The 576,716-nt window shown below is 36.7% G+C and overlaps 2 protein-coding genes across 3 annotated transcripts; both read right to left on the reverse strand.

Annotated features, from left to right (window-relative positions):
* Positions 1-139,743: 139,743 nt before the first annotated feature.
* Positions 139,744-143,934, reverse strand: LOC131053557 (cytochrome P450 71AU50). Its single transcript, XM_057988179.2, has 2 exons — positions 142,907-143,934; positions 139,744-140,689 (listed from the first exon to the last, which is right to left on the reverse strand). The coding sequence occupies exons 1-2, from the start codon at positions 143,906-143,908 to the stop codon at positions 140,078-140,080; spliced, it is 1,614 nt and encodes a 537-aa protein (XP_057844162.2). The 5' UTR covers positions 143,909-143,934; the 3' UTR covers positions 139,744-140,077.
* A 306,181-nt stretch (positions 143,935-450,115) lies between these two features.
* On the reverse strand, positions 450,116-454,108 carry LOC131053530 (disease resistance protein RPV1). 2 transcript variants are annotated; one of them, XM_057988145.2, is made up of 5 exons: positions 453,515-454,108; positions 452,329-453,436; positions 451,939-452,232; positions 450,874-451,737; positions 450,116-450,787 (listed from the first exon to the last, which is right to left on the reverse strand). In XM_057988145.2, exons 1-5 carry the CDS (start codon positions 453,940-453,942, stop codon positions 450,296-450,298), a joined length of 3,186 nt encoding a protein of 1,061 aa, XP_057844128.2. In that variant the 5' UTR covers positions 453,943-454,108; the 3' UTR covers positions 450,116-450,295. The 2 variants fall into 2 exon arrangements, with proteins under 2 accessions (XP_057844128.2, XP_057844129.2); XM_057988146.2 differs by having other exon boundaries at positions 450,568-450,797.
* Positions 454,109-576,716: the final 122,608 nt, after the last annotated feature.

Consider the following 576,716-nt stretch of genomic DNA (forward strand, 5'->3'; position numbering starts at 1 on the left):
TGGTTGCAAGTCTTCTAAAGGCAAGGGCTTTTGCTTGGTTAGTCTTGAAAGGCAGAATCTTTTAACTACTGATCATCTTCATTCTCTTGTTTCATCTTCATTCTCTTGGTATTGCTCAACAAGCTTTCTCTTATGTATTTTGTGATCAGGAAATAGAAACAGGTAACCACCTTCATTTAAATTGTTCTTTTGCAAAGGAATATTGGCATTGGTTAGTGTAAAAATTGCAATGGGTGTCTCCTATGAAAATAGATTTACTAGAGTTTTTTCACTCATGGCCTATCTTATATAGTGATTCATTCTTTGGGATTTTATGGAAAGTAGATCCATCCATTTTGATATGGAAGAACTAGTGGGAAATGAATAAACTTATCTTTAGAAAAGAAAAGAATTTTCTTCATGTCCTTTTGATAATTGAAAATTATATATCTGAATCAATCAAAGCTTATACCATAAAAAATAAAAGTGCAAAATTTGTCTTTACATCACGGGACAAAATTGTTCTTCAAAAATGGCAATTTATCAACCTTCCTTAAAAAGGTAGTATGTTGAATAATGCCCCAAAGAAAGTAGATGGGAAGGAGGTCAAATGGAAGCCACCCGATATGGAGTTTATCAAACTAAACTTTGATGGAGTAGCTAAAGTAAATCTGGGTATTTTAGGTGTGGTGTATGTCCTCAAAAATCATAAGGGGTGGTCATAAAGGTCCTTGTAGCTAAAACTCCCTTGGACTCCAATAACATGGTAGAAACACGCATGCTCTTGGCTAGAACCAAATTAGCAATCCAATGCAATACACTTTTAAGGATTTAAATATGATTGAAACAAAACTAAAATAAATGATAGCTTTAAATAAACTATGCATCCGTTTACAAGCAAAATAAAAATACACACATTTTTTTTAAATGGAGCAAGCTAAGAGAATAATGTCTAAGACTCTTTATTTATTTATTTATGTCTATAGATAAAACTTAACATAAATTATTCATATTGTTTGTAATAACATAATTTTTTTAATTATAATAATGTTTAATTATATGTAAGAAAATGTTTATTTTATTAATGTGTAAAGTTTTAAAATGATTTGTCAATAGATTAAAAAGTTTCTTGTTTTACATTTAATTATTATTTTCATTTAGTAATTGTCTTTCAAATTTATTTTAATTTTCTACATATTATTTTATATTTATATTTGAAATAGTATTATAATTATATTTATTATTTTATATTTTAAATTATTAAATTTGAATATAATACAATATGCATTTTATATAATACAAATTAAATTATAATATATTTGATAAAGCTATTATTTATATATATATATATATATATATATATATATATATATATAATTAATAATTTATATAGTATAAATTAAATACAAATTAAAGTATTTTTTTAAATACTATATGAAGATGAGTAAAACTGAAATTTGATTGTTTATATAGCTTTATGCAATTATCTTTGTTGGAAAATATAATGAAACCTTAGTAAGATATTATTACACAAAATAAGGAAAATTTTTGAATAACTTTTTATTTTTATCTAATTATATTTGTGTTCTATTAAGAAAAATTAAAATAAATATTTAATAAATATTTTTACATAGACAATTAAAAAAAGATTTTGATAACTAAAATCAATGATCAAATCTAGGATTTAATAAAGGCACATTCATAATAACATAATATATTCAAGTTAGTTTCTACATTATCAAAGATCTTCATCTCTCCTTACCTTTATATCTCTCACTTTGACAATATATTCACTTATTATGTCTATCTTTATTTTTCTATCTCTCCCTCTCTCTCTATTATTTTCTCTTCCATCTTTATCTATCCCTCTCTCCTTTATCTCTTTATCTCCCCCTCTCCTCCATCTCCATCTCCATCCTTATCTCTATCTCTATCTTCCCCTCTATAGCTATCTCATTACCCCTCTCTCTCACACTCTTCTCTCTTTTCCTCCTCTTTGTATCCCCACATATCCCTCTATCTTCACCTTTCCCTATTACAAAAATAACATGGGCTTGTTGGTAATGGAGCTCAATTATCTTCATAATTTATAGGTTTTACTTCACTCATGTTTGGATCTCTCTAATTGGATACATAATTGATTATAAGATATCAATTATCCATTAATATCTTTTTTGTATCATACTGTAATGTCGCCTACCAACCACTTTCATTAAGAAATGTGTATATGAAAGATGAGAAAAATTTACTCCATCTCCACCTCTCTCTCTCTCTGTGTGTGTGTGTGTGTGTGTGTGTGTGTGTGTGTGTGTGTGTGTGTGTGTGTGTGTGTGTGTGTGTGTCTCTGGGTTAGTGCAGGATCATGGGGGGCCAAAAAGTGGCGATGTGAAAAAAATAGCCTTCTTCACTCGCTTAAAAATGCGAAAATCCATGTTGACTTTTTGCTTGGCCTGAGTGTCAGTACACCTTGGCATGGTAATTACCTATGCAAATCGGAAATCCGATAAAATAGGATATCCGATTTTTATTTTTAATTTTAAATTTAAAAATATATTATATATTACATATTATATAATATATTACATATTATATAATATATAACATATTATTATATTATATAATATATATAATGTAATAATATATTATATAATATAATAATATAATAATATATTATATAATAATATAATAATATATTATATAGTTATATAATATATATTATATTATAATATAATAATATATTATTATATTATATATGTTATTTTAAAATAATTTAAGTATAAAAATCGGATATCTGATTTTTTGAGACAAATATATTTTGACAATGACAGCCCGTGAGTCATTTTTAACTCACGGGCTGTGCGATTTTATAAAAATTTGATATCCGGTGCACCCAATATCCGGTGTTTTGGCCAAAAGTTGCTAAAAAATAGATTGAAAGGTAAGAATTTTATTGTTTTCAATCATTTTCATTCATTTTTTGTATTTTTGGTTAATGGTTTATTTGATTTTTCATTGAAAATGTTGTTTTTTCATGAAAACTAGGTTTTTTAAAATCAAATACCTAATTGTTTAAATTTCTTAACTAGATTTAATTCTTTACATTCAATTACGTTAAAAATGGGGGATAACAATGAAAACATTGATCAACCACAACTGTAACAACCAAACCCTCCTTTGCCAAACCCCCCCTCAATTCAGGATTTGATTGCACAAAATTTGAATGAATTGAGGGGGATTGCAGAAGTATATCGTAGGATCCCTCGTCTAAACCCAATGTTTGATCCTCTGACGTCGATCATAAAGAGTATGGAAACCATGACTGAGGAGCACAATGTCACCCTTTTGTGGCGAGATTCTATGAGGGAAAAATATGCAGATGGCTTATCGTATAAGGATATCAAGGATCTCGAGATATCCAAAGTTGATATCACCTCATTGTTTGTGAATCCCCGCACTAGTCAACCCGTAGATCCAAAAATAACAAAACTTTCTATTAAATGGTGCACAAATGATGGTATTGTGAAAAACTTTTGGGATTGTTGGTGGATGGTTTTCGACAAACCACCCAACAACAATCTTGATGTCCCCTTCTATTTCATAAAAAAAATTGTATGTTGAGTTTGTTTTACGCAAACATGTTAACTACTTTGACATCCAACCTTTCCAGGGTGTAGGTTTAGGTATGCCCCAAAAAAGACCTTAGGCAATCAGAGTAGTTCAGGGCCCATATGTCCCCCCTCCTCCTGTTGAATCCCCACCTGTAGTGCAGCATCCTGATATCATTTGTGAGGCGGCTTTACGGACCATATCGACTATTCACTCTTTGAGTAGCCTTTTGGTTTCTCAGGCTAGGTCAGTAGCTCAGCCTACTCTTGATGGTAGTGGTGCATCCAATGGCGCTGACACGTCATCCTCAGCTCCACACATATGCGTGCCCCATAGTTGTGTCATGTGTGGGCACGTATGCTTGGGTCTAGTTGGACAACCCGTTGATCCTCATGCGGACAGTGCAGATCATGAGGTGCATGAGATGCATGATGCATCAGATATTATTACACAGACTAGAGGATACCCTAGGGAGTCCTCACATGCTAGAGACGAGGAGGCACCGTCATCATACACTGATGATGTAGTAGTAATATTTATATTTTCATAGTTCATGTTATATTTTAAATGAATATTTATAATCTAGATAATATTAAGTACTAATTTTTATTTACATGGTCTATTTAACAGTTGATGACCGAGGAGGAGTTGAGACAGATTCAGGAGGGCACCTTGTCGGCCATTTCATTTGGCCTTGACAGCTTGACGGTACATATATTATTGCACCTAGTCATTTGTATTTTATTGTACATACATGCTCATCATTTATATTGGTATTAATTAGATTATGTAGTAACTTGCATGTATATCTTATTTTACTCTTGTAGGGCACAAGCAGCACGAGTGCGGGGCAGTGTGATTTAGGATATAGTAGTGCAGTTGGAGACAAGGGAAAGGTAATTGAATGCAAATATGATTGAATGAATAGTTTAAATAACTTATAGTGATTATACACGTCTAGACATAGATTGATAGTTTCATATACTTGTTGTGTATATATACAGAGAATTCTTGGCTTCACATCCTTGATGACTACACCCAGTATACCTGAAGAAGAAGAAGAGATTCCTCGAGTAGATGTGTGCTTATTTTATTTTGTGATTAGTAGATATAATTTGTTATTATCAGTGACAATTATATGCTAACTTGTATCAATGTCATGTTTCTGAACATATGTAGGTTGTGTATGAAAATATTCAAAACATACCTCCTGTACCGAAGACATACATCAAGAGTCCTGCAAAGCCAAATAGAAAATGTGGAGTTGAGGTAAACATGAATAGTTCAATTATAGTTCATTTTTATGTTAACTTTTCGAATGTGAATTATATAATATAACTAATATTAATCGTGGTTTGTTTTTCTTGTATAGGATCCTTCAGAGCCAAGCAGTGCAGTGAAGAGGATCGATTTTGATGATCCATCAGTAGCTTAGGATGTTATAGATAGTTTTGGGATGCTTACATGTCTAGTTGGCATGTATATTTTGTATATGGACATACATTCACGTATTTAGACATACATTTTGTTTCAGTTGGCATTTATGCCATATTTGTGTATGGACATACATTTGTAATCATTTGACATTTTTAATATATACAGAAGTTGATATTTGATCATATAAATTGTTTCTCATCTATGCGTGGTGTTATCATACAAATCTTTAATCTTCATTCCAATAATTAACAATGGTTAATAATGGTTATTTAATGAACAATACAATACAATTCATTTAATGAACAATACAATTCATTTAATCAACAATACAATACAAATCATTTAATGAACAATACAATTCATTTAATGAACAATACAATAAAATTCATTTAGTGAATAATACTTGATACAATTCATTATTACCCTATGCATGGTCCTATTTTTCCCCCCACCTCGGTCGAACGCTCGAGGTTTTATTAGGGCAGCAATTTTTTGGTTGGCGAAAAAATCGTCAGTCTCACTCAATCGAATGTTGTCACATGGCCAATTTCTCATTCAGCTTGTCGCGATGATGAACCATCAGCTCTGACATGTCCAGTTAGGCATTATTACCCTATGCATGCTCCTATTTTTCCCCCCCACTTGATCAAACGCTCAGGGTCATACCCTACCAGCGTCATCTCTTGAGCGCCCTAAGTGCTAAAAGTTGTCAAACTTTGACGGGACCTAACTCAAAATCCGTGGTACCTGCGAATGATCTGTTTGAACCAACGAGGCCATGAGAGGGGTCCCTACAAAAGCCTATCTTGGTTTTTCAAGTTTCCCTAGAGTTTTATTAGGGCAATAATTTTTCGATTGGCAAAAAAATCGTCAGTCTAACTCAATTGAATGTTGTCGCGTGGCCAATTTCTCATTCAGCTCATCATGATGATGAACTGTCAACTCTGACATGTCTAGTTAGGCATTATTACCCTATGCATGCTCCTATTTTTCCTCCCCACTCGATTGAACACTCGAGGTCATACCCTACCGACGTTTTCCCTTGAGCGCCTTAAGTGCTAAAAATTGTCAAACTTTGACAGGCCCTAACTCGGAATCCGTGGCACCTGTAAATGATCTGTTTGAACCTACGGGGATACAAGAGGGGTCCCTACAAAATCCTATCTTGATTTTTCAAGTTACCCTACGGTTTAATTAGGGCAGCAAAATTTCGATTGGCAAAAAAATCGTCAGTCTAACTCAATCGAATGTTGTCGCGTGTCCAATTTCTCATTCACCTTGTTGCAATGACAAACCGTTATCTCTGACATGTCCAGTTAGGCATTATTACCCCATGCATTCTCCTATTTTTTCCCCCCCACTCGATCGAACGCTCGGGGTCATACCCTACCAGTGTCGTCCCTTGAGCACCCTAAGTGCTAAAAATTGTCAAACTTTGACGGGCCCTAACTCGGAATTTGTGGTACCTGCAAATGATCTATTTGAACCTACGGGGCCACAAGAGGGGTCCCTACAAAAGCCTATCTCGGTTTTTCAATTTTCCCTACGGTTTTATTAGGGCAGCAATTTTTTAGTTGGCAAAAAAATCGTCAGTCTCACTCAATCGAATGTTGTCGCGTGGCCAATTTCTCGTTCTTCTCATCCCGATGACAAACCGTCAGCTCCAACATCTCTAGTTAGGCATTATTGCCCTATGCATGCTCCTATTTTCACCCCCCACTCGATCTAACGCTCGGGGTCATACCCTACCGGCATCATCCCTTGAGTGTCCTAAGTACTAAAAATTGTCAAACTTTGACGGGCCCTAACTCAGAATCCATGGTACCTGTGAATGATTTGTTTGAACCTATGTGGCCACAAGAGGGGTCCCTACAAAATCCTGTCTCGATTTTTCAATTTTCCCTACGGTTTTATTAGGGCAGCAATTTTTCGGTTGGCAAAAAAATCATTAGTCTCACTCAATCGAATGTTGTCGCGTGGCCAATTTCTCGTTCTGCTCATCGTGATGACAAACCGTCAGCTCTGACATGTCCAGTTAGGCATTATTACCCTATGCATGCTACTATTTTTACCCCCCACTCGATCGAATGCTCAGGGTCATACCCTACCGACGTCGTCCCTTGAGCGCCCTAAGTGCTAAAAATTGTCAAACTTTGATGGGCCCTAACTTGGAATCTGTGGCACCTGTGAATTATCCATTTGAACCTACAAAGCCATGAGAGGGGTCCCTACAAAAGCCTATCTCGGTTTTTCAAGTTGCCCTACAATTTTATTAGGGCAGCATTTTTTCAGTTGGCAAAAAAATCATCAGTCTCACTCAATCAAATGTTGTCGCGTGGCCAATTTCTCGTTCTTCTCGTCGTGATGATGAACCATTAGCTCTGACATGTCCAATTAGGTAGTATTGTCGTATGCATTCTCCTATTTTGCCCCCCCACTCAATCGAACGCTCGGGGTCATACCCTACCGGTGTCGTCCCTTGAGCGCCCTAAGTGCTAAACATTGTCAAACTTTGATGGGCCCTAACTCAGAATCTATGGCACCTGTAAATAATCCATTTGAACCTATGGGTCCATGAGAGGGGTCCCTACAAAAGCCTATCTCAGTTTTTCAAGTTTCCCTACGGTTTTATTAGGGCAGCAATTTTTCGGTTGGCGGAAAAAGCATCAGTCTCACTCAATCGAATGTTATTGCATGGCCAATTTCTCGTTCTGCTCATCGTGATGATGAATCGTCAGCTCTGACATGTCGAGTTAGGCATTATTACCCTATTCATGTTCCTATTTCCCCCCCCCACTCGATCGAACGCTCAAGGTCATACCCTACCGGCATCGTCCCTTGAGCGCCCTAAGTGCTAAAAATTGTCAAACTTTGATGGGCCCTAACTCAGAATCTATGGCACCTGTGAACGATTTAATTATATATAAACAAGCATTACACTGTAGACACATAATGATCATCAATATTTCCATGTATTGTATACACATAATTACCATTACACTTGTATGTGACATCCATGAAGGGATATGCAAACATGATTTTTTTTTTCATTATCAATACAACTACACCAATGTACTCATGTATAGATACACAGACATTATCATCAATATAACTAAACCAATTTTCTCATGGACATTGTATTTCGTCATAACAATGTTACATCAATTCACATCCATATACAAATACAACATCCCACTTCATCTGCATCAGACATCCTCATGTCCTAAGAGAAAAGCTTACGTACAACAATGCCTGCATATAAATGAAGACCAAAATAAGTAACCTTTTTATGCGGAATGAATGTGCTACAAGAAATAAATTATAACACTTAATACAAATTAGTTTGGCAAATTATAAATAGATCATTTGAAACATTTTTAAGATGTATAAGATTGTATAATTACGAAACTTACCAGTTTCTCTGCAAAGTATACAAGCATAACTTTGAAGAAAGACGCATGTTGATTAAAGCCCTTCTCACTGCATTTCTCTGCATGGTTGAAGACGATGGTAGATATGGTCATTTCTAAATAGCAATACATTCACTTGACTTAATGTTTATGCACAAAATTTTATCTCATTAATGCACAAAGGAATATGTACCATCACCAAGAGAGGGTCTTGTCAACGGTGAATGATCTAGCATGAACCTCTATTTTTAAGAATTGTTAGTCTACACATAAAGGCTTTATGATAATCATTTCAACTGAAATGCTTGATAGTAAATGAAAACATGGGATTATATACCACAAAAATACACCCCTTCGAATTATATCAACAAAACTGATAGGGAGAAGCCCATAGGAGGACCAATTAGAGCTAAATTAAATCTGACTTGTTGAGAGACTCCTTCAAATGAGAGAGGAAAGGTTTTGGTTTTCTTGATAAGGCCCACTTTCAATTTTCACAAGCTTCTCTCAACCCAAAACTTCCTCCTTGAGCTCTTCCCATCATTAGTTCATACACTGGCTCAACTCAAACTACCATGCTCTCATTCCTCAACCCATCAACTTCAACATATGGATACCCCTTCATATCACACATTGTTTATGTTTTTTCTTGGTAACATTTACCTTCTTCAAAAGGTTTATACAACGAGTTAAAGACTTGCTTTTGGTTTTGTTCTCAAAGACCTAGTTCAAGCTCACTTGCTCATGACTTACTCAAACCCTTACTATAGGTCTAAATCCCAAATATAGAAACTCTGATCATACTGAGGTGTTAGGATGTTTCCTTGAGTTTTTTCAAATGGATTTCAATGGTTCTTCAAGACCATTCAACCTTGCACAAATTGGATTCACACTTTTTGCAAAATAAAGCTACAAAGGGCTACTAGCCGAGTAGGCCTAATTTAGGTGATTTTCGTTCACACAATGGTACGATGGTCAAAGTAACCATGGTTCTTGATTGGTATAGACTATATGAGGTCCTAGCTCACAAATTTTTCAATTTTTAAGCCTTGAGATGGTCAAATAGTGACTGCCCACATTTATAGCCATAAAGGTAGGGTTTTGGGAGGGTTTTGAACCAAGATGCATTAGAAATCACTTCTCTATCCTATATCAAGCTTCCAAACTGTCAATACAACTTTTCCACACCAATTAGAACTCTCCCCTATCTCTTCCCTACAAACATTTCAACAAACACTTGGCAAACAAACACCAAGAAAGCAATTCTTGACAGCAAAATCACTATTTACTACTGCAACACTATTAGTTCTTCTCATTAAAGGAAATGTAACCTGGTTTTCTGCCTTCACAATGCAAAACAACTTCATAACAACATAATAAAACTTCAACTAGGAAGATTGACAATTAAAACTCATTAGAATTTGACTGAGACCATTAACTTGCTTGCTTCTAACCGAGTTTCCACCATGCACTCGCCTAGAACTTGGTCTCATTCATCTTTTCCATCATTTATGACAACAAAACCTTAAAATAGAACATGTAAAAAGGTCCAACTTGGTCTCCAAGGTTCCTTTTTGCTTGGTTACCCATGGAGACCAAGTGTTTCAACCCATTTTCTTCAAAGCCTCAGTTCAGGGCAGTCAATTGGCAAAAACTAAAAGATTTTTTTTGATAAACCAAAACATAGTAAAAACCCTAACAAAAAGAATTAAAAACCTTCATAAAACCATGACACAAACTCCAATGAAAGAACAGTATGGAAATAGTGCTCTGTACGGACCGTTACAACAGTTTAAGCACAAAAAGCATGAAAAACAATCATATTTCATTAACTTCTTCTTGCTAACACAAAACCAACCTCTTTAAAATTTTTGAAGTGTCCTTATATAGCCACACTCAAACCATTTCAACCATTATGGCATCCATAACTACCTTGTAGAGTGATTTTACAACTTTTCTCACTTTTTGTCAAAATGTTGCTTGACAACATTGGCAATTTTTGACTCTTGGTGCATTTTTGACCTACAAGACAAATATCTTCCACCTAATCATTTGAGATGGTGTCAAATAAATAAATACACCTACTCCAATTCCTTTCTAGGCTTGTTACAAGTTTTTTAACACATTTCAACTATAATGCCATTTTTGGCTTGCAAGGCACTATAGGCCAAAACTGGAAAGAAAACTTGAGAAATTTATCTAAACAACTCTAAGGTAAACCTAAACCATAATGAAACCTAAAACACACACTTGGACTCTTACAATATTCCTTTATTCAATTCATGATCCCATCAGGATCAAACAAGCCAAAATTGTGAAGGTGCTCCTGCACCATACACCCCAAGATTGAAAGAGTTCCAAGTCCTCTTGGAAATGATACCTGCAAAACAAATAATACCTACAAAACATATAGGCTTCATCTTGACCTTTGGCATGTACTTGTCTTTGTCTTCATCATGCATGACCAAATGAAAAGCTCCTTCCTTCATCTTCACTCTAGGCCTTGCTGCAAAATCAACTTCCACCATAGTTGTAGCTGCTCACAAGGTGTAAAGGACACCATCAACTGCCATTCTAGTAAACTCTCAGTCCAAGAACAATTCCATGAATAGATATGAGAAATATCAATGAACTTCATCAAAAAGTGAGGAGAAGTGCTCATTTGTGGGGACTAATATAGGTGCTTGGTGTCATGCATTAGTAACCTAGGATAGAGAAGTGCTCCCATAAAGGCCATGACACCTTCATAAAGACAAATACCAATTTGATAGTGTTCATGCATGTAGGCCTCTATAGCAACATATTGATTAGTAACAACTATCTCTATATCCTGCTTGTCAATAGGCTTCTCAAGTGCATGTGACCCTTGTACCATGTCTTCTTCTTGTCCAATCTGTTCAACAACTCCATCATCAGGATAAAGACTACATTATTAAGACACATTGGTCTCTAACCCTTGCCCATCCTCAAGAACCTTTGACATATAAGGTTCCTCTTCAACTCTTTGCTGCTCACTCTTCACTTCGGCATGCATCTGCTGCTCAAAGTCACTGAATGGATTGTCTACCTCTTCAACTTCACCTTCTATGGTACTTGGGATCACTTCTTCCTCTAAACCTCCATTGTGTACTTCTTCAACATCTACTTCTTCAACATCTGCTTCATCGGCTTCTTCAACATCTTCCTCCTGGTGATTCTTATGCTCAAGGAAAACTATTCTCTCAACCAACCCTAGACCTCTTGTCATATGTCATGTAGGATCATCTTCTTCCCTCATAGGGTTCAAGATAAAATTTATGCCATCCTTAGAAAATTTATAAACATTCCTATAAGCATCATACATAGTGCAATTGTCATATTGCCATGCTCTTCCCAAAATCAAATGGCAATCTCTCAAGGGCATAATATGACATTCCACCATCTCATAGTAAGGACCAATATTGAAACAAACAACAGACTTCTCTAAGACATCAACCCAATGATTATTACTCAACCCAAATTCTCTATAAGGTGACTCATGTGGTATCCTTGGTAGATTCATCTTTTCGACCATTTCTATGGAGACTACATTGTCAAGAGAACCACTGTCAACTATAACCTTACATACTTTACCCTTGCATTTGCACTTGGTTCTAAAAATGGCTTGTCTCGGATCATATCTTCTCTCCATGTTGTTAGGAACTTCTTTCTTCAACTCTCACAACTCACAACTAACTGCAAGGATCTACTTCCTTACTCTAATACCAATTTGATAGGTAGAAGCCCACAGGAGGACCAATTAGAGCTAAATTTAATCTCACTTGTTGAGAGACTCCTTCAAATGAGAGAGGAAAGGTTTTGGTTTTCTCGATAAGGCCCACTTTCAATGTTCACAGGCTTCACTCAACCCAAAACTTCCTCCTTGAGCTCTGTCCATCATTAGTTCATACACTGGCTCAACTCAAACTACCATGCTCTCATTCCTCAATCCATCAACTTCAACATATGGATACCCCTACTCACCACATATTTTTTATTCTATTTCTTGGTAGCATTTAGCTTCTTCAAAAGTTTTAGACAAGGAGTTAATGACTTGCTTTTAGTTTTGTTCTCAAAGACCTAGTTCAAGCTCACTTGCTCATGACTTACTCAAACCCTTACTATAGGTCTAAACCCCAAATATAGAAAATCTGATCATACTGAGGTGTTAGGAGGTTTCCTTGAGTGTTTTCAAATGGATTCCAATGGTTCTTCAAGACCATTCAACCTTGCACAAATCGGATTCACACTTTTTGCAAAACAGGGCTAAAAAGGGCTACTAGCCAAGTAGGCCTAATTTAGGTGAAATTTGTTCACACAATGCTACGATGGTCAAAGTAACCATGGTTCTTGATTGGGATAGACTATTTGAGGTCCTAGCTCACAAATTTTTCAAGTTTTAAGCCTTGAGATGGTCAAATAGTGACTGTCCATATTTATAGCCATAAAGGTAGGGTTTTGGGAGGGTTTTGAACCAAGATGCATTAGAAATCACTTCTCTATTTTGTATCAAGCTTCCAAACTATCAATATAGCTCTGCCACACCAATTCTAACTCTCCCCTATCTCTTCTCTGCAAACATTTCAACAAACACTTGGCAAACAAACACCAAGAAAGAAATTCTTGATAGCAAAATCATTGTTTACTGTTGCAACACTGTTAGTTCTACTCATTAAAGGAAATGCAACCTAGTTTTCTTCCTTCACAATGCAAAAAAACTTCATAACAACATAATAAACCTTCAGCTAGGAATATTGACAATTAAAACTCATTAGAATTTGACTGAGACCATTAACTTGCTTGCTTCTAACCGAGTTTCCACCATGCACTCACCTAGAACTTGGTGTCATTCATCTTTTCCATCATGTCTGATAGAAAAACCTTAAAATACAATATGTACCAAGGTCCAACTTGGTCTCCAAGGTTCCTTTTTTCTTGGTTACCCATGGAGACAAAGTGTTTCAACCCATTTTCTTCAAAACCCTAGTTCAGGACAGTCAATTGGCAAAAACTAAAAGATTTTTTTTGATAAACCAAAACACAGTAAAAACCCTAACACAAAGAATGAAAAACCTTCATAAAATCATGACACAAACTCCAATGAAATAACAATACAGAAATAGTGCTCTATACGGACTGTTACAACAATTTAAGCACAAAAAACATGAAAAACAGTCATACTTCATTAACTTCTTCTTGCTAACACAAAACCAACCTCTTTACAATGTTTGAAGTGTCCTTATATAGGTACACTCAAACCATTTCAACCATTATGGCATCCATAACTACCTTGTAGAGCGATTTTAAAACTTTTCTCACTTTTTGTCAAAATGTTGCTTGACAACATTGGCAATTTTTGACTCTTAGTGCATTTTTGACCTACAAGACAAATATCTTCCACCTAATCATTTGAGATGGTGTCAAATAAATAAATACACCTACTCCAATTCCTTTCTAGGTTTGTTACAAGGTTTTTAACACATTTTCACTATAATGCCATTTTTGGCTTACAAGGCACTATAGGCCAAAACTAGAAAGAAAACTTGAGAAAATTATCTAAACAACTCTAAGGTAAACCTAAACCATAATGAAACCTAAAACACACACTTGGACTCTTACAATATTCCTTTATTCAATTCATGATCCCATCAGGATCAAACAAGCCAAAATTATGAAGGTGCTCCTTACCAAGAACCCACTATGTTGACGCAAAAATCATAATGTGATACTGTTGTATATCACCAAAAAAGACCTACATGAGCATAAAGGTTTTGCGATAATTATATCACCAAAAATTTTCAAATAGTGTTCTCTAATAACAAAAATTGTAAAGCTCATCAAATGCATGATAATAAGTCATATTGCAAAAATACGTCCCTTCCGATTATATCAAGTGTACCCGCTATGTGCATGCAAAAACCATGTTGCCAAAAAAAAACTGTCATCAATAGACCTGCATTTTGAACACATCCTTAATATACATGTAACAAAATTTAACATTAAGGTTTAATGATAATTGTTTTAAATGAAATGCATGATAAAAAAAATAAGGCACCATTAGAGACCTACTAGTCAAGTTTGCCTGAAGGGTCATCTCTTTGCTTAAGAGTATCCAGTATTGCTTTGTGATCAGCAGTAGTCACTATCCATAGCTCTTTGGTCTTCGGTTTTTCCTGATGCTTCAAAAACTTGACATTTGTATCTATAATAAGGTGTGAATACATTATAATGGTTTTGTGTCTCTCATAGTCTTCAAATGCAGGCATGCCATTATTTTTAATCATGTATGTTCGCAACCAAGTTCCCACAACAACAACTAAACCTGTAAGATATGTGAACCCATCATCATATGTCACTGGTTGTGTTAGATTGTGTTTTCCCTGTACACATCATGCCAACCAATATTCTGATATCTCTTCATTCCCTTGTGGTGCGACAACTGCAAAAACATGTCCTAGTTGTACAAGATCTGATAGACGGTCATACTAAAGTGAACTTTCCATGTCATCATTTGACAAGGATATTGTTTGAGATAAAGGAGTTAGATAGTGGGGAACCCACGTATCAACCCACTCACTTGACTCACACTGATCCCAATCACAACAAACACAACTCTGACAAAAACAAGCCAACACTCGTGTCCAAATGGTCCATGTACTTGCATCTGAGCTAAGAAATGAATGCATCTTTGAAGAATCTTTAATTGTTTGACAATCCAATCTATCTCCCACTGTTCCCTCCTCAATCAACCAAAAGAATCTAGTCATTGTTGAATCAAGAGTACCCCCATGTGACAATGCTGAACTACACCAATCAACAATAGAACATGCATCAGAGAAATTTGCACCTGAAATCCTCAATTGCTCCTTAACTAGAGCTCTCTTCAAACATGCACCTTCTCCAACATGCTCTCCCTTCCCATGTCCTGCCTAAAAAAAACACCAAATATGAGGTATACGCCTCTCTACATGCATTCTACTCAACCAATAAAACATATGAGCATTCTTGAATTGACCCGTATAGTTATCTAACCATATTATATGTTGATCAATTGCAATATCTTTCTCATGCAAGAACTCAAAAAAATTCTCGAAAGAATGTTGCACATACTTGGAGGAGTGTGATCTATCATCACTCATATAAAAATAATACTCCCTAATTATCTTCCTGTCCTCTTCTATACTATCAGGAGCATGTCTATATGTAATGTGAACAAAAAAAGCAATCTGGACTGAATTGTAGTACTGAGACTGTACCTCATTTTATGGTTGCAATGTATAGTTCTCTGCAAAATCAGCCACCGATACAATAGTGCCAATTGGGAAAGAGTTCTTACACATTCTAAACTCTTGATCCAACCATTGAGACCTATGGGTGTGCCTTGCATACTTGTAGAAAAGATTAGGGGAGAGGGAGAGGGAGAGGGAGAGGGAGAGGGAGAGAGAGAGAGAGAGAGAGAGAGAGAGGGAGAGAGAGAGAGAGAGATTAGGGGAGAGGGAGAGAGAGAGGGGGGGGAGAGAGAGGTGTCATATGGTATCCTAGGACAACATATGGCCCCTTATGATACTATATGGTGTCGTTAGGGGTCATATGGTGTCCATAGGGGTTATATGGTATCTTGGGACACTATATGACCCCTTAAGGCAACAAATTGTGTCGTTATGAGTCATATGGTGTCCTAAGGGGTCATATTGTGTCCTATGACCCCTTAGGATACCATATGACTCATAACAACACCATATGGTGTCATAAGGGGTCCTATGGTGTCCTACAGCCCCTTAGGACACCATATGACCCATAACGACACAATTTGGTGTCTTAAAGGGTCATATGGTGTCCTAGGACACCATATAACCCCTATAGATACCATATGACCCCTAAAGACACCATATGGTGTCATAAGGGGTCGTATGTTGTCCTTAGGGGTCATATGGTGTCCCATGAACCCTTATGACCCCTTAGGACACCATACGACCTGTTAGGACACCATATGACCCATAATTACACAATTTGTTGTCTTAAGGGGTCATATGGTGTCTCGGGACACCATATGACCCCTTAGGACACCATATGACCCTTTAAGACACCATATTTGGTCGTTATGGGTCATAATGCGTCCTAGTGGGTCATATTGTGTCATATGACCCCTTAGGACATCAAATGACCCCTAATGACACCATATTGGGTCGCTTTGGGTCATATGGTGTCCTAAGGGGTCATATTGTGTCCTACGACCCCTTAAGACACCATATGACCCATAACAACACAATTTGGTGTCTTAAGGTGTCATATGGTGTTGTAGGACACCATATGACCCCTATGGTCACCATATGATCCCTAACGACACCATATGGTGTCATAAGGGCTTGTATGTTGTCCTTAGGGTTCATATGGTGTCCCATGAACCCTTATGACCCCTTAGGACACCATATGACCCGTTAGGACACTATATGACCCATAATGACACAATTTGGTGTCTTAAGGGGTCATGTGGTGTCCCAAGACACCATATGACCTCTAATGACATCATATGGTGTCATAAGGGGTTGTATGTTGTCCTTAGGGGTCATATGGTGTCCTAAGGGGTCATATTGTGTCCTAAGGGGTCATATGGTGTCCTACGACCCCTTAGGACACCATATGACCCATAACAACACCATATGGTGTCATAAGGTGTCCTATAGTGTCCTATGATCCCTTAGGATGCCATATTACCCGTAACAACACAATTGGGTGTCTAAGGGGTCATATGGTGTCCTAGGACACCATATGACTCCTATGGACACCATATGACCCTTAATGACACCATATGGTGTAATAAGGGGTCATATGTTGTCCATAGGGGTCATATGGTTTCCCATGAACCCTTATGACCCCTTAGGACACCATACGACCCGTTATGTCACCATATTAGGTTGCTTTGGGTCCTATGGTGTCCTAAGGGGTCATATTATGTCCTACAACCCCTTAGGACACCATATGACCCCTAATGACACCATATGGTGTCATAAAGGGGTCCTATGGTGTCCATAGGGGTCATATGGTGTCCTACAACCCCTTAGGACACCATATGACCCGTTAAGACACCATATTTGGTCGTTATGGGTCATATTGTGTCATATGACCCCTTTAAGACATCATATTACCTCTTAGGACACCATATGACCCCTAATGACACCATATTGGGTCGTTATGGGTCATATGGTGTCCCATGAACCCTTATGACCCCTTAGGACACCATACGACCCGTTATGACACCATATTGGGTCACTTTGGGTCCTATGGTGTCCTAAGGTGTCATATTATATCCTATGACCCCTTAGGACACCATATGACCCCTAACGACACCATATGGTGTAATAAGGGGTCTTATGGTGTCCTACGACCCCTTAGGACACCATATGGTGTCGTTAGGGGTCATATGGTGTCCTAAGGGGTCATATTTTGTCCTAATGGGTCATATTATGTCATAGGACCCCTTTAAGACATCATATGACCCCTTAGGACACCATATGACCCCTAATGACACCATAACGACATAATTTGGTGTCTTAAGGGGTCATATAGTGTCTTAGGACACCATATGATGCCTATGGACACCATATGACCCCTAACGACTCCATATGGTGTCATAAGGGGTTGTATGTTGTCCTTAGGGGTCATATGGTGTCCCATGAACCCTTATGACCCCTTAGGACACCATATGACCCATTATGATACCATATTGGGTCACTTTGGGTCCTATGGTGTCTTAATCTCTCTCTCTCCCCCTCTTCCCTAATCTCTCTCTCTCTCCCCTAATCTCTCTCTCCCTCTCCTTCTTTCTCTCTCTCCCCTAATCTCTCTCTATCCCTCTCCCCTAATCTCTCCATATCTCTCTCTCTCTCTCTCTCTCTCTCTCTCTCTCTCTATCTCTCTCTCTCTCCCTTCCCCCTCCCCATCTCTCTCTCTCTCTCTCTCTCTCTCTCTCTCTCTCTCTCTCTCTCTCTCTCTCTCTCTCTCTCTCTCTCCCTAATATCATATACTAATTTATTTATAAATTAATATATTAATAAACATTAGATAAATTACGGGCAAATTTAGTTAGAGAATTTACTTATTAAAATCAGATATCCGATTTTTGTAGTCAAATTTTCAAATTTCAAATTTCGGCTCGGGAATGCTTTGGTATTTGGTTTGGAAGTGACAAGCCTGGAAAGTCAACTGAAAAAAAGTGTTTTTCAGTATTCCTTGATTTTCCAAACTTTACACTAGTGGCTGACGACTTTATTTGTAGCTAAAATTGATAAAAAGAAAAGGATTTTTTAAGGACGTTCCCAGCTTTCCAATAATATAAGGCTTGTCTTATTTCGACTTTAATAAATAATAATTATTTATTTTCTAATTGAATTCTGACAATAGTCCTGATTGATAGACTGATTGAAAAACACTCATAACTTTCAAACGGTATAATATTTTTTGAATCTGAAACATGCATCACATCCTATGCTTCATCTACTATAGGGAAAAAAAAAAAAAAAAAAAATTTCATAAGGTTTTGACCAAGTTAAGGTGGTCAGACGTAGGAGTTTCTGAATTTCTAAAAAGCTGTAGTAAAAAATTCATAAATAATTATTTACTTTATAAAAAATTTTAAAAAAAATATGTGTCACATCCGGGCATGAGTCTAATACTTATATTATAAATATTATAAAAGAATATTATGATTTGATTGTGATTAGGGTGGTCAGACATACATCTACTTCTTATTTTTTTCCTGAAATTTTAGTATCACTGCATTGAAATTTGAAATTTTCATCAAATAGGATTTTTATTTTCCAAAAACAACTAGTAGCTTAGAAACTACATTCAATTTTCTATATATTTTCTTCTTACATATTTTAAAAATAATGTTCACAACTTATTCAAATTTTCATGTCAAATTGCATAACTCTGATTTTTTGAAATTTCATTGCCACTTAAGGGCCTGTTTTGGCACACCATGAACCTGCACATACACCCCCCCTCCCTCTCTCTCTCTCTCTCTCTCTCTCTCTCTCTCACACACACACACACACACACACACACACACTATTGACAAAAACATGATCTGCATTGCGTCTCTTGTTATATATGGTATGGAATGCATATATCAAGATATTAATGTCCTCTTTTACATTTGTAAATTAATATTAAAATCCTAAATGGGTGATATATAATCTACCCACACAAGTAATGATATACCTATGATGATCTATGTGCATCTTCAGCTTTTAAATTATTGTTGAATAATTAACATAAAACATCTAATTTTTGTGTTGGATAAAACAAAAAAGATATATTTATTTGAATTAATATTATGTTTCTTAACATATTTTTTTAATCCATGATTAATTTGATAAACCCAAAATATTTATTGTCTCATCCCATTAACTAGATGGTGGGGTGGAACTTATTGTAACTGTATGAGTGTAGAATCATAAATTATACACCTTTGATTAGGGTGTCCATTTTGACACTCTCCTAGCATTCATTTTAGTGTTTCTCATTCCTCTATGCACTATAGGACCCTTAATTTAGTTCAATATAATGAGACTTATTCCACTTTAATGCATCATCACTTTATTATTTGGACCCTTGATTCTAGGTGTTCTCTTTATCTTTTATTATCCCAATTTATCATAAATCTTGCCTTATTTTAAATATCAATACATGTTTCCCTTATCTAAACATTATATATTTTCATACAAACTGGATTTTGGCATTAGAACCCTATTATCTCGAATTCCTAAAATGTTAGGATAAAATTGTCAAGACCATGTTGATAAATGCATCTTGGTCCTCCACTTTTTTCCCCAAATTTTGAGAGGATAATAAGGCAATCTTGTCCTATTCAAATCTAGCTCTGCACAAAAATATGATAATTCTAAGTCATCCTAAAGGTGATTTTATTATGAAATCCTTATATAAAGAATCCCTCTTAATTCATTTCATCATCTAATCTTATATTTCCAAGGTTTTTTTCACTCCAATTCAAGAGAATTTATTCTTCTCCAAGAGAAAATATGATTCAATGAGCAACAAGTTATATCAAGGCATATTAATTTATGCTTCATTTATGATTTAGTGATGAATTTTATGTGATTTATTGTGTTATTGCATAAACACATGGAGGAATTATATCCTAAGAACATTGCTTCATCAATTGAAGGTATAATGAATCCAATCAAACAATTTCAATTCAAGAATTTTCAATTCAATTTAAATTCATTTCAAGGTTTCATCTAGGCAAACCCCTATCAACAATACCATTTTTCTCCTCTTGGCTACATTTATAATTTTTTGGCAAATATAGGAAGTTGGGAGGGTAATCAACAAATTGAGATAAAGAATTACACAAAATTGAGATTAGAAAACCCTAGACTAGGGTGCTCTCAGCATCCCTATCAAGGACCAGGGAACCCTGGGCATCCTGGTCCCCAAAAAATATTTCCAAATTTCACAAGAAGCCATTTTTGAGTCTTAGGATGATACACTTAAGCTGGTCTACAATAGTTGGTAACTTTGGGTAACCCGTTGCATTGAATTCAGCTCCAGGTTTTAGTCACAATTGTACCTCTATTTTTTATGTTCAATTCTACTCCTATTATGAATTATTTTTACTATAGTCCTTTAAGTTTTCATTTATATCTTACTTAGATACTAGTTCAATATCATTTCAATTCCACACACATTCCAAAGAAACAAAGGAATAGAATCTCAAAGGTACCATTTGGCTTTCTTTGACAAGAGTTAGTCAAATTCAATCACATCTTTTGTTGCTTCATATTTAATGTTTGTGTAAAAGTGAATCTTGTCCCTAATCCTACTGAAGCAAGAGCATCCCTGGTTCTTGGCAATCTTGCATCAACCAAAAATATTTCTTTTCTGTTTGTTTTTTGTTTTGCAATTTCAGCATTTCATTTTGTATTTTCTTACATTGGCTCACTGGATCTTATGGAGCTAGATTTTTCTTGAGGACATGATCATCTTCCTTATTCCTAAACTATGAAGCATTTGGATCATTTACCGGCAAGTTATCAATTCTAGATTCCTAGACAATTTTCTAGCACCGGAACTGCTTGGACCTATTTGTGTTAGTGAATCTATTGGATCCCTTTCGTAGCTTCCAAAGCCCTAGTTCATTGATTTCGATGTTCCTTAGCGTATGGACAACCTTCCCTATGATCTGTACTTCATCCTTTGGATTTTTTGGAGGAATCTCTTTGGCAGAGGTTGACTATTGGTTTTACATGTTTGATCTTGTTCTTCAGCATTTGATCCATTTTTGGGCCAGCCGAATCTCCCTGGATCGTATAAATAATTGTAATTAAGCATTAGAATTTAATTTCCAAAGAACATAGAAGATAGATCTTAAGATTCAGAGGTCTAGAATTGACTGATTCTGTAATTGAGTATGTATGTAGTAGGCTAGTGAGCCGAATCTTGTAACCCAGATGTTACTGATTATCTGTAATCAATTTTCATGATCTAAATCATTCAGTTATGCATTGCCTCCATCATATCCTCTTGTTTACGTTGTGTTTACTCTTGCTGCCCAGTCTGGATTGATCTCTTTGAGGTCCCTGCTAACTGGTGACTACACCAAGTGGTATCAGAGTGAGATTTTGTTCCGGAGATTGCATTGTCCTGAAAATTTTATTGCGGGGTGGAAGATTGTGGATCTGACCTGCAGCTGTAGAGGATTGGCGTGAAGATGGTGCGAAGAGGAAATAGGAATGGTGGACCATGTGGGAATGCAAACCCTATTGTGATGGAAATATTGAGAGGAATTGCAGCCACGTTGGAAGTCATTGAGACAGCCTAGAGAAGAGGCTGACCTATTGAAGATGTGAATGAAGATTATGAAGAAGAAGAACCAGAAAAACAAGTAGCAAATCCATCGGTGATCGATCCAGATGAAGAGAGGTTCTTGAGGGTTTTGAGTAGGGAAAAAACTAAACCTCATTTTACCCCACCAAAGTATGATGGAAATTTTGATTCGGATGAATTGATGGATTGGATCTCGGATATGGAGAAGTATTTTGATTTTGAGAACATTGCAAAGGAAAGAAAGCTGAAATATGTTTGTACCTGGTTGAAAGGTCATTCATCTCTTTGGTGGGAGCATTTGCAAGTTGATAGATAGAGGAGAGGTAAAGAGAATATCAAATCATGGGAGCTGATGGTTGCTAAGTTAAAATCAAAGTTTATGCTAGTTTATTATCAAGTAAATATGTTCTAGAAATTGCATGACTTGAAGCAGAAAGAATCTAGTGTGAAAGAGTATACTGAAGCATTCTACAAGTTGAATATCAGATTTGGACATGTCGATGACAAGGTTGAACAAGTTGTGAGATATTTGAATGGATTACGGATGTCTATACAAGATGAAATCAGTTTGATCAAGTTGCATAGTGTCAAAGAATCATACCAGTATGCCTTGAAAGCAGAAGAGAAGTTGAAGAAAAGACATGAGTAGAGATAGCAAGGTAGAGGTGGAAGTTTTTCTAGAGGAATATTTCAAGGAGGAAGATATTCCGGAGGAAGAGAAACTTGTACAGATTAGAACAAGGACAAGGAAGTATGCAATATTGTAGTTAATACCGGAAGGATGACAAAAATTTCTATTACAAGTTAGAACCTGTTGGCTACCAAAATGACAGTTTTCAAAAAGATGATAGATGACAAGACAACAGAGTGTTTAGAGGTACTTGCTATAAGTGTGGAGGAGAGGGGCATTGTGATTTTGAATGTAAAAAGATAGAGAACATTGGGAGAACATCCTCATCAGAAGAAATCCCCACCGGATTAGCTAACAAACTGGAAGATGGAGAATTGTTGTTGATGATGAGAGATTTGTGTCATACTGGAGAGGATGAAGGGCCATTTCAGAGGCAAAATTTGTTAAGGACCAGATGTAAGGTATTCGGTAAGTGTTGTAAACTAGTTATTGATAGTGGTAGTTTGGATAATCTTGTTTCAGAAGAAATGGTGAATAAATTGAAGTTGGAAAGATTGAAAAACCCTAAGCCTTATCAATTAGGATGGATTCAGGATGATCATAAGTTGTTAGTAAGTGAGAAGTGTTTGGTGAAATTAAAAATTGGGAACTATCATAATGAAGTTTTGTGTGATATTATGCCTATGGATATTTGTCACCTTATGTTGGGTAGACCTTGGCAGTTTGATAGATAGGTAGTACATGATGGGAGAAAAAATATATACACTATTGTAGCAAATGGGATGAAACAAACCTTGTTACCCCTGGAGGAGCCTTTGAAAAGTGAAGTCTGTACAAATGCTAGAATCTATTTGGTGAATGGAAAGAAATTTGTGGATGGGATGAGACATGAAAATGTGTGTCTTGCCTTAGTTCCTAAGAAGACTGAGAATCTGGAGCATGAAGAAGAAGAACTGGAGGAAATAAAAGAGTTGCTAATCGAGTATGAAGACATCATTTCAGATAATGTACTTGATGGATTACCACCTGTGAGGAATATCAGTCATTGCATAGACCTGATTCCTAGAGCTAGTTCGCCTAAAAAAGCTACACATCGGATGACACTTGTAGAGAATGAGGATTTGAATAGACAAGTGCATGAGCTATTGAAGAAGGGTCTGATCAGAGAAAGTTTGAGTCCTTGTGGAGTACCAACATTATTAGCACCTAAGAATAATGAAGAATGGAGGATGTGTACCAATTGCAGAGCAATAAACATGATCACAATGAAGTACCTGTTTCCTTTACCTAGGATGGATGACATAATGGATTATTTGAGTGGAGCCAAATACTACACAAAGATAGATTTGAAGAGTGGAAATCACCATATCAGAATCAAGGAAGGAGATGAGTGGAAGAAAACATTCAAGACAAATGAAGGGCTATATGAATGGTTGGTGATGCCTTTTGGGTTGACTAATATGTCAAGTACTTTCATGAGGTTGATGAGTGAGGTATTGAAGAAATTCTTAGGTAAGTTTATTATTGTATATTTGGATGACATTTTGGTTTTCAGTAAGACAAAGGAGGAGCATTTGTTGCATTTAAGACAAGTTTTGCAGAGGTTTAGAGAAGAGAAGTTGTTGATAAGTATAAAGAAGTGTAGTTTCATGAAAGAAGAGAATCTATTTGGGATTTGTGATTTTTACAGATGGATTGAAGATGGACACTGAGAAGGTAAGAGTAATTATTGAATGGCCTACACTGGAAAGTATTGGAGAAGTAAGATCATTTCATGGATTGGATAGTTTCTATTGGAAGTTTATCAGGAATTTCAGTTCAGTTTGTAGTCCTATGACTGAGACGGTGAGGGGAGATAGGAAATAATTCAAATGGACAAATAGAGAAAGTAAGAGTTTTTAATTGTTGAAGCAAAAGGTCACTGAATAGACTATGCTAGCTTTACCAGATTTCAACAAAGTATTTAAAGTGGGAATGCAATTGGAGCAGTATTGCGTCAAGAAGGAAAGGAAGTAGCTTATTTTAGTGAAAATTTGAATGATGTCAGAGGGAGATATTCAGTGTACAGTGAGTAATTTTGTACCATAGTTCAAGCCTTGAAGAAATGGAGACATTACCTGCTGCCTAAGGAATTTGTGTTGTATATTGATCGTCAAGCTTTGCAGTATTTGAATAGTTAGAGTAAGCTGAATCAGAGACATATCAGATGGGTAGAATTTTTGCAGTGTTACACCTTTGTGTTGAAGCATAGAAGTGGGAAGTCAAATAAAATTGTTGATGCATTAAGTAGGAGGAATCTGCTAACAGAGATGAGAGTGAAAGTATTAGGATTTGAAGAGTTGAAGACCTTGTATACTGATGACCTAAATTTTGCAAAACCTTGGAAAGCATGCAGAGAACTGGTCATGGTAGATAGAAGCAAGTGGTTGGATTATTTTATTCAAGATGGGATGTTATTCAGAAGACTTTAGTTGTGTATACCTAAGAGTTCCATGAGGGAGAATATGATAAAGGAGAAGCATAGTGAAGGATTAGCTGAACACTTTGGTGTTGATAAAATAGTATCATTGGTGAGTGAACATTAATTTTGGTTGTGGATTCATAAGGATGTCAGGAAATTTGTGCAGAGCTGTAGAGTTTGTCAGAATGTGGGATTGTATAAACCTTTGTCAATACCAGAGAGACCTTGGGAAGGCATAAGCATGGATTTCATACTTGGATTGCCTAAGACACATAGAGGAAATGATTCTATATTTTTGATAGTGGATAGATTCTCGAAGCTACCTCATTTCATGCCTTGTAAGAAGACATCAGATGCAATGCATGTAGCTGACTTATTTTTCAAGGAGGTAGTGAGATTGCATGGATTACCTAAGAGCATAGTTTCAAAAAAAGACACTAAGTTTGTTGGTTACTTTTGGAGAACACTTTGGAAGAAGATGAAGATAGATTTGAAATCAAGTTCTACTTTTCACCCACAGACGGATGGACAAACAAAGGTAGTAAACCAAAGTTTGGGAAATTTGTTGAGATGCCTAGTTGGAGATAAAACTAGAAGTTGGGATTTGATTCTTGCACAAGAAGAGTTTGCCTACAATAATTCAGTGAACAAGAGTACCAAAAGAACACCTTTTCAGATTGTTACTGGAGCACACCCTAGAGGTATATCATTAATGAAGACAAGAGGAGTGCAAAAGTAGAAGAGTTTGCAAATCATATGGAAGCCTTGCATATTTAGGTTAAGAAGCATTTGGAGGATATGAACAACAAGTATAAGGAGAAAGCAAATGAGAAGAGGAGACATAAGGAATTTTAAGTTGGCGATGAAGTGATGGTATATCTAAGAAAGTAAGATTTCTATTTGGAACCTATAACAAGTTGTAGATGAGAAAGTTTGGAACCTGTAAGATCTTGAGGAAGTTCAGTTCCGAAAATGCATATGAAGTAGAGTTACCAAATAGTTTGACTATTTCACCTTTATTTAACATTGTAGACCTACACCAATATCATAAATCAAAATTGAGTGAGACAATATTATAGACTCAGAGAAACAGTTGCCTCGGAAGGACCCAGAGAAAATTGAAGACATTCTAGATAGTAGGATTGGGCATAGTACTTAGAGCAATCAGTATAAGGAGTATCTTGTGAAGTGGAAGGACAGACCAGTTGAAGATTCATCTTGGATTTCTCAGGTAGAGGTGGACTAACTTGGTTTTTTTCTAACCCCAGCAAAGTGAGGGACTAAATTTTTCAATAACCTCGAATGTTTGATCCAGGAGCATCCCCGGTTCTTGGAAATTTTGCATCAACGAAAAATATTTCTTTTCTATTTGTTTTCTATTTTGTAGTTCTAGCATTTCATCTTGCATTTTCTTGCATTGGCTCATTGGATCTTGTGAAGCTATATTTTTCTTGAGGACATTCATCATCTTCCTTATTCCTAAACCGTGGAGCATTTGGATCATTTACAGCAAGAACTATTGATTATGAATTCTGAGATAGTTTTCTGGCACCGGAACCGCTTGGACCTATTTGTATTAGTGAATCTATCGGATCCCTTTCATAGCTTGCAGAGCTCCAACTCATTGATTTTGATATTCCTTGGCATGTGGTAGACCTTCCCTATGATCCACACTTCATCCTTTGTATTTTTAGAGGAATCTCTTTGGTGGAGTCTGACCTGTTGGTTTTACACATTTGATCTCGTTCTTTGACATTTGATCCCTTTTTGGGTCGACCAGATCTCCCTAGATCATATAAGGCATTAGAATTAAATTTACAGAGAACATAGAAGATAAATCTTAAGATTTAGAGGTCGGAAGTTGACCGATTCTATAATTGAGCATGTATGTAGCAAGCCAATGAGCCAAATCTTGTAACTCGGATGTTACTGGTTATCTAGAATCAATTTTCATAATCTAAATCATTCAGTTCTGCATTGCCTCCACCATATCCTCTTGTTTCCATTGTGTTTACTCTTGCTTCCTAGTCTGGATTGATCTCTTTGAGATCCCTCCTAACTGGTGATTGCACCACGTACCTTGCTATATTTTCACACCCTCCTTTATTAGAGCATACAAAATTAACAATCTTGTGACTAGAGCCCTAAAGGAGCCTAATGAGTCATTGTGGGAATTAATGAACACTAAGAGGGGGGGTGAATCAACGTTCTATAATTTTAACTTTAACAATCTGACCTTTAAACTAGTTAATGCATATGAGGGAAATTTGTTGGTGTAAATAAATATTAATTATGGATATTATTACACTTTACTTAAGTTAACTTAGGATAATGCATCTCTTCGTAGTTTGGATTTGAGACACTTAGGGAAGTGTGCACATAGGGATAGAGCTTGTAGGAGAAATTCCACCTTTTGTGGTCTTATTTTGCTGTTACACTCCACATTTGGTGGGTCATCCACCTCTTGTGGAATATTATATTATTTCTCCTACTTACCCCTAGTATTTCTTACCTACCCTTGTTTCTCATTGAGCCACATGTCATGATTGTGTGCTCGTACATCCATATGGCCTTGCCTATATAAGCAAGCCTATATTCATTATATTGGTATGAATCGAGTTGATCATTTTCATATTGATCAGAATACAGTTTGTTCTTGTCATTCTTTTGTCTCTATTTTAATACTTTTTATTGTGCTCTTGATCTTGGCAAAATCTCACATGGTATCAGAGCCATTGGGGCTTCATTGATTATTTTTTGGAGACATCGTGGAAGGCTTCTATTTTTGGATCTGAAGAACTACGCTTTTTGGAGGCATCTTGGAGCATTTTTCACCTCACCATTGCGTCCGGGAGGTCATTTCCATAAAAATCAAGTATAAATTTGACCTATTTTGACGAAAATCGATTTTTGGGTAAGGAGGAAATTTTCTGCCCAATTCGAGCGGTACGGTACGAAATTTTTGGATTTTTTTCTAAAAATTATTTTCCAGTTTGAAAATTTTTTTTGAAAAAAAATAAAATAAAATTTGAAAATTATTTTTGGGATCCGTACCTTCTGCCCAATTAGCGCCCAGTCAGCATTTTCTTTGGAAATTTTCAGACCCCTCTCCGTTGAGCAGTTTGGATTTTTGGGTCAACTTTGGAGGCCCATAACTTACTCCTTTTTGGGTGCAATTTTTTTTGATTTGGGTTAATTTTTCATGCTCTTTGCAGTGGTATGGTTATTTTCTGGTTTTGGTGCACAGGTTTTTCGAAATTTTTGGATTCTCTTAGCTGTACCTGTCCAATCCCCAATTCTGCAACTTCAAAGGCCTCGTTTGAGCTCATACGACCTCCTTTTTAGGTGCCATTTTTTTTGAAAGTGCATGTTTTTTCATCTACTTTTATAATCTATGATTAGATTTCAGATATTTTGAGTAGAAGTTGTACTTTCAGATATTGGTCTTATTTGGCCTATTAGGTACTTGTAAAGTGCTTGGATCTTAGTTTAGATCTCTTGCATTATTAGTTTGAGTCTCTTTTGGCCTTATTGAGGCAGTTGTAAAATTCAAATCAAAATCCCACTTTGCCATTTTTTGCAAGTGGCCCATTGTATACGCACTAAGTATAAAGTGCCAAATCATCACTTTTGGGGGGATTCATTGATTGAGTAAATTTGGGGGGGTGTCTTGTGTGATTGTACCTTTTTTTTCTTATGCTCTTTCATTTTTGTTGCAATGAGTCCTCATAAATTTCCACCTTTAACTCCACATAATTATGCATCATGGAAAATTAAAGTATGGAGCAAATTAATGGAAAAAGGTCTCACGCATTACATAGATGGAACAATAGCAGCACCACTTGATCCTAAGGCTGATCCTAATGCTCAGTTAGAATGGCTTACTAAGAATTGCATGGCTCTTGGAACTTTGCACAAGTATGTATCAGATGACCTCATCTTTCATATTGAAAAGTGTACTACAATCAAAGATGCTTGGGATATGTTTCAGAAATTGTATGGTCAAGTTGATGAAATTAGAGGTTATAAGATTGACAATGAGCTCACCAACTTGGATCCCAAGAGTTTTGATACAGTCCAAGATTATGTCACCAAAGCAAATGAGCTAAGAGAAAAGCTTAAGGATTGTGGAATTGACAAAAAGGATGCTCAGTTGATATTCAACTTGTTGGACAAGCTTGCACTAGAATATGCAGCATTTGTGTCTAGCTTCCAAACTCATCATTTGACAGTAGGGAGTTCCTATGTTATGCCTTCATTTGATGCTTTCACATAAATGTTGATATTGGAACAATCTAAGTTGTTGAACATGGGGCTTCTCAAGTCTTCAAAGTCCAAGGCTTTGGTGGCTAATCAAGGAAATCAAGGAAGTCAAGGCAAAGATTCCAACAAGAAGAAGAAGCAATCCAAGTCACAGCCACAGTAGGAAAAAGGACAATCATCCTCTCCATATCAAGGCAATTTTTCATCCTCTTCCAAGAAGGGAACACCACCTAAGAAGGATAAACCAACTTGTGCATATTGCAAGAAGTATGGTCATGATGAGCATCGATGCCACACAAAGCAAGTTGATGAGTTAACTAATCTTCTTAAGAAAAACAACATCAACTTGCCATCTGCCTACACAAAGAAGGATTCATCTCCTTCCTCTTCCTCATAGTCTAAGGGAAAAGGGCAAGCATTTGTGGCTACAACAGGTTCTTCACAGCAGTGGATACTTGACTCGGGTGCCTCATATCACATGGGTTCTACAAAGGAGCAGTTTTCTTGATTGGAGCCATCTAAGGTACCTCACATTTACATAGGCGATGATACACAAGTCAAGGTTGAAGGGAAAGGTTCGGTTGACATGGATGATGGAACTTTTGAGAATGTTCTCTATGTTCCTAACTTGTCTACCAACCTTCTCTCTATCTACCAAATCACTCACTATGGGAATGGGAAAAAGGTTGAGTTTACACCAGATTCAGTTGTGGTCAAGGAACTTGATGATGATGCCTTGGTAGCAGTGGGACAAGTCAATGACAACTCAAGGCTTTATTCATTCTCCCACTTTCTGCCAAGTTCACCTTCTAGGGCCTTTCTTATTCATTCAAATTCCAAAAGTAAGCTATGGCATGAGCGGTTTGGTCAACTCAACTACCCCTATCTTTAGCAGCTCAGCACTAAAGACATGGTCATAGGTCTAGCTCAAATCAGTTTTTCAGAGGGTGTGTGTTCAGGTTGTTCCATGGGCAAGCATCCCGAGGAGAAGTTTGATAAAGGGAAATCTTGGAGAGCTTTAGAAGTTCTTCAACTTGTTCACAACGATGTAGCAGGTCCATTTCCAGCACCTTCATTTAGTAAGGCCCGCTATGTCCTCACCTTCATTGATGACTACTCCCACTTCACTTGGGTCTACTTTCTCATTCATAAGAGTGAAGTATTTGACAGATTTCAGGACTTCAAGACTCGTGTGGAGAAGCAATCCGGGAAAGTGGTGAAGATTCTTCGCACAGATAATGGAAGGGAATATGTGAACAAAAGACTTGAGGATTTTTGTACATTTGAGGGGATTGATCTTCAACATTTTGTAGCATACACTCCACAGTAGAACGGAGTTGCAGAATGCAAGAATAGAACTCTCAAAGAAATGGCTAGCTGTATGATTCATGCACGTTCTCTTGATCTCGCTTTTTGGGCAGAGGCTATCAGTTGTGCCACACACATCCATAATTGGGTTCCTCACAAAGCTTTGCAAGGTATTATTCCTTTTGAGGCTTGGGCTGGTAGGAAACCAATTGTGAGACATTTCAGAGTCTTTGGGTGTCCAGCATGGGCTCGCATACCTTTGTAAAAATGCAAGGCATTGGAACCACAGAGTCAACCTTGCATATTTGTTGGATATCCTGAGGGTGTTAAGGCATATAGATTGATGGATCCTGAGACACATGAGGTGTTCATTGAGAGGAGTGTTCACTTTGACGAAAGCTCTCCTAGCTTAGCCTCTCTACCTCCTCCACCTTCCTCCATTGTCGATAGTGATGTTAGTGATTCAGATGATGAGACTCCTTCAACTCCGACTCCCAGGGTTACACCTTCGCAGGGTCCACTTGTAGTTGAGGAGCCTCGTTCTCCACCTCCACTTAGACCTTTGCGCTCATAGCCAAGATGAACTCCATTTGCTTGACACTTGCTATTGCTGCAGCTCATGGTTGGGTTGTACATCAGATGGATGTGAAGAGTAATTTTCTTCATGGTGATCTTGATGAGGAGATTTATATGGAGCAGCCACAGGGTTTCATCCAGGATACTTCCTTGGTTTGTAGACTAAGGAAATCTCTCTATGGCCTTAAGCAGCCCCCCAGGGCTTGGTATGCCAAGATGGATTCCTTTCTTCTCTCAGCAGGGTTCACCAGGTGTCATTCTGATCCGAATGTCTACATTTTGCGACAAGATGACTCTCACTTGATACTTGTGCTCTATGTTGATGACTTGATCATTACAGGGAGTACCGCATCCATCATTAGTAGGGTCAAATCTTCTTTGCATGATAGATTTGCTATGACTAACTTGGGTCTTTTGCACTACTTTCTCAGGATAGAGATTTCATAGTCACCTTCCGGGATTACACTATCACAGCCCAAGTATGCTCTTGATCTACTTGCACGCTTTCATATGGCTGATTGTAAGCCTGCCCCGACTCCCTTTCTTTCAGGAGTCAAGCTTGAGGCTCAGTGTTCTTCTCCACCAGTTGATGCCACTTTGTATCGTCAGCTTGTGGGTAGTCTCATCTACTTGACCCATACACGCCCTAATATTTCATTTGCAGTTGGCATGGTTTCCCGCTTCATGCAGGAACCACATTAGCTTCATTGGAAAGCCGCCAAACACATCCTTCATTACATCCTGGGTACACATCACTATGGGATTCACTATGCAGTAGGCACAGGACTTCGCTGGGTTGGTTACACAGACTCCGATTGGGCTAGCGATTTTGATGATCGTAAGTCTACTTCTGGTTACAGTTTTCACCTTGGTTCCAGCCCCATTTGTTGGTAGAGCAAGAAGCAACATGCTATTTCTCTCTCTTCGACTGAGGCTGAGTATCGAGGCGCTATTAACATAGCGACTGAGACCATTTGGCTCCAGCAGATTCTCACAGAGTTTGGGTTCACCACTCCACTACTGACAGTTCTACATTGTGACAATCAGAGTGCTATTGCAATCTCAAAGAACCCGGTCCAACACCAGCGGACCAAACACATCAAGATTCATATGCACTATATCCGAGAGCTCATTCAGGAGCAGGTCATTGATTTGCAGTATTGTCCTACAGCGGAGTAGGTTGTTGACATATTCACCAAACCTTTCACCGAGAGTAAGTTCCAGCAGTTGTGAGCTCTCTTGGGGGTGCGGAATGTGTCATTAGGGGGGGTTAGGTGACTTCTCCTTCCTCTCTTATGGGGGGGGGACTTTTTCCTCTTTGAGGTTTTGTCCTTCTTCTTTGAGAGTCTTTTGTACTTTCATCTCTCTTTTGGGGGGGAGTTTTTTCCCACTAAGTTTTCTCCCTTTCTCCATTTGTGAGAGATTGCTTTGCATAGTTTTGCTTACATTTGCATATTGTACATGGGTACCTATCATGGCCTAGTAGCCGGGACTCATCTTGCATTGTTGACTTAAGTCTTCATTCCCCTAAGTTGCACTTAAGGGGGGGTGTTGGTGTAAATAAATATTCATTATGGATATTATTACACTTTACTTAAGTTAACTTAGGATAATGCATCTCTTCGTAGTTTGGATTTGAGACACTTAGGGAAGTGTGCACATAGGGATAGAGCTTGTAGGAGAAATTCCACCTTTTGTGGTCTTATTTTGTTGTTACACTCCACATTCGGTGGGTCATCCACCTCTTGTGGAATATTATATTATTTCTCCTACCTACCCCTAGTATTTCTTACCTACCCTTGTTTCTCATTGAGCCACATGTCATGATTTGTGCTTGTACATCCATATGGCCTTGCCTATATAAGCAAGCCTTATTCATTGTATTGGTATGAATCGAGTTGATCATTTTCATATTGATGAGAATATAGTTTGTTCTTGTCATTCTTTTGTCTCTATTTTAATACTTTTCATTGTGCCCTTGATCTTGGCAAATCTCACAAAATTAAAGTTTAGAAACACAAAGCAAAGATCAGCAACACCATAACACCAAGATTTTTATGTGTTAACCCAGTTAAGGGGAAAACCACGGTAGGATTATAACCCACAATATTATATACTCTGCTAAAAATATAAAAAATATTACAAAAGGGGAATGCACGTGCATTCAGGAACACTGCCTAGAGCTCATTGCTCAATTTACAGATAAGGGCTACAACCCAAAAGGCTCACTTCCTTACAAAATATTTGTAAGAGATTACAATGTACTTTGAACTATGAAATGGCATCAAAAAATGCTTGAGTATGGTTTCGGTTAAGCACAAAACATATTCTTACTCTGCTCTGCAATACTTCTTTGTTATGATATTCTGCAACATACCGGAGCACCAATCTTGACCTTGTGCACATGAATCTATGCATAATCGCTCATACACATATCCCACATAATCATATGTATATAAAATGATCAAATAGACCTGTCTTATATATTTGCATCACCAATTTAGGTCACTACCACATCAGCTTCAAGAACACGTCACAAAAGATGAAACATGTACACAAGTCAACTCAAACGGATAAAAAAAGATAAGTGGACTAAAACAAAATGTCCACACACTTCCCACAAATCGTCTTACCAACCTTGAACAAATAATCAATCACCAAAATTGATCCACAATATCTGCAAAATGAATTATCAAACATTACCACTAATAACCATTGTTTTAGCCAAAACATGTTGGCAATATGTAGGAATTGATTATGTGTTGTCATTGATGTAAACACTACTCCGGTTGGTTGTTGACTTGCTCCGGTTGGACATGGTTTTGGTAGAGGTTATCAAAGATTATGCTCCAGTATGATCAGATTGTTGGATTTGGTTTTGGACGGATATTCATGATGATTATATGTATGTCATATTCAATTGGTGCTCCGGAAAGTATTGATTATGTTCTAGATTGTTGGTTGATGTTCTTGGTTCCAGTTGGTGATATTTGATAAAATGGTTAAGTGGTTTTGATGTGGATTCTAGAAATGGTTCTTAATGTGCTAAAGGTGTTCTTGATCACTATCCCAATTGTTTCGTGGCCTCGCATTGGCTAGCATGAAGATTTGGTGATCCTATTTGGGTTTGGTAGGATATTGTATGTTATTGACACTGAGGGTTTTTCCTGGTTGGTGTAACGTGTTACAGTTGATCCAAAATCCTCTCTGGAAGTGTTTGATGATTTGAGGATCTTATTTGGGCCCTTGGTTGACATGGGTTGTGATCCAATTATTGTTTTATGCATTGTAAATGATAAATTTATAATAGGGTGGCCGACCTACTTGTTTAGGTCTATATAATGTGTTAGAATATTTAATCTTTACTTAGCTTAGGTTTATTTGTATTTAGTTTAGGATATTCCTACATGTAATTTGTCCTCTAGTACATGTGTGAGGACAAGTCATTTCTTTTATTTTCCTTTATTAAGGAATATTAGATTTCCTCCATAAGAGGATGTGGACACATGGCACACACATTTTATGAATGGTGGCATTCATAGATTTGGGAGTTACTTTGTAACTCCTCTCCTCATCTCTATTTAAGAGATGTCTCCTCTCTCATTTCTTCTTAATGACAATATTGTAGAGAGCTTCTTGCTCTCTCTCTCTCTCTCTCATTTTTAGGCATTGCCTCATTCATAATATCACAAGGGGTTTTTCTTTGCTTTTCCCCTTTCAAAAAGTTCTTGTGCCTCCTTCTCCACATTTGGGTGATGCTCCAAAGTTTTTTGCTTTTCTCTTGGTAACAATTACTTCATCATAAACTTTCTTGGATTTTATTTTCCTTTCCTTGCTCTTGTATTTCCTTTCATGGTATCAGAGCAGGTTTCTAATCCTTGTTTTAAGTTGACATTGATGAAGGTTACCATTCTGTGGAGTTCACCTTGTTGGAGGCATTCTTGAGAGGAGAAGAAGTTCTTTTTCTAATATTTTCTATTGTGCAGGTTTTGGTTTCAGATTTTAACTTTTTTTTCAAACTTGTTAACAAGTTTGCCTGCAGGTTTAATCTCCTATTCTAGTTAGTTTTTATTAAAAAAAAGGGGCTTTGGAAGGCTTGCCACCAAAGTTCCTTCTTTCTAGTTTAAATTTAATTATTTTTAAAGTTTTGGAAGGCTTGCCGCCAAAACTCCGGTGCTAACTTCTTTTCCTGCATACTTTAGATTTCATATTCATTTGTTTTGGAAGGCTTGCCACCAAAACAGTTTCATCATAAAGTTGTTTCTCTGATTCATATTGCAGGTTCTCACATTTTGTTTACTTGCAAGCTTTTTTGATTAAAAAAAAAAAATTTAAGCTTCCTTGCAGGATTTTGTTATCAAATTTTCTCATTTTCTAACCTCATTCACAGAATACTAATTTTTTTTAATATCTATTGATCTATTTCAATCTTTGTTTGTGCTTATTTCAGCCTGGTTTACTTTACATAATAAATCTTACATTTTCTCCCATACATCTATTCTATCTGTATCTTCTCTGAGCTGGACACGAAGACTTTAGCTCAAGTTTTAAAAACCCAATTTGAAACTAACTGATCCTGGAGTTTTTTAGTGCTGCTTGATGCATTCTTTCTTTCTCAAGTAAGTTTCTTTAGACCCAAAAGCATCCAGATAATTACTGTAACGTTTATACGTAGCCTGTAAAGCACCTTGAAGTTCATCTGGTAAAGGTCTCACATTCTCGCCTGTTGACCCACTTATATCATCTATTTCCATTCTCAAGGATTCTAAAACTCCGGAGAAGTGCTCCACGGCCTCTGCAGCACGTAATGCGTTGGCCAAAGCTTCTTTTCCAAACTTATCATCCATAGGTTTCAGGCAATAGGTACGCCTCTATTTGAAAACTTTTCCATCAGTATATAGTTGTTAAGGCAACCAAAAACAGTCAATTATTAAAGTTGTGACTCTGCAATCCCATGTGAAAGAACAAAATATCAAACGCACCCTGCACTTCGCCCTTCACCCGCACTTCACAGATTTGGCTGAGGCTGGTGACATCCGATAAAACCCCACTCACTATACTGAGAACATTTCCACTATATGCCCAGCAAAGACTTTAATGATCAAAAAGATAAAGCTCAGAGACATCTCTATTCTACAGTCATAGTAACCATTTAGCTCCTCATCAATCGATTTGTTAAAATCTCACAAAGTTCGAATACCTATCAAGTTCTAAACTCATTTTCAAATATAACGCCCAGTCAGAAGATATACTAAAGTCGCTGTAGTCCACTTAGAGTCAAATACCTGCGTTTTGTATTCATTCTTGTCATTCAACGTCTCTGCACTGTAGATTCCCTGCAAATCATTATAATCTGCATCAAGATTTCTGCTGTAACGTCTCTGCAGTCATATGACAAGTTTAAAAGTTTTTTTTAAAACTTATTTTATTTAAATAAGTTAGTTTAATATTAAATTTTATTAAACTTTTGTTATTTCTTTAAAAAAAAAGTTTAAATAGTTTATATTAAAAGATTAATAACGTTAAAAAATCAGTTATAAAGTTTTTTTTAAATAAATTAAAGTTTTTTGAATAAAGTTTTTCTAATAAAGCTTTTAATATAAAATAGTTTTATTTTGTTATTAAGATTTACAATTTGTTTAAATAAAATTTAAAAAAAAAATCAATTTAAATTTGTTATTAAAGTTAGAATATAATTTTTCTTTGGTAAATATTTTTTTTGTTTAAAAATTTGTTATTTTTGTTGTTGTTATTATTGAAATTCGGTTATAAAAGAGGTTAATTTTCATTTTTTAATCAAGTTTTTTTAATAAAAGGGGGTAATTTTTTATTTCTAATCATTATTTTACTATCATGTCTACATTAATTCCAGAAATTAAATTAAATAGTTCCAATTATCATTCTTGGAAAACACATATCTCGTTTATTTTTCGTTTCAAACACCTTTTGGATGTTGCGACTGATAAAACTTTTGAACCCGCTACATCTGCTCCTCAAGCCGACCTAGATAGATGGAAGGCTCAAAATGAGGAAGCACTTGGTTTAATTAGTATTTCAATGGTTCTTGATTTGTATGTTTTAATTGGAAATTGTACAAAAGCGCATGAAGCTTGGGAAATTTTAAAAACAACTTATGATAGCTCAAATGAATCCCGAAAAATTCAACTTCAAGATCAACTTGAAGATCTAAGGTATACGGATTTTAAAACTATGGCTGAATTCTTATTAAAGTTTGATTCTGTTAATAGTCAATTAACTAGTTTAGGAGTTACTCTAGCTGATTTACGTTTAATTCATCTTATTCTTAAAAAATGTCTTCCTCGTCAATTTCAACAATTTATTACGAATATTTATGCTCAACTTGCTATTCCTAGCTTAGCTACTCAATTAACATATGATATTTTTCGTAATTTATTGCGTCAAGAGGAAGCTAAATTAATTCAATTTGGTACTCTTAAAAGTAGTGAACATGCTTTTATGTCTAAAAATCAAAATCATAATAATAATTTTAGATCCAATAATAATAAACATAATCATAATCATAATAATAGTCATAATAATAATCACAAATCTTCTAATTATCAATCTCATTCTAAATCCTATCATAACAATTCTCATAATAATAATCATAATAATACGTACAATAATCAAAGGAATAATTCTCAAACAAGACCCCATTGCACATATTGTGGGAAAGATGGACATATTACTAATAATTGTTTTAAGAAACAAAATGGTAAAAAGCCCATGAATCAAAATAATCAAAATAATCAACATAAACCTCATTATAAGAAAGGTAATAATAATGGTAATTCATCTCGTCATGCATTTACATGTACTTATAATGTTTCTCAACCACTTGAGTGGATTATTGATGCTGGTGCATCTCAACATGTTACTTCTCATAAAGAATGTTTTGAATCTTTGCATCCCGATACTTCTAATATTCCTGTTCAATTAGCTAATAATCATAGTTGCAAAGTTGAAGCTATTGGTGATGTGAATGTTCCTAATGGGAAATTACATGATGTTCTTTATGTTCCTGAATTAAAATCAAATTTGATTTCAGTTCCTAAACTTTGTCAAGATTATAAGATTAACTTTTATAGGGGCATATGTTATATCATTGATCCAAACACTAATCATGTTATTGCTACTGCTAAAATGGATAGTGATAACTTATTCAAGTTCTATGAATTTGCTCCTCCAAAGTATTCTTTGCTTACTACTGTTGATTTTACTATATGGCATGAAAGACTTGGCCATCTCAATTCTGATTATATTTCATTGATGCAAAAAGCAAACATGGTTGATGGATTGCCTAGTATTGTTCCTTCTCAAATTGTTTGCAATGGTTGCATGAGTGGTAAGATGCATAGGGAACCCTTTCCTCATGGTCAATCTTGGAGGGCATACACTAAATTGCATCTAGTTCATAGTGATCTCTTGGGTCCCATGGAGAATCCCTCCATCCAAGGTTCAAGGTATGCACTTACCTTTGTTGATGATTTTTCAAGGAGAACATGGATATATTTCCTTCATAGTAAGGATCAAGTGCTTGATGTGTTTATTGAATTTCACATGTTTGTAGAAAGGCAATCTGGTTCTAAAATTAAGATTCTTCGTACTGACAATGGAAGAGAATATGTCAATAATGCATTTAATGCTTATTTGAAATCTTTTGGAATTAAACATGAGCTTACCGTTCCTTATACACCACAACAAAATGGTGTGGCAGAACGGAAGCATAGGACAATTTTTGAAATGGCTAGATGTTTATTACATGCTAAAAATATGGATTACAAATTTTGGGCTGAAGCTATGGCTTGTGCAACATATTTAATTAATAGAACACCTACCAAAGCCTTAAAGGATAAAACTCCTGAAGAAGCTTGGTCTGGTAGAAAGCCTAATTTGCAGAATTTAAGAATTTTTGGTTCCATAGCTTATGTTCACAAACCTAAGGAGAAACGAAAAAAATTAGATGCTAAATCTTCTCCTTTTATTTTTGTTGGTTATGATGAAAATACTAAAGGTTATAGAGTTTACAATCCTATTACTAACAAGGTAAAAGTTGCAAGAGATGTTTGTATTGCAGAAAAAGGCATTCATGATTGTTCTAAAGTGGAGGATGATGAACTTGGTCAAACCAAAGTTGTGCTTGTGGAGGACCAACCTCCTTCTCTTAACCCTACTCCTAATGCATCTCTTTCTATTCCTTCTAGTGATAGTGATGATGATAATAATAACTCTACTCCTCATGACTCTTCTTCTAGTGATGAATCCATTACTTCTAAAAGAAGACCTAAATGGTTTAAATCTTTAATTCAAGATAGTGATGAATACTTAGCTAGAATGGATAAACTTCAAGCTAGGAGAGTTAATTATTGTAATTATGCTTTAATGACTACTATTATGAATTCTAATGATCCTAAAACATTTGATCAAGCTAAAAATCAACCGCATTGGCAAAAAGCAATGAAGGAAGAATATGATACTCTAATTTCTAACCAAACTTGGGATTTAGTTCCCTTGCCTCATGGTAAAAATCTTGTTTCTTGCAAGTGGCTTTATAAAACCAAATTGAATGCTAATAATCAAGTTAGTAAATTTAAAGCTAGATTAGTTGCTAGAGGTTTTTCTCAAATTGAAGGCTTAGATTATACTGAAACTTTTGCTCCTGTTGCTAAAATGCCTACAATTAAACTTGTGCTTGCTTTAGCTTCTAGAATGAATTGGCCTATTCACCAAATGGATGTTAAAAGTGCTTTTCTTAATGGTGATTTACATGAGGAAATTTATATGTCTCAACCTCCTGGTTTTATTAAAGAAGGTAATGCACACTTAGTTTGTAAATTAAAGAAATCAATTTATGGATTAAAGCAATCTCCTAGGGAGTGGTATTCAAAGATTAATGCATTCTTTCTTTCTCAAGGCTATCTTAGAAGTAAAAATGATCCTAACTTTTATATTAAACATAGTGAAGATGATATTATAATTATTATCTTGTATGTAGATGATTTGATTCTTACTTCAAGTTCCAATACTTTGATTTCTGATATTAAGTTTCAACTTAATCAAAAATTTCAAATGACTGATTTAGGTCTTTTACATTATTTCTTAGGAATGCAAATTTGGCAAACCTCTAAAGGAATTTTCTTATCTCAAAGTAAATATGCTCAAGATCTCATAGATAAGTTTAAAATGAATGATGCTCATCATGTTTCAATTCCTATTGAATTAGGCACTAAGTTAATGCTTGATATGCAAACTCCTCTTGTTGATCCTACTTTGTATAGACAATTAGTTGGAAATTTAAATTATTTAACTCTTACTAGGCCAGATATTGCTTATAGTGTTGGTTTGGTTTCTAGATTCATGTCTAAACCTGAACAAACACACTTTAAAGTTGCTAAAATAATTTTAAGATATATTAAAGGAACAATTAATGTAGGTTTGTTTTATGATGCAAATTCTGATTTTACTTTAAAAGGTTTTACTGATTCCGATCTAGGTGGAGATCCCAATGATGGGAAATCTACTTGTGGTTATTGTTTTTTTGTTGGTTCAGGAGCAATTTCTTCGAATAGTAAAAAGCAACAATCTACCTCTCTTGGATCCACTGAAGCTGAGTACAAAGGATGCACTAATGCTTCCAAAGAAGTCTTGTGGCTCAGAAGACTACTTGAAGATTTGGGTCTACCTCAACACGAACCAACTCCATTGTATTGTGACAACCAAAGTGCCATTGCCTTGGCTAAAAATCCAGTTTTCCATGCAAGGACAAAACACATTGCTCTCCAACACCACTTTATTAGAGAACAAATTGAAGACAAGCAAGTTTCTCTCCTCTATTGCAAGGGGGAAGACCAAGTTGCAGATATTTTGACCAAGCCACTTTATAAAGAAAAGTTCCAATTTCATTGTAAAAATCTTGGATTACAACCCATTGAAGGGTTTGATGTAAGCTCCCCAAGTAAAGCTTAAGGGGGGGTGTTAGAATATTTAATCTTTACTTAGCTTAGGTTTATTTGTATTTAGTTTAGGATATTCCTTTGGAATTCCTACATGTAATTTGTCCTCTAGTACATGTGTGAGGACAAGTCATTTCTTTTATTTTCCTTTATTAAGGAATATTAGATTTCCTCCATAAGAGGATGTGGACACATGGCACACACATTTTATGAATGGTGGCATTCATAGATTTGGGAGTTACTTTGTAACTCCTCTCCTCATCTCTATTTAAGAGATGTCTCCTCTCTCATTTCTTCTTAATGACAATATTGTAAAGAGCTTCTTGCTCTCTCTCTCTCTCATTTTTAGGCATTGCCTCATTCATAATATCACAAGGGGTTTTTCTTTGCTTTTCCCCTTTCAAAAAGTTCTTGTGCCTCCTTCTCCACATTTGGGTGATGCTCCAAAGTTTTTTGCTTTTCTCTTGGTAACAATTACTTCATCATAAACTTTCTTGGATTTTATTTTCCTTTCCTTGCTCTTGTATTTCCTTTCATAATGTATAAATATGATTTTAAGATCTCATTGTAGATTATGATGGATTAATTGAATGCATAGATGAATTCTTAACAAATATATGTAGATGTGAAATAAGGTTTGCAAGGTTGATAGAGGTTGTTGATCAAGTTGTATGAGGATTTGGTCCTCTGGTTGTGTTGCAGACAATGTGCTTAACCATAACTATAACCAAGCATTAGGAGATGTTATTTCCATAGTTTAGTTCATTTGGATTGTAGTCTGATGATTATATAAGTTAGTGAGACTTCCCTTTTGTGTTGAGCAGTGTCCTCTAAGCGGATGGGCTGATTGCAAGTGTAATACCCATTGTAATATTTTCACATACTCTTGCAGAAGTATTATTTGATTGTGGGTAGGGTTTCCCACTGTAGTTTTTCCCTTCACCGAGTTTTCCATGTCAAAATATTGGTTTTGTGTGTTGTGTACTCTCATGCTTTATCTTTCACAGTGTTGTTCTCATTTTGCTCCAGTAGAAGGTTTAAAATCTACAATAATTATTTAACTTGTGGAAAACTGATTCACCCCCCCTCTTAGTTTTCCTCCAGTTCATTCAAACAATTGGTGTTAAAGCGAGGTCCTCTTTGAAAAATCCTAACTACTTGAGGAGATCCGATGGCATCAAATTCTTCATATTCTTCATCTAATTTCTAGCAGAAGGAGACTCCCAGATTTGATGGTACAAATTACAAATTATAGAAGGAGCGTATGAGGATTCATCTGAGATGTCTTGGAGCTGAGATATGGGAGATAACAGAAAAAGGTTATACACCTCATTATCCTAGTTTTGGAACACTGACACCTACTGATGAACATAAGAATGATGATAATGATGTCAGAGAAAAAGAAACATTTTTAAGTGCTCTATCAGATGAAAAATTGTTGAATGTCATAGAGCTAGAAAATGCAAAGCAGATCTAGTTGAAGCTTGAAACACTATATGAATGTGACCAAGAATAAAGATTGAAAAACTTGAAGGTTATCGGTTGAGATATGAAAATTTGAAGATGGAAGAAGATGAAAAGATAAGTTCTTTCATGGATATAGTGAATGAGATTGTCATGGGAATAAAATACTATGCTGGAACAGTTTAATGATGATGAGATCATTTCAAAAATTCTATGAGTTTTATCTCTGGCTTACAAAATGAAAGCTACTGCAATAAATGAACTCCTGACAATGTCAAATACCCCTATTACCAGAGATACATTACTTGGGAAATTGACTACTTTTGAACTTGAAGAGCTTGGAGACCAGAATGCTGCTAAAATAGAAATTGCATTTAAAGCATCTGCCTCTCGTAAGAAGAAGATAGATTGGAAAGAATTATATGCTAAAGTGATAGAAGACATTGAAATAGAGAACAAAGAACTTGAAGAATTGGAATCCCTAATTGCCAAAAGAATCCCTAAAGGACCATTTGGAAGTAAGTATGAAGGAAAAGTTCCATTTAAATATTTTTCATGCAATAAGATTGGTCACTTTTCTTCTAGATGTCCTGAAAGAGCTGGAAGGAATCATGAAATATTTTTGTGGAATTATAAACCTAATTCAAAATATCAGATCAAACCTAAATATAGAAAGAATAAGGAAAAATCATGTTACTATGCTAGTGATGATGATTTTGGTATTATGATGATTCTGATGATGACGAACCTGTAAGTGGATCCGGTAATGGAATCTCAGGTAGTGGAAAAGATTGGATCTTTATATCTATCAAGGATGGATCTTCGAAACATATCAATGATACAACTCATACTGAGGACAAAGCCCTAGCTGCAAAAATTGAAGAGAAAGATGAATGGGTTATAGACAGTGATTTATCACACCACATGACCAGTGATAAGAAGAAATTCCTAACTCTACAAGAATTTGATGGTGGACTAGTCAGATTTGGGGAAAACAAGGCATGCAAAATCAAAGGAAAAGGAACAATATCCTTGGATGGTAAGAAAAATATTGACAATGTTTATAAGTTCAAGTTTTGAAGCATAATCTCTTGAGTGTAGGACAGATGGTGGATAGAGAATTTCATTTGCAATTCAAAGATGAAAAATGCAAGATTATCAATAAATCTGGATTGGAAATTGCATCCGAAACTTAGACCAAAGGAAATATATTTCATTTGAACTCTGATGAGAAGACTTGTTTGATTGCTCAGATTGATGAAATTTGGCTATCACATAAAAGGACATGTCATGTGAATTTTGATTGCATAGTAAAGATCAGTTCAACCAGGGTTGTCAAAGATTTGCCCAAGATCATCAAGCCTCATAATCCAATATGTAGAGAATGTCAAATGGGTAAGCAAGTCATAAATTCTTTCAAATGAATACATGACAGATCTAATGAAATTCTTTATCTTATTCATACTAATCTATGTGGTCCAACAAGGACTTAAAGCTTTCAAGGAGATAGATACTTTATGTTTCTTATTTATGATTACTCTAGAATGATGTGGGTTGCATTTTTGAAAGAAAAATCAGAAGCCCTTGACAAATTCAAAATATTCAAAGCTATGGTTGAGATAGAGTCAATTCTGAAGATAAAATGCTTAAGATCAAATCAGGGTGGTGAATTTACATCCGGTGAATTCAACAATTTTTGTGAGAAATACATAATCAAAGACAATTATCTACACCTAGAACTCAAAAGCAAAATGGAGTAGTGGAAAGAAATAACAAAAATATCTTAGATGTTGCAAGGACAATGATGATGGAAGCCAAATTGCCTCATATTTATTGGAGAGAATCTATCAGTTCTGCAGTCTACACTTTCAATAAAATACTCATAAAAGGTGATACTGGTAAGACTCCTTATGAATTATGGTTCAGTCATACTGCTCTTGTCAAGTATTTCAAAATTTTTGGAAGTAAATTCTATATCCAAAGAGATGATGGAATAGGGAAATTTGATCCTAGATGTGATGAAGGAATATTCTTGGGTTATTGTACTAAGAGAAAAGCATATGGATGCTTTAACAAAAAATTGCAAATGATAGTGGAAAGCACAAATGTCAGAGTGGGTGAGAAAAGAAACAATCAGATAAGATGATATGACTATGGACCAAAAGATGATATTGTCATATCAGAACCAAAAAATGCAAAAATTAGATCAAAGCATTGATCCAGTTGCTCCGGTAACATCCTAAAATTCCACAATAACTATTGAAGAGTATAAAGAGTCAAAAAGTCAAGATAATCCAAAGACTCTCATGTATGTAAATCTGAATCATTTTGAAGATCGAATCATTGGAGATAAGAGAAATGTGTGATGACAAGAAGAAGGTTAGTTGCTAAGGAGGTATGTTTAATCTCTCAAATTGAACTGGAATCAATTATTGAAGCATGTAAAGATGACAATTGGATGAAAGAAATGAAAGAGGAATTAAATCAGATAGAAAAAAAAACACATGGGAATTAGTTCCTAGGCCTATAGACAAAAATGTCATTGGAACTAAATGGGTATTCAGAAACAAATTAAATGAAGAAGGACGGTCTATAACAAACAAAGAGAGTTTCATTTGCAAAGGATACTCATAGCAAGAAGAAATTGACTATGATGAAACTTATGCTCTGGTTGCAAGGATTGAAGCAATAAGACTATTTCTTGCCTATGCTTCACACAAGAACTACAAGGTATATCAAATGGATGTTAAATGTGCATTCCTAGATGGAGATCTTGAAGAAGTATTATACATTGAGAAGCCTAATGGATTTTCTCTATCAAAGGACAAGGACATGGTTTGCAGATTGAGGAAAGCCCTATATGGATTGAAATAAGCCTCTAAAGATTGGTATGCTAGATTGGATAAACATATTTTGAAGCTCGAATTTAGCAAAGGTAATGTTGATAGAAACTTATAGTAAAAGATTGAGCATGATGACATATTGATCATTGAAGTCTTTGTTGATGACATCAATTTAGGAGGAGAAGAAAATCAATGCATGACATTTGCCAATGACATGAAGAATGAATTTGAAATGTCTATGATTGGTGAGATGAAATTTTTCTTAGGTCTGCAGATCACTCAGACTGATAAAGGTATTTTCATTTGTCAAACTAAATATGTGAGAGAATTGCTAAAGAAATTTGGACTTGAAAAATCAAAACTAGTTGGAACCCCTAAGATAACTGATTGTAAATTGTCAAAGAAAGATGAATCTGCTACAGTGAACTCAACTATATACAAATCAATGATTGCTTGACTACTATACTTAACTTAGACCAGATTGGATATAATGAATGATGTCTGCATTGCTTCTAGATTTTAGTCTGATCCAAGAGAACATCATGAAATTGTTTTTAAAAGGATATTCAGATATTTGAAAGGAACAACAAATTATGGGTTATGGTATCCAAAGGATGATGATTCAGATTATGTGCCTATACAGACTTAGATTGGATATGAGATGTTGATGACTAGAAGATCACTACAGGTGGTGCATTCTTTCTTGGGAATAAATTAGTCTCGTGGCTTAGAAAAAAACAATCATGCACTTCATTATCTATTGTTGAAACTGAATATGTAGCTGCTACAACAAATTGTACTCAAATCTTATGGATGAAGCAAATGTTGAAGGATATAAGAATAATTTATGATGAGCCTATTCTTATTCATTGTGATAATATAGCTTCTATTGATATGTCAAAGAATCTGGTATTTCATTCCAAATCAAAACACATATCTATAAGATATAATTTGTTGAATGAAAAGGTTGAAGAAAAGGATGTCAAATTGGTATATGTACCCACTCAAGAACACATTGCAAATATTATAATAAAACAATTGCCTATAGATACTTTTGAACATCTTAGAAATCAATTGGGGGTCACCACCCCTCCGGAAGAGACTTAGAGATGTAGAGATGCATCAATCTGGTGAGCTTATCAAAAATATCTTTCGATCCAAGTTGATGAGATGGTGCTGCTACTCAGGGGGGAGTAGTTAGCCGATTGGTTCAATACCTTGGAATCAACCCTTAGGCATTGATGTCAAAGGGGGAGAGATATCCATGTGAAAAACAAAAAAAACATATTCCAGTATGGGGGAGTGATATTTCAAAAAGTGAGAACCAGATATATCAGATCAGTCAGAGATTAGTCAGTTCTTTTGTTGTTATCTTTGGAGAGAGTTTCTTGGAGATTGTTGGCATTCCTTGGTACTTGGATGTTTTTCACATTTAGTGTTATCATCGATGACAAAGGGGGATATTGTTGGCAATATGCAAGAATTGATTGTGTTGTTATTGATCTCAAAACTACTTTGGTTGGTTGCTGACCTACTCTGGTTGGACATGGTTTTGGCAGAGATTATTAGAGATTCTCCTTCGGTATGATCATATTGTTGGATTTGGTTTTGGAAGTATATTCATGATTATTATATGTATTTCATATTCAATTGGTGCTCTGGAAGCTATTGATTATGTTCTAGACTATCGGTTAATGTTCTTGGTCCCGATTGGTGATATTTGATGAAATGGTTAAGTGGTTTTGATGCAGCTTCTAGAAATGGTTTTTAATGTGTTAAAGGTGTTCTTGATCATGTCCCAATTGTTTGCTGGCTTTGCATTAGCTAGCATGAATATTTAGTGATCCTATTTGGGTCTGGTAGGATATTTTGTGTTATTGACACTAAGGGTTTTTCCCGTTTGGTATAATGTGTTATGGTTGATCCAAAATCCTCTCTGGAAGTGTTTGATGATTTGAGGATGTTATTTGGGTCCTTAGCTGACATGAGTTGATCCAATTATTTTTTTTAGCATTGTAATGATAAATTTATATTAGGGTGGCCGACCTACTTGTTTAGGTCTATGTAACGTATAAATATGATTGTAAGATCTCATTGTAGATTATGATGGATGGATTAGATGCATACATGAGCAATTAGCAAATATATTTAGATGTGAAATAAGGTTTGGAAGGTTGATAGAGGCTGTTGATCAAGTTGTATGATGATTTAGTCCTCTGGCTGTGTTGTAGACAATGTGCTTAACTAGAACTATAAGCAAGCATTGGGAAATTCTATTTCCACAGTTCATTTCCTCTGGATTGTAGTCCAATAATTATGTAAGTCAGTGAGACTTCCCTTTTGTGTTGAGGAGTGTCTTCTAAGTGATTGGCCTGATTGAAAGTGCAATCCCCATTGTAATATTTTCATATACTATTGCAGAAGTATTATCTAAATGTGGGTAGGGTTTCCCACCATGGTTTTTCCCTTCACTGGATTTTCCTCATCAAAATATTGGTGTTGTGTGTTGTGTACTCTCATTCTTTATCTTTCATAGTGTTGTTCTCATTTTTCCTGGGTAGAAGGTTTATAATCTACAATAATTGTTTAACATGTGGAAAATTTATTCACCCCCCTCCCAGTTTCATTCGGTTCATTCTAACAAAACATGAAAAACTTATCATTGGAGGCCACAAATCAAGAATAAGGTAAATTGAATATAATACTCAACCAAAATAATCCTCCAAGAAAAATACTGTACACTCTGTCTGATACACTGTTCTCACCGGACCTCTCCAATACTTGATCAATCTTCAATCAATCTTCTGAAATGATGAAAAATGAACCGCAGATGCTAATTTTGATATGGGTTTCCATCAATGACAACATTTCAATATACATGCAATGTATCATGCCAAAAATATCCCCCTTTGGTATTGGTGGCAACACTTGGTGAGAAATGAGTAAGTGTTAGACCAAGACCAAAATATATACACAACAGCCAAAAATCTGATCATCGGATTCCAAATAATAAAAGAATCAATGATATCCCCCTAAGATCAACATTTTTCACTCCTATACACTCCCCCGTTGACATCAATGACAAAGGTATGATATGAAAATCAAGGATTGAGGCTAAAAATGCTATACAGTCTTCACAAAAACTTGAAAATATCTGCATACAGATTCTTCAAAGAGTCCAAGTGACTATCCCAACCCTTTTGCAGATTCTCAAAAACTATTTTAAACCCACTAAGAAGATAAGGTTGTGCTTCTGCAGTCTTGATATCCACTGGATCATCTATCTTGAGAGAACTTTGAGCATCTTGAAGAGAATTTAGAATTACATCTTGATGATATGATGAATCAATAATGATCCGGTCAACTACTCAGGGGGGTGGGTGAATCAGTAGATATAAAACAAACTAAACTTCCACCAAACTCAAAACCCAACTCATAAATCAATCATTGAACTAACTGGTTCAAACACTAAACTATAATCTGCAACTTGCACTATCAAGTTTACTGGTTGACTATCATAACAAAATAATAGTTAACTAGATCTAAAACTCTCAAACCATTTAACCAAAACATCAAAACACTTTTCTAACATCAGTAAATGCACTTTTCAGATTACTTCCTGTCATCTTAACATATCTAAGTGACTTTACCAGTTAAACAAATTAACCATATCAAAACATAACCACAAAAACCATTCACCATTTGACACAACGATTTTTGACGTGAAAACCCAAATGGGAAAAACCACGGTGGGGATGAATACCCACATGTATTTTGAACTCTTATGAATTTCACCCTATTACGAGCCAAGCCTTGTTAGAAGCTTTACAAAAATTTCATGTTAAGAACAAATCCGGTTAAGGACCACCTCGTTAGGGGATTGACTATAATACCCTGTTAAAGGAAATACCCTATCAGGAGTAACCTCAATAGAGGATTTGAAATCCAAGCTAATTGATCACTTGGCTAGAGGATTTACAAAACACCAAGCCTATTAAAGCTTACCCAGTTAAGGGATTTAACTCTTGTAATTGTTAGAGAACAACAAGGTTTTTGTTCATCTGGTAATAGAACTACTCTACTTGATTAGATCCTATAAATGCTCCTATCTACCTTCAAATATTCTGCAGACACTCCTTCTGGTTCGATAATCAGTCACACTGACACTTAACCAAAATTGCCAACCACACTACAAAACAACTCATTGACCTTATAAGCAAAACAATAGGTCAGTAACACATCACAAAACCTATGATCTCATAGAGATTACAAACAAATCGGTTCAAACATGACTGTTAGATCACATAGAAATCATCAACACATTGTTCAAGACAACCTCGACTTCTCCTTGATAACCGCTCATCGAATCCTGTAACTCATCATGTGGTTTCCACTTCATGTAATGTACTTGCTCATTCCCAAGATAAAATAGTTATCTCAACATGCCAAAAACCACTTGAAACTCATCACATGCATCATGCATACATGGCATAATCATCTCTGATCACCATTTGATCATAGATCAACATAACTAATTCACCAAGCTCCATTGGTTAGGGTTTGGCATATCAACAGGTAGGGTTACCAGTTGATCTCACTGCTACAAATATTAATATCGATTTCCTTCACTAGTCAACTACCAGTTGCAAAGCAACTCCATTATCGGTTACAATTGACATCAATGACAACACTTAAACTTCATTAATACAATCTTCATACAAATTCCAATAATACCCCCCTTTGGCATTGATCGCAATATAAATATCAATACCCTTTGATTGTGATGATTTAGACTAATGCACATACACAGGTATAGGAATCCTAGTTTACATTTTACCATGTACTCTCCTTCAACTAAGTCTTCATGTCTTCAGTTGGAAACTGACTACAGTTCTTCTCTCTATCAATCATACAATTCTTCTCACACATAATCATAATAGTTCTTCTCCCCCTTTGACAACAATGCCAAAGTGAAATTAAAATATGCAGTTTCATACTTTATCATTCTGCATCAAGTTTCTCGTCCTATGGAGTAGCTCCACTCTACACCAATCTTGCTTCAAGATTCTTCAATAAGCTCCGGGACTGATATCTTCCACATCTATTCAACTAACCTCAAGTAGGGGCACAACCCTTAGCTAACTTCTAAGATACTCAAAAGTAATCTTAGATAGAGGTTTAGTAAAGATATCTGCTAGTTGTTCCTTAGTAGATACAGGCTCCAGTAACACATCTTTACTCTGCACTTTCTCTCTCAAGAAATGATATTTCAGCTCAATATGCTTGGTTCTAGCATGCAACATCGGGTTCTTTGAAATATTTATTAAAATAGTGTTATCAAATAAAATCCTTATTGATTTTGTGATCTTCAACTTAAAACCTTCCAAAATGTGTTTCATCTAGATTGTTTGGGTATAATTCATATATGTTGCAACATATTCAGCTTCAACAGTCGACTGTGATATACAACTTTTCTTCTTATTGCTCCAAGATACAAGCCTTCCTCTAAGAAAGAATGCACCTATGGTTGTACTCTTTCCATCATCAACATTTCCTTTCCAGTTTGCATCTATATACTTTCAAATCAAAGTTACTTGCATATGGATACCATAATCCATAATCAATAATACCTTTCAAATATCAGAATATGCTTTTAGTGGCTACCATGTGTGACTCCTTAGGGTTCTTCAGAAATCTGGCAACTAATCCAACTACATGAGCAAAATCTCGTCTGCTATGAACAACATAATGCAGTTTCCCTATCATAGGTTTGTACTCCTTTTCTTTAATGGATGGAGAATCATCCTCCTTAAACAATTTATAGCCTATAACCATTGGTGTCCCAACTGGTTTACAGTCTCCCATTCCTTTTATGTCTTCAATACCTCTTTCACATATTTGGACTAATGGTATAATGAAAGAATAAGGATCTAGTCAACTACTGAGGGGGGGAGGGGTGAATCAGTGGATAGAAAAACTGATAAAATTTCACCTTACTCAGAAATAACATCTCCAAAATAAACTTTTAAACTGACAAATTAAACCACTGAACTATAAATGCAATATCTCTATCAGAATAAAATTGTCAAGATAAACTAGTTGACTGTTACAACAGATAACCGTAAAAAAATTGAAACTCACAATCATCCAAATACTTTTACTTGACATAAGTAAAACCTTATTTCAGATTGTTACCATTAAGATAACTTATCAAAGTGAAATAAGTAGTTAAGTAGTTCAACCATAGAAACATCACCACAAAAACATTCACCACTTGACACAATATTTTTGACCTGGAAACTCAAATGGGAAAAACCATGGTGAGATGAGTCTCACAAGATAACTATCTGAACTCTTCTAAAGCTTGCCCTGTTAGGAGCCAAGCTTGTTAAAGCTTTTACAAAAAGTCTTATTGAGAACAGATCCTGTTAGGAACCACCCGGTTAAGGGATTGACTATAATGTCTTGTTAGAAGCAATACCCTCTAAGGAGTAACCTTTGTAAAGGATTTAGAATCCAATCTAATGGATCACTTGGTTAGAGGTTTTGAATAACACAAACCTTGTTATAGCTTACTCGGTTAGGGGATTTTACTGCTGTAATTGTTAGAAAATAACAAGAGTTTGTTGATCTGTTAGCATAGCACTTCACTTGCTTGTTTAGATCCTTTTCATGCTCTTATCTTCTTTTACACAAACTACAGATACATCATCCAGTTTGACAACCACACACTCAGTTCAACTTTTCCAACACACTAAACAAAAAGAACTCATCGACCTTATAAACAAATCAATTAGGTCAGTAACATAACAAAAACCTAATTCTCTTATAGAGATTACAAACAAGTTGGTTCAAGTATGACCATTGGATTACATAACAATCTCTACACATCATTCAAGAAAGCCTCGACCATTTTGTCAAACTCAATAACTCATCACGTGCTTTGCATTACATACAATATAATTGCTCATTCCGAAGATAAAAAAAACATTAACTCAATGCGCCAAAAACTCTTTGAAGCTCTCCTCATACAATATGCATACGTGTCATAATCATTACTGCTCATCATCAGATCATAAACCAATATAGCCAATTCACCAGACTTAATTGGTTAGGGTTTATCAAAACAATAGGTAGGGTTTACTGGTTCAACTCTCCAATACTTAGCAATACCGGTTCGCTCCACAAACTTGCCTACCGGTTACAAAACATCATTATAACAATAACATTATTGGTTTATTCACATAAATGACAACATAACAAATCATTAATGCAATCTTCATGCAAATGCCAACAATCTCCCCCTTTGGTATTGATGGCAATACATATATCAATATCATTGATTGTTGTGATTGTGAATAGGAATCTTGGTTTACATTACAATTCTTCACCTCCAAAAATCACATAGTTCTTCTCCCCCTTTGACAACAATACCAAATTGAAATTAAAATATACAATGTAAAAATCACTGATCATCATCAACAACCTGCAACTTGATGCTCCCCTTGTGGAATAACTCCACTCCTACACCAATCCTGGTGAAAAATTCTACAAGTAGCTCTGAGACTGATGTAATCTACATCATGCTTAATTGACCTCATGAAGGGGTACAACCCCTAGCTAACTTGTAAGATACTCAAAATTAATATTAGGTAGAGGTTTAGTAAAGATATCTGGAAGTTGCTCCTTGGTAGAAACGTGCTCCAAGATCACATCTTTACTCTGCACTTTTTCCCTCAAAAAATGATACTTCAATTCAATGTGCTTGGTTCGTGTGTGAAAGAAAGGGTTCTTTGAAATATTTATGGCATTGGTATTGTCACATAAGATCTTTACAGGCTCTATAAACTTTATCCTAAAACCCTCCAAAATGTGTCTCATCCAGACAGCGTGGGTACAATTCATATAAGCAGCAACATACTCAGCTTCAACAGTAGACTATGAAATACAACTCTACTTCTTGCTACTCCATGAAAGAAGTCTTCCACCCAGAAAGAATTCTCCACTGGTTGTGCTTTTCCGGTCATCAACATTACCTTCCCAATCTGCATCTATATACACCTTCAAGTCAAAGTTTCCTTTATATGGATACCATAATCCATAGTCAATAGTACCTTTCAAATATCTGAATATCCTCTTGGTTGCTATCAAATGTGTTTCCTTAGGATTCTTTTGAAATCTAGCAACTAGACCAACTACATGAGCTATATCCGGTCTATTATGAACAACATAGTGCAATTTTCCAATCATTGACATGTACTCTTTTTCATCAATAGATGTGGCATCATCTTCCTTAGACAACTTACAATGTGTAACCATTGGTGTCCCAATTGGTTTACAGTCACTCATACCAAATGTCTTTAAAACCTCTTTCACATACTTAGACCGTGAAATGAAAATACCTCTCTTCATTTGTTGTATTTGCAAACCTATGAAAATTTTTATCTCTCTCACTAGAGAAATTTCAAACTCACTTTTCATTTCATTTGCAAAGTCATTTCTCATGTCATCATTTCCTCCAAATATGATATCATCCACAAATACTTCACTAACCAGTATCTTATCTCTGTAAGATTTGAGATATATGTTGCTATCTTCACTGGTTCTCTGATAAACCTATCTTCATCAGGTGTGAATGAAGCCTTTCATACCATTCTCTCAGTGCTTTCTTTAATCCATATAGTTCCTTGTGCAACTTACATACCATGTCCTTTTTAATCTGTTAAAGAATAGCCATCTAGCTACTCAATGTATACTTCTTCTTCCAGTATTCCATTAAAAAATATAGATTTCACATCCATCTGATATACTTTGAATCCCTTATGATCTGCAAAATCCAGTAAAGTTCAAAAGTCTCACCATAATATTCTCCTTCTTGTGCATAACCTTTTCAAACCAATCTAGCTTTGTTTTGGACTACTACACCATCTTCATTCAGCTTGTTTCTGAAAACCCACTTAGTACCTATTGTAGACACCTAAAATTGTCATGTCTAATTAAATAAATATTTTATTTATTTAATTACTTTAGCCAAATTCTTCTATTAATTAAATAAATCTTTATTTATTTAATTCATTCATTTATCCTCTTCTAGCTTTATTTCCCATTTAAATAAATACTTTTATTTATTTAAATTATCATTTTCTTAAATTAAATAAATATTTTATTTATTTAATTGATCCCACATCCTTTATTAATTAAATGAATCTTTATTTATTTAATTAATTCATTAACCTTTTCTACCCATGACACATGTCATTCATCTCTTAATTCATACGCTACCTACCCCTTTCATTATTTTATTATTTTCTCTACCTACCCTCTAATCATAGCCGACCTCATTTTACACCTCTGAATCTTAGCCCTCCATTTCATATGGTGTCTTCTATATAAGGAGATGCTTCCTTCATTATCAACCCTAACTAACTACCCAACTACTTGACTACACTACTACTTGGCATATGAGATCCTACTTGCAACCACATTCCGTTCTTTGTTGAGCTCTTGTGCACACAAAATCTGAGAGAAAATATATCAAGCAAGATCAATGGAGATAGGAAGAATGGAGATCAAAACCCTATTGGACATGTGATGGTATAATCTTTGTGATTTCATTTGATTTGCATTGTCTTAGGTAATCTTCATATGTTATGGTGGATCTTTGTTGTTGTTAGGCTAGGGTTTTTGTGGTTGAATCCAATTAGTCTTCCAATATTATTATTGTTGGATCCATTTCACCACATACATTTTGGCACGCACGGTGGGACTCTTGTCCCTTTTGCATTTAACATCCTTGTTGTAGATATTGAATTTTAAAGTTGCAGATCTAACATTTTCAATGACATTTTGGTATTTTCGTGTCTGCGTACTTTCGGATCGCGTTTATGGTTTTCTGCCATGTTTGTGACATCTTGGATCATGTCTACATCCTTGACAGTATTTTATTTTTGTAGATTCCGAAAACCGCGTCAGTGTTCTTTAGTTGCATTTGTGGTGGTTTTAGGCATGTCTGTGTCCAGAAGCCACGTCTGCATTCTGAAACTGCATCTGTGTTTCACAGAAGCACGTTTGTGCACACTTATTTGCATTTCAGATTTTTATTGATTCAAGTTTTTAGTCATTCGGTTTTATTTTTAGATCTGGTTTATTTTTAACTAACATTTGTAGATCTAGCTAATGAAATTGGTGCAGCTTGCCTTGAAAGAAAAATCGTTTTGCTGAAGGCCCCTATTTTCACAAAGTCTTTTGGATCTATAATTTACCTAACTTGTGTGCTTGCAGGAAGGGGTGATTATTTCAAACAATCCAAACTACTAACAAATATTTGTTGTAGGACCTTGGCAAGGGTTTTTGGATTTTTTTTATTATGTGCCTTGTTTTCATAGATTAGAAAACACTTCAATTGGTGCACTAAAATTGAATCATTGTCTTTTGTGTCTTGAGCAATAGGCTCTTTTTGTTTCATCTTTAGAGGGCCTGTCTCCCCATGTGGTCATTAGGACTACTAGTGATGAGAGAATGACCCAAGTGGTAGCAAAAGAAAAGCCATCTTATTCCAAACCACTATAAATAATTGTATTCATGGTGAAAACTATGAATAACGTGTGCTAATTAGTTCATACTGACACTATGTCTCCTCATAAACCCATTTGATCAAATTTATTTGATCATTTGTAGGGCGTAACCCCTACCGGCTGGGAGCCTTCTATATTTACAGAGCTGAAAGTGTCGCATGTATGGCCACACGAGCGGATGCCCTTACTAGCACCTTTTTGTTTTAAAAGCCCAAATCCTTCTAGTTGTTGGGGCAAGAGGTCGGACCTCTGGTAGCAGCCCACACACATATGGTTCTTAGTAGAGATACAAAGTTCACCACGGGGAGTTTTCATGGGGACTGATGCTTGGCTGACTCAAGAAGTGAGTGCCGAGGGTGGAGCTAGTGAGGTCAAGCATCTAAGTATCCACTCTGAATAGCATAGCCTCGGGGGTAAAACCCCATGTGGGATCAACAACTATTGTCTTGGCCAACCATAAGAATTGTGCTTGACTTATTTTAAACATTCAAATGTTCAAGACCAAATAGAAAAACATTGTGTCTTTTGTGTCTTCAAGTGTATGCAAAACAATTTTACATCGAGCAACACACTTTTCTTTGAGTCATTTTGTCTAGACACTTGTAAACATTGAGTCCTCATCAACACTGTGTCCTCTTGTCACGAAAAAATAGTCAAACATTCAGATTTGGTCACAAAATAACTTCATAGGTTGGAAAAAATTGCACAAATTTTACAGAAACGCGTCTGTGTCTGATATAACCGTGTCTATGTTGTATAATTGTGTCTATGAAGGGCAGAAACGCGTCTGTGTTCCCAAAATCAACATTGCACTAACAAAATCTCAAAAACGCGTATGTGTCTAATATAACCGCATCTGTGTTGTATAGCCCCGTCTGTGAAGGGAAGCAACGTGTCTATGTTCTTAGTATCAACATTTCATTTACAAAGTCTCGGAATCACGTTTGGGTTAAACAGAACCACATCTGTGTCAAGAAATTGCATCTATGCAGTATACAGGTGCGTCTGTGTTCAAAATTGAAAAAGTTTTACAGTCCAGCAAACAAACACAGTCAGTTTCAGAATTCTCAATCTTCCTAGGTTATCTCTTCAGGTTTTCACCTAGCATTCAACCTGTCTTTGGGTCTCACAAAGTCCATCATTGCTTTACACCTCACATTACATTCACATTTGTCTAAACCTGAGTCAAAAGGTCACTTGCTTGTCCTCATCTTACTTTGTCAACACACTACATACAACAACATTTTACTAAGTGGTCCCTCATCAAGGTCTATCACCTTTGGGTCTCATTTGGTCTTACTTAGAGTCAAGGTCAACTTACCTCATCAAGAGAAACTATCCTCTCTTTGGAAGCCACACCTACTCTACTACATACATACTTGGTCTTACACTTTGGACATTGCAAGTAAACCTTAGATTCATTTACATTCCATCCAACTCTTGGTCTTCCATATCCTTTCCATTTTCATCTAGTCTCACACATCTTGGTCAAGACCTAGTTCATGGTTGAAACTCGTTTCCAAAAATCTAGGAGAGAAGCTAAAAAGGCTCAAGAATCCGCAAACATGAGTTCCTATGAGTATGACAATGATATCTTTTTCAATTCTGATCATACTACATTACTTGACATGGATGCCTATAGAAACATTTCAAATGTTGAGAACATGGACACTACAAACAACAATGATACACACAATGACAATATGGACAACTTTTCCGTACATTTAGTAGAAGTGGAAGACACCATTATGAATCCTCATTTTAATTGATTGGTTGAGGAAATAATGAGGAGAGATAGACAATACTTCCTACAAGTGATGGCACAAAGTGGAGCCAAGATACCTCATGATTTTGACATGTCTCAAATAATGGAAAATCGACCTTTGCAACAAACTCACTCCAACATGGATCAAAGGAGGCCTAAGACTGGAGGCAATAGAGGACCACATATGGTGCCTGAATCACCATCATCTTTGTTTCAAAAACTAGAGGTCCCATACACACATGGCCAAGCATATGATACTCACCTTTGTAGACCATTATGGAAGTCTTATGCAGAAAAATATGCTCAATCACATACCAATGCTAAGGATCAACCACCAAAGCAATTGGATATTCAAAGGCATGCTCAAAATTTGGACACAAGGAAACCCCGTGTCAAATTTGGGGACAACACACTAAAACAAACTCATGACATACCTGTAGAGTATGGTATACATGGACAAAGAAGATATTTCGTTCCTCAACATGAATCTATACCAAGTGGTCCATATAAGCAGCATCATTACAGACCTCCTCCATATGAACATGTGTATGATCAATATCATCCATATATGCAACATGCTCCTCCTCCAATTGGTGCCTCAAGCATGGGGTATGGTCCAAGAAGTCGATCTTCACCTAAGAGCAATTTGGAACAACAAATCAGGGACTTACAAAAGAAAATGGAGGACATAAATATACCGAAGCCAACATACACAATGAGAGACATATGTCCTTATCCATTTGACAAAAGCATTCCAATGCCTCCTTTTCCTACACACTTTGTGACACCTAACTTTGATAAATATAGAGTAAAAGGAGATCCTAAGGCACACATAAGACAGTTTTTCATAGCTTGCATTGAGGTAGCTTTAGAAGAGACATATTTGATGAGATTATTCCCACAGAACTTAGGTGATCAAGCTATGGAATGGTTCTCCCAACTTCCACCTAGAATTAAGTCATGGGGTGATTTAGCAGAGGAATTTATCCAACATTTATCATACAACATAGAGACAGACATATCAGTCACTACCTTGTGCAACACCAAGAAAAAAGAGGGAGAGTCTTTTGCATCATTTTTACAAAGATGGAGAAATCTAGCCAGCAGATGCTCTTGTGAAATTCCACAAAAACAAATGGTAGAAATTTTCACTCAGAATGTTAACAAAGACATTGGCTATGATCTAAGGAAAGCTTGTTTATCCACTTTCAAGGACATCATTGTAAAAGGCTTAGTGACAGAAAAGGTCCTAATTGAACAAGGAGTCATTAAGATATTCAAGGAAAACAAAGATGACTTTAAAGGAAAAGATAAGCCAAGATTTTGGAATTAAAACAAGAACATAGTCAATGATGGTGTTGTTGACGCCAATATGGTGCGATCAAAAATTGTATTTTCTAGATCAAGCTCTACAAACAATCAAGTGAACACTGAAACAACTTCTAGATCATGAAGGAAGTACACTCCATTGGGAGAACCACTTGAGTCAGTTTTCAAAAAGCTAGTGGCAAACAAGGTAATCACAATTCCAGATTTTCCTCCATATGAGCCAAAGGTGAAACCAAATTGGTGGAATGATGATGAATATTGTGAATTTCATAAGAGCAAGGGTCATAAGACAGGAAATTGTCATAGACTGAAGAAAATCATACAAGATCTCATTGATAGAGGTGACATTGAGATTGAGGGACACTCATCCAATCAAGAACATGAAATGTTTAAGGAACCATTCCCAAAGCATGACAAGGGAAAAGCTAAAGCCACAGATGACAAAACCAACTATACTAGAGCATCTTATAACTATGATCCAACCATCAATCACATTTCAATGGACAATTATGTCTCTACCATTATCATCAAGGACAAAACCTCTGAGAATTCTACCCAGAGACCCAAGATTATTCTGAAAGGCATTGGATCTTCTTCTGAACCTACCTCCTAATGTCATGTTACAACCTATCAAGGTAAATTCACTTTGTAAGGTGCCCTAGCTAAAAACACTGCTTCTTCATCAACCAAGCTTGAGTATGACCTTGTAGAACAGCTAGGAAAAACACCCATGCTTATTTCCATCCTTGAGCTTTTACGCATATCTCCCACACATAAATCCATTCTTGACAAAATATTGAGAGAAACTTCCATCCCCACTAATCTGAACGTGGACTAGTTTCAAGCCATGGTGGGATACCTTTCCATTCCACACTCCCTTACATTCACAGAAGCTGATGACGCCTCCGTAAGTCAGCCACATAATGCACCATTACACATTGAATCAAACGAGTCCTGATAGATGGAGGAGCAGGTCTAAACATTTGTACATTGAGCACTATTAAACAATTGGGATATTCCGACAAGGTTATAAATTCTACAAACAAAATCACTATAAAAGCATATGATGATGAAGAGCGTTCATCCAAAGGCACAGTCACCTTACCTCTCAGAGTTGGGCCAGTTACGAAGGACGTGGTTTGTCAAGTCCTAGATCTTGATCTCACATACAACATATTGCTAGGACGTCCTTGGATTCATGAAATGAGGGCGGTCCCATCTACATATCACCAATGCATCAAGTTTCCTCACAATGGAGTTGAGATAATAGTTAATGGAGATCCTGATCCATTCATATATTGCAATAACTTGAGACCAAAAACTGAGACCATCATTCCTAGTAATTGCGAAGCTGTTCCTTCTTCTGCATACATTGATCCTGAGTCATTAAAACCTTCGAAATCAAAACAAGGTGAACTTAAGGGCAAATTCCAGGACAAAGGCATGGGTGAATACACTTTGAATCAGACCATGTACTTACAACAAGTCATGAATTCACCAAAAGAATATGGACGACCACATCCTACTAAGCGGGTATCTATCATTACACTTGAATGGGATCCTACAATCTTCCAAAAATGGGGTGAACTGGAAGAGGAAGACTTATACAAAATGCTTTACAAAGACCTTGTAAATGATACACAAGATCACATCAGTTTACCATGTGAAAAGTATGGCAAAGGGTTCAAGATTCTACAAAAATTTGGGTATGATGGCAAAAGTCCTCTTGGGTTAAGAAAGGAAGGCATCATTGAACCTTTACAACCTGAATTAACATTCAAAAAGGAATGCTTGAAGGGACTTGGTTTCGTGACTCAAAGGACAGAAGAAGCATTACAAATCAAAGATGCCAAAATTCAACAAGAAAATCGCTATTCCACAGACTCCAATGAATGGGAATGGGATTCAGACAAATCCTCTAGTGACTATGAGCTCACCGAGACATTCAGAGAGCCAGATGAACCCATAGAAGAAGAGGAATTTTATGAAAAATTCAAAGTTGGTCAAGAAACAACTCCAGAGGAACCCATACAGTCTTTGTCTCTAGGTTCTAGGTCAAAATCACATAGAATGAGAACACCTATCCCAGAATGCCCTACTAGTGATGATAATTTGGATTCGTTCACGATCGAGACTGATGAGGAGAGTGCCAATGATGACCTCGATAATTACCTCAACATACCTGAATATAACTGCATCTTCACTCTTAGCCCCGCTAACTTCAAAGACATTAAAGGCCTTCCCCTCATTCATCACCAACTCATTGACTGGGATCATGAAGGACCTGCACAGCTTGACACATTCCAAAATGATGAAGCTTTTATTGACTATCTTGGCATACGAGATGGTCCTCCCCCTAGGGACCATAAAGCGGGATACACTATAGAACTCAATAGCGTGGCATATTTCAGTGAGGGTGTTGGGCCTTCTAGTCGCAAAAATATAAAAATAAAAACAAACCAAGGGTCTTATGGCGAAAACCACACTGTGGCGCTGTCTGATCCCAAAAAAGTAAAAAGAAAGGACGTATTTGAGGGTGAAAACCTCTCTGAGGCACCCGAAGATGGAAGGCTCAACATTCTCCCAGCATCATATGAGGAAAAGTCATCCATGTTGGTAGAAGAGACTATCAAAACAAATATTGGTATGGAAGAGGTTCCACACAACATATTCCTGGCCCAATCTTTGACAGAGTCAGAAAGGTCAAAATTCATAAGTTTCTTCAAAGAATTACAAATCAACTTTGCATGGTCATACGTTGATATGCCTGGATTGGATCCGGATTTGGTAATGCATCATTTGATAGTTAAACCGGGGGCAAAACCAGTGAAATAGAAATTAAGAAAGATGCATCCACAAGTGGCATTACTAGTCAAAGCAAAACTTGAGAAATTATTGGATGTCAGATTCATACGCCCAATTGATTATCCCGAATGGATCTCCAACTTAGTGCCTATCAGTAAACCAGATTGGAGTATCAGAATATGTACAGATTTCAGAAACATCAACAAAGCTTGTCCTAAGGATGATTTTCCATTACCAAATATTGACTTGATTGTTGATCTCACAGTAGGTCATGCGATGTTATCTTTGATGGATGGATTCTTTGGTTATAATCAAATAAAGATCGCGTCTGAGGATCAACACAAAACGACATTTACTTGTCCTTGGGGAACCTTCTACTGGAATGTCATGCCCTTCGGGCTAAAAAATGCAGGCGCTACATATCAAAGAGCCATGACTACTATCTTTCATGACCTCATGCACATTACTATGGAAGATTACGTTGATGACCTCTTGGGAAAATCAATAAACAAAGATACACATTTGGACATACTTTCAGTGATCTTTGATCCATTGGAAAAATATAAAGTAAGATTAAACCCCAAGAAATGTGTCTTTGGAGTAACCTCCGGGAAGCTCCTGGGATTCATTATCTCAAAGAGAGGAATTGAAGCAGATCTAGCAAAATTCAAGGCCATCCTAGAGATGCAACCACCACGAAACATCAGTCAACTTCGATCTTTGCAAGGGAGACTTCAATCCATATGAAGATTCATAGCACAACTTGTAGATAAGTGCAATCCTTTTCGGCACTTGCTACATAAAAACATCAAATTCAAATGGGATGATAATTGTCAACAAGCTTTCCAGGCACTCAAAAATTATCTTCTGAATCTGCCAGTTTTGATGCCACCAATTCCAGATCAGCCTTTATTACTATACATATCAGCTACTTCAACAGCACTGGGGGCACTTCTAGCACAACAAGTTGCTGAGGGCAAAGAAAAGGCAATCTATTACATCAGTCGCACATTGGTGGGATATGAGCTAAACTACACACCAATTGAGTGTGCATGTCTCGCCGTGGTCTTTGCTTCGCACAAATTACGACATTACATGCTAACTCATAAGACTAAGTTAGTTGCAAGGATTGATCCGTTGAAATACCTTCTCAATAAAGCAACACTTACTGGGTAACTAGCCAAATGGGTGATGCTCCCGAGTGAATTCAACATCGAGTATGTGGACAGAAAAGCAATAAAAGGACAAGGTATCATAGATTAGTTAGCAGATGCTCCCATGATAGATGATACTCCTCTAATTTCAGAATTTCCAGATGAATCCATTTTCATAGTGTCACATGCAAAGCCATGGCAACTATACTTTGACGGCTCATACACACAGCATGGGGCAGGAGCTGGCATCCTCTTCATAACTCCTCAAGGGGATTCTATACCACAATCATATCGATTATCATTTGCCTCCACTAATAATATAGCAGAATATGAGGCATTAACAACTGGATTACGGATTGCGGTTCAGTGGAAGATCCAGGAACTTCATGTTTTTGGGGACTCTCAACTAGTAATTTGTCAAGCAACTGATGATTACCAAACAAAGGATGAGAAATTAATGCCTTACAAAAGAATGGTGGATGACTTAAAACAACATTTCACAAAGATAGACTTTGAGCAGATATCGAGAGAGCAGAATCGAGCTGTAGATGCCATGGCTACAATTACTTCACTAATCGATCTACCTCCGAATGAGACCCGTTATGAGTTCTTGGTGGATAACCTTTTGGTTCCCTCATATGAAATCACTCCTACTGAGATGATATGTGTTGTTGGTCCTGAGTCCCAGTTATATGGTTCCATTTTCACATACCTTCGCGATAATACCCTTCCTCCTGATCTATCCAATAACCAACGTCGCACTTTCATTCGCCAATCTTCTTGATACGTCATTTTAGCCGATGTCTTATATCATCGAGGTCTTGATGGCACTCTTCTTAGATGTTTAGAAAGCGATGAAGCTCAAATTGTGTTACGTGAAGTACATGAAGGGACATGTGGTCCACATTCTAGTGGTCCTACCTTAGCCAAGAAACTCATCAGGACTGGATATTACTGGCCCAATATGGGAAAAGACTCATATCAGTTTATCAAAAAATGTAAGCAGTGTCAACTTCATGGAGACCTCATCCATGCGCCAACACAAGAACTTCAACCAATTGCGACTCCTTGGCCCTTTTGTTAGTAGGGACTCGATCTCATAGGCGAGATTCACCCTCCATCCTCCAATGGTCATAAGTTCATTATCACTGCCATAGAGTATTTCACAAAATGGATCGAAGCTATGCCTCTCATGCAAGTCACTAGAAAACAAATTGCTACATTCATTCTCAACTATATCATTTGTCGATATGGTATTCCTATTTCCATTATTACCGATAACGGGTGTCCCTTAAAAAATCAAGATGTTCGTGAACTCTATGATCACTTCCATATTTCCCATCGTTTCTCCACACCTTATTACCCTCAAGGTAATGGTCAAGCTGAGGTGTCTAATAAAACAATCCTTAAAATCTTAAAAAAGACAGTCGACGACGTTGGCCGTAATTGGCATATCCAACTTAATCCCACACTTTGGGCCTACCACACAAGTGTCCACACACCCACAAGAGCTACACCCTATTCACTTGTCTACGGTGCTAAAGCCATCTTGTCTATTGAGGTAGAGCTACCCTCTTTATGAGTCTCTTTGCAAAACATTATCAGTGATGAAGAGTACAGGGTCTCTTGCTTACAAGAACTTGAACTAATTGATGAACAAAGACAAACTGCTTTTAATCATCTCAAGGCTTATCAACAACAAATGAGTCACAACTACAATCATAAAGTCAAGTCTCGCACATTTGAGGTAGGTTATTTGGTTCTCAAAGAAAACCCCAAAAATCAGAAAGACAGAGAGAAGAAGGGCAAGTTCGAACCAAATTGGCTTGATCCTTACATCATTACAGTAGCATATGGATCTGGTGCATATCAACTCTCAACCACAAAGGGCAAACCTTTGGAGGATCCTATCAATAGCATGCACCTTCGCAGATTCTACACATAGCTCTTTGGAATATCCTAATTCAAAAATACAAAAAAAATCATAAAACAAAAAATCGTTACTTGGTGAAAACCTGGCAAATAGGTGCCTTGTGACACAAAAAACATTGAAAAAATAAAAAAAAGTAAAGAGAAATAATTTCGTCCAACAGTGAAAACCACTTCGGTGGCGCCCTGGGCAAGTACCATGGTGAAAACTGGGTTACCAACACCATGCATAGAGACATTGCTCCTCCCTCCTTCAGGATTCACTTTCATCCTCTCACTTTGCACACACTCACAACCTATCCATCCATAATAAACTTACCCATTCCCATCATGGCTTGTTGTTGATCTACCTAAGATTGCTTAGCCATTCATAATAAACATTCCTTTTTCATCCCTTTCCATCCATAATAAATCGGCTCTTATCTGTGGCTAAGGCAAATCCTACGTCTAGTGATGGGTGTGCAACTGAAAACATCACATGTTTCGAGAAGTACAGTTTCTTCCACTTTTCTTTAGTCTATTTGCACACAATCCACAATAAAACAACACTTGCATCGCCAATCCGCAATAAAGTTCCATCTTCTCTATAATAACATATCGATTTCATGGATTCAGTCAGTTTCAGATGATACATAGCAGCAACAATGGGCTTCAACAAATCAAATCTTTCAACAGACTCAGACAACATATGGTTCAGTGCTATCTATCATTTTTGTGAAAGTAAACATTGTGACCACAATCAAATAAGACTTATACAAGTGACAAGAGACACTAAACTTAAGGACTACAGTGGATGTTGGTGTCGAGTCTTGGTGTTATTTTGATTTTATCTTTTGGTGACATGTCTTTTAGCTTTTCCGGGATGTCTTTGACTAGAGATTCTATCTCCAAGATGTCTTTGACTAGAAAGGCGAGGATGAGGTATCGTCACCTATTTTTCTTTGCTGTCTGTGGATTGTCTCTTAGTAATGCTATGACTTGTCCAAGGATATGAGGACACTGTGAGTCTAGTATGAACTGGGGCATTCCTTGTTTGTGACTGTCTTATCTCCATGCAAATAGGTACAATGACTTTCTGGGTCGAACATATGCCTCGATTGTCATAGCCTACTTGCCATAATAAAGCTCAATGATGATAATGCATAAGAAGCTCTTCCATATCTTCTATCTTTCATCCCCCTTTCTTGATTGACTTCCATCATCCTTCTTGAGTCCATGTAGCTTGCTATCACATGACTGAGTATAATGACACACCAAAAATATTTTCATTTCATGTAGTTGCACCTGCATTACCACATATAAGCATTCCATACATACATATAGATATCACAATTGCATCACATCCTGCACACAACACATGTTAGCACATTTTATATTCTCATCATGTAACTAGTCATTTGCATTATCATATTCATCTGCATTCCATACATTCACAATTGTATTGGCATAATATTTACAACATAAAAGAACAAAAATATTGCATTTCATCATGTACATATTTGCATCCATATCATAATCCATCACATAGAAACATACACCATGAAACATCTCATCACATAGGTACACATGCACATAGCTACCGCAAAGATGAATCATCTCATATATATATAATCATAAAGTGTCATAATACAATGATGTCAAAATCATATGGCTACAATCACCCATAGGTGTCTACATCATAATACAAAATGGTACAATACTGATACATAGGGAGCCCTCTACGGCTATGATGAACTCCCTCCCTCAGAGCTGCCTGGCCTCAATGGAATTTGAGCCCTAGAAGGACCTGCCTCAGGATCATCTCTCCTATCTCCTCTATCTGGTGGTGGTGGAGGACCCATAACCCCACCGTTGGATGCCTGTCGCCTCTCGCTCCCTCCCATAGCTGTCGCTATCTGCGATGGTCTGCGGAAGCTCCTCGCCCGTTGATTTCGTGGCACTGCACCATAATATAGATCCTGCCAGTAGCCTATCTCCTCTCCTGCCCATAGGACATAGGCATATCCGGCCCCTGTGTCCTTTGCCACCTGCCTCCCAGCCCTCAGTGCTATCTCAGCCTCTATGTAGCACTGAATGGCCTGGTCTCATTCCTGCTCAGTATCTCTCAGTTGTCTCCTCAGTCGATCCCTCTCCCTCTCTAGCTCCTGGATCTCATCTACTTGTCCCTAGCAGATCTCCCTTAGCTCAACCAGCTCATCCTCCTCCACCTCAGCCCCCTGTGCCTCTGCCTGTGGCTCACCCTGTACAGGTGCCTGTCCCTGTGCCTGTGCCTGTACCTGTGCCTGTACCAATGGCTGTACCTGTACCTGCCTTTGTCCCTGTCCCTGCACCTATCTGGGACCCTGTGCTGCTAGCACCTATAGCGGCAATCCATCGCAACCCCTCACAATTCGAGCTTGTCTGTCCTCTCCACCCTCCCTCCATGGTGCCACCCTCCTCTCTCCAACTACACCCTGCCTCCTCCGTCGGCCTCTCCCTCCATCATCTCCATCATTGTCACCATCCCCACCACCATCTCCATCTAGCGGCTCTCCTGGATCTGTCAGGCGTGGGAATGGATGCTCGGCCCAATACGCTGTGTACTCTACATCCATGTCGGCATCCTCGATCTCTAGCCACATGTCCCAGGGTAAGGGCATCATCTCCACTAGCTATGTAATAGCCTGATCATATGATAGCAACGGTCCAAAGTGCACCTGATCCCTGACCATCTGTGCATACATACCTAAACCCCATGGCATCCGCTAAATCCTGCCAAACTGCCTGCCCACCCTGTCAACCAGCTACCTCTCCAGTACATAGGGCGTCCGCCCAATCAGATACCTACTCCAGAAGGTGTAGGGTAGCTCTACTGCATCATCCTCCCATTGCTTGCATCCCAGGTATGGCCTCCATATAACCATATCAATCTCATCTATAGCCCGCCGCTAGTACTCCAACCTACCAATCCATGGCTGCGAGGTGATCATATCGTACAAATGCACAAAACTACGTCCATGGCCCCTACCCCTGAAGTGTATCGGTCATGTCACTGGTAGATTCTCATATGCCCACACCTGTAGTAATGTGACTCCGCAACCTAATCCCACTAATCTGTGGTACACAAACTGATGCAGCTCATAATATAAATGTGCCAGCATGCATTGTCCCCAGGCATATCTAGTGTGTTAAGTAACTAGTGTCTCCAATGCACCTCCCCAGCCCAAAGCCAACCCTCGTGTCGCTTTGTCTAGACACAAGAACCCACTAATCACTCCTCCCAATACCGCTGGTAGCGCTAACCCTGTCACTGCCATGGTATCCCAAGCAACATGTCCAACCCTCATCTCTAATGCCGGATCTTGGAACACTCGTCTTAGGGCATCCCTATCTCCATCTTGATCATAAGGAATCAACTCCCCATCGATCGGTATCCGTAGAATCTTGTATACATCCTCTAGGGTGACTATCATCTCCCCCATCGGTAAATGAAACATACAAGTCTTTGAGTGCCATCTCTCAGCCAGTGCAGTCAACAACCCCATGTTCACCCAAAACTCAAGCACATACAGAATATATCTCAATCCCATAGCCTCAATCGTAGCTCAGTCCTTGAATGTCAACTTAGGTCACAACCTCTGAGTCGATGGGAATCTCTCCTGTGACTCTAGCATAAGCAAATACTCCTGCAGTCAATCAAATCAATCATGTCAGTCATAGTGACACTCACTGTTCATCACAAAGTGTTGCTTCTATCCAAGTGGTACTCCCTATTCATCACAAATTACTACGTGTTTGGCACTCCTTGTTCATCACAAAGTGCTGCTCACATTTGCACTCCATGTTCATCACAAATTTCTGCTCACATTTGCACTCCCTGTTCATCACAAAGTGCTGCTCGCATTTGGTACTCCATGTTCATCACAAAGTACTCTCTATGTCTTGGTACTCACTGTTCATCACAAAGTGCCTCGACCAAGCCTAGTCTTCCCTAGAGGACCTACTTGGGTGTATCCTCTTAGTAGCTTATCCAATCCACAGCATATGTTTATCATAGAACTGCCGATTTGACCTAGAAGACACAAATTCACATTTTTTAGACACAAACACACTTATACACTGCATAGACGTGCCTGCTCTGCACAGACGTGCCTGAAAAACATAAACGTGCCTATGCTCTGCATAGATGCGCCTACCTTCCACAGACGTGCTTGAATTTCACAGACGCGCCTGCATGACACAGACGCGACTGCATTCTACATAGATGCTTTTCCTAACATAGACGCACTTGGCACCAACGCAGACGCGCTGGACGTTTTTGACATTTTTTGGACCCTATCCTAGAGTGCATTTATTACCCTATCTAGCATGTATTAATGACAAAATTAATACAACAAAGTACAAGGAGGTTTTATGGTACTTACCGGCTCTCCTACCTCCGCTGGCCTCTAAAATCGACGAACACGATCGAATCTGTGAATCATTGCCATCGCTGCTAACTGCTACTGTTGTATCTCACTCTGCACTCTGATCTCTTGAAGGTGTAGATGACAATGAGGATGTTTTCCCCTCTTGGTCTATTTTATATACTACCCTAGCCCTTGTTTCTCGAGTCAGTCTTCATTATCCCATGACTCTGTCACTTTATCTAGTCAGTCCATTCTAGCCATTCTTTCTTATTGAGAGATTGTCTGCGATCTTTCCAGACATTTTCATCCAATCTCTCGAGGGGGCATACCATTCCCATCTTGGGGCAACTCTGTATCAGTTCATCTTATCTTCTTTGAAACAACGCGACAAGTTGCATTGTCTCAAAGAGGGGCAAAATGTAGACACCTAAAATTGTCATGTCTAATTAAATAAATATTTTATTTTATTTAATTACTTTAGCCAAATTCTTCTATTAATTAAATAAATCTTTATTTATTTAATTAATTCATTTATCCTCTTCTAGCTTTATTTCCCATTTAAATAAATAGTTTTATTTATTTAAATTATCATTTTCCTAAATTAAATAAATATTTTATTTATTTAATTGATCCCACTTCCTCTATTAATTAAATGAATCTTTATTTATTTAATTAATTCATTAACCTTTTCTACCCATGACACATGTCATTCATCTCTTAATTCATACACTACCTACCCCTTTCATTATTTTATTTTTTTCTCTACCTACCCTCTAATCATAGCCGACCTCCTTTTACACCTCTCAATCTTAGCCCTCCATTTCATATGGTGTCTTCTATGTAAGGAGATGCTTCCTTCATTATCAACCCTAACTAACTACCCAACTACTTGACTACACTACTACTTGGCATATGAGATCCTACTTGCAACCACATTTCGTTCTTTGTTGAGCTCTTGTGCACACAAAATATGAGAGCAAATATATCAAGCAAGATCAATGGAGATAGGAAGAATGGAGATCAAAACCCTATTGGACATTTGATTTGCATTGTCTTAGGTAATATTCATATGTTATGGTGGATCTTTGTTGTTGTTAGGCTAGGGTTTTGTGGTTGAATCCATTTAGTCTTTCAATATTGTTGTTTCCACTTTCACCATATACACCTATCACATTTTTATTCACCAGTCGGGGTACTAGGGTCCATGTATTGTTCTTCTCAATTTGATCAAGCTCCTCCTCCATAGATTTGACCCAATGATCATCTCTAAAAACTTCCTTAGTAGTTCTAGGCTCAATAGTGGAGATCATCCAAGAATTATCTCTAATTCTTCTTCTGGTTAGTACTCCAGCATCCTTATCTCCAATAATCTGGTCAGGATTGTGATTGAGTCTCACATACCTCAGAATAACATAATCATTTTCTTTAGGTTCATCTTCTTAATTATCATCCTCTTCTTCTGAGTCTACCTATTCTAGTTGAACTGGTACATCAGTATTTGCTTTATCGATTTCAGGTTTCATAGGTTCTAGTTTCAAAAACAAAATGCAAGGATCTTCATCCTTTTTCAACACACTGGTTTCCCCTAAGACTTTAGGATACTCATCCACTCAAACATCAATACTCTCAATGATTCTCTGTGTCTATTTGTTGTAGCATTTGTAGGCTTTAGTCTCGGTGGAATAACCAAGAAATATACCTTCATCACTTTTAGCCTCAAACTTGCTAATATAGTCACCTCTCTTAATAAAACATTTGCTAACAAATATCTTGAAATAACTAACATTAGGTGATCTACCATACCAGTATTTATAAGGAGTGTTATCCTTACCTCTTTTTACCAAAATCTTGTTCATTGTCTAGATAATTGTGCTGGCAGCTTCTCTCTAGAAAGTTTTAGCTACACCTTCTTGTATCAATATCATCCTAGCAGCCTCAACAATTGATCGGTTGTTCCTCTCTACAATACCATTCTATTGTGGTATCCTTGGTGCATAAAGATGCCATTTGATACCATTCTCTTCATAATATCTAGTTAATTACTTAGAAGTGAATTCATTACCTTGATCATTCCTCAAACACTTTTATCTTCTTACCACTCTCCTTTTCAGCTAAGGCCCTGAATGCCTTGAATTTACCAAATGCTTCTATTTTATCTTTCAAGAATGTGACCCACATCATCCTTGAGAAATAATCAATGAAGATCATGAAATATCTATCACCTTGAATACTTTAAGTCCTTATTGGTCCACAAAGGTCTGTATGAACCAAATCTAACAGATTCTTCGCTAAAAAAGACTCGCTCTTAAAAGTTGAGGATGTCATCTTTCTCAACTCACATTCTTTACATAGAGCATTAACTGGTTTGTCTAACTGAGGCAAACCTCTCACTGTCTTGGACTTACTCACTTTAACAATGTTATCAAAATTCAAATGACAAAATCTCCTATCCAAAGCCAACAATCATCCATTTTAGCAATTAAACAGTTGCTGACTTTAGGATTTAGGTGAAATAGGTTACCTTTAGTCTGCTTGCCGGTTGCAATCAATTCACCTTTGCTCCCATAGATTTTGCACATACTGTTCTTAAACTCCAATGGGTATCCTCTGTCATTGAGTTGAGCAACACTCAAAAGATTATGTTTTAGACCTTCAACCTAGTAGACATCATCTACAATGCTCTTCCCATTAAGGGAAATAGTTCCCTTACTTTTAACCATGCAGGGTGAGTCATTACCAAATCTTACAACTCCACCATCAAATTCCTTTAAAGAAAGAAATTTGCTCTGGTCACCGGTCATGTGATGTGAGCAGTTACCACTATCAATAATCCAATCATTAGAATTATTCATGAGAGAAGCTAAATCTTTCTTATTAGATGTCTCCTCTTTAATTGCTTCAAAGACAATGTCTTCATTAGAATCACCTTCAGATTCCTCATCAGTGATACCACCATCAACTACAATAAGACAATCTCTTTTTCCTTTTTCCTTTTACTTCTTAAACTTCTTTCGCTTGTGCTCATTATCACCATTAGGATAGTTAGTAGCTATGTGTCCAATCTTGTTGCATGCAAAACATTTCAAAGGTAGTTTACCTCTGTATTTACTGGTACTTCTGGGCAATCGCTTGGCCAATAATGCTTCAAGCTCAACCAAACTATCTTCATCATCAATCTCTTTACTGGATCGAGATTCATGACAGTGACTAACATCTCTACTTTTCATCATAGATGGGTTAGAAACAAAAGCTCTAAATGCTGATTCATATTTCTGAATACTACCATCATAACCATTTAATTCAAAAGCAATAATCTTACCAATGATGGAGTAAAGGGTTACCTTGGTTTTGTCAATTAAATTTATCTCCTAAATGGCTGAAACTCAGATAGTGTAGATTGGTAGAAAGGTTCTCAACACCTTACTAACTACTGTGGCATCATCCATTTTACCACCAGCACTCTTGATCTCTCCAACTATCTCTTTTATCCTCTAATCATATTGTTGGATATTCTCACCTTTAGCCATCCGCATGTCATCAAATTTTCCTCTTAGACTCTCTTCCTTGGCAATCTTCACATGTTCATCACCACTATAAATCTCTTCAAGTTTCTTCCATACCTCATGTGCAGTCTCCAGACCATGAACATCAACATATTCTGCATCAGACAAAGAGCTGATAATAGCCTCCAGTGCTTGGTTGTTTTCTTGTTTCTCTTTCTTCTGATCATCAATCATAATCCCACTAGGTGCAACATATTGAGTATTAACATGTTCCCAGTATTGATTTCCAAGAGTCTTGATATAAATTTTCATTCTGTCACTCCATATTCTGTAATTCTCTTTGTTAAACTTTGGACATTCCTTCTTCACCATGTTAAACAAGATCTTTACCTCAAGCTGTTAGGATTAGAGCTTAGAGGACCCGAGAGTCGCTTTGATACCAATTGATGGTATGATGAAATAATAAGGATTTGGTCAACTACTGAGAGGGGGGGTGAATCAATAGATAGAAAAACTGATAAACTTTTACATTACTCAGAAATAACCTCTCCAAAATAAACTTTGAAATTGACAAGTTAAACCACTGAACTATAAATGCAATATCTCTGTCAGAATAAAACTGTCAAGATAAACTAGTTGACCGTTACAACAAATAATAGTAAACAACTTGAAACTCACAATAATCCAAATAATTTTACTTGACATTCATGGTATTTTGGTATGGTTTTGTCATTGATGTCAACACCTACTGAATACACCTACTTTGGAGATCCAACAACATTCACCGGCAAGCAGCAATCTGTGCAACAATTACTGGTATATGATTCACCAGCAGGATATATTGTTCACCGGTACCTGGAATGACATTGAAGACACTTGGTAATGTTGAAGACATCGTGTGGACACTTTATTTTGAAGTAATAATCATTGGTATATTCATATTTTCATATTTACTTTTACTTGCAAATAGGTCCAAGTTATCTAGGGTTACACCGGTAGGTTTATCTTTTCTAGATCAGCATGGCACACTATGGAGATGATTTATTATTGTTGTAAATGCATTAAGCTGACATTTTTAATCAGTTATTGCATCGAATATTATATTATTTGTAAATTTTTTTTATTGTAATATCTTGTAGAGCCGACCTACTAAAATTGGTCTTAGGGTATGGTATAAATATAAGATCTTATTTGTAAGATCAAGTGTGGAATGCGAAAAAGAATTAAGTGAAGGTATATGCGAGATCAAGTAGAGGCATACACGAAGACATCATTTGAAGGTGAAGTTAGGTTTTTGTAGAAGCATATCAGCATTACACCAATACTGGATCCAGCATATGAAGATGTTATTTTGTGCAGTACATTCTTATTGGATTTAACCATCCAACTGTAGTCAGTGTGACTCCCATTTGTGATTGAGTAGTGAGCTCTAGGCTGTTGGCCTTTCTGCATGTGCAGACCCCTTTTGTACACTTACTATCTACAGTAGTATCATCTAATTGTGGGTAAGGTTTCCCACCATGGTTTTTCCCCTTACAGGGTTTCCACGTACAAATATTGGTGTCATGTGTTGTGGATGACTTTATGTTTATGTTTCATGCATTAATCTTAACCAGTATAGCAATTTACTGTTAATACTTTCTACTGGCATACTTAACTGGTTTACCAGTATTAAGCATTAAGTTGGTTAATTAGTTTTTGGTTTGAATTTATTAGACAACTGATTCACCCCCCCCTCTCAGTTGTCTCCGGGACCTAACAATTGGTATTAGAGCCTAGTCCTATTTTTATAGAAGTTTAACAACTTGAGGAGATCCAATGTCTACTAATTATTTTAGGAAGGACAGTCCTAAACTTGATGGAACCAACTATGGGATATGGAAGATGAGAATGGCGACACATCTGAATTGCATTGGTAAAGACATCTAGGAAGTTACTAAGAATGGTTATACTGCTACTGTAGCTGGTTAGACTGCTCCAACTACCTTAGCCAAAGATGAAGAAAATGATTGCAAATCAAGAGAAGCACTCTTGAGTGCATTATCAGATCAACAAATCATGGGATTATCAGATAGGTCTACTACTAAAGCTATTTGGGATCATTTGGAAACACTGAATGAAGGAGACTCCATAGTCAAAATTGCAAAACTTGAAAGCTTCTGAGTCAGGTATGAACATCTGAAAATGGAAGAAGATGAAAGGATTTCTGCTTTTATGGAAAGAGTAAATGAAATTGTTTTGTGTATCAAATGTTGTCGAGGAACCTTGAGTGAGGATCAGATTGTTTCAAAAATCTTAAGAGGTTTTCCACCGGCATATAAAATGAAGGTTACTGCTATAAATGAGTTGAGAACAATGCCTAATACATTAGTAACTAGGGATACATTGATTGGAAAACTTTCAGCTTTTGAAATTGAGGAGTTTGGTCCTGTTGCTACTATAAAGACTGATTTGGCCTTTAAAGCATCAACATCATCTGCTCCATCATTTGACAAATCAGACTGGAGAGCCTTTTATGCAAGAGAACTTGAAGAAACCAGAAAGGAGAATGAAGAGCTTGAAGAACTTGAAGCACTATTTGCAAGGAAAATGCCAAAAGGTCCAATTGGAAGTAAGTATGAAGGTAAAGCACCCTTTAAATGTTTTAACTACAATAAGATTGGTCATATGGCTTTAAGATGCCCTGATAGACATGCTAGACTAAGAGAAGAAGCTAGAAGAACATACAAGCCTAATCCTGAATATCAGAGATATAGATTTAAGAAGAACAAAGATAAATCTTGTTACATTGCTGATGAAGGTGTGACTGATGATTTTGATGAGGATCCAGCAAACAATGGATGCGTTTTCATTGCTATAACAGAAGATCAACTGACACCTATTGCTCAACCGGTAGAACAAGCCCTAGCAGCTAAAGTTGAATCAAAGGATGAATGGATTATTGACTCAGGATGCTCACATCATATGACTAGAGACAAAGGTAAATTCTTGAACTTTCAAGAATACAATGGAGGTTTAGTAAGATTTGGAGATGACAAAGCCTGTTCAATCAAAGGTAAGGGTTCAATATCTCTTGATGGTAAACATAATAGTGACAATGTCTACTATGCTGAAGGATTAAAGCATAAGCTTTTAAGTGTTGGTCAATTAGTTGAGAAGGGTTTTCAGTTACAATTTAAAAATGGAAAATGCAAAATCATGAATAGAACTGGTTTGGAAATTGCAGCTGGTAATCAGACTAGAGGTAATATCTTTCATTTGAATAACAGTGAAAAGGCATCTTTAATTGCACATATAGATGAAAGTTGGTTATGGCATAAGAGACTATGTCATGTAAATTTTGATTGTATGGTAAAAATCAGGAATTCTAAGGCAATTAGAGATCTACCTAAAATTGTGAAACCTTATAACACAATTTGCAAGGAATGTCAATTTGGAAAACAAGTTAGAGCTAGTTTCAAAAGTATTCCAAAAAAATCCAATAATGCTCTTGATTTAATTCACACTGATTTATGTGGTCCAGCTAGAACTAAAAGCTTACAAGGTGATAGATATTTCATGCTAATTATTGATGATTATTCTAGAATGTGTTGGGTTACTTTTCTCAAAGAAAAATCAGAAGCACTTGGGAAGTTCAAACTATTCAAAGCAATGTTGAAAATGAAACCGGTAAGATAATCAAATTTTTAAGATTAGATCAAGGAGGAGAATTCACATCTAAGGATTTTAATACATTCTGTGAAGTGAATGGAATCAAAAGACAATTATCAGCACCTTGGACACCACAGTAGAATGGAGTTGTTGAAAGGAAAAATAGAACTATCTTGGATGCAACAAGAAGTATGTTATCAGAAGAAAATCTACCACATGTGTACTGGAGAGAGGTAGTAAGCACTGTTGTCTATACATTCAACAAAGTTCACATCAAAGGTGAAACCGGTAAGACCCCTCATGAACTATGGTTTGGTAATATTCCTACTCTTAAGTATTTCAGAATTTTTGGAAGTAAATGTTATATTAGAAGAGATGAGTACATTGGCAAATTTGATCCTAGAAGTGATGAAGGAATATTTCTTGGTTATTCATCTAAGAGCAAGGCATATAGATGTTTTAATAAAAGATTGCAGAAAATTATTGAGAGTACAAATGTAAAGATTGTTGAACAATTCAGAGGAACTTCAAGGTATATAGACTCTAAACTAGCAACAGAAGTCATGACAAATGAACCTACACTGAATCCACTGGTACAGAATGAAGATCCAGTTACCCTGGTTTCATCAGAATATTCCATAGTAATTGAAGAACAACAACAAACTAAGACACCTCGGTATGTAAGACTGAATCATTATGAAGATCAGATAATTGGAAATAAATTTAAAGGAGTTATGACAAGAGGAAGATTTGCAAATGAAGAGGTATGTCTTATTTGTCAAATTGAACCATCATCTATCAATGAGGCATGTGAAGATAAATTTTGGATTAAATCTATGGAAGAAGAATTAGGACAAATTGAGAAAAATAATACTTGGACATTAGTTCCCCGGCCTAAAGATAAAAATGTAATTGGAACCAAATGGGGATTTAGAAACAAACTTAATGAAGATGGTAAGGTTGTCAGAAATAAAGCAAGACTAGTGTGTAAGGGATATTCTCATAAAGAAGGAGTTGATTACAATGAAACCTTTGCACTGGTGGCCAAAATTGAGGCAGTTAGATTATTCTTGGCTTTTACAGCTCACAAGGATTACAAAGTTTATCAAATGGATATTAAATGTGCATTTTTGAATGGAGATCTTGAAGAAGAAGTTTATATTGAACAACCTGATGGATTTTCTTTGATAGATAACAATTATATGGTTTGCGGGTTAAGAAAAGCTCTGTATGGATTGAAACAAGCCCCAAGAGCTTGGTATGCAAGATTGGATAAGTATCTTTTAAAGATTGGTTTTACTAAAGGAAATGCATATAGCAATTTATATTACAAAGTAACTAATGATGACATCTTGATTATTGAAGTATTTGTTGATGATATAATCTTTGGAGGAGAAGATGGATTATGTAAAGAATTTTCTCTTGAAATGCAGCAAGAATTTGAAATGTCTATGATTGGAGAAATAAAATTCTTTTTAGGATTGCAGATTTTACAGACTGATAAAGGTATATTTTTGAGTCAATCTAAGTACTTGAAAGAACTACTTAAGAAATTTGGGATGGAAAACTCTAAATCGATAAGCACACCTATGACTACAAATGACAAATTGTCTCAAAGGGATGAATCTACACCTGTTAATCCAACTAGATAAAAATCTATGATAGGAGGTTTACTGTATTTAACACAAACCAGGCCTGATATTATGAATGTAGTATGTATTGTTTCTAGATTTCTGAGTAATCCTAGGGAAAATCATGAATCAGCAATGAAAAAGATTTTCCGGTACTTACAAGGCACAACAAATCTTGGATTATGGTATCCTAAAGATGAAAATTTTGATCTATGTGCATATATAGATGCAAATTGGGCGGGAGATGTGGATGATAAAAAAAGCACCACTGGAGGAGCATTCTTTCTTGGAAAGAGATTAGTTTCTTGGTTGAGTAAGAAATAGAGTTGTACATCTTTATCAACAACAGAATCAGAATATGTTGCAGCAGCAACAAACTGTACACGGGTGCTTTGGCTTAAGCAAATGTTGAAAGACATAAAGGTAAAATGCAAGGAACCTATTACTATATACTGTGATAACACTACAACAATTGATATATCTAAAAATCCGGTATTACATTCTAAAACAAAACATGTTTCTATCAAACTGAATTTTCTAAGGGAAAAAGTTGAAGAAAAAGAGATAAAACTAGTTTATGTGAATACTAAAGAATAGCTTGTAGATATTTTTACAAAACCTTTGCCTAAGGAAACTTTTGAGTATCTCAGAGATCAACTTGGAGTCATACCACCACCGGTAGAGACTTAGACAGTTGATGATTGTCATCAACTGGCATAATTAAATGGACAAATCTTTTATTCTGGTATTTAATGAGGAAGCTACTTCTCAGGGGGAGTAGTTGGTATATTGAATTGGTTGGTATTTTGTATGAACTTGACTTTTTGTGACTTTGGCATTTGATGTCAAAGGGGGAGAGATATCTATGGAAAAACACATTATCTTTTTGATAAGAAAAAGAGATTTTAGGGGAGATATTTTGAAAAACACATGAAAGATTGGTATTGTTACTCCCAGGGGGAGATATAGAGATTATTGGTTTTTGTACTTGGCATTTCTATTTTGGCACTGTGATGGTTTTTCCATCTTGTGTTGCCATCAATGCCAAAGGGGCATATTGTTGGTATTTTGGTATGGTTTTGTCATTGATGTCAACACCTACTGAATACACCTACTTTGGAGATCTAGCAACATTCACCGACAAGCAGTAATCTATGCAATAGTTACTGGTATATGATTCACGGGTAGGATATATTGTTCACCGGTACCTGGAATGACATGGAAGACACTTGGTAATGTCGAAGACATCATGTGGACACTTTATTTTGAAGTAATAATCATTGGTATATTCATATTTGCATATTTGCTTTTACCGGCAAATAGGTCCAGGTTATCTAGGGTTACACCAGCAGGTTTATCTTTTCCAGATCAGCATGGCATGCTATGGAGATGATTTATTATTATTGTAAATGCATTAAGCTGACATGTTTAATCAGTTATTGCATCAAATATTATATTATTTGTAAAAAAATTTTATTGTAATATCTTGTAGAGATGACCTACTAAAATTGGTCTTATGGTATGGTATAAATATAAGATCTTATTTGTAAGATCAAGTATGGAATGCAAAAAAGAATTAAGTGAAGGTATATGCGAGATCAAGCAGAGGCATACACGAAGACATCATTTGAAGGTGAAGTTAGGTTTTTGTAGAAGCATATCAGCATTACACCGGTACTGAATCTAGCATATGAAGATGCTATTTTGTGCAGTACATTCTTATTGGATTTAACCATCCAACTATAGTCAGTGTGACTCCCATTTGTGATTGAGCAGTGAGCTCTAGGCTGTTGGCCTTTCTGCCTGTGCGGGCCCCTTTTGTACACTTGCTATCTACAGTAGTATCATCTAATTGTGGGTAAGGTTTCCCACCATGGTTTTTCCCCTTACAGGGTTTCCACATACAAATATTGGTGTCATGTGTTGTGGATGACTTTATGTTTATGTTTCATGCATTAATCCTTACCAGTATAGCGATTTACTATTAATACTGTCTACCAACATACTTAACTGGTTTACCGGTATTAAGCATTAAGTTGGGTAATTAGTTTTTGGTTTGAATTTATTAGACAACTGATTCACCCCCCCCTCTCAGTTGTCTCCGGGACCTAACAGACTTAAGTAAAACCTTATTTCAAATTGTTACCAGTTAACATAACTTATCAAAGTGAAATAAGTAGTTAAGCAATTCAACCATATAAACATAACCACAAAAACTTTTACCACTTGACAGAATATTTTTGACGTGGAAACCCAAATGGGGAAAACCACAGTGAGTGAGACTCACAAGATAACTATCTAAAATTTTCTGAAGTTCGCCTTGTTAGGAGCCAAGCCTGGTAAAGCTTTTACAAAAAGTCCTATTAAGAATAGATCTTATTAGGAACCACTCAGTTAAGGGATTGACTATAATGCCTTGTTAGAAGCAATACCCTATGAGGAGTAACCTTTATAAAGGATTTAAAATCCAAGCTAATGGATCACCTAGTTAGAGGATTTGAATAACACAAAGCTTGTTAGATCTTACCCGATTAGGGGATTTAATTGATGTAATTGTTAGAAAACTGTAACGTCATAAATTGTACGCACTTGCTAAAGCAGTACAATTTCACACCTAGTTTAGCACCTGCCTTGGCGCATTTTGCATTTTGCATTGCATTTCCCCTTTAGCACTTAATTAATTAGATTAATTGGGTCTAAGGTTCTATTTCATCATCTTCCACATCATAAAGTCGGGCCCTTTTCATTAAAGTGTGCCCCTTTCATTTTATTCCTCCAATACATCATTTAATCAAAAACCCTAATTAGGTCCTATTCTGAGCTTGGGGGCTTGAATTCGGGGGACAAAACATCTCGAAATCACTTGTAACTTCAAGATTCGCTCTAAAATCATCATATCGGATGGCCCTGAAAATTTGGTGAAAAGTTGTCGGGATCGTGGCGCCCGGAGTGCACACGGTCCCAGACATTTTTCCCGAAATTTTAGGAGCATGATCCAATCATAAAATAAAGCTTAACCCCAAGAAATTGGTGGGAGATTCAATCTCTAGGTCGGCCAAAAGTTGGAATTAAGACCTAGGGTTTCATACATAAGAGCTCTCTTTCTTCATTTGAGAGGATCTAAATTTTGGGTTTCAGGAACCTGATATGCAGTAAAAGAGCAGATCTTTAAAGACTTCAGAAACATTCAACATTCATCCATCAAGCATTCATCAATTTCATTCATCCACTTAGGGCTTGGAAGACATTGAAGAGCAATAGGGGATCACTGACTGAAGATTGGCTTGTACCCCCCCTTGGGGTTGGGTATGATTTCATATTGTTTTCATGTCTTTGCATAAGCTTCATTATATCACTTGCGTACATGCTTTAGATCACTTTGCATCTTGATTTGGAGCATTTACATTATCATTTACAAGCAATTAGGGTTTACTTTCTAGGTTGCTCTAGTTTGCTTACTTGCATTTTAGGATCTTGCACACACACAAGATCTACACACACATTACTTTTACAATACAACTTGGCTATTCATGGAGGTGGAAATCACCAAAGTGGGGGTTTGACTAAGGCAAAACCCTATATAGCCACCCAAAACACCTTTTCCAGATATAAGTGCAGATTTCAGGATTCAGACGACGCCGCAAGTCGTAGATCCGAGAGAAGCAGACGGAGACCGAACCATACACCAAGTTTCAGAGCAGAAGACCAAGACAGGGGCATGGGGCGCCCTGGTCCTACCAGGATAGGGGCACTGGGTGCCCTGCTCCCTGGGACAAAGGCGCTGGGCACCCTGGTCCCCCTATCAGACAGCAAGTTTTCGGCAGTTCGGATAGTTTTCCAGGTTGAAAAACAGCAGTTTCAGGGGCAGAATCAGGACAGTGGCCCCCGCGCCCCCATCCTAAACATTCTCACTTAGATTTTGACTCTGGGTATGCATTTGCATTCTTGTCTTGTCCCTATATTTACAGCTTTCCATAGTTTAAGTTCAATTCTGCAATCTTGTTATTAGTTCATACTTGCACTTTGGGGTTAGGGATTGAACTTGCATCATTTTATCTTTCAATTACAACAAAGGAATAGAAATCCTAATAGGTAGCCTGTGGCTCTCTCTTTCACAAAAAGAAGTAGCCAATTATGTGATACCTCTAGGCTCTTTCATATTCCACAATGTGTGTCAAAAGGTAGGATTAGGACATGTTAGCCTAGTCTCGCTTTTTCCCCTACACAAAAACAACAAGAGTTTGCTAATCTATTAGAATAGAACTTCACTTGCTTGTTCAGATCCTTTTCATGCTCTTATCTGCTTTTACACAAACTACAAATACATCACCCGGTTTAGAAACCACACACTCAATTCAGCTTTGCCAATAAACTAAACAAAAACAACTCATCGACCTTATAAACAAATCAGTTAGGGTGGTAACACAACAAAAACCTAATTCTCTCATATTACAAACAAGTCAGTCTAGGTATGACCATTGGATTACATAAAAATCTCTGCACATCATTCAAGAAAGCCTCGACCACTCCTTGATCACCACTTCATTGAACTCAGTAACTCATCATGCACTTTGCATTACATGCAATACACTTGCTCATTCCCAAGATAAATAAACATTAACTCAACATGCCAAAAACTCTTTGAAGCTCTCCTCATACAATATGCATACATGTCATAATCATTACCGCTCATCATCAGATCATAAACCAATATAACCAATTCACTAAACTTAATTAGTTAGGTTTTATCAAAATAATAGGTAGGGTTTACCGGTTCAACTCTCCAATACTTAGCAATACCAGTTCACTCTACAAAGTTACTTACCGGTTACAAAACATCATTATAACAATAAAATTACCATTTTATTCACATCAACGACAATATAACAAATCATTAATGCAATCTTCATGCAAATGCCAACATGGACTATGTGATAAAGATACCATTCTTCATCTGTTAAATTTGCAAACGTATGAAGAATTTTATCTCACCTACTAGAGACATCTCAAATTCACTTTTCATCTCATTTGCAAAGTCATCACTCATGTCATCATTTCCTCCAAAAATAATATCATCCACAAAAACTTCACTAACCAGTATCTTATCTCCTTCAGTCTTGAGATATATATTGATGTCTTTACTGGTTCTCTGAAAGCCTATCTTCACCAAGTGTGAATTTAGTCTTTTATACCATACTCTTGGTGCTTTCTTCAAACCATATAGTGCCTCGTGTAGTTTAGACACCATATCCTTTGCATCATTCAAAGCATAACCATCTGGTTGTTCAATGTATATTTCCTCTTCTAGTATTCCATTTAGAAATGATGACTTCATATCCATCTGATATCCTTTGAATCCCCTATATGGTACAAATGCAAGTAGATTCCTAACACCTTCCAATCTATCAATTGGTGCAAATTTCTCACCATAGTCTTCTCTTTCTTCTCATGCATAACCTTTGCATACCAATCTGGCTTTGTTTCTGACTACTACTCCATCTTCATTCAATTTATTTTTGAATAACCATTTAGTGCCATTACATTTTTGTTCACCGGTCTAGGTACTAGGGTCCAAGTATTGTTCTTCTCAATCTAGTCAATCTTTTCTTCCATAGCTTTAATCCATTGATCATCTCCAAAGACTTACTTTGTTGTTCTAGGCTCAATAGTGGAGATCATAAAAAGAATTCTCTTTAAACCTTCTTCTGGTTAACACACTAGCATCTTTATCTCCAATAATCTGATCAAGATTATGAGTGAGACTCACATACCTTGGAATAACATGATCATTATCTTCAGGTTCTTCTTCCTCACTATCTTCATCTTTTGCAGAATCTACTTGTTCTGGTTGAATTGGTACTGCGACATTCATTTCAGTAGCTTCTCGCTTCATCGGTTCTAGCTCCAAAATCAAAATGTAAGGTTCATCTTCCTTCTTCTCCTTACTAGTTTCTCCTATATCTTCAGGACACTCATCCACTCGGACATCAATACTTTCAATGATTCTCTTTGTCCAAATGTTGTAACATTTGTAGGCTTTGCTCTTGGTGGAGTAACCAAGAAATATCCCTTCATCACTCTTAGCATCAAACTTACCAACATAGTCACCTCTCTTGATAAAACATTTAGTGCCAAAAATCTTAAAATAACTGACATTAGGTGACCTACCATACCAGTATTCATAATTCTTGATCACTTCATCTGTTATCTTGTATGGTCGGTCCAACCATAAGAACTCCCCATGAATTCGATTGAGGATGTACCTCACCCATTCATCTTTGTCAAAGGATGAAAAATCCATGAATTGGGTAAAACTCTTCTTCTTGAATTGTGCATATTCTGATTTGAGTTGATTTTCAGTGATAAGGTGATCTGTGAATATGTAGGAAATTTCATAATTCTTGATTTCTTTGATATTGCAATGAATATATGCCCTAATGTTTTCAATGTGAAGAACACCATGACAAACACTAGAAAATGCCCCCAAAGGATCATCCAGAAGTTATTTGTAAGGATGTTACTTGAATTCCGAGCGTGGGTGGTTCTTGATTTCAACTACCATGGGAGTATCAACATTTGATAAGCATGCCATGATAAATTTTGAGGGTTTTAGCAAACGGTAAATACCTTGATATTTCTTTGGATGCTAAAATTCTCTTTGGATTCAGATGCTTGTACAAATTGCCTTAGGAATCTTAATTGTCATTGAAATCACTCTTTAGAATACTCGATCACTGTGTGAAGAAATGATTTAACTTTTCCCCCTTTTATCACTATCAACCCTAATTTTCCATTGTCATAAATGCGACCGGAGAATCCGACTGGATCACATAATCTGCATGTAGGTTTTGATAAATACTTGAATCCACTTGAGTTTCCATCCGCAATCAGAATTCCTTGACTTCAGACCTAATCCAACGTGTTTGCATGATCTTCAATGATTTGCCTACCCCTAAGGAAAAGTACCTTAGTTACCAGTTGAAGTTCATGCTTGTGGCACAGGACCCATTTGTTCTACCGGTTGATTTGCCAATTGTGTTTCCAATTTCTCAATCCATCTTTTCTCATGCTAGTTTCTGAAATCCTCAACCTTTGTCTTTCCTTTCTCATCTGAATTTCCATTAGCTACCGATGGATTCTTATTCCTGCAATACTTAGCAATATGTCCAATCTTGTTGCATGCATAACAGGTAATATTGTTCGTTTGAATTGCTTTGATATACCCCTAATTTTATTTTGATCTACATTGGTTAGCCATATGTCCATATCTACTACAAGCATGACATCTGACATTTCTAATACTTATGCATTCTATTGACTTATGACCATGTTTGTTGCAGTTAAATCATTGACCACTGAATGATGCATTGTTTTGATTATTCCTATTTCTGCTTTGACTTGCTACATGACCATATTTGTTGCATACAACACATGTACCATTGAATTTATGAGCATTGGGCTATCCTATCGGTGATTCTAAGTTCTGATTGTTTAGATTTTTGGCATGATTATGCTTATAATAGGATGATTGATCTTTTTGTATAGTTCTGAAGCTTTCTCCTACTTGATATCCAAGACCTCTCATGTCATTAACATTTCTTTGGCTTTTTAGAAATTCATCAATTCTTGCAGAGCTGGATTTGAACTTGTCTTTGTACTCATTTGCAATGGCCAAATCATCTCTCATGATTATGATTTGTCTTTCAAGTTCCTATTCATTATTCCTGGACCGAATTGATTCAAGTTTCAACATATCATTGTCATGTATCAGTTTGTTGCATTCATTTGATCTATCCTTCAATGATTGAGCTATGTTTTCTTCATTCTTCTTTCTGCCTTCAATCTCCTTTCACATTCTCATAGTTAGGTCTTGCATATCATTCTTCAAGGTAGTATTCTTCCAAGTGAATTTTTGACATTGATCTTTCAAAGCATCTTCTTCATCACTACTTTGGTTTTGTAGTTGATCATAGAGTTCTTTCCTCTTAGCTTGAGCAGGTGATAGCTTACCTTGTAATGAAATGATGTATTCTCTAGCTTTCCTTAGTTCATTCTTTAATTTATTTCTTTTATCTTTTTCATCATCAAGATCCTCAAGAGAAAGTTGGAGTTGTTGCTACAAATTAGTTTCCATTGTCTTCAAGTTTCAGATCTTCCTCATGTTGTTAAAATTCTTCCGAGGAACTAGGCTCTGATACCAATTGTTATAATCCAAGAACACTGATAGGGGGGTGAATCAGTGTTCTACCAGTGTATGAATTTCTGAACTTATTGTTGATCAACCAGATGACATAATATAAAATTAAAGTGCATAAACAAATGAACACATAAAGAAATACCATAACACCAATATTTATACATGGAAAACCATGTAAAGGGAAAAAACACGATGGGGATGGTACCCACAATATCTATATACTTGATCAAGGTATACAAATATTACATAGAGGGGTACACACATGCATACAGGCTTACCGCATATATTTCACTACTCAAATACACATATATGGAAGTCTCACTGACTTACAAATCATTACATAATGATTTATAACAATATTGAACTTAAATGATACATCTGACCATGTTGGATAAGTTTTGATTGTAGCTCTAAGTTGCTCAATTGAACCACTGATACTAATACTCTGTTTTGCTACCAGTTAGGATTACGCACGTGCAACTACACACATATTCTATCATTCGCTCATCAATTTGTACACTATCATTCTCTGAATTTTTCACATCTCCAATTACATCATAAAATATATATAATCCATCTCTAAATGATCTCTCTTAAATACCCTTATAACTTGTTCATCATGTCGGCCATCACAGTGAAAATAAACCTATCGGCTTCCTCCCGGATCATAAAGTATTTTATAAATTATCCTAATAATCTTATTTGATGTCGGCCTAGCATGCTACCTTCAATTCCTCAAATGAATTTACTAGGTCCCATATTATGAATCATCGGTACCAAGAATAACCCGTTAACAAGTCTAAACCATAGAGTGTATACCAGTTGGCCTTATCTAGAAAAAATAATAAAGTGACAAGTTTGGATGAAGAAATACCATCTCCTGAAGATGAGTTTCCATCAATGACAACCCAAAAAAGCAATTCACCTCAGAAGGTGACTACCGGATGAGTGTCAATTGGCAACACTATCTACGGATGTATTGAAGATGGACCCTGAGAAGGTAAAAGCAATTGTTGAATGGCCTACACTAGAAAGCATTGGAGAGGTAAGATCATTTCATGGATTGGTTAGTTTCTATTGGAAGTTTATCAGAAATTTCATTTTAGTTGGTAGCCCTATGAATGAGACAATGAGAGGAGATAGAAAATAATTCAAGTGGACAACCAAAGAAAATAAGTGTTTTGCAATGTTGAAGTAGAAGGTGACTGAGCAGTCTGCATTATCTTTACAGATTTTTTGCAAAATATTTCGAGTAGACTGTGATGCAAGTGGAAATGCAATTGGAGCAGTGTTAAGTCAAGAAGGGAGAGCAATAGCTTTTTTCAGTGAAAAGTTGTTCATGATGCAAGAAGGAAATATTCGGTGTATGATCAAGAATTTTATGCCATAGTCCAAGCCTTGAAGGGTGGAGATATTACCTGTTGCCTAAGGAGTTTGTGTTGTATATCGATCATCAAGCTTTGCAATATTTGAACAATTAAAGTAAGTTGAATTATAGACATATGAGGTGGGTAGATTTCTTCCAGAGTTACACCTTTGTGTTGAAGCATAGAAGTGGAAATTCAAACAAAGTTGCTAATGCATTGAGTAGAAGGAGGAATTTGCTGACAAAGATGAGAGTGACAATGTTAGGGTTTGAGGAGTTGAAGGCCTTGTATGATGATGACTCGGATTTTATAGAACCTTGGAAAGCATGTAGACAACCAATTACGGTGGATAGAAGTAAGTGGTTGGATTATTTCATTCATGATGAGATGCTATTTAGAGGAGTTTAGTTGTGTGTACCTAAGAGTTCTATGAGGGAGAATTTGATAAAGGAGAATCATAGTGGAGGATTAATTGGACACTTTGGTGTTGACAAAAAAATGACATTGGTGAGTGAAAATTACTTTTGGCCCCAGATTCATAAGGATGTTTGGAAATTTGTGCAGAGCTGTAGAGTTTGTTAGGTTGCAAAGGGTAGTAGTCGGAATGTGGGATTGTATAATCCTTTGACAATTTCGAAGAGACATTGGGAGGACATAAATATTGATTTCATACTTGGATTGCCTAAGACATAGAGAGGGAATCATTAGATTCTCAAAAATGGCTCATTTCATACCTTGTTTGAAGACATCAGATGCATTGCATGTAGCTGACTTATTTTTCAAGGAGGTAGTGATATTGCATGGATTACCTAAGAGCATATTTTCAGATAGAAACACTCATCTTGTTGGTTATTTTTTGGAGAACACTTTGGAAGAAGATGAAGAAAATTTGAAATTTAGTTCTACTTTTCACCCACATACTGATGGACAAACAGAGGTAGTAAACTAGAGTTTGGCAAATTTGTTGAGATGCTTAGTTGGAGAGGGAAGACCAGAAGTTGGGATTTGATTTTTTCACAAGTCGAGTTTGCCTACAATAATTCAGTGAACAAGAGTACCAAAAGAACACCTTTTGGGATTTTTATCAGAGTACACCCTAGAGGTATATCAGAGTTGAGAGATATTAGTAATGAAGACAAAAGGAGTACAGAAGAAGAAGAATTTGCAGATCACATGAAGGCCTTACATGTTCAGGTTAAACAACAATTGGAGGACATGAACAACAAATATAAGGAGAAGGCAAATGAGAAGAGATGACATGAGGAATTTGAAGTTAGTGATGAAGTGATGGTGTACCTGAGAAAAGAAAGATTTCTAGTTGGAACCTATAAAAATTTGCAAATGTGAAAGTTTGGACCTTGTAAGATATTGAGGAAATTTAGTTTCAAAAATGCATATGAAGTTAAGTTACTGGATAGTTTAGGTATTTCACCTATATTCAACATTGTCGATCTACATCAGTATCATGAATCCAAATTCAGCGAAGATAGTATTGCAGACTTGGAGAAGTAGATGCCTCAGAAGGAACCAAATTAGATTGAATACATTTTGGATAGTAGGATTGGGTGCAGCACTCGGAGCAACCAGTACAAAGAGTATCTTGTGCAATAGAAGGAAAGACCAGTTGAAGATTCATCTTGGATTTCTCAGGTAGAGTCAGACCATCTTGGTTTCCCTCCAGCCCCCAAAAAGTGAGAGACTCACTTTTTTATCAACCCCAGATGTCTAATGCAGGAGAATCCATGGTTCTTGGCAATCTTGCATGAACCAAAAACATTTCCTTTCAATTTTTTTCTTTTTTTTACAGTTTAGCATTTCTTTCTGCATTTTTCTTGCATTTTCTCACCAGATCCTGCAAAGTTGGATTTTTCTTATGGACATGATTATCTCCCCCAAGTCTACGGGACATTTGCATATTTTTTCGACAATTTATCACTTTTGGATTTCGAGATAGTTTTTTGGCTTACAACACTAAGATCACTTGGACCTATTCTTCTATTGAAAAATATTGCGGATCGTTTATGTAGCTTGCAGAGATTCAGCTCATTGTTCCAACATTCCTTGGTATGTGGCCTACCTTCCCTTTGGTACGCACTTCATCCTTTGTATTTTCCAAAGGATTCTCATTTGGCAAAGGCCGATCTGGTGGTTTTACACATTTCATTTTATTCATCGGCATTTGATTCTTCTTTGGCCGATGTGGATCCCTCTAGATCATACAAATCAATGTAATTAACTTTGTAGAATGCAGTTTTTAGAACATAGAAGTTATATCTTGAGATTAAGAGGTCCAGAGTTGACTAATACTATAATTGAGCATGTATGTATTCAAGCTAGTGAGTCGAATCTTGTATCTCGGAGGTTGTCGATGTTGGCCATTTGGCAGAATTGATTATGTGTTGCATTGATGTTTCATCATTGATGCCAACACTAGCTATTTTGATGCTTTACCGGCACCCTTCTGGTCCCACTAGGTTGAGTGGTTTTTGGTTAACTTGGATCCGCCATGATCTGGTAGACTCCGGTATAGTTTGATGATGGAATCAACTTGTTCATGATACTTATACTCATATTTGGTCAGTTGGTTTTGGTCTGGAGATTGGATGCTATCTTGCTTTCTTAGAAGATTGGTTTCTGGTTCTAGCGAGGTTTTCACTGACAAAGCTTATGATAGAGATCTTTGATGAATTGCATAAATGATGTTGGTGCAAGTTATGATGCAGTTTCAGGATGTTGTTGGTAATTTTGTTCAAGACTTGGCGGTTGGAGATCATTGCTGAAGCATATGGACCTATACTTGGTCCTGGTTGATCTAGGTTATTGACCGACTTTAATGTAATGTGTGGATAGGACCTATGGATGTATTTCTGAGATGTCTTATCTATTGATATTATTTGTTTTGTCTAAGGATGACATGGTTTGTAATTATACAATCAGTTTATTAGCTGGTGGTCGACCTGATTGTTTATGGTCTAGGGTTTGTATATATAGATCTAAGATCTTATTGTAGATCATCATGGTTATATGTACAAGGTAATGGTCAAGGAATGTAATATGTGAATAATGTAATATCATTCAGGAAGAAGGGTTGGTTGATCATTAGAGATCGAATTGGGTTTATGTAAGAGGATTTAGTCCTCCGGTATTGAGCTTAACTGGAACTGTACTCAGGCATAGGAGATGCTATCATTTGCAGTTCAACACTTCTACAGATTTTATTCTAGATTTATATGTAGTCAGTGAGGCTCCTTTTGTGATGAGCAGTACGCTCTAGGATGTTGGCCTTCCTAAAAGTGCAAGCCCCTCAATTGTGATTCACATACTTACTGCAGAAGTATTATCTAACTGTGGGTAGGCTTGCCACTGTGGTTTTTCCCTTTACTAGGTTTTCCATGTATAAATCTTAGTGTTATGTGGATGGCTTTTAATCTGTGATTATTCTTTATGCTTAATTGGTTTATCTAGTATTCCGGTATTAGTGTTTTGGGTTTCAATATTAAAGTTTAAATTAATAATGGTTCCTGTAATCTATGACAACTGATTCACTCCCCCTCTCAATTGTCTTCCAGTTATCTGAATTGTCTAACAATTGGTATCAGAGCTTTGGTCCTCTCTGTAGAAATCATAATCATTTGTTGAAGATCCTATGGTGACTAACAATTCAAGTTCATCCAGTTCTTCTGGAGCTATCTTTCAAAGGGATATTCTAAGGCTTGATGGAACAAATTACACAGTATGGAAGATTCAGATGGAGACTCATTTGAGATGTCTTGGAAAGGAGATTTGGGAGATCACATTGAATGGTGTCACACCCTATAATCCATGATCTGGTGATCGTCCTCTGGCAAACTTGGACAAGGAGCTTCCGAATGATTGTAGAGCAAAAGAAGCCCTCTTGTGTGCACTTTCTGATCAACAAATAATGGGATTAACAAATAAATAATCTGGAAAGGTTATATGGGATAAGTTGGAGACTCTTAATGAAGGTGACCCTATAGTAAAAAATGCTAAACTTGATGGTTACCGGGTAAGATGTGAAAACTTGAAGATGGAAGAAGATGATAGGATTACTGCATTCATGGAAAGGATAAATGAGATTGTTATGGGAATTCAATGTTGTGGTGAAACTCTGAGCAAAGATGAACTTGTTTCTAAAGTCTTGAGAGCCCTACCACTGGCTTACAAAATGAATGCTACTTTTTGTTGGTAATTTGGGGGAATTGATTATGTGTTGCATTGATTTTTTGTCATTGATGCCAACACTAGCTGTTTGGATGCCTTATCGACACCCTTATGGTCCTGGTAAGATGACCAATTTTTGGTCAACTTGGATCCGACATGATCTGGTAGTCTTTAGTATAATACGGTGATGGAATAGGTTTGTTCATCATACTTATACTCAAATTTGGTCAGTTGGTTTTGGTGTGGAGATTGGATACTATCCTGCTTGCTTAGAAGATTGGGTTCTGGTTCCGACCAGGGTTTCACTGGCAGATCTTTTGATGGAGATCTTTGGTGAATTGCATAAGTGGTGTTGGTGCAGCTTCTGATGGAGTTTCATGATGTTTTTGATGATCATGTTTGAGACTTAGCAGTTGGAGATCATTGTTGAAGTCTGTGGACCTATACTTGGTCCAGGTTGATTTAGGTTACAAATCGACTTTAATGTAACATGTGGATAAGACCTATTGACGTATTTTTGGGATGTCTTATGTATTGATATTATTTGTTTGTTCTAAGGCCGACATGGTTTATAATTATGTAAATGGTTTATTGTCTGGTGGCCAACTTGATTGTTTATGTTCAAGGGTTTGTATATATAGATGTAAGATCTCATTGTAGATCAGCATGGTTATATGTAAGAGATCATGGTCAATGAATGTAATGTATGAATAATGTAATATCATTCAGGCAGAGGAGTTGATCGATCATTGGAGATCAATTTGGGTTTATGTAAGAGAATTTAGTCCTTCGGTATTGATCTTAACCAGAATTGTACTCAATCATAGGAGATGCTATCTTTTGTAGTTCAACACTTCTCCAGATTGTAGTCTGGATTTATATGTAGTTAGTGAGGCTCCTTTTGCGATGAGCAATGTGCTTTAGGTTTTTGGCCTTCTTGCAAGTGCGGGCCCCTCAATTGTAATTCACATACATACTACAGAAGTATTATCTAACTGTGGGTAGGCTTCCCACCGTGGTTTTTCCCTTTATCGGGTTTTCCATGTACAAATCTTGGTGTTGTGTGGATGACTTTTATTCTGTGATTATTGTTTATGCTTCATTGGTTTATCTGCTATTCTAGTATTAATGTTTTGGGTTCCGGTATAAAATTTTAAATTGCTAATGGTTCTTGTAATCTGTGACAACTAATTCACCCCCTCCCCCTCTCAGTTGTCTTCTGATTATCTAAACTATCTAACAATTGGTTATTTGAATATGGAGAAAGAATTTGGGATGTCTATGATTGGTGAGATAAAACATTTCTTAGGTTTTCATATTACTCAAATTGACAAAGGCATTTTTATCTGTCAAACTAAATATGTTAAGGAATTGTTGCAGAAATTTAGTATGGGAGATTATAAACTGGTAAGTACTCCTATGGCTACAAGTGAGAAATTTTGCACCAATAAATCCTACAAGATACAAATCTATGACTGGAGGTCTTCTTTATTTGACTCAAACAAGGCCTGACATTATGAATGTCGTTTGTATTGTTTCAAGATTTCAGAGTGATCTTAGAAAAATCATGAGATGGAGGTGAAAAGGATTTTTAGTTACTTGCAAGGTACATCAGAATATGGCTTGTGGTACCCTAAGGATGATAACTTTACTTTATGTTCATATACAGATGTTGATTGCGCTAGAGACATTGATGACTAGAAAAGTACTTTTGGTGGAGCTTTCTTTCTTTGAAAGAAGTTGGTTTCATGGATCAGCAAGAAACAGTCATGCACTTCTCTATCTATTGTTGAAGATGAGTATGTTGTTGCTGCTACTAACTGTAGACAAGTTTTATGGATGAAGTAAATGTTGAAGGATATAAAGATGGATTGTGATGCACCAATAGTTATTAACTGTGATAACTCTACTACTATTGATATATCCAAGAATCCAATATTTTATTCTAAAACAAAGAACATATCTATCAAGTACAACTTTTTGAAGGAGAAAGTGGAAGCAAATGAAGTTATCATGGTTTATGTGAACACTAAAGAGAAGATTGCAGATATTTTCACTAGACCTTTGTCCAAGGAATCATTTGAATACCTAAGAGATAGATTGGGAGTTTCTTCCCCTCTGATAGAGACTTGATTGATGTGGTTTGGCATCAGTCCGACATGCACTATTAGAGATACTATTCATTCTGGCATTGATGTGGGATGCTAATGCCCAGGGGGAGTAGTCAACTTTGTGATTTAGTTGTTTACATTTTTGCTTTGATATTTTTGTCAGATTTCTGGCATTGATGTCAAAGGGGGAGTGGTATTGATGTGAAAAAGAAAGGGAGTGTGATATTCAGAGCTAGTTGTCATCCACAGGGGGAGACTTGTTTGACATTTTTTAGTACTTAGATGTTTTTCACATCTAGTGTTGCCATCAATGCCAAAGGGGGATATTGTTGGTCATTTGGTGGAATTGATTATGTATTTCATTTATGTTTTGTCATTGATGCCAACACTAGTTGTTGTTAGGTCCCGAGAAAGACAATTGAGAGGGGGGGTGAATCACTTGTTAACTAGTTCTCAGTAATTTATAAACCAAATGCAAATTATTCCAATTTAAACTTAATACCGATAAACCAAAGTTCAGTGCCTATAAAACAATTTAACAGTTATAGTAGTACCGGTCTAACTTAATGCATGGAATAGAAATATAAACAACATCCACAACACATGACACAAAGATTTTGACGTGGAAACCTGGTAAGGGAAAAAACACGATGGGAAACCTTACCCACAATCAGATGATACTACTGTAGATGGTATGTATATACAAATGGGGTCTGCACATGTGAAAGGCCAACCGCCTAGAGCTCACTACTCATTCACAAAATAGGAGTCACATTGACTACACAATTGGATGGTTAAATCATATGATAATGTACTGCTTAAAATAGCATCTCCAATGTTGGATTCAGTACTAGTTAAGCTCTAAACATGAGTGTCAAAACACCTTCATAACCTTCCTTCAACTTTCAAATAATGTTTGTGTGATTCGCACAAGGATCTACTTATTTTTCGCTCTTCAACAATCGAACACACTCATCATGATGATCTTCAATAAGATCTTACAATCATATATAGAAAACCTAAGACCAAATGTATAGGTCAGCTCACTAAAGATATTACAATTAAATCAATTACAAATGAGTCTTGATGAGATACAACATGTTGTCTCAATAAATTTACCCCACTAACCAATCAATAAAACAATCTCCATGACATGTCATGCTGATCTAGAGTACCGGTCCATAACCTAGACCTATTTGACGATTAAGACAAATCTATCAACCTGATTAGACCAATAAGCAAAACACCAAAACCAAACTTCCATTCCATGTCTTTGACATAACCAAATGATCTCTAAGATATCATCGTTGCTAGCAAACCATATTTCCAGTTCAACAAAATACCAATATAACCATAGTACCAAAGCAACAATGTATACCTCCAAGAAGATAAATGAAAAAATCAATGCAATACATGATAAAGTCATCCATAATACCAACAATCTCCCCCTTTGGCATTGATGGCAACACTAGATGGAAAAACAACTAAGTTCCAGAAATAGAATGCCAAAAACCAATAGACCAACAATCTCCCAAAGGTAGATCGATACAAAGTTTGTTACAAAAACAAAACCAAAAGTATATCTCTCCCCAAAGTAGAAAGATCATCTATCCTCAAATACAAAGTATAAAGTTTTTCCATAGATATCTCTCCCCTTTGACATCAAATGCCAAAGCAGTTAAGAAACAAAACATAATATTCTGCCAACTACTCCCCCTGAGAAGTAGCTCTCCTCCATCAAAGCTAGAAAAAGTTTTTTCTATTAGTCCTTGTCGGTTTGATGCAAATCTTCAACATCTAAGTCTCTGTTGGTGGGGAAATTACCCCAAGCTTCTCTCTAAGATATTAAAATGTTTCCTTAGGCAAAGGCTTTGTAAAGATATCTACAATTTGCTCTTTAGTATTCACATAAACCAATTTCACTTCATTTGCTTCAGCATTCTCTTTAGAAAATTATACTTAATAGAAACATGTTATGTCTTAGAGTGAAATACTACATTCTTTTATATATCAATTGCTGCTGAATTATCAAATAAATAATTATTGGTTCTTTGCATTTTACCTTTATATCCTTCAACATTTGTTTGATCCATAATACCTGAGTGAAATTAGTTTTTGCTGCAACATATTCTGATTCTACTGTTGATAATGATGTACAAGTCTACTTCTTGCTGATCCATGAAATCAATCTGCTACCAAGAAAGAATGCACCGCTAGTGGTACTCTTTCTTTCATCTACATCACCTGCCCAATTTGCATCGGTGTATGCACATAAATCAAAATTTTCATCTTTAGGATACCATAAACCAAGATTTGTTGTGCCTTGTAGGTACCAGAAAATCCTTTTAACTGCGGATTCATGATTTTCCTTAGGATTGCTTTGAAATCTTGAAACAATACATACTGCATTCATTATATCAGGTCTTGTTTGTGTCAAATATAGTAAACATCCAATCATATATTTTTACCTTGTCAGATTAATAGGAGCTGAATCATCCTTCAATGTCAATTTATCAGTTGTAGTCATAGGAGTGCTTACCGGTTTGGAATTTTCCATACATAATTTCTTCAAAAGTTCCTTCAAGTACTTTGTTTGACATATGAATATACCTTTATCTAATTGTGAAATATACAAACCTAGAAATAATTTTATCTCTCCAATCATAGACATTTCAAATTCTTCCTACATCTTGTTAGCAAAGTCTTTACATAATCCATCTTCACCTCCAAAAATGATATCATCTACAAATACTTCAATAACCAAAATGTCATTATTGGTAACCTTGTAATACAAATTGTTGTCAGCATCACCTTTTGTGTAATCAAGCTTCAAAAGATATTTATCCAATCTAGCATACCAAGCTCTGGGAGCTTTCTTCAAGCCATATAAACCTTCCTTAACTTGCAAACCATATCCTTATTATCTGTAAAATAAAATCCATTAGGTTGTTCGATGCAAACTTCCTCCTCTAGATCTCCATTCAAAAATGCACATTTTACATCCATTTGATAAACTTTATAGTTCTTATAAGCTGCAAATGCAAGAAATAGTCCAACTACCTCAATTCTGGCTACCGGTGCAAAGGTTTCATTATAATCTATTCCTTCTTTCTATGAATAATCTTTACAAACTAATCTTGCTTTGTTCTTGATTACTTCTCCATCTTCATTAAGTTTATTCTTGTATACCCATTTAGTTCCAATTACATTTTTGTCTTTAGGATGGGGAACCAATGTCCAAGTATTATTCTTTTCAATTTGTTCTAATTCATCTTCCATTTCTTTTATCCAATGTTCATCCTTACATGCCTCAATAACAGATGTTGGTTCAACTTGATAAATTAAACATACCTCTTCATTTGCCAATCTTCCTCTAGTCATAACACCTTGATTCTTGTTTCCAATTATCTGATTCTCTGAATGATTCAATCTTACATACCTAGGTTTGTTCTGATTAACATTCACCTGCTACTGGTCTTCAGTCACAATTGAGTTTTCTAATGATGTCGGTGTGATTAGATCTTCATTCTCTACCAGTGCAATCTATGTCGGTTGATCTATAATCATTTCAACTATTGGTTCTACAGATCTTGAATCTCCTCTAAAGTGTTCATCTATTTTCACATTAGTACTTTCAATGATTTTTTGTAACCTTTTATTATAACATCTATATACCTTACTTCTAGATGAATAAACAAGAAATATTCCTTCATCACTTCTAGGATCAAATTTGCTAATATACTCATCTCTTCTAATGTAACATTTGCTTCCAAATATTCTAAAGTACTTAAGAGTATGAATATGACCAAACCATAGTTCCTAAGAGGTCTTATCGGTTTCACTTTTGATGTGAACTCTATTAAAAGTATAAACCGTTGTATTCACTGCTTCTCTCCAGTATACATGAGGTAGATTTTCTTCTATTAACATTGTTCTTGTTGCATCCAAAATAGTTATGTTCTTCCTTTCCACAACTCCATTCTGCTAGGGTGTCCAAGGAGCTAATATTTGTTGTTTGATTCCATTCACTTCACAAAATGCATTAAATTCTCTAGATGTAAATTCTCCTCCTTGATCTAATCTTAAACATTTGATTTTCTTGCCGGTTTCATTCTCTACCATAGCCTTGAATATCTTGAATCTTCTAAAAGCTTCTGATTTCTTCCTGAGAAAAGTAGCCCAACACATTCTAGAATAATCATCAATTATTAGCATAAAGTATCTATCTCCTTGTAGACTTCTTGTTCTTGTTGGACCACACAAATCAATATGAATTAAATCAAGAATATTATTAGATTTCTCAGTAATGCTCTTAAATGTAATTCTAACTTGCTTTCCCGTTTGATATTCCTTACATACTGGATTATGAGGTTTCACAATCTTAGGTAAGTCCCTTACTACCTTGGTTGATCTGATCTTTACAATGCAATCAAATTTCACATGACAAAGTCTTTTATGCCATAACCAACTTTCATCAATGCGTGCAATTAAACATGTCTTATCACTGGTATTCAAGTGAAAGATATTACCTTTAGTCCGATTACCAATTGTAATCTTGAATCGAGTTCTGTTTATGATTTTGCATTTTCCATTCTTGAGTTGTAACTGAAATCCTTTTTCCACTAACTAACCAACACTCAAAAGATTATGTTTTAAACCTTCTACATAATAAACATTGTCAGTATTGTGCTTACCATCCAAAGATATAGTGCCTTTTCTTTTGATTAAACAAGCTTTATCATCTCCAAACCTTACTAGACCTCCATGAATTTCTTGAAAAGATAAGAATTTTTTTGTATCAACAGTCATATGATGCGAGCATCCAGAATCTATAATCCATTCATATTTTTCTTCAATTTTTGCTACTAGTGCCTGCTCTACCGGTTTGACAATAGGTGCTAGTGGATCTTCTTTTATTGCAACAAAAGCCCATCTGCTGTCTGCTGGATCATCATCTAAATCATCTGTAACACCTTCATCTGCATAGTAGCATGACTTATCTCTGTTTTTCTTAAATCTATATCTCTGATATTCAGGGTTAGGCTTATATGATCTTTTTGCTTCCTCCCTTAATCTTGCATGTCTATCAGGACATCTAGAAGCCATATGACCAACATTATTGCAATTAAAACATTTAAAAGGTACTTTACCTTCATACTTACTTCTTGCTGGACCTTTAGGCATTTTCCTTGCAAATAGTTCTTCAAGTTCTTCATTTTCTCTTCTCATATCTTCAAGTTCTTTTGCATAAAGTGCTTTCCAATCATTTTTGTCAGATGATAATGATGATACTGATGATGATGATGATGCTTTGAAAGCTAAATCAGTCTTAACAGTAGCAACATGACCAAACTCTTCAAGCTCAGATGCTGAAATTTTTCCAATCAAAGTATCTCTAGAAACTGAAGTATTAGGCATTGTTCTCATTTCATTAATAGCAGTTACTTTCATTTTGTAAGCCAGTGGCAATGCTCTTAAAAATTTAGACACAATTTCATCTTCACTTAAGGATCCTCCACAATATTGTATTCCTAAAATAATTTCATTAACTCTTTCCATAAAAGAATTCCAATTTTGCAATTTTGAAATTTTGACAGTGGTATCTCCTTCATTTAGTGTTTGTAGTTTATCCCAAATAGATTTAGCAGTAGATCTGTCTGATAATCCCATGATTTTCTAATCTAATAATGCACTCAGAAGTTCTTCTCTTGCTTTGCAATCATTGTCCATGTCCTTAGCCAATGTTGGTGGATGAGGTTGATTCAGAATGGGAGCAACATAACCTTTCTTAGTAACATCCCATATATCTCTTCCAATGCAGTTCAGATGTGTTTCCATCCTAATCTTCCATTTGCCATAGTTAGTTCCATCAAGCTTCAGACTATCCTTCCTTAAAATATTTGTTGCCATAGGATCTCCTCAAGCTGTTAGGCTTCTGCAAAAAGAGGACTAGGCTCTGATACCAATTGTTAGATCACAGGAAGGACAACTCAGGGGGGGGGGGATGAATCATTTGTTAACCAGTTCTCAGTAATTTATAAACTAAATGCAAATTATTCCAATTTAAACTTAATTCCAATAAACCAAACGTTAAGTGCCCGCAAAATACTTTAACAGTTATAGCAATACCGACGTAACTTAATGCATGAAATAGAAACAGAAACAACATCCACAACACATAACATAGATATTTTGACGTGGAGACCCAGTAAGGGAAAAACCATGGTGGGAAACCTTACCCACAATCAAATGATACTACTGCAGATAGTATGTGTATACAAATGGGGTCTGCACATGCAGAAAGGACAACCACCTAGGGCTCACTGCTCAATCACAAAATAGGAGTAACACTGATTACACAATTGGATGGTTAAATCCAATGATAATGTACTTCTCAAAATAGTATCTCCAATGCTAGATTCAGTACCGATTAATCTCTAAACATGAGTGTCAAAAAACCTTCATAACCTTCCTTCAAATTTCAAATAATTTTTGCGTGATTCACACAAGGATCTGCTTATTTTTGCTCTTCAACAATCAAACACACTCATCATGATGATCTTCAATAAGATCTTACAATCATATATACAAAACCTAAGACCAAATGTATAGGTCAACTCACTAAAGATATTACAATTAAATCAATTACAATTGAGTCTTGATGCGATACAACATGTCGGCTCAATACATTTACCCCATTAACCAATCAATAAAACAATCTCCATGACATGCCATCTGGATCTGGAGTACCGGTCCATAACCTAGACCTATTTGTCGTTAAGACAAATCTATCAACCCGATTAGACCAATAAGAAAAAAACCAAAACCAAACTTCCAATCCATGTCTTTGACATAACCAAATGATCTCTAAGATATCATATTTGTCGGTGAACCATATAACCTACTAATAATCATATACCAGTGACTGTGGATAAGCCACTAACCATACTGGTGAACCATATTGTTGGTTCAACAACATACCAATATAACCATAGTACTAAAACAACAATATATACCTCCAAGAAGATAAGTGTTGACATCAATGACAAAATCAATGCAACACATGACGAAGTCATCCATAATACCAACAGTTGTTTGGATGCCTTACAGGCACCCTTCTGGTCCCGGTAGGATGAGTAGTTTCTAGTCAACTTAGATCCGACATGATTTAGTAGGCTTTGGTATAATTTAGTGATGGAATTGGCTTAATCATCATACTTATACTCATATTTAATCAGTTGGTTTTGGTCTGGAGATTGGATACTATCCTATTTGCTTAGAAGATTGGTTTCTGGTTTCGGCAAGGGTTTCACTGACAGAGCTTTTGATGGAGATCTTTAGTGAATTGCATAAGTACTGCTGGTGCAACTTCTGATAGAGATTCAGGATGTTGTTGATGATCATGTTTGAGACGTGGTGGTTGGAGATCATTGCTAAAGCATGTGGACCTATACTTGGTCCTTGTTGATCTAGGTTATGGACCAACTTTAATGCAATGTGTGGATAGGACCTATTGATGTATTTTAGGGATCTCTTATGTGTTGATATTACTTGTTTGGTCTAAGGCTGACATGATTTGTAATTATGTAAATGGTTTATTGTCTGGTGGCTGACTTGATTGTTTATGGTCAAGGGTTTGTATATATAGATGTAAGATCTCATTGTAGATCATCATGGTTATATGTAAGGGTCATGGTCAAGGAATGTAATGTGTGAATAATGTAATATCATTCAGGAAGAGGAGTTGATCGATCATTGGAGATCGAATTGTGTTTGTGTAAGAGGATTTAGTCCTCCGGTATTGAGCTTAACTAGAACTATACTCAGACATAGGAGATGTTATCTTTTGTAGTTCAACACTTCTCTGAATTGTAGTATGGATTTATATGTAGTTAGTGAGGCTCCTTTTGTGATGAGCAATGTGCTCTAGGTTGTTGGCCTTCCTACAAGTCCAGGCCCCTCAATTTTAATTCACGTATGTACTACAAAAGTATTATTTGACTGTGGGTAGGCTTTCCATCGTGGTTTTTCCCTTTACCGGGTTTTCCATGTATTAATCTTGGTGTTGTGTGGATGGCTTTTATTATGTGATTATTGTTTAGCTTAATTTGTTTATCTTCTATTTTGGTATTAATGTTTTGGGTTCCGGTATTAAAGTTTAAATTGCTAATGGTTCCTATAATCTGTGACAACTTATTCAGCCCCCCTCTTAGTTGCCTTCTGGTTATCTGAACTGTGTAACACTGCTATTAATGAGTTGAGAACAATGGCTAATACATCTGTGAACAAAGATAATTTGGTTGGGAAACTATCTGCTTTTGAGCTTGAGGAATTTGGACCTTCTGGAGCTATGAAGACTGAACCTACTTTTCATGCATCTACATCTACAACTGGTAAGTAAGATTGGAAAGATTTATATAAAAGGGAATTGGAAGATATGAAGAGATAAGATGATGAGTTTGAGCAATTTGAAGCACTATTTTCTATAAGAGTACCGAAAGGACCCGTAGGAATTAAGTATGAAGGAAAAACACCTTTTAAATGTTTTGCATATAATAAGATTGGTCATTTTGCATCTAGATGTCCTGAAAGGAATTCAAGATTTGAAGAAAGAGTTAGAAGATCATTTAAGCCTAACCTTGGATATCAAAATAAGTATAAATACAAGAAAAACAAAGACAAATCATGCTACATAGCCGATGAGGAAGGCATTACTAATTTAGATGATGAACCGATAGAAGACTTTGCTAGTGGATCCAACAATGGGAAGGAATGGGTATTCCTGGCTATCAAGGAAGATGATCCGACACTCAAAGAGAATGTACCTGAAGAGAAGGCACTTGCTACTAAAATTGAAGACAAGGATGAATGGATAATTGATAGTGATTGTTCCCATCATATGACTAGAGATAAAGGGAAGTTTCTGTCTTTGCAAGAATTTGATGGTGGTCTAGTTAGATTTGGAGATGACAAGGCATCTATGATCAAAGGAAAAGGAACTATATCATTGGATGGTAAGAACAATACTAACAATGTTTATTATGTTAAATGTTTGAGGCATAATCTTTTGAGTGTAGGACAATTGGTAGACAAGGTATTTCAATTACAATTCAAGGATGGAAAATGCAAAATCATTAACAAATCTGGCTTGCAGATTGCAACCGGTACACAAACAAAAGGTAATATATTTCATTTGAACTTCAGTGAGAAGACATGTTTAATTACACAGATTGAGAAGAGTTGGCTATGGCATAAAAGGCTATGTCATGTGAATTTTGATTTTATTGTGAAGATCAGTTCAACTAAGGCAGTTAGGGATATACCTAAGATTATGAAGCCCTATAATCTGGTATGTAAAGAATGTCAAATAAGTAAACAAGTCAGAACCTCTTTTAGGAGTATACAAGATAAATCAAATTATGTTCTTGATCTTATTCATATTGATTTGTGTGGCCCTACTAGAGTTAAAAGTTTTCAAGGTGATAGATATTTTATGCTAATCATTGATGATTATTCCAAAATGATGTGGGTTACTTTTCTGAGAGAAAATTTTTAAAATATTTAAGGCTGAAGTGGAAAATGAGATAGGATTGAAGATTAAATGTTTGAAATCAGATCATGGTAGATAATTCACATCCAGTGAATTTAATCAAAGTTTATGAGAAGGTACCGATAGTGGAAATGATTATATCTGAACCGGTAACACCTTTACCGGAACAAAGAGTTGAACCAGTTACTCCGGCAACATCAGAGAATTCTACAGTAACTGAAAAACAAGGAAGATGAACAAAAAGTCAGAAGACTCCTAGGTATGTGAGATTGAATAATTTTGAAGATCAAATCATTGGGGATAAGAGAAATGGAGTGATGACAAGAAGAAGACTGGCAACTAATGAGGTATGTTTAATTTCACAAGTTGAATGGATATCGGTAATTGAGGCTTGTAAAGATGAATATTGGTTGAAAGATATGGAAGAAGAATTAGATCAGATTGAGAAAAATAACACATGGACCTTGGTTCCCTAGCATAAAAATAAAAATGTTATTGGAACCAAATGGGTTTTTAGGAATAAATTGAATGAGGATGGTCAAGTTATAAGGAATAAAGCTAGATTGGTTTGTAAAGGATATTCTTAGAATGAAGGAATTTATTATGGAGATACTTTGCACCTATAGCTAGGATTGAAGCTGTAATATTATTTCTTGCCTACGTTGCTTATAAAAAATACAAGGTTTATTAGATAGATGTTAAATGTGCATTCTTGAATGGGGATCTTGATGAGGAAGTTTATATTGAGAAACTTGATATTTTTCACTACTAGATGATACATATATGGTTTTTAGGTTAAGGAAATCTTTATATGGACTAAAACAAGCACCTAGAGCTTGGTATGCAAGGTTGGATAAATATCTTTTGAAGCTTGGTTTTACTAAAGGCAGTGCTGACAGTAATTTATATTATAAAATCACTAATGATGATAGACTAATTGTTGAATTATTTGTTGATGATATTATTTTTGGAGGCGAAGATAAGTTATGCATAGAATTTTCTAAGAATTTGAGATGTCTATGATTAGTGAAATGAATTTTTTCTTAGGTTTGCAAATTATTCAGACTGACAAAGATATTTTCATCTGTCAAACTAAATATGCTAAGGAATTGTTGAAGAAATTTGGTATGGGAGATTCTAAACCGGTAAGTACTCTCATGGTTACAAGTGAGAAATTGACAAGAAAAGATGTTTCTGCACCGGTAAATCCTACAAGATAAAAATCTATGATTGAAGGTTTTCTCTATTTGACTCAGACTAGGCCTGAAATTATGAATGTTGTTTGTATTGTTTCAAGATCTCAGAGTGATCCCAGAGAAAATTAGGAGATGGTAGTGTAAAGGATTTTTAGATACTTGCAAGGTACATCAGAATATGGTTTGTGGTACCCTAAGGATGATAAATTTACTTTATGTGCATATACAGATGCTGATTGGGTTGGAGATGTTGATGACCAGAAAAGCACTTTTGGTGGAGCTTTCTTTCTTGGAAAGAAGTTGGTTTCATGGATAAGAAAGAAACAATCATGTACTTCTTTATCTACTGTTGAAGCTAAGTATTTTGTTGTTGCTACTAACTTTACACATGTTTTATGGATGAAGCAAATGTTGAAGGATATAAAGGTGGACTATGATGCACCGGTAGTTATTCACTGTGATAACTCTGATGCTATTGATATATCAAAGAATCCAGTATTTCATTCTAAAACAAAGCACATATCTATCAAGTATAAATTTTTGAAGGACAAGGTGGAAGCAAATGAAGTTTTACTAGTTTATGTGAACACCAAAGAACAAATTGCAGAAATTTTCATTAAACCTTTATCCAAGGAATCATTTGAGTACCTAATAGAAAAATTGGGAGTTTATACCCCTCCGATAAAGACTTGATTGATTCGGTTTGGCATCAGTCCGACATGAATTATCAGAGCTATTATTCATTCTGGCATTGATGTTGGATGCTCCAGCTTAGGGGGAGTAGTAAGCTTTGTGATTTAGAGACTTATGTTTTTGCTTTGATGTTTCTGTCAAATTTTTGGCATTGATGTCAAAGGGGGAGTGATATTGATGTGAAAAAGAAAGTGAAAAGGGGAGTGATACTTAGAGCTATATGAGGGATTTTGTTGGCTATCTTGCACAGGGGGAGACTTGTTTGGCATTTCTTGGTACTTAGATATTTTTCACATCTAGTGTTGCCATCAATGCTAAAGGGGGAGACTATTGGCCATTTGGTGGAATTGATTATGTGTTGCATTGATTTTTTGTCATTGATGCCAACACTAGTTGTTGGGATGCTTTACCGACATCCTTCTAGTCCTGGTAGGTTGAGTGGTTTTTGGTTAACTTTGATCTGGCATGATCCGGTAGACTTTGGTATAGTCTGATGATGGAACCGGCTTGTTCATGATACTTATACTTATATTTGGTCAGTTGGTTTTGGTCTGGAGATCGAATGCTATCCTGCTTGCTTAGAAGATTGGTTTCTAGTTCTGGCGAGGGTTTCACAAGTAGAGATTCTGATAGAGATCTTTGATGAATTGCATGAATGGTGTCGGTGCAGCCTCTGATGGAGTTTCAAGATGTTGTTGGTGATCATGTTTGAGACTTGGTGGTTTGAGATCATTGTTGAAGCGTATGGACCTATACTTGGTCCTAGTTGATCTAGGTTATGGATTGACTTTAATGTAACGTGTGGATAGGACCTATGCATGCATTTCTGGGATGTCTTATGTGTTGATATTATTTGTTTGGTCTAAGGCTGACATGGTTTGTAATTATGTAATCAGTTTATTATCTTGTGGCCGACTTGATTGTTTATGGTCTAGGGTTTGTATATATGGATGTAAGATCTTATTATAGATCATCATGGTTATATGTAAGGGGTCATGGTCAAGTAATGTAATGTGCGAATAATGTAATATCATTATGGCAGAGGAGTTGGTTGATCAATTGAGATTGAATTGGGTTGATGTAAGAGGATTTAGTCCACCGGTCTTGAGCTTAACCGAAACTATACTCAGGCATAGGAGATGCTATCTTTTGCAATTCAACACTTCTCTGGATTGTAGTCTAGATTTATATGTAGTCAGTGAGGCTCCTTTTCTGATGAGTAGTGCATTCTAGACTGTTGGCCTTCCTGCAATTGTAGACCGCTCAATTGTAATTCACATACTTACTGCAGAAGTACTATCTGACTGTGGATAGGCTTCCCACCATGGTTTTTCCCTTTACCAGGTTTTCCACGTACAAATATTGGTGTTATGTGGATGGATTTTATTTTGTGATTATTTTTTATGCTTAATTGGTTTATCTACTATTCCAGTATTAATGTTTTGGGTTTTGGTATTAAAGTTTAAATTGATAATGGCTATTGAAATTTGTGACAACTGATTCACCCCCTTGTCAGTTGTCTTCTAGTTATCTGAACTATCTAACAACCAATAAATTGTAATTGGTTTCATGATATAGTTCAATCAATTTTGCATTGCCTCCATCATCTTGTCTTGTTTTTGTTCTATTTTACTCCTGTTGCACGGTCCAGGTTGATCTGCTTGAGGTCCCTCATAACAATGACTGCACTAGAAGGAAAAAAAAAGTATACCATACCACAACACACATCAATGGTCAGATTAACACTTTACAACCATTAAAAATTTTAGACCCAAATCATGACTCACACACTACACCAAAGCCACTACACATCCTCGAATTATAGACTTAAGCTAGACCCAAAAGTCATTGTCGAATACACCAAAAATAATAATGGAATCAAGATATACATATCGATCAACACCATATCCAATAAATACAAATATATGGATCACCATCAACCCAAATAATCCATATTGAAACACATCTTTTGTAGCACCAAAAATTTTGGGGACACATCTTCCAGATTACAAACACCAAGATCACATGTTGACACTAATGAAAACCATTATGTTAAAATCAATTACAACCAATCATAATCATCAACATCACATTTGCAACATATCGGTCCATAGAAAATATTTCCAAATTTGACAAGAAGCTAGTTCTAAGTCTCAAGAAGCTGCATTTAAGTTGGGGCCAATAGATGGAGGACTGAGGCACTGTAGGCAGCCCAGTCCACTGAATTCAACTCCATATTTCAGTCACAAGTGAACCTCTATATTTACTGTTCAATTATGCATGTGTTGTGAAGTTTCTATTATTGCATCAATCTATTACAATTATTTAAGTTTTCATTTACATCATACTTAGATCCTACTTCAATATTATTTGAAATCCAAATACTTTCTAAAGAAACAAAGGAATAAAATCCCAAAGGTACCATTTGGTTGTCTTTGACAAGAGTTATTAAAATTCAATCACATCCTTCATGGCTTCATATTTTAATGTTTGTGTGAAAGTGGATCTTTGCCCTAATCCTACCTTGCTCCATTCTCGTACAAAACAATTAGGTGAGTGATGGAAATTTTATTAGTATGCTTGAGTTAGATTTTATTTTTTGTATAACCTAGGCACTGACTCAAAGAATGAGATCTAGAAAAAATCATCCATTCAATCTTATGTTATGACTATAATATCTAAAATAGACTACAATTCTTCAATAATACTTGTCATTTTGAGAGTACAGAACAAAAAGTGGTAGAGGGAGGTGGTAGTGTCCTATTTTGGTTATGGTGCTCTTCGTAAGTGCTTTTAAAATCTACAACATTATATATTTGTGTAGACATTTATGAATCATCAAATAGTAGAAAATTCTTGACCCTTTGTACTATAATTCCTAAATGCATGATGTTCCCTATATCATATAAGTATTCTCACATTGTCACTTTATTGAAAAGTGACGTAATGTATAATTTATTCTATATTTTTCATAAGGAATATTTAGCTTGCAAAAAATTAGTTGATTTTTATTCATATTAGTTGAGGGCTTATACCTCCTAGTTGAGTAACCTATTGTGTAGGCTTCCTTTTTTTTTTTGACATCATGTTATTTCCAATCATTATTATCTAGGAAGTAGCATCCTCTCACATAAACACATGGTTACTTTTACAAATGATAAGTGAATCATTCTACTAGCACTGCCTTTCCTTCTGAATCGGTGATGCTATTATTTGAATTAAATTGTTGTGTTATTTCACATTATCTATGAGTTTATCTTGATTGATTGAGTTGTGTTTTAAAAATTATTTTCTTGGCCATTGTATGGTTGAAAGATTGGTGTATTACACTTTAAGTTTCTTTATTTTGTGTAGGGTATAGGGTTGGTGTGTAGTTAAAATTAACTTTTTTAAATAAAGAATTAATGCATCTCTAAATGCTTCCATTTGTGGCATGATTCCTATTGTAATGGTTTCATCTATAACTAAACAAAGATACTCCTAAATTATCAAGATCAATAGTAATATATTCTTATCGTAGTTTTGAGAAACATTATCACTATAACCAAGAGGCCAAGAACGAAGAAAAAAAGAAAACCATGAATTCATGCACCATTTGTATAGGTCAAGTTAGCATATTATACGGAACACTTGAAATATTATCTACAAATCAAAGTTTGTAATCTTGAAAATTTGTTTCAAATTCAATATCCATCAAACTTCTACCCAATAACAAGTTTATTTAAATATTTTTTAATTTGACTCTTCTAACAATATCCTTTTTGCTATTATATCATTTAATCATCAGGTGTTGAACAGACTAGAGGATTGAGATGGGGGTGAATTAGTTCAGACCTTGAAACACTTTAAATATGATCTATTAAACTTTAAACCACACTTAAATTATTACCATAATTATGAAACATGAAAGCACAAAGCACACCATACACATGAACACCAAATTTATGTGGAAAGCCCTAGATAGGGAAAAACCATGGTGAGAATCACACTCACAATATAAATAATTGAGAACAATTTTTAGGCCAAAGGCCAAGGAGCTCATTTCCCTTGGAAGCACTTGAGGGACTAAGGTGCACAAATTTAGGGAAAGATACAAAGGACTTTCAGTATTGAGACTCAATGTCTTAGGGCAAGATACAAATCAATGTACTAGCTACCATAAGGGACACACCTTATTCTAGTAGGTGTAGAGGATCAATCAACTAAAATAAACAAGATAGACCTTGATCATAAAATTATCCTTGAACCACAATGTCAAGTGACCAATATCATGGTAACCACATCTAACATCAAAATCTATCTCAAAGCTCTCCACAACTATCTTTTGCAGTTTTTCTATAAAGAATCTACTTGCACATAATTCAAATCCACTTCACATAAATTAACATACATTCCATGCTTAATTCATACATATGCACTCCTATATATACACAATAATTCATTGGAATATTTAACTAGGTCGACCACAAACTTAATACATAATATTACATAAATTTGGTAACCTAGACCTAAAATATCCATTCTGATCCACTCCGAGAGATAGAGGGGAAAAAAGATATATTACAACACACCTATCCCAAATAGTTCTAATTAACTACATATTCTAACACATCCTCCAAATTCGGCATTAAATAAAACATGTAGATGAAGAACTGTAGCATGCCAGCTAGTTAGCCCAAAAAAATCTTCCATTGCACAAAACTCAATATGAATCTACATGTCATGGTGAGACCCATATCAAACTTAAAAATCATCCATATAATCATATCTAGACCGAAATGGCATGATCTAGATAGGATACACCACCTCAGTCAACTGGAAACCAAACCAACTAATAGCATAGAACTTAGAACATCATAAATTCACTTGCCAATCAAACCATCACCACCAAATTGAACCTGAAAAATGACACAAACCAAATGAACATGTCCTCCAAGGCACAACACTTGAATCTATAAAGCAAATAACCACCAACAATTCTCCATACCAGTTTAGACAGATAGCCATTGTTAGAAACAACAGCAACCACCTGTCTAATTTGAGCAATAGTGGACCTGTAAACTTCATAGTAAAACATACACAGATCATAAACATTGTATCCATAACCACACACCATAATCTTCACATACTGGAGGAATGAAAAGCATTCTTCCACTGGGGCATGGAAAACTCTTTCCTTCATAAACACTATTTCTTGCATATTAAAGCTTCCACTACACCAACCTTTCAAACAGACTAGAAAATATTCACTAGACCACACAACAATATTAGAACACTCACTTCTTAACATCTGAAACATATAGTGACATTAATTGCATTACAAGATAGGTTTACATCAATGACAACATGACACAACAACTCAAGTTTCCAACTTTCTCCCCCTTTTTCATTGATGGCAACACCAACAACAACAAAAAGCATGTACATCTAATTTCTCTCCCAATTTGTATCTCTCTCCTCCTTTGACATCAAGGACCCAGGGATACCTTATAAATTCTCTCTCCCCCTTAATAACAAGCTCTAATAATTACAACACTCACTACTCCCACTAAGAGTATCCACTACATCAATCTAGGAGCCAAAGATGAACTTTAGAACTACTCATAGATAGATGCACCATCTAAATGCATATAGTTTAAAGAGGGAGGAAAAATGACCTCCTTTCTTCTATAGGATATACTCAAATGTATCCTTCACCAATTCCTTAGTAAAGATATCTACAATCTATTCTTTAGTAGGTATACGCTCCACTATGACTTCCTTCTTTGCCACCTTCTCTCTTAAGAATGATACCGGATTGCAATATGTTTAGTTCTTGAATACATTAGCATATTTTTAAAAATGTTAATAGCACTTGTAGTATCACACATTATAGGAACTGCCTCATAATACTTCACCTTAATATCACTAAGAGTTTTCTTCATCCATATAACTGTTGGCATTTGCATGAAGATTGCATTAATGATTTTTTATGTTGTCATTGATGTCAATAAACTGGTAATGTTATTGATATAATGTTGTTTTGTAAATGGTAGGAAGAGCTAAGTGAAAGGAACTATAACTGGTAGGTAAGTTTGTGGAGTGAACCGGTATTTTTAAGAATTGGAGAGATGAACCGATAAACCCTACCTGTTGTTTTGAGAAATCCTAACCAATTAAGTCTGGTGAACTGGTTATATTGGTTTATGATCTGATGATGAGCGATAATGATTATGACATGTATACATATTGTACGAAGAGATTTTTTGGCATGTTGAGTTAATTTTTTTTATCTTGTTTATGAGCAAGTATATTGCATGTAATGCAAAACACGTGATGAGTTACTGAGTTTGATGAAGTAGTAATCAAGGAGCGGTCGAGGCTTTCTTGAATGATGTGCAGAGATTGTTATGTAATCTAACGGTCATACCTGAATGAACTTGTTTGTAATCTCTATGAGAGAATTAGGTTTTTGTTCTATTACTGACCTAATTGATTTGTTTATAAGGTCGATGAGTTGCTTTTGTGTAGTGAGTTGGCAAAGTTGAATTGAGTGTGAGGTTGTCGACTGGATGATGTATCTATAGTTTGTGTAAAAGTATATAAGAGAATGAAAAGGATCTAAACAAGCAAGTGAAGTGCCATTCTAACAAATCAACAAACCCCTATTGTTTTCTAACAATTACAACAGTAAAATCCCCTAGCCGGGTAAGCTCTAACAAGCTTTGTGTTATTCAAATCCTCTAACTAGGTGATCCATTAGCTTGGATTCTAAATCCTTTACAAAGCTTACTCCTCATAGGGTATTGCTTGTAACAAGGTATTATAGTCAATCCCTTAACGGGGTGGTCCCTAATAGGATCTGTTCTTAACAGAACTTTTTGTAAAAGCTTTAACAGGCTTGGCTCCTAACAGCGCAAACTTCAGAAGAGTTCAGATAGTTATCTTGTGAGTTTCATCTCACCATGGTTTTTCCCATTTGGGTTTCCACGTCAAAAATATTGTGTCAAGTGGTGAATGTTTTTGTGGTTATGTTTCTATGATTGAATTGCTTAACTACTTAAATCACTTTGATAAGTTATGTTTTTTATTGCAAGAAAACCAGGTTTTGAAGGGACCTCGAAACCCTTTACAAAGGAACCATAAAAGATAAAAGCATTAAGAAACTAAACGGGACAGACAATGAAAAAACTAGCAAAGTGCTAGGGAAAAGCCAACACAAAATACCAACACTACCAACAACAACCAGTAAAAATAGAAAAAGACAAATTACATTATGTTTTAAAAGGCATTAGCTGATTTATCGCTAATCCCTTGCATTACCCTTCTCCAGCTCTGTCCAGAACTTGGGCATCTCCCGCCATCTAGAAGGGTTATTGAGTTCCTCTCTTCTAAGGTCACCTCCCATTCTTGAATTCATTCTACAGTTTTTCCGCTTCAGCAAATTTGAAGCAAACTTCTAGATTACACTCGGACACTTGAAAATAAGCACTCACAGAGCGTGCAAATTTTTAATATTCTTATTTAAAACTCTTCCCTTCTAACAAGCTATCATCTCTTTTTTAATGTTTTGATGTTTAATCATTAATACAACCATGATTAAAATGCAATCTTTCTTTCCCCATAACTCTATCCTTTCTAATGAGGTCTTTAATATTGAAATCAATATTATCTTCACCATTGCATATGCTTTGTTTTTTGGATATAATGCCAAGGTTAGCAAGACCATCTGCGACGATATTTTTTTCCCTAAAAGCTTACTCAATAATAACAAATTTAAAACTAGTAATAATTTCTCTGGCCTTACAAATGATATTTTCGATAGACCATGAAGGCTCAACTTCACTCTTTAGGCATTTAATAATATTAAGAGAATCTCCCTCCAACCATAATTTGTTATGATTGAGATTTTTAGCAATAATCAGAGTATTAAGGGTAGTCAAAGCTTCAACATAATGGCTCGTTTGGTTACCCAAAAGACCAACAGCAGCCACAAGACAACCTTCAGCAAAATTCCTGACAATACCCCCATATCCAACATTGCCAGGATTTCCCTTAGATGCCCCATCAAAATTTGCCCTGATCCATCCCTGGGGAGGAAAGCTCCAGAAAAGACCATCTCTACCTTTATCCTTGCTATTTATGCTATTGGAAAGGTTCCATCTTTCATTAAAATCTTCCTTAGCAGATAATCCAGTATCAATGCCATATAAGAAACCATGGATCCCTCTATAAATTTTATCCACCACCACTTCAGGGTTTGCACTTTTTTCCCTAAAAATCATGTTGTTATGCTCCTTCCAGATGTTCCAGGTGACAATGGGGATAATAAGTTTCTAGAGTTCAACATTGTTAGAATTAGACCTAGGACAAAACAATTGCTGCCAGAACTCTTCGAGTGAGTTCGAGAAAACCCAGCTCAACTTCCACTTATTAAGAATTATATTCCAAATATCCTGACTGAAAATGCACTGGTAGAGGATATGGTAGGCAAACTCCTTCTCCCTGCAGCAAAGAGAGCACCTGTTAGGAAAAAAAAATCCACACTTATGGAGATTATCAAGGGTTGGCACCTTATTTTGGATAAAGATCCAAAAGAAGATATTAATTTTGGGAGTCAAATTCTTCATCCACACTTTCACCCACAAAGGAATCTCATCCAAAAAATTTGTAATATATAGAGACAACTGAAGAAATAGAATATCACCCACCAAATCATACAATCCTTAGAATGCTCCATGAAGATTTTGGAAGAGAGCAAGGTCTCCAAAAATCTTAGGCCCGGACAAACCTGGCTAAACTCAATCCACTTACCATTTCTCTAGTAGTCCCTAACAAGGTCTCCATACCTGCTTTTAAACCAGCCTTTCCATTCATTAAGAATGGGTATTTCCTCCAGTGATTTATCCATTAGCCATCTGTCCTCCCAGAATCTGATAATTCTCCCATTACCCAGTTTCCACTTTCTTCCAGCAGCAACCCAGACTCTAGCCATTTGAACAACATTCCAAATAGCAGAGCCATCCACAAGGAATGAATTATCCATAAATTCTTCATCAGATGGTTGCATATGAAGGTATTTCTTTTTCCAAATGGAATTCCATTCCCTTTCCTCCCCTTTCATTCTCCAAATTTGTTTATCTAACAGGGCATTGTTCATAGTCATAATGTTCCTTATTCCCAGGCCTTCAAAAGCCTTAGGAGTGCAAATATTATTCTAGGCAATAAGGGGGATTCAATTTTTATCTTCCACTCCCAACCATAAGAATTTTTTTTGTATTCTTTCAATGGCCTCAACAAACTTCCTAGGGACCTTAAAGAGGCTAAGGGCATAGATAGGCAGATTTTGAAGAGTAGCCTTAAGCATCGTCACCTTACCCGCTTGGCTAAGGAGGGATCCCTTCCACCCAGCTAGTTGGGAATTAAATCTATCAACCAACTTCATCTAGAAATTCTTCGAAGGCTTTAAGCACAGAGGGAGACCCAAATAAGTAGAAGGAAACTCTACAATTTTACATCCAAGGATCCTTTCAATCCTTCTTTGTCTATCCACAGGGGTGTTGATGAAGAACAAAGAACTCTTATCCCAATTTATTTTTTGCCCAGAAGCAACTTGATAGGAATCCATGACAATCTTCATATTTCTAGCTTCTATTATGGTAGCTTCTCCCATGGTAATAGAGTCATTTACGAACTATTCATGAGTACAGGTTAAGTTGGATGAGGAAGGCTTAAGACCTTTGAGTTTCCCTTCCTCCACACTTCTCATAATAAATCTGCCCAAACTTTCTACCAAGATAGTAAACAAGATAGGAGAGATAGGATCCCCCTGTCTTAGGCCTCTAGAACTTTTGAGGAAACTGAAGGGAGATCTTATTAATAATAACAGCAGAAGAGGTAGTACTAGTCAGCTGAGAAAAAAGTTGTATCACCTTTTCCCCAAACCCAAAAGCTTTCATAATTTTGAAAAGGAATTGCCAATTCACTTTGTCATAGGCCTTGGACATATCCAGCTTCAGAAAAAAGCCCTTTTTCTTAGCGACGGCTAGAGAATGAATGTTCTCATGAACCAAAATGACGGAATCCAAAATCTATCTACCAGGGACAAAACCATTTTGCTGGGTAGAAATTATGCGAGGAAGGATATCCAACATTCTAGAAGTGAGAACCTTAGATATAATATTGTAAAAAGAATTACAAAGACTAATAGGTTTAAACTTATTGAGAGAATCAACTCCGGGGATCTTAGGAATGGGGACAATAAAGGTAGAATTGAGTTCTTTGAGAAGCCGTCTAGACCCAAAGAATTCTTTAACACCATTACAGATGTCAATCTCCATAATATTCCAAAAATTTTGAAAGAAAATCATAGGGAATCCTTCCAGACCAGGAGACTTGTCTCCAAGAAAGGAAAAAACTGCCTTTTTGATCTCTTGATTCAAAGGGATCATAGATATATTTTTGTTGTCATCCTCATTTAAAATGGTAGGGATAGCTTAAGCAAGAAAGTCTTGATTTCTGATATCCAGAGAATCCTTCTCACCCAAAATATTACTAAAGAAATCCACAACTTCCTCTCTCATTTCATCTTCCTTCGACAAAATACCCGTATTATTGGATAAGATAGAGAACCTGTTGGCCGCCCTATGCTTAAGAGCAGTCACATGGAAAAATTGGGTATTTTTATCACCTTCCTTCAAGTATAACGCTCTTGATCTTTGTCTCCAAAAGGTTTCCTTATTAGAGATAATTTCATGATATTTGGAAAGTAGCCCATTTTCAGAATTCATCAAATCCTCAGAAAGGCCTTCCACTTGAATTTTATCTTGAACTTCTTTAATTTCTATCTTAATATTGGCTTTCATTTTGAAGATATCTCCAAAAGTCTCTTTATTCTAGATTTTGACTTTGGCTTTGATAATATTAAGATTTTTGGCCACTTTGAATAAAGCAGTACCCTCAACCTCTGAATTCCACCACTCAGAAACAAAGTTTTCCAGAGAGGGGTGAGATAACCAGGCTTTTTCAAATCTAAACATAAAATTACATTTTGAGGAAGTAGGATTGGTAGTGAAAGAGATAGGATAATGATCAAAACCAATCTTAATGATAGACACCAGAGAATAATTATACTTAGAGAGCCAAATGAGGCAGATCAGGGATCTATCCAACCTAACTTGAATGAGATCATGCCCAATTCTTCTATTAGTCTAGGTATAATTAATCCCTCTGATATCCACATCCATCAAAGCTTGATCAATGATAAAGTCCATGAGATCTCGTCTTCCATCTAACTGCAAAGGAAGGCCTCCCATCTTTTCATCCTCTTTTAAGGGAGTATTGAAATCTCCCATAATCATCCAGCTTTTATCTGAAAAACTTTGTCTCTCTTTTGCTAGACTCCTCCAAATTTTAGCTCTTCTAGCTTTAGTATTAGGTGCATAGATATTAGAGATAACCTAGACAAAGTTATCCCTAATATGCTCAAGAAAAACTGAGATCATGTTAACCCTTGAAGCAATTTCCTTACCTTTAATGGAATTCTTATTCCAAAAAATAGTTGTGCCTCCTGAGGCACCCTCCGAGCTAGTACCAATCACCCCATTATTTTTGAAAATTCTATTTTTTCCACTTTATCCTTACACATCGTAGTTTTCTGAATAAGAACTACATCCGGTTTATGATTTCTAACAATATTACACAAAACATCCTTCTTTTGGGGGGTGTTCAACCCTCTGATATTCCAAGAAATTATCTTCATAATTTAACTGGAGATAAGGCTGACTCGATGGAAATCTGTGTTCAATCAGCATGGTTCTTCCAACTTTCCTGTTCCCTCTGATTCTTTAGAGAGGGTCTCCCCTATTTTTTGTTTTGATTTCCAATATCTATAACCTTCTTATTCTTGCTTCTGTTGAAATACCTCCATTGGGTCCTCCCTTATTTGGCTTGCCTTCTTTATTACTGGAAATCCTAGGATTTCCCTCAAGACCCACCATCTCCATGCTTCTAGGAGGGGTTTTACATTGGGAGTTCAGGTTCATATATCCAGTCTGCTTAGGACTTCCATTGGTTAATAACAACAAAGGCACCATTTCCAAGATATTACAATCTTGAGCTTCATTAAAGTCTTCTTCATTTTCCCTGTTATTAAATGAAGCTGAATCATCATCACTAGATAAATCAACAACTTTACCCCGGATGATAAGATCAACCTCCAAATCCGCAGATTTAGTATTTTGAACCAGGTCTTCAGTACCATCCTCTTCCTCCTCATTACTTTCTTTTTGACTATTAGAATGGGCGCAATCAAAGTTTTCCTTGTAGTTATTCATACCCTTATTTTCCTCATTTTCCAACTCGGTCGCTTCCTTCTCAGGGTTTAACTCTGAAGGTGGAGCATCATTTTTCCCTTTTGTTTGCCATTTCTGCTTCATATTACTATCAATTTTAGCATTCTTACCCTTCTTGGAAGGACATGATTTCGCCCAATGACCCAACTTTTTATAAAGAAAACACACAAACGAGAGAGATTCATATTCAATCACTTGGGTCCATTTCCCCAGTTTAGACAAAATCTCAATGGATTGAGGCATATCCATCATTTTATTTACATTAACACAAATATGAGCAAAAACCAACCTATATTTGGCTATAGTCATCGGGTCGATCGACAGAAGTTCCTCAAAGGAGCCTGCAATCCCTTTAAAAACCTCCTCATTCCAAAACTCCAATGGAAGGCCAGGAAGATGCATCCACATAGGAGCCAACCCGAAGAAGGAATCATCCAACGGTAAGTTAGGAGCCCATTTCTGTAAAGCCAAAGTTGACTTGTCAAACATCCATGGACCTTCACAGAGTGCTTTATTCAAATCTTCTTCAATATTAAAAGAAAAGGAGAAAAACTCCCTAGGCAAAGCCACCACATCCACTTGGCCTTTGAGAAACCATTTTCTCCTTATAAAGTTCCTAACAACATCAATGTTAGGTCTAAAACTAGAAAATTGCCCAACCAAAGTCATAGCCAGACTAGAGACAGAGAAATCAACTAGCTTATCCGGCATAGATATAGCAAAAACCCTTGTCGTCGGATCAGAAAGATTTTTAACTTCTGGAAGTCCAGTATGCACTGAAGGCTTGACTCCAAATAGAGCTGTCCATTTCTTTATTTTACCTCTATCATGTGGGTCCCCTACTTTGGAATCTTTATCTTCAACCGATTTGTTTGTCGCCTTGTCCCCCACAGGACCCTGGGAGGCCTGAGAGCCTACATGATCACCAGCACCAGGCGTAGAAAGTTTGCCATAACCATGTTTGAAATTTGAATTTCCCGCTCACCGCTTGCCTCCTCTTGCAGAGTCCGCCATTTAATTTTAACTGTTGAAAGGAATGTTTTTTTTCCTTTGATAAGTTATGTTAACCAGTAACAATCTAAAATAAGTTTTTACTTATGTCAAGAAAAAGTATTTGGATGATTGTAAGTTTCAAGTTGTTTACTGTTAACTATTGTGATAGTTAACCGGTTTATCTTGAGAGTTTTAATCTGACAAAGATATTGCATTTAAGTTCAGTGGTTTAACTTGTCTATTTCAAAGTTTACTTGAGAGGCTATTTTTGAGTAAGGTGAAAGTTTATCATTTTTTATATCTACTGATTCACCCCCCCTCTCAGTAGTTGACCAGATCCTTATTCTTTCATCATACAATCAATAACTTGAGTATATCAAGATCTTTCTACAATTTATTCTACTTCTACAATAGATAATGACACTAAATCCAAATTCTTACTCAACCAAGAGACCCAATCAACATCTCTATATATTCTCAAAATGAAATCATCATCCTTCTTATACCATAATCTATAATATAGAGTCCCTCTCAAATATCTGAATATCGTCTTAACTTCTTGATCATGATGTTGCTTAGGACTAGCCTGATATCTAGCCACCAAACAAACAACCTACATAATATCTGGTCTTCAAACTGTCAAATACAATAATCCTCCAATCATAGATATATACCTTTTTTATCAACATCTAGAGATCCATCATGCTTGCATAACTTACAATCAGTAGCCATAGGGGTGGAAACCAATTTAGAATTCTCCATCTCAAATTTCTTCAACATCACTTTGATATTCTTAGTCTGAGAAATAAGAATGCCTTTTTCTAATTTAGGAATTTGAAGACCAAGGAAAAATGACATCTCACCTATCATATACATCTAAAAATCCTTTTGTATCTCTTTTGCAAACTTCCTATATACACTATCATCTCCTCCAAATATGATATCATCAACATACACAACAAAAATCAACAATTGATCACCTTCAATTTTGAAATAAAGTTTTCTATTTGTAGTACCTTTTCTAAATTCTTGTTACAACAAATACCTATCCAACCTTCCATGCCAAGCTCTAGGACCTTTCTTGAGTCCATAAAGTGCCTTCTTGAGTCTGTAAGTCATATTTGGATCTTTAGACAACTTGAAACCATGTGGTTGTTAAATGTATAATTATTCCTCAAGTTTTCCATTCAAGAATTCTGACTTGACATCCATATGATACACTTTAAAGTTCTTGTAAGAAGTAAATGAAAGAAACATCCTTATAGTTGGTATTTTGATGTGTTGCATTGGTTTTGTCATTGATGTCAACACTTGTTAACACTTGTCAACACTTATTAGCACTTGGAGATCTTTGGTTTTGTTCACCGGTAAGTCAGTAATTTATGCATAGTCACTGGTATTTGGTTCACTGGCAGGTTATATTGTTCACTGACACTTGGAATGACTTGGAGACTACTTGGTTATGTCAAAGACATTGTTTGGACACTTTGTTATGGTGATTTGTTCATTGGTCTATTCAGGTTTGCATATTTTCTATTACTGGCAAACAGGTCCAGGTTATGCACCGACAAGAATATCTATTCCAGATCAACACGACACGCTATGGAGATAATTTGTTATTATTGTAAATGCATTGAGCCAACATGATGCATCAGATATCGATTTATTTGTAATTGATTTTATTGTAATATTCTTTGTAAGCCGGCCTACACATTTGGTCTTAGGCTTCAGTATATATGTAAGATCTCACTTGTGAGATTGATATGGGATTGGAAAAAGGATTGTAATAAGGTATATGCAAAAATAAGTAGTGCTATACACACAAACATCATTTGAAGATTGAAGGAAAGTTTTGAGAAGATAATCAGAGCTTAACCGGTACCAAATCCAACATATGAAGATGCTATTTTGAGAAGTACATTATCATTGGATTTAATCATCCAATTGTAGTCTGTGTGACTCCCATCTTGTGATTGAGTAGTGAGCTCTAGGCAGTTGGCTTTCTGCATGTGCAGACTCCATATTGTACACACATACTATCTGCAGTAGTATCATCTGATTGTGGGTAAGGTTTCCCATCGTGGTTTTTCCCCTTACAAGGTTTCCACGTACAAATATTTGTGTTATGTGTTGTGGATGTTATTGTCTTCCTGTTTCATGCATTAAACTTTACCGGTACTGTAATTAACTGCTAAACTATCTACCGACATTGATCATTAAGTTTTGGATAAGTTAATTTTGGTTTAAATTTATTAGACAACTAATTCACCCCCCCCCCACCCCCCCCCCCCCCGCTCTTAGTTGTCTCTGGGACCTAACAATTGGTATCAGAGCCCAGTCCTCTTTTTGCAAAAGTTTCACAAGTTGAGGAGATCGTATGTCTACTAACTATTTCAGGAAGGACAGTCTGAAACTTGATGGAACCAACTATGGTATATGGAAGATCAAGATGGAGACACATTTGAATTGCATTGGAAAGGAAATTTGGGGTGTTACAAAGAATGGCTATACTACTCCTACTCAAGGTCAACCTAATCCACCAACCTTGGCTAAAGATGAAGAAAATGATTGCAAAGCAAGACAAGCACTTTTGAGCGCACTGTCAGATCAGCAAATCATGGGACTATTAGACAGATCTATTGCTAAAGCTATTTGGGACAAGTTGGAAACATTGAATGAAGGTGATACCACAGTCAAAATTGCAAAACTAGAATGCTTCTGGGTCAGGTATGAAAATCTGAAAATGGAAGAAGATGAAAGAATTTTTGCTTTTATGGAAAGAGTAAATGAAATTGTTTTGGGTATACAATGTTGTGGAGGAACCTTAAGTGAAGATGAGATTTTTTCTAAAGTTTTAAGAGCTTTGCCACCGGCATATAAAATGAAAGTTACTACTATAAATGAATTGAGAACAATGCCTAATGATTCAGTATCTAAAGACACTTTGGTTGGAAAACTTTCAACTTTTCAACTTGAGGAATTTGGTCCTGTAGCTACCATTAAGATAGATTTAGCTTTCAAAGCATCATCATCATCATCTAAGAAATCTGATTGGAAAGCCTTCTATGAAAGAGAAATTAAAGAAATCAGAAAGGAGAATGAAGAACTAGAAGAGCTTGAAGCACTATTTGCAAGGAAAATGCCTAAAGGTCTAGTTGGAAGTAAGTATGAAGGTAAAACACCATTTAAATGTTTTAACTGTAATAAAGTTGGTCATATGGCTTCTAGGTGTCCTGATAGACATGCAAGATTAAGAGAAGAAGCTAAAAGAACATATAAGCCTAACCCTGATTATCAAAGATACAAATTCAAGAAGAATAGAGACAAATCATGTTACTATGCTGATGAAGGAGTCATTGATGATTCTGATGAGGATCTGACAAACAATGGATGGGCTTTTGTTGCTATAACAGAAGATCAACCAACACTTATTGTTCAATCGGTAGAGCGGGCCCTGGCAGCTAAAATTGAAGATAAGGATGAATAGATTATTGATTCTGGATATTCACATCACATGACTTGTGATAAGAGTAAATTCTTAACCTTTCAGGATTACAATGGAGGTCTAGTAATATTTGGAGATGATAAAGCTTGTTTGATCAAAGGAACATGAACTATATCTTTTGATGGTAAGAAAAATACTGATAATGTTTACTATGTTGAAGGTTTGAAGCATAATCTTTTGAGAGTTGGTCAATTAGTTGAGAAAAGATTTTAGTTACAATTCAAGAATGGTAAATGCAAAATCTTAAACAGAACTAGTTTGGAAATTGCAACTGGTAATCAGACTAGAGGTAATATCTTTCATTTGAATAACAATGAGAAAACACATTTGATTGCACATATTGATGAAAGTTGGTTATGGTATAAGAGACTTTGTCATGTAAATTTTGATTGCATTGTGAAAATCAGTACAACTAAGGCAGTAAGAGATTTATCTAAGATTGTTAAACCTCACAATCCAGTATGTAAGGAATGTCAATTTGGAAAGAAAGTTAGAGCATCTTTCAAGAGTATTCTAGAGAAATCTAACAATGTTCTTGACTTAATTCATACTGATTTATGTGATCCAGCAAGAACTAGAAGTATACAAGGAGATAGATACTTTATGTTAATCATTGATGATTATTCTAGAATGTGTTGGGTTACTTTTCTCAGGGAGAAATCTGAAGCATTTGGAAAATTCAAACTATTCAAGGTGATGGTAGAGAATGAAACTAGTAAGAAAATCAAATGTTTGAGATCAGATCAAGAAGGTGAATTCACATCTAAGGAATTTAATACATTCTATGAAGTGAATGGGATCAGAAGACAGTTATCAACACCTCAGACACCCCAGCAGAATGGAGTTGTGGAAAGGAAGAACCGAACTATTTTGAATGTAGCTAGAAGCATGATATCAGAAGAAAACCTATCTCATATATATTGGAGAGAAGCAGTCAATACAACAATTTATACATTCAACAGAGTTCACATCAGAGGTGAAACTGGTAAGACCTCTCATGAATTATGGTTTGGTAATACTCCTACTCTTAAATATTTCAAAATATTTGGAAGTAAATGCTACATTAGAAGAGATGAGTATATTGACAAATTTGATCCTAGAAGTGATGAAGGAATATTTCTTGGTTATTCATCTAAGAGCAAGGCATATAGATGGTTTAACAAGAGATTGCAGAAAATTGTTGAGAGTGCAAATGTGAAGATTGATGAGCAGTTTAGATGAAATTCAAGGTCAATGGACTCTGAACCGACAATAGAGATAATTATAAATGAACCTAATATGAGTACACCGACACAAAATGTTGATCCAGTTACATCGACATCATCCAAAAATTCACCAGTTACTAAAGAATGACAACAAGTGAATACACCCAGGTATGTAAGATTGAATCACTCTGAAAGTCAGATAATTGGAAATAAATATCAAGGAGTTATGACTAGAGGAAGATTGGCAAATGAAAAGGTATGTATTATTTCTCAATTGAACCTACAACTATTAATGAGGCATGTGAAGATAAATATTGGATTAAAGCTATGAAAGATGAATTGCAACAAATTGAAAGGAATAACACTTGGACATTAGTTCCCCGGCCTAAAGACAAAAATGTAATTTGAACTAAGTGGGTATTCAGAAATAAACTTAATGAAGATGGTAAGGTAATCAGAAAAAAAGCAAGATTGGTGTGTAAGGGATATTCACAGAAAGAAGGAATTGATTACAATGAAACCTTTGCACCAGTAGCTAGAATTGAGGCAGTCGGACTATTATTGGCTTTTGTAGCTCACAAGAACTATAAAGTATATCAAATGGTTGTTAAATGTGCATTTCTGAATGGAGATCTTGAAGAATAAGTTTACATTGAACAACCTGATGGATTTTCTTTGACAAATGACAAAGATATAGTTTGTAGGTTAAGGAAATCTTTATATGGATTAAAGCAAGCTCCTAGAGCTTGGTATGCTAGATTGGAAAAATATCTTTTGAAGTTTGGTTACACTAAAGGTAATGCTGATAGCAATCTATATTACAAAGTGACTAATGATAACATCTTGGTTATTGAAGTTTTTGTTGATGATATAATCTTTGGAGGAGAAGATGGATTGTGTAAAGACTTTTCTAATAAGATGCAGGAAGAATTTGAAATGTCTATGATTGGAGAGATAAATTTTTTTTTAGGATTGCAGATTTCACAGACTGATAAAGGTATATTCATTAACCAATCTAAGTACTTGAAAGAGTTACTTAAGAAATTTGGCATGGAAAACTCTAAACCGGTAAGTACACCTATGACTACAACTAGTAAACTATCTTTCAAGGATGAATCAACACATGTTAATCCAACAAGATACAAATCTATGATAGGAGGTTTACTGTATTTGACACAAACAAGACTTGATATTATGAATGCAGTATGTATTGTTTCAAGATTTCAGAGTAATCCTAAAGAAAATCATGAATCAATAGTAAAAAAGATTTTTCGGTATCTACAAGGCACTACAAATCTTAGTTTATGGTATCCTAGAGATGAAAATTTTGATTTATGTGTATACACAAATGTTAATTGGGTAGGAGATGTAGATGACAGAAAAAGCACCACCGACGGAGCATTTTTTCTTGGTAACAAATTAATTTCTTGGTTGAGCAAGAAACAAAATTGTACATCTTTATCAACAACTGAATCAGAATATGTTGCAACAACAACTAATTGTACATAGGTATTATGGATCAAGCAAATGTTGAAGGACATAAAGGTAAAATGCAAGGAACCTATAATCATTTACTGTGATAATATGGAAGCAATTGATATATCTAAGAACCCGATATTTCACTCTAAAACTAAAGATGTTTCTATCAAATTCAATTTTCTGAAAGAGAATGTTGAAGCAAAAGAAGTGAAATTGGTTTATGTGAATACTAAAGAGCAAATTGCAGATATTTTTACTAAGCCTTTGCCTAAGGAGACTTTTGAATATCTCAGAGAGAAACTTGGGGTTATACCCCCACCGATAGAGACTTAGACAGTTGATGTTTTGACATCAACCGACAAAATTAATAGAGAAATTTTTTATTCCGGCTTTGATGAGGAAGGCTACTTCTCAGGGGGAGTAGTTGGATAAATTGTAATAAGTTGGTATTTTGTATTTGAATCTGGTTTTTCTATTGCTTTAGCATTTGATGTCAAAGGGGGAGAGATATTATGGAAAAACATTTTGGGAGAGATTATTCCTAGGAGGAGAGATATTATGTATTTTGATTTCTGGTTAATGATCTCTTTGGGAGATTGTTGGTTTTTGGTTTTTGGCATTTTTGTTTTGGCACTTTGATGGTTTTTCCATCTTGTGTTGCCATCAATGCCAAAGGGGGAGATTATTGGTATTTTGATGTGTTGCATTGGTTTTGTCATTGATGTCAACACTTGTTAATACTTTTCAACACTTATCAGCACTTGGAGATCTTTGGTTTTGTTCACCGGCAAGTCAGTAACTTATGCATAGTCACTGGTATTTGGTTCACCGACAAGTTATATTGTTCACCGGCACCTGGAATGACTTGGAGACTACTTGGTTATGTCGAAGACATTGTTTGGGCACTTTGTTATGGTGATTTTTTCATTGGTCTATTCAAGTTTGCATACTTTCTATTACTGACAAACAGGTCCAGGCTATGCACCGGCAAGAATATCTATTCCAGATCAGCACGACATGCTATGGAGATAATTTATTATTATTTATTTGTAATTGATTTTATTGTAATATTCTTTGTAAGCCAACCTACACATTTGGTCTTAGGCTTCAATATATATGTAAGATCTCATTTGTGAGATTGATATGGAATTGGAAAAAGGATTGTAATAAGGTATATGCGAAAATAAGCAGAGCTATACACACAGACATCATTTGGAGATTGAAGGAAGGTTTTGAGAAGATAATTAGAGCTTAACCGGTACTGAATCCAGCATATGAAGATGCTATTTTGAGAAGTACATTATCATTGGATTTAATCATCCAATTATAGTCAGTGTGACTCCCATCTTGTGATTGAGCAGTGAGCTCTAGGCAATTGGCCTTTTGGCATGTGCAGACTCCATATTGTACACACATACTATCTGCAGTAGTATCATCTGATTGTGGGTAAGGTTTCCCACCATGGTTTTCCCCTTACAAGGTTTCCACATACAAATATTTGTGTTATGTGTTGTGGATATTATTATCTTTCTATTTTATGCATTAAACTTTACCAGTACTATAATTAACTGTTAAACTGTCTACATGCATTAAAGTTTGGTTTACTGGCATTGATCATTAAGTTTTAGATAAGTTAATTTTGGTTTAAATGTATTAGACAATTGATTCACCCCCCGCCCCCCTCTTAGTTGTCTTTGGGACCTAACACTTATAGCCTCCATTGTTACAACTAGAGAAAAATTATCCTCAAAGTCTATACCTTCAACATGTGAATAACCCTTATATACCAATATTTCCTTGTTCCTTGTAACTTTTCCATCTTCATTTATCTTGTTCTGAAACACCCACTTTATTCCTATCGCATTCTTATCCATTGGTCTAGGTATCAGTTACCATGTTTGATTCTTCTCTGTTTTATTTAGCTCCTACTCCATCACCTTATTCCAATTTTCATCCTTGCTAGCTTTCACATAGTTCCACCTGAGATAAGAAATAGTAGTTTGCGTGTTCACTATTCTATAGTTTATTAAACTTCAAACCACACTTAACTTATTATTGTAATTATGTTCAAAACATGAAAGCACAAAGCATAAGGTACACATGAACACCAAATTTGCATGAAAAATGCTAAACAAGAAAAAATCACAGTGAGAATCACACTCACAATATGAATATTTGATTAGAATATTTTAGCTAGAAGACAAGGAGCTCATTACCCCTAAAAGGACTTGCAAGACTAAGGTGCACAACCTTAGGTTAGGATACAAAGAACTAGTAGTACTAAAACTCATTATCTCACGAGAAGATACAAACGAATGCATCGGTTGCCAAAAGGAACACACCTTCTAATAGGTGGAGAAGATCGATGATCTAAAATGAATAAGATCTCCTAATCATGAAATTATCCATGCACCACTATGTCAAGCGACCAATATCATGGCTTGAACACATTGGACATCAAACTTTATCTTAAATCTCTCCACAACAATCTTTCACAATTTTGCTATACCAAATATGCATGTGCATCATTCAAATTCACTTCACATCAATTTACATTCATACCATGCTCAACTCATACATGTGCACTCCTATATATACAAGATAGTTTATTGAAACCCTTAAATAGGTTGGCCATAGACAATAAAAAATATTACATAAATTCAGTCATTTCACCTAAAATATCCATTTCAGTCCACTCCAAGAGAAAGAGGGGAGATAAAAATAATACATCACATCTCTCCCAAATGATTGCAATGAATTGTACATGCTAACACATCCTCCAAATTTTACATCAAATGAATGTTGGGATAATTGATGGAGATGATGGTGTACCGGTAAAGGACTATTGGTGATGATATATTGATAGACTATTGGTGATGAAATAATTATGATATGATGCTTGATGATCAGTTATTTGTGTTGTCATTGATGGAAACCATATTTTTCTATGTTTTTTTATGCTTGGTATGTCATCTAAGTCTACTAGTTAAGTCTAACCGGTAATGGATTGAATTGGAAAGCAAAATTGCCTAGTGACAGTGAACCGGTAAGTAGGAAAATAGAAGGAGATGATTGTGGTAGTGATCCATGTTGAGTCAGGTGTTACGGTTTGGAATGTGTGCTAATGAAATCATAGTGAGTCTATGACATGAACGACATCATGTTTGGAGAATCGAAAGTCATGTTTGCAATTGACTGTTGTATAATCAACTAGGGTTTGAGAACCGGTAACAAGATCTTTGACCGGTGATGTTTTATGGTTTGGCGGTGATTATTTTCATGTTCATAAATTGATGATGACATGTTAGAATCTATAACATGCTAAATTTTTTAAAATAATAACCATTCAAATAATCTAACCATTGCAAAAAGAGTCGTTAACATAAGCATAGCAAGATGGATATATTTAAAAAATTAAAAATTAAAACAGAAACATGAATAACGATAACTGAAGATTAAGTACATTGAACTAAAAATTAACCATACATGCAATACTTAAGAACTAATTAACCTGCATGAAATGAAAGAGAGATAGGGTTTAGAGAGTAGTTTTCAACTAATACTAAATTCTGATCTTCAAACTCTGTCATGATACTGGTGGGGAGGGAAAGTATCATTAGGGAACTTTTCCACCCAACCATGGACTATCTAGTCCCCCATGCCATATCCCTCTGGACTGGCCCGACCCTTTGCAGGGAGGTAAAGGAATATGAGAACTCAATGCCATCTGAGACTTGTTGTTAGGACCTACACACTTAGTCAGTCATACACTAAGGGTAACTCCCTACTAGTATGATGCTCAGACTAAGGGTGTATCTGGTGCTAAAGATCAAACTAGTGCATGTGTTACGCAGCACCACATTGGCCAAGGTTTTACACTGTAAGCACAAGTTTTCGCGTTGCCAATGATCTCACCCTTCTCGACAAAGTCTGGGTTAAGGAGTTCAGCTGAACTCAAAATTAAGTCTAAGGACCATCTTAGGATTAACATTCATTAGTTATAGTATAAGTATTTCAAGTGTTATCAACCATTTCTTCCTTGCACAACTACTATGTTTTCAATAGGTTTCAACTGAACCCCTAGCTTAGGAAATAGGGGCATAGGAGTCACCAATTGTATGTTCAAATCCTAAGTATGGATTTTAACCTGTCGGACATGTCTCTGTTGTCCGGTCACTTGGGAGTAACCTCCTGACGATGATGCTATTGCATCATGTACAATCGCACTCTTCCACCCACTGCCTTCCTAGGCTAGGGTACAGATAAAATTCCTAACACTAGAGAGGTTGCTTTTAATAAAATAAGATTATCTAAGTGTTGACTTATCCTCTTAGTTTAAGAAATTCTGGAAGCTTGGTTAGAGGTCAAAATCTTCTTTAGGTTGACTCGGAAAAGAACTCTCTTCCTTGAAATGATACAAATCTGCACCATTATGTCGGTAAATACTTACCAGTGCATGCCAAGATACGTATACACGGGCATGTGAGTATAATTACCTTTGTGTATATGGCAAGTACTACCAATTATTAACACACTAGTACATACTTGCCAGTATATGCCCAAGTATGGTACATGCGTGTACCTGTATCCGCACCTTTGCAAACATAATGAGTATACTAGGTGTTTAAGGTTTAAGGCTAGTTTACTTTAATCATAAACTAACAATGGCCTTATCCTTTGAGTTATACTAACTTAAAATTTCATGAAGAGCAGAGATTCTGCAAGTAAGATTTATTCAAGACTATAGTTTAACAGTGATTTACAAGTGAGTCTATAAAATTTATTTACAGTTTGTTGTTTAGTTTCAGTTGTTCTATCGAGGTTGTTGAAGATTTAATTTCCTTGTTCTAGGAAGATAACAACAGGATTATCGTAATAGAGATATCTTGCCTTCTCAAAATAAATTGCTCTCTCAAGGTCATGCTTCTACTTACAACATATATAACAGTAATGACATTATTCCTTCCTTTCTTAATATTCCAAATAGTGAACAAATCTGTTTAATATAAAGGTTCAACAGAGAATAGGCCTGAAATTTCTTTTATACAAGTTAAACCCTCACCCAACAAAGGTATGAGTTTTTAATTCTTTTCCTCTCTATTAAAACATGTTTTAAAGGGCATAATAGTAAGTTCCAGACTTGGAGGCTTCCTTACATACATATTTGTGTATATATTCCCATTTATATACACAAATATGTATTCAAAAATACCTCCTTACATATTTCATTTTCAGCTACCTGAAACCCCTTTCAAAATTCTATGGACTAATTTCGAACTAAAAATTATTTACAGAGAACTGAAATAACAACATTATGTTTCATAATAATGCATAAGGGTTTCTAACCCGTAAGAATTCCATGAAATATTTTTAGACTTTTTGTACTTTACAACAACAGATGCATATCTACATTTCTTTGTTCTAGATTCTATCTAAGAAACCAAATAATTGAAAGAGGAAGATGAAATCGCAGGTCTGGGAGATAGAATGACCTCAGAAAAGAAGTAACCTAGCCGAAGACCTTAGAAGTGTAAAATGATAGTGCTGATAATGGCAGAAAAACGCACAACAACCCTTACCCTCCGTCGTTTTCCAAAAGCCAGCCGAGAATAATGTCCCCTCTCTTTTCCTTTCAATTTTTATATACCACGCAGTCTCAATCCCAGGCCCTAATACCAGGAATGATTATCAAAACCCCCAAGGAGTCATGCAGGGCATGCTTATTCCCTCATGTGATTTGCATTCTGGCTTCCAAGAGAAGCTTCCACCACTTCACGCCAAAATGATCGAATAAAATGAAATATCTTTCTCCCTCCCAATATGCTCGATAAAAATTATATCATGGTTGAGAAATAACAATCGTTTTAATCTCCTTTATTTATTTTTAATTAATACCTCCTCCATGCCCGATAAAATCATAAGGTAAGGTGGAGCGATGCAAAATGATTTATTAAAAACTTATTTCCCTCTTGGCATTATTAAAATATTCCAAGCCAATTAACTAGCAACTATAGGAGAGGTTAATTTCATATCTCCCCCTCTCATAACCTCTACTTAACTATTGAGTTGCTAATTAAAGTTGGCAAAAATAATAATTTATTTAATTAAAATAAAACTTGCCAGGCAATTATAATTAAATTTAATAATACATATTTATTTATATTTATATATATGCGACCTATACTCCCTACGAATACCTGACTGTTGTAGTACATATACGATCAAGTATGCATGCTATCGTACCCTGATACTCGTATAGGATATATAAGTTACGTATATATACATATACACAAATATATATATAGATATATACATATATACATATATATACATATATATATACATATATATACATATATATACAATACAAGTAACATTACTCCAGTCAACTTAATTAATAATTATTTCAAGAAGCGACAAACCTAAGATTCTATGCATTGACCTACCAGGTTACCTAACACACTGGTTAACAAGGTCCGACAAGATCATCCTAGGTTTATCTGGCTTAGGCTAGGGTTTCCAAATGACATTGACTTCTTCCATCGTTTCACCTCCCGACCTGATGATACTTTCCCTCCTTTTATGGAGGACGACAGTCTCCTACACACACTTGGCCCACGGAAATCGGTTAGATCCAATCTTGTCTATTATTGAGAATTAATAAGTCATGATAAAAGTGAAACATGATATCATATTGCTAACTGAAATTCCTCAATTTACTAAATAAAAGTACATCAAATTTGCATAGAAAATATAATTATTATTATTCACATCTGTATAATCATCTGAACAAATCCATCATTTAAAGAATAAAACTAGGCACATTATACATCATACGAGTATATCAAAATGCACTAGGGTTAACATGTATCAGGATGTAAATACTGCACAAAATCAACTACGACACAAGTGGGATGTAACAAAATCCGTGTGAAGAGATAAGATGTTTTTATGGTGCATACAAGGATCGAATTTCTTGGGAAGCAGCGAAGTGCTTAGCAGAATGTGTTAAGGGTTTGGCAGCTTATCAGATCAATGTGCGGTGATGAGTTATGATAATTCAATGACTGTAATTATCTTGTAATTTATTGTAATGATCTGTATGATTATCTGTAATGATTTATAATGATCTGATATGATCTATGATGTAGATTCATTATAGTTTAGGGTTTTGTAACTGACCTAATTGTAAATTGTATTTAGGTCGAGTTTTAGAAGGTTTATTGTGTCAGTGATCAGAGAAGTGTGTGTGCCAAACCAAATTGAGATGTCTACATGAGAGAAGCAGATTGGAGCTGACAAGGATCTATAATAGCAAGCTATGAAGTGTTGAGTCTAGATCATTTATCTGTTGTTTCCTAACAGTTGCAACAACATTAAAATCCCTTAACTGAGTAGGTCCTAATAGGCCTGATCTTGTAAATCCCTTCACTGAGTGGCTCATTAATTTGGGTTTAAATCTTCCAGCGAGGTTACTCCTGATAGGTTAAAGAACCTAACAGAGATAAGTTGTAAAATCCCTTGATCGGGTAACTCCAAACAAGGTCTTCTCTTAGCCGGGCTAGGCTTCTAACAGGGTGCATTCCGAAAGAGTGCATATTTTGTGGGTACTAATTCCCACCGTGGTTTTTCCCATTTGGGTTTCCACATGAAAAATCCTTGTGTTCATGTTATGGATGGATTATTGAGTTATGCATTTTATGTCTTTACTATATTTTCTTAATGATGAACACTTAAGTTTCTACTGGTAATGTTTTGGTAAATATGCATTGAGTGATTGTTTTAACAACTACCAGTACTGGTTATGAACTATTTTGTGAATTATTTTGCAGATTGGTGAAAATTTGTTGTTTATCCTTATGATTGATTCACCCCCCCCCTCCTCTCAGTAATAACCAGATCCTCACAATAACAATGAAACGTGTAGATGAATAGTTGTAGCACACCAACTAGTCATCCCAAAAATATCTTCCAATGCACAAAACTCAATGTGAATCTACACATGCCATGGAGAAACCCATATCAACCTTCAAACTCATCCACTAGAATATATCCTGACCAAAAGAGCATGATCCAGATAGGATACACCACATTAATCAATCAAAAACCAAACTAGCTAACAAAAAATAACTCAGAACATTATAACCTCACTTGGCAATCAAATTATCACCACAAAATTTAATTAGAACAATGCACAAACCAAATTAACATGACCTCCAAGCCACAATACTTTATTCCACAAAATAGGGAACTGCCAAGCATTCTCCATACTAGTTCTTATAGATTACCACTATTAGAAATATCATAAACCACATTTATCATGTCAGAAACAAAGGACATATAAACTTGATAGTACAACATACATAGATCATAAATATTATATCTAGACCTACACACCATAATCTTCACATACTAGAGGAATGCAAAGAATTCTTCCATTGGGACATTAAAAACTCTTTCCAACATAAGTATTGTTTGTTGTATATTGAAACTTCTACTACACCAACCTAATTATGATATGTATACTAATAGTTTAGGATTTTAACACATATTTCACTGAAGAAACCTTTTGACATGGTGTGAGACCAATACTTAGTTGTTTGATTTTTTCTGCCATTGTGAAGGTTTGTATGGATATATTAAATATATTATAGAGTTAAAGGAGGATGTTTGGTGATATGTGCATACATGCATAGAACTATAGAAATTAATAAATGAAAATATTAATAACATATCACAACATAACACAAAATATACTCTAGTAAAACCATCATCGAGGAAAAAACCCAACCATCAAAGAATCCATTCTCAATGTATTATTTAGCAATAAAAAAAAAATACAATACACTTATAGAGCCTTGATGAACATCACATCAAGACTCTCCAATGTATCCTTCTGGTTTCAAGCTATGTATCTACACATTCCATGCTATGCTTTGCATATGCATTATTTAGAAGAAGAATCGATATAATGAAAACTAGGACAAAAACACAACTAGTCAACCTTAAACCATTGAACATGTTCTTGCTTTAATAGACATAATCTCACACAAATACAACCAAGTGGTTTTGTCAAAAAATTGACACCACATTGAATATTGGGTACCAATTTTTTACTTTATTAAATATATATTTCCCTAATTATTAAATTAAAAACTTTTCATAGATGTAACTCACCCAATGTTACATACAATTTACTAATAGCCCTAAATAATTATTTAATGTGGCTCAATGCATCACTTAAAATGTACCACAAATTTAATTTAATTTATCTAATAATTAAATATGAATAGATTTAAATTATTTTAATTTAATAATGGCTTAGTGAACATGGTTTAAATTAACTAGTTTAATAATGATGGAGGGAATGATTTATGAGATTTAGATAATTAGGGAAATAAATTATGAATGAAATTAATTAGTCATTGTGATAAGGTGAAATTTTATGTGTCTACATAAACTATTAATGTTATACACTATTTGAGAGTCATATAGATATGTTCCACAATGATCTAGTATAATTAGAGTTTAATAACACATGTTTGGATTTTTCATCTACACTAGGTGTGCCTTGCTATATTTGATGTATTGTGTTCATTTCTCTCTAGTTGTCTTGTTTGACCTCTACAATCAACATCCTTATTTTTTTAGAGCTAGAATTAGAATTGGCATCTTATTTACCATAGTATAGTCATGAGTCCTCCTCTTTATCTAGGTGAACATACATCATTGGGCTTGGATATTTAACATCTAAAAATTAGGATTGTGAATTTATAATTTTGCAAGCCAACATAATCACCAAAATTTAAAGAGTAATGAAAAAAATAATTTCAATATTTGCGACATTAAATAACCTCCAAATTAAGTGTAAGGCCCTGATACTATCAATGGATAAGTCAAAACTATAGCGTGAGCAAATTTGATAGATAGACAAGCACCCTACAAATTTAACTCTGAACTAAAGAAAACAATAATACATACATTAAATACTTCAATTATAATTGAAATTGTAAAATATTTCAATCTTTTAATAAAAATAAAATAAAATCAACTAATTTCTTTAATGCATAATACCCCACAAATCTTGTATTAATATTTACTCTAACTAAATAAATCATCTTGTACAACACACTTTTGCTTGATAATCCCTACTAGCTTACCTATATTTTAAAAAATTTATATAAAATATGTCAAGAGATATCAATTTAAACATAATTGTTAAATTATACTAAACTCATTTACTACTATATTATTAAACAACAATGAGATAGATGCATATATAAGATTACGAATGCTAATTATAATGAATTTGCATCTTTAAGATGTTATAAAGATAGAAGTATATTCTTAATTTATTTTTCATTCCCTTGCATTAATCTATTGATACTCTTTTTAATGACTTTTGAATTTGTTCAATGAGTTAAACCAAAAGAAATTTTTATAGTCATCATTAGCCAATTAAACCAAAAAAGAAGAATGATTGAAATGGATCTCGTGCAATTAAAGGATGAATTCTCCTACAAAGAAAAACAATAATCTATTAATTAATTTATCATCGAAAACAAAAATTTCTACTTCCCAATACATTTCCTTGTGAGATTTCTTGGGTGTGGTGTGTGAAGTCAATGTCTCTACCCTCAAGTGTTTTAGCTCTTTCTGGTTTTTCTAGAATGTGGATGTCTTCTCCATCATCAAGCGAATCAACTTGCCCATTCCTAGTGAAGAAATGCTAGAATCATGGGAATTCTCAAAAGTAATGCTTAGCGAAATATTCTCCCTTCAATGCCATCTTATTGAGGAATCCATTAGAGTAGTTATTGGGGTTAGCTCGTTGGATGCCTATCCCCATTTAATTTATCCCACGTAGGGGGCCAGTTTGTTTATTTTAAATACCATGGACCTCACTCAATCCTTTTCCATTGTTTATGAACTAGCTACAAATAACTTAAGAGAATTCCCTTAAAGAACCCTAGCCTCTGCTATTAAGGGATATGACCTTCATTTGTGGTGCAGGAGCACCTAAGTCAAAGTTGGTCAAATAATGCATATAGAGGTATAGGGTCATTTTTATGGTTCATTTGATGTAATAAGGTCATATTAAGACCATTTTGCATGTTTTAGTTCATGTAGAGTCATTTAGTGCAAAAATGCTAAAGTTGTCAAAGTTGCTTAGCAACTTGACAACTTTGGAATGTGAACTGTCATAATGTTCAAAAATTAGTTGTGGCCATTGAAATTTAGGCCAAACCTATTTAGATAGCCTCACAATGGTCGAGGCATGGTTGTTGAACACTTTTTGAAGGATAAAGCAATAAAAAACACTCTTTTCTGCAAAAAAATTTTTTTTGTACTTTCTATGCATTATAAAGTTCATACAAGAAGATAGGATTGTAAGACCTGGTGTAAATGAAAGGGCTCTAAGGAAACTTCATTTTGCATCAATTTTGGTTTGATTTCATAAAGAAATAAGCAAGTTATAACTATTTCTTTGTAGATCAGCTCTAAACCCTAGGTGATAAGGGTTTGTACACAAAAATGTGAATAAAACTCCATTCCACTGTACAAAAATTGGCCAAACTTGGTGGAATGGAAGATTTTGGTTTTTTAAATTGTTTTTTAATCAGAAGTTGTAGTAGAGGATGGAGTTAGGGGGGGGGGGGGGGTTACTCAAACTCTAGCCTAACATATCTATGTTAGGGTAGTTAGGAAGGTAAATTACGAGGACAACAAAGTAGAGAGAAAATTCCATTAAAGTAATGGTGGATTGTGAGCATATGTGGTGTGTCAAGAGCCTAAAAAACAAGTGAGAGAAGTTGGAATATTGAATTTTTTGTGCTTTCTTTGTAAAAGTGCCCTACTTAGGCCTTGCTACAGCGAGAAATCTCATTTTTGGTTGACATGTTTCAAAAGACCACATAGCCATTTGGAGATATAATTTAAAACTCCTTAATGGGCATTTGAATCTAGTCTTTGTTTGTGAAGGAAATTTCTATGAAAAAGTTCTTTCTGATAGTCTTTATTGGAGGGGCTACTAAGCCTCTAGGAGCAAGGTAGTGAACAAACCTTAGAAGGTGTCATCAAACCGCTTGGGTGAAAAAATTAGTTTGAATGCATAATATTCACATGAGATAGGCCTTCAACAAGGCTATGGAGAAGTTGGAAATCCAGTTGTTATATGGTGCCCTTCGAAGGCCCAGTTGTACATACACCGTTTATGTGTCTTTCTATAAAGGATCAGGCCTTAGTCAAGGTTGGGGATGTCATGGTTGTTTAAGGTGTGAGAGAAGTCTATATCAATAGTACTCATGATTGTATAACCTTGTGCCCAAGGCTGAATAAGTGAGTTGGGAGAAAGATCTCCCTTGATAAGGAAGGGGTGACATTGCTAAGTGGTGATTATGATTGGTTTGAATCATACTCATTAGCTGCATCAATTTGGGTAAAGCTTTAGTGGGTCGATTTTTTTGTCAGAAATACCTGGCCAAAATTTCTAGATTTCTATGTGTATATACAGCTCTCAAGCGGTCCCTAATTGCCAATTGCCAAATGTGGCAGGCTTCTCCTACATGCCATCTCAACCCATAAAAGAGAATTGGGTGAATGCCTAAGTAACCAATTTTTTGATAAATATGAAGACATGTTCCTCCTCATTACAAACAAATGTCATTCCCTATCTCATCCCTATAACCTATTCGATGAGGAGGCAAAGAATGGCCCACTTAATGGTAGGAATTTGCAGGGTACATAGGACAACCACTTGCACAATGGGGTACGAGGAGTCGAGGAAGTGGCAAGAGTGAACGACAACACTCGTAGTCTTTAGGGTGATGTTAATTCCCATGCCAGGGATTTTGCGCTAGATGATGTCTTTGTCCATGGATATGTAGGAAATATTGTTAGGAATGCGATTGCAGAAAATTGCCATGCCTTTGGCCTTGGAGATGTTTTTGGTGCTGATGACGAAGAGGAAGCGCAAGATTCTAACACCATTGTAGATATGGAAATGGTGGATTATATTTTCTAGCATACAAAAGGTTTATAAGCTGTGTTTTTTTTCTCTAGTTCTAAACAATATTGCGAAGGCTATGTCAGATTAAGTTTTATGAAGAGAATTTTTGTTTTCTTCTGGGTTTTTTGCTCTATTCATGGTATATATTTAGTCTTCATCACCCATATATATATCAAGATCTCCTTTTGTAACATGTACAAGAGATTCTATTCAACACATAAGGGGAATCATAAGAAACCCGTGGTCTTTTCTTAGATGAATATGTTAAATTTTTGTAAGGGATGTCTATATTGGCAAGATAATATATGCAGACAATACCTAGGTCAAGAAATATCAGTAAATATAGGAAAGTTGATAGTAAGAATAGATATTGTAGATATATTTCCCATATATTGTAAAATTGTTTCAAATATTTTAATATTAATACAAGTATAAGCCTTTGGCCTTTTGCCAAAAAAAAATAATCGTTTTTGAGATACTATAACGTCTATATTTCTAATCTTCCTTACCCTAAAACATGCCACTGTGGGATTTTAGCATGGATCAATAATTCCATAGAAGGTATGAAATCATATAATGTAAAGATCATTCATTAGTTTAATTATTCCTTCAAGTGAAGGGTAAGGGATCTATGGCATTATAATTAAATAATATTAAAAAAATAACAAATCATTAAAAAAATAAAAAAATTTAATTAACTGCTCCAAGCAATTGCTGTAATTTTGACAAGTTGTTTGATCTTAGTGTTGTAGATTAGTGTATATATATATATATATACAGTTGTGCAATAGAAGAAGATTGCAGTCACCTTGCTGAATTTTTCGGGCCAGTCTTAAATAACACACACTAAGCAACATATTAAATCTAGAGAATGTTAGTCAACTCTGATTGTTTAACACTTTTAAGCCTAGAAGTGTATTCTTAATGTGACCACGCACCTTAAGCAACATATTAAGCCTAGAAAATGTCAGTCAACTCTCAATGTTTAACACTTTAAACATAGAATGTAAGCTTAGTGTGTGTGATTTAAGTCATTCCCTTCAGAATACTGTATAACTAATGATTTATAAATTCCATAAAAACCTATTTATTAAGAATATTTTGTTTTGACGTTGCCTTTTGCAACAGATTTGAAATGTCAAATTCTGGCATTTGTAGGCTTGTTATGGGATTATAAAAGAGTCCATAAAGTTGTTGCGGCTCTGCATGTGCGATGTTTCTATTTCAGTGCTAAATTACTTGTTAGACTTTTTTTCTTTTTTTTCTTTTTTGGAATAAAGGCTAAAACTCATCTAGCTAGACTATATAACCATAACAAAACATGGCTTAGTAAGACAACCACATCGAATGGATTAAGCACAAAGTCCACAATTCGTATTACAATATTAATTATTGTAAATTAAAATCACAAAAGCAAGACCAAACTGTCTATTTCACACTCACAACAAATCAAATCTGAAATAAGATATTGTTGTAACATTTGCAGTACAATCTGAAATGGCGAGGGAACAGAAATCTCTGGAGCTGATGCACTCAATACGGTGGAGGAAATCTGAAAAATATTCTTGTGCTACACACTTTTGCTTGACAACCCCTATTAACTAGTCATGACAGTTGAGAACACTTACGACTGCCCTTTACTGGAGTACATTATGAATTTACTAATACTAAATATGCAATAGCAGTAAGGAGGATGGGAAATAGTTTCTTAAATAAGACACTCAGCAGTGAGCCTCCACGAAGGACAGGCAAACAGTGGATATTTTCTGGGAATAGCCAATCCAAACTCTTCCTCCAAATCCACCTCACCCTCCACAGTCCAATCAAAGCAATGAAGCAGCTGAGCAAGTGCCAACTCAACAGTCGAAAGACCCGAGGAAATCCCAGGGCATCCTCTTCTTCCTGTTCCGAAGGGCAGCAAATCGAAGTCCTGACCTTTTACATCCTTATTACTGCCTATAAACCGCTCTGGCTTAAACTGCTGAGCATCTTCCCAAATGTTTTCATCCCTTCCCATTGCCCACACATTCACAAACAGCCTCGTCTTTGGTGGAATGAAATATCCTTCCACGTCACAGCCTTCCATCGACTCGTGCGGAATGAGCAGAGGTAATGGCGGATGTAGCCGAAAAGTTTCTTTCACCACGCATCGCAAATAGTCTAGCTTCACAACGTCATTCTCCTTTACTCTGCGGTCTCTGCCCACCGCTGATTCGATCTCTTGCTGTGCTCGAGCCAGCATGGCAGGATTCCTCAGGAGCTGACTCATTGCCCATTCCAATAATGTCGACGATGTTTCTGTTCCTGCACTCAACATATCCTGCACACACACTCACAGAATTCATTTCCTCAAGTCTATAGCCATGTCCTCCAGCCATAATCATAAGCAAAATAGTTTTTAAATGAATAAATGTCTAATATTATTAAGATTGGATTAAAAAAAAAGGTCATTCTTAAAATTTATACTAGATCAAACTGGGAGTATAAAAACAAAAACGAGTCATCTTTTAAGTTCTTATCGGATTAAAACATAAACAAGTCGGCTAAATATAAGAGTTGGAAATAAACCATATAAGAGTTGGAAATAAACTACATCCAAATCAAAGATGGGTATGGGTTGGTCCTAAAGATAGCAAATAAGTGGTTCTAGATTAGAACTACCTCATCTATAAAGTGTTCAAGAACATCAACAAAAAACTAGATTAGGAGTCCTAAGTATTTTATAGAGTGACTTAAAGATGGGTGTTGGAAATAAGTCACATCCAAAACAAAAATGGACTGGTTTTACAAAGACTAGTGGCTCAAATGATAGAGAGCTCTTACTTCAAATCTAACTAGTCTATAAAAAGCTCAACATCGTAAATAGTAACAAAAAGAAGAGGAAGATCTGATCATCTGATTTAATAATTTAAAATAATTTAAAGTGGGTTTTTAAATGAACAAATATCTAATATTACTATTTGGAGAATAGTGCTACATATATTTTTAAAAATGGGTCAAAAAGTCATCCTTAAAACTTATACTAGGTTAAAGTGGGAGCATAAAAACAAAAACAAGTAAACTAAACAAAATTGTTGGAAATAAACCAGATCCAAATCAATGATGTGGTACTCTTATAAGAACCTGGCAGCATTCATGTAATACCTTATATTCAAGTCCTAATTTATTCACTACGACTTATCCACAAAAAGAGCAGCATAATATAAGAACGAACGTGATCCGGGAGGATCTAGAAGACTCGACCTCCCCCTCTCTACTTTTTCTCTGCATCGCTAAGAGCAAGCGGATTCCTTGGACATGATAGGGGCTAAGTTTCTATTGAAAGTAATGAAGCCTATATTAAGGAGGTGGCAGTTCAAACCACCAACCCCCCGCTTACTGTTCATGCCTCACAGCTGGTGCTTCCGCATAGCCTTAAAACAAATTTTGTTTGGAAACAAAGGCAGTTCGTGGAGGTAGGGCTCGAGCCCCTTCATTTACACAAGATCAAAACAATAATTAAACCATACAAACCCGAAATTAAGGAGAGCCCATGTTATAATATTTTAAGCCATTATTAAAAGATTATAAGGCTCGAATTAGGGTGTATGGAATATTTGTAAAATATTATTGTTTTAACCCCATTTTAGCATAGGAAATTGTATATAACTGGGAGTGTTTGTCTTGTAAAGGCAATCAAGTTTTCACTGTGAGAAGAATTTAGAATTTCTGTTGAAAAGAAATTGGAGAACAAGAGTCTTCCTGATTTTTGTAAGCACAAAAACATTTGTTAAATTGTAATACTCTCCAGTGCAATTGAGTTAAGAGGCAATTGAAGCCTAGCCCGTGAAGAAGAGTATGCGAGTGTCTTTAGGTGCGTGTGGAGACTATGAGAGATGTTGCAAGTTTGAAGCTTGGATGATGTAATAAGGTGGTTTATGCTTGGCATCATCAATAAAGTGGTCCTACATTGAGAAGCGGACCTGGAGATGTAGCTCATATTGAGTGAAATCCGTTATCAAGCTCGTGATCTCTCTTCTATCTACTAATTCTCTTTTATTCGATTGATTTTCAATTTCTTCTTTATGTTAGTGTTTAACATTATTAAGTTGTGCAAAGGATTAATTGAGCTTAGCTTTTGTAATTTCAATTGTTAAAAAACATAACCACGTAATTCTGTTTGCGATTAGGAAAAATCTGTAATTCAAATTAAGCACAATTTTATTTGTAAGCCTTAATTTCAGATCAGAACGTCAGATTAGAAGGTTCAAATATTCTTTAAAATGGTTCAAGAGAAGATGTTAGAAATAAACCACATCCCAAACAAAAATAGACCGGTCCTATAATGTCTAGTAGCTGAATAACAGAGCACTCATATAACAAACGAAAGATCCTGAACCAGACCATGGAAAATTCAACATAATAAACAGAAACATATTGAAGAGAAGGATCTGGTCATCTGATTTGCACTATACATCAACCAGGTAAGCAGAATAGTTTAAAACTACTTCTAATCAGATTTTTTAAAACGAAAGATGGCCTCGATTTTGGAACTTACTATGATGATGCATTTGATGTGGACTCGTGAGATTATCTGGCCCTCCGTTTCCGCCATGTCAAGCAGCACGTCTACCATGTCTTGAACACGATCTTCTTCGTTAGGGTTTCCTTTTCCCACTCTGCCATCAATGTGCTCATCAATTACTTTCTCAGCAAATCCGTCCAATAGTTTGTGAACAGCCCTCATGCGACGATGGATTCCTTGGAAGTCCAGCCAGTCAAGAAAAGGAACAAAATCGCCAACACAAAACGCCCCGGCCACAGAAAATACCTCGTTAACCATTTCTTTGAAACCCTGCCCTCCATTCAATTCGTCATCAGAGTACGTTCTGCTGGCAAACATTCTGCAGATGATATTTTGAGAAAGGTTGGAGAGCCTCTTCTTCATATCCACAAACTTTGTTCCACGCTCGCTTTCCTTCCAGATGGAGGCCACCATGGCAGATACCTCCTCCTCTCTCACGAATCTGAAAGACTCGTTTCTCTTCGCTGTGAGAAGCTCCACTGTGCACAGCTTTCTCAGATGCCTCCAGTACTTTCCATAGAGGCCATATGCCACATCTTGATGATTATAACATACATCTTTCCCATGTGCACATACTGGTCTGTTGGCGAAGGCCAAATCGTGGGTTTTGAGGAACTCTTTTGCCATGGCAGGGGAAGATACCACAACTGTGGGGACTGAGCCCAAGCGTAGAAAAAAAATGGGTCCGTATTTCTTTGCCAGAGCTGCCAAAGCCTGATGAGGAAGGTTTCCCAGGAGATGGAGATTTCCTACAACAGGCCATGGACGTGGTCCAGGAGGCAACTTCAGTTTCCTGCCATTGCTCCTCAGCTTATACACAAAGAAGAAAAAGCTGATAAAGAACCCAAGTCCAATAGTGATTGCCTCATTCAGGGAGCAATTCAGCGATTCCATGCTGCTTCTGCTGAGGAAAGGGAAATCCGCAGTTCTGCAATCAATATAAACTTGAAAGCCACAAACCAACCATTTTAACATGCTCTAGGAGTTTTACTGGTTTGACACGACAGGGCCATAGATCGTTTTCTATTCAACATTTGTCGAATAGGTTCCTACTTTTTAAATATAATAATTAATTTTCCAAACAAAAATCAACACATCTGATCATATCACTTATAAATCTTTCATTATTCTAGTATATTTTCTTTTATGATTTTATGTTGTCTTGGGTTCATGATTTCTTTTTGTTTGATTCATGGAGATAGTGGGTTTGTGGAAATATGTGGATTATTATCCTGTGTACATTAGTGACACTTAAAAAAGATACTTTGAAAAGAATTATTATATGTATTCCTTCGTTTTCTTTGATTTTTCTTTACAAAGAATTATAATTTTTTCTATATAGATATTTATGATGTAACTTTTCCCATGCATCAAAATCATAGACTTTTTGCGAATTGACAATACATGAACTTAGTTGATATTTTTTCATATGCATCATTATAAATTGATAATATTTCAATTGATAAACTTTTTCTATATATCACACTTACGTATATGTTGCAAATTCTATAATAAGTATCTATTTAATGTCAATCCTTTTAATAGCAAGATATCAAAAATTTTATTTGCTCAAATGCTTCACACTAAAGAAACACATATTGACATAATTATTAAAAAAAAAATTTATTCTCATAAGAAACTATTATCTTTATTTTTATAAGTAATAAGAATTGATTTTCAAACTTAAAATATAGTTATAGAAAAATAAAAACTACGTAGATCAAATAATAATATTATTATAATGTATAAATAATAGGTTAAAAATATTTTAATGAACTACTTTTTTTATTATGATAGTAAGAAGTGAAATGTTCAAGGTAATAAATTGGATCTCCATTAATTTTCTACTATGTTATTAGATGGATTTACAACATAATTATTACACCATAATTCCTTATAAATATATGTTTTCTTGTCATATCTTCTTCTCAAATATAACCTTGGTTACATTTTTAGTTGATTTTTAGAAGCATGACCTAGTAGAACACATGGAGGAAGGACACTTCAAAAAATTTAAATTTTCAACTAACAATCTATAAGTATATGTTCAAGAGCTCCTAAATATGGAGTCAACCTACTTTTTACACCACAAGTTTGTTGATGGATGGTTTCACACACTCATCAAATTAGGTAAAGAAGAGGTGTTTCTTACCTCTCCTAAAAATATTTCAATCTTCTAAAAGAATATAAAACCTCCTCATGTTCTATATCACTGGACCTCGTGGCCATACAAGATACCGCAATGGTCTTGTTGGTATGTTGTTCCAATTCAAGCGGTCTATAGTGTTTCTAAGTATATTAGATAGAATGTGGTTAGTTACACAAAATCAATGTTACCATAATTATTATTCATTCACAAAATTCATATATCACTCTAAATTAAAATATTATTTTAATCATTCTAAATGTAATTTTGTTGGGTACTCAAAGGAACCAACTTACAACAAGGTGACATATGATCACATAGAGATGAATATAGTCACTAGTTGATAATTGCCATAACAGACAATGATAACTACCTAAATAGTCGATTTAATAAACAAGTAATAAATAGAGCTTATGCTTGCATTTCTCCCTTATTACATTGTCTCTTCAAAAGAGCTAATGAAAACTCAAAAAAATAAGACCTTGGCAAGGGATACCCCCCTTAAGGCTTACATCACAAAACTTGTTGATCACATAAAAGAAAACACATTTTCTAGAAGATCTTTCATTGAAGAAACAAATCCTGAATTAAGTAGAACTCCATCAAGTTGCCTCATGACCCTCATAAATGTGTAGCTCCGAGTTGAATTCTAGAGCTCTTAGTCCCAAATTCTTGAATCATAGATATTGAATTATTCGAGAACAATCCATACTAAGCTTCAAACACATATAGGGTTCCATCATGTTGTCTCTAATCCTCGTAAGGGTTAGAATTCTTTATCACAATCTCATGAAATCTTTGGAAAATAATCCATATTGATCTCTGCAACAAACCCCTTACCTATCTCCAAAACTCAAACTTCAGAATACATATATTCTTCAAATTTGTTAGCATCTATGAGAAAAACTTAAAGAAAAACAAGAAAGTAAAACCAAATACACTTCTCATACAAAAACATCATCTCAAAAGGAGAAGCTAGCTAGAGATGCTAAAAATTCTTCCATCATCTAGTGCCACTAGTGTGAAGCCTTTCATGTTTGTAGTTGTAACATACGATATATAGGTTACAAAACTTTAAGATAATATATCACAAAACAATATTATTTGTAAATATCCTTTTTTTCAACCATCAAAAATAAATTTTGACATGAAAATTAGTCCATTATTTAATATTTCTAAATTTAATATTTAACTAAAATATTAAAAAAAATAGAAAAATAAAACAAGATACCAATGTAAACATATCCGTGACTTTTTTTCAAGTACCATTTCCTCTTTATGCACGTTTCATCAAGATCATTGCCAGTAAATCGTTCAAAACATACATCTAACTTGGCTTATTCCAAGTCTTTGAATAAAGAGTTTTCTACAAATTTTATCCAAACAAATGTAGACTTCCCATTTTCTATTAGATAATCCACATTAAATAAATAATAAAATATTCAAATTCATTTAAATAGTATACAATTTTGTAATGACTAAAATTCGTTTCTGTACTTAAAATATAATACATTTTTCCCATAAAGACTCGACATTTTACACTCTATAATTATAGAAAGAAAATATAATGTATTACATGTTTTGAATACCTCATCATGATGAAAGATAGCCATCAAAATTACCTTATATTGGTCTATGCACCGCTCTAAGAAATTGACAGGCTATTATTTTTTAGAGAACTGGTTATATTGCTTGTAACTTTCAACAACTGTTATCAAGCACAGCGAAAGCGAAGCTTGAGGTTTCTTTAGAATGGTGGAGTCTGGGAATGCCGTAAGATCAACTGGATGAAGCAGGTATTTAACAATGTCTGTTTAATATTAATTTAGAATTGTTCCTATTCACACATTCCTTTCAGCTTTTACTGAGCTCGCTTCATATTGCTTTCAGATCATATTTTCAAGTCACGTTCTGGATAAGCCTATGTATTATTAATCGTAATCTGTAGTGAAAATTGGATAATGGCTTTGACTTAATTGGCCTCGATTTGATCTTCTATAGTGCTGTGGACTCTACATGATGTCTTTTATCTTTCAAAGATTAGGATTTTGAATTTTTTTTCAAAAAAATTTAGTCATTAGATGTTGGGCATGTTTATGTGATTTTATGTAATGGTTGAATTTTGATCATTTAATTTGAATTTTGAATTTATAAAATGGTTTAGTAATTACTTTCTCTTTTTTATATATTTGAGTGAGTTTCAAGGTTGATATGTAGTTGAAGTTCATCTTCACACATAAAATTTTGAGGGTTAAAAATATAAAAACAAGTAAAACATATTATTGAAATGTAGACATTGAGGCTAAGGTTGCATAGTATATATTTAATCTCCAAAATGATAAAAAAATGTGCTAGATTGGCACAAGATGGTTACTATGACTTGGTCTTCTTGAAGACCTTTATACCTAAAACAATGATTCAAATATCTTTCCAAACCAAAAGATATGGCCTCCAAAAAAATGTTATATTTCCCCACCTAATCTCATTTGTAGGAACTTTGCACCGAGCTTACATTTATGTAAACTTGCACCATGCAAAGTTGTATTCATACTTACAAGTTTGTTGGAACTTTTCACGTAATTTATATAAACTTGAATCAAAATCAAAATTCTTCCCCACTTACAAGTTCTTGGGAGTTTTTTATTTTATTTGTATATATATAAACTTGCATTGAAGTTTTATTTGTCATCCATTTAAAAGTTCATACATATTTTTGTACTTGAAATGCATATATGCAAATGTGTGTAAAAAATCACATTCACCTCTCGACAGTATATGCAAATATCTTCAAAACTTTCCACACTTCTTCACAATTGTGAAACTACATAAAAGTCCTCATTATCCCTCATAGTTGGAAAACTACATGAATGTTTCCATTATCCCCTATAGTTGTGAAACTAAATGAGAGTTCTCATTCTCTTTTATGCATATGTAATTGAGAAACTATTTTAAGTTTCTCATTCCCCCTCATAGCTACAAACCTACACAAATAACAACAAACCATGTTGCATATATGTAAATTACCAGATCAGCAGAGCAGTGCTATTACCAGATTAGCAAGACCCTGTTGGTCTCTAACAATTACAACAGTTAAATCCCCTAACCGGGTAAGCTTTAACAGGCTTGGTACTATCTAAATCCTCTAACCAGGTGATCCATTAGCTTGGATTTGAAATCCTCTATCGAGGTTACTCCTAATAGGGTATTGCTCTTAACAGTGTATTGTAGTCAATCCCTTAACTGGGTGGTCCTTAACTGGATCTATTCTTAACAAGACATTTTTGTAAAGCTTCTAACAAGGCTATTACTAGATCAGTAAGAACCTGTTGTTCTCTAACAATTACAACTGTTAAATCCCCTAATCAGGTAAGCTTTAGCAGGCTTGGTGCTATCTAAATCCTATAACCAGGTGATCCATTAGCTTGGATTTGAAATCTTCTATTGAGGTTACTCCTAACAAGGTATTGTTGTTAACACGGTATTGTAGTCAATCCCTTAACCAGGTGGTCCTTAACCGAATCTATTCTTAACAAGACATTTTTGTAAAGCTTCTAACAAGGCTTGGCTCCTAACAGAGCGAACTTTAGAAGAGTTCAGAATACTTGTGGGTATTCATCCCCACTATGGTTTTTCCCATTTGGGTTTCCATGTCAAAAATCATTGTGTCAAGTGGTGAATGATTTTGTGGTTATATGTTTTGATATGGACAATAAGTTTAACTAGTAAAGCCACTTAGATATGTTTAGATGACTGGAAGTGATCTGAAATGAGCTATTACTAATGTTAGTAAAGTGTATTGATGTTTTGGATAAAAGGTATCTAAGTTATAGATCTGATTACACTATTATATTGATATTTTAGTCAACTGGTAAACTTGACAGTGCAGTTGCAGTTTGTGGTACAGTGCTTAAACCGGTTAGTTCAATGATTGATTTATGAGTTGTGTTTAAGTTTGGTGAAAGTTTAGTTTGTTTTCTATCAATCAGATCCTTGGGGTTCAGCATTCTAGAAAAGTTTGAAACTTCCACATTATGAACTTTACTCTCTTGCACCACTGGTCTCACGAATCTTTCCTCTCTTCCATCTTTCGGTCCTTCGGCCTCTTCAGCCTCAAGCTCTTCACCAGCTTCTTCATACTCATCCTCATATTCCGGATTCCTCCGCAAACCAGCCAATGCATTTCATATTTCATTCCTCAATCATCTTCTCTACCCTTCAGGGGTTCATCCTTCTAGGCGGCATCTCCTCTTTTGCCCCAGTGAACTGCCTCAACTCGGCAATCTGACTAGTGGTTTCAATTGTCTCTCACTCGGCGATCTATTGAACACAAGTGCAACTTGCCTCCAATTGGCAATCTGTCCACCCAAAGGAATGCCTCAAGGTTTGCAAACAACTCTGCTACCAACCAGTTCATAACCAACTCTGATACCAATTGATGTAGCCATAACCAGTAAACCCTCAAAAGAGAACTGACCGACTTGTGCAACAAGAGTAACACAACGAAAGCAACAATAAAACATAGACAAATTACATAAACAAATCATATTATTGTCTTAGAACCTTCGGCAACCAACTGTTTATCATCATACAGTCATCATAGAACATTCATTAGTCAACTGGTTACATGCAGGCTACAAGCCAGATACAATCCATCTAGAACTCTCAGAGTCAACCGGATCTCTAATCACAAATCTAAATCTTTATTCTGATCTCTACCGCCTCACAAATGATTACATAATACCCTATATATATATATACCCTCCGAAAAATATTTGGGTCGGCCACAAAAGATTACATTTACCAATGCAGGAAAAATGAAACATGTAACTAGGTCGGCCCTAAGAATGAAAGAAATTCCTTCGGAAAATAACAACCAAGAAGTGCAGATCAATAGGAAGGTCGGCCACATGCCAAAGAATATCGGACAAGACCCCAAATATATCCACATGCCACGAAACCACTCCCAAAATGAAGGAAAACCAACTGGTAAGCTCAAGAACTATCCCGAAACCCAGAAACAGTCAAACCGGGAGCGATAACTAGCTGGAAAAGAATCCAAATGGACTGAAAATCTGGAATTAAGCACATGAACCCTCCTGGAAACTGAAAATGGGATCTGCAATGAAAATCAAGCAACTACCGGCACCTACTAGCAGGAGCATAGAAAACTGCACATTGAACTAAACAAGAACTAAACTGAAAGGTAATATTTTTGGTTGATGCAAGATTGCTCATAGATCGGGGATGCTCCTGCATCACACACCTTCTACCAAAAAGATCACCCATACCAAACTTATATATTGGTAACCACAAAATAGGTCATTTACCATGTTGGCCTGAAGGTGTAACGTGTAGTCATATGTCGGCTTGACAGGATCCAAAAAGATAAATTTGGATCACCAAAACAATAGCGAAATGATGTGTCTAAGTCGTCCCAATCAACAAGAACATGATTCAATGCACTGCAATCACCAGAAAGCTTTCAGACCCAAAAGTGCTATGTTCTACCTGAAATACCGGTTAATCAGCTACCGGTTAACACCTACTTCCAAATAGGAAGAATTATGACTGCCGGATCGGATCTCTACGAAGAGTTGCCATGAATGACAACCCTAAACCAATAATCATCCACCGAAAACCACAAGAAATCGTCGAAGACCACTAGATGAGTGTCAATTGCCAACATTAAGACATGCACAGAAGATGAAATGGCATGAATACACCCTACAATGTATATCTATGAATGAAATCTTATATACAAAAGATATGAAAATAGAGTAAAAAACCATATTTATTCAAATGATTTTAGTTCATTTAGGATGCATTTCTTTGGTAATCACAGATAAGTTTAGAAATTATGATATCATTCTAGACATTATAGACACTAATATATTTCAATATAATCTAGTAATAAAAAAGTAACAATTACATTATTTCACATATTTGTTGAATAATGATAAATTGTTACAAATTATCTAAATGAAATGTTGTTTTATTCATGTGAAGACAGAATGGAGTTCTTAACAAATTGTTACAAATTATCTAAACGAAATGTGTTTTATTCATGTGAAGACAGAGTGGAGTTCTTATCTTCATCTAAAGAATTTTAAATTGAATAGAAAAATAGATGGAAGCTCAAGATTTTATTGACTTCCTAACCTTTATGACTATTTAAATGTGATTATATAAATATATATGATTAAGATCTATTATTCACTATCTTAAGATTATACGTCACAATCATATACTTATTTGCAAATTATACGTTCAAAATTCATTTGATGACAATCCTGTAAATAACAGTATCAATATATATGTATTTCAGTTTTGTACTCTTCACCATATAGATCTGACGAAGCTCCTTTATTGACCTTCTCCTTAAAAAACATGATAAGATCATCTCGAAGTGTAAAACTGGCATACAAATCTCAAAGTTTGGTGAAAATTAAAGTGGATTTGCATCTGCGACTTGTACTGTAAACCAATGCAAATTCAATCTTTGAGCTGCTTAGTTTGACATAGATGTTGATTTTATTGACAATGTTCCTATCAATTATGCTACTCTCTATGACTTTTTAGGATTTGTAAGATGATAAGGATAAGACCTCTGCGCATACACTTAACCTGTGAACATTCAGAGTAGACTAATTAACATTGCACGCTCCTGGGTGCTCCATATCTTTAAACTAATGTTAATATTGTCCACGCTTTGCTCCCCAGACACTGTTATTGACTTGCATATGGTTTTTTAATACTAATGTAGAAGGGCCGTCACATCTGAAATTCTTTCTGGCAGTAGTCCAACATAGACACGGAGCTAGTCATTCTATTCATCACTCATTTTGCATTTTGAAATTCTTTCTGGCAGTAGTCTTCTCGTGTATTCATGGTGAGAGGAAAGATATTTAGGTTGCTACGACTTGGCCATTGGGAAGGGCTTACTTGAATGAATAAACATTTGTTATTTAGATAAAAAGATAATCTTTTCTCTATTCGTTATATTCATTCAAGATAGATATTGTTGATTATTTAATACAGAAAAGGATAAAGATAAATGCATAATTTGCAAAAGAAATAGAAGGTGGAGAGAGTTGAAGAGAGAGTAGTGGTACTGAGAATTAGGAATATTTGGTACAGATTAAAATTAGATAAGATCTGTAGGAATTAAAGGAAGTTTGAGATGATTTATTATTCGTGTAAGTATTTGTAATCTAATAAGATTGATCTGATTGTAAAAGTTCAAAAGAATGAAGAACATTTGTTAGGTAAGTTTGGAGGGATGGTCTCAAATTTGAAACTAACACATATTGTTTAGGGAACAATATTACTGTAACATATGGGCTGCATATGACTATAAGCGATGTCTTTATTTAATATGAAGCATTTGGGAAAAGGTGCAAATGGATCAATGATATCTAAGAGCTCAATTTGGGAATTATACTAAAGAGATAATCATAGGTCAAGTATTTATATGCTCATGGTTAAATCAAACTTAGGGGTTATGGAAATAAACAATATAATTGACAATCATTTGCCTATTCCATATGTTTAAGAAATGGCCCCTAGTACTTAATAGTATATATTACTTAGTGAACATTGAAATGTCCATCTAATAGGAATGAGAACTAGCAAATAATCTTATAACTTATTGCTCAAAAGTATGTTTTGATAAATGGTGTATATTTTCATAAATGGTGTGTTTAAGTAGAGGAATCAAAATGGAGTGTTGCTAAAACATGTAAAATTAGCCAAGTCTTATTGATGCTTATGCATCGTGCCCTAATAGAAATCATGGAGCACTATTTTGATTTTGCCATAATTTTTAACTTGATCTAACATTTCTAGCTCTTAGAGTGCATGTATTGAATCTTCATGTGACCTATTTGGTAACCAATCTCAGATGTTCACTTAAGCTAATAGATTCTTTATTTCTCTCCTTGCCTCTATTTGCTACATTTGAATCTCTAGTTTTCTAACAATTTTATATGTTGCCTAACAATGACCTGGAAATTATATTTGTGGTGCCTCATAACCCTCTATATCTTGCCAACCTTCTCCCGAGCTCTAAAACATTATCTTGTCCTTAGTTTAATGATTCACATGGCCTTATCATTATAAAAATCTTCCCATTTACCTTTATTTCTTCAATATAATTGAATTGTAATGGTGTTTTCCTTTTAGTTATATTCTTCTTTAACTATATTATCACAAACAAGCTTACCCAATATTGTCTTATCCTTTGATCTCTTATATAAGAACCTTTTCCCCTCTTACTTTTATGATGGTAAAATTTCCTTCTACTAATTCAAGCTTTACAATTTATTTATGTATATTATGGATAAGGATGGGAAATAGTGCAATCATTTCATATGGTCATTCTATTCTTTCCTCTTCCTTCATATTCTCTTGCTCATTTTCTTTCTTTACCATACCTTTTCTAGGAGTTCCTCTTGTAAAGTTGCATCCTTGTAGTATTAAACAATTTATAGCTTCCTCTTTGGTCTTTCATTCTTTGTATAGGTTCCTCTATTGCTTTCCATTTCTTACCATGCATTTGTTGAACCCAAGGAATGACTAAGACGGGGGTGAATCCAGATATTCAAAAAAAAATTAAGTATAAACAACATTGAAACATTATACAACAATACTGAAAAACACATCAACCATCGACACATGAACACCAAATTTATGTGGAAAACCCAGATAGGGAAAAACCATGGTGAGAATCAAACTCACAATATGAATCAAATGATTACAATGTTTTAGGCTTATTGTCAAAGAGCAACATGCACCTAATGAGCAATAAATAATAAAGCACACTACCTTAGGGAAAGATACTCGGACTTGCACTACCGAGGAACACTACTTTAGGGCAAGATACAAAGTTTTGTTGAAGGACCCACTATCAACTAGAAACAAAGGAAATAATAGAACTAAAATGAGAACAATCTCCTAATCATATAATTATCTTTGAACATTAGTATCAAGGAACCAACATCATGGAAAACATCTTTGACCACTACCACTATCTCAACACACTATCTAACAGAATGTATCACCTTCAAATCTCTTCACAAACTAACTTTCACACATCTACAACTTCAAATTTGCTTGCATATCATTCAAATTCGCTTCTCATCAATTCACACATAATCCCAAACATAACTCATCCAACTGCACTCCTTAAAGTTAAGATACATCATCAAAAACCTAATTAACGGTAGGCCACAACTGGAATAAACAATATTGCACAAAATAAGCCACTAAACCAAAAATACTCAAGGCGGTCCACTCTAAGAGAAAGAGGGGACCCAAATACATCATGATGCATCCTTCCAAGATGAATCCAATAATTCACACATGCTAACACACCTTCCAAAGTTGCCACCAGACATAACATGTAGATCAACATAAACTTCAACATATCCAAAGGCCACCAAAGACTTTCTAGACCAGTCTGACAAACACACTTTTTGTCAGAGAATAGTACTTCTGCAATCTACCAATCAAAAAATTGGTCGATGTGATATTAACTATTATTTCCTTCATACATTAAAAAATATTTCATACATACTGCCACAAGCAACACAAAAATATCAAACTCAATTGCAACACTAAACACAAGACAAAATAAGAACATATTTGAGCTAGAATCCATTTAGACATCCAAGTTTGACATCAATGAAAACCATACAAACTCATATTTCTAACAATCTCCCACTTTGTCATTGATGGAAATACTTAAACACATCAGATAATCTCTCTCCCTTTGACATCAAAGACAAAGGGCACAACACAATATATCGATTGTCCAATACATACTCCACTACTCCCCCTGAGAGCAGCCATACCATCAATCCAAGAGATAAAGGATAAGCTTTGAGTCTCCCCCTGGAGAGATGCACCTCTATTATGCATCAAGTTAGAGAAAGGAGGGGAAATAACCCCTAGTTTCTACCTAAGATAATCAAAATTATCCTTTACCAACACCTTAGGGAAAATGTTTGTAACTTGTTCTTTTGTAGAAATATACTCTAATCTAGCTTCCTTTTCTGCAAGCTTCTCCCTTAAGAAATGATATCGAATTTAGATATGTTTAGTTATTAAGTGCATTATGAAATTCTTAAAAATTTTATAGCACTGGTCTTATCACACATAATTGGAACAGCTTCATTGTATGCCACTCTAATATCTTTAAGAGTCTATTTCATCCAGATAACTTGAGTACAACAAGATATTTCTGTAATGTATTTTTCTTCTGCAATAGATAGAGATATCGAGTCTTTCTTCTTACTTAAGCAAGAAACCAATATGTCTCCCAAGAAAAATACACCACCACTAGTAATTTTCCTATCATCAATAGTTCTAGTCCAATCAGCATCTATGTATTCTTTCAGCATAAAATTGTCACTCTTTTTATACCAAAGACCAAAATCTAGAGTCCCTTTCAAATACGTAAAAATCCTGTTCACTACTTTCTCACTTGATTGTTTTGGATTAGCCTGAAATCTTGCAACCAAATAGACAACTTGCATGATATTCATGTTGGCCATTTGCATTGATGTTTTGTCATTGATGTCAACACTAGTTGTTTGGATGCTTTACCGGCACCCTTCTGGTCCCAATAGGTTGAGTAGTTTTTGGTTAACTTGGATCTAGCATGATCTGGTTGACTCTGGTATAATCTAGTGATGAAATTGACTTATTCATGATACTCATACTCATATTTGGTCAATTGGTTTTGGTCTGGTGATTAGATGCTATCCTGCTTACTCAGAAGATTGGTTTCTGGTTCCAGCGAGGGTTTCACCAACATAGCTTTTAGTGGAGATCTTTGATGCATTGCTTAATTGGTGTTGGTACATCTTCTGATGGATTTTCAGGATGTTGTTGGTGATCATGTTTGAGACTTGGCATTCGGATATCATTGTTGAAGCATGTGAACCTATACTTGGTCCCGGTTGATCTAGGTTATGGACCGACATGTATGTAATGTTTGGATAGGACCTATTGTTGTATTTCCGGGATGTGTTATATGTTGGATATTATTTGTCTTGGTCTAAGGCCAACACAATTAGTAATTATGTAATTGGTTTATTGTCTGGTGGCTGACCTGATTGTTTATGGTTGAGGGTCTATATAAATAAGATGTAAGATCTCATTGTAGATCATCATAGTTATTGTAAGAGGTCATGGTCAAGGAATGTAATGTGCAAATAATGTAATATCATTCAATTAGAGGAGTTGTTCGATCAATGGAGATCGAATTGGGTTTGTAAGAGGATTTAGTCCTTCGGTATTGAGCTTAAGTGAAACTGTACTCAGGCATAGGAGATGCTATCTTTTGTAGTTCAACACTTCTCCGTATTGTAATCTAGTTCTATATGTAGTCAATGAGACTCCTTTTGTGATGAGCAGTGTGCTCTAGGTTGTTGGCCTTCCTGCAAGTGCAGAACCCTTCATTGTAAATATAATCTTGTGCTCAGGATGTTCAAGATTTCCACAAAACCTAAAGTCTCAATAATCTTGTGCTCGGGTTTGATATTGTCATTTTCATCATAAATTACAGTTCTAAACATCTTTAATACTTCCTCAGAACCTAATTCTTCAATATTAGAGTGAATATAATTCCTAGGGTCTTCACTATAAGCTACGCCTTTAGGAATTTTTGAAAATGCGCCTATGTAATTATCTTACTTAGCTATCTGACTGTGGGTAGGCTTCCCACCATGGTTTTTCCTTTACTGGGTTTTCCACATACAAATCTTGGTGTTGTGTGGATGGCTTTTATTTTGTGATTATTGTTTATGCCTAATTGGATTAATTGTTATTCTAGTATTTTTGTTTTAAATTGCTATTGCTTTCAATAATCTATTACAACCGATTCACACCCCCCCCCCTCTCAGTTGTCTTTCGGTTATCTGAACTCTGTAACAATTGGTATCAAAGCTTTGGCTGTCTCTATAGAAAGCTTAACCACTTGAGGAAGATCCTATGGTGACTAATAGTTCAAGTTCATCTAGTTATTTTGGAGCTATTTTTCGAAGGGATATAACGAGGCTTGAAGGAACAAATTATACAGTATGAAAGATTCAGATAGAGACTCATCTAAGATGTCTTGGCAAGGAGATTTGGGAGATCACACAAAATGGTGTCACACCCTATAATCTAGGATCTGGCAATCCTCCTCTAGCTAACCTAGACAAGGAGCTTGAGAATGATTGTAGAGCAAGAGAAGCCCTCTTGTGTGCACTTTTTGATCAACAAATTATGGGATTAACAAACAAATCATCTAGAAAGGCTATATGGGATAAATTGTAGACTCTTAATGAAGGTGACCTTACAGTAAAGATTGTTAAACTTGATGGTTACCGAGTGAGATATGAAAACCTAAAGATGTAAGAAGATGAAAGGAAATTATTGCATTCATGGAAAGGGTAAATGAGATTGTTATGGGAATTCAATGTTGTGGTGGAACTCTGAGTGAAGATGAAATTATTTCTAAAGTCCCAAGAGCCCTACCACTGGCTTACAAAATGAAGGCTACTGTTATTAATGAGTTAAGATCAATGGCTAATACATCTATCAATAGAGATACTTTGGTTGGGAAACTATCTTCTTTTGAGCTTGAGGAATTTGGACCTTCTAGAGCTGTAAAAACTAAACCTTATTTTCGTGCATCTACATCTACAACCGGTAAGAAAGATTGGAGAGCTTTATATGCAAAAGAATTAGAAGATATGAAAAGAGAAGATGATGAGTTTGAGAAACTTGAAGCAGTATTTGCTAGAAGAGTACTGAAACGACCGGTAGGAAGTAAGTATGAAGGAAAAACACCTTTTAAATATTTTGCATGTAATAAGATTGGTCATTTTGCATCTAGACGTCCTGAAAGGATTTCAAGATTTGAATAAAGAGTTAAGAGATCATTTAAGCTCCTAACCCTGGATATCCAAATAAGTATAGATTCAAGAAAAATAGAGACAAATCATGCTACATAGCTGATGAGGAAGGCATTACCGATTCAAATGATGAACTGACAGAAGACTTTGCTAGTGGATCCGACAATGGGAAAGAATGGGTATTCTTGGCTATCAAGGAAGATGATTTGACACTGGAAGAGAATGTACCTGAGGAGAAGGCACTTGCTGCTAAAATTGAGGATAAGGATGAATGCATAATTGACAGTGGTTGTTCACATCACATGACTGGAGATAAAGGGAAGTTTTTGTCTTTGCAAGAAATTGATGGTGGACTAGTTAGATTTGGAGATGACAAGGCATTATGATCAAGGGAAAAGGAACTATATCATTGGATGGTAAGAACACTACTGAAAATGTTTACTATGTTGAAGGCTTGAAGCATAATCTTTTGAGTGTAGGACAATTGGTAGATAAGGGATTTCAATTATAGTTCGAGGATGGAAAATGCAAAATCTTTAATAGATCTAGCTTGGAAATTGCAACCGGTACGTAGACAAAAGGTAACATATTTCATTTGAACTCTGGTGAGAAGACATGTCTGATTATATAGATTGATGAGAGTTGGTTATGACATAAAAGGTTGTGTCATGTAAATTTTGATTGCATTGTGAAGATCAGTTCAACTAAGGTTGTTAGAGATATACCTAAGATTATGAAGCCCTATAATCCAATATGTAAAGAATGTCAAATGGGTAAATAGGTCAGAACCTCTTTTAGGAGTATACAAAATAAATCAAATGATGTTCTTGGTCTTATTCATACTGATTTGTGTAGCCTTGTTAGAGCTAAAAAATTTCATGGTGATAGATATTTCATGCTAATCATTGATGATTATTCTAGAATGATGTGAGTTAATTTTTTGAGAGAAAAATATGAAGCATTTGAAAAGTTTAAAATCTTTAAGGCTAAAGTGGAAACTGAGACAGGATTGAAGATTAAATGTTTGAGATCAGATCATGGTGGATTGTGAGATTTTGCCAAGATCAAGAGGCAATGGAAAGCACAAATAAGAGAGAACAAAATAGATGATAGAAATAAACTGTATTCAACAAGATGAAAAATATGATCAACTGGATCATTAAGCATTACATACAATGAATATGAGCTTGCTTATATAGGCAAGGCTATATGGATATGTGAGCACACAAACATGACATGTGGCTCAATAAGAAACAAGGGTAGGTAGGAAATAGGTGTGGGTAGGTAGGAGAAACAATATAATATTCCACATGAAGTGGATAACCCACTGAATATGGAGTGTAACAACAAGATCACACCATAAAAGGTGGAAATTCTCCTACACACACTATCCCAATGTGGCACAAACACCCAAGTGTCTCATACCCAAACTACTATGAAATGCATGTACCTAAGTAAACTTAAGTAAGGTGTAATAATATCTAAGATGAATAATTATTTACATCAACACCCCCCCTTAAGTGCGACTTAAGGGAATGCACTTAAGTCTACAATGCAACTAAGCAATGCAAGATGGGTCCCGGCTACGAGGCCATGTTAGGTACCCATGTACAAATGAAAATGCATGAAAACCAATGCAATGAAATCTCTCACAAAGTGGGGAAAGAGAAAAAAACTCAATGGGAAAAAACACTCCCCCAAAAGAGAGATGAAAACATACAAGAGAACTCTCATAGAAAAATGTGAGGAACAAAACCCCATGTGAGGAAAAAGTCCCCCCCATATGAGAGAAGAAGAGAAGCTAGGAGGCCACCCCTCAATGTGGAATCTGAACCAATGATAGAAGCGCGATGTATAAAGAAACTGTTCCATGATCGTCGAACAACATTCCTCCCCTAGGAAGAAACAAAACCAAAGGTGTATCCATGAAGTCTCCCCAATCATGAAGAGAAGATGTATTATAAAAACTCATGATGAAAGGAATCTTTGAAAACTGCTCAAGTGTCCCCATGTTGATGCTGAAAGATACCCCCTCCAAAGGTGGTAAACTGTGCCACACTGCTAAAAAATGCACTCCAAGATCTAGTGGAGATGAATGTAGAACAATATCCAAAGACTCACATGTCTCCTCAAAAAATAAAGAGACCTCCTCCAACTGTTGTACATAAGTATCCACAATCATGTCAACCTCGAAAGAATGATCATGTAGAGAATGAACAAGAGGGTCAGAGTGTTCCCTCGCAATAATCGAAGAAGGATCATCTTCATCAAAGAGAAGATGAATTTCATCAATGATGTCTCCCAAATCTGCAATGTAGGATTCCACAAACAAACCTGCAATGTCTATCAAGTAATCATCCCATGAATCTGAAGCTGGAAGACAATGAATATCCTGCTGCACTGAATTACATGAAAGAAAAACTATCGCACTATCTGCATCATTAGGTGCAATAGTTGATGTGATATCAATATGAGGAGATGAAATATAAGGCTCAAGAATGGGGTCACATATGAGAATCCCCATGTTCAAGTGCCCAAAGTTCTCCTCAAAATCTGAACCATCACAAGAAGTGTGATCATCATGTGTAGAATCATCAAATGTGAAATCATCATCATCAACAAAATCTAAAAAGGAGTATAACCAAGATGCATGATCAACCACCCTAGTCGCAATGATAGCTCTAGTCTCCAAGTCTCAAATGAAAACTGACTCAGGTGTGAACTCCACAACTCTCTTAGTTGCACCATGTGTGATCTGATAGATAGAAAGGAGATTGTTTGTCAAGTGGGGTACACACAACACATCATTGAAGGATTTATCCCCAATGTCAATAGATCCTTTCCCAATCACATCCATGTATGTATGATTGCCCATCAAAATTTGCGGCATGGTGCAAGGCTCAAATGTAGAGAATATAGACTACAAAGATGCCATATGATGAGAAGCCCCTGAATCTAGAAGCCATCTCTCTGAATCATGACTGATAGTAGCACATAGAGATTTTCCTTTCCTTGTCCCAAAAGAGTGAGTCTTCCCACTTGTAGAAGCCATGAATGCTTGCCCTTTTCCTTTTGAATGTGAGGAAGTGGAAGTTGATGAATCATCCTTCTTGTAGACATTAGGAAAATCAATGTTATGTTTTTTGATGATATGTGTGAGCTCATCAATCTTCTTATAATGGCAACGATGCTCCTCATGACCAAAATTTTTACAATAGGCACAAGTAGGTCTCTCCCTCTTTGGTGAATTATCCCTCTTGGAAGGGAATGTATCTCCTTGTTGTGGAGAGGATGATGCTTTGTCCTTAGGCTTTGATTGCCATTTCTTCTTGTTTGAGTTGTCCTTTCCTTGATTTCCTTTGTTCCCTTGATTTGCCACTAATACTTGAGACTTAGAAGCCTTAAGAATGCCCATGCTTATCAACTTAGTTTGTTCCATCATCAAAATTTCATTGAAAGCATCAAATGTAGGCATTGTGTAGCTTGAACCCATTGTCATCCTATGGGTTTGGAAACTAGAAACAAATGCTGCATATTCTTGTGGAAGCTTGCATATCAAGTTGAATATCAATTGAGTATCCTTCTTATCAATGCCACAATCTTTGAGTTGTGCCCTCAACTCATTTTCCTTAGTGACATAATCTTGTATAGTATCAAAGTTCTTGGGATCTAACATGGTGAGATCACTATCAATCTAATATCCCCTAATCTCATCAACTTGACCATACAAGTCTTGAAACTTTTGCCAAGCATCCTTGATTAGAGTACACTTCTCAATATGAAAAATGAGATCCTTTGATACATACTTTCTTAAGGTACCAATTTTCATGATATTTTTAGTGAGCCAATCCAAGTGACCAACTGGATCAACCTTAGGATCAGCGGGAACAACAATAGTTCCATCAATGTAATGAGTTAGTCCTTTTTCCATAAGTTTACTCCATACATCAATTTTCCAAGTAGCATAATTATGAGGAGTTAAGAGAGGAAACTTAGAAGAACCCATAGCAGCAAAAAGGAAGGAACATAAGAGCAAAAAAGCATAAGAGACACCCCCCCAAATTCACTCAATCAAAGTACCCCCCCAAAAATGATGATTTTGGCACTTTATATTTAGTGCGTGTACAATAGGACACTTGCAAATATGGAAATATGGAATTCTCATTTCAATTTACAACTTCTCAAAATGAGATCTAAGAGACTTCAACAAATGCTGCTAATGATCTAAACTGAGATCCAAGCAAAATGCAAGTACCAAATATGCCAAAAATGGCCAAATAATGAAAGTACAATTTTTACTTAAAATCACTGCAAATAGATGGTATATTATGAAAGTAGATGAAAAAATATGCACTTTCAAAAAAAATGGCACCTAAAAAGGAGTCCATATGAGCCCAAACGAAGCCTCCAAAGTTGTAAAAATTGGGATTTCGCGATTTCCGAAAAACCTGTATCTGAAAATCAAAAAAATCCCACACCACTGTCCAGATCATGAAATTCTACCCCAAAACAAAAAACATTGCTCGAAAAAATGAGTCTGGTTGAGTGAGATATCGCTATTTGAAAATTGCCTACAAAATTATAATTTCTGGAAAATTTCCGCCGCAGCGTCAAACTTCAAATGCCTCTAGATTTGGCCTTCGAAGTCCGATTTTGATGAAACAAAAGGCAAAAATGACTTTCTTGGACCTCCTAAATCCAATGGTAACCTTATATTTGACCCATCAAGCTTTAATAATAACCTGCAATAGAAAACTCCAAAATACACAACCCCAAATAGCATCAAATTTCTCTCAATTATCAAACCAATGACACTCTAATCGCTCTGATACCATGTGAGACATGGACCGGCTCTGATACCATGTGAGATTTTGCCAAGATCAAGAGGCAATGGAAAACACAAATAAGAGAGAACAAAATAGATGATAGAAATAAATTGTATTCTATCAAGATGAAAAATATGATCAATTGGATCATTAAGCATTATATACAATGAATATGAGCCTGCTTATATAGGCAAGGCTATATAGATATGTGAGCACACAAACATGACATGTGGCTCAATAAGAAACAAGGGTAGGTAGGAAATAGGTGTGGGTAGGTAGGAGAAACAGTATAATATTCCACATGAGGTGGATCACCCACTGAATGTGGAGTGTAACAACAAGATCACACCATAAAAGGTGCAAATTCTCCTACACACACTATCCGAATATGGTACAAACACCCAAGTGTCTCATACCCAAACTACTATGAAATGCATGTACCTAAGTAAACTTAAGTAAGGTGTAATAATATCCAAGATGAATAATTATTTACACCAACATGGATAATTCACATCCGATGAGTTTAATAACTTTTGTGACAAGCATGGTATCAGAAGACAATTTTCTACTCCCCAGACACCTTAGTAAAATGGAGTTGTGGAAAGGAAAAATAGAACTATCTCAGATGCTTCTAGAAAAATGATGATGGAAGCTCATATAACTCATATCTATTGGAGACAAGTTGTTAGTATAGAGGTTTATACATTCAACAGAGTACATATAAAAGGAGAAATCGGTAAGACACCTTATGAATTATGGTTTGGCAATACACGAATTTTTGGTAGTAAATGTTATATCAGGATAGATGATACTATTGGGAAATTTGATCTTAGAAGTGATGAAGGCATATTTATTGGTTATTCTAATGAAAGAAAAGAATATAGATGTTATAACAAGAGATTGATGAAAATAGTGAAGAGTGCTAATGTCAAAGTAGATGAGCTGAGCAAAAGTCAAATCAAAATTTATGAGAAGGAACCGGCAGTGAAAATAATATCTGAACCGGTAGCACCTTTATCAGAATAGAGAGTTGAACCAGTTACTCTGGCAACATCAGATAATTCTACACTAACTGAAGAATAGGGAAGAGAAATAGAGAGTCAGAAGACTCCTAGGTATGTGAGATTGAATCATTCTGAAGATCAAATCATTAGGGATAAGAACGATGGAGTAATGACAATAAGAAGACTGGAAACTAATGAGGTATGTTTAATTTCATAATTTGAACCGATATCAATAATTGAGGCTTGTACAGATGAATTTTGGTTAAAAGCTATGGAAGAAGAATTAGATCAAATTGAGAAAAATAACACATGGACTTTGGTTCCCCGGCCTAAAAATAAAAAAGTTATTGGAGCTAAATGGGTTTTTAGGAATAAATTAAATGAGGAAGGTCAAGTTATAAGGAATAAGACTAGATTGGTTTGTAAAGGATATTCTCAGAAGGAAGGAATTGATTATGGAGAAATTTTTGCACCAGTAGCTAGGATTGAAGTTGTAAGATTATTTCTTGCCTATGATGCTTATAAGAACTACAAGGTGTGTGTGTGAAGAGTGGACCTGTATCTGTATGCACAAAACTTCAATCAAGTCATCACATGCATGGTTAATCAGATATAAACATGAATATTAAAACCATAGAAAATCGACCCATTGCCTTCTAAAAGATGCGAGTATAAGATTGCTCTCAGATTATAAGCAATACCAATGACTAGACGACATCAAGACGAAGGATTTAATCTATATGAGCATGATGAATGCTAGATGGATGCAATATTGATCTAACAAGATTTAAGCAATATTAAGCTAAATGATTTAATCAATATGAAATAATTAATATGCAATATTCAATGAGTCTAGAGCAAAAACAGTATAATAACAATATATTCTCCAACCTTTTTTGAATGAGAGATGAGCCTGAATTTATAGAAAACTTAGAAAGAAATCAATGGCTAAGATCAAATGATGATGAGTGGTCAAGATTTTCCAAGAGGAAGCACAATCCAGGTGAATTGATGTGATTGGATGCTTCTATCAACTTTAAAGGAAATTGGACTAAAATTAAGATTAAAATCAGGAAAAACTGATTTATTCTCTATTTCATTCAATTTTGATATTCAATTGTTTTAATTGCTTTCTTTGAGATTATTTATCAATTTTTAATTTGTTTTTTTAAGATTATCTCCAATTGATTTCTTTTCTCAAATTTTAATTCTTTCTTTCCAATTAATTCCTTTTTTTGATTTATTTCCATTTTTGAAGATTTGTGCTCAATTGATTTATTTAATTAAATTCCTCTTTTTGATGATTTAATGGCAAATTGATTTATTTAATTAAATATGCTAGGATATTCAATTAAAATAAATAAGATAATTGTTTAAAATGATTTACTTGGAATGATCAATTAATTAATTAAATATTTAATTAATATTGAGTTATTGATTTGCTATGTGAGATTTGATGATTAAAGAATTAATTGTATGCTCAAGATTGATTTAATTGCCTTTGGTTAAGACCTTGGTGACGTTGTCCAGATTAGGGGCCCATTGTTTAGATGACCATTTTTAGGGTATTACATTTGCCGCTCTTTGAATTAATGTGTGAGCAATGCATTGGTTCAAAGAAAATTTGATGTCTAGAAGATACCAATTCTGAACTTGATTGATCATGAACTATATGAAAAGTGAGGTGTTAAGCTTGATTCGAAGTGACAAAGCTGAATGAAGTCTGATTAAAGCGATGTCGTTCTGGAACTTGATTAAACTTAGGAATGATATAAAACAAAAAATACCGAACTTGAACTTGATTGATCAAGAAGCGGATCTTACTAATCTAGAACTTCATTGATCTAGACATAGTGAGTGATGATAAAAATCGATCTTGAACTTGATTGATCAAGATACGATGAAGATAAACTGTTTAGCTTGATCAAGAAATGAATCAAACTAAACACCTGCTTAGATTGAGTGTGATTAAAGATACTCTTTAAACCCTTGATTGAGTTTAAATGAATAATCAGCTTGATGAAAAGCAATGAAACTGATTAACGTTAAGAGATTGATTCAGATAAAAGACAAATATCAGCTTGATATGAAGCAATGAAACTGATATGCCCCTAGCGATGAGGTATTATTTGATTTTATTTACTTGAAAAGATGTTTTTCTCGACTTTTGATGACGATGAAGATTTGAAAATTTTCTCAACATTTGAAGATGTAAGGTCATAAGGTCATGAGTATGCCCACTCGGGAGCGAAATCGAAAGATGGCGAGGGTACATGATTGTAGGCAATTTTTGAGCGATGATAAGGTGCTTGAGCACAAATTGATTCAGAGGAATTTTTGAAAATTTTGCGTTGATTGATAAGAAATTGAGCACAAAGTTGATTTGTAGAAATTAAATTGAGATTTAACGTTGATTCACGAAAAATTGAGTGCAATTAGAAGAGAGAATGAGCATTTCATGAAAAGAGTGCTAAGTGGTCCAAATTCTGAAATTGACTAGCAAAATGATATTGAATTTTGATTTTGATCCCAAAAATGGACTCAGGATGGTCAAATTAGATAATGGTACAATTTTCGTGTCAATCGGAGCAAGTTGAAATATTAGGTTTTTGGCTATATATGGGACAAAAGTGTCATTTTCAATTCATTTTAACCCTTCAAGTTTGAAAATTCAAAAAGCCTTCTACGAAGAAAATGGTGCTCCCTACTTGTCAGCATCGATTTGAGTGCTAGAGAAGACACAATTGACCACGAAACTATGAGCCAGCGGTAAGTGATCGATCTTAAGCCTATTGATGTTTCCAATTTTGAATTTTTTTGTTCCTTTTTCAAGTTTTCTGCATGTTTGGGTTCGGGCATCACGTTTTATCATGCGAGACAAGATCCTATCTCATATGAGAAACTAGTGAATTTTCTTTCATCGTTTAAGGCCATTAGTTTTGTTGTTCTAGGGCCACCCATGTGTCATACGACGGGTTTGTAAAAAGACCATTTTGTCGTGCGGAGTTTGATAAAGTGTCGTTTGAGCTTGTTTTGTCGTACTAGAGCTATTCCTACCTCGTACGAGATGTTTTTTTTTGTGTTTTGTCATTCGAGAGATAGTAAGCATTTTTGAAGGTGTAAACGTGAAATTTTGATTTTGCATTTGACTTAGTTGGATTTGCGTGATGTTTTACTTCTCTTGTAGGCACATTTGGAATTTTTTCTAATGCTTCGTTGTTGGGTTTTTTTGTAAGTTTGATTACCTCCTGTGTTATTTATATTAGGAATCCCACAAATATTGAGAGGGGGGTGAATCAGTATCTAACCAGTGAGTAGAATTTCTTGAATTTAAACATGCAGAACATATTCTAACAGTGTACCGGTATGCAAGAAATAATGCAATAAACAGAATCAAGAACATCCACATGAAAAGCATACCATAACACAAGATTTTAACAAGGAAACCCGGTGTGGGAAAAACCTCAGTGGGATTTGTGACCCACAATATTCACTCACTAGCCAATAAGAGAATATTACTTACAATAGGGGCCTGCACATGCAAGAAGGCCAACTGCCTAGAGCTCACTACTCAATGGGAAGTCTCACTGACTTACAATGAGGATTATACAAATCCAATATCTTGTACTACTTTACAATAGCATCTGTAATGCCTGATCCAGTACCGGTTGCTGCTCTGCTTCTTACATAAACCCTTAGCCTATATTTCGCATAATAGGTATGCCTAATATTTTTCCTTAACACTACCCCACTCATACCAAATGTCTGCAATGATCTCTTTTATATATAAGAGTCATTTTACAATTTTCCAAGTCGGCTTACAAAGTTTTTACAATAATAAACAAAATATAATATAACAAAATCATGTCGGCCTCTGTGTCGGTATACTTCTTTTCTTTGTGTCGGTGCCGGTGTCGGTGTCCTGAGTGTCGGTGTAGAGTGTGATTTGCTGATGCCGGTATAATGCCTTTGCCAGTGCCATAGGATTGCAAGGTTGCCATCAATGACAAAATCTTCAATCACATACAATGTCTCATTGGAGTGTGCATATGCCAACAATCTCCCCCTTTGGCATTGATGGCAACACTCATGAGAAATTTCAAAAATGTATTAAAAAATGTGAAGTCCAAAAATGTTACCAAAAATGTGTGTACTCCTCCTGAGCATATGATTCCCGTGATATTGAATTTTCTCATCCCACTACTCCCCCTTTGGCATCAATGACAAAGGTTGTCAAGATGTCAGTAGAGTTTGTAGTTTCAACATTGTAATTGGGTGGTTACAATTTGAAAAAGATCTCCCAAAATCAAGTTTATACTATCCATAAACTTCTTGCTATCCTTTATTGTTGTCTATGTTCTCTTCACTGTACCGGTGAGATGCTGCAAATGCTCTGCCGGTGTTTTTTGTCCCTGTATTAGTGCCTCAGATACTTCCTTCCATAGTGATGCTAGATAGTCCAATCTTGGACTTTGTTTTAATCTCAGATGTTTTGCCTTATTCACTATTCTTTCTCTCTCTCTCTCTAATTTAAGTAAATCTTCTTCAAAATTTGTTATCTTCTCCTCAAAAACTGATAGTGTATCAGGTGAGTTAACAAAATTATCTACAAGTTTATTGATCTCATCCTGTACCTTGCTCATCTTTTTGTCTTTATCTACAGTCAAAAAGTTTGTCTTATAGGTGTCTTTGTATAGAGTTTTGTACTCTTTTAATAAATTACACAATTCCGGTAGAAGTGTGTCAAAATTTATGTTACACTTCTTTATTTGCTCATCAAAGAATTTCTACTTTTCAATTTCTACTTTATCCTTCAATGACTCTTCCTTTATTTTCTCAATGTTTTCTGTGATATATTTACACAGTGTATCAAGTTGTCCTAAATAATATTTATTGTCTATATTACAGTTAGGAGCAATTACCTTCAAAATTGGTATGGTATCATCAATTGCCTTATAAGCTTGTGAGCTGCAGTCTGTTATCTTTTTGATTGAATCTAATAGTACCTCAGTCATATAATTTGATTTGTATTGTTAGGAATCCCACAAATACTGAGAGGGGGGAGTGAATCAGTATCTAACCGATGAGTAGAATTTCTTGAATTTAAACATGCAGAACATATTCTAACAGTGTACTGGTATGCAAGAAATAATGCAATAAACAGAATCAAGAACATCCACATGAAAAGAACACCATAACACAAGATTTTAACGAGGAAACCTGGTGTGGGAAAAACCTCGATGGGATTTGTGACCCACAATATTCACTCACTGGCCAATAAGAGAATATTACTTACAATAGGGGCTTGCACATGCAAGAAGGCCAACTGCCTAGAGCTCACTACTCAATGGGAAGTCTCACTAACTTAGAATGAGGATTATACAAATCCAATATCTTGTACTACTTTACAATAGCATCTATAATGCCTAATCCAGTACCGGTTGCTGCTCTGCTTCTTACATAAACCCTTAGCCTATATTTCGCATAATAGGTCTGCCTAATATTTTTCCTTAACACTACCTCACTCATACCAAATGTCTACAATGATCTCTTTTATATATAAGAGTCATTTTACAATTTGCCAAGTCAGCTTACAAAGTTTTTACAATAATAAACAAAATATAATATAACAAAATCCTGTCGGCCTCTGTGCTGGTATACTTCTTTTCTTTGTGCCAGTGTTGGTGTCCTGAGTGACGGTGTAGAGTGTGATCTGTTGATGCCGATATAATTCCTTTGTCGGTGCCATAGGATTGCAAGGTTGCCATCAATGACAAAACCTTCAATCACAACAATGTCTCATTGGAGTGTGCATATGCCAACAATTTAGATGCGTGTATCCTCCCACGATGACATTAGTGCGAGATTTATCTGAGGTTGAGTAGGCTCATATTGACTTGTGAGGCTTGACTCATCTATTGAGAGTACTCGATATCCTTGTGAACCATAGGATGCTCACAGTGTTGGTAGAGCAGTTTCATTCAGAGCATAACACATTTCATCTGTCGGTGGGGGAGTTGACCATCACTCTTGAGGATGTATACAGGATCCTTTGTATCCCTTTTACTAGGGATAAGGTGGATTATGATTCAGGGCACCTTCCAGGATTGCAGGCTGTCAGGCATGTGTTCAGTGATCCTGACATTTTGACTCGGTCCATGAGTTGGGATATTCTTATCAGTCAGGGCTTCTAGTGCGGCTAGAGTCAGATGTTAGAGAGGTTGATAGAGACCCCTCAGAGACTTGGTTGGAGCTCTTGTTTATTGGCCCACATGTATCGAGAGATGCATGAGATCGTGTACAAAGAGGGACGTAGCATGGCCGATGGTGTGTATATTCTATTGGTTGGGAAAGAAAAGATGCAGGAAAGCGGGAATGCCAATGTTGCGTTGATAGATGGAGCACTTGAGTACAAGAGGCGCCTGTTTGCCAAGTTTTCACCTGCTTGGCAGAGATTCATATATTTTTTTTACCAAGGTGCTTGTTTACTAGGTTTTCACCAAGGTATTTTTTCTCTCTTTTCCCTTTTTTTTTTCTTGTTCTTTTTTTTTTTTTTTTGAATTTCTTCAGGACTTTTTCTAATTTGTATGGATTTTTTTTTCAGGACTTTTTCTGATTTTTAGGATTTTTTCAGGACTTTTTCTGATTTTTTTTTTAGGATTTTTTTTCAGGACATTTTAGGATTTTTAGGAGTTTGTTCAAGATTTTTTCTGATTTTTTAGGTTTTTTTTCAAGACATTTTATGATTTTTAGGAGTCTGTTCAAGATTTTTTCTAATTTTTAGGATTTTTTTCTAGACATTTAATGATTTTTATGATTGTTTCAGGACATTTTATGATTTTTATGATTGTTTCAGGACATTTTATGATTTTTATGATTGTTTTAGGACATTTAACAATTTTTATGATTTCTTCCAGACTTTTTCTGCTGTAAAAGCTGTTGGAGTAGAGAATATTTAGGTGAAGAATTTCTTTAGATGGATTGTGTTAATCAGTTCATGGAGTCGTTCTCCTTCCGATGTTGAAAGTTGATAGGCACGAGAGCCAAAAGCAACAATAACGATATAGGGACCTAGCCAGTTGGGTTCAAACTTCCCTTTGTTATCTCAAAACTGTTGATTTTTAGGATTCTCTCTTAGAACTAAGTCACCAACCTGAAATTCTCGGTGTCAAACTTTCTTGTTATATCCTCTGGACATGCACTTTTGATACACTATGAGATGATCAAACGCCACTTACCGACGCTCATCCAGCAACTCGAGCTCTTGCAACCTAGATATTCTATAGTCTTCATCAGTAATAAGACCTTGCAAAGAAACTCTTAGAGATGGTATTTCCACCTCAATAGGTAATATTTCTTCAGACCCATACACCAAAGAGAAAGGTGTAGCCCCAGTAGGTGTTTTGATACTTGTTCTATAAGCCCATAACACAGGATTGAGCTGCAAATGTCAATCCTTCCCAGATTTGTTCACTGTTCTATGTAAGATAGTCAGTAGGTTTTTGTTAGATGCCTCTGCTTGTCCATTTCCTTGAGGGTAATATATGGAGGGCAAGTGTTGCTTGATTTTAAATTTCTCACAGAGTTCGTCCAGATCTTTGTTCTTAAACTGTCCTCCATTGTCAGTTATAATGGACGAATGTATACCATACCTGCAAATGATATAATTAAGAATAAAGAGAGCTACTTGTTTGTCAGTCGCCTTGATGAGTGGAACCGCTTCTACCCACTTAGTGGAGTACTCAGTGGCAATGATAATAAATTTATGTCCATTAGATGATACATGATATATTTGGCCTATCAGATCGAACACCCATTGTTGGAAGGGCCAGTGTGTCACAAAGGGTATGAGATCCCTTGTTGGAGAGTGTATAAGGTGCCCATGCAACTGACACTTTTCATAGTTTTTAGCAAATTTTACAACTTCCTTCTCCATGTTAGGCCAGTAGTAGCCAACCCTTAGTAGTTTTCATGCTAAAGTCAGACCGTTTGAATGGGATCCACAAACACCTTCATGAACTTTGGATACTACACGTTGGAACTCCTCAGTTTCTAGACATCTAAGCAAAGTATTATCTAAACCTTGCCTGAATCAGTCATTAGCAATGATGATGTACTATGACACGTTTCAGATTAGGTTCCATTTTTCATTTTAGGAAAGATTGGCAGGGACAACTTGGTCACATAGGTAAGAGAAAATGTGGCTATAACAAGATGAGTCATGTCCAATAATAGAATAGACTACCTGGGACTCGGGATAATCATAGGCAAGGTAATGTAATTCTTCCACCAGGAACTCAAAGTGAAAATTAGATTCCTGTAGTTGTGGTATAGATGCCAAAGTGGCCATTGCATCCACTGCTCTATTTGTTGTTCTGGGGATTTGCTGAAATGATATGGAGGTAAAATATTTCTTGAGGTCATCCACCATCCTCTTGTAAGGCATTAGTTTCTCATCTCTCGTCTAATATGGATCATTGATCTGGTTGATAATGAGTTGAGAATCTCCATAGATGTGTAATTCAATGATCTTCCACTTGATGGCCAACTTGATCCCATTTACCAAAGCTTCATATTCTGCAATGTTGTTTGTGCAAGGGAAGAGAATCTTGTAAGCTTTTGGAATTGAGTATTTCTGGGGAGTAATAAAAGGTATCCCAGCACCAGAGCCATGTTGAGTACAAGACCCATCAAAGAACATCTTCCATGATTGTTCAGTAAAGTGCATGATTGATTCATCTGGGAATTCTATATGTAGAGGTTGATCGTCTTCAAGTGCAGCTTCAACAAGTTGGTCTATGATAACCTATCCTTTGATGGTTGTACTTCCACATATTCAATGTCAAATTCTGTAAGGACCATGACCCATTTGGCTAGTCTTCCTATAAGCGTTACTTTACTGAGAAGATACTTAAGTGGATCAATCTTGGCTACCAGCTTAATAGAGTGTGCCAACATATAGTGCCTTAATTTTTATGATGCAAAGACCAATTCTAAGCATGCTTTCTCTATTATAGTGTAATTCATTTCATTTGACACCAATGTTCTGCTAATGTAATAGATAGCTCGTTCCTTTTTATTGTCATCCTGTTGTACCAGAAGTGCCCCCAGTGAAGTATCTGTAGCTGATATGTACAGGATCAATGGCTTACCTTGAATTGGTGGCATTAATATGGGTGGATTAGAAAGATATTCTTTGATTTTTTATAAATGTAGTTCACAATCTTTATCCCAGTTGTATTGAATCCCTTTCCTTAATACCTTTGTGAAGGGTTGAGCTTTGTTAGCTAGCTGAGATATAAATCTTTTAACTCTTCTACTGACAGTGATTGAGCTAAATGAATGATATGCGGTATCTCTTGACTCCTAATGTTCACTAGCTGAGTTGGCTTGATCAATATGGAAGATCTCTCCTGGAAGTGACTCGGCATTATATCAAGTATCTCACCTTCAAGTGCCTCAGAGAGGTTTTCACCTTTAGGTTCATCCTTTATTTTCTCTTCTTTAGAGTCTGACACCGCCACAATGTGGTTTTCGCCATCAGATCTTTTATTCTTATTTTTCTTGTTTTTGCGACTAAGATACTTGATATCCGCTTCAATCTTGTTTTCATTCTGTTCATTGGTGGAAGAGTACATGGGTTCAACTGCATTGAGATAGTAGGCTAGTGTATGGTCATTGACAAAAGTAGGTACGTTCAAGGGTTGGTTATAAAGGGTGCAATCAATCAATTCTGGATGCATTAAGGATAAGGTTGGAACAGGCTCAAGGGAGTTCATGGTACTATCATCATTGTTTTGGACCAACCAGTCGAGTTCCAGAATACTACCTTGTGTATGTGTCTCGAGACTAGGAAGAGTTACAACACGATTATCATCATTCACATTAGTATTTATTGGACCTAACTCAACCGACCTACTCCTAGCATCATCACCTACTTCATACTAGACTACATACTGTGGTATAACAGTAGACAGTATCTCATCATTCATGACAGAGTAGTCATAATGTGTTGTTGAATAGTTGTTGTCATAGATAGAGCTCCTGTCTAAGTCATCAGAGTCATAGGATGGAGTCGCTGACTCATATTCAAGTGGTTTAGTGAAGGCATATATAGTATCAACACCCACATCCTTGATGTTGCAAGTTCCTTCATGATTTGGTTCATTGATTGCTTCAATTTGACACACTTGTGGACATGACTTTGACAGTTCTGTTAATCCCTGTCATCTGTTCCTGTATGCGGAAAAAGTGGGCAAATAAAACTTAATATGTGAAAATATATTAGAATACTAGTCCACACAAACACACAAGACTTCTTGATGCAAGCTATGGAGTAACGTAGTGTTACTCAGCTTCCCAAGGAGGGTCCCATGGTTCTCTATCTCACAATGTCCCTCAAACCAACGTTTTTGCTCTCAGATCACTAAGCAAAATGGTTTAGGGATGGCAAATATGAGAACGAGAGATGCTTTTGCTAAATTTTAGTATGAAATGGAGATTAAGCTATTTATGATTCTAAAATGCAATAAACTAGATGATAAGATGACAAGGTTAGTATGAACACTATCCTAGCATACTATATTTAGTCTATGATTGAGCTAAAATGATAAGGAAAGTACTCTAACATGCATATTTAGTCTAATTCTTGATCTAAAAGAGGCTAAATGATGAGCATAAAGATGATATGAAAGATTGAAAGAATTTGAGCGTAAGTGTAATGCTACAAATTTGAAGGATGATTGTTGAGAATGGAGGAATGAGAGCTCTATTTATAGCATAAACAGGGCAATGGATGGTTAGGATTGAAAGGTTTAATCAAGGGTCAAGTTTGAAAGTTGGGGATCCATGTGCACAATTGGCACCAATAAAATGGTGACAAGTGTCAACATAGGATTGGGTTGAGAGAAGAGGTTGGAGGCATTAAAGGCCTGAGAAGACCTCATGGTTATCTAAAGGCTAAGGGTCAAGTCTAGATTAGGATTACCCAATGGATTAAGAGTTAATCCAAGGATAAACCTTTGTGCAAATGATTACGAGATAATCATGCTCAAAACATTAATGGCCTGATGAGACCCTTGGGTTGGATAGAGGTTGAGTCAAAACAAATGTTTTAACCATGTGGGAGGGTTTGAATTAACCATTAATGGTTATTGGAGACTTTAGGGATTAAGTGGTTGAAGGTTGGAAGCCTTCAATGGTTTTCAAAGACTTTGAGGATTTAGTGGTTGAAGGTTGAAAACCTTTAATGGTTATCAAAGACTTTAAGGTTTTTAAGAAGTGACTTCCCTTTGCTTAGGGATGTGACAAAGTTTAGAGGAGGGTTAGGTTAATTAGAAGCGATCAGAAGATTCTAGAAGGGATTAGGAAGGGGTTTGGGATTTTGCAAGTGGATGGAGAGATAATAGGATTTAATTGAATTAAATAATTTCATTCAATTTGGTTGAAGTTTGGGGAAATTAAATAAATTAGATTTATTCAATTTAAGATAACTATTTAATTAAATTTGAATTTAATTAAAAGTAGATAGGGGGATTTAATTGAATAAAATGATTTATTCATTAAATGGTATAGTGAATTTAATTCAAATAAATTGAATAATTTATTTAATTAAATAGAGGAATGTGGATAGTTTAATTAAATTGGATTTAATTAAATAGAGAAATGAACATAAAATATTCATTTAGGAATATGGTCATTTTTATACGTCTACATTTTGCCCCTCTTTGAAGTGACGTGTGTGCACATGTTATTTCAAAGAAAATGATGTGTTTTTGTGATTTTATGATCAAATGCAATTTTTGTGTCGCTCTTTTGATTTGCAAGTCATGCCCCAGATTCGATGTGTGATGCCCCCTCGGGAGATGAATCAATTTTGAAAATTTTTGATTTAATTTGATGAAGTTCGTATGATGTGTATGATTTGCAAGTCGTGCCCCAGATTCGATGTATGATTCCCTATCATAGACACCGTTTCGAGTGCATTCGGAGGTACCGGAGGCCTGTAGCGCGTGGACCACTAGTAAGTCAACGTTTTTGACCCCTTTTTGATTTTTTGTTTTGTCGTTTTTGGTCATTTTTTGAATTTCAAAGTTCAGGTGTTACGTTTTAGCGCGTCTAAGGTCCACAGTAGCGCATGCGAAGTGTGAAGTAGCGCATCAAGTTTAAATTTAGTAGTTGCGTCCGAAAATTGTAGGTTAGTGCATGAAACTTTTAGGTTAGCGTGTGCAAGGAAAATAGCGCATGTGAGGTATGAGGTAGCACGTCGCGTCAATGGAGTAGCGCATAGGTTTGACCTAGCGCATAAGGGCCGCAGAGGGTCGCATAGGGAAGGGGGTTTAGCGCGTAGGACTAACCTAGCACATAGGGCTAAAAGGGTAGCGCTTAGGAGGGATAGATTAGCACATGGACAGAGCCTAGCGCATAGGATGGGTTAGGTAGCGCAACGAAGGAAAAGAGTAGCGCGTAGCCAGATTCTAGCACATAGAACAGGTAGATTAGCGTGTAGGAGAAACAACCTAGCACGTGGGGGTGTGTTAGCGCATTGAAGATCTGTTTTAGCGCATCAGAAAAAAATTTGCAGTGTTGGCCGATTTAAAAATTTTGTTTTGTTTCTCTGTCGTGTTTTGATGAATATATCCAAGATGAGTATATGTATAACTTGTTTTGATGTGCAATTTTCCAAGTTATGCATAGATATCAATCTGTTGTGTTGATCAAAAATGATATAGTTGCGTGTTCTGTTTCAAGTTCAATGTATGTGAAAGCCTGAGTTGTGTTACAAGCCAATATGGGTTGGAAACTTGAGTTGTTTTACAAGCTGATATGGGTGGGAAACTTGAGTTGTTTTACAAGTTTATGTAATTGTGGTACTTGAGTTGTTTTACAAGTTTTGATATGGTTTTTGAGAACTTGAGTTGTGTTACAAGTTGATATGAAATGATAGGTTTTTGAACTTGATATAGATGAGCAAATTGTTTCATGTTGTTGATGTAAGTTTGATTTTGATATCTTTGTGTGGATGTGGAAACTGATATTGGATATGTTTTGTTTGTTTTGACAGGAGCGATTGGGGGTTGTTCAATCGAGGGAGAGATTCCCGAGACCGTGGATGTTGATACCGAGACTGTCACAGGCAGATTTGGATATCATAGAGAGATGTGGATTGACCTCACTTCTGGATATGCCTCGGTTCACTGTGAACCGGGGGCTTTTGACAGTGTTGGCAGAGAGGTGGCATAGCGATACGAACACCTTTCATTTTGCCACAGGAGAGATGACAGTGACACCGAAGGATTGCTACCAGATTTTGCAGAATCCTATAGTAGGGGCACTACTTCCCTACGAGCAGTCAGAGGAGGGCGGCATAGAGGCACTGCACCGCATTTTTCAGGATGACACAGTTTGTAGGTATGAGATCCCTTGGCAGGAGTTTTTGGATTTGGGGTATGCACCGCTGCCATCTGTACTGGCAGGATTCATTGGGGGATTCCTTTGTCCTGATCGCAGGTCAAAGGGATTCTCGGTGGGATGGGGACTGGTTTTGGAGGAGATGGTTATGCAGGGGAGGAGATTTGCATGGGGGTCAGCGATGCTGGCTCATTTATACAGGAGTTTACACGAGGTAGTATACCTCGATTATAGTAGCTTGTCAGCAGGAGTGACCTTATTACAGGTATGGTGCTGGGAGCACATTCCAGTAGCTAGGCCACTGGCAGACAGAGACAGGCTCGTAGGTGTAGCATATGCCTACGGTTATAGAGGTCTAGTTGTCCAGTGTAAGCTGGGCAAGCTACAGCATTGGAGGAGGGTTTTTGATGATATAGATACGGTCACCTGGAGACCATATACAGGTTGTGAGGTATGGACGGAGGATGGGCTGGAGATGCCCTTTGTTTTTATGACCCGATATTTGATTGGGAGGACCCCGTTCGTTATTGAGCAGTTTGTGGTGACCCGAGTTTTGCGACAGTTCGGATGCCAGCAGGGGATTCCTCAGGGAGCGTGCCTGTATGCACGGAGGCAGTAGGATGTGGCCGATTGGGGGCCGACTATTGACAGTGCGATGGCCGTGGAGGAGTTTGTGGGGATAGCTGGGCAGATCTGGGACTATGCCCCAGAGATTCAGGATGTCGGGATGACAGATGAGTTCGTTTGTTTGTTTGTTGGGCGGGCAGTGGCGAGGATCTCAGATCCAGAGGAGATGAGGCCAGTGTTTGACTCAGATGGGGAGGAGGGAGATGGGGGAGATGATGGAGATGATGGAGAGGATGGAGGAGGTAGAGGAGCTAGAGGGAGGCGGGGAGGTAGAGGTGTGGAGAGAGCGGTACGGCAGGGGAGGATTGAGAGGGGGAGAGGAGGATTGGCTATCGGAGCCAGGAGAGAGGGGAGAGTGACGGAGGTGCTGGCTGCAGTGGGGGGTGAGGAGGAGATGGTTAGACCAGCATAGAGGAGGAGGGTAGATATACTCCCACCTCCAGTACTGAGGACAGGGCGAGTGGGAGGGGTTCCTCCAGCACAGGTACCACTGCGGGTTCGAGTGCCAGGTCATGTGGAGGATGCACAGATCCGGACCCTGCAGATTACCATTCAGTAGCTGCCGGCACAGATTTCTCAGTTGACGACTGAGAGAGATACTGAGATAGAGCGGCGAGGATGAGCGGAGGAGGCCTTGGCGAGTGTGCTGAGAGCAGCGGCGGGTGGTCCGATGAGAGACACCCTGAGAGAGCTAACGCGGAGAGTGCAGGAGGTTGAGTATTATAGGTGGCATTATGAGGCTGCAGTACCCAGAGATTGACGAGTGTAGAGCTTTGCACAGTCGAGATCGAGTTGATCTCGAACTGCTGGGACACGATCTGAGATCCGAGGTGTGACGGGGCCGGTGAGACAGGACCCTCCTGGAGATCCAGGGGGGAGTGTATCTGGAGCGAGACAGGACCCTCCTGGAGATCCAGGGGCGGGTGTAGCTGGAGCGAGACCATCTCCGTCAGGAGATAGTCATACTTGAGAGACAGGGTCTCTGTTGTATTTTTGAGCAGTTTGTTATTTGTTGTATTGGACACAGTGTGTGGACACATTTGTACATTTTGATCAGTTTTGATATATATATATATATATATATATATATATATATATATATATATATACGGCACCATTTTTGATCATGTGATGTGTTGATATGGATGCATTTATTTTATGTGATGATGCAATGCTTAAATATATGATGTAATGTTATGATGTAGGATGTATGCTTTTTATATGCTGTAAGATGTATCTTGAAAATGAGATGTATGTTTTTAATATGCTGCTAAATGTATCGTAATATGTAAATGATTTTAAATGATATGGAATGATGTGTATGCAACTAATTGGAAAATGATGTGCAACTATTTGTAGAATGATATGCCACTAATTGTAAAATGATATGCCACTAATTATTTTTGGAGCATCCCTCATTCTGTATTTGCCATCCGATAGAACCATATTTTTGCTTTCTTTGTAGGTTTCATCATTGAGCATTGATTTGTTTAGGATATGTTGAAAATTTATACAAGCATAATGGTATAATTGAACCATAATGACCTGAGAAAAATTTACATGATATTTGATTTTGCAAGATAGCACAAGCGTCAAGGTATAATTGAACTAGGACGACCTGAGTGCATATTGCATAAATAGACAAGATTTGATCATTTGTATGCGTGAAGTGGAATCAAGCCTTCAGTGATATTGGATGTATCACGTCTCGAGGCATGTATTCACATAGTACAAGTGATCGCCTCCCAGACAGAAGACTAAGAAAATATTGGAAGTTTCCCACGATCGCTAGCTGTGAAGCATTTAGTGAGACAAGGAAGAGAATCCAATAATGCACAAAGTTCAAAATGCAAAACTAGTTTAAGATTTTATGCTATAGTGCAACATTCAGTACTTCAGAAAATCATCCATCCATCCTTGGTAGTTTTTGTGTTTTGTGTAGTTTTTGTTTGGCAATGAAGCGTAGTTGTTTGTTGGATGGCATGCTGGTGAGTTTTGCATTTAGTCTTGATGTCTTGAATGTTTGCAATATTGATATGATTTACATGCCCCTTGCTGAGTGTGCCTCTTGATGTGAATACATACAATGATTCCAAGCCATGGTGTTTTAGTGGTAGGAGGATATTTATAGAGAAATCAGGATATTGACTACGCTAAGTGTCGGGCGATGGCCGATAGTGTTTGTATGGACAACATGGTATGGAAATAGATAGAGGAGTCGTTCTTTCACAAGGGCACCTGTTTACCATGTTTTCACCCTTTGTTTTTATTGTACTTTACTGTTTCTTTTCTTTTTTTTTTTTTTGGTTTTTTTTTTTTGGGGGGGGTTTTTGGTTTTTGGTTTTTTTTTTTTTTTGGGCTTTTTCCGTGCACTAGGCTACTTTAAGTATAGTACCTTTTCAGATGGATGCTGTTACTTGGGTCGTCGAGCACATCTCCTTCAGAATTTGTTAGTTGATAAGCACCTGATCCATAAACGGATATGATAACATAGGGACCCAACCAGTTAGGTTCAAATTTCCCTTTCTTTTCTCGATCTTGCTAATTTCTTGGATTTTCTTTAAGGACTAGGTCACCAACCTTGAAGTTGCGGGGAATGACCTTGTGATTGTAGCTCCTGCACATGCGTTGCTGATATGCTTTGAGATGAGTATAAGCATGTTGGCGTCATTCATCCAATAGCTCAAGTTCTTGTAGATGATTAACTCGATACTCTTCATCTGGGATTAAGCCTTTCAAAGAGACTCTGAAAGATGGGATCTCTACCTCCAGGGGTAAAATAGCCTCTAATCCATATACCAATGAATATGGTGTTGCTCCTGTAGGTGTGCGGATGCTGGTCCTGTATGCCCAAAGTGCTGGATTGAGTTGTACATACCAATCTTTGCCTGCATCATTCACTGTTTTCTTGAGGATTTTCAGTATTGTCTTGTTAGATGCTTCCGCTTGACCATTTCCCTGTGGGTAATATGGTGTAGAGAACCTATGTTGGATTTTGAATTTTTCACATAGTTCTTGGACATCTTGATTTTTGAAGGGTCGTCCATTATCTGTGATGATTGAACTTGGAATACCATATCTGCAGATCAGATAATTTAGGATAAAAGAGGCAATTTGTTTCCCGGTCACCGTGGTCATGGGAACTGCTTCTATCCATTTGGTAAAGTATTTTGTTGCTGTTATAATGAACTTATGTCCATTTGAAGAGGACGGATGAATTTTGCCAACTAGGTCCAGTCCCCACTGACAAAAGGGGCATGATGTTGTAAAGGGTTGTAGTTCCTGTGCTGGTGCATGTATCAGATTGCCATGGATTTGGCATTTAGGACATTTCTTGGCAAAGTGATATGAATCTTTCTCCATTGTAGGCCAGTAGTATCCCATCCTTAGAAGTTTTTTAGCAAGAGTAGTGCCACTTGAACGTGTGCCACAAATACCTTCATGAAGCTCGTGTAAAGCGAAATCGGAATCATTACGATCAAGGCAATGAAGAAGAGTACCATCGAGACCTCGATGATATAAAGTATCAGCGGTAAGGGTATAATGGGCAGCTTGTTGAATAAAGTTACGTTTTTGGTTACGGGATTGGTCAATGGGTAAGATATTATGCTTGAGGTAGTCGTTTATTGGTGCATATAACGGAGAATCTGAAGCAGTCAAGGCATAGATAACATGGGATTCAGAGTGGTCATAGGCGGGGGAGAATAGTTGCTCTACCAGGAACTCATAATGACTCTGTTGCTCTGGAATTTGTAGTAGCGAAGCGATTGTAGCCATTACATCGGCTGCTTTGTTGTTCAACCTTGGTATTTGCCCAAAGGTGATGTGCACAAAATACTGTTTGAAGTCATCCACCATTCGTTTGTAGGGTAGTAGCTTGTTGTCCTTTGTCTGATAGTTGTTATTAATTTGATGAATGACCAGCTGTGAGTCTCCATAGACTTTTAACTCTGTGATTTTCCATTCTATGACCATTTTGATGCCTGTGACCAGTGCTTCATATTCAGCCACATTATTTGTGCATGGAAACATAAGTCTGTATGATTTGGGCATAGTGTGTCTTTCAGGAGTGATGAACAGAATGCCGACACCTGAACCATGTTGAGTATAGGATCCGTCAGAGTATAGGGTCCATTGTTTAGTAGAAAGAGCAAGAACATCCCTGTCTGGAAATTCAACCTCCATAGTTTGTTTGCCTAGTAGCGGTGCTTCAGCCAACTGATCTGCAATTGCTTTTCTTTTGATGGCTCGTCTTTCTGTGTATTGGATGTCGAATTCACTGAGAATCATGACCCATTTAGCCAATCGGCCTGTAAGAGCTGCCTTGCTGAGTAGATATTTGAGAGGATCAATTTTCGCTACTAGCTTGATGGTGTGTGCTAGCATGTAATGTCGGAACTTCTGAGATGCAAAGACCACTGTTAGGCAAGCCTTTTCGATAAAGGTATAGTTGAGCTCATAGCCATTCAATGTTCTACTGATGTAGTATATGGCGCGTTCCTTTTCTTGTTGATCTTCTTGTGCCAATAATGCCCCCAGTGAAATATCTGTTGTTGAGATATATAGAATAAGTGGCTTTCCGGTGACTGGTGGTACTAGAACTGGTGGATTCATCAGGTACTGTTTGATTTGATAAAAAGATTATGCACACTTAGCCTCCCATTTGAATGGTACATTTTTGTGTAGCAAATGGTTAAATGGTAGACTTTTATCTGCTAGCTGAGCGATGAATCGCCGGATTGATTGAAGTCGTCCCTGTAGAGATCTGAGTTGACTGATATTCTGTGGTGGTGGCATTTCCATAATGGCTTGTACCTTTGCTGGATCAACTTCAATACCCTTAGTTGAGACTATGTAGCCTAGTAACTTGCCTGATGTAACCCCGAAGACACACTTCTTAGGGTTAAGCCTGACTTGGAATTTCTCCAATCGATCAAAAATCTTTGTTAAGATGCCAAGATGTTCTGCTCTAGTGAAGGATTTAGCTAGTAAGTCATCCACATAGTCTTCCATAAATGTGTGCATCATGTCATGGAATATTGTGGTCATTGCTCTTTGATAAGTGGCCCCTGCATTCTTTAAGCCGAAAGGCATAACATTCCAATAGTACGTCCCCCAAGGACAGGTGAACGCTGTTTTATCTTGATCTTCAGGAGCTATCTTGATTTGGTTATAGCTTGAGAAACCATCCATTAGCGAGAGCATTGCATGGCCGGCTGTGAGATCTACAATTATGTCGATACTTGGCAGAGGAAAGTCATCTTTTGGACAAGCTTTGTTGACGTCTCTGAAGTCAGTGCATATTCTGATACTACCATCTGGTTTTGATACTGGAATGATATTGGATATCCATTCTGCATAGTCAATGGGTCGGATGAATCCAACGTCTAATAATTTCTTTAGTTCAGTTTTGACCATGAGTGCCACCTGTGGATTCATCTTTCGTAGCTTTTGCTTGACTGGCTTAACTCCTGTAGAGATGGACAAGTGATGCATGATTAAGTGTGGATCTACTCCGGGCATATTAGCATATGACCAAGCAAAGTTGATTTGTTGTTCTTTAAAGAAGATGATGAATGTCGATCTTTCTTCTTCTGTTAGAGATTCTGCAAGATGTATATTTCTAGCTGCTTCTGTGGTACCAATGTTGATTGATTGAGTGGGCTCAATCAATATGGGCGATCGCTCATGAAAGTGCTCAGGAAGAGTGTCAAGCCTCCCATCGTTAGGTGCCTCAAAAAGGTTTTCACCCTCCGATGCGTCCTTTATTTTTACTTTTTTATGATCTAGAGCTGCCATTAACTGGTTTTCAGCATTAGATTCTTTATTTGGTTCATTTTTGCGACTGAGAGACTTGGCACTCCCTGATTGACAGATATCATTATTTTGTTCACTGGTAAAGCCTGTTTCCGGATTTACGGTACATAGGTAATGGACAATAGATGCATCAGCTGGGAAAATAGGTATATCATTTGTTTCAGGTTCGTCCCAGTCGATGAGGTCAAGAAAGACAAGTGGTAAGGAATCATTGGGTGGATCAAGTTCGGCTACCGTAAGTGTTAGGATAGAGTTTTCATCGTGATGGGTCTTGGGTTTAAAGAAATTTAGGATTTCGTCGAGGTCCTCGATGGTATCATCTTCCACGTAGACTTGTTCATAATGTTTCTGTTCACTTTCCTGAGCGTCATAGATTTGTTGCGATCCAAATTCAAGAGGTCTATCCTCTGCGTTATGTTCTTCTTGAGAAAGGGATATAGAATCAGTATCATCCAGGATATCAGTAGTAGCATTGGAGCAGGTACCCCATTCATATTCATTGGAATCTGTCTCATAAGCATCATCCCAGATTCTATCTGTGCTATAAACAGGTGTGTTGTATGGTGAAAACAAATCTTTGATGATGGATACCATTTGATGGTTTTTGTAGATTCTATATCAGATCTATCTTCTACTTGCTGGATTTGTTCATAGACTGTGCTTCCTCGGGGAGGAATAACGGTATTTGGAGATGACTTGATTTGTTCTTGAGATATTGGTGTTTGAATATGAGCTACTGCTGCAGATAGGGCCTTCTTATGACTTAGAAGTTTTTCCTGATGTAACTTCTGATCTTGACATTCCCGTGCCTTGCAGATTGTTTCTGCTGATTCAAAAAGTGCTTCCTGCCAGGATTCTTCTTTGTACGGTGTCTTTACTTTCCATTGAGGTTTGATAGGTAGGTGAGGCGGCCGCTTCAATAGGAACGTGAGTTTAGAACCCAATCCTGCTTTGTTTCTGCTAGGTTGTGAAGGAAGATCTATAGGTTCAGTGACTCCTTCTTTGCGTTTGCCAATAGGTCCTTTACTGCCCAATCCCATTTGTTTCATGATTAAGTAGCCTTTTCCATACATGTGTGTTGGTAGAATAATGTCCAGAGCAGCTGCTCTATGATTTTCTTTTTCATCTTTGTATAACCAGCTAAGAACATCTTTGTCTTCTGATTCATGTGCTAGAGTACCTAATTAGATGAAGGTACCATCAAATTTAGTGATGGGCTGAGTAGCCAGTTGTGTTGATGTAGTAGGCAAACCATGTGATCTAGGTGAGGTCGGCAATTTTGCCAAACATAAAATCTCCAAAGAGTATTCTCCCATGCCTTGGTCTTTGATTTGTGTTTTCTGCTTGAAGTCTCCCCATAAGGAGTTGGATTTTGCTGTTTGTGGATCTGATGTTGAAGATTGCTGCTTTTCTCTATTATGAGGAACCAAATTGTCCTGGGTTGCCCCCATTGTATTGCAATGTTGAAATGGATTGTGATCAGTAGATATGGAGATTTCTTGTCCATCATAAGGAAACTTGACACACTGGTGATATGTAGAAGGTACTGCTTGCATTTCATGTATCCAGGGTCGTCCTAACAAAATAATATAGGTTAGATCAATATCTAAGACTTGACAAATAGTATCCTTTTGTACTGGGCCTACTTGAATAGGTAATATCACTGTGCCTTTAGAGGACCTTTCCTCATCATCATATGCCTTTATGGTAATTTTCTTGCAAGGGTCAATAGATTCTTCTGAGAAGCCTAATGCACGAATAAGCTTTAAAGTACATATATTAAGACCGGCTCCTCCATCTATTAGGACTCTTTTGACTCGGTATTTGGAAACAATGACTTCAATATGGAGAGGAGTATTATGTGGATGACTCAAGGAAGTATTATCATGCTCGGAGAAGGTGAGGTTATGAGGTCCTGTCATATGGGCGACCATGGCTTGAAATCTGTCTGTATCCAGATTTTGAGGTACATTTGTTTCCAATAATGCTTGCTCCAATATGTCTTTGTGCTTGGGTGATAGTTTCAATAATTCCAGGATAGATATCTGAGCTGGAGTCTTGCGTAGTTGGCTAACCAAGTCATATTGGATTTTTGGTGTGGTAGTTGCAGGTGTAGTATGTCCCTTCAAGACATATTTTTGAGTGCGGGTTATTACACTAACAGATTCATGATCACGCTGATCTTGGATGGTGACGACATTTACTTGATGATCTTCAGCTGATATATGGTTGATAGTGTTATTGTAGACGTGATTAATACGAGCTTCGTGTGTATCATCTGAAGTAGATGCTCCATCCTTGTTGTAATTTGGGAGAGGATTTTTAAAGGCTCCATGATCACCATTTGTTTTGAAACCATCAACCATTAAGTCACCTCGATCAATCATGTCCTGGACTATGTGTTTCAATCTCATGCATTCGTTTGTTCTATGACCCTTGTTGCGATGGAAATCACAATAGTGTGAATCATTCCACCAAGGTGGTTTGATTGGGAGTTCATAATTGTTGAGTGGCGGTAAAGAAAGAATCTTGTTTGCCAAAAGTTCTCTGAATGCTGATTCTAGTGATTGTCCTAGTGGTGTGAAGATACGCTTTTGGAAATTGTTCATGTTGTTGCATGGATTGTTGTTAGGTCTTGGATTCATATTTTTGCCTTGATTATCGTTGGTGTTGTTTGTGTTGAATTGTCCTTGATCAATGTTTTGCGCATATGTGTTAGCACTGGGAGTAGCATTTTTAAGATTTTTCGTGTTCTGAGGATTTCTAGATAATGCAAGCACTGGTTGTTTCGATTTAGGATCATGTGATTCATTGTTGCCTTCATTTTTGTTTCGAGTCCAAAATCGAGATTTGTCAAAGTTGGTGTTGTTTTGGTTATTGTAGTTTGATGAGTTTGTTCCTTCCTTGTAGAATTTGAGTGTTCCCTTTTTGACACATGCTTCCTCTACTTGAATGCCATTTTCAATCAATTTAGCGAAAGATGGTATGCATTGAAGTTTGAGTCTGTAACTCATTTCGCCATTCAAGTTATCAATGAAGATTTCCATTTTCTCTTTTTCAGGAATATCTCGAGGATATCTGGAGACCATGCATCTCCAGCGTTGAAGGAATGCCATGAATGTTTCATTGTTCTTTTGTTTGGTGTTGCAAACATCTAGCATGGTTATGGCATGTTGGATGTTGTAGGAATAGTGGGTGATGAATTTGTTAACCAACTCATCAAATGATCTAACAGGTGGCGAAATTTTGGATAACCATTCCATGGTTTGCCCTCCCAAGCTTCTGGGGAATAATCTCATCAAATAGGTGTCATCATGAGCAAATTCAAGGCTCAGTGTGTAAAATTCTCGAACATGATCCCGAGGATCACTTTTCCCATCATATTTATCAAATTTGGGAACGTCCGAGTTTGGAGGAAAAGGCACCATGTTCAAGCTTCTGTCAAATGGATAAGGACAAATTTCATTTAAAGAGTACCGCACTGTTGTCCCTTGTTGCATATCTTGTATTTGCCTTTGTAACATTTGCATTTGTTGAGTAAGAGCAATCAAGGGTGCATTGTCTTGCCGAGGAAAAAGTTCTTGCCTTGTATTGGTTCTCAGCTGAAAAGGAGTGGTAAATGGTATATGTTGCTCTGGTGTTTCTAGTTCAGGTATATGCATTTCTGGTATGCGTTGTTCTGGAATGTGTTGTTCAAAGTTATGTTGTTCAGGTATGTGAGTTTCTTCTTCTCGGTTTTGTTCTTGAGATGCATATTGCCGAGATCCGGTTTGAAAAATATTTGGGTCAAAATCTTCAAGAAGTTTAACGCCCTTGCTTGTGAGCATCAACAAATATTTTTCCTTGTCATTTTCCATGAGCTTTTCGACAAGTTTTTGGAAGGTGAGATTTCCTTGACATTCCCTAAGAAGGGCTTCAGTAATTTCAGGTTCTTCTATGGGTGGAACTTCAAAAGGATTTGATAATCTTTGATTCATACTGGACTCAACGGGTGTCTCGCTTTGTTTGTTACTTTGAGAGCGAGTAACAGACATTTTAGTAGAAGCTTTCAGTGATGAAAGGGACAAAAGCCTCCTCGATGTGTTGCTCGGGCGTTGGTGGTTCTGGTCGAGATGTGTTATATGTGATACACTCGTCGGGTAAGAATGCTGGATTGATTTTTCCGCCACGGTTTATGGTTTGATTAAAAGCAGACTTTTGACAGTATGCTCTTGTTTTCAAGGGTTCCTTGTCAAATTCGCTAGATTTGTTTTGGATATAATGTTTGACGTGATGAAGGAATACCCGATGAGATTTGAAGAGTTGACGATTGATGTATAAAAACTTATTTCGCCTGATGAATTTGGAAAAACTAGGTTGTCGTTTCTTTAACGTGATGTTATGATAGAGGTTCTTTCTTCTCAGAATAAGGGGATTAGTCATGCAAGAGTGATCAATGATTTCCTTTGATTGGTTTGGATTCAGTTGATTCTTATTTTGGAAATTTCAAATCTTACTTTATTAGAGTGAAGGCTGCCCCTTCACGATAAAGTGTGTCAAATGATATGGATAAAAGCTTCCCGATCTGGAAACTGGATTTGACGATTTGAGAATTTTAAACAAGTGTTTTGAGATAGAAATCCATAAGATGGTAAAGGATTTTGATGATACTGATGATGAAAATTTTCCGGATTATGATAGGAGAGACATCCTCTATTGTGCGATTTGTTTAGGATTTGGACAACTTTGTTTAACACAAATTTAGCTTGAGAAAAGTTTTTAATAGTTTGTTTTTATCACTCTGGTTTGATAAAAGATGATTTTTGATGAAAAAAAATCTTCTAAAATGTTTTTGAAATTTTCAAAATTTTCAGTTTTGGACTCTCTGTTTTTCGGCCTTAGATCACGCGCTAAAACAAAGTTTACATGCGCTACTGAATTTACCGGATGCGCTAAAGGAATGAGCCCATGTGCTAATCTGCCCCAAGATACGCGCTAAAGTTTGGTTTTTGGAAAAATTTTGTTTAACAGGTGAAAAATCTACGCGCTAGAATGGGCTTTAAATGCACTAATTGTTGGAATAAATGCGTTAAAATATGGTTTCTAAGCGCTAAGCTGTTTCTTCCACGCGCTAAAGTTAGGACTAATGAAATTTGTTGTGGATTTTGTTTGAAAAAGCTACGCGCTAACTGTTTGAGTGAATGCGCTAATGTATGTATGCTACGCGCTAAGTTGTTGCTGCCATGCGCTGAAAGTAGGACTTTTGAAAATGGTTATTAAATTTTTTTTTGAAAAATTCACGCACTACACTGGGCTTTAGACGCGCTAACTGTTTTGTTTTATGCGCTAATACTTGGTTGTCACGCGCTAAGAGGTTGCTGCGAAGCGCTAGACTATGTTGTGGATGCGCTAAAGGATTGTTACTGTTTTTGTCTGAGGATAAAATGCTACTGTTTTAATTTTACGCGCTAATGTGAGGTTTGGATGCGCTAACAAAAGTCTTCCACGCGCTAAGATGTTGTTCTTATGCGCTAGACTGCCCTGATTTTTTCGTTTGGGTGATTTCTTGAGGTTTTTGATTTTTGTTGAGAAATTTTCAAGTGCGATGGATGATTTTCTAAAGTAATAACTGCAAGCACGACACAAAAAGTACAACCATTTTGTCTAATCTAACAAAAAGTGTATGTTCTGCGAGGATGTGTTCAAATCCTCAATGTTTTAACAGGTTTGGATACAAGTAATACACTTCAGAAAGACTCTTTATTCAAGGGTCATAAATAACATCATAGCCCACTAGTCTCGATACTCCGTCAGCTCAAACAACCGTGTCACCCCCTAGGGGGCGCCCGTTTTTTTGCCTTTTACCAGAAGTTAACCCAAAGTGAATTGCTTCACAGTTGAGTAATTATCTTGGGAGATATATGGTGAGTAATCTTGGGGGCGGATTCTTCCCCACCCTTGCACTATGATGTTACAAATGTTTGGCGACTGACTCAGCTCAAAGTTTCTAATGCTAAAGTTCGTAATCAGGCTTCCCGTTCGGTCGTCAGTGATAAAATCCCTCAGGATGCTTCCCAACCTTTAGACAAAGGCTTTACGTATCTCGAGGATGCTGGGGGAAGGCTAATCACTGCGCACAACCGTTGAAAAGGACTTTCGTCACTTTCCACATTTGATTATAGTGGGTTGGAATTCTTGGCGTCAAAGTCGTTCCCTTCACACCGGCCATAAACGGCTTTAAGAGTTGATTGCAACTCCTCGGGAAGGCAGGCCTGCTAAAGGATTTATTGCTTGAATGAAATAAATCTGTAAGAAAGGTCTGGATTTTTGATCACCCAGTTAAGGGGAGAGCATATTCCTACCACTTTCGAGACAGAGCAATCAATTGTATTTTATCCTTTTAAATCAATGATTTTGCTAAAATCTATGTGGAGATGTTGCTCCACAAAACATGATGTTCATTTTTATCCGAGCAAATCAATGATTTTCTAATTTATGAAAGGGAAATGGTCAACAAAGAAAATGTTCGATTTTGAGGTCAACAAAAGAAATCGATTTACAAAAGAAAAGCGTCTCCGCTCCACCTGCAAGAAATTATCAGAGTCCTGCAAGCAAACAAAAAAATTGTTAGCTGATTTGGTGGACTTCCACAAGTCTAAAATTTCTTTTTTGGTTACAATTTTAAAATTTTCCTCTATCTGTTATGCACTACAGAATGGCTTTAACGCGCTACAATAGAGACAGGATGCGCTAAAACTATTTTCCTCTACGCTACACTGTTCAATGAATGCGCTATTCTGCAAGTTCGAAGCGCTGTTCTGTGGGTTTGCTGAGACCTGCAGGAAAATTTTGAATTTTATGCGCTAATGTTTGAATTGCACGCGCTGAATGATAGACTATAAGCGCTGAACTGTGGATCTTATGCACTATTCTGGTTATTGTCTGCGCTATTCTGTGATTTGCCCGCATCGAGACCTACAGGAAAATGTTAGAAAGAGTCATGCGCTAAGATAATGTCTTCACGCGCTAAAGAATAGGGCTAACACGCTAAACAGTGAGCTGGATGCACTAGACTATTGAGCAGATGCGCTATGGAATGTTACCGAATCGCCAATTCCTGTTTCTCGCGGACCTGCAAAAGTTATTAATTTGAAAAACCAATTTGTTATTTGGGGTCGGGCCCAACGGTGGGCACCAGAAATGTATGCGGGAAAAGTGGGTGAATAAAACTTAATATGTGAAAATATATTAGAATACTAGTCCACACACACACACAGGACTTCTTGATGCAAACTATGGAGTAATGTAGTGTTACTCAGCTTCCCAAGGAGGGTCCCATGGTTCTCTATCTCACAATGTCCCTCAAACCAACGTTTTTGCTCTCAGATCACTGAGCAAAATGGTTTAGGGATGGCAAATATGAGAACGAGAGATGCTTTTGCTAAATTTTAGTATGAAATGGAGATTAAGCTATGTATGATTCTAAAATGCAATAAACTAGATGATAAGATGAAAAGGTTAGTATGAACACTATCCTAGCATACTATATTTAGTCTATGATTGAGCTAAAATGATAAGGAAAGTACTCTAACATGCATATTTAGTCTAATTCTTGATCTAAAAGAGGCTAAATGATGAGCATAAAGATGATATGAAAGCTTGAAATAATTTGAGCATAAGTGTAATGCTACAAATTTGAAGGATGATTGTTGAGAATGGAGGAATGAGAGCTCTATTTATAGCATAAACAGGGCAATGGATGGTCAGGATTGAAAGGTTTAATCAAGGGTCAAGTTTGAAAGTTGGGGATCCATGTGCACAATTGGCACCAATAAAATGGTGACAAGTGTCAACATAGGATTGGGTTGAGAGAAGAGGTTGGAGGCATTAAAGGCCTGAGAAGACCTCATGGTTATCTAAAGGCTAAGGGTCAAGTCTAGATTAGGATTACCCAATGGATTAAGAGTTAATCCAAGGATAAACCTTTGTGCAAATGATTAAGAGATAATCATGGTCAAAGCATTAATGGCCCGATGAGACCCTTGGGTTGGATAGAGGTTGAGTCAAAACAAATGTTTTAACCATGTGGGAGGGTTTGAATTAACCATTAATGGTTATTGGAGACTTTAAGGATTAAGTGGTTGAAGGTTGGAAGCCTTCAATGGTTTTCAAAGACTTTGAGGATTTAGTGGTTGAAGGTTGAAAACCTTTAATGGTTATCAAAGACTTTAAGGTTTTTGAGAAGTGACTTCCCTTTGCTTAGGGATGTGACAAAGTTTAGAGGAGGGTTAGGTTAATTAGAAGCGATCAGAAGATTCTAGAAGGGATTAGGAAGGGGTTTGGGATTTTGCAAGTGGATGGAGAGATAATAGGATTTAATTGAATTAAATAATTTCATTCAATTTGGTTGAAGTTTGGGGAAATTAAATAAATTAGATTTATTCAATTTAAGATAACTATTTAATTAAATTTGAATTTAATTAAAAGTAGATAGGGGGATTTAATTGAATAAAATGATTTATTCATTAAATGGTATAGTGAATTTAATTCAAATAAATTGAATAATTTATTTAATTAAATAGAGGAATGTGGATAGTTTAATTAAATTGGATTTAATTAAATAGAGAAATGAACATAAAATATTCATTTAGGAATATGGTCATTTTTATACGTCTACAGTTCCATTCAACTTCTTCTAGACTGATAACTGGTTCGTTTGCTATAGTTGCTAGTTCTTCTTGTGTGATTCCGTACCTGATTTTTCCTATCTCATTAGGAGGATTGGTAGGTGAAGGACTTGTTTGTGTCTTTTCTTTCTCCAGTTGTCGGTCATAGTCTTCTTATCATTTTAATCTAATTTCTTCTATTTCCTTTTATATTCTTAGGCATATCAGCTCTTGTGCATCATTTGTAGTATCCCTGAGTTCTTCAAGCATTTCTGTAGTAGATGTTTCTGAGATGTGATCTGGTCCCCATTCATACTCATTTGAATTAGTTTTCGAGTCATCTACTTGTTGTTTGTTAGTATATGTGACTGGAATGTTTAGCGGTGCAAACAATTCTCTAATCCTATATACCTCATCTCTCATATCCTCTGCAACTTCTACTTCCTGTGGTATGATAGCTGATAGGACTGGAACTTGATTTCCATCTGTTTCCTTTCTCTGGGTAGGCAATTCTTGTTGTTCAACGTCACCCTCTTCCTGAGTTTGGTGAGCATTAATCTCTTGTATGGTTAAAGGTAGTACCTTTCTCTTCCACTTACGTTGATAGTGAGGTGTGTGCTTCTGATCTGATTGCTTGTTTGGATCATATCCTAGTCCATCTTTATCATTGACAGACTTAGTTTGCAGCTAAATGGGTTCAACAATACCTTATTGATGCTTTCCTAGAGGACCAACACTTGAATATCCCATGCGTTGAAGCATCTTATAGCCTGGACCATATTGTGTCAGAGAAATCGCACAATATCGTACTTCTTTATCTGCACTGGCTTCTTTCAAAATTGATTTAAGGACATCATCTCCTTCTATCTCACCTGCAAGAGAAGTAGAGGACTGTATGAAGATGCCATAATAAATGACTTTTGCAGTTGAAGTTTGTGGCCTCATACCCTCTGATGGTTTTCCTGATTGTCTTGGTGATGGAGGAAGTGACATCAGTGATAGTATAGGTTCTATCTTGTATCCATCCATGCCAGTGTTTGTGATTTTCAGTTTCTTTTCCAAATCTTTTAGCAAAGATTCTGAACTTTCAGCTGCAGAAGCTACTCTATTATTAGGAACAAAAGCATCAACACCCTGCCTTAATGCATTGCAGGTATAGCTTGTATTGGAAGGAATACTGACTTCTACTCCATTATAAGGAAACTTCAGGCATTGATGGTACGTAGATGGTACTGCTTTCATTTCATGAATTCATGGCCTACCCAGTAAGATGTTGTATGAAAGATGAAGGTTCGGGACTTGAAAAATGACATCTCTCTCTATAGGTCCTACTCTGATTGGTGATGATACCAGTCCCTTATAAGTTCTTTCTTCTTCATCATAAGCCTTGATTGTTATCTTCTTTGTTGGATCAATAACACTTTCAGAGAATTCCAGATGTGTTAATAGATTGTAAGTACAAATATTCAACCCAGCGCCTCCATCTATCAAAACATGTTTAACGCAGTGTTTATGGATCATGGCTTCAATGTGTAATGGCTGGTTATGTGGATGATTCAGTGAGTTATCATCTTCTTCAGAGAATGTGAGGTAATGAGGGGAGGTCAGGTGACCTACCATAGATTGAAACCGATCTACGTCTAAATCTTTAGGAGCACTGGTGGTAAGTAGAGCCTTGTCCAAGACCTCTTTATGAGCAGAAGAGATCTTAAGCAATTCTAAAATGGAGATTTGAGCATTGGTTCTCTTCAATTGTTTGACAATACTATAAGTAGGAGAAGACGATGAAGCTGGTTGTTTCGATTTAGCCATGATTGTGTCTGTTTGTCTATTTGGCAGTTTTGATGTTGTTTGATCAAAAGTTGGGGGACTAGCTTCTGGGAGAGAAATATTCCTTTGAGCGCGAGTCACAACATTAGCATTTCGTGCTTGAATTTGGTGATCCTAGACTATGATCACATTGCAATATTCAAGTCGAACAGATTCAATCATGTTGATCACATTATCGTGATTAGTGTAAGTATAATTGACTCTAGCTCCTCCCTTGGATTTTGAGGATTCTCCTTGTTCATAATTGGGTAAGGGATCTTTAAAAGCCTTATGATCAACATTAGTTGCATGACTTCCAACAATGATCTTGCCTATGTCAATGAGATCTTGGATTTCATGTCGGAGTTTCATGCAGTTGTTTATGTTATATCCCTTGTTCCGATGATAGTCACAGTATTCATTTTCTCTCCACCATCTGAGTCTAATTTCTAGGTCATATGGTCTAGAATTGTCTGGCAATGTTATCAAATTATTTCCCCATAAAGTTTTAAAAGCCAACTCATATGACTCATCTAGAGGAGTAAACTCACGCTTAGGCTTTGAGACCCAAGGTTTGTCTTTAAACCACTCTCTTGTTTTCTTTGGAGGATTTTTCATTGTAGTTTCAGCTGCCTTGAGTGCTTGTGTGCCACTGGCCAAGTTAAATATTGTGGATTTTGTTTTTGCTTGGACACTATCTACCACTCCATCATTAATGACGTTCTTGTTGCTATCTTTTCCATATTTCCAGTATTTACTCTTTTCTTTAGAGCTAGAACCTTACGATGTTTCTTTCCAAAGTGATATATCTCCCTTTTTGATAAGCACATCTTCCATTCTGAGGGAGTTATCTACCATTTTGTTCAATGAATGGTGTACTTGCATCTGAACACTGTACTTCAATTCAGGAATTAAGTTGTTGACAAAGATATCCATTTTCTCAAGATATGGGATAGTCCATGAATATCTAGAGAACATCTTTCTCCATTGTTGGAGGAAAGTGAGAAAGGGTTCTCCTGTCTTTTGTCTGGTATTGCAAAGCTCTATCATAGTGACTGGGTGAAAATCGTTGTATGAGTATTGTTGTAAAAATAGTTGGATTAGTTCTTCAAACGTTTTATCCCTTTGGGTAGGCTTGCGAACCATTCCATTGCTTGACCCCCTAAACTCCTTGGGAAAAGGCACATGAGGTATGTTTGATCATGCATAAACTCCTTACAAGTGGAACAAAACTCTCTGACATGATCTTGAGGATCTGAGGTACCATCATACTTGTCAAATTTTGGGATCTCAACTCATGAAGGAAATGGAGACATTTAAAGGTTTTTGTCAAATGGGAATGGGCATATTGTGTCTAGAGAATATTGTTTTTGGGTCTTATCTTTGTTTTCTATTTTCGTGACCATAGTTTGTAATGCTTGCATTTGTTTGCTTATTTTTCCCCATGGTGTCTCTTCCTCTTTAGCAATGATGGCCTCCACATTATAACTAGTAGGGAGTTTGGCACCTTGTTTTGCTAATTCTAGGAAATAGTCTTCTTTTTCCCTAGCCATGATGACCTTCATCATTTTCCGGAATTCTTTATTATTCTGACATCTATGTACTTCATCTTTAGGAGGTTCAGGAAGCTCAGATTTAGTTGATGAATTGTCGTCAGTGGCATGATTGTTGAAATCGTCATGAGTGTTTCATTTATTAGCTTCTCTTTCTTGTCTTTCCCCAGACATGATGGGAGATAGGGGCTGACCAAAGATTGGTATGTCGTAAACTGGTATCTGTGACGAGGACGGTTTATTGTAAAAGGGGTCTTCCACAAAGAATGGATTGTCTTTTGACACAAAGGGCATTTCTTTTTCTTTGTCCTTTTTGCTGCAAGAATTTCTGGTTTGAACAAGCATTTTGTAACCGATAGGACCAAGAATGAGATGTGTTGCAGAAGTCAAGATCAAATTGTAGCTATTAGTTCATTAAAATAGTAATTAAGAGAAGTAACTTAAGATCTGGTCTAGTTTCAGGAACGATCTATCCTATGTAAGATGTTATCCAAGTTGACTTAGGTTTGATAAAATGTTTGTTTGAACTAGCTGAGAAATGATCGACAAAATCGTGCAATGCAACTATAGAGGTACACTATCAAGGTTGTTTATGCTTATGAGGACAATAACCAGTTTTAGGCTCACTGTAGACTATTTTGGATGGGTTTAACTGTTCTGGACTGGCAAAATTAGAGACTCGTACGACTGTATTTCTGAGACCGTACGACAGTATAACAGGTTCAGGATGACAACAATTCTATTTCGTATGAGTTGTTGCCTAGTACCGTATGACAAATGGGTAGGTCTCGGATGACAAATGATTATGTTTGGTTCTGTTTCGTACGACACAGGATTTAGCTTAAATGACAGACTGTTTGGTTTCGTACGACACAAGATTGGACAAAGGATGACAATTTAGCATACTCTTACGACACAGGATTTGGTGAAGGATGACAATTTAGCAGACTCGTACGACTGTTCACAGAGAAGAGACTAAAAATTCTGAGTTTTTCAATGGCTGAGTATGATAACTGAGTATAACCAATTCTAGGATGGACTGAATTCTGATCAGGATAGACTAGTTTTTGACATAGACAAAGTTTATCATTAAGTTGTTTGATCTATTTGTTTTATTTTCTCTAGTTTTAGTATTTCATTTTTAATTCCAAGGATGAAAACACAAAAAACACGCGAGATATGTAATATTTCAAGCACAGCACGGTAACCCTATGGAAGTTGGCTTAGAGAAGAAAACCTTTGCTTGCTGACTTAGGTACACACCCAATAGCTAATCAGAATACGGCTGCTGAGTCTCACGCAATGGATTCTCAATGCCGTATTAGCCGACTCCAAACGCTAATGGAGGCACGATATGGCAAGTGTCTTGGGAGAGTTACTATCTCTCTTGCACAAAGATTATCAACCTTTCAGAGGTGAATCAGATAGCTTCTATTTTATAGTTCTTAATTAGGAATTCCATTTGAAATTACCCCTTGAAGTCATGCAAGCATGATTGAGGTCTATAGCCCGATAAGGTACCGAAACAAGTTGTAGTCACGTAAACGTGATTGAGACCGTGAGGCCCTACAAAATGCCCAATATGAGAGATCTCAAAGAGAAAACTCAAATAATCCCATCCTCTGAGACTTTAATCACCAGAGGCCTATTTATTATAGTGAGTTGGAATGCTCAGGTCCAACTGTACTCACTTGGGTCATTCTCACAGGGTGATTACTTTTTCCCACTGTGACTGGCCCACTAAAGGTACACAAATCTCAAAACTTAGAAAAAAGCTTCGAGGGTCTAGATTTCTGATTGTCTGTAAAAGACAAGAGCATACTCTCCTACCTCTTAGATTTTTCTGAAAACACAAAATACAAATTTATTCATTTACCAAATAGCAAGTTAGGTGCCTAAAAAAAATGAATTTAAAGAATACACGATGTTTGGTTGATTCTCTTTAGGCAACCTGCAAAAGCAACGCATCAGTAGTCATGTTGTTTTCATTCTTTGACAGGCGTACGTTTGATTGATAAATTCTTTGACAAGCGTCCTACAAGAAATTGGTCAAGCTGTAAAAATCTCAGGCAGACAGAAGACAATCCAGGGTCAGTGTTAGCATCATCAAAATTTAAGCAAAAATCCTGAAAGGTAATCTACTTCTAATCTATCAGAAAATGGAATCGTATGACAATCCTTACAAAACAAAATGATAGAACTATTTTATCGTACGAGTTAGAAATTAATACAGAATGACAAAAGATAGCATAAGCAGTGTGTCGTACGAGTTAGAAATCAGCATAGAACAACAAACTATAAGAAAATCAGTATGTTGTACGAGTCCATATTCTGATTTGTACGACAATTTAAAGGATATGATCTTGTTTCATACGATAAACTGTAGGCGCCAATATAATGTCGTACAATGTAGTGAAACTGCTCGTACGATATTTCATAGAGGTTGTATGGATGAAACCTGTAGGATTAAAAAAAATGATTTTGAGGCCGAAAAAGTAGTTTTTTGCCCCACGGTGGGTGCCAGAAATGTGTGTGTGAAGAGTGGACCTGTATCTGTATGCACAACACTTCAATCAAGTCATTACATGCATGGTTGATTAGATATAAACATGAATATTAAAACCATAGCAAATCAACCCATTGCCTTCTAAAAGATGTGAGTATAAGATTTCTCTCAGATTATAAGCAATACCAATGACTAGACGACATCAAGATGAAGGATTTAATCTATATGAACATGATGAATGCTAGATGGATGCAATATTGATCTAACAAGATTTAAGCAATATTAAGCTAATTGATTTAATCAATATGAAATAATTAATATGCAATATTCAATGAGTCTAGAGCAAAAACAGTATAATAACAATATATTCTCCAGCCTTTTTTGAATGAGAGATGAGCCTGAATTTATAGAAAATTTAGAAAGAAACCAACGGCTAAGATCAAATGATGATGAGTGGTCAATATTTTCCAAGAGGAAGCACAATCTAGGTGAATTGATGTGATTGGATGCTTCTATCAGCTTTAAAGGAAATTAGACTAAAATTAAGATTAAAATCAGGAAAAACTGATTTATTCTCTATTTCATTCAATTTTGATATTCAATTGTTTTAATTGCTTTCTTTGAGATTATTTATCAATTTTTAATTTGTTTTCAAGATTATCTCCAATTGATTTCTTTTCTCAAATTTTTAGTTCTTTCTTTCCAATTAATTCCTTTTTTTGATTTATTTCCATTTTTGAAGATTTGTGCTCAATTGATTTATTTAATTAAATTCCTCTTTTTGATGATTTAATGGAAAATTGATTTATTTAATTAAATATGCTAGGATATTCAATTAAAATAAATAAGATAATTATTTTAAATGATTTACTTGGAATGATCAATTAATTAAATAAATATTTAATTAATATTGAGTTATTGATTTGCCATGTGAGATTTGATGATTAAAGAATTAATTATGTGCTCAAGATTGATTTAATTGCCTTTGGTTAAGACCTTGGTGACATTGTCGAGATTAGGGGCCCATGGTTTAGATGACCATTTTTAGGGTATTACACAAGGTTTTTCAGATGGATGTTAAATGTGCATTCTTGAATGGGGATCTTGATGAGGAATTTTATATTGAGCAACCTGGTGGTTTTTCACTATCAGATGATACTAATATGGTTTGGAGGTTAAGGAAAGCTTTATATGAATTGAAACAAGCACCTAGAGCTTCGTATGCGAGGTTGGATAAATATCTTTTGAAGCTTCATTTTACTAAGGGTAGTGTTGATAGTAATTTATATTATAAAATCACTAATGATGATATACTGATTGTTGAAGTATTTGATGATGACATTATTTTTTGAGGTGAAGATAAATTATGTATAGAATTTTCTAAGAATATGCAGAAAGAGTTTGAGATGTCTATGATTGGTGAGATAAAAAATTTCTTAGGTTTGCAAATTACTCAGACTGACAAAGGTATTTTTATCTATCAAAGTAAGTATGCTAAGGAATTGTTGAATAAATTTGGTATGGGAGATTTTAAATCAGTAAGTACACCTATGGTTACAAGTGAGAAATTGATAAGAAAAGATGTTTTTGCACTGATAAATCCTACAAGATACAGATTTATGATTGGAGGTCTACTTTATTTGACTTAGACTAGGTCTGACATTATGAATGTTTTTTGTATTGTTTCAAGATTTTAGAGTGATCCTAGAGAAGATGATGAGATGGCGGTAAGTATTTTTAGATACTTGTCAAGTACATCAGAATATGGTTTGTGGTATCCTAAGGATGATAACTTCACTTTATGTGCATATACAAATGTTGATTGGGCTGGAGATGTTGATGACCAGAAAAGTACTTCCGGTGGAGCTTTCTTTCTTGGAAAGAAGTTGGTTTTATGGATCAACAAGAAACAGTCACGTACTTCTTTATCTACTGTTGAAGCCAAGTATGTTGTTGTTGCTAATAATTGTACACAAGTTTTATGGATGAAGCAAATGTTGAAGGATATAAAGGTGGAGTGTGATGCACCAATAGTTATTCATTGTGATAACTCTACTTCAATTGATATATCAAAGAATTCGGTATTTCACTCTAAGACAAAGCACATATCTATCAAGTATAACTTTTTGAAGGAGAAGATGGAAGCAAATGAAGTTAAACTAGTTTATGTGAACACTAAAGAATAGATTGCAGATATTTTAACTAAATCCTTATCCAAGGAATCATTTGGGTAGCTGAGAGACAGATTGGGGCTTTTTGCTCCTCCGATAGAGAATTGATTGATACGGTTTGGCATCAGTCTGGTATGGATTATTAGAGATACTATTCATTCTAGCACTGATGTGGGATGTTATTGCTCAGGGGGAGTAGTTAGCTTTGAGATTCATAGGCTTATGAATTTTATTTGATATTTATGTTAGATTTCTATCATTGATGTCAAAGGGGGAGAGATAGTAATGTGAAAAATAAATTCAGAACTTTACAAAGATATTATTCATAGGGGGGGATTTATTGATATTCAGAGCTATATACAGAAGATTGCTGGTTGTCTTCCACAGGGGGAGACTTGTTTGGCATTTCTTGGTACTTAGATGTTTTTCACATCTAGTGTTGCCATCAATGCCAAAGGGGGAGATTGTTGGCCATTTGGTGGAATTTATTATGTGTTGCATTGATGTTTTGTCATTGATGTCAACACTAGTTGTTTAGATGCTTTACCGACACCCTTCTGGTCCTGGTAGGCTGAGTAGTTTTTGGTTAACTTGGATCCGACATGATCTGGTTGACTTCGGTATAATTTGGTGATGGAATTGACTTGTTGATGATACTCATACTCATATTTGGTCATTTGTTTTTGGTCTAGTGATTGTATGTTATCCTGCTTACTCAAAAGATTGGTTTTTGGTTCTAGCGAGGGTTTCATCGGTAGAGATTTTGGTGGAGATCTTTGATGCATTTCATAATTGGTGTTGTTACATCTTTTGATGGAGTTTTAGGATGTTGTTGGTGATCATGTTTGAGACTTGGCATCTGGAGATCATTACTGAAGTGTGTGGACCTATACTTGGTTCCAATTGATCTAGGTTATGGACTGGCATTTATGTAACGTGTGGATAGGACCTATTGTTGTATTTTTGGGATGTCTTATGTGTGGGATATTATTTGTCTTGGTCTAAAGTTGACATGGTTTGTAACTATGTAATTGGTTTATTGTCTAGTGGTCGAATTGATTTTTTATGGTCGAGGGTTTGTATAAATAAGATGTAACATCTCATTGTAGATCATCATGGTTATTGTAAGAGGTCATGGTCAAGGAATGTAATGTGCGAATAATGTAATATCATTCAGGTAGAGGAGTTGGTCGATCAATGGAGATCAAATTAGTTTTGTAAGAGGATTTAGTCCTCCGGTATTGAGCTTAACTAGAATTGTACTCAAGCATAGGAGATGTTATCTTTTGCAGTTCAACACTTCTACGGATTGTAGTCTGGTTTTGTATGTAGTCTGTGAGACTCCTTTTGTGATGAGCAGTGTGCACTAGGTTGTTGGTGGTCTTGCAAGTGTAGGCCCCTTCATTGTAAATTCACATACTTACTACATAAGTATTATCTAATTGTGGATAGGCTTCCCACCATGGTTTTTCCCTTTACCGGGTTTTTCATGTACAAATCTTGGTGTTGTGTGGATGGCTTTTATTCTATGATTATTGTTTATGATTAATTGGATTAACTGCTATTCCAATATTGTTGTTTAAAATTGTTATTGCTTTTAGTAATCTATGACAACTGATTCACCCCCCCTCTCGGTTGTCTTTTGGTTATCTGAATTGCCTAACAATTCAATCTAGAGGCAATTAAATATATCATTCCTCTAATCATATATTTGTACTTCTTCTGATCAATTTATGAAGATGTATCATATTTACTTTATTTAAAACCAACAACCAAAGGTTGAAACCAATTTACAATTCTCCATTTCAAACTTCTTTAGCATCTCTTTGACATATTTAACTTGAGAAATAAAAATTTCATCTTTTGATTACATAACTTGTAGACCAAAAATGAATGACAACTCGCTAATCATTGATATTTCAAATTCATTTTGCATATCTTCTGCAAACTCTTTACATAGACAATCACTTCCTTCAAATATAATATCATCAACATAAACAACAACAATCAACATCTTGTTACCTTGAACTTTAAAATAGATATTGTTGTTAGTAGTTGCCTTTTTCTGAAATTTTGTTGTAACAAATACCCATCCAATCTAGCACACCAAGCTCTAGGTACTTGTTTGAGTCCATACAATGCTTTTTTGAATATGCAAACCATTACTAGTTCTTTTAACAATCTGAATCCATCTAGTTGTTCAATATATACCTCTTCCTTAATTTATTTGTTTAGAAAAGTTGACTTAAAACCCATCTAATACACATTGAAGTTCTTAGTACTAGAAAAAGAAAGAAACATTCTTATAGCCTCCATCCTAGCTACTGGAGAAAAAGTTTCCTCAAAATCAATACCTTCAACTTGTGAGTAGCCTTTACATATTGATCTTACTTTGTTCCTCATGACCTGTCCGTATTCATTTAGCTTGTTCTGTAACACCCACTTAGTTCACATTACATTTTTGTTGATGTGTGTGGGTACTAGTTCCTATGCCTGATTCTTTTGTACAAGATAAATGTATCCTCATACTAATAATACATATTTTTGGAGCAATAAACATGTCTACAATACATCAACAACAACTAGGATCTGCAGTCTGTATCATACATACTCTTCTTCCACTATTATGTAATATACATACCTATCTTCCATTGTTCTACAACATATCTGAACCAATCTGGATCACCAGGTTTGATATCAATTGCAACTAAGACATGTATTTCTAATAGTGTTTAGGTTATTGATGAAAACAATAAATACAAACTATGACTCTGTAATGGATGAGTACTTATGTAGAGCATCCACACACATAACCAAATAAGGGAGATCTTTCTCCCAACTCACCTATCCAATTAGGTGACAACTCTTCACTTTCTCACAAGATCCCTCACAATGTCATTGGGTACTCACTAGGCCTCAATACCCCAAAAACATGCCCATGTTCATCTAAACTCCCCCAACCATTGACATACACTCAAATAGGGCAGAACAATATAACTAGACCCCAATCCAAACTTTCCTACACTCACTCACCACCAACACTCTTAAGCCTTACTCACACAAACAAACCCTCCACTAGGTTTTGCAGCCCCTACTAATACTCAACTCACAACATGTAATAGATACTCACAAGCAAATTAATCCCTTGATACTCTACAAGGACTTTCCAACATGTGCAACCATGGTTCTCTACCCTCCCAACCACCCAAGAATACATAAAGGACCATGTTGATTTAACACTGGTTAAGATAGTCACAAACTTCAACATGGACAGTCATGCTTCCATTTCTCATTTCTTCTTTATCCACCTTCAAATACTAGCCAATGTGCTAAAGAACATTCTTACTCTCCTTGACACCAAACTCAACAACAAACCAACTCTTCAACCTTGCAAAGTGTAAGAACTTAATTTATTGTCATACTGTGCCAGATACTACATAAGGTTTAGGACATTCAAGGGTATTTATGTTCTCTGAATTGTTCATGGTTACCAATGCTGGGATCATGTCCTTAGACACTCCACATACCCTACCATGCCTTCACCACCCTTCTAAGGCCCTTTCTTTGGAGACTTGCAATCATCCTCAACATGTTCCAAAACCTTAATGGAGAATTGAAATCATTACAAAATGATAGAGTACAATAATATACAAATTTCCACCCATTTGTGGGATTTTACAAGGGTGGAAAGTAACGTTTTACATTTTATTTTGGTCACTGTAAACCCTAAGCAGGGTTATGACTGTTTTCACAAAAAAAATTGTAACTTGTTCAAGAAAGAATGACTTAAATAAAACCATAGGTAAATTTAAGGTGATTCACATCCCTCTCATATCCAATAAGTTTCAATGAAAACAAGAATATTTTTCAATGAAAAGATGCAAGTATTCAGACTGTAACGCGAGGGAAAACAGTGAAAATGCAGAGAAATCCAAATCTTTTTATTGATTTTGTTCTTGATACATGCCATCCAAACTCACATTTCCCAAGAATAGGATAATTTAAAATCCATTGAATCCTTCCCAATGGCTACAAATTCTTTTTAAATTTGTTTTAACAACCAACACCTAATTACCCTCACAAATGCAAAACATTGCTTTGACAATTTTTGACAATTTTTGACAATATAGACAATTTTGCCTAAAATAGGCCATAAACTCAACCTAAGACCAATATGACTCAAAATTGATATAAATAGGTTCAAATAGATCTAAAAGGCCCTTATACAACATTGAATCATCACATTAGACCCATTACTACACAGTTCTTACATAATGACAACTTTGACAAATTTTGTCAACAGGACCCCTACTAAGACTCCACATACAGACTAATAGTCTTAATGACCTTATTACATCACATATGGTATTTCAAGACATTATTTACCACTTTCAATCTAAAAAACACATAGGTTTCATAATTTTCCTCATAGATTCTTGATGGCAACTTAGGTGCTTCTGCACCAAGTACTAGTCTAGATTTGATTCTTTTGTCAAACCTCAAGGCTAGAAACACATTAAATCATTTAAATATATTTCACTTATATTTTTTTATTTTCTTTTTTATTTAATTATTTTATTCATTGTATGTTCATGGTGTATAAAGGGTAAATAAGTTGAGCATGAAGGATTTTTAATTATCCACGAGAGCTTCACTTAGTGAAGCTGGGTTATATCACGTGCATTCATGGAATACTAAAGAATCCCCCTATTTTCAAATATTATTTCCCTAGAATCTTTTTTTTCCACCCCTTCCTAATACACAAACTAAATTGAAAGCCCCCCTATTTGCACCAAATACTTCATTTTTTTCTAACCCTAATTAAAAACCCTCATATTTTCACCAATAGGAAATATATTGTACCCTCATTTTTGGGATATTAAACCTCCCAATATGAATGCACATGATATGATATTTCCCAATTAGTGACACCTCGGTATAATTATCATTATTTTACATGTATGAAATGAAGATAATTAATTTATTTTCTTTTAGTTATATCAAAAGCTAGTGGGATAATGTTTGAAATGGTGAGGTTATGACACACCCATTATCATACACCTAAGAACCATCCACTTTGTTAGGTTTTAAATATGTTTATCATTCACTTAGACTGGAAATAAGGAATAGCCTCTTGAGCCTTGTGGATCTCTAAGTGTAGAAGGATTAAGGGCCTTGTTCATTGGATTTTCTTGTCCTTGATAGTTTTATTCTTACCATCAACAAAATGGTCTAGATTGTAGGTCAAAAGTCTCTATAGATCTATATGTCTGAAAAATCAACCAAAAGGTTTCATACGTGGGTGTAGGGCACCGTATTCTAGGGTTTTCTACCTATACAAAGTCTAAGAATGTTAGAATTGTTTGAATAATATTCTCATTGATGTCAAACTAGTCATCCAGTTTTGTACCAGATAGTGTAAGCAGGCCTAAATATTACTCCAGACATTATGGACGTTATGGATGTTATACAAAGTGCACGGTTATGTCTGTTGGGTTTAGTTGTTGTGGTTTTTGGTTAGGAGTTATTATGCAGCATGGAAAATTTTGGATGATGACATTTTGAGGTCCCATTGGGTTCTCATTGATCCTAGTATCGTAGTATCAGTTATGTGTCCCGATGTCAGTAGTTTGCAGTTTTGGTATCTACCAGAAGTATCTCTTTGAGTTTTGATGTGATTGTGGTTTCATTGGTATGTGTGGAGTCTATATTTTGGAGATGTTGAGTATGATATTGTGGCGATAGGTTCATTCTCTTGGTTCTAGATGACGCTTGCTCTTTTCTGGTAATCATGGTATATGACTTGGTAATGGGAAGTATGTAAAGGAATTATTTAAAGTATTGTGGAGGCCGGCATGATCTTATTGATAATGTGTTGGGCCTGGCCAACACACTATTTTGATATTTGTGCTCTCTGATATATATGCGTATATATAATCATGAGTGATGGATGGAAGTATAGAGAATCAAATTAATCAAGAGGGAGTGAGTGTGATTTGTGAAAGATAGTCGGTAGGAAAAGAAGTAGTGTATGTAAAAGTTGAAAACAGCAAGGGAAATCAGTAGTGCAATAGTCCTTTACTGGACTTACTGTGGAAAAGTAGTGCAGAGGTCTCTAATTGGATCTTCTATGAATTTTGAGATTTGTAATATGAGCTTAACTTGGAAATGATCAAATGCATTTGGAGATGTAAACTTTCTCAGTTCAACCCTTTCAATTGCAATGAGCATTCTGGTAGTTAGTCATTTCTTTTGTATCTCCAGTGAGAAGACTAACAATGGGCCATTTTTGTAATATGATAGTGAGCCACTCGACAGTGAGCCACCTATTTGTAAACAAAACTATAACTAGTTATATTTTCCTGAGAGTTAACACTCTCTGTGGTTTTTCCCTTTTTTGGTTTTTCCACGTACAATTTTTTATTTTCATCTTGTGGTTATGTTCTTGTTTGTTCTACATTATCTATTTTAATTTTGAGGAAAAATTTAATGGTAAAATTTTATTGTTTTATTTAAGAGGGAATATTTATTCATGCCCCCTTCTCAGTATTTCAGTTCTTTCAACCTGATCAACAATTGGTATCAGAGCTTTGGTCCCTTGCTTGGAAAGCCTAACCACTTGAGGGAGATCCGTGTTGGTTGAGCCATGATACCTATATACTTGGATGAAGAATTTTAGATGGATTAAGAATTGAAGACAACCCTTGAAGATTTGGAAAGTGTTGAATCAAATAATGAATATTGGAAGGAGAATGTGAAGATTGCAAATAAATGTGTACAGAAGCTAAGAGAGAAAATCCAAAAATTGAAGTTGAGACATAAGGAGGTTAACAATCAATGGAATCATGCAGATTCGACCATCAAAGATCTGATGCAGAAGATAGAGGAAAAATACAAGATAAAATAGTTTATGAAAGAGACATTAAAGATGAAATCTGAGGAATATGAAAAGCTTGAACAAGAAGTAAGGAATATAAAGGTAGAGAACAAGATCCTTGACAATAGCACGCTCCTGGAAGATTTGATCAGCATGCAACAAATTAAGTCAGAAAAAATTGGACTAGGTTACCAAACCAGTGCGTACTTGGATCAAAATATTAAAGAAGAAAGTAAGGAAGTCAAAGCTAAGAAGAAGTCATCAGATGAGAAGAAATCTCAGAATAATAAATCAGCAATAAGACCATCAATTCGACAGCCCAATACATAAAGGTACCCATCTTTTAATGACTATTATTTTTAATGCAATAAATTTGGACACAAGGCAATGAACTGTAGAAGCATTCAATGTTATAGTTGCAAGATGTTTGGACTTAAGGAAAGCCTTTGTAGGAATCTTGGTGTCAATCAAATTTATAAGATAGTTGTTGCAAATAAGAAGCTATAACTTTCAAGGACATTGTTACAATTATAATATCTAAAGACACAAAGCCAATCAATGCAAATATAGATCTCATCTGGTAAGATTTGAGAAGAAAATTATTACTTGTTTCAAGTGCAATAAACCCAAACACTATGCTAACCTATGAAGGAAAGGAAATGAAGAAAAATATGTTTAAAAGAGTGTAATGAGGAGTGATGAATCAAAGAAGAAGGAAAACTTGGTTTGGAGAAAGAAGAATTAGAACAAATGAAGTGACCTTGAAGTATCAGAATCTGGTGTAGGCACCTCTTCCTCTAGAAACTATGCTTAGAGCTTTAGGTCAGGGGGAGTTATTATCAAAAAGAAAAATATTATATCCTCCCCATCTATATGGATCATGTCACTAATCTAGCATGACAATGCTTGTGTGGTATTTGGTAATCAAAGGAATCATGATGACATCATTGAAAAGATAGTTATTTGGTGGCAAAACCCTAATGAAGCATCTTTAGTAAGATAAGTATCAGATCTTGAAGTTCATTTCTTTTATATCAGTTATTGTGAATAGTAGAGCAACAGTAAAGTGAGCAGTGAAGAGTAATCATGGAAGGAAAAATGACCGTAAGAGAATCTAGCAACTAAAAATTTCAGATTGTGGACAAAGTGCTCTTAGATGAGTTTACCCTGGAGAAAATTAGAATTGTTGAAGAAGGTTTGAAGGATGATAAATTACAGAGGGTCAAAGAGTTAGAAGGAAAAGGTCTGAATTTGTGGACCAAATTTCCTTGGTTTGACAATGCAGAGGTAATCAGAATAACCCCTAGCAGTGTGTGAGGTAATTGCATCGTGTTGGATAAACCCTATCCAATTACAAAGGAAATTATTTCTATGATCACAAGCTTGTGAAAAAATGGAGAAGTTCCAGCAAAGAAATCAATTTTGAACAAGGAATTGGAAACCCTAACCAACATGAAGGGTGATCATCGAGCTCTTATCATCAATACGATCATCAACCCTGTAATAAGATATGTTGCCTATGGCATCTCTTACAAAGTCTATTTTAGAAATAGGGAAGGATCCACCTCGACAATTGCGATGTATATGGCATATATTTTTTTGATGAAGAACAGATCATTTGAATTGTGTGAATTACTGAGAGAATTATTGTTAGAAAATATCAAGATGTCAAAAGAGAAGAATTATGCCTTCTGGTATGGATCATTTCTTGTGAGTTTAGTCATGTACTATTTAGAATCTCTTCTAGATAAATATAATGTTATTTGGGAATCTGATGTGCTGATCGCAAGATAAATCTTTAGATATCTGAACAACTTGAATAACACAGGGGAGATTTGCAATATTACTTTAAATCATTTGTGTATATGTGGAGAGTTGGCTTGGTTTCTATTTCTTTCTCTTCCAGTTCTAGAGAATCTTCTTCCAAAAAGAAGAAAAGGAGATAGTCTATTCTTGGTTATGTTTTAGAGTCAAAGAAAAGAAAGATAGAAGATGTGGTGATAATTGATGATTTGGAATCCAAAGGAGTTTTGGAAATGAATAAGAAGGAAGATGGAGACTCAAATGATGAGTCTAATCTATTAAATCTGATTGATAGTGTAAATGGAATTCAAAAGATTGGTGTGAAATAGCTGACCTTGGTCGAGTCAGACAAAATTGAGAGTATTTTGATTTGGAACAATATTAGTCTAGAAGATGTCAGTAATCTGCTTCTAAAATCGTTAACATAGATCTTGAAAGAGAGAATGCCTGAGCAGTCAACTGAAGAAAAAGGCTTGGATATGCAAAGTTTGTTGAATTAATGTACTAAAGCCAAAAAGTACTTGTCAAATTGCATGGAGGAATTAAGATATTGTATCTACAATGCTAGAAAAATCTATAGATATTGTATCTCTTGGTTGATAGTAGTTGTGAAGAACAAAAGAAGAATTGATGCTATTGAAGCCAAACTAATGAGTTTAGGTAAATCTTTAGATTTTTTGAATGATAAGGATGGTGAGAAGAGGAAAAGAATTAATTCTCTTTAGGCTAATATTCTTCTATTAAAAAGGTAGAAAGAAGACTTTGTGAGTATGTTTTGGAAATTTAATGAGATTGTGGAAGCTAATCTAGAACACTTTTCAGTTTTTCTTGAGAATGCACTAAATTGTGAGAAGAATCCAACTGCTCCAGATAGCTTTTCAAATTTTGTTGATTTGTTGGTTGAGTGTAGAAGCCTCTTGGTGACTATCAAATTGGCTATACATTCTTTGGAAGCCCTTCCGGAAATAAAGGAAAAGTACAAGCTTATATTTCCAAAGAAGAGCAGCTGAAGGATTCATATTTTTGGTTGTATATATATATTGTTTATCTTCTTTTTCTTTTTTCATCAGTGGTATCCTTTGTCCTTGATGTCAAAAAGGGGAAGAAAGGAAAGAAGAATATGATTTCAAGGACTTTCTTAAGTAAGGGGGAGTTGGTGTAGTAATGTTTTGAATATGTTTTTCCATCAATGACAAAGGGGGAGATCGTTAGACTTGTGTGAATAATGTTGTCATTGATGTCAAACCAGTCATTTAGTTTTGTATTGGATAGTGTACACAAGCTTGGATATTAGTCCAGATATTATGGACGTTAAAGATGTTATGCAAAGTATTACAATTGTGTATGTTGGGTTCAATTGTTGTAGTTTTTGGTTAGGAGTTATTATGCAACATGGACAGTTTTGGATGATGATCTTTTGAGGTCCCATTGGGTTCTCATTGACCCCGATATCTCGATATCAGTTATGTATCCCGATGTCAATAGTTTGCATCTTTGATATCTATCAGAAGTATCTCTTCAAGTTTTGTGATTTTGGTTTTATTGGTATGTGTGGCGTCTACATTTTGGAGATGTTGAGTGTGATCTTGTGACGATATGACTGTTCTCTTGGGTCTAGATGGCCCTTTCTATTTTCCGGTAATCATGGTATATGCCTTGGTAATTGGAATTATGTTAAGGAATTATGTAGAAGTATTGTGGAGGCCAACATGGGCTTATTGATAACGTGTTGGGCTTGGCCGACACACTATTTTGTATTTGTTCTCTCCGGTATATATATATATATATTGGCAACAACAATGAGAGAAAAATGAGAGGGGGGGTCAATTACATTTCTACTGGATCTACAAACTCAATGACAAATACAAATCTGATAAACTGTAGCGACAACAAAGATAAGAAAAATGATAGAACAACACACAACACCAAGATTTTGATGTTGAAAACCTAGTTAAGGGAAAAACCAAGATGGGAACCTACCCATAGTAAGATGATACTTTGCAGTAGTATGTGAAAATGATTACAATGGGGAATGCACCAGCATTCAGGCACACTAGCTAGAGCTCACTACTCAAAAGATAATAACCCAGAAGGCTACAACCCTTAGGGAAGTCTCACTAGCCTACAATAAGATTTAGACTATAATCCAGAAGAAATGAATTGAAAGAATAGCATCTCCAAATGCCTGATGATAGTTTTGGTTAAGCACATTTGACTTCTCTACAACAATAATATTTGCTCAATCACAATATCGAAGGATGAATCACTTGTTCATGTTGGCATATGCACACTCCAATGAGACATTGTAGGTGATTGAAGGTTTTGTCATTTATGGCAACCTTACAATCCTATGGCACCGGCAAGGCATTACACCAGCACTAGCAAGATCAGACTCTACACTGGCACTCAGACCACCAGCACCGGCAGAGAAAGGAAGCATACCGGCAAAGAGGCCGACATGATTTTTGTTATAATATATTTTGTTTATTATTGTAAAATCTTTAGAAGCTGACTTGGCAACATTGTAAAATGACTCATACATATAAGAGATCATTGTAGGACATTTAAGCGAAGCAAAAAAAAAGAAGTAAGGATTATTATGGTATAATGTAATTAGGCAGACCTATTGTGTGAAATATAGGTTAAGGGTTTATGTAAGAAGCAGAGTAGAAACTAGTACTGGATTTGGCATTATAGATGCTATTTTGAAGCAGTACAAGATACTGGATTTATATAATCCATCATTGTAAGTCAGTGAGACTTCCCATTGAGCAGTGAGCTCTAGGCACTTGGCCTTCCTGCATGTGCAGGCCCCTCTTGTAAGTAATATTCTCTTATTGGCCAGTAAGTGAGTATTGTGGGTCACAAATCCCATCGAGGTTTTTCCCACACCGGTTTTCCTTGTTAAAATATTGTGTTATGGTGTGTTTTTCATGTGGTTGCTTCTAATTCTGTTTATTGCATTATTTCTTGCTTACCAGTACACTGTTATAATATGTTCTACATGCTTTAAGTTAAGAAATTCTACTCACCGGTTAGATACTGATCCACCCCCCCCCCCTCTCAGTATATGTGGAAATTCTAATAGTTCACACATACACCACTCTCTAATAATGCAAACACAACACTGATACCTAAATTACATGAAAATATCACCTATTTATATAATTCATCAACCTTGATAGCAAGGTCAGCTAAACCCTTAACTCACAATACAAAATTACATCAAACGATACAAAGATCGACCACCAAACCGATAAAATTATATACATGATGTAACATTGACAATCAAATTTCCAAATGCTCATCACCACTGGTAATCATGCCAATATCAACCACAACACGTTACATCACCAAGAAATCCATATAACACAATGAACATCACCGGTTCAGCAAAATCATCAAGAACTCGCACAATGATAAATGTGGATCGACAAGACAAATAGGAAACAATTAGGAAACACCAGCAAGCACATTAGAATCATCAGTAACAATTGCACCAACACCACTTATCAAAACTTCATCGATCAGCATCTGAACCTCAAGAATATTCAAATTAACACATGTTTGTCTTTGAATGTTGCATTGGATTCTTTGACATTTTAATAGCACTATAATTGTCACAATATATGACAGTAGGCTCATCATAGATAATTTTGATATCCTTCAACATTTGCTTCATCCAAACTATTTGAGTGCAATTACTAGCAGTAGCAATGCATTTAGCTTCAACAATAGATAGGGACACTAAATCTTGTTTCTTACCAGCCCACGAAACCAAATTTATTACCCAAAAACAATGCACCACTCGTGTTACTCTTCCGGTCATCAACATCACCAGCCTAATCAATATCAATATAAGCACATAACATGAAATCATCATTCCTCGGATACCAAAAACCATAATCGATAGTCCCCTTCAAGTATCTAAATATCCTCTTCACAAAAGTGACATCACTCTTTTTTAGATCAACTTGATATCTAGAAGCCATGCACACAACATGCATAATGTCCAGTCTAGTTTGAGTAAGATATTGATTTCTTTTCTCAAATTTTAATTTTTTTTTGTCAATTAATTCCTTTTTTGATTTATTTCTTTTTTTGAAGATTTGTGCTCATAATTGATTTATTTAATTAAATATGCTAGGATATTTAATAAAATATATAAGATAATTGTTTAAAAATGATTTACTTGGAATGATCAATTAATTAAATAAATATTTAATTAATATTGAGTGATTAATTTGCCATGTGACATTTGATGATTTTAGAAATTAATTGTGTGCTCAAGATTTATTTAATTCCCTTTGGTTAGGACCTTGCTTATGTTGTCGAGATTAGGGGCTCATGGTTTTGATGACCATTTTTAGGGTATTACATTTGCCCCTCTTTGAATTAATGTGTGAGCAGCGCATTGGTTCAAACAAAATTTGGTGTCTAGGAGATACCAGTTCTGAACTTGATTGATCACGAACTAGATGAAAAGCAAGGTGTTTATCTTGATTCGAAGCGATGAAGCTGAATGAAGTCTGATTAAAGCGACACTAATCCCAAACTTGATTGAACTTAGGAATGATAGAAAACAAAAGATACCGAGCTTGAACTTGATTGATCAAGAAGCGGATCTTACTGATCTAGAACTTGATTGAACTTAGATACATCGAGTGATGACAAAAATCAATCTTGAACTTGATTGATCAAGATACGATGAAGAAAAACTGTCCAGCTTGATCCAAAGCAACAAATACTGAACACCTGCTTAGATTGAGAGTGATCAAGAAACTCTTTAAACCCTTGATTGAGTTTAAACGAATAATCAACTTGATGAAAAGCGATGAAACTGATTAACATTAAGAGATTGATTCAGATAAAAGACAAATATCAGCTTGATTTGAAGTGATAAAACTAATATGCCCCTAGAAATTGATTTGATTCAGATGGTTGAGAAATCTCAACTTGATATAAATTGATGAAGTTGAGATGCCCCTAGCGATGAGGTCTTGTTTGATTTTCTTTAGTTAAAAAAGATTTTTTTGCTCGAATTTCGATGAAGATTTGAAAATTTTCTCGACATTTGAAGATGTGAGGTCATAAGGTCACAAGTATGCCCCCTCAGGAGCAAAATCGAAAGATACTGAGGGTACATGATGATAGGCAATTTTGAGCGATGATAAGTTGTTTTGAGCACAAAGTGATTCAGAGAAATTTTTGAAATTTTTGTGTTGATTGATAAGAAATTGAGCACAAAAGTTGATTTGTAGAAATTAAATTGAGATTCAGCATTGATTAATGAGAAATTGAGCGCAATTAGAAGAGAGAATGAGCAGTTGATGAAAAGAGCGCTAAGTGGTCCAAAGTGTGAAATTGACTAGGAAAATGATCTCGAATTTTGATTTCGATTCCAAAAATGGACTCAGGATAGCTGATTTGGAGAGGCTTGAGAACCATTCCATTCCTTGACCCCCTAAACTCCTTGGGAAAAGGCGCATGAGGTATGTTTGATCGTGCATGAATTCGATACAGGCAGCACAAAACTCTCTGACATGATCTTGAGGATCTGAGGTACCATCGTATTTGTCAAATTTTGGGATCTCAACTCTTGAAGGAAATGGAGACATGTAAAGGTTTTTGTCAAATGGGAATGGGCATATTGTGTCCAAAGAATATTGTTTTGGCGTTTTATCTTTGTTTTATAGTTTTGTGCCTGCGGTTTGTAATGTTTGCATTTGTTTGCTTATCTGCCCCCATGGTGTTTCTTCCTCTTTAGCGACAAGGGCTTCCACATTATAACCAGTAGGGAGTTTGGCGCCTTGCTTTGCTAATTCTAGGAAATAGTCTTCTTTTTCCCTAGCCATGATGACCTTCATCATTTTCCAGAACTCTTTATCATTCTGTCCTCTATGTACTTCGGCTTTGGGAGGTTCAGGAATCTCAGATTCAGTCGATGAGGAATCATTGTCAGTGGCATGATTGCTAAAGTCATCGTGAGTGTCTCATTTACTAGATTCTCTTTCTTGTTTTTCCCCAGACATGGTGGGAGATAAGGGTTGACCAAAGATTGGTAGATCGTAAACTGGTATCTATGACAAGGACGGTTTATTGTAAAAAGGGTTTTCCATGAAGAATGGATTATCTTTTGGCAAAAAGGGGGTTTCTTTTTCTTTATCCCTTTTGTTGTGAGAATTTCTGGTTTGAACAGGCATTTGTAGCCGACAAGACCGAGACCCAAATGTTTTGCAAGTCAAGATCAAATTATAGCTAATAGTTCATTTAAAGTAGTGATTGAGAGAGGTAACTAAGATCTGGTCTAGTTTCAGGAATGATCTATCCTGTGTTAGATGTTATCTAATTTAACTTAGGTTTGATAAGATGTTTGTTTGAACTAGCTTAAAGATGATCGACAAAATCATGCAACGCAATGGCAGAGGTACACTGTCAAGGTTCTTTATGCTCCGGAGGATGATAACCAATTTTAGGCTTGCTGTAAACTGTTTTAGATAGGTTTGACTATTCTGGATTGACAAAATTAGAGACTCGTACGCCATAATTTTTGAGATCATACGATAGTATAATAGATTTAGGATGACAAGCATTTTTTTTCGTATGAGTTGCTGCCTATTACCATACGACAAATGGGCAGGTCCCAAACGACAAAAGATTAAGTGCAGTTTTGTCTCGTATGATGCAAGATTTAGCTTGAAATGACAGACTGTTGGGTTTCATATGATAGAGAATTGAGCTTTGGAAGATAATTTAGCAGACTCGTACGACACATGATATGGTGCAGGATGACAATTTACCAGACTCGTATGATTGTTCATAGAGAAAGGACTAAAACTTCTGAGTTTTTTCGATTGCTGAGTATGACAACTGAGTATAACTAATTCAGAGGTGGACTGATTTTTGACCAGGATAGACTAGCTTCAACACAGACAGAGTTTTATCATTGAGTTGTTGATTTGTTTGATTTGTTTTCTCCATTTTTAGTATTCTAGTTTTAGCTTGAGGGATGAAAACACAGAAAACACATAGTATGAATAGTAACTCCAATCACAACATGCTACCATATGGAAGTTGGCTTAGAGAAGAAAACCTTTTCTTGTTGACTTAGGTACACACCCAATAGCTAATCAGAATACGGCCACCAAGTCTCATGCAATGGATTCTCAATGTAGTATTAGCTGACTCCAAACGCTAATGGGGGCACAATATGACAAGTATCTTGGGAGAGTTACTATCTCTCTTGCACAAAGATTATCAACCTTTCGGAGGTGAACTGGGTAGCTTCTATCATATAGTTCTTAGTTAGGAATTCCATTTCAAATTACCCCTTGAAGTCACGCAAGAATGATTGAGGCCTATAGCCCGACAAGGTATCAAAACAAGTTGTAGTCACATAAACATGATTGAGACTGTGAGGCCCTACAAAATGCTCGATATGAGAGATCTCAAAGAGAAAACTCAAATAATCCCATCCTCTGAGACTTTAATCACCAGAGGCCTATTTATTATAGTGAGCTGGAATGCTCAGGTCTAGTTGTACTCACTTAGGTCATTCTCACGGGGTAATTACTTTTTCCCACTATGACAAGCCCGCTAAAGGTACACAAATCTCAAAACTTAGAAAAAAGATTCAAGTGTCTAGATTTTTGATTGTCTGTAAAAGACAAGAGCATACTCTCCTACCTCTTAGATTTTTTTGAAAACACAAAAGATAGATTTTTTCTTTAACTAGATAGCAATTTAAGTGCCTAAGAAAATACTGTATGGATACACAATGTTTAGTCAATTCTCCTTAGGCAACCTGCAAAACCAAGATGTCAGTAGTCATTTTCTTCTTGATTCTTTGGCAGGTGTATGTTTGATTGATGAATTCTTTGACAGGCATTCTGCAAGAAACTGGTTAGGCTATGAAAATACCAGGCAGACAGGAGACAATTCAGGGTCAGCGTTAGAGTAATCAAAATTTAATTCAAGAAAAACCTCGAAAAATGAAACTTGCTTTTAATCTAACAGAAAACAGAATCGTATGACAATTCTCATAAAACAGAATGACAAAAAACTTTTATCATACGAGTCAAAAATTAAAACAGAATGACAGAGAATAACAAAAAAAGTATGTCGCACGAGTCCATATTCTGACTCGTACGACAATTCACAGGATATAATATTGTGTCGTACAATAAACTATAGGCTTTAATATAATGTCATACGATGTAGTGAAACTACTCGTACGAGATTTCTTAGAGACTATACCGACAAAACCTACAGGATAAAAAGAATGATTTTGAGGCTGAAAAAGTAGTTTACTGCCCCATTGTGGGTGCCAAAAATGGGTGTGTGAAAAGTGGAATAAGAATCTGTATTTGCAAGACACAACACTTCAATTAAGTCATTACATGCATGGTTAGTTAGATATAAGCATGAATATGAAAACCATAACAAAGCGACCCGTTGCCTTCTAAAAGATGCGAGTATAAGATTGCTCTCAGATTTGTATAAGCAATACTAGTGACTAGACTACACCAAGACAAAGGATTTAAATCTATATGAGCATGATGAATGCAAGAGGGATGCAAGATTAATCTAACAAGATTTAATCAATAAATGAGCTAAATGATCTAAATATGTATGCAATAATTATCAATGAATATTCGAATGCACAAATATTAATGAACCTAGAGCAAAAACAGCATAATAACAATATATTCTCCTGGATTTTTTAATGAGAGATGAAGGCCTGAATTTATAGAAAATTCAGAAAGAAACCAAAGGCTGAGATCAAATGATAATGAGCGGTCAAGATTTTCCAAGAGGAAGCACAATCCAGGTGAATTGATGTGATTGGATGCTTTTCTTAGTTTTAAAGGAACTTGAACTAAAATTAAGATAAAAGCAGAAAAAACTGATTTATTTTCTATTTCATTCAATTTTAATATTTAATTGTTTTAATTGCTTTCTTTGAGATTATTTATCAAATTATAATTTGTTTTTTAAAATTATCTCCAATTGATTTCTTTTCTCAATTTTTAATTATTTTTTGTCAATTAATTCCTTTTTTGATTTATTTCCTTTTTTAAAGATTTGTGGCAAATTGATTTATTTAATTAAATTAATTCCTTTTTTTGATGATTTAATGGCAAATTGATTTATTTAATTAGATTAATTCCTCTTTTTGATGATTTAATGTCAAATTAATTTATTTAATTAAATATGCAAAAGATATTTAATTAAATAAATCAATTTGCCACAAATCTTCAAAAAAGGAAATAAATCAAAAAAGGAATTAATTGACAAAAAAGAATTAAAATTTGAGAAAAGAAATCAATTGGAGATAATCTTGAAAAAAAAAATTAAAATTGATAAATAATCTCAGAGGGAGCAATTGAAACAATTAAATATTAAAATTGAATGAAATAGAGAGTAAATCAGTTTTTCCTGATTTAATCTTAATTTTAGTTCAATTTCCTTTAAAAATGAGAAAAGAATCCAATCACAACAATTCACTTGGATTGTGCTTCCTCTTGGAAAATCTTGACCCCTCATCATCATTTGATCTCATCCTTTGGTTTCTTTCTAAATTTTCTATAAATTCAGGCCTTCATCTCTCATTCAAAAAATCCCGGAGAATATATTGTTATTATATTGTTTTTGCTCTAGGTTCATTAATAATTATTGCATACATATTTAGATCATTTAGCTCATTTATTTCTTAAATCTTGTTAGATTAATCTTGCATCCATCTTGAATTCATCATGCTCATATAGATTTAAATCCTTCATCTTGGTGTAGTCTAGTCACTGGTGTAGCATCGTAAATTGTACGCACTTGCTAGGATGGTACAATTTCACACCTAGTTTAGCACCCGCTTTGGCGCATTTTCGATTTTGCATTGCATTTCCCCTTTAGCACTTAATTAATCAAATTAATAAGGTCTAAGGTCCTATTTCATCATCTTCCAGTTGGGCCCTTTCATTAAAGTGTGCCCCTTTCATTTCATTCCTCTAATACATCATTTAATAAAAAACCCTAATTAGGTCCTATTTTGAACATGGGGGCTTGATTTCGGGGGTCAAAACATCTCGAAATCACCTATAACTTCGGGATTCTCTCTAAAATCATCATATCCGACGGCCCTGAAAATTTGGTGAAAAGTTGTCGGGACCATGGCGCCCGGAGTGCACATGGTCCCGGACATTTTTCCTGAAATTTGAGGAGTGCAATCAAATCATAAAATAAAGCTTAACCCCAAGATATTGGCAGGAGATTCAATCTCTAGGTCGGCCAAAAGTTGAAATTAAGACCTAGGGTTTCATATATAAGAGCTCTCTTTCTTCATTTGAAAGGATCTGAATTTTGGTTTCAGGGACCTTCTATGCAGTGAAAGAGAAGATCTTTGAAGACTTCAACAACATTTAACAATCATCCATGAAGCATTCATCAATTTCATTCATCCATTTAGGGCTTTGAAGATATTGAAGAGCAATAAGGGATCACCGACTGAAGATTGGCTTGTACCCCTCCCTTGGGGTTGGGTATGATTTCATATTGTTTTCATGTCTTTGCATAAGCCTCATTATATCATTTGTATTCATGCTTTAGATCACTTTGCATCTTGATTTGGAGCATTTACATTATCATTTACAAGCAATTAGGGTTTACTTTCTAGGTTGCTCTAGTTTGCTTACTTGCATTTTAGGATCTTGCACACACACAAGGTCTGCACACACAATACTTTTACAATAGAACTTGGCTATTCGTGGAGGTGGAAATCACCGAAGCAGGGGTTTGACTAAGGCAAAACCCTATATAGCCGCCCACCATACCTTTTCAGATATAAGTGCAGGTTTCGGGATTCGGACGACGCCGCAAGTTACAGATCCGACGGAAGCGGACCAAGACAGAGCTTCACATCAAATTTCAGAGCAAAAGACTAGGATAGGGGCGTGGGGCGCCCTGGTCCTACCAGGACAAGGGCGCTAGGTGCCTTGGTCCCTGGGACAGGGGCGCTGGGCGCCCTGATCCTTCTGTCAGACAGCAAGTTCCAGACAGTTTTTCAGGTTACCAAACAGCAGTTTCAGGTGCGGTTTCAGGAGCAGAATCAGGACAGTGGTGCCCGCGCCCCCGTCCTGAACATTTTCACTCAGATTTTAACTCCAGGTACGCATCTGTATTCTTGTCTTGTCCTTGTGTTTACAGCTTTCCATTATTTAACTTCAATTCTGCAATTTTGTTATTAGTTCCTACTTGCACTTTGAGGTTAGAAATTGAACTTGCATCATTTTATCTTTCAATTACAACAAAGGAATAGAAACCCTAATAGGTAGCCTGTGGCTCTCTCTTTCACAAAAAGAAGTAGCCAATTGTGTGATACCTCTAGACTCTTTCGTATTCCACAATGTGTGTCAAAAGGTAGGATTAGGACATGTTAGCCTAGTCTTGCTTTTTCCCCTACACATTTTGGTGAACCCGACGTGAACCTTATTATTGCTTTCTCTTGCATTGCATTTGTTAGATCTAGATCTAGATTTAGTGTGTGTTTCATTTAAGTTCATTTTCAAAAAAAAAAAAAAAAGGAAAAAAAGAGAAAAAAAAAAAAGAGAGTGTGTTTCTTTGTGTATTTGCATTGTGTGTTTAAGTTTTATGCAACTTTTATTTCAAAATGTCAGATTTTTATTTACAAGATGTTCATATTTATGATGATGTCTGCAATTATGTCGATTATAAGTATAGCCAAGACGAATTAGATGAAGCCTTAGATGAGTTTTTGAACCCTAAAGATACCAAACCTTCATTTTACCAAAAACTCATAAACATTGTTACTATGCCATTTCGTTGTGATGAGAAAGATAAGTTGAATGATTCCTCTCAAGGATACATTCCTATCAACTCTTCCACTAAATCTAGTAACATGGTTGTTTTCAGTGATCCCCTTTATGAAGAGATGTCTCCTTTTGAATCAAAAGATAAACCTTTTAATAGATATGATCATGCTTTGTTGGATGATGCTCTTGATGACTTTGTGGCTTTATCGAAATCTTTAAACAAGAACAAAACTTCTAAATTAGTTAACATGATAAACCTAAAAGAGCATAATAAGCCTCTCTTTGAAGTCCAAGGTGCTTATCCTTCTCCCACCTTCCAAGTTCCTAAATCACCTCTCCTTACTGTCCAAGGAGGGTGTGGTCATGATTCCTTTCTTACTCCGAATAAACCTATCATCACTATGCAAGGAAGAAAACCTATGAGTCCTTATAGTTACGCCAAGCAATTAACTAGAGAGAGTTATCATGCGGTTGCCCATACTTATCATACTAGAAATAATAGGCAGCCTAATCCTCCTCCTATTACTCCAATTTCTCTTCCTAATCCTCAACCAATTCTTCCGCAAGCTCCACGTATTTCACAGGTTCTTGGTAAGGAATACGATCTCATAGAACAACTTAAGGCTACCCCTGCTAAGATATCCCTTTGGGATTTGATCCAAACTTCTTCTGCTCATCATGGAATGTTACAAGATGCCTTGAAAGATTTGAATGTTCCTCCACCTAATGCATCTAGTAATATAGTGTCTTTGGTTAACTCTGTGATGAATCCTAAAGCTCAAATTGTGTTTACTCAAGATGAGCTACCTACTAGTGAAATTCAACATCAATATGATCCCTTGATGATTGTGGTTATCATAAATGACACTACTATAAGACGAACACTGGTAGATAATGGCTCTGGCCTTAATGTGTGTAGCATTAATCTATTGCATAAGATGAATGTGGATACATCCCTTATTGAACCTGACTCTCATCCCATTCGAGGCTTTGATAATGTGGCTAAGTCTTCATTAGGTATTATCACCTTACCCCTCACAGTGGGGCCTATTACTTTGCCTACTCCTATCCATGTTATGTCGGGAAATCTAACATACAACTTGTTATTAGGGAGACCTTGGATTCACAGTATGCAAGCCGTCCCCTCGACATTGCATAGACAAGTTAAATTTATTTATAACAATAAGACATATACCTTGATAGGTGATACTAATTTTCAAGCTTGTTTGCAAACATCTACTTCCAAAGGGAGTTCTTCTAAGCCTTCCTCTTCTAGTGATGACTCTTTAAACAAGATACCTATGGATGAATCCTCACTCTCTGATGATCAAAATTCTTTGGATGAGTCTGAAGTTCCTGAAGAAGATTCTTCTCAACTTGAATCTACGCATGAGAAGTCTTTTGATCCTGAGAAGGTTCTCGCAGAAGACGATTGGGGATCTCTTGATTTTAATCCCACCTTTGTAGGTGAGTATAGGGTTCCTCCTAGAGAGCTTAAAGTTGAAAAGAAGGAAGAAGCTAAAAATCGATCAATCTTACCTGAACCTATGAGCAATAATTTTGTGGCCGCTTCTCAAACTTCTTCTCCTCACACCTCTAATTCTGAGGGATTTGATTCTTTGTCTTATGAAAAACCACCTTCTCTTTCTAAAATGGCTGATCGTTATGGTCATGGTTTTCATATTTTAGCTAAGCATGGGTATAATGGAAATGGTTGTGGCGCTCATGAACAAGGGATAAAGGTTCCTCTAGAGAATAATCTTTATGATGTGACCTTTGGATTTGGTTATAATCCCTACAAACGCACTAAAGCTTCTAAGAGACCATGTATAAGTGTTAATGTTATTTCTACATCTCTACCAATGAGACACCCTGAGTATATTGATGGGGATCCGTCGTGTGCCTATGCTTTGGATGTCTTTCCTACCGATGATGCTTTAGCTGATTTTTTAGGAGCATATGATACTCTTCCTCGTTATCATCACAATAGGGGATTTCCTTATTGTTTGAACACTGAAGCTTATTTTGGAAAAGAGACTGATAATGATGAGATTGTGGAAAAGTTCCCTCAGTTAAAGGATACTCCTCAACAAAGTAATCTTCTCATAAGTGACACCATTGATGTTAAGATGGATCCTTGCAACGAAGAAAAAGTTATTAAAATTGGAAAATGTTTGGATGAAGAAGAACAAAAACAATATGCAGATTTATTACATGGATTCCCTGAGATCTTTGCTTGGACATATTCTGACATGCCTGGTATAGATCCTAAGATTGTTACTCATAATATTGTCTTAGTCCCCGATGCTAGGCCTGTGAAACAAAAGATTTGAAAAATGAATCCTAAGGTAGCTTTGCTTGTTAAGGCTGAGATTGAAAAATTATTGGAGGTCGGATTTATCCGCCCTATTGATTATTCCCCGTGGATTTCAAATATTGTTGCTGTGGCTAAATTAGATAATAAAATAAGAATGTGTACTGACTTTCAGGATTTAAATAAGGCTTCTTTAAAAGATGATTTCCTTCTCCCAAACATTGGCATGATAGTTGATTCTACAGCAGGACATGCTTTGTTATCCTTCATGGATGGTTTTTCAGGATACAATCAAATTTTCATTAATCCTCAAGATCAATTCAAAACTGCTTTCACCACTCCTTGGGGTACGTTTTGTTGGGTGATGATGCCTTTTGGACTTAAAAATGTCGGCGCAACTTACCAACGAGCGATGACCCTTATCTTTCATGATTATATGCATAAAATTTTAAAAGATTATGTTGATGATGTTTTAGCCAAATCCATTCTCCGTATAGACCATATTAAGATCCTTCGTCAAATCTTTGAAAGAATTCATAAATATCACATGCACTTGAATCCCCAAAAATGTGTTTTTGGTGTGGATAGTGGAAAACTATTAGGATTCATAGTTTCACATCGTGGGATTGAGGTGGACACTAAGAAAATAGATGCTATTGTCAACATGCCACCTCCTAGAAATGTGTCTCAACTCAAAAGCTTACAAGGAAAGATTCAAGCTATTCGTAGGTTCGTATCTCAACTTGCGGATCGTACTTTTCCTTTTACTCAACTTCTCAAAAAGAATATCACTTTTCAATGGAACAAAGATTGTCAGCAAGCATTTGAAGATTTAAAAGTATATTTGGCTAATCCTCCTATCCTTCAACCTACCGAACCTTCTAAACCCTTTCTTCTTTATACAGCTGCTTCCTCTCATGCTCTCACAGCATTATTGGCACAACATGATAAAGATGGTAAGGAGTGTTCGGTGTTTGCGACTCAGAAATTGAGACATTATCTTTTAAATTCAGAAGTCCATGTCATGGTAAAATTTGATCCTTTGAAGCATCTTTTCTCTAAAACTGATTTATCAGGGTGCCTAGCTAAGTGGGTTATGATGCTAACTGAATTTGACCTTAAATTTGTTTCACAAAGAGCAATTAAAGGGCAAGTGTTGACCGATCACTTAGTTGAGGCCCCTTCACCTTTCTCCTTCCCTAACCCTGAGTCATTTCCTGATGACTTCATTCTTTGTACAGAGAAAAATGAAACTTGGGAGTTGTACTTTGATGGCTCTAAGTGTCGTACGGGATCGGGGGCAGGTGTTGTTCTGATTTCTCCTACAAAGAAATCCATTCCCTTATCTTATCGTCTCAATTTCCTATGTACCAATAACATTGCTGAGTATGAGGCTCTTATAGCAGGAATAAAGGCAGCCTTGGCTTTGAATGTAAAGCACATACATATTTATGGAGATTCTCAATTAATTATAAGACAAGTAACAGGACTGTATCAAGCAAAACAAGACAAATTATCACAATATAAAGACCTTGCTATCTCTTTGTTACAAAAATTCGATTCTTATACCATAGAACCTGTTCCTCGAAAAGATAATTGACATGCGGATGCATTGGCATGTGTGGCTTCTCTTCTATCATTAGAGGACCCTATGGTTGATCTTAAATTTGTTATTCACAACCTTATTTCTCTAGCCATTGTAGATGATTCTAGCTTGGTGACATGTTGTGACTTTTTAGACCCAAATGAATGGTATTCGCATATCGTAAGATACTTGACCGATGGTACCTTTCCTGATTCCACCAATAGGAACACTAGGGCTAGAATTCGCAAGCTATCCGCTAGATATATCATTCTTTCTAATGTTCTTTATCGAAGGGGTTATAACGGTCTTCTCCTTCGTTGTCTTAACAAATTGGAAATCCCTATTGCTCTTGAAGAGGCACATTCAGGTGCCTGTGGGGGGCATTTTGGAGGCAAATCCTTGGTTCAAAGGTTGCTTCGTATGGGATATTATTGGCAAACTATGCAGAAGGATTCTTTTTCATTTGTTAAGAAATGTCATCAATGTCAACAACACAATAATCTGATTCATGCTCCTGCCCAAGAACTTCGTTCTCATGTAGCTTCTTGGCCTTTCTCTGCATGGGGGTTGGATCTCATCGGTAAAATCTCTCCTCCTTCATCCCAAGGACATACTTTCATTATAACCGCAACAGATTACTTTACAAAGTGGGTAGAAGTTGTTCCCCTTCGCTCTACTACTGCTGAAGTGATTTGTCGATTTCTTCTAGAAAACATTATTTCTCAATTCGGGATACCTTCCACTATAATCTCAGATAATGGGACATCATTTAAGAACAAGGACGTGAAGAAATTCCTCAAGAAATATCATATCAAACATCGATTTTCTACACCATACTATCCTCAATCAAATGGTCAAGCCGAATCATCCAATAAGATAATTGAACAAATTCTTCGCAAAACCGTGAATAAGCATGGTAAGGATTGGAGTACTCAGCTAATTTATGCTCTTTGGGCCTACCAAATGAGTGTACGAATTGCTACAGGAACCACCCCTTATAATCTTGTTTATGGTGCTGATGCTATTATGCCTTTAGAGTTGGAGATTCCATCACTTAGAGTTTCTCTCAAAGGTATAGTAGATGATGACTCTTATAGAGAACAAAGACTTCAACAGCTTGAGATGCTTGATGAACAACGTATAAATGCTCTTGAGCATATTCAAGCATATCACAAAACTCTACAATGAAGCTATAATGATAAGGTTATTCAACATTCCTTCTCAGTGGGTGACTTAGTTCTCTATGAGAATCAGCGCAATGTGAATGCCTTACCTGAAGAAAAGGGAAAATTTAGTCCTAATTGGATTGGACCGTATATTGTTATTGAAGATTATGGATCAGGTGCTTACAAAATAGCGGATGTAAATAGTACGCCTCTTAAAGAACCTATAAATGCTATGCACTTGCGTAGATACTATGCTTAATTCCTCATTCCTTATCTTTCATTTCATTTATCTTCTTTTCACTTCTTCAAAATTGGATAATATGTTAGCATATCTTTGTTAGAGCAAATAGAATTAAATGATGTTGTGTTTAATCTATATTGCTTTGTTCCTGACAAGTGTGTTTCTTTACTCTATAGTTTGTCTTGAATTCATCTATGTAAATTACAAAAGATTTACATTTTCATTATGCTTGCATATTATACAATGTCTTTATGTGTTAAGTAGAATTGTATCATGTTGTGTTTAAATTAAATCACATTACTTATATGATTCTTAGGCTTAACACATATTTCTTCTCTATCATCAATGTAGTACTTGATTAAAATATTTTAATTAAGTCACACATGTATCAATTTAATCATGGAGCATTGAAAAATCAATCACATGAAAATTAAATTCAGAACATACATGTACATCTACCAAATGTATTAACTTTAATCAAAATATACATTGTTTTAGACATTAAAAATAACATGTTTGAGACAAAGAGAAGCATGTATATATATATATATGTGTGTGTGTGGATCAATATACAAAAGTAGGTCACTATACATCCCAAAATGTGACCTATCCTACATCATGAGATCATCTCCTATCCCTAGGGCTAGTGGCTGGAGAGTGACGACTAGACACTCCCTCCTGATCCGGTTGTGAAGGTGGACCCATAGATGTATAGCGTGATATAGACTGTGAATGACTTCGAGAGGAACTCCTATGATCCCTATCCATAAGGATCACGTGATACGAGGTAGCCTCAGCCTGAGCTACAGCTAGGTCACGTTGTGCCCGCTGAAGGTCCTCTGATAGAACTCTCTCTCTCTCTCCATATTTCCACTTGTATTCGAAATGGGGAAAAAAAGTCATCATGCCGACCCACGTTCCCTTGAGGCCTATAAGCAACCTGTGAGGAACTAGGGATCTGTGCCGTCATAGAAATATCTATCACTACTTGCTGGATCAAGGAACGCCACTCCTGTACATTAGTTGTAGCAGTAGAACGGATTTTGTATCAATACCATTCTATGTCATGAAAACATTAATCAATCAATATAAACCTACTATACCTAGATCTCCCTCGTGCTAGTAGGGATCGTGATATGGTAGCATCTGTGACTGGGAACTACTAGGCTCCCCGCGCTCAAGTGATCTGTGCATGATGGGTACCGATCTCCGTATCGCCTCGTGTTCCCCCTTTTGGGGAATGAGAGGGGGATCCAAGGCTATGGTATCATCTCCTAAATGGTGGGGAGCTGCATCTGACTCCTCCTCATCATCTCTATCCTCCTCCTCCTCATCATCCTTGTCCTCATCTGCATCCTCGTTCTCCTCATCATCATCTCTATCTGTGTCATCCTCCTCTCCTTCCTTCTCCTCCTCGGCACTGGGCTGATCTCCTATGGGTGGATCAGGATCTCCTGCCTCCTCATGACCCTCTCCCTCCTCTGGCTCCTCTGATCTAGATCCCTGATCCTCATCTCGGTCTCCATGTCTCCATGGACCTGGATGGCTTGTCGGGTAATCTGGTGGAAAGATAGGCCCTGGGTATGTCCTCACAAACCATGAGAGATACCTGCGCTGTGCTCCGGGATCTGCGGCATAATCAGTGACCACATCTTGATCGGACCCCTCTATATCTGTAATCTCGATATCATCTATCGTAGGTCTCGCTACTGCTCTGGGTCTAGGAAGGACTCGTGAGTGTCGAGTATAGATGGGTACATCGGCTGGAACACACTGCTCTAGCCCAAACTGCCTCTCTACTCGGTCAAAGTAGAATGGGACTATGATATGTGAGTATCATCCTCTCAGTAGGTGGTTCCTCTGTAAGCATGCTAGCTGCCTCTCCATCCCATCCCATCTGTGCATCCGTAGATATGGTCTCCATAATGTCACCTCAGCTGTCAATCTATCGAATGTCACTCTCCAATATAGTAGATCCCCAAATCTCCACTCGTTGGTAAGTGGATAGGAAAACACCCTAGGTCACTCGCTAGCCACACTCATCGGATAGCCGACAGGCCTGGTGCATGTGAAGTGCTCAAATATCCACACCTGCAGAAGTGTACATGTCATCAAGCTACAACCCTGTCCAAAAACATACTCCTCGAGGTCGTGATAGAGATGTGCAAGCATACCCCGACCCCAGGCATATACTCTCCTATGTCTCTCCATAGCCCTGATGCACCATGTGAGACCCCCATGCATGTGCGTACCTCGCCCATTAGGGCAGACGGCTAGTGCAATGATGGCAATCATAAGGCGTCTCACGAGGGGCACCTCTCCTATAGGATGTAAGAGCCAACTGACCATGATGCGACCTCTCGTCTCACTTGGCATGACTCTTCCTATGCAGTATATCTACTCCCTCTGATGGTCCTCCGCTGACTGGTCAGTCGCGTATGTCACGGTAGCTCCTCTGATAGGTAGGCGAAGTATGCGGTACACATCCTCAAGTGTAACCATCATCTCTCATACTGGGAGATGGAATGTACATGCGTCAGGATCCCATCGCTCCATAAGTGCCATCAACATCGCAGGATGGAATCGAATGGCCGGCATAAGGATAGTATACCACAAACCTACTATCGATAGCATATCCCTCTCTGCCTGAGTCAGCTAGGGAATCTGATCTCGCAGACTGCGAAGAATCTACCCCGCAGTGTGCTCTCTCAGGTATGGGAGACCCTGCGATGCAAAAAAATCAGTGTAATCAGTACTCAATCATCAAAGTCATTTATGCGAAAAATGAAAACTGTCGAACATTGAAAGCTAACCCTGACACCCCTTGCCAAGTCCTGATTGTGACCATGGTGCCCTCAGAGGACCATGGCGCCCTTCAAGGACCATGGTGCCCTGAGAGGACCATGGCACCCATCAGGGACCATGGCACCCTGATAGGACCATGGTGCCCTGGGTGGGACCGAGGGTCAGAGTCTAGGGCCCACATTCGATCATAGAAACTCAAAGTCAACAGAAATGTAGAAAGTCAAAGTTTAGTCAACTCACCTCATCCAGTGGCTCGTCGCCGATCACGGCCTGTCGCATGATCTCCATCCTCGTGGGATGCTCCGGTCATCGTGAAGGCATGATGATGGCTATGTGGGCTCCGCTGCAATGAACAATACTCAGAAATCAACAAAGTGACAAATGCAAGTGTCACTTTCAAGGTATATACTTTCATTCCTTTATCTTTGATTTCAAAACCCTAATTTTCCTCTATCACTCATTTTATCATAACTTGGGTTTGGGAGATGTGATTTTTGAACCGTTTGTTGTGTCGAAATCGTATTTTCATCCCCTTACTCCCTGGATGTTCCAAAATGTGCTCTGATGAAGCCTCTTTGGTGAACATCTCTCATCAATAATCTCTCACACAATTTGTCGTAAGTAAACATGCTACCCTGTTTCACCTCCCTAATAAGCAAGCCGAAAAAGGGGGGGCATATAGCTACTCACAAGTTTCATCACTTTCCTTAGTAAGCATTAGGTGATTTTGTGATCTAACGTGTGTTTTGTAGGGTGCGGTTCCTAATTGTGTACTGCAGATACCGCTGGGGGCTTCGGTCAACGGACTTATGGATATATCCTTTTTCAAATAATGTTTACTTTCTTGTACTTTAGCTTGCATATGCACATAGTACTCATATGACCGCTAAAGTGGGGGCTAAATGTAGCATCATAAATTGTACGCACTTGCTAGGATGGTACAATTTCACACCTAGTTTAGCACCCGCTTTGGCACATTTTGCATTTTGCATTGCATTTCCCCTTTAGCACTTAATTAATCAAATTAATTAGGTCTAAGGTCCTATTTCATCATCTTCCAATTAGGCCCTTTCATTAAAGTGTGCCCCTTTCATTTCATTCCTCTAATACATCATTTAATAAAAAACCCTAATTAGGTCCTATTTTGAACTTGGAGGCTTGATTTTGGGGGTCAAAACATCTCGAAATCACCTATAACTTCGGGATTCTCTCTAAAATCATCATATTCGATGGCCCTAAAAATTTGGTGAAAAGTTGTCGGGACCATGGCGCCCGGAGTGCACATGGTCTCGAACATTTTTCTCGAAATTTGAGGAGCGCAATCCAATCATAAAATAAAGCTTAACCCCAAGATATTGGCGGGAGATTCAATCTCTAGGTCAGCCAAAAGTTGAAATTAAGACCTAGGGTTTCATATATAAGAGCTCTCTTTCTTCATTTGAAAGGATCCAAATTTTGGTTTTAGGGACCTTCTATGTAGTGAAAGAGCAGATCTTTGAAGACTTCAACAACATTTAACATTCATCCATGAAGCATTCATCAATTTCATTCATCCATTTAGGGCTTTGAAGATATTGAAGAGCAATAAGGGATCACCGACTGAAGATTGGCTTGTACCCCTCCCTTGGGGTTGGGTATGATTTCATATTGTTTTCATGTCTTTGCATAAGCCTCATTATATCATTTGTATTCATGCTTTAGATCACTTTGCATCTTGATTTGGAGCATGTACATTATCATTTACAAGCAATTAGGGTTTACTTTCTAGGTTGCTCTAGTTTGCTTACTTGCATTTTAGGATCTTGCACACACACAAGGTCTGCACACACAATACTTTTACAATACAACTTGGCTATTCGTGGAGGTGGAAATCACCAAAGTGGGGGTTTGACTAAAGCAAAACCCTATATAGCTGCCCACCATACCTTTTCAGATATAAGTGCAGGTTTCAGGATTCGGACGACGCCGCAAGTTGTAGATCCGATGGAAGCGGACCGAGACAGAGCTTCACATCAAATTTCAGAGCAAAAGACTAGGATAGGGGCGTGGGGTGCCCTGGTCCTGCCAGGACAGGGGTGCTAGGCGCCTTGGTCCCTGGGACAGGGGCGCTAGGCGACCTGGTCCTTTTGTCAGACAACAAGTTCCAAACAGTTTTTCAGGTTACCAAACAGCAGTTTCAGGTGCGGTTTCAGGAGCAGAATCAGGATAGTGGTGCCCGCACCCCCGTCCTAAACATTTTCACTTAGATTTTAACTCTGGGTACGCATCTGTATTCTTGTCTTGTCCTTGTGTTTATAGGTTTCCATCGTTTAGCTTCAATTCTGCAATTTTGTTATTAGTTCCTACTTGCACTTTGAGGTTAGGAATTGAACTTGCATCATTTTATCTTTCAATTACAACAAAGGAATAGAAACCCTAATAGGTAGCTCGTGGCTCTCTCTTTCACAAAAAGAAGTAGCCAATTGTGTGATACCTCTAGGCTCTTTCGTATTCCACAATGTGTGTCAAAAGGTAGGATTAGGACATGTTAGCCTAGTCTCACTTTTTCCCCTACACAACTGGTATTGCTTATACAAATCTAGGAGAAATCTTATACTGACATCTTTTAGAAGGCAATGGGTCACCTTGTTATGGTTTTCATATTCATGCTTATATCTGACTAACCATAAATGTAATGACTTAATTGAAGTGTTGTATCTTGCAGATACAAATTCTTATTCCACTTTTCACACACCCATTTCTGGCACCCACCATGGGGCAGGAAACTACTTTTTCGGCCTCAAAATAATTCTTTTAATCCTGCAGGTTTCGTTCGTACAGTCTCTGCGAAATATCATACAAGCAGTTTCGCTGCATTGTACGACATTATATTAAATCATGCAGTTTATCGTATGACACAATATTATATCCTGTGAATTATCATACGAATTAGAATATGGATTCATACGACATATTGTTTCTATTATCCTCTATCATTCTGTTTTAATTTATGACTCGTATGATAAAAGTTTATTATCGTTCCACTTTATGAGAATTGTCGTACGATTCTGTTTTTTGTTAGATTAAAAGCAAGTTTCACTTTTTCGGGGTTTTTCTTGAATTAAATTTTGATTTCACTAACGCTGACCCTGAATTGTCTCCTGTCTGTCTGGTATTTTCACAACCTAACCAGTTTCTCACATAACACTTGTCAAAGAATTTATCAATCAAACATACGTCTGCTAAAGAATCAAGAAGAAAATGACTACTAACATATTGGTTTTGCAGGTTGCCTAAGGAGAATCGACTAAACATTGTGTATTCATTTAGTATTTTCTTAGGCACCTAAATTGCTATCTGGTTAAAGAACAAATCTGTCTTTCATGTTTTTCAGAAAAATCTTAGAGGTAGGAGAGTATGCTCTTGTCTTTTACAGACAATCAAAAATCTAGACCCTCGAAGCTTTTTTCTAAGTTTTGAGATTTGTGTACCTTTAGCGGGCCTGTCACAATGGGAAAAAGTAATCACCCTGTGAGAATGACCCAAGTGAGTACAGCTGGACCTGAGCATTCCAACTCACTATAATAAATAGGCCTCTGGTGATTAAAGTCTTAGAGGATGGGATTATTTGAGTTTTCTCTTTGAGATCTCTCATATCGGGCATTTTGTAGGGCCTCACGGTCTCAATCGCGTTTACATGATTATAGCTTGTTTCAGTACCTTGTCGGGCTATAGGCCTCAATCATGCTTGCATGACTTCAAGGGGTAATTTCAAACAGAATTCTTAATTAAGAACTATAAAATAGAAGCTACCCGATTCACCTCCGAAAGGTTGATAATCTTTGTGCAAGAGAGATAGTAACTCTCCCAAGACACTTGCCATATCGTGCCCCCATTAGCATTTGGAGTCGGTTAATACGACGTTGAGAATACATTGCGTGAGACTTAGTGGCCATATTCTGATTAGCTATTGGGTGTGTACCTAAGTCAACAAGCAAAGGTTTTCTTCTCTAAGCCAACTTCCATAGGGTAGCGTGCTATGATTGGAGTTACTATTCATATTGTGTGTTTTCTGTGTTTTCATCCCTCAAGCTAAAACTGGAATACTAAAACTAGAGAAAACAAATCAAACAAATCAGCAACTCAATGATAAAACTTTGTCAATGTTGAAGCTAGTCTATCCTGGTCAGAAATCAGTCCAGCTCTGAATTGGTTATACTCAGTTGTCATACTCAGCAATAAAAAAAACTCAGAATTTTTAGTCCCTGCTCCGTGAACAGTCATACGAGTTTGGTAAATTGTCATCCTACACCATATCCTGTGTCGTACGAGCCTACTAAATTGTCATCCAAAGCTAACTTCTCTATCGTAAAAAACCCAGAAGTCTGTCATTTCAAGCTAAATCTTGTGTCGTATGATACAAAACTGCACTTAATCTTTTGTTGTTTGAGACCTGCCCATTTGTCATACGATAATAGGTAGCAACTCATACGAAACAGAAAAATTGTCATCCTAGATCTATTATACTTATAGGAGTTGAGAAAATACAACATCACAAGAGCCCAAATAATCTCTACAAGCTGAAAAACTTGTTACAAGGAGAAGCAAGGAAGAAAAATTTGAAGAACACACAAAACACAGAAAAGTATTCTCCAAAGATGAGAGCTCAATATTCACAAAAATATGTATTGTGATTCTTACAATGAAAAGAAAGAACTCAACCTTTAATAGGTCAAGAAACCCTAAAAAGGGAAAACCTAGGTTTGCACATAATAATTGTAGCATCGGAATTAGGAATCATCACAAGATAAGTAGATCAATCAAAACACAAGACATGATAACTCAATCATGAGAGCACTCATTGCAAATGAACCTAATCCTAAGCACACTCAATAGAGATATGAAAACAAAGCATTCAAAATGAAAGATTATGCAAACCAAATGCAGAATTGAATGCTCCTTCCATGCGGCTCCATTGTTGTTCTTTCCTCTTCAATGGATTTGTGGATCTCACCTACAAGTGCACATACAATTGAAAGCAAGATTGATGAAAAGCTCAAGAGTACTAGAAGCGTAAGTTCGGTAGTTTGATTAAGGATTCGGATTTGATTCAAGAAAATCATCCAATTTATAAAAGAATTGGATAAATGACAAGATTAGCATGATGCAATTCAAATGGAAATTGCAAATCAATATGACAAATTATGACAAATTATGCACTTTCCATGCACAATTTGATTGATTGATAATTGATGACAAATTATGACAACTTCTATGTCAAAATTGATTGATTATCAATTATGACAATTTATGACAAATTGAAATGTCATTCCCATAGAATTAGGAGAGAAATAGGAGGAATTTGAAATTAGGAAATTAAGAAAATTAGAAAATTGAAAATGATGACAATTAGGAATTAGAAATTGATGGAAAAATAGGAAATTAGGAACTAGAAGAAATTAGGTAAATTAATTAACAATTTGTCATTTATTAATTAATTTACAAGAGGAATAATTAGCCAATTAAATGAACATTTAATTGTAATGAGAAGACTTAGGATAAATAAATAATTTATTAATCCTAAAGGAAAAAATGACAAACCAGGTTAAATGATTAAATCATAAAACCCTAGAAGACGAATTAGCAATGCTAGAATGACAATTAGGTCTTGATTGAAGATAATTGATATCGATCATGATTTTGATTTAACAAAGGACCAATGTGATAAATGATTTGATTGATAAATGCGCCAATTGATGAGGAACAATGACAAATTGATCCAAATTGACATAATTGTGACAGACAATGATCGATAGCAAAATGATCGCAAAATGACAAAATTGACAAGAGGACAAGGATTGATGATAAATAGATTGCAAGATTGTTGTCGACAAGACCAAATTTGAGAGTGAGATGAATGAAGAATGCAGAAGAAGGACTCAATGCTCACAAATGATAAAAACCAAATGCGTGACATAGGAGAAATGTTAATGTGATGCAAAAACCTAAAATGAGGCAATGCGCAAATGTTAAAGTATGATCCCACAAGCGTTGACCATTTTTAGGTGTCTACATTTTGCCCCTCTTTGAGACAATGCGATTTTAAGCGTTGTTTCAAAGAACAGTAATGAAAATGCCCCAGACAATAATAATGACATATGCATGCCCCCTCGAGGAATTGGCTGAAAACATCCAGAAAAGAGGCCAATTGATCGATAAGAATGACAGAAAATGATAGGAGCAAACAAATTGACAAGACTAACGGAAGAAATGTTAGTAAGCAGAAATTAGACAGAGGACAGTTAGAGATGAAGAAAAAATTGCTTTCAGTAATGCACTTTGTAGGTGAGAACCTTTATTTTTATGTAGCAAAACGGATGCGTAGCATCATGACATTGAAGGCCAGAGCTGAAATGCAACCCTATTTGCAAAAGACAGACACATCATAGACAAATGACAATCACAACAAAAAAGAAAGGGATCATGAGCCATCCCGGTCACTCTAAATCACTCAATGACATCATCGAGCAACATAGGAACATGATCGAAGCCAAAGATAAATCAATAAAAAGATAAGATACACAAATTCAAGCAAATCAAACAAACATCTTGATCTTCATTGTCAAAAGTTGAAAGTGCTGATAGGACGATCATGCTGTCTGGTTTCAGGAAATGTGATACCCCATCTAAGATAGGACACAGTCTGGTTTCGAGTATACCACACCCTGTATAAGACCCATGATAGTAGGAACAAGGACAAATGATTTTGATGCCTATATTCAAGTGATATGACAATTTTGATCAGGTTGAATGTTTGGTTTGGATTGAAAAAGTTCATCTGGTTAAAGCATGATTTCATTAAAGCACAGCGTTGGATTGATTGTCGTTGGATGTATGCTCAGCGATTTGTCTTATGCACAAAAGGAATAATGTTATTGCAAAATGTTTGTTTTTTGGATTTGGAGTTTTACAATTTTTTTTGTTGTTCATTTTTTTTCAGGACTTTATGTGATTTTTTTTTTTCAGGACATTATTCGATTTTTAGAGATTATTTCAGGACATTTTTCAATTTTTTTGTTTTTTATTTAAGGACATTTTTCAATTTTTATGATTTTTAAGAGATTTTGCCCCCAGTGTCTAGCAAGGCAAGGAATATGACAGGTGAATAAATAGGCTTTCTGAAATGTTGGTGGATAGAGGGAAGACAAAGGCCTTTTATTATGGAGACAATACGGATGCAATTTTCAAGGGCTATTGTGTGATGGGACAAGAGACTGGATATGACAATGTAAAGCAGTGATATGGCATGATGGACATGTCAAGAGGTTTTTGAAACCATGTTTAAATTTGGCGTCTTTATGTCAAATCAAGATCAAGGAATGAAGAAAAGGTGTATGGATAGTGATAAGATATGGATAGGATAAGCAAGACCAAGAATGGATAAGGGACATGGACTGAAGGTTGGGATTTGGCTAAGGGATAGTGGCAGAAAGTTGCAATAAGACAGGGAATATGGATGAAAGGTTATAATAAGCAAATGGATAAAGACCAAAAGCTATGATAGACTGAAAGCTGCAAACAAGATGCATGATGCTCATGATGATCCTCAGCCTTGTCAAGATCAAAGGTGGAAAGAGAAACTGGACATGAGGGACAAGAGGATATGAAGGGTAATAACATGGTATGATAGGATAATGAAGGGCAATAGGATATGAAGGAGGAAACCTACCCCCAAGTGTGGTTTGCAAGAAGTTCATAGATTACGCATGACGCCTGTTTGCCAGGTTTTCATCACGGTACTTGCCCAAGGCGCCTGTTTGCCAGGTTTTCACCAGTGGACGAATTATTTTTGCTTTACTTTTTTTTTCTTTTGTCTTTCTTTTTTCACTTTTTTTCTTTATTTTGACTTTTTCAATAGAAGATGGACACATGATAGGGGATGGAAGAAGGACTCAAGCGTCTTTTTTTGTTTGGATAGTTGCCTTGAAAAAAATGGACCATGACCTTTAAAAGTATGCTCAAAGACGTTGGTAGGATAAGGACATGGAAAATGAGATGAAACTAAGGCAAGGATTTATGTAAAGGATGGGATCAAAGGGATTGAAGGATGGAAAATATGCATTGGATAATGGATAGGGTATTGGAAGAATTGGGCTTGAGTGGATGAAAATGTTGGCAAGATTGACATTGTCACACACCTTGAGGGGTGATGGACTGATTTAGGAAAGATGTATTTTGGATATTGAGATTTGGATGGAGGAATAGCTTGGGATTTTGGGACATAAGGGCCCAAAATGGATGAAGAAGGTGATGGAGGAACAGACTTGGAAGGTTTGGATGGAGGAATAGCAATTTTGGATGCCAATTTTGATGTTTCTTTAGGCTTTTGTGCTTCAAGGAGCTGCTTAGGGATTCACATGGTTTTTGATTTTTCATGCTTTTGTGGTTCCTTGGAGTGCATTGCTTGCACCAGGGATTTAGGAACCCATATATATTTTGACTTTGTTTTATTTTGCTCAATGGGCCTTTGTGGCCTTTTGGATATTTCTTTTTCTTTATAGATCATATTTTTCTTTGTTTTGACATGTCGATTATATTGGACATGTTGATCCTTGAATACATGTGGATTTTTAGACTTATGACTTTTATACTGGGCATCCAAATTGCTTGGAGGGGGAAAGGAATGCATGGATGGATAGGAATGAAGTGGAGTTCTTTTGGATGGATGAAATTTACTCAAGGATGTGTGCCTTTGCTGATGTTGCATAGGAGATGGAGGGATATAGGGACCTAGAATGGATGGAAGGGATGATGGGGAAGGTGGACATTTGGATTTTGACTTTGAAGGGATACCAATGCCTTGAGTGTGAGCTTTGTAGCCATGACCATTAGTATATTCTTTGATATGGAGGGGTTCTTGCTCATGGAGGTCTACTCCTTTGCCGTTATGAATATCTTGACTTGTAGGAGACTCTTTTCTTTGGGACGAAGACGCGAGTCCATTATGAGGTGGATATGATATGCGAGAAATAATGAGATCTTGAAGTGGATCGGTTTGGACCAAAGTGGGAGAACCCATTATGCATGTCGAGGGTTCATGAACATCTTGCACTGACACATTAGAATCATGAAGGGTATCGGGATCACTAGGGGGACTAGGATTGTGTAGTGGACATGGTTCAATGACAGGCTCTTCAAGAGATGGAATGGGAGGAATAATGGGATCATCAAAAGGAATGAGATCTTGGAGTGTATATGGAGCATTAGGACAAGGAGATGGAGGAACAAGTGGATCTTGTGGAGGATCTGAAGGAATAATTTGATCTTGACAAGGAGGAAGATCATTGGAATCCTCTTTAACGTTTCTTTGCTCTTGACTTTTAATGGGATCATCATAAAGGATGGAAAAGATATCTTGATCTTTATCAAGAAGTGGAATGCCAATGGGATTTGAAAGGACATTATGTTCATGAAATGGAAGGGGATCATTTGGGATTGGATGAACTGGGATATCTTGATCTTTCTCGGGGAATGGAGTGTCAATAGGACTTTGGATAGGATGGACAAGAATAGGGGAATCATCATGAGTTTCTGGGAAGATGAGATCCTGGTCAACAATTGAATGGGATGATAAGGTTTCGGGATCTTGATCTTGATTTTCTTTAAGACATGTTTCTTCATGCTCTAAATTATCCTCTTGACATGGGGTTGGACTTTGGATATGCATGGAGGATTCTGACAAGGAATCAATGCTTTGGCATGAAGGGGATGCACTTTGAACATTTGTGATGGATTCTGACAAGGAATAAATGCTTGAACATGAGGAAGAGGGACTTTGACTGGGGTCCTCTAAAATAGGTAATGGCAATAAAGTGCATGGTGGCATTGGGTCTTGTATTTCTGAAACATGGCAAGGATGTGCATCATGAATTGGATTATCGTGGCAATCAATTATGGATAGCCCTTGGGTAATTGCATCCTTGGGTGATCCGGTGGATATTTTCAGTGAAAATTGAAGTGTCTCATTTCTCTCCAGAATCTGTACCATCAGAAAGATCTCGGCATCCTAAACCCAACGCAACTTGAACGGAGCAAAACGGAGTCCGTTTGTGCAAGTTATGGCCGGTCAAAGTTTGGTCAAACTTGGCTTCAGGGGGCATCCAAAAGGCGAAAAAATGATGTCATCAAAATTTGTCAAAATTGGCATCATCGCGAAGAGCTCGTCGAGACGATTCCAACGATATATTATTTGTCCAAAACGGAGTTCGTATGCTCGAGTTATAGCCGGTCAAAGTTTCATGTTGACCTTAGGGTACCATGATGATGTCAGCAATCGTACATGGTGACGTCAGCATGCCAAAGTGGCAAAATAAAAAAATGGCCCAATCACATGCTGACATGTGTCCATCCAAGTCAGCAAGGACGTGGCAGGTGGCTGGTCGGAAGACATGTCTCTGTTAGCAAATCGAAGACAGCCACGTGGCACCCTCCCGGTGCGACACGTGGCTTCCTCATCCTGGAGGTCATTTGATTTGTTATAAAAAACAAAAAAAATTTGTGAATGAACAAGGTTCGAACTCCCGACCTTTCACTTCCGAAAATCCCGCCAAACCATTGTGCCACAACAACTACGCTTGACTGTTTATAGTTAGCGGTTACTTTTGTTGTGTGTTAGCCGGAATTTGGCTATTAAAAGCCAGCGGTGGTGTTTGAACCCGCAACCGCCGGCCCACCAAATTTTCTACCCACCAGTGCGCTATGGGCAGTGCTTATTCTATACATGGCGCTTGTTTAATTTAAACATTGGTTTAACCGCCAACCTTATTAAAATAAGGTTTTTTTTGTTGTGTGACCCCTAACCAATTAACTAAAGGGGGTAAAATGATAAATTCTATCATATCCGAATTGTTGAAAGGGGGTTATGCATTTAAAAAAAAATTTAAGCCTATTTAGGCTAATATTTTGTATAAAAAGGGGGATTAGGCCTTTTGAAAGGGCATTCAGGAGGTGAGAACAAGAGAATGTTCAGGAGATTTTTGAAGACTATTCTGCATGTCGAGAGCATGTTATGCTGATGTGTTTAAGGGGATAAGTCTTGGTGCATTTGTAATTTTTTTTTTTTGGAGATTAATCGGTTCGGTCACTCTATTGGAGCGGACCCGGAGACGTAGTCACGTTTGTGACGAACTCCGTTATCAAATCGTTTGCACTTTTTCTCTCCTCTCTTATGTTCTGATTTTCACCTTAAATCCTTAAGTTTTGATGCATAATTTCATGTATGTATAAATGTATTAAGACTTCCGCTAATTTGATTTTTATTTAAGCATTCAATACTGCAATTAGTCTAGATCCGTTTACAGATCATTGGGCGTATTGTTTGATGAGGACAATGTAGAAGGTTCTTGTGAAACTTCTAAAGGTGTAGGGATAGATGCCACTAGAGAGTCAATTTTCTTGTGAGGGGATGAGGCATTGCTAGACATAAGTGTATTATTTTGATCTTCCTCAAAGAACTCACTTGGTAGTTTCCTTAAGAGCATTGCAATAAAGCCACCTTTCTTTTTAGGTTTTGACATGTTTGGATCTGGAATTTCAACTTGTTTTTGGTTTGATGTCATGTTTTGATATTGAACTAGATGTTGATCATTTTGGTTTGACATGTTCAAAATTTGGCTTGGTGTGTGTTGCAACCTTTGTTTTTGAATGTTTGGTTGTAGTTGTTGACATTGATATGTTGATTGAACTTGTTGATATTCCACCATTGGTTGAACTATTTGTTGACATTGTATTGTTGGTTGGACACATTGGTCAAATTGGACCATTGGTTGTATTGGTTGTATATGTTGAACAATTGGTTGAACCATTGGATGTATTGGTTGTATATGTTGGACTATTGGTTGTGTCTTTTGGAAATGTTGGACCATGGGTTGTGTCATTGGTTGTGATGGTTGAAAATGTGATTGATAGTAAACACCTTCTTGTTCTGGTTGTGGAGGCACATAATGTTGAAATTGATGTTGTCTCTTTTCTTGAAATTGTTTCATCATCTCTATTTGTGAGAGGAGAGCTGGTATGTCTGATCGTTCAAGAAGAGATCTTACATCAATTGGCTCAATCTTTGGATTTTGACCTGGAAATTTTCGAAGCATTTTGGACATTTGTGATCTAATTTTCTGAATGTTTTTCACTCTTTGTTCCAAAATCTCATTTTCTTGAGCTAGTCTCTCCTCTAGTTTTTGTATTTGAAGACTTGTTTCATCATAAAGAGTTTGATCGATATTGCCTTGTTGTTGGGTTGGATATAATTGTGATTGCATTGTCGGTTGATATGTCAAACTTTGTTGCATCATTGGTGCTTGGAACCTTGTTTCAATAGACATGTCACTATGCAAATGCAATATTTTTTGGAATTTTTCAAGGATAATGTATGATATGCAACTAAATGCGAACTAAATGAATGAGAATGCAATCTATGTTTTTGGTTGTTTTTGAAGATTTTGACAAACTTATGAACGCAAATCTAAAAGAGACCTTTAGGAAATTGAAATGATGTCTAGACCTCAAAGGACAAAAGGACAAAAATGACAAAGGATAAGATGACAATGTCTCCCCTATATGCTTGGATACTAAGCTAGGTTTGACGAAATGATATTGATGACAAAAGGACAAAAGATTTGATAAGGTCTAGACTTCTTAACAATGACTTAGGGTTTATCAAAGATTTGGATTACTCAAGTATGACAAGACCTAGGTTTGACACTATATGCAAAAGGACAATTACTATGATATGATAATGACTTAAGCTTAATGAAGAGATGTAGGGTATGCAAGTGCAAATGTATGACAATGGTATGGCTTTAATGCAAGAGGACATATGCAAATGGATGACCCTTATTGAAAAGAGTATGACTTAGGTGAAACCTAACCTTGGTACTTGACAATGACTTTGAAAAATGCAACCTAGGATGAACCTAAATGTAAGTGACATGCATGTTAAGACAAGATTTTGAGCAATATTTGACAACCATGTTGGAAGATATGTTCTTGAACCTTGTTGAACTTTTGTTGGATGAATGTCTCTTATGTTTAACCTTGTTTTTAATCAATTTTGCCTTGTTCTTGAAATGAGATAAAATTCAACTTTTGACAATCAAAGAATACAAGATATTGCAACTTAGACTCAAGACAGTCATACTCATTTCCACATTCCTTATGGTAGGCAAAGACATTAGGTACTTGAGAGGTAGACTCATTATGAGATTCAAGGAGAATACATAGATGCTTGACCCCACAGGCTCCCCTCCACGGCACTCACTTCTCAGGGCAGCCAAGCATCAGTCCCCATGGAATCTCCCCATGGCGAACTTAGTATCTCTTCCAAGTATCCGAATTTGTCCTTCTCAAGCAACTAGAAGGGTTTTTGGCCTCTAAAAACAAGGTGTTTAGTAAGGATTTCTGTTAAGCATTACTCCTTGATGTCACGCAAGCGTGATTGAGACATTAAGCCCATCAAGATACCAAACAAATTTAGTCGCGGAAGCACGATTTAGACCAAAAGGCCCTACTTAGATGTTGATATGAGAAAGAGTTTCAAGGGGCATCACTTCCCAAGTAACTACAATTCCCACGTAACACTTCCTTCAAAGCTTTCGCTCATCAGGTATTTGTTTATAGTGAGTTAGAATGCCAAGGAATTCTAGCCGTACTCACTTTGGGTCGTTCCCTTCTCACGATTATCACTTGCTTGCAAAAGCAAAGTGGTCGGGAAGGCAGGCCCTCTAAGGGTGACAAACAATCAAAGACATGAGCATGGTATTGAAGATCTGGATTTCTAATCACCCTAAAAGGATGAGAGAATACTCTCCTACTCCAATGTCAAACTCAACAATCAAATCAAAAACATGTTCATTCCAACCTACTTATAAATCACTAAGTGCCTAATTAAAAATCTCAAACACACAGTTTGGTTGTTTCTCCAAGGCAACCTACAAAACCCAAGTTAGAGGTTTGATTTGTTGTCTTTGACCATCGATTTTGCATAACACATGTTAGTAGTTTGATTTGTAGTCTTTGCCATGCGTATGCCAAGATTCTGCACAAATAATTAGTACCAAAATCCAAAGCACAGAAAACAGAATGCAAAAACACCAAAAATTTCAAGTAAAAACTGCATTTTTCACCTCTGTTCTGGACTTTACACAAGCGCAAGATGCATGACACAGGCGCAAGATGTATGACACAAGCGCAAGATGTCACCTACATAAGCGCAAGATGCATGACACAAGCGCAAGATGCATGACACAAGCGTGGAAGTGTCCAGAATACCCTGCACGACCCTGTTTTTGGGTTTTTTGGCCTGCAAATCAACTTGAGAAGCACTCCAAAACACAGTAAAGGGGTTAGAAGGTTAGTATTCACGTTGGGTTCACCAATTAATGTAGCATCGGAATTAGGAATCATCACAAGATAAGTAGATCAATCAAAACACAAGACATGATAACTCAATCATGAGAGCACTCATTGCAAATGAACCTAATCCTAAGCACACTCAATAGAGATATGAAAACAAAGCATTCAAAATAAAAGATTATGCAAACCAAATGCAGAATTGAATGCTCCTTCCATGCGGCTCCATTGTTGTTCTTTCCTCTTCAATGGATTTGTGGATCTCACCTACAAGTGCACATACAATTGAAAGCAAGATTGATGAAAAGCTCAAGAGTACTAGAAGCGTAAGTTCGGTAGTTTGATTAAGGATTCAGATTTGATTCAAGAAAATCATCCAATTTATAGAAGAATTGGATAAATGACAAGATTAGCATGATGCAATTCAAATGGAAATTGCAAATCAATATGACAAATTATGCACTTTCCATGCACAATTTGATTGATTGATAATTGATGACAAATTATGACAACTTCTATGTCAAAATTGATTGATTATCAATTATGACAATTTATGACAAATTGAAATGTCATTCCCATAGAATTAGGAGAGAAATAGGAGGAATTTGAAATTAGGAAATTAAGAAAATTAGAAAATTGAAAATGATGACAATTAGGAATTAGAAATTGATGGAAAAATAGGAAATTAGGAACTAGAAGAAATTAGGTAAATTAATTAACAATTTGTCATTTATTAATTAATTTACAAGAGGAATAATTAGCCAATTAAATGAACATTTAATTGTAATGAGAAGACTTAGGATAAATAAATAATTTATTAATCCTAAAGGAAGAAATGACAAACCAGGTTAAATGATTAAATCATAAAACCCTAGAAGACGAATTAGCAATGCTAGAATGACAATTAGGTCTTGATTGAAGATAATTGATATCGATCATGATTTTGATTTAACAAAGGACCAATGTGATAAATGATTTGATTGATAAATGCGCCAATTGACGAGGAACAATGACAAATTGATCCAAATTGACATAATTGTGACAGACAATGATCGATAGCAAAATGATCGCAAAATGACAAAATTGACAAGAGGACAAGGATTGATGATAAATAGATTGCAAGATTGTTGTCGACAAGACCAAATTTGAGAGTGAGATGAATGAAGAATGCAGAAGGACTCAATGCTCACAAATGATAAAAACCAAATGCGTGACATAGGAGAAATGTTAATGCGATGCAAAAACCTAAAATGAGGCAATGCGCAAATGTTAAAGTATGATCCCACAAGCGTTGAACATTTTTTAGGTGTCTACATTTTGCCCCTCTTTGAGACAATGCGATTTTAAGCATTGTTTCAAAGAACAGTAATGAAAATGCCCCAGACAATAATAATGACATATGCATGCCCCCTCGAGGAATTGGCCGAAAACATCCAGAAAAGAGGCCAATTGATCGATAAGAATGATAGAAAATGATAGGAGCAAACAAATTGACAAGACTGATGGAAGAAATGTTAGTAAGCAGAAATTAGACAGAGGACAGTTAGAGATGAAGAAAAACTTGCTTTCAGTAATGCACTTTGTAGGTGAGAACCTTTATTTTTATGTAGCAAAACGGATGCGTAGCATCATGACATTGAAGGCCAGAGCTGAAATGCAACCCTATTTGCAAAAGACAGACACATCATAGACAAATGACAATCACAACAAAAAAAGAAATTTAAAAAACATTTTCGAAGCATTTTTAGGTGTCTACAATAATTAATTATATGCACCTAAAGTTAGCTTAAGTGTAAAAGAGATAAAGGGAACTTAAATAATTAAACAAATAATATTTAATTAATCAAGTAAATACCCGAATACTCTAACACCCCCCCTTAAGCTAGACTTAGGGAGAAGCTAAAACCTAGAACAACTACTGAAAGCAATAAAGATGGGTCCCGGCAACAAGGCCTGATCAGGTACCCAAATACAATGAAATCTCTATGAACTGGAGAAATAGAGAAAACCACGTGGGAACAAAACTCTACTCCAAAAAGAGATAAAAAGAATACCACTGAAGCGTGAAGAACCTGCAAACTCTATCGAAGAATAACTGTTGATCTGAAGAACCTCCACTGAAATAGAACATGACCAGGTAGAGAAGACTATAATCTGTATGAATACCCTCAAATGACACTACTCGAATCAGATGGCAAACAAGGCAAACTACTGAAATCGAAGATACTGATGGCATGAGAAACCAAAGCCTGAAGAGCTGATCAATTGAACCACAAAAGCATTAGAACCAATAGGATAAACCTCCCCATAATGCAGAAGTGGGAGAGGGACAGGAACACTGAAAAGGACAGCGAAGAAGAACTGCATGACGAAGAACCAAGAACATCAAAGGTGCTGAGAAAAATACATGGTGTCGTGGAAGGAACACTCACTTGACACACATCATGAGGTGAATTTCATGGAAGGAACACTCACTTGACAAAGGAAGATGGCAAACATCAGGAAAACATCAACCCTCTCATGGCACTTCATCAGTAGTGCATGTACAACAAGGCACAAGATGTGCATGATCCCAAGTAAACAATGCATGATGGCACTTTATCTCAGTGTGTTTGCATAAATACAATGCGACAATGATAAGAAGACTGGAAATAGAAATGACAACCAAAATAGAGACATCCTACCTAAAGAAGAGATCCCAGGACCTAAAACAACCAAGATATCCACTAGAGTGCTGAAAAGCAAAAAACTGAATAAAATATGCATGGAGCAGAATCTGGAAATAAAACCCATATGGCTGGAAAGTGCACAACACACGCTTTCTAAAAATATAAAGTTTTCAAAAAATGGAGGTCAGATGCTCATTCTATGGCTCCCAGAGTGCAAAAACTAGACCTCACTTTGACTAGAAAAAAACATATTCAAACAGAAAAATTGGAAAAAATTACCAACATGAAGAGGTTTGTCTTGGAACTAGCTTTCCGACGCCTATTCATTTTCAAAAAAATGACTCCGTATGCCCAAGATAGAGCCAAAAAACCAAAACCCCCCCTCAAAAGGGCCAAAAAGGAGGTTTGGTGGCTGTTTGGTGGTCCAGTGGCCAGTGGGTGGCAGTCGGGTGGCACCCCGGTGGCTGGGCGGTGGTCAGCCAAAAAAAGAGGTGATCGGGGAGCAGGCTATCGGTGGCGGTGGGGGCTATGGAGGAGCTCTGGTGGCAGAGGTGTCCGGTAGGGGCGGCATTGCAGTGAAGGCCACTAGTGGGGGCAGGGCCAGAACCGGTGGTGGCGGGGCCAGGGAGCTGAGCGGTGCGGGGAGTAGGCGGCAGCCGACGTCGGTAGGGGTCAGGGAGCCGGAGGATTGGCGGGGGCCTGGGAAAAAATGTCGGTGGTGCTATATGAGCCTGCAAGGCGTGCAACATGGCAGAGGCCCCACGGTACCTTGCCTACCGTGGGAACCCCCCCATCAATTTTTTTGCCAAAAAAAAAAAAAAAAAAAAAAAATTAAAAAAAACCTTTTTTTTTTCTTTGCTTTTTTTGAAAGAATTTTTTTAATAAAAAAACAAAAATTTGGCCTACATGCCGTAAAAAGGCAAAATAATTTATTTTTTTGAAAAAAAATTTCTCGAACTGCATGTCAGGGTCGTACGACCTAGATCTGAAGAAAAAAAAGCTCCCAGAGGCTCAAAAACCAAAGTAAGTTGAATTTTATATGACCATAAGGGTTTTAGGGCCTTCTGAGCATGATGGTGAGGTTCGTTTAGGCCCAAAGTGCTCAGAAAAAAGGTCAAACCCTAGGTACATAAAAAATTCCTGAACCCCAAATCTGCTTCCAAAGCAAAAATTCTCAAAACAAGAACAAGTAGTTGCAGATCTGAAGCTCTGATACCATATAGGAGTTGATAAAATACAACACCACAAGAGCCCAAATAATCTCTGCAAGCTGAAAAACCTATTACAAGGAGAAGCAAGGAAGCAAAATCTAAAGAACACAGAAAACACAGAAAAGTATTCTCCAAAGATGAGAGCTCAATATTCACAAAAATATGTAATGTGATTCTTACAATGAAAAGAAAGAACTCAACCTTTAATAGGTCAAGAAACCCTAAACAGGGAAAACCTAGGTTTGCACATAATAATTAATTATATGCACCTAAAGTTAGCTTAAGTGTAAAAGAGATAAAGGGAACTTAAATAATTAAACAAATAATGTTTAATTAATCAAGTAAATATCCGAATACTCTAACAATATTGTCGTACGATCTTAGAAATTATTGTTACTACTTATCAAATTTCCATTAGTTTCATATCCAAAGTCATACTATATTCTAGTCGGTTAGTATTACCGAATCATGCAGTCGGTACACACAGAGAAGTCGGTATGAACAGTCTAGTCGGTTACTAAAGAAGTAGTCACAGAACACAGTATTCACTGAGTTGTTTACCGAGTAAAGGTTCATGGCTACCGAGTGGTAAAGTTAACTCACCGAGATGATATTCACCGAGTGAAATGTTTTACTAGATACATTGAACCTGGACATGCACATGAAAATGTGTTACAAGATCGAGGCACATCTAACCGTTTCTGCATTGGAAATTGCACTATGAGATTGTGTATGATTACAAGGCCAATCTAACCTATGAGATATTTTGTTTAGTTATTCATTCGAAGAATCTTTTTGTAAGATCAAAGCAATGAATCAAATCACCGCTGTAAGAGATCTATATATAGAGCATGATTCTAGGGTTAGAAATATGACATGATATGATGCAATAAGAGATGCAATGAGATAGCAGTGTGTATACATGAAGGAAGACTATTATAGAGACATAGAGAGGTCACTGAGAAGGTTATCAGTGAACAGTCGAAGAACAGAGTAAACAAAAGGGTTTACCGAGTTTCATTATGGGTTACCGAGGTATGCTACAAGCTAGGTAATCTTATTCAGAGCACATAGAATTTACTTTAACATTTTAGATGTAAAGTTGCAGATATTTGTAATGATTATATTGTAATATTTTGAAGTTGTAAGAGAAACCTTTAACAGGGTAAAAGACTCTAACCAAGTCTATAAATTGTAAATCCTTTAACTAGGTGCTACACTTATATAGTGTTGTAAAAATCATTTAGTAAGGTAGATCTAACTGATCTTAATACTCCTAATAGGGTAAGCTATCAAAAATAGCTAAATGTAGCTCTAACCAAGCATTCTTTATTATTGCAGTAGTGAAGTTGTAGGTGCCATCCCCACCGCAGTTTTTCTCTCTAACCAAGAGTTTCTGCGTGACCAAAATATATGTGTTATGGAGTGAATCATGTATGATTGTTATCTGTTGATTATAGTTTTATTTTATGTTACTGCACTATTCTGTTAATGCATAACAGTAAGGTTATTACAAAGGAAAAGTTTTGGAGTACTGATTCACCCCTCCCCTCTCAGTACATTAGCTTTCTATATTGGGCCTAACAATTATGTCATATGAGTCTCTGATTTTGTCAATCCAGAATAGTCAAACCTGTCTAAAACAGTTTATAGCAAGTCTAAAACTGGTTATCATCCTCCAGAGCATAAACAACCTTGATAGTGTACCTATGCCATTGCGTTGCATGATTATCTTATCAAACCTAGGTTAACTTAGATAACATCTTACAAAGGATAGATCATTCCTGAAACTAGACCACATCTTAGTTACCTCTCTCAATCACTACATTAAACAAACTACCTGCTACAATTTGATCTTGGCTTCTGCAAAACATTTGCCTCTCGGTCCTGTCGGTTACAAATGCATGTTCAAACTAGAAATTCTCGTAGCAAAAGAGACAAAGAAAAAGAAACCCCCTTTTTGTCAAAAGACAATCCATTCTTCATGGAAAACCCTTTTTACAATAAACCGTCCTTGTCACAGATACCAGTTTATGATCTACCAATCTTTGGTCAACCCTTATCTCCCACTATGTCTGGGGAAAATAAGAAAGAGAAGCTAGTAAACGAGACACTCACTATGACTTTAGCAATCATTCCATTGATAATGATTCCTCATTGACACTAAATCTGAGCTTCCTGAACCTCCCGAAGTTGAAGTACATAGATGTCAGAATGATAAAGAGTTCCGAAAAATGATGAAGATCATCATGGCTAGGGAAAAAGAAGACTATTTCCTAGAATTATCAAAGCAAGGCGCCAAACTCCCTACTAGTTATAATGTGGAGGCCCTCATCACTAAAGAGGAAGAGACACCATGGGGAAAAATAAGCAAACAAATGCAAACATTACAAACTACGGTCACAAAACTACAAAACAAAGATAAAACACCAAAACAATATTCTCTGGACACAATATGCCAATTCTCATTTGACAAAAATCTTTGCATGCCTCTATTCCCTTCACAAGTTGAGATCCCAAAATTTGACAAATATGATGGTACCTCAGAACCTCAAGATCATGTTAGAGAGTTTTGTGCTACCTCTATGGAGTTCATGCATGATCAAACGTACCTCATGCGCCTTTTCCCAAGAAGTTTAGGGGGTCAAGCAATGGAATGGTTCTCAAGTTTACCCAAAGGAATAAAAACATTTGAAGAACTAATCCAACTATTTTTACAACAATACTCATACAACATTCGACATCCTATGACTATGATAGAGCTTTGCAATACCAAACAAAAGATAGGAGAACCCTTTCTCACTTTTCTCCAACGATGGAGAAAGATTTTCTCTAGATATTCACGGACTATCCCAGATCTTGAGAAAATGGATATCTTTGTCAACAACCTAATCCTTTAATTAAAGTATAGTGTCCATATGCAAGTACATCCTTCATTCAACAAAATGGTAGATAACGCCCTCAAAATGGAATATGTGCTTATAAAAAAGGGAGATATATCGCTTTGGATAGAAACATCGCAAGGTTCTAGCTCTAAAGAAAATAGCAAGTACTTTAAATATGACAAAGATAACAATAGAAATGTTGTTAGTGATGGAGTGGTAGATATTGTCCAAGCAAAAACAAAATCCACAATATTTAACTTGGCTAGTGGCATGCAAGCACTCAAGGTAGCTGAAACTGCGGCAAAAAATCCTCCAAAGAAAGAAAGAGAATGGTTTAAAGAAAATCCTTGGATTTCAAAGCCTAAGCGTGATTTTACCCCTCTAGATGAGTCATATGAATCAGCTTTCAAAACCTTATTGAAAAATAATCTAATAACATTGCCAGACAATTCTAGACCATATGACCCAGAAATTAGACCCAAATGGTGGAGAGAAAATGAATATTATGACTACCATCGGAAAAAGGGACATAACATAAACAACTACATGAAACTTTGATATGAAATCCAAGATCTCATTGACGCGGGCAAGATCGTTGTTGGAAATCAAGTGACTAATGCTTATCATAAAGCCTTTAAAGATCCCTTGCCGACTTATGAACAAGGAGATTCCTCAAAATCCAAGGGAGGAGCCAGAGTCAATTATACCTACACTAACAATGATAATGTGATCAACATGATTGAATCTACTCAACCTGAATATTGCAATGTGATCACAGTCTAGGATCACCAAAGTCAAGCACAAACTGCTAATGTTGTAACCCGCCCTCAAAGGAAGATTACTCTCCGAGGAGCTAGTTCTTCAACTTTCAATCAAACAACATCAAATCTACCAAATAGACAAATAGACACAATCATGGCCAAATCAAAACAACTGGCTTCATCATCTTCTCCTAGTTATAGTATTGTCAAACAATTGAAGAGAACCAATGCTCAAATCTCCATCTTAGAACTGCTTAAGATCTCTTCTGCTCATAAAGAGGTCCTAGACAAGGCTTTACTTACCACTAGTGTCCCTAAAGATTTAGACGTAGATCGGTTTCAATCTATGGTGAGTCACCTGACTTCATCTTATTACCTTACTTTCTCTGAAGAAGATGATAACTCATTGAGTCACCCACATAACCAGCTGTTACACATTGAAGCCATGATCCATAAACACCGAGTTAAATGTGTTTTGATAGATGGAGGCACTGGGTTGAATATTTGTACCTACAATCTATTGACATTGCTAGGATTCTTTGAAAATGTTATTGATCTAAAAAAGAAAATAACAATCAAGGCTTATAATGAAGAAGAAATAACTTCTAAGGGTCTGGTACTATTACCAATTAGAGTAGGACCTATGGAAAGAGATGTCATTTTTCAAGTCCTAGATCTTCATCTTTCATACAACATCTTACTGGGCAGGCCATGGATTCATCATAGGTTATGAAGCTACAAATCTCAACTCCAAAAGTCATTTATGGTGGTGTCTTTATACAGTCCTCTACTTCTCTTGCAGGAGAAATAGAAGAAGATGATGTTCTTAAATCACTTTTCAAAGAAGACAATGCGAATAAAGAAATACGACATTGTGAGATTTCTCCAACACAATATGGTCTAGGCTATAAGATGCTTCAACGCATGGGATATTCAAGTACTGGTCCTTTAGGAAAACATCAAAAAGGTATTGTTGAACCTATTTAGTTACAAACCAAGCCTGCCAATGATAAAGTTGGATTGGGATATGATCCAAGAAAGCAATCAGATCAGAAGCACACATCCCACCATCAACGTAAGTGGAAGAAAAAGGTACTACCTTTAACAACACAAGAAATTAATACTCAACAAACTTAGGAAGAGGGTGATGATGAACAAAAAGAATTGCCCACCCAGAATGAGGAAACAGATAGTAATCAAGTTCCAGTTATATCAGCTATAGTATCACAGGAAGTAGAAGTCCCAAAGGATATGAGAGACGAAGTCTACAGGATTAGAGAATTGTTTGCACCACTAAAAGTTCCAGTCACATATACTAGCAGACAACAAGTAGATGATTCAGAAACTGATTCAAATAAATATGAATGGGCTCCTGACCATCTCTTAGATACATCTACTACAGAAGCCCCTAAAGAATCTAGTGATATCGCAAATGACGCACAAGAGTTGATACGCCTAAAAATGCAAAAGGAAATGGAAGAAATTAGACTAAAAAGACAAGAATACTATGAGCGACAGTTGGAGAAAGAATGGCCACAAGAAATTTCTTCACCTACCAACCCTCCTAATGAGATAAGACAAATTAGATATAGAAATACAAAAGAAGAACTAGAAGCTACAGAAACAGAACCAGTCATTAGTCCAGAGGAAGCTGAGTGGAAGAGATGACAGGGATTAACAGAACCATCAAAGTCATGTCCATAAGTGTTTCAAGTACAAGCAATCAATGAACCAAATCATGAAGGAACTTGTAGCATCAAAGATGTGGGTGTTGATACTATATATACTTTTACTAAGCCACTTGAAGATGAGTCAGCAACTTCATCCTATGACTCTAATGACTCAAATAAGAGCTCTATTTATAACAACAACTATTCAACAATGCATTATGACTACTTTGTCATGAATGATAAGATATTGTCTACTATCACACCACAATATGTAGTCTAGTCTAAAGAAGGTGACGATGCTAGAAGTAGGTTGGTTGAGTTAGGTCCAATAAATACTAACATAAATTTTGATAATCGTGTTGTGACTCTTCCTGGTCTCAAAACACATATGCAAGGTAGTCTTCTGGAACTTGACTAGTCGGTCCAAAGCCATGATGATAGTACCATGAACTCCCTTGAGTCTATTCCAACCTTATCCTTAATACATCCTGAACTGATTGATTGTACTCTTTATAACCAACCCTTGAATGTACCTACTTTTGCCAATGACTATACATTAGCCTACTATCTCAATGCAGTTGAACCCATGTACTCTTCCACCAGCGAACAAAATGACAACATGACTAAAGCAGATATCAAGTATCTTAGTCGCAAAAACAAGAAAAAAAAAAAAGATCTGATGGCGAAAAACCACATTGTGGCGATGTCAGAATCTAAAAAAAGAGAAAATAAAGGACGTACCCAAGGGTGAAAACCTCTCTAAGGCACCTGAAGGTGAGATACTTGATATACTGCCAAGTCATTTTCAGGAGAGATCTTCCATATTGATTGAGCCAACTCAGCCAGTGAACATTGGAAGTCAAGAAATGCCACACATCATTCATTTAGCTCAATCACTATCAATAGAAGAGTTAAAAGATTTCAGCAACTTTTTTTTAGAAAAGAAGATCAACTTCGTATGGACATACTCAGATATTCCAAGACTAGATCCTGATCTAATCATGCATCATCTCTCTATTATACTAGGAGTTAAACCAGTCAAGCAAAAACTCTGTAAGATGCATCCTCATGTGGCACTTCTAGTCAAGGCTGAACTAGAGAAATTGCTAAAAGTTGGATTTATCAGAGCTATAGACTATGCATAATGGATATCAAACATAATACCTATATCAAAGGCAGACAAATCTATTAGAGTTTGCACAGACTTCAAGGATATCAACAAGGTATGTCCAAAAGATTATTTTTCATTGCCCAACATTGGCATGATAGTAAATATGACTACTAGATATGAGATGTATTTATTAATGGATGGATTCTCTAGTTACAATCAGACCAAGATAGCACCTAAAGATCAAGAAAAGATAGCTTTCACATGTGCATGGGGAACCTTTTGTTGGAATGTTATGTCATTTGGGCTAAAGAACACAGGAGCTACTTACCAAAGAGAAGTAACCACTATCTTCCATGATATGATGCATAAAAACATGGAAGATTATGTTGATGACACCCTAGTAAAAACCATGAAGAGATCTATGCATATTCAAGAACTAGGCCTCATACTAGATAGAATGGAAAGATTCAAGCTCTGATTAAATCCTAAAAAGTGTGCATTTGGAGTAACATCTGCTTGGTTACATAATTTCAAAAAAAGGAATTTAGATTGACCCTGAAAAGGTCCAAGCTATAATGGAAATGCCTCTACCCAAGAGTATCAGTCAAATGAGAAGTTTACAAGGCCGTCTTCATTCAATAAGGCATTTTATATCTCAGCTAGCAAACAAAGCTCAACCCTTCATGAAGGTATTAAGGAAATGAATTCAATACAACTGGGATAAAGATTGTGAACAACATTTACAACAAATCAAATAATATCTTTCTAATCCACCCATATTAATGCCACCGATTCAAGGTAAGCCACTAATCCTGTACATATCAGCTATAGATACTTCACTGGGGGCACTTCTGGCCCAACAAAATGACAATAAAAAGGAACGAGCTATCTATTACATCAGAAGAAGATTGATGTCATATGAAATGAACTACACTATAATAGAGAAAGCATGCTTGGCATTGGTCTTTGCATCACCAAAATTAAGGCACTATATGTTGGCACACTCCATTAAGTTGGTAGCCAAGATTGATCCACTCAAATATCTTCTCAGTAAAGCAATGCTTATAGGGAGATTGGCCAAATGGGTCATGGTTCTTACAGAATTTGATATTGAATATGTGGAACTTAAAGCCATCAAAGGACAGGTTATTGTAGACCAACTTGTTGATGCTCAGCTTGAAGACAATCAACCTCTGCATATAGAATTCCCAGATGAATAAATCGTGCACCTTACTGAACAATCATGGAAGATGTTCTTTGATGGGTCTTTCACTCAAAATGGTTCTGGTGTCAGAATACTTTTTATTACTCCTTAAAAATACTGAATCCCAAAAGCTTACGAAATTCTCTTCCCTTGCACAAACAACATTGTAGAATATGAAGCTTTGGTAAACGAGATCAAGCTGGCCATCAAGTGGAAGGTTGTTGAATTACACATCTATGGAGATTCTCAACTCATTATCAACCAAATCAATGATCTATACCAGACAAGAGATGAGAAATTGATTCCTTATAAGGGAATGGTGGATGATCTCAAGAAATACTTTGCCTTCATATCATTTCAGCAGATCCCGAGAACAACAAATAGAGTAGCGGATGCAATGGCCACTTTGGCATCTATACCACAGCAATAGGAGTCTAATTTTTGCTTTGAATTCATGGTGGAAGAGTTACATTACCCTACCTATGATTCCCCTAAATCGCAGATGGTCTGTTCTATTATTGAACATGACTCATCTCATTATAGCTACATTTACTCTTACCTGCATGACCAAGTTGTCCCTTCTACTCTTTCCCAAAATGAAAAAAGGAACCTAATCCGAAATGCATCATAGTACATCATCATTGCTAATGACCTATTCAGGAGAGGTTTAGATAATACTTTTCTTAGATGTCTAGAAACTGAAGAGTCCCAATGCACATTATTCGAGGTTCATGAAGGTGTTTGTGGATCCCATTTGAACGGTCTAACTTTAGCATGAAAACTACTAAGGGTTGGCTACTACTGGCCAGATATGGAGAAAGAAGCTATAAAATTTGATAAAACTTGTTAAAAGTGCCAACTATATGGGCACGTTATCCATGCTCTAGCAAGGGATCTCATACACTTTGTGACACGCTGGCCCTTCCAACAATGGGCGTTTGATCTGATTGGCCAAATATATCCTGCATTATCTAATGGACACAAATTTATTATCACTGCCACTAAGTACTTCACTAAGTGGGTAGAAGCGGTTCCGCTCATCAAGGCAACTAGCAAAATAGTAGCTCTCTTTATTCTTAATTATATCATCTGCAGGTATGGTATACCTTCATCAATTATAATAGACAATGGAGGATAGTTTAAGAACAAAGATCTAGATGAACTCTGTGAGAAATACAAAATAAAACAACACTGGTCATCAGTATAATACCCTCAAGGTAATGGACAAGCAGAGGCATCTAACAAAAAATTACTGACTATCTTGCATAGAACAGTGAACAAATCCAGGAAGGATTGACATCTACAGCTCAATCCTGCATTATGGGCTTATAGAACAAGTATCAGAACACCTACTGGGGCTACACCTTTTTTTATAGTGTATGGGTCTGAAGCAGTATTACCTATTAAGTTGGAAATACCATCTCTAAGAGTTTCCTTGCAAGGTCTTGTTACTGATGAAGACTGTAGAATATATAGATTGCAAGAGCTCAAATTGTTGGATGAGTGTCGGCAAGTGGCATTTGATCATCTCAAAGTGTATCATAAAAGAATGTCCAGAGGATATAACAAGAAGGTTAGACATAGAGAATTTTAGGTTGGTGACCTAGTCCTAAGAGAAAATCCTAAAAATCAATAGTTTCGAGACAACAAAGGGAAGTTTGAACCCAATTGGCTGGGTCCCTATATCGTTACTGCAGCTTTTGGCTCCGGTGCCTATCAACTCTCAACATCGGAAGGAGAATAGCTATGTGAACCAATAAACACCATTCATCTGAAGAAATTCTTCACCTAAATATTCTCTTCTCCAGCAGCTTGTACAGCTAAAAAGTCCTAAAAAAAATCCAAAAAATCAGAAAAAGTCGTGAAAAAAATCTTAAAAATCAGAAAAAAAAAAGTCCTAAAAATAAGAAAAATTCTGAAGAAAAGAAAGACAAAAGAAAAAGAAAAAAATGTAAAAAAGAGAAAATGCCCTGGTGAAAACCTGGTAAACATGCACCTTGGTAAAAAAAAAATATATGCATCTCTGCCAAGCAGGTGAAAACCTAGCAAATAGGCACCTCTTGTAATCAAGCGCTCCATCTATCAATACAACATTGGAATTCCCACTTTACTGCATATTTTCTTTCGCTTGTACATATTTCAGTCACTTTTGTGACATCCTGGTTCGTTGGAACCCTCATGGCTTGAAACTAATCAATGTCCTAGTCTTAGGTTAATCAATCAAGCACTTTACATGTCCTAAACAGTATCAACCAAGTCAACTTTATGTCAGTGAAACCTGGTCATCCACTCCAAGTCAGTCCCCTGTCTCCTGACTATTGAAGAGTTTTATCACTAAGTACACAAGTAAAACAAAACTAAAAACAATTACTGAATAGTTTGAGCTATGCATGAAAATTTTATTTGTGTGTTGTCTTTTATTGGTTTTCGATTATTATCCCTCTGAGTAACTCGAGGAAGTCTATCTTGACTAAGAGGAGAAAGGATTGGGGGCATAATATTTTTTTATTTTCTGCTTGTAGGAATGATCCCAGTGATCTAGAAACATCTAAATTAGCTAGGTGTCTGTGATAAGAGCCTTCACATCAAGGTGAAATCACCTCACATACCTCAACTCTACTTATTTGAATGCTACAGGGAGGTTCCCATAATTTCTTTGTCTGTTTTGAGGGAAATCCTTTATTGTGCAACCCGGGTCCATGCGTAATCTGTCCAAGGATATGAACAAAAAAAATGGTCATTGCGGACAAGATAATTAATATTGCATATGCAAAGCAAAGAACTCTATTCTACCTACCATAATTGTAAAGCGCTCAATGATGACAATTAAGCTTTTCAAAATCCAATGACTAGGTTTAGGGTTGCATCTCATTTTGCATTTCATTCTACATCTTGTGAATTTAGAGTGATGTCAGTATGGTAATAATAATCTCCCTATTTTATGAATGAGCATTGGAAGATTCATCATTTCTTCACTAAGTGGTCTCTTTTCATCATTTCTTCGATCGAGTACTTGTGTTTTGAGATGTTAGTTGCATACATAAACATCTTATATAGATTCATACCTTCACTATCACTCATTTGCATTACATACATTTAGAATAAAGCATATCAAAAGCATCTCATAAACAAATCAACACAAGTACGATGAAGTCAAATCGACTCTTGTATGTATATATATATATATATATATATATATATATATATATATATATATATACCATATCAAGTCTAAGAGTACAAAATGAAGTCCAATGACATGTACAAACTCCCATCAGAGCAAGAATCATATTGGCTGGGTGTGTCTACAAAAAATATCTGAGCTACAAAAAGAAATATCTAGCTAGCACCCTCTCCCTCATCGCCAGGTGGAGGAGGAGGAGCTTGATTCTTGGGATCCTAATGAGGTGCCCAAGCTCCCTCTCACTGTGCCATATACTACAAGTAGGGTATCACTTGCTGCGCAATAGGAACTGCAACACTATATGTTGCAACATAGTAGGTTTCCCTACTAGTCTGGTGAAGAACCTCCTGTTGCAAGGGCTCTACCTTTGCTCTCATCTCTGCCCTCAGTGTTGTCATCTGGCGATCATGCTCGGCCCTCACCTCAGCAAGCTTTCGGTCTCGCTCCGCCAGTTGAGTCTGAGCCACTATCAACTATGACTGCATCTCTGCAAGACATGCTCTCATCGACCGCCCTGCATCTGTCCCCTGCTCTCTCATAGGCTCCTCTCCCCCACCTCCAACTCCACCCTGCTCCTCTCTCTGTTGCCACACCTGTCTTGGTGTTGCTCGCTCCTCCTCAATCTTGCCCAATCTTGCACCCACATGCCCTAGGGATTTGCCCTCACCCCTCTTATGTCCAACCCTAGCTGGAACCCTATTGCTGCTAGCACGAGGATCACCACCTGCCCGCCTTGGAGCCTCAGCTCTCTATCCCTATCCTTGTCCCTGTGCTGGTGCGAGGGCATCATCCTCAACATCCTCAATATGAGAAGCCTTCTCTGCTAGATCTATGAATCAAGGAAATGGATGCTATTGAAACCAATCCCTGAATTGAGGCAATACCCCTGCATCCACCACATCGTCCATATAGTCCCATCTAAGTCACTAAAGACGAGTCAACTCCAGCATAGCCAAGGCATAGGATAACCATGGCAACCATCCCTATCTCTCCTCATCTGCATAACGTGCATAAGTTGTATACTCCTAGGATATCCCCTGCGGACAACCATACTGCCTCATCACCTGTGAAATGATAACTCACTCAAAAATAGTTTGTGACCTCCCGATGAGAGGACATGTAACAAAAAGGTCCCTGCACACCAACTGCCAGTTGTCCCACAGCTCTAAGCCCCTGTATGATCTCCATACTATGACTATAAAGTCATCAAGTTGTCATCTCCAAAAATCTGTTTGGCCTAGATGGAGCTGAGTGATATAATCGGCATACCTGTATATGATCGGCTGCCCAAGCTCTCTACTATCATCTACCACCGGCCGACAAATGGGAAGATGCTCCCAAGCACAAACCTGTAGGATATATACACTCGCAACCATGCTCCTACCGTCTTTGTAAACAATCTCATGCATCTCTCGATACATGTGAGCCAGTATGCAAGAACCCCAAGGGTCTCCACCAATCTTATCATCATCCTGCCCCATCCACACTGGAAACCCTGCTGCCCTCTATCTGGCATCAGAAAATAACCAATGAAACTTGCTAGAACACACGCTAGTGGAATCTCCTTTTTGTATCTACCCATCAATATGTCCCAACTGATGGAACGGGTTAAAATGTCTAGATCACTAAATACATGCCTAACCACCTATAATCTAGGTAACAATGCGGTATCATAATCCACCCTATCCCCAGCAAAAGGGATACAAAGGATCTTGTACACATCCTCGGGAGCAATAGTCAACTCCCCCATTGGAAAATGAAACGTGTTATTCTCTGAGTGAAAACACTCAACCAATGTTGTGAGCAAACCATGATTAACAAGGATATCAAGTAATCTCAAGAGATGAGTCAAACCACATAAATCAACCTGGGCCTGCTCAACCTCAGATAAATGTTGTACTAATGCCATGGTGGGAGGATATATGCATGTGAAGAACATAGGAGGTAATCAAACCTGCAAAGAAACCCAACAATGAACATCAGAAAACATTCCAAATAAGTCGAGACGAGAAATAAAACATCACGCAAATCCAACTAAGTCAAGTGCAAAATCAAATTTTCAAGTTTAGACCTTCAAAAATGGTTACTGTTTCCCAAACGACAAAACACAAATGGGTAGCATCTCATACAAGTCAGGAATAGCTTTCGTATGACAAAACATTCCCAAATGACACATTATAAGACCTCGCATGAGAAAATGGTCTTTTTACTGACATGTCGTACGACACAAGGGTAGGGACTGAATGACAAATCTAATGGGTTCAAACGACAAAAGACAATTTACCAGTTACTCGTACGAGACAAGATCCTGTCTCGCACAATAAAACGTAAAACCCGACCCCACACATGTGAAAAACTTGAAAAATGAACAAATTTTTTTCAGAATTGGAAAAATAAAGAGGCTTAAGATAGACCACTTACCGCTGGCTCAGTAAGATCCGCTTCTTGATCAATCAAGTTCAAGTTCAGTATCTTTTTTTTTCTATCGTTCCTAAGTTCAATCAAGTTTGGGATTGATATCTTTTTAATTAGACTTCATTCAGCTTCGTGGCTTTGAATCAAGCTAAACACCTTGCTTTTCATCTAGTTCATGATCAATCAAGTTCAAAACTGGTATCTCCTAGACACCAAATTTTCTTTGAACCAATGCGCTGCTCACACATTAATTCAAAGAGGGGCAAATGTAATACCCTAAAAATGGTCATCTAAACCATGGGCCCCTAATCTCAACAACATTACCAAGGTCCTAACCAAAGGGAATTAAATAAATCTTGAGCACACAATTAATTCTTTAATCATCAATGTCACATGGCAAATTAATCAACCAATATTAATTAAATATTTATTTAATTAATTGATCATTCCAAGTAAATCATTTTTAAATAATTATCTTATTTATTTTATTAAATATCCTAGCATATTTAATTAAATAAATCAATTTGCCACAAATCTTCAAAAAAGGAAATAAATCAAAAAAGGAATTAATTGACAAAAAAGAATTAAAAATTGAGAAAAGAAATCAATTGGAGATAATCTTGAAAAAAAAAAAATTTGATAAATAATCTCAAAGAAAGCAATTAAAACAATTAAATCTTAAAATTGAATGAAATAGAGAATAAAACAAATTTTTTTTCTGATTTTATCTTAATTTTAGTTTAATTTATTTTAAAACTAAAAAAAGCATACAATCACATCAATCACCTGGATTGTGCTTCCTCTTGGAAAATCTTGACGGCTCATCATCATTTGATCTCAGCCTTTGGTTTCTTTCTGAATTTTCTATAAATTCAAGCCTTCATCTCTCATTCAAAAAATCTTGGAGAATATATTGTTATTATACTGTTTTTGCTCTAGGTTCATTGATAATTATTGCATACATATTTAAATCATTTAGCTCATTTATTGCTTAAATCTTGCATCCATCTTGCATTCATCATGCTCATATAGATTTTTAATTTTTTTGAAAAAAGGGGGTAAAGATTTATTCAGAAATCATAGAATTACAAAGAAGAGGCCTCAGGCCCACCAAGACAACAACAAAAACTAAAAGGAACCACCAGCACCACCACTACAAATTCCAGTGACCACAGAAATAGATCCGACTATCGGATTTCTAAAGATAATACATTTTCGGAAGGCTAGCTACTTTGGAATTACACAAAAAATTAGGCTCATCCGGAGCCTCGAAGGGCCTCAAAAATGACAATGAAAATGAAACAAACATAAAAGGGAAATAGATCCTACACCATAGGGTGCTCTTGCAACATCCTGTCTTCCAGCATTAACCTGTCTAAAGTTTCCAGATAATCTTGATGTATACCATCCCTTCCACTAAAATCCCAACCATCAACATGCTCTGAAGCCCACTTGGCCAGACAATCAGCCACTCTATTCCACTCCCTAGGAATATGACAAAAGGAGACAAATTCCAATGTGTTACACATTTGCAAAATCTGTCTGACCACAAAAGCTAATTGCCAACTCACATCATTCAAATTTTGATTGTTCAACATGTCCACAACAATCTGAGAGTCTAACTCACAAATAATCTTCCTCCATCCTAAAGAACAACCTCGCTCAACAACAATCTTAATAGCTAGGGCCTCCATAAGATTGTTGGAGTGCTGCCCTATATAAATAGAGAAGAAAAAAACTGCACAACCATCCTCACCTCTACCTATACCTCCAATACCTGCATGTCCAGGATTCCCATGAGAAGAGCCATTAGTATTAATTTTTAAGATTCCCATAGGAGGGGGAATCCACCTTCCAACTCTACTTATCCGTTGCTTTGCATGATGAGATCTATTTCCAGCACCATAGTCAATTTTAATGTTTTTCAATTGCAGATTCCTTACAATAGCATAATCACCCAGATCAAAATTTACAGACAAATTGCATTTAGCTGAGATTGTCTCTTGAAGCCTATTAACTATCTTCTGCCACAGTTGAGAACTCTGTATATGTGAATCACAAAAGACCCTCCAATTCCTTTCTAGCCATAAATTCCAAATAATAAGAGCTGGCCCAATAGCCCAGGCCACTTGAAGAAAAGAGGTCTTTGTTGGGGGTCTCCCCAAGCTATCCCAAAATTCAATTAAGGAGGTAGCATGAAAACAAGCATGTTGCCAAGCCTCCCACCACTTGTGCCAAATATCCCTAGAGAAAGGGCATAGAAAAAACAAGTGGGAGCAGTCTTCCTCATTATGCATACAAAGATAGCAGATAGATGGTCCCTGGAAGCCTCTCTTACGAAGATTCTCCCACGTGAGGCATATCCTCTGAGCAACCAGCCATATGAAGAAATTATATTTCGGCCAAGAAAAGCTATTCCATACCTTCTTCCACCAGGGAACATCCATCAGGTCATGCAATTGCCTATCAAGCTAAGCATAACCTTCAGCAATAGAAAACTTGCCTTTTGGATTAGGACCCCAAGCCAGAATATCTCTCTCCTTGAGGGAACTACATAACCTACCCTCCAAGATATTAAACAACACTGCATGATCTTCATCTGAACCACCCAAGGGCCATTCAAGAGGATCTTTCCAACAAGTCATCTCAACCTGTCCAATGTGCCTAACCGTTTTGAAATTCTCCACCTTAACCCATCCAACATCAGTGAAAATGTTGGAAAGAGGCTGAAGCTGTGGATAACTAGACAAAATAGGAGGGTGACCATCCCAAGAGTCCTGCCAAAAAAGAGCTTTAGAGCCTCTATTACAAATCCAGAAAAGACCATCTTTAATAAGTTGGGCACCTTTTTTAAGAGTATCCCAGATACAAGAGCCCCTGCCCACTAAACTAAGATGAGGCACCTCATGATCATTAGCACTAGGGAGGTACTTGTGGGTTAAAATCTTGGCCCAGTCCTGATCCTAACTGTTACACCACCTCCAATAAAGCTTAGCTGCCAAGGCCTTGCTAACCAATGCAATAGATCTGAGGCCAAGACCCCCAGCATGTCTCAGTCTACAAATAGAGTCCCATTTAACTAAACTACACTTAGAAGAAAGAAAACTACCAGACCAAAGAAATTGATGAGAAAGAGCATCAAACTCTCTCACAAAGCTAGAGAGGGGAGCCTGCACAAAACACCTATAAATGGGAAGTGATTGCACCACAGTCTTCAAAAGAATCACTCTTCCTATAGAGGATAACCACTTGTAGGTCCAATGATTAACCTTACAACAAAATTTATCCAAAATTCCTTGCCAAAAATCTCCACACTGACACCCCAAATCTAAGGGAATCCCAAGGTACAACAAAGGAAGAGACCCTATCTGAAATTTGAGGATCTTGGCAATCCTATTCTGAATAAGCCGAGGGGTATTAAAGAAATATATGGATGGTTTATCTTCATTAATTTTCTGACCTGAGGCTTTACAATACATATCCAAAGCTCTCCTAAAATTCACCACCTCAGTGATTCTGGCCCTGCCCATCAAACCTGTGTCATCCACAAACTGAAGATGGGAGTAGGGAGGTAAAGCATTATTCCAACTCCAGCCCTGAATAAGACCATGTCTCACCTAGGAAGTGAGAAATCTGCCAAGACCTTCAGCCATGAGAATAAATAAATAGGGAGATAAAGGGTCCCCTTGCAGAAGCCCCCGGGAAGCGCTAGACAATTTTGAGGGTTCCCCATTAATAAGAACAGACAAAGAGGTAGAAGTCACACAACTAAGAACCCAATTCACCCATTCTTCTCCGAAACCAAAAGCCAAAAGGATCTTTTGTAAGAAATCCCAACTCACCCTATCATAAGCTTTGGCCATGTCAAGTTTAATAAACATAGCCTTCTCCTTAGAGGAAGCCATCGAATGAATAGCCTCCATTGCTATCACAACTCCATCAAGGATTTGTCTTTCGTTAATGAAAACACCTTGCTCCTTAGAAACCAAAGTGCAGAGGAGAGGTTTGTGTCGTTCAACAATCAATTTAGTGATTATCTTGTAGACAACATTACATAGAGCAATAGGCCTGTACTGATCCAAGCTATTAGCCCCCTCCTTCTTAGGAATGAGAGCCAAGAAGGTAGAATTCATAGATTTGAGCATTTGTTTATTCCTATGAGATCCTTGAACCACATCTAGAAGATCATACTTTATAATCTCCCAAAATTCTTGAAAGAACTCAATAGGAAACCCGTCAGGGCCAGGAGCCTTGCCTTTTTTCATTTGAAACACAACCCCCTCAAGTTTAGAGATCAAAATGGGGTGCAAGAGAGCATCATTCATTTCAATAGAGACAAGAGGGGGAATATAATTTAGGATGGCCCTCTCTTCCACCATAGCTTCAAGATCCTCTTTGGTAAACAAATTAGAAAAAAAACTGACAGCTTCCGTAGCAATTTCTTCTTTAGATGAAAGATGAACCCCTTCTAAAGAAATGAGAGAGGTAATAGAGTTACCATACCTACGACCCTTAACAGAATTATGAAAAAAAGTAGTGTTTCTATCACCTTCTTGGAGCCAATCCACACGAGACTTTTGTTTCCAGAAAATATCCTCACGCAACTCCCACTTTTCTAAGTCCTTTAGAGCAAGGGACTCAGCCATACTGAGCTCCACAATCATCCCTTGATCCCTTATTTGACATGTAGCCTCATCCAGCTTGGATTGAGCTTCCATATTGTGTCTATGCAGGTTCCCAAAACATTGTTTATTCCACCTTTTCAACCTATATTTTAAATGTTGTAAACTCTTCCCAAAGGAGTACGTAGCCCGCCCATGGGCAGGTACCCCTTCATACCACCAATCAACCATAAGCTCCCTCAATGACTAATCACGAAGCCACATTAATTGAAATTTGAAAGAGGTATTTTTGGAGGTTCTAAAAGATGTAATAGAAAGCTTAATAGGCCAATGATCAGAACCCCTCCAATCAAGAATTTTTGAACTGGTGGACCACCTATCATGCACCCAAAAGCAAGAAACCAAAAATCTATCTAGCCTTTCGGAGATAGCCTCAACACCACTCCTCCTATTATTCCAAGTAAAGATACCATTAATTGGCTTCACATTAATGAGATTCAAGAGACCAATATTATCTTTGAGTAAATTCGAGGAAGGATCAAGCCTAAATAACCCACCTCACTTTTCCTCCAAACTAGTAACAACATTAAAATCTTCAGTCAAAATCCAGGGTAGAAAAGGATCCTGAGCCCGAACAATATTGATGTGATCCCAAAGATTAGACTTACCCACAAGATCCATAGGAGCATAAATATTAGAGAAGAGGCATCTTTCACCTGTCTCAAATCTAGAAGCGACGATAGAAATGGAAGACCTGCTAGAAAACCACCACAAAGGGGAAACTTTCCTTGGGTTCCAAAAGCAAGCAAGCCCCCCTGAACTACCATGAGAGCTCACTCCTTGCCAAAGGCCTTGCAACCAAACATGGCAAGTACAACTGGCCAAACCATCCACTGAAAGCTTGGTTTCCTAAATAAAAACAACATCAGGAGACTCGGAGTCAATTAATCTGCGAACAACCTTTTGTCTAGGGATGCTGTTCAACCCCCTTACATTCCATGAGAGAAAAATCATTTATGTGGTTGAGAGAAGTGAGAATCAATGGGCTTTACAGACCCCAACTCAACCAAAGTATCACCAATAAGCTTAACCTTTTCCTGATCCATCTTTCATCCACTCCTTAAAGGTTTGTCTAAAGAACCCTTTTTGAGGATCTTCTGCTGCAAGCCTAAAATAGGTGGGGTTTTGTTACTCTTCACTGAACTTGAGGCCACAAAGGAGGAGTAGATGCCATGACCACTACATCTTCAAGGACCTGTGACTCCCTAAGATCTCTGTTGTCTTGAACATGGGAAGGCAAATCCGTAACCATTTGAACATCCTATTGATTCTCCAAAGATAGGGCCTGGCTCTCTTTCTTGGAATCCCCATCCAACATCTCATGCTGAAACTGAGCACCCAAGGATATTTCAACTGGAACTCCTTCCTCTTGGACCAAATCCTCTAGAACCTCAAACCTATTTAGGGTGACATCATTTTGCCTATCCAACTAGGTTCTGTTCTTTCCCTTGTCTTTATTTCGAGGTTTCACAAGAATGAAGCCATCTTTATCAGCAGAACCATTAGGCATATGGGCTTTCCCCTTATCTTCCACTAGAACAGAGTGAGGAGGATAAAAAATAGTCGGTTTAGAAGATTTATTTCTAGGGCATCTCCACTGTAAATGACCATATTCATGACAAATTCTGCATCTAAATGGTAGGGTTTCATAGTCCAACTGCTGGATCCAAGAAGATGTCCCTAAACAGATTTCCATAGATTCTGGCAAAGGATTATTTATATCAACTTCTACACATATGCGAGCATAGGAGATTACCTTTCGATCTTGAGTTTGTGAAGTCAAACCCACAGGTTTACCAATAAGCAGTGAGATTGAGTGAAGAATATCTTCTCTCTAGAACTCCAGTGGAAGCCTCAGCAATCGAATCCACACGGGCACATGAGAGGGAAGCTCCTCTGCAGAATTAAACCCAATATGCCAAGGTTTGATAAAGAGTCCCACCTGGTTGAAAAAATAAGGGCCACCTTCAAAAGCCTTGTTCCTATCTGCCAGGTTGGAAAAAATAACCAGAAAATAGTTATTGGCTGCCATAAGTAGCTCCATGTCTCCTTTAGGATTCTAGACATGGCATGCCCAAGACTCTAAAACAGGTATAGAGAAGCGAAGACCGATGAATTTGCATATGAGAGCATGGTTGCACCAATATTCAACATCCTCTAAAATTTGCTCAGGTTGAATAACCAGAACTGGACGATCTTGGGATCTCTCCAAACAACCATTCACCTTTTTCATGCGAAAAGGCTCTTTTGAAGAAGAAGCGCCTACCCCTGATTGGGAATGACCAATGTGTTCCTTTCCACATGCATGCATCAAATGAGACGGATCTGCCATATCCAGATCTCTAGAGACCATCTGAGAAGAGGATACTCCTCTATTCTCCATGGATCCAAAGAAAATACCAAAAGAAGAAAAATAAAAGGGGTGGAAAACCCAACCCCACAAACCCCAATGACAACCTAGGGCAAAAGAAATAGAAGAGAGTTGTGGAAAAACCCTACGGTAGCCCAAAAAACTTGACCACGGGTAAGCAAAAGTCGACCCCCAGCAAGCAAGAACTCCCCCCCCTGGAACGAAGCAAGCAGAGTGCGAATCACAGGCTAGGGAACTTCGGCCCTAGCAAGACATCCACACACACACATAGAGCCATCTTCGCTCATATAGATTTAAATGTCGAGAAAATTTTCAAATCTTCATTGAAAGTCGAGCAAAAAAAAAATCTTTTTCAACTAAAGAAAATCAAACAAGACCTCATCGCTTTATATCAAGTTGAGATTTCTCAACCATCTGAATCGAATCAATTTCTAGGGGCATATCAGTTTCATCACTTCAAATCAAGCTGATATTTGTCCTTTATCTGAATCAATCTCTTAATGTTAATCAGTTTCATCACTTTTCATCAAGTTGATTATTTGTTTAAACTCAATCAAGGGTTTAAAGAGTATATTTGATCACACACTCAATCTAAGCAGGTGTTCAGTATTCATCACTTTGGATCAAGCTGGACAGCTTATCTTCACTCATCGTGTCTTGATCAATCAAGTTCAAGATCAATTTTTATCATCACTCACTGTGTCTAGATCAATCAAGTTCTAGATCAGTAAGATCCGCTTCTTGATCAATCAAGTTCAAGTTCGGTATCTTTTGTTTTCTATTGTTCCTAAGTTCAATCAAGTTCAGGATCGGTATCGCTTTAATTAGACTTCATTCAGCTCTGTCACTTCAAAACAAGCTAAACACCTCACTTTCATCTAGTTCATGATCAATCAAGTCCAGAATTGGCGTCTCCTAGACATCAAATTTTCTTCCAACGATTTGCTCGCACATTAATTTAAAGAGGGGCAAATGTAATACCCTAACAATGGTCATCTAAACCATGATCCCCTAATCTCGACAACATCACCAAGGTCCTAACCAAAGGGAATTAAATAAATCTTGAGCACACAATTAAATCTTTAATCATCAATGTCATATGGCAAATTAATCAACTGATATTAATTAAATATTTAATTAATTAATTGACCATTCCAAGTAAATCATTTTTAAACAATTATCTTATTTATTTTAATTAAATATCCTAGCATATTTAACTAAATAAATCAATTTGCCACAAATCTTCAAAAAAGGAAATAAATCGAAAAAGGAATTAATTGACAAAAAAAAATTAAAATTTAAGAAAAGAAATCAATTAGAGATAATCTTCAAAAACAAATTAAAATTTGATAAATAATCTCAGAGAAAGCAATTAAAACAATTAAATATTAAAATTGAATGAAATAGAGAGTAAATCGGTTTTTCCTAATTTAATCTTAAATTTAGTTCAATTTCCTTTAAAACTGAGAAAAGCATCCAATCACACCAATTTACCTGGATTATGCTTCCTCTTGGAAAATCTTGATCACTCATCATCATTTGATCTTAGCCTTTGGTTTCTTAAAGTACATATTACTATCAATAGTACCTTTATTAAATCCCAATTTCAGCAAGTACTTGTCCAATCTAGCATATTAGGCTCTACGGGCTTGTTTCAATCCATAAAGAGATTTCTTTAGTTTGCATACCATGTCCCCATCATCCAATAAAAAAAATCCATTAGTTGCTCAATGTAGACTTCTTCCACAAGATCACCATTCAGAAAAGCTAACTTGACATCCATCTGATATACCTTGAAATCTTTATAAGAAGCATATGCAAGCAATAGTCTAACAGCTTCAAGTCTAGCTACCGGAGCAAAAGTCTCCTCATAATCAATTCCTTCTTTCTATGAATATCCTTTGCATACCATGTTAGACACTTCAAATAACAGGAAGACAACTGGGAGGGGGGTTGAATCAGTTGTCACAAGGTTACCAAAACCTTAAGTAATCAAAACTTTAATACCGAAACCGAAAAGATAATACCAAAATGCATAAACCAATTACCGAAATAGCAGATAAAGCAATTGAGCATAAACAACAATTAGAGAATAAATACCATCTACATGACACCAAGAATTATACATGGAAAACCTAGTAAAGAGAAAAACCATGGTGGGAAGCCTACCCATAGTCAGATAATACTTCTGCAGTAAGTATGTGATTACAAATGAGGGACTGCACTTGTAGGAAGGCCAACAGCCTAGAGCACACTACTCATCACAAAAGGAGTCTCACTGACTACATAAAAATCCAAAGTACAATTCGGAAGAATGAATGAACTACAATGATAGCAACTCCTATACCTGAGTACAGTTCCGGTTAAGCTCAATACCAGAGGACTAAATCCTCTTGCATAAACCTAACTCGATCACCAATGATCAACCAAATCCTTTACCTAAATGATTATTACATTATTCGCTCCTTACATATCCTTATCCCTTTCCTATATGATCTACCATGAGATCTTACATCATATATATACAAAACCTTGACCATAAACAATAAGATTGACCATCAGACAATAAAACAATTACATAATTACAAAACATTTCGGCTTGAGACCACAAATAATATCCAACCCATAAGACATCCCAGAAACACATCGAGTAGTTCAATCTACATGTTACATTATGTCAGTCCATAACCTAGATAAATCGGGACCCAATTTAGGTCCACACATGCTAAAGAAATGATCCCAATCAATCAAGTCTTGAACATGATCACCATCAGCACCCTGAATCTCCACTAGAAGCCACACCAACACCACTTTTGCATATCATCAAGGATCTTCAACAAAGCTCTGCTAGTGAAACCTTTGCCGGAACAAGAAACCAAGCTTTCCAACATATAGGATAGCATCTGATCACCAGATCAAAACAAACTGACTAAACATGAATTTGAGTAGCATGAATAAGACAATTCCATAACCCAAACATACCGGAGCATGTCGGATCATCATGATCTAATCCAACCAGAAACCAAGAAACTTACCGGGACCAAAAGGATACCAGTAAAGCAGCCAAAATAGCTAGTGTTGACATCAATGACAAAACATCAATGCAACACATAATAAATTTCTTGAAATGGCCAACATACTAGTCTTTCTTTATTTCTCACAACTTCACCGTCTTCATTCAATTTTTTTCTGAATACCCACTTAGTACCAATCACATTATTGTCTTTAGGTCTAGGCACAAGTTTCTATGTGTTATTCTTTTCAATCTGATCTAATTCTTCTTCCATATCTCTTATCCAATTTTCATATTTGCAAGCTTCAACAACATCTTTAGGTTCAATTTTAGAAATTAAACATACATCTTCAGTAGCTAGCCTTCGTCTAGTCATCACACCTTTATTTTTATCACCAATAATCTGATTTTCAGAATGATTCAATCTTGCATACCTCAGAGTCTTTTGATTATTTTGATTTTCAGGTTCCTATAGCTCTCCACTGGCAGCAGCAACATCTGTATTAACAATCTCTACTGGATCATTCTACTTCAATTCTTCAGTCTGAATAGGCATTAGAACAAGATGTTGACCATCATCATATCCGTATGCTCTGATATATATTTCATAGTTCTCAATCTCATGTTGACCTTCACATTTGTACCTTCCACTATCTTTCTCAATCTTTTATTGTAGCACTGGTAGGCTTTGCTCGTTGTTGAATATCCCAAGAAAATTCCTTCATCACTTCTTGCATCAAATTTTTGTATATCCTCATCTCTCTTGATATAACACTTGCTTCCAAAAATTTTGAAATATCTCACAGTAGGAACATGACCAAACCATAACTCATAATGAGTCTTACCAGTATCACCTTTAATATGAACTCAGTTGAATATGTAAACAACAGTGCTAACAACTTCTCTCCAATAGATCTTCATAACATTCCCTTCAATCAACATAGTCCTTGCAACATCCAAGATTGTTCTCTTCTTTCTTTCAACAACTGCATTCTATTGTGGGGTTCTAGGAGTAGATAATTTTCTTCTAATCCCATGTTTCTCATAAAATGAATCAAACTCATGGGAACAAAATTATCATCCTCTATCAGATCTCAAACATTTCACCTTTAGTCTTGTCTCAGTCTCAACCTTTTCTTTGAATATCTTGAATTTATCTAATGCTTTTGATTTCTCCTTCTAAAAGATCACCCACATCATCCTGAAATAATCATCAATTAGTAACATAAAGTATCTATCACCCTAGATACTTCTAACATTTTTAGGTCCACATAGGTCAGTATGCACAAGGTCTAGTAATCCATCAGATGTATACTATTTTCTCTTGAAAGGAGTTCTTGTTTGCTTACCCATTTGACATTCTCTATATACCGGATTAGTAGGCTTAACAATTTTAGGTAGATCTCTAACAACTTGAATAGAAGTGATCTTAATCATTAAGTCAAATTTAACATGACACATTCTCCTATGCCACAACCAACTTTAATCTAAGCAATCAAATGAAATATATTACCTTCAGTCTTAGCTCCATATGAAATCTCTATATTGGAGGTGCATTTAGGATCTAACATTTACCATTCTTGAATTGCAAATCATAACCTTTCTCTACCATCTATCCAACACTTAAAAGATTATGCTTCAAACCTCCAATATATAAGACATCATTAGTATTATGCTAACCATCAAAGGAAATAAAGCCTCTACCACGGATCACACAAGCTTTGTCATCTCCAAATCTCACTATTCCGCCATCATACCTTTCCATACTCACAAATTTTCTTTTATGATAGGTCATATGATGTGAACAACATTGTCAATCACCCATTCATCTCTCTTCAACTTTAGCAGCTAAAGATTTTTCTTCAAAAGTGCACCTTGTGGAATCAACAAGTATTGGTCCATCTTCCTTTATATAAATAAACACAACTTCATCTCCTTTTGATTCTTCCTATGTTTCACCTTCATTAGTAGCATAGTAATAGTTCTCCTGATGCTTGTACTTCTAGTTGGACTTGTAGGGTTTATCATACTTTTCATGCTTCTCATATATATCATTCCTATCATTCTTATCAAATTTATCATGTCTCATATTTAGCCATTCTCTTCAAGCACCTAGAAGCAAAATTTCCTATCTTATTGCAAGAGAAACATTTCAGTGGCAATTTTCCATCATACTTACCAATTCCCTTAGGCAATCAATGCTTCAAGCTCATCCAATTATTTTTCTTTCTCTTCCATTTCTCTTCTCTTTGTTTCATATCTAGATATTTTTCATTCTTCAAGATTATACTTCTTCTTTCTAGATACAGATTCTCTAAATGTTGTCTCAAACTTTCCATGTGATTTACCAAAATCTCTCAGTTCAAATACAAAAATCTTTCCAACCAACATATCTCTTGTCACAATAGTTACACTCCAGATCTCATCAATAGCAGTTACCTTACATTTGTGAAGCAGTCACCAACGAGGAGGGACCTCAAAGAGATCAATCTGGACCAGTCAACAATACTAAACACAACGGAAACACAAAGATATGATGGAGGAAATGCAAAACAATTTGTTTTATTTCATAAAATTTGATTACATCCAACCGGTAACAATCGAGTTACAACATCCTAGCTCACAGGTCTGGTAGAATAGGTCACAACCAGGACCTTGAATCTTAACATCTAACTTCTATGCATAGTCTAGCTACCTGATTCTTTGATTTATTACATTCTGATGTGTAATTATATATATATATATATATATATATATATATATATATATATATATATATATATATATATATATATATATATATATATATATATATATATATATATATATATCCCAAGGATCCATTCAACCCAAAAGGGATCAAAACCTGAAGAACAAGACTTAACTTAACACGTAAAATAACAACGTCGGCCTCCACCAAGACATTCCTCTAGAAAATCCAAAGGATGAAACGTAGATCACAGGAAAAGGTCAGCCACATGCCAAGGAACATTAGAATCAATGTCCAAGGCCCTACAAGCTTCAGAAGGGGTCCTGGTAGATCACCAGAATAGGTCCAGGCAACCGGTAATAGGAAACTGTCATGGAAACCGGTACCGAGATCTTACCGGAAAATGATCCAAATGCGTTGCACTTTGAAAGAAAGAAATATTATCAAGTCTTCAAGTAGAATCCAACTCCATAGGATCCAGTGAGCGAAAACTGAGACACATAGAGAGGAAAACTAAAACTGCAAACACAAAACAAAATAGAAAGAAAATGTTTTTGGGTTATGCAAGATTGCAATGAGCTGGGGATGCTCCTACATCAGATATCTGGGGTTATTGAAAAAGTGAGCCTCTCACTTTGCTGGGGTAAGAGGAAAACCAAGGCAGTCTACCTCTGCCTAAGAAATCCATGATAAATCTTCAATTGGTCTGTCCTTCCACTTCATAAGATATTCCTTATACTCACTACTTTGAGTACTATACCCAATCCCCTTATCCAAAATCTCTTCAATTTGATATGGTTCCTTCCAGGGTAACTGTTTCTCCAAGTCTTTAACACTATCCTCACTGAATTCTGGTTCATAATACTCATGAAGATCTACAATGTTGAATATAGGTGAAATACTCAGACTATCCAGTAACTCCACTTCATATGCATTTCCAGAATTGAACTTCCTCAAAATCTTGCAAGGTCCAAACTTCTTCATCTGCAACTTATTATAAGTTCCAACTGAGAATCTCTCTTTTCTCAGATATACCATCACTTCATCGCCAACTTAAAATTCCTTATGTCTCTTATTCTCATCTACCTACTCATTATACTTGATATTCATGTCCTCCAAATGCTGCTTAACTTGAATATGCAATTCTTCCATGTGATATGCAAAGTCTTCTACTTGTGAACTTCTCCAATCTTCATTGCTAATGTCTCTTAATTTTGATGTACCTCTAGGATGCACTCTAGTAACAATCTCAAAATGCATTCTTCCGGTACTTCTATTCACTGAATTGTCGTAGGAAAATTTTGCTTGTGTAAGAATCAAATCCCAACTTCCGATTTTATCTCCCAATAAAAATCTCAACAAGTTTCCCAAACTCTGGTTAACAACTTTTGTATATCCATCAGTCTGTGGATGAAAAGTAGAATGAACTTCAAATCTGTCTTCATCTTCTTCCAAAGTGTTCTCCAAAAATGGCCAACAAACTTAGTATCTTTGTCTGAAACTATGCTCTTAGGTAATCCATGCAATCTCACCACTTCCTTGAAAAATAGGTCTGCTACATGCAATGCATCTGATATCTTCTTACAAGGTATGAAATGAGCCATCTTCAAGAATCTATCCACTATCACAAACATAGAATCATTCCCTCTCGGTGTCTTAGGCAATCCAAGTACAAAATCCATGCTTATATCCTCCCAAGGTCATATTGGTACCATCAAAGCTTTATACAATCCTACATTCTGACTACTACCTTTTGCAACTTGACAAACTCTACAAATTTACACATATCTCCTTTATCACATTCTCCCTCATAGAACTCTTAGGTATGCACAACTGAACTCCTCTAAATAAAATCCCATCCTGAATGAAATAATCCAACCATTTGCTTCTATCAACCATAACTGGTTCTCTACATGCTTTCCAAGGTTTTGCAAAATCCGGATCTTCATCATACAAGGTCTTCAAATCTTCAAATCCTAATACTGCCACTCTCATCTCTGTTAGAAAATTCCTTCTCCTACTCAATGTATCAACAACTTTGTTAGATTTCCCACTTCTATTCTTTAACACAAAGGTGTAACTTTGAAAGAATTCTACATGTCTCATATGTCTCTGATTCAACTTACTTTGACTGTTCAAATACTGCAAATCTTTATGGTCTTTATACAACACAAACTCCTTATGAAACAAGTAATGTCTCCACTTCTTCAAGGCTTGAATGATGGCATAAATCTCCTGATCATACATTGAACATCTCCTTCAGGCATCATTCAATTTCTCACTAAAATAAGCTACTTCTCTTCCTTCTTGACTCAAAACTGCTCCTATTGATGTTCCACTTGCATCACAATCCACTTAAGATACTTTATTGAAATCCGGTAAAGCTAACATAGGCTGCTCACTCACTTTCTACTTCAATAGTTCAAAACTTTTGTTTACTCCAATGGTCCACTTGAATTCCTTTTGATCTCCTCTCATGATCTCATTCATAGGGTCACAAGGTGAACTGAAATTTCTGATAAACTTCCAGTAAACACTATCCAATCCATAAAATGATCTTACCTCTCCAATGATTTCTGGTGTAGGCCAGTCTACAATTGTTTTCACTTTCTCAGGGTCCATCTTCAAACTGTATGCGGGAAAAGTGGGTGAATAAAACTTAATATGTGAAAATATTATAGAAAACTAGTCCACACACACAAACAGGACTTCTTGATGCAAGCTATGGAGTAACGTAGTGTTACTCAGCTTCCCAAGGAGGGTCCCATGGTTCTCTATCTCACAATGTCCCTCAAACCAACGTTTTTGCTCTCAGATTACTGAGCAAAATGGTTTGGGGATGGCAAATATGAGAACGAGAGATGCTTTGATAGATTTTAGTATGAAATGGAGATTAAGGTATGTATGATTCTAAAATGCAATACACTAGATGATAAGATGATGAGGTTGGTATGAATACTATCCTAGCATACTATATTTAATCTATGATTGAGCTAAAATGATAAAGAAAATACTTTAGCATGCATATTTAGTCTAATTCCTTATCTAAAAGAGGCTAAATGATGAGCATATATGAAATGAAAAAGCTTGAAAGAATTTGAGCATAAGTGTAATGCTTCAAATTTGGAAGATGATTGTTTAGAATGGAGGAATGGGAGCTCTATTTATAGCACAAACAGGGCAATGGATGGTCAGGATTGAAAGGTTTAATCAAGGGCCAAGTTTGAAAGTTGGGGATCCATGTGCACAATTGGCACCAACGAAATGGTGACAAGTGTCAACATAGGGTTGGGTTGAGAGAAGAAGTTGGAGGCATTAAAGGCCTGAGAAGACCTCATGGTTATCTAAAGGCTAAGGGTCAAGTCTAAGTTAGGCTTACCCACTGGATTAAGAGTTAATCCAAGGATAAACCTTTGTGCAAATGATTAAGAGATAATCATGGTCAAAGCATTAATGGCCTGATGAGACCCTTGGGTTGGATAGAGGTTGAGTCAAAACAAATGTTTTAACCATGTGGGAAGGTTTGAATTAACCATTAATGGTTATTGGAGACTTTAGGGATTAAGTGGTTGAAGGTTGGAAGCCTTTAATGGTTTTCAAAGACTTTAAGGGTTTTAGTGGTTGAAGGTTGAAAACCTTCAATGGTTATCAAAGACTTTAAGCCATTTGAGAAGTGACTTCCCTTTGCTTAGGGATGTGACAAAATTTAGGGGAGGGTTAGGTTAATTAGAAGCGATTAGAAGATTCTAGAAGGGTTTAGAAAGGGTTTTGGGATTTTGCAAGTGGAAGGAGAGATAATAGGATTTAATTGAATTAAATGATTTTCATTCAATTTGGTTGTAATTAAATAAATTTGATTTATTCAATTTGGGATAACTATTTAATTAAATTTGGATTTAATTAAAAGTGGATAGGGGGGAGTTAATTGAATAAAATGATTTATTCATTAAATGGATATAGTGAATTTTATTTAAATAAATTGAGTAATTTATTTAATAAAATAGAAGAATGTGGATAATTTAATTAAATTGGATTTAATTAAATAGAGAAATGAACATAAAATATTCATTTAGGAATATGGTCATTTTTATACGTCTACATTTTGCCCCTCTTTGAAGTGACGTGTGTGCACATGTTATTTCATAGAAAATGATACTTTATCATGATTTATGATAAAATGCAATTTTTGTTGTGTTGCTCTTTTGATTTGTCAGTCGTGTCCCAGATTTGATGTGATGCCCCAGATTCGAGATTTGATGGTGATGCCCCCTCGGGAGATGAATCAATATTTTTTTTTTTTTTTGAAAATTTTTGATTTAAATTGATGAAGTTCGTATGATGTGTAGGATTCCGTGCTTGTAGAAAGTGTGTAAATTGATTCATCTCCTGATAAATTACATCTGATTTGGTATAGGGGGGAACGCGACCATATTACAGGTCCAGTTGGCTAACCCTAATTTCATTTTCCTCTTATAAAAGGGGAAAAGGGGTTGATTTAAAGTCATTTGTGCTTTATTGACTTTGAAGAAAAGAGAATTTGGTCTGGAGAGAAAAATGCCTATTCCTTATCACAGACACCGTTTCGAGCGCGTTCGGAGGTACCGGAGACCAGTAGCACGTGGACCACCAGTAAGTCAACCCTTTTGACCCCTTTTGGATTTTTCATTTTGTCGTTTTCAGGTGTTTTTTGATTTTTAAACTTCGGGTTTTTTGTTTTAGCGCATCTAAAGTTTAATTTAGCGCATACGAAGTGTAGAGTAGCGCATCAAGGTCAATTTTAGGGGTTGCGCTCGAAAATGTTTTTCTAGCGCATAGGACATTTATGTTAGCGCGTGCACGTAGAACAGTGCATGCAAAGGCTATGGTAGCACGTAGGGGAAACAGGGTAGCGCGTAGGTATGACCTAGCACATTGGAGCTGTCGGGGTTCGCATAGGAAAAGGGGTTTAGCGCGTAGGATTAACCTAGCGCATAGGGCTAAAAGGGTAGCGCCTAGGAGGGATAGATTAGTGCGTAGATAGGTTCTAGCGCATAGGATAGATTAGGTAGCGCAACGAAAGAAAAGAGTAGCGCGTAGATATATTCTAGCGCATAGGCCAGATAGGTTAGCGCGTAGGACAAGCAGCCTAGCGCGTGGGTTTGTTTTAGCGCAGTGAAGGTCTGTTTTAGCGCATCCAAGAAAAATTTGCAGTTTTGGCCGAGTTTGAAAAGTTGTGTTTTTGTGTGCCTGTCATGTTTTTGATGCATTTATCCAAGATGAGTATTTGTATAACTTGTTTTGATGTGCAATTTTCCAAGTTATGTATAGATTATCAAGCTGTTATTTTGATCAGAAAATGATGTATTTGCGTTTGTCTGTTTCAAGTTCAATGTGTATGAAAGCTTGAGTTGTTTTACAAGCCGATATGGGTTGGAAACTTGAGTTGTTTTACAAGTTTTGATATGGGTGGGAAACTTGAGTTGTTTTACAAGTTTATGTGATTTGGGTACTTGAGTTGTTTTACAAGTTTTGATATGGTTTTTGAAGAACTTGAGTTGTGTTACAAGTCGATATGAAATGATAGGATTTTGAACTTTGATTGTAGATGAGCAAATTGTTTCATGTTTTTGATGTAAGTTTTATTTTGATATCTTTGTGTTGATGTGGAAACTGATATTGGATTTATTTTTGTTTGTCGACAGGAGCGATTAGGTATCGTGCAGTCGAGGGAGAGATTCCCGAGACCATGGACGCTGATACCACGTCTGTCACAGGCAGACTTGGACATTATAGAGAGATGTGGATTGTCCTCTTTGCTAGATATGCCTCGGTTCACTGTGAACCGGGGACTTTTGACAGCGTTGGTAGAGAGGTGGCATAGCGACACAAACACCTTTCATTTTGCCACTAGAGAGATGACAGTGACACCGGAGGATTGCTACCGGATTTTGCGCATTCCTATGGTAGGGGCACTGCTACCCTACGAGCAGACAGAGGAGGGCGGCATAGAGGCACTGCGCCCTATATTTCATGATGAGAGTTTCTGTGGCTATGAGATCCCTTGGCAGGAGTTTTTGGATCTGAATTATGCACCGCTGCCATCTGTATTGGTAGGATTCATTGGGGGATTCCTTTGTCCTGATCGTAGGTCAAAGGGATTTTCAGTAGGATGGGGGCTGGTCCTGGAGCAAATGGTTACACAGGGTCGGAGATTTGCGTGGGGGTCAGCGATGTTGGCCCATCTTTACAGGAGCCTTCATGAGGTAGTATACCTCGGTTATGGGAGCTTATCAGCGGGTGTGACCCTATTACAGGTATGGTGCTGGGAGCACATCCCAGTAGTGAGGCCAGTGGCAGACAGAGATAGGCCCATAGATGCAGCATACGCCTATGGATACAGAGGCCTAGTTGTCCAGCGTAAGCTGGGCAAACTAGAGCATTGGAGGAGAGTTTTTGATGACATAGATACGGTCACTTGGAGACCGTATACAGGTTGTGAGGTGTGGGCAGAGGATGGGATAGAGATGTCGTTCATTTTCATGACGAGGTATCTGATTGGGAGGACTCCGTTCGTCATTGAGCGGTTTTTGGTGACCCAAGTTTTGCGGTAGTTTGGGAGGCAGCAGGGGATTCCACAGGGAGCATGCTTGTATGCATGGCGGCAGCAGGATGTGGCCGATTGGGGGCCAACTATTGATAGTGCCGTGGCCGTAGAGGAGTTTACAGGGTTAACTGGACAGGTCTGGGACTATGCCCCAGAGATACAGGATGTCGGGATGACAGAGGAGTTCGCCCGTTTGTTTACTGCGCGGGCAGTGGCGAGGATCTCAGATGACGGAGACGACGGAGATGATGGAGGAGGTAGAGGATCCAGGGGGAGGCAGGGTGGCAGAGGTGTGCAGAGGGCGGTACGGCAGGGTAGGATTGAGAGGGGAAGAGGAGGATTGGCCATTGGAGCTAGGAGAGAGGGGAGAGTGATAGAGGTTTTGGCGGCAGTGGGGGGTGAGGACGAGATGGTGAGACCAGCTCAGAGGAGGAGGGTAGATATACTCCCACCTCCAGTACCAACAACAAGGCGAGTGGGAGGGGTTCCTCCAGCATAGGGACCATTGCGGGTTCGAGTGCCAGGTCATGTAGAGGATGCACAGATCCGGACCCTACAGATTACTATGCAGCAGCTGCAGGCACAGATTTTGACCTATCAGTGGCAGATTTCGCAGTTGACTGTTGAGAGAGATACGGAGATAGAGCAGCGGGGTTGAGCGGAGGAGGCCTTGGCGAGTGTACAGAGAGCAGCGGCGGGTGGTCCATTGAGAGACACCCTGAGAGAGCTGACACGAAGAGTACAGGAGGTTGAGTATTATAGGCGGCATTATGAGGCTGCAGTACCCAGAGAGCGATGTGTAGAGAGTTTTGCACAGTCGAGATCGAGTTGATCTCGAACTGCTGGGACACGATCTGAGAGCCGAGGAGTGACTGGGCCGGCGAGACAAGACCCTCCTGGAGATCCAGGGGCGAGCGTATCTAGAGCTAGACAGGATCCTCCTGGAGATCCAGGGGCGAGTGCAGCTGGAGCGAGACCATCTCCGTCCGGAGATAGTCATACTTGAGAGACAGTGTCTCTGTTGTATTTTTGGATCTTTTGTATACTGTGTACTGGACATAGTGTTGAGGCACATTTTGTAGATTTGGATCATTTTTGAGATATATATATACAGCACCATTTTTGATCGATGTGATGTGTTTATGGATGCATTGTTATGTGTGCTACTTGCTTTTTATATGATAATGTAATGTTTACATAGATGATGTAATGTATGTTTTGATATGCTATGAGATGTATCTTGAAAATGAGATGTATGATTTAATATGCTGTGTATGATTCAATATGCTGTGAGATGTAAGATGATATGAGGAAAAATGATGTAATAATGATGCAAAATGATATGTAATAATATGCAACTAATTGAAAAAATGATATGCGACTAATTGTATAATGATATGCAACTAATTGTAAAATGATATGCAACTAACTGTTTTTGGAGCATCTCTCATTCTGTATTTGCTATCCGATATAGCCATTTATTTACTTTCTTTGTAAATATCGTCATGGAGCATTTATTGATTTTTGTATATGTTGAAAATTTATACAAGCATAATGGTATAATGGAACCATAATGACCGGAGTAAAATTTACATGATATTTGATTTTGCAAGATAGCACAAGCGTCAAGGTATAATTGAACCAGGACGACCTGAGTGCGTATTGCGTAAACAGACAAGAGTAGATCATTTATATGCGTGAAATGGAATCAGGCCTTCAGTGATATGTATCACATCTCGAGGCAAATATTCACATAGTACAAGTGATCGCCTCCCAGACAGAAGACTAAGAAAATTTTGGAAGTTCCTCATGATCTCTGGCTATGAATCTTTTTATGAGATAAAGAGAAGATTCCAATCAATTTAAAAAGTTCAAAATGCAAAATAATCAAGACTTTAATGTGATAATGCAACATTTAGTACTTCAGAAAATCATCCATCCTTGAGTTTCTTGTGTATTTGTTTGTGTTTTGGTTGTTGTGATGTAGTGTAGTTGTGTTTGTTGGATGTCATATGTCTGAGTTTTGCAATAGTTGGCATGTCTTGAATGTTTGTAAGTTTTTGAACAATTTAATGCCCCTAGTTGAGTGTACCTTTGGATATGATTATGTACAATGATTTCCAAGCCATGGTGGAATGCGGTAGATGAATAACTCAGGATAGTGACTACGCTAAGTATGTCCTAAATGGATATATGCTAAGTGTCGGGCAATGGCCGATAGTATTTTGATGGATAAAATGGCATGGATATAGATAGAGGAGCCATTCCTTCACAAGGGCGCCTGTTTACCAGATTTTCACCATTTGTTTTTATTGTAATTTGTATTTTTGCTTTTTCTGGATTTTATTTATTTATTTATTTTTTATTTTTTTTTGGCTTTTTCCGTGCACTAGGCTACCTTAAGTATAGTATTTCTTCAGATGAATGCTGTTAGTTGGATCATCGAGCACATCTCCTTCAGAATTTGTTAGCTGATAGGCACCTGATCCATAGACTGATATGATGACATAGGGACCCAACCAGTTAGGTTCAAATTTCCCTTTCTTTTCTCGATCCTGCTGATTTCTTGGATTTTCTTTGAGGACTAGATCACCAACTTTGAAGTTGTGAGGAATGACCTTGTGATTGTAGCTTCTGCACATGCGTTGTTGATATGCTTTGAGATGAATATAAGCATGTTGGCGTCTTTCATCTAATAGTTCCAGTTCTTGCAGTCGGTTAACTCGATACTCTTCATCGGGGATCAAACCTTTCAAAGAGACTCTAAGAGATGGAATTTCTACCTCTAAGGGTAAAATAGCCTCGGATCCATATACTAATGAATATGGTGTTGCTCCTGTAGGTGTGCGAATGCTGGTCCTGTATGCCCAAAGTGCTGGATTGAGTTGTACATGCCAATCTTTGCCTACATCATTCATTGTTTTCTTGAGGATTTTTAGGATTGTCTTGTTAGATGCTTCTGCTTGACCATTTCCTTGTGGGTAGTATGGCATAGAAAACCGATGTTGGATTTTGAATTTTTCACATAGTTCTTGGACATATTGATTTTTGAAGGGCCGTCCATTATCTGTGACGATTGAACTTGGAATACCATATCTGCAGATCAGATAATTTAGGATAAAAGAGGCAATTTGTTTCCCGGTCACTGTGGTCATGGGAACCGCTTCGATCCATTTTGTAAAGTATTCTGTTGCTGTTATAATGAACTTGTGTCCATTTGAAGAGGATGGATGAATTTTGCCAACTAGGTCCAGTCCCCACTGACAAAAGGGCCATGATGTTGTAAAGGGCTGTAGTTCCTGTGCTAGTGCATGTATCAGATTGCCATGGATCTGGCATTTAGGACATTTCTTGGCAAAGTGATATGAATCTTTCTCCATTGTAGGCCAGTAGTATCCCATCCTTAGAAGCTTTTTAGCAAGAGTAGTGCCACTTGAATGTGTACCACAAATACCTTCATGAAGCTCGTGTAAAGCTGAATCAGAATCATTACGATCAAGACAACGAAGAAGAGTACCATCGAGACCTCGACGATATAGAGTATCAGCGGTAAGGGTGTAACGGGCAGCTTGTCAGATAAAGTTACATTTTTGGTTACGGGATTGGTCAATGGGAAAGATATTATGCTTGAGGTAGTCGTATATCGGTCCATATAGCGGAGAATCGGAACTAGTCAAGGCATAGATAACATGGGATTCGGAGTGGTCATAGGCGGGGGAGAACAGTTGCTCTACCAGGAACTCATAATGACTCTGTTGCTCAGGAATTTGTAGTAGCGAAGCGATTGTAGCCATTGCATTGGCTGCTTTTTTGTTCAACCTTGGTATTTGCTCAAAGGTGATGTGCACAAAATACTGTTTGAAGTCATCCACCATTCGTTTGTAAGGTAGTAGCTTGTCGTCCTTTGTCTAATAGTTGTTATTAATTTGATTAATGACCAGTTGTGAGTCTCCATAGACTTTTAACTCTGTGATTTTCCATTCTACAGCCATTTTGATGTCGATGACCAGTGCTTCATATTTAGCCACATTATTTGTGCATGGAAACATAAGTCTGTATGATTTTGGCATAGTGTGTCCTTCAGGAGTGATGAACAGAATGCCGGCACCTGAACCATGTTGAGTATAGGATCTGTCAAAGTATAGGGTCCATTGTTTAGTAGAAAGAGCGAGTACATCCCTGTCTGGAAATTCAACCTCCATGGTTTGTTTGCCTGGTAGCGGTGCTTCGACCAACTGATCTGCAATTGCTTGTCCTTTGATGGCTCGTTTTTCTGTGTATTGGATGTCGAATTCACTGAGAATCATGACCCATTTAGCCAATCAACCTGTAAGAGCGGCTTTGCTGAGTAGATATTTGAGAGGATCAATTTTTGCAACTAGCTTTATGGTGTGTGCTAGCATGTAATGTCAGAACTTCTGAGATGCAAAGACTACTGTTAAGCAAGCCTTTTCAATAAATGTATAGTTGAGCTCATAGCCATTCAATGTTCTACTGATGTAGTATATGGCACGTTCCTTTCCTTGTTGATCTTCTTGTGCCAATAATGCCCCCAGTGAAATATCTGTTGTTGAGATATATAGAATAAGTGGCTTTCCGGCAATTGGTGGTACTAGAACTGGTGGATTTATCAAGTACTGTTTGATTTGATAAAAAGATTCTGCACACTTAGCCTCCCATTTGAATGGTACATTTTTGTGTAGCAAATGGTTAAATGGTAGATTTTTATCTGCTAGCTGAGCGATGAATCGCTGGATTGATTGAAGTCGTCCCTGTAGAGATCTGAGTTGACTGATATTTCGTGGTGGTGGCATATCCATGATTGCTTGTACCTTTGCTGGATCAACTTCAATACCTTTAGCTGAGACGATGTAACCTAGTAACTTGCCTGATGTAACCCCGAAGACACACTTCTTAGGGTTGAGTCAGACTTGGAATTTTTGCAATCGATCAAAGATCTTTGTTAGGATGCCGAGATGTTCAGCTCTGGTGAAGGATTTTGCTAGTAAATCATCCACATAGTCTTCCATAAATGTGTGCATCATATCAAGGAATATTGTGGTCATTGCTCTTTGATAAGTGGCCCCTGCATTCTTTAAGCCAAAAGGTATGACATTCCAACAATACGTCCCCCAAGGACAGGTGAATGCTATTTTATCTTGATCTTCAGGAGCTATCTTAATTTGGTTATAACCTGAGAAACCATCCATTAGTGAGAGCATTGCATGGCTTGCTATGAGATCTACAATTATGTCGATACTTGGCAGAGGAAAGTCATCTTTTGGACAAGCTTTGTTAACGTCTCTGAAGTCAGTGCATATTCTGATACTACCATCCGGTTTTGATACTGGAACGATATTGGATATCCACTTTGCATAGTTAATGGGTCGGATGAATCCAACGTCTAATAATTTTTTTAGTTCAGTTTTGACCATGAGTGCCACCTGTGGATTCATCTTTCGTAGCTTTTGCTTGACTGGCTTAACTCCGGTAGAGATGGACAAGTGATGCATGATTAAGTGTGGATCTACTCCGGGCATATCAGCATATGACCAAGCAAAGTTGATTTGATGTTCTTTAAAGAAGATGATGAATGTCAATCTTTCTTCCTCTGTTAGAGATTCTACAAGATGTATATTTCTGGCTGCTTCTGTGGTACCAATGTTGATTGATTGAGTGGGCTCAATCAATATGGGCGATCGCTCATGAAAGTGCTCAGGAAGGGTGTCAAGTCTCCCATCGTTAGGTGTCTTAAAAAGGTTTTCACCCTCCGATGTGTCCTTTATTTTTACTTTTTTATGATCTAGAGCTGCCATTGACTGATTTTCAGCATTAGATTCATTATTTGATGCATTTTTGCGACTGAGAGACTTGGCACTCCCTGATTGACAGATATCATTATTTCGTTCACTGGTAGAGCCTGTTTCCGGATTTATGGTACATAGGTAATGGACAATAGATGCATCATCTGGGAAAATAGGTATATCACTTGTTTCAGGTTCGTCCCAGTCAATTAGGTCAGGAAAGACAAGTGGTAAGAAATCGTTGGGTGGATCAAGTTCGGCTATCGTAAGTGTTAGGATAGAGTTTTCATCGTGCTGGGTTTTTGGTTTAAAGAAATTTAGGATTTCGTCGAGGTCCTCGATGGTATCATCTTCCACATAGATTTGTTCATAATGTTTCTGTTCACTTTCCGGAGCATCATAGATATGTTGTGGTCCAAATTCAAGAGGTCTATCCTCTGCGTTATGTTCTTCCTGAGAAAGGGATATAGAATTAGTATCATCCAGGATATCAGTAGTAGCATTGGAGCAGGTACCCCATTCATATTCATTGGAATCTGTTTCATAGGCATCATCCTTGATTCTATTTGTGCTGTAAACAGGGGTGTTGTATGATGAAAACAAATCTTTGATGATGGATACTATTTTGATATTTTGTGTTGATTCTATATCAGATCCATCTTCTACTTGCTGGATTTGTTCATAGACTGTGCTTCTTCGGGGAGTAATAACGGTATTTGAAGATGTCTTGATTTGTTTTTGAGACATTGGTGTTTGAATATGAGCTACTGCTGCAGATAGGGCCTTCTTATGACTTAGAAGTTTTTCCTGATGTAACTTCTGATCTTGACGTTCCCGTGCCTTGCGGATTGTTTCTGCTGATTCAAAAAATGCTTCCTACCAGGATTCTTCTTTGTACTTCTTCTTTTCCTTCCATTGAGGTTTGATAGGTAGGTGAGGCGACCGCTTTAATAGGAACGTGAGTTTAGAGCCCAATCCTGCTTTGTTCTGCTAGGTTGTGAAGGAAGATCGATAGGTTCAGTAACTCCCTCTTTGCATTTGCCAATAGGTCCTTTACCATCATATCCCATTTGCTTCATGATTAAGTAGCCTTTTCCATACATGTGTGTTGTAGCACAATGTCTAGAGCAGCTGCTCTATGATTTTCTTCTTCATCTTTGTATAACTAGCTAAGAATATCTTTGTCTTCTAATTCATGTGCTAGAGTACCCAATTGGATGAAAGTACCATCAAATTTAGTGATGGGCTGAGTAACCAGTTGTGTTGATGTAGTAGGCAAACCATGCGATCTAGGTGAGGTGGGCAATTTTGCCAAACATAAAGGTTCCAAAGAGTATTCTCCCATGCCTTGGTCTTTGATTTGCGTTTTCTGCTTGAAGTCTCCCCATAAGGAGTTGGATTTTGCTGTATATGGATCTGATGTTGAAGATTGTTGCTTTTCTCTATTATGAGGAACCAAACTGTCCTGGGCTGCCCCCATTGCATTGCAATGTTGAAATGGATTATGATCAGTAGATATGGAGATTTCTTGTCCATCATAAGGAAACTTGACACACTGGTGATATGTAGAAGGGACTGCTTGCATTTCATGTATCCAGGGTCGTCCTAACAAAATATTGTAGGTTAGATCAATATCTAAGACTTGACAAATAGTATCCTTTTGTACTGGGCCTACTTGAATAGGTAATATGACTGTGCCTTTAGAGGACCGTTCCTCATCATCATATGCTTTTATGATAATTTTTTTGCAAGGATCAATAGATTCTTCTGAGAAGCCTAATGCACAGATAAGTTTTAAAGTACAGATATTAAGGCCGGCTCCTCCATCTATTAGGACTCTCTTGACTCGGTGTTTGCAAATAATGACTTCAATATGGAGAGGGGTATTATGCGGATGACTCAATGAAGTATTGTCATGCTCTGAGAAGGTGAGGTTGTGAGATTCTGTCATATGGGCGACCATGGCTTGAAATCTGTCTGTATCCAGATTTTGAGGTACATTTGTTTCCAATAATGCTTGCTCCAATATGTCTTTGTGCTTGGGTGATAGTTTTAATAATTCCAAGATAGATATCTGAGCTGGAGTCTTGCGTAGTTGGTTAACCAAGTCATATTGGATTTTAGGTGTGGTAGTTGTAGGTGCAGTATGTCCCTTCAAGACATATTTCTGAGTGCGGGTTGTTACATTGACAGATTTATGATCACGCTGATCTCGGATGGTGATGACATTTACTTGATGATCTTCAGCTGATATATGATTGATAGTGTTATCGTAAATGTGATTAATACGAGCTCCGTGTGTATCATTTGAAGTTGATGCTCCATCTTTGTTGTAATTTGGGAGAGGATTTTTGAAGGCGTCGTGATCATTATTTATTTTGAGACCATCTACCATTAAGTCACCTCGATCAATCATGTCCTGGATTATGTGTTTCAATCTCATGCATTCATTTGTTCTATGACCCTTGTTGCGATGGAAATCACAATAGTGTGAATCATTCCACCAAGGTGGTTTGACTGAGGGTTCATAATTGTTGAGTGGTGGTAAAGAAAGAACCTTGTTTGCCAAAAGTTCTCTGAATGCGGATTCTAGTGATTGTCCCAGTGGTGTGAAGATATGCTTTTGGAAATTGTTTGTATTGTTGCGTGGATTGTTGTTAGGTCCTGGATTCATGTTTTTGCCTTGATTATCGTTGGTGTTGTTGGTGTTGATTTGTCCTTGATCAGTGTTTTGTGCATACGTATTAGCACTAGGAGTAGCATTTTTAGCATTTTTCGTGTTCTGAGGATTTCCAGATAATGCAAGTACTGGTTGTTTCGATTTAGGATCATGTGGTTCATTGTTGCTTTCGTTTTTGTTTCGAGTCCAAAATCTAGATTTGTCAAAGTTGGTGTTGTTTTGGTTATTGTAGTTTGATGAATTTGTTCCTTCCTTGTAGAATTTAAGTGTTCCCTTTTTGACACAAGCTTCCTCTACTTGAATGCCATTTTCAATCAATTTGGCAAAGGATGGTATGCATTGAAGTTTGAGTCTGTAAATCATTTCGCCATTTAAGTTATCAATGAAGATTTCCATTTTCTCCTTTTCAGGAATATCGCGAGGATATCTGGATACCATGCGTCGCCAACGCTGAAAGAACAACATGAATGTTTCATTGTTCTTTTGTTTGGTGTTGCAAACATCTAGCATGGTTATGGCATGTTGGATGTTGTAAGAATAGTGGGTGATGAATTTGTTAACCAATTCGACAAATGATCTGACAGGTGGTGTAATCTTGGATAACCATTCCATTATTTGTCCTCCCAGGCTCCTTGGGAACAACCTCATTAGATAAGTGTCATCATGAGCAAATTCAAGACTCATGGTGCAAAATTCTCGAACATGATCCCGAGGATCGCCTTTCCCATCATATTTATCAAATTTGGGAACGTCTGAGTTTGGAGGAAAAGGTACCATGTTCAAGCTTCTGTCAAATGGATAAGGACAGATTTCGTTTAAAGAGTACCGCACTGTTGTCCCTTGTTGCATATCCTATATTTGCCTTTGTAACATTTGCATTTGTTGAGTAAGAGCAATCAAGGGTGCATTGTCTTGCCGAGGAAAAAGTTCTTGCCTTGTATTGGCTCTCAGCTGAAAGGGAGTGGTAAATGGTATATGTTGCTCTGATGTTTCTAGTTCAGGTATATGTATTTTTGGTATGCGTTGTTCTGGAATGTGTTGTTCAAAGTTATGTTGTTCAGGTATGTGAGTTTCTTCTTCTCGGTTTTGTTCTTGAGATGCATATTGTCGGGATTTGGTTTGAAAAAGATTTGGGTCGAAATCTTCCGGAAGTTTAACGCCCTTGCTTGTGAGCATCAACAAATATTTTTCCTTGTCATTTTCTATGAGCTTTTCGACAAGTTTTTGGAAGGCGGGATTTACTTGACATTCTCTAAGAAGGGTGTCGGTAATTTCAGGTTCTTCTATGGGTGGAACTTCAAAAGGATTTGATAATCTTCGATTCATACTTGATTCTGCGTGTGCCTCGCTTTGTTTGTCTCATTGAGAGCGAGTAACAGGCATTTTAGTAGAAGCTTTCAGTGATGAAAGGAACAAAAGCCTCTTCGATGTGTTGTTCAGGCGCTGGTGGTTCTGGTCGAGATGTGTTATATGTGATGCACTCGTCGGGTAAGAATGATGGATTGATTTTCCCACCTCTGTTTATCTTTTGATTAAAAGCAGACTTTTGACAGTATGCTCTTGTTTTCAGGGGTTCTCTATCAAATTCGCTAGATTTGTTTTGGATATAACGTTTGACGTAATGAAGAAATACCCGATGAGATTTGAAGAGTTGACGATTGATGTATAAAAACTTGTTTCGCTTGATGAATTTGGAAAAGCTAGGTTGTTGTTTCTTCAACGTGATGTTACGATAGAGGTTCTTTCTTCTCAGAATAAGGGGATTAGTCATGCATGAGTGATCAATGATTTCCTTTGATTTGTTTGGATTTAGTTGATTCTTGTTTTGAAAATTTCAAATTTTACTTTATCAAAATGAAGGTTTAGATATCTCTTCACGATAAAGTGTGTCAAATGATATGGATAAGAAGTTTCCTGATCTGGAAACTGGATTTTGACAATTTGAAAATTTTTAGACAAGTGTTTGTGAGATAAAATCCGTAAGATGTTAAAGGATTTGATTGATACTAATGATGAAAATGTTCTGGATTATGATAGGAGAGACGTCCTCTATTGTGCGATTCGTTTCAGATTCTGACAACTTTGTTTGACACAAATTTAACTTTGAGAAAAGTTTTTAACCGTTTGTTTTTGTCACTCTGGTTTGATAAAAGATGATTTTTGATGAAAAACTTTTTTTTAAAATATTTTTGAAATTTTCAAAAACTTTCGGTTTTTAACTCTCTGTTTTTCTGCCTTGTCTCACGCGCTAAAACAGAGGTTTGATGCACTACTGAATTTTCTTGATGCGCTAAAATATTTTGCACACGCGCTAATCTGCCCCTAGTTACGCACTAAAATTTTGATTCTGGAAAAGTTTTGCTTTAACAGGTGAAAAATCCACGCACTAGACTGGGTTGGACATGCGCTAACTATTTTGGTTAATGCGCTAAAATATGGTTTTCACGCGCTAAGATGTTTCTCTTACGCGCTAAAATTCAGCCTGTTGTAAATTGTTGTTAAGTTTGCTTGGAAAAACTACGCGCTACACTGTGCCTCCTACGCGCTAACTGTTTTCTTTTATGTGCTAGTTTTGGGTACCTACGCGCTAATATGTTCCTTAGAAGCGCTAGAATGTGTTTTGGACGCGCTAAAGGATTGTCCACTGTTTTGCCTTAGGATTGAAACGCTACTGTTTTAGTTGGACACGCTAATTTAATTTTTGAATGCGCTAATAAAACTGTTACACGCGCTAAGATGTTGCTCTTATGCGCTAGACTGCCCTGATTTTTCTTTTTGTGTGTTTTTGTGAGGATGTTGAATTTTGTGGAGAAAATTTTCAAGTGTGATGGATGATTTTCTGAAATAAAAAATGCAAGCACGACACATAAAGTACAATCATTTCGCCTAATCTAACAGAAAGTGTATGTTCTGTCGAGGATGTGTTCAAATCCCCAATGTTTTAACAGGTTTGATACAAAATAAAACACTTCAGAAAGACTCTTTATTCAAGGGTCATTAATAACATCATAGCCCACTAGTCTCAATACTCCGTCAGCTCAAACAGCCGTGTCACCCCCTAAGGGGCGCCCGTTTTTTTGCCTTTTGCCAGAAGTTAACCCAAAGTGAATTGCTTCACAATTGAGTAGTTATCTTGGGAGATATATGGTGAGTAATCTTGGGGGCGGATTCTTCCCCACCCTTGCACTATGATGTTATAATGTTTGGTTACTGACTCGGCTCAAAGTTTCTAATTCTATGGTTCGTAATCAGGCTTCCTGTTCGGCCGTCAGTGATAAACTCCCTCAGGAGGCTTCCCAACCTTTAGAACAAAGGCTTTACCTATCTCGAGGATACTGGGGGAAGGCTAATCACTGCGTGCAACCGTTGAAAAGGACTTTCATCACTTTCCACATTTGATTATAGTGGGTCGGAATTCTTGGCATCAAAGTCGTTCCCCACTTAGGTCGTTCCCTTCACACCGGCCATAAACGGCTTTAAGAGTTGATTGCAACTCCTCGGGAAGGCAGGCCTGCTAAAAGTTTTAAATGCTTGAAGTACTGAAAGCATAAGAGTGGTTTGGCTTTTTGATCACCCAGTTAAGGGGAGGGCATATACCTTCCACTTTCAAGACAAAGGAAACAATGAGGTCTTATTTTAGCCTTTCAAATCAGTGATTTTCTAATATCTATGCAGAGATGTTGCTCCACAAAAACATGATGTTCTTTTTAATCGTTCAAAGCAATGATTGTCTGATCTATGAAAAGAAATAGTCAACAAAGCAAATTCGATGTTTTTGAAGGTCAACAAAAGAAAATCATTTTGCTGTAAAAGCAAATTTCCTCGCTTTACCTGCAAGAAACCGTTAAAACCCTGCAAATAAACAAAACGATAAGCTGGTCAGTTGATTTGGGGGACTTCTACAAGTCTAGAATTTTAATTCGGTTACAATAATTTTTTTTTTTTTTTTTTGTCTGTGATGCGCTACAGAATAAACTGTACGCGCTACAATATGCTACAGATGCGCTATATTTTCTTTTCTCTGCGCTTTTCTGTTATCTGGATGCGCTACTCTGCGTGTCTTAAGCGCTACTCTATGTTTTGCTTTTTCCCGCGGTCAGCTGTGCAGGAAAAGTTTGAATCTGATGCGCTAATGTTTGGCTTCAACGCACTGGAAGATGTATTAGAAGCGCTAAAAGGTTGAGCGGATGCGCTAATCTGTTAGGTATATGCGCTATTATGTGTTTTGCCCGTGTCGACACCTACAGGAAAATTTGCTAAATAGGATCATGCGCTGAGGAAAAGTGTTCACGCGCTAAGACAGACAGCCCACGCGCTAAACAGTAGGCTAGAAGCGCTAAACTGTTAGGCGGATGCGCTAATTTATCTTTTTGACGCGCTGATTCTCATTTCCCGTGGACCTGCAAAAATGATCAATTTCAAAAAACGATGTGTTATTGGGGTTCGGGCCCCACGGTGGACGCCAGAAATGTATGCGGGAAAAGTGGGTGAATAAAACTTAATATGTGAAAATATTATAGAAAACTAGTCCACACACACACACAGGACTTCTTGATGCAAGCTATGGAGTAACATAGTGTTACTCAGCTTCCCAAGGAGGGTCCCATGGTTCTCTATCTCACAATGTCCCTCAAACCAACGTTTTTGCTCTCAGATTACTGAGCAAAATGGTTTGGGGATGGCAAATATGAGAATGAGAGATGCTTTGATAGATTTTAGTATGAAATGGAGATTAAGGTATGCATGATTCTAAAATGCAATACACTAGATGATAAGATGACGAGGTTAGTATGAATACTATCCTAGCATACTATATTTAATCTATGATTGAGCTAAAATGATAAAGAAAATACTTTAGCAGGCATATTTAGTCTAATTCCTGATCTAAAAGAGGCTAAATGATGAGCATATATGAAATGAAAAAGCTTGAAAGAATTTGAGCATAAGTGTAATGCTTCAAATTTGGAAGATGATTGTTTAGAATGGAGGAATGAGAGCTCTATTTATAGCACAAACAGGGCAATGGATGGTCAGGATTGAAAGGTTTAATCAAGGGCCAAGTTTGAAAGTTGGGGATCCATGTGCACAATTGGCACCAATGAAATGGTGACAAGTGTCAACATAGGGTTGGGTTGAGAGAAGAAGTTGGAGGCATTAAAGGCCTGAGAAGACCTCATGGTTATCTAAAGGCTAAGGGTCAAGTCTAAGTTAGGCTTACCCACTAGATTAAGAGTTAATCCAAGGATAAACCTTTGTGCAAATGATTAAGAGATAATCATGGTCAAAGCATTAATGGCCTGATGAGACCCTTGGGTTGGATAGAGGTTGAGTCAAAACAAATGTTTTAACCATGTGGGAAGGTTTGAATTAACCATTAATGGTTATTGGAGACTTTAGGGATTAAGTGGTTGAAGGTTGGAAGCCTTTAATGGTTTTCAAAGACTTTAAGGGTTTTAGTGGTTGAAGGTTGAAAACCTTCAATGGTTATCAAAGACTTTAAGCCATTTGAGAAGTGACTTCCCTTTTCTTAGGGATGTGACAAAATTTAGGGGAGGGTTAGGTTAATTAGAAGCGATTAGAAGATTCTAGAAGGGTTTAGAAAGGGTTTTGGGATTTTGCAAGTGGATGGAGAGATAATAGGATTTAATTGAATTAAATGATTTTCATTCAATTTGGTTGTAATTAAATAAATTTGATTTATTCAATTTGGGATAACTATTTAATTAAATTTGGATTTAATTAAAAGTGGATAGGGGGGAGTTAATTGAATAAAATGATTTATTCATTAAATGGATATAGTGAATTTTATTTAAATAAATTGAGTAATTTATTTAATAAAATAGAAGAATGTGGATAATTTAATTAAATTGGATTTAATTAAATAGAGAAATGAACATAAAAGATTCATTTAGGAATATGGTTATTTTTATACGTCTACACAAACCATCCTCAGATATCACAAATCCCAAATAGACTAACTCATCCTTCATGAAAATACACTTCTTGATATTTATCAACAACTTCTCTTCTTTCAATCTCTACAAAACTTGTCTTAACTATAGAAAATGCTCCTCTCTTGTCTTACTAAAAATTAGAATGTCATCCAAATACTTACCCAATAATTTCTCCAATACCTCATTCATCAGCCTCATGAAAGTACTCGGTGCATTAGTCAATCTAAAAGGCATCACCAATCATTCATACAATCCTTCATTTGTCTTAAATGTTGTCTTCTACTCATCACCTTCTCTGATCCTGATTTGATGATATCCACTCTTCAAATCTATCTTTGTAAATTATTTTGTTCCACTCAAACAGTCTATTATGTCATCCATCCTAAGCAAAGGAAACCAATATTTCACTGTGATCTTATTTATTTCTATTGAATCGATACACATCCTCCATTCTCCATTCTTCTTATGTGCTACTACTGTTGGTACTGCACAAGGGCTCAAACTCTCCCTAATCAAACCTTTCTTCAATAGCTCCTGCACTTGTCTATTTAGTTGTTCATTCTCTACCGATGTCAATTGGTGTGCAACTTTGTTAGGAAAACTATCTCCGGGAACCAAGTCCATGCAATGACTAATACTTCTCATAGGTGGCAATCCACTAGGTACATTATCTGAAATGGTGTCCTCATATCATGTCAGCAAACCTCTTATCTCTTCCAATTGTTCTCCTTCTGGTTTTGGTCTCTCAGTATTCTTAGGAATTAAGGCAAAGCACACATTCTCATATCTCACTCCATCCATGAATTTCCTTCCATCTACTAAACAGATTCTAGCATTCATACAAACTTCATTCTTCAAAGGTTCTTCCAGAGGAAACAAGGTTTTCTTCATCCCATTGGCCACAATAGTGTATGTATTCTTCCTCCCATCATGTACTGCTTGTCTATCAAACTATCAAGGTCTACCCAACAAAAGATGATAAATATCCACAAGCATAATATCACACAAGACTTCATCATGATAATTCCTAATTTTCAATTTCACCAAACATTGTTCACTTGCTAACAACTTATGTTCATCTCGAATCCATGCTATCTGATAAGGCTTAGGGGGTTTCAATCTCTCCAATTTTATCTTATTCACCATCTCTTCTGAAACAAGGTTATCTGAACTACCACTATCAATAAAAAATTTACAACACTTACTAGATACCTTACATATGGTCTTGAATAGATTCTTCCTTTACAAGGGCTCTTCATCTCCTTTGGTATGACGCAAACCTCTCTTCATCACCAATAGTTCTCCATCTTCTGGTTTATTGTTTGATCCAGTGGGGTTTTCTTCCACCACTACTGCTCTTCCTATATTTTTTGTCTTCTTACACTTGAATGCATGATGTCCTTCTCCTCCACACTTAAATCAGGTTCCTCTAAATGTCCTCTTGTATCTGGTTCTCTCCTCTGATAGAAATTTCTATCATCCTTCTGGTATGAATTACCTTCTTTGCTTACTTCCTTTTCCTTGTTTTGATCTATATTGGTTCCTCTTCCTCTAGTATATCCTCTTCCTCCTTGAAATATTCCTTCGGTAAACCTTCCACCTCTACCTCTCTACCTATGTTCATGTCTTTTTTTTAACTTCTCTTCTGCCTTTAGAGCATACTGGTAAGCCTCTTCGACACTCTCCAATTTGATCATACTCAATTAATCTTATATAGACATATGCAATCCATTTAAATATCTTGTAACTTGTTCAAAGTCATCATCAACATGTCTAGATCTGATATTCAACTTATAAAATTCTTCTGTGTGCTCATTCACACTAGATTCCTTCTGTCTCAAATTTTGCAAATTCCGGAACAAATCCACTTGATAATTCGTTGGCACAAACTTTGATTTCAGCTTAGCAATACTCTGATCCCATGTCTTAATTTTCTCTTTACCTCTTTTTTGTCTATCAACTTATAAATGCTCCCACCAAAGAGATGCATGACCTTTTAACCAGGTAAAGGCATATTTCACCTTCCTCTCTTCTGCAATGTTTTAAAAATCAAAATACTTCTCCATTTCCGAGATCTAATCCATCAATTCATTTAAATCTAACTTCCCATCATATTATGGTGGGGTAAAATGAAGTTTAGTATTTTCCCTACTCAAAACCCTCAAAAACCTTTCCTCATCTAGGTCAACCGCCAGTAGGTTTGTTTGTTTCGTTGGGGCTTCTTCTCCTTCATCTTCACTTACATCTTCAATATGTCAGCCTCTTCTTTGGGTTGTCTCCACAACTTCTAACTGGGCTTCTATTACTTGCAAAATATTTATCATAGTAGGGTATGCATTCCAACACACTCCACCATTCATATTTCCTCTTCACACCATCGTTCATTCCAGTCATTTGTAGCTGCAGGTCAGATGTGCAATCTACCACCCTACAACAAAATTTTCGGAAATACAACCTTTGGAATGAAACTTCACTTTGATACCACTTGAAGCAGTCACCGGTGAGGAGGGACCTCAAAGATATGATGGAGGAAATACAAAATAGATTGTTTTATTGCATGAAATTTGATTACATCCAACCGGTAACAACTGGGTTACAACATACTTGCTCACACGCCTAGTAGAATAGGTCACAACCGGGACCTTGAATCTTAAGATCTAACTTCTATGCACAGTCTAGCTACTTGATTTTCTAATTCATTACATTCTAATGTGTAATTACAAATATATATATATATATATATATATATATCAATCCAAAGGATCCAAATGGCCCAAAAGGGATCAAAACGCAAAGAACAAGACCTACCATGTAAAATAACAAGGTCGGCTTCCGCCAAGAGATTCCTCCATAAAATCCAAAGGATGAAATGTGGATTGTGGTAAAAGGTCGGCAACATGCCAAGGAACATCGGAATCAATTCCCAAGGCTCTGCAAGCTTCGGAAGGGATTTTGGTAGATCACCAGAATAGGTCCAGGCAACCGATAACAAAGGAACAACCGGTAACAAGAAACTGTCATGGAAACCTGTAACGAGATCTTGCTAGAAAATTATCCAAATGTGATACGGTCTGAAAGAAAGAAAGATGATCAAGTCTTCAACTAGAATCTAACTCCACATGATCTAGTGAGCCAAAACTGGGACAAACGAAAAGGAAAATTGAAATTGCAAACATAAAACAAAACAAAAAGGAAAATGTTTTTGGTTGATGAAAGATTGCAATGAACTGGGGATGCTCCTGCATTAGTTTGTAAGAAGGAGGCAATGATCTCAATACCTTAGCAACAATTTCACCTTCTTCAAGGGTTCCACCAACACATTTGATACCTAGGACAAGTTCATTCACCTTATCCATAAAGGAATTTATGTTCTCATCTCCTCCCATCTTCAGTATCTCATACTTCCCTTTCAAACTCTACAACTTAGTAACTTTTACTTGTTTATCTCCTTCATACAGGGTTTCAATATTCTCCCAAATCTCATGTGCAGTTTGAAGTCTCATTACATTAGTCATAACGGAATCAATCAGGGTGCTCAGCAATGCTTCCTTCACTCTAATACTATTTTTCAACTTCTTTGATCTCATCAGTAGTAACCGGTCCATTCTGAGGAACATAATAGACATTCTTTGTAATCTTTCAATAGTCTTCTCCAACAACTCAAGTGCACTTCCATCGAGTTCTTCCATATAGCATAGTTACTTCCATCAAATCTCAGACTCTCCCTCTTAAAGATAAGACCTCCAGTTGCTAGCCCTACTCTCCTCAAGTGGTTAAGCTTCTTCCAAAGAATCTAGCTCTGATACCAATTATTGGCAACAACAATGAGAGAAAACTGAGAGGGAATCAATTTTCTACTAGATCTACAAACTAAACCACAAATAAAATTTTGATAAGTTGTATCAACAACAAAGATAAGAAAATTGATAGCTCAACACACGACCAATATTTTGACGTGGAAAATCCGGTGAAAGGAAAAACCACAATGGGAACCTACCCACAGTAAGATGATACTCTATAGTACTATGTGAAAATGATTACAATGGGGAATGCACCAGCATTCAAGCACACTACTTAGATCTCACTGCTCAAAAGATAATAAACTAGAAGTGTACAACCCTTAGGGAAGTCTCATTGACTTACAATAAGATTCAAACTAAAATCCAAAAGAAATGAACTGAAAGAATAGCATCTCCAAATTCCTATGACAATTTCGGTTAAACACATTTGTTTTCTCTACAACACCAATCTCTGCTCAATCACAATTCTAAAAGATGAATCACTTGTTCGTACATACACCACTCTCTAACAATACAGACACAACCTTGATACCTAAACTACATGACAATATCACCTATTTATACAATTCATCAACCTTGACAGCAAGGTTGGCTAAACCCTCAACTCACAATTACAAAACTACATCACGCGATACAAAGATCGGCCACTAGACTAGTAAAATGAAATACATGACATAAGATGGACCTAAATCAAATTTCCAAATGCTCATCACTACCAGTAATCATTCCAAGATCAATTGCAACATGTTACATCACCAGGAAAACTACATAACACGAAGAATATCATCGGTTCAGCAAAATCATCAATAACTCGCACAACGATCAATGTAGATCGATAAGAAAAATAGGACACAATTAGGAAACACCAGCAAGAACATTAGAATCACTAGTAACAACTGCACCAACACCACTTATCAAATCTTCATCAATGAACATCTGAACGTCAAGAATATTTAAATAGCAGCAACTGTCATGAAGATAGATAACTTGTGGAGCACTAAATCATGAACGATCTAATGTGAAGATACACAAGACCATCCCAAGAAATCTCCCAAAATTTTAGCTCAAGATATGATCACAGTGGATAATATCGAAGGAAATACTAAACTCTGAAAAGAACTGATCAAAAAAACAAACTGCAAACCAAATCATATGATATGATCAATTAAGCTTTCTAGATCACCAAAACTAATACAGAAAGATGTAATAACACTAGAAATACTCCATACACCAAACCATGATCACAATAAAACAATCTACAATCATTGGAGTAGGAAGCTATTGACATCAATGAGAACAACATATCCTAGCAGCAATAATGTCCAACAATCTCCCCCTTTGGCATTGATGGCAACATATTAATGTGAAAAACAATCAATGCAAATAAAGAAAAGATCTCCAATAGATGACTCCTCAGATCAAGCAGATAAAGCAGTTTTTCACATGCTTCTCTCCCCCTTTGACAACAATACCAAAGATCTAAAAATGAAAAACCAAACTTACTCTCCTCCTTAGATAAACAAATCACGATTCTCTCCAAATAGACTACTCCACCAGAGGAGCAACACCAACTCATCAATCTGGACAATGAGACAAGACTATGAATTCCACCAGATTGATGCACTACAATGCATCTAGTTATGATCGGGAGGGGTAGATACCCCTAACTTGTCTCTCAAATAGACAAATGTATCTATAGGCAAAGGCTTAGTGAAAATATCAACAATCTATTCCTTTGTAGATACATACACTAGCTTAACTTCCTCTTCACTAACTTTTTCCCATAAGAAATGATATGTGATTAACACGTGTCTAGTCTTTGAATGTTTCACCAGACTCTTTGACATATTAATAGCACTAGAATTATCACAATATATGGCAGTAGGTTCATCATAGATAATTTTGATATCCTTCAACATTTGCTTCATCTAAACTAGTTGAGTGTAATTAATAGCAATAACAATGTAATCAGCAATAGATAGGGACACTGAATCTTGTTTCTTACTAGCCCAAGAAACCAATTTCTTACCCAAAAAGAATGCACCACCAAAGGTACTCCTCCGGTCATCAACATCACCAACCCAATCAGAATCAGTGTAAGCACATAACATGAAATCATCATTCCTCATATACCACAAACGATAATCCATAGTCCCCTTCAATTATTTGAATATCCTCTGCACAACAGTGACATGACTCTCTTACATATCAGCTTGACATCTAGTAGCCATGCACATAGCATGCATAATGTCTGGTCTAGTCTAAGTAAGATATAGCAGTCCACCAACCACAAATCAATACAAAGACTGATTAGCTTTTGGAAATTCATCATTTTAAGATAATTTGCAACCAGTCACCATAGGAGTTCCAACCGGTTTGGAGTCATTCAACCTAAAATTCTTCAATAATTCCTTCACATATTTAGTCATCTCTCCTATCATAGACATCTCAAATTCTTCTTGCATATCACCGAAAAAACTTCATACTCAAGTCATCATCTCCTCCAAAGATAATATTGTGTGTGTGAAAAGTGGAATAAGAATCTGTATTTGCAAGACACAAAACTTCAATTAAGTCATTACATGCATGGTTAGTGAGATATAAGCATGAATATGAACACCATAACAAAGCGACCCATTGCCTTCTAAAAGATGTGCGTATAAGATTGCTCTCAGATTTGTATAAGCAATCCAGTGACTAGACTACACCAAGATAAAGGATTTAAATCTATATGAGCATGATGGATGCAAGATGGATGCAAGATTAATCTAACAAGATTTAAGCAATAAATGAGCTAAATGATCTAAATATGTATGCAATAATTATCAATGAACCTAGAGAAAAACCAGTATAATTACAATATATTCTCCAGGATTTTTTGAATGAGAGATGAAGACCTGAATTTATAGAAAATTCAGAAAGAAACCAAAGGCTGAGATCAAATGATGATGAGCGGTCAAGATTTTCCAAGAGGAAGCACAATCCAGGTGAATTGATGTGATTGGATGCTTTTTTCAGTTTTAAAGGAAATTGAACTAAAATTAAGATAAAATTAGAAAAAACTGATTTATTCTTTAATTCATTCAGTTTTAAGATTTAATTGTTTTAATTGCTTTCTTTGAGATTATTTATCAATTTTTTAATTTTTTTTCAAGATTATCTCCAATTGATTTCTTTTCTCAATTTTTAATTCTTTTTTTTCAATTAATTCCTTTTTTGAAGATTTGTGGCAAATTGATTTATTTAATTAAATATGCTAGGATATTTAATAAAATAAATAAGATAATTGTTTAAAAATAATTTACTTGGAATGTTCAATTAATTGTGTGCTGAAGATTTATTTAATTCCCTTTGGTTAGGACCTTGGTGATGTTGTCGAGATTAGGGGCCCATGGTTTAGATGACCATTTTTAGGGTATTACATTTTCCCCTTTGAATTAATGTGCGAGCAACATGTTGGTTCAAAGAAAATTTGGTGTCTAGGAGATACCATTTCAGAACTTGATTGATCACGAACTAGATGAAAAGCGAGGTGTTTAGCTTGATTCGAAGTGATGAAGCTGAATGAAGTCTGATTAAAGCATTACCGATCCTGAACTTGATTGAACTTAGGAATTATAGAAAACAAAAGATACCAAACTTGAACTTGATTGATCAAGAAGCAGATCTTATTGATCTAGAACTTGATTGAACTAGACACAGTGAGTGATGATAAAAAAATCGATCTTGAACTTGATTGATCAAGATACGATGAAGATAATGTATCTAGCTTGATCCAAGCAGACAAATAATGAACACCTACTTAGATTGAGTGTGATCAAAGATACTCTTTAAACCCTTGATTGAGTTTTAACTAATAATCAACTTGTTGAAAAGCGATGAAACTAATTAACTTTAAGAGATTGATTCATATAAAAGAGAAATATTGACTTGATTTGATTCGATGAAACTGATATGCCCCTAGAAATGATTTGATTCAAATGATCGAGAGATCTCAACTTGATATGAAGCAATGGAGTTGAGATGCCCCTAGCAATGAGGTCTTATTTGATTGATTTTCTTTAGTTGAAAAAGATGTTTTGCTCGACTTTTGATGAAGATTTGAAAATTTTCTCGACATTTGAAGATGTGAGTTTATAAGGTCATGAGTATGCCCCCATGGGAGCGAAATTGAAAGATAGCGAGGGTACATGATGATAGGCAATTTTGAGCAATGATAAGTTTTTTTGAGCACAAATTGATTAAGAGGAATTTTAAAATTTTTTGTGTTGATTGTGTTGGGTCTCAAATCAACAGATTGGATAGGTTCTAAGGAAATGTCAACTCCTATGATCAAACCCTCCAATTGACTTGGCCAATTTATAGAGTGAACCTATTTGGTTACTAACTCTCTCACTTTAGGCTCTGCAGGACCTAGGCGGGTCTACCTACTCACTAGTTGTTCCTGTATATGGTCAAAATGGATAACAACAATATTGAAAGACTAAATGAATTCAACCACAAAACCCTAGCCTAACAACAACAAAGATCCACCATAACATATGAAGATTACCTAAGACAATGCAAATCAAATGAAATCACAAAGATTATACCATCACATGTCCAATAGGGTTTGGATCTCCATTCTTCCTATCTCCATTGATCTTGCTTGATATGTTTGCTCTAAGATTTTATGTGTGCACAAGAGCTCAACAAAGAATGGAAATGTGGTTGCAAGTAGGCTTGCATATGAAAGTTCAAAAGCGTAGTGTAGTCGAGTAATCATCGGGATGCATAGATTGATTAGAATAGTTAGGGTTGATAATGAAGGAAGCATCTCCTTAAATAGAAGACACTATATGAAATGGAGGGATAAGATTGAGAGGTGTAAAAGATAAATGGTCGGCTATGATTAGAGGGTAGGTAAAGGAAATAAGAAAATAATGAGAGGGTCGGTAGTGTATGAATTAAGAGATGAATAACATGTGTCATAGGTAGAAAAGGCTAATGAATTAATTAAATAAATAAAGATTTATTTAATTAATAGAGGAAGTGGGATCAATTAAATAAATAAAATATTTATTTAATTCAGGAAAAAGGGTAATTTAAATAAATAAATGTATTTATTTAAATGAGAAATAAGGCTAGAAGAGGATAAATGAATTAATTAAATAAATAAAGATTTATTTAATTAATAGAAGAATTAGGCTTAGATAATTAAATAAATAAAATATTTATTTAATTAGACTGGACAATTTTAGGTGTCTACATTTTGCCCCTCTTTGAGACAATGCAGCTTGTCGTGTTGTTTCAAAGAAGATAATATGAACTGATACAAAGTTGCCCCAAGATGGGAATGATATGCCCCCTCGAGAGATTGGATGAAAATATCTAAAAAGATCGCAGACAATCTCTCGATAAGAAAGAAAGGCTAGAAAGGAATGACAAGATAGGATAGAGTGACAGAGTCAAGAGATAATGAAGACCGACTTGGGAGACGAGGGCTAGGGCTAGGGTAATCTATAAGATATACCACGAGGGGAATACATCCTCATTGTCATCCACACATCTAAGAGATTAGAGTACAGAGAGAGAATAGAGCAGCCGCAGTCAGTATCGATGGCATTGGTTCATAGATTCGATCGCGTTCGCCGATTTTAGAGGCTAGCAGATGTAGGAGAGCTGGTGAGTACCGCAAAACCTCCTTGTACTTTGTTGCATTGATTGTTGTCATAAATGCATGCTAGGTAGAGTAATAAATGCTTTTTAGATATGTCAAACAAGGTCCAAAAATGCTTAGGTGCGTTTGTGCAATATGTAAGCGCGTTTATGTAATGAAAGTGTTTTTATGTCAAAAATGTGCATTTATGTCTTCTAGGGCAAATTGGCAGTTCTGTGATGAACATACGTTGTCGATTGGATAAGCTATTAAGAGGATACACTCAAGTAGGTCCTCTAGGGAAGACTAAAATAGAAAATAGGGCTAGGATTGACAATTCTATGATAGAACATACGTTGCCAATTATGAAACTACTAAAGAGGATACACTCAAGCAGAGGCCCTAGGATAAGATAGATCAAGGCACTTTGTGATGAACAGGGAGTACCAAGAAAAAGTACTTTGTGATGAACAGGGAGTACTAAAAAAAAGAGTAGCACTTTGTGACGAATAGTGAGTGCAAATTTGAGCAGCACTTTGTGATGAACAGTGAGTGCAAAAGTGAGCAGCACTTTGTGATAACCAGGGAGTGCAAACACGTAGTACTTTGTGATGAACAAGGAGTACCACTAGGATAAATAGAAACACTTTGTGATGAACAGTGAGTGTCACTAGGATAAATAGCGCCATATGATAAATATAAGCACTAGGATAAAGAGTAGCATTTTGTGATGCACAGGGAATGCCACTATGACTAACATGACTGATTTGCTTGACTGCAGGAGGATCTACCTATGCTGGAGTCATAGGAGAGGTTCCCTTCGACTCAAAGTTTGCGAACAGAGATGACATTCAAGGATAGAGCGACAGTTGAGGCCATGGGATTGTGATACATTATGTATGTGTTTGAATTCGGGTGAACATGGGATTGTTGACTTCATTAGCTGAGAGATGGCACTCAGAGACTTGCAATTTTCATTTGCCGATGGCTGAGATGACAGTCACCTTAGAGGATGTATACAGGATACTGAGGATACCGATTGATGGGGAGTTGATTCCCTATGATCGAGACAGAGACAGGGATGCACTGAGATGAGTGTTTCAGGATCCAGGACTAGAAATGAGGGTTGGACACATGGCTTGGGATACCATGACATGGATAGGATTAGCTCTACCAGCAGTGTTGGCAGGAGTGATCAATGGGTTCCTCTATCTAGATAGGGTGACACGAGGATTGGTTGTGTAGCTATATGTATTTTGACATCATTGTATCATGACACTTATGATTATATACATATATGAGATGATTCATCTTTGCGGCAGCTATATGCATGTGTACCTATGTGATGCTTATGTTATGGATGCAAATATGTATATGATGAAATGCAATATTTTTTATGTTTTATGTTTTTTATATGTTATGCCAATGCAAATGTGAATGTATGAAATGCAGAGGAATATGATAGTGCAAATGATTATTTACATGATGAAAATGTAAAATGTGCTAACATGTGTTGTGTGCAGGATGTGATGCAATTGTAATTGTGATATCTATATGTATGTATGAAATGCTAACATGTGATAATGCAGGTGCAACTACATGAAATGTAAATGTTTTTGGTGTGTCATTATACTCAGTCGTGTGATAGTAGGCTACACGGACTCAAGAAGGACGATGGAAGTCAATCAAGAAAGGGGGATGAAAGATAGAAGATATGAAAGTGAAAGAGCTTCTTGTGCGTTATCATCATTGAGCTTTATTATGGCAAAATAGGTTATGACAATCGAGGCCTATGTTTGACCCAGAAAGTCATTGTACTTGTTTGCATGGAGATAAGACAGTCTCAAACAAGGAATGCCTTAGTTCACACTAGACTCTCAGTGTCCTCATATCCTTGGACAAGTCATAGCATTACTAAGAGACAATCTGTAAATAGAAAAAGAAAAATAGGTGACGATACCCCATCCTTGCCTTTCTTAGTCAAAGACATCCTGGAGATAGAATCTCTAGTCAGAGACATCCTAGAAAAGATAAAAGACATGTCACCAAAAGATAAAATCAAAAGAAAACCAAGACTTGACACCAACATTCACTGTAGTCCTCAAGTTTAGTGTCTCTTGTCACTTGTATAAGTCTTATTTGATTGTGGTCACAATGTTTACTTTCACAAAAAGGATAGATAGCACTGAACCATAATGTTGTCTGATTCTATTGAAAGATTTGATTTGTTGAAGCCCATTGTTGCTATTGTGTCTCATCTGAAACTAACTGAATCCATGCAACTGATACTATATTGCGAAGAAGATGAAACTTTATTGCGGATTGTGATGCAAATGTTTCTTTATTGTGGATTGTGCACGGATAGACTGAAGAAAACTAGAAGAAACTGTACTCCTCAGAACATGTTATGCTCTCAGTTCCACACCCATTACTAGACGTAGGATTTGCCTTAGCCACAGATAGGAGTTGATTTATTATGAATGGAAAGAGGTGAAAAGGAAGGATTATTATGAATGGCTAACCAATCTTAGGTAGATCAATAACAAGCCATGATGGGAATGGGTATGTTTATTATGGATGGATAGGTTGTGAGTGTGTGCAAAGTGAAGGGATGAAATGGAATCCTGAAGGAGGGAGGAGCAATGTCTCTACGCATGGCGTTGGTGACCCAGTTTTCACCATGGTACTTGCCCAGGGCGCCACCGAAGTGGTTTTCACTGTTGGATGAAAATATTTTTTCTTTTTTCCAATTTTTTTTGTCTCACAAGGTGCCTGTTTGCCAGGTTTTCACTAAGTAATATTTTTTTATTTTTATGATTTTTTTGTCTTTTTTGAATTTTTTTGAATTTTTTTGTATTTTTGAATTAGGATACTCTGAAGAGCTATGTGTAAAACCTGTGAAGGTGCATTCTGTTGATAGGATCCTCCAAATATTCACCCTCTGTGGTTGAGAGCTGATATGCACCAGATTCCATAGGCTGCTGTAATGATGTAAGGACCAAGCCAATTTGGTTCGAACTTGTCCTTCTTCTGTCTGTCTTGCTGATTTTTAGGATTTTCTCTGAGAACTAAGTCACCTACTTCAAATGTGCAAGGCTTTATCTTATGATTGTAGCTGCATTGTTCCTTGACTGAGTGATGTGTAGCTCGAGTAACTGTCTTCCTTGATAAAGGAACTGAGATAGAATTAGTAGTGTGTGGACTACACAAGCCCGTATGCGTGTCACCTAAAGAAGTTTGGGAATCCTTGATAGAAAAGTCCTTCGAGGAAGCTCCATTAAAAGTCCATGATGTATCACCAGAAGGGAATGGATGTATGAAACAAGTGGATGAGTAATGAAGGCTTATGATTGCAAAAAGAAGTGAAAGTAGGATAGCATGATGGAGACTTAGGATCAACAAGTATTCTTTTTGACTTGAAATTTTAGAACTTTTGCCCCTAGTTATTTTGATATTAGGGGAGATCATATCTTGCTCTTTTTCTTTCATAGGTTTTTTATCCTTGACCTTGATTTTTGTAGAGTCCAATAGCTTTTGATTTTGATTTGGACTAAAGGACTTTTCTTTATTTTTGACTTTTAGATTTTTCTTTCCATAGCTTGATTTTTGATCCCCAATTAGTAAGGGATTTTGTGATTCTTGTTGATCCAAGTCTGGAAGTGGAGTGGAAATGGAATGAGCAGATGATATGGTAAATCTATGTGAGTTCTCAAGAGGGCTGGCAATATACTCAATAGATTCTTCGCTGGAACCACTCTTAGGACTATTAATATCAAGAGTTGCTTGCACCAGTAAAGGAAATTTGCATTCAGACTTAGTAGCCACAACACTAGGTGGTTCACACCCAATTCCTTGGTATTGCAAGTTTTTTATAGATTGTTCCTGTTGACTGAATACCTTAGCAGATAGTGGGAGTTGATCAACATGAAAGATATACTCACCACATCCCATGTCTTTAATCTTGAATTTTTCTTTAAGCTCTGATTGTTTGGATGTAGAAGCTTTCAAGGATTCTGGATCCACATATGCTGATGAAGGAATAGCTTCTCGGTTGACTGGGATTGTTATTTCTGATCTAGGTCGTAGATTGTTACAATATATGAATGGATTTGGGTCAGCTTTGACAGTCACTTCAACTCCATTGTGAGGAAACTTGATACATTGATGATATGTAGATGGGACTGCACTCATCTCATGAATCCATGGACATCCTAGCAATATGTTGTATGTGAGCTCTAGATCTAGGACTTGACAAACCACATCTTTTGTAACTAGCCCAACTCTAAGAGGTAAGGTGATTGTACCCTTGGATGAATGCTCTTCATCATCATATGCCTTGATGGTAATTTTGTTTGTAGCATTCACAACCCTTTCAGAATATCCCAATTGTTTAATAGTGCTCTATGTACAAATGTTTAGACCTGCTCCTCCATCTACCAGGACTCATTTTATTCGATGTTTGTGTATGAAGGCTTCAATGTGTAATGGTGCATTATGTGGTTGACTTACGGAGGCATCATCAGCTTCTATGAATGTAAGGGAGTGTGGAATGGAAAGGTATCTGACCATGGATTGAAATTGGTCCACGTTCAGATCAGTAGGGACAGAAGTGTCTCTCAATATTTTTTCAAGAATGGCTTTATGTGCGGGGGATATGCGTAAGAGCTCAAGGATTGAGATAAGCACGGGTGTCTTCCCTAACTATTCTACAAGGTCATACTCAGGCTTAGTTGATGAGGAAGCGGTGTTTTTACCTGGAGCACCTTGCAAAGTGAATTTACCGCTACGAGTAGTAACATTACATTCAAAGGTAGGTTCGGAAGAAGATCCAATGCCTTTGAGGACAATCTTGGGTCTTTGGGTAGAATTCTCAGGTGTTTTATCCTTGATGATAATGGTAGAGACATAATTGTCCATCAAAATGTGATTGATAGTTGAATCATAGTTATAAGATGCTCTGGTATAGTTGGTTTGGTCATTTGTGGCTTTAGACTTTCCCTTGTCATGCTTTGGGAATGGTTCCTTAAACATCTCATGTTCTTGATTGGATGAGTGTCCTTCAATCTCAATGTCACCTCTATCAATGAGATTTTGTATGATGTTCTTCAGTCGACGACAATTTCTTGTCTTGTGGCCCTTGCTCTTATGAAATTCACAATACTCATCATCATTCCACCAATTTGGTTTAACCTTTGGCTCATATGGAAGAAAATCTGGAATTGTTATTATTTTGTTTGCCACTAGCTTTTTGAAAACTGACTCTAGTAGTTCTCCCAATGGAGTGTACTTCCTTCGTGACTTTGAAGTTGTTTGAGTATTCACTTGATTGTTTGTAGAGCTTGATCCAGAAAAAACAATTTTGGGTCGTACTGTATTGGCATCAACAACACCATCATTGACTGTGTTCTTGTTTTTGTTTGAAAATCTTGGCTTATCTTTTTCTTTAAAGTCATCTTTGTTTTCCTTGAATATCTTAATGACTCCTTGTTCAATTAGGACCTTCTCTGTTGCTAAGCCTTTTTCAATGACATCCTTAAAGGTGGACAAACAAGCTTTTATTAGGTCATAACCAATGTCTTTGTTAACATTTTGGGTGAACATCTCTACCATTTGTTTTTGTGGAATTTCCCAAGAGCATCTGTTGGCTAGATTTCTCCATCTTTGCAAAAATGCTGAAAAAGATTCTCCATCCTTTTGGTTGGTGTTGCACAAGGTGGTGACTGATATGTCTATCTCTATGTTGTATGAGAAATGTTGGATATATGCCTCTGCTAAGTCACCCCATGACTTAATTCCAAGTGGGAGTTGGGAGAACCATTCCATAGCTTGATCACCTAAGCTCTGTGGGAATAATCTCATCAAATATGTCTCTTCTGCTGCTACCTCAATGCAAGCTATGAAAAACTGTCTTATGTGTGCCTTGGGATCCCCTTTTCCTCTATACTTATCAAACTTAGGTGTCACAAAGTGTGTAGGAAATGGAGGCATTGGAATTATTTTGTCAAATGGATAGGGACATATGTCTCTCATTGTGTAAATTGGCTTCGGTGTATTTATGTCCTCCATTTTCTTTTGTAATTCATTGATTTGTTGTTCCAAATTATTCTTAGGTGGAGACCAACTTCTTGGACCATACCCCATGCCTGAACCACCGGGTGGAGGAAGAGCATGTTGCATATATGGATGATATTGATCATACACATGTTCATATGGAGGAGGTCTATAGTGATGTTGCGTATATGGACCACTTGGTATAGAGTCATGTTGAGGAATGACATATCTGCTTTGTCCATGTATACCATACTCTATAGGAATGTCATGAGTTTGTTCTAGTGTGTTGCCCCCAAATTTGACACGGGGTTTCCTTGTGTCCAAATTTTGAGGATGCCTTTGGATATCCAATTGCTTTGGTGGTAGGTCTTTAGCATTGGCATGTGCTTGAGTTTATTTTTTTGCATAAGACTTCCATAATGGTCTACGAAGATGAGTACCATATGCTTGACCATGTGTGTATGGGACCTCTGGTTTTTGAAACAAAGATGATGGTGATTCAGGCACAAGATGTGGTCCTCTATTGCCTCCACTATTAGGCCTCCTTTGATCCATGTTGGAGTGAGTTTGTTGCAAAGGTCGATTTTCCATTATTTGAGACATGTCAAAATCATGAGGTATCTTGGCTCCACTTTGTACCATCACTTGTAAGAAATATTGTCTATCTCTCCTCATTATTTCCTCAACCAATCGATTGAAACGGGGATCCATAATGGAGTCTTCCACTTCTATTGAATGTATTGAAATGTTGTCCATATTGTCATTGTGTGTATCATTGTTGTTTGTAGTGTCAATGTTTTCAACATTTGGAATGTTTCTATAAGCATCCATGTCAGGTAATGTAGTATGATCAGAATTGAAAAAGATATCATTGTCATACTCGTAAGAACTCATGTTTGCGGACTCTTGAGCCTCTTTAGCTTCTCTTCTAGATTTTTGGAAACGGGTTTCAACCATGAACTAGGTCTTGACCAAGATGTGTGAGACTAGATGAAAATGGAAAGAGCATGGAAGACCACGAGTTTGGATGGAATGTAAATGAATCTGAGGTGTACTTGCAATGTCCAAAGTGTAAGACCAAGTATGTATGTAGTAGAGTAGGTGTGACTTCCAAAGAGATGATAGTTTCTCTTGATGAGGTAAGTTGACCTTGACTCTAAGTAAGACCAAATGAGACCCAAAGGTTATAGACCTTGATGAGGGACCACTTAGCAAAATGTTGTTGTATGTAGTATGTTGACAAAGTATGATGAGGACAAGCAAGTGACCTTTTGACTCAAGTTTAGACAAATGTGAATGTAATGTAAGGTGTAAAGCAATGATGGACTTTGTGAGACCCAAAGATAGGTTGAATGCTAGATGAAAACCTAAAGAGATAGCTTAGGAAGCTCAAGAATTCTGAAACTGATTGCTCTTGTTTGTTGGACTGTAAATTTTTCCAATTCCTGAAGTTGTTTTGTTGTGACCCAATCTGAAATTTTGACTATTTTTTGTGACCAGAGGACTCAATTTTTGCAAGTGTTTAGACTCAAAATGACTCTAAAAAAAAGTGTGTTGTTTGATGTAAAATTGTTTTGCATACACTTGAAGACACAAAAGACGCAATGTTTTGATGTTTGGTCTTGAATGTTTGAATGTTCAAAATAAGTCAAGCACAATTCTTATGGTTGGCCAGGACAATAGTTGTTGATCCCACATGGAGTTTTCCCCAAGGCTACGCTAATTAGAGTGGATACTTAGATGCTTGACCCCACTGGCTCCACCCTCGACACTCACTTCTCAGGGAAGCCAAGCATCAGTTCCCACGAAAACTCCTCGTGGCAAACTTTGTATCTCTACTAAGAACTATATGTGTGTGGGCTGCTACTAGAGGTCCGACCACCTGCCCCAACAACTAGAAGGATTTTGGCTTCTAAAACAAAAAAGTGCTAGTAAGGGCATCCGCTCATGTGGCCATACATGCAACACTTTCAGCTCTGTAAATACAGAAGGCTCCCAGCCGGTAGGGGTTACGCCCTACAAATGATCAACTAAATTTGATCAAACGGGTTTATGGGGAGACATAGTGTCGGTATGAACTAATCAGCACACGTTATCCATAGTTTTCACCATGAATACAGTTATTTATAGTGGTCTAGAAGAAGATAGCTTTTCTTTTTCTACCACTTGGGTCATTCTCTTCTCAGTAGTAGTCCTAATGACCACACGGGTAGACAGGCCCTCTAAAGATGAAACAAAAAGAGCCTATTGCTCAAGACACAAAAGACAATGGTTCAATTTTAGTGCACCAATTGAAGTGTTTGCTAATCTATGAAAACAAGACACATAATGAAAGATCAAAAACCATTGCCAAGGTCCTGCAACAAAGATCTATTAGTAGTTTGGATTGTTTGAAATAATCACCCCTTCTTGCAAGCACACAAGTTAGGTAAATTTTAGATCCAAAAGACTTTGTGAAATAGGGGCCTTCAACAATGCATTTTGTTGACCAATTCAAAGATCTGATTCATCATAAAAAATGACCACTTGTAAAATTTCAAGAGATTTTCAGAAATGTAAGAAAATCCAAAAAATTTGCTAATTTGCTCCAAAAATTAATTTTTTATGAAAAATCATAAAAAATTCATATAAAATGCAAAATCAATCCAAAAAATCTAAAATTTTTACTGGAGAGTCCTAATGGTCTTATAAACCTGCATAAAAAAATTTCTGCAACAAATCTAAGCAGTTTGTGAGATATGAGTAAAATAATGCAAAACCCTAATTTTCAAAGATCCAATTTTTGAGGAATGATTTTGCATCAAATTTAAAATCACAAACAACAAATCCTGTGTATAATTCTGAGAGATTTCCAAAAATGTAAGAAAATCCAAAAATTTTGCTAATTTTCTCTCAAAATTAATTTTTTATGAAAACTCATAAAAGATTCATATAAAATGAAGATTTGATCTAAAAAATCTGAACTTTTTACTGAATCTTTTTGATACTTTTCTTGACCTGCAAAAATAATTTGATGCCAAAATACAAAGCTGTTTGTGAGATCTAATCAAAATAAGGAAAAACCCTAATTTTTAAAGATCCAATTTTTAGGGAAATATTTTGCATCAAAATTAAAATCACAAAGAATAGATCCTGTATATAATTATTAGAGATTTCCAAAAATGTAAGAAAATCTAAAAAAATCTCTCATTTGCTCTCAAAATTATTTTTTTATGAAAAATCATAAATTGTTCATAGAAAATGAAAATTTGCTCCAAAAATTTTGAATTTTGGATTGAGAGCTCCTCATACTTTCTTCAACCTATAAAAGACATTTGGTGCAAAATTTACAAGCCGTTTGTGAGATATGATCAAATCTTTCCAAGATCTTGATTTTGTGTCCAAAACCCTAGCTGCACAAGGTTATTCTCCAAATTGTTTTACAAAACAGCAATATAGGGTTAGAAAAATCTGCAAAAAACACAAATCTAACAAAAATCCATGTCCCACCAGGCGTGCCAAAATGTATATGGTGAAAGTGGATTAACAATAATAATTGAAAGACTAAATGAATTCAACCACAAAACCCTAGCCTAACAACAACAAAGATCCACCATAACATATGCAGATTACCTAAGACAATACAAATCAAATGAAATCACAAAGATTATACTATCACATGTCCAATAGGGTTTGGATCTCCATTCTTCCTATCTCCATTGATCTTGCTTGATATATTTGCTCTCAGATTTTATGTGTGCACAAGAGTTCAACAAATAACGAAAATGTGGTTGCAAGTAGGCTCACATATGAAAGTTCAAAAGCATAGTGTAGTCAAGTAATCATTGGGATGCATAGATTGATTAGAATAGTTAGGGTTGATAATGAAGGAAGCATCTTCTTATATAGAAGACACTATATGAAATGGAGGGATAATATTGAGAGGTGTAAAAGATAAATGGTCGGCTATGATTAGAGGGTAGGTAAAGGAAATAAGAAAACAATGAGAGGGTAGGTAGTGTATGAATTAAGAGATCAATGACATGTGTCATAGGTAGAAAAGGCTAATGAATTAATTAAATAAATAAAGATTTATTTAATTAATAGAAGAAATAAGCTTAGATAATTAAATAAATAAAATATTTATTTAATTAAACTGGACAATTTTGGGTGTCTACAATTCCTTCAACTAATGCTTTTTATAGCAGATTTAGTGTCTTAATCTGATATCTCCTAGTCTCAGAATGGCATAAGTTTCTTAAACAGACTGATTTCAGATGTGTGTATTGATCTATGTATCTTACAAAAGTATATATGTTACACTTTGGCTAAATTACCTACTATACCTACTCTACTAATCCTAATGCTTAAACGTAAAGGGTGATTGGTATGGTTAAAGGGTTTGTTTACAAATGATCAGTGCCTTTCCTCTTATTTGGGCTACAGAGTCTTATATTTCTTTAGGACTTATTGTGTAAATTTATGAGAAATTTTTTAAACTCACCCCCTCTCAGCGAGTCTGTCAGTTACTGTTTCTTATGAGCTCTACTTCAATGTCTATATTGTAAACCGCTTGAATGAATTTAACCCTAACTTTAAGAGACCATCCAAGGAAGAAATACAAGGAACAATTACAATTCACAATTAAATCTTTTTTGATCCAAATCTACAATATGAAACACAAAATTTCACTGGAAGAACACAAATAACCTTATCTCTTTTAGATAATATCACAAGCAACAACCTTCTAAAATTATGTTAACTCTCAACACATATGAGAAAGAAAATGCAACTGGTTATTTTTGATAAAAAGTTTAAAAGTACAAAATTGCCTCCACCTCTTGTATCTCTATTATGCCCTCTTTACATTTTACATCACACATATATATGTGGTTGAATGGTTTTCATACCCCTTTGGATGAAAAGACACCCCCCTTTTAAATAAAAATAATTCCAAATCCCGAAATTGCCTTAGTTTATGTAATTAACTGTCACTTTACAAGCTGTTTAGGCATATTAGAGTTGTTTTAAGGCTATTTTATTGGTATATAATGGATAAATGGTCTTTAAATGATGTAAATACACCTTTGGTGCTTCACAATCCATTTTTTATGCCTATTATTGTGTTTATGTTATGGTTTCATATTGTGCAACAAATATAAAACATATTACTTGTTCCTTGTCTTGGAATCTTGAATTCTAAAAATTGCAAAATTTAGGGTTCCAACAGTGGCTCTGTCTGGGGATGTATGCCCCTTGTGGGCATAGCAAGAATTCAGATCTCTAGTAGAGCAGACCATGTGCCTTATTCATTGACCTGTTTTGGTGGCCTCAAGCCCCAAAAACTGAACACTAACTCTTTCCTCTATCAAACATCTGATTCTCATCATGAAGTAATATAAAAACTTTGAAATTAGTGATATCACCTGACTGGCAATTCCTATCATAAGATGCATCATCCATCCTTATTCTATAAGGATTCTTTATTTTACCTGGATTACCATTATCCCCTATTCCATAGGAAATGGTATTTATACTTTTACAAAAGTTTGCTTCTTGTGGCATCCGCATATTCTTCATCTCTATTTTATTGGAATGCTGCATATTATCTAACTGGTACTTCTTTTCATCTTTTATTTTATCTATATGTGATGTACCTTCCTTTTGTAACTCTCTTATTTTTGTGGTCCTTTTATCACATGACTTAGTCATATTATTACCCATGTTGTCTTCACACGTGTTTGTATTGTCCATACTGTCTGAAAGTTTTTCTTCTTCATCATATAAAGGATTTGAGAATACATGAAAATCCTTTTCACACATACCATGGCAATAGGGAATATGATTTTCCTCTATCACTTCATCACATAAGGGGTTTGAAAATATTTGAAAGTCATTTTCAAATTCGCATACCTCTTCTTTATCAATTGTATCATCAAGGTACTCAGGTATGGATTCACTTTCCTCATGACTGGTATAATATTCTTCATCAATGTTAGCAATAATTTCTTCAGGTTCTGACTTGTACTCACAAACATCATCAATTGCTTCTTCATCAGATGGGACTTCCAAAGGGATAACTGATTCTTCTATATATTCATCTTCATTTGCATCTCTTATGTTGATGTTACTCGTCTCACGCAAATCATGTAGTTTTTTATTCAATTCTTCAAGAATTGAACATGCTGATTCCAAACTGTCAGACCCACATTCTCTCATGATCAATTCCTCCAGTATAGCTGAATTAAGTTGTATATTATTAGGCATTTGGAAATAAGTCACCATTATTTTTCCAATCAGTTTTTCTATAGATTCACCTTCCTTTCTTCTTATGTTGTAGATCAAGCATTGCCACAATCATAATCCGATTGAATCTGATTTTGGTATGGAGAACCAATTGATGGGCTAGCGATTGAAGTGTTGTACTCAATTACACCATAGAATTCTTCCATGAACCACCACTCAAGTTCTTCCCATGATGAGATACTTTGTGGGGGTAACAAGCTGAATGACTACTCTGCAACATCCTCCAATGTTAGCACAAACCATTTCATGATTGTTTCTTCTGAGTAGATTCTGAAGGTCTCAATAAACTAATAAAATGATTTTAGATGCCCAATTGGTGATTCCCTTTCATCTCCATGGAACCTTGGCATATATATCTTCAACTCACAATGAAATGCATATGGATACTCAGGGATGTTACCGAAATCCAATTGCTTAAAACTTCTTGAAATATTCTTGCCTCTTTGTGGTTGTGGTTGCCACAGTGCATATCTTTCTGAAGATGCTTCTCCATAAAAATATGGGTATTGAAACATATTGAATGCTACTGATCTTTTTCATTTAATTTTCCTTTTTACAGAGTTGCCACGTCTTTCATAGAGGACATAAGTTATTTCTTTCTTCTGAGTTCTCTCCCACAACAGAGTCTTATTAATTCTTACCCAACAGAGTGGCTAATCTGTTGAGCATAAAATTTGAATGTTTATCTATGGAATTAAATCATGGAAGACCCCTATTGTTAGAAGAAATTATCATATTCATTAATATCATGATACCCCACAAGTCATCAAGCGGGTATAATAGCATCCTATAAAGATATCCGGATTCAACTATTATAGATGAGACCCAACAAAGTCTCATTGATACAGAAGGGCCATCGAAGAAAGGAAATGCTGATGAACTTTAGAAAGGACTCATCAAAGACAGTAGTTCCATCGACAAAAGATATCAAAGAAAGTAGAGACGGTCTTCATCGACGGGAAAAGGCTTTTGAGGAAATAATACTATCGGTGCAACATGAAGGAAACTCACCGAAAGAAGCGTTCTTATCAAAAGAGTGATATTGATCAAACAAAAGGAAGCTACATCGATAAAAGATATTGATAAGGATATGAGTTTCGAGGAGGCTAAAAGGCATGTTACTGATACGTGTGGTTTTACCTATGCAACTTTATCGAGGAAGATTACTAATGAGCTCATCGATGAACGATGATAGTGGAAACAAATCATCAAAAGAAAGATCCTCAATGAAACAATAGACCCATTCATCGAAGGAGTGTAGTGATGTCGATAGAAAAAGTGTGTCAATAGAAGGATAAAGGAAGTTGTCGAAGCCCAAGGTTTCTTTGACATGAAACACGATGGACATCAGATATATATCAATGAGGAAATAGGTTTCGAGGAGGCTAAAAGGAATGTCTCTGATATGTATTGTTTTGCCGATACAACTTTATTGGTGGAAGATGACAAGAGAGGATCAAGAAAGGCTTAGGTGAGACAATAGATCCATTCATCCACGGGGCATAGTGATATCGATGGAAGAGGTATTTTGGTGGAAAAATAAAGGAGGTCACCAAAGCCCAAGGTTTCTTTGACATAAAAACCCGATGGATATTAGATAGGTATCAGTGAGGAGACAGCCATAATGACCAAATGCAACATTTTGATGAAGGGATAAAATACCTAGTCGAAGTAATGTTCAAAATAAAACTGTTAGTTAATGGCCATATGTTGAAAAGCCACAACGCTTGGTGATAATGTATACTCTCATATAAAGGAGGGATCTTTTTTAATATGGATAAATATTAGGAATTAGAGAAAGAAGTAGATTATAGCCTCAGGATTACCACTATACTATTTTGGCAAATATATAATATAATCAGTTGTTTTTCCTTCTCATATGTGTTGTGGATTACTGCATTTGTCTGCAAGTAGTTGCTTATGATATTATCTAAAGGAGATAAGGTTATTTGTGTTCTTCCAGTAAAATTTTGTGTTTCATATTGTAGATTTGGATCAAAAAGATTTACTTGAGAATTGTAATTGTTCCTTGTATTTCTTCCTTGGATGGTCTCTTAAGGTTAGAGTTAAATTCATTCAGGTGGTTTACAATATAGACATTGAAATAGAGCTCATAAGAAATCGTAACTGACAAACTCATTGAGAGGGGGTGGGTTTAAAAACTATCTCATAAGTTTACACAATAAGTCCTAAAGAAATATAAAGACTCTATAGCCCAAACAACAAAGAAAGGCACTAGTCATCTATAAAATACAACTCATCAGTTCATAATTTCACATTAAAAGTAATAGGAGTAGCTAAGTAGGAATTCTAGTAGGTAATTTAGCCAAAGTGTAACATATATACTTTTGTAAGATACATAGATCAATACACACATCTGAAATTAGTCTATTTAAGAAACTTATGCCATTTTGAGACTAGGAGATATTAGATTAAGACACTAAATCTTCTATAAAAAGCATTAGTTGAAGGAACAACTAGTGAGTAGGTATACCCGCCTAGGTCCTGCAAAGCCTAAAGTGAGAGAGTTAGTAACCAGATAGGTTCACTCTATAAGTTGGCCAAGTCAATTGGAGGGTTTGATCATAGGAGTTGGCATTTCCTTAGAACATATCCAATCTGTTGATTTGAGACCCAATAGATTGGCGACTTTGCTAGGGAACATTCAAAAAAAAAGAGCACTCTGTTGTGGGAAAGAACTCATATACAAAATACATTTTTCCTTTCAAGAAGAAAGGTGGCGACTCTGAAATAAGAAATTTTATGTACGGAAGAAGGTCAACAACACAAGGCCACCCCATAGTCCAATTAAACTTTGATCAGAAGAGAAGTTAAAGAAATCCAAAGGAGAAATCAATAAATAGTCCGATGGAACCTAAAAATGACTTTATGAATGGGAAGCATAATCAGCACTATTGTGAAAACCATTCACATCTAGCCTTGAGTAAATAGAATTATATAGTTCCCACATACCCCAAGGATGAGGATTTGATAGTTGTGGATAGAGTATGAAAAGGGAAATTCCCTCCTGGCTTTGAGAATCACCGTCCAAACTCAAGGATAGGAGCTTCAAGTTCCTCAAGCTCAAGCAAGGTAGATGCATCATATCGTATGGTAGCCTTGATGAGGCAAATGATGGAAGCAGCCATTAAAATGAAAGATGAAGGAAGAGTACATGAATGTATAGAATCATGTGCTAGAGTGGGTATAAATATCAATGAAGATGATATTGATCATGACTTGGAGAGATACAAGGCGGTGTGTGAATAGGCAGCCCAAGGATCAAATAGAGGGAGAAACAATGCAGATAAAACCAATGTGAAGAACAATACTTACAAGGTGTCCAAAAACCCTCTATACAATCCTAGGCCAAATGACTTTCCATATAATAATATACCTCCTGAGCACCAACACAATCACTTCAGCAACTTCTCATACCCCAATTTACCTCTTGAGTATTAGCATAACCAGTTCAATACCTTTACATATCAAAACCACTTTCAACCACAAAACTAATTTCCTCCTAGTAATAACAATGTGAGACCAAACTATGGAAACTTTTTCCAAGGTGGATACGAGCTGATGAATACAGAATGCATCAGGTAGTTCAACTTTTCAAGGATGATGGTGTATCCTCATCCTATCCCTAATGAAATTAGGATTGCAATACTAGAGTTCACTAGGAGTAATGCCATCTCAGGGGAAGCACATTGCAAAGATTTTGACACAATAATGGAGGATTTACGTCTCCCATATGAGGATGTCAAGATGAAGTTGTTCATGCAGTCATTAATAGAGGACGATCGAGATTGGTTCAGAGCATTGCCAGATTTTTCAGTAAACAACCTTACAGAATTCAAAATACTTTTTCTTGAACAATACGGAGACCATAATAGCCCAGAGTTTGCCTTACATGAGATCATAAGCATCAAGAAGGATACATATGAAGCAGTGGTCGATTTCAATAAGAGATTTAATAGAGTTATGAATAAAATCCCTAATAGAATAAAACCGGTTCCTAAAGTTAGCATTTTGTACTAAATGAATGCTTTTGACAGTAAAACAAACTATGAGCTCAGGAAAAAGAATCCTACAACCCTTCAAGGAGTCATGGAAGTAGCCATAACTATAGAGAATAATAGAAAAGCAGCTAGAACTATAGGAAGAAGGGAGGATGCAAGGTCGTTCAATCCAAAGGCCCCTAAACAAATAAAGGATGATGACAAGTTGGACAAGATGTTGAATGTTCTCAAGAATTTGTTTGTCAGAGTGAATAAAACAGAGAAACAATAGTTTTATCAACATGATATGCCTAGATTGCATGATATGCCTTATAATACCGCATGGAAAGACGGAAAACCAGTGGACAAGAACCCAAAAGAAGGTAACCAAATACTAGATCCTTTGAGAAAAGTGGTGAACTAGGTGGTTGATGAAGATATGTGGTGCTTAGCATGTGATATGCCTCATTCTCTTTACCAGTGTGTGGTGACAATGAAGTTGCGGGGAAGAGAGGAAGAATGTGAAGAATATGCAAGTGATCATCTGATAAACTTACTATCCTTTAAGGACTGTGACTCATCTGAGGGGAGTGAAGGAAATGATGTAAATTCTAGGCGGATTAATTAGCAGTGCTGTATGCAACAAGTATTCTCAAATGAGGAAGATGAAGTCAGGCTGAGGATCCCTTCTAAAGAAGAATGAGAGAGGATTACAACAGCTATTGTTGAACAAGCCAAAAGGACATATATGCTAAGAAATAGAACTATAAAACCTGAACAAGGCAAACCATCAGGCATGTTCATGAAGGAGATTAATAAAACATCTAAACCGATAACTAAGCTGAGTAGAACCCAAGGAGAAAACACAAAGTTAATTAAGGAAAAGGAGTTGCAAGATTCTAGGATATAAAAGGGTTATAAGGACGAGAAAATGGACACTTCAGTGCTGCCTGCTACAACATCATTTGATATTTCCAACACCTTGACATAGATGAAGGTCTTTGTTCCACTACTTGAGATGATGAAGTTCTTGGAGTATCAAGAAAAACCTTGAAGGTGATCAATGGTGTATTTAAGGAAGAGACCAAAGAACATAAACAAAATGGCCAAAATAATGATAACCCTGTTCCAACCATATATTTGGGGTCCACAATAACAAAAAATCCCTCTCAAGTAGACCCATTTTATGTAACCCTGATGATAAATAACAAGATGATAAAAAACTACATGATTGACTCAGGAGCTACTATAAATGCTATGCTAGTAGGAGTCATGAGGGAACTTGGAATGTCAGTGGACACAAATTTTGGTATTAAAATGCCATGGATGACCATTATGTCCCAGTACTTGGTGTCATGAAGGATGTTGAATTCAAATTGGCAGCATGTCCAGAAGCATCTTATAAAATGGATATCACTGTGGTTGATGTCCCTCCTAACTATGGTATGTTATTGTCAAGACAATGGTTGAATTTGATAGGAGGCCATGTCCAGCTAGACTTATCATATGCTACTATACTAGTAAATGGACAGGAGGTGAGGATTGACAGAGAACCTTGCTCTGAATACATCATCGAGGAGGCAAAACCTGTTGATTCGGTATGTTTCATCCAGTCAGATATGGACAACTTCAAAGTAGAGTTGATGAAAATAAAATTGAGAGGATCGACCCTAATAGAGTCTACAATCAAGGAGAGTAAAGATCAAGTATGGAAGATGTACTTTGATGGATCATGCAGCAAGGAAGGAAGTGGGGCTGGGATCGTATTTATTTCACTAGATGGAGAGACGTTCAAATATTCTTTTAAACTGATGTTTGAGTGTACAAATAATATTGTAGAATACGAAGCTTTACTCACTAGACTAAATGTGGCTACTAAGCATGGAATCAAATTGCTCAGTGTCTTTGGAGACTCAGAACTAGTAATATCTCAAATCAAACAAAAATATGCCTCCAAACATCTCAAGTTGAAACAATACAGGGATGCTGTATGGGATACCATAGAACTATTTGATGCTTTCCAAATAAAATGGATTGATAGATAAAAGAACATCATGGCCGACTTCTTGGCCAATGTTGCTTTGAAGGATAATGATATAACACTGAATGGAGTCTCAGAACTAGAAATAAAAGTCAAGCCTTCTGTTCTGGATAATTTGTAAACTAGAAAGTTTTTCATGATGACAACAATTTGTTAAAGTTTTTTCACTATGTAGATCACTACCAAGCACAAGCTATCAATTTTAATAACTTTGTAGAGATGACAAATGAGAAGGAGACTTTGTTGGGACAAGAAATCATACAGTTAAAATCTAATGAGATACCTAGAGGATTAGTCGCATTAGAAAGAGCTTTCAACATATAGGACAAAGTCGAGATCAAAGGATCCTCAGTCAAAGAGACTAATGTTGAGCAGATTGATTTGGGAAGCAAAGAATCACCAAGGCATGTTTTTATTGGTAATAAATTGACCCTTGAAATGAAGTAGCAGTTAGTAAGGTTACTTAGAAAATATAAGCATGTATTTGCATGGTCTTATGATGACCTCAAAGCATACAATGAAGATCTTTTCCAACATGAGATACCTCTCAAACCTGATGCTAAACCATTCAGATAAAAACAAAGACCTATAAATCTGACTTTACTACCTAAAATGAAAGAGGAAATAATAAAGATGAAAGATGCAGGGATAATCAAACCTTGCAGATATTCTACCTGGGTTTCAAACCCAGTGCCTATCAGAAAGAAAAATGGGGACATAAGACTATGTGTGGACTTTGGAAATCTGAACATATCATCATTAAAAGATAATTATCCTTTGCCAAACATGGATAATATGCTGCATAAAGTAACTGGATGTGATTTATTGTCCATAATGGATGGATTCTCGGGGTATAATTAGGTGAAAGTTAAAGAAGTTGAACAATATAAGACAACTTTCAAAACACCATGGGGCACAAATGTATATGCAAGAATGCCATTTGGATTAACGAATGTAGGGGCAACATTTCAAAGGGCAATGGATGTAGCATTTGAAGAGCTAATTGATGTAATAATGGTGGTGTATCAGGATGACTTAACAACTTATTCAAAAAGGGATGAAGACCATTGTGATCACCTTGAGAAGGTATTCAAGAAAGCTCTGGAATATGGAATTTCCCTCAATCCGAAGAAATTTCATTTTGCAGTTGAAGAAGGGAGGCTCCTGGGACATATAGTGTCCAAGGAAGGGGTGAAGATTGATCCTGAAAGAGTAGCTGCAATAAATGAAATACCTATCCCAAAGACTGTCAAAGCTATTCAATCATTTTTGGGACAAATCAATTTTGCCAGAAGATTCATCCTTAATTTTGTAGATATCATAAAACCTATAGTGAGGATGCTGAAAAGGGAAGCTAAAATTGATTGGGATGTAGAGGCATTGGATGCATTTATCGATATAAAGAGGGCAATATCTGAAGCACTAGTATTGATGTCCCCAGATTTTAATAAACCTTTTTTTATTTTTTCATTTGCATCTTGTCATATAGTAGTAGCAGTGTTGTTACAAAAGAACTGGGGTAATTGTGAACAACCTATTGCATATTTCAATAAGTCACTAAATTCATCTGAAATTAAATATGACCTAAATGAAAAACAAGCTTATGCCCTGGTAAAAGCAGTAAAACAATTCAGACCATATTTGGTAGGTGCAGAAGTAATAGCATATGTTCCTAATGCAGCAGTGAAAGACATATTTAGACAAACTGAGGTCACAGGAAAAAGATGCAAATGGATCAACCAAATTCAAGAATTCAATATTGAGCTCAAGATTTCACAAGTTATCAAAGGTCAGGGATTGGCTAAACTTATGGCAGGAGTAGGGGTTGAAGAATTTTAGGTAAATGAGGTTAAACTAGATGAAGCCAGTTTCAGTATTGAAAATACAACCCGGTATATAGATATCATGTATTATCTCAAACACATGAGATGTCTAGATGATATGACTAATAATCAAAAGAGAACATTAAAACTGAATTCTGCGAAATATGTGATCATCAATGGAGACTTGTATTGGAAAGATAGAGATGGGATATTGTTGTTGTGCCTATATGAACACCAAGCAGAGAAGATCTTACAGGAGATGCATGAAGGGGTTTGTGGTGGTCACTTCTCAGCCAAAACTACTGCACATAATATATTGAGAGTTGGATATTTTTGGCCATGTGTTTTCAATAATTCCTATGCTTATGTTAGAAAATGTGAGGCTTGCCAAAAATTCTCGGGCAAAATGAAGTATCAAGGATCACTCCCACTAAGACCGATGCAGGTTGAAGAACCATTTCAACAATGGGGAATAGAATTTATAGGAGAGATATCAGAAAAGTTGAGTGGAGGACATAGGTGGATTTTGGTTGCCACAAAATACTTTACCAAATGGGTGGAAGCAATACCTACTAAACAGGCTACCAGTAAAGTGGTGGTGAAATTCATATTGGAAAATATCATTACTAGATTCGGTTTTCCTGCAAGAGTCATCTCTGATAATGGCATGGCTTTTAGGTCTGAAGAATTTAATACTTTTTGTGAAGAGTATGGCATCACAATATCTCATTCATCCCCCTACCACCCTCAAGGTAATGGGAAAGCTGAGTCAAGCAACAAAAACATCCTAAAGATCATCAAAAGGGTGCTAGGACATAATAAAAAGGCATGGGACTCAAAGCTGAATTTAGCATTATCGGCAGATAGAGTGATAGTAAAAAAATCTATAGGGAGGTCTCCATATGAATTGGTCTATGGTAAAGGGGCTAGACTCACTTTGGATAACCTCCTACCTATACATAAATTCATAACAAAAGAAGGGATAGAGATTGATGACCCTTTACAAGAAAGGCTGATGCAATTGATAGAGCTTGATGAAGTCAAGGCAGAAGCTTAGAAACAAAACATTAAAATCTAGAATCAAATGAAAAGGTTGTATGAAAAACAAACAATAGATAGGAAATTTCAAATTGGTGATTTGGTTTTGATGTGGAATGTCAGGAGTCAAGATAAAGGTAAGCATGGCAAGTTTGAAGCTCTATGGATTGGACCATATGTGATTATGAATAAAGCAGGGGAGGATTCTTATTTTATCCAAAGTGTTACAAGAGAAGTTCAAGAACTGCTAGAACATTGATAATTCTTAAAAAACTTATTTTCTTAAAATATAGCCTTTTCCATGTACAGTAGTTTAGGTTTCACTGCCATTGTAAAAACCATATTTCATTCAAGTCCTCTTTTCCTTATATAAACCAGAGAGTCTAGATTCTTGGAAATATTTGTAGCATACCCCCATCCCCAGTCAGAGCCACTATTGAGCATAAAATTTGAATGTTTATATATGGAATTAAATCATGAAAGCCCCCTATTGTTAGAAGAAAACATCATTTTCATTAATACCATGATATCCCACAAGTCATCAAGTGGGTATAATAGCATCCTATAAAGATATCCGGATTCAAATATTATCGATGAGACCCAACGATGTCTCATTGATACAGAAGGGCCATCAAAGAAAGGAAACGCTGATGAACTTCAGAAAGGACTCATCGAAGATAGTAGTTCCATCGATAAAAGATATTGAAGAAAGTAGAGATGATCTTCATCAATGGGAAAAGGCATTCGAGGAAATAATACCATCGGCGCAACATGAAGGAACCTTACCAAAAGAAGCGTTCTTATCGAAAGAGTGATATTGATCAAACAGAAGGAAGCTACATCGATAAAAGATATCGATAAGGATATGAGTTTCGAGGAGGCTAAAAGACATGATACCGATATGTGTGGCTTTACCGATGTAACTTTATCGAAGAAGATTACTAATGAGCTCATCGATGAAAGATGATAGTGGAAGAAAATCATCAAAAGAAAGATTGCCTTGATGAAACAATAGCCCCATTCATTGAAGGAGTGTAGTGATGTCGATAGAAAAAATGTGTCGATAGAAGGATAAAGGAAGTTGTCGAAGCCCAAGGTTTCTTTGACATGAAACCCGATGGACATCAGATATATATCAATGAGGAAATAGGTTTCGAGGAGGCTAAAAGGCATGGCTCCGATATATGGGTCAAAAGTGTCATTTTCAATTCATTTCAACCCTTCAAAGTTTGAAAATTCAAAAATCCTTCTGTGAGAAAAATGGTGGTCCCTACTCGTCAGCATCGATTTGAGTGCTAGAGACATCATAACCGACCTCAAAATTATGAGCCAGCAATAAGTGATCTATCTTAAGCCTCTTTATGTTTCCAATTTTGAATTTTTGTGTTCATTTTTCAAGTTTTTCGCATGTGTGGGGTCAGGTTTTACGTTTTATATGCAAGATAGGATCCTATCTCGTATGAGTAACTGGTAAATTGTCTTTTGTCATTTGAACCCATTAGATTTGTCATTCAATCCCTACCCTTGTGTAATATGATATGTCAGTAAAAAGACCATTTTGTCATGGGAGGTCTTATAATGTGTCATTTCAGAATGTTTTGTCGTATGAAAGCCATTCCTAACTCGTATGAGACGCTACCCTTCTGTGTTTTGTCGTTTAGGAAATAGTGAGCATTTTTTAAGGTCTAAACTTGAAATTTTGATTTTGCACTTGACTTAGTTGGATTTGCGTGATGTTTTATTTCTCATCTTGGCTTATTTGGAATGTTTTCTGATGTTCATTGTTGGGTTTCTTTGCAAGTTCAATTACCTCTTGTGCTCTTCAGATGTGTATATCCTCCCACCATGGCAATAGTATGAAATTTATCAGAGGTTGAGCAGGCATAGGTTGATTTGTGTGGTTTGACTCATCTCTTGAGATTACCTGATATTCATGTTAATCACGATATGCTCACAGCATTGGTTGAGCATTTTCACTCAGAGCATAACACGTTTCATTTGCTAGTGGGGGAGTTGACTATTACTCCCAAGGATATGTACAGGATCCTTCATATCCCTTTTGCTGGGGATAAGGTGGATTATGATACTACACTATTACCTGGATTACAGGAGGTTAGGCATATATTTATTGATCCGAACATTTTGACCCGTTCCATCGGTTGGGACATATTAATGAGCAGATATAGCGAGGAGTTTCTACTAGCATGTGTTCTAGTAGGTTTCATTGGTTGTTTTCTGATGCCAGATAGAGGGGAGTAGGGTTTCCAGTGTGGATGGGGAAGGGTGTTGATGAGATTGGTGGAGATCCCTTAGAGTCTTGGCTAGGGTTCTTGCATACTGGCTCACATGTATCGAGAGATGCATTAGGTTGTTTACAGAGATGGTAGGAGCATGGTTGTGGGTGCATATATCCTACAAGTTTGGGCCTGGGAGCATCTTCCCATTTGTTGGCCGGTGGTAGATGATAGTAGAGAGCTTGGGCAGTTGATCATATATAGTTATGCCAGTTTTATCACTCAGCCCCATCTGGGTCAGACAAATTTTTGGAGACGGTAGCTTGATGACCAGATATCCATAGTATGGAGACCGTACAGGGGCTTAGAGTCATGGGACGATTGGCGATTGGTGCGCAAGGACCTTTTTTTTACACGCCCTCTCATCAGGAGGTCATAGACTATTGTTGAGAGGTTGGTGCATGGGGACAGGGACAAGGCCAAAGAGTCAAGGCTTTGAGGTGGGTAGGTGGTGATCCTACTGGTAGCAGCAGCAGGGTTCCAGCTGGAGTTGGATAGCAGATGAGTGAGGGCGGATCCCTAGGGCATGTGGTTGCAAGATTGGGTGGCACTGAGGAGGAGCGAGCAACACTAAGAAAGGTGCAGCAATGGAGAGAGGAGCAGGGTGGAGCTGGAGGTGGAGGTGGGGGAGAGGAGCCTGCAAGAGAGTAGGGGACGGATGCAGGGCGGTTGATGAGAGCACGTCTTGTAGAGCTACAGTCACAGTTGATAGTGGCTCACACTCAACTGGCAGAGCGAGACTGACAACTTACTGAGGTGAGGGTTGAGCATGATCATCAGATCGTGCATTGAGGGTAGAGATGAGAGAAGAGGTAGAGCCTTTGCGACAAGAGGTTCTTCACCAGACTAGTAGGGTAGCCTACTATGTTGCAGCATATAGTGTTGCAGTTCCTCTTGCGGAGCAGGTGATACCCTACTCACAATATATGGCACGGTCAGAGGGAGCTCGGGCACCTCGTCAAGATCTTGGGCATCAAGCTCCTCCTCCTCCACCTAGCGATGAGGGAGAGGGTGCCAACTAGATATTTCTTTTTGTAGATTGGATATTTTTTGTAGACACACCCATTTTTTTTTTAACCGATACGATTCTTGCTTCGATGGGAGTTTGTACATGTCATTGGAAATCATTTTGTACTCTTAGACTTGATATGATATATATACAAGAGCCAATTTGACTTCATTGTACTTGTGTTGATTCACTTCTGAGATGCTTTTGATATGCTTTATTCTACATGCATTCATTTCTGATTTAGCATGAATGTATGTAATGCCAATGATTATGGATGTCTATTTTTCTTTCTTTTCATATGCAAATAGATGAATGAGTATGAATAATATGAAAATGCAAATGAGTGATAGTGAATGTATGAATCTATATAAGATCTTTATGTATGTAGCTAACATCTCAAAACTCAAGTACTCAATCGGAGAAATGATGAAAAGAGACCACTTAGTGAAGAAAAGATGAAGCTTCTAGCGCTCATTCAAAAAATAGGGAGATCATGGTTACCATACCAACATTACTCTAAATTCACAAGATGCAGAATGAAATGCAAAATGAGATGCAACCCTAAACCTAGTCACTGGATTTTGAAAAGCTTAATTGTCATCATTGAGTGCTTTACAATTATGGTAGGCAGAATAGAGTTTTTTCTTTGCATATGCAATATTAATTATCTTGTCCACAATGACCCTTTTTTTCATTCATATCCTTGGACAAATTACGCATGGACCCGGATTGCACAATAAAGAAATTCCCTCAAAACAAACAAAGAAATGATGGGAACCTCCCTGTAGCATTCAAATAAGTGGATTCGAGGTATGTGAGGTGATTTCACCTTGATGTGAAGGCCCTTATAAAAAACACCCAGCTAATTTAGATGTTTCCAGATCATTGGGATCATTCCTACAAGCAGAAAACAAGAAAATATTATGCCCCCAATCCTTTCTCCTCTTAGTCAAGATAGACTTCCTCAAGTTACTCAAAGGGATAATAATCGAAAACCAATAAAAGACAACACACAAATAAAAATTTTCATGCATAGCTCAAACTATTCAGTAATTGTTTTTAGTTTTGTTTTTCTTGTGTATTCAGTGATAAAACTCTTCAATAGTCAAGAGATAGGGGACTGACTCAAAGTGGACGACCAAGTTTCACTAACGTAAAGTTGACTTGGTTGATACTACTTAGGACATGTAAAGTGTTCGATTGATTAACTTAAGACTAGGACATTGATCGGTTTCAAGCCATGAGGGTTCCAACGAACCAGGATGTCACAAAAGTGACTGAAATATGTACAAACAAAAGCAAATATGCAGTAAAGTGGGAATTCCAACATTGTATTGATAGATGGAGCACTTGAGTATAAGAGGCGCTTGTTTGCCAAGTTTTCACCTGCTTGGCAGAGATGCATATATATTTTTTTTACCAAGGTGCCTGTTTACCAGGTTTTCACCAAGGCATTTTCTCTCTTTTTCATTTTTTTCTTTTTCTTTTGTTTTTCTTTTCTTCAGGATTTTTCTAATTTTTAGGATATTTTCAAGACTTTTTTTTTCTGATTTTTAGGATTTTTTTCACGACTTTTTCTGATTTTTAGGATTTTTTTAAGGACTTTTTAGCTATACAAGCGGTTGGAGAAGAGAATATTTAGGTGAAGAATTTCTTCAGATGGATGGTGTTTATCAGTTTATGGAGTTGTTCTCCTTCTGATGTTGAGAGTTGATAGGCACCAGAGCCAAAAACTGGAGTAACAATATAGGGACCCAACCAGTTGGGTTCAAACTTCCCTTTGTTGTCTCAAAACTGTTGATTTTTAGGATTTTCTCTTAGGACTAGGTCACCAACCTGAAATTCTCTATGTCTAACCTTCTTGTTATATCCTCTGGACATTCTTTTATGATACACTTTGAGATGATCAAATGCCACTTGTCGACGCTCATCCAACAATTCAAGCTCTTGCAATCTAGATATTCTATAGTCTTCATCAGTAACAAGACCTTGCAAGGAAACTCTTAGAGATGGTATTTCTGTTAGGCCCAATATGGAAAGCTAATGTACTGAGAGGGGAGGGATGAATTAGTACTTCAAAACATTTTTTTAATAATAACTTTACCGTTATGCATAAACTGAATAGTGCATTAACATAATATAAAGCTAAAACAAATAGATAACAATCATACATGATTCACTCCATAACAAATATATTTTGGTTATGCAGAAACTCTTGGTTAGAGAGAATAACTACAGTGGGGATGGCACCCACAACTTCACTACTGCAATAATAAAGAGTGCTTGATTAGAGCTACATGTTTAGCTATTTCTGATAGCTTACCATACTAGGAGTAACAAGATCTATTAGATCTACCTTGGTAAAGGATTTTACAACACTTAATCTAAATGTTGCACCTGGTTAGAGGCTTTACAGTTTATAGACTTGATTAGAGTCTTTTACCTTGTTAAAGGTTTCTCTTACAACTTAAAAATATTATAATAAATCATTAGAAATATCTGCAACTTTACATCTGGAATGTTATAGCAGATTCTATGTGCTCAGAATAGATTACCTTGCTTATAGCATACCTCGGTAACCCATATAGTAACTCGGTAAACCCTTCTGTTTACTCTGTTCTTTGACTGTTCTCTGAAAACCTTCTCAGTGACCTCTGTGTCTCTGTAACAGTCTTCTTACACTCATGCACACACACTTTAATTCTTAACTCATGTTGTATAAATAGATCTCTTATGTCGGTGATCCATTCATTGCTTCGATCTTACAAATATGTTTTATCAAATGAATAACCATGCAATATATTTCATTGGTTAGATGACCTCAAAATCATATACAATATTTAAGTGCAATTTCCAATGTGATAACGGTTCTATGTGCCTCGATCTTGTAACACATTTTCATATGCATGTCTAGGTTCAATGAATATGGTAACACATTTCACTTGGTGTGTCATCTTTGCTGCTTGGTAGACATGGAATGATACTCGGTAGACATTTTGGTGTAAACTACGCTCTGAGACTACTTTTTTCTGTAACCGACTAGACTGTGCATACCTACTGAATATCTCGGTAGTAGTAACTGACTAGAGTATATAGTATAACTTTGGCATAAAACTAATGGCAACTTGATAAGTAGTAACAATCTCCCCTTTTGACATTAGTTGAGATGTTTGACAAAAAATACTTTCAAAGTTATAGCTCAAAAATCTATATACTTGCAAAATTTGACTATACTGACAGTATATACAATAGTTAATGAAATAATATATCCAGATATACTCCCCTTATCGATATACTGTACAAAACTTTGATTTTGCATGCTCGATGATCTGTTCTGTGTGCTGCTCTTGATCTTTGCTTACTGTCTTGTTCACTGCTCTTGGATATTCAGCTTGCTCTGCTTGGTATACTCCCCCTGTATATTATACTCCTTTTGTTTGATACTATATCACTCCCCAATACTGTATTACTCATATCACTCCTCTAGTACTATATCACTCCCCCTTTTTGACAAACATCAAAACTTAATTACCATTCGGGGGTGGTAACTGATCAAAAATGGATTTGTACTTGGTTCGTGCTTCAGTGAGAGTGACAAAGAGTGCATTCTTTACACTGTCCATTAAAGAATTTTGTGCTTGAATATTAGCCAATAATGATATTAAGCCATCTAGAGTGCTTCCCTCTTGTGTAGTAGAGAAGGAGGTGGCTCGGTTGATCTGTTCTTGGATGGATGAAAGATGAGGAAGGAATAATGTCTGAAGTGTCATTATGTCCATCCTGATCTTGTGTTCTTCATTTCTTAGGTCCAATTGTTGAGCCATGAGTTGTTGTAGCTTCGTATAAAAATTCTGAATTGAATTTGGCTCTGTGGTTAACTTATTTGAGAGATTGGTGATCTCTTTCTCAATTGTCTCTATTTTATTCTTAATGTCTTTAATGAATAAAGAAAATGTCCAGAGTTTTTGAAATAAATAATGTGCTTGAGTTGAGGATTCAACTCAGCAATAAATTTGACAAGTTTAACTTTTCCAATAGCTATAGCTTTCTGTACTTCTTCTATCATTTTGGCTGTGAGCTCTTTGTCTTTTACCTTGCTCAAATATTCTGATGCATCAACTCCAGATGTCTCTAGTTTTGTGAGGAGTTCATCCAGTTGAGTGTGGATGGCTACATTAGTTGATACTGTAGCTTCAGGTAGCATATCTATTAAGAGTGCTTTCACCTTTTGAAGTACCTTATTTCTCTTTTGAATGGCCATTTGCTTCTCTTGTTCGGCCTTTGCTTTGCATAGTTCACCAAAATCAATTAGTGCTTGCCCCTTCAGTTTTGATATGTCTATATTGGGCAACACTATTGGTTTTGACAAATCAACTTTAAAACTATGCTTTTTCATCTTCTTTTCTTTACCTTTTACTGATGGAACTAAGACAATGGCTTGTGAGGCTTGATGAACCTCGGTAGGTTGCTCGGTAGAGGCAACACTTTGATCGGTTTCTTTAGCTGTTGTAGTGTCCTTTGGTGTCTCAGTTGTAACATTCTTAGTGCTAGAAGGTGCTTGAGATGTCTATTCTTGAGTAGTACCTTCTCCTGTTGTAGACTTATGACCTTTGGTGCCTTGATCTATGTCATGAGGGGTTTCAGTTGAGATAGGTTGCATGACCGGTGGGTAAGGCTGAACTTGTTCCAAGACTGATTCACTAGATACAAGTTTTGCATATGCATTTCCTTCTATCATTTCCTATTCCGGTGCATCTATTTCCATGACATCTTTATCTATTTGAATGGTGTCAGCAGGGTCTTTCTCGATAATATCAGGATCTTGCTCGGTGACATCAACAATTTCAATTTCAGCTTGCTCATCGGTATCCTTGATTTGAAAGATTTCTTGCCACTTTGCTTTTGTCTCATTTTCAACTTCAATATACAACCCATTCATTAGTTTTAAGGCTCTTTGTTTGACAAGAAACTTTGAGTTGTAGGTTGTCAAATGTTCTTTTAGATGAACTAGACTTCTTTCTCTAATCTATTTATCTGAGTCCATTGCATACTTCCACTTATTATCAATATGCAAATAAAGTTCATTTGGAAGTGACTTTGCTAGTTCCAATGGAGCTAACCAGAACTTTAGAAGTGTGCAAATGACAGCTTCTTCAATTTGTCTCTTCTCATCATTATCTCTGGTATCATATTTAACATATCTAAATGAACCAAATCCTCCATATTCTTTCAGATTAGCACAAAAGTTTTCAACACTATGTACATTTACCTTCTTGCTTTTGACAATCTGAATTTTGCTTGCATCCTCTGATTTGGTATCACTAGACTCTTTTGCCAAAATGAGTCTTTGAGTAGATTTCTTGTAGGTCTTTTTTACCTTGGGAGCAGTAACACTCTTTTTTTTCTTACTCGGTGAGGTTGCAGACACCCTAGTGTTAGGTCACTTTGGAGGTGGAGTTGGTGAGGCCTTTGATGTGTCCTGTTTCTGTCTCTTCAACACTTTTCCCTTAGGCAATTCAGTGCTTAGAGTTTTTGTTACCTCTTGGGCTTCAAATTCCTCTTCGGTAATGGCAATGGTGCCTTTGACAGGTGTAGAGGAAGAGTCTTCTCCGAATTTCTCCGACAATGCCTTTATCATCTTTGTTGCCTTTCTTGTAGCTTTGGGTACTACAATGCTCATGTTTACCTTTTCCTTCGCTTCCTCATAGGTTCCATACCTTAGCTCAGTATCACGCCTTGGTAATGTAAGAAATGCATTAATTTACTATTGTGTGATGTCAAGATCAATCTCGTAACCCATAGGTGACAAAGATTGAGTTCTCGGTTCCATAGCATTCACATAATAGTAATCAGTGTCAACTTCAAAACATATGTCATTTTTGTATTTCTCCACTAGCTGGGGTGGAATCCGGTATCTGTTATGCATTTTCTCTTGAAATTTACTGAAGTAGTCATCCATGATATCATTGAAATTATCACCTAACTTCTTGATGAAGTCATTTATCTGATGGGTGATTGGTCGGTGTAGTTCCCAAACAATTTTACCAACTGATGGAAAGAATTTTTCAAAATAGAAAAACATGCATACAAGTAATGATCCAAACTTTAGTGTATTAGCCAAGTTGTTCTTCTTCGGCTTCCTGATGGTGTTCATATTCTCATATAGGTTCTTTAGCAACACCTCACATAGATCAATTTTCATTCCCTTTTTCACAATTTTGTATGCCAAGTCTACTGCTGCACAGGGTACATTGTTTTCCCTTGCTAATTGGAAGAAACAGTAACCCATTACTCTTATGGCAAATTTTAGTTCTTCATCTGTGACATTATTCAATTTCAATCCTCTGTAATCTGATTCCACTCTAGTTAAACTAATCAATTCCTTCTATGGTATCATCTTTTGGGCTCGGGCATGATCATAAATGGGGTAACTGGTAACCAGATGAATGATTTCCTTGGTAATCTTGAATTGTTGCTCTTCTAGCCACATGAAATCATCATGAACTCTACTTAGAACAAACTTGACCCACTGGGGTTTGAACACACGAGGATAGGTTAGGGCTTCAATCAATCCCTTGATCTTGATGTGCTCATACTTGTTGTTCAATTTACCATCAGTACATAGCTCATCATATGTGTCTTTGATTTCAACATAACCAAGTTCTTCAACACGACATTTGGTGAATAATCTCACATTCTCGACTAATAACACTCTATCCAGGATGAGTGAAAAAGCGGTTTTGTCATCCAGTTTAGAAGCAACTTTGGGAGTCAAAGAGTATTTTAGTGAGGGCTTCTCTACATTCTTGACAACAATGGGATCTTGGATCTTAGGTGCCATTTTAGATTTTAGATAAAAGTTAACAAAGAATCCTTGGGGTTTCAGGATTTCAAACGACTGATACTTTATACTTAGCAGATAATGGCAACTAGATATGATTGGTAAATCAACTTAGAAATGCATTGTGATTGATGTAAATACCTTGAATTTTCTTTGTAGGAGGTTTTGATCACCTTGGATTCGCTTTGCTCTGCTCTCTCGAAGACTTGGTAAGTGAAAATGACCACGAAAATGCTTTTTAAGTACACAATATGACTTATCGAGCTCCGTGTAGGTTAGGTAAAAAAATATTAAATGCTCTCGGTTTGCTTTAACTTTCTTTCCTTTCTTCGCTTTAACCGAGTAATCAAACTTCCTTCATTCACCAAATAGACAGGTTTCCTGTATTCACCGACTTGACAGTTTTCCTGTATAGTGCTTTAAAAGACTTTGATAGAATTTCAAACTTTACTAATACATCTTAACTATGCAGATTTTGAATTAAGTACATAAAAAATAGGAATTGTTAAGATTTAGCCTTGTGAGAATGCAGTCCCTTCATACCTTTACCGATTAATTTGGAATAGGTGCACCTGACTCGGTAGGTAAGGTGCTTTCTTCATTTGACACAATTTTCTTCTTTTTCCAAATCATCTTTAATTTTTCTTTTATTTCCTCAGTGTCTTTTCTAAGTTGATCTCTACAATCTCCAGCTAAATGTCCAACTTTGTGACAATGAAAACATGCCATACCAAGATTTCTCCATGATCTTCGGTTGTTCATTCCAAACCTTATAAAGTAGTTAGCACTTATATGTCCATTTCTTCCACAACATTCACACCATATCCTTGTATTGTAATCCCATGGTACTATAGAATACTGTCGGTAAGAATGTGTGTGAGTTCATTAACCTCTAGCATTTGCTCGGTGTGCATACCACATATAGTTCTTTTGCTTAAACCAAAACTTCTCGGTACTATGTCCATATCTATTGCAGTTTTTACAAAACCCTTTGAATTTTGCCTTCTGATAATTGTTAACAGACTTTGTCCTACATTGATTAGATGTGTGACCATAATTTTTGTAGTTGTAACAATAACCATTGGACTTAATGACATTCGGCTGCTTACCTTTTCTGATTTGGCACATGTTGGCATTGTGACCTTGATTTCCACAGTAGTTGCAAATAAGCTTCTTTCTTTTGATGTTATTCTTGAATCCAGCTCGCTTTGATGATTCTCCTCTCTCGATAGTATGAATTCCCTTTTCGGTAGAGTCTTTTCCTTTGTCTTTGTAACTGAGTCATGCATCCTTGTTGGGTCTTCTTGTATTCAGTTTCTCATCCAACATCTTTGATGCTTCATAACTCTTCTTTAGTGTTTCTTTGGATTTCTTTTCTATTTCATGTTCATCAGTCAACCTTAACACTTCAAGTTTTAATGCTTGATTCTCATCATCTTTCAGAATTGCTTCATGATGTGCATAACCTAGTTGATCTGACAAATTTTGTTGAATTCCAGTCATCCTTGTGATTTCATCATTCTTATCAGATAGTAAAGCTTCAAGTTGTTGTTTCTCTCTTTCTAGATCTATTACTTTGTCTTTGGCTGTCCTTAATGCATCAAGATTTTCAGTCATCTGTGTACTAAAATGTTCATGTTCTCTTTTCATTGCTTTTAGTCGATCAGCTAGTGCTTTGTTCTTTTCTCTCAATACTCCAATCATTTCTTTAGTTTCTTCAGATATACTATTCTTAGATGATGTCTCAATTTGTTCCACTAACTCTTGAGAGTCCTGTAAATCATCAGATAATCTTCTTCTCACTTTCAGAGATTTTTGCATTTGCCTTTGCATGTCTACAATCACTTGATTAGCATGATCTAGTTCTTCTTGCAGATATACAATCCTCTAAGATTGTTTATAGCCTTCCATTGATAAGATCTTTCTCTTTAGGTAGTTAAACCCTTTTCCAAGATTGAAGCTCTGATACCAATTGTTAGGCCCAATATGGAAAGCTAATGTATTGAGAGGGGAGGGGTGAATCAGTACTTCAAAACTTTTCTTCAATAATAACTTTACTGTTATGCATAACCCAAATAGTGTAGTAACATAATATAAAGCTAAAACAAATAGATAACAATCATACATGATTCACTCCATAACACATATATTTTGGTTATGCAAAAACTCTTGGTTAGAGAGAAAAACTGCGGTGGGGATGGCACCCACAACTTCACTACTACAATAATAAAGAGTGCTCGATTAGAGCTACATGTTTAGCTATTTCTGATAGTTTACCCTGTCAGGAGTAACAAGATCTATTAGATCTACCTTGCTAAAGGATTTTACAACACTTAATCTAAATGTTGCACCTAGTTAGAGGCTTCACAATTTATAGACTTGATTAGAGTCTTTTACCCTATTAAAGATTTCTCTTACAACTTAAAAATATTACAATAAATCATTACAAATATCTACAACTTTACATATGGAATGTTATAGTAGATTCTATGTGCTCAGAATAGATTACCTTGCTTATAGCATAACTCAGTAACCCATATAGTAACTCGGTAAACCCTTCTGTTTACTCTGTTCTTTGACTGTTCTTTGAAAACCTTCTCGGTGACCTCTGTGTCTCTGTAATAGTCTTCTTACACTCATGCACACACACTTTAATTCTTAACTCATGCTGTATAAATAGATCTCTTATGTTGGTGATCCATTCATTGCTTCGATCTTACAAATATGTTTTATCGAATGAATAACCATGCAAAATATTTCATTGGTTAGATGACCTCAAAATCATATACAATCTTTAAGTGCAATTTCCAATGTGATAACAGTTCTATGTGCCTCGATCTTGTAACACGTTTTCATATGCATGTCCAGGTTCAATGAATCTAGTAACACATTTCACTCGGTGTGTCATCTTTGGAGCTCGGTAGACATGGAATGATACTCGGTAGACAGTTCGGTGTAAACTACGCTCTGAGTCTACTTTCTTCTGTAACCGACTAGACTGTGCATATAGACTGAATATCTTGGTAGTAGTAACCGACTAGAGTATATATTATAACTTTGACATAAAACTAATGGCAACTTGATAAGTAGTAACAATTTCCACCTCAATAGGTAATACTACTTCGGACCCATACACTAGAGAAAAAGGTGTAGCCCCAGTAGGTATTCTGATACTTGTTCTATAAGCCCATAATGTAGGATTGAGCTATAGATGTCAATCCTTCCCGGATTTGTTCACTATTCTGTGCAAGATAGTCAGTAAGTTTTTGTTAGATGCCTCTGCTTGTCCATTACCTTGAGGGTAATATACTGATGACCAGTGTTGTTTTATTTTGAATTTCTCATAGAGTTCGTCTAGATCTTTGTTCTTAAACTATCATCCATTGTCTGTTATAATTGATGAAGGTATACCATACCTGTAGATGATATAATTAAGAATAAAGAGAGCTGCTTGTTTGCCAGTTGCCTTGATGAGCAGAACCGCTTCTACCCACTTAGTGAAGTACTTAGTGGCAATGATAATAAATTTGTGTCCATTAGATGATGCAGGATATATTTGGCCAATTAGATCAAATGCTCACTGTTGGAAGGGCCAGCGTGTCACAAAGGGTATGAGATCCCTTGCTGGAGCATGGATAAGGTGCCCATGCAGTTGGCACTTTTCACAAGTTTTATCAAATTTTATAGCTTCTTTCTCCATATCTGGCCAGTAGTAGCCAACCCTTAGTAGTTTTCATGCTAAAGTTAGACCGTTCGAATGGGATCCACAAACACCTTCATGAACCTCGAATAATGTGCATTGGGACTCTTCAATTTCTAGACATCTAAGAAAAGTATTAACTAAACCTCTCCTGAATAGGTCGTTAGCAATGATGACGTACTATGACGCGTTTCGGATTAGGTTCCTTTTTTTCATTTTGGGAAAGATTAGCAGAGACAACTTGGTCACGCAGGTAAGAGTAAATGTAGCTATAACGAGATGAGTCATGTTCAATAATAGAACAAACCATCTGCGATTCAGGGGAATCATAGGCAGGGTAATGTAACTCTTCCACCAGGAATTCAAAGCGAAAATTAGACTCCTATAGCTATGGTATAGATACCAAAGTGGCCATTGCATCCGCTACTCTATTTGTTGTTCTAGGGATTTACTGAAATGATACAAAGGCAAAGTATTTCTTGAGATCATCCACCATTCTCTTATAAGGCATCAGTTTCTCATCTCTTGTTTGGTATAGATCATTGATTTGGTTGATAATGAGTTGAGAATCTCCATAGATGTGTAATTCAATAACCTTCCACTTGATGGCCAACTTGATCCCGTTTACCAAAGCTTCATATTCTGCAATGTTGTTTGTGCAAGGGAAGAGAATTTTGTAAGCTTTTGGGATTGAATATTTTTGAGGAGTAATAAAAAGTATTCTGACACCAGAACCATTTTGAGTGAAAGACCCATCAAAGAACATCTTCCATGATTGTTTAGTAAGGTGCATGATTGATTCATCTGGGAATTCTATATGCAGAGGTTGATTGTCTTCAAGTTGAGCATCAGCAAGTTGGTCTGCAATAACCTGTCCTTTGATGGCTTTAAGTTCCACATATTCAATATCAAATTTTGTAAGAACCATGACACATTTGGCCAATCTCCCTGTAAGTGTTTCTTTACTGAGAAGATATTTGAGTGGATCAATCTTAGCTACCAACTTAATGGAGTGTGCCAACATATAGTGCCTTAATTTTTGTAATGCAAAGACCAATGCAAAGCTTTCTCTATTATAGTGTAGTTCATTTCATACGACACCAATTTTCTGTTGATGTAATAGATAGCTCATTCCTTTTTATTATCATCTTGTTGGGCCAGAAGTGCCCCCAGTGAAGTATCTGTAGTTGATATGTACAGGATCAGTGGCTTACCTTGAAGCGATGGCATTAATATGGGTGGATTAGAAAGATATTCTTTGATTTGTTGTAAATGTTGTTCACAATCTTTATCCTAGTTGTATTGAATTCCTTTCCTTAATACCTTCATGAAGGGTTGAGCTTTGTCTGCTAGCTGAGATATAAAATGCCTTATTGACTGAAGACGGCCTTGTAAACTTCTCATTTGATTGATATTCTTGGGTGGAGGCATTTCCATTATAGCTTGGACCTTTTTAGGGTCAACCTCAATTCCTTTTTTTGAAATTATGTAACCAAGCAATTTTCCTGATGTTACTCCAAATGCACACTTTTTAGGATTTAATCGGAGCTTGAATCTTTCCATTCTATCTAGTATGAGGCATAGTTCTTGAATATGCATAGATCTCTTCATGGTTTTTACTAGGGTGTCATCAACATAATCTTCCATGTTTTTATGCATCATATCATGGAAGATAGTGGTTACTACTCTTTGGTAAGTAGCTCTTGCATTCTTTAGCCCAAACGGCATAACATTCCAACAAAAGGTTCCCCATGCACACGTGAAAGTTGTCTTTTCTTGATCTTTAGGTACTATCTTGATCTGATTGTAACCAAAGAATCCATCCATTAATGAATTGATGAGCGGAACCGCTTCTACCTACTTAGTGAAGTACTCAGTGGCAGTGATAATAAATTTATGTCCATTAAATGATGCAGGATATATTTGGCCAATCAGATCAAAACGCCCACTATTGGAAGGGCCAGTGTGTCACAAAGGGTATGAGATCCATTGTTGGAGCATGGCTAAGGTGCCCATGTAGTTGGCACTTTTAAAAACTTTTATCAAATTTTATAGCTTCTTTCTCCATGTCTGGCTAGTAGTAGCTAGCCCTTAGTAGTTTTCGTGCTAAAGTTAGACCATTCGAATGGGATCCACAAACACCTTCATGAACCTCAAATAATGTGCATTGGGAATCTTTAGTTTCTAGACATCTAAGCAAAGTATTATCTAAACCTCACCTGAATAGGTCATTAGCAATGATGATGTACCATGACGCATTTTGGATTAGGTTCCTTTTTTCATTTCGAGAAAGATTAGTGGGACAACTTGGTCATCCAGGTAAGAGTAAATGGGGCTATAACGAGATGAGTCATGTCCAATAATAGAACAGACCATCTGCGATTTGGGGGAATCATAGGAAGGGTAATGTAAGTCTTCCACCAGGATTTCAAAGCAAAAATTAGACTCCTATAGCTGTTGTATAGATGCCAAAGTGGCCATTGCATCCACTGCTCTATTTGTTGTTCTAGGGATCTGCTAAAATGATACGAAGGCAAAGTATTTCTTGAGATCATCCACCATTCTCTTATAAGGCATCAGTTTCTCATCTCTTGTTTGATATAGATAATTGATTTAGTTGATAATGAGTTGAGAATCTCCATAGATGTGTAATTCAACAACCTTCCACTTGATGGCCAGCTTGATACTATTTACCAAAGCTTCATTATCTACAATGTTGTTTGTGCAAGGGAAGAGAATTTTGTAAGCTTTTGGGATTGAGTACTTTTGAGGAGTAATAAAAAGTATTTTGGCACCATAGCCATTTTGAGTGAAAGACCCATCAAAGAACATCTTCCATGATTATTCAGTAAGGTGCATGATTGATTCATCTAGGAATTCTATATGCAGAGGTTGACTGTCTTCAAGTGGAGCATCAGCAAGTTGGTCTACAATAACCTATCCTTTGATGGCTTTACGTTCCACATATTCAATATCAAATTTTGTAAGAACCATGACCCATTTGGACAATCTCCCTGTAAGCGTTGATTTACTGAAAAGATATTTGAGCAGATCAATCTTGGCTACCAGCTTAATGGAGTGTGCCAACATATAGTGCCTTAATTTTTGTGATGCAAAGACCAATGCCAAGCATGCTTTCTCTATTATAGTTTAGTTCATTTCATAAGACTCCAATGTTCTTCTGATGTAATAGATAGCTCGTTTCTTTTTATTGTCATCTTGTTGTGCCATAAGTACCCCCATTGAAGTATATGTAGCTGATATGTACAAGATCAGTGGCTTACCTTGAATCAGTGACATTAATATGGGTGGATTAGAAATATATTCTTTGATTTGTTGTAAATTTTGTTCACAATCTTTATCCCAAATGTATTGAATTCCTTTCCTTAATAACTTCATGAAGGGTTGCGCTTTGTCTGCTAGCTAAGATATAAATTGCCTTATTGACTGAAGATGACCTTGTAAAATTCTCATTTGACTAATATTCTTGGGTGGAGGTATTTCCATTATAGCTTGGACCTTTTCAGGGTTAACCTCAATTCCTTTTTTTGAAATTATGTAACCAAGCACTTTTCTTGATGTTACTCCAAATGCACATTTTTTAGGATTTAATCAGAGGTTGAATCTTTCCATCTATCCAATATGAGGCCTAGTTCTTGAATATGCATATATCTCTTCATGGGTTTTACTAGGGTGTCATCAACATAATCTTCCATGTTTTTATGCACCATATCGTGGAAGATAGTGGTTACTTCTCTTTGGTAAGTAGCTCATGCGTTCTTTAGCCCAAATGACATAACATTCCAACAGAAGGTTACCCATGCACACGTGAAAGCTATCTTTTCTTGATCTTCAGGTGCTATCTTGATCTGATTGTAACCAAAGAATCCATCCATAAATGAATACATCTGATATCCAGCAGTCATATCTGCTACCATGTCAATGTTGGGCAATGGAAAATCATCTTTTGGACATGCTTTGTTGAGATCCCTTAAGTCTATGAAAACTCTAATAGATTTGTTTGCCTTTGATATGGGTACTATGTTTGATATCCATTCTACGTAATCTATAGCTCTAATAAATCCAGCTTTTAGCAATTTCTCTAGTTAAGCCTTGACTAGCAGTGCCACATGAGGATGCATCTTACGGAGGTTTCGCTTGACTGGTTTAACTCCTGGTATAATAGATATGATGCATGATCAGATTGAGATCTAGTCCTAACATATCTGAGTATGTCCATGCGAAGTTGATCTTCTTTTCTATAAAAAAGTTGCTGAAATCTTTTAACTCTTCTGCTGATAGTGATTGAGCTAAATGAATGATGTGTGGCATTTCCTGACTTCCAATGTTCACTAGATGAGTTGGCTCGATCAATATGGAAGATCTCTCCTAAAAATGACTTGGCAGTATATCAAGTATCTCACATTCAGGCACCTCAGAGAGGTTTTCACCTTTGGGTACGTCCTTTATTTTCTCTTTTTTAGATTCTGACATCGCCATAATGTGGTTTTCACCATCAGATCTTTTATTTTTATTTTTCTAGTTTTTGTGACTAAGATACTTGATATCCGCTTCAGTCATGTTTTCATTCTGTTCACTGGTGGAAGAGTACATGGGTTCAACTGCATTGAGATAGTAGGCTAATGTATAGTCATTGGAAAAAGTAGGTACATTCAAGGGTTGGTTATAAAGAGTACAATCAATCAGTTCAGGATGTATTAAGGATAAGGTTGGAACAGGCTCAAGAGAGTTCATGGTACTATCATCATGGCTTTGGACTAACCAGTCAAGTTCCAGAAGACTACCTTGCATATGTGTCTCAAGGCTAGGAAGAGTCACGACATGATTATCAAAATTTATGTTAGTATTTATTGGACCTAACCCAACTGACCTACTTCTAGCATCATCACCTACTTCAGACTAGACTACATACCATGGTGTGACAGTAGACAGTATCTTATCATTCATGACAAAGTAGTCATAATGCGTTCTTGAATAGTTGTTGTTATAAATAGAGCTCATGTCTGAGTCATCAGAGTCATAGGATGAAGCTGCTGACTCATTTTCAAGTGGCTTAGTAAAAGTATATATAGTATCAACACCCACATCTTTGATGCTGCAAGTTCCTTCGTGATTTGGTTCATTGATTGCTTGTATTTGACACACTTGTGGACATGAGTTTGATGGTTCTGTTAATCCCTGACATCTCTTCCACTTAGCTTCCTCTAGACTAATGATTGGTTCTATTTCTGTAGCTTCTAGTTCTTCTTTTGTATTTTTGAATCTCATTTGTCTTATCTCATTAGGAGGGTTGGTAGGTGAAGAAATTTCTTGTGTTCATTCTTTTTCCAGCTGTCTTTCATAGTCTTCTTGTCTTTTTAGTCTGATTTCTTCCATTTCCTTTTGTATTTTTAGGCATATTAGCTCTTGTGCGTCATCTATGATATCACTAGATTCTTCAGGGGTTTTTATAGTAGATGTATCTGAGAGATGGTCAAGACCCCATTCATATTCATTTGAATCAGTTTTTGAATCATCTACTTATTGTCTGCCAGTATATGTGATTGGAACTTTTAGGGGTGCAAACAATTCTCTAATCCTATAGACTTCATCTCTCATATCCTCTGGGACTTCTACTTCCTATGATACTATAGCTGATATAACTGGAACTTGATTACCATCTGTTTCCTCATTCTGGGTGGGCAATTCTTTTTGTTCATCATCACCCTCTTCCTAAGTTTGTTGAGTATTAATTTCTCATGTTGTTAAAGGTAGTACCTTTTTCTTCCACTTACATTGATGGTGGGACATGTGCTTCTGATCTGATTGATTTCTTGGATCATATCCCAGTCCAGCTTTATCATTGGCAAACTTAGTTTGTAACTAAATAGGTTCAACAATACCTTTTTGATATTTTTCTAAAGGACCAGTATTTGAATATCCCATGCATTGAAGCATCTTATAGCCTCGACCATATTGTGTCAGAGAAATCTCACAATGTTGTATTTCTTTATTTGCACTATCTTCTTTTGAAAAGTGATTTGAGAACATCATCTTCTTCTATTTTGCCTACAAGAGAAGTAGAGGACTGTATAAAGACACCATCATAAATGAATTTTGGAGCTGAGATTTGTAGCATCATAACCTCTGATGGTTTTCCCAACTATCTTGGTGATGGAGGAAGAGACATTAGTGAGAGTATAGGCTCTATCTTGTAGCCATCCATGCCCGTGTTTGTGATTTTCAATTTCTTTTGTAAATCTTTTAGCAAAGATTTCAAACTTTCAGCTACAGAAGCTGCTCTATTATGAGGAACAAAGGCATCAGCACTTTGCGTTAACGCATTGCAGGTATAACTTGCATCAGCAGGAATACCAACTTCAACTCCATTATAAGGAAACTTCAAGCACTGATGATACGTAGATGGTACTTCTTTCATTTCATGAATCCATGGCCTGCCCAGTAAAATGTTCTATGAAAGATGAAGATCCGGGACTTGAAAAATGACATCTCTTTCCATAGGTCCTACTCTGATTAGTAATAGTAGCAGACCCTTAGAAGTTCTTTATTCTTCATCATAAGCCTTGATTGTTATTTTCTTTGTTGGATCAATAACGTTTTTAGAGAATCCTAGTTGTGTCAATAGATTGTAGGTACAAATATTAGCGCGGGTTACAACATTAGAGTTTGTATTTTCTCCTTTGAGCATGGGTTATATCATTAGTAGTTTGTGCTTGACTTTGGTGATCCTGGACTATGATCACATTGCAATATTCAGGTTGAGTAGATTCAATCATGTTGATCACATTATCATTATTAGTGTAGGTATAATTGACTCTAGTTCCTCCCTTGGATTTTGAGGAATCTCCTTGTTCCTAAGTTGGCAAGGGATCTTTAAAGGCCTTATGATCAGCATTAGTTGCATGATTTCCAAAAATGATCTTGCCTGCATCAATGAGATCTTGGATTTCATGTCGGAGTTTCATGTAGTTGTTTATGTTATGTCCCTTGTTCCGATGGTAGTCACAGTATTCGTTTTCTCTCCACCATTTTGTGTCTAATTTCTGGGTCATATGGTCTCAAATTGTCTGGCAATGTTATCAGATTATTTGCCAATATGGCTTTGAAAGCTGATTCATATGACTCATCTAAAGGGGTAAAATCATGCTTAGGATTTGAAACCCAAGGTTTGTCTTTAAACCATTCTCTTATTTTCTTTGGAGGATTTTTTGTCGCAGTTTCAGCTACTTTGAGTGCTTGCGTGCCACTGGCTAAGTTAAATATTGTGGATTTTGTGTTTTCTTGGACAGTATCCACCACTCCATCACTAACAATGTTTCTATTGCTATCTTTGTTGTATTTCTAGTACTTGTTCTTTTCTTTAGAGCTAGAACCTTGCGATGTTTCTTTCCAAAGCGATATATCTGCCTTTTTGATAAGAACATCTTTCCTTCTGAAGGTGTTATCTACAATTTGTTGAATGAAGGATGTACTTGCATCTGGACATTGTACTTCAATTTAGGGACTAAGTTGTTGACAAAAATATCCATTTTCTCAAGATCTGGGATAGTTCGTGAATATCTAGAGAACATCTTTCTCCATCATTGGAGAAAAGTGAGAAAGGGTTCTTGTCTTTTGTCTAGTATTGCAAAGTTCTATCATGGTGATCGGGTGATGAATGTTGTATGAGTATTGTTGTAAACATAGTTGGATTAGTTCTTCAAATGTTTTTATTCCTTTAGATAGGCTTGACAACCATTCCATTGCTTGACCCCCTAAACTCCTTGGGCAAAGGCACATGAGGTATGTTTGATCGTGCATGAATTCCATAGAGGCAACAAAAAACTCTCTCACATGATCTTGAGGATCTGAGGTACCATTGTATTTGTCAAATTTTGGGATCTCAACTCTTGAAAGAAATGGAGACATGTAAAGGTTTTTGTCAAATGGGAATGGGCATATTGTGTCCAGAGAATATTGTTTTGGCATTTTATCTTTGTTTTATAGTTTTGTGACCACGGTTTGTAATGTTTGCATTTGTTTGCTTATCTGCCCCATGGTGTTTCTTCCTCTTTAGCAACGAGGGCTTCCACATTATATCTAGTAGGGAGTTTGGCACCTTGCTTTGCTAATTCTAGGAAATAGTCTTCTTTTTCCCTAGCCATGATGACCTTCATCATTTTTCGGAACTCTTTATCATTCTAAAATTTATGTACTTCATCTTCGGGAGGTTCAGGAAGCTCAGATTCAGTCAATGAGGAATCACTGTCAGTGGCATGATTTCTAAAGTTGTCATGAGTGTCTCATTTACTAGCTCCTCTTTCTTGTTTTTCCCCAGACATGGTGGGAGATAAGGGCTGACCAAAGATTGGTAGATCATAAACTGGTATTTGTGACAAGGACGGTTTATTGTAAAAAGGGTTTTCCATGAAGAATGGATTGTCTTTTGAAAAAAAGGGGGTTCCTTTTTCTTTGTCACTTTTGCTGCGAGAATTTTCGGTTTGAATAGGCATTTGTAACTGATAGGACCGAGAGTGAAATGTTTTGCAGAAGTCAAGATCAAATTGTAGCTAGTAGTTCATTTAACATAGTGATTGAGAGAGGTAACTAAGATCTGGATTGGTTTCAGGAATGATCTATCTTGTGTAAGACATTATCTGAGTTAACTTAGGTTTTAATAAGATGTTTGTTTGAACTAGCTTAAAGATGACCAACAAAATCGTGCAACGCAATGGCAGAGGTACACTATCAAGGTTGTTTATGCTCTAAAGGACGATAACCAGTTTTAGACTTGTTGTAAACTATTTTAGACAGGTTTGACTATTCTGGATTGACAAAATCAGAGACTCGTACGACAAAATTTCTAAGATCGTATGACAGTATAACAGATTCAGGATGACAACCATTTTGTTTCATACGAGTTGTTGCCTATTACCGTGCAATAAATGGGCAGGTCCCAAATGATAAAAGATTAAGTGCAGTTTTGTCTCATACGACACAAGATTTAGCTTGAAATGACAAACTGCTAGGTTTCATACAACAAAGAATTGAGCTTTGGATGACATTTTAGAAGACTCGTATGACACAGGATATGGTGCAGGATGACAATTTACCAAACTTGTATGACTGTTCACAGAGCAGGGACTAAAAATTCTGAGTTTTTTCGATTGCTAAGTATGACAACTGAGTATAACCAATTCTGAGGTGGCCTAATTTCTGACTAGGATAGACTAGCTTCGACACGGGCAGAGTTTTATCACTGAGTTGCTGATTTATTTTATTTGTTTTCTCCAGTTTTAGTATTCCAGATTTAGCTTGAGGGATGAAAACATAGAAAACACACAGTATGAATAGTAACTCCAATTATAGCACGCTACCCTATGGAAGTTGGCCTAGAAAAGAAAACCTTTGCTTGCTGACTTAGGTACACACCCAATAGCTAATCAGAATATAGCCACTGAGTCTCATGCAATGGATTCTCAACAACGTATCAGCTGACTCCAACTGCTAATGGGGGCACGATATGGCAAGTGTCTGGGAGAGTTGCTATCTCTCTTGCACAAAGATTATCAACCTTTCGGAGGTGAATCAGGTAGCTTCTATCTTATAGTTCTTAGTAAGGAATTATGTTTGAAATTATCCCTTGAAATCACGCAAGCATGATTGAGGCCTATAGCCCGACAAGGTACCAAAACAAGTTGTAGTCATGTAAACGTTATTAAGACCATGAGGCCCTACAAAATGCTTGATTCGAGAGATCTCAAAGAGAAAAATCAAATAATCCCATCCTCTGAGACTTTAATCACCAGAGGCCTATTTATTATAGTGAGTTGGAATGCTCAGGTCCAACTGTACTCACTTGGGTTGTTCTCACAAGGTGATTATTTTTTCCCACTGTCACACGCCCGCTAAAGGTACATAGATCTCAAAACTTAGAAAAACACTTCGAGGGTCTAGATTTCTGATTGTTTGTAAAAGACAAGAGCATACTCTCCTACCTCTCAGATTTTTCTGAAAACATGAAATAAAGATTTGTTCTTTAACCAGATAGCAATTTAAGTGCCTAAGAAAATACTAAATGAATACATAATGTTTAGTCGGTTCTCCTTAGGCAATCTGCAAAACCAATATGTCAGTAGTCATCTTCTTCTTGATTCTTTGGCAACCGTATGTTTGATTGATGAATTCTTTGACAAGCGTTCTGCAAGAAACTAGTTAGGCTATGAAAATACCAGGCAGATAGGAGACAATTTAGGGTCAGCATTAGTGTAATCAAAATTTAATTCAAGAAAAACCCTGAAAAGTGAAACTTTCTTTTAATCTAACAGAAAACAGAATCGTATGACAATTCTCATAAAATAGAATGACAATAAACTTTTATCGTAGGAGTCAGAAATTAAAATAGAACGACAGAGGATAACAGAAATAGTATGTCGTACGAGTCCATATTCAGATTCGTACGACAATTCACAGGATATAATATTGTGTCATATGATAAACTGTAGGCTTTAATATAATATCGTACGATGCAGTGAAACTGCTCGTATGATATTTCACAGAGACTGTATGGACGAAACCTGCAGGATAAAGAGAATGATTTTGCGGCTGAAAAAGTAGTTTCCTACCCCAAGGTGGGCGCTAGAAATGGGTGTGTGAAAAGTGGAATAAGAATCTGTATCTGCAAGACACAACACTTCAATTAAGTTATTACATGCATGGTTAGTCAGATATAAGCATGAATATGAAAACTATAACCCCATTGCCTTCTAAAAGATGTGCGTATAAGATTTCTCTCAGAATTGTATAAGCAATCCAGTGACTAGACTACACCAAGATGAAGGATTTAACTCTATATGAGCATGATGAATGCAAGATGGATGCAAGATTAATCTAACAAGATTTAAGCAATAAATGAGTTAAATGATCTAAATATGTATGCAATAATTATCAATGAACCTAGAGCAAAAACAATATAATAATAATATATTCTCTAAGATTTTTTGAATGAGAGATGAAGGCCTGAATTTATAGAAAATTCAGAAAGAAACCAAAGGCCGAGATCAAATGATGATGAGTGGTCAAGATTTTCCAAGAGGAAGCACGATCCAGATGAATTGATGTCATTGGATTCTTTTTTTCAGTTTTAAAGGAAATTGAACTAAAATTAAGATAAAATCAGAAAAAAAACCGATTTATTCTCTATTTCATTCAATTTTAAGATTTAATTGTTTTAATTGCTTTCTCTGAGATTATTTATCAATTTTTAATTTGTTTTTTCAATATTATCTCCAATTGATTTCTCTTCTCAATTTTTAATTCTTTTTTTGTCAATTAATTCCTTTTTTGATTTATTTCCTTTTTTGAAGATTTGTGCTCATAATTTATTTATTTAATTAAATATGCTAGGATATTTAATAAAATAAATAAGATAATTGTTCAAAAATGATTTAATTGGAATGATCAATTAATTAAATAAATATTTAATTAATATTGAGTGATTAATTTTCCATGTGACATTTGATGATTTTAGAAATTAATTGTGTGCTCAAGATTTATTTTTCCTTTTGGTTAGGACCTTGGTGATGTTGTCGAGATTAGGGGCTCATGGTTTTAATGACCATTTTTTAGGGTATTACAAATATCATCAACAAAGACTTCAACAATTAAGATTTTATCATTCTCAATATTAAAGTACAAATTACTATCAACAGTACCTTTATTAAATCCCAATTTCAATAAGTACTTATCCAATCTAGCATACCAGGCTCTAGGGGCTTGTTTCAATCCATAAAGAGATTTCATTAGTTTGCATACTATGTCCCCATCATCTGATAATCAAAATCCATCAAGTTTCTCAATGTAGGCTTCTTCCTCAAGATCACCATTCAGAAAAGATAACTTGACATCTATCTGATATACCTTGAAATATTTATAAGCAACATATGTAAGTAATAGTCTAACAACTTCAATTCTAGCTATTGCAACAAATAACTCCTCAAAATCATTTCCTTCTTTCTGTGAATATCCTTTGCATACTAATCTTGCTTAATTGTTTACTGCACTGGCTTCATTCTATTTGTTCTTAAATACCCACTTAATACCAATCACATTATTGTCTTTAGGTCTAGGCACAAGCTCCCATGTGTTATTATTTTCAATCTAATCTTATTCTTCTTCCATAGCTCTTATCCAATTGTCATCTTTGCAAGCTTCAACAATGTCTTTAGGTTCAATTCTAGAAATGAAACATACCTCTTCAGCAACTAGCCTTCTTCTAGTGATCATACTTTTATTTTTATTACCAATTATCTTATTTTCAGAATGATTCAATCTTACATAGCTCAGAGTCTTCTGATTATTTTGATTTCTAGGTTCTTGCACCTCTCCATTGGCAGCAGCAACATCTGGATTAACAATCTCTACTAGATAATTCTGCTTCAATTTTTCAATCTGAATAGGCATTAGAACAACATGTTGACCATCATTGTATCAACATTCTCTAATATCTTTTTCATAGTTCTTAGCAACCTTCACAATTGCACTTTCCACTATCTTTCTCAATCTCTTATTGTAGCACTGGTAGGATTTTCTCTTTGTTGAGTTTCCCAAGAAAATTCCTTCATCACTTCTTGCATCAAATTTTCCTATATCCTCATCTCTCTTGATATAACACTTGCTTCCAAAAATTCTGAAATATCTCACCGTAGTTGATGGGTTGAGATATTAGCTCCTTTTATTCTTAAAACTCATAAGTTTTTACCATTTTTTAAATCATATAATGGGATAGTAATGATGTATTAGAGTTTGAGTATATGCATTCCAGATGTTAATTGAACCCATTAAACCTTGTTTTGTCTTGACCAATTATTCTTGTTGACATGTGAATTATTCTTGTTGTCATGTGAATTATTCCTATTGCCATGCAAATTATCATAAGCGATATCATGTGTGAAATGTATAAGTGTTTTTATTAATTAAAATAGATATATGTGTATGCTTGTATGTTCTATCTTTTTAATTGCAAGAATAAATAGGATGTTACAGTGGTAGTTATTGTGTCACATCATGAAGGCAGTTAGAGATATTCAAGCAATGGTTAAAATTTCAAAATAGAAAAGAGAATAATGGGTGTAAGGAGTAGCAAAGGAATAGCAAGGCATGCAAGACTCATTTATGTTTGTCTTCAGTAAATATCAAAACTTGTAATACCGCCATGCTATATTCTTGGTTGCGGTTTAGTAGAGATCCATGTTTTCAGTGGCTTAACTTCGGTTGTTCTCTATCATAAATGTTCTCCACCTTATATCATCAACGTGATCTACATTATAGGATGTTGTTGTATTTTTTTTCTAAATAAGAGTATGTGCCTCTTCTCAGAGGTTAGAGAGAAGGAGGCAAGAGACAGAAGATTTAGAAATAAAGTTGCAAAGTATTTTTAGCTTTCTTTCATTATGTGTATTGTATCGACCTTTGAAGAACAATGAATAAAGTGATGCCATTCTAATTATTTAGAGTTATCTTTGGAAGTATGGATACACTCATCCAAGGGGGCCCATTTGGTGAGTATTCCTATGCATTTTCTAACTTAGTTTCCCTCTCTGCTGCAGTAAGCATTCTAGCAATTGATTGTTCCTGTAGTCACTAGAAACAAATCCTTTGACTGTTCCTGCAGCCAAAGCAAACATAGTAATTCTTTTTTGTCAGCTTTGTACTTAGTTAATAGTTCTTTAATTGGGTTTTATGTTAATGCAGAGTTTTCTTGTAGCCATTCAATTGTTGTAATTCTTGCTTCCTTATTTCAAATAGGTTTAGTTCCTATAGTAATGCAGAATAGTTATTGCAGGAACTTAGTGCCTATGTAGTGTAGACCTATTTCAAGTAATACGTCCCTAGTTTGACAAAAAAATGAACTTCAATTATGGAGATAGTAACTTCACAAATTGAATGTCCAAACTTCGGGTTGAGACTTTAACTATAGTTATTGTTCCTATTGCTGAAGCAAACCATTTTGGCGCCATTGTCGGGGATGGTGTCAAACGAAGAACCTGTTTAAAATAATTCTCATGAATCTGCATGCATAGAAAAAGAAGAGATTATCAAGGTAGATTCCGTCCCAACTGTAGTAATCATACAAAACTCAATCCATATGATCCCCCAGATGTAAATCCTTTTGCTGCACTATACCAAACCCAAGATAATTTGAACCCTTTAGAATTTAAACTTCCTAAGGACAACCTCCATTTCTTCTTTGGACCTCCTTAAGAGGAGCTTCATTTAGTAACTCATCATCAAAGCCCAATGCAAGGAAATCCACCCCCTAGTGGGAATAATTCACCCCCACCTGTGAATCCAATGTTTGAGTTCCGTATTTCTGATCAACATGATAATGCTAATCTCAAGAACATTCTAGCTTCTTCCTTTCCTAAATTCTATGGATTAGTGATAGAAGACCCTAACACTATCTTTTTTGAGTTCGATGTCCTTTGTAGGAGTTTTTATTATACTACAAATTCCCATAGACTCACAATATTCCCTGCCACTTTGAAAGAGTTAGCTTTGAGATGGTTTATGAGTCTAGGGAGTAGCACAATCACTACATGAGATGAGATGAAATGATTGTTTCTTATGAAATACAAGGATTATTGTAGAGGGACTGACTGCCATGGGGATGATATTTTTAGAGTGACAAAAAAAGAAGATGAGAGTCTATACGATTATCTAGAGAGATTTCTATTCAATGTCAAGAAGTCCAAGCATAGTACTCTAAATGAAGAGTCTCTCAAGTTAATATTTTTAAGAGGAATCAGTGATGAATGCATATATTCTTTGGATCTTATGGGAGGAGGTAACATAACACAATCAACATGGAATGACATTGGACAAATTTGTTAGAAGTATTCTAGATCTTCTTCTAAGAAGAGTAGGCATTTCAAGTCGGGAGTTTCTTCATCATCATCCAGTAATGAATTTTCTCGAATGGATCTTAGCCATCTATTGAAGGATTTTAAGGAGTATATCATAAACAATATGGCTACTCAATTGGACACACTTTTAGCTAAGAAGAAACATGAGGAAGGTGATGCAGTTCTTGCAGAATTCTGCCCACATTGTAAATAGAGGAAAAGAGACCACAAATGTGAAATGGTTGCAAATCTTGAAGTTCCTGATTTCAAGACAATACAAGGTGATGATGAACAAGTTTTCTATGTTGCTCAAAGAAGGCCAAATTTTCCAAGACAAGGTATGCCTCCCGATCAAATTTCTTTTTCTAGTTATAGTGGAAATTCCTATGCACAAAATAATCAATGGAAATCTCCATATGCTCAAAATTGGTATAATCCTCAAGGCCAAGGGAAGCATTTTTCCAATCAAACTCCATAATGGCAACAACCACAAGGAAATCAGTCGCAACTTTAGGGACCATGATAACAATTCCAAGGGAATTGGCAACCTGCCCCTCAATGGAGAGGAGGTCAACCATGGGAAAATCAGTCATTTGGTTATCAACAACCTATGCAACAACCACAACAACCTACAATGATGCCTCCTCCTGCAACCAATACTGTTCCACCTAAACCTACACAACTGCACACTCAACCAATGTCAAATCCTATTAACAAGCCTCAGCAACAAAACCAAGTTTATTTAGTTGATCCTAATCAATACCCAAATTATTCTCTTTCTATAAGTGATATTCACCTCAGATCTAGGACAACTTTACCCAACCCTTCTCCACCAGTTATAACTGAGATACAAAAGGAACAAGAAATATTTATTCCAGCAACCCAAATACCTCAAAATCAAAAAATACCCCCATTTCCTCAAAGGTTGCAAGATAAAGAGATTCTACAGGAAGAGGAACTAAGTTTTGATATCATAGATCAGCTGAAACATGTATGTGTTAAAATTCCATTGTTACAAGCTATTAAGGATGTCCCTATTTATGGTAAGGCACTTAAGGAGACATGTTTAAAGAAACCTATTAGAAAGAAAAAGGATTTGCAAACAGTGCATGTAATGGGCCAGTTGGCTAATATCATGTTAGGAAGGGTTTCAATTCCTAAATATACTGATCTTGGTAGCCTTGTTGTGAAAATAGTCATCAATGACACTCAGATAAAGAATGCTTTAATAGATTTGGGAGTAGCCACCAATGTAATGACAAGAGATGTTATGTAGAAACTTGACATAACCAGTCTAAGACCTACACCTATAGTCCTATAACTTGTTGATAGTTCCACAATTTATCTTGATGGTATGATTGAAGATATTGTTGTTGCTTTGGGTTCTTGGGAATATCCTGCAGATTTTATGATCTTGTCTCCTAAAGCCACATTGGGAGGATATCCAATTATCTTGGGAAGACCTTGGATTGCTACAGTCGACACATATATTCGATGTCGATCAGGAGATATGACTATTTTAGATGGAAATACAACCAAAACATTGGATCTATATTCTCCTACTTAGCCCCAACTTCATCAACAACAAGTCATTTGGCCTAATGTGGGAGAATAATTTGAGGAAGGAGTCGACTCTATCAATCATTTTATGATGATTAATAGAGAACCATTCATACAACTTCATGATGATGATTCAATTTTCTATAAAATTATGATAAATCAGTTAAGACAAGAGCAACAGTTGCATGAGTTAGTATCAAATATTCCAGCATTAGATTTTCCTACAGCCACTCATATTTTGCATACCCTTTTGCCATGGGAAGTCTGCACTTCTCATCTTTGTGAAGCATTATTCTTGTTTCCATGTGAATTATTCTTCTTGTCATGTGGATTATCGTAAGCGATATCATGTGTGAAATGTATAAGTGTTTTGATTAATTAAAATAGATATATGTGTATGATTGTATGTTCTATCTTTTTAATTGCATGAATAAATAAGATGTTGCAGTGGCAGTTATTGTGTCACATCATGAAGACGGTTAGAGATATTCAAAGGGTGGTTAAAAGTTCAAAATAGAAAAGAGAATAATGGGCGTAAGGAGCAGAAAAGGAATAGCAAGGTGCACAAGACATATTTATGTCTATCTTCGGTAAACATCAAATCTTGTAATACTTCCATGATATATTCTTGGCTACAGTTTAGTAGAGATCCACATTTTCAGTGGCTTAGCTCCATTTGTTCTTCATCATAAATGTTTTGCGCCTTATTTCATCAACATGACCTAGATTGTAGGATGTTGTTGTAGTTTTCTTTTAAATAAGAGTATGTGCCTCTTCTAAGAGGTTAGAGAGAAGGAGGTGAGAGACAAAAGATTTAGAAATAAAGTTGTAGAGTATTTTTAGTTTTCTTTCATTTTGTGTATTGTATCGACCTTTGAAGAACAATGAATAAAGTGATGTCATTCTAAGTATTTAGAGTTATCTTTAGAATCTTGGATACACTCATCTAAGAGGGCCCACTTGGTGAGTATTCTTGTGTGTTTGTTAACTTAGTTTCCCTTTTTGCTATAGTAGGCATTCTGGCAATTGACTATTCCTATAGCCACTGGAAACAGATCCTGTGATTGTTCCTACAGCCAAAGAAAATAGAGTAATTCCTGTTTATAATATTTGGACTTAGTTTAATATTTCTTTAATTGGGTTTTATGTTAATGTCGAGTTTTCCTCTAGCCATTCAGTTGTTATAATTGTTGCTTCCTTATTTCAAAAAGGTTTAGTTGTTGTAGTAATATAGAATGGCTATTGCAAGAACTTAGTGCATATATAGTGCATACCTATTTCAAGTAATGCGTCCCTGGGTTGAAAAACAAATGAACTTCAGTTATAAAGATAGTAACTTCACAGAGTGAATGTCCAAACTTTGGGTTGAGACTTTAACTATAATTATTGTTCCTATTGGTGAAGTAAATAGTAGAAACATGACCAAACCATAGATCATAAGGAGTCTTACCAGTATCACCTTTAATATGAACTCAATTGAATGTGTAAAAAATAGTGCTAAAATCTTCTCTACAATAGATATTTGGAACATTCCCTTCAATCAGCATAGTCCTTGCAGCATCCAAGATTGTTTTGTTCTTTCTTTCAACATTTCCATTCTATTGTGGGGTTCTAGGAGCATATAATCATCTTCTAATCCCATTCTTCTCATAGAATGAATCAAACTCATGGGAATAGAATTATCCTCCTCTGTCAGATCTCAAACATTTTACTTCAGTCCTGTTTGAGTCTCAACCTTTGCTTTGAATATCTTGAATTTATCTAATGCTTTTTATTTCTCCTTCAAAAAGACAACCCACAACATCTTGGAATAATCATTATTTATTAACATAAAGTATCTATCACCCTACACACTTCTAACATTTGTAGGTCAATATAGGTCAGTATGCACAAAATCTAGAAATCCATTATATTTATACTCTTTTCTCTTGAAAGAAGTTCTTGTTTACTTACCCATTTGACATTATGTACATACCAGATTAGTGGGCTTAACAATTTTAGGAAAATCTCTAACATGTTGAATAGAACTTATCTTATTCATTGAGTTAAAGTTAACATGACACATTCTCCTATTCCACAACCAACTTTCATCAATCTAAGCAATCAGACAACTTTTCTCACTAGCATTCAAATGAAATATATTACCTTCAATCTTAGTTCCAGATGCAATCTCTATACTAGAGGTAATTAGGATCTTACATTTACCATTTTTGAATTGAAAATCATAACCTTTGTCTACCATCTGTCCAACAATTAAAAGATTATGCTTCAAACCTTCAACATACAAGACAACATCAGTATTATGCTTACCATCAAAGGAAATAGAACCTCTACCATGGATCACATAGGCTTTGTCATTTCTAAATCTCACTATTCCACCATCATTCCTTTCCTTACTCACAAATTTTCATTTATCACCAGTCATATGATGTGAACATCTATTATCAATCACCCATTCATCTTTCTCTTTAACTTTAGCAGTTAAAGTTTTCTTCTCAAAAGTGCAGCTTGTGGAATCAATAGGTACCGGTCCATCTTCCTTGATAGAAATAAACACAACTTCATCTCCTTTTGATTCTTCATATATTACATCTTCATCAAAAACATAGTAGCAGTTCTTCTAATGCTTGTACTTCTAGTTGGACTTGTAGGTTTTATCATACTTCCCATGCTTCTCATATCTATCATTCCTATCATGCTTATCAAATTTATCATTTCTATCATATTTAGCCATTCTCTTTGGACACCTAGAAGCGAAATGTCCTATCTTATTGCAAGAGAAGCATTTTAGAGGCAATTTTCCATTATACTTACCAGCTCCCTTAGGAAAACTTCATGCAATCAATGCTTCAAGGGCATCCAATTCTTTTTCTTGCTCTTCAATTTCTCTTCTCTCTCTTTCATATCTCGATATTTTGCATTCTTCAGCATCATACTTTTACTTTCTGGATACATATGCTCTAAATTTTGTCTCAAACTTTCCAAGTGATTCACCAAATTTTCTCAGTTGAAATGTAGCAATCTTTCCAACCCAAATATCTCTTGTCATAGTAGTTACACTCCAAATCTCATCAATAGAAGCTACCTTTTGTTGTAAGAAGGAGGCAATGATCCCAGTACCTTAGCAACAATTTCATCTTCTTCAACGAGTCCACCAACACATCTGATACCTAGGACAAGTTCATTCACCTTAGCCATAAAGGAATTTATGTTCTCATCTTCTCTCATCTTAAGCATCTCATACTTCCCTTTCAAACTCTACAACTTAGAAACTTTTACTTTATTTATCTTCTTCATATAGATTTTCAAGCTTCTCCTAGATCTCATGTGCAGTCTGAAGTTCCTTTACATTAGTAATCTCTGAATCAATTAGGGCGCTCAACAATTCTTCCTCCACTCTAATGTTATTTTCAGCTCCCTTGATCTCATTAGCAGTAACCGATCCATTTTAAGGAAGAAAATAGAAATACTTTGTAATCTTCCAATAGTCTTCTCCAAGACACCTCAAGTGCACCTTCATCTGGTTCTTCCATATAGCATAGTTACTTCCATCAAATCTCAGACTCTCCTTGTTAAAGATAACACCTCCAATTTCCATCCCAGATCTTCTCAAGTCGTTAACCTTATTTCAGAGGATCTAGTTCTGATACCAATTGTTGGCAACAACAATGAGAGAAAAATGAGAGAGGGGGGGTGAATCAATTTTCTATCAGATCTACAAACTCAACCACAGATATAAATCTGATAAGATGCACTAACAACAAAGATAAGAAAATTGATAGTACAACACACAACACCAAGATTTTCACATGGAAAACCCGGTTAAGGGAAAAACCATGGTGGGAACCTACCCATAGTAAGATGATACTCTGCAGTAGTATGTACAAATAATTACAATGGCGAATTCACCAGCTTTCAGGCACACTGCCTAGAGCTCGCTGCTCAAAAGATAATAACCTAGAAGTATACAACCCTCGGGGAAGTCTCACTAACTTACAAGAAGATTCAAACTACAATCCAGAAGAAATGAACTAAAAGATTAGCATCTCCAAATACATGATGATAGTTCCAGTTAAGCACATTTGTCTGCTCTGCAACACCAATCTCTATTGAATCACAATGTTGAAGGATGAATCACTTGTTTGCACATACACCACTCTCTGATAATGAAAACACAGCATTGATACCTAGATTACATGACAATATCATGTATTTATACAATTCATCAACCTTGATAGCAAGGTCAGATAAAACCTCAACTCACAATTACAAAATTACATCACGTGATACAAAGATTGATTACCAGACTAATAAAATGATATACATGACATAAATGGACCTAAGTCAAATTTCCAAATGCTCATCACCACCGGTAATCAGGCCAAGATTAACCGCAACACGTTACATTAGCAAGAGAGCCACATAACACAAAGAACATCACCGGTTCTACAAAATCATCAAGAAATCACATAATGTTCAATGCAGATAGACAAGACAAATAAGACACAATTAGGAAACCCCAACAAGCATATTAGAATCATCAGTAATAGCTACACCAACACCACTTATCAAATCTTCATCGATCAACATCTGAACCTCAAGAATATTCAAATAGAAACAATTGTCATGAAAAAAGATAACTTGCAGAGAACAAAATTACAAACCATCTAAAGTGAAGATACATAAGACCATCCCAAGCAATCTCCCAAAATATCAGCTCAAGATCTAATCATACTAGAGGAAATACCGAACTTTGCCAAGTATTAAGTAGAAAAACAAACTACAAACCGGATCATATAATATGATCAATTAAGCTTTCGAATCACCAAAACTAATACACAAAGATATGATAACACTATAAATACTCCATACACCAAACCATGATCACAATAAACCAATCTACAATCACCGAAGTGGGAATTTGTTGATATCATTGACAACAACATATCCTAGCAACAACAATGTCCAATAATATGTGTGTGTGTGTGTGTGTGTGTGTGTGTGTGTGTGTGTGTGTGTGTGTGTGTGTGTGTGTGTGTTCATAAGTGATGGATGGAATGTATATAGAAGTAAATTAATCAAGAGGGAGTGAGTGTGATGTGTATAAGATAGTTGGCAGCAAAAGAAACAATGTATGTGAGAGTTGTAGATAGTGAAGGAAATCAGTAGTCCAACAGTCCTTTACCAGACATATTGCGGAACAATAGTGTAGATGTCTCTAACTAGATATTTTGTAAAGTTAGAGATTTGCAATATGAGCTTAACTTGGAACTAATATCATGCATTTGGAGATGCAAACTTTATCAATTCAATCCTTTCAATTGCAGTGAGAATTCTGGTAGTTAGCCATTTCTTTTGTATCTGTAGTGAGTAGTTCGGCAGTGAGCCATTTTTTTAATCTCACAGTGAGCCACTTGTTTGTAAAGAAAACTATAACTAGTTATATTTTTCTAAGAGTTAACACTCTTTGTGGTTTTCCCCTTTTTGGGTTTTCTACATACAAATTAAGGTGTTCATCTTGTGGTTGTGTTATTCTTGTTTATTCTAGATTATCTATTTTAATTTTCAGGACAACTTCAATTGGTAAAAATTTTATTGTTTTATTTAAGAGGGAATATTGATTTACCCTCACTCTCAATATTCTGGTGCTTTCAACCTAATCAACAAAGACCATCTATCATTATCTACTTTGTACTCCTATAACCCTATCTACTATTAGATCTATATCTATGTACATTAAAATAGGAAAAAATGTTACACTAAATAGGGGATTGTCTAACTCAAACCCTGTGTTGGTGTTTCTACCTCCACTACAATAATGATTGATGAAAAAGAGTTTCTCCTCATAAAGGACAGAGGCTAAAACCTTGATGGAAATTCTTGAAATGATACATGTTACCTTTAATATGAAACCATTACCTTGAAGTCACACATAAAGCTTAATGTTGCCTAATTGGTCTTAATGCATGTCTTTGACATACAAGAACACATAAAACTTGATCATTATTGTTGAAACTTGAATTCTTGAATCATTGATTGTATACTTGTGCTCAATTTCTTGAATATACTAAATTGAATGATCAATCGGAATTGAATTATAAGACTTCTTAATTTATTAGGTATTAAAATGAGATAGGGAGTTGTATTTATATGTAGCTTACATATTTTCATATTTAATTTTTGTTAAGGCCAACATTGGGGAGCACTTTCCCACTACTTGCAAAGCTAGATGTTAATATTTTAATTTCATAACTAAATTGTCTAGACAAGGGGCTTGAAATCCTGTTCCTAGTAGTCTATACTAGAACAAAGAACAAGATCCAACATAGGTTTTATTAACTAAAGTAATTTTTTAATCTATGATTGGCACATGCCACTGACATACTCTAGGATGTTCAACACTTCTCTCAAAACCTGCAAATTTTGATGACCATTCCAAAAGTAGAACAATAACTATTTCAAGTCCACATCCACATTCATCAACTCTTGTTGGACACAACTCAATGGGAAAAGAATTTTAAGAGTCTCAAGAGATATACAAGGATATCCTTTCAATATAACAAGTTTTACTTAAGGACAAGTCAATATTTAGAAATGGGATAATATTAGTAGGAATGGTGTGGCTAGACAAACTTTCCAAAATCCTCTCGCATCTCATTGCATCAAGCTCATGGAGAAAAAGAATTGTAACATAACATATAGCCTAGGGGCACTATGTATAGGTGATGTCCCATCTTGTAGCTATAAATATATCGTAACATGCATTCACTGGTAGAGATAATATAGGGGGATATACTGAAGATATAAGGATAGATAGAATATATGAAGGAATGGATATAATATGAATTTATAAGGATATATAATGATGTATATGATAAATATATTAATGCAATTAATATAATCAATTTTGACTCTCAATATTATGTGTTGTATATGTTATATGTATTACATTAAATATACAATCAATCATCTAGATTTGATTCCCTACCTTCCTTAATAACATCGAGTCCTAGGTGTAAGACAAAAATAATATAAACTCATTGGATCTCAAAACTCTAGTCTATGTTTCCCTATTTCTTGCTAGCATATGTCCTTTCCAAGAGAAGCAAGTTTATTTTATTTTCAATGAATTTCTTAGTTGGGGGGCCAACTCTTATAAAATTAATAACTTCATATTGAAATTCATTACTAAATGATTCTCTTTCTTTTGTTGAACACAATATACCACTGAGAGGGGGGTGAATCAGTGGTTCTTGAAATCTTTTCTTTTTAAACCATGCTTGGTATACCGGTTATCAACCTAAACACTAAACAATAAAACTAGTAAGATAAGAGTGGAATCAAAAGAGGCAAACACAAAAATGCATAACCCACAACATCAGATATAAAAGGAAAACCCAATATGGGAAAAACCTCAATGAGAAATGCTACTAGAGTCTATTGCTCCAATCCAGCCTCACAATGAGAAAATCATATTACAATGTTTTAGGGCACCAACCCAAGGAGCACCAACCCCTATTGATTTAGGGAACCAACCCAAGGAGCACCAAGCCCTACACCAAGCACCAACTTGATGTAATATAATGCAATACAATTTTAATGCAGTGAAAGCACCTAGTTGCAAATGAGTTCTGCAACACTTGACCAATGGATGTCTATTGGTTAACAACCTCCTCTTCTTCACTCATTCTCACACTATCGGTTATCAGATTACTCTCTCTGATCACTCACCTATTACTCCCAACATTTCTTCTCTCTCTCTCTCAATCTAACACTTCATAATGTCACTCTTGGATGCCTTCCTAACCAATCACTCCTTATCGGCACACTTGACTGTTAATACTGTAATAGTTTACCGGTTACTTTGTCTCTATCAGTTAGACCCTCTCACCGGTGACCTGCTAACACACACTCTGACTGTCTGAGAAATAACTCTTAGGCATATTATCTTTCTTTCTTAAGCTCTCTTTCCTCTCACACCTCGCATCTAGCATCAATCAATTTCAGTCTCAAGTTCACCTATTTATCTATGAGGGTTCCCACCAAAAGAAGAATTCAAACGGTGTCGTGTTAGGTTTTACCTTCACCAACTCAATCTGTATTAGATTTGATCTTATTTACTTTTTAGGAATGGTGATCTGCATCACACCAAACAACACTACCATCTCCTCTCTTTTCAATGTACATTTTCTATTTTGGGATGTCTACGACTTACTTTTCTATGTTTCTCTGTCAATCACCATTAATGGGTTGGATGTTTACTTTAACAAATGGGTACAAAGATCAAATAATCTTATAAGGTCGGTTCAATAAACTTATCACCTTGTCTTCCTCGAGCCACAACATTCTGCCATCCTCCCATGATTTGTGGGTTCTTTATTAGTGACAACCTACTTGTTAACTGTTAGGCCCAATATGGAAAGCTAATGTACTGAGAGGGGAGGGGTGAATCAGTACTTCAAATCTTTTTATCAACAATAATTTAATTGTTATGCATAAACCAAAAACTGCTGCAACATAACATAAGGCTAGAACAAATAGATAACAATGATACATGATTCACTCCATAACACATATAATTTGGTTACGCAGAAACTCTTGGTTAGAGAGAAAAACTATGGTGGGGATGTCACCCACAACTTCACTACTGCAATACTAAAGAGTGCTTGGTTAGAGCTACATGTTTAGCTATTTCTGATAGCTTACCCTGTTAGGAGTATCAAGATCTGTTAGATCTACCTTGCTAAAGGATTTTACAACACTTAAACTAAATGTTGCACCTGGTTAGAGGCTTTACAATTTATAGACTTAGTTAGAGTCTTTTACCCTGTTAAAGGTTTCTCTTACAACTTCAAAATATTTCAATAAAATCTTTACAAATATCTGCAACTTTACATCTGGAATGTTATAGCAGATTCTATGTGCTCAAAATAAGATTACCTTGCTTATAGCATACCTCAGTAACCCATAGAATAACTTGGTAAACCCTTCTGTTTACTCTATTCTTTGACTGTTCTCTGAAATCCTTCTCGGTGACCTCTGTGTCTCTGTAACAATCATAACACTTAGTGCTTTCCTATGTATCACACATGTCTTGCTTCATACACCTCTGTATAACTCTGTCTATCACATACCTTGCTTCATACACCTCTGTATAAATAAATCTCTTATGTCGGTGATCTGATTCATTGCTTCGATCTTACAAACATGATTTATCGAATGAATAACTATATAAAATATTTCATTGGTTAGATGACCTCAAAATCATACACAATCTTTAAGTGCAATTTCCAATGTGATAACGGTTCTATGTTCCTTGATCTTGTAACACTTTTTCCCATGTGTGTCTAGATTCAATGAATCTGGTAACATGTTTCACTCGGTGTATATCAACTCGGTGTATCATTATTGCTGCTCGGTAGACATGGAATGATACTCAGTAGACAGCTCGATGCATACTAGGCTCTGTGAATACTTTCTTCTATAACTGACTGTTCTGTGCATACCAACTGAATGTTTCGGTAGTAGTAACCGACTAGAGTATATAGAATGACTTTGGATATAAAACTAATGGCAACTTGATAAGTAGTAACAATCTCCCCTTTTGAAATTAGTTGAGATGGTTGACAAAACTACTTTCAAAGTCATAAGTCAATAATCTATATACTTACAAAATTTTACTTAAATAGATAGTATATACATTTGTCAATGAAATAGTATATTCAGATATACTCCCCTTATCAATATACTATTCAAAACTCTGAGTTTGCATGCTCAGTGATCAATGTTCTGTGATAACTGTTTCATTCACTGCTCTATTCTCTGTTCAAAATTGACTCTGTATTAGAATACTCTATTTTTCTCGGTATATACTCCATTTTGCTCGGTATATACTTCATTTTGCTACATTCCCCTATATACTTTGATATGATACTCACTCCCCCTTTTTGACAAACATCTAAACTTAGTTACCATTCGGTGGTGGCAACTGGTCAAAAATGGATTTGTACTTTGTCTTGGCATCGGTAAGGATGGGAGAGAGGGCATCCTTAACACTGTCCATAAGTGAATTTTGAGCTTGAATGTCAGCTAATAGTGAAATGAGTCCATCTAAGGTGCTTCCCTCGTGTTGAGTTGATAAGGAGGTAGCTTTGTTGATCTGCTCTTGGACAGATGAAAGATGAGAAAGGAATAATGTTTGAAGTGTCATTATGTCCATCCTAATCTTGTGTTCTTTATTCCTTAGTTCCAATTGTTGAGCCATGAGTTGTTGTAGCTTGGTATAAAAAATCTGAATTGAATGTGGCTCAGTGGTCAACTTATTTGAGAGATTGGTGATCTCTTTCTCAATTGCTTCTATTTTATTCTTGATATCTTTAATAAATAAAGAGAATGTACAGAGTTTCTGAAATAAATAAAGAATGTGCTTGAGTTGAGGGGTCAACTCAACAATAAATTTGACAAGTTTAACTTTGCCAATGGCAATAGCTTTCTTTACTTCTTCAATCATTTTTGCAGTGAGCTGCTTGTCTTTTAACTTGCTCAAATATTCGGATGCATCTACTCTAGATGTCACTATCTTGGTTAGGAGTTCATCCAGTTGAATGTGGATGGCTGCATCTTTGGTTACTGTAGCTTCAGGTACCAGATCAGTTAAGAGTGCTTTTACCTTCTAAAGTACTATATTTTTCTTTTGAATAGCCATTTGCTTCTCCTATTCATCTTTGGCTTTGCATAGTTCACTGAATTCAATCAGTGCTTGCCCCTTTAATTTGGATATATCAACATTGGGCAACACTATTGGTTTTGACAAATCTATTTTGAAACTATTCTTTTTCATCTTCTTTTCTTTACCTTTTATCGGTTGGACTAAAACAATGGCTTGTGAGGCTTGTTGACCCTTGGTAGAGGCAACACTTTGGGTAGTTTCTTTAGCCTCTATAGTGTCCTTTGGTGTCTCGGTTGCAACATTTTTATTGCTGGAAGGAGCTTGAGAGGTTTGTTCTTGAGAAGTAGCTTCTCCTATTGTTGATTTATGACCTTTTGTGCCTTGCTCCGTATCTTAAGGGGCCTCCGTTGAAATAGGCTAATTGACCGGAGGATAGGGCTGAACTTGTTCCAAAACTGATTCACTAGATACAAGTTGGGCATAAGCATTCCCTTCTATCATTTCCTATTCTGGTGCCTCTATATCCATGATATCTTCATCTACTTGTATGGTGTTAGCAGGGTCCTGCTCGGTGATATCAGGATCTTGCTCGGTGACATCAACTATTTCAACTTCATCTTTCTCATCAGCATTCTTGATTCAAAATATTTCCTACCATTTTACTTTGGTCTCATTCTCTACATCCAAGTAAAGGCCATTCATCAATTTCAAAGCTCTTTGCTTGACTAGGAATTTTGTGTAGCAGTTTTTCAGATGTTCGGTGATCTCATCTACTGACATGTCTAGGAAAAGATGTACCAGACTCCTTTCTCTAATCTATTTTTTTGAGTCCATTACATATTTCCACCTATTGTCAATATGCACATATAATTCATTTGGAAGAGATTTACATACTTCCAATGGGACCAATCAGAATTTCAATAGTGTGCAGATGACAGCTTCTTCTATTTGTCTCTTTTCATCATCAGATCTGGATTCATATTTTACATATCTAAATGATCCAAATCCACCATATTGCTTCAAAGTAGTACAAATTTTTTTAACACTATGTACATTTACCTTCTTGCTCTTGACAATCTGAAATTTACTTGCGTCTTCAGATTCGGTATCACTAGACTCTTTGGTCAAAATGAGTCTTCGAGTAGATTTCTTGTAAGTTTTTGTTACCTTGGGTGCGGCAACACTCTTTGTTTTATTACTCGATGAAGCTATAGATTCTCTAGTGTTAGGTCACTTTGTAGGAGGGGTCGGTGATACCTTTGATGTATCCTGTTTCTTTCTTTTCAACACTTTTCCCTTAGGCAATTTGGTGCTCAGTGTTATAGCTGCCTCTTGGGCTTCAAATTCCTCTTCGGTAATGGCTATAGTGTCGTTGACAGGTGTGGAGGAAGAACCTTCTCTGAATTTCTCCGTTAATGTCTTAATCATCTTTGTTGCCTTCCTTGTAGCTTTGGGTATTACAATGCTCATTTTTACTTTTTCCTTCACTTCTTCATATGTTCTATACCTCAGCTTAGTAGCATGCCTAGGTAATCTCAGAAATGCATCCATCTATTGTTGTGAGATGTCAAAATCAATCTCGTAACCCATAGGTGGCAAAGATTGAATTCTTGGTTCCACAACATTCACATAACAGTAATCAGTGTCCACTTCAAAACATATGTCATCCTTATATTTCTCCACTAGCTTGGGTGGAATCTAGTACCTGTTGTGCATCCTTTCCTGAAACTTGCTAAAGTAATCATCCATAATATCATTAAAGTTATCACCTAGCTTCTTGATGAATTCATTGATTTGATGCGTGATTGGTCGATGTAGTTCCCAAACAACTTTACCGACTGATGGAAAGCATTTTTCAAAATAGAAAAACACGCATATTAACAGTGATCCAAACTTTAGTGTATTGGCCGAATTGTTCTTCTTTGGCTTCCTTATGGTGTTCAAATTCTTAAATAGGTTTTTCAACACTACCTCACATAAATCAATTTTCATACCTTTCTTCACAATCTTATATGCTAAGTCTACTGCTACACAGGGTACACTATTTTCCCTTGTTGATTGGAAGAAACAATAACCTATTACTCTAATGGCAAACTTTAGCTCTTCATTAGTGACATTGTTCAATTTTAGTCCCCTGCAATCAGATTCTACTCCGGTTAAACTCATCAATTCCTTCTGTGATATCATTTTCTGAGCTTGGGCATGATCATAAATAGGGTAACCAGTGATCAAATGAATGATTTCCTTGGTGATCTTAAACGGTTGCTCTTCTAGCCACATGAAGTCATCATGAGCTCTACTTAGAACAAACTTGACCCACTGGGGTTTGAAGACACAGGGATAGGTTAGGGCTTTAGTCAATCCCTTGATCTTAATGTGCTCATACTTGCTATCCATTTTACCATCGGTGCACAATTCATCATATGTGTCTTTGATTACAACATGACCTAGTTCTTCAACTCAACATTTGGTAAAGAATCTCACATCCTCGATTAATAAAACTCTATCCGGAATGAGTGAAAATGCAATTTTGTCATCCAGTTTAGATGCAATTTTGGGGGTTAAAGAGTATTTTAGTGAGGGCTTTTCGATGTTCTCAACAACAATGGGATCTTGGATCTTAGGTGCCATTGCAGATTTCAGATAAGAATTAACACAAGATCCTTAGGGTTTGAAGATTTTCAAATGGCAGACACTTCACACTTAGCAGATAATAACAACTTGATATGATCGGTAAACCAACTTAACAATGTGTTGAGATTGATGTAAATACCTTTGAAATTCGCTCGAGAGATGGTTTGATTGCCTTTGATTCACTTTGCTCTGCTTTCTTGAAAACTTGGTGAGTGAAAAATGACCGTGTAAATGCTTTAAGTACACTTTATACCTTATTGGGCTTCGTGCAGGTTAGGTTAAAAACATTAAATGCACTCGGTTCCACTAAACTTTCTTTCCTTTTTCCACTTTAACTGAGTAACCAAACTTCTTTCATTTACCGACTTGACAAGCTTCCTGTATTCACCAACTTGATAGTCTTCTTGCATAGTGCTCCAAAAGACTTTCATAGAATTTTAAACTTTCTAATGCATCTTTAACTATGCAGATTTTGAATAAAGTGCTTGATAAAATAGGAACTGTTAAGATTTAATCTTTGAGAGAATGTAGTCCCTTCATACTTTTACCGATTAATTTGGAATAGGTGCACCTAACTCCGTAGGTAAGGTGCTTTCTTCATTTGACACAATTTCCTTCTTTTTCCAAATCATCTATAATTTGTCTTTTATTTCTTCAATGTCTCCTCTAGGTTGATCTCTGCAATCTCTAGCCAAGTGTCCAACTTTGTGACAATGAAAACATGCCATACCATACTAGGATTTCTCCATGATCTTCGGTTGTTCATTCCAAACCTTATAAAGCAATCGACACTTATATGTCCATATCTTCCACAACATTCACACCATATCCTTGTATTGTAATCCCATGGTACTGCAGAATATTGTCGGTAAGGATCTGTGTGAGTTCGGTAACCTCCAGTATTTGCTCGGTGTGCAGACCACATAGTTTTTTTGCTTAAACCAACACTTCTCAGTAGTATGTTCATATCTATTGCAGTTTTTACAAAACCCTTTGAATTTTTCCTTCTAATGATTGTTGACAGACTTTGTCCTACATTGGCTAAATATGTGACCATATTTATTGCAATTGTAACAATAACCATTAGACATAGTGACATTCGGTTTCTTACCTTTTCTGATTTGGCACATCTTAGCAGCATGACCTTGATTTCCACAGTAGTTGCAAATAGGCTTCTTTCTTTTGATGTGCTTCTTGTTTCCACCTTGCTTTGATGATTCTCCTCTCTCGGTTGTATGAATTCCTTTCTCGGTAGAGTCTTTTCCTTTGTAACCGAGTCTTGCTTCTTTATTGGGTCTTCTTGTATTCAGTTGCTCATCCAACATCTTTGATGCTTCATAGCTCTTCTTTAGTGTTTCCTTGGATTTCTTTTCTGTTTCAAGTTCAATGGTCAACCTTGATATTTCAAGTTTCAATGTTTGATTCTCATCATCCTTCAGATTTGCTTCATGATGTGTATAACCTAATTGATCTGATAGATTTTGTTGAATCTTAGTCAACCTTGTGATTTCATCATTCTTTTCAGATACTAATGCTTCAAGCTGTTGTTTTTCTCTTTCTAGATCTCTTACTTTATCTTCAGCTGTCCTCAATGCATCAAGATTCTTAGTCATTTGTGTGCTGAAATGTTCGTGTCCTCTTTTCATTGCTTTTAGCTGATCAGCCAGTGCTTTGTTCTTTTCTTTCAATACTCCAATCATTTCTTCAGTTACTTTAGATATACTATTCTCAGATGATATTTCAATTTGTTCAACTAACTCTTGAGAATCCTAAAAATCATCAGATAATCTTCTTCTAACTTTCAATGATTTTTGCATTTGTCTTTGCATGTTTGTAATTACTTGATTAGCATGATCCAACTCTTCTTGCAAATACACAATTCTCCGAGATTGTTTATAGCCTTCCATTGATAAGATCTTTCTCTTTAGGTTGTTAAACCCTTTTCCAAGACTCAAGCTTGGATACCAATTGTTAGGCCCAATATGGAAAGCTAATGTACTGAGAGGGGAGGGGTGAATCAGTACTTCAAATATTTTTATCAACAATAATTTTACTGTTATGCATAAACCAAAAACTGCTGCAACATAACATAAGGCTAGAACAAATAGATAACAATCATACATGATTCACTCCATAACACATATAATTTGGTTACACAGAAACTCTTGGTTAGAGAGAAAAAATGTGGTGGGGATGGCACCCACAACTTCACTACTGCAATAATAAAGAGTGCTCAGTTAGAGCTACATGTTCAGCTCTTTCTAATAGCTTACCCTCTTAGGAGTATCAAGATCTGTTAGATCTACCTTGCTAAAGGATTTTATAACACTTAAACTAAATGTTGCACCTGGTTAGAGGCTTTACAATTTATAGACTTAGTTAGAGTCTTTTACCCTATTAAAGGTTTCTCTTAAAACTTCAAAATATTTCAATAAAATCTTTACAAATATCTGCAACTTTACATCTGGAATGTTATAGGAGATTCTATGTGCTCAAAATAAGATTACCTTTCTTATATCATACCTTGGTAACCCATAGAATAACTAGGTAAACCCTTCGGTTTACTTTGTTCTTTGACTATTCTCTGAAATCCTTCTCGGTGACCTCTGTGTCTCTATAACAGTCATAACACTTAGTGCTTTCTTATGTATCACACATGTCTTGCTTCATACACCTCTGTATAACTCTGTCTATCACATACCTTTCTTCACACACCTCTGTATAAATAGATCTCTTATGTCGATGATCTGATTCATTGCTTCGATCTTACAAACATGATTTATCGAATGAATAACTATATAAAATATTTCATTGGTTAGATGACCTCAAAATCATACACAATCTTTAAGTGCAATTTCCAATGCGATAACGGTTCTATGTTCCTTGATCTTGTAACATGTTTTCCCATGTGTGTCTAGATTCAGTGAATCTGGTAACACGTTTCACTTGGTGTATATCAACTCGGTGTATCATTATTTCTGCTCAGTAGACATGGAATGATACTCGGTAGACAACTCAGTGCATACTGGGCTTTGTGACTACTTTCTTCTATAACCAATTGTTTTATGCATACCGACTAGAGTATATAGAATGACTTTGGATATAAAACTAATGGCAACTTGATAAGTATCTTGTAAGGTCGGTTCAATAAACTTATCATCTTGTCTTCCTCGAGCCACAACATTCTACCATCCTCCCATGATTTGTGGGTTCTTTATTAGTGACGACCTACTTGTTAACTACTACATCGATGAATAATTCACCAACCTCTACATGCTCACCACCTGGTTTCCACCTATCATCCTTATCGACATCCACCTATGCTCAGTTTGCTATGTCATTTTGGCATCATCTTTAGTCTGCTATATCGATTTGACATCCTTCATCGACCAAGACTAACTATCGGTTCAACTCACCTTACAGTATAACCTAGCTTCACCGGTGGACCTTCATACCTATTGACCTCTTCTTTGTCAGTGACTCATCTTTAACTTCCATCAAACATGTTGGTCCATCTACTCAGACCATTTACTGCTAGCATTAAACTTCTTTGTGTATACCAGTTCACATCCTTCCGTTCTTCTTTGCTTGCTTGCTTTTCCTTGTCGATGGTTCTTCTTCACCAGTAGATGATGCATTTCATGTGTACCGATAACATACTTTTATGTCTTCTTACAGACATATTGGTTGACATCATCATGTTTTACTTCACTCATACTGGTCACCACTACTTACTCACTGGTGACCATGCCACACCAATTGATATTAATGAAAACCTATTGCACCTAATGCCAACAATCTCACCCTTTGGCATTGATGTCAACTCACTGCAAGTCTTCACTGTGGTAGATTTCTATATTTCTCCCCCTTTGACACAATGACAAATGGTAAGGGTACTTCATTCTCCCCCTTAGTCAAATTATCTCTTAGTGATTACAGTCTACACATCGACATACAACCCTGAACTTTCCCTATGATCAACATATGGTTCATGAGATATAGATACTATTATGAACTCCCCCTAAACCATATATCTCCTTACAAACTTAAATGCATGAGGAAGGTGACACTACTCCCAACGTGTGTCTTAAGTACTCAAAAATGCTTACCATTAATGGTTTAGTGAATATGTTTGCCACTTGTTCACCTACAGGGACATATTCCATCTTTACTTCTTGTCCTTCACCCTTCTCTCTGAGAAAATGATACTTGATGGCTATATGTTTTGTCTTTGAATACATCACTAGGTTCTTTGATATATTGATGGCACTTGAATGATCACACCAAATGGGAATAAGATCAGAGATGTCCACCTATATGTCCTTGAGGGTTTGCTTCATCCAAAGTGTTGTTCTAAAATATGAGCAAACCAAGTTCACCTGCAATTTATCTATGAAATAGACAACTTCATACAATGAAGAACTTCATGACTTGGACAACACAATAAGGATTTGAATCCTTATACTCTTCAAGCTCTACAAAACCTAGGTGGGTGTACATTTGATGCTTTGAATCAGACCAATGACAACATCAACAGAAGCAGATAGATCTCATTAAAGGTTCAAAAATAAGGAGGGTATTGTAATTAGGATAAATCTACATTGACAACTCAACATGTTTGAACATTAGATAGGTGTAACAATTCCACAAAATAGAAAATAAATATATTATGATTTTATTTTTCAAGTGCTGCAAGTAACCTCTAGCTGTAATAGATCACTACCTCAATTTAGGCATAGAGTCAACACAAATAACCACAAATGAAATCTAAGCTGCACATTAGATTCATTGAAAAGATATCCCTATATTAATGCATGTCATTAATACATTCTAAACTCAAACAAAGGATCATACATATCCAAACATTAATCCTGTTTCACAATTTCTGCTCATAGAATTTAAATCCCTTCTATAAAGGATGCCTAAGAATAAGAAGTACACTCTCTCATGGGAGGATAAACCCAAACTCCCTTGAAGACTGGATTTCTTGAAATTGAAAAAAATGCCTGAAGACAATCCAATGGAACTGCATATATGCCTTACATATATGCGACCTGCAACTAAGAACTTATAGCTAAATGCATCTATTCAATGACAAAAGAATAGGAACATCAACAATTACAATTTAGAAAATTAAATGCACAAGACTGGAACCCCTCTTGAAAATATCCCTTTGAGAATTTCTCAAAAATTGGAACCCTTACAAAAGAGAAGAACTCAGAATATGAAGAAGAGGGAAAAGGATTAGATCTCCATCATGAATTGTTGAGTGTCCTCTTTTCCCTAACATAAAGTATTCTTTGCAATTCTCATGGACATTTCTCTAAAAAAGGACAAGTGTTACAATTGAGTGCATAAATGGATTCCTCATTCCGATACTTTCCAATGATATATAACACTTGTATATTTGGGAAAAAATAACTCGTTAGCCATTAATTTCTCTTGCAGATCAGTCATTCAAATTTCAGCATTTTTGCACTATAGTCGAAACTATATGAATTAACTTTAATTTTTGCCTTGATTCTCCTTCTGCACTCCGCCATGTGGCACCTTCTAATTTTCTCGTGAGTCCATCTAGATGCCACCTCACCTACCATTGGACCACCACCTCACCATTCGCTGATCCACGATGAATAATTGGTGTGCATCTTCATCTTACAGATCAACGACCACCATTGATCCTCCTTGAACCTGCTCGATCTTTAACACATAAGATGCTCACCTGTCGAGCCCACCATCTAGTCATTGAGTCACGATGGTTAACCGTAGAGTATTTTCACATTGTGGTATAGTGACGACCGTCGGATCATCTGCAACTTTCTCACTTGTTAACTTTCCTTTCTACTACAAAATTTGGGTGCCTCAGAATGTGTGCACGCACATGGGGTCCATTGGGTCACTGAGCTAGCTCCTTGTCAAAAGCCTTCAAGCTTTAGACATTATAGATATATATATATATATATATGTGGCTTTGTATTTAAACACTGAAAAGTCCCTCTGCACTGCCAATGTGGGATAAAATTTATGCCCGACATTTGCATTTTCTTAAAAGTTTCTATGGTGTTTTCATCATTTCTTATCGCACAATTGGAATTAAAATTGCCAATATACATTTGTTGGAAAATTTCTAAGGGCTTTCACATCCCCAATTCCATTTCCACGTAGCCCCTTGTATTTGTTTGGAAGTTTAATGTGGTTTCCTATTCTAATGCCACACGCAGTAGGGAGGCATGCAATGGGAGAGGTAAATTGCCACACTGTATTTGCTTTAGTTTCTAGAGCTTTCCAAAACTAGGCAGGGGTATTCTTCAAGCACCTGCCAGTTACATTTCCCTGGAGGGTTATTACCTGCTCCACACCACATGTGGAGGATGCTGGTAGTACATTTGCCTAATGGTATTTGTTGAAGCTCTTAAAATCTTTTCAATGCCTCCATCTACCTTGAAGTTTTATGAATATTTATCTCACCACGCAGAGGGATTTAGCAATACACCTATCAATTTGCATTTGTTGAAGTTTAATTGGCCTCTAAACTGCCACACCATTCAGGGAAGATTAGAGAAAAGATGTGGAGTTTGGCATTACACATGACCAATGGACTTGCTTGAAAGCTTCTGAAACTTTTCAACAGACTCCTTGTTCTTGCTCAATGAATCCATTAACCATTGCTGACTTTTCTTTCATGACAGTCATCATTATATTTTGACTGGAACATGCAAGAGGATAACACTACAGAAATTGATATATCAAATAATCTGGTACTACATTCTAAAACTAAACATGTTTCTATCAAGCTGAATTTTCTGAAAGAAAATGTTGATGCAAAACAAGTCAAATTGGTTTATGTGAACACAAAAGAGTAGATTGCAGATATTTTCACTAAACCTCTACCTAAGGAGACTTTTGAAAATCTAAGAGAATAGCTTGGGGTCATACCCCCACCGGTAGATACTTAGAGAGTTGATGTTTGTCATCAACCGACAGAATTAACAAAGATATATTCTTACTCTGACTTTGATGAGGAAGCTACTTCTTAGGGGGAGTAGTTGGTATAGTGAAAATGATTGGTATTTTGTATAAAACAATTGGAATGTTACAACTTTGGCATTTGATGTCAAAGGGGGAGAGATATCTATGGAAAAACAAACACTTTATCTTTTGAGGAGAGATTGGTATGTAAAATTTGGATAACACATGTTGCTCCTAGGGGGAGAGATTGTTGTTTAGGAGAGACTATTACTCTTTGTATTCTGATTATGATCTTTTTAGAGATTATTGGTTTTTGGCATTTTTGTTTTGACACTTTGATGGTTTTTCCATCTTGTGTTGCCATCAATGCCAAAGGGGGAGATTGTTGGTATTTTGCTATGGTTTTGTCATTGATGTCAACACCTACTAAACACTTATGAACTATGGCACTTTGGAGATCTAGCAACATTCACCGGCAAGCAAGTGACTAATGCTCAGTCACTAGTATATGGTACACCGACAGGATACAGTGATCACTGGCACTTGGAATGGCATGGAAAATACTTGGTAATGTCAAAGACATTGTTTGTACATCGTATCTTGGAAAGTTGTTTATCAACATATTCATATTTGCATATCTGCTTTTATCGGCAAATAGGTCCAGGGTTATCTAGGGTTACACCGGCAGGTTTAACTTTTCCAGATCAGCATGGCACGCTATGGAGATGATCAATTAATATTGTAAATGATTTGAGCCAACATGTTCAATCGATTATTGCATCAGATATTGTATTATTTGTAAAATGATTTTATTGTAATATCTTGTAGAGCCGACCTACTAAAATTGGTCTTAGGTTATGGTATAAATGTAAGATCTTAATTGTAAGATCGAATGTGGAATGTGAAAAAGGTATATTGTGAAGGTATATGCGAGATTAAGTAGAGATATACACAAAGACATCATTTGAAGGTAAAGCTAGGGTTTTGTGAAAGCATATAAGCATTACACCGGTACTGAATCCAGCATATGAAGATGCTATTTTAAGAAGTACATTCTTATTGGATTTAACCATCCAATTATAGTCAGTGTGACTCCCATTTGCATTTGAGCAGCGAACTCTAGGCGCTTGGCCTTTATGCATGTGCAGACCCCATTTATATACACTTACTATCTGCAGTAGTATCATCTGATTATGGGTAAGGTTTCCCACCGTGGTTTTTCCCCTTACAGGGTTTCCACATACAAATATTGGTGTTATGTGTTGTGGATGACTTTGTCCTTTGGTTTCATGCATTAATCTTTACCGATATTGAATTTATCAGTTAATTTGTTTCACTGGTATCACAGACTGTTTCACCGACATTAAGTAGTAAGTTGATTAAGTTGTTTTTGGTTTAATATTTGATGCTCTGCAAAAAGGATTAGAAAATCTGTTTGATGGCAACACACACAAGAGCACAAGAAACAAACGTTAGTGTTAGCAACAAAAGATTATCCTAAACAGGCATATCAAGAGAGATATTAAGCATGAAATAGAAAGCATATAAACATAGAATAAAATAGCTAATCAAGATGCTCATAGTTGCTCCTCCCTCGTTCCTCTCCTCTCCAAGTCCCAAATGAGTGTAGCTCTCAGCTTTTAGCACTAGCCGTGGATGCCATATGGAGATTCAAGATAGTTGAATATGATAAGCAAATGCTATGCAAGTGTAGATAGTGATGCTATGAAAAAGCTCTATGCTAATGCCAGTATAACAACAATACTCTAATGCTTCTCTTTTTTTGCTTGAGGAGAAGGGTTCTATTTATAGAAGAAATGGGGAAATGAAGGGTTAAGATTGAGCAATCTTAACAAGGGTTAGGATTGAAAGATATTCAATCCATGTGAGACTTTCAACCCAATCCCATGTTGACAAGTGTCGCCATGAGGAGGCTTGAGAGGAGAGATAAGGAGCATTAAATGCTTGAGGGGACATGATGGTTACCCTAGTCAAAGAAATAAATGCTTTGAAGAGACACATGGGTTACATGAGGGTTAAGTTAGGGGTCAAAGTCCTTAACCATGGGTGCAAGTGGAATTAACCATTAATGGTCATGTAAGAGCCATAAGTGGTTTGGAAGACTTTAGAGGTTAATTTGTTGAACACACAAAGCATTAATTGCTTTTCAAAGACTTTGGAGTCTTTGAGAAGTGACTCCAATTTGCTTAGGAATGTGACAATATTTAGGGGATGGATTAGGTTAATTAGGAAGAATCTAGAAGGGGTTTAGGCATGCAAGTGGATTTTGTAGGAAAATGCAAGTGGGAGAAATTTTGGTATTTTCAATTAAAATAAAATCATTTATTTCAATTAAATGGTGTAATTTGCATTTGGATAAATATTCAAATAAATATTAATTTATTTAAATGAGAAAAAGGAAGATAAAGCATTAAAATGCTTGAAGACTTTGAGGGAAACCATTAAAGGCTTGAAGACTTTAAGGAAAATTAAGTTTGAAGACTTTAAAGCCATCAAGTTTGAAGACTTTAAGGGAAACCATTAAAGGTTTCAAGTGGGTGAGGATAAATAGGATTTTAAATAAATAATTTATTTAAAATAGTTGTGCAACTTACTTTTGTAGGAAAATACAAGTGGGTAGAGGATAAAGGTGATTTAAATAAATGATTTATTTAAAATAGTTGTGCAACTTGCATTTGTAGGAAAATACAAGTGGGTAGAGGATAAAGGTGATTTAAATAAATGATTTATTTATTTAAATGTGAGAGGTGGGGTTTTGGGGGATTTAAATAAATATTAATTTATTTAAATGTGAGAGAAGATTTAATTAAACAAATATGATTTATTTATTTAATTAATAGTCTGAATTTGGTTAAGTGAATTAAATCAAATAAATTGAATAATTTATTTAATTAATAGGAGAAGAGGGTTAAGATGAATTAATTAAATATATTAATTTAATTAATTATTGATTGATGGTTAAATAATCAAATAAATACTAAATATTCATTTAATTAAGTGGACAGATTTATGTGACTACAATATTATAAGACAACTAATTCACCCCCCCTCTCAGTTGTCCCCGGGACCTAACAGAGTTTCCTTCTTCTTATCAGCTGCAATTTTGTGCTCCGATTTGGCTATTTGTTCCTGATCAGGATCTATCCTCTTCTACTTGATTTTCTTGTTCTTACAAATCTTTTCTATATGTCCAAACTCTTGACAATTATAGCATTTCACATTTATATTGAAAGATGAATCTTTGAAACTATTGTAGGACACTGGTTTACTCTTTCTACATTCAAAACTCCTATGACCAGATCCATTGCATTGATAATAAACAACATCCATATCCCAGAGTGCATTAAATGGATTTCTACTTTCATAACTCATAGTGGGCTTATTTGTCAATCTACAATCAGCTAACCTATGTCCAAATTTGTTACACTGGTAACAATAACCATGAGAGTTTGGAACATACTGGTTAGGTTGCCTTGGTCCTGCAAATGTCTTCCTCACAAGGGGTCTTCCTTTCATGATGCTAACTCTAGTGAATTCTTCATGATCAACCCTTGCATTTCTCCTCAGATCTACATTCCTCTCCTTAGATCTGCATTCCCATACATTGAGTGTGGCCTCTAGTTCATTGATTGTGTATACCAATTTGTGTGATGGTTTCTAACAACTTCTGCATAATTCTTCTTACTGATATCCTTTCTTATTGTAAATGTTTTATTTTCTTCACCTTCACTAGAAGAAGTGAGCTATATCTCCTTACCGGATGTGTCTTTGTTGTTTGAACTTTTTCTTTCTTCAAATCCTAAGCCATCGATATCTTTAGATTTCTTCTATTTGCTCAACATCTTGTCTAAGGCTTTTGTGCTACTCTTATATTTGCTCCTCATTTTCAGTTCATCATTATTCTCTTCAAGCTCTTTTCTGAGCTTCACTATTTCTACTTCCAGATCTTGATGCTCATTTTCCTTCTTCAATAGATCAGAGGATGTAACTTCACATATCCTCTTGGCTTTTTCCAATTGGAATCTCAAGTCAGAGATAACTTGATTGGACTCATCCAAAGATTGCTTCAAGAGACCTTGTTCTTCTACTGCAGCAAGCTTGACCTTCTTGAGTTCTCTTCTTGTCTTACTTAACTCCTTAAGAGAACTTCTGAGGTCACCTTCTAGATCCACTTTAGCTTCAATGTCTTCTTATTCCTCGTCTTCACCAACCAGCTCATCTAGTGCCATAAGAGAATAACTTCTCTTCCATTCTCCTAGTAGTCATCTTCCAATGCACTTTCTTCATCGTGGCATCATCCTCAATAGTATATAGGTTGTTCTTCTTCTGGTAGCCTCTTCTTTCTTTCCAGTAGACATTCCTTTCTTTGTCTTTACCGACAGACCTGCCAAAACTTCTTTTCTCATCTCCACCAATTTCACTATAAGGACATTTTGCAGCAAAGTGTCAAACTTTACCACAATTGAAGCATTTGAGTGGTAACTTTCCTTTGTACTTGTTGGATCCTCTCTTGAGCTTTTTGACAAAGTTTTCTACCTCTACATCCATGTCTTCACTGGATCCTTTATGAACAACCTCTTCCTTGCCCTTTTTGGTGGAGTTGAACAATGCCTCTTTCCTTGAAGATGCTTCACCGGTTCTCATTTCATAGGCTGTTAGAGAGCCAAATAGCTCATCCATTGTGAAGGTCTTCAGATCCTTGGCTTCCTCTATGGCAGAAACCTTAGTATCATACTTAGATGTGAGAAATATAAGTACCTTCTTTACAATAATCTCATCAACAATTTATTCTCCAAGTCCTCTAATGGTGTTCACAGTTTCATCTACTCTGTGAAGGTAGCCTGCAATCTTTTCTTCATCTTTCATCTTGATGCCTTCAAGCTGACCTCTAAGTGATTGCAGCTTGGCCTCTTTTAATTTGGCATCTCCTTCAAATAACCTATGTAATTTATCCCAAGTATCCTTGGCGGATGCATAGTGCATGACCCTGACAAACTCATTATCTGACAACCCACTTAGAATAGCATCTTTAGCCTTTGTATTGTTCTCATACTCCTTCTTAGTATGTGGATCAATGGGAGGAACACTAGGGACAATATACCCATTCTTGATAGACATCCACACATCAAAACCAAGAGGGGAAATATAGGGCTCCATTCCTCTACTCTAGAAGGAATATTTAGATCCATCAAACATGGGAGCTTTTGAAGAGGCAGACTCATTTCTTGTCATTGTTTTCCTTGACCAAAAATAATCCCAAGCTAGAGAAATCTTTATTCAAGCAGGAACCTGGGCTCTAATACCAATTGTTGAACACAATGTGCCACTGAGAGGGGCTGAATCAACGATTCTTGAAATCTTTTCTTTTTAAACCAAGCTTGGTATACCGGTTATCAACCTAAACACTAAACAATCAAATCGGTAAGATAAGAGTGGATATCAAAAGATGCAAACACACAAATGCATAACCCAAAACACCAGATATATGAGGAAAGCCCAATATGGAAAAAACCTTAGTGAGAAATGTTGTTGGAGTCTACTACTCCAATCCAGCCTCACAATGAGACAATCATATTACAATGAATTAGGGAACCAACCCAAGGAGCACCAACCCCTACACCAAGCACCAACTCAGTGTAATATAATGCAATATAATTTTAATGCAATGAAAGCACCTAGTTGCAAATGAGTTCTGCAACACTTGATCAACAAATGTCTGCTAGTTAACAACCTCCTCTTCTTTACTAGTTATCACACTATTGGTTATGAAATTACTCTCTCTGGTCACTCACTAGTTACTCACAACCTTTCTTCTCTCTCTCTCATCCTCATACTTCACAGTGTCACTCTTGGATACCTTCCTAACCAATCACTCCTTACCGGTACACTTGACTATTAAGACTGTAATAGTTGATCAATTACTTTGTCTCTACTGGTTAGACCCTCTCATCGATGACCTCCTAACACACACTGACTCTCTGAGAAATAACTCTTAGGAAGATTGTCTTTCTTTCTTAGGCTTTGTTTCCTCTCACACCTTGCATCTAGCATCAATCAATTTTGGTCTTGAGCTCAAATATTTATCTATGAGGGTTCACACCAAAAGTAGCATTCAAATGGTGTCGTGTTAGGTTTTACCTTCACCAACTTGATCCATATTAGATTTGATCTGATTTGTTTATATAAATGGTGATCTACATCACACCAAACAACACCACCATTTCCTCTCTTTTCAGTGTGCATTTTCTATTTTGGGATGTCTACGACATGGTTTTCTGCATTTCTTTGTCAATCACCATTAATGGCTTGGTTGTTTCCTTGAAAAAATGGGTACAAAGATTAGATCATATTGTAAGGTTGGTTCAATTAGCTTGGCACCTTGTCTTCCTCAAGCCCCAACATTCTTCTATCATCCCATGATTTGCGGGTTCTTTATTAATGTCAACCTGCTTGTTAACTACTATGTCAGTGAATACTTCACCGACATTTGCATGCTCGCCACCTAGTTTCCACCTGTAGTCCTTGTTGACATCCACTTGTGCTTGTTTTTCTATATCATCTTTTCATCATCTTCAGTCTTCTATGTCAATTTGAGATCTTTCACCGACCAAGACTAACTATCGGTTCAACTCACCTTATCGATATAACCTAACTTCACTGACGAACCTTCATACCTGCTGACCTCTTCTTTGTTGGTGAATTAACTTGGCCTTCCATCAAACATTTTGGTCCATCTACTCAGTCCATTTACCAATATCATTAAACTTCTCTGTTTATACCGGTTCACATCCTTTTGTTCTTCTTTGCTTGCTTGCTTTGCCTTGTCGATGGTCCTGCTTCACCAATAGATGATGCATTTCATGTGTACCAGTAACATACCTTTCTGTCTGCTTACACACATATTGGTTGACATCATCATGTTTTACTTCACCCATACCACTCACCACTACTGACTCATCGGTGACCATGCCACACCAGTTGACATCAATGACAACCTAATGCACCTAATGCCAACATCTTTAACTTGAAATTTTCCTTCTTGCACTACCTTCTAGCTCATAAATATTCATATTTTATATTTTTAATTTAATTTGTAGTATCTATCCCTCTTATTAATGGTTGATACGATCTTGGAAGACTTTGTAAGATTTACTTGCATAAAATATTTATCATTTATATCGTTTCTAAAAGAAGCAAGTTCATTTATATTTTTCTTTAATTTTATTAGATGGGGGACTAACTCTTTTAGATTGATAATTCCATATTATATACACATCCTTAATTTTCATAACTACTCTTCAAAATAACAAATATTTTGACTCCACTTTTTTTATTATAAACTTTAAGAGAAACTTTCTTCAATGGTGTAAACTCAATCAATGTTGTTGTTGGTTCTTAAATCAACAGATTGGAAAATTCTACAAGTATACCTTGCTCAATTATCAAATCTTCCAATTGATTTTGCCAACTAATAGAGTGAACCTTTTGAGGTTTCTAACTCCCTCACTTCAGTCTCTGCAAGATCTAGGTGGGTGTAACTTCTCACCAACTAACTTTCCAAATTGGTGCTATTTATAGTAGATTTCACACTGTATTTCCTACTTCTATTCTTATCTCAAAGTGGCATATATCTTTGGGATAAATTTTCTTTCAATTATCTAATTTCTCCTACTCTCTTAGTGATCTTCTTTAACTGACTATCTTTACTTTAATCTGATTCCTATTGTCTGTTGAACTATCCTCCCTTATAATTTCTACTTATATCTCCTATTAACATAAAAATAAAACTGGAAATGTGGATAAGTGATTTGAATTTAAAATTTGTATGTAATGAGACCAGTGCCTTATCTCCTTTGGCTAATATATTCATTCACTTGCAAACCCTATGTATAACTATGAAAGACAATTTTAAAATCCTCCCTTGGATGGATTTGACAATTATCTAACCCTCAATGTTACAATTAGATGTCTTCAATTACTATTAGTCTGATTGAATTTAACTCTCACGGAAAGACCAATTAGAATATAATGCAAATAGCCACCTTTTGTCTCAGATGCACTCTATATTTTTCTCTCATGCAATTACAACATGAAATATTCACACAAGGATTTAAGATGACAACCACTTTCTTCAAATGGTTATAACAGAGAACTGATCTAAAGAGAAATTCACTACAACACAATAGAGAAGAAGGAACACTAATTGTATTTTTTATTTATGTCTGATGATATTTTACAAATTTTGTTTTTTCTTATCTTACATTACCCTTCATTCTATTTTTTTTAAAATCTTCTAATTTTTTACATATAAATATTATACATTAGGTTTACATCACTTCACTTCATCTGTCATGTCTCTTAGGTTGGCACCTTTCTGACAATTTAGTCATTGCTGGAAACTGTCTGTAATTCACGTCATTTCAACATAGGTTATACTGATAAGTAACCATGAACTTGATTTTTATCTTCAGGTTATCTATACCGAACACATCTTGGATGGTGCTTATCGGTATTGTTTCAACAATAGACATACCTAAAAAATTGTCTTCCCGACTTCACAAGTTATCCCGATGAAGATCTTCACCTTTGATTCTTCCTTTCACTGTAAGTTATCCAAATAGAGGTATTCAGTTGAGAGTGTGTTGTCAAAGTAGCTATTCTGATGTTACTTCATATACTCATTTTTGGAATAAGTTGTTCTATCGGTTCATAGATGATCCATTACTTTGATCTCACTGGTTATATCGATAAGGTATCACCTTCATTTTATTTTGTTGTCATAGGTTTTACAGATGTTGATTCCTCAGTTATAAGTACATAATTGGGATAATTCCCCCAATGCCATTATATTTATTCACCATTGGGATAGTTTTAGTAATCAAAATCTTGTTGACATGCTATTCTGACTTCATAATTTATTCCAATGGACCTGCATAATGCATCCTCTTGTATTTTCTTTCTTTGAGATAATTTGCATTATCTAGATAAATTTTTGAACTCACCCTGATCTCATATTTATTTCAACAAGACTTGTATTGGCATGATGTATCTCAAAATGTGTGAGTTTGGATAGTTTACTCTATCGGTATTGTAAAATATTGTTTGTTCGCCTTTGATAACTATTTCAATAGACATCCACATGTTGGGTTCGGTATAGCTATATCAAAAGAGAGATATCGGGATAGTTAATTCTATCGGAATCACATAGAATTGATATCCCGCCTTTAGTAGTTGTTCTGATAGGTGCCTCAAGCATCTTTTTTGGTATAGCTATACTAATATAATGCTTATTGGAATAGCATGTTCTATCGTAATCACATAAAAAAATTATTCTCCTTTTATTAGTCATTCTGACAGGAAACTAAGACTTCATGTTCGACATTTCTATCCTGATTACCACATTCATAATTGATTATTGGATCGGGTTAGCTATCTCGATATAAGTATCCAACATTAATTTATCATATCAGAATAACTATTCTAATATAGTCATGAAATGTTTACTTAGTGAGGTTATCTTACTGATATTTCTTCAGTTTATTAGGAATTTTTCACATATCATTAGGGCATAATGGAGACAATATGTGGGATTCTGTGTTAGGTAAAAGAAAACTTTTTTAGCTTCAACATTTTACCTCTTTGAACACAAAGTCTTGGTGATCATGTCAGGGATATTGTCATGAAAATTTAGGGTTCCAACAGTGGCTCTGTTTGAGGATGTATGCCCCTTGTGGGCATAGAAAGAATTTGGTTATCTCTGGTGTAATAAGACCATGGGCCAATCACATCTCTTTTGAAAATTACATTAAGACTATATCTGGTGACCCTAGGCTCCCAAAAATTGAACACTGATTTTTTCCTAGTCAAATACCTGGTTTTCATCATGTACTATCATGCCAACCTGGTATATACTATTTTGCAATTGGATTCCATCATAAGGCCTATCAATTGTCATCTTTCCATGTTTGCCATATACATGTTATAATGTCTTTTGTTTTCATCTCTATATTCCATCATAGAATCATGGTAAGGATCTTTTGAACTATTTTCTTTTCCTTTCTTCATCACAAGAGACCTCAAACTTTGATGAACTAGCATACCCTCATATCTATGAAAATATATCTTTTGGAATTGTCCATGATTTACATATTTTCATTATCAGTTCCTATCCTCTAGGCACATTGCATGTTATTTGTCTGACCATTGTTTTCACCTTTTATTCTATCTTTAGGTGAAATTATTTTAGGATTATCATCATTAGGATTTGAAGAATAATTGTTTTCCTCCTCTATTACTGCTTCACAATACACCTTATTATTTCCATAAAAAATTTAGAAGTTATTTTTCGATGGAGTTACCTCTATGTGATGATCATATTGCATACCCGTGTCTGATGTACCTTCTTTCTAAAACTCCTTTCCTCTATGGGTTTTTTATCACATGATTTCACCATAATATCACCTGTGTTATTTCCACACATATCTGTATTGTCCATACTGTCTGAATTTTTTTCCCTTTCATACAACAAATTTGGGAGAATATAGAGGTCTTTATCAGGTCATCATATGTTCTCTCACTGTCAGTAATGTATTTATCAGAGAAATAGGAGGACTCATCACATTATTTTTTTTCCACATTACAGCCATCCTCTGTTATTTCATCATAACTAGGTTATTCCACTTTTCTCCATAACTGGGTTATTCCTCCTCCTCAATTAAATCATTGTAGTTCTCTGATTTGGATGAAATAATCATTTGTTCACTATCAAATAAGTATGCTTCCTTACATGGAGACCATTCCTCATTATCAATGTTAGCAACAATTTCTTCGGGTTTTGACTCCCAATCATGAGTATCATCGATTGTTTCCTCTTTAAATGAGTCTTCCAAAGGGATAATTGATTCTCCTATATATTCATCTTCATTTGCATCTCTTATCTTTATGTTACTCTTCTCATGCACATCATGTAGTGCCCTATTCATTTCCATAGCAATTGAACACGCTAATTGCAAGTTATCAGGTCCACATTCCTTCATGAGTAGTTTTGTAAGTGTAGATATATTAGGCCTTATATCATCATGTATTTGCAAATAAGTTGTCATCATTCTAACAATTAATCCTTTTATAGATTCACCTTCTTCTCTCCTTATGTTGAACAATGCATTAATATGTATGAAAGGATCAATATAATGATTTGATTGAATCTGATTATGGAATGTAGAACATTGTGGAGAATGGATTGAGGGATTGATGACAGATTCATTTTCTTCAATGACACCATAGAAATCCTCTACGAACTACCATTCAATTTCCTCCCATGATGAGATTCTTTGCAAGGACAACAACCTAAAAATATGCTCTGCAACATCTTCCAGTGTCATCATGAACAGTTTCATGATCAATTTTTTCTGCACAAATCTGAAAATGTTCAATAAACCAGTTAAATGTTTTTAAGTGCTCAATTTGTGATTCAGATTCTTCTCCATGAAACCTCGACATATATTCTTTAAGCTCATTGGGAAGATTATCTAGGAACTTAGGAACATTACTAAAATCTAATGGATTGTATCTTTCAAGAATTTTTATTTTTTTTTGTGGTTGTGGTTGCCACTGTTGATGTGTATATTGTATCCCTGAACACAGAGATTCATAAGAATATGATACATTTTGGATTGTTATTGTTTTAACTACTAATATTTTCTTCATTAATTATACACAAAGTCACGACCTCTTTCATAGAGGACAATTTTTTTTGCCTTTCTTCCGAGTTCTTCCTCCCAGCAAAGCCCTTTTTATGTTTGTTCTCCCCAATAGAGTTGCCAATCTATTGGTTCTAAAATCAACAAATTGGAAAATTTTGAGTATGCCTTGCTCAATTATCAAATCTTCCAATTGATTTGGCCAACTAATACAGTGAACCTTTTGAGGTTGCTAACTTCCTCGCTTCAGTCTCTACAAGATCTAGGTGGGTGTACCTTCTCACCAACTAACTTTCCACATTGGTGCTTTTTATAGTAGATTTCTCACTGTATTTCCTACTTCTAGTCTTATCTCAAAGTGGCATATATCTTTGGGATAAATTATCTTTCAATACTCTGATTTCTCCTACTCTCTTAGTGATCTTCTTTAACTAACTATCTTTTCTTTAATACGGTTCCTATTGTCTACTGAACTATCCTTCCTTCTAATTTCTACTTATATCTCCTACTGACATAAAAATGAAACTAGAAATGTGGATTAGTGATCTAAATTTAAAATTTGTATGTAATGAGACCAATGCCTTATCTCATTTGGGAAATTGATTTATTCACTTGAAAACCCTATGTATAACTATGAAAGACAATTTTAAAATCCTCCCTTGGATAGATCTGTCAATTATCTAACCCTTAATGTTACAATTAGATGTCTTCAATTACTATTAGTCAGATTGAATTTAACTCTCATAGAAATACCATTTAGAATAGAATACAAATAGCCATGTTTTGTCTTAGATGCACTCTATATTTTTTTCTCTTGCAATTACTACATGAAATCTTCACACAATTAGGATTTAAGATAACAACCACTTTCTTCAAATGGTTATAATAGAGAATTGATCTGAAGAGAAATTCACTACAACAAAATAGAGAAGAAGGAACACTGACTGTATTTTTTTATTTCTCTCTGATGATAGTTACAAATTCTATTTTTTATATCTTCAATTACCCTTCATTCTAATTTTTTTTTAAAATCCTCTAATGTTTTACATATAAATATTATACATTAGGGTTACATCAGTTCACTTCATTGGTCATGTCTCTTAGGTTGGCACCTTTCTGTCAATTTAGTCGTTGTTGGAAACTATCTGTAATTCACATCATTTCGACATAGGTTTTACCGATAAGTAACCACGAGCTTGATTTTTATCTTCGGGTTACCTATGTTGAACACATCTTAGATGGTGCTTATCGAGATTTATTTAGCTATCACCATACCTAAAAAATGTCTTCCCGACTTCACCAGTTATCTTGATGAAGATATTCACCTTTGATTCTGCCTTTCACTGTATGTTATCCTTATAGAGGTATTCAGTTGAGAGTGTGATGTTGGAGTAGCTATTCCGATGTTACTTCATATACTCATTTTCAAAATAAGTTGTTCTATCTAGTCATAGATGATCCATTACTCTGATCTCACTAGTTATACTAATAAGGTATCACCTTCATTTTCTTTTGTTAGTCATTCTGACAGGCAACTAAGACTTCATGTTCAACATTGCTATCCTGATGTCCATGTTCAACACTGATTATTGGATCGGGTTAGCTATCCTGATATATGTATCCAACATTGATTTATCTGATCAGAATATCTATTCCGATATAGTCATTAAATTTTTACTTAGTGAGGTTATCTTACTTATGTTTCTTGGATTTATCAAGACTTTTCACATCATTAGGGCATAATGGAGACAATATGTGGGATTCTATGTTAGGTAAAAGAATTTTTTTTTAGCTTCAAGATTTCACCTCTTTAAACACAAAATCTTGGTTATCATGTCTGGGATATTGTCATGAAAATTTAGGGTTCCAACAAGTGTTTCCCTTTTATCTCTTTTGTCCAAATATTTTAATCATTTTTGGGGCTTGCTAGCCTTTGTTCACTCCAGCTAAAAATTTCATAACAATTTTGGGACATTAGAAAAATCTCCTTGCAAGATACTAAATCATAATAATTTTGTCAATTTAATCTTATTATTGGTAGAGGAATACCAATGTAGTTCATTATGCTAAATTCCCTCTTTTTCAAATGAGAATGAAACAAACCTCAAAATATTCAATGCACAAACTATTAAAAAATCAAAAAATTCATCACTAATTTTTGTATTGATATTCTTTTTGTGGTTGCAATATTGCTCAATTCCCTTGCCACAAGAAATTGCTAATGCTACTCAACCAAATTTAACCCTACATAATTTTAAAAACCCCACTGCTACAAAATTTGTGTATAAGTGCCCAAGAATTATAAGAAACACATTAAATATAATATATTATCTACACCCAGATCACATAACATTGTTGTCCCCCCCCCCCAACTTTAGTTGGCTAAAATTGAAGTTTGACAGTTCTTCTATAGGAAATCCAAGTCAGGTGGGTGAGGGTAGGATCATTTGTGACCATGGGGTAAGCTAACCCTTCCTTATATAATCAGTTTGTGAACACAAACTTCTAGTGTTGCGGAGGTGGCAACAATTAGGGCATAGATATTGCGAATGATAAAAGGTACAATTGAATCATCATAAAGGTTGATTTAAAAAACGCTATCTCAATGCTCAAAAAATAATTTCAGCATTGACTAGAAGTGTGAACACCTTGTTGCCAAGTGTTGGGACCTTATTTGTGGGATGACCCATGTACATATTTGTCATATGAGGAGGGAGGGAAATAAAGTTGCAAACTAGTTGGCTTCTTTGGGTCCATTTGTTGGATATTCTTGGTCACTGTTGATGCTAGGATATGTTATTTTCATTTATGCCAACATATTCTTGTGATTTTCTCTAGTGATTTTTGGGGAAGATCTTATGATCCAGTTTGTAGTGTTGTTTTGTTGATCACTGTTTTGCAGAGTTCGGCATTTTCTTCGATATATTCTAGTGTGATTAGATCTTGTGCTGAGAATTTGGGATATTTCTTGGGATGGCCTTTTGTATCTTTATTTTAGTTGGATCATGATTTGGTGCTCTACAAGTTATCTTTCTTCATGACAGTTGCTGATTGGTTATGTTCTTGAGCTTTCAGATGTTGACATATGAAGATTTGATAAGTGGTGTTGGTACAGCTATTCTTGATGATTCTAACGTTCTTATTGGTGTTTCCTAGTCATTTCCTATTTGTTTTAGTGATTTGTATTAATCGTTGTGCACAGTTTTGGTAGTTTCTATGAACCGAAGATTATTTTCGTGTTATGTAGTTTTTTTGGTGGTGTGGCATGTTTCAGTTGATCTTAGTGTGATTTCCAGTGGAATTGAGCATTTGGGAATTTGATTTAGGTCCATATTATGCTATGTAAATTATTATATTGGTCTGGTGGTCAATCTTTATATCATGTGTTGCAATTTTGTAATTGAGGGTTGAGGGTTTAGCCAACCTTGTTGTCAAGGTTGATGATTTGTATATATAGGTGATATATTCATGGAATTTAGGTGTTGATGTTATGTCTGCATTATCAGAGAGAGTTTTATGTGTGAACAAGTGATTTATCCTTCATTGTTGAGTTTAAGGTAAGATTGGTGTTGCAAGGTAGACATTTGTGCTTAACTGGAACTATAATCAAGTATTTGGAGATGTTATTCCTTCAGTTCATTTCTTCCAGATTGTAGTCTGAATCTTGTTGTAAGTCCATGAGACTTCCCTTAGGTTTGTAGCCTTCTAGACTATTATATTTCAGCAGTGAGCTCTAGGAAGTGTGTCTCAATGCATGTGCATTCCCCATTGTAATATTTACACATACTACTGCAGAGTATCATCTTATTGTGGCTAGGTTCCCACCGTGTTTTTTCCCTTAACCGGGTTTTCCACGTCAAAATCCCGGTATTGTGTGTTGTGTTGTTAATTTTCTTATCTGTTTTATTACTGCATTTTATCAGATCTATGTTTTGTGATTAAGTTTAGTATTCCAGTGAAGACTGATTCACCCCCCTCTCAGTCTTCCTTCTTCATTGTTGCTAACAATTGGTATCAGAGCTAGATCCTTCGATAGAAGCTTGACCGCTTGAGAAGATCCGGGATGGCAACTCAAGGTGTTATCTTTAAGAAGGACAATTCGAGATTTGATGGAAGTAACTATGCTATATGGAAGAATCGAATGGAAGTGCATTTGAAATGTCTTGGATAAGATTACTAGAAGATTACAAAGAATACCTAAAATGTTCCTCTTAATGGACCATCTACTTTTGATGAGATCAAGGAAGCTCAACACAATATTAAAGAGAAGAAAGAATTGGTTAGTTCCTTGACTAATTCTGAGATGACAAATGTGATGGGACTTCAAACCACACATGAGATCTAGGAGAAGCTTGAGATCCTGTATGAAGGAGACAAATAGGTGAAAGTTGCTAAGTTGCAGAGTTTAAAAGGAAAGTATGAGACATTAAAGATGGGAGATGTTGAGAACATACACTCTTTCATGGTTAAGGTGAATGATCTTGTCCTAGGTATTAGATATGTCAGTGGAACCATTGAGGAAGATGAAATTGTTTTTATGGTGCTGAGATCTTTGCCTCTTGAGTATAAACATAAGGTTGCTTCTATTGATGAGATATAGAATGTGACTACAATGACAAGAGATATGTTGGTTGGAAAGATTGTTGTATTTGAGCTGAGTGACTTTGGAAAACCACATGGAAAGTTTGAGACTGCATTTAGATCATCTACATCTATATCCGATAAGTAGAAATATGATCTTGATGAGTGCAAAATATCTAGATATGAGAGAGAGAGAGAGAGGAGAGATGGAAGAGCAAGAAAGAGAGTTGGATGAACTTAAAGCACTGATCGCCCGAAGATTCCCTAAATTTGCCGGTAAGTATGATGGAAAGTTGCCTTTGAAACATTTCTCTTGTATGATAGGAATGATAGATATGAGAGGCATGAGAAGTATGATAAGACTTACTAGCCTAACCGAAAGTATAGGAATTAGAAGAATTGTTATTATGTTGTTGATGAAGGTATTACAAATGAAGAATTAGAAAGAGATGAAGTTCTATTCCTTGTCATTAAGGAAGATGGACCTGTACCCGTTGATTCCATTAGCTTTACTATTGAGGAGAAATCTTTAGCAGCTAAATTTGAAGAAAACGATGAATGGGTAATTGACAGTGGTTGTTTACATCATATGACTGGTGATAAAAGTAAATTTGTAAGCATGGAAAGCTATGATGGTGGAATAGCTAGATTTGGAGATGACAAAGCCTATGTGATCCATGTGAGAGGTTCTTTTTTTTTTATGGTAAGCATAACATTGATGATGTCTTGTATGTTGAAGGTTTGAAGAATAATCTTTTGAGTGTTGGAAAAATGGTTGATAAAGGTTATGATCTACAATTCAAGGATGGTAAATGCAAGATCTTAAATGCCTATGGTATGGAGATTGCATCTGGAACTAAGACTAAAGGTAACATTTTTCATTGAATGTTGGTGATAAAAGTTCTTTGATTTCTCAAATAGATGAGAGTTGCTTGTCACATAGGAGAATGTGTCATGTAAATTTTGATTCAATGATCAAGATCGGTTCTACACATTTTGATTCAATGATGAATAAGTTTGGGTTAGATGACTCCAAACCAGTTGGAACTCCTATGATGACTGGTTGTAAATTGTCTAAGAATGATGAATCTACTAAAGCTAATCAAAGTTTGTACATATCTATGGTTGGTGAAATGCTATATCTTACTCAGACTAGGCTAGAAATTATGCATGATGTGTGCATGGCTACTAGATATCAAGATGATCTGAAAGAGAGTCATGTCACTATCATTAAGAGGATATTCAGATATCTGAAGGGAACTTTTGATTATGGTTTATGGTATCCGATTAATGATGACTTTATATTATGTGCCTACACTAATGCAGATTGGGCTGGTGATGTTGATGACCGGAAGAGCACTACCGATGGAGCATTGTTTTTGGGTAAGAATTTGGTTTCATGGGATAGTAAGACACAAGATTCAGTGTTCTTATCTACTGTTGAAGCTTAGTACATTATTGTTGCTAGTAATTGCACTCGGGTAGTTTGGATGAAGCAAATGTTGAAAGATATCAGAGTTATCTATGAAGAGCCTACTGTTATATGTTGTGATAATTCCAATGCAATTAATATGTCAAAGAATCCAATGAAACATTCAAAGACTAAGCATGTCTCAATCAAATATCACTACTTGAGAGAGCAAGTCGGTGAGGACAAGATGAAGTTGGAGTATGTATCTACAAAAGAAAAAATAGTCGATATTTTCAGTAAACCTTTGCCTGTAGATACATTTGTCTACTTGAGAGACGAGTTAGGGGTTTTCACACCTCCTATTGAGAACTAGATGCATTAATTTGCATCAATCTGGTGGATTTCAGAGCCTCATCCATTTATCCAGATTGATGTGTTGGTGTTTCTCCTTTGTTGGAGTAGTTTGTGCTTTGGAGAGAGATTCATGTTTTTGTTTTGGGGAGAGAGAGTTTGGTTTCCTATTTTGAGATCTATGGAATTGTTGTCAAAGGGAGAGAGAGATCATGTGAAAAACTACTTTATCTATCCTTATCTTAGGGGGAGTTTGTTGGAGATATCTTCTTTCTTTGTATTGATTATTTTTTACATTCATATGTTGCCATCAATGCCAAAGGGGGAGGTTATTGGATATTGTTGGTCATTGCTGCTGCTAGGATATGTTGTTGTCATTGATGTCAACATATTCCTATGATTTTCTTCGATGATTGCTTCTTAGGAAGATCTTATTATCCGGTTTGTAGTGTTGTTTTGTTGATCATTATTTTGCAAAGTTTTGTATTTCCTTCGGTATATTCTAGTGTGATCAGATCTCGTGTTGAGACTTTGAGATATTTCTTGGATGGTCTTTTGTATCTTCATTTCAGTTGGATCATTATTTGGTGCTCTGTAAGTTATTTTTCTTTGTGACAGTTGCTGATTGGTTGTGTTCTTGAGCTTTCAAACATTGACAGATGAAGATTTGATAAGTGGTTTTGGTGAAGTTACTGATGATTATAACATGCTTGTTGGTGTTTCCTAGTAGTGTCCTATTTGTTTTTGTGATCTGCATTGATCATTGTGCAATTTTTTGGTGGTTTCTATATGCGGGAAAAGCAGGATGATAGAACTCAAAATGCGAAAAACGGAGCTCTATGGAGCCTTGCTCACACACTCATAGGACTTCTTGGTGCAAGCTATAGAGTAATGAAGTATCACTCAGCTTCCCAAGGTGGGTCCCATGGTTCTCTATCTTACACGGTCCCTCAAACCAATGTTTTTGCTCTCAGATCACTGAGCAAAATGGTTTAGGGATGGAAAATGCAAGAACGAGGGATACTTTTTGTTGATTTAATATGAGATGCATCCTAAGCTATGCATGATTCTAGAAATGCAATAAACTAGCTATAAGATGACAAGATTAGTAAACAATACTATCCTAGCATACTATATTAGTTTAATGATTAAGCTAAATGATAAGGAACATACTCTAAATTAGCATATTTAGATTAATTCCTGATTTAAAAGAGAGGCTAAATGATGAACATAAAATGAGATATAAAAGCTTGAATGGATTTGAGTATAAGTGAGATGCTAAAGACTTGGATTATGAAAATGGAGGAATGAGAGCTCTATTTATAGCAAAAATAGGGCAATGGATGGCCAGGATTAAAAGGTTTAATCAAGGGTTGAGTTTGAAAGTTGGGAATCCATGTTTGCAATTGGCACCAATGAAATGGTGACAATTGTCAACATAGGGTTGGGTTGAGAGAAGGGGTTGGAGGCATTAAATGCTTGAGAAGACCTTATGGTCATCTAGAGATAAGGGTTAAGCTTAAGTTAGGCTTACCCATTGGATTAAGAGTTAATACAAGGATAAACTCTTGTGCAAATGATTAAGAGATAATCATGGTCAAAGCATTAAAGGCTTGATGAGACCCTTGGGTTGGATGAAGGTTAAGTTAGGCAAAAAGTCTCTAACCATGTAAGAGGGTTGAATTAACCATTAATAGTTTGGGAGACTTTGGAAAATTAAGTGGTTGAAGACTTGAAGCTTTTAATGGTTATCAAAGACTTTAAGGTTTTGAGAAGTGACCTCCCCTTGCTTAGGGATGTGACAAAGTTTAGAAGATGGGTTAGGTTAATTTAGAAGTGATTAGAAGGGTCTAGAAGAAATTAGGAATAGGTTTTAGAATGCAAGTGGATGGAAGGATAATAGGATTTAATTGAAATAAAGTTAATTTAATTCAATTTGGTTGTAATTTGGGGAAATTAAATAAATTAGATTTATTCAATTTAGGATAACTATTTAATTAAATTTGAATTTAATTAAAAGTGGATAGGGGGGGATTTAATTGAATAAAATGATTTATTCATTAAATGGGTATAGTGAATTTAATTGAGTAATTTACTTAATTAAATAGAGGAATGTGGGTAATTTAATTAAATTGGATTTAATTAAATAGAGAAATGAACATAAAATATTCATTTAGGAATATGGTCATTTTTATACGTCTACATTTTGCCCCTCTTTGAAGTGACGTGTGTGCACATGTTATTTCAAAGAAAATGATGTTTTATCGTGATTTATGATCAAATGGAATTTTTGTGTTGCTCTTATGATTTGCAAGTCGTGCCCCAGATTTGATTTGATGCGTGATGCCCCCTCAAGAGATGAATCAATATTTTGAAATTTTTTATTTTATTTGGTGATTCGTGTTTGGTGTGTATGATTTTGTCTATGTGAAATGTTTAAATTGATTCATCTCCTGATAATTTATAGATTTTAGGGTATAAGGGAGACCGCGAGCAAATGACATGCCTGGTTCCCTAACCCGAATTTCATTTTCCTCCTATAAAAGGGGAAAAGTGCTTTGATTTGATTTATTTGTGCCTTGTTGACTTTAGAGAAAGAGAATTTGGAGAGAAGAAAAAAATGCCTATTCCGTATTCCATGCATCATTTTGAGCACGTTCGGAGGTACCGGAGACCTACCGCATATGGACCACCAGTAAGTCAACACTTTTGACCCTTTTTTTATTTTTTATTTTGTCATTTTTGGTCATTTTTTTATTTTTGAAATTCGGTTTTAGCATTTTAGCGCGTCAAAGTCGCAATTTAGCGCATACAAAGATTTAGGTAGCGCATGAAGCTTGAATTTTAGGGCTGCGTCCAAAACAAAATAGTGTAGCGCATAGAAAGTCTAGGTTAGCGCAGGGAGTGAAAATAGTGCATGCCGAATGTAGGGTAGCACGTCGGGTTAACAAGATCACGCGTGAGTAAGACCTAGCGCATAGGGGTCACAGGGGTTCACATGGGTAAGGGTTTTTAGCACATAGGGTAGACCTAGTGCAGAGGATCAAATAGGTAGCGTTAGCGAGGTATAGGTTAGCGCATAGATACGTTTTAGCACATAGGGTGAGTTGGGTGGCGCATGGGGGAAAAAGACTAGCACATAGAGGTATTCTAGCACATAGGGTAAATAGATTAGCACGTGGGAAAAATAGCTTAGCACATGGGTAGATTTTAGCGCGGGGAGAATCTGTTTTAGCACATCAGGAAAAATTTTGTGGGATGGGGTGATTTGTAAAATTGTTGTGTTTTGTTGTCATGGTTGTTATTGATTTGTCCAATATGAGTGTTGATATAACTTGTTTTGATTTGCGATATTTGAAGTTATGCATAGATATTAATGTGTTGTTTTGATCAAAGCATGATTTGCTTTTGTACTTTGTTTTCAAGTTCAAATGTGTAAAGCCTGATTTGTGTTACAAGCTGATATGGGTTGGAAACTTGAGTTGTTTTACAAGCTGATATGGGTGGGAAACTTGAGTTGTTTTACAAGTTTATGTGATTTGGAGACTTGAGTTGTTTTACAAGTTTTTAATATGGTTTTTGATAGCTTGAGTTGTGTTACAAGTTGATATGAAATGATAGGATGTTGAACTTGATGTAGATGAGCAAATTGTTTCATGTTGTTGATGTGATTTTGATTTTGATATCTTTGTTTTGATTTGGAGACTGATATTAGACTTGTTTTGCTGGTTGACAGGAGCGATTGGGCGTGGTTCAGTCATGTGAGCGATTTCCTAGGCCTTGGACTCTGATACCTCGGTTGACACAGGTCGACCTGGATATTATTGAGAGATGCAGTTTGACGTCCCTATTGGATATGCCTTGGTTCACTGTGAACTGGGGGCTACTTACAGTGCTCGCAAAGAGGTGGCACAGTGACACGAACACCTTCCACTTTGCCATAGGTGAGATGACAGTCACACCAAAGGACTATTACAGGATTCTGCGCATACTAGTAGTAGGTGCACTACTACCATATGAGCAGTCGGAGGAGGGTAGCATAGAGGCACTTCGCCATATTTTTCACAATGAGATAGTATGCGGATACGAGATCCCATGGCAGGAGTTCCTAGACCTGGATTATGCACCGCTTCCATCAGTACTGGTAGGTTTATCGGTGGATTCCTTTGTCCTGATCGTAGGTCAAAGGGATTCTCTATGGGATGGGGGCTGGTGTTAGAGGACATGGTGACACAGGGCCGCAGGTTGGCGTGGGGATCGGCTATGCTAGCCCACCTATACAGGGACTTGCACGAGGTGGTATACCTAGGTTACAGCAGTTTGTCAGCTGGAGTGACGCTCTTAAAAGTATGGTGCTGGGAGCACATTCTGGCTGCCAAGCCATTAGCAGACAGGGATAGGCCCGTTGGATGTGCCTATGCTTATGGATACAGGGATCTAGTTGTCCAGCGGAAGCTAGGCAAACTAGAGCATTGGAGGAGAGTTTTGGATGACATCGATATGGTCACATGGTGACCATATACAAGGTGTGAGGTGTGGGCGGAGGATGGGCTAGAGATGCCCTATGTGTTTATGATGAGATACCTAATTGGGAGGACCCCATTTGTTATTGAGAGGTTTGTGGTGACCAGAGTGTTGTGACAGTTTGGTCGATAGCAAGGTATAACTCAGGGGGCTTGTTTATATGCACAACGAAGGCAGGATATATCAGATTGGGGCCCGACCATTGATAGTGCGGTGGCGGTGGAGGAGTTTATCGATTTGGTGGGCCAGATATGGGATTATGCCCCAGAGATTTTGGATGCAGGCATGACTGATGAGTTTGCGAGATTGTTCGCTGCGCGGGCAGTGGTGAGGATTTCAGATCCAGAGGAGATGCAGCCAGAATTTGATGATGATGATGAGGGAGATGGGGATGAGGAGGATGATGGAGATGGTGGACGAGGACAACGAGGGAGAGGAGTTAGAGGGAAGAGGGGAGATAGAGGGAGGAGAGGAGATAGAGGTTGGAGAGAGTAGTCAGATGGGCAGTGATAGACAAGGGGAGAGGTGGATTGGCTATTGGAGCCGGTGGAGAGGGGAGGGTGGGGGAGGTTCTAGCTGCAATGGGGGGCACTGACGAGGTGATACGGCCAACGCAGAGGAGGAGGACGGATGTGCTCCCACCTCTAGCACCGAGGACAGGCAGAGTGAGAGGGGATGTCCCTGCATAGCTACCACTATAGGTTCGGATCCCCACTCATGTTGAGGATGCACAGATTCGGACCCTGCAGGTGACTGTACAACAGCGGCAGGCATAGGTTTTGACATATCAACGGCAGATTGCGCAGTTGACCACTGAGCGAGACACAGAGATAGAGTGGAGGGGGTGAGCGGAGGAGCTTGCAACTAGCACGCAGAGAGCAGCGGCGGGTGGTCCAATGAGAGACACCCTGAGAGAGCTATCTTTGAGAGCTCAAGAGGCGGAGTACTACTGCCGGTACTATGAGGCTGCGGTACCTAGGGATCGTCGAGTACAGAGCTTCACACAGTCGAGATAAACTCGATCTCGAGATACTGGGTCGTGGTCTGAGAGCCGAGGTGTGACAGGGCTATCAAGACAGGATCCCCCTAGAGATCCAGGGGTGGGGACATCTAGAGCCAGACCATCTCCATCAGGGGATAGCCATACTTGAGAGACGTGGTCTCTGTTGTATTTTTTATCATTGTATTCTTTGTACTAGACACAGAGATGATAGATTTTGTACATTTTGATCATTTTTGGAGATATATATACGACATCATTATCTTTGATCATGTGGTGTGTTATATGGATGTATGTGCTTATGTGTTCTTTTCATTATGTGATGATGATGCAATGCTTAAATATATGATATAATGTATGATGCAGGATGTATGCTTTTAATATGTTTGTGAAATGTATCTTGAAAATGAGATGTATGATTTTATATGCTGTGAAATGTATCTTAGAGATGTATGATAATGATATGTAACTAAGTGTAAAATGATATGCAATTAATTAGAAAATGATATGCAACTATATAACTAAGTGTAAAATGAGATGCAACTATATAACTAATTGTAAAATGATATGCAACTATGTTTTTGGAGCATCCTCATTCTGCATGTGCCATCCCGATATAACCATATGTTTTTTGCTTTCTTTGTAGGTACCATCATTGAGCATTGATTTGTTTAGGATATGTTGAAAATTTATACAAGCACTATGGTATAATTGAACCATAATGGCCTGAGAAAAATTTACATGATGTTTGATTTTGCAAGATAGCACAAGCGTCAAGGTATAACTGAACCAGGACGACCTGAGAAAAATTTACATGATGTTTGATTTTGCAATATAGCACAAGCGTCAAGGTATAATTGAACCAGGACGACTTGAGTGCGGATTGCGTAAACAGACAAGATTAAATCACTTGTATGCATGAAGTGGAATCAGACCTTTAGTGATATTCGATGTATCACGTCTCGAGGCAAGTATTCACACAGTACAAATGATTGCCTCCCAGACAGAAGACTAAGAAAATATTGGAAGTTCCCCATGATCTCTAACTTTGAAGCATTTAGTGAGAAAAGGAAGAGAATCCAATAACTTTAAAAAGTTCAAAATGAAAAAATAGTCAATATTTGTATGCGATAATGCAACATTCAATACTTCAGAAAATCATCCATCCTTGGTATTTCTATGATTTTTTTGTTTTGTTTTGCAATGAAGCGTAGTTTTGGTTGTTGGATGCCATACTGTGGAGTTTTGCTTCTAGTTTTGACATCTTGAATGTTCGCAAGTTTTGACGATTTTAATGCCCCTAGCTTAGTGTGCCTCTTGATGTGAATATGTACAGTGATTTCCAAGCCATGGTGGAATGTGGTAAGAGGATATATATGGATAAACCAGGATAGTGACTATGCTAAGTATGTCCTGAATAGATATGTGCTAAGTGTCGGGCGATGGCCGATAGTGTTTTTAAGGATACGGATAAAATGGTATGGAGATAGATAGAGGAGTTGTTCTTTCACAAGAGCACCTGTTTACCAGGTTTTCACCATTTTATTTTTATTTTTTATTTTTTTTCTTTTTCTGGATTTTTTTCGTGCACTAGGCTACTTAAGTGTAGTACTTCTTCAGATGGATGTTGTTAGTTGGTTCATCGAGCACATCTCCTTCTAAAGTTGTTAGCTGATAGGCACCTAATCCATAGACTGATATGATGACATAGGGACCCAACCAGTTAGGTTCAAACTTCCCTTTCTTTTCTCGATCTTGCTGATTTCTTGGATTTTCTTTGAGGACTAGGTCACCAATTTTGAAGTTGTGAGGGATGACCTTGTGATTGTAGCTCCTACACATGCATTGCTGATATGCTTTAAGATGAGTGTAAGCATGCTGACGTCTTTCATCTAATAGTTCAAGTTCTTATAGTCGGTTAACTCGATACTCTTCATCTGGGATTAAGAGACTCTGAGAAATGGGATTTCTACTTCCAGGGGTAAAATGGCCTCTGATCCATATACTAATGAGTATGGTGTTGCTCCTGTAGGTGTGCAGATGTTGGTTCTGTATGCCCAAAGTGTTGGATTAAGTTGTACGTGCCAATCTTTGCCTGCATCATTCACTATTTTCTTTAGGATTTTTAGTATTGTCTTGTTAGATGCTTCTGCTTGACCATTTCCCTGTGGGTAGTATGGTGTAGAGAACCGATGTTGGATTTTGAATTTTTCACATAGTTCTTGTACATCTTGGTTTTTGAAAGGTCATCCATTATCTGTGATGATTGAACTTGGAATACAATATTTGCAAATCAGATAATTTAGGATAAAAGAGGCAATTTGTTTCCCAGTCACTGTGGTCATAGGAACTGCTTCTATCCATTTGGTAAAGTATTTTGTTGTCGTTATAATGAACTTGTGTCAATTTGAAGATGAAGGATGAATTTTGCCAACTAAGTCTAGTCCCCACTGACAGAAGGGCCAGGATGTCATGAATGGTTGTAGTTCCTGTGCTGGTGCATGTATCAAATTGCCATGGATCTGGCATTTAGGATATTTCTTGGCGAAGTGATATGAATCTTTCTCCATTGTAGGCTAGTAGTATCCCATCCTTAGAAGCTTTTTAGCAAGAGTAGTACCACTTGAATGTGTGCCACAAATACCTTCATGAAGCTCGTGTAAAGCGGAATTAGAATCATTATGATCAAGGCAATGAAGAAGAGTACCATATAGACCTCGATGATACAAAGTATCAGCGGTAAGGGTATAACGGGTAGCTTGCTGGATAAAGTTACAGTTTTGGTTACAGGATTGGTTAATTGGTAGGATATTGTTCTTAAGATAATCATATATTGGTCCATATAACGGAGAATCTAAACCAGTCAAGGCATAGATAACATGGGATTCAGAGTGGTCATAGGCAGGGGAGAATAGTTGCTCTACCAGAAACTCATAACGACTCTGTTGCTCTGGAATTTGTAGTAATGAAGCGATTGTAGCCATTGCATCGGCTGCTTTGTTGTTCAACCTTGGTATTTGCTCGAAGGTGATGTGTACAAAATATTTCTTGAAGTCATCCACCATTTGCTTGTAGGGTAGCAGCTTGTCATCCTTTGTTTGATAGTCATTGTTGATTTGATGGACGACTAGTTGTGAGTCTCCGTAGACCTTTAACTCTGTGATTTTCCATTCTACGACCATTTTGATGCCTATAACCAATGCCTCATATTCAGCCACATTATTTTTGCATGGGACCATAAGCCTATATGATCTTGGTATAGTGTGTCCTTCAGGAGTGATGAATAGAATGCCAGCACCTAAACCATGTTGTGTGTAGGATCCGTCAAAGTATAGGGTCCATTGTTTGGTAGAAATAGCCAGAACGTCCCTGTCTAGAAATTCAATCTCCATAGTTTGTTTTCCTGGTAGCAGTGCTTCAGCCAGCTGATCTGCAATTGCTTGTCCTTTGATGGCACGTCTTTTTGTGTATTGAATATCAAATTCACTGAGAATCATGACCCATTTAGCCAATCTGCCTGTAAGAGCTGCCTTGCTGAGTAGATATTTGAGAGGATCAATTTTTGCCACTAGCTTAATTGTGTGGGCTAGCATATAATGTCAGAACTTCTGAGATGCAAAGACCACTATTAGGCAAGCCTTTTCAATGAATGTATAGTTGAGTTCATAGCCATTCAATGTCCTACTGATATAGTATATGGCTTGTTCTTTTCCTTGTTGATCTTCTTGTGCCAATAATGCCCCCAGTGATATATATGTTGTTGAGATATATAGGATAAGTGGCTTTCCTGCGACTGGTGGTACTAGAACTGGTGGATTCATCAGGTACTATTTGATTTGATAAAAAGCTTCTGCACACTTGGTCTCCCATCTGAATGGTACATTTTTGTGTAGTAAATGGTTAAATGGTAGACTTTTATCTACTAGCTGAGCGATGAATCGCTTGATTAAATGAAGTCGTCCTTGTAGAGATCTGAGTTGACTGATATTCTTTGGTGGTGGCATTTCCATAATGGCCTGTACCTTTGTTGGATCTACTTCGATACCTTTAGCTGAGACTATATAGCCTAGTAACTTGCCTGACATAACCCCGAAGACACACTTCTTAGGGTTGGGCCTGACTTGGAATTTCTCCAATCGATCAAAGATCTTTGTTAGGATGCTGAGATGTTCTGCTCTGGTGAAGGATTTAGCTAGTAAATCATCCACATAATCTTCCATAAATGTGTTCATCATGTCATGAAAGATTGTTGTCATTGCTCTTTGATAAGTGGCCCCTACATTCTTTAAGCCAAAAGGCATAACATTCCAACAGTACGTTCCCCAAGGATAGGTGAACGTTGTTTTATCTTGATCTTCTAGGGCTATTTTGATTTGATTATAGCCTGAGAAACCGTCCATTAGTGAGAGCATTGCATGTCCTACTGTGAGGTCTACAATTATGTCAATATTGGGCAGAGGAAAGTCATCTTTTGGACAAGCTTTGTTGACATCTCTGAAGTCAGTGCATATTCTGATACTACCATCTGGTTTTGATACTGGAACGATGTTGGAAATCCACTCTGCATAGTCAATGGGTCAGATGAATCTGACATCTAATAGTTTCTTTAGTTCAGCTTTGACCATGAGTGCTACCTGTGGATTCATTTTTCGTAGCTTTTGCTTGACTAGTTTAACTCTTGAAGAGATGGAAAAGTGATGCATGATCAAGTGTGGATCTACTCCAAGCATATCGGCATATGACCAAGCAAAGTTAATTTTCTATTCTTTAAAGAAAATGATGAATGCTGATCTTTCCTCCTCTGTCAGAGATTCTGCAAGGTGTATGTTTTTGATTGCTTCTGTGGTACCAATGTTGATTGATTGAGTGGGCTCAATCAATATGGGTGATTGCTCATGAAAGTGCTCAGGAAGAGTGTCAAGTCTCCCATTATTAGGTTCTTTAAAAAGGTTTTCACCCTCAGATGCATCCTTTATTTTTACTTTTTGTGATCTAGAGCTGCCATTGACTGGTTTTCAGCATCAGATCTTTCATTTGGTTTATTTTTGCTACTGAGAGACTTAGCACTCCCTGATTGGTAGACATCTTTACTTTGTTCACTGGTAGAGCCTGTTTCCAGATTTACGGTACATAGGTAATGGATAATAGATTCATCATCTAGGAAAATTGGTATATCATGGATTTCAGGTTCATCCCAGTCGATGAGGTCAGGAAAGACAAGTGGTAAGTGTATATGGTGAAAATGGATAACAATAATAACAATATTGAAAGGCTAAATGAATTCAACCACAAAACCCTAGCCTAACAATCAACAAAGATCCACCATAACATATGAAGATTACCTAAGACAATGCAAATCACATGAAATCACAAAGATTATACCATCACATGTCCAATAGGGTTTGGATCTTCATTCTTCCTATCTCCATTGATCTTGCTTGATATATTTGCTCTCAGATTTTATATGCACAAGAGCTCAACAAAGAATGGAATGTGGTTGCAAGTAGGATCGTAGTGTAGTCAAGTCCTCCAAATTGTCGATTAGGATGAGTGATTAGGGTCTGATAATAAAGGAAGCATCTCCTTAAATAGAAGACACAATATGAAATGGAGGGATAAGATTGAGAGGTGTAAAAAGGAGGTCGGCTAGGATTAGAGGGTAGGTAGAAGAAATAGTAAAATAATTAAAATAATGAAAGAGGTAGGTAGTGTAGGAATTAAGAGATGAATGACATGTGTCATAGGTAGAAAAGGTTAATGAATTAATTAAATAAATAAAGATTTATTTAATTAATAGAAGAAGTAGGATAATTAAATAAATAAAAATATTTATTTAATTTAGGAAAAGGATAATTTAAATAAATAAATGTATTTATTTAAATGAGAAATAAGGCTAGAAGAGGATAAATGAATTAATTAAATAAATAAAGATTTATTTAATTAATAGAAGAATTAGGCTTAGATAATTAAATAAATAAATATTTATTTAATTAGACATGACAATTTTAGGTGTCTACATTTTGCCCCTCTTTGAGACAATGCGGCTTGTCGCGTTGTTTCAAAGAAGATAAGATGAACTGATACAGAGTTGCCCCAGGATGGGAATGATATGCCCCCTCGAGAGATTGGATGAAAAAGTCTGGAAAGATTGCAGACAATCTCTCGATAAGAATGAAAGGCTAGAATGGAATGGTCAGATAAAGTGACAAAGTCACGGGATAATGAAGACTGACTCGGGAAATGAAGGCGAGGGCTAGGGTAGGCTATAAGATAGACCACGGGCAAAAGACATCCTCATTGTCATCTACACCCTCATGAGATCACAGTGCAGAGCGAGAAAAAGAGCAGAGCAGTCAGCAGCGATGGCTTTGGTTCACAGATTCGACCGCGTTCACCGATTCCAGAGGCCAGCAAAGGCAGGAGAGCCGGTAAGTACCACCAAACCTCCTCGTACTTTGACGCATTCAATTTTGTCATTAATGCATGCTAGTTAGCAATAAATGCGCTTAGGAATAGGGCACAAAAAAAGTGTAAAAACATGCAACCGCGTCTGCGTCGGTGCCAGGCGCGTCTGTGTCGGACAGGCGCGTCTGTGTCGGTGCCAGGCACATCTGCGTCTGGAACCGCGTTTGTGTCTAATGCGGGCGCGTCTGCGTCCTTAAGGGGTGTTTGTGTGCCAAAGTCATGTTTATGAATAATGTAGGCATGTTTATGTCAAACAGGCGCGTTTGCGTTGTTCAGGCGCGCTTGTGCAGTCTATAGGCGCGTTTGTGAGTTAGAAACACGTTTGTATCTGAAAATGCAAGGTTTTGGTCTTCTAGGTCAAATCGGCAGTTCTGTGATGAACATACGTTGTCGATTGGATAAGCTGCTGAGAGGATACACTCAAGCAGGTCCTCTAGGAAGACTAGGATAGATCAAGGCACTTTGTGATGAACAGGGAGCACCAAGATAGAGTACTTTGTGATGAACAGGGAGTACCCAAAGTATGAGCAGCACTTTGTGATGAATAGGGAGTGCAAAATGTGAGTAACACTTTGTGATGAACAGGGAGTGTCACACACGTAGTACTTTGTGATGAACAGTGAGTACCACTAGGATAAATAGCAACACTTTGTGATGAACAGTGAGTGTCACTAGGGTAGATAGCCATATGCATTTAGATAGCGAGTAGCATTTTGTGATAAACAGTGAATGCCACTATAACTGACATGATTGAGTTGTTTGACTACAGGAGTATTTGCCGATGCTAGAGTCACGGGAGAGATTCCCATTGACGCAGAGGTTGCGACCGGAGTTGTCATTCGAGGACCGAGCTGCCATCGAGGAGATGGGCTTGAGACATGTACTATATGTGCCTGAGTTTCGGGCAAACATGGGACTGCTGACTGCGTTGGCTGAGAGATGGCACTCTGAGACGTGCACGTTTCATCTACCGATGGGTGAGATGATAGTCACCCTGGAGGATGTATATCGGATTATGCGGATATCGATTGATGGGGAGCTGATTCCGTACAATCGAGATGGAGACAGGGATGCCCTTAGATGAGTGTTCTAGGATCCAAGACTGGAGATGAGGGTGGGACACATGGCATGGGATACCATGACATGGATAGGATTAGCACTACCAATAGTGTTGGCAGGAGTGATCAGTGAGTTCCTCTGTATCAGTTTTGTACCATTTTGTATAATGATGTAGACACCTACGGGTGATTGTAGCCATATGATTTTGACATCATTGTATCATGACACTTTATATATATATATGAGATGATGCATCTTTTCGGTAGCTATATGCATGTGTACCTATGTGATAAGATGTTCTTATGTGATGCTTATGATATGGATGCAAATATGTATATGATGTAATGCAATATTTATTTATTTTTTGTTCGTTTATGTTTTATATGTGTATGCATGATGCAAATGTGAATGTAAGTAATGCAGATGAATATGATAATGCAAATGTAAATTGTGCTAACAGGTGTTGTGTGCAGGATGTGATGCAGTTGTGATATCTATATGTATGTATGAAATGCTTATATGTGGTAATGTAGGTGCAACTACATGAAATGCAAATTTTTTTAGTGTGTCATTATACTCAGTCATGTGATAGCAGGCTACACGGACTCGAGAAGGATGATGGAAGTCAATCAAGAAAGGGGGGATGAAAGATAGAAGATATGAAAGTGAAAGAGCTTCTTGTGCATTATCATCATTGAGCTTTATTATGGCAAGTAGGTTATGACAATCAAGGCATATGTTCGACCCAGAAAGTCATTGTACCTGTTTGCATGGAGATAAGACAGTCACAAACAAGGAATGCCCCAATTCATACTAGACTCACAGTGTCCTCATATCCTTGGACAAGTCATAGCATTACTAAGAGACAATCCACAGACAGAAAATACAAATAGGTGACAATACCCCATCCTCGCCTTTCTAGTCAAAGACATCCTAGAAAAGCTAAAAGACATGTCACCAAAAAAAGATGAAATCAAAAGAAAACCAAGACTCGACACCAACATCCACTGTAGTCCTCAAGTTTAGTGTCTCTTGTCACTTGTATAAGTCGTATTTGATTGTGGTCACAATGTTGACTTTCACAGAAAGGATAGATAGCACTGAACCATATGTTGTCTGAGTCTGTTGAAAGATTTAATTTGTTGAAGCCCATTGTTGCTGCTGTGTCTCATCTGAAACTGACTAAATCCATGAAACTGATACTTTATTGTGGAGAAAATGAAACTTTATTGTGGATCTGGCGATGCAAATGCTACTTTATTGCGGATTGTGTGCGAATAGACTGAAGAAAGCTAGACGAAACTGTACTCCTCGAAACATGTGATGTTCTTAGTTCCACACCCATCACTAGACATAGGATTTGCCTTAGCCACAGATAGGATCTGACTTATTATGGATGGAAAGGGAGTGAAAAGGGGGGTTTATTATGAATGGCTAACCAATCTTGGGTAGATCAATAACAAGCCATGATGGGAATGGGTAAGTTTATTGTGAGTGAATAGGTTGTGAGTGTGTGCAAAGTGAAATGATGAAAGAGAATCTTGAAGGAGGGAGGAGCAAAGTCTCTACACATGGCGCTGGTGACCCAGTTTTCACCATGGTACTTGCCCAGGGCGCCACCAAAGTGGTTTTCACTGTTGGATGAAATTATTTCTCTTTACTTTTTTCAATTTTTTAATGTTTTTCTGTGTCACAAGGCGCCTGTTTGCCAGGTTTTCACCAAGTAACGATTTTTTTGTTTTATGATTTTTTTGTATTTTTGAAATTTTTTTATTTTTTTGTATTTTTGAATTAGGATATTCCGACGAGCTATGTGTAGAACCTGCGAAGGTGCATGTTGTTGATAGGATCCTCCAAAGGTTCACCTTCTATAGTAGAGAGCTGATATGCCCCAGATCCATAGACTGTTGTAACGATGTAAGGACCAAGCCAGTTTGGTTCGAACTTGCCCTTCTTCTCTCTGTCTTGCTGATTCTTGGGGTTTTCTCTGAGAACCAAGTCACCTACCTCAAATGTGCGAGGCTTGACCTTGTGATTGTAGCTGTGACTCATTCGTTGTTGGTAAGCCTTGAGATGATTAAAAGCAATTTGTCTCCATTCATCCAACAGTTCTAGTTCTTGTAAGCGAGAGACCTTGTAGTCTTCATTAGTGATGATGTTTTGCAAAGAGACCCGTAAAGAAGGTAACTCAACCTCAATAGGCAAGATGGCTTCAGCGCCGTAGACAAGTGAATATGGTGTAGCTCCTGTAGGTGTGCGGACACTTGTGCGGTAGGCCCAAAGTGCAGGATTGAGTTGGATATGCCAGTTACGACCAGCATCGTCGACTGTCTTCTTGAGGATTTTAAGGATTGTTTTATTAGACGCCTCAGCTTGGCCGTTACCTTGGGGGTAATATGGTGTGGAGAAACGATGGGAAATATGGAAGCGGTCAAAGAGTTCACGAACATCTTGATTTTTGAAGGGACGCCCGTTATCAGTAATAATGGACTTAGGAATACCATATCGGCAAATGATATAGTTAAGGATGAATGTAACAATTTGTTTTCCAGTGACTTGTGTGAGAGGCACGGCTTCAATCCACTTTGTGAAGTACTCTGTGGCTGTGATAATGAATTTATGACCATTGGAAGGAGGAGGGTGAATCTTGCCTATGAGATCGAGTCCCCACTGACAGAAGGGCCAAGGAGACGCAAGTGGTTGTAGTTCTTGTGCCGGCGCATGTATGAGGTCTCCATGAATTTGACATTGCTTACATTTCTTGACAAACTGATATGAGTCTTTTTCCATATTGGGCCAGTAATATCCAGTCCTAATGAGTTTCTTGGCCAAGGTAGGACCACTAGTATGCGGACCACATATCCCTTCATGCACTTCACGTAACGTAATCTGAGCTTCGTCGCTTTCTAAACATCTAAGAAGAGTGCCATCTAAACCTCGTCGGTATAGGATATCAGCTAGAATGACATATCGAGAGGATTGGCGAATGAAAGTGCGGCGTTGGTTGTTTGATAGATCAGGAGGTAAGATATTGTCACGAAGATATGTAAAAATGGAACCATATAACTGGGATTCGGGACCAACAACGCATATCATTTCAGTAGGAGTGATCTCATATGAAGGAACCAATAGGTTGTCTACCAAGAACTCATAGAAGGTCTCATTTTGAGGTAGATCAATTAGTGAAGCAATTGTAGCCATGGCATCTGCAGCACGATTCTGCTCTCTTGGTATCTGCTCAAAATCTATCTTTGTAAAGTGTTATTTCAGATCATCCACCATTTGCTTGTAAGGCAATAATTTTTCATCTTTTGTTTGGTAATCATCAGTTGCTTGATGGATAACAAGTTGGGAGTCTCCAAAAACATGAAGTTCCTGGATCTTCCATTGAACTGCAATTCGTAATCCAGTTGTTAATGCCTCATATTCCGCTATATTGTTGGTGCAAGGAAATGATAAGCGGTATGATTTTGGTATAGAATCGCCTTGAGGAGTTATAAAGAGAATGCCAGCTCCTGCCCCATGCTGTGTGTATGAGCCATCGAAGTACAGTTGCCATGGCTTTGCATGTGACACTGTTAAAATGGATTCATCTGGAAATTCTGAATTTAAAGGAACATCATCTATCATGGGAGCATATGCTAATTGATCTGCGATAGCTTGTCCTTTTATTGCTTTTCTGTCCACATACTCGATGTCGAATTCACTCAATATCATTACCCATTTGGCCAGTCGCCCAGTAAGTGTAGCTTTGTTGAGAAGGTACTTTAATGGATCAATTCTTGCAATCAACTTAGTCTTATGAGTGAGCATGTAATGTCGTAATTTCTGTGAAGCAAAGACCACGACGAGACATGCACGCTCAATTGGTGTGTAGTTTAGCTCATATCCCACCAATGTACGACTAATATAGTATACTGCTTTTTCCTTGCCGTCAGCTATTTGTTGCGCTAGGAGTGCCCCCAGTGCTGTTGGAGTAGCTGATATGTATAGTAACAGTGGTTGATCTGGAACTAGTGGCATCAGAACTGGCAGATTTAGAAGATAATCTTTGAGCGTCTGGAAAGCCTGTTGATAGTTGTCATCCCATTTGAATTTGATGTTTTTATGTAGCAGGTGTTGAAAAGGATTACACTTATCCGCCAGTTGTGCTATGAATCTTCATATGGACTGGAGTCTCCCTTGTAAGGATCAAAGTTGACTGATATTTCTTGGTGGTTGCATTTCCAAGATAGCTTTGACTTTTGTTGGATCCACTTCAATTCCTCTTTTGGATACAATGAATCCTAGGAGTTTCCCGGAGGTTACTCCAAAGACACATTTCTTGGGGTTTAATCTTACCTTGTACTTTTCCAACCGATCAAAGACAACTGAAAGTATGTCCAAATGTGTATCTCTGTCTATTGATTTACCCAAGAGATCATCAACATAATCTTCCATAGTTACATGCATGAGATCATGAAAAATAGTAGTCATAGCTCTTTGATATGTAGCACCTACATTTTTCAGCCCAAAGGGCATGACATTCCAACAGAAAGTTCCCCACGGACAAGTGAATGATGTTTTGTGTTGATCCTCGGGTGCAATCCTGATTTGATTATAACCAGAAAATCCATCCATTAATGATAGCATTTCGTGACCTGCTGTGAGATCAATGATCAAGTCAATGTTTGGTAATGGGAAGTCATCATTTGGACAAGCTTTGTTGATGTCTCTGAAATCTGTGCAAATTTTGATGCTGCAATCTGGTTTACTGACAGGTACTAAATTGGAGATCCATTCGGGATAATCAATTGGGCATATGAATCTGACATCCAATAATTTCTCCAGCTCTGCTTTGACTAGTAATGCCACTTGTGGATGCATTTTCCTTAATTTCTGTTTCACTGGCTTTGCCCCCGGTCTGACTGTCAAATGATGCATTACCAAATCCAGATCCAGTCCAGGCATATCAACGTATGACCATGCAAAGTTGATTTGTCATTCTTTGAAGAAGCTTATGAATTTTGATCTTTCGGACTCTGTTAATGATTGAGCCAGGAATATGTTGTGTGGAACCTCTTCTGTACCAATGTTTGTTTTGATAGTCTCCTCTACCAACATGGATGACTTTTCCTCATATGATGATGGGAGAATGTCGAGCGTTCCATCTTCGGGTGCCTCAGAGAGGTTTTCGCCCTCAGATACATCCTTTCTTTTTACTTTTTTGGGGTCAGATAGTGCCACAGTGTGGTTTTCGCCATAAGACCCTTGATTTGTTCTTATTTTCACATTTTTGCGACTGGAAGGTCCGACACCCTCACCAAAATATGCCATGTTGTTGAGTTCTATGGTGTATCCTGCTTTGTGGTCCCCAGGGGGAAGATCATCTCATATGCCAAGATAGTCAATAATAGCTTCGTCATTTTGAAATGTGTCAAATTGTGCTGGTCCTTCATAATCCTAGTCAATGAGTTGGTGGTGAACAAGGGGAAGGCCTTTAATGTTTTTGGAGTTTGCAGGGCTAAGAGTGAAGATATGGTTATATTCGGGTATATCAAGGCAATCGTCGAGGTCATCGATGGCACTCTCCTCATCAATTTCAATCGCAAACGAATCCAAATTGTCGTCACTAGTAGCGCCTTCCGGGACAGGTGTCCTCATCCTATGTGATTTCGACCTAGAACCTTGAGACGAAGACTGTGCGGAATCCTTATGGGTTGTTTCTTGACCAACTCTGAACTTTTTATAAAATTCCTCTTCTTCTGTGGGTTCATCTGGCTCTCTGAATGTCTCAGTGAGCTCATAGTCACTGGAGGATTTGTCTGAACCCCATTCCCATTCGTTGGAATCTATGGAATAGCGATCCTCTTGTTGAATTTTGGCAATTTTGATTTGTGATGCCTCTTCTGTCCTTTTAGTATGGCTCTTGGAAGTCAGAAAACCAAGTCCCTTTGAGCGTTCTCTTCTTATAGTCAATTCAGGTTGTAGGGGTTCCATGACGCCTTCTTTGCGTAACCCAAGAGGGCTTTTTCCATCATACCCGAATTTTTGTAGAATCTTGAAGCCTTTGCCATATTTCTCACAAGGTATATTGATCTGATCATGTGTGTCATCTTCAATGTCTTTATAGAGCATTTTGTATAAATCTTCTTCTTCTAGTTCGCCCCATCTTTGAAAGGTAGTAGGATCCCATTTGAGTATCATGATGGATATTTGCTTGTTAGGATGTGGCCTTCCATATTCTTTTGGAGAGTTCATGACTTGTCATAAATACATGGTCTGATTTAAAGTGTATTCTCCCATGCCTATGTCTTGAAATTTGCCTTTAAGTTCACCTTGTTTTGATGTCGAAGGTTTCAATGACTCAGGGTCAATGTATGCTGAAGAAGGAACAGCTTCACGATTACTAGGAATGATGGTCTCCGTATGTGATCTCAGGTTATTGCAATATATGAATGGATTAGGATCACCGTTAACTATTACCTCGACTCCATTATGAGGAAACTTAATGCATTGATGATATGTTGATGGGACTGCTCTCATCTCATGAATCCAAGGACGTCCTAGCAATATATTATAAGTGAGATCTAAATCCAGGACCTGACAAACCACATCCTTTGTAACTGGCCCAATTCTTAGAGGTAAGGTGACCGTGCCCTTGGATGAGCGTTCTTCATCATCGTATGCCTTGATGGTGATTTGATTTTTTGAATTCACAGCTTTATCGGAATATCCCAATTGTCTAATTGTGCTCAATGTACAAATGTTTAGACTAGCTCCTCCATCTATCAGGACTCGCTTTATTCGATGCTTGTGTATGAAGGCTTCAATATGTAATGGTGCATTATGTGGCTGACTTATGGAGGCGTCATCAGCTTCTGTGAATGTGAGGGAATGTTGAATGGAAAGGTATCCCACCATGGCTTGAAACTGGTCCACGTTCAGATCAGTAGGAATGGCGGTGTCTCTCAAGATTTTGTCAAGAATAGCTTTATGAGCGGGGGATATGCGTAAGAGCTCAAGGATGGAGATGAGCGCGGGTGTCTTCCCTAACTGTTCTACAAGGTCATACTCAGGTTTAGTAGATGAAGAAGCGGTGTTTTTAGTGGAGGCACCTGGCAAAGTAATTTTACCTCGACGAGTTGTAACATGACATTCAGAGGTAGGCTCGGAAGAAGATCCAACACCTCTTAGAACAATCTTGGGTCACTGAGGATGATTCTCAGGGTTTTTGTTCTTGATGGTAATAGTAGAGATATGATTGTCCATCGAGATATGATTGATAGTTGAATCATAGTTGTAAGGTGCTCTAGTATAGTTGGCCTGATCATCTGTGACTTGGGCTTTTCCTTTGTCATGCTTTGGGAATGGTTCCTTAAACATCTCATGTTCTTGATTGGATGAATGTCCCTCAATCTCAATGTCACCTCTATTAATGAGATCTTGCACAATATTCTTCAGTCGATGGCAATTTCCTATCTTATGACCCTTGCTCTTATGAAATTCACAATACTCATCATCGTTCCACCAATTCAGCTTAACCTTTGGTTCATATGGAGGAAAATCTGGAACTGTGATCATTTTGTTCGCCACTAGCTTTTTGAAAACTGACTCAAGTGGTTCTCCCAATGGAGTGTACTTCCTTCGTGATCTGGAAGTTGTTTGAGTATTTACTTGATTGTTTGTAGAACTTGATCCTGAAAAGATGAATTTGGGTCGCACTGTGTTGGCATCAACAACACCATCATTGACTGTATTCTTGTTTTTATTCCAAAATCTTGGCTTGTCTTTTCCTTTAAAGTCATCTTTGTTTTCCTTGAATAGCTTGATGACTCCTTGTTCAATTAAGACCTTTTCTGTTGCTAAGCCCTTTTCAATAACATCGTTGAATGTGGACAAACAAGCTTTCCTTAGATCATAGCCAATGTCCTTGTTAACGTTTTGAGTGAACATTTCTACCATTTGTTTTTGGGGAATTTCACAAGAGCATCTGCTAGCTAGATTTCTCCATCTTTGTAAAAATGACGCAAAAAATTCTCCCTCCTTTTGCTTAGTATTGCACAAAGTAGTGACCGATATGTCTGTTTCTATGTTGTAGGAGAAATGTTGAATAAATGCCTCTGCTAAGTCATCCCATGACTTAATACCAGGAGGTAATTGAGAGAACCATTCCATAGCTTGATCGCCTAAGCTTTGCGGGAACAACCTCATCAAATATGTTTCTTCTGCCGCTACCTCTATGCAAGCTGTGAAAAATTGTCGTATGTGTGCCTTGGGGTCTCCTTTTCCTCTATACTTGTCAAATTTTGGCATCACAAAGTGTGCCGGAAATGGAGGCATTGGAATGCTCTTATCAAATGGATAAGGACATATGTCTCTCATAGTGTATGTTGGTTTTGGTGTACTCATGTCCTCCATTTTCTTTTGTAAATCTCTGATTTGTTGCTCCAAATTATTCTTAGGTGGCGATCGATTTCTTGTAGCATACCCCATGTTTGGGACACCAATTTGAGGAGGAGCTTGTTGCATGTATGGATGATATTGATCATAGACATGTTCATATGGAGGAGGTTTATATTGATGCGGCATATAGGGAGCACTTGGTATAGCTTCATGTTGAGGAACCCCATATCTATTTTGTGCATATATACCATATTCTATAGGCACATCATGTTCTATTGTGTTGCCCCCAAATTTGACATGAGGTTTCCTTGTGTCCAAATTTTGAGCATGCCTTTGAATGTCCACTTGTTTTGATTGATCCATAGCTTGAGCATGTGATTGAGCATATCTATCTGCATAAGGCTTCCATAATGGTCTTCGAAGGTAAGTATCATATGTTTGACCATGTGTATGTGGGACTTCTAGTTTTTGAAGCAAAGCTGATGGTGATTCAGGTACCATATGCGGTCCTCTATTTCCTCCACTATTAGGTCTCCTCTGATCCATGTTGGAGTGAGTTTGTTGCGAGGGTCAGTTTTCCATAAGTTGAGACATGTCAAAGTCATGAGGTATTTTAGCTCCATTTTGTGCCATCATGTGTAAGAAGTATTGTCTATCCCTCTTCATTATCTCTTCAACCAATTTATTGAAATGAGGATTCATTATGGATTCTTCTACATCTGCTGATTGTATTGAAAAGTTGTCCACATTGTCATTGTGTGTAGCCTTGTTGTTTGTAGTGTCTGCGTTTTCCACATTTGGAATGTGTCTATAAACATCCATGTCAGGCAATGTAGTGTGCTCAGGATTGAAAAATAAATCATTGTCATACTCATAAGAACTCATGTTGGCGGACCCTTGAGCTTCTTTAGCTTTTCTCCTAGATTTTTGAAGACGGGTTTCAACCATGAACTAGGTGTTTGACCAAGATGTATAAGACTAGATGAAAAATGGAAAGAGTATGGAAGACCAAGAGTTGTATGGAGTGTAAATGAATCTGAGGTGTACTTGCAAATGTCCAAAGTGTAAGACCAAGTATGTAAGTAGTAGAGTAGGTGTGACTTCCAAAGAGAGGATAGTTTCTCTTGATGAGGTAAGCTGACCTTGACTCTAAGTAAGACCAAATGAGACCCAAAGGTAAGAAACCTTGATGAGGGACCACTTAGCAAAGTGTAGTTGTATGAAGTATGTTGACAAAGTATGATGAGGACAAACAAGTGACCTTTTGACTCAAGTTTAGACAAGTATGAATGTAAAATGAGATGTGAAGCAGTGATGGACTGTATGAGACTCAGAGACAGGTTGAATGCTAGATGAAACCTGAAGAAACAGCCTAGGAAGCTCAAGTATTCCGAAACTGATTTCTCTTGTTTGCTGGACTGTAAAAAAAATTTGCAATTCTGGACACAGACGCGACTGTATACTTCATAGACACGGTTTCCGGACACAGACGCTACTCTGTTTAACCCAGACGCGCTTCTACGATTTTCTTGTTTATGTTTGCTGGACTGTAAAGATTTTGCAATTCTGGACACAGATGCGACTATATACTGCACAGACGCGGTTACCCGACACAGACGCTACTCTATTTAACACAGACGTTGTTATAAACACAAATGCTATTCTGCCCTTCACAAACACGCTTAGACAACACAGACGTGGTTAAAACAGACACAGACGTGTCTGTAAAATTTGTGCAATTTTTTTTTTCAATCTGTGAAGTCGTTTTGTTGTGACCGAATTTGACTGTTTGACTATTTTTCGTGACAAGAGGACACAATGTTGATGAGGACTCAATGTTTGCTAGTGTTTAGACTCCAAAATGACTCCAAGAAAAGTGTGTTGTTTGATGTAAAATTGTTTTGCATACACTTGAAGACACAAAAGACACAATGTTTTGCTGTTTGGTCTTGAATGTTTGAATGTTTAACATAAGTCAAGCACAATTCTTATTGCTGGCCAAGACAATAATTGTTGATCCCACATGGGGTTTTACCCCCGAGGCTACGCTATTCAGAGCGGATACTTAGATGCTTGACCTCACTGGCTCCACCCTCGGCACTCACTTCTCGGGTCAGCCAAGCATCAGTCCCCATGAAAACTCCCCATGGTGAACTTTGTATCTCTACTAAGAACCGTATGTGTGTGGGCCGCTACCAAAGGTCCGACCTCCTGCCCCAACAACTAGAAGGATTTGGGCCTCTAAAACAAAATGGTGCTAGTAAGGGCATCCGCTCGTGTGGCCATACATGTGGCACTTTCAGCTCTGTAAATATAGAAGGCTCCCAGCCGATAGGGGTTATGCCCTACAAATGATCAAATAAATTTGATCAAACGGGTTTATGGGGAGACATAGTGTCGATATGAACTAATCAGCACACGTTATTCATAGTTTTCACCATGAATACATTTGATTATAGTGGTTCGGATGAGGTGGGTTTTCCTCGCTACCACTTGGGTCGTCCTCTTCTCACTAGTAGTCCTAAAGACCACACGGGAAGACAGGCCCTCTAAAGATTAAACAGAAAGAGCCTATTGCTCAAGACACAAAAGACAATGATTCAATTTTAGTGCACCAATGGAAGTGTTTGCTAGTCTATGAAAACAAGGCACACAACAAAATTTCAAAACCCTAGCCAAGGACCTGCAACAAAATTTGTTAGTAGTTTGGGTTGTTTCAAATGATCACCCCTTCCTGCAAGCACACAAGTTAGGTAAATTTTAGAAACCCAAAAGACTTTGTGAAAGAGGGGCCTTCAACCAAAACATTCTAGCTTCCAAGGCGAGCTACACAAACTTAGTTAGCTAGATCTAAAAGGGTTAGTCCAAAAATAAACCAGATCTGAAACCCTAAGTACGAAATCCAAAAACCGAATCAATGAAAATTTGAAAATTTCAAAACATTCAAAACACAGACGCTGTTACCTATGACACAGACACGTCTGTATGACACAGACACGTCTGTATCACACAGACGCGGTTCTGTGACTCACAGACGCGGTCAAAAATCACAGACGCCCTTATCGGACACAGACGCGATCAAAAACAACACAGACGCGCTTAGAAAACACAGACGCTCCTGTCTGAGACCTGCAAAATAAAATTTGTCAAAAACACAGATGCGACTCCAGTATCCACAGACGCTCTTGAAAATCAGAGATGCGATCCGAAAGTTCACAGACGCGGAAAAACCTAAAATGTCGTCGAAAAATGTCCGTTCTGCAACTTCAAAAACGCAAAATCTGCAACAAAAAAGGTTAAATGCAAAGGGACAAGAGTCCCACCGGGCGTGCCAAAATGTATATGGTGAAAATGGATAACAATAATAACAATATTGAAAGGCTAAATGAATTCAACCACAAAACCCTAGCCTAACAATCAACAAAGATCCACCATAACATATGAAGATTACCTAAGACAATGCAAATCACATGAAATCACAAAGATTATACCATCACATGTCCAATAGGGTTTGGATCTTCATTCTTCCTATCTCCATTGATCTTGCTTGATATATTTGCTCTCAGATTTTATATGCACAAGAGCTCAACAAAGAATGGAATGTGGTTGCAAGTAGGATCGTAGTGTAGTCAAGTCCTCCAAATTGTCGATTAGGATGAGTGATTAGGGTCTGATAATAAAGGAAGCATCTCCTTAAATAGAAAACACAATATGAAATGGAGGGATAAGATTGAGAGGTGTAAAAAGGAGGTCGGCTAGGATTAGAGGGTAGGTAGAAGAAATAGTAAAATAATTAAAATAATGAAAGAGGTAGGTAGTGTAGGAATTAAGAGATGAATGACATGTGTCATAGGTAGAAAAGGTTAATGAATTAATTAAATAAATAAAGATTTATTTAATTAATAGAAGAAGTAGGATAATTAAATAAATAAAAATATTTATTTAATTTAGGAAAAGGATAATTAAATAAATAAAAATATTTATTTAATTTAGGAAAAGGATAATTTAAATAAATAAATGTATTTATTTAAATGAGGAATAAGGCTAGAAGAGGATAAATGAATTAATTAAATAAATAAAGATTTATTTAATTAATAGAAGAATTAGGCTTAGATAATTAAATAAATAAAATATTTATTTAATTAGACATGACAATTTTAGGTGTCTACAGTAAGGAATCGTTAGGTGGATCAAGTTCTACTACTGTAAGTGTTAGGACAGAGTTTTCATCATGATTGTTCTTGGTTTTAAAGAAGTCCAGGATTTTGTCGAGGTCTTTGATGGTATTATCTTCCGTATAGACTTGTTCATAATGTTTCTGTTCGCTTTCCTTGGTGTCATAGATATTCTGTGGTCCAAATTCAAGAGGTCTATCTTCTGCATTATGTTCTTCTTGAGAAAGGGATATGGAATCAGTATTGTCAGTGATATCTGTAGTAGCATTTGAGCAGCTACCCCATTCATATTCATTGGAATCAGTCTCAGAGGCATCATCCCAGATTCTATCAGTGCTGTAAACTGGGATGTTGTATGGTGAAAACAAATCTTTGATGATGGATACCATTTTGATAGTTTTTGTTGATTCTGTGTCAGATCCTGCTTCTATTTTCTTTATTTGTTCATAGACTGTGCCTCCTCGGGGAGAAATAATGGTATCCGGAGATGATATTATTTGTTCTTGAGCTATTGGTGTTTGAATATGAGCTACTGCTACAGATATGGCCCTTTTGTGGCTTAGAAGTTTTTCCTGATGTAACTTCTGGACTTGACGTTCCCATGCCTTGTGGATTGTTTTTGCTGATTCAAAGAGTGCTTCTTGCCAGGATTCTTCTTTGTACTTCTTCTTTACTTTCCATTGAGGTTTTTTAGTTATGTAGGGCAACTTTCTTAATAGGAAAGTGAGCTCACAACCCAATCCTATTTTATCTCTACTGGGCTGTGAAGGAAGATCTATGGGTTCAGTGACTCCTTCTTTGTGTTTCCCAATAGGTCCTTTACTGTCATATCCCATTTGCTGCATGATTAAGTATCCTTTTCCATATAGGTGTGTTGGTAGAACAATGTCCAGAGCAGCTGCTCTGTTATTTTCTTCCTCATCTTTGTATAACTAGCTAAGAATATCCTTGTCTTCTGATTCATGTGCTAGAGTGCCCAATTGGATGAAGGTACCATCAAATTTGGTGATGGGCTGAGTTACCAGATGCATTGATGTAGTAGGCAATCCATGAGATCTGGGTGATGTTGGTAATTTAGCCAAACATAAGGGCTCCAAAGAGTATTCTCCCATGCCTTGGTCTTTGATTTTCATTTTCTGCTTGAAATCTCGAAATAATGAGTTGGGCTTTGCTGTTTGTAGATCTGATGTTGAAGATCGCCGCTTTTCTCTATTATGAGGAACCAAACTGTCTTGGGCTGCCCCCATTGCATTGCAATGTTGAAATGGATTGTGATCAGCAGATATGGATATTTCTTGTCCTTCATAAGGAAATTTGACACATTGGTGATACGTAGAAGGTACTGCTTGCATTTCATGTATCCAGGGTCGCCCTAACAAAATATTGTAGGTGAGATCTATGTCTAAGACCTGACACATAGTATCTTTTTGCACCGGTCCCACTTGAATGGGTAACATCACAGTTCCTTTAGATGACCTTTCCTCATCATCATATGCCTTTATGGTAATCTTCTTGCAAGGATTAATAGACTCTTCTGAGAAGCCTAATGCATGGATAAGCTTTAAAGTACATATATTAAGTCTAGCTCCTCCATCTATTAAGACTCGTTTTACTCAATGTTTGCAAACAATGACTTCGATATGGAGAGGAGTGTTATGTGGATGACTCAAGGAAGCATTGTCATCCTCTGAGAAGGTGAGGTTATGAGGTCCTATCATATGGGCGACCATGGCTTGAAATCTATCTGTATCCAGATTTTGAGGTACATTGGTTTCCAATAGCGCTTGTTCCAATATGTCTTTGTGCTTCGGTGATAGTTTCAGCAATTCTAGTATAGATATCTGAGCTAGAGTTTTGCGTAGTTGGCTAACCAAGTCATATTGGATTTTTGGTGTAGTAGTTGCAGGTGACGTATGTCCTTTTAAGACATATTTCTAAGTTCGGGTTGTTACATTGACAGATTCATGATCACACTGATCTCGGATGGTGATGACATTTACTTGATGATCTTCAGCTGATATGTGATTTATGGTGTTGTTGTAGATATGGTTGATACGAGCTCTACGTGTATCATCCGAGGTTGAAGCTCCATCTTTGTTGTAATTTGGGAGAGGATTTTTAAAGGCTCCATGATCACCATTTGTTTTGAGACCATCTACCATTAAGTCACCTCGATCAATCATGTCCTACACCATGTGTTTCAATCTCATGCAATCGTTCATCCGATGACCCTTGTTACGATGGAAATCATAATAGTGTGAATCATTCCACCAAGGTGGTTTGATTTGGGGTTCATAGTTGCTAATTGCAGGCAAGGAAAGAATTTTGTTTGCCAGAAGTTCTCTGAATGTTGATTCTAGTGATTACCCCAGTGGTGTGAAGATATACTTTTGGAAATTGTTCGTGTTGTTGCGTGAATTGTTGTTAGGTCCTGGATTCATGTTTTTTCTTTGAGTATCATTGGTGTTGTTTGTGTTGAGTTGGCCTTGATCGGTGTTTGGTGCATATGTGTTAGCATTTGGATTAGTATTTTTAGGATTTTTTGTATTTTGAGGATTTTCGGATAATGCAAGCACTGGTTGTTTAGATTTGGGATCATGTGATTCATTGTTGCCTTCATTTTTGTTTCGAGTACAAAATCGAGATTTGTCTAGGTTGGTGTTGTTCTAGTTATTGTAGTTTGATGAGTTTGTTCCTTCCTTGTAGAATTTGAGTGTTCCCTTTTTGACACACGCTTCCTCTACTTGAATGCCATTTTCAATCAATTTAGCGAAAGACGATATGCATTGAAGTTTTAGCCTGTAACTCATTTCACCATTCAAATTGTCAATGAAGATTTCCATTTTCTCCTTTTCAGGAATATCTCGAGGATATCTGGAGACCATATGTCGCCAGCGTTGAAGGAATATCATGAATGTTTTGTTGGTCTTTTGTTTGGTGTTGCAAACATCTAGCATGGTTATGGCATGTTGGATGTTATAGGAGTATTGGGTTATGAATTTGTTAACCAATTCATCAAATGATCTGACAAGTGGTGTAATTTTGGATAACCATTCCATTGTTTGCCCTCCCAGGCTTCTTGGGAATAACCTCATCAGATAAGTGTCATCATGAGAAAATTCAAGACTCATTGTCCAAAATTCTCGAACATGATCCCAGAGATCACTTTTCCCATCATATTTATCAAATTTGGGAATGTCTGAGTTTGGAGGAAAAGGCACCATGTTAAATCTTCTGTCAAATGGATAAGGACAGATTTCATTTAAAGAGTACCGCACTGTTGTCCCTTGTTGCATGTCATGTATTTGTCTTTGTAACATTTGCATTTGTTGAGTAAGAGCAACCAAAGGTGCATTATTTTGCCGAGGAAGAAATTCTTCCCTTGTATTAGTTCTCAGCTAAAAAGGTGTGTTAAATGGTATATTTTGCTCTGGAGTTTCTAACTCGGGTATACGCATTTCTGGTATACGTTGTTCTGGAATGTGTTGCTCAGGTATGTGTTGTTCAAGGTTACGAGTTTCTTCTTCTCTTTGTTGTTCTTGATATGCATATTGTTGAGATCTGGTTCTAAAGATGTTTGTGTCTAAATCTTCGGGAAGTTTAACGCCTTTACTTGTGAGCATGAGCAGATACTTTTCTTTGTCATTTTCCATAAGCCTTTCTACAAGCTTTTGGAATGAAGGGTTTTCCTAACATTCTTGAAGAAGCGCTTCAAAAATTTTAGTCTCTTCTAAGTGTGGAACTTCAAAAGGATTTGACAACCTTCGATTCATACTAGACTCTGCGTGTGTCTCGCTTTGTTGGTTTCTTTGAGAGCGAGTAACAGGCATTTTAGTAGAAACTTTCAGTGACGAAGGGGACAAAATCCTCGTTGATATGTTGCTCGGGGGTGGGTGGTTCTGGTCGAGATGTGTTATAAGTGATACACTCGTCGGGCAAGAATGCTGGATTGATTTTTTTCTCTGCGGTTTATGATTTGATTAAAAGCAGACTTTTGACAATAGGCTCTTATTTTTAAGGGCTCTTTGTCAAATTTGTTGGATTTGTTTTGGATATAACGTTTGACGTGATGAAGGAATACCCGATGAGATTTGAAGAGTTGACGATTGATGTATAAAAACTTATTTCTCTTGATAAACTTGGAAAAACTAGGTTGTTGTTTCTTCAACGTTATGTTACGATAAAGGTTTTTTCTTCTCAGAATATGGGGATTAGTCATGCATGAGTGATCAATGGTTTCCTTTGATTTGTTTGGAATCAGTTGATCTTGTTTGGAAAATTTCAAATCTTACTCTATCAAAATGAAGGTTTAGATGCCCCTTCACGACAAAGCATGTCAAATGATATGGATAAAAGCCTCCCGATATGGAAACTTGATTTGACAACTTGAAATTTTTAAATAAGTGTTTTTTAAATGAAATCCATAAGATGGTAAAGGATTTTGTTGATACTGATGATGAGGTTTCTGGATTATGATAAGATAGATATGTTTTATCGTGCGATCAGTTTAGGATTTTTACAATGTTTGTTTTGACACAAATTTAGCTCAAGAAATAGTTTTAACAGTTTGTTTTCGCTACTCCGCTTTGATGAAAAATGTTGTTGATAATGAGAAGCTTCTGAAAATGTTTTCAAAATTTTTTAAAATTCCTCACTGTTTTGCCCTCTGTCTATATGTTTTTGATCACGCACTAAAACAGGGACGAAATGCGCTACCAAAATTACTCCATGCGCTAAAATAATGACCACACGCGCTAGGCTGCCCTCAAACACACGCTAAAGATTTGACTGTTCAAAAAATTGTTTTCTACCTATTTAAAAAGTCATGTGCTAGCCTGGGCCTGTGACACACTAACTTTTGAACCTAATGCGCTAATATTTTTCTGCTACGCACTAAGCTGATGCTTTCACGCGCTAGACTTTTTCTCTGATGCACTAAATGTTTTAACACTAGTTTGATTTGGGATAAAATGCTATTGTTTGGAACAGACGCGCTAACTTGATGGTTGGATGCGCTAGCAAAAGTACCTCATGCGCTAAGAAGTTGCTCTTACGCGCTAAACTGCCCTGATTTTTCCTTTGGTTAGTTTTTTGTAAATTTTGGATTTTTGTTGTGAATTTTTTAGGTTTGATGGATGATTTTCTGAAGTAGTAAATGCAAGTACGGCACAAAAAGTACAACCATTTTGCCTAATCTAACAAAAAGTGTATGTTCTGCGAGGATGTGTTCAAATCCCCAATGTTTTAATAGGTTTGGATATGAATAATATACTTCAGAAAGACTCTTTATTCAAAGATCATAAATAACATCATAGCCCACTAGTCTCGATACTCCGTCAGCTCAAACAGCCATGTCACCCCTTAGAGGGCGCCTGTTTTTTTGCCTTTTGCCAGAAATTAACTCAAAGTGAATCGCTTCACAGTTGAGTAGTTATCTTGGGAGATATATGGTGAGTAATCTTGGGGGCGGATTCTTCCCCATCCTTGCACTATGATGTTATAAATGTCTAGTTACTGACTCAGTTCAAAGCTTCTATTTCTATGGTTTGTAATCAGGCTTCTTGTTCGGCCATCAGTGATAAACTCCCTTAGGAGGCTTCCCAACCTTTAGAAAAAAGGCTTTACGTATCTCAAGGATACTGGGGGAAGGCTAATCGCTGTGCACAACCATTAAAAAGGACTTTCGTCACTTTCCACTTTTGATTATAGTGGGTTGGAACACTTGGCGTCAAATTCATTCCCCACTTAGGTCGTTCCCTTCACACCGGCCATAAACAACTTTAAGAGTTGATTTCAACTCCTCGAGAAGGCAGGCCTGCTAAAGGATGTAAAATGCTTTTGAAGGAAAGAAAGCTTTTTAAGAGAGGTCTAGTTTTTTGGATCACCCAGTTTAAGGGGAGAGCATATACCTTCCTCTTTCGATTCAAGGCAATCACAAATTCTTTTTAAACCTTCAATTCAGTGATTTTCTAATCTCTACTAGAAGATGTTGCTCCAAGAAAAGCATGGTGGTAATTTTACTTCTTCAAAGCAATGATTATTTTAATCTACGGAAATAACCGCGTCAACAAAGCAAAAGGTTCGATTTGGTCAACAAATAAAAATCGGTAAACAAAAAGGGGAATAACATCCCTCTTTAATTGCAACAAAGTCTTTTGAGGTGAGGTTCTTTCCTTTGCAAAATTTCAAAAGTGAATCCTTTTATGCACCAAAGGATGGTGAGGTTCTTTTTAAGCTTGTTGCAAAAAAAATGAAATTTTGTGTTGTTCTTTTTAGAGCCCAAAGTGAGAAATTTTCTCCTAGAAAAGCAAGAAAAGATTTTAATTTGTTTGTTCGTTTTATTTGCCCAAAATAAAAGTGAGTTCAATTTTATTTAAACAAGAAAAGAAAGAAATTTGAACTTTGGCTAACTTAGAAAAGTTAGTAAAAATTTAAACTACTTTAATTCTAGCCTAAATAAAATGGATTCAAAACCCACAGTCAACTATCAGCAACCTGCAGAAAACCAGTCAATTTGTTAGCAAAAAGGCAAATTTTGTGGACTTTCACAAGTCTAAATTTTAGTTTCTGTTACAAATTAGTTTTCTCTTTTATGTCTGTGATGCACTACAGAACAAACTGTACACGCTGCAATATAACAGAGATGCACTAAAAGATGGATATGATGCGCTACACTGTTTTCGGGATATGCTACTCTGTGTGCCGAAAATGCTGCTCTATTTTTTTTGTGCTGAGACCTACAGGAAAAATTAGTAATCTTATGCGCTGATAGATGGACTCCACTCGCTGAACAGTAAACCGAATGCGCTATGCTGTTAACCGAATGCGCTAAACAGTTAACTTAAAGTGGTAATTCATTTTTCCCGCATGCCTACAAAAGTTGATATATTTCAAAACCAATTAGATATATGGGGTAGAGCCCCACGGTTGGCGCTAGAAATGTATGCGGAAAAAGTGGGATGATAGAACTCAAAATGCAAAAAACGGAGCTCTATGGAGCCTTGCTCACACACTCACAAGACTTCTTGGTGCAAGCTATAGAGTAATGAAGTATCACTCAGCTTCCCAAGGTGGGTCCCATGGTTCTGTATCTTACACAGTCCCTCAAACCAATTTTTTTGCTCTCAGATCACTGAGCAAAATGGTTTAGGGATGGCAAATGCAAGAACGAGGGATACTTTTTGTTGATTTAATATGAGATGCATCCTAAGCTATGCATGATTCTAGAAATGCAATAAACTAGCTATAAGATGACAAGATTAGTAAACAATACTATCCTAGCATACTATATTAGTTTAATGATTAAGCTAAATGATAAGGAACATACTCTAAATTAGCATATTTAGATTAATTCCTGATTTAAAAGAGAGGCTAAATGATGAACATAAAATGAGATATAAAAGCTTGAATGGATTTGAGTATAAGTGAGATGCTAAAGACTTGGATTATGAAAATGGAGGAATGAGAGCTCTATTTATAGCAAAAATAGGGCAATGGATGGCCAGGATTAAAAGGTTTAATCAAGGGTTGAGTTTGAAAGTTGGGAATCCATGTTTGCAATTGGCACCAATGAAATGGTGACAATTGTCAACATAGGGTTGGGTTGAGAGAAGGGGTTGGAGGCATTAAATGCTTGAGAAGACCTTATGGTCATCTAGAGATAAGGGTTAAGCTTAAGTTAGGCTTACCCATTGGATTAAGAGTTAATCCAAGGATAAACTCTTGTGCAAATGATTAAGAGATAATCATGGTCAAAGCATTAAAGGCTTGATGAGACCCTTGGGTTGGATGAAGGTTAAGTTAGGCAAAAAGTCTCTAACCATGTAAGAGGGTTGAATTAACAATTAATGGTTTGGGAGACTTTGGAAAATTAAGTGGTTGAAGACTTGAAGCCTTTAATGGTTATCAAAGACTTTAAGGTTTTGAGAAGTGACCTCCCCTTGCTTAGGGATGTGACAAAGTTTAGAAGATGGGTTAGGTTAATTTAGAAGTGATTAGAAGGGTCTAGAAGAAATTAGAAATAGGTTTTAGAATGCAAGTGGGAGATGTAGGAGAATGCAAGTGGATGGAAGGATAATAGGATTTAATTGAAATAAAGTTAATTTAATTCAATTTGGTTGTAATTTGGGGAAATTAAATAAATTAGATTTATTCAATTTAGGATAACTATTTAATTAAATTTGAATTTAATTAAAAGTGGATAGGGGGGATTTAATTGAATAAAATGATTTATTCATTAAATGGGTATAGTGAATTTAATTGAGTAATTTACTTAATTAAATAGAGGAGTGTGGGTAATTTAATTAAATTGGATTTAATTAAATAGAGAAATGAACATAAAATATTCATTTAGGAATATGGTCATTTTTATATGTCTACAGTTTCTATGAACCGATGATGATTTTCATGTTATGTTGTTTTTCTTGTGGTATGGCATGTTGTGGTTGATCTTGATGTGATTTCTAATGGAATTGAGCATTTGGGAATTTGATTTAGGTCCATGTTATGCTATGTAAATTATTATATTGGTCTGGTGGTTAATCTTTGTATCATGTGTTGCAAATTCTATAATTGAGGGTTGAGGGTTTAACTGACCTTGTTGTCAAGGTTGATGATTTGTATATATAGCTGACATATTCATGTAATTTAGATGTTAATGTTATGTGTGCATTATCAGAGAGAGGTTTATGTAAGAACAATTGATTTATCCTTTGGTGTACAAACAAGTGATTTATTCTTTCAGTTCATTTCTTCTGGATTGTAGTCTGAATCTTGTTGTAAGTCAATGAAACTTTCACGAGGGTTGTAGCCTTCTGAGCTATTATATTTGAGCAGTGAGCTCTAGGCAGTGTGCGTGAATGCATGTGCATTCCCCATTGTAATATTTACACATACTACTACAGAGTATCATCTTACTGTGGGTAGGTTCCCACTGTGGTTTTTTCCTTAACCGGGTTTTCCACGTCAAAATAATTGTGTTGTGTGTTGTGTTGTTAATTTGCTTATCTGTTTTATTACTGCAGTTTATCAAATCTGTGTTTTATGATTAAGTTTGGTATTCCGGTGAAGACTGATTCACCCCCCCCCCCCCCCTCAATTTTTCTTCTTGGTTGTTGCTAACACCATTTTCCAATCATTTAAAAATATGAATGGGTGTTAATAATATCTCAGATATGACTTGTCTTGCTATATTTAAGGACATAAAGACTCATAATGGATTATAATCCAAGGATTGCCTTTTTTATTATTTTCACTGCCCTTTAGGCTAGTCCTTTATTGTATTAGTGGTGGACATCCCTTTCCAATAGCACCATTACTTTCCCATCCCTTGTAAGTGTTGTCTTGCTCATACTGCTAGTTTTTATTCTCCCTGTCTAGTTTTTACTTTCAAGATCTTTGTGATAATGATGGGAGGTGACCTCATACAAATTGAACCAAATAGCTATGAAGATTTTAAAAATAATGTCAGTCTGTGTTAAAAACTGGTCAAGGGGAACCTTGCAAGCTATGTGGAAGGAATGTAGGGCTTTGATCCAAAGATGTCCAAAAAAATTGTAGTCATGGGAGAAGGGTGAGGTGAACATTGGGGGTGTTTCTTTCAAAATCCCCTAGATATGATCATTGTTATCACTGGTTTACTATAGTTGGCAATAAATTTTCCAAAGAAGTCGAAAGGGTCTTATAAGAATAAATTTAAGATATTTTTCAAGCTCAGAGAAGAGGTTTTGAGGTTTTAGAGTGGTTATAATAGAGGACCTACTCGGAATTTGAAAGGATGCAACCCTGATACTTATGAAATACTTCACTCTGGATGGGTGGTTTAAAAGGTGCATACCCAAATCTTCCCTATGCTAAACCACCTCAGATATGGCATAAAAATGAATTTTTCCTACTAGGATTGTTCTTCTTTGTCTCAATTCTTTGTTAGGGCCAAGTCTAAAAATTTCCTTCCCCTTCACTTAGGGTTGAATCTTAGGCTTCACAACTTCCATTTAGCGTTATCCCCATCTAGTGGGCTCCCGTTATTTCCCCTCTAGCCTGTCATTAGATTCTAATTTAGTGTTGGTTAATAGATTTGTCCTTGTCTTGTAATTGCAATATTTATTTTCTCTAAATGATAATATGACTTGTGTACACCCCTTAATGAAAGGACACAAATAAACCAACAATTGGATGAACTAATCAAAATCCATCCTCTGCATTAGAGGGTAGCTCCTCATATGATTTGCAATGAATTCTACACAGAAAATCTTGAAATGAAGATTCTTTTAACCAGAAAGCATAGAAAGGCTTTAGTATTCATTTATCAACACAAAGGAATGCCATAACATAAAACAAAGAGAAACTTCTAAAAATTAAATAAGAGCTCACGGACTCTGTTTCTCACACAAGTGCATTCCATAAATTTAGAGCAAAGCAAGTTCAATGCAGTATTGATTCTAATCGATACTCTTTCATGCCTCACAAGGCAAGGGGGATCAACACAACTCAATCCAAAATGAATCTTCTAACAAGTATATATAACACTGAATTCAAGAAAACATAGAATTGACTGATAAGAATAATGATATCATGCACATAGAAGAATTTTTTTAAGAAAGATCGCCAATCTTTAAATGCACAGATTCAAAGAATGCACACCATAATCATTTTCATTCATAAATCAGTCAATTAGTTTCGAGGAATTCAAAACATAAAAAGATATTGTTTGATGTTAAAAAAATCACAGTTTTTCAAACTTTTCTAGAGTCTCAAAAACATAGTTATATAGCCACAACTTGGCCAATAGTTATAACTGTAGACAACTAAAATTAATTTAATTAATTTAAGCCTATCAACATAATTAATTAACTTAATTGTGTTATCCTTATTCCTCTCAGAATCAATTAAATCTAATTTAATTAATCCTGTCACTATAGTCCAATAATTAATTTATCAAATAAATTAATTATTCCCCTATTCTTCTAAAGTCCTCTCAACAATTATCTCCTCTAAACCCCACTCAATTAATTAATTCAAATTAATTAACCTAGTCATGTGATTCCTACAAATCACTTTTCTTAATCCCAGTGAACCTAATTAATCCTTCTAGAATCTCTCATAAGCATGCTTATCATTATTCTCCAATTTTTAATTCTCACTCATGTCACATCAATATTGAGTCTTTCAAAGAAATTCAAATTTCTTTGAATCTCTCAATGCATCCTTATTTTGGAATTTTTAATTCCTCAAGTTTGAAATTCAAATTTCTCCCCCGCTTTTTCCCAAGGAATTTTATATTCCTGTTTATTTTCCCAAGGCACCCTTGATCCATGCCTTCTATCTAAAATAAATCTCAACCCTTCATAATCAAATCAATCTTGGCCCTCCATTGGCCTCCTCTAATCTATAAATTGGATCCAATTCTCTTCACAAATCAGATCAACTTCTCATGCATTGTCATGCTACTCTATTCTCCTCTCATCTATCTTCATAATCCTCTCTCAAATCTATCAAATTCTTAATCCATCATTCAAATCCAATCCTATCAAATCCTTCAATCTACCTTGTTGAGCACAAATGAGATCATTCCACATCAAGCAATCAAACGAGCACATCAAGTGGAGCATCATCAAGGGGTGCCTTCACTTCATCAAGCTCAATCCAAAGGAGAAGGTAAAATAGGAAGGTAAAATGGTCTCTTGATGTTTTTAGCATTTTCATGTTTATTTCATTATGTTTTGATCATTTGACCTTCTAATCCATTTTCTCCTCTTCAATAACGGGAAACTAGGAAAGCCAACAATTTTCGCCCCACAAAGTCAGTGAAACTAGTATAAAAATAAAATTGTTTTTGCAACTAACAAGTGAAAAAGATCTATCATCAATGGAAAATATCAGTATGTAGTTCTGATAACTGCTTCTTTCTTCCAATCCACATGAGAAGTGGCAAAGTGTTGAATGATTGTGTGATGAGGTAATCCCACATGTGTCATACGTTGCTTCTAGACCTCTTTTTCCCTATGAACTTGTGCGAATTTGTCAGAGTGACTATCCAGATGTCTGATGCATAAAAATAGGAGTGATTTGATCTTAGCAATCATACTTAATTCATCCGAAACTAAACCCTTAGCCTCTTTCACATAATTGATTTTTCTCTTAAATGATTATGTTATAACCTCAATTGTTTCAAGGGTTCTTCGATCATCTTTTTTTCAATCAATCTCTAGTATTACTCCTTGCTGCCTATCATCAACAAATTGGGGATTGAGCAAATCATTTTCGTCATCCACAATATTTGCAGTGTTTATCTTCAAACCATAATCCCTAATTTGTTGCACTCTGAATGTTAGGTGAGCTATTTTTTGGACTTCATACTCATCCACATAATCCACCCAAAAGTCTTCTAGATCAGGTACATGTCAAAAATTCTCATGAAATGTAAAGTGTGTCATTGCAAATCCTTTATTATCAAACTCAATGCAGGGAAAATACAACTGATAGTTAAACCTTTTGAACTCTAACTCCAAATTCAAAGCATCTGAGACACTGTTACAAGTGTAATGTATCAGTGCAATGGGAAAGGAAACACATGTTTGGTGTTCTTCACCATATTTATTATCTATATGAGGAAGTTGCCTGCAAACTTCAATTAACACTTGTCTGTCAAAAATATATCTTGGTAATTTGTAGGGTTCTCCTTCAAAACCCCCAACCCTCAAATAAGTGAACGTAGAGAACTGAATATAAAAGCTACTATATATTTATAAACTGCATAGCTTCCTTAGTTAATCTCTTATGAATATCTCCTTTGAACTCAAATCCCAACCTGCCAAGGAAAATATTATGAACCTCGTAATAATTTTCAGTCACCCTATGTTGTGGTAAATGCGGGTGATATTCATATATCCTCATATCATTCTACCAAGTTTCATGATACAGACCTACCCATTGACGGGTGCAAGCTAAACAGTATATAAGGTAAGAGGACATATGGAAAAAAAATTTCCCAAAGCAACTTAAACCCTCATTCATTCTTTTTGCAATTAATTCTGCCCAATCATGTATCTCCTTTCACTAAAAATGACCTGAATAAAGAAATACATCCAATCTTCCCAATAAAAGGATGTCTGATTTCCCCACATTCTATGTAATAAAATGACTATGTCCCTTACTTCCTAAGTCAGATGCTCTTAGGTTAATGGGCTTGGCAATCTTGAACCCCCCTTTTGAAATTTCAATAACCAATTTCTCGCAATGACACTCCTATAACATGACTTCTTCTAAGAGAAAAGTCCTTGCGACTTGCATACCATCCAGTCCTCATATTGCTCATTCTCTGTTATTTTCATTATGGTGGAAAAAAGCTCCCAACTAATTGAAAGCAAAACTTTACCCTCTGTGTTTCTTATACACCTCTCTATAGGATCATATTTTCTCATACATTCCAAAACTAGTCATGGACATGACACAGCTAGAGGACATGTTGCAGCTTCTACCAACCCACTATCTGAAATTTTCTGCATCAAAGGGGAATTCATAGAATTTTCAACTCATTCATGGAGTTCCTCTGTCTACTGATGGCAGGAAAGTATCTCCTATGTCAGGTAGGGAACTAACTAACCAAGACTTCTAGTCTATTTGAGTTACTTTCAGTCTTATTTTAGTTTTACAATGAGAAAATTCATAGTAGGAAGAATGGATTGAACCGACTGAAGTATCAAATAACACTTTCAATTTATGAAAATTAATGAGAAAAGAGGAAGAACTTGCACTGACCTTTCATGCAGAACTAAGAATTCACAGGGTTGGGAACAAGAAATGTCGCCTACGCTAATCTTCCACTTACCAAATTGGGCAAATAATGAAAGCAAGTAACTTGTTTTAAATAAAGAAGATCTTATAGACTGGCCTAAAATATCAGTCACACGATTTGTCATGATTTGAAAACTGCATACTCATCTATGCCAAATCATGCCAAAAAGATTAATTTCTGATAGTTTATTAATAACAAGTCTTTTCTCCTCCATATCCTTTACTTGAAATGATTACTTGGAATGATTATTCCCAGTTACATATTTTCATCACAATTTATTTTCTCATGGTTCATCTTTTAAATCTAGAATATTCCCTATATGCCGACACTTGTTCACTTTATCTCCAAAGCCATCAATCCTAGAACTTTGAACCTTGAACCTTGAACCCTTCCAAAAACAAGTTCAAAGGTTCAAGTTCAAAATAGCATTAGTGCAAAACACACAAACATGCCTAAGCTTACTCATTATAAAACAAGACCTAATACAAGACTTTCTTTAACAAGTTGAACCTTTAACCTTGAACCACTCTAAAGGTTAAATGGTTCAAGTTCAATGAACTATGACCACCAAGACCTTTAGCGCCTTATTTAAAACAAAGCCACTATACCACATATTGCACTTGAACTTGAACCTTGAACTCTAGAACGGTTCAAGTGAGAGGTTCAGTTCAAGAAAAATTGCAAAGGGGAAAAGAAAAAGAAAAAGAAAAAAAATGCGAAATAGACATAATGCAAGCGTGGAATAAAATTGGCTCTGACTGGGGACTAGGACTGAGAAGGACCAAGACAAGAACTCAGAATCTTTGGTTTCGCAAACAAACTTACGGAAAGAAAGGACCGAAACACAACAAAACAAAACCAACAACTAACTACACGAGCAAAAAAAACTTATATACAAGACCTATAGAGGACTTTTGTTTACAATTATAATTTCAAATCATGTCCATTATAAGATAGGGGAAGAGTAGTACCATCCTCATATGCAAGTTTGAATTAATTTGGCCCCTTTACCTCATGAATCAAGAATGGTCCTTTCTAGAGCGATTCGAACTTCGTATGTGCTCCTTTTAGTTCCCTTCTTCTGTCCCAGAGCAGTACCTGATCACCTAATATGAATTTCTGCAGCCTGGCCTGCTTGTCAAATATCTTCTTCACCCTCATCTAATTCTCTGTTATCCGGTCTACTAATTTATCTCTTTCTTCATCAATACTCATCAAATACATAATCCATTTTTCCAGAGAATCCTTAAAAATAAGCATCCTCAATGACAGTCTGTAACTTAGTAGTTGCAAGTTCCAGAGGGAGTGCTACCTGAGCCCCTACACCATAGACCATTTCAAATGGTGACATCCCAATAGCCCTTTTTGGTGATGTACGATCAACCTAAAGAGCTTCATACAATTTTTTATGCCAATCTTTGAAGTTTTCGCTCACTAATTTCTTCATAATATTTATAAGGTTTTTATTGATGGATTCATCTTGACTAATTCCCTGAGGATAATAATCAGAAGAGTAGGTGAGGGATATCCCATGATCATAGAAGAATAATGAGATCTCAGTAGAAGACAAATTAGTGGCATTATCAACCATAAGTTTTAGGGGAACTCTGAATTGAACCGAGATATTATCCTTGAAAAAGTTACAAACAACCTTAGAAGATGTTTTCCATACTGGAATGGCTTCCACCCATTTAGTTTAATAGTCAATAGCTATTAGTATATGTGTATTCCCTGCACTTGAAGTAGGCATCAAAGGACCTATAAAATCCAAACCCCATTGTTTGAAGGGTTCATCCACAATCACGGGTCGGAGCAGTAATGTTGCAAGTAGCGGCTTACCTATGAACAATTTACATTTCTCACACTTGGCTACCCATGCATACACATCTTTGAACATTCTTGGCCAATAATAAAAATTCCTCAAAATTTTGTAATTAGTTACCGTTGATGAAAAATGGCCGCCACAGGCCTCATCATGGAAGGTTTTCAACAAAGACTCTTGGAGCGATTTATCTACGTAGCACAAGAAAGTTCCATCTAATCCCCTTTTATATAGTACATCATTAAAAATGATGTATTTGGCAGCCTTTAATCTCAAGTTCCTCTTTTCTTTTGAATAAAGGTGTGTTGGGCAATCTCCATAGGTCTAATAGTAGGCAACATCCGCAAATCAGGAATCTTGGAGTCTGACAAACAAGACTAAGGGCAATTCCTCTATCACTTCCTCCTTACTCTCAGAAATTAACTTCCACAAACCCTGTCCTCTTACCAATTTTGTGGGCTTAATATCTAAATTGAACTCTTGCCTTTTTGACACCCAAGAGGCTCTATTATTCATTCCTATATCTTGTTGTGTCAATATGCTCTTGATTGTGGAATGAGGCACATAAAAAATGGTATGGGAATGGAGAATATAGTACTTGAACCACTTTACGGCCTTCACAACCACATATGCTTGTTTTTCCATTAGAGAATATTTCAATTCATACTTTTTCAATGGTACACTCATGAATGATATTGGGACTTCTTCATTACCCTCATTCTTCTATAATAAAATTCCTGACATAGTATGCTCCGAGGCATAACAGTAAATAAGAAAATCCTTCCTAAAATCAAGATTAACCAGAACAGGCACATGACCAATAGCATTCTTTATTGATTCGAATGCTTTCTTCCCTTTGTTATTCCATTTAAAAGATTGTTTTTCACTCATCAAATTCACAATATACTTGGTAGTCTCTGCAAAATCTAGGATGGACCTCTTTAGAAACTTTCCCTGTCCAAAGAAGGATCTAACGACATTTTTATTTGATGGCAGACTTAGCTACTGAATTGCTTTTACCCTTTCACGGTCTATTCTTACTCCTTCCTTAGAAACAATATGACCAAGCAACTTACCCTCTGTCACCCCAAACACTGACTTTTTTGGGTTTAAGGATACCTCATGCTCATGCCACCTCTGTAACACTTGTCACAGATCCCTCAGGTGATGTTTTCTTCTTTTTGAGAAAACGGTTAAATCATCGAGATACACAACAATTATCTTATCCTTCAAATGACCGAAGGACAAATCCATAGCATGCTGAAATGCTGCTCTTGTTTTGATTAAACCAAATGGCATTTGGCTATAAGAAAACGTACCCTAGGGAGTAATAAAGGTAGTTTTATGTTGATTACCTTCCAAGACACTGATCTTGTTGTAACCCAAAAATCCATCGAGCATGGACATCATCTCAAAACCTGAAATTGTTTATAGAATGTGGTCCATGGTTGGTAATGGATAGTTATCTTTTAGGAAATCTTGATTCAGATTTCTAAAATCTACACAGATCCTTATGTTAGTGAATGAATTTTGTCTTTCTTTAAAATAATTAATTTCAAACTCTGTCGCCTTCTTTTAAAGACAAAAGTTCAACTGAATAGTTGGGTAAGTGTAATATATACTACTTCCCTCTGAATTTTTTCATAGGTACAGCTCCCTCTATTAGTTTTTCAGGGAATAATCTAATTAATTTCTAACTGGTATGCTTTTAACCTGAAAGCACATAAAGCTACCTACTTCATTCTTAGATGAGAGGCTAATGATTTACACATATTTTAGAGAAAAATAAGTTTTCTAAATGCTTCAACACGAGAAATAGGAGTGACTGAAACAAAGTTAAGAACACCAGTTTTACAATTCATAAAAACAGATAAGAGAGACAAAATCTCTTATCAAACACGTATCTTTTAAAAAACTCACAGGAAGGAATCTTAGAAAAATAATAACATTCTACACTGGAAAGGCGATCACTGTCATTTGATTAGATCAACATATGCAAAGATATATCACTACGTAGATTCAAAACTCAAAGGTTTTCTTTCTCCCAAAAACAGTATGATCCTTTATATATATATATATATATATATATATATCTTATGTAACAAAGACACAATCAATACATGTATAAACCCTTTTTCAATTCCAGATCTTTAAAGTCTGATGACTTCCTTCAACAAAATAGAACTTCTCAAACCAAAAGAAAACTTAGTAAGAACTAACAAAATTCTAACCAAAATCTAACCCTTATTCCCTCTATCTTAGTCTAATTTATAGTTTTTAGAATAGATGAGGTCTCTCTAAAAACTCAACCTCCTCTAAATCAGTTATGAAAACCAATAGAGTATAATTGGGATAGATGTCCCGAAGTCATTTGCATAAACATGAAAAATACATAAAAACAGGGCCTTAATCAACGTGTTATGCTGCTTTCCCATCATCATCTTCTTCTCCGCTTTCCTGGGCGTCATGGGCAGTTGTGATTTCCTGGATTATTGATTGGTTCGGAATCTTCATAGCATTGATTTTTGCCTTCGCAGCTTCTTTGTTCCATCTGTGTTTCACCATCTTTTCAGCATGCTTCGGTTACTTATCGTTACCAATAAACGTCATGGACTCAATCCGAGCGACTCGTGTTGTATCCTCGGGAGTGAAATTTCCCTTGGCTTTAATTTTCTCCATGTATATCCTAAAAACCTTTACTGCATCCTGTGTATTCAACCCGCAAATCCCCAACTGCCAATCGTGGTCAGGATTAACCACCTTGTTGTCATTAACTAAACTGCATTGGAGGTCTTGGAGTTCATACACAAAAGTCTTGGTATTGGAGATCACAGATTTGAAGGTGAGCACCCACCACATTATGGTCTTCTTCAACATGAAGAGTTGACATTCAGCTGTTACCAGCTTGATTGAATGTTCTGTCAAAAATCTGGTAGCTCCATATTCTTCTATTTTAGTGAACATAGGCAAGACATTTTCTCATTTGTGTTCCTCTTTCTCCCATGGTGAAATCTGGTTTTGAATTTCTACAATGAGGCTCTGCATCTCATCACATAATTTCTGGAAGTTTGTGATATATTGTTCTCCATCTTTAATTACTCCTTCAATCCATCTTTCTACAGCCTCTGCAATGCTTTTAGCTCGTTGAACTTGACTCATTAGCTTTTTATTCTCTAGTGAAGTAGGATCAAAACTCTCTATAGCATGGGATATAAGAAGTGCTCCGAAGCAACCAATGTTGTCAATGAATTGAGCAAGGATGCTTATATGTTGCTTTAGCTCTCTCTTTTCCCGTCTGTCTTTCTCCGACCTAGTGAGCATTTTCTTTGTGGATACCTGGAAGAAATGATTATTTGAATCCCTACTCATGTTTCCCCGCTCCACCTTAGTGATCTCAAAATCTTCTACACTGACTTCCTTGTCCTCATCCTTGGGCTTGTATGAGGCAATCTTGGCAACCCACTTTCCGGTCCCTTCATCACTATCCAGTCGAGCAGTTGTTTTTAACCTTTTTGGCTTGGGGCCCTTCTTTGTGTACTTAACTACCATATCTTGAATTGGAATAGTCACGGGAATGGAACTCCATTTTTTGTTCACCAAAGTGGTTAGCCACTTAGGGGTTGTACTGGAACTGGTTGCTCCTTTGATCGCTTTGGAGGGTGGTGTCATAGCTATGGTAACCGCATGGGAATCCATGGCATTAGCGATGTCATAGTCTAGATCTTCAACTTCAAATATCTGAGCATCAAGAATCTTATCCTTCATCTCTGTATCCTTAGCTTGATCCATCCTTCTCTGAGCAGCACTTCGTGACCTCGTATGTTGAGGAGTAGAGAAATCCAAAGCTAGATTAGACTTGTGCCTAACATGAGGCATATTTTTATCCTTACCTGCATGAACAGGCATAGAAGTATTATTAGAAAAATGCTTTGGTGAATGCAAAGTAACCTCACTATTTCTTGTAGAGTTAGATTTGGCACCTAATTTCACTGCTTTCTTCCTTTCAACCCATTCTGCAGTTCTCTCCAAAACCCTTTTTGTTTTTAGCTATACATCGTCCTTTTCTTCCCCATCCCAGTTGATACAGGACACTTTGGTCTCGGCTTGAACTAAGTATCCAGGTTCAAACAATTATAGATAATCCTCCTCAAGCCCATATATGTCAAGCTTTACATGTAGTGAAATGACTTGCTCCAACACCATTCTCTTGTTTTCCCTATTGAAAACCTCGAGTTCATCACTGCAATCCTCCCAGAAGTCTTCTAATTATGGAATTGGGAGATGTGGCATTAGACCAAGACTTCGAGAGAAACCCTTATTATCAAAACCTTTCCTTTCATGGTATAGGGGGAAATTGAAGTTTTTTAGGTCCCCTCCAATACTCAAAGCATCTAACATTGAACTGCAGGATAGCATACCTAACTGAATAGGAAAATGACCCTCCCATTTGTCCCTGGGTTCAGCCTTTTTAATCATAGTAGCCAGCTGCCTACATATCTTTGCTAAAACAAAACAATCTGAACAAAAATGAGGAAGCTTGAAGGGCTCTTCTTCAAAACTGCCTATCCTTATATAGAAGAAGTGAGGGAACTGGATAAAGAAGCTACCAAATCTCTTCACCAATGCTTGTGAATCCTCAAACATTCTCTTGGTCTTCATATTCTTCAATTCGTAACACAAATCTCCTAGAAAGGCATTTTGTACCCTCCTAAAGTCTTGCAAGGCATTATCCTTTTGCAACATAGGGTAAAAATCATATACGGAGACCTCCTCCTTAGTGGGTTGTCTAGGTATTCCAACTATTTCCTTAACACATGCCAAACAGCATATAAGATACGAAGACATGAAGAAATTCTGCTTAAAATGTTTGGCCATACTCAGTCGCTTCCTCATTGAATCAACAATCAGCTCTGCCCAATCGAGGTATTGCTTCCCTTCTAATACTAGCTGCACATAGCAATAAATCCAGTCGTCAAAACTGTAGGCTTTCACAGAGCCTCTGACTCGGTGCAACAGTAACATGACATCATGAATGTGAGGAAGCATATGGTTCTTGTTGGGATTCTTAGGAAATCTGGAACCACCCCTTTGGGGAACCTTCAAACAATATTTTGCTACATTATTTCGGTGCCCCCCGATTCTGTCAACGTTGAACTCGGTGATTGACTGGGTGGGAGAAAAGTTTGAGAATTGGTAATCAGGTAGCTTTAAAATAGAGGAAATTACCTCGTGGTTAATGGCAAGGAGGGTTTCACCATTGTCTCTCCTAATGGTTTCGGAGACTGGATCATACCTAGCAATACATTCCCTAACCAATTCTAGGCAAGGGATAGCTAGAGGGAAGGTTGTCACCTCTATGAGACCACTACTCAAAACTTCCACACCAAAGGAACCATCAATTCCCTTGAACACCCTTTCCTTTAAAACTTCAAGATTTTCCCCTTTAAGGTCGGTATCACTAACTATGGGCTCTGTACATGCAAGACTAAAAACATTCCCGAAAAGGTGTAATGTGGACTTCATAATTCATAAATGACAAGCCTTATTTTCTTTCAGCAAACCTTACTACGAGAGAAGAAATGTAGACAAAAATCACTGGAGAGGACTGGAAATGAACTCACCTTCATAGCAAAGAGCAATCAGATGATTACCAGCAAACAAACCTTCTATCCAAGAAAAATAACTCCGCTATGATGAGGAACAAATTTTCAGAGAATTGATCCTTTCATACCTTATAGCAAAAGCAATGATATGGACTTATTAAGTGCAATAATTCCAATCGTCAGTTTAAGTGTGTTGAGCTTGTGGATTGGACATCGTACGCATGCATTGAATGCATGGCGGCATTTTTGAAGTAACCGCCAGTTCCCGAAATGATTACTTGCTTCAAAACTCCAACAATTGACGTCACCCAAGATATGGTTCGCCCTTCCTCATACTTGGCAATAAATGCACCATCAAATCTTTCAACTCATGGGACCCATCAAATTTGAACACGCATGAACATTCTGAATGTTCTTCATTGGGGTTCAAGTAGTTCAAGGCATACACCGCACCCAGGAAAACTCTCTTCTGAAAGGATTAACTATGTCAAGTGTTGCTGACCTTTTGAATTGTATTGAACATGTTGAACACGTCTGAACCGTTTGAAGTAGGTTCAAAGAGTTCAACACATGGAGAGAGATGATATAACACATCACTGAATAAGACCAATAAAGAACCACTGCAAAACACTTTAAGAGAATGTTAGTATGAAAACCCCCTAGACACCTAAGAACCTGCGGAACCTAAATGAACCTTATGAACCTGGTTCAAAATGGTTCAATAAGTTGAAGGAGTTCAACCGATCTTTAAAACTCAGCATTTTTTATTTAAAGGCAACCTACAAACAGACTAATGGCTTGAACCAAGGCATTCCAAGAAAGACAAGGACTTTGCATAAAACTTTATAGGGTGATTTACTCCTGTCATGGAGGATAAATGACACAGTAACACCTTATTTCTCCATTTTTTTTTCCTAACAGGAACAATGTTGGCTATCCATGTAGAATGATGGATGGGGTATATAATCCTATCCTTTAACATTTTATTTACCTCCTGAAGTATGGCCTCAGCTACCTTAGGATTGAAACTTCTAAGATTTTGTCGAAAAGGACTTACTCTAGGTTTCAGAGGAATTTGATGCTGGAATTTTCCCTCTCTGAAACTCTTTAGATCATCATAGCACCAAGAGAATATATCCTTGAACTCCAGCAGGAGACTAATGAATCTCTCTTTTTCTGCAGGCATACAACATTTTCCAAGGTTGATATATTTAGGTTCATCTTCTGTACCAATGTTGATCCTTTTGTAACCTCCAACATCTTGAACTTCAGGAGATTTGTCACCTTTCTTTTCTTTTAGCCATCATGACGATCAAACAGATGCTCTAACGAAACCAACCCTTTAGGGATCTTGTTACCTTTTAATTGCATAACTCCATCAGACAACTCCTTGGCTTGTTCTAGTGAAAATTCCTTACACTCTGCATCTGAACCTTCAAAATATGTAGCAATAAATGTTTCTACACTTTGTATAAAATTATTAATTTGTTTGTCATTTTAAAATACCTGCCAGAATTCAGAGTTATCTGGGACACTAGGTCGATATACTAACTCTACTCTAAAAATATCATCAACAAATTCAAGATGTGGAATCAGTAAGGAGGCTGACACGGCTAACGAATCTACTTTTGAATTCAGTTCTCTAGGTATAGCCTAAATGGAGAATGCATCAAAATCTTTGATTTCATCCCAAAATATATTCTGATAGTGTTTCAACCTTTCATTTTTTACATTAAACAACCCTCTGACCTCTTTTACAATCAATTCAACATCTCCTTTGACTAACAGGATTTTTACTCCCAATCTCTTAGCTTCGGCTAAACCTAACAATAAATCCTTATACTCATATCATATTGTTGGTGTTTTTGAATTCCAATTTAAAAGAAAAAGGAATATGATTGCCAGAAGGCGGAATTAACACTACCCCTGCACCTGAGTCTGACGTTGCACAACTACCATCAAACTCCATTAACCACAGACTTTAATCTCCCTTAGGCTGTGATGGATCTTCCACTACCTCATTATGGGACAAAATCATGTAGTTTCCAAATTGACATTCGTGATACAAAATTTGAGCTCTTGGATCACCAGAACGGAAAACAGTGAATTTAGACTTTGGTTCAGGCTACAAAATGACTCACTATTTTCCAATAGGATTTTTGGCTTGAGACCAATCCATTTTAATTTCACCTCCTAAATCTCTACAAAATGTACGACTTAGCAACATGCCAGAGCTAGCTAGGATTTCATCTATTAGAATAGTCAACTTAATTCTTTTGTTCGGGTGGGCGGCAAGAACTACTTGAGCATCCTTAATTTGTCCTAACTAAGGAATCTGTTTTGAATCCATAGAGTAACGTTTGTCAAAAGTTTTCATCAAGGACAACCCCAACGCTTTAGCTACTACAGAAGGTATTATATTATCAAATGCACCTAAATCTATAATACAATTATTTAACTTATGACCATTTATAAACAATGTTATGTAAAAGGGTTCAGGTTTTGACTCAAGGGAAGACAAAGAATCATCTATTTCGAGAGAAGTTATTTCAGGCATCCTTTCATGAGCAACAGGGTGAACTGATTCATCACTGTGTGAAGACAATGTGACATTTACTGACTATTGTGTTCCATTAGCTTGTAGTACATTATTCCCTTTTATAAACTGAACGAGCCTATCTAGCTCTTTGGGGTTTAGCTTAAGGTACTCAACAAGTTTAATTTGGGAAGATTTACAAAACTACAATATCAAATGAACTTTCCTTTTCAATAGACCTTAACAATGGAGCCTCTTGCAGCTTTTGATCATTGTTATGAAATTTTGAAACAATCTCCTTACCTTTGAAATTCATAGCAGAAGATGAAGAAGCACCCTGAGGTTTTACATTTTGTTGATTTCTTGTGAGCACAACACATGAAGGATCTTCTAAAGTAACCAAAATATCACCCCCTCTTTCTGAATCTGACTCATACTCGAGGAAGTGGATTTCAGAGTTGCCGGGTTGCTTTAAATATTATTCATCACTCCACTCATTTGGGGTATCTTTATAATTCATTAATTGTGCATAATGCACCATCTTAGGACAAGAAATACTATCATGTTCATCTGTGAGATGAAAAACACACATAATCCCTTTAGGTGGCGGTGCCTCATTCACCAATCTCTGTTGAGCAGGGGGTAATTGCAAAGACTTGTTTGCAAAGCCCAAAGACTGATTTGTATTTCTCCTATGTACATCTTGATAGGGAGATGGGTATGATGTACTGGCTTTAGGTAATTGTCTTTTAAGAGTAATCAAATCATTCATCAATCTCTGGATCACATGGTCAAAAGAAGTAGAAGGTTGGGTAGTGGGTGTCTGTAATTCTCTTTTCCATTTACCTTCCATGATTAGATCATCTTCCAACTCAACAACAAGTGTTTTGGCAGCACTTAAATCTGCAACTCTTTGCCTGCGGATCAGGAAACCTATTTCTGAAGGCATAGAATTTATAAAAAAAAACACTTCAAATTATCATCTGAGGGTTTTTGATTGACCATAATTTTATGCACAATCTTATCAAATTTTGCTACAAAGTCCCTCATAGACTCCAGAATCTCTTTCTTTAACTGGGCCAATTGAGCAAAGAGAGAGTGTTCATCTTCAGCCACTTTGAATCTTGCCTCAAACCTTGTTTCTAAATCCTGCCAATTTGTTATCACATTGTTTGGTAAGTGATAGAACCAATCTGTTGCTACTCCAGTTAGTTTTTGAACAAACAATCTTACAACAACATCCTCATGTTGAACAACTATTATCCCACAAGCCACATTGAATGCATTCAGGTGCTCATCGACACTTAGTTTCCCATCCCCACTGAATTTTGGAAGGTGATCTCTAGCACCTTTGGGTAAGGGATTCAAATTTAACCCTAAGTTCAATGGACCTACAACACCCCCCCAAGGATTATGTACTACCATTGGAAAGATGATATTGAGCGGAGTCGGGTTGATTATATTTGGTAAAGCAATACCATGCAAGGCTAGAGCTTCACAAACTGAGGACACAAGAGATGATGGGGACAGGGAAGGAGGCCTACTTTTTGCTCATCTTTGAGGTCAAAAAGTGGGTTGAAAATTGAGGTTCTATAACTCTTCAAAAAATAGAATCAACTATCCCCTCTCTTCTTTGGGACCTAGTATATCTCTTTGACTCCAGTCTTGCAACTAGGCAACCACTCTTATGATTCGACTCCCCAGCAGAGTCGCCAAAAATCTGTTGGTTAACAGATTTGTCCCTTTCTTGTAATTGCAATATTTATTTTCTCTAAATGATAATATGACTTATGTACACCTCTTAATGAAAGGACACAAATAAACCAACAGTTGGATGAACTAATCAAAATCCATCCTCTGTATTAGAGGGCACCTCCTCATATGATTGGCAATGAATTCTACACAGAAAATCTTGAAATGAAGACGCTTTTAACCAGAAAGCATAGAAAGGATTTAGCATTCATCTATCAACACAAAGGAATTCCATAACATAAAACAAAGAGAAAATTCTTAAGATTAAATAAGAGCTCACAAACTCTGTTTCAAACACAAGTTCATTCCATAAATTCAGAGCAAAGCCAGTTCAATGAAGTATTGATTCTGATCGATACTCTCTCATGCCCCACAGGGCAAGGGGGATTAGGACAACTCAATCCATAATAAATCTACTAACAAGTATATATAACAATGAGTTCAGGAAAACATAGAATTGACTGATAAGAATAATGATATCATGCACATAGAAGATTTTTTTTAAGAAAGATCGCCAATATTTAAACGCATAGATTTAAAGACTGCACACCATAATCATTTTCATTCATAAATTAGTCAATCGAGTTCCAAGGAATTCAAAACATAAACAGATATTGTTTGATGCTTGAAGAAAATCATAGTTTTTCGGACCTTTCTAGCATCTCAAAAACATATTTATATAGTCACAACCTTCCCAATAGTTAAAACGAGAAACACAGAAAGCCAACAATTTCCGCCCCGCAAAGTCAGTGAAACCAGTATAAAATAAAATTGTTTTTGAAACTAACAAGTGAAAAGGATCTATCATCAATGAAAAATATCACTATGCAGTTCTGATAACTGCTTCTTTCTTCCAATTTGCATGAGCAGTGAAAAAGTGCTGAATGATTGTGTGCTGAGGTAATCCCATGTGTGCCATACATTTCTTCCATACCTCTTTTTACCTATGAACTGGTTCGACTTTGTCGGAGTGACTATCCAAATGTCTGATGCATAAAAACAGGAGTGATTCTATCTTAGCAATCATACTTAAGTCATCCGGAACTAAACCCTTAGCCTCTTTCACATAATTGATTTTGCTCTTAAATGATTCTGTTATAACCTCAATCATTTCAAGGGTTCTTCCATCATCTTTTTTCTAGTCAATCTTTGGTATTACTCCTTGCTGCCTATCAGTGCCAAATTGGGGATCGAGCAAATCATTTTCATCATCCACAATATTTGTAGTGTTTATCATCAGACCATAATCCCTAATTTGTTGCACTGTGAGTCTCAGGTGAGCTCTTTTATAGACTTCATACTCATCCACACAATCCGCCTAAAATTCTTCTAGATCAGGTACATGTCAAAAATTCTCCCAGAATGTAAAGTGTGTAATTGCAAATCCTTTAGTATCAAACTCAGTGCGAGGAAAATACAACTGATAGTTAAATCTTTTGAACTCTAACTCCAAATTCAAAGCATCTGAGACACTTTTACAAGTGTAATGTGTCAGTTCAATGGGAAAGGAAACCCCTATTTGGTGTTCTTCCGCATATTTCTTATCTATATGAGGGAGTTGCCTGCAAACTTCAATTAACACTTTCCTGTCAAAGACATATCTTGGCAATTTGTAGGGTTCTCCTTCAAAACCCCCAACCCTCAAATAAGTGAACCTGGAGAACTGAATATAAAAGCTACCATATATATTTATAAAGTGCATAGCTTCCTTAGTTAATCTCTTATGAATATCTCCTTTCAACTCAAATACCAACCTACCAAGGAAAATATTATGAACCTTGTAATAATTTTCAGTGACCCTGTGTTGTTGCAAATACAGGTGATATTCATATATCCTCATATCATTCTACCAAGTTTCATGATACAAACCTACCCATTGATGGGTGTAGGCTAAATAGTATATAAGGTAAGAGAACATATGGAAATTTTCATTCCCAAAGCAACTTAAACCCTCATGCATTCTTTCTGTAATTAACTCTGCCCAATCTATGTATCTCCTTTCACCAAAAATGACCTGAATAAAGAAATACATCCAATCTTCCCAATAAAAGGCCATCTGATTTCCTTGCATTCTATGTAATAAAATGACTATGTCCCTTACTTCTTGAATCAGATTCTCTCAGGTTCATGGGCTTGGTAGTCTTGAACCCCCCTTTTGAAATTTCAATAGCCAATTTCTCGCAATGACACTCTTATAACATGACTTCTTCTAAGAGAAAAGTCCTTGCGACTTGCATATCGTCTAGTCCTCATATTGCTCCTTCTCTGGTATTTTAATTACGATGAAAACAACCTCACAACTAATTGCAAGCAAAAATTTACCCTTTGCATTTCTTATACACCTCTCTACGGGATCATATCTACTCATACATTCCAAAACTAGTTCTAGACATGACACAGCTGGAGGAAATGTTGCAGGTTCTACCAACCCACTATCTGAAATTTTCTGCATCAAAGGGGAACTAGCAGAATTTTGCACTCTTTCATGTAATTCCTCTAAGTATACTGACGACAGGAAAGCATCTCCTATGTTAGGTAGGAAACTAACTAACCAAGACTTCTTGTCTATTTGAGGTACTTTCGGTCTCATTTTAGCTTTACAATCTGGAAAATGCACAAGGGGAAGAATTGACTGAACCGACTGAAGTATCAAATAACACTTTCAATTTATGAAAATCAACGAGAAAAGAGGAAGAACTTGTGCTCACCTTTCATGCAGAACCAAGAATTCACAGAGTCAAGAACAAGAAATGCCGCCTACGCTAATCTTCTACTTACCAAATTGGGCAAATAATGAAGGCAAGTAACTTGTTTTAAATAAAACATATTTTAGAGACTGGCCTAAAATATCGGTCGCACGATTCGTCATGATTTGAAAACTGCATACTCATCCATGCCAAATCGTATCAAAAAGATTAATTTCTGACAGTTAATTAATAACAAGTCTTTCCTCCTCCATATCCTTTACTTGAAATGATTACTTGGAATGAGTATTCCCAAGTACAAATTTTTATCACAATTCATTTTCTCATGGTTCATCTTTTAAATCCAGAATATTCCCTATATGCTGACACTTGTTCACTTTATCTCCAAAGCCATCAATCCTCGAACTTTGAACCTTGAACCTTGAACCTTGAACCCTTCCAAAAAGAACTTGAAAGGTTCAAGTTCAAAACCGCATTAGTGCAAAACACACGAACATGCCTAATCTTACTCATTATAAAACATGACTTACACAAGGCTTGCTTTAACAAGTTGAACCTTGAACCTTAAACCACTCTAAAGGTTCACAATTCAAGTTCAATGAACTATGACCACCAAGACCTTTAGCGCCTTATTTAAAACAGTCACTATACCACATACCGCACTTGAACTTGAACCTTGAACTCTACAATGGTTCAAGCGAGAGGTTCAGTTCAAGAAAAATTACGAAGTGGAAAAAGAAAATGCGAAATAGACATAATGCAAGTGTGGACTAACATTTAGTAGTGGAGCTATTAGGTGCCCCTATTTCTTCTTCATGTAAGCCTAATCTTGTTCCTACCACTTCAATCCTATCAAAGGAGCGAAGAAGAAAATATCCCCTAACTCTCCCTCTAAGGAAGTGGACCTATTGGAATTAAATGAGGAGGATTCTTCTAAGGATTGTGGGTCCTCCTAGGCCTCAAAATCTGACTAGTCTCATATGGCCTCTAAGGAGGTTGCCCCCTTTTCTCCTAATCAGGATATCTCCAACCCTAATCCTGGTGCCCCCACTTTGGATGCTAAGGTATTGAGGCTGGAAGAGATTTTTAGATGCTGAGACTCGGTTATTAAGTGGTTATTCTCACAATTTGATTTGGCTATAAGAAAGATTAACAGGCTTGAGGAAATAGTAGAGGTAAGTGTCAGGATTGATAAATGGGCAATGGAGGAAAAGGGTGAATGGGTCTACGAGGTTGCTAGCAATATGGTAGGAAAATCAGAGATGTGGGTTAAGGTCGAGGGACTACTGAAGGACGTTAGCAAAAATTTATCTCAGAAGAATGAGAGTAAGGCAATGGTGGAGCTAAAGGAAAGCCAAGAGATAGTGAGGCATAAAATTGAGGAAATGTCTACACTAAGTTAGGAGATGGCTTTGAATAATTCAGCCTCCTTGCAGACTATACAATAGGAAATTGATTGCAAGAAAACAAAGTGAAAGAGATATGAAACGCTTCCCTTTGGTACGATGGAGGCCCTTGACTCTGTGGTCAACGCTACTCTAGATTTTAGTACTTCACCCTTTGTTAAGGATTCTAACAAAAAAACAAAATTCTGACAAAGTCATTGATCTGTGTAAAGATTGACAAGAGGGTAAAACCTCCACCTAGTAGACCATCCCTTTGTGTTTTTGATGGGTGTTTGGTTGGTTTTTGTTCTCTAGTTCTATCTTTGGTTTTTGTCTAGTTGTCTAGTGATTCCTCGCTAATGTTGATTTTTTTGTTTTGTGATTGGACACATATTCCTCATGCGCCCTAGGTGTTGCTAATAAGCGATTATGTAAAGGTTCGGGCCTATGCCACTTTTTATTAATTAGAATATTGTTGTATCTTCATACTTCAATATGCTAGAGAGTTTATGTATCTATCTCATATAACTCTCTACAAGATCCTAGAATGGCTTTAAAAAGCCTCTAAAAATAAATCTAGAAGCTATTAGAAGATTCCATGTGCTAGAAAGTTCTAGAAATTAGAACATGCAATAAATTACCATTGTCTCCAACATTGCAGCCACTTCCAAAATAAATATTATCTCTAACATATTATCAAGCTTCACATTTTAATTGTTTATTATACAATCCTACATTTGATTTATAGTAGTTGTAGATGATTTTTAGTTAGATGTAGATATTATTATTAGCTTAAGATTACATCATGTTGGTTGTTATATATTGTGCTTTAACTATCCTTTGTTCTATAGTTATGTCCAATTTTTTAATTGAGCATATAGGCATAGGTTTCTTTAATGATGATTATTTGGATACAATCAACTTGAGTAAAAATGTGGTGTTTGATTTCTTATCTCACTCAACCTTGAGTTATGAGAAGAGTCTTGTGTGATTTTGTAAACCTAGAGCTGAATTAAGTGATTTGAGATTTTGGAATCTTAAAATGACTTGTTAAATATGTTTGTTTATTTTACATAAATTATTTGATTCTTGTAACATTCAAACATGTTTACTTATTTCTTGAGTAACTTTGTTGTCCTATCTTTACAACAGCCTTTTGTTTCGATACTATGTTTCTCATCTCTAATAGATTGAGTCACTTCCCCACATTTTTCAATCAAAACATTTTTTTTAAAAAAAATACTTTTATATATAAAGAACTTTGATTGAAATAAAATTTTAGTAAGAACTTGCCAGCCTTTTTTAAATATTCATTTTGCAGATATGTATTTGAATCTATTATGGTTCTAATTTCTATCTAAAGGTAATACACATTCCATATCAATGAGAGAGGTGGGAATATAGTGAATCTAATGAACAATCAATTATTCCTCCTTTTTTTCCCTAAACACGTTGCAAATGTAAGGAATTGATAAGTCCTTTTAGCCTTCAAAAGACCGTGTTGAATTTTGATTTAATCGGAATCGCCTGGCACACCAAAAGTTATGGTACTATAAGGATTCTCTTCTACATGGGGATCAACTGCATTGAGAGGATCATACATCAAAAATTTGAAACAAGCCCTCCAATTCTGATGATCAGAGCGTACATTCACCCTCAGTTTATCTCCCATTGTCAGCCACTCGAAATCAAACTCACCCTCTACCCGCACAACGCGTACTTCCAACACATGTTCACTTCCATCATTCATCTCTGGGTGGATAAATTCACATGTGTGATTCCTTTCAATGCTGTAGCACAGCCTGTTCGTACCTTTGCAATCAAAGACTTGGCCAATCGAAAGACAACAAACAATATATCCTGCACAGTAGCTAATCTCACTCTCAACTGCACAGTATTCAAAACAATTATCTCCTTCGGCGTTACTTCCATCCACCTGAGCGTGGAACCAATTTGAAGTGGTCGATGTAGAAGACATTAAACATTCGCTTTCGAAAGAGATGGCCTGCCAAACACTGGTATGCGTAAGTTAGATAAACATTAGGTATCGTTTTTTAATCATATGGGACGGTTCTACCATTTATAATTTACCTGAAGGGAATCATACAAGGATTGGAGTTGCGATGGTGAAACGCCGGGGCCGCCAATGAAAACACTCTCCAAAGATTTTAGACCACGCAAGCAGATTCCTAGTGTGTGGGTGAAAATATGTTTGCACCCCACCATCTCCAAGGTGGTTAATCCTTGCAAAGATTGTAACCCAGGCAACTCCGTCACACGATGTGAATTGCTTACGTCTAATCTACTAAGACTGGTCAATCCTGAGAAGCAGGATAATGTGTCCAAACGCATGCAGTCACGGGCGGAGAGAATTTCCAGCGATGGCGGAAGCACAGGCAATGCAGAAAGTTCGGAGCACCCGTCCAAATGCAGCTCCCAAAGTCCACTCAACTTTTCTAAACCTCCTGGCAGGTTGTGAAATACGTTATGCTCAAGATGGATAATTCTTAAGGAAGACAACTCCAATATTCCGGCTGGAAGTCCATTATCAGACAGTTGGCAGTAGCTGGCATCCAAATAAGACAAAGCTTTCAGGCCGCCAGTAGAGCCTGGTAGCTCTGTAAGCTTAGCATTGTGGTGAATTTCAAGTCTTACCAATTGGTTCAAATTGCCAAAACTAGCGGGAAGACTGCATAAATGCTTACACCATGATAGTTTCAACTTTTGCAGATTTGAGAGGTCACCGAAACCCTCAGGCAAAGAAGAAACACCGCAGCCTTCCATGTTGAGAGAATCTAAGCTCCTCAAGTTTCCCACGGTGTTAGGAAGGCTTGTCAGTGAGTGACAATTCTTCAAGTTTAAAATCTTCAAGTTTGAATAGATGGGCGTAGCAGGAAGAGCCATCAGGGATGCGCACCCACTCAAATTGAGCACCTTCAGTTTTCTAGGCCATAACTGTCCAGACATTATAACAATTATAATTAATAAGAGTTTCATCCGAACTCTCAGTTCTTTTAACTTGTATGTTACAATTACAATAAATTTAAATCTTAGAAACTAGAAAATGACAAAGCAAACATGATTGATGTGTTCTCTCTTTTTCCCTATTTTCTAAAACCAAGATTGAAAGAAAAGGAAAAGATATGCATAAACTACATTTGGATGTTGCTCTGCTCTTTCGTCCCAAAGAACGGTAATCTGGCTATCGGTCACTTCGAGAATAATTAGGCTTTTCAAGTTCATTCCCGGTGGTAACGATTTTGATGAGCAACTTCTCAATCTTAGCCATCTCAAATCCTCAAGGCGGAGCGGCTCAGAAAAGTGTCCCTCTATCACAACACCTCCAAGCCAGAGAAGTTGCAAGTTGTACAGTGACTTGAACATCTCTGCCTTCAATGTCATGGGCTCCTTGGGCTCATAGGAAAGATAACGTGCATTCTTGGCCTTCTCCTGATTCAACGGTGTAATTCACAAATATTTTTCAGTCAACGCAAATTGTTCCAGTCAAATGTCTAAAACACAATAAGATTACAGAGAATTGCATACCCAGGGGCGGCATAAAACGTGGTGCACATCTTGCTCGTCAAATAACCTCGTGCGTTTACGAGGCTCTCTAGATATTTCATTTGCTATACTTCTTCCCAAATCGCGGAGGCACGAATGCATCAACAATTTGTTACCAGGGCCCAAGTTTACCAAAGACTTTTGCAAGAGATGTTCGACAGATGAGTAAGGATTCCACTTCAGCTCCCCCCAGAAGATCATAGCAATTTCTTTCTCCCTCCACGTAAGAAAACAAGCTATATCTTGAAATATTTCCTTCTCAAAGTAATCAAGGGTGTGGTAGGAGGTTTCAAGTTTCTTTTGCATATTAGGCTCACATCTAAACTTGTCGACTGTATCTTTCCACACATTTCTATCTTTTTGACCAACAAGGGTTTTACCAAGAATTGACAGGGCTAGAGGAAGGCCTTCACAAGAACTAACAATATCCTTGCACAGAATTTGCAGCTCTTGATCTGGACAGGAAGAATTGGGGAACGCGTTGAAATTAAACAACTCCATGGCATGCTTGTAAGAAAGCCCCCGTACCTCGTACACTTCATCAACGTTAGCCAGTTTTAGAATCTGTCCATCGCGCGATGTAATGATCACACGGCTGCCCGCCCCGAAACCCATGAATTTTCCTGCAAAAGCTTCAAGCTGCTCAGGACTTTGAATGTCGTCGAGAAGTAGGAGAACTCTCTTACCCTGAAGACAGTCTTTGAGGAGACCCTTCCCTTGATCAACATGATCAACTTCACCTCTGAATTGTGACACATCTCTGAGCATGCGGCTCTGCATCTTTACAACCTGATTCGCCTCTCGACATCTTTCTCCCACACTGAGAACAAAAGCACGCACTTCAAATTGAGAATACAAGTGTTTGTAAACAAACTTGGCCAGAGTGGTTTTACCAATCCCACCCATGCCACGTATACCCACTTTCACCATCTTCCTCTGATGATCCGCTGTATTTAGTAAACTCCTCACTTGCTCCACGGGCCATTCCAAACCAAAGCATTCTGGAACATCCAGATACACTTTGTCTGGAAATTTTGCACGCAGGATTTTTACAATATCCTTCAAAACATCTCGAATCAAGACGTCCTCCCTGCAAACCTGTGAATTTACATTAATCTCATACTTGCAATAAAATTCAAAGAAGAAAAGCATTTCGGTGGAGGCTTACCCAGAGTTTGGATTGAAACACCAACCGCTTAGGTTGGATACAAGTTTTAAAGCGTTTCTGCACTCAATTATAAACTTGGTGCCTTCATATCTGTTGAGATCGTATGCATATTTACTTCCATCCGGGCACCGAAGCTCCTCAGGCAAAACATCATAAAACACAGGGCAGATTTCAACCTGGCACTCAAGCATATGTAAAACTTCTTTCAAGCACCATTTTGACTGGACAAAATTTTTGGAGAAAACGGGAATGCAAATGGTACTTGCTGAGATGCCTTGACACAAAGAAGAAGGGATATGGTCGCCCTTGTGTAAGCTTTCTTTATCTAAGAATGTGCGAATGCCTTCTCGATCAAGAGCACTGTACAGTCGTCTCACAAACCCTTGGCGGGTGTCAGGGCCGCGAAAGCTCAAGAAAACGTCGAACATTTTGTTATAATTGTTGAAACAAATAGAGGGCTCGATTGAAAGAGTAGGCAAAAACTCAGAGGGAAATTTATTTCTCTCCTGAATGATAGAACTCAAATAAGATAACCCCAAACGACTGAGTGGACTTACTTTAGAGATAATGCTTGCACCATGTTCTGATATTTCGAGTCAGTTCAATCATTTTGTAGAATTCCTATGAAGGTTAATAAAAAACATTACATCTCAATTAATCATCATATTTATTTCTCTGACGTGATTGCTTACCACGATAGGATTATATATAGCTACACGTTACCTAAGTTCACTCCCTTTAGAACAAAACTCACTCTCAGCTACATACGAGAACAAGCACTCCGAAACAAATCTGTCACACATTCTAGATTATAAATGTTTAGTTGAAGAGTCTACAAACTACGCAACAAACAAATACAAACGGAATCGAATCTAAAGTACAAAACAAAATTTCCATCGCTCAAAATTAATTTGTGATGGTGCTTCGGCCACCATTAAAAATGGGCAGAGTACTGGTGCATTATTTGCCAAAATGGTCCCCCACTGCGAACAAGGAACAAAAAGGTTTCCGTAAGACCTAGTCTAGGCATCAATTGGCCCACATAAATGCTTAGATATGGCCATGCAGGGACAGCAGATCCTTTTCATCTTTTCCTAAATAATATGCTTCAGAATTTTCTAAGAAACTATGCTCTCTAAATTAATCTTCAGGCTAGACGTTAAACTGTCCACCACATAATGCAAAGCTCAGCTCAACACTCAAATCTTTTTATTCCGCGGTTTAAGATCACACAACGCAAGCACAATGTCAGTATCGAGCTACGCATATACATCATCATTTGTTCGTAATGATGAGGTGTTCTTATCCATCTAGTAATCCACCATGGAAGCTGCTAAATGCCCCTTTGTTTTCTACTTGTTCAAATTTGACATTGTTTACCCGTTTTATTTAATAGTGTAATTTTTACCAACCCGACCTCCACTTAATATGTTAGAATCCAGTCATGTGTGTCCGAAACTTTTGCAGACCTAGTGTTTGTGTTGGTGTTGGAAATAAGCCACACCCGGACCGACGATGGACTGGTCCAAGAGGGGCCAGCAGCGTATGGAAGGTCCTAGGTTCGAGTCCTAGCTGGTCCATGTCTCAACATGGTATTAGAGCCAGGTCCAGGCTAGGAGCCCCAAGCACACGAGAGGTGTGGCTTAAGGGGGGTGTTGGTGTTGGAAATAAACCACACCCGGACCGACGATGGACTGGTCCAAGAGGGGCCAGTAGCTCAGTGGTAGAGCACTCCAGCAGCGTATGGAAGGTCCTAGGTTCGAGTCCTAGCTGGTCCATGTCTCAACATGGTATCAAAGCCAGGTCCAGGCTAGGAGCCCCAAGCACACAAGAGGTGTGGCTTAAGGGGGGTGTTGGTGTTGGAAATAAGCCACACCCGGACCGACAATGGGCTGGTCCAAGAGGGGCCAGTAGCTCAGTGGTAGAGTACTCCAGTAGCGTATGGAAGGTCCTAGGTTCGAGTCCTAGCTGGTCCATGTCTCAACATGGTATTAGAGCCAGGTCCAGGCTAGGAGCCCCAAGCACACGAGAGGTGTGGCTTAAGGGGGGGTGTTGGTGTTGGAAATAAGCCACACCCGGACCGATGATGGACTGGGCCAAGAGGGGCCAGTAGCTCGGTGGTAGAGCACTCTAGCAGCGTATGGAAGGTCCTAGGTTCGAGTCCTAGCTGGTCCATGACTCAACAATTTGTCCATGTGCTATAGTAATTTGAGTAAACCTAATTTTTATGAATTATTTGAAATGATACAAGTTGGTTTTCCCATTGTTAAAAATCGGTCTAAAGTCTATCTAACATTGTCCTCTCTATATTCATCATGCTTCAAACTTCTGTAAAAAGTCCAAAATGTTTGAAGTGTAAAGCTATGTGGATCATTTTTATGAAGTTCTATAGGTTATTAGAGATTTAGACTTTTGGGGATTTTCATATTAGCATGTCATGTATGTCATCTAGGTGACATTAATCTTGTATTCTTATCTCATTTTTTTTGTGTCTCCACATTCCTTAGAAAGTATTCTAGAGGACATGAAAGAGAAAATATTTATTTATTCATTTCCTAACACAAATTATAATTGCATTACAAAGATGTGGAGACATGTCGATGGCGGTTACAAAGCACGACGAAGTAATATTCTACTTAGGCATCCATTTTCGGAAGTGAAAGCATCTTGTATTGCATGTCAATGCATGTTGACTATTATCATTTGGTGTCTTGCTTAATGGCACATCAAAGTGTACATGTTATTGCATATTCCATTTGTAGAGTTATTAGAGTTGGCGGTAAGTTATGGAGCACTCATCTTTGAGCAAATCTGATTGGTTGTTGATTAGGCACCCATGTGAAGGTCATGTGATTATTAATTATTTTTTACTAAGTTTATAGGCTTTCCACTAAGGGGAGTGTAAGATTTTGGAAGTGGTATTTACCTCTTGTTTCAAAAATTTACAGTAGTTTTCTCGCACTAGCTCTTCTATAAATTGGTGCCTTTGGTTAGTAGAATGTAATGGCTTTTTGGAGGTTGAAGATGTAACATTGAAGTGTTATCAAATTGAAGAAGTGGAAGGATTGATGGGAGTGAATGTACTCTAACAATATGCAATTGACCTCTCTTCTTGATGGAGCTTTTTTCCACAAGGGCCTCTTATTGTGAATCTTGCACTGTGAAATGTTCTTCTTGTATGGTTGATTTGTGTCATTATTTGTTGCTGTTATCTTTTGGTGAGGTAGTGATCATTTCATTGATGTTTCATATTCATGTAAGATAGATTTATTAATCATGTAAAGGTGGTTGATTTTAGCATGAAAAAGAAAATGAATATTTCAATGCTTTTTTGTGTTAAGATTGTTGGTAATATTGTCATTGATGTCAAGAATGTTGGCAAAAAGGCAGAAAACTGAGAAGGGGGGTGAATCAGTTTTCTCAAAAACTTTACTTAAACACAATTTCAGATCTGATAATTAACAGTGAAAGCATAAATCAACACCACATCAATAACACACATAACACCAAGATTTTTTACATGGAAAACCTGGTCAAGGAAAAAACTATGGTGGGAACCTACCCACAATATGATGATACCCTGTTAGAAGTATATGAAATATTACAATGGGGAATGCACATGCATTTAGACATGCTACCTAGAGCTCACTGCTCAAAAACAACTAAGGGCTACAACCCAAGGAAGACTCATTGTCTTACAAACACATTCGGATTACATCTAGAAGATCATGAACTAATAGAATAGCATCTCCTCACGCCTGGTTACAGTTCCGGTTAGACACATAACACATATTCTTCTCTTTTCCAGTTCTCCGCTGCTATCGAAAGATTAATACATTATTCGCATACGCAAATCACTCTCTCACATGAGTATTACTTTTATTTATACATATCATCAACCTATCTTTCAAGGTCGGCTCAACACACATCACAAATTACAAAGATATAACCATACACGCTATAATATTATATGCAAACCAAAACAATGTCGGCTAAGACATAGTATGGACCTAAATCAACACCTCAAACATGAAACACCTCCAAGAATTATTCCTCAAACATCTGCAACATGCTACAATCATCATGTCGGCCAAGAACATGAAGAACACCATCAGATCAAGGAAAATCATCAATAATGCGCATAACAATCAATGCAAACTGACAACACCAATAGCACACAATCTAGAAACATCCACAAGAATCATATATTACCACAAAAACAACCACACCAACACCACTTACTAGAATATTCATCATTATTATTTCAAACTTCAAGAACACTAACTGCAATGACTGTCAAACTAAAAGATTCACTTGTGGACCTCCAAATCATGAACCATCTGATTTGGGGACACACCAGAACGTCCCAAACACTCTACCAAATCCGCAAGCCAAGATAGTGCAATGTGGAGCAAAATACAGATCACTAATCAACACCTAACAACTGAAAAACCAACCACAATACTGGATCTCATAACTCGATCAAATCTCTATGCAAACCTCTAAAAATTGAGTTGAATCAACTAGAGATACTTATCTCAAAACCCTTTAATCCACAACAACTTATCTGCAACGCACTGGCCAAACCAACTCACTTAATCTAACTACAACACTGGAACACAAAAAAGAATATGTTGACATCAATGACAACATGTCACTCAGTCAATCCAAACACATATTTGCACATTATCCCAACAATCTCCCCAATGCCAACAATCTCCCTCTTTGGCATTGATGGCAACATATGATATGAAAAACAATCAATGTCAAAGAAATCAACAACTCTCAAAGAAATCAACAACTCTCTCAAATAACTCACTACAAATGTTCTCTCCTCCTTTCAGATAATCTCTCCCCTTGAAGCCAATATATAGTTTTGCACATGAATATCTCCCCCTTTGACATCAATGGAAAAGGCACATATTTGCAAACCAAAAAACTCACTAAACTGAATCTCTCCCCCAAATCTGAACATCTGAACCACAACACTGACTACTCCCCCTAAGTAGCAGCCGCCACTAATCAATCTGGATCATGAAATATAACTATGAAGTTCACCAGACTAATGTAAATCTATGCATCTTAGTTCTTATTGGGAGGGGCAATCACCCCTAGCTTCTCTCTAAGATACTCAAAAGTATCCTTAGGCAAAGGCTTCTTGAAGATATCTACAATTTGTTCCTTTGTAGATACATACTCCAATCTAACTTCCTTCTCATTCATCTTTTCTCTCAAGAAATGAAACTTGATTGATATATGCATAGTCTTTGTATGCAACACCAAATTCTTAGAAATGTTGATAGCACTTGAATTATCACAGTATATAGCAGTAGGCTTATCATAACAACTCTGATATCCTTTAACATCTATTTCATCCATACCACCTGATTACAATTGTTAGCAGTAGCAATATACTCATCCTCTGCAATAGATAAAGATATAGCATTTCCCTTCTTACTCATCCAAGAAACCAATCTCTTTCCCAGGAAAAATGCACCACCATGAGTACTTTTTCTCTCATCCACATCTCTAGCCCAATTAGCATTAATAAAAGCACTCAAAGTAAAATCATCATCTTTAGGATACCACAAACCAAAATCAATTGTCCCTTTCAAATATCTAAAGATTCTTTTAACACAAATAACATGAGAATCCTTAGGATCAGCTTGAAATCTAGCAACAAAACATACAACATTCATAATATCTAATCTAGTCTAAGTTAAATATAGTAATCTACAAATCATAGATCTATATCTAGTCTGATTTTCTTTTGAAGAATCATCCTTTGTCAGCTTACATCTGGTCACCATAGGAGTACCAACTGGCTTTGAATCATCTAAACCAAACTTCTTCAACAATTCCTTCACATTCTTGGACTAAGATATAAAAATTCCTTCATCCAACTGAGTAATTTGCAATCCCAAAAAGGATTTCATCTCACCAATCATAGACATCTCAAACTCATTCTAAATTTCATTAGCAAACCTCTTACACAAACTATCATTTCCTCCAAAAATAATAAAATCAACAAAAACTTCAACAATCAAAATGTTATCATGATCAATCTTGAAATACATATTACTATCAGCGGTACCTTTATTGAATCCAAGCTTCAGCAAATACTTGTCCAATCTGGCAAACCATGCTCTTGGGGCTTGCTTCAATACATACAAATATTTCTTCAATAGGTAAACCATATCTTTTTCATCATTCAATTGAAATCCATCTAGTTGCTCAATATAAACATTCTCTTCCAACTCACCACTAAGAAAGGATGACTTGACATCCATCTAATAAACTTTGAAATATTTGTAAGCAACATAAGCAAGAAATAATCTAACAGCTTTAATTCTTTCCACTGGAGCAAAAGTCTCCTCAAAGTCAATCTCTTTCATATGAGAATATCCCTTACAAACAATTCTTTCTTTGCTTTTGACAACTTTACCTTGTTCATCTAATTTATTTTGGAACTCCCATTTAGTTCCAATTACATTTTTATCCTTAGGTCAAGGAACAAGAATACATGTATTATTGTTTTCAATCTAGTTCAATTCTTCTTCCATTGCTTTGACCTAATTTTCATCTTTGCATGCTTCCTTAACATCTTTAGGTTCAATCTTATAAATCAAGCAATTTTCTTCAGCAATTCTTCTTCTAGTCATCACACCTTTATTCTTATCTCTTATGATCTGATTTTTTGAATGATTCAACCTCATATACTTGGGAGTCTTAAGATTTTCTTGATTTTCATACTCTTTAGTTCTTTCTTCTGCACTAGCACTAGTCTCTACTTGATTCTTTGACTTTTTGGGAACAATCTGAATAAGATTATAGGTCTGCACTTTCTTTCCTTTATTAGAGCTACCAATCTGATCATCAGAATCATATCCACAGGATCTGATTTGTCTATCATTGCTTTCATCAACTTTCACATTAGCACTTTCAACTATCTTTCTCAATATCTTATTAATTATAACATCGGTAGGCCTTGCTCTTAGTAGAATAACAAAGAAAAAATCCTTCATCACATCTAGCATCAAAATTCCCTAGATCTTCATCTCTTTTGATATAGCATTTACTTCCAAAACTTTTGAAACATCTAACTATAGGAACGTGACCAAACCATAACTCATGAGGAGTCTTACCAGTATCACCTTTGATATGCACCTAGTTAAGAGTGTACTCGCAACTTCTTTCCAATAGATATGTGGAACATTTTCTTCCAACATCATGGTTCTAGCAAATTCGTGAATTGTTCTATTCTTCCTCTCCACAACACCATTTTATTGAGGAGTTCTAGGTGCAGATAATTGTCTCTTCACTCCATTCTCTTCACAAAATGCATTGAACTCACCAGAAGTGAATTCACCACCTCTGTCAGATCTCAGACACTTTAGCTTTAATCCTTTCTCAATCTCAACCATGGCTTTGAATATCTTGAACTTCTCCAATGCTTCATACTTCTCTAGTAAGAAACTAACTGGTGCAGAAGCACTTAGCAATTTTGATTGAGTTTGTTTCCAGGATGATGGAATCATGTTTTTAGTTTTGTAATAAGGCCAAGAGGCCATTGAGTGTGTGCTCAAATGATTGTAAGGGCCCTAAGAGTCTTTGTTTAGCCAATGTTGGCATGTGAGCTCTTAAAGGTGCTAGGTAGAGAACTTAATAGGATAAGTTGGTTTTGGGTTAATGTAGGTTCGTTGATGTTTTTTTGAGTTTGTTAAGGTCATATGAGTCATTTGAAAGTGACCAAGTTTGGGTTTGAGCAAAGTCGCTCACCTATGCAACAAATTGCAAAAGTTGCTCACAGCAACTTTGCAACATTTTCAGATACCAACGGTTAGTTGGTTGACACAATCAGTTATGAGCGTGTGTAACTACTCCAAGGCCAGTATAAGGCTTGGAAAGACCAAATATAATTGGTTTTTGAAGGTGGTTGAAGATCTGAAGCAAATAGACAAGTTTTGGTTTCCCATTTGGTGTGTTCTACCAAGTTTTTAATGATCTTTCCAAGTTGTATGACCTGTACGGATTGAGAATCCCAAAAAAGGGCCATGGATTGTTATACTGGTGTCTTACCTTTATTTTTTTTATGATTTTGAGTCTTGAAGTGTTGTAGTTTGTGAATAATCTTTATTTTGTTGCTAGCGGGTTCAAGAGCCCTAAAAATCAAGGTTTTGAGAGAAAAATGGCTCCAACCTAACGTTCCACAATGGATACCCACTCTGAATCTTTGTGGAATATTAGGTTGCAATTTATTCTATGTTTTCTTTTTGGTTTTGAGATAGGGGAAGCCAAATCAGAGATTTGCCACCATACCCTAAGCTTGGCATGTTGAGTTGGCAAGCATTAGGAATCATGGATAACAGACCCTAATTGGGTGAATCCGGTGGGTGGAGGTGAAGTATGATTGGATTGGAATACCATGTGGAGGTGCAGACATTCAATCAACATCAGTTCACAAAGGCAATCAGACCGGTGAAGGATTTTTGACCAATCCCTACTTTTAGGCCCAGAAAGGGGAAATTAGGCCTAGATAAATCGATAAGGGTTAGATATGTTAATGACAAACCCACCTATAGATTTGCAATATTGTATGTAAACCCCAAAAGGGTGTCTAGAATGTAAAAGAGTTAATAGAGTTGTTTAGGAAGATTAACCGGTAAATGCAGAATACCTCCCTGACAGGGAAATTGGGATTAGGTCTCCGGTTAGGCCTAAAAGTGTAGTTTGGTTGTAAAACACCAAACTAGTAAGTGTCAAAGCTCTTGAGAAAGGAATAGGTTTGGGAATCCTTCCAAAATAATCCATCCTAATGTGTGTATTGTGGGGAATGAAGATCCTATGGTAGAGGGGTTGAACTCTCCTATTGAGTGTGAAAGGGAGTGGAAAAACAAGGTCTTCTAACCAAGAAAATGGAACTCACAAAACAACAAGTGCTTATCCTAGCCTAAGAACCTTGGGAAGCTTAGAGAGGGTATGTCTTGCAGAATCTTGAAGGGTGTGAGGTGTAGAATCATTGGATGGTTCTTGTGTATCTTGGAGGAGATACGTAGACAAGGTAGCACAAACCGGTGAGAGACAATCCACTCTACATCAGATTGGTATTAGAGCCAATTGATTAAACAAAGTGGTGTATATTAGACCCAGAGGTAGAGTCAGAAGCCAACAGCATGCCACCAAAAGAAATGAGCTAAGAGGCCATCAGGAAGTTGGTCCAAGACATGCTTAGTGAAGCCCAGGAGCAAGAAACCAAGAAAGGCAAGGGCAAGGTCACTAAATGGGATGATGAAACTGATGATGAAGATGCATATGTGATAGGAGTCATAACAGAAAAAAAAGGAGTTGGACAAAGATCAGCAGATCTTCTTGGATGCCCTCAAGTCACTCAATAAAGACAACATAGAAGATTCATCTATCTACAATGGAAGCCTAAATGGAGAAGAGTTATTGGATTGGATAGAAGCCTTGAACAATCATTTTGAATACAAGCAAGTTACAGAAAAAAAAAACAAAAAAAAACAGGGTCAATTTGGCCAAATCAAGATTGAATGGATCATCCCTAGTGTGGTGGAACATGATGCAAGAAGAAAGAGAATAAACTGGGAGGAAGAAGATCATCTCTTGGGAGAGAATAAAGATCAAGATTAAAATTGAATTCCTACCTGTAGATTATGAGGTGCAGATGCACAAGAAGTTGTAGAATTTGAAACGAAGAGAAATGGATGTGAGTACTTATACAGACGAGTTCAACAAACTTACCCTAAGAGCTTGGAAGAAAGAGGAAGAAGTGGAGTGATGAATACTAAGGGGGGGTGAATTAGTATACCAAAAAATATTATAAACAATTTTTTTTAAAGTTTAGTAGATAATTGGTACAGCATATTCACTAATAAACCAGTTAAGATAAATGCAAACCAAATAACAAACAAATAATTCACCCACAAGAGCACAATCACCATAACACAAGATATTTAACGTGGAAACCCAAATGGGAAAAAACGCGGTGAGCAAAATCTCACAAGTAACTATCTGTAGAATAGAAACTAGACCGGTTAAGGTCATACAATGTTCTTCACCAAAATAGATCCTCTTAGGAATCTAGATCTTTGTTAGGAGATAAGTTGTGTTTGTTAAAGGATTTTAGATCCACAATTGTGAACCACCTTGTTAGAGGATTTACAAAGGCTTTGTTGGGCCTACCCAATTAAGGGTTTCAGACTTGTCGAAGATATTAGTAATCAACAAGTGAATGATCTAGATAATAGCATAGTATGCTTAGTTAGATCCTTGACAGCTCATTGTAAATGCATTTCAGCATTAATTCAGTATTCAATACCTCCACACTCTGTCTCTTCACACAGACCTAATCTTCTCTACAATGATTGCACATAACCTTTTCTAATCTATATCTCATACATGCAAACCCTAGACATGATGTCCTTATAAAGGAATCTGATTTCATGTCAGTCCAATAGGATTAGACTATAAGTCCTAGGTTCAGTGCATCTAGACACATTTGGTAACATGGCACAAAATCACCGCCAAAGTATCAGTGGATGATTACTCATCACACATTATAGAAATACCAGTTGGTAACTCATCACAGAGTAATACCAGTTAATACAATATACTAATTACCGGTTGTCAAAAATGAAGACTGGTAGATCATAGTGTTCTGATCAAAAGTTAACTACCGCTTGGTTCCTTTGTACCACTTGAGCTCCTCGAACCCCTTGGGATTATCGTACTGCTTGGGGTCTTTATACCGCTTGTGCCCGATAAACCATTTTCTGCAAAACACCGATAGTCTAAAGACTATACATTCAATAATACACAATACCGGTTGGAACAGTTACCAGTTGAGCATAACTCATACACCAAGAAAGTGTGTGTCCATCAATGACAATCAAAACATCATCAAAATTCCAACAATCCCCCCCTTTGGCATTGATGGCAACATTAGGAAAATTTTGATATCCAAGTGTTTTTACAACAAAAATGTCATAATCAAAATTACTCGCCCTAAGCATATAAACTACCCCTTTTTGCAAAAATTACAATGTACACTACTCCCCAAAATGGTAACAAGAAAGTACATGAAATGGTAACATTCACCAAAACTTTAATGTACACTACTCCCCCTTTGCCAACAATGACAAAGTAATGCAAAGTAACCCCTTTTTTCTTATATAATAAAATAGAGTAGATGTTCATGACAATAAGGAATGGAATTTCTCAAAAATAGATTTAAAGTCCTACATAAAAGTTTTCATGGCCAATGTCCATTACTCAAGTAAGGAGGTAGCAACCTCACTTTCAGTCTTCATCTGGAATGTCATTTTTTCCATTGCATCAATGGTACCCATCTCTTGAGTTACCATGATAGCTTCCAAGTTGAGAAAACATTTCTGAAGAATCTAGAGTCTTGGCAATAGCAGCTGTTGAAGCTCCTACAAATCTTTAGTTCGGTTGCTAATCTCTGAGTATATCTTGGTAGTCTAATGCTGATAATGATGAACAGTTTGTCCATAGGTGGTGAATGAATCATATGGCATCTTGAAATTGTTGATATATGCTTGTAACTCCGATTGGAGTTGAGCTTTCTATTTAAGCACATCTTCACAAAATAGATGGGGTTGGCAGATTTTACTCAATAGTAATTTACCTTCACCCATAGCAACACTGATATCATTCTGTTGCTTCAGTAGTTGTGTCCTCGGTTCATTCATTTGCTTGACTAAGGCAACATTGAGTGCCTTTTCATAATTCTTCTTTGCAGTTGCTTCAGTAACATCTTCCAGGCATTGTACCTGGTCCTCCACTATGGTACAAAGAAGTTTAAGCTTGGATAGAGAGGAATCAGTACTGGGGAGGTTGGTACCGGGAATTAGACTGGTAAGGGTGTCAACTTCAATTTGTATGACATCCTGTTCTTTCTTCCTCCGCAACTCTTCCAGTCTCTCCTGTGCAAGTTTGATGCTTCGTAGTAGCTCAGACTCATCTGCTGATTGAGTCAGACTTGCAAGAGTTAGATCAATAGGACTGGTGGTATCAACCTATTTGGTTTGATCACCAGTTGCCTTAGGAGTCTGCCCTCCTTCTTCGGTTTGGGTCTTTGCTTGTTTTCTCTTTTCTGCTTCCTTCTCCTTTTCCACTCTTTTCTTTTCTTCCTCCTCCTTCTTCTCTTCCTCTTTCTTTTTCTCCTCATCTTGTTTCTTCTCCATTTCTTCCTTCTTCTTGTCCTCTTCCCGTTTCTTGTCCATTTCTTCCTTCTTCTTGTCCTCTTCCTTCTTTTTCTTCTCTTCCTCCTTCTTCCTTTCTTCTTCCTTCCTCTTGTCTTCTTCTTTCTTCTTCTCTTCTTCTTTTCTCTTATCTTCTTCTCTCTTCTTCTCTTCTTCTTTTTTCTTATCTTATTCTTTCCTTTCTTTTTCCTCTTGTTCTTTCTTTGTCTTCTCTTTGTCATGTTTCTCTTTTTCAGCTTTTTCTTTGTCAGGAGTGACATCCTTAGTATCTAATCCATCAACATCAATATGATCAATTTGTTTTGTCACTCTTTCACCTTGGCTATCAAATACCTCATCCTGTTTGCCTAAGGATAGGTCAGGTTCTTGATCAGCCTTCCTAGTAGCTTCGGATACTTGATGTATTTTGACAGCAGCTTTCACATGTATATGTGTGTCCTTTTCCACTTTAGAAGCTTTACCTTCTAGTAGCCTGAGTCTTATCCTTCTCATGAAGAAGATGCCTTTGTTCTTATCCATTATTTCAAATAATTCAGAATTTGAAGCATCAAGAAAGTATTGTGCAAAAAATTTCTCCCTAATCTCCTGTTCTTTTTCAATGGCAATGCACCATTTATTATCTAAAGAATTATACAAAGAATCTAGTGTAACTGATCTAATCTCATATGGCGACCAATCATTAATACATAAGTATTTAATGACTTCCTGCTCTACCTCTTCTTTCTCATGATCATTAAAATCATCAAAATATTCATTTAAATCATCCAGCACTTTCCTCTTAATATTATTTAGTGTCCTCTGACAATGTGTCATTGGCTTATAAGAAGAAATGTCTATATTTATCGGTGCTAAAGTTGCAGGTACATTACCGATAGATTTTGGCTTTTTGCTTGATTGCCTTGTCTTCTTTGTTTGAATCTCTGGTTTTGTGTCTTCTTCCTCCGGTGAGTGGGTCCTAGATTTCCACTTCCTCACAAAGACTTTTGCTGGAATGATCTCAGGTTTCTTCTTAGCTAGTGACCAATTTTTCACTTTCAGACTAGCAAAGGTAACCGGTGTAGTTACCGATGGCACTGCTTTGCCCTTTTTCTATTTTGGTTCTTCAATCAGTGTGACCCTCTCCACGTAGGTATCGGTTCTCTTTTTCTTTGCATCCAGTGGTGAGGCAAGTAGGGTAGAAGCATACCCGATCAATAGGTCATTCAGCACTTCATACCCCATAAGGCCAACTACTTCCTTTCTTGGTTCCACCACTTCCATTATGTAGTCATCTATCCTTATTGTGAAGCAGATGTCATCTTCATACATCTTCACAATATCACCAGATATCCTTATTCTCTGGCTCATCATTTATTTGAATTCATCAAAATACTTACCTAGAACCTCAGGATATGTAGTTCCCACTACTTGTAGACTCTCCTTAATCTATTTGGAAACCGGTAGGTCAGCAGACCATTGAATATCACCTACTCTAGGGAAATAACCTTGAAAATAGAAGAATAGGCCGGCCAGACGTTGGCCAAACTTGAACCTTAGAGAATTGTCCTATTTGATAGACTTCAGATTTAACAAAAATTGCTTCTATAGATAGGTACATAGGTCAAATGTAGTGTCTTCCTTGATTATCCTGTAAGCAGCATTCACTGTAGCAACAGGGACAGAATTCATTTTGCTGGCATAAAATATCTGGTAACCAATCACCATGCAAGCATATTTTACCAGATCATCAAAGATGGTGTTGACGGTCATCGCCCATTGGTCACTCACAGAACCGGTGAGCTTTGTCATTTCAGTTTTGGTGACCTTTCGTAGAGCTGGTACCTCTCCAATATCATAGAAACCGGTGATGGCATAAATTTCTTCCGGTGTGATGTCATGGGTCCACTCGAGATACATCTTGTCACCATGCACTCTACTAAGGATGATGCAAATATGTTCTTCTGTGAACTCTTCTAGAAAATATACTGCATTGTGCAGTTTCATCTTCTCAAGGATTCTATTCTCAGGTTTGATCTTCTTGTCATCCTCACAGAAAAGACTTCATTGGGAATGAATCACTAGGGATCCTAGGTCTTCCAATTTACAGTCTATATACCATGAAATATCTCCCTCAACAATAACTCCGATGGGTATTTGAGATAGGGCATCGTATTTTATTTTCTTTTGAAGAAACTTGGCTGAATCTACAGGTGCACTAGAACTAGAGTGCGATGCAGAAGCCATGATCAAATGATAAGTAAGAATTTTGGAAAATATCTTCACAAACTGGAATTTAGGTTTCCCAATGTCAAGCATAAAACACCACTTCATTTGCAAGTTCACCGCTTAGAGTTCTTCACTGATTGCTTGAAGATGGTTGCAAGATTTTGCACAAGATTTCATCAACTACTAGACAAATCGCTCTTGTTGCTCTTCTCTTGAAAAATTCTTCTTTCAAAAATAGATAAGTGAAAATGATGATGAAACCCCTTTTAAACAAACTCTCACCAACCATAATAAATGCATCACCGCTAGGGCACAAACCCTAATTTTTCCTTTTACCACTTCAAGTCTTCTGTCGACTGACAAGTAACATATATCAGTTAAGGTCTTTACCGATATAAACCCAGGGTTTGAAATATTTCACCGATATGTTCCCCCTAAGCTTTTCTGAAGCTCAGTTTGCCGATTCAGAGACTTCCACACTAGGTGCAGAAACAGGTTCATTCTATGACTCTTCTTCTGATTTCTTTTTCCAAGTTTTATTTATTTTTGTTTGAACATTTTCAACATCAATCTTCCCTTCTGGAGTGATCGGTATATCATCTGATAGGTTCTTTCTCAGTCTGCAAGTTATGGCAGTGTGTCTCGGTTTGTTGCAATGATAGCATACCATTCCAGGTGTTCTCCATGGTCCATTATTCATACTACCATTCTTTCTTCTGCATGTTGCAGCAGTGTGACCGCTACCATGACAGATCAAACAAGTTGCTCTCCAACTAGTAGCCACTTGATAACCCCCTGACCGATGGTCATAGGTATTCTACCGGTTGGGATTCTGGTTCACAGAAGGTTTCGGGATGACTCCTTGAGTCCTTGAAGGATATCACCCAGTGTTGTGCAAAACCGACTTGCATTCAAATGCTCTATGCCCAAACTTGTTGCATGCATAACAGTTTCCATTGAATTTATTGGATCTAGGCATATTGTTTTGAAAATAAGGAAAATTGTTGTAGGCCTTGCTTCTACACACATTGGCAGTATGCCCTTCTTTGAGACAATTAAAGAAAACAGGTTGAAATTTTTGTTTACCTTTATCCTTGGATGTTGGTTGCTTCTTTGATGCTTCAGCTTTTGTTCCAGAGGTCTCACCTTCCTCATACCCACAGAAACCAAGTCCAGTGGTATTCTTTACTGGCTTTGCCAATTCTAGCTTTTGCTCTAGCTTAGTAGTACTCTGATTGAATTTGGCAAGTATCTCCTTTGACTCAGTAAGTTCCTTGGAAATAGAAGCATTGGATTCCATCAAGGTTGCATTCTTAGAAATAGCCATGTTTAGTTCACCTTGCATTTCTTCTTTTTCCACTTTACTCTTCTAGAGATGAGCGGTAAGGGTACTGATTTCTTGCTTCAGCTTGGAGATCTCATGATCTTTGTCTTTTACCAGATCTTCAGCTTTCCTTCTATTCTCAAGCTCTTGACACATTTTGATAGTTAGTCCTTCCAACTCTTTTCTCAGATTGGCTTTTAGATTCATTCAATTTTTCAATTTCTTCAACTAGGGCATCCATGTCAGCTTCATCAGAGGAGCTATTTTTAGTAAGTTCCATCAATTTTTTAGCATGCTCTCTTCTTTTGGCCAAAGAGGCTTTATATTTGACTTTGAGTTCATCATAGGCTCTCTAAGTCTGAGTGAGATGATGAGTAAGTTCCCTCACACTGTATTCCCCCATATCTCCTTCCAAGTAGTTAGACTTATAGAAAGGTTGGCTCTAATACCAATTGATGAATACTAAGAGGGGGGGTGAATTACACTAATACATTTGGACTATATTTTCAACTGAGGTTTCCGACAGAGAAGGTATATTGTGGCCAAATTTGATTTTTTTGGAAAAAATGCTCGCATTCATCATAATTCCTAGGGAAATTTCCCATTTGGTTTCGACAAAGAAGGCATTAGCAATGAGAATTTTCTTTTTTTTCAAAAAAGTGCTTGAGTTGGTCGTAATTCCGACGACAACGGCCATTACAAAATTAAAAAAGAGGCAGGGAATTCATTTGCGAATTGCAATCCCATGTAGGCATCCATGGCGACTTCAACCCCCAAGAACATCAAACCCGTGTCGAAGGCAATCCCGCAGGAGGTAGATTCAAATTGCCCTAGTTTTTAATTTCATGTTGCAAAAAATATACATGTGGTGGTTAATTGTCCTAGTTTAATCTCGTAAAACCATAGAACTGTGATTGAGGAGTGAGCATTCAATTTTGTAGCAGCAATCCCTTCCTCTTGTATACGCACGTGTTGATTGTTCACATGAGATCACATCTCTTTGCGGCATCATATCAAATAATTCACGAGCCTTGTCCATGTTTCCACATTTTGCATTCATGTCAATCAGGGGATTTGTAAGTACAACACCTAACAAAATTCCTCTATCCATTATGCTTTGATGGATGTCCATACCCTGTTCCAAAGCTCCCATTTTTGCACAGGCAGGGAGGATGCTGGCAAAGGTTGTGGAATTTGGCTTTATGCCTTCCAATTTCATTTGCTTGAAAGTGTCTAAAGCCTTTTCAACAAATCCATTTTGTGCATATCCAATAATCGTTGCAGTCCACGAGACAACATTTCTTTCAGGCATTCTATCAAATAGTTCACGTGCTTTGTCTGTGCTTCCACATTTTACATACATGTCTACCAGGGCAGTTACAACTACAACATCTGACAAAATTTCTCTATCCTTTATGCTTCGATGATTGTCCATACCCTGTTCCAAATCTCCCATGTTGGCACAGGTAGGGAGGATAGTAGCAATGGTTGTGGAATTTGGCTTTACACCTGTCGATTGCATTTGCTTGAAAGTTTCTAAAGCCTTGTCAACAAATCCATTTTTTGCAGTTGCAACTACATCTGACAAAATTCCTCTATCTTTTATGCTTTGATGGATGTCCATACCCTGTTCCAAAGCTCCCATTTTGGCATAGGCTGGGAGTACACTGGCAAACGTAACTAAAGAAATGCAATGATCAGCTCCAAAGACATCAAACCACTACTAACAAAAATGAGAGTCTAAAATATGATAGGGAATAGTGTGAGTTGTTTTGAAATAAAATATTTTATTTACAATTTCAACTAAAACATAATTACTCGGCCATTTAATGTTATTAATAAGTGTTTAATTTATGAAAGAGATAAATGGTTGGCCACAAGTACATGAGTTAGTAAATGCACACAAATAAGTGATTTTGATATTCAAAACTATCTACAATGAATTCAATTCTTGTCCATTAGTCATTTATGTTTGCAATAAGCATCTTTCTTTGTTTTTCTTAATCTTTATTCATAGTTATGTGCATATTTCACATTCTATAATTAGGATATCAATTGTTATGGCTGAACACTAGCATGATGGTTGTGTTGTGGTATAGATGCGTGGAAACATAATTATGGGATTGTTATAGTATAGAGATCATAAATCTAGATATCGCATATTAGTTCTAGCTCTTCTTGGATTGAATCTAAAGTTGACATACAGTCATAAAGCCATTATTAGCAGATCTATCCATTTCTAGTAAAGACAATTGAGAAATTCATTTTGATATTGAGAGTTTCTTATCTATTTACATATTGATCATTATTAAGCCATAATATTTAGGTCTATTTATCTCTCTTGCAAAACCTCTGTAAGTGTCCTAGATTGTCCCTACTACTCACTCTTCAACTTGGAAAAATGGAGTTCTAAAGATTTGTTGCACAAGATGGTGTTGAATGTATCAACAAGGCTAGCATGGAAGGCATGTTCAAGCTTCCACTTGTACAACTTACAACAAATGATTTGTTGATAGAAGAAATTATTTAAATAAGAATACAATCGAACGACAAGTACATACAAACCTCCTCAGTTGAAAGTAAAATCTATGTATAAAAAGAGTACATTGAATCCCAATCCATAAACACAATAGAGATACCGATGGAGACTTAATTGGATGTAGCATGTCGCACCAAAGTTGTTAGAGTATGCTAAGCTAGTACATAATGTTTCGTAAAGCCACATTAGTATTTTACCCAGATCATTATCTACCAAAACTAACTATAGTAATCCTTTTGAGGATTAATTTCATGGTGCTATATCTTCATTTAGTTCCACTTGTTGTTGGAGATAAGAACAGTTATTTCTTGAGGTAGATGAATATCCCATCAACAAAGGACAAGACCCTTTCTAGAATATAATAAATTATACTCCAACAAAAGATCATGGGGGTTTCACTAGAGATATTGAATAAGAGATAGACTTCTACTGCTGCATTAAAAGCATTGGCATGTTCTTCATTTATTGATGTAAACTCTCTGTGACGCCACCACAACCAACAAAGGTGTACAAAGTTGTTTGCAATGCATGGATTTTTAGGATTGTCCTTTGAGAAAATAGAATTAAAGTATGGAAGCAGGATCTGCCAGCTCCTGAGGGAAAGACCATGTCAGACAATAATTTCTATTTTCTTGCATGTGAAGAAAGACTATGTCAGACAATATCAACGAACAACAAAATAAGGAGACAATTGCTAGATTGTGGTCTAACTTGAAAAGAAAAGGTGATGGAAAATGTTAATGTCCATGCAAAATTTGTAAGGGGTTAAAGACTACAAGACTTCTAATCAAAACAGCGAAGAAACATTGTAGGTTGCATGGTCACATTGAAGGTGGACATGATTATCATCCATTTGTAAGTTTTTCATTATATCATTTTGACAATTTATATACATAATAAATCACGTGATGATGAGATCATGATCATGGTTTATTTATGTATATTTATTTTATATAGGTCGAGCACCCCGGAGCACATGGTATGGATCAACACAACCCTGAGAATATGATTTTTGAAGTGGACAAACATGGAGGTGTCAATATTGAAGCTAAAGATAATGATCCCATGGAAGATGACGATCATGAGCCAGAAAACACAATTGAAGATGATTGTACAAATACATTGATCCATGATTCATTTAGTACTCGCGCAGCTGATCATGATTATGAAGATGACCTTGATGTTGTTCATGATGTCCCTCTACTTGAGAAGGCATCTGAGGCCCTTTATGAAGGCTCGCATGCAACTCTTCTCTATGTTGTATTGTTGTTGGTGAACTTGAAGGTTATGAATGGTTTATCCAACATAACAATGTCATGTATGTTAAGGCATGTCATATATGTCATAATAAACTGTGAATCATGTTGTACCATTAATATTCTTTATTATAACAAATTATATTTTGTTGTTGTAGATTGATAGGTGAGTTTTTGTTACCACCATCAAATATTCTATCTCACTCATACCAAGAATTATCTACCGTTATGAAAATATTGGAATGGAGTATCAAGCATAGATGCTTGTCCCAATGATCATATTATATATCACAAACAACATAAATTTTGAACTGAATGCCCTGAATGTCATATCAGTAGATATCGAACAGATCAAATAACAAAAAGGGTTCCTTTCAAGGTTCTTCGCTATATTCCCATTATTCCACGTATGCAACGATTATTCAAGTGCACTAGCTTGTCTCAATTTATGGATTACCATGCACACAATAGAAGTCAAGATGACATTATTTGAATACCTGCAGATGGTTTAGCATTTATGGACATAGAGGAAAAGTGGCCACACTTTAAAGAAGAACTTCGTAATCTCAGGCTTTCTTTGGCAGCGGACGGTGTCAATCCATTTGGAGAGATGAGATTTGTTTACTCAGTGTGGCCTATTTTTGTTATCAACAATAACATTCCTCCATGGATGTCAATAAAGAGGGAGCACATAATGTTGGCAATGATTGTTCCAGGTATTTTATCATTTAAATATAGTCATCTAAATTTAATTATAAATATTGCAGTAAAATGGTCATAATAATTATGTAATGTTTTTGTTCATTCAATTAGGTAAGTACCAAGTTAAAGATATGAATGTATATATCGAGCCTCTTATCGATGAGTTGTTGGAGTTATGGAATGGTGTCACTATGTATGACGTCTCTAGACCAATAGGACAAAGACAATTTCAATTCCATGGGATGCTTCTATGCACAATACACGATGCCCCGGGGCTAACACATTTTTGTGGTATGTTATAGTGTTTAAGTTGTGCATGAACATTATAATTCAAAACATTATCATATTTAATCCAACTATACATTATCTTGTAGGTCTTCAAACAAAGGGAAAATTTGCATGTCCTGTTTGTGGTCCAAAGATGAAATCTCGTCATTCAAAAAGTTTAGGAAAGCAAGTGTTTGATGAGTATAGGCACTTTCTCCACAAAAATCATAAGTATCAAAATACTGAAAAACATCTTTTCAATGGGAAAGAAGAGAATACACCAAAGCCACGAAGAATGACACCTCACCTGTGGAAGTTGGAATATAATAGAATTAATCATCAAGGTAATGCCATTCCATCTATTGGTTTGTCATAAAACATCTTTTCTATTTTGTTTTGTTTACTAATGATGTGATTGATGATCATGATGGTCGTGAAGGCATAAATGACCACCTTCCTAAGGGAATAAAAAGTTATCCCCAACAATTTAGTAGGTTGCCCTACTATGAGCAGTTACAAATTGTTCATTTGTTTGATAGTATGCATATTGGAAAGAATATAGCAGAGACATTATGGAAAATATTGGGTGGAAGGCGTGACAAAGAAAAAATTGTCAAAATATGTAGTGACATTCAGGATTCCAATCATGCAATGATAAATGTCATTCAATCAAATAGCCATGGAGACCAGATTAATATAAGTGATCTTCCTTGGTTATTAACGGACCAGCAAAGAAATGCTATAAAAGAAGTCATACGAAAAATTTGATTTCCCACAGGATTTGTTGCGAACATAAACAATCTCATATCAAAGAAAAGTGAATTTGGGCCAGGGATGAAAACGCATGATTGGCATATCTTCATTAAGGTAATTCATGTTCTTGTATTTTTAGTATGTATTTAAGTACTGGTCGTATGTGTACTTTTCATTATGTTACAAAAAAATGAAAAGATAATTTTATAATTGTTGCAGTGCGTTCTACCTCTATCTCTCCCAGATGACTTTGACAATAATGTCAAGCAAGTCATATATGATCTTGGAAAATACATAAGGTAAGTAGTGATATTTGTTTAGTTCATTGTATAGATATTATATTTGTGATTTGTTTTACTTCTTATGTAATATATTTTTTGCATCTTGAATACCTTGTAGGTGGCTGTCATGTAAAGAAATCCATAAAGATGATATAAAATATTGGAAGAGAAAAATTCCTCATTTAATGTGTGAAATGCAAAAGTGTGTACCTCTAGCTTTTTTCAATGAGCTTTTTTCAATGCACAAGAACACTACCTCATACACCAAGTTGAGGAGATTGAATTGTGTGGACCTGTACACACTAGGTCAATGTGGATGGTTGAGAGGCACTTGAAATTTTTGAAGGATTTGGTTCGACAAAGAGCACATCCTGAGGGTTCTATGGTGGAGGGATATATGATATACAAGACTATGGTGTACATTTCTGAATATCTTCCTAAGTTTGCAGCAAAGATCCACATGGATTGCATTTGGGATCCCAACACCATTAACAAATTTGAAGGGGAGTACTTGACGGGGAAAGGTAGATTGAGGAAAGTGAGAGGTAATTATAAGATGTTATTGTAGTTAATTAATTCTTAATCTTCAAAATAAATTGATTGTAAGACGTCTATTTATTTTTTGTATAGTTGGTCGAGAGTGGGATGCACTACATTTGTATATTGCAAACAATCTTGATTGGATGACGGTATGGATTGAATATTGTCAACATTCTGGACACACGTTAACATGGGAAGGTGTGGCTTCATTGGTTAAAGAGGCACATCATAATGGAGATTCCAATGTTACGCAAAGGGAAATTGATTTAGCATATGGTTTAAGAGATAAACAGGTATGTTTAAATTTATTAATCACCCATATGCTTATCAACTCACAATGCAATAAATTTTACATGTTTGACATATCGCAGGTCAAACACCACAACGCTATGTGTTGCAATGGTCATAAATTTCGCATAAAAAAGTTGGATGACACGAAGAAAACTTGTGATTCTGGCATCACTGCAGTCTTTGAGGTGACAAATATTTCATCGAGAAATGAAATTCATCCTCAATAGTATCAAAATCGATACTATGGCATTTTGGATGATATACTTGAGTGTGACTTTAATTCCTTCAAATTAGTTTTGTTCGTCGTCAAATGGTACAGGCTACGATTGAATAAAAATGATCCTGATAGAACTGTTATTGAACATGATAATCATTTTATAATGCTAAATACAAGGTCATTTGAACTAGTTGGGGATGAGCCCTATGTTCTTCCAAGCCAATATGAGCAAGTATTTTACTCTGAGGTTCCACATAAACCGGGTTGGTCATTTGTTGTTAGACATGATCCAAGAGGAAGGTCGATAAAGTATAATGTGATGGAAGAAGAAGATACCAAAGAAGTAGAAGATGAAGTGGATGATGATCACAATCGACAGTTTCACAATGACGATGAAGAAGAACAAGAAGAAGAAGAAGATGATGATGATGATGATGATGATGATGATGATGATGATGATGATGATGATGATGATGATGACGGTGATGGTGATGATGGTGATGATGATGGCGAAGATGTTGATGATGATGATGACGATGACGACGACGATGATGATGATGATGATGATGATGATGATGATGATGATGATGATGATGATGATGATGATGATGATGATGATGATGATGGTGATGATGGCGATGATGACCTTGATGTTCATGATGATGAGGGATGAAATGTATGAGGAATGTGATTAGTATATTATCTATTGAATATTTACTTCTTGATAGAATTTTTTTTACATAATTAATTCATTCTGTTTTGAATTATAATGCCATTACATAATTAATTCATGATGCACCTTTTAATATGGAGATGGAGATAGTGATAGTTCTGATACTTAATGTAAGTATAGATCCAATAGCCAACAAGATGAGAGGGGGGGGTGAATCATACAAACTTAATCTTCCATAAAAACATCAGATTCAACCTTGGTAACATATACTTCAGTAATATAACCAAAATTGCTAAACATGCAAACTCAAAAGCATATAAACATCATAAACCTCATAACACCAGATTTAACATGGAAACCCAAATAGGGAAAAACTACTGTGGGAGTTGGGACCCACTAAGAAATATACTCTTCTAGAGTATGCTCGGTTAAAAGCAAATCCTGTTAAAGATTACAAACACATTGCTAGATGTGACCTGGTTAAGGGATTTCCCTCAGATCTGTTAGGATCTTCACCTTATTAGAAGTGACCTTGTTAAAGGATTTCAAACACTCAATCAGAAGGTCACCTTGCTAGAGGGTTTTACAAATAAGACTATTAAGTCCACTCGGTTAAGAGATTTTCTATCACTTTCACAAAATAACAGTAATAAAAATCTATCTACAAATTCACATCTAAAATGCTAAAGAAGATTCTTATTTTCTCAATACAATCTAGACATAGAGCTAATCTTGTCCATCTGCTGGGCTTCTATACTCTGTTATTCAAACAGGTCTTCAAGCTTCTATGCTCGGTAATCACTATGTAGCATCCCTGTGCATACATTTGCCTGCATACATTGTTTATCAATAGTTCCCTATTTATAAACAATTAGCTAACCGGTTAATCTCCTTGATCACATTTCCCATGATCAATCATAGCCATCAGATCTTCAAACTTTGACCAGGTTCAATGTATCCTTCAATCTGAAAATGTTTTACCCTGCCTTGGAACTTGCATACATTTCTTGGAACTTGTGCTAGGGTATTGCGGTTCAATCTGAGCTGTAGATCTTCATGTCAATTTTCCTTTGCCATAGATTCATTAACAAACTTTATGCATGGCATACCAATCATTTAATCAATTCCAGCTCATCAGCTTCCTTCATTAAATAATGCATGTAACCATTTAATGTATTCTATTATAGCTTGGTTACAACTCGGTAACAACTTGGTAATAACTCGGTAAATACTAAACTTCTCTCGGTAGACATTCCGCCTTCATTAACCAATAGCAATAACCTTAGGGTTTACCAACTAGGTTCTTTGCTCGGTAACATAGTATAGTATTAACCTTACAATTTACAACATATGTATAATGTTAAAACAATATAAACATCATGATCTCATCATTGTCTGACTCGATAATAGTTTCCCATTGAATACCTTATTCATCCCCTTATTCATTATATTCTTTCTGTGTCTTTTACTGACATCTTTATACTCTTCAAATCATACTTCTCAAGATATGGCAACATCATATTGAATTATCAAGATAGTAAACAGCCTTAATCAGTTATATCCATAATCATCAACAACCTTCGCAATATCCTTATTGAAATGCCAACAATCTCCCATTGTCTAGTATAATGCCAAATGCCAACAATCTCCCCCTTTGGCCTTGATGGCAAAACCAATTGATTTGACCTTAAAAAGATTCAGATTGGTGTAATTCTGAAATGCTGAAATGCTCTCTTCCTGTCATCAGAATTCTCCCCCATACATTAGACTTCTCCTTTTTTCTCCAGTCTTCTCTCCTTCAGTTTCAGTCTTTTTAATCAGTCTTCTCCCCCTTATATTAGTCTTCTCCCCCTTTGACAACAATGCCAAAAAGTAAATAATTAAAACATAATTTCTTCCTTTATGAAGTGAATTCGTGCTATAATGTGTATCAACTGAGTCTCGGTCAGAGCATTTTGTCTTCAATTCCTGTTCCCTGTATTGTATCCTACACACCTTTAGAAAATATCCTAAAGTGTGTAAATCAGCATCAACTCTTAAAAATATATTCGATAGAGTCATTGAATTGATGCTTTCACCGAACTCGGTCAGTGAGTAGAAGATAGGGGTAGGACCCCTAACTTACTTCTGAGATATTCAAAAGTGTCCCTTGGTAGTGGCTTGGTGAAGATATCTGCTATTTGTTCCTTTGTGCTAACATAATCCAACACCACTTTCTTCTCTTGAGCTTCTTCTCTAAGATAGTGATATTTGATAGAGATGTGCTTTGTCTTAGAGTGCATAACAGGATTCTTTGAAATGTTAATGGCACTAGTATTGTCACAGAATATAGTTACTGGCTCAATAACTTTCTCATTTATTCCTTCCAACAATTGTTTGATCCATGCAATGTTGGTACAATTCAATGCTGCAGCAACATATTCAGCTTCTGTTGTTGACTGTGAAACACATCATTGATTCTTGCTAAGCCAACTCACTAGTCTTTCTCCTAAAAAGAAAGCTCCTCCACTTGTGCTTTTTCTATCATCAATGTTGTCTGCCCTATCAGCATCAATATAAAATTTTAAATCAAAATCATTTCCTTTTTGATATACTAAGCCATAATCCTTTGTGCCTTTCAAGTATCTAAAAATTCTTTTGATTATTGTCATGTGTGTTTTCTTTGGATTTGCAGAGAATCTTGAAACTATACCTACTGCATGTGCTATGTCTGGTCTGCTATGAACAACATATTGTAGTTTTCCAATCATGGATCAGTAAAGTGTCTCATCAATAGATGCAGATTCATCATTCTTTGATAGTTAACAATTGGTAGTCATAGGAGTACTTACTGGTTTTGAATCCTCCATTCCAAATTTCTTCAAGATTTCCTTTATGTACTTGGATTGAGTAATGAAAATCTCATTTTTCATTTGCAGTATTTGTAAACCTATAAAATACTTTATCTCACCGATTAATGACATCTCAAATTCTTTGCTCATTTCATTTCCAAAGTTCTTACAAAGAGAGTCATTTCCACAAAATATAATATTATCAACAAATATGGCTGAGATCAGTATTCCATTTTCATCATTCTTCATGTACATATTGCTATTCTCACTTGTCCTTATAAAACTAATCATAATCAAATAAGAGTGCAATCTTTCATACCATGCTCTAGGTGCTTGTTTTAGACCATATAATACTTTGTTCAATTTACATACCTGATCTTTATTATTGTCTTCAACAAATCCTTCAGGTTGTTCAATAAAAACCTCTTCTAATATTCCATTTAGAAATGCAGATTTGACATCCATTTGATATACCTTGAAATTTTTGAAAGCAACATATGCCAACAATTTTCTTACTCCTTCAAGTCTAGCCACAGGTGCAAAAGTTTCACCATAATCAATTCCTTCTTCTTGAGCATAACCTTTGCAAACTAGTCTTGCTTTATTTTGAATGACCTATCCTTTTTCATTTAGCTTGTTTCTGAAAATCCACTTTGTACCGATTGCATTTTTGTCCTTTGGTCTTGGGATTAGTGTCCATGTGTCATTCTTCTTGATTTGATCAATCTCTTCTGTCATAACATTTATCCAATCTTCACTATTAAATGCCTCTTTCACTATTCTCGGTTCAAATTCAGATATCATACATGTGTTCTGTCTCAGTTTGTTCCTTGTCATCACTAGATCATCCTTAACTCCTATAATCTGACTTGGTGCATGATGTCTTCTGACATACTTGGCTAATACAAGCTCGGTAGGCTTTGTATGATCTTCTTCATCACTTGGTAACTGGATATTCTCTTCATTTTATTCAACAGTTTTTTCAGTAAGACTTGTCGGTTGAACATAGACAAATTCAACATAATCTTTTGGTTCTTTGAAATTTCCTTCATTATTTCTTTTTGCAAATTCATCAATTTTCACATTTGCACTTTCTACTATTTTGTTAGATGATTTGATCAGACATTTAAATGCTTTGCTTCTAGAAGAATAACCTAGAAATGTTCCTTCTTCACTTTTCTGATCAAACTTGCCATTTCTATCATCTTTGTGTACATAGCATTTACTTCCAAAGATTTTAAAATAACATACATTAGGTTTATTGTCATACCAGATTTCATATGGTGTCTTCAAAGTACCTTTCTTCAGTTGTACTCAGTCAGGGTGTAAACTACTGTGCTTATTGCTTCTCTCCAAAATGTTTGTGGCACTTTCTTTTCAATCATCAGTGTTTTGGCACAATCCACAATAGATCTGTTTCTTCTCTCAACTATTCCATTATGTTGTGGAGTTCTCAGTGCAGAGACTTGTCTTTTAATACCATGATCATTGCAGAATAAGTTGAACTCATCAGATGTGAACTCTCCTCCTCTATCTGATCTAAGACATTTCAGTTGTCTTCCTATTTCATTTTCAACTCTTGCCTTGTACCATTTAAACATTTGAAAAGCTTCTGATTTTTCTTTTAAAAACATAACTGACATCATCCTTGGATAGTCATCCACAAATAATATGAAATATTTATCACCATAATAACTTTGAACTTTCATAGGACCATAAAGATCAGTGTGCACAAGATCTAAAATTCCCTTAGAAGTGTAAGACTTACTTGTGAAGCTTGATCTTGTCATCTTACCCATCTGGCATCCTCGGCACATAGAATTCTTAGGATTTTCAAGACTCGGTAGACCTCTTACTCGGTGCTTCTTACTTATTTTGATCAGATTATCAAAATTTACATGACAAAACCTTTTATGCCATAACACAGTATCATCTATCTTTGCATACAAAACACTTGTTCCGAGTTGAGTCAAGGTGAAATGTATTACCTTTTGTTTGTGTCCTGGTAGCAGCTAACTTTCCATTCTTTTCATGAACTTTGACAATTCCCTTCTGAAATTCTATTCGGTAACCTATATTGCTTAGTTGTGCTACACTCAACAAATTGTATTTCAAACCTTCAACCCAATAAACATCATTGCATCTTGCATTGTCAAGAAGTGTTATAGATCCTTTACCTTTCACCGGACATGGTGCATCATTACCAAATCTTACATAGCCTCCATCATAATCTTCTAACATAACAAATTTGTGTTTATCTCGTGTCATATGATGTGAGCATCCACTATCTATGATCCAAGAATCATTAGTATTTACATGAGATATTAGGGCTTTTTCTTCATACCTTTCTTCATCTAATCCATCTTTGATTGCCACATATACTACTTCCTCTGTATTAGTTTCATCTGATTTATCATCATTGGATTCATCATCAGCTATTAAGCATGTCTTTCTATCTCTTCTTCTGAAGTCTTGGTATCCTCTGTAATAATTGTCTTTCTGTTTGTCATCTCGGTAATCTCTCTTTTTAGTAGAATCTTTGTCAGGACAGTTAGAAGCCATATGTCCTATTTTATCACAATTGAAACATTTCAAAGGTAGTTTTCCTTTATACTTACCTTTGCCTCTCGGTAACCTTCTGGCTAATAGTGCTTCAAACTCTTCCTGCTTTCTAATTTCCTCATACAGTTTGTGTACTTCTTCCATGTTCTTACGAAATCTTTCACTTGCTCCACTGTGATCTCCTTTAGAGTACTTATACTTTCTTTCATTGTAATCATTAGATTCATCAAGATGAAAAGAACTAAATGTAGATTCAACTTTATTTACCGAAGATCCACTATTATCAAAGTTACTTAACTCAAATGCATGTAGCTTACCAATAGTAGCATCTAAAGAAATTGGCATATTAGGTACAGACCTCAATTCATTGATTGCAGAGACTCTGATTGCATAAGCCGATAGAAAGGTTCTTAACAACTTACATGTTATATCCTTTTCTTCAATAGTTCCACCTGCTCCTTTGATTTGATTGACAATCTCCTTTAGTCTTGTATTGTACTGGGTTATGTTCTCACCTTCATTCATCCTCATAGATTCAAGTTGTCCTCTTAGACTATCTACTTTTTCTCTTTGAACATGTTCATCTCCTCCATATACTGACATGAGCTTATACCATATAGCCTTTGCATCATTGCAGCCTTCTAGATCATTAAACTCTGAGTCAGTCAATACAGATGTTATTTCAATCATTGCTTGGATATGTTCTTGCTTTTCCTTTATCTCTTCCATTGTCAATTGATAGGTGCTCAATGTGATGAAATCATTCTCCAGATAATATACAGCATATTCTCCAACTCCTGATAGGTGCAGCTTCATCCTTTTCTGCCATGTAGAGAAACTTCACGTGTTCAGCTTCGGTGCATCCCTCTTATACATCTTTGTATCTTTGCCTCAAGTACCTTTAACCTTTTCTTCCAGAGTCCAAAGCTCTGATACTAATTGATAGTTCTAATACTTAATGTAAGTACAGATCCAATAGCCAACAAGATGAGAATGGGGGGGTTAATCATACAAACTTAATCTACCATAAAAACATTAGATTCAACCTCGGTAACATATACTTCAGTAATATAACCAAAACTACTAAACATGCAAACTCAAAAGCATATAAACATCATAAACCTCATAACACCAGATTTAACGTGGAAACCTAAATAGGGAAAAACCACTGTGGGATTTCGGACCCACTAAGAAATATACTCTTCTAGAGTATGCTCGGTTAAAAGAAAATCATGTTAAAGATTACAAACACATTGCTAGATGTGACCCGGTTAAGGGATCTCCCTCAGATCTGTTAGGATCTTCACCTTTTTAGAAGTGACCTTGTTAAAGGATTTCAAACACTCAATTAGAATGTCACCTTGCTAGAGGGTTTTACAAATAAGATTGTTAAGTCCACTCGCTTAAGAGATTTTCTGTCACTTTCACAAAATAACAGTAATAAAAATCTTTCTGCAACTTCACATCTAAAATGCTAAAGCAGATTCTTATTTTCTCAATACAATCTAGACATAGAACTAATCTTGTCCATCTACTGGGCTTCTATACTCTGTTATTCAAACAGGTCTTCAAGCTTATGTGCTCGGTAATCACTATGTAGCATCCCTGTGCATACATTTGCTTGCATACATTGTTTATCAATAGTTCCCTATTTATAAACAATTACCTAACCGCTTAATCTCCTTGATCACATTTTCCATGATCAATCGTAGCCATCAGATCTTCAAACTTTGACCAGGTTCAATGTATCCTTCGATCTGAAAACATTTTACCCTGCCTTGGAACTTGCATACATTTCTTAGAACTTGTGCTAGGGTATTGTAGTTCAATCTAAGTTGTAGATCTTCATGCCGATTTTCCTTTGCCATTGATTCATTAACAAACTTCATGCACGGCATACCAATCATTTAATCAATTCTAGCTCATTAGCTTCCTTCATTAAATAATGCATGTAACCATTTAATGTATTATGTTATAGCTCGGTTACAACTTGGTAACAACTCGGTAATAACTCGGTAAATACTAAACTTCACTCGATAGATATTCCGCCTGTAGACGTCTAAAACTGGTCAATGCTTGCGGAGTCATATTTTAACATTTGTGCATTGCCTTATTTTAGGTTTTTTGCATCGCATTAACATTTCTCCTATGATTCTCACTTGGTCTTTATCATTTGCGAGCATCGAGTCCTTCTTCTACATTCTTTATTTATCTCGCTCTCGAATTGGGTCTTGTCGATAACAATCTTCAGTCATGATTTTGGTTGATCTTATCCTGTCACATCAATGTGCATATTCATTTGTCATCATTTTGGACATCGTCAATCCTAATTAGGGTTTTGTCCTCTCATCAATCTTATCATCATGCGATCGATTTGTCATCAATCGAGGTCATTTTCAATCTTGTCATTTTGTGATCGATTTGTCATTGATCATGGTCATTTCCAATCTTGTCGTTTTGCAATCTATTTTATCATCGATTGTTGTCATTTTTGTCATTTTGTGATTGATTTGTCATCGATTGTCGTCTTTCTCAATCATGTCAATTTGGATCAATTAGTCATTGTTCCTCATCAATTGGCGCGTTTATCAATCAAATCTCTTATCAGCATTGGTCATTTATCAAGTCAGAATCATGATCAAATTGAATCGACATTAATTATCTTTCATCAAGACCTAATTGTCATTCTTGCATTTCTAATTCATCTTTTAGGGTTTCATGATTTTATTCATTTAACCCTGTTTGTCATTTCCCCCTCTAGGATTAATAAATTATTTATTTATCCTAAGTCTTCGTGTCACAATTAAATGTTTATTTAATTGGCTAACTAATTATTCCTCTTTTTGTGAATTAATTAATAAATGACAAATTATTAATTGATTTACCTAATTTCACTTAATTCCTAATTTTCCTCATTTTCTAAATTCCCTCTTTGTGAATTAATTAATAAATGAAAAATTGTTAATTAATTTGCTTAATTCCTAATTTCCTCATTTTCTAATTTTCTTCTAATTCCTAATTTCCTAATTTTTCATCAATTTCTAGTTCCTAATTTCAATTTTCTAATTTCCTAATTTCTAATTCTCAATTCTCTCCTATTTTTCTCCTAATTTCATGGGAATGACATTTCAATTTGTCATAATTTGTCATAATTGACAATCAATCAATTTTGACATAGAAATTTGTCATAATTTTGTCATGAATTATCAATCAATCAATCTTGCATAGAAAGTGCAAATTTGTCATAATTTGTCATATTTGTCATTCTTGGTTTGCAATTTCCAGTCGAATCTCTTCATGCTAATTTGATCTTTTCTCCAATTTGTCTATAAATTGGATGAATTTCTTCAATCCCAACTAATCACTTTTTCGAATCCCTACCTGGTCGAATCGATCACGCTTCGAGTATTCTTGCGCTATCATCTTGTCTACTTGCTTTCACATCATGCTCATGCACTAGTAGGTGAGATCCACAACAAAGCTATTTGAAGGAGAAAGAAGGACAATGGAGCCATATGAAGGAGACATTCAAGTTTGCAATGGTTTGTGTTTGAATTGATGTCTTTTTTCATGTCTTTATTGAGTGTTTTTAGGATTGTTATCATTGCAATTGAGTTTTCATGATTGAACTAGGCTTATGTTAGCATTGCTTTGATGATTTCCACTTTTCCTATTTACATTAATTGGTGGACCCGACATGAACTAACCCCCTAATCATGCTTTTGAGTGCTTTTGAGTTGATTTGCAGGTGAAAAACCCAAGAAACAGGGTAATGCAGGGTTTTCTGAGAACTTTTGCGCTTGTGTCAAGCAATCTGCACCTGTGTGAGTAATCCTGCTCCTGTGTAAGCAATCCTGTGCCTATGTGAGCAATCTTGCGCCTGTGTAAGCAATCCTGTGCCTGTGTAAGCAATCCTGCGCCTGTGTGAGCAATCCTGCGCCTGTGTAAGCTATCATGCGCCTGTGTGAGTAATCTTGCGCCTGTGTGAGTAATCCTACACCTATGTAAGAAAGACATCCTGCACCTGTGTAAGGCATTCTGCGCCTGTGTAAGGCCAGAAACAGGGGTAAAATCAGTGTTTTTGCTTGCAAATTACTTTGTGTTTTTCATTTTGTTTATTGCATTCTGGTTTTTTTGGTACTGATTCTTTGTGCAGCACCTTGGCATTATGCATGGCAAAGACAAAGATGAAACTACTAACGAATTTTATGCAGGTTCACTAGTCAAAGATCAAGCAAATTAAACTTCTGACTTGGTGGTTTTGCAGGTTGCCTTGTACTCCAACTAAACTTGGTGTTTGTAATTCATAATTAGGCACCTAGTATGATTGCTAAATAGGATGGAATGAACGTGTGTTTGCCTTGATTGTTGAGTTTGACATTGGAGTAGGAGAGTATGCTCTCATCCTTCTTAGGGTGATCAGAAATCCAGATCTTTGATACCATTCTCTTGGTTCAGATTGTTTGTTACCTTTACAAGGCCTACCTTCCCGACCACTTGCTTTCTTTTGCAAGCAAGTGACAATCATGAGAAGGGAACGACCCAAAGTGAGTACAGCTAGAATACCTTGGCATTCTAACTCACTATAAATAAATACCTAATGGGCGAAAGCTTTGAAGGAAGGGTTACGTGGGAATTGTAGTTACTTGGGAAGTGATGACCCTTAGACTCTTTCTCATATCAACATCTAAGTAGGGCCTCAAGGTCTAAATCGTGCTTGCATGACTACATTTGTTTGGTATCTTAGTGGGTTTAATGTCTCAATCACGCTTGCGTGACACCAAGGAGTAACACTTAACAGAAATCCTTACTAAACACCTTGTATTTAGAGGCCAAAAATCCTTCTAGTTGCTTGAGAAGGACAAGTTCGGATACTTGGAAGAGATACTAAGTTTGCCATGGGGAGATTTCCATGGGGACTGATGCTTGGCTTCCCTGAGAAGTGAGTGCCGTGGGGGGGAGCCCGTGGGGTCAAGCATCTATGTATTCTCCTTGAATCTCATAATGAGTCTACCTCTCAAGTACCTACTGCCCTTGCCATCCATAAGAAATGTGTGAATGAGCATGATTGTCTTGAGTCTAAGTTGAAATATCTTGTCTTCTTTGCTTGTCAAAAGTTGAGTTGTGTCTCATTTCAAAACAAGACAAATTGATTCAAAACAAGGTTAAACACAAGAGTATTTCATTCAACAAAGTTCAAAACACCTTCAAACATGGTTGTCAAACATTTTTCAAAATCTTGTCTCAACATTCATGTCACTTAGCTTTAGGTTCATCCTAGGTTTGCATTTTGCAAATTCATTGTCAACTACCAAGGTTAAGTTTCATTTAGGCTATACTCCTTTGCATATCAATAAAGGTCATCCATTTGCATGTGTCTTCTTGCATTAGAGTAATACCATTTCATAATTCAACCTTAGGTTTTGCCTTAGGTTGACATTGTCATACATTTGCATTTGCATACCCTAGGTCTCTTCATCAAGCTTAGGTCATTATCATATCATATTAGGGTCACTTGTGTAGTAATTGTCCCTTAGCATATAGTATCAAAACTAGGTTTTGTCATACTTGAGTAATCCAAATCTTTAATAAACCCTAAGTCATTGTTAGGAAGTCTAGACATTATCAAACTTTTCTCTTTTTGTCATCAATGTCATTTGGTCAAACCTAGCTTAGTATCCAAGCATATAGGTGAGACATTGTCAATTTGTCCTATTGTCACTTGGTCCTTTTGTCCTTTGAGGTCTAGACATCATTTCAATTTCCTAAGGGTCTCATTTTTAGAATTGCATTCATGAGTTTGTCAAAATCTTGAAAAACAACAAAAACATTAAGTTGCATTGTCATCCTTTAGGTTGCATTTGTCAATCCCATTAGTTGCATTGCATAGTGACATGTTTGTTGAAATCAGGTCTCAACCTTCTTACGAAGCCATGTCATCACAATTGAGCAATCAATCATGTCAATCCAATCTCTACATGTCTCAGAACTTGGATCAAACTTATCATGATGATGTAAATGTCCAAATACAAAAACTAGAGGAGAAACTAGCTCAAGAAGAGGAGATATTGGAACAAAGAGTGAAAAACATTGAGAAGAATAGATCACAAATGTCCAAAATGTTTCAAAAATTTCCAGGTCAAAATCCAAAGATTGAGCCAATTGATGTAAGATCTCTTCTTGAACAATCAGACATACCAGCTCTCCTCTCACAAATAGAGATGATGAAACAATTTCAAGAAAAGAGACAACATCAATTTCAACATTATGTGCCTCCACAACAAGAACAAGAAGGTGTTTACTATCAATTAGATTTTCAACCAATACAACCAATTGTTCAACATATACAACCAATACAACCGATGGTTCAATTTCAACAATATGTCCAACCAACTATACAATGTCAAAAAATAATTCAACCAATGGTGGAATATCAACAAGTTCAACCAACATATCAATGTCAACAACCACAACCAAACATTCAAAAACAAAGGTTGCAGCACACACCAAGCCAAGTTTCAAACATGTCGGAACAATTGAACCAAGTCCAATATCAAAACATGACATCAACCCAAGACCCAATCCTTTCCAAACAAGTTCAAATTCTAGATACAACTATGTCAAAACCTCGAAAGAAAGGTGGCTTTATTGCAAATGATCTTAAGGAAACTACCAAGTGAGTTCTTTGAGGAAGATCAAGATAATACAATTATGTCTAGCAATGCCTCATCGCCCCACAAACAAATTGACTCTCCAGTGGCATCTATCCCTACACCTTTAGAAGTTTCACAAGAACCTTCTATATTGTCCTCATCAAACAATACACCCAAGGATACAATTATCCAAGGGCTATCCATAATTGATTGCCATGATAATCCAATTCATGATGCACATCCTTGTCATGTTTCAGAAATACAAGACCCAATGCCACCATGCACTTTATTGCCATTACCTGTTTTAGAGGACCCCATTCGAAGTCCCTCTTCCTCATGTTCAAGCATTGATTCCTTGCCAGAATCCATCATAAATGTTCAAAGTGCATCCCCTTCATGCCAAATCATTGATTCCTTGTCAGAATCCCCCATGCATATCCAAAGTCCAACCCCATGTCAAGAGGATAATTTAGAGCATGAAGAAAAGTGTCTTGAAACAAACCAAGATCAAGATCCCGAAACCTTATCATCCCATCCTATTGTTGACCAGGACCCCATGTTCCTAGACACTCATGATGATTCCCCTATTCTTGTCCATCCTATCCAAAGTCCTATTGACACTCCATTCCCCAGGCAAGATCAATATATCCCAGTTCATCCAATCCCAAACAATCCCCTTCCATTCCAAGAACACAATGTCCTTTCAAATCCCATTGACATTCCACTTCCTAAGAAAGATAAAGATATCCTTTCCATCCTTTTCGATGATCCCATTAAAAGTCAAGAGCAAAGCACCTTTAAAGAGGATTCCAATGATCTTCCTCCTTGTCAAGATCAAATTATTCCTTTAAATCCTCCACAAGATCCTTTTGTTCCTCCATCTCCTTGTCTTAATGCTCCATATACACTCCAAGATCGCATTTCTTTTGATGATCCCATTATTTTTCCCATTCCATCTCTTGAAGAGCCTGTCATTGAGCCATGTCCACTACACAATCCTAGTCCCCCTCATGATCCTAATCCCCCTCATGATTCTAACGTGTCAGTGCAAGATGTTCATGAACCCTTGACATGCATAATGGGTTCTTCCATTTTGGTGCAATCTGATCCACTTCAAGATCTCATTATTTCTCTCATATCATATCCACCTCATAATGGACTCGCGTCTTCTTCCCAAAGAAAAGAGTATCCTACAAGTCAAAATATTCATAAAGGCAAAGGAGTAGGTCTCCATAAGCAAGAATCCCTTCATGTCAAAGAAAATATTAAGGCTCATGTCTACACAACTCACTCTCAAGACGTGGGTACCCCTACTAAATCCAACATCCCTTCAAAATCCAAACATATCCCTTCCCCATCATACTTTCCATCCATCTTAGGTCCTTATATTCCTTCGTCCTATATGCAAGGTCAGCAAAGGCACACATCCTTGAGTAAATTTCATCCATCCAAAAGAACTCCATTTCATTCATATTCATCCATGCATTCCTTTCCCCCTCCAAGCAATTTGGATGCCAAGTGTAAACGTCATAAGTCTAAAAATCCACATGTATTCAAGGATCAACATGTCCAATATAATCGACATGTCAAAACAAAGAACAATATGATCTATAAAGAAAAATAAATATCCAAAAGGCCACAAAGGCCCACTGAGAAAAATAAAGCAAAGTCAAAATATATATGGGTTCCTAAATCCCTTGTGCAAGCAATGCACTCCAGGGAACCACAAAAGCATGAAAAATCAAAAACCATGTGGATCCCTAAGCGGCTCCTTGAAGCACAAAAGCCTAAAGAAACATCCAACTTGGCATCCAAAATTGCTATTCCTCCATCCAAACCTCTCAAATTTGTTCCTCCATCACCTTCTTCATCCATTTTGGGCCCTTATGTCCCAAAATCCCAAGCTATTCCTCCATCCAAATCTCACAATCTGAGATCCATTTTTCCTCCATCAGTCCATCACCCCTCAAGGTGTGTGCCAATGTCATTTCCACAGTTCTTCCAATACCCTATCCATTATCCAATGCATATTTTCCATCCTTCGATCCCTTTGATCCAATCCTTTACATAAATCCTTGCCTTAGTTTCATCTCATTTTCCATGTCCTTATCCTACCAACATCTTTGAGAATACTTTTAAAGGACATGGTCCATTTTTTTTCAAGGCTATTATCCAAACAAAAAGATGTTTGAGTCCTTCTTCCATCCCCTATCATGTGTCCATCTTCTATTGAAAAAGTCAAAATACAAAAAAAAAAGTGAAAGAAAAAAGACAAAAGAAAAAAAGTAAAGCAAAAATAATTCGTCCACTGGTGAAAACTTGGCAAACAGGTGCCTTGGGCAAGTATCATGATGAAAACCTGGCAAACAGGCGTCATGCGTAATCTATGAACTTCTTGCACACCACACTTGGGGAGAGGTTTTATCCTATCATATCCTTTTGTCCTTCATTGTTCCATTATCCTATCGAACCCCTGTCATTACCCTTCATATCCTATTGTCCCTCATGTCTAGTTTCCCTTTCCACCTTTGATCTTGACAAGGCTGAGGATCGTCATGAGCAGCATGAATCTTGTTTGCAGCTTTTAGTCCATCATAGCTTTTGGTCTTTATACATTTTCTTATTACAACCTTTCATCCATATTCCCTATCTTATTGCAACTTTCTGCCACTATCCCTTAGCCAATCCCGACCTTCAGTCCATGTCCCTTATCCATTCTTGGTCTTTCTTATCCTATCCATATCTTATCACTATCCATACACTCTTTTTCATTCCTTGATCTTGATCTGACATAAGGATGCAAAATTTAAACATGGATTCAAAAACCTCTTGACATGTCCCTCATGCCATATCACTGCTTTACATAGTCATATCCAGTCTCTTGTCCCATTGTCTCCATAATAAAAGGCCTTTGTCTTCCCTCTATCCACCATCATTTCAGAAAGCCTATTTATTCACCTGTCATATTCCTTGCCTTGCTAGACACTGGGGGCACAATCATAAAAATTGAAAAATGTCCTTAAAAAAATCCCTAAAAATCAAATAATGTCCTGAAAAAATCCCTAAAAATCAAATAATGTCCTGAAAAAATCCAAAAAAATCATAAAAATTGAAAAATGTCCTGAAAAAAAAATCATAAAAATTGAAAAATGTCCTGAAAAAAAAAATCATAAAAATTGAAAAATGTCCTGAAAAAAAAAATCATAAAAATTGAAAAATGTCCTGAAAAAAATCATAAAAATTGAAAAATGTCTTGAAAAAAATCATAAAAATCAAATAATGTCCTGAGAAAATCCCTAAAAAATCATATAAAGTCCTGAAAAAATGAACACAAAAAAATTGTAAAAACTCGAAAAGAAAAAACATTAAAATCCAAAAACAAGCATTTTGCAATAAATATCCCCTTTGTGCATAAGACAGATCACTGAGTATACATCCAATCACACGCAATCCAACACTGTGCTTTAATGGAATCACGCATTCCCAGATGAGCTTTTTCAATCAAACCAGACATTCAAACTGATCACAATTGTCCTATCAATCAATCAACATCAATATCATTCGTCCTTGGCACATTATCATGAGTCTTATACAGGGTGTGGTATACTCGAAACCAGACTGTGTCCTGTCTTAGACGGGGTACCGCATGTCCTAAAACTAGATAGCATGATTGTCCTATCAGCACTTTCAACTTTTGACAATGAAGATCAAGATGTTTGTTTGACTTGTTGGAATTAGCGAGTCTTATCATTTATTGATTTATCTTCGATCATGTTCCTATGTTGCTCAATGATGTCACTGAGTGATTTAGAGTGACCGGGATGGTTCATGGTCCCTTTCTTTTTTGTTGTGATTGTTGTTTGTCTGCGATGTGTCTGTCTTTTGCAAAAAGGGTTGCATTTCAGCTCTGGCCTTCAATGCCATGATGTTATGCATCCATTTTGCTACATTAAATAAAGGTTCTCACCTACAAAGTGCATTACTGAAAGCAAGTTTGTTTTTTTCATCTCTAACTGTCGTCTGTTTCATTTCTTCTTACTAATATTTCTTCCATCAGTTCGGATAGTCAGTTCAATCTCATTCTCCGATCCCCACACACATATGTTGCATCCTGCATTCATTGGTTAGTACATTTGCATTACATCAAGCATCATATCAAACATTTTATCCATTTCATATTATAAATGCATCAAAAACACAAAAAAAAATATCCATACATGTTCCACAATGGTACATAAATAGTGCATACGCCATCCATACATGGAAAATAAACATACGTCATAACACATTGCATCCCATCATATCGATGCATATCATATCATATATCCAAATAATATCGGAGTACAAAATTGGACGGTCTGTCCTAAGTATGGCCCGCAGGCTGACTACAAAATGTCAAACTACATCTGTCTCTATCCTAAGGAGCACGTGCCTCTGTCACTGGGTGCTCCCTCTGTCCTCCTCATCCCTGCCATGTCTCAAGGATGATGTTCCTCCTGGTCCTGGCTATGGTGGTCTCATAGGTCCACTCACCCCCATGCTGCTCAATGACCTCCGAGAGCGTGCCCTTCTCTCTGTCCTCGATCATGCCCGATATGATGCTGCTCTCTGCTCTGGTGGAACTGCACTCTCATATTGTGTCCTCCAATGGTGTATCTCCTCTCCGGTCTCTACCAACATCTGTGCCATCTCACGTGCACTGGCATCCCTAATCGACCCAATATACTCAGTGACTCTTTGTTCTTCTCGTTGTGCCTGAGCTATTGTTGTATCTCGAGCCATTGTAAGCCTGGCTATCTCTGTTCTGAACTAATCATGCTCTGTCCTCAAGATGGCATTCTGTCTCTCTAAAGTCACAATGTGATCATGCTGACTCGCTATGGTAGCCCTACACATCTCCATCTCCTCTATCCTAGCTATCTCCGGCTCTATGGGTATATCCTGCAATGATTCCTGATCGGCTAGATCTGGCTCATTCCCCTCATCCTCATCACTGCCCTCATCCTCCTCATCCTCATCATCTAACTCCTCCTCTCCTATGAGTGGGAAGTCCTCCTGTCTCCTTGGTACCAGAATATCAGGATCTGTCAATGGCATTGGCCGTCATTGTGCAAACCATCTCTCATACTCCTCTGTCATCCTGGCGTCGACCACATCTGATCTCCAATCCCACTGTCTCTGTTGTAGCTGTGTGAAGTCAGCATATGCTATGTGTGGCTGAATCATACTCCCCCACTGACTCGTCTCTCTGTGAGATCGGGCAAAGTGTGCAATCCTCCTAGGTACCTCCTGCCTCTCTCCAAACTATCATCTGACTCTCTCTGGCAGGTACATCTCAATCACCCTTTGGTGATTCACTGGTCACCCAATCAGGTACCTCTCCTGTCTACAATATAGTAGCTCCTCACTATCATCTGACCATCCAGGGCAATCACGATATGGCCTCCATGTGAACTCTCTTAGTCTGTCTAGCTCGTGTCGCCAATACAATATGTATCCAAATGGACCCTGTCTCAGTGCTCCCCCATAGCAGTACACATATGGTCGGTGTGGTAATACCTGTCTCTCTGCAATCAGTCAACATATGGCTATGTGCTCAAATGCCCATACTTGTAACAGTGTGACCCCACAGCTCAAAGTCTGCACTCCCTGATATGCTATCTAATGCAACTGAAAATATAGCATAGCAAGTACACATGGTCCCCATGCGTACACCATCCCCTCTGTCGCCATCCACTCTAGCACTCTTCCCCATCCAATAGGGAATCCATGTCCTCATCTGTCTCCTGCTAATAGGCATGCTATCACCACTTCTATCACCACATATCGTCGATCATACTCTGATGCCATGGTCTCCCAGCTGATCTCCCTCTCTACGATATCCAGATCATCTGCGTCGCACTCAAATAATCTGCACAAAGTGTCTCTCCCTATCACTGGGTCATACTCTATCATCTCTCCATGAATTAGAATGTGGAGGATACGCCATACATCCTCTAGTGTCACCGTCGCCTCTCCAGTCGCCAGATGGAAAGAGGAAGTCTTTGAATGCCATCGCTCTGCCAATGCGGTAAGCAGTCCTGTGTTTGCCCTAATCTCGAACATGAATGTGATATAGTATATTCCAAGTCCTGCTAATGTATCTTTGTCCATGCTCCTGAGTCTATGTCGTAACATGAAGCAGTCAGGTCGGTTCTCCCGCGTGATCAATGGATACTGTCGACTCTGCATCACAATTGGGGCACATTTTTGTTAGTTTTAGGGTTTGCTCCTACGGGCTGCATTTCCTTGTTTCATGTTCAAATCAAGGTGTTTTTCATCTATTTTGACCTATCCTACCCTTATCCCCCCTTTTCGGATCATTTGCATGTTGTTTTTGACCAAAATTGAGTTCCCAGGGCACAACTGCGCTTGTGTTCTGCATCCTGCACCTGTGTAGCATAACCTATGCCTGTGTACCCTACACAAGCGTAGAAGATCCTACACAAGCACAGAAGTTAGTTTCTGCATCCCCTGTGGGCCCCGCAATGTCCCGCAAGCCAGTCAAATTCATCAAATTGAAAATATGGGTTTTTGAGATACATACCGCTGCTCCCGCGTCGTCCGATCATCTGTAGGTACGTACACGCTCTCCGAGGTGATCTGCCATTGGAATGTTCGCCATCTCTCTGCAAGTGTCCATTTCCAGAGCAACAAATCCTCTTCTTGGGCTAGTGCAAATGAGCACTTTTCACTCCCTTTGTCTCATTTATAGATCTTTGTCAGTGCATAGATGGACGTGCACCCTCTCCATCTCATGTTGGTTTCGGTCTTTTGCACCTTTCATTTCTTGTCATTCGTGTATCCGATCTTCGATTGTCAGTCCGTTTGATCCTATCATGTTCTATCATTATTATCGATCAATTGGCCTCTTTTCTGGATGTTCCGGCCAATTCCTCGAGGGGGCATGCATATGTCATTGTCATTGTCTGGGGCATTTTCATTATTGCTCTTTGAAACAACGCTTAGAATCGCATTGTCTCAAAGAGGGGCAAAATGTAGACGTCTAAAACTGGTCAACGCTTGCGGAGTTGTATTTTAACATTTGTGCATTGCCTTATTTTAGGGTTTTTGCATCGCATTAACATTTCTCCTATGATTCACACTTGGTCTTTATCATTTGCGAGCATCGAGTTCTTCTTCTACATTCTTTATTTATCTCGCTCTCGAATTTGGTCTTGTTGATAACAATCTTCAGTCATGATTTTGGTCGATCTTATCCTGTCGCATCAATGTGTGTATTCATTTGTCATCATTTTGGACATCGTCAATCCTAATTAGGCTTTTGTCCTCTTATCAATCTTATCATCATGCGATCGATTTGTCATCAATCGAAGTCATTTTCAATATTGTCATATTGCGATCGATTTGTCATCGATCGTGGTCATTTCCGATCTTGTCGTTTTGCAATCTATTTTATCATTGATTGTTGTCATTTTTGTCATTTTGTGATCGATTTGTCATCGATCGTCATCTTTCTCAATCATGTCAATTTGGATCAATTAGTCATTGTTCCTCATCAATTGGTGCATTTATCAATCAAATCTCTTATCAGCATTGGTCATTTATCAAGTCAGAATCATGATCGAATCGAATCGACATTAATTATCTTTCATCAAGACCTAATTGTCATTCTTGCATTTCTAATTCATCTTTTAGGGTTTCATGATTTTATTCATTTAACCCTGTTTGTCATTTCCCCCTCTAGGATTAATAAATTATTTATTTATCCTAAGTCTTCATGTCACAATTAAATGTTTATTTAATTGGCTAACTAATTATTCCTCTTTTTGTGAATTAATTAATAAATGACAAATTATTAATTGATTTACCTAATTTCACTTAATTCCTAATTTTCCTCATTTTCTAAATTCCCTCTTTGTGAATTAATTAATAAATGAAAAATTGTTAATTAATTTACTTAATTCCTAATTTCCTAATTTTTCATCAATTTCTAATTCCTAATTTCAATTTTCTAATTTCCTAATTTCTAATTCTCAATTCTCTCCTATTTTTCTCCTAATTTCATGGGAATGACATTTCAATTTGTCATAATTTGTCATAATTGACAATCAATCAATTTTGACATAGAAATTTTTCATAATTTTGTCTTGAATTATCAATCAATCAATATTGCATAGAAAGTGCAAATTTGTCATAATTTGTCATATTTGTCATTCTTGGTTTGCAATTTCCAATTGAATCTCTTCATGCTAATTTGATCTTTTCTCCAATTTGTCTATAAATTGGATGAATTTCTTCAATCCCAACTAATCACTTTTTTGAATCCCTACTTGGTCGAATCGATCACGCTTTGAGTATTCTTGCACTATCATCTTGTCTACTTGCTTTCACATCATGCTCATGCACTAGTAGGTGAGATCCACAACAAAGCTATTTGAAGGAGAAAGAAGGACAATGGAGCCACATGAAGGAGACATTCAAGTTTGCAATGGTTTGCGTTTGAATTGATGTCTTGCTTTCATGTTTTTATTGAGTGTTTTTAGGATTGTTATCATTGCAATTGAGTTTTCATGATTGAACTAGGCTTATGTTAGCATTGCTTTGATGATTTCCACATTTCCTATTTACACCGCCTTCATTAACTGATAGCGATAACCTTAGGGTTTACCGACTAGGTTCTTTGCTCGGTAACATAGTATAGTATTAACCTTACAATTTACAACATATGCATGATGTTAAAACAATCTAAACATCATGATCTCATCATTGTCTGACTCGGTAATAGTTGCCCATTGAATACCTTATTCATCCCCTTATTCATCATATTCTTTATGTGTCTTTTACCGACATCTTTATACTCTTCAAATCATACTTCTCAAGATATGGCAACATCATACTGAATTAGAAAATCAATTTCTTGACATCAATGACAAAATAATAATATCAAGACAACAAACATCCTTAATCAGTTATATCCATAATCATCAACAACCTTCTCAATATCCTTATTAAAATGCCAACAATCTCCCATTGTCTATTATAATGCCAAATGCCAACAGATAGGGGGTGTGACTATTTATGTGAAAAAATTTAAACTGTGTTTATTTATTGAAATTGGATTGTTTATTAGCTATGTGACTATTTATGTGACCATTTAATTGAGGATCCTGCATAGTCTACATAAAGTAAAGGTAAGGAATTACAAAATTTACAATGATTTTGATGACAACATCTTTTTATTATTTAATACTCTTTTTGTCTACAAAGTTCGTGTTGTTCATGTTGTGTATGATGTAATTTCGCTAATGTTTTTTATATTTTTTCTTTGTCACAAGCCGACATGGATCCATCACATATCGCAGACAGAGATGTACCTTGCGACACTTCTACCGAGCGGGTAAACCTCATTGTAATTGTACAAATTAGGTAGAAGCAAACTGTTACATTATTATGTTCTTTTTTTAAGTGATTTATACTAATTTTGTAATTGTTAATGATATTCTTGACACAGATGGATGTTCGGGTAAAGGGAAAGGAAGTTGCAGTACCTGAGGACCTTTCTATGGATGTGGAATCATTAGGGTTAAGCAATGATGACCCTGAAGATCCCATAGACCTTATGAAATTCTTTTAAATGCCTCTTATAAAAATTAGAAAAGGGATTGTTGCTTTGGCAGCTATGCATCCTACCACTGATGAGATACGACAGAGGGTGGAATTATTGTATAAGACAGTAGAAAACTTGCAAGTAAGCAGTAATGAAAGTTTTAATTATAACAAAAGTTCAATAATGGTTTATATTTTATTCTCTTTTTATGTCATTAACTAAAATATGTACGTATTGTTTTTACAGCAATTTATCCGCCCTCATGAAAGTTGTTCCTACGATCAGGATGTTGCAGGATCAGGTGATGATGATTTTGTTGTATTATCACTTGCTTGGCTTATCACTCTGAGTACCCAAAACACATCATACTTGATACTATCAATTTTCAAAATAAACGTTCATCCTTGTTTACAATTCTTGCACTTTTCATATATTTAATGTTTGATATATTTAATGTATTATTCTTTTGGTGTTGTCAATGTTACTTTGCAAATGTCGATGCCACCTCATCAGAGGTCACCCTCACCTGTACTACCGACTGCAATGTCGAAAACACGTAGCATGCAAACATCCTCTAGTGCACGTCATATTGGCCCGCCCACTGTGGGTAGATCCCTCTTTTTCTTTATCTTCTGTCATGTGTTTATTTCCCTGCAATCGTTCTTTCTTTAATTCTAATGCCATTTCATAGTGGATTCATTTTTTGCAGAAGGAGATGCACATGAGGATGTGCCACAGGCGACTACTGCTGATAACATAGCATCGTTTCCTAGATCTTCTCATATTGCTAGTACGGGAACATTGCAAGCCACATTCATGGTGAGCGATGAAGAAATGCTTCCCTTAAAGATACAAAAGGTTCCAAGTACTTTAAAATTATTATTATATATACTCTAATTGTAATTTACTTTATGATCACTCATTTTGGACTAATATTGATTCCATGAATTTTTTGCAGGCAATGATATTTTCTATAAACATCTTAGTGACATTGCATTGCAGATATTTGGGCCCACCATACATAAAAGGTGGTACATCATATGTGAACTAACCCTTATCCACTTTTGATTTCATATCATTGCTAGAATACTTTTCCTTTGATCCATTTCTTGAAGTGTAATAAATGTAGCTTCAGTTCATTTCTGAATCTAACAGGTTTTTCTTTTTCTTTAAAAGGTGGAATGACCAAGAAAAAAGGTTAAAAGATGAATTGACAAACCAAATGGTTGAGTGGTTTGGAAATGACACCTTTGAAAAAACCAAGCTCCTTGAAAAAGCTAGCACATATCTAAAGTATGTGAGGGACCAATACAGGACCCATTTGGAGAGGAACCTAAAGTATGAGTGTCCCCCCATGATTCCAGAGAGGAAGTGGAAGGACCTAATTTTGGATACCAAGGAGAGAATTGAAAGGAAAAAAGGAAATACACCAGTAGACGCCAGAAGAAGGTATGGGATACTATTAAGAATGTAATTATGTACTAATTAATTACTCTTTATATTTATATAATCTAACATATTTCAAACTTTTTATAGACTGAGTGACACATCAAAGGCAACCAAGGCAAGGCAAGAAAAGCACGAGCAACACAAACTCGACTCTGGTGGTTACATGAAACTTGTTGCATGAATTGTAAATATCTCATGTAAACTCCCATATTGTCTCAAAATATTAATAAATTGCAAACGTTTTTTTTATCAAACAATGCAAGAAAAATTCATAGTACCAAGCAAAAATGTAGGGCTCTGAATTCAATAGAGCGCCCACAGAAGATGACAAGAGATTTGCCTACCAGCAAGGCTATTCAGTCATGGTTGATCAGCTACAAGAATTGAGTGGGCATACACAACATTCGAGTGCATCTGTCACATAGGTAAATATGGTAAATGGAAGTTGTTTCAAATTGAATACTTTACCAATAATCTAATTGATGTTGAGTTCCAACATAAAGTGACTATATTTGTTTTAAATAAGAAAGCAATGATAACAATGTGCATGTCATTGGAATACAGCCTACTAATTGTGAAACACCACCTACACATGAACGTCCGGATGTGCAACCCAGTAGTGGATGTATTCATTTGCTATTCAAATTTATTTATTTAGCTATTAATACAATTAAACATCTTAATTTATAATTAGAGTAGTAATTAATGTAACCTTTCTTGTTAATATTTTAGAGCATGTAGTCGGTGGTGAGCAAGTGGAGCATGATCTGGGTACACAACCTCAAGAACGTGATGTTCCCCACTCAGGTGAAGAGGATCGTGGTGTTCAACATGTTGAGGTTGAGGCTACACAAAATGATGTGGCCCCATTAGGTAAAGAGCACAACAATTATATTCTCTAAATTAATGAAATACTTGTAACAATAATTTATTTATTTTTTGAATTTAACCCATTTCTTTGTTACTGCAGAGGACCCCCTTCGCTTCAGTGTCCTCGTCCTCAGTATAGGACTAGGCATACATTGAGATCACGAGCAGTTGGTAGAACATCTGCAGAGGGGGAAATGATGAAGACATCGATGTTCCACTTAGTCTTTTCATAGCTTCAAAGAAAAAAGAAAGAAAGAAATGATTGTAATCTAACTTATTTGATAATGACTGATTTTTATGTTTTAGTGAATGTAATTATTTTCTAATTAATGGTTATGGATGATATGTGTTAATTAATATTGATGAATGTTACATGTTAATTAATGTTAATCAACGTTATGTGTTAATGAAAGTTATGTGATATTAATGAATGAATGCTATATTTTATTAATGGTAGAAAGAATTAATGAATGAATGTTATAAGATGTTAACGGGGAATTTAGAGTGATGTTGGGGGGGGGAGGGGCCAAATGAGCTTCCACCTTCACGTGGTTGGCCCTGTTAAGTAGAGAATATTAAACTATTCTCGAAACCAAGTGAAGTTCAACAAGGTAACACTCTTTTCAATATTTCATTATGTTGCATAGTTAATCTTATTGAATAATGTATATTGAATCTTAATTGCAGGGTCCAACAGAGCCAACACAAACAACAACACCACGAGTTTCTGGGTATAATGAACTCCCATATTGTCTTGTCTTTACATGAACAATATGAGTTGCTTCTAGTGTTGATATCCAAGGTGGGACTGCAAAAGTTATGAATATGCCTCATCCTTGTAATTTTTTTATTACAACTCCTAATTCTTGAGACTAAACTTTTTGTTCTTGATTTTTTCACTAGTTGTCATAACCTCTGACTTTGATGCTTGTGCCTTAATAGAACTAGATGTTTCTTGTATGCATACTTGGTCAAGGACTGCATTATGATGCTATAGGGCTACAAACTAAGATTATTTATTGTATTGAGTTGAACATTTGACATGAGTTTCCCTATGACTACTATGCACATTTATGTATATACACTATTTCTAGTCTGTATATTGATATTAATTTGGAGAAAATATTACAAAACTCAGAGTATTCTCCATAACACTAGAAAAAAGCTCAGATAAATTTCTACAACGTTTTCTTACAATTACTTGCAATCATTTTTTTAGGAGTCCTGGTATCCATTTATAATAGTATGGATGCATACAAGCTTTGGACCCTTCAAAAGAAAGTTTGTTACAAACAACCGGTCATTTTCAAGAAGCGGTTATAAGTCCTTTTCAGCATCGGCGGCTTCCTCTACTTGTTGTTCTGTTGCAACCTCTTGTAACTGCTCCCGAGCATCTTCTTTCTATCCCATATACTTATCTTTCCACTCCTGATACACATCATCACTAGGCCAAGTAAAACTAGCAATCTTATGTTTCATATCTTCTAGCCGCTTCCAAGTGACTCGTACATGCCCAATCTCTGTTTCTATGAAACCATAATGAGATTTCACTTTTTCAATTTCCTCAATTGTTTAAACAAATAAGGATGTGTCATCAGTACTAATAATCTGATTGATCCTTATGGACAAATTGTGGTCCACCTCCTTTAACCAAGTCTTCTCTTCCTTTAGCTGGACAGGACCAATGAAACCTCCTGGAAACATTTCAAATTTATGATTTGCATATTCTTTCCTATAAAGTTGGACTTTTCTTTTTATACCTGCTCCTTCCACTGAAAGAATATTCATCTCTTTTATAAACTCACATGTGGACCTTAGATTGTCATTCTCTTCTGCATCTGCATGGGAAGAACACATGAGCTCTAACTCTTTACCTCTAGGCACCCACTTATTTAGGATTGGCTCCAAAGTGGCTTCTTCTTCTCTCAATTTGATCAAAATCTAAAGAATCCTCTTCATATTTATGTATACATTGGAGGTTTTGACTGAGTCAGCAAACTTCAAGATGGTGGCTTTCACCTTCTCCTCATATTTGTTTGCATACAATGTCTGAGCTTGTTTCAATTTTTCCAACTCATGTTGGACATTTTCAGGTAATTGGGAACTAGAAGGCATAGGAGAAGGGGGATATTCAATGATGGGACTAGTAGGAGGGGGTCTTGCTAGAGAGGAGGCTATCATGAGTGTAGAAGATTCACCGAGATGATATTGACCTACCAGTTGACTCAGGAGTCTAGCAATTATGCTGTCTGTGTTGGCTATTCCTTCTTTAGTATCATTGTAAGCTTTTAAAATAGTCTCCAACTTCAATTGGAGATTAGCCTTTTCTTGTGCCTCTTTCTCTGCCACCGCAACACTAAATTTTGCAGTCTCTAGGACTGTGCTTGCAGCTTCCACTACCCTTGTGTCTTGGACTCTTTTAACTATCATGCCTCCTAAGAGGCTAGAATCTGATGCATCCTTCCTTCTTTTGTTTTCATCCTTCTTTAAAGACCACATGACAAGAGCAGCATTATCTTTGTTGAATGTCACTCCTTCCATAGGCTTTGTTTCTTTCCTCACTGCATCAAGCACTAAGGCATCAGCTATATCCCATTCAGGGAGAATCAACACACCAGCCTTTGCTACCATTTCTCTTCCTTTCTCAGGGGTGATTTCTTTGAACTCCTCCATCATTTCTTGCTTAACCTCTTCTTCTACTTGAGTTGTAATTTTAAGAGGTTGTTCACTTTTCCTCTGTTCACATCTAGTCTTAAATTGATCAATATTTTGCTTCCATAGAAATTGTATAAAAGCTCCTGATGTGACAAAATTACTGTCAGCTAGGAATTCTTCACTAGCTTGCTTAACAATAAGGTCCATTTCTTGGCCCTTTAACTCACCATCAGTCAAATCCATTTCAGCATTAGGTGGCTCTTCAAGCATCCCCTCTTGGGTCTCCTCATAGGTATAGGCAATCTCACCGAGACTCCCTAACTGTAATAATTGTTCAGCCATAACTTGTTCATCTCCAATGTGGATAGGAGACTGAGATGGAGAATATTGAGGCTCATTAGTTTCAATTTCCTTTCCCACTCTCTGCTTCTTAGGGGAATCATGGATGTCAATGACATCTTCAATTTTCCTCTTCCCTTTTGAAGTGGAAGGCTCACCTATCACTGGCATTATCACAGTGTACTTTGACCTTTTGTGCATTACATAGTCACCATGTGAGATATCTCTAGCAAAGGCAGGCTTAGCCAATACCATCTTAGCCTTATCAGGCTCATTTTGCATTATGGCCTCCCTCTTTTCTTTTAAGGTGTGCATGAGATCTTCAAAATAAAGAATCAGGAATTTTATTTTCTCCTCAAATGGATTGAAGCTAGAAAGGGGGTCATAGCCAGTGTCAAATTGATAAATAAAATCAAGGGCTTTCTTATATGCCACCCACTTCTCCTTCCTCAATTCTTGCTCATCTAAGCTGAATTCATTTCTAATCAGATCTTCTGGGAATTGAAATTGATGTGGCCTACCTCTGCACACTGCTCTTTTTCTGAACATGCCATTGAAAAAATCCTCGAGGTCTGCACATCTTGACACTGCAGTAGACAGCCTATATGGCTTAAAGAATTCTTCAAAAAATCTCCATCCACCCTTAGTGATCACAAAATGGTGAGCCATGGTAATAGTTGGGAAAATAGTCCCTTTACCTCTATTGGTTAGCTCTGCTTCTTGTACTCCCCCAATTTGTCTCAAGACTTCTGCAATCCCTATCTTCAATGGGACTTGATAGGGTAGTAAAAAGGGGGTGCCTCTAAATCCAAACACTCTAAAAATAGTAGACACGGGGTACAAATATATGTCTCCCCAATTGTGAACAATCTTGATATCCTCTGCAAACTCCTTTGGTCTGAGAAACTCCAAAAGAGCCTTAGGAATTCTAGGGTTTTCTCTGCATAAAAGAATCCTAATTTTAGATGCAAAGCATCTATCAAACTTTAAATAACTTGCATCTTCTCTATCCCAAGATAGAATAGTACTCCACAATTGCACTGGCATCTCCTCTATATCCTTGACCTTAATCAGGTCCATCTCCTTTCCAAAATAATCAGCCCCTTTGAACAGAAACATATGCATTAACATGGAGTACCATCCAAATGGCCTATCCACCTTACCATTTTTAATTCCTACTAGCCCTTTATGAATTGCATTAGCAAGGTATGAGGCATAATCAAATGTTATTGCTAGGGAGGGGTTTAGAATTTGTGCAATCATTAACATATAATGGGTTGGCATATTCTTTTCAGCATCCTCTCCAAAAATCTGGCATAATGCCCAATACATACCCTTAGCTCTCAGAGTGAATAGGTTGAGAGAGAATGGTTCCATTGTGTTGGGGCCTACAACTATTAACCCCCCTATCTTTACAAAGAATTCTTTCAATGGGCCACTTCTAAGATGATCCCTTTGTGTGTTGTAAACCTGGGCTAACAACTCAAAGTCAATAGGTTCTAAAAAATTGGAGGACTCGCTGAGTTTAAACACTTTCCTAAATTCATCTTCATTTATCTCAATCAAGATTGATCCCTTTATGTTCCTGATGCATCTTGCCATAGACTCATAATTATGTGCAATCAGGGCTAACAGATCTACATCCATAAAAACACTTGGGACCACAAGCTTTCCTACATCCTGCTCCCATATGCCATTCAAAGGAGCTGGGGAATTCCTCTGCCCAAAACTGCCTTTGAAGAGTCCTAAGCCTGACAATCCTATTTCAGGGTCCCTCAACCAATTACCCTTATCATAAAGGCCATCTCCAATTTTTAGATGAGGGTTCTTAGGTACTAGCTCTTTGGCCTTAGCCCCAGCATTGGTGGACATGGTTAATTGCTCTAAAAAATCATCACAGATATTTTGGTCCTGGTAATTCACTTTCCCTGTAAATTCTATTTTGGGTGCCATTCTAGTCAAATAATTATACCACTAGAAGCTAGCACAGACCTCTAATAAAGTAATTCACATAACAGTATTTGAGAACAAACCAAGAGTTATCAAGAAAAGCACAAGAAACCTGATTATTTGCCTAAAGAAAATCACTCTGCAACAATTCGCTCTGCAAAAAACTTTGATGAAACAATACTTAGCAATCAAGTTGATGCAAACTGAAAAGGGCAAGTTGGCATTTAATTTTTTAGAAATTAACTCTGCATGCTTCGGCTTTCTTTTTAGAATTAAATTCACCAAATCGAATTCAAAACTGGCTCCAATGCGTCAATATTTCTTGAAGTCTTTCCTTTGTTTCGCTCTTTCGCTACTTCGTAGAACATAAAACCCGTGCTCTTTTCTTTTGTGAAACAATGCTAGCCGTTGGATCTCGAGAACTTACATTGCCTTTATCTCCATTTAATCTCTTTGCTTAAGTGTCGGGCCCTACCTCCTTTTCGCCACTTCGCGGAGTTTAAGAGTTGCGCACTTTTCCTTCGCAAGGTCATGCCAAGCGTTAGATCAAACTCAAATCACTCGGTCTTTAACTCCAACCGGGACCGTCAATCCTTTTAACTAACCACGCCTCATCTTGATGGCTAATGGTTTTCGCCATTTCGCTGAGGTTAAGCTGCGGGCATCTTCGGGTCACAAAACAACAAGAAGCATTGGATCAATCTTGAGATGAATGCCTTTTAAGTGGGCCCTTTATCCAGGAATTACTTACCCCACTTGTTATCCGGTTAATAAATGCCACATGGCAGTCAGCCACTAGTCCCAAAAACTCCTTTTGGTTCCACCCTTAATCTGCCACGTGTTCCCTTATACTATTCCCACATAACTGTCGGTTACACTTAGGCGGGCCCTCAACCACTTTTTTAAACCACATGTCACATCACTCCATGTGATTTTCACTTGTCTTTCGTGACTTCGTGAACATTATTCTTTGTTTGGCTTGCAGCCACGAAACCATGAGAACCATTAGATCAAAACAAACCTGATCTACTTTTAACTTCATACCATGCCTGTCCCTTGGGCCCATCAGCCTTTTCACTACTTCGCAATGACTAACTTCCTAGCATCTTATCTTCACGAATTCACGTGAGCCGTTAGATCTCAAGAACTTTCTCGTTGTTTACTCTTTTTATGACAACCTTGCCCGGACCCACTGCATACCGCCAACTTCATGCCTTGTCACCTCCATGTCATCATCAACTGGGGTTACCACATTTACTACCACTCTTAGCGGGACCCTCTGTTGGCATTATGTGAACTGGCATGAAGACATAATGACATTTTATGTTGTCATTGATGTCAATATGTGTTATGAAGTGAACCGGCATATGTATGAACCGGTTTATATGCCAAAGTGAAGCAGTATATTTGTTCAAGGTGAACCGGCATGTCAAGGTGAACCGGCATGTAGTTATGGGAACCGGCACATGGAAGCATTGTATGACTACCGGTTGGTAGGTAGATTCCACTTCAGGATTTCTGGTTGGAGTACCTCAAGTCTATGTGACTCAATCGGTGATCTTCATGAGATGAGTTAGCAGTATAATGGAGGATAGATCATGTTGCCACGTAAGGTCTGTGCGCATGAAGGATCTTGCATAAAGAAGACTATTCCTATCTACCTCAGGAATGTGCGAAGTCTATCAAACGGTGATAACACGTGATGGGTTATCAGCCGCCATGAAATCGGTGGAAAATGGATGATGGAGAATGTCTTGAGATCGATTCAAGACTGTTGCATTTAATGCAGTATGATTCAATGATCAGGATTGAACCGCTTGAATTGCTTAACCTAGCAAGTTTAGGGTTTAGGGTTTTTGCTACCGACCTGTCTGTTTCCTATAAGATCAATGTTGTGTTTCTTTCTAGGGTTGTTGGCAAAAGTTGTGAATGTGTATCCAAGGGAAGTGATACGTGATTATTGCCAGACCAAAGGAGAGAAGAGATACCTTCAAAGTGAATGTGCAGAAGGAGAAGAGGAGCCTAAATGGATCTGCATTAGCATTGAGTGTTGTTAATAGATCATTGTAATTCCTATTGATCTCTAACCACTTCAACAGTTGTAAAATCTCCTAACAGGGTAGCCTTAACTGGCTTGATGCAAAATCCCCTAATAGGGTGGTCTTAACAGGCTTGATTCAAATCCCTTAACCAGGTAACTCAAGGTTAATGAGTTCTAAGAAGCTATAGAGTTCTGGAGATCCTTTAGCTATTGAGTTCTTGAAATCCTCTAACAAGGTGACCCTACTGAGTTTAACCCTTAACCGGGTATTATAGTTATCCCTTAACTAGGTGATCCCTAATAGGATCGGTTCCTAGTAGAACCTATTGTAATGTCTTTAACCAGACAAGGCTCCTAACAGAGCGGACTTCAAAAGAGTTCAAAAGCAACTTGTGGGTATTCATCCCCACTATGGTTTTTCCCAATTGGGTTTCCACGTGAAAAAAATATGTGTGTCATGTGTGATGCTTTGTTATTACTTGTTGAGCATGTGATGGTTCTGTGTTTTATGCCTGTCTATAAAGCATACTGAACTAACTGTTGTGATGATCAGAGGATAGTTTACATGTTTATGCATGAGGGTGAAATGGTAGTGTTGTTTTGAGTTAAATGAAAAGCTAAGTGTTCAACCGGTCAATGCTTGTTTTAGACACTCTTGGCTTTACTGGTTGCAGTCTGTGTTGAATAGGTATTCCTGTTTGCCAGTCGTTTGGAGTATTTGTTGCCAAGCTAGTTTTGGACTGTATTTGTGTTTGTACTGATTCACCCCCCCCCCCTCTCAGTACCGGTTTGGTACTAGTGGTTCATCATTGAGTCATCAATTGGTATCAAAGCACCTCTAGGTCCTCTGTGTTGTAAGCTTAACTGCTTGAGAAAAAGATCCTAGTCAAATGATGAAGAGGCAAGGTCCAAAGTTTAATAGGGAAAATTTTGGTATATGGAAAGACAGGATGAAGATATTCATCAAAAGCATGGGTGTTCAACATTGGAGTTATGTTGAAAATGTATATGTTGTTCCTATTGGTACTCTCACCGATGACCAAAAGAGAGAGAGATACAAGAAAATGGGCAAGTCATGGAATCCCTCATCGGTAGTCTATCTGACATTGAGTTTATTGATGTTCAAGACAAGGAAAATCCCAAAGAGGTATGGGATGCTCTTGAAAATATCTATGGTGGTGATGAGCATGTAAAACAGGCTAAGGAAGAAAGCCTGAGAGGGAAGTTTGAAGACATGTGGATGGTTGAAGGAGAGACCATTCAGCAGTATGGAATAAGAATCAAAACGGTTGTTGGAGAAATCAAGAGTGCAGGTGGCAAAATAGAAGATTCCATAGTGGTAAGTAAAGTCCTGAGATCCCTGTTGCCAGTCTATGCAATAAGGGTCACTACTATTCAAGAGCTAAGATCAATAGACAAGTCTAAGGTGTCCTTGGATTCCATCATAGCCAAGTTGACAGCCTATGAGCTGAATAGTTTTGATGGTAGTGTTCAAAAGATAGAATCAGCATTTAGAGCCTCTGCTATACCATCCAGAAAAGGAAAAGAGGCTAGCACTAGTGGGGAACCTAATCAGAGCAGAGAAATGAATGTTGAAGAGTTTCTGATGGAATTTGAAGCTCTTCTTGCTAGGAAATTTTCAAAAGGAACTGGTAAATACAAAGGTAAGCTACCTTTGAAATGTTTTTTCTATAACCGGATAGGACATATTGCTATGAACTATCCTAATAGCGACAACAAGGATAAACCGGAAAGGTTCAAGAAATTCAAAGGAGGAAACCAAAGAAATTGTTTTGTGGCAGTTCATGAAGGTGTCACAGATGAGGAATCAGAAGATGAAGAGAATGAAGACATTGTGTTTGTTGCTGTAAAGGAAGATGTGGCAAACAAGAAGGCTCTTGTCTCCCGGTTTGATAATTCAAATGAGTGGATCATTGGCAGTGGTTGTTCTCATCATATGACTGGTGACCGAAGCAAGTTTCTATCCTTGGAGGTGTATGATGGTGGTGTGGTTCGCTTTGGTAATGATGCACCATGCATGGTCAAAGGCAGAGGGTCCATCTCTTTTAATGGAAAGAGTAGTGCTGACAATGTGTACTGGGTTGATGGTCTCAGTCACAACCTTCTAAGTGTTGCCCAGTTAAATGACAATGGCCTCACTTTGCAATTCAAGAATGGAGTTTGCAGAATCAAAGGAAAAGATGGTAAATTGGTGGCCATTGGCATGCAGACCAAAGGTAACTTATTTCAGTTGAATGCAAATGTAAGTACCTATCTTATGGCTAAGCTTGATGATAGTTGGATATGGCATAGGAGACTCTGTCACATAAACTTTGATAACTTTGTAAAGGCTAGTAAGATCAAGGCAGTTAGAGGGTTGCCAGTGCTAAACAAACTGAATAATACCTTGTGTAGAGAGTGTCAATTGGGGAAAATGTCTTCCTCAACTTTTAAAGGTAAATCTTTCACTGTTGACAACTTGCTTGATCTTGTACATACTGATTTGTGTGGTCCTATGAAAACTAGAAGTGTGTAGGGTGATAGGTACTTCATGATCCTCACCGATGACTGCTCAAGAATGATGTGGGTCACATTCTTGAAAGACAAGTCTGAAGCCTTTGGAAAATTCAAAGCTTTCAGAGCATTAGTGGAGAAGGAAAGTGGTAAAAGGATCAAGTGTCTCGGAACTGATCAAGGAGGGGAATTCACTTCCAGTGAATTCAACAAGTATTGTGAAGAATTTGGCATCAAGAGACAGCTAACTGCCCCTCAGACTCCACAACAGAATGGCCTAGCAGAGAGGAATAACTGGATTGTGGTTGAAGTAGCTATAACCATGTTGATTCAAGGAAAGGTAGCTCACACCTTTTGGAGAGAAGCGGTGAGCACTGCAGTCTACACTATGAACCGGGTACTCATCAAAAAAGGTAAGGACAAAACTCCTTATGAGTATTGGACCGGTAAGACACCTGTGGTTAGCTACTTTAAGGTATTTGGTAGCAAATGTTACATCAAGAGGAGTGAACATCAGGGCAAATTTGAAGCTAAATGTGATGAGGGAATATTTCTAGGATATTCCACCAAGAGTAAAGCTTTCAAGTGCTACAACAACAGGACTCAGAGAATTATGGAAAGTATCAATGTAAGAGTTGATGGATCCTCTGAGAAAACTAAGGAAACTGACAGTGAGCAAGTTGTAAATGAACCGGTTGTTAGCCAACCAAGTACCAGTAATGGTGTCCCTCAACCGGTGAATGTTGATACTAATGAAGATGAGGATGAAGAAGAAAAGAAAGAAGAACCAGTTAAGACCATTCCTTGGTATGTCAAGTTGAATCATGATTCTAAGAAGATCATAGGTGATAAGGATGTAGGAATCCTTACAAGAAGAAAGATCAGAGAAAACTCATGTATGATATTTGAATTTGAGCCTAAATCATTCAAAGAGGCTCATAAAGATGAAGACTAGATCAAGGCAGTGGAATAGGAACTTGATCAGATAGAGAAAAATTGTACATGGTCCTTGGTACCCAGACCTAAGCATAAAAATGTCATTGGCACCAAATGGGTGTTCAAAAATAAGTTGAATGAGGATGGCACAGTGATTAGGAATAAATCTAGATTGGTATGCAAAGGATATGCTCAAGAAGAAGGAGAAGACTATGGAGAAACCTTTGCTCCTGTAGACAGATTGGAAGGAGTTCATATGCTTCTTGCATATGCAGCTTTTAAGAGGTTCAAAGTATATCAAATGGATGTAAAATCTGCATTCCTAAATGGTGTACTTGAAGAGGAGGTATATATAGAGCAACCAGATGGGTTTTCCCTATCTGAAGACAGTGATATGGTGTGCAGGCTACATAAAGCATTATATGGTCTAAAGCAAGCACCTAGGGAATGGTATGAGTGCCTACATTCCCATATTGTGAAAATTGGATTTGAGAGAACAAGTGAAGATAGCAATATCTACTTGAAGTCTGAAGGAGATTAGATCCTGATCTGTGAGGTTTTTGTTGATGACATTATCTTTGGAGGAGATGACAAGATGAGTCATGAGTTTGCTGATGAGATGAAGAAAGAGTTTGAGATGTCACTCATAGGGGAGATTAAGTTCTTCATTGGATTGCAAATCTAGCAGATGGAAGATGGAATCTTTATCACTCAGTCCAAATATGTCAAAGAGGTATTGAAGACCTTTGGCATGGAAGATAGCAAACCGGTTGGTACACCGATGGTGACCGGTTGCAAATTGACAAAAGATGATGACTCCGTACTGGTTGATGAGAAGGAATACCGATCAATGATTGGTAAGTTGCATTATGTAGTGCATAGCAGACCAGATATTGCACATGTAGTTGGCATTACTGCAAGGTTCCAGAAGAGTCCAAGAGAATCCCACTTGATTGCAGTCAAGTGGATTCTTAGGTATCTAAAGGGAACAGTTGACTATGGATTGTGGTACCCATACAGCAATGATTTCAATCTGAAAGTGTTCACAGATGCTAATTGGGTAGGTAATGTGGATGACCGAAAGAGCACAACTGGTGGTGCATTCTTTCTTGGTGGTAGACTGGTTTCATGGATGAGTAAAAAGCAGAGTTGTATCTCTCAGTCTATAGTGGAAGCGGAGTATGTTGCAGCTTTCATGAACTGCACTCAGACAATTTGGATGAAGCATGTACTGGAAGGCTTCAAGATCCCTGTATCTGAACTGGTAAGTATATTCTGTGATAACACAAGTGCTATAGATATATCAAAGAATCCGATTTTACATTCTAGAACCAAGCATTTTGAGCTTAAGTATCATTTCTTGAGGGAAAAGGTTCAGAATAAGGAGATTGCACTCGAACATGTTTCCAGTAAGGAGCAGTTAGCAGACATATTCACCAAGCCTCTCCCAAAGACAACATTTGTGCATTTGAGAGGTGAATTAGGGGTATTGCCCCTTCAGGAGGTGAACTAAAAGTAATTGTTCCACACCAGTCAGGTATTGGAAAAACAAATTTTTGGTTGATTGATGTGTTGAAGGTTGCTACTCCTCAGGGGGAGCAGCATGATGGAACAGAGTTGCTTGTACCTCCACTTTGGCATTGTTGTCAAAGGGGGAGAAGGAGTGAAGGAAAAAGATATCTGCAGCAAATGGGAGAAGATGTGAAGTGGAGAAGATATCTTTGTATATTTCCATCAATGCCAAAGGGGGAGATTGTTGGCATTATGTGAACCGACATGAAGACATAATGACATTGTATGTTGTCATTGATGTCAATATGTGTTATGAAGTAAACCAACATATGTGATATGTGAGAAGAGGGAACTGGCATATGTATGAACTAGTTTATATGCCAAAGTGAAGCAGTATATTTGTTCAAGGTGAACCAGCATGTCAAGGTGAATCGGCATGTAGTTATGGGAACTGGCACATGGAAGCATTATATGACTACCAGTTGGTAGGTAGCTTCCACTTCATGATTTTCGATTGGAGTACCTCAAGTCTGTGTGACTCAATCGGTGATCTTCATGTGATGATTTAGTAGTATAATGGAGGAAAGATCGTGTTTCCACGTAAGCTCTGTGTGCATGAAGGATCTTGCATAAAGAAGACTATTCCTATCTACCACGGGAATGTGCGAAGTCTGTCAAATGGTGATGACACGTGATGGGTTATCAGCCGCCATGAAATCGGTGGAAAATGGATGATGGAGAATATCTTGAGATTGATTCAAGACTGTTGCATTTAATGTAGTATGATTCAACGGTCAGGATTGAACTGCTTGAATTGCTTAACCTAACAGGTTTAGGGTTTAGGGTTTTTTCTACCGACCTGTCTATTTCCTATAAGGTCAATGTTGTGTTTCTTTCTAGGGTTGTTGGAAAAAGTTGTGAATGTGTATCCAAGGGAAGTGATACATGATTCTTGCTAGACCAAATGAGAGAAGAGATACCTGCAAAGTGAATGTGCAGAAGGAGAAGAGGAGCCTAAACGGATCTGCATTAGCATTGAGTGTTGTTAACATATCATTGTAATTCCTATTGATCTCTAACCACTTCAACAGTTGTAAAATCCCCTAACAGGGTAGCCTTAACTGGCTTGATGCAAAGTCCCCTAATAGGGTGGTCTTAACAGGCTTGATTCAAATCCCTTAACCGGTTAACTCGAGGTTAATGAGTTCTGAGAAGTTGTAGAGCTCTGGAGATCCTTTAGCTATTGAGTTCTTGAAATCCTCTAACAAGGTGACCCTGTCGGGTTTAACCCTTAACCGGGTATTATAGTTATCCCTTAACCGGGTGATCCCTAACAGGATCGGTTCCTAGCAGAACCTATTGTAATGTCTTTAACCGGACAAGACTCCTAACAGAGTAGACTTCAAAAGAGTTCAAAAGCAACTTGTGGGTATTCATCCCCACCATGGTTTTTCCCAGTTGGGTTTCCACATAAAAAAAATATGTGTGTCATGTGTGATGCTTTTATCTTGTGATGCTTTGATATTACCTATTGAGCATGTGATGGTTCTATGTTTTATGCCTGTCTATAAAGCATACTGAACTAACTATTGTGACAATCAGAGGATAGTTTACCTGTTTATGCATGAGGGTGAAATGGTAGTGTTGTTTTGAGTTAAATGAAAAGCTAAGTGTTCAACAGTTTTAGACACTCTTGGCTTTACTGTTTGCAGTCTGTGTTGAATAGGTATTCCTGTTTGCCAGTCGTTTGGAGTATTTGCTGTCAAACCGGTTTTGGACTGTATTTGTGTTTGTACTGATCCACCCCCCCCTCTTAGTACCGATTTGGTACTAGTGGTTCATCATTGAGTCATCACCCTCCACCTTTTCGCTATTTCGCTGAAGGTATAGCTCGTGCATCTCCCGGCCATGAAACAACAAGAAGCCATTGATCTTTTTCCAAGCTCTACAAAAAGTGGCAGCTGTTATGCCACGTCACTCCTCCGTGTGATTTCCACCTATCTTTCATGAATTCGTGAACATTATTCTTTGTTTGGCTTGCAGCCACGAAACCACAAGAACCATTAGATCAAAACAGACCTGATCTGCTTTTAACTTCATGCCATGCCTGTCCCTTGGGCCCATCAGCCTTTTCGCTACTTTGCAATGACTAACTTGCTAGCATCTTATCTTCATGAATTCACGTGAGCTGTTAGATCTCAAGAACTTGCTCGTTGTTTACTCTTTTTATGACAACCTTGCCTGGACCCACTGCATACCGCCAACTTAGTGTCTTCTCACCGCCATGTCATCGCCAACTGGGGTTACCACATTTACTACCACTCTTAGCGGGACCCTCCACCTTTTCGCTATTTCGCTGAAGGTATAGCTCGTGCATCTCCCGGCCACGAAACAACGAGAAGCCATTGATCTTTTTCCAACCCGATCATTCTTTAACCAAAGAAGACCGCTTATCTCTGGGACTCACCAAACCCTTTCGCCACTTCACGAAGGTTAAAACACGTTCAGCTTGATCTCACGAAACCACGTTGTCCATCCGATCAGATGAAGCTTGATCGGTGTTTAGCTTTGGTCCAAACCTATATGTTGGGTCCACCTTCGCCTTTTGCTACTTCACAGAAACTAAGTTTCGAGCACTTTTTGGTCGCGAATCAACGCAAGCCGTCAGATCAACAGAAAATCGCATGATACTTATAAGGCCTGACGGACATTAGAAAAGGTAGATTAAAAGCGAACAAGAATAAAATATTTAAAGGGACCGCCTAGGTAAATGATAAGGGGAGAACACTTTTATGATAAATGGACCCATCGCTTAAGTGAATAGTACAGTAACGCCAAATTAGAAACCAAAAGGACTTTTCTTAGGTATTTTTTTTTTATATCGATGATAATTATTACCTTTTTTTATAAAAATGGTCATCGTTGGAATTACGACGAATACCAAGCTTTCGACCGACGGCTTCTGTGACCATCAGCAGAGTCCATTGGATTGTCGAATTTCCAATGGGCATGGCATCGTCGACCAATCTGACGTCGAGTTTTCGACGGTGGATTTTGTCAACACTCTGACGAAAATTCATTGAAAATCCGACAAACAGCCGTCGGAAATCAGCTCTGAATGTACTAGTGTGTTCTACCTCTATCTCTCCTAGACGACTTCGACAATAATGTCAAGCAAGTCATATATGATCTTGGAAAATACATGAGGTAAGTAGTGATATTTATTTAGTTCGTTGTATAGATATTATATTTGCGATTTGTTTTACTTCGTATGTAATATATTTTTTTTGCGTCTTGAATACCTTGTAGGTGGTTGTCATGTAAAGAAATCCATAAAGACAATATAAAATATTGGAAGAGAAAAATTCTTCATTTAATGTGTGAATGCAAAAGTGTCTACCTCCAGCTTTTTTCAATGCACAAGAACACTACCTCATACACCAAGTTGAGGAGATTGAATTGTGTGGACCTGTACACACTAGGTCAATGTGGATGGTTGAGAGGCACTTGAAATTTTTGAAGGCTTTGGTTTGACAAAGAGCACATCCTAAGGGTTCTATGGTGGAGGGATATATGGTATACAAGACTATGGTGTACATTTCTGAATATCTTCCTAAGTTTGCAGCAAAGATCCATGTGGATCGCATTTGGGATCCCAACACCATTAACAAATTCGAAGGGGAGTACTTGATGGGGAAAGGTAGATTAAGGAAAGTGAGGTAATTATAAGATGTTATTGTAGTTAATTAATTCTTAATCTTCAAAATAAATCGATTGTAAGACGTCTATTTATTTTTTGTACAGTTCGTCGAGAGTGGGATGCACTACATTTGTATATTGCAAACAATCTTGATTGGATGACGGTATGGATTGAACGTTGTCAACATTCTCGACGCACATTAACATGGGAAGGTGTGGCTTCATTGGTTAAAAAAGCACATCGTAATGGAGATTCCAATGTTACGCAAAGGGAAATTGATTTAACATATGGTTTAAGAGATAAACAGGTACGTATAAATTTATTAGTCACCCATATGTTTATCAACTCATAATACAATAAATTTTACATGTTTGACATATCGCAGGTCAAACACCACAACACTATGTGCTACAATGGTCATAAATTTTGCATAAAAAAGTTGGATGACATGAAGAACACTTGTGATTCTAGCATCACTGCAGTCTTTGAAGTGACAAATATTTCATCGAGAAATGGCATTCATCCTCAATAGTCTCAAAATTGATACTATGGCATTTTGGATGATATACTTGAGTGTGACTTTAATTCCTTCAAATTAGTTTTGTTCGTCGTCAAATGGTACAGGCTACAATTGAATAAAAATGATCCTGATAGAACTGTTATTGAACATGATAATGGTTTTATAATGCTAAACACAAGTTTATTTGAACTTGTTGGGGATGAGCCCTATGTTCTTCCAAGCCAATGTGAGCAAGTATTTTACTCAAAGGTTCCACATAAACCGGGTTGGTCATTTGTTATTATACATGATTCAAGAGGAAGGCTGATAAAGTATAATGTGATGGAAGAAGAATATACCGAAGAAGAAGATACCAAAGAAGTAGAAGATGAAGTGGATGATGATCATGATCAACAGTTTCTCAATAACGATGAAGAAGAACAAGAAGAAGAAGATGATGATGGTGATGGTGATGGTGATGGTGATGGTGATGGTGATGGTGATGGTGATGGTGATGGTGATGGTGATGGTGATGGTGATGACGACGACGATGATGATGAGGATGATGATGATGATGATGATGATGTTGATGCTAGTGCTGATCATGATGATGATGACGATGATGATGATGATGATGATGATGATGATGATGATGATGATGATGATGATGATGATGATGATGATGATGATGATGGCGATGATGACCTTGATGGTCATGATGATGAAGAATGAAATGTATGAGGTATGCGATTAGTATATTATCTATTTAATATTGACTTCTTCATAGAATTTTTTTTACATAATTAATTCATTAAGTTTTGAACTCTAATGCCATTACATAATTAATTCATGATGCACCTTTTAATGTGGAGATGGAGATAGGGAGAGTGACTATTTATGTGACAATTTTCAAACTGTGTTTTTTTATGGAAATTGGATTTTTATTAGCTATGTGATGGATGTTGATTTAAAATACATATGTGATGGATCACCTGTTTATGATGATGCATGTGACATTTTTTGAACTTTGTGTTTATTTATAGAACATGGATTGTTTATTACCTATGTGATGGATGGTGATTTATGATACATATGTGATGGATTACATGTTTATGATGACACATGATATGTGATGGTAATTGTGATGCTCAATTACATATATGATGACACATCATGTGATGCTTTTGATGCTTATGATACATATGTATTTATTGTTTATCAACTTACAAATGTAGTAATGCTTATCATGCTCAATTGATGTTGTTGATTTTAGGTATAGTCCCTGTGTGATGTTGTCACCCTTGGTGGGAACAGGTCATTGACTACAGACATCGTCAACCATTTAATTGAGGATCTTGCATAGTCTACATAAAGTAAAGGTAAGGAAATAAAAAATTTACAATGATTTTGATGACAACATCTTTTTATTATTTAATACTCTTTTTGTCTACAAAGTTCATGTTGTTCATGTTGTGTACTATGTAATTTCGCTAATATTTTTTATATTTTTTCTTTGTCATAGGCCGACATGGATCCATCACATATCGCAGACAGAGATGTAGCCTGCGACACTTCTACCAAGCAGGTAAACCTCATTGTAATTGTACAAATTAGATAGAAGCAAACTGTTACATTATTATGTTCTTTTTTATAGTGATTTATACTAATTTTGTAATTGTTAATGATATTCTTGACACAGACAGATGTTCGGGGAAAGGGAAAGGGAGTTGCAGTACCTGAGCACCTTTCTATGGATGTGGAATCATTAGAGTTAAGCAATGATGACTCTGAAGATCCCACGGACCTTGTGAAATTCTTTAAAATGCCTCTTATAAAAATTAGAAAAGAGATTGTTTCTTTGGCAGCCGTGAATCCTACCACTGATGAGATACGACAGAGGGTGGAATTATTGTATAAGACAGTAGAAAACTTGCAACTAAGCAGTAATGAAAGCTTTAATTATAACTAAAGTTCAAAAATGGTTTATATTTTATTCTCTTTTATGTCATTAACTAAAATATGTACGTATTGTTTTTACAACAATTTATCCGCCCTCATGAAAGTCATTCCCATGATCAGGGTGTTGCAAGATCTTTAGGTGATGACAATTTTCTTGTATTATCACTTGCTTGGCTTATCACTCTGAGTACCCAAAACACATCATACTTGATACTGTCAATTTTCAAAATAAAGGTTCATCCTTGTTTACAATTCTTGCACTTTTCATATATTTAATGTTTGATATATTTAATGTATTATTCTTTAGGTGCTATCAATGTTACTATGCAAATGTCGTCGCTGCCTCATCAAAGGTCATCCTCACCTGTATTGCTGATGGCAATATCGGCAACATGTAGCATGCACGCATCCTCTAGTGCACATCATATTGTCTTGTCCACTGTTGGTAGATCCCTCTTTTGCTCTATCTTTTGTCATGTGTTTATTTCCCTTCAAGCGTTCTTCCTTGAATTCTAATGCCATTTCATAGTGGATTCATTTTTTATGGGAGGAGATGCACCTGAGGATGTGCTAGAGGCGACTACTGCTGATAACATACCATCATTTCCTGGATCTTCTCGTATTGCTAGTACAGGAACATTGCAGGCCACATTGGTGGTGAGCGATGAAGAAATGCTTCCCTTAAAGATACAAAAGGTTCCAAGTACTTTAAAATTATTATTATATATACTCTAATTGTAATTTACTTTATGATCACTCATTTTGGACTAATGATCCCATGAATTTTTTGCAGGCAATGATATTTTCTATAAACATCTTAGTGACATTGCATTGTAGATATTTGGCCCACCATACGTAAAAGGTGGTACATCATATGTGAACTAACCCTTATCCACTTTTGATTTCATATCATTACTGGAATAGTTTACCTTTGATCCATTTCTTGAAGTGTAATAAATGTAGCTTCAATTCATTTCTAAATCTAATAGGTTTGTTTTTGCTTTAAAAGGTGGAATGACCAAGAAAAAAGGTTAAAAGATGAATTGACAAACCAAATGGTTGAGTGGTTTGGAAATGACACCTTCGACAAAACCAAGCTCCTTGAAAAAGTTGTCACATATCTAAAGTATGGAGGGACCAATACAGGACCCATTTTGGAGAGGAACCTAAAGTACGGGCGTCCCCCCATGATTCCAGAGAGGGAGTGGAAGGACCTGATTTTGGATGCCAAGGAGAGAATTGAAAGAAAAAAAGGAAATACACCACTAGACGCCAGAAGAAGGTACGGGATACTATTAAGAATGTAATTATGTACAAATTAATTACTCTTTATATTTATATAATATAACATATTTCAAGCTTTTTATAGACTGAGTGACACGTCAAAGGCAACCAAGGCAAGGCAAGAAAAGCATGGGCAACACAAACTCGGCTCTGGTGGTTACATGAAACTTGTTGCATGAACTGTAAGTATCTCATGTAAACGAAATATTGCATCAAAATATTAATAAATTACGAACATTTTTTTTATCAAACAATGCAAGCAAAATTCACGGTACCAAGCAAAAATGCAAGGCTCTGAATTCAATAGAGTGCCCACAGAAGATGACAAGAGAATTGCCTACCAACAAGGCTATTCAGTCGTGGCTAATCGGCTATGAGAATTGAGTGGGCATACATAACATTCGAGTGCATCCGTCACACAGGTAAATATGGTAAATGGAAGTTGTTTCAAATTGAATACTTTACCAATAATCTAATTGATGTTGAGTTGCAACATAAAGTGACTATATTTGTTTTAAATAAGCAAGCAATGATAACAATGTGCATGTCATTGGAATGCAGCCTACTAATTGTGAAACACCACCTACACATGAAGGTCTGGATGTGCATCCCAGTAGTGGAGGTATTCATTTGCTATTCAAATTTATTTATTTAGCTATTAATACAATTAAACATCTTAATTTGTAATTAGAGTAGTAATTAATGTAACCTTTTTTCTTAATATTTTAGAGCATGTAGTCGGTGGTGAGAAAGTGGAGCATGATCTGGGTACACAACCTCAAGAACGTGATGTTCCCCACTCAGGTAAAGAGGACCATTGTTATTTCTTTAAATAAATATAATTGCAATTGGTGTTCAGCATTAATGTAACCTTTAGTATTTCATCTCCAACAGATCTAGAGGGTGTTCAGCATGTTGAGGTTGAGGCTACACAAAATGATGTGGCCCCATCAGGTAAAGAGCACAACAATTATATTCTCTAAATTAATGAAATACTTGTAACAAGAATAATTATTTTTTTTGAATTTAACCCATTTCTTTGTTATTGCATAGGACCCCCCTTCACTTCAGTGTCCTCGTCCTTAGTATAGGACTAGGCATACATTGAGATCATGAGCAATTGGCGGAACATCTGCAGAGGGAGGAAATGATGAAGAAACCGATGTTCCACTTAGTCTTTTCATAGCTTCAAAGAAAAAACAAAGAAATAAATGATTGTAATCTAACTTATTTGATAATGACTGATTTTTATGTGTTAGTGAATGTAATTATGTGCTAATTAATGGTTATGGATGATATGTGTTAATTAATATTGTTGAATGTTGCGTGCTAATTAATAATCAATGTTATGTGTTAATGAACGTTATGTGATATTAATGAAGGAATGCTATATTTTATTAATGGTAGAAAGAATTAATGAATGAATGTTATAAGATGTTAACGGGGAATTTAGAGTGATGCTAGGGGGGGGGAGGTGCCAAATGAGCTTCCACCTTCACGTGGTTGGCCTATTAAGTAGAGAATATTAAACTATTCTCAAAACCAAGCGAAGCTCAACAAGGTAACACACTTTTCAATATTTCATTATGTTGCACAGTTAATATTATTGAATAATGTATATTGAACCTTAATTGCAAGGTCCAACAGAGCCAACACGAATAACAACACCACAAGTTGCTGGGTATAATGAACTCCCATATTGTCTTGTCTGTACACGAACAATATGAGTTGCTTCTAGTGTTGATATCCAAGGTAGGACTGCAAAAGTTATGAATATGCCTCATCCTTGTAAGTTTTTTTTATTACCAAGAGAATGGTAAAAAGTGTGTTTAAGATTGTATCATGAATGCTTTTAAGGATTGTATCATGGATGCAAAAAATCTCTTCATTAATCCTTGACTCGTGATTGCTATAATACTTCTTTAGAATTATCATATCATTTGTTGCACTTCTTCACTATTTTGGACTGAGTTTCAACTATGAATTTGCCTTGACTTATGACTATACCTAGCTTTGTAAGCTTCCTCTTTGAATTGTGGTTGTAGCTTTGATAATACCTTTTTAATGTTGCATTATTTGTAAGGAGGAAAACTCCTAATGCATGTTGGAAATTGTGTTCTAGTGACTAAGACTAACCTAATGCATCTCAGAATGGCATAAATTGCTAGGATGGAGATATAGCAAATGAGTTCAAGATTGTTGTTGTATAAATTATTCGATTTTTGTGCTTGAAATTTATGTATATACACTATTTATAGTCTACTCTATATTTCCTACTCAGCTACTCCTATTGCTTTAAAATTAAATGTGAACTGATGAATTGTATTCTATAGATGACCAGTGCCTTTCTTCATTGTTTGGGCTATAGAGTCTTTATATTTCTTTAGGACTTATTGTGTAAACTTATGAGACAATTTTTAAAACCACCACCTCTCGATGAGTCTGTCAGTTACATTATTACCAAGCACTGTGGCTTTTCGGCATATAACCGGTAACCAACATTTTTTGTTTAACAAACTGGAAGATAAACAAATTGAGTATTGTCATCTCCTCACCGATACCTATCCGGTATCCATCGATCCCTTTTTATGTCGAAGAAACCCTGGACTTCGGTGACTTTCTTTAGTTTTCCATTGAAATGCTTTTTCCATTGATATCACTATGCTCCTTCGATGAATGGGTATGTTGTCTCACCGAAGCCCCTTTTATCCTCTCTTTGTCATCTTCCACCAATAAAGTTGTATCGATGAAACCATGTGTATTGGAGACATGCCTTTTAGTCTCCTCAAAACTCATATTCTCATCGAAATATTTTTGCTATCCGTTGGGTTTCATGTCGAAGAGACTTTGGACTTCAGTGACTTCTTTTGTCCTCCCATCGAAACTCATATCCTTATCGATATCATTCATCGATGTAGTTTTCTTATGTTTTATCAATATCACTTTTTCGATGAGAATGCTTCTTTCGATGAATCTTCTTTATATTGCATCAATGATATTGTTTCTTTGAAAGCCTTTTCTCATCGGTGGGGGCCACCTCTGCTTTCTTTGATACCTTTTGTTGGTGGGACCATCTCTTTCGGTGAGTCTTTTTGCAACGATAGTGTTATATCCTCGAAGACCTTTTCTTGTCGATGAGAACCATCTCCACTTTCCTCGTTATCGATGGAGTTATTGTCTTCGATGAGTCCTTTCTGAAGTTGATCGGTGTTTGCTTTCTTCAATGCCCCTTTTATATCGATGAGACATCTCTAGGTCTCATCGATACTGTTTGAATCTTAGATACTTTGATAGAATGCTTTTAGACTTGTTCGATAACTTATGGGTTATTACGGTATCAATGAAAATGATGATTTCTTCCTAAGAGAGATGGCTTCTATGATTTAATTTCTCAAATCAAGATATTTTACTTAATTCAGATTTGATGCTTAATAGAATGACTGCACTATCACCAATCTATCTTGAAGATTTGACTACTCTTTAGATTATGATTATGATTGTCATGATATTTCATGAGATGGCTCTATCCCCATATGAAACCCTTTGTTCCCACAAATCAATGCTTTGAACTTGACTGCAACATATAGTGATCAATGTCTTTGTACAGTAAGCTTGCTACTTTCTCAACTTTTGATACATTGGAGGCTCCTAGGATGGTTTCTATCTTATAGTCACAATACCTTGCTATAATTTGTAGGTATTCTATGTTTATTTGTTTTCCACTCTTAACTCATAGTTCAACCGAATATGGTTCATCTTGGAATCAATGTATATCGGTTATAATCAGGATATAACCAGTCTCCATGGTTGCAAGACCTGAAGAAGGATTCTTATCATCAATTAGATGCATACTTTTGGGAATATAGAAAGACAAAAAAAAATATTAGAACCGTATTTTTTGTTGAGTCGTAATATGATGTGTTAATTTAGCTAAATAAGGGAACCAATGTTGTATTAGGTTTAATTCCATGATGATAGTTGAAGCTTGTTAGAGATAGGGGATTTGTAGTAGTTGTCTTGTTCGGTTATGTCACAATCCCATGAAGGTCCTTGTAAACCGTTAATGTCAGTAGACATGAGATTGTTATGTAACGAATTGGATCAGCTAAACCTAGAAGTTCTATAACCAATGAATCAATTGACTCAAGTGTATGATAATTATCTTATGATGGTCATTTATGACTGTTATTCTTAGTAGACATTAAGTAGTTCGCTAGATGGTTAGTAAACCAGTGAGTTAGTTGGCTCAAGTGTATGCTATTTATCATATGATGGTCATTAATAACCATTATTGTTAGTACACATTAAGCAGATGGCTTGTTTAGATGGTTGGTAACTAGTGAATTTGTTGAGCTCAAGAATTGGATGTACAAGTCAAGCAAGGGAGGTGAACACTAACAATGCATTGGTTCTTGCAATGTTAAAACCTTGGCCAAGATGGTGATGCTTTATCTAAGTGATGAAACTGGCCATTTAAATTCCTTTCTGATATTGATTAGCTTAATAATATTTGTTTAATTTTTTTATCGTTAAAAGATTACCTTCCTTTTAGATAAATTAGTTAGATTCTTATTATGTTGAAGAACATTTAGTTAGTTTTCTCCTTCAACTGAAGTAGTTATGTTTTATTTTGAAATGCTCAATTTTTTCTCTTAATATAGATCACAATTTATTTTCTTTAAGAATAGAATTAATGGAATATTACATATGGTATCAAAGCAACCAAGTTCGACATTGAACCTTAGGCTTTCCACCTATAAACAAAACTATATACATATGCAGGCGCACCATGGTTGAGATAATATACAGGCGTACTATATACAAAACTATATTCGCAAGTAAATCTTTTATTCAAATCCACAATATGAAACACAGAGTTTTAATGGAAGAACGCAAGTAACCTTATCTCCTTTAGATAATATCACAAGCAACTACCTACAGAAAGATGCAGTAATCCATAGCATATACACAAAGGAAAGATGACTGATTATATTATGTATGTTCATAAAATGGTACAATAGTAAGTCTGAGGCTATATTCTACTTCTTCTCTAATGATCCTTATTGTTACAAAATTTCCCTCATTTATATGAGGGTATACATTGTCACCAAGCATCGTGGCTTTTCAACACATAACTATTAATTAGCACTTTTGTTAACAAACTGGGAGATAAACAAGTTCAGCATTCCTATGTGTTCAATGTACTTATCATCTTGCTACATTAGAACATCATTGTTTAGTGTCCTCATGTCGCTTTCTGTCTGGAAATGATTGGATAGAATATGGTTAACATTGAGTGAGAATTCTTTGTTTTGATCCAACTCTGCTACTACTCGATTCTTCTCATCACTGAACTCTTGTTTCCATTGTTCCAACGATACTAACTCACCATTACTGTAAAAAGAGGGCACCCTAGGGGTATTCCCATCATCCAGCCTTTGAAGCTCTTTCCTTAATTGATTTGCCAATTCATCATGGGAATTCAAGTAAGCCTCGGCTTCAATTTTCTCACTTGGATTAATCGAACTGTTGTCATTCATCATGTCTTCCAACCAAGACCTGAGCCTTTCATGCTCTTTCAAAACTTTGACTATTCCAGTGTATGTTTTCCAATAGATTTCTGCAACTTGCATCATACTTCTGAACCTATGTTCAATGATCTCCAAAATCAACTTATCCATCTTTTGTTGTACCTTTTCTACTTGCCGAAATGTCTTTTCAGCCTTGTTCCTCCAATACATAGCGTCTGTCAAGGAATCCATGGCATCTCTGTCAACACCGTATGTCATCCCTATTTGACTGGTACATGTATCAATCTGAAGCAATCTTGCTTGCAGCCTCTATTTTTCTTCATCGGTTTTCTCATATAAGCTTTTGTATGTAGAATTTTCTCAGACCAAAAACTCTATCTCATCTTGGTTCAGTTTAGCAACATCCAAATTTAGTTTGGCAGTTGTTATAGGGTTAGTCTTTCCAACTTGCTACACCATGAAATGTCCAAAAGCTTCTTCTGTATCAACTAATATAGGTCTTTTATCTTTGGGATAGCTAGCCCACTATAGAAGAGCCTTCTGATCTGGATCATATCCTAATCCTCTAAAGAGTTTATCAATCTCTTTTGGCATCATTTGCCTACTTGGGTCCTGTTTCTTGAGGAATCCATCAAACAACAAGGCAGAGTTCATGTCCCATCTAGAGTATAATAGCACACTAGCTTCCTTAAGCAATTGTCTTCCCTTGTCAGGTGTCATTTCTCTCATCACAAGATCCATCTCCTCTTGTAACTTTTGAAGCTGATGCTCTTCTTCACTATTTCTCATGTTATTCCTAATTTGAGATCCTTTATGTTGATAGAGGAAAGCGGTGAACTCCTTGGAAGCAATGAAGTCACTATAAGCAATGAAATCCTCATGCTCTAGGAATCTGATGTCAGACACTTCTTGGACATTTAGTTGTCCTGTTGCCAAGTCTATCGGTGTATCCTCTTCAAAACCAGGGGGGTAATCCTCTTGATGAGTGAATGGAACGATGCCAGATGTGGAAGCAGGAGACATATGAGCCAAAGGCTCTGTATTCCTAATAGTATCAATGTAATCCCTAAAAACATGAGGTGGGACACCCTTAAGTATTTCCAATTCATGCTCCACAAGTTTGTTGGCCAACTCCAAGGGGTCTTCAATATTTTGTAGCACATTCTCATCCATTTTCCTTCTAAAAATCTTTCATTTATAAGCCTGCATTGCTTTCTCAAACTTTATTCGCTTCACTCTAGCCTCTTCTCTGCCAATGTTCTTAATGAGATCATCCGGTAGGTAAGATTTATGCTCTCCAACCTTCATCTTTTGTGATGACCGGGCTATCCTTATGTATCCTTTAGGATCAAAATTGGGCCTTGGACCCCCCATAGCCATGCCATAGAAAATCCAATTTTGTGTGCAGCAGGCCATAACTCTTTGAACTTTTCACAATAAAATCTGAAAATCTAACAACCCAGGTACAATTGATTGTTTCCCATGGCTTGTCAGATGTTCTGTACTCACTATTGAAAGTTGCCTCACAATTTCCAAACAAGCCACTCTGTTAGGGACTATAAGTGGTAGTAAGTATGGTTTCCCTTTGAACCCGTATACCCTGACTTGTGTGCAATCTGAAAAACAATACCAATCTCCCCAATTGTGTTCAATTGAGAGATCTTCAGCAAAATCTTTTGGTCTTAGGAATCTTTGAACCTCTGGTGCAAGGGCATGATCGCACGGGCATCCCAACAGTCTATATAATGGCTTGACAAAGAATTCCTCAAAATACCAATATTGATTATTCACATACCTCTAGTCTCATGAAGAAACCCATAGTTGCACTGGTTTTCTCATCCTAGCATTGTCATATGTCCAGACGCATAACTCTTCTGGCCATAACCCTTCATCTTGGCCCACATACAATAGCATATGCATAAGTAAGGAATAATGCTTGAAATGAACATTGATGACATGCCCCTTTAACTTTTCTAACCCATGATTCAAAACCTCAACCAAATAAGTAGAAAAATCAAAGAAGCGGGGGTCCTTAGACTGCAAATCGGCACAAATGACCATGGCTGCAATATCCATCAAAGGATGGGCTTTTATCCCTAGCACTTGGGCAACACAGTAATAGGTATACTTGAAATATGGATGGAAAGAGTTGACATCATAGGGAGCTTTGTCATCCTGATCTAGTGGCACTAAGGACCCTGCATTCCTAGGTCTATGTATAGGGAGTCTCCACATTTTGTAAATGTGCTCTAGGTTAAAATATTCACTTGTTAACTTCTTGAGGTCAATCAATTCTTCAAATCCCCAATCAAACTTGAACACGGTGTCAATAACCTCCTTTCTGATTGCAAGAATTGGCTCACCCATGTAGTTATATATGGTCATGGTTTTAGGGCCATAATTGTTTGCCAATGCCTTCATGAGCTCCACATTCACTAATACATTAGCCACAACTAGCCTTCCTATGTTCAATCACCATAAATTGTTGATAGGTTGAGGGGCAACTCTTCTGTTGTACCCATATATGAATAATTCATACCTCTCAATTTTGTCCATATGTCTCCAAGATCCTCAAACTGGTCCTCCAGGTCTTCCTCATCAGCTCTAATCTTTTTAGACCTCAAACTGGATGATGGGCACTGGTCAATCAGGTCCTGGGCCAAAGAATGCCCTTCTCTTTTATGTCTTTTAGGTTTTTCTTCTGCAGTGATAGGTTCTTTTCCCTTTCTGGTCTTATTAGTTTTAGATGACGATTCCATTTGAATTTTAAAAAAGAGGTCTGTGTGCAAACAACTTACTTGGAATTACTGAGCTTTATCTGTGAATTTTCCCAATTCCTGCTTTCAGTTTGTCACCTATGAATTCCTTAATGTTGTGTCCTTTGATATTGATCCACTACTTATGGCATATTTAATCAGTTAGTAATGGCCATTTTGGACAACAGTCACTCGGGCACACATTCAAATTTAATGGCGATGTGACCTTTCATGGGATTTGTTTCTGATTTTCATGGCAATCAATAATTATTTCGATGAGGATATGTCTTTCGATCATTTGTTTTTTTAGTCCATCGATCTCTTTCTTTCTATCGACAATACTTTTGTTTTGAATATTACTTCGATCAAGTATTTTTTCCCTTCATCGAAATACTGTATTCGGGCAGTATGGTTGTCTCCTCATCAAAACATATCTGATATCCATCGGGTCTTATGTCAAAGAAACCTTGGGCTTCGATGTCCTCCTTTATTTTTCCATCAAAATACTTATTCCATCAATATCACTATGCCTTGTCGATGAATGAGTCTATTATCTCACCGATAAAGTTACATCGGCAAAACCACGCATATCGAGAACATGCGTTTTAACCTCCTCGAAACCTATATCCTCATTGATATATTTTATCGATGTAGCTTCCTTTTGTCTTATCGATATTATTCTTTCAATGAAAATGCTCCTTTCAATGGGTCCTTTTTATGTTGCACCGATAGTATTATTTCCTCGAGAACTTTTCCTATCGATGAAGACCCTCTCTGCTTTCTTTGATATCTTTTGTCGATGAAGTTATTATCTTCGGTGAGTCCTTTCTGGAATTCATCGGTGTTTCCTTCCTTCGATGGCTCTTTTATATCGATGAGACAACGCTAGGTCTCATCAATCCAAATTCAAAAGGTATCGATGAGACCCAGTGATGTCTCATCGATATAAAAGAGCCATCGAAGGAAGGAAACGCCGACATTGATAATAATTTTTTTTTAATAAAAATTATCGTTGTCGAAATTACAACGAATACCAAGCTTTCGACCGATGATGTAATTGGCGGACATATAGCATCGGTAGAGTCCATTATATTGTCGTATTGCCGACAGGCATGGCATCATCGACCAATCCAATGTCGAGTTTTTGACGGTTGATTTTGTCGACACTCTGATGAAAATTCGTCACAAATCCGACAAATGGCCATCAGAAATCAGCTCCGAATGTACTAGTGTTAGTATACCAAAAAATAATGTAAACAAAATTTTAAATAGTTTAGTAGATAACCGGTACAACAGACTCACTAATAGATCGGTTAAGATAAATGAAAACCAAATAGAAAACAAAGCATTCACCCACAAGAGCACAATCACCATAACACGAGATATTTGACGTGGAAACCCAAATGGGAAAAACCACGGTGAGCAAAAACTCACAGGTAACTATCTGCATAATAGAAACCAGACTGGTTAAGGTCAGACTGGTTAAGGTCATACTGGTTAAGGTCATACAATGTTCTTCACCAGAGCAGATCCTATTAGGAATCTAGATCTGTGTTAGGAGATAAGTCCTATTAAAGACTACCTTGTTAAAGGATTTCAGATCCACAGTTGTGAACCACCTTGTTAGAGGATTTACAAAGGCTTTGCTGGGCCTACCCAGTTAAGGGTTTCAGACTTGTCAAAGATATTAGTAATTAACAAGTGAATGATCTAGATACTAGCACAGTATGCTTAGTTAGATCCTTGACAGCTCATTGTTAATGCATTTCAGCATTACTTCAGTCTTCAATACCTCCACACTCTGTCTCTTCACACAAACCTAATCTTCTCTACAATGACCACACATAACCTTTTCTATTCTATATCCCATACATGCAAACCCTAGACATGATGTCCCTATAAAGGAACCTGATTTCATGTCAGTCCAATAGGATTAGACTACAAGTTCCTAGGTTCAGTGCATCTAGACACATTTGGTAACACAGCACAAAATCACCACCAAAGTGTCGGTGGATGATAACTCATCACACATTACAAAAATACCAGTTGGTAACTCATCACAAAGTAATACCGGTTAATACAATATACCGATTACCGGTTGTCAAAAATGAAGACTGGTAGATTGTAGTGTTCCGATCAAAATTTAACTACCGCTTGGTTCCTTTGTACTGCTTGAGCTCCTCAAACCGCTTGGGATTCTCGTACCACTTGGGGTCTTCATACCGCTTGTGACCGGTAAACCATTTTCTATAAAACACCGATAGTCTAAAGACTATACATTCAATAATACACAATAGCGGTTAGAACAGTTACCGGTTGAGCATAACTCATACATCAAGAAAGTGTGTGTCCATCAATGACAATCAAAACATCATCAAAATGCCAACATGGAGAAGGTTGCAAGGTACTTAAATGGCCTTAGACAAAAAATTCAATATGAGATCAGCATGATAGCACCTGACATAGTCCATAAATGCTTTCAGTTAGCCTTGAGAGTAGAAGATAAGATCAGAAGGAAAGGTGGACATAATCAAAAGGGAAGAGGTGGCAGAGGTTTCCAAGGAAGAGGCACCTTTGGAAGGGGCTATAACCCCGGCAAGAATGAAGAAAGAAATCAATCAGAGAATGGTGGTGTTAATCCTAACAAAGGAGGACAATTTAGAGGCAACTCTAGAGGAAGAAATAACTATAGAGGCGGATTTGGTAATTTGGGAAGAGGAATTACAGTCTTCACTAGCAAATGCTATCATTGTCATCAAGTGGGGCATACCATGAGCCGGTGTCCTGAAAAGACTTCAAGCTCTCACATGGGAGACAAGAGAACTCAGTTGGTGCAAGAAGAAGACTATCAAAGTGTTACCTCACCAATCAGCAAGGAAGGACTAGTCTTAGAAGGATAGAACCTAATGCTGAGAAGGACCTTGTTGAAGGTACCACAATCCAAAGAACCTACTCAAAGGAAGATGCTTTTCAAAACTGCCTATAGATCTCATGGTAAGATTTGTAAAGTTATACTGGATTTAGGGTCTACTAAGAATATTGTAGCAATTGAGATGGTGGATAAACTAAAATTGGAAAGGTTGCCACATACCACCCCCTATAAGGTATCTTGGTTGAATAAAGGTCAGCATGTGCTTGTAGATGAGAAAGCTTGGGTAGATTTTGAGACAGGAGATTACAAGGATAGTGTTCTATGTGACATATTACCCATGGATGCATGTCACCTACTATTAGGATGACCTTGCCAGTATGATGTCAAAGCCATACATGATGGGGAGAAGAATTCCTATGTTATCACCAAGGAAGGTAGAAAGTTTTAAATGGATCCTTTGATTGATCAGGGTGAAGAAAGACCTGTTGGATCAAGTTTTATGTTTCTCAATGGGAAAGAGTTCTTGAAATTGTTGAAGCATGAAAGGAACCAAGGATGTACTCTTATAGTGAAACCCAAAGAAGAGACAAAGACTGAAACCAAACCAGTGATACCTCAAGAGGTGCAGACCTTACTAGACCGGTACAAAGACATAGTTGTCAATGAGATTTTGGATTCCTTACCCCTATGAGATATTTTAACCATGAAATAGACCTCATACCTGGTTCAACTTTACCAAACAAAACATACTTACAAAAGACACCTACTCAAAATGAGGAAATAGCAAAGCAAGTGCAGGAATTACTAGATAAAGGGTTGATAAAGAAAATTTTTAAGTCCATGTGTAGTGCCTATTATTGTGGCACCTAAGAAAGATGGTAAGTGGAGGATGTGCACTGATTCAAGGGACATAAAAAAATCATAATTAGATACTGGTTTCCAATGCCAGGGATTGAGGATCTAATGGACTACCTCGATGGAGCTTGCTACTTTTCTAAGGTGCATTTGAAATCAGGTTATCATCAAATTAGGATCAGACCTAGTGATGAATGGAAGACGGCCTTTAAAACAAATGAAAATCTCTATGAATGGTTGGTGATACCCTTTGGCCTCACAAATGCACCTAGCACCTTCATGAGACTCATTAATGAGGTTCTTGCAGAGTTCATTGGTAAGTTTATCATTGTTTATCTTGATGAAATTCTGATTTTTAGCGGGTCAAAGGAGGAGCATATCAAACATGTGAATCAAGTTTTGAGGAAGCTACATCAAGAAAAAGTTGATGATCAACCTGGATAAATGTGAGTTTTTCAAAAATGAATTGGTGTATCTTGGTTTTGTAATTTCTCATTATTGTTTAAAAATGGATCCATCAAAAGTGGAAGCAATAGTGAATTGGCCTACTCCTAAGTCAATAGGAGATGTAAGAAGTTTCCATGGTTTGGCTTCTTTTTATAGGAAATTCATTAGAGGTTTTAGCCATGTGTGTGCACCTATCTTGAACACCATCAAAGGTGGGATAAAATGTCAGTTTAAGTGGACTAATGCAGCAGACAAGGGGTTTGAGTTGCTAAAACAAAAGGTAGCAGAACTCTCTTACCTTAGGCTCCTTGATTTCAATCATCTCTTCAGTGTGGAGTGTGATGCCAGCAAGTTGGCTATAGGGGCCATTTTGAGCCAAGAAGGTCACCCAGTTGCATTTTTCTCTAAGAATATCAATGAAGCAAAACAAAAGTATTATACCTATGATCTAGAGTTATATGCCATGGTGCAAGCACTCAAGAAGTGGCGGCATTATTTTTTACCTAAAGAGTTCATAGTCTACACTGATAATCATGCACTTATTTTTTTGAATAGGTGTGAGAAATTGAATCAAAGACACCTCAAGTGGGTTGAGTATTTGCAGGCCCACACTTTTTCCATCAAGCACAAGAAAGGAGTCACCAATAAGGTAGCAGATGCCTTAAGTAGAAGGGTTCTAACCATCCAATAAGTGCAACTACAGAGTGTGGGCTTAAATAACCTCAAAGATCTATACCAAGGTGACAAAGATTTTGGAGCTTACGCCCTATTAGGAGCTTACAATACGCCTTGTTAGGATCAGACCCTGTTAGGAGTCACTCGGTTAAGGGATTTGGATGTGCATCCCGATTAGGATCTTAATGACTTGTTAGGATAAACCTCATGAGAGGCTTTACTACTCTTTTTGATAGCTACCCTATTAGGGGATTTACAAGATTAAGGCCTGTCAGGACCTACTCAGTTAAGGGATTTAATCTGTTGTAATTGTTAGAGAACAACAATGAAAAAGTGATTTGTTACTTGAACTTCTCAGCTTGCTAAATCAGATCCAGTTATGCTTCACTATCTACAACTCTTAGGTAGACCTAACTCTTCTCTGGTATGGCTTCACACTCTTCTCTAAGATCACTGACACAATAAACATCAACTAAACCAACATAAATAATTTTTTCCACTAGGTCGACCACTAAACCCTAAATTACATCATAGATCAACACGGATCTTTATAAATCATTTTAGATCATCATATGGATCATTACAATCAATTAAAAATCAATATCAGTCATTGAATGATCATAAGTCATCATGGAAAGTTGATTTGGTACAAAGTCAAACCCTTAGCTCACTTCGCTAAGCACTTTGCACATTCCCAAGACATTTGCTCTCCAAATGCACCAAAACATCTTTCAAACATTTCACACAATTTGTGTCACGTTATCATCAACATGTGAACTTGTTGTCGATCACCACCATACAAAAAATCATTACCAGTTTTATGATTTCTTCACCGGTTCTAAAACCCTTCTTAAACCCTAGCAAAACTTCATCAGAAATTAGAAACATGCCTTTTGATAGTCATCACAAGATGTGGTTCCTATCAGATACTCATTACCATGATAAAAGCTTATAATCCAAACCGCAAATCACCAATCATCTGCTTCAAGTAAAACATCTCTGCATATACCGGTTAAAGTCCTATTTCACAGTCTTCTGTAAAATGTCGCTAAACCCTGTCTCTGGTAGACTAAATCACTTAGATGACAAACCAATCATCAGGAAATATCAGTTAACATCATTTAACATCAGTTGCTATCAATAACAACAAAAATAACTAATCAAGTCATCTAATGAAAAAATCTCAATCTCTTCATCACAAATAGTCTTCTATCCTCTACTAGTGCAGTCGTCAATCTTTAACTGCATCACCTCATCTGTATCAGTTATGCCAATCATGCCAACATAACCAACAAGATCCGCCTCCACCAAAGAAATTCCTCTGAAAAATCCAAAGGATGAAGTGTAGATCATAGGAAAAAATTGGCCACACACTAAGGAACATCGGAATCAATGCTTAGGGCTCTTAAACCTACGGAAGGGATCTGGTAGATCACCAATGCAAATAGGTCTAGGCAGCCGGTAACAAAAAATTGTCTCGAAAACTGGTAGAGATAACTTGTTGAAAAATGACCCAAATGCTCCGCGTTTTGGGAATAAGGAAGATGATCAGGTCTTCAAGCAAAATCCAACTCCACAGGTTTCGGTGAGCCAAATCTGGGACACAGAGAAAGAAATGTTGAAACTGCAAACAGAAAGGAAATATTTTTGGTTGATGCAAGATTGTTATGAATCAAGGATGCTTCCACATCAGACATCCAGGGTTGTTGAAAAAATGGTGAGTCTCTCACTTTGTTGGGGTCAAAGGAAAACCAAGGCGGTCTACCTCTGCCTAAGAAATCCAAGATTAATTTTCAACTCTTTTGTCCTTTCACTTCACAAGATACTCCTTATATTGACTGCTCTGGGTACTATGCCCAATCCTACTGTCCAAAATGTCTTCAATCTGATCCAGTACCTTCCGGGGCAACTGTTTCTCTAAGTCTGCAATATAGCCCTCACTGAATTCTGGTTCATGATACTGATGAAGATCTACAATGTTAAACATAGGTGAAATACTCAGACTATTCGATAACTCCACTTCATATGCATTCCCAGAATTGAACTTTCTCAATATTCTGCAATGTCCAAACTTTCTATCGGCAACTTGTTATAAGTTCCAACTGGGAATCTTTCTTTTCTCAGTTACACCATCACTTCATCACCAACTTCAAATTCCTTATGTCTCCTCTTCTCATTTGCCTTCTCCTTATACTTGTTGTTCATGTCCTCCAGATGTTTCTTAACTTGAATATGTAAGTCCTTCATGTGATCTACAAATTCTTCTGCTTCTGAACTTCTCTGGTCTTCACTGCTAATATCTCTTAATTTTGATATCCCTCTAGGATGTACTCTGGTAACAATCTCAAAAGGTGTTCTTTCGGTACTCCTATTTACTGAATTATTGTAGGTAAACTCTGCTTGTGCAAGAATCAAATCCCAACTTTCAATTTTATCTCCATCTAAACATTTCAACAAAATCCCAAGCTCCGGTTAACTACTTTTGTCTATCCATCAGTCTGTGGGTGAAAAGTAGAACTGAACTTCAAATTTGTCTTCATCTTCTTCCAAAGTGTTGTCCAAAAATAGCCAGCAAACTTAGTGTCTCTGTCTGAAACTATGCTCTTAGTTAATCCATGCAATCTCACTACTTCCTTGAAAAATAGGTCTGCTATATGTAATACATCTGATGTCTTCTTATAAGGTATGAAATGAGCCATCTTAAAGAATCTATCCACTACCACAAATATAGAATCATTCCCTCTCGATGTTTTAGGCAATCCAAGTATGAAATCCATGCTTATATCCTCCCAATGTCTTACTGATACTGTCAAAAGTTTATACAATCCCACATTCCGACTACTACCCTTTTCAACTTGACAAACTCTACAACTTTGCACATATTTCATAACATCCTTATGAATCTGGGGCCAAAAGTAATGCTCACTTACCAATGCTATTGTTTTGTCGATACCATAATGTCCGGCTAATCCTCCACTGTGTTTCTCCTTCATCAGATTCTTCCTTATAGAACTCTTAGGTATGCACAAATGTATTCCTCTTAATAACATCCCATCCTAAATGAAGTCATGCAACCATTTGCTTCTATCTACCGTAACTGATTCTCTACATGCTCTCCAAGGTTCTGCAAAATCTGGGTCATCATCATACAAGGTCTTCAATTCCTCAAATCCAAATACTATCAACAAATTCCATCTCCTACTCAATGCATCAGCAACATTGTTAGATTTCCCACTTCTATGCTTCAGCACAAAGGTGTAACTTTGCAAAAATTATACCCATCTCATATGTCTCTGATTCAACTTTCTCTGATTGTTCAAATACTGCAAGGATTGATGATCTGTATACAACACAAACTCCTTAGGAAATAGGTAATGTCTCCACTTATTCAAGGCTTGAACTATGGCATAAAACTCTTGATCATACATTGAATATCTCCTCTGGGCATCATTCAATTTCTCACTGAAATAAGCTACTTCTCTCCCTTCCTGACTCAAGACTGCTCCTATTGTTGTTCCACTTGCATCACAATCCACTTGAAATGCCTTATTGATATCTAGTAAAGTTAACACGAGCTGCTCAGTCACTTTCCATTTCAATAGTTCAAAACTTTTCTTTGCTTCAGTGGTCTACTTGAATTCCTTCTGATCTCCCCTCATTGTCACAATCATAGGGTTACAAACTAAACTGAAATTTCTAATGAACTTTTGGTAGAAACTAGCCAATCCATGAAATGATCTTACCTCCCCAATTCTTTCTGGTGTATGCCATTCAACAATTGCTTTTACTTTCTCGGGGTCCATCTTCAAACCATCCTCAGATAGCACAAATCCCAAATAGACTAATTCTTCCTTCATTAAAGTACACTTCTTAAGATTTATCAGCAACTTTTCTTCCCTCAACCACTGCAAAACTTATCTCAAATGCAACAAATGCTACTCTTTTGTCTTATTGAAAATTAGAATGTCATCCAAATATACAATAACAAACTTACCCAAGAATTTCTTCAATACCTCATTCATCAACCTCGTGAAAGTACTCGATGCACTAGTTAACCCAAAATGAATCACTAACCATTCATACAATCCTTCATTTGTCTCGAATGTTGTCTTCCACTCATCTCCTTCTCTGATCTTGATCTGATGATATCCACTCTTCAAGTCTATCTTTGTAAAGTATTTGGCTCCGCTCAAACCATCCATTATGTCATCCATCCTAGGCAAAGGAAACTAGTATTTCAATGTGATCTTGTTGATTGCTCTGGAATCGGTACACATTATCCACTCTCCATTCTTCTTAGGTGCTAATACTATTGGTACAGTACAAGGGCTCAGACTTTCTCTGATCAAACCTTTTTTCAATAGCTCCTGCACTTATCTATTAAGTTCTTCATTCTCTACCGATGTCATCTGGTGTGCTACTTTATTAAGCAAACTAGCTCTGGGAACTAGGTTCATGCAATGACTGATACTTCTCATAGGTGGCAATCCATCAGGCACATTATCTGAAATGATGTCTTCATATTCTGTCAGCAAATCTTTTATCTCTTCTATTTGTTCTTCTTCATGCTCCGGATTCTCAGTCTTCTTAAGAACTAAGGAAAAACACACATTCTAATGTCTCAACCCATCAAGGAATTTCCTTCCATCCACCAAACAGATTATAGCATTCATATAGACTTCACTCTTCAAAGGTTCCTCTAAGGGCAACAAGGTTTGCTTCATCCCATTGGCCACAATAGGGTATGTATTCTTCCTCCCATCATGTATTTCCTGTCTATCAAACTGCCAAGGTCTACCCAACAAAAGATGACAAATATCCATAGGCATAATATCACACAAGACTTCATCATGATAATTCTGAATTTTCAATTTCACCAAACATTGCTCACTTACTAACAACTTATGTTTCTCCTAAATCTATGTTATTTGATAAGGCTTAGGGTGCTTCAATCTTTCCAAATTCAACTTATTCACCATCTCTTCTAAAATAAGATTATCTGAACTACCACTATCAATAACAACTTTACAGTACTTACCGGATACCTTACATCTGGTCTTGAACAAATTATTTCTCTTCAAGGGCTCTTCATCTCTCCCGATATGACATAAAGCTCTCCTCATCATCAGCATATCTCCATCTTCCAGTTTATTATATGATCTGGTGGGGTTTTCTTCCACCACTGCTGCTCATTTGGTATTCTTTGTCTTCTTACACTAGAAATAACGATGTCCTTCTCCTCCACACTTATAACAAGTTCCTCTAAATACCCTCTTGCCTTGTCTTTTGTCATCTCTTCCAAAATTCTCATTCCGATAGCCATCCGATTCTCTCCTTCAATAGAAATTTCTATCATCTTTCTGATATGAATTACCTTCTTTTCTCACTTCTTTGTCCTTGTTCAGATCTACACAGGTTCCTCTACCTCTAGTATATCCTCTTCCTCCTTAAAATATTCCTTTGGAAAACCTTCCACCTCTCCTCATGCCTTTTGTTTAGCTTCTCTTCTGCCTTCAGGGCATACTGGTAAGCCTCTTCAACACTTTGTAATTTGATCAAACTGAGTTCATCTTGTATAGGCATTCGCAATCCATTCAAATATCTTGCAACTTGTTCAACTTCATCATCAACATGTCCGGATTTGATATTCAACTTGTAAAATACTTCGGTGTATTCCTTTACTCTAGATTCCTTTTGTCTCAAATTCTAAAACTTCTGGAATAGATTCACTTGATAATCAGCTGGCATAAATTTTGATTTCAACTTAGCAACCATCTAATCACATGTCTTGATCTTCTCTTTACCTCTTCTTTATCTATCAACTTAGAAAGGCTCCCACCAAAGAGATGCATGACCTTTCAATCGAGTATAGGCATATTTCACCTTCCTTTCTTCTGCAGTGTTTTCAAAATCAAAATATTTCTCCATCTCCGAGATCCAATCCATCAATTCATCTAAATCCAACTTTCCATCATATTCTGGTGGGGTAAAATAAGGTTTAGTATTCACCCTACTCAAAACCCTCAAAAACCTTTCCTCATCTGGATCAATCGTCGGTGGGTTTACTTCTTCTATCGGGGTTTCTTCTTATTCATCTTCACTTAAATTTTCAATGTGTCACCCTCTTCTCTAGGTTGTCTCCACGGCTTCCAACAGGGTTGCTATTCCTTGCAACATTTCCATCACAGCAGGGTTTGTAATCCCACATGTGCCACTATTCCTAGTTCCTCTTTGTGCCATCTTGACACCAGTCCTCTGTAGTTGCAGGTCAGATCCACAGTCCGCCACCCTATAAAAAAATTCTCAGGACAACGTAATCTCTGGAATGAAAGCTTGCTCTGATACCACTTGAGGCAGTCACCGGCTAGGAGGGACCTCAAAGAGATTAGCCTAGACCGGTCAAAAAGAGTAAATAGAACAGAAACATAGGGACATGATGAAGGCAATGTAGATCAGATTGAAATATATCATGAAAACTTATTACAACCAACTGGTAGCAACCGGGTTACAAAAACCGGCTCACAAGCCTGCTAAAACATGCTCAAAATATAGAATAGGTCACAACCGGGACCTCAAATCTTAAGATCTATCTTCTATGCTCAATCTAACTTCTTGATTACATTCTAATTCTCTATTACCATGATTTATATGATCCAAGGGGATTCGATCATCCCAAAAAGGGATCAAAACCCGAAGAACAAGACCTAACATGTAAAACCAACAAGGTCGGCCTCCGCCAAAGAAATTCCTCTGGAAAAATCCAAAGGATGAAGTGTAGATCATAGGAAAAGGTCATCCATGTGCTAAGGAACATCTAAATCAATTCTCAAGGCTCTACAAGCTATGAAAGGGATCTGGTAGATGACCAATGCAAATAGGTCCAGGAAACCAGTAACAAAAAACTCTCTTGGAAATTGGTAGCGATAAATTGCCAAAAAATGATCCAAATGCTCCACATTTTGGGAATAAGGAAGATGATCAGGTCTTCAATCAAAATCCAACTCCGCAGGTTTCGATGAGCCAAATCTGGGACACACAGAAAGAAATGTTGAAACTGCAAACAAAAAGGAAATATTTTTGGTTGATGCAAGATTGCTATGAACCGGGGATGCTCCTAAATCATCTCTCCTACCATCTCTCCCTCTCTATATATCTACCTCTCCCCCTCTATCTCTCTCCCCTAGTTCTATCACCCCTCTCTCACTAGGATTTAGGTCTTTCACCTCTATATCTCTCCCCTCTCTAGTTATTTCCCAACCTCTCCACCTCTTTCCATACCTCCTTGGCCCTCTTTCTCTCTTATTGAACTTATATCTCATATTTTATTCTCTCTATCTCTCACCTCTCTACCTCTCCCCTCTCTAGGTCTCTCAATCACATGTTGCCTACCTCTCCCTCTCTCTTTCCTTAGCCCTCTCATTCTCTTTATTCTCTCTCATCTTCTCTCTCTCTCTCCCCTCTATAGTTCATTTCCTCTCCTTCCCTTTTATATGGTTTACATAATAGGGTGTAGGATATAGATTTTAGGGTATAGGGTTGATGGTATATAGTTTAGGGTACAATATTGATGGTACATGATTTAGAGTGCATAGGGTTAAGGTTATTCCCTATATTAATAATTCTCTCTATATCTCCATATCCTTCTCTCTCCACTCTCTGGGTCTCTCCCTCCATTTCTTCCTCTCTCCCTCTCTATATCCCCCTTCCTCCCTAACCTTATATCTATCTCCCTCCCCAACTCTCTATTACTCTCTCTCTCCATTATCTAGGTCATTATCTTTCCCTCCCACCCCCTCTCTAGGTCTCTCCCTTCCTCTCTCTCTACCTTTCTACCTCTCCATTCATGTCTCATTATTCACCTCTCTCTATACCCCTTTATGTATCTCACTCCTCTCTTCATCCATCTTGGTCTATTGTCTCTCTCTTCCCTTTTAAGTATCTCACCTATTCCTCCTTACCCCTCTCCCTTTATGAATTTTCTCCTTCTCTTCTCTCTCTACCCTCACTTCTCTATCTTCTTCCCTAGGTCCCTTACTCCCTAAATTCCTACCTCTCCCTCCATCCCTTTGTACTCATCTCTCTATCCTTGTTCCTTTGTCTCAACCCTTATCCCTCCCCCCCTCTTTAGGTCATTACCTCTCCCTCCACTTTATATGGTATAGGTTTTAGAGTACATAAATTGTTTAGGGTGTAGGTTTTAAGGAATAGGGTGAAGAGAGTGGGAGGCCTAGGGAAGAATGAGATAGAGATGTGAGGAGATAGAGAAAAGAGAATGATAAATTTTGTAAAGGAAGAGTTGTAAGGGGGGAGGGATAGAGAGTAAAATATGGAGAGGTGAAGATGGAGATAGATAACTAGACAAGAGATAGATAGAGAGTTGAGAGAACTAGATGGTGAGAGAGACATGAGAGACCTAGATGAGGAGAGAGAGAAGTGACATAGATGGAGGGGGATAGAAGAGGAGAGAGGTGATGACCTAGAGATGGGAGGGATATAGAAGAGGAGAGAGAACAAAGAGAAAGAGAGGTCTAAGAAGAGATGGAAGGAGAGGTTAACCAAGAGTGAGTGGGAGACCTAGAGAGGGGATAAGAAAAGAGGTAAGGGGGAGAGACAGACAAATAGATAGATAGACAAACAGAGATAGAGACAAAGATAGACATAAAGATAGAGACAAAGAGAGATAGAGAGAAAGACAAACAAAGACTGACAAACAAACAAACAAACAAGCAAAGAGAGAGAGAGAGAGAGAGAGAGAGAGAGAACAAAATGAGAAACATGAGTTTATAACAAAGAGATAGAGAGGGGAGAGGTATAGAGGTTAGACACCTAGAACTTAGGGAGAGAGAGAGATGAGAGACCTATAGGGTGACCTATAGATGTGAGAGAGATGTTTGTAATGAGTCAGGGATGGATTGATAGAGAGGTAAAGATGGAGAGAGAGAGAGAGAGAGGGGGGGGTGGGAGGGAGAGGTAGTGATCAAGAGAAGAGAGAGAGAGGGGAGAGAGACAATAACAGAGTGACATAGAAGAAGAGAGAGGGAGGGATGCAATGATAGAGATGGGGGTAAGGAGGAAAGGTGAGGTGGAGAAGGATAGAAGTTGGGAGAGACCTAGAAAGGGGAGAGAAATATGATAGAGAAAATAAATAGAAATAAAAAGGGAAGGAGGTTGGACGTAGTGGAAGTTAAAGCCTCAACTATCAATCATCAATCATAAACCCTAAAATCTAAGCCTTAATCAAAGTGGAAAAGAGATACAAAGAGAAACAGAATAGATCCAATGTAGAAAATAACATGTTAGTATTATTTGGCACTAGCATTATTGCATGCTAGTGTAATGAGACATGGATGGAGAGGTAGAGAGATGGAAAGAGAGGGAGAGAGAAACCTAGAGGGGTGATAGAGCATGGGAGGGAAAGGTAATGACCTAGACAATATATATATATATGGAGAGAGAGAGAGAGAGGAGAAGGGGGGGAAAGATGGGGGTAAGGAGGGAGGGGGAAATATAGAGGGAGAGGGGAAGAAAAGGAGGGAGATACCTACAAATGGGAGGGAGGGAGAAGAGGAGAGATAGAAGAACAAAGAGAGATGAGTAACAAGGGATGTAGGGAGAGGTAGACATGGAGGGAGTGAGAGACCTTGGGAAGAAGGAGATACAGAGGTGAGGGGAGAGAGAAGAGAAGGAGAGAGTTCATGAAGGGATAGGGGTAAGAGAGAGGCAGAGAGATGTGGAGAGGAATTAGAGAAATAGAGAGGAGACAAATAGATAGGTCTATATGGAGAGAGAGAGAGAGGGGGGGTGGGTAATAATGTACTATGATGAGGTGGAGAAAATGGGGTTTCACTAATGAAACCCATTCACAACCATATTACATTAAGGAGAATGAATCTAAATAGGCTCAACCTCAAGCCTATGGGAAAGGGCTAAGCACAAATTGGTGTTTTTACTCTCCTTGTTTTAGTTGAAATTGATTTGATATTGGAAATGGTATGGAGGGAAAATGATGTAAAATTAACAATGATAAGCATACACAGAAAATTTTAAAATAGCCATGTAGATATCAAGTATAGGTCTAGAATTGGGAAGCAGAGAGGAACCTGTGTTTGAAATCTAGGATCAAAAATGTAGGTCAATGTTGCTAGGTGACCTCAGCCCAAAAGTTTTAAATGTGGATATCAAAATATTTTCAAAATTAGGATATTATTCTAAGTATTTAACAAAAGTTTCATCAAAAAGTGTTGGTCACTATTGCTAGGTAGCCTTGACCTAGGTTTTTTACTTCTACAAAATATATTTCTATGTGTCTTAATTTTTTCTTTCAAAATCTATATTCACTCTCTCTAGACTCTATTACCTGTACACATGAGAGGGAAAAATGTTGGTTTGATAGGGGTTTTCCTAGGTCAAACCCCGAGTTCAAAATCAAACCTTGAATGAAATAGATAAAATAAAAGGAAGACCTGAAGTAGAATTTGAATATTATACCTCAAGCTTGATGGTGTTTATAATGGGTGATGATGCAATGCTCTTTGAATAAGATCCTCAAGTGTTGATGCAATAACATTATTGTAGCATCATAAACTATAACCCTGCACAATTTACACCACCTTTTGTGCCCCCACTTTAGTGTGCCTCATCTTATCTCTCTCCCAAATACATTTATAGCCTTTTCACCTTGAATCTGATGTCATTTTTCTACATGAAGAACTGAAGCTATGTCTTAGTAGGCTTTGTACTCTAGTTTCCTACATGTTTCCCTTATTTTTGGTGGACCATGGTGCCCAAGGCATCCCAATCCCAAGATCATTGTGCTTGGTGTGTCCTATTCCAAGGACCATGGTGCTTGGAAAATCCTAGTTTGTTTGGCTTGACAATTATCGGGCACAAAGCTACACTACCTTAAAGAGGGCTACTCAGAAAAGTGCAAACATGTGTAAAATGCAGACCTAACCTCAGGACCTCCAAAGGAGACTTCACAAACCCATCATAACTAATTTAAGGAAGCTGCAAATGGACACATGGCATTTATATAAGGTTTATAACCATCCCCCAAAGGTATTTTGCATGACAATTCTCAGGTACAAAAATATGAGCTCACCAACTGAGCTACTTAAGCCTACTCTGAAAGGCGATTCTAAATGTAATCTACAAAATTTTGAACCTGGGTCTTCAAAATTAGATGAAATTTTGAAGTCCCAACAATATGCGCATAGGCTCATACTCCTACTAAAGTGGGGCTAGATGTAGCATCATAAATTGTAATCCTACAAAAATTTCACCACCTTTTATGCCCCCACTTTAGTGTTTCTCATCTGAGCTCTCTCCCAAGTCCATTATTGGCCTTTTCACCTTGAATCTGATGTCACTTTTCTGCACAAAGAACTAAGCTTGTGTTTTGAGTTGTGTACTCTAGTTTCCCACTTGTCTACCCTATTTTTGGTGGGCCATGGCACCTAGGGCATCCTGGTCCTAGGACCATGGTTCCTAGGACATCGTAGTCCTTCTTAAAAAATACCTAATTTAAATATGTTGGTGCACTTTCTCACCCTGGTGATTTTGGTTCTCAATGTCTCAATTTGATCGTTTGAGGTTAGCCTAATTGCTAAATTACCTTGGAAACCCTATCTAAGACCATTCTTCCTATTCATTTTCATCTAAGATATCTATTTCATCCACCCATCATTTGTGCATCAACATCAAGCATCTTCAAGCATTCAAGTTAGCATCTCATCCCACCATATTCTTCAAACATGGAGCGGCAAATCTACATCAATCTTCATGCAAGCATGTGTGTTTGATTACGTCATTCATGTTCATGTTATGTCAAGTCATTTTATTACAACAACACTTGTGATCACATCTAAGATAATTGCATCATCATTCATCATTAATTACACTAGATCTAAGGTATATCATTCAGCATTTACTTCAACATTTCCATTTCCAAGTTCAATTCAATTTAAGGGTTAATTTGACACCTAGTGTTTAACCTAGGCAAACCCTTATCAACAACACTATTTCCCTTATTTTTGTGTCTAAGTGATAGATCCAAGAGCCATAGAAAAAGATTATGATAGAGGAGATGACAACAATCAGTTCTCACTTTTACAGAGGCAAAAATCAAAGGACTGGGTCACCTAGTGCCACACAATTCTAAGAATTTTTGACAATTTTTTGGGAATAGATTCTAAGTGACATCCTAATTCCAAAAGATTATTGTCTATCCATATCTTACATCAGGGACTAGGACGCCGAAAGCAACATGGTCTTGTACTTTTAGGCTAATTTTTTTTGTCATGGGTGCTTCTCTATTTCTTCTACTCATACTTAGCTCTGTGTCTGCATTTCATGTATGTAACTTGTTGTTATTGTTGCTTTATGTCAGCTCTATATAATTCACCCTAGATCTAGCATTCAAATACATTCAAATCAATTTAAACTAAACAAAGGAAAAATAATTTGATCTACATTTAATCCTTTTCCATTAGATCAATTGATTCCTTCCTTCCTTTAATATTTTGTTTGGAAAGTTGGGTCAATTCCTAGTATACAAGGCTTAACTTTTGAAACCCTAATTATCTATTCAATACAATTACATGACAAGACATAAAGAGCATCAATCATGAAAACACACTTGCATGAAGATTGCTACAACTTGCTATTCCATAATGCTTGAGCAGATCTAAAGAATATTTTGTTGGAGTTTAGTCATTGATGCTTTTAGTAAAGGAGAATGTTATGTATAGGCTATACCAGTTGTCATTGATGTCAACATACTTCTATTGACTTATACTATTGTTTCTTTGGTAATTTTGTGACTATGTTCATCATGGTTTGCTCCACATTGCTCTATGGTTATAAATATGGGTTTTCAGTTTTGACAGTATACTTATGAATATCATATGCACCTATATTCAATTTTGTACATGTTATGGATCTTCTGAAGGCAAGATACATGGTTTGGTAGTTCAACCTGTTAGTTTCTTTGTTCCTCCAAAATAGGACAATTTGTCTAGACATCTGCATTTTATTAGTTAATTATTTTTGGTCCTACAGTTTTGGGACATGATCAAGCATTGTGGATAATGTGTGTATTCTAGTTGGCTTTAATTTTTGTTATATCTTGGATGACCTATGTGGGTGAAACGTATGAAGCATCCTAATGGTAGTGTGTAAATTATTTTTCAAATTGATAAGACATGTGTGACTGACTTGAGATATAGATTAGTATATATATGTGATATACTCTTTCGATGATGATGTACAGACATAGATGTGTGATATAGTGATCGAATGTGATATGATGTGGTGATATATGATTGAAGCAGATGCGAATGACTGAATATCTAATAAAGTGTGTGAAGGTTGTCTACTAAGCCTAATTGGAATTGTACTCCATGCATTTGTAAGATGCAACTATAATAGTTCATTTTGTATACTTATTCTCTTGTGGGTAGTAAGCCCTTTGGCAGTGAGCCTTGCAATGAGCATTTTTGTAATATTTTATAACTATATTATATTAAGAGTTAACCATCTCCTTGGGTTTTCCCTAACAGGTTTCCATGCAAAAATGTAGTGTTCTCCTGTGTATGTTGTTGTGGATGATGTCTCTAATTTTGTTGCTTATTTGATCATTCATTTCTTTCTATTACATGCTTATTGATTTGAATCTACAAATTGATAATTGGGTTGTTTTAAATTTTTTAAAGTGAATATTGATTACGCCCCACCCCCCCCCCTGGTCAATATTCTAGTTGTTCAACAATTGGTATCAGAGTTTGGTCCCTCATTTTAGCTTAACCGCTTAAAGGAGATCATGTCAATTGAACATATGGCTCTTGAGTTAAGTGCTAAAGAAATTCTTATGGATGGAGAATTGCAAATTTCTCTTAAAGATCTTGAGATTGTGGAAGGTGAAAACAAGGATTTGAAAGAAAATGTCAAAGAAGAAAATAAATGCATCACTGAGGGAATAAATAATGAAGTTCAGAGAAAGATATAGAGAGGTCAACAAGAAAATGAAACAACTGTCAATCTGAATTTACAAGTTGAGCAATGTATGAATGACTTAATCAATCATAAGACTAAAGAATGTGCAAGATTGGAACCGGAAGTTGTAACCCTAAGAATAGAAGATAAATTCAAGGAAAGTACTAAGAAACTTGATGAAATGATGGCTATGCAGAAATATCTAGAAGACAAAAATAGATTAGGTTTTGAAGTTGGTGAATGTTCAAATCAAAGGACCGAAGATAAAGGCAAGATGAAGAAGATGAAATTTGAATGGTACACTAAAAAAAAAACAAAGAAAGGCAGCCTCGAGATTGCAGAAGTCAAATTATGAATGGAAGAAATTAATTCTTTTATGGTGATTGTCAAATATGCAATGATTTTGGACATAAGGCTAATCAATGCAAATCTAGAATGACTACCAGAAATTTAGGATAGAGGAATATCAAGTGCTTTAATTGCAACAAGGTTGGGCATATTGTTAAAACATGCAAAAGAAGGAATATGAAGAAAGATATTTCAGTAAAAAGAAGTGAACCTACAAAAAAGATTGATGTAGAAGGGGTGAGGAATGAAATGAAAAATATTTGGAGAGAGAAGGAAGTGGACTCGATGGAAAACTTTGTTGGGATTTGGTGCAAAGATCCCCTTCAAAAACTAGTCTAGAAGCTTTGGCTCAGGGGGACCTACAATGAAGATCATTTTCCCCCACCAAAGAGGTTAATGATGTTGTCACAGCATATTGATATGTTGAATAAATTGATGTACTTGAACTCTTGGTGAAAAATGCGACAAAAAATATTGTTATGTGGTAGATTTGAAGCTTTGGTAAGTGACTATTCACATAAACAAGATGTTTAGCATCTTTTTTGGTGAAATGACAGTTTTGGCAGAAAACCCCTTGGTTATTCGATAGAGTATATAAGTTTTTTATGTTCATTTTTTTATCAGTGAGTTCACAAATTTGAGGGGCGGAAAGAAGTGTTCGAGCGAAATTGCTGATAATAGAGCTAAGGTTTTTGTAAATTTCTATCTCATGGATTTCAGCAAGCTTGTTAGTTGCAAAGATGAATCCCAACCTAAATTCAAGAAATTTATGAAAGAGTCAATAAGAGATGTCTCAATTGGTTTATTATTGTCACTACTGGCTAGGGTAGTATGTCTTGAAGATATCTACAACTTTGTTGATGTATAATTTGAGGAGTATGACAATGGGTTTCCGAGTAAGGGCACAAGGGTTTGAATGTTTCGAGTGAATTTTTGATGATAGTTGATAGAGAATTGGTCAAGATTGTGCTGAGCAGAATTTGCAATGGTTGCATTTGGCTAGATAGATCGTACCAAATCACAAAGAAAGCACTAAAGGTTGTTATTAGTCTTTGTTCGGATGGAACTATACCTATGATGAATACAATAAGAAACAAAGAAGTTGAAGAATTTACAGGTGTGATTTCGAATCAAAGATCTCTACAGATTAACACCATTACAAACCCTCTAGTAAGATATTTTTCTATGGGTATTACCTATAAGATTTACTTTCGGAACAAAGAAGGTTCTACAACTACTATTGCAGTATATGTTTCTTATCATATGGCTAAAAAGGGAAAGGACTATAATATATGTGAACTATTGAGATAGCAATTATTGAAAAATATCACATTGTCAAAGGATAATGGTTATGTTTTTTGTTTTGGATCATTGATTTTATGTTTGGTATTTGAATTTTTAAATTCATTACCAATAAAGGAAAATATTGTTTCGGATGAGAACTTACCTATAGGAAAGCAAATTAAAAGATATTTGGATAGTCTGAATGACAAAGGCAGGGCATGCAAAGAGTATTTCTATGAACTCCAGAAGAACTTGATTCCAAGATTTAGGATCCTGGAAAGATGTGGTGCGATGTACAAGGATAGTATTACATTCTTGGTAAAGATAGATCATTGTTTCATGGAAGAAATGTTGCCTCAAAAGTTTTGGCTAAGGGAATTTGGATATGAAATTAGTGTTGAAGAGTGTATGATGTATGCAATAAGCTTCTTAAATTTTAGGTAGATATCACTAAAGATAAGTTTGTTACTTATGAAGAACTCATTGGATCATATGTTACTAGACAAATTGCTCTGGAAGGACCCTCCTTCGATAAGAATAGATTTAGAAAATCTATTAAGGGCCCCCCTCCAGTTCCAAAGAAGAAGAAGTCTGATAGAAAGGAAAAGATTAAAATTATTAGCATTGATGATGTAGAGACTATTGAAGCCAATGTGAAGCAAAAGGAGATAGTTGTTGCAGTAGAAGAAAAGCCAAAGGAACCCTTTGGTTCTTCTGATGACGATCCCTTTGTAGTTGATGAAGTTTTGAAAATGCTTGAGGAACCTGATGGCATAAAGAGAATTTAGGAGATGTATGGTTATCACAACTATCTTTTGACAAAGAAAGGATTGAAGAATCCTTGATTACTTTCTTTCTTTGGAACAATAGTGTTCTTAGTTCTATTGAAAATTTTCTCCTAGATGTTTTGTTTGAACAATTAAGTGAACAATTGACCCTGGCTGAAAAGGAACAACCAGATCTTGACGATGAAGTGCAAAGAGCTATGAGCAGAAAATGTATTGTTGCATAGAAGGAATTGACTAAATGTATAAAGGAAATGAGGAAATATGTGGGTGTAGCTGCTAGTGTCTACAAATATTGCCTTAGGTGGCTTGCTACCACAGCAAACCACAAAGCAAAGATTGACTTTATTGAGTTTGAGTTGAGCAGCTATGCAGAATATTTTAATATTTTTAAGGATAAAGATGGTTCACTAAGAAGAGATTAATTCATTGCAGTTGCAGCTATCGTTGGTGCAAAAATAGAGAGATGATTTTGTCCATAATTTTTGGACAGTCAAAGAAATTATTGAAATTAAAATGGATCATTTTACCCATTTATTGGGAGATGCGGAGAAAGTTGAGTTGAGTTTTCTTGTGTCAGATGATTTGATTGATGCTATTGATCTTCTTGTGTAGTATAATAGTCAGTACACTATGTTGTCATCTACTATGAATTCCTAGAATTCTTTTCTCCCAGAACTCAAAGAAACTATAAGGAGATCTTCTCGCAAAAAGGTAACTGAGACCTTTTTTCTTTTTTTCTGAATTGGATTATTGTTATTATGCGAAGTTGTCTGAAGGTATTCTTTTGATACCCTTTGTCCTTGATGGCCAAGGGGGGGAGATTGAGAAGTTGGGAGAGAATGAGAAGTTTAGAAAAAGGGGAGAGTAAATGTGAGTAACAGAGGATAAATTTGGAGAAAATTGGAAAGTAATGACATAGGAGAGTAAGCAAAAAGGGGGAGAGATGGTGGCAAAAGGGAGAGTAGGTTTTTGAGGAGTATTTTAAAGAGAGCAAATTTTTTGCATGTTTCCATCAATGACAAAGGGGGAGATTGTTAGAGTTCTGTTATTGATTCTTTTGGTAAAGGATGATGTTGTGTATAGGCTCTACTGGTTGTCATTGATGTCAACATACTTCTATTGAATTATACTATTGTTGCTTTGGTCATCATATTTTTCTATGCATTGCTTAATAGCTAAAGATATGGGTTCACGGTTTGGATAGTATACTTATGAATATCAGATGTACCTATATTCAAGTTTGTACATGTTATCAGTCTTTAGAAGGTGAGATACATGGTTTGGTAGTTCAAGATATTAGTTTCTCTATTCCTCTAGAATAGAATAGTTTGTCTAGACATTTACAATTCATCAATTGATTGTTTTTGGTCCAGCAGTTTTGGGACATGATCAAGCATTGTGGATAATGTGTGTATTCCAATTGGCAATATCTTTTGTTATATCTTGGTCGACCTATGTGGGTATAACATATGAATCATCTTGATGGTAGCATGTAAAGTATTTTTGGAAATTGATAAGGCATGTGTGGCTGACTTGAGATATAGATCAGTATATATATGTGATATACTCTTTTGATGATGATATACAGACATAGATGTGTGATATACTAATGGAATGTGATATGATGTGGTGATATATGATTGAAGCAGATGTGAATGACTAAAGAGATAATGAAGTGTGTGAATTTTGTCTACTAAACCTAATCGGAACTGTACTCCATGCATTTGTAAGATGCAACTATAACAATTCATTTTGTCTACTTGTTCTCTTGTGGGGCATTGAGCCTTCATCTTTTGGGTAGTGAGCCTTGCAATGAGCATTTTGTAATATTTTATCTATTTATATTATATTAAGATTTAACCCTCTCTATGTTTTTTCCCTAACGGGTTTGCATGCAAAAATCTGGTGTTCTCCTATGTATGTTGTTGTAGATGATGTTTCTACTTTTTTTGCTTATTTAATCATTCATTTCTTTTTGTTATATGCTTACTGATGTGAATCTACAAAGTGATAATTGGTTTGTTTTAAATTTTGAAAAGGAAATACTTATTCACCCTCCCCTCTCTTAGTATTCTGGTTGTCCAACATATTTTCTCTTAAAGGATATGGTGGGACATGAAATAAGATACTTGAGGGTGCTTATTATTTTTGTAGTTATGGAAATGAATGAGAAAAAATTCTCTTATATCTAGAGTTTCCAAGGTATTTCATAAATTAGGCCAACCTCCAATGCTCATATTAAAATATTAGGATTAAGAATCAACTGGTATGAATTGGTCCACTAACATATTTAAAAATGGGCCCATTTTGAAGGGGCAAGGGTGCCTAGGACCTTATCCCACTAGAAAAATGGTTTTAGCACCCTTGTCCACCTAGAAATGAGCAAAACAAGGATGGATTAGGTGTACTTAGGCTAAGGACAGAGACCCAAATCACCATATGATCATATGACATTAGTTTTATAATATAATTCAATAAATTGGCTTGAAAAAGAGCTAGGAGGATACATGCTCAAGAAAGGGCACACAAAGGAGTATAAAATTTTAAGGGGTCACAATTTGTGACACTACATTTAGCCTCCACCTTAGAAGAAGTATAAACTTACACTCATACTCATGGTAGAGAGAGAGAGAGAGAGAGAGAAATGAAAAATCAGGAGAATGAATACAAAGAGATAAGATGCCTCTAAATTCAAGGGAACAAGCCCTCAAGCTTAAGATCTTAACTCACACAATTGTTGGCATTGCACACTCCAATGAGAAATTGTAGGTGATTGAAGGTATTGTCATTGATGGAAACCTTACAATATTATGGCACTGGCATCAGTAGATAGTTTACCGGCAGCGGCAAAGATAATTACTGGCACCCCAGCCGACAGGATTTTAAATCTGCCTTAATATTCGCATATTACTTCTGCAATAATCTAACCATGTCCGCATCATAAATGATCTACAACACCTCATACTTATATATGAGTTTTATTACAATACACCTTGTCGGCTTACAAAAATATATTTCAATTAAATACAAAATGCAATATTCAAAATCTTGTCGGCTCGGGTGTCGCTACTAGTTGAGACTATTGATACACCACTGGCTACTAATAATATTGAGTTGGAATCAACACATGAAGACACCAATCCCGATTCAGAGGTGTTATATTCTATGAATATTGACACACAAGAGGTTAACATTGTGGTTGATAAGGAAACCGCTGAGAAGAAAGATGTGGCAATTGAGCCACCGGCTGAGAATATTGTTGTAGAAACATATGTTGAGGATATAGTTGAAAATATTGAAATTGGGGTTGAAACACAAATTGAAAAATCAGTTGATCTCCTAACTTCTAGAATGGTGACTGATACTATTGGTGTACACATTGAAAAACCCACTGAATTAGAGAAACTGGTTGATAACACAGAGAAACCGGTTGAGATACCGGCAGTGGATAGTTCAAAGGTGCATACAGAGAAACTGGTAGTAAATACTGAGACTTCATCAAAGAAACCAGCAGAAGAAAGTACAGTGAAACATAATGAGGTACATTCTGAGAAACATGTAGAGAAAAAGGTTGAGACAAAGACAGTGCCACCGGCAATAGCTGAGAAACCCAAACCTTTGCTAGTTGAGATGCAGACACAAACTGACCTATCAGAGGTCAATACAAGCAAAGAGGTTACTAACACCGGTGAAATGCAAATTGTTAAGGTAGTTGGACAAACATCTGGTTCTTCCTTGACAAAATTCAGACCAACTAGTGTAACAGAGGTATTATTGGATTCAATTAAGAAACTCATAGAGTGTAATGCAATAGCTTATAAGGCTATTGATGATACCATACCTATTCTAAAATTGATTGCACCCAAGTGCATTGTGGAAAATAAAGATTCTTTAAGTCAATTAGACGCGTTGTCTAAATATATCACTGGTAACACATTGACAATTGAATAGATAAATGAGGAGACATTTAGAGACAAAATGAATAAGGAAAAAGAGAAATTCTTTGATGAGATAATAAAGAAGTGCACGGAACACATTGACACCTTCTACCAGCACTAAACAAAACATTAATGAAATTTAAGGAGTTGTACAGAGACACATGTAAGACAAATATTTTGACAGTGGATATAGACAAGGAGATCAGCACGGTACAAACAAAAAAAAATGATATAGCTAACAATCTCATCGGTTCATCAGAACCCATATCAGTTATAGAGTTGGAGATAGCAGGTTTTGAGGAAAAACTAGAAAAATTGGAAAAGAAAAAGGAAAGAATACAATACAAGGCAAAAGAGCTTAAATGTAGACTTGGTCCTAAACTTGACAACCTTATCTCTTTGAGGAAAGAGACATCAAAGGCACTTGTTCAAGGACTGAAGACACCAAAAGAGAAAATGTACATCCTCACCGATACAATACAAAGGACAGAAGCAGCATTAAAAGACAGTGAAAGGTTCACTAACAGCTTAAGTTTTGTACTGGCAGATCTATTTCAGATTGTAACCAACTGGTTACAGGGATCTAGCTGAGAACTACACTTAGTTGACATTTTTTACAACCTTTGTCATTGATTTCAAAGGGGGAGTAGTTGGGATGAGAAAAATGATGACAGGAGAGATCATCTGCTCAGGGGGAGCACATAGTTTTGGCAAAATGTTTGGACAACATATTTTGGATACATTTTTGGATTTTTCTCATGGGTTTTGCCATTAATTCCAAAGGGGGAGATTGTTGGCATTGCACACTCCAATGAGAAATTGTAGGTGATTGAAGGTATAGTGCCTTTCTTCAACTTTCTCACAAATTTTGCTTCTACCTCATCTAGATTGTCTTTAGATGCCTTGAATGTGGTCTTTGACATGTCTTTGTCCTTTCTAAATTTCCTCACTTTGAATGCAGTCAAGGTACCAAAAAACTGCTTTCTAGTGAATTTCTTTAGATCATAAGTTTCTTCAATCATTGAGATCTTATCATTGTAGCTTACCGGTAATGTCATCTAGATTTTTTCAATCACATCTTCATCACTCAAAGTGCCTTTGAGTTCTCTGATCTCATTCATTATGATATCAACCTTCTCAAAATAGCTCACAATATCTTCTCCTTCTTTCATCCTCAATTTTTCATATCTTCTCTTAGTTGTTAACCTCTTTGTCAGCTTGACTCTCTCATTCCCTTCATAGATGTCTTTTAGCTTTTTCCAAACCTCATGAGCAATATTCAAAGAGATAACCTTAGTTAATTCAGTTTTTGATAATGCACTGAAGATATCATACCTCGCCTTTTCATTTTCTTCATAAGCTTGAATTTCATCTGGAGTGTTAAGACCGTTCTCTAGTAGAACATACTTAGTCTCCACACCCTTCCAATTATTTTAACCTAGAGAAACCAAACAACCTCTCATCTTCACTTTCTAGAAGCTATAATCAGATCCTTCAAAGATGGGAATGGATAACTTGTGTGCCATCGGATCAGGATCTAACTCAAGTGGTTAAGTTCTATATCAAAGAACCATAACTCTGATACCAAATATTGAATATCCGGGAAACTGAGAGGGGGGGTTAATCAATTGACAATATAAAATTTTCTTTAAATTTTCTTTTAACCTTTAATACACAAATCCAAAATTGTTGTTCAAATGAAAGATATTACCTCTAGTCTGATTACCGATGGCAATTTCCAAACTAGTTCTATTTAAAATTTTGCATTTACCATTCTTGAATTGTAACTGAAATCTTTTCTCAACTAATTGACCAACACTCAAAATATTATGCTTCAAACCTTCAACATAGTAAACATTATCAATATCGTGCTTACCATCAAAAGATATAGTGCCGCTTTCTTTGATCAAGCAAGCTTTATCATCTCCAAATATTACTAGACCTCCATTGCATTCCTGAAAGGTTAAGAATTTACTCTTATCACCAGTCATGTGATGTGAACATCCTGAATCAATAATCCATTCATCCTTATCTTCAACTTTAGCTGCCAGGGCCTGCTCTTCCAGTTGAATAGTAGGTGCTGGTTGATCTTCTATTATACAAACAAAAGCCCATGCATTGTCTGATGGATCCTCATCAGAATCATCAGTAACTCCTTCATCAACATAATAACAAGATTTGTCTCTATTCTTCTTTAACTTGTATTTCTGATAAACAGGGTTAGGCTTATATGTTCTTTTGTCTTCTTCTCTTAATCTTGCATGCCTATCAGGACATCTAGAAGCCATATGACCAATCTTATTGTAGTTAAAACATTTAAAGGGTGCTTTACCTTAATACTTACTTCCAATTGGACCTTTAGGCATTTTCCTTGCAAACTATGGCACTGGCACCGGCAGATAGTTTACCGGCAGTGGCAAAGATGATTACCGGCACCCCAGCTGACATGATTTTGAATATTGCATTTTGTATTTAATTGAAATATATTTTTATAAGCCGATAAGGCGTATTGTAATAAGACTCATATATAAGTATGAGATCTTGTAGATCATTTATGATGTGGACATGGTTAGATTATTGCAGAAGTAATATGTGAATATTAAGGCAGATTTTGGAGTAAGGTTTATGGTTATTGTGTGAGCTTAAACCGGTACTGAACCTGGCATAGCAGATGCTGAACCGAAGCAGTACATTATATTGGATTTGCATAATCCATTTTGTAAGTCAGTGAGACTTCCCTTTTATATTTAAGCAGTGAGCTTTAGGCAGTTGGCCTTCCTGCATGTGCAAGCCCCTATTGTAAGTAATATTCATTTATTGGCCAGTGAGTGAATATTGTGGGTCACTAATCCCACCGAGGTTTTTCCCACACTGGGTTTCCTCATTAAAAATCTTGTGTTATGGTGTGCTTATTGTTCTTATTTACTGCATTAATTCTTGTTTATCGGCACACTGTTTTGGAATGCAATTTATTTAATAAGGTCAAAAAATATGTTAACCGGTAAGATACTGATTCACCCACCACCCCCCCCCCTCCCTCTCAGTATCTTTGGGAATTCTAAAAAACAATCACATACAAGGAAGGACACAAAAAATAAATCAAAACAAAACAAAAGGGAAAAAGGCAAACAAAGACAAAACAAAAAGACACACAAAAGTGGTTAGTACTAAAAACAAAGGCTCCAAGTCAACTAGTTGAAGAGACCTCGATAATAAAAATGTCTCAACTAGTAATATCATTCTCAAAATGCTATTGTAAGAGCATAGTTGATCTTATTAAAAGAGAAAGAGCATACATCAAATGATAAGATAAGAAACCACGATCCAACAACTAGAAAGGTGTGTTATGTTATGGGTTCATGGGAAAGAGAAAGAAAATATGCATGGATGTCAATGTCTAGAAAGTTGTGTTATCCTAGGTGATCAACAGAGAAGCACAAATTTCATGTTGGAAAATTTGTGTTATGTTGTGTGATCCATGTGAAAAATCAAGGAGAGTCAAAAGGTCTAGAAAGGTGTATTATGCTAGTTGATTCATATTAAAAAAATATTACTAAACAAAACTCATTATTTTATAAGGCAATCTACTACAAAATGGGTGTTGTAATGACACCGAGACAAGGATAACCAAACAAAACACATTGTTTGTAATAAAATCCTATTACAAAATGGGTGTTGTAGTGAGACCAAGAAAAGGATAACCAAACAAAAAAGGTTGTTTGTAATGAAATCCTATTGCAAAATGGGTTTTGCAATGATACCAAGGCAAGGATAACCAAACAAAACACATTGTTTGTAAGGAAATCATACTACAAAATTTGTGTTGCAGCAACACCACCACAAGCAATAAGGAGGCTACACATGTCTCCCCCCCCCCCCCCCCCACCCCACTTAAGATGTCAACATAGTCCTATATTGATATCTTAAGGTAGAAATAATATATCAAGGATAAACACCTTCAATGCCAAGGAGATATCCTTTAAGAAAAAATACACATACACTTCAAGCTAAAAAGAGGACACAAATATTTTAAGCAAGGAAGAGATAGTTTTAAAAGAGGTATCTTGCAACAAGTATAAAGATATTTTTTAGGAATGCATGATTGGTGAAGAAGGAGGAAGAGACCTTTGTCCAAATACATCTACCTCCAAGAGGATATCTTAAACAAAAATAACACCTTAAACCAAATAAGGGGGGAAAGGATACCAAGAATGTACATCTTCCCTATTGCTAGAAATGGAGATTCTTGATGAAGGATTGCACAATTTTAATAGAAAGAAGAGAAAATTTATAAGAAAAAAATACTTTCAAGAAAGGTAGGGGTCCTAATCAAGGAGCAAGGTTAAAATCCTATAAAGGATGAAAAATTCAATGCAATAAAGTATATCCTTATAATGATACAACTCAACAAAGAAAATGTGAATCCTTAGAAAACAAAGAGAAAATATAGGAAACTATTATTGACCCCCAAGTATGGAGCCAAGAATAACAAGACTATTATGTTTCTAGCCAAGTATGATTGCACATGAAATTGTACCACCATGAATGACAAAGATCCCCAAAAAATGAAAAGATACTAATGTCACATAGTGAGAAGCAACATAATAGGCCATGAAGAGCTAAGGTATTATTGTATGTTTAGTAGAAAAGATTTGCATATCATTTGTTATAACTGAAACATCAAGTATTCTATCATATCTTCTAAGTTTTATATAATCATAAATAATATGGCAATTTATATGATGAAAAAGACAATATTTAGCGCAATCTCTTGGTTGATGTGTGTGCCTATTTGTAATAGGAGGAAAGGAAATTTGAAAATCATTTAGAAGTTTCCAAAAGACATGTTTTTCTATAGAAAGAGCTCTTTTCTCTTGTGGGATAAATGGACTAGGTTTTGGTAAAACAATTGATAAGGAAGGGGGAGGAAATCCTACACCTAATCTAGTGCATTGTGAAGGAGGTTATATAGGGACTTTTATTCCTTGTTCCATTTTCCCAATCTTTTCCACTACATCCTTTTTTAGAAATTATGGCATAGCCAACCTCATACAATGTTTTTAATTATGGAGGGAAGGAATTTCTATTGAAAGTCCTTATTTTTGTGTTTCCACCACCACAAAAGCTAGATAGATAGATAAAACAAAACACAAATAGATGGGATGATAAATTAAAAGACAAGGGATGTGATAAATCCCAGAATTCTCAAAGACATGAGACAAATAGGAAGATATTACCAAATAGGCTTGGGAAAGCCAAGAGAGCTATGGATATTGTTGTGAGAGTTGTAGAAAGTTGTAGAGAGCTATGCAAGGTAGAGAGAGAAAGAGTTGTGAAAGCCAAGAGAATGCAAGAGATAGCCAAGAGATTTTTATGTGGAGATTCAAGAGAGATTTCATAGAATGAAAGAATAGACTCTAAAAGTTAGAATAGAAGGGGAAGAAAGGGTTGTTGAACCATTTTGGAAGCTTTTTGAGCCATTTCCACTAACTTGGGCAAGTGACAAGTGGAAAAAAAAAATGAGCTTGAATGTTAAAATGTCACAAGACAATAACATGATGCACAAACATTTGCACAATGTTATAGTGTCCAAACAAATCACACTCAAAAATGACCAAACAAAAGAAACACATGATTAACACAAAACTAAAGCAAGAAGGTAGCTACTAAAATGGTTTCCTGAGCATCCTAAGAGGTAAAGGGCTTATGTAAGGTCTGAAATGAACCTACACAAATGCTGAGGGAATGAACACTAAAATAGATACAAAAGTGTAGGTGAAATTACAAAAGGGTATATGTTATTTTTGACTCACAACTTCAAATAATCACCAACAAGAAACTTTAGGATCCCAATGATATTTCTTCTTCTCTACTTTATAAACAATCACAAGTGTTCTATTATACTTCTAGTTCTAGAATGGATTTTCTAGTATTTATTATCATACATTTGTAGTCTCGTGAATTGCACTCCTTTAATTATGAGTCCAATTTCACACTCTCCTAGCACTTATTTTAATTTCCCCATTTCTCTAAGTATTTTGGGGCCATTCTTGCCTTGATTTAATCCTTAATCCAACAACACTTCCCTATTTGGCCCTTATTTCAAGTGTGCCCTTTCTACTATTTCATTTTAAGCTTATATTGGTCCTATCTCATTTTAAAGTTCAATGCATATATTCCCCCACTAAATGTTGTCATTTCTCATATAACTTATAGATCTGATATCAAGGCCCTATTATCTCACTTCCCTTAAAAATTGGGACTATGACAATCAGTGCACAATGCAAACATTTTTTAGCCAAAATTTAAGGAGGTTAATATGTCATCCTTGACATTTCCAAATATATCCTCAAAGTTGAAAAATAATCATTTGAAGTCAGTGTAAAAGTGAATTTACCTTGAGAACCCTATATAAGGCACCATCCCTAATTCATTTTATCATCCACAAGTTTTTATTCCAAAAGAAACTATTATTCTTCAACAGAAAATAGAGTTCAAGGAGCATCAAGTTGTAGCAAGGCATCTTCAAGCATGTTTTCATGATGGATTTTATGATGATTTATCATGTTATTACATCAACACGTGGAGGACTTTTCCTAAGAGTATTGCATCATCTATTGAAGATATAATCATTTCAATTAAGCATTTCCATTCAGGCATTTTATTCCAAATCTAGTGTCTACCCTACAATGATAAGTGTATATGGTGAAAATGGATAACAATAATAATGATATTGAAAGGCTAAATGAATTCAACCACAAAACCCTAGCCTAACAACAAAAAAGATCCACCATAACATATGAAGATTACCTAAGACAATGCAAATCAAATGAAATCACAAAGATTATACCATCACATGTCCAATAGGGTTTGGATCTCCATTCTTCCTATCTCCATTGATCTTGCTTGATATATTTGCTCTCAGATTTTATGTGTGCACAAGAGCTCAACAAAGAACGAAATGTGGTTGCAAGTAGGATCACCTATGTTCAAAAGCGTAGTGTAGTCAAGTAGTCAATTGATCAAGTAGTTAGAATGATTCATTAGGGTTTGATAATTAAGGAAGCATCTCCTTATATAGAAGACACAATATGAAATGGAGGGATAAGATTGAGAGGTGTAAAAGGAGGTCGGCTATGATTAGAGGGTAGGTAAAAGAAATAATAAAATAATGAAAGGGGTAGGTAGTGTATGAATTAAGAGATGAATGACATGTGTCATGGGTAGAAAAGGTTAATGAATTAATTAAATAAATAAAGATTTATTTAATTAATAGAGGAAGTAGAATCAATTAAATAAATAAGATATTTATTTACTTTAGGAAAAGGATAATTTAAATAAATAAATGTATTTATTTAAATGAGAAATAAGGTTAGAAGAGGATAAATGAATTAATTAAATAAATAAGGATTTATTTAATTAATAGAAGAATTAAGCTTAGATAATTAAATAAATAAAATATTTGTTTAATTAGACTGGACAATTTTGGGTGTCTACATTTTGCCCCTCTTTGAGACAATGCGGCTTGTCACGTTGTTTCAAAGAAGATAAGATGAACTGACACAGAGTTGCCCCAAGATGGGAATGATATGCCCCCTCAAGAGATTGGATGAAAATGTCTGAAAAGATCACAGACAATCTCTCAATAAGAAAGATGGGATAGAATGGACTGACCGGATAAAATGACAGAGTCACGAGATAAAGAAGACTGACTCGGGAGACGATGGCTAGGGCTAGGGTAGTCTATAAGATAGACCACGAGCGAAAATACATCCTCATTGTCATCCACACATCCACGAGAGTAGAGTGCAGAGCGAAAATAGAGCAGCAGCAGTCAGCAGCGATGGCGTTGATTCACAGATTCAACTGCATTCACAGATTCCAGAGGCTAGCAGAGGTAGGAGAGCCAGTGAGTACCACAAAACTTCCTCGTACTTTGATGCATTTATTGTTGTCATTAATGCATGCTAGATAGGGTAATAAATGCACTCTAGGTTAGGGTCCAAAAAAGGTCAAAAACATCCAGGCGCGTCTACGTTGGTGCCAGGCGCGTCTGTGTTTGTGTCAGGTGCGTCTGTGCTGAAAAATGCATCTGTGCCGAATGCGGCCGCGTCTGCGCTGTGCAGGCACGTTATGATAGGAAGGCATGTTTGTGTCATCCAGGTGCATCTATGCAGAGCATAGGCACGTCTGTGTGCTTTAGGCGCATCTATGTAAAACAGGTATGTTTATGCAGTCTCAAAGCGCATTTATGTCAGGAAAGCGCGTTTGTGTCCAAAAATGTGAATGTGTGTCTTCTAGGTCAAATCGACAGTTCTGTGATAAACATACGCAGTCGATTGGATAAGTTGCTGAGAGGATACACTCAAGCAGGTCCTCTAGGGAAGACTAGGATAGCAAATAGGGCTAGGATTGACAATTCATTGATAGAACATACATTGCCAATTAGGAAACTACTCAAGAGGATTCACTCAAGCAGAGGCCCTAGGATAGGATAGATCAAGGCACTTTGTGATGAACAGTGTGTACCAAGATATAGTACTTTGTGATGAACAGGGAGTACTTAAATATGAGCAGCACTTTGTGATGAACAGGGAGTGCAAATGTGAGCAGCACTTTGTGATGAACAGGGAGTGCAAAACACGTAGTACTTTGTGATGAACAGGGAGTACCACTAGGATAAAAGCAACACTTTGTGATGAACAGTGAGTGTCACTAGGATAGAGTACCATATGCACTTAGATAAAAAGTAGCATTTTGTGATGAATAGTGAATGCCACTATGACTGGCATGATTGATTTGCTTGACTGCAGGAGTATTTGCCTATGCTGGAGTCACGGGAGAGATTCCCATCGACTCAGAGGTTATGACCTGAGTTGACGTTTGAGGACAAAGTTGCGATTGAGGCTATGGGTCTGAGACATATTCTGTATGTACTTGAGTTTTGGGTGAACAAGGGACTGTTGACTGCACTGGCGGAGAGGTGGCACTCAGAGACATGCACGTTCCATTTATCGATGAGTGAGATGACAGTCACCCTTGAGGATGTATATAGGATTCTGAGGATACCAATCGATGGGGAGTTGATACCCTATGATCGAGATGGAGATAGGGATGCCCTGAGATGAGTGTTTCAGGATCCAGGACTGGAGATGAGGGCAGGGCATGTGGCATGGGATACCATGACACAGACAAGATTGGCACTACTGGCAGTGGTAGGAGGAGCGATCAGTGGGTTCTTGTGTCCGGATAGAGCAACATGAGGGTTGGTTGTGGGCTGGGGAGGTGCATTGGAGACACTGGTGACACAACACACCAGATATGCTTGGGAACCATGTGTGTTGGTGCACCTATATTACGAGCTACATCAGTTTGTGTACCATGGGTTAGTGGGATTGGGCTATGGGGTCACATTGTTACAGGTGTGGGCCTATGAGCATCTACCGGTGACATGACCTATACATTTCAAGAGCAAAGGTCACAGACACAATTTCATGCATTTGTATGACATGATCACCTCACAGCCACGGATTGGCAAGTTAGAGCACTGGCGGCAGGTTATAGATGATATTGATATGGTTATATGGAGGTCATACCTGGGATGTGAGCAGTGGGAGGATGATGTCGTAGAGCTACCCTACACCTTCCGGAGTAGGTATCTGATTGGGTGGATGCCCTATGTACTGGAGAGGCAGCTAGTTGACAGGTGGGTAGGCAGTTTGGCAGGATACAGCGGATGCCACGGGGTTTAGGCATGTATGCACGGATGGTCAGGGATCAGGCACAGTTTGGGCCACTACTATCATATGATCAGGCTATTACACAGCTAGTGGAGATGATGCCCCTACCCTAGGACATATGGCCAGAGATCGAGGATGTCGGCATGGATGCAGAGTACACAGCATACTAGGCTAAGCATCCATTCCCATGCTTGATAGATCCAGCAGAGCCACTAGATGGAGATGGTGGTGGGGATGGTGATGATGACCAAGATGATGGGGGGAGAGGCCGACGGAGGAGGAGGGGGGCAGTTGGAAAGAGGAGGGTGGCGTCATGGAGGGAGGGTGGAGAGGATAGACAGGCTCAGGTGGTGAAGGGTCGCAATGGATTACCGCTACAGGTGCCAGTAGCACAGGGTCCCAAACAGGTGTAGGGACAGGGACAGGTACAACCACCAGTACAGGCACAGGCATAGGGATAGGCACCTGTATAGGGGGAGCCACAGGTAGAGCCATAGGGGGCCAAGGCGGAGGAGGATGAGCTGACTAAGTTGAGGGAGATCTGCCAGGGACAGGCAGATGAGATCCAAGACCTAGAGAGGGAGAGGGATAGACTCAAGAGGCGGCTCAGAGATACTAAGTGGGAGCAGGACCAGGCCATTCAGTGCTACACAGAGGCTGAGACAGCACTGAGGGTTGGGAGGTAGGTGGCAGAGGACATAGGGGCTGGATACGCCTATGTCCTGTGGGAAGGGGAGGAGATTGCCTATTGGCGGGATCTCTATTATGGTGCAGTGTCAGCTAATCAGCGGGCGAGGAGCTTCCATAGACCATCGCGGACAGCGACAGCTATGGGAGGGAGCCGAAGGAGACAGACATCTAGTGGTGGGGTTATGGGTCCTCCCCCACCACCAGATAAAGGGGACAGGAGAGATGATCCTAGGGCAGGTCCTTCGGGGGCTCAGATTCCATTGAGGCTAGGTGGCTCCGAGGGAGGGAGTTCATCATAGCCGTAGAGGGCTCCCTATGTATCAGTATTGTACCATTTTGTATGATGATGTAGACACCTGCAGGTGATTGTAGCCATATGATTTTGACATCATTGTACCATGACACTTTTGATTATATATATGAGATGATTCATCTTTTGCGGCAGCTATATGCATGTGTACTTATGTGACGCTTCTATGTATTTCTATGATGTATGTTTTATGTGATGCTTATGATATGGATGCAAATATGTACATAATGAAATGCAATATTTTTGTTCTTTTATGTTTTTATATGTGTATGCATGATGCAAATGTGAATGTATGTAATGCAGATGAATATGATAATGTAAATGCAAATTGTGCTAACAGGTGTTGTGTGCAGGATGTGATGCAGTTGTGATATCTATATGTATGTATGAAATGCTTATATGCGGTAATGCAGCTGCAACTACATGAAATGCAAATGTTTTTGGTGTGTCATTATACTCCGTCATGTGATAGCAGGCTACGCGGACTTGAGAAGGACGATGGAAGTCAATCAAGAAAGGGGGATAGAAGACAGAAGATATGAAAGTGAAAGAGCTTCTTGTGCATTATCATCATTGAGCTTTATTATGGCAAGTAGGTTATGACAATCGAGGCATATGTTCCTCCCAGAAAGTCATTGTACCTATTTGCATGAAGATAAGACAGTCGCAAACAAGGAATGCCCCAATTCACACTAGACTCACAGCGTCCTCATATCCTTGGACAAGTCATAGCATTACTAAGAGACAATCCATAGACAGCAAATACAAGTAGGTGACGATACCCTATCCTTGCCTTTCTAGTCAAAGACATCCTGAAGATAGAATCTCTAGTCAGAGACATCCTGAAAAAGCTAAAAGACATGTCACCAAAAGATAAAATCAAAAGAAAACCAAGACTCGACACCAACATCCACTGTAGTCCTCAAATTTAGTGTCTCTTGTCACTTGTATAAGTCTTATTTGATTGTGGTCACAATGTTTACTTTCACAGAAAGGATAGATAGCACTGAACCATAATGTTGTCTGAGTCTGTTGAAAGATTTGATTTGTTGAAGTCTATTGTTGCTGTTGTGTCTCATCTGAAACTGTCTGAATCCATGAAACTGATACTTTATTGTGGAGAAAGTGAAACTTTATTGTGGATTGGCAATGCAACTATTGCTTTATTGCAGATTGTGCACGGATAGACTGAAGGAAGCTGGAAGAAATTGTACTCCTTGAAACATGTGATGTTCTTAGTTCCACACCCATCACTAGACGTAGGATTTTCCTTAGCCACAGATAGGATCTGATTTATTATGGATGGAAAGGGAGGTGAAAAGGGAGGTTTATTATGAATGGCTAACCAATCTTGGGTAGATCAATAACAAGCCATGATGGGAATGGGCAAGTTTATTATGAACGAATAGGTTGTGAGTGTGTGCAAAGTGAAAGGATGAAAGTGAATCCTGAAGGAGGGAGGAGCAATGTCTCTACACATAGCACTAGTGACCCATTTTTCACCATGGTACTTGCCCAGGGCGCCACCGAAGTGGTTTTTACCGTTGGACGAAATATTTTTCTTTACTTTTTTCGATTTTTCAATGTTTTTTGTGTCACAAGGCGCCTGTTTGCTAGGTTTTCACCAAGTAACGATTTTTTTGTTTTATAATTTTTTTTGTATTTTTGAATTTTTTGAATTTTTTTGTATTTTTTGAATTTTTTGAATTTTTTTGTATTTTTTGAATTTAGGATATTCTGAAGAGCTATGTATAAAACCTGCGAAGGTGCATGCTATTGATAGGATCCTCCAAAGGTTCACCTTCTATAGTTGAGAGCTGATATGCACCAGATCCATATGTTGTTGTAATGATGTAAGGACCAAGCCAATTTGGTTCGAACTTGCCCTTCTTCTCTCTGTCTTGCTGATTTTTGGGGTTTTCTCTGAGAACCAAATCACCTACCTCAAATGTGTGAGGCTTGACCTTGTGATTGTAGTTGTGACTCATTCGTTGTTGATAAGCCTTGAAATGATTAGAAGTAATTTGTCTTCATTCATCCAATAGTTCTAGTTCTTGTAAGCGAGAGACCCTATAGTCTTCATCACTGATAATGTTTTGCAAAGAGACTCGTAAAGAGGGTAGCTCAACCTCAATAGGCAAGATGGCTTCAGCACCGTAGACAAGTGAATAGGGTGTAGCTCCTGTAGGTGTGCAGACACTTGTGCGGTATGCCCAAAGTGCAGGATTAAGTTGGATATGCCAATTATGGCCAGCGTCATCGACTGTCTTTTTTAGGATTTTAAGGATTGTCTTATTAGACACCTCAACTTGACCATTACCTTGGGTGTAATATGGCGTGGAGAAATGATGGGAGATATGGAAGTGGTCACAGAGTTCATGAACATCCTAATTTTTTAAGGGACACCCGTTATCAGTGATAATGGAAACAGGAATACCGTATCGGCAAATGATATAGTTGAGAATGAACGTAGCAATCTATTTTCCAGTGACTTGTGTAAGAGGCACGGCTTCAATCCATTTTGTGAAAAACTCTGTGGCAGTGATAATGAATTTATGACCATTGGAAGAAGGAGGGTGAATCTTGCCTATGAGATCGAGTCCCCACTGACAAAAGGGCCAAGGAGACGCATTTGGTTGAATTTCTTGCGCTGGCGCATGGATGAGGTCTCCATGAATTTGAAATTGCTTACATTTCTTGACAAACTTATATGAGTCTTTTTGCATATTGGGCCAGTAATATCCAGTTCTGATGAGTTTCTTGGCTAAGGTAGGACCAATAGAATGTGGACCACATATCCCTTCATGTACTTCACGTAACGCAATTTGAGCTTCATCGCTTTCTAAACATCTAAGAAGAGTGCCATCTAGACCTTGCCGGTATAGGATATTAGCTAAAATGACATATCGAGAAGATTGGCGAATGAAAGTGCGACGTTGGTTATTGGATAGATCAGGAGGTAGAGTATTGTCACGAAGGTATGTGGAAATGGAACCATATAACTGGGACTCAGGACCGACAACACATATCATCTCAGTAGGAGTGATTTCATATGAAGGAACCAACAGGTTATCCACCAAGAACTCATAGTCGGTCTCATTCGGAGGTAGATCGATCAATGAAGCAATTGTAACCATGGCATCAGTGGCTCAATTCTGCTCTCTTGGTATCTGCTCAAAGTCTATCTTTGTGAAATGTTGTTTCAATTCATCCACCATTTTTTTGTAAGGCATTAATTTTTCATCCTTTTTTTGGTAATCATCAGTTGCTTGATGGATTACAAGTTGAGAGTCCCCAAAAACACGAAGTCTCTAGATCTTCCACTGAACTACAACCCGTAATCCAGTTGTTAATGCCTCATATTCTACTATATTATTAGTGCAAGGAAATGATAAGTGGTATGATTTTGGTATAGAATCCCCTTGAGGAGTTATAAAGAGGATGCCAGCTCCTGCCCCATGCTGTGTGTATGAGCTGTCGAAGTACAGTTGCCATGACTTCGCATGTGACATTGTTAAAATGGATTCATCTGGAAATTCTGAACTTAGAGGAACATCATCTATCATGGGAGCATCTGCTAATTGATCTGCGATGGCTTGTCCTTTTATTGCTTTTCTGTCCACATACTCAATGTCGAATTCACTCAGGATCATTACCCATTTGGCTAGTTGCCCAGTAAGTGTTGCTTTATTGAGAAGGTATTTCAATGGATCAATTCTTGCAACTGACTTAGTCTTATGAGTGAGCATGTAATGTTGTAATTTCTGTGAAGCAAAGACCACAGCGAGACATGCACGCTCAATTGGTGTGTAGTTTAGCTCATATCCCACCAATGTGCGACTGATATAGTATACTACTTTTTCTTTGCCCTCGGCAATTTGTTGTGCTAAGAGTGCCCCCAGTGCTGTTGAAGTAGCTGATATGTATAGTAACAGAGGCTGATCTGGAATTGGTGGCATCAAAACTGGTGGATTCAAAAGATAATCTTTGAGTGTCTAGAAATCCTGTTGACAGTTATCATCCCATTTGAATTTGATGTTTTTTATGTAGCAAGTGCTGAAAAGGACTACACTTATCTGCAAGTTGCACTAGAAATCTTCGTATGGACTGGAGTCTCCCTTGTAAAGACCGAAGTTGACTGATATTTCTTGGTAGTTGCATCTCTAGGATGGCCTTGACTTTTGCTGGATCAGCTTCGATTCCTCTTTTTGATACAATGAATCCTAGGAGCTTCCCAGAGGTTACTCCAAAGACACATTTCTTGGGGTTTAATCTTACTCTATATTTTTCCAACCGATTAAAGACGACTGAAAGTATGTCCAAATGTGTATTTCTGTCTATTGATTTGCCCAAGAGGTCATCGACATAATCTTCCATAGTTAAGTGCATGAGATCATGAAAGATAGTAGTCATGGCTCTTTGATATGTAGCGCCTGCATTTTTTAGCCCAAAGGGCATGACATTCCAATAGAAAGTTCCCCAAGGACAAGTGAATGATGTTTTGTGTTGATCCTCAGATGCGATCTTTATTTGATTATAACCAGAGAATCCATCCATCAACGATAACATTTCATGACCTGCTGTGAGATCTACAATCAAGTCAATATTTGGTAATGGGAAGTCATCCTTAGGACAAGCTTTGTTGATGTCTCTGAAATCTGTACATATTCTGATGTTGCGATCTGATTTACTGACAAGCACTAAGTTGGAGATCCATTCAGGATAATCAATTGGGCGTATGAATCCGACATCCAATAATTTCTCAAGTTCTGCTTTGACCAATAATGTGACTTGTGGATGCATCTTTCTTAATTTTTGTTTAACTGGTTTTGCCCCCGGTTTAACTGTCAAATGATGCATTACCAAATCCGGATCCAATCCAGGCATATCAGCATATGACCACGCAAAGTTGATTTGTCATTCTTTGAAGAAACTTATGAATTTTGACCTTTCTAACTTCATCAAAGATTGGGCTAGGAATATGTTGTGTGGAACCTCTTCTGTACCAATGTTTGTTTTGATAGTCTCCTCTACCAACATGGATGACTTTTCCTCATATGATGCTGGGAGAATGTTGAGCCTTCCATCTTCGAGTGCCTCAGAGAGGTTTTCGCCCTCAGATACATCCTTTCTTTTTACTTTTTTGGGGTCAGACAGTGCCACGGTGTGGTTTTCGCCATAAGACCCTTGGTTTGTTCTTATTTTCACATTTTTGCGACTGGAAGGTCCGATGCCCTCACCAAAATATGCCACGCTATTGAGTTCTATAGTGTATCCCGCTTTATGGTCCCCAAGGGGAAGATCATCTCATATGCCAAGATAGTCAATAAAAGCTTCATCATTTTGGAATGTGTCAAACTATGCAGGTCCTTCATGATCCCAGTCAATGAGTTGGTGGTGAACAAGGGGAAGGCCTTTAATGTCTTCAAAGTTAGCGGGGATAAGAGTGAAGATGCAATTATATTCAGGTATGTCAAGGTAATTATCGAGGTCATCAATGGTACTCTCCTCATTAGTCTCGATCGCGAATGAATCTAAATTATCATCACTAGTGGCGCATTCTGGGACAGGTGTTCTCATCCTATGCGATTTCAACCTAGAACCTTGAGACAAGGATTGTGTGGAATCCTCATGGGTTGTTTCTTGACCAACTTTGAATCTTTTATAAAATTCCTCTTCTTCTGTGGGTTCATCTGGCTCTTTGAATGTCTCGGTGAGCTCGTAGTCACTGGAGGATTTGTCTGAACCCCATTCCCATTCATTGGAGTCTGTGGAATAGCGATCCTCTTGTTGAATTTTGGCAGCTTTGATTTGTAAGGCTTCTTCTATCCTTTGAGTGTAGACCTTGGAAGTCAGGAAACCAAGTCCCTTCAAGCGTTCCTTTTTGAAAGTCAATTCAGGTTGTAAAGGTTCAATTATGCCTTCCTTTCGTAACCCAAGAGGTCTTTTTCCATCATACCCAAATTTTTGTAGGATCTTGAAACCTTTGCCATATTTCTCACATGGTAGACTAATGTGATCTTGTGTATCATCTTCAAGGTCTTTGTAAATAATTTTGTATAAGTCTTCCTCTTCCAGTTCGCCCCATCTTTGAAAGGTAGTAGGGTCCCATTTGAGTACAATGATGGATACTTGCTTGTTAGGATGTGGTCTTCCATATTCTTTTGGTGAACTCATAACTTGTTGTAAGTACATGGTCTAATTTAAAGTGTATCCCCCCATGCCCTTGTCCTGAAATTTGCCTTTAAGCTCACCTTGTTTTGATGTCGAAGGTTTTAATGACTCAGGATCAATGTATGCCGAAGAAGGAATAGCTTCGCGATTACTGGGAATGATGGTCTCAGTTTTTGATCTCAGGTTATTACAGTATATGAACAGATTAGGATCACCATTAACTATTACCTCCACTCCATTGTGAGGAAACTTAATGCATTGGTGATATGTAGATGGGACTGCCCTCATTTCATGAATCCAAGGGCGTCCTAGCAATATGTTGTAAGTGAGATCTAGATCTAGAACTTGACAAACCACATCATTTGTAACTGGCCCAACTCTAAGAGGTAAGGTGACTGTACCCTTGGATGAACGCTCTTCATCATCATATGCCTTGATGGTGATTTTGTTTGTAGAATTCACAGCTTTATCAGAATATCCCAATTGTTTAATTGTGCTCAATGTACAAATGTTTAGACCAGCTCCTCCATCTATTAGGACTCATTTTATTCGATGTTTGTGTATGAAGGCTTCAATGTGTAATGGTGCATTATGTGGTTGGCTCACGGAGGCGTCGTCAGCTTCTGTGAATGTAAGAGAGTGTGGAATGGAAAGGTATCCCACCATGGCTTGAAACTGGTCCATGTTCAGATCAGTAGGAATGGCAGTGTCTCTCAAGATTTTGTCCAGAATAGCTTTATGTGCGGGGGATATGCGTAAGAGCTCAAGGATGGAGATGAGCGTGGGTGTCTTCCCTAACTGCTCTACAAGGTCATACTCAGGTTTGGTTGACGAGGAAGCAGTGTTTTTAGCTGGAGCACCTTGTAAAGTGAATTTACCTCGGCGGGTTGTAACATGACATTCAGAGGTAGGTTTAGAAGAAGGTCCAACACCTTTTAGGACAATCTTGGGTCTCCGGGTAGAATTCTTAGGGTTTTTGTCCTTGATGATAATGGTAGAGATGTAATTGTCCATCGAAATGTGATTGATAGTTGAATCATAGTTATAGGTTGCTCTGGTATAGCTGGTTTGGTCGTCTGTGGCTTTATCTTTTCCCTTGTCATGCTTTGGGAATGGTTCCTTAAACATTTCATGTTCTTGATTGGATGAGTGTCCTTCAATCTCAATGTCACCTCTATCAATGAGATCTTGTATGATGTTCCTCAGTCGATGACAATTTTTTGTCTTGTGACCGTTGCTCTTATGAAATTCACAATATTGATCATCATTCCACCAATTTGGTTTGACCTTTGGCTCATATGGAGGAAAATCTGAAATTGTGATTACTTTGTTTGCCACTAGCTTCTTGAAGACTGACTCAAGTGGTTCTCCCAATGGAGTGTACTTCCTTCATGATTTAGAAGTTGTTTGAGTATTCACCTGATTGTTTGTAGAGCTTGATCCAGAAAAAACGATTTTGGGTCGTATTGTATTGGCATCTACAACATCATCATTGACTGTGTTCTTGTTTTTGTTCCAAAATCTTGGCTTATCTTTTCCTTTAAAGTCATCTTTGTTTTCCTTGAATATCTTAATGACTCCTTGTTCTATTAGGACCTTCTATGTTGTTAAGCCTTTTTCAATAACGTCCTTGAAGGTGGACAAACAAGCTTTCCTTAGATCATAGCCAATGTCTTTGTTAACATTTTGGGTGAACATCTCTACCATTTGTTTTTGTGGAATTTCACAAGAGCATCTGCTGGCTAGATTTCTCCATCTTTGTAAAAATGATGCAAAAGACTCTCCCTCTTTTTGCTTGGTGTTGCACAAAGTAGTGACTGATATGTCTATCTCTATGTTGTAGGAGAAATGTTGGATAAATGCCTTTTCTAGGTCACCCCATGACTTAATTCCAGGTGGCAATTGAGAGAACCATTCCATAGCTTGATCACCTAGGCTTTGTGGGAATAATCTCATCAAATATGTCTCTTATGCTGCTACCTCAATGCAAGTTGTGAAAAACTATCTTATGTATGCCTTAGGATCCCCTTTGCCTCTGTACTTATCAAACTTAGGTGTCACAAAGTGTGTAGGAAATGGAGGCATTGGAATGCTCTTGTCAAATGGATAAGGACATATGTCTCTCATTGTGTATGTTGGCTTCGGTGTATTTATGTCCTCCATTTTCTTTTAAGTCCCTGATTTGTTGCTCCAAATTGCTCTTAGGTGGAGATCGACTTCTTGGACCATATCCCATGCTTGAGGCACCAATTGGAGGAGCATGTTGCATATATGGATGATATTGATCATACACATGTTCATATCGAGGAGGTCTATAGTGATGTTGCGTATATTGACCACTTGGTATAGAGTCATGTTGAGGAATGAAATATCTGCTTTGTCCATGTATACCATACTCTATAGGCATGTCATGTTCTAATGTGTTGCCCCCAAATTTGACACGAGGTTTCCTTGTGTCCAAATTTTGAGCATGCCTTTGAATATCCAATTGCTTTGGTGGTTGATCCTTAGCATTGATATGTGATTGAGCATATTTTTCTGCATAAGACTTCCATGATGGTCTGCGAAGGTGAGTATCATATGCTTGACCATGTGTGTATGGGACCTCTAGTTTTTGAACCAAAGATGATGGTGATTCAAGTACCATATGTGGTCCTCTATTGCCTCCACTATTAGGCCTTCTTTGATCCATGTTGGAGTGAGTTTGTTGCAAAGGTCGATTTTCCATTATTTGAGACATGTCAAAATCATGAGGTATCTTGGCTCCATTTTGTGCCATCATTTGTAAGAAGTATTGTCTATCCCTTCTCATTATTTCCTCAATCAATCGATTGAAGTAGGGGTCCATAATGGATTCTTCCACATCTGCTGAATGTACGGAAAAGTTGTCCATATTTTCATTGTGTGTATCATTTTTGTTTGTAGTGTCCATGTTCTCAACATTTGGAATGTTTCTATAGGCATCCATGTCAGGTAATGTGTTATGATCAGTATTGAAAAAGACATCATTGTCATATTCATAGACACTCATGTTTGTGGACTCTTGAGCCTCTTTAGTTTCTCTCCTAGATTTTTGAAGATGGGTTTCAACCATGAACTAGGTATTGACCAAGATGTGTGAGACTAGATGAAAATGGAAAAAGTATGGAAGACCAAGAGTTGGATGGAATGTAAATGAATCTGAGGTGTACTTGCAATGTCCAAAGTGTAAGACCAAGTATGTATGTAGTAGAGTAGGTGTGACTTCCAAAGAGAGGATAGTTTCTCTTGATGAGGTAAGTTGACCTTGACTCTTAGTAAGACCAAATGAGACCCAAAGGTGATAGACCTTGATGAGGGACCACTTAGCAAAGTGTTGTTGTATGTAGTGTGTTGACAAAGTATGGTGAGGACAAGCAAGTGACCTTTTGACTCAAGTTTAGACAAATGTGAATGTAATGTAAGGTGTGAAGCAATGATGGACTATGTGAGACCCAAAGACAGGTTGAATGCTAAATGAAACCTAGAGAAATAACCTAGGAAGCTCAAGAATTCTAAAATTGACTGTGTTTGTTTGCTGGACTGTAAAAGTTTTTCAATTATGAACACAGACGTGCCTGTATACTGCACAGACGTGATTTCCTAACACAAACGTGGTTCTGTTTAACACAGACGTGTTTCTGAGATTTTTGTGTAAAGTGTAAATGTTGATTCTGGAAACACAGATGCATTTTTGCCCTTCACAGACGCGAGTATACAACACAGACGCTATTATATCCGACACAGACGCGTTTCTGCAAAATTTGTGCAATTTTTTCCAATCTGTGAAGTCATTTTTGTTGTGACCAAATCTGACTGTTTGACTATTTTTTCATGACAAGAGGACACAGTGTTGATGAAGACTCAATGTTTGCAAGTGTCTAGACTCAAAATGACTCCAAGAAAAGTGTGTTGTTTGATGTAAAAATGTTTTGCATACACTTGAAGACACAAAAGACACAATGTTTTGATGTTTGGTCTTGAATGTTTGATTGGTCAAAATAAGTCAAGCACAATTCTTATGGCTGGCCAAGACAATAGTTGTTGATCCCACATGGGGTTTTACCCCTGAGGCTACGCTATTCAGAGTGGATACTTAGATGCTTGACCTCACTGGCTCCACCCTCGGCACTCACTTCTCGAGTCATCCAAGCATCAATCCCCATGAAAACTCCCCGTGGCGAACTTTGTATCTCTATTAAGAACCATATGTGTGTGGGCCGCTACCAGAGGTCCGACCTCCTACCCCAACAACTAGAAGGATTTGGGCTTCTAAAACAAAAAGGTGCTAGTAAGGGCATCCGCTCGTGTGGCCATACATGTGGCACTTTTAGCTCTGTAAATACAGAAGGCTCCCAATCGGTAGGGGTTACCCCCTACAACTGATCAAATGAATTTGATCAAATGGGTTTCTAGGGAGACATAGTGTCGGTATGAACTAATTAGCACACGTTATTCATAGTTTTCACCATGAATACAGTTATTTATAGTGGTTTGGAAGAAGATGGCTTTTCTTTTGCTACCACTTGGGTCATTCTCTTCTCACTAGTAGCCCTAATGACCACACGGGAAGACAGGCCCTCTAAAGATTAAACAAAAAGAGCCTATTGCTCAAGACACAAAAGACAATGATTCAATTTTAGTGCACCAATTGAAGTGTTTGCTAGTCTATTGAAAACAAAGCACACAATAAAAATCCAAAAACCCTTGCCAAGGACCTACAACAAAGAGTTGTTAGTAGTTTGGATTGTTTCAAATAATCACCCCTTCCTACAAGCACACAAGTTAGGTAAATTTTAAATCCAAAAGACTTTGTGAAAATAGGGGCCTTCAACCAAATGATTTTGCTTTCAAGACAAACGGCACCAATTTTGTTAGCTAGATCTGAAAATGTTAGCTCAAAATAAACTGGATCTGAAACATTAAATGCAAGACCAAAAACTAAATCAATAAACTCAAAAAATGAAATCAAAGCACACAGACATGGTTACCTCCGACACAGACGTGACTCTATGACGCAGACGCGCTTCTGTGAGACACAGACGCGGCTCCAGAACCCAGACGCGACTTCTGGACACAAATGCGTCTAAAAACACCGCAGACGCGACTGAGGAACACAGACGTGGTTTTCGGAATCTGCAAAATAAAATACTGTCGAAGACATAGACGCGATTCCAGATGTCACAAACACGGCAGAAAATCAAAAACGCGATCCGAAAGTACGCAAACGCAAAAATATCAAAATGTTGTCGAAAATGTCAGATCTGCAACTTCAAAACACAAAATCTGCAACAAGGATGTTAAATGCAAAAGGGACAAGGGTCCCACCGGGCGTGCCAAAATGTATTTGGTGAAAATGGATAACAATAATAACGATATTGAAAGGCTAAATGAATTCAACCACAAAACCCTAGCCTAACAACAACAAAGATCCACCATAACATATGAAGATTACCTAAGACAATGCAAATCAAATGAAATCACAAAGATTATACCATCACATGTCCAATAGGGTTTGGATTTTCATTCTTTCTATCTCCATTGATCTTGCTTGATATATTTGCTCTCAGATTTTATGTGTGCACAAGAGCTCAACAAAGAACGAAATGTGGTTGCAAGTAGGATCACCTATGTTCAAAAGCGTAGTGTAGTCAAGTAGTCAATTGATCAAGTAGTTAGAATGATTCATTAGGGTTTGATAATGAAGGAAGCATCTCCTTATATAGAAGACACAATATGAAATGGAGGGATAAGTTTGAGAGGTGTAAAAGGAGGTCGGCTATGATTAGAGGGTAGGTAAAAGAAATAATAAAATAATGAAAGGGGTAGGTAGTGTATGAATTAAGAGATGAATGACATGTGTCATGGGTAGAAAAGGTTAATGAATTAATTAAATAAATAAAGATTTATTTAATTAATAGAGGAAGTAGGATCAATTAAATAAATAAGATATTTATTTAATTTAGGAAAAGGATAATTTAAATAAATAAATGTATTTATTTAAATGAGAAATAAGGTTAGAAGAGGATAAATGAATTAATTAAATAAATAAGGATTTATTTAATTAATAGAAGAATTAAGCTTAGATAATTAAATAAATAAAATATTTATTTAATTAGACTGGACA

The sequence above is a fragment of the Cryptomeria japonica genome, chromosome 2 (assembly GCF_030272615.1).
Source record: "Cryptomeria japonica chromosome 2, Sugi_1.0, whole genome shotgun sequence".
Taxonomy (NCBI): Eukaryota; Viridiplantae; Streptophyta; class Pinopsida; order Cupressales; family Cupressaceae; genus Cryptomeria; species Cryptomeria japonica.

Excerpts from the sequence above, each read along its gene's own strand:
- LOC131053530 (XM_057988145.2), bottom strand. The coding sequence starts at position 453,942 with ATGTTCGACGTTTTCTTGAGCTTTCGCGGCCCTGACACCCGCCAAGGG. Across the intron at positions 451,738-451,938 it reads GAGCAGAGCAACATCCAAAT|TTATGGCCTAGAAAACTGAA; the intron begins GTAGTTTATGCA and ends ATGTCTGGACAG. Across the intron at positions 450,788-450,873 it reads CCTTGTATGATTCCCTTCAG|GCCATCTCTTTCGAAAGCGA; the intron begins GTAAATTATAAA and ends AGTGTTTGGCAG.
- LOC131053557 (XM_057988179.2), bottom strand. The coding sequence starts at position 143,908 with ATGTTAAAATGGTTGGTTTGTGGCTTTCAAGTTTATATTGATTGCAGA. Across the intron at positions 140,690-142,906 it reads ACATCAAATGCATCATCATA|GATATGTTGAGTGCAGGAAC; the intron begins GTAAGTTCCAAA and ends GTGTGTGTGCAG.